Source organism: Poecilia mexicana, unplaced genomic scaffold (genome assembly GCF_051168715.1).
Source record: "Poecilia mexicana isolate PSO_F unplaced genomic scaffold, ASM5116871v1 scaffold_2, whole genome shotgun sequence".
Taxonomy (NCBI): domain Eukaryota; kingdom Metazoa; phylum Chordata; class Actinopteri; order Cyprinodontiformes; family Poeciliidae; genus Poecilia; species Poecilia mexicana.
Window position 1 is genome coordinate 51,803,171 of NW_028263371.1, and position 495,350 is coordinate 52,298,520.

Below are 495,350 nucleotides of genomic sequence, written 5' to 3' on the forward strand. Positions count from 1 at the left end.
GGACTGTCCAGACGTTCTGACAGTCCAGTCCAGAACACATCATCTGCAGAGATGATGTGTTCATCAGTATGTTAAAGATACCGATCACATTAATCTGATCGGATTAACGTTCCTCTTTCAGCCGGTGAAGCAAATAATGACGGACTAAATAAGCTTTACATTAAAAATCTTGTTGGAAACATTTATTGATTTGATTTTAATCAGTTTCCACTTTTTCTACTTTGGATCAGAACCATCAGCTGAAACGAGACACTGAAGTTTCATAAACATATTTCAGTCCAAACTGCCTGGATGGAGTCAGATCTGATCCTGATTCAGTCCTCAGTCAGTCTGTGGTTCCTCAGGTTTGGTGTGAACTGATCTCAGATCAGCTCTGTGTCTGTCTGTCCTCAGGCTGCTGAATCAATAAACTTCCAATGGGAAACAAAAAGACGAACCGAAGGAGAACACCAACAGTTTACACACAGACAGACGGAGAGATGAAATAATCCGACCTGCAGGATCGGATTAAATCCAGGAGATAAAATCAGGATTAAACCTTGGAATAATCCTGCTGTGTGCCGCTGCCGTGTTGTCGGAGTGTTGGAACGGTGAGCAGCTGCTGGAGGCGTGACGTCTGGATGCTGACGCTTCAGTCGGCTCCTGGAGTCAGATCGCAGCAGGTCTGATCAGCAGCATGCTGCAGGAGGAGGCCGATCACATCTGGAAACTCACAGTCACTTTAGAGAGGTCAAAGGTGATTCCTCAGGTTGATGCTCTCTCCTCAGCGATCAACCAGAAGTTCAGTTCATTGAGCTGAATGAACTGGTTCTCACATCCTTCTTCAAATTAAACTAAATTGGTGTCTAATATTTGTGCATCAAAAAGTTTTGTTTGTGCTAATATCATTTTAAATATATTAATAAATTATTCCAGAGGTCATCAAGGTCAACCAGCCAGTCTACATTTATAAAATCAAACATAACATGGTGTCAATCAAATCGAATGTGCTGCATGTTAGTTTGTGCTGCATCATTAATAAAATCACACAAACTTGATATAAATTAATTATTAGCTGTTTGTGCAGCTAAAATGTTTGCTGCACAGTTGATTGACACTTTTTTTATTTTGTAAATGTGGGGGGGGGGGACTGGTTGACCTTCGATGACCTCTGGAATCATTTATTATCATCTTGAAAATGGTAGCAGCTCACACAAAACTTTTTGATGCACAAACATTAGACACCAGTTTCGTTATATTTGAAGAAAGCAAGGGGGATCAGGTTTCTCTTAAGTCATCTTTGACATATAAATATAATTTTTATAACCTCTGAAGGTAACATAGTTACTGTGAAATGGGACTTTGTGCCTCGATAACACAACGTCCTCATTAATGTCAGCAAAGCTCTGACCGACTGGGTCGTTTCTGTCACTTTGCTTTCCTGAAGGATTCAGATTCTGTTTCCTCTCCAGGTGAGTCTGGAGCTCCAGCTTCTCTCTGTGGTCTCAGGTCGATGTGTGGCCCCTGAGGGCCCCGTCGTCTCCTCCAGGTAAACATTAGCTCAGTAATTACCCTCTGCTAACAGAACAAATTACCTTCCAGCTGTTGTTTCCTGAGCCGGCCCCGGCGGAGCAGCAGGTTCTGGATCAGAGCCAGAAACAGAGGAGCTCCGGTTGGTTCTGGTGGATCAGAGCCAGAGGTGAACTCTGTAATCCTGTTAGCACTCAGAGGCCCTTCAGCCCTCTGAGGGACCCACCGGCTCAGGCTGAAGTCACACCGGTGGAGCCCGATCGGTTCTCCTCTTCCTCTCCGTGTTGAAGAGTTTAATCATCAGAGCAGCTCCTGTTCAGCTGCAGGTTAGCAGAGGCGCCATCTTTACTGCAATAATGAAAATCTACAGACGACTCATGTGGGTCAGAACCGCCCGCAGCACTGCAGGTGATCACATCCACTTCATCTGATCACTTTAGATAATTAGGAAGTGGATAATTGGAGCGACCTGCTGCACATCAGGCATGAGGAGGAGGAGCAGCGCTCTTCCTCCTGAGGGAGGTCAATGGAGCTCCAATAAAACCTGCAGGATGATGAATCTCTCAGGTTCTCTGAGGTCTTTACTGACATTTTTCCAGTTTTTTTCAAACACTTTCATCGACTGTTTATCTGCTGAGCAGAGTTCCTCACATCTTCTGGCCTCCAGTTTCCTCATCGGAGAAAAACGACAGATTGTGATTCTGTATTCAGACTGGACAGTTGTTGTGTCATCTATTATTCATGTGGTCAGTCTCAGAGGGGGGGTCTGCTCTCTGGGTCTCTGTGGTCAGAACCTGTTGGACTCGATCTGAGATCCTCACGGCACCACAGATCAACTTTAAAACAGGAGAACTTGAACTAGACCTTTATTTCTCTTTTTCCATCTTATCCACATTTTATCTTGGATAAAATCTAGTTCAAGTAAAACTCCTAATTTTGCGAAGCTAACTTGAAATATAATTTTTCCACATCTCAAAAACCAAATTTCACAGAAATAGCTTATTTTGGTGATAATAGACGGACATACAGTAGATCCTGCAGCTCCCATACCTGGAGTTACCTGGTAAGGCAGGAGGGTGAGAGAACTGGAACATAAAAGCTATAAACACTCAGCCATTACTTCAATGGAAAAATCTGTGACAGATGGAAGAAATAATAAAATGGAAGAAATAAAAATTAACAGAGATCCTAATCATATTTTACAGCAGGTAAAACTCCTAGAGACTCTTCTGTCTCTAATTTACATCTAGTCGACCCTTCAGGATGAAAACATCCTGAAATATCTGTATGATGGAGAAGAGCCATGACAACGATATCCAGGAAACCAGTTTACCTTTTGATTCACACCTAAATCACATCATCATGAAGACATCACTTAAATCAGCTTCAATGTGCTGAGTGTAACTTAGGCAGAACAAGTGAGCAGATTTGAGCAACCTTTCTAAAAGTGGCCCAGGTTACCATGAAGATCAGCTGACTGGTTCATGTGATCAGGCAACATGATCACGAAAAGTGGAAAGTTGGTAAATCTCAGGTTTGATCCTTTAGATCAGGTGTCCCCAAACTACGGCCCGCGGCCATTTGGTCCGGCCCCCTGAACAATGCCGGATCCGGCCCCCCTCCTCATACCAGAGAGCATTCAGTGTTTTTTTTTCATATAATGTATTTTCTGGTTTATATGTGGATTTTTCTTCAACCACCAGGGGGCTTTTGAGCAAATGTAAAACTTACTTTCCCTCAATGGAATATGTACTCGTCAGTCCCAGTCACCGTTTCACTCACGGTTTTTTCCATTTGCATTCTGGGTAAAAATCTATCTAAAAGCGCGAATGTGTCGTCGTCGTCGTCCCCCCTCCCCCCCCCTGCTCGACAGTTTCAAATACAGAACAAACCCCCCCCCGTCGACAAGAATTTTCTAAGTTTTTCTTCTGCAAAAACTAAGACCGGCCCCCGACCACAGAAAGGAACAGCTATGTGGCCCTCGCAGGAAAAAGTTTGGGGACCCCTGCTTTAGATCTTTACCAGACTGTCTTTGTACGAGGTTTCCATCCTGGATTCAAACTTCACAGTGTTCCTTAGATCAGTGGTTTAGATCTGTTTAGATTCGAACCCTGAGGTGGAAACAGGAACATGTTAGCATCTGAGCTCAGTGTGAAGTTCTGGGTGAGTCAAAAGCTTCCTGTTCGACTCTTTGACGCTCCTCCGTCTCTGTTTGGGTTTCTGAGTTTCCATCGCCTCGACCATCAGCGACGGTGTCACTGTTTGTTTGTTTGTGTTTGTTGTGAACGCAGCTCGGTGTTCAGGGATTTCTAATGGCCTGTTGTCATCACAGAACATAAATCACCGCTGTCAGCAGCGACATGACTAATGTCTGCCGCTCCTCCGAGGACCCGACACGTTTCCTGAAACCGTCCCAAAGCTCGGCCGGTTTTAGGCCCTGATTGGTCCGTAATGATCCTGGTCTCACTCCAGGTTCACACCCGGGGGTTTTCACAGATTTACAGAAAGATGTTTTCCTCTGAGAGATGCTCACACCCTCATTAATCTCATTAATCTGCTGTAATTAAGCTGTCAACATGTGGACAAAGGTCTTCTGACTGTTCAGCTGAAACTTTCTGCTGATGGAGATCCAAAACCTCAACTGGATCCATAAACTTATCTTATAATTTTGCAAATCATAATGGATATTCCACCTCTGGTGTCCAAAAATGTGGCCTGGGAGCCATTTGTGGCCCTTGGTCATTTGGCTGTAGCAAATTTGTGTTGCACAAATTTACTACATCTCAGGTGGTTGACCCAGATGGAGACATTTTTATCAGGGTAAATTTGTTGCCAAAATAATTTTCTTTGAATGAAAAATGCTGAGTAAGCCACAAAGGATGCATCTTTTTTACAACACAGATTTCTATAAGTAGAAGCACATCTATGCAGAGACTTTAACTGAAAAGCTGATTCTGCTGCACCCAAATTAGCTCTTACTTAATGTGTTAAACTTTACTAATTCTAGCAAGTACTTTGAAAGAAAGTGGCCTAAATCATCTTCTATCAACTGAAAATAAATTTGTTTAATTGAGCTCAAAAGTATTGGAAACATATGTATTTCTTTTAATGAAGCAAATGTACAAAAATCCATTTAAAGCTTTGGGTCTTTGATGAATAACATCTGTTTAAAAAAAATACTATAGAAAACAAACTATTTGCTTGATTTTATTTTTATTTTTATTTTATTTTTTATTTTTATTTTTCTTAACCCACTTGATAAAAAGTTTGGACCCCCCTGCTCCATAATTTTAGTATGTTGTTCACAATAATCAGTGTATATTTTTGCAGAATAAAGTTTTGTCACAGAGGTTCCTCTGCAGATGGAGATAAAAATGTCCCACAGAAGCCGTTCTATAAACTGCTCCTGACAGAAAGTAGGAAGAGGAACTGTTTTCTGTTTCTGAAGCTGATAAAACTTAATAAAAGTTTCCTGCATTCTGAAAGCAGCTTGATTGACTCTTTCCCTGCAGAAGCATCACATTGTTTTCCAGGAGATGAACCATGAAGGTGATCCACTTCATCAAAAACTGAGACCCGGAGAATCTCCTGTGATGATTAAAAATGTCTTTGCATCTGAGCAGCGTTCTGCAGATCTCCATGTTGGATTTTTCTTTATCACATCTTGAACTCTGACCCATAAAAAATGTAGGAAATAAGTTTTACGATCAATGAGCACAAAATAATCAGTTCATGAAGTTGTCAGTTATGATTCATCAGGATGTGTTACTGCCCCCTGGTGTTGCTTTGCCTTTACTGCATCATGATATTAAGTTACCTATAATATCATCTCTTATCTACAATATTCTCCCTAAAATTACATTATTTTCAGCCACTTCCTTTTGGGTGAGGAAGGTGCTCTTCACTTCCTGCCTTCAGTTATTATGTCTGTTCTTACCAACCCTCACAGTGTCTGAATTTGTAATTGACTTCTGCACCAGTCTGGTATAACTGACGTGACAGTAAAATGTCTGACCTGCATGTTTTGTGTTAAAGATGCTCCTGACATGTTCCTGTTGTTTCTTTCAGTCTTTTCTACAGATCCTCTTGGTTCCTCTCACTCTGGACCCGACCTGGTTCTGTTCCATCCCTCCAGCAGAAGGTTCTGATCCACCAGGACAGGAACCCAACACAACCAGAACCGCTTCTTCCCCAAAGCAGTAAGTTGACTGAACAGTAGCCCTTCCCCATCATTTTTTTTATTTATTTCCTTTTGTACTTTTGAATACATTGTGAATCTGTTTTTTTAAGTAGCATAATATGACTTTGTTGAGCCTTTGTGTCGACTAACTTTTTTGTTGCTTTGTTTTCACCTGACATCACTACAACATTCCCAGGACTTTACTTTTTATAAATTACAATAAAGTTTTTGATTCTGAAAAAAATGTTTAATCAGGTTAGATTTCCCTTCTGCTTCTCTTATCTCTACAGTTTGCATATCATCTGTCATTCAACCCAAACACCAATACTTAAATAATTTATATTTGATCATTTCCACAGTAGAAGGCTGATTCAGCAGATCTCAGCTCTCCCTGAAACATTTCTGCCTGTTTTCTCTGAATAACAGAATCCTGACCATCTGTGTGCTGCTGGAGGGGTCAGAGCAGCTACAATATGTTCATCACCACCGGCTGAATGAATGAATGAATCATGTGGCAGATCACATGTTTCTCTGCAGAGATTTGGACAGGTCCAACATATGCAACTTCTGCCTGATAGAAAACATAACTGACTGAAAGAACTGCTGTCAGGAACATTTATCTGCTGTCAGGAACATTTATCTGCTGTCAGGAACATTTATCTGCTGTCAGGAACATTTATCTGCTGTCAGGAACATTTATCTGCTGTCAGGAACATTTATCTGCTGTCAAGAACATTTATCTGCTGTCAGGAACATTTATCTGGCACATTTAAAGTAGGAAAATCCTCCACTCACACCAGTCTATCATCATGTTGATCATGTTGTGTTCAGGATGTTTTATTTATTCAAACACTTTTCCTCCGACACGAGCAGATCATCGTGCACGGTGAGCTGCAGGCGTCACATGATCCAACCGACTGCCAAACGCCAGCAGGGAGCAGATGGAGCGTTGAGGAGGGCGGTGGGCCCCGACCCTCTGATACTGGAGGTAAGTCCCTGATGACCACTGGAGGCCTCATTAATAAACGCCCAGCTTCCTGTTGAGAGATTCACCCATATGGGGAAGGGTTTGTCTGTAACATCCAGTGAAATCATTTAAAGGTTCCTATTAAACTGGAATCAGAGTAAGGAAAGTTAAATAAAACTCCTCTGTGAGATGAAGAGAAATGTTGAATAAAGCTGAGCGCTGTTGGTGACGTAAAGGAGGAAGAGTCAGAATAACCTGAGATGGAACCAAGACTTCCTGTGAAAACATAAAAGTTCATAAAACAAGAAGTAAAACCTGCTGAAACTGGACATTTCTGTTCACGCTGACTGGAAATAAACTTTAAATAAGATTTAAAAAATAAACTGATGAGCAGGAGAGTTATTAAAAAACCTCAGTCATTACTTAAAGGCATTTATTTAAAGACTGCAAAATAACCCAACATTGAAACTGATCTCTGATAAATTGATCTCCAGCCAGTGATAGAAACTGTTTTATTGTTTTATTGACCAGCCCTCTGATCAGGAGGTGTAATTCTCCCAGCAGAACCACTAGGAGGAGGTAGAGAGCTTAAAATATTTCACAGATTATTTGTCTCATACTGTCAGGACATGGTGACAGTTTTAACAAATATGTAAAAAAAAAAAAAAAAAACATTTTTTTATAAAAGTGACATACTGCAGCTTTAATGTCCTGAAACTTTCTCACCTTGAACTTGTTTTAACTGCTCAGTTTCCTGCATGTGAAGCCATTTAATGCAAAGCAATGATGAGTCTACATGTTGATTAGGATGTAACCATTGCTAACACAAAACACATTATTTCCCATCACAGACATCTTTTTTTCTTTGTAATCAATGTGCTCTTAAGATTAAATAAATGATTTCAGTTGAACTCGTTTACTGCCTCACCTGAGCTGATATGAACAATGAAATGAACTCAGTTTGTAAAAAACATATGTAAGGTTATGAATCAATAGATGTGATATAGATTTGATAATAAATGGTGAAACTGGTTTTCTGTGAAATTTAATCAAAACCTTCAATGTGTTGCATCTTAAATCTGTTTCATCAGGAAACAGATTGAAAGAATCAGAATCAACAGGTTCATCTCGGGGTCAGAGGTCACATGACCGGCCTGTCGAACACTCGGGTCCTGAGCAGCTGTGGTTTACACACAGCAACATCTGTTCTCAGATTAAAGGACACTTAGTGGGAAATTTGTCCGTCTGAATTAAAAGTGGACTTCAGAAGGATTAGAGCTGAGCTGCAGGTTGATTATCCTGATGTCCAGGAAATAAAACCTTCATCACAGGCTGGAAGCAGCTTCTGCTGCTGCTGCTTGGAGTCAGACTGAGAGAAAACACAGAGGTCAGAACATGTGAAAATATGTTAGATATAAAAAATAAAAACAAAACTGAAGATGATCTTTAAGATCTTTTGGTGCCATCATGTTGGTGACTGAGCTTAATGGAGCAGAGCTGATGGATGGATGACAGAAGGATGGAGGGACTGATCAGGTCTCTGAGGATGAGGGGTTATCCCAATGTCCTGCTATCCCACCCTGGACAGCAGAGTGGACCGGTTGTGGTGCTGAGGTCACTTCCTGTGGGAGCTGCAGACTGCTGATCTGAGGACAGCTGATCAATCTGCAGGACAGCTGACAGCAGGCCTGACTCAGAGATTAGAGCCCTCCATGGGAGGCTGAGATGTTTTCCATAGGAAAAATAAAACTGGGAAAAATCTGGATTCAGCAGGATGGGAAGAGGGAAGGATGAAGAGGAGACATCTGAACACCAGGAGAGTTAGTTTGGTAACACTTTATTTGAAGGAGGGGTGACTGTCATGACACTGTCATAAACATGACATACCACCTGACATGAACATGAATAAGCCTTCATGAATATTTATGACTGTTGTCATAAAGCATCATTCGGTTAATTATGACACATTTAATACAAAGTTGACATTATTCAAATTATTGAATAATGTCTTTATTATGACAACTTGACATTAACCAAGAAATCATTACTGATTAAACTTTAGCTTTAATAACATAAAGTTACCTAATTTTTAAGGTGCAATCAGTAATACTTTTATAACAAATTTATATCAGTAATTCATTCATTGTTCCTGTTTTCCTCTAAACCAGATAACTCGACAGTTTACAATAGAAGGACAAATTCCTTTGACCATCTCCCTGCAGTGGGAGTGCAGAGTTGGATGCTGAGAATCAGGGAGCTTTCATTAAGTTCTCCCTTCATCAGAAACCATGAAGGCTAATTTCAGATATCAATACCCCTCCTCCTTATTCTTCCTTCTATCCTTCATCTCCTTCCTCCATAAGCAATAACACATCAGCCTGCCTTTAAAACCACTACCAGAATGATTTTCTAACTGAACAAAGGCCCCATCAACAAGCTGTATTCAAATTGTCCTCAATCAAAATAGTGTATTAGGATATATGAAAGAATAGGTCATATGAGGTAAAAGCAGCACATATATACTGTAGTCCAGTGTTTCTCAACCCTGGTCCTCACGCCCCCCTCCTCTGCATGTTTTAGATGTGCCTCTATTCCAGAACAGCTGATTCAAATGATTGCATGACCGTCAAGTACTGCAGAAGCCTGTTCATCACCCAGAGATACAATTCAGGTGTGTGGCAGAAGGGAAACACCTAAAACATGCAGGTCAGGGAGGAGGTGAGGACCAGGGTTGAGAAACACTGCTGTAGTATAAAGTTTTTACAGAGACCAATGACTTTCGGTTCCAGATTATTTTTAGGATTTATTAGAAAGGAACTAATTGTTTATGTATGCAGATGTTTTAAAGCAAATAAAAAATGTAGGTGTATTCATAAAAAAAACATATCTCAGTTTCACTAATATATGCAGCTCTAAAGTATTCAAGAGTAGACCTGGAATCTGAAAATCTGGTCTTTATGCTTTTCACAGAAATTAGACATTTGTACTACTGATGGTTTTAAATTTAAATCCACTCAATTTTAATCCACATATCAGTCTGTGTAACTCAAGCTTTACTCTGTGAAATTATGTTATGTTGTAGGAACTGTATGATTTGGTGGTAATGTCATCAGTGGCATGTTTGATAAATGCATGCCATTTTAGATTTTTATTGAAAAAAAACATATCTTTCATGTAAAACCTCAGTAAGAGACAATGACGTTTGATGTGTCAGAATCTAAGAGAGTTACAAAAAACTTTTGAAAGATCCATTAGCTTAAAGCACAAAAACAACCAGTTTATTATAGAAATAATAAACTGATTATTTCTATAATAATTTTAAAGGAATTGCTTCAGCTGTGAATTAAAAGTCTGACTGACAACTGATTGATTAACCCACTCATTAACTCTTCTGTATAGTCTGTCTTCTCACAGTGCTGCTCTGCTCTCTGCTGGACAATAACATACATTACAACACAGAAATAAATTTGTTGAGTGATTTTCAAACAGAACTCAGTTCTTGGTGCTTCAGCATATAAAGATATGTTTCCACTTCAGGAATCTGTTCCAGTAACAGATTCCTGGGGCCACTGTTATGGTCCCTGTTTCTGTGTATTTATTTTATTTTTAGGGTTTTCTGTGTTCAGTTTCCTTCCGTCAGTCTCTGTTTCTGTGTCTTCCCCGTTGATTGTTTCCCAGGTGTGTCTCATTCCTTGATTATCCTCCCTGTGTATTTAAGTCCACCTGTTGTCTTTGTCTCTTGTCGGATCTCCAGTTGAACTGAGAAGTCCTGGTCTGCTTAGCTCTCATTTTCAGTATATCAGTTGCTACCAGTACTAGCTGTGTGCTATACAGTGGTGGAGAAAGTACTCAAAAAATGTACTTAAGTAAAAGTACAAATACACAGACAAAATGTACTCAAGTAAAAATACCACATTAACATTTGTACTTAAGTAAAAGTAAAAAAGTACTGGCTTTTAAAAATACTTAAGTATTAAAAGTAAAAGTACTTGCTGAATGCATTACCTAATCACTAATATCATTAAGTGAACAGATCGTATTTAATTTGAATACATCAGAAATGTGCCATTTTAATGAACAATACCACAGATAAAGCATGTTTTTATTTTTACTCTCTGTAACATAGTTTAGACTTAGAAATGTGATTCTATGCATCATAATTTCAGGGATGGAAACATCTTGTCTCCTGTCCTAACATAGCATGGACTTCACTTTTTTATTGCCACTAGTGGCATTTATTTTTAAAGAAATCCAACAGAAAGGGGATGGAAAGAAGGTGGGTGAGGGAGGACATGGAACCAAGGAGCCAGTAGCAGAGTTGTAGTCTAGACCACCGAACCCGAGACCAAGTCAAGACCAGCACCCCGTGCTACATGACACAAAAACATTAAGTTTTACCTTCAAAATTGCTTCTCAAATTGATCTGAAAAATCCACATTCCCATAAAACACCTAGTTATTAAATACTTCGAGCTGAAATAAATTTAATCAGTAAAGATCCGTCCAGAAGAATCGGATCGTTCATGAATGTCATATCAATGCAGACTTTGGTCACAGTGTTGTCCCATATCTGCGACACCTCAGTCAACACCTCCACACAATAATTCAGCGCATGAGTGACAACTGTTTTTCATCGCAGAAGCAACATATGTCTCAGTACAGCTAGCTTTGCTAACATCACGTCCACGGATCTTACCTTTCTTTAAGCTTTCCTTCGAAGTGACGCTAAAAGTTGGACGAAGTCCCCACCGTCTGTGAAAGCGAAGCGCTGCTGGTTTTACATGTCGCCATATCTATGATTTATGCAGCTATTATATTACTGACGATCAGACAGACATCTTCTCCCGCTCAGAGGAAACCACTGCGCATGTCTGGAGCTCCGCGTGCGAGTAAAGGTGGAGACATAGGTGACAACAGACACTAAGTCACGTTATTGCTTGGATTTTACGGCGCCACCTTAAATCCCTGAACTTCACATTTTAACGGAAAAAAAGCGCAACGCGACTTGGATGTAACAAGTAACGCGGCAGTTTGGTAGAAATGTAGTGAAGTAGAAAGTACAGATACTTACTGTAAAATGTAGTTGAGTAAAAGTAGAAAAAAGTAAAGTCTTTGCATGGGCTACATGCAAAGATTGTGGGAAGAATGGTTAGTTCGACATCCCCAGTCTACAATGACTTCTAAACAACTAGCAGTGTTCCAACATCCGCAAACGGCAACTGCTGCCACAACTTGAGATTGACGAGGTACAACACAAATGCTACGGCAAGGGATGTGAATTGACAACAATCCCTACCAACACTTGGCTACTTGGCTATAAGAACAACAATAAGATCCAATACCCACCATGGAAAAGATGGTTAGAGGCAAAAATCAAGGTGACAAGGAGGGAAGTGAGCCAACTGTCAGAGCAATGAAAAGACCAGTACCCAAGAAGTACAGCCGGAGATTTTATATATATATATATATATATATATATATATATATATATATATATATATGCCCATACCTGAAGCACTCGAAACTGCCAAACAAAGGCTCCAAGCCTTGGCCAGCCGCCTAAAGAGATACACAAGAGAGAATGAAGCCAGGAGGATTAACCGGCTCTTCTCCACCCAACCAGCTAAAGTGTACTCTCAATGGCAGGGTAATAACAGCAGAGCAGACCCACCAAGGCTGGAGACTGAACAATACTGGAAAGGCATATGGGAAAGGGAGGCGTCCCACAACAGCAATGCACAGTGGCTAACCTCTCTGCGAGAGGACCACAGCAACCTCCCTGAACAAGCCCCGGTAACCATCACTGTGGCAGATGTCCAAGAAAGAGTCTCGGGTATGAAAAGCTGGACAGCACCAGGGCCTGACATGATCCATGCCTACTGGCTAAAGAAACTCACTGCCCTCCATGAGCGACTGGCAGCTCAACTGAACCAGCTGCTACAGAATGGGACTCACCCTGAATGGTTAACTGAAGGGCGCACAATCCTGATACAGAAGGATCCCTCAAAGGGTTCAGTCCCATCCAACTATCGGCCGATAACCTGTCTCTCTACAACATGGAAGCTCATGTCAGGCATCATAGCGGCTAAGATAAGCGGGCACATGGATAAATACATGAGCACGGCACAAAAGGGCATCGGCATAAATAGCAGAGGAGCCAAACACCAACTCCTTGTAGACCACACAGTCGCCCGAGACTGCAAAACCCGACACACCAACCTGTGCACCGCTTGGATTGATTACAAGAAAGCCTATGACTCAATGCCACACACCTGGATCATTGAATTCTTAGAGATGTACAACATCAATAGGACTGTAAGAGCCTTCATTGCAAACTCGATGGGGCTGTGGAAAAACACCCTTGAAGCCAACTGCAAACCACTTGCACAAGTGTCCATCAAATGTGGCATATACCAAGAAGATGCTCTGTCCCCACTGCTGTTCTGCATAGGCCTGAACCCCCTTAGCCAAATCATCAACAAGACTGGCTACGGATACCGACTCAAGAATGGGGCCACAATCAGTCACCTCCTCTACATGGATGACATCAAGCTGTACGCCAAGAGCGAGCGAGACATCGACTCACTAATCCACACCACCAGGATCTACAGCACTGACATTGGGATGTCATTCGGACTAGAGAAGTGTGGCCGGATGGTTACAAAGAGAGGGAAGGTCGTCCGCACAGAAGGGGTCTCACTCCCAGAAGGAACAATAGCAGACATAGAGCACAGTTACAAGTACCTGGGAATACCACAAGCAAATGGCAACCTCGATGAGGTCACAAGGAAAGGAGCCACAGCCAAATACCTCCAACGAATAAGGCAAGTCCTGAGAAGCCAGCTCAATGGCAAGAACAAGATCCGTGCAATAAACAGCTATGCCTTACCAGTAATCAGATACCGTGCCAGAATAATTAGCTGGCCAATGGAAGAGATAAAGGCCACGGATGTTAAGACTCGGAAGCTACTAACCATGCATGGAGGGTTCCACCCCAAATCCAGCACCCTGAGACTGTACACAAGCCGTAAGGAAGGAGGCAGAGGACTAGTGAGTGTGAGAGCCACTATCCAGGATGAAACATCCAAGATCCATAAATACATCAAGGACAAAGCCTCAACGGACGATGTGCTCAGCGAATGTCTCAGGCAATGGGGAACAGAGGACGAGGTGCTGGAGGAACCATCATGGGAAGACAAGCCCCTACATGGGATGTACCACCGACAAATAACTGAAGTGGCTGATATCAGGAAATCCTACCAATGGCTGGAGAAAGCTGGACTCAAGGACAGCACAGAGGCCCTCATCCTGGCCGCCCAGGAACAGGCCCTAAACACCAGAGCAATAGAGGCTCAGATCTACCACACCAGACAAGACCCAAGGTGTAGGTTGTGCAAGGAGGCCTCTGAGACAGTCCAGCACATAACAGCAGGGTGCAAGATGCTGGCAGGGAAAGCGTACATGGAACGACATAACCAAGTGGTGGGCATAGTGTACAGGAACATCTGTGCCGAATATGGACTGGAAGCCCCAAGGTCAAAATGGGGGACACCCCCAAAGGTGGTGGAGAATGACTGAGCTAAGATCCTGTGAGACTTCCAGATCCAGACAGACAAGATGGTAATGGCGAACCAACCGGACATTGTGGTGGTAGATAAAGAACAGAGGAAAGCCGTTGTGGTGGATGTAGCAATACCAAGTGACCACAACATCAGGAAAAAGGAGCATGAGAAACTGGAGAAATACCAGGGCCTCAGAGAGGAACTGGAGAAGGCCTGGAAGGTGAAGACCACAGTGGTGCCTGTGGTCATCGGGACCCTCGGGGCAGTCACCCCCAAACTGGAGCAGTGGCTCAAACAGATCCCAGGAACAACATCAGACATCTCAGTCCAGAAATGTGCAGTTCTAGGCACAGCCAAGATACTGCGCAGAACCCTCAAGCTCCCAGGCCTCTGGTAGAGGACCCGAGCTCAGAGGATGAAAGAGACCACCCACGGAGGGTGAGAGGGGAATTATTTTTATTTTTTTAAATCCTGGGGGGTGGATTTTCTTATTATGAACCCAAATATTTAATATAAAATGTTACAATGACCAACAACGCCACCTGGAATAACTCCAGGAAAATGTAATGCAATAAGGACACAGGCAAGTTCTGCTGGAAATGAGGAGACGAGATTCAGAAGGTTCTACAAAAATTGATTAAACTTCAATATGTTGTTTAAATTTCTAATAATCTGAAATTGAATGGTTAAAACAGTGAATGCATTTGACAACATAATAAAATGTTTAAATTTTAAAGGAATCTGAGACCGATGGGGGAAGTAGTGAGGGAAGGGGCAACATCCAGTGCAGAAAAAGGGGACCACCCTGGACACTACAAAAACACAGCAAACAAAGAAAGGAAAAGGTGCTCCAACAAAACACACAAGACAAGACACCGCCACCAAGGGTCACCACCACCACCACAGAAGCCTCAGTCCCTAAAAGACAAAAAAAAAAAAAAATGAAACAATACAAGTAAAACAGTGATACAATAGCCTTACAATGTTGCACTTTATCCCCAGGGAAAGTGCAGATTAGCATTTTAAAACAATTTATAAGTAGGCAAAACAGCAGCGAGTGTCACTCCAGGTGCAATGCTGATGAGTCAGAAGGCTAAAAAGAATAGAGCAAATTATTAATACAACTGCTAACAAAAACATAACTTGCAGCAGCTGCTTACCTGTGACCTGATAAATGACTGCACTGCCAAATAATCAGATCCCCAAATCCACCTAGATGCAGTGCAACTGTAAGAAAACGCTATGTGAAGGTTTTGTTTACATGGGGTAGATGTTACCTAGCCACGCTAAGCCCTTACCTTCCTGTCAGCAAATGAATGAACGGACAGATCGGTCCAGATATTGGAGGTGCAGCAAAGGAGGCTAAGCAGATAAACCAATTAGTATTAATAGCCATTATTAAAGCCGACAAACGATAAAACAGCCACGCTTACCCAGAACAGTGCAAACAAAGGAAGCAGATTCGGTTGACGTCACGACACAAGCAGCCTCATGACAGGTGAAGGCTTGCTTATGTGCAGCAGCTGAAATTGGCCTTAAAGTGGCAGCGCACTATTTATGCTGCTACCTATATATATATATATATATATATATATATATATATATATATATATATATATATATATATATATATTGAACAATAAATATAAATCAGGAAGCCAGAGCTCATCACACCAAATTTAAAGTCCCTACACTGGCTCCCTGTAGCTCAGAGAATAGACTTTAAAATACAGTACTTAGATTATAAATCACTGAACAGCTTAGCACCATGATACATTAAAAATTTACCATTGTTATATCAACATTCCAGACCTCTCAGGTCTGTTGGTTCTGGTTCTGTGGATGCAGAGCAGAACCAGAACCAAACAACGAGAAGCAGCATTCAGTTTGTATGCACTACAATCTGGAACAAACTTCCAGAAAACTGCAAAACTGCCAAAACACTGAGTTCCTTTAAATCTAGACTAAAAAGCCAACTGTTTAGAGTTGCTTTTGAAGCCTAATCAATAATCTTATGTGTAACAATGGCACTTGACAAACTGTAATGTTTCAAACATTGATTGGGTGTTCTATGACTTTATATTTTTATGATGTAAAGCACTTTGAACTGTCTTGTTGCTGAAAGGTGAAATGGACTGAAATTATAGAGTGCTTCTTCCAGTCATTTTGACCACTCTAGAGTCACATTCACCCATTTGCCCTCACAAATGCTCACACATTTATACACTGATATGCAATTTGGGGTTGGGTGCCCTGCCCAAGGGCACATTGACATGTGGTAGGAGGAAGCTGGAATTGACCCTACAACCTTCTGATTGCAACGTGACTACTCTACACACAGAGCCACAGTCGCCCCGAAGGTGCTGTACAAATAAAATTTGTATAGCTTCTGTCATAATTTTCTGTTTTCTTGATTAAAACCACTCCATAGGAAGATTTGTTATTTTTTGGCTCTAATGGCCTTTGTTTTACAATAGATTCATCGGACTGAGGTCCTTGCACAAGGGTTGAGTGCAAGGACCTCAGTCTACCCTCTGTGTCCTCCTTTTTTATTGACTTCTAAGGAAATGAAGTTGGAAAGACTAGTAGATAGGTTTATCTGAATAAAATGAGGATTTTATTATAAAGAAAGCTCACAGTGCATACTGATGCACACTATCTGAGGGAAATCAAAGACAATACAGAGTTTTACAAGAAGTATAGAGACTGTGTCTCTATATAGATTATAGACCACACACAAACAGCTTCCTATATGTGGCATGGTTATGTTTAACCATCTCTTGTAGACTTTGAATCTTCAAGCAGCAGATCAGCTATGAACACAATCTGCAGTTATAAAGGCTCTTAACTATGTTACTGAGACACAGATATAATGAGTTTTCAGGCACCATAAAAGAAAAGAAAAAGAACATATTAACCACATAATGGCCCATGGCCACTACTAATGGCTTGGCTACAATACCTTGATCCCTAATCACAGACAAGCTGACTGTGGCTTGTTGGATTATAAAACTCTTTGAACACTTTAGATATTTTATAAATATCAAAAACAATCTGTAAACAATAAGATTATGTTTAAAACAACATGTAGGTAACATTAAAAATGTTTCCAAAAGAGATGAGATTCATTAGGTTAATCTTTATGGTCTGACTGTGAAGGGAATGTCAGGTGTTTTAACATGCTTACTGAAACAATGTATAATTTTTTCAACCTACTTCCAGTTGGCAAGAATGTCTTGAAAGGTAACACTTACACTTTGTTCATATTTATATTCAAGGCAAAATGTCAGTTGTAAAATGACGTCTCTTATCACATGTCTGTCTAAGTATTTTGCTGTTACCTGAAAAAAAACAAGTCAATTTCATTGCAGGTATGTGACATTTTAATGACACAACAACCTTCAGAGAGGCTGTAATGTGTTGCATCATAAACATTCTGCTCTTAAAGTACTTACAGTAAAACAGATGAGGTCTGCTGGGAACCTGTGAATTATTGAACAGAATAAAAAGTACCACCAAGTTATTAGTAAAGTTCACATCAGACATGTAACGGCCAAAAGGTTAGTTTGTGTATTATCCCCAATATCAGACATTTTACCAATTTTTCTTCACAGTAGATTATTTAATTCTCACAAATAGGAGCAGAACTCAAGAAAATATAATATATATTGTCAACTTAAAAATCTAGAAACGCTTCATTCAAAGAATATTAGCTTGGTAATTGGGTGACTTCAAGTCAAACCCACATGTGACTTCTGTCCACTTCAATGAAAAGTTACCTCTTAAAAAAAAGAAATCCCTCTACTTTATGAAAGATTCAAACTCGTAGAGTATTGAACCAGAAAGTCTGATACAGCTCTCCAGTAATAAGTATATTTAATTTAGGTGTGGCGAGCCACAGACTGATTCCCCAGGTCCTGAAGCAAGTATCCAAAGACCCAAGACTAAAGAAAAATATAAACTTGTGCTGAATTTAGTTGAAGTATTTTAATTAATGTCAGTAAACTACCAAAATCTCTTAATAGAGAGTAAGTTAAGAGAGTTTGATAGGTCTTGTGAGCTCAAGACCTTTAGCTTGGAAACTTTACTATCATCCGCTTATCGTACTGAGTTAAAAACCACCAGTCCATGCTACTTGAACACTAAGTGCTGAAATCACAGCTTGATGTATTAAAGCAACCCCTTTTTAAGAGAAAATGCTATTTCAAAGTTAATGTACAAAATTATTCTTACCAGTTATGTTTAATTTTTTTTCTGATTTCTGTTTAGGACAGATTGTTGCAAAGTTGGTGATTGATGCAGTCAGTTTAGATTCCTTATATTGTCCTGTTTGAGTCTATGTTTTTTATTATTAAAACTAAACTTGACTATGTAACAGGAGCAAATTATAATAATCTAAAAACTAAACATTGAACTGATGTGGATTCTATTTAATGTTACAAGAGCTGGACCTGTTCATCTTGAACGCATCATTATTTCGATCCATGTGGGTACACTTTGTATTTTATCTCATGTTGATATAAAACAAAGTAAAAATCTCAAATGAAAAGATGCTTTCATAAACAGGGTCAGTACAGTATGAATTCACAGAAACAGGCACCCACAATGCATGAAATACATAAATACATAAAACTACACATTTAACAATCTTCAACTGATCTTTGCTTTAGATTTTATAACATTCATTTTAATTTATCAAGCTTCATGCACATAATATTGTTTTACATAAAATATATTTAGAATATAGTTGTGCCAAGTTCTTAAATGTGATGATGGCCAACAATTTCAGAGCAAAAATAGGTATAAAATAAAAGGTCAACATAATACAAATACATGTAAAGTACATAAAACACAGTGATCTTCTTCACTCAATGAATACTTTGTATCTTGGTGATTTTATTTCCTCATAAAATCGAGTTTGATTGATGATTTTAAGTTAGAATCTACATCAATGCCTTCTGCAGTCATTTCTGTGAAGCCAAACTTAATATTCAGTTTGAGTTCACGATTCAGACCCTGCTTAGTGTTTGGAGAGCACAGACAGAAGTAGCCAATTTTCTCCACTCCCTCTTCATTCACATACTTTGGATTTCTGTTTTTTGTGCAGTAGAAGTTGTAGTTCATCATCTTTGAATCTGCTTGAGTAGGATATAAGCTGAAGGATCTGGTTTCATCCCAACCCACATCCTCACCAGCTTCCACCAGTTTCATGAAATGATCCCTGCACCACTCACCATCTTTATTGGTGATTTTTTTTTCTGCATGGTGCTTCAAGTTGTCAAACCTTCGAGATACTCTGATTCCATATGTGAAGGCACTTTTTCGAGATGCCACCAAGTGAGGATTTCTTCCAAATTCTACAGCTCCTCTGAGGATTGCTTCTTGTGGCCTAATTGGACACAGAACTTTACATTTATTGCCAAAACTATCAATAACATGTTTTTGCAGGATCTTGCTGTCAGCATAGCCCCCAACTAGTAAAATATATTCAATCTTTAACCCTTTTGTAAAAATTTCTTTGAGACTCTGAGTGATGCCTTGCAGACTTTCTACAAAGAAAGAGTTCAGTTTCTGTTTAGTGATGACGATGGATCCTTCGTCCCAAAATGCTCCTTTCACTCCTTCAAAAAATATCTCCATTTCTTTTTTTTTCTGAGCAATATGTCCGAGGTTAAAAGGACAATCGATCTCTGCATCATCATCTTGTTTTTTGAAAACTGTGAAATCATACATCATTTTCTTAACATCATTGGGATGTTTTTCTTCAAATTCATCCCAGATGCCATCAGAGAATATTTCTCTTAGGAACTCTTTACATTTTCTATCCACAGTTTCTCCTCCCAGATTGTTCCCAGAGGCCTTGTGCAATTCCTTTAAGGCTCCTCTTTCCAGGACTTCATGAACAGTGATGTCAATGGTTCCTCCTAGAACACACACACACACACACACACACACACACACACACACACACACACACACACACACACACACACACACACACACACACAAACACAGCCAAAAGTTACTAAGGAGGATGGATCAACAGTGCCAAAAAAAGAAAAACATTGTTATGGGTAGATGTAACTGGTGACTTCAGCCCTTCTATCCTCAGGTATTTTTCAAAGTATTTAAAAATACCAATAACTTAAGATTGAATTTAAATTTTATCTTTTTATACATCTGATCACTTTTAGTCATTTTGTGACTGAAACCTAATTCTTTTCATTTTACACAACTGAAAGTAATTGTTTAAGCTAATAATTTACTAAGTCTATTTACCTAAAATATGAAGTCAAAACTGTAGGTGTAAGCAAAAACATATTTTGAAGTTTTGTGCAATACAACAGTAAATAAATAAAAATTAATATTTCTAAAGTCATTGAGTACCTCCACAGTCAACAACAACATATTGTGTTCCTGGAGAATGGTCTAGTGTTTCTTTTCCTTGGTGTTCTGCTATGAAACCATTGGCTGGCAACTTCTTACACCAAACAGATGCTGCTTCTGGTTCCAGTGCAATGACAAGATTTTCTTGATTTATTTCTGTTACAATATCTGCCTGGGATATAAATAAATATAGTATTAGAAAATATGTTTCCCAATTAAACTTAAAAGCTGCAGTATGTAGCTTTTATAAAAAAAAAGTTACATATTTGTTGAAACTGTCATCATGTCATAACATTATGGATTCAGACACATAAACTGTGAAAAATTTAGCTCCTCTGCCTTCTCCCCATGCTCCCAGTCCTAACTGGAAACAACCAATCAAAGCCAGAAGGTGGGTCTTAGTGCTGTCAGACACAATCTTGTGTGGTGCTGCTCATCCTCCCTCCTCCTACTCATTTGCTCTATGCTATGCTGTAACTAGCATACCCAGTTGTGAATGCTCAGGCTACTTAGCATGACCACTAATGATACCAGATAAATTGCTTTCCTGTAATGATAAGTTGTTTCTCCGGCATTAGCATTTTTAGCAGTAGGCAAATGATTTTAACTGGCAATTCTAAAACCCTCCTCCTGGCTCTGATTGGTTGTTTTGGCCAGGTGTGGTGTATTTCTTTAGACTGCAATAGCAGAACAAGGAGGAGATCAATTCTTTCAGACATTATCTGTATCATACTGTCACGATATGGTGACAGTTTTAACAAATATGTAAAACACATATTCTTTATAGAAGTTACATGCAGTAGCTTTAATAAGTTTTTAAATAAAGTACCTGCATTGCAGCTTTTCTCATGAACTGCTTAGCTGAATGATCCCAGATGGCAGGAACCGTCAGTAACCAGGTGAAGTCACAAGCTGTGAACTTTTTACCAGCTGCACTTTTATTGATGGTTTCCAGTGCATCATCTTTCAAGAATCTGAGAGCTTCTGTAAAAACCTTTAGGGCTGTTAATTCCTTCCCATTGGCTGCTTTGATTTTCAGATCCCTGTTGCAGTTCTGGGCATTAAAAGATACATTTGGAGCTGAATCTTTGAGCTTACAACATGCAAAGCAAAACAGAATAGCAACTGCATCCAGCAATAATAACAAAATATTGGATATATTGTTTATATCCTGATTCATTATTGCATCATCATAAACAGCTATATCAGAAGACATAAAATATGTTTTACTTACTTTACCGTAGAGAGACATCTTAAAGGTGTCAAAAAAGAAACAATCTTTGGCGTGTTTTGCCTTCATTCTAAAATATTCCATTTGAGCTTTATAACCAAAGCTGAGAAATTCTTCCTTCTCACTAAGGAGGATGCATGTAGGAGTCTTTGGAGTCTGTTGACAAACATCTTCACCCCACAATTTTATCTGGATATTACTCTCAGCCTCTCTGGTAGTCAAGCTGAAGGCATGTCCACTGTATGCAGTTCCAAAATCTATAGCTATGATAAAAGAGTCCCCCATTTCAGAACGATTCAAGGTACTCGGTGAAGTGGCTACGAACTGCAGAAGTCACAACACCTTTATTAACTCTAAAAGAGGTGGAGTCAACAAGACCTCCAACTAAACGTCGATACCTAATCTGACATAAACAAGGTGTGCCACTCAGCACACTCAGTGAGGACCAGGCTGCAAGAGAGGAAACATGATTCTTCACTGAGACAATTAAAAGGTAAAAAATAAAAAACACAAAACTTTCCATTAAGCAGAGATTAGTCAAAAATGATTTAATAATCCATTGTTATCATTTCGATTACTGATTACACTCAATAGCAACTAAGCTTTACTTCATAAGTAGTTTATTTGTTAAATGTAAAACATCGTTGTCAGGTAGACCTTATCTTTGTTACAGGCAAATTTCTCAGTGAACCACATATGGAACTTTGGTTAGATTTTAACCTTAAAGTATTCTGTTGAAGGATTTACTCGCCTAGCTGTGTCTGCTTTTACAGTGACAACTGTACGTTTATATGCAGAAGTCCAATAAACAGGCGTTTCCTCTTAGCTTCTTGTGAATTGTTTGTAAGTGATTTCTCCTTCATGACAGCTAATTCTGTAATATCATTAAAGTTTAATTAGTGCAAATTCTAAATGATCATTAATTTTTATTAACTAATAAATATAGGTTTTAGAAATTATTTTATGTCTTTATTATTCACTAACACACTCTACTATATCTTATCATATGTTTGCAGGACTTTTCCTCAGCAGTCATTACACAAGCTTAGGAATGAGCAAACCAGACCAAACACAGAAAAACTCCGGTGACAGAGACATGGGTTCATGCATTTCCAAAACATATTTGGATAACATTAGGTAAGCAAAACAAAACCCAATATCCAAACTCTATCAAACCCTATAATGTTATGTTTATCTGTTTATCATGTTAGTGCCAGGCTTTAAATGCCAGCCACATTGACAAACTAGAAAAAAGACGCTGAAACTAGGTCACTGACTCTCATCTCATCAGCATCGTTATTTCTGGCTCAGTCTCTAGTGTCATGGTGCTCATTGTCATCAACAGTATCACTGGAAACATAAATATGTCACTTGTTTCTATTTTATTGACTAGACTCAAGTTTTCCTCTATAGCAATGAACACTTCTTATTTGTAAAGTTACAAAGAAATTCTTGAATATTTCAGAAGTAGCGCTCATTCTTGTTGGCACTAAAAACATGCTTTTTCAATCCGATGGTTTTCTCCTCCCATTTAACATTTCCATGTTTTATACTACTCAGATTAAGAGTCTGGGTGTGATCCTCACATTCACACACTTACCTTCCAGTCCTATCAGTAATCACGGTCAATCTGCCTTGTGTAATATAAATTGTCTCCATCCCTCTTTTATCTTATTGCCACCCTAGTTCACAGAGTTGTGATTGTCTCTCCACTCGCCCTGATTTATGAAACATCACCTCTCTCTTCCTGTTTAAATCTGGTCTGAAAACATCTTCTTAGATTAGCCTGTTCTTTTTAGATTATGATTATGATAATGTAAAGAATTAACTCTGGTTAACCACATTTTTTGGACAACTAAAGTGACAACATAAAAAGATATTTCTTTTTTATTTAATTAAGTTACCTTTGTTTGATGTTCTGTAGTATTGAAAGTGTGACGAACACGAAATAAGTTTTTTACATTACACTTTAATCAGAATAAAAAATTATCCATACTTTTAAGTAGAGATGTGCTGATCAGGTTTTTTCCTCCCGATACCGATCACCCATGAGGGCCGATTTTTTTTTTTTTATCATAAACACTACTGGTTACATTATGTGGAAAAAGGAACCATGAATTCACCTTAATTTAGACAAAAACTTGTTTTTAATAACTTTTTTCAAGAAGAAAACTAAACAAAACAGGCATTGTGCAAATTGTACTGCTATTGGTAATACTATCTTTAACAGACTGAAAACATATGACAGCTCTGAAGAGGCTAAATAATGCAAAGAGCCAAAATAAAACCTCTCAACATTGCCAAAAAAATTCAGGCATAAAACTTAACATTCAAAGGCAAAAACAGGTTCCATTACAATAAACAATCCAGAGTTACTGAATGAAAACTTCCTGTTAGCGGCTAGCTGATTACTGCTAGCTCTGATTGGCTGTTTCTGACCGAGCGGAGTAATTATGCAGATCAGGGAGGAGATCGATTATTTTTTTAGAGATTATCTGTCTCATGTTAGGACAGCGAAAGTTTTAATACCTATGTAAAATTTATTTTTTTTAGGTTAGATGCTGCAGCTTTAAGCAGAGATTCGGTGTGAGCCTGTAGCGTAGCAGCGGTTCAACATCGAGAGCAGAACCAGCGTCTTACATCGCAGCTCGAAGACTTAACTAATTTTGCGGGTTATTTGTTTAGCTTTCTGACCGTCATGCTAATCCGGGTGAGTGTTTGTAGCTGTGCGCTGCTTTACCTGCTATCTGATCCTCCGTATGTCTTTTTTACTGCAGTGAGCCTCGATGTAGCCAAACTCCGTCAAGTATGGCATTGTTTTTATGTCGTATTAGCTTCGTTGTGTTGATGCATTTTGACCTGCTTCAATTTTCCGCCGCAACACGCAAACTTCCCCATTCATTCAGTGCGTTATAGTTCCACATCGCTTAGGATTTGTTGCTGCGCGTTTGCGCAGTGTGAAGGAAAGAGGAGACCAGCTGCACAGGCAGGCTGGAAATGAGATGATCGGTATCGGCAACAGGAGCCAATGATCGCCGACCACCGATCGTGCACTTTTTCACGAAAATCGGCCCGATTATGATCGGTGACCGATCGATCGGCACACCTCTACTTTTAAGTATTTTTGTTCTACTGTATTTTGATTAAAACTGAACTTCATTTATTCCCAAGAATTACTTGTTCCATTCTACAGATCCCATGGACAACATAAATCTTTAGAATGTGGTAATGAAAGGAATGACTCATACAGGACAAGAGAAGAACCTCATAGCCAGTAAGTATTACTATTATAACTATTCAAGTTCAGTTTTTTAAACATATTTTGATGGGGTTTTATTTAGATGAATGCACTGGCAAAAGTTAAAGATTTTTTCTCAAATAGATTGACTTAAATGCTTCAATAGAAGGTAACTGTCTTCTACTGTTCAATTCCAGTGTCTGAAGTCTTGTTGCCATATTTTTAAACCCTTTTGACTGTTATGTCATGTTTGTGATTTTTTTTAGGATCTACATTGACTATGATATAACTGCTTGTTGGTTAAATTTAATATTATATATCCATTCATCCATCCATATTTTTTTGCTTATCTGAAATCGGGTCCAGGGGGTGGTAGACGCCTAGGAAGGGAGGTTCACACTTCCTTCTCCCCAATCACTTGGGTCATTTCCTCCTGGGAAATCCCAAGGTACTAACAGGCCCGCTGAGAAACATAGTCCCTCCAGGGTGTCCTGGTGTCCCTAGGCTTCCTTCTGCAGGGAAGCGTGCAGCAGGCATCCTAACCAGACGCCTGCCTGAGCCACCTCAACTGGCTCCTCTTGACCTGAAAGAGCAGCAGCTTTACCCATAGGCATAAATCCCGGGGGGTCAAGGGGGGTCAGACATCAGTTTTGACTATGGACCAATAACACATAACGATCTAACTCAGTGAGTCACAAGTGTCCAATCAATGATACGATACGGTTCACTTTCGCTACGCAGCCAATCATCGTATGCTATTGTGTCTATGTGCCTTGGTCATATGCGCTGTGGCACCGTGCAGATTTGCTAGGTAGGAACAGTGCGGCAGAGTTAAGAGACGCGAAAGCTAACACCCTATCATGGCTAAGTGAACGGCCAGTGGGACATCCACTCATCAACCAAAGTAAAAAAGAAATGTGCTTCTTTTAAGATGGAATGGCTATCGGAGGAGAAATACTGGTGAGATTACTCTTTTTATTAGTAAGCTCAGTGGTCACATGGATGCTCGTTTTCCAGATGATGAATTAAAGGAGTGGTCAGCATTTGACATTGAAGCACTGAGCTCAGACATCAGTTTTGACTATGCATCAGCAAACATTTCTACACTGAACAAAGTATACAACCATTGGAGAAGTGAGAAAGACAGATGTGAAAAAACTGTGTAATTAAATATTTTACAGAAAATAATTTATACAGTATCACAAGCTAGACACACAGTTCATTGTGCAGAATGTGAATGTTTTAATGTGAACAAAAAGTTATGTCTGAAAGGTGTTTCTCACCATGGCTAAAGCAGGACTCTTACATATAACATACTATGCATCTCATGAACGGCAATGTTTTTGTTTTTTCATTTTAAGTGGGGCAAATCACTTATATTAAAAGCAAACTAATGGAAGTTACTGCTGTAATCTGATTCTTTTAATAATCCATGTAACTTGCTATGATCCCAGATTTATAACAGGTGTAATACTGGCGTGTGGCCATAGTGCGCACACCTGACGTTGCTCACCGTGGTCCTCAGTATACTCAGGGGGCTTGCGTGTATGCCCAGACACATGAAGAATTAGGCCCTGTTTACACGACAACAATTTCGGGGGAAAACTGAAGAGTTTTGTTGCGTTTGTAGTGTATATTTACACAAAACCACCGAATGTTTTCTCTGACAACGGCACAGATTGAAAACGGCTTAGAGGGAACATTGGGGGTGACCCTCCCTAAAGTCTAGAATCCCCCCCCCTCAAAAACAATCATTGAAGAAATGTTTACATTTAAATAATATCAATATGAAAAGGCAAAAGAAACAAAACAAAAAACGAACTAAATCTGCCACTTATCTCAGAAAAAAAGAAGACTAAATTTTTAGATCCCTCCTACCATTATTAGAACAATGGATAAGTCCAATTTGAAGGAAGCACAACAACAGCCCTGAACAGCACAGGCTCGTCAGAGCCACTGAAGTGAGGAGCTAGTTGTTAGCTGTAGCTCTGCAGCTCAAACATAAAACCCTCCAGTAAGTAAATACTTAAAAGTCATGTAACACCTTTAATTTACTTTCACTGCTCAATAAGAAGAAACATTAAAAATAAAAATCAGACTGCAGTTTATTTCATTACTTTGGCTGAATTGTGATGAGCTGCCTCATTAGCTAAACTGATACACTGCTTTCACAGACTTAAGCTTTTTTTTTTTTCAAAGGTAGCAAACATCTCATTCATATTTAACTCTTTAACTTTTAGTTAATTAGAAGAGTTTGACAGGGGAGGGAGGGGCTGAGCAAGTGGACCAGCTCTGTGTGGGAGCCGAGAATAGATAGAAAAAACAGAAAGCTATGCCTTTATTTCTCTTCAACGTAGAGCATTTAAAACCACAAAATATAATCTGAATATTTTTTTATATAAACCCTGGTGCTTTAAATGTTACAATTAAGGTATAATACCCCCCAGATATTCAGTGAGATATATCATAGTGAGAAGTTGCGCCCATCCCAGGTGAGGCTCAGCTTGCTGTTTGAGCCACTGCTCCAGTTTGGGGGTGACTGCCCCGAGGGCCCCGATGACCACAGGCACCACTGTGGTCTTCACCTTCCAGGCCTTCTCCAGTTCCTCTCTGAGGCCCTGGTATTTCTCCAGTTTCTCATGCTCCTTTTTCCTGATGTTGTGGTCACTTGGTATTGCTACATCCACCACAACGGCTTTCCTCTGTTCTAGGGCTGAAACGATTCCTCGAATGATTCGAGTACCTCGATTACTAAAATTCCTCGAGGAAAATGTACCTGCCTCGAAGCTTCGTTAATTTATGTTTTATTAGTTAGCGCACCGTGTTCCGGCCGGGACTTCATTTGCGTTGCGCGGAGCTCTCACTTCCGCCTCTGAGTTGTTGACAAAAGCTAAGTCTCAGCGGCATAAAGTCCAATCTTCAAGATTGGCCCGTGGGGATTTTATTGATTGATGATAATGCCCGACTTTTTATCGTTTTTGGGGAACCAATAAGCATCCTTAAAATGACTGGGGGAATGCCTGGAGTACGGCAGCATTTCTCCTCCGGGGCTGCTGGTTGAAAGCGAACGGCGGGAAGAGCTCTGAGGTGAGCGGATAGCCTGAACAGGGCGGGCGGCTGAGTAGCTGATGCTTACCGTGTAAATGTAGCTTTACCGACGAACCGCACAATAAATTTCATATCCCGGTCTGAAGAAACGGGTGGCGGAGCGCATCGTACATGGCTGGTAGATGAGTTTCTGAGTGTGACCAGTGAAGGTGTCGTAAATATCCCGTATTGCTTCCCCCCGTGTTCGTCCCCCGGTCTAACGGTTCGTCAGTCCGCTGGTCTATTTCCTCCCCTCCACCCCATGTTCGTTCATTCGCCCTCTCCTCCCACTCCAGGCGGCATTTCCCGTATTTTCAAACCCAAAGCGTGACAGGTTAGGTGGCAAGGTGAGTTTAATTAATCTATTAAACTCACTGAAGATGAATACATAAACTAAAAGCTGGATTGTAGACATTTTTTATAAGCATATTTATGAGCCTGCCTCTTTGTTATTAAATTCAATATAATTTCAGATTTTTCTATAACTTTTCTTCTGGTTAACTTAGAAAGTGAGCTATTATTGTTACAGGTTAGTTTTCTAAACTACAAAAAAGCAACTGTTAGGGATGCTCAAATATGAAAAATTGGACTGACATTGATATCTGATAGTTACACCGGTATTATGCCAGATTTACCAATATTTCATTTTATAATTTTTTTATCCGATTACTCGATTAATCGTAAGAATAATCGATAGATTACTCGATTACTAAAATATTCGTTTACAACAGCCCTACTCTGTTCTTTATCCACCACCGCAATGTCCGGTTGGTTCGCCATTACCATCTTGTCTGTCTGGATCTGGAAGTCCCACAGGATCTTAGCTCGGTCATTCTCCACCACCTTTGGGGGTGTTCCCCATTTTGACCTCGGGGCTTCCAGTCCATATTCTGCACAGATGTTCCTGTACACTATGCCCGCCACTTGGTTATGTCGTTCCATGTACGCTTTCCCTGCCAGCATCTTGCACCCTGCTGTTATGTGCTGGACTGTCTCAGAGGCCTCCTTGCACAACCTACACCTTGGGTCTTGTCTGGTGTGGTAGATCTGAGCCTCTATTGCTCTGGTGTTTAGGCCCTGTTCCTGGGCGGCCAGGATGAGGGCCTCTGTGCTGTCCTTGAGTCCAGCTTTTTCCAACCATTGGTAGGATTTCCTGATATCAGCCACTTCAGTTATTTGTCGGTGGTACATCCCATGTAGGGGCTTGTCCTCCCATGATGGTTCCTCCAGCACCTTGTCCTCTGTTCCCCATTGCCTGAGACATTCGTTGAGCACCTCGTCCGTTGAGGCTTTGTCCTTGATGTATTTATGGATCTTGGATGTTTCGTCCAGGACACTGTGTGTGACTATGTGTGTGTATATATATATATATATATATATATATATATATATATATATATATATATATATATATATATATACATATTTTATTTATTTATTTATTTATTTTAATTAATTTATTTATTTATTTTTGACCTGTTTTTTTATTTTACACAGGAATGCTTTCAAGAAGCCTTCTGATACAAAGTAAGCATTTGTTTCTACTCAAAGAAAAAACAAACAAATGAACTCTAAAAATCAATCATAACAAATTGATTAATTAATTTGTGGACATAATAACGGTTAGTTCATCTGTATTTAATCATATCATAACATAATAATGTTTGCGGGCCTTTAACAGGCCTAATATGTTTTTTTTACTGACTATAAATATATAGTCAGTATATATATATATATATATATATATATATATAGAGAGAGAGAGAGAGAGACCACCCACGGAGGGTGAGAGGGGAATTTTTTATATATATATATTGTGTCTTTTTTTACAGACACAAAATTAATTGCACAATGTTCTAATTCGGTGAACAAAGATGGTGTGGTGGCAGTCTAAGTATTGCAACAACGCTGGAAGCCTGAATGATTTTCTTGTTTTTTTAACATGGTATTATTTTTTATGGAAAAGAATACATTTGGTTTCATCTGTCTTAAGGACATTGTTCCATGTGTCCGAAGCAAACATCCTACCATAGCCACTTTTATGAAAGTTATTCAGTTAGTGAATACATTGGGCTGTGATTATCCTTCTTAAAATGTATTGAATAACAAGAAAATACTTTTGGCTTCTGGCTTCATCACTGCCAATAAATGATGGCAAAGTGGAAAATGCAAAAATTATTTTAGAAGCAGACCAGAACAGCTGTTGTATTTGCTTACAAGTTAAACTCGTAATTTAGAAAAGGTAGGGTTTTGTTTCTATGGTTCAGCTTAGATTGGCATTTACTGGTGTGCATGCTAAAAGTTGAAAAATAACAACCTGATCAACATATAATAATTAACATATAATGTGTTTAAAATCTTACCACAGACGGGACGGAGAAATTGCTTCTCTAAAAAATGAGAACAAACATTTGAGGTAAGTATTTTCCTAGATTTTCAGTATTTCTGTCCCCATTTTCTCCATGATTAACTTATTATAATCTATCTCCATTTGTATTATTTTAAAAATCAAAGAATACTTTTGGTTTCTTTCTAAGCTTTGTACTTTTTGTGAGCTGTAAAAGAAGCATTGGATCAAACTAGTCAGACATCAAGTTTTCTTTAGCACTGAATTTAGAACATTTTGATGATCTCTACACATGAAAATACGGATACACTGATGTTTCAGCTGAAACAAGTCAGATCAGTTTATTTATTGGAGTATTATTAATGTGATAATACTCCAATAACCGGTTGCTTTTGTTGTGACAAAAGCAACCGGTTATTGGAGTATTAAAGCAACACAAACAGGTCGAATCTGTATTCATTCCTTTAGGAGTTAGTCACAGTTGTTTCTTGTTCTCTTGATTACCTCTTGTACATGTATATATGCCACTTACACATCACATAGTTTTTGCATCTAGTTTTAGTTTTTTTCTTGTGTTCTTGTGTTGTCCCTCCATCAACTCCTGTGCTTCAGTTTCCTATATTCTCATTCGTGCAAGAGGAGAGTTTCTAAAAGCAACTTTTTAAGTTTTACATAATATTGCTCTTTTGTTCTTGTTATTGACTTGGATTCAATTACTGTCAATCAATGTGTGATTAATTTTATTAACATACATCTTATTTTAATCCACAGGAAAATAATAGAGAAGCAAGAAAAGGATTTGGAATCCTTAAAAGACAAGTATTGACATTTCTAAGAATTAAGCAAGAATAATGAAATATAGAAGTGTTTGCTTACCTAAATGTTTAATAATTTGTCTTTGTTTGTACAGAGTAGCAAATGAGGTTGCTCTTTCAATAAAGACAGGAAAAACTGAGAGTCTGAACAATCCAGTTTCTCAAACCAGACTCAAAGAGTTGTATGATGATCTGAGGTGCCGTTGGCCTAAAATTAAAAGGCTGCTGAAGTCGAACAAAAAAACATCAGAGGTTGTCAAAGAAAGCATAAAGGTACAGTATTGAATGGTTGATTGTGAACAATAAAAACATGCTAATTCAAAGTCCTGGTGATGATTTGTAGCAGACATATGTGTACAGATTGAATGAATACATAATACGTAAATAAAACATTTGTTATAGGGTAAGCTAAATTAAATTGTAAAAACATTTTATTTATGTGGCCATTTTTACAGACAAAAATAACGGAAAATGCTTCAAACTAGTTTAAGTACATAAAATATATATAAAAATGATAGTAATAAATTCAGAAAATAAAACTGAATCAGGGAAATATCAAGTTGTGGGGGTAAAAATAGAACAAGAAAATCAGGACAAGTATTCCAAAGCAACTAAATTAATGCTCTGGACACAAATACCAGTTTAAAAAAATGGTTTGGAGCTGCTTTGTGAAAGCGATAAATAAGCCCACAGTTTTTAGGCTTGAGGGAGAGAGATCCAGTGTCTGGGAACAAATTATCTGTCTCCTTTTATTTGTAGACTGTAAGCGGCATAACCTAGGCTGAGGCTGAAGACGGGAAGGTCATTGTTAATATAGCGCCCTAAAGCCCAAAACCAGAGTTTCAAAGTGAACTTTGGAATAATTGTGCAGCCAGTGAAGCTGGAAAATTAGCAGGGTGACGCGGTATATTAGGAAGACCTTAGAGCAAAAATTTTGAACCACCTGTAACCGATGCAAGGAAGTTTTGTTAATTTTTTATCAAAAACACTGTGAATAAAATATGATCCACAGCAAGCATCCTTTGAAATCACCTATTTTTAAAAATACTTTTGCACAACTGATCCCTAACAGGGTTCAGTTTTTCCCTGCTGCACCTCAAATCTACACTGACAAAGTTGTGGTCACAATTTAAAACCTGTTAGGGAAAATTAAATACTTATTTGCAAAATATGATAAATGACAAATGAGTTGATAAAGCTTTGCCAGATTTTATGTTTCTTTAAATTTGCCTTTGACAGTTGGATGTCTTGATGTTAACAAAAAACAATTTGATAACTGCTAACCTCTGAATATTTTAGAGCTTTATTATTTCAACTACTTAAATTCTGTTGCAGGGGGCTTTTACAAAGGCACATAAAGAAGTGACAACACTGAGTGACCAGATTGATTCTTTTATTGGTCTAGGACAATGCAGCAATGAAGATCCTCAAAAGGTAAAATGCGTGAAAACTGTTGGGTTATAAAAGTTTCCGCTGTAAAAGCATTTCTTATTTCAGGTGAGACAGCACAAGCAGTCTGCCATTCAGGATCTCCAGCAAGCTCTCTACTACAGTAGAATAGAGGGTCATGTTTCAAAGGTTTGTTAAGAAATATTATTAAATGTTATAATTGCAGCAATTATACTATTTAATGTTAAATTATACTAGATTTCCAAACTTTGTATTTTTCTGTTGGAAAGCATTTACTGATGATCTATTTTTGCTCAACTTAAACACAAAGGTAAATGTTTTCTCATTCATAGATTTCTGACCAGACATACAAAGATGTAAAACCTGAAGACTTGATGGAAGATTTACTATCTGAATGCAACTGGTTGGGTCAGTTGATGGCATTAAATAATCCTCCTCTTCAACCGGACTGGAAACATCACATGCCTGGAATGGATGCTTGGCACATACTCCCAAGAAACTTCAGATATATTAAAAAAAATAAGCCTAACCAAACTTCAAAACCTGAGTGATCCACTTCCATTACAGAGCGTGCCCATAATATTTGTACTATTTTATGAACTTACGTTAAGATTGAAGAAATGCATCTCATTTGAATACTATTTCTGGGTTTCTGCAAAGCCAAATATTCTTTTGAAAACAGCTTGTATTTTTACAAGGACCTTAAGATGTGTTTGGGTGTGGATCGAAATTAGGCCAACATTTTTAGCTGTTAAATCCATTTAGTGCTCAATAATTCTAATAGCGTATAAAAATATATCAGTATCAATAGGAATTTTGTAAGTTTGCTCCTGCTTCCTCACATTATTTATGTTTGCATGTAAATAATAAGTGGAGGCAAATAATCTACTTGCATACCTGTATAACCTGGTGAAATAATGGTTACCTTATTCTCTATCTACAGACGAGGCACATATTGTAAACTGCAAATATCTATAAAGTGCATTTGCTAATCTAGTAATGTTTTAGCACTTCAATGTTTGCAAGAATTCCTGAGAGCTAAACATGTTCCCTTGTATTCTAATAGATAATAAAGTCTCATCTATTTCTGTATTTGTTGACTTTCTGAATATAAATCTGTAATGTTGGTAATCCCACATTATTAAATGCCGTTGCCTTCTAGGTTCCAAAACAAAACATTTCCAATTTCCAACAAAGGTCGTGGGTGGTAACAGATGGTTTGATTCTGGCATGTACTTATGACTTGATAAAGCAAGTCATAAGTCATATATATGTCCTGCTGCAACCCTTACCCTAACCGTTGCTCCTTCCCTGATGTGATGTCACAAATATGTTACAATTGTGGGAGGAACTGTCTGATGTTGATTTCTAAATCAAAACCAGACTGAGTTACTGTTGCTGTTCATTTAGAAATAAACACTGGACTGGATTGCTTTTTGTTTAACTCTTCGGAACTCTTTAGTGAGTGTCAGGGAAACTAACACTCACGTTGTTGAATTAACACTGTATTTTTAACAGACAACACTTAAACTGGAAATCTAGCACTTTTGAATTTGCTGTGTGATGTCTTGTAGTTTGCCTTGTCACATCACAAAATTACACCCGACACACAAGTCCTCTGGTCATACAAGACTAAAAAAGACCAAATAGGCATAGTCTGTTCCCCCATGGCGTTTCATGTGTCTGTATTCATGTGAAATGTTATGAATAAAGATGTTTTTAAGGTGCATTTAAATTAGAATTGGGGCGGGCACGACCTTTCTGCTTGCTGACAGCAGAATTTTCCCTCTTCTAAGCTTCATTTAGCTCACTTAGTCGAGAGATATATCCCACAAGTATATCTATTGTGCCTTTGATAAAGCAGCCAATCATAATTACTCAAAGTCTGACCATTTTGCAACAGAAATTCTTCCATTCATATGTTAAAGTTGCACCAAATTAAATATTGCCCTTGAAACTAAAAACTTTTCCTTGTAGTTCCAACAACACTAAATTCAGATGGTGATGTTCACAGGACATAAATATTGATTTTGTTTGATTCTTAACTTATTCAAATTATATCCATCCATCCATCCATCCATCCATCCATCCATTTTCTTACACCCTTGTCCCTCAGTGGGGTCAGGAGGTGCTGGTGCCTCTCCAGCTAACATTCCGGGCGAGAGGCGGGGTCACCCTGGACAGGTCGCTAGTCTGTTGCAGTTCAAATTATATGTCATTTTATTTGTAACCCTGGAAACTGATTAAATCAACTGGTTAATGATGTAACTTCATTAATTAAGAATAAAAAATAATAAACATTAAACAAAAAAACATAAGTTCTACTTTTTCCTTTCAAACTTTATAGTAACCATTTAATTGAAGCTAATAGAATTGAACTCAAACAACAGGAGCTAATTTTGTTTGATTTAAATGACACACATCTAAGTAAACATCTACATCACTTTGTAGAAAATGTACATTATCTAAATTATATTCTTTACACTCTGAGGAGACTTTGTTCACTTTTATCTTCAGGGAAGAATATATTTTTGGGAAATCCTTATTCTTGTCACAAGACTTCTGTTTTAGTCTTTTACTGCTACCTATATAAAAATTTTGATTGCACTTACTTAGCATCTTGATGACGCACTAACCAATGCAATGTTCTATATAAAATTATATTATCCATTTTAGTAACTCATATTCTAACAGATTAGGTAACACATGATACAAGATAAGGTTTGAAAGTAACTGAGTAATAAGAATTTAAATCACTTTCTGAAGGACCAGTGCTGATGGCATCTGTCATGTTGTATGTGTCAAACATGCTGTGTCCAGAAATTGAGTTGCATGCAAATGTTTTACCTTCAGCCATGAAGAACTGAATTACAGGATCAAATATACTTGCATAAGAACTACTAATTCCACAATGCATTGCATTATCCACTTTCAGTTGTTCTCTTTATCATCCCCTGTGTATGAAGATATCTTCAGGGAGACAGCATGAGACCACTCCTCTTATTTTACCGTCAGTGCATGACTGACAGTATGCAAGAAGAGTTTACTACAGTTCTTCCTTTTTTTTCTTTGTGCTGAACTACATAAAATAGTCTTAAACATGCTAAATGTCTGTTTTTTTTAAATTGGTATTGAGGCTAAAGGTAGCCAATGCTCATCTATTCCAAGAAATAGCTTCCCTCTATTCATGCTAGTAAAAAGTTGTGCAGCGCTCAGCAGTAGCAAATTGCTCATGTTCATAAAATGTCATGCTGTTAATGGTTTAAAGTAGATGGACTTAAAAGAGCGCATAAAACAGTAAAACATTACCTTCTACATATATTGATTAAGCTGCCATCTTGAAGGACAACACATTAAATTGTTTGTATTTTGTCTTCTACTTTGTTTAGTTGAGTGTTACTATCTTAGTTTGTTCTTTTCAGTATGTTAATTGCAGGGTTGAATTCTTTTTGTTAATAAGCTCTTGTATTTTGCAGAGAAAAGTTGTTAGCTTCTTGATATTCAAAAAACATCAGTGCTGAACTTATTCCTTCATCTATTGTTATTTTAATATTTAATAATTTAACCCTTATCAAGTAGATATATATGGACAATGACTGATGTTTAGGCTTTTTATTGTCAAGCTTTATAATCTGGACGTTTTTCAACAAACTGACTTTTCTAAAATGTTCTGATGCGAAAGAAATGTAAGGATTTAATATACAAAGAAATATCTCGCTGGTATAAAACAATTAGGAAAGGATCTTTGTCTACTTTTTTGACAAAAGAGGATTGCAGCCCTGTCAGTGTAGAGTGAATTTATTACTAGAGTCTTGTTAAGCAAATCATTTAAAATTGGATTGCTGTAGTAAGGTACGGTACTTGTCAGATCTTACTGTAAATGTGATCACATCTGGGGACTTGCCAGTTAGATTTTGCAGACAGCAGTCGGTAACATCTCTTTTGAGCCAGTTTAGGGTTTTGATTCAGGTTAAAGATAAAGTTCAGACTTTGTTCGCGTTTATGTAAGGGGGACATGTTTTTCGGGAAATTATCATTCTTATAATTCTTGGCAGGTGATATAGACATGTTTGGATGCTACTACCCAACTGACAAGATAACATTCGGAGAAAATCTTTTCTGTTAATCATTAAATAGGATTAAAAGAGTCATCAGTTTCTTTAAGAAAATGTTTTATAAGCCTTGGTAGGTCATGGTGCATATCAGACATGAACTAGAATAGATGGCATTAAAATGCATGATCCTGATTTTATTTACACAGAATACCACAAATAATGGTGGAAGGCTGAAGTTACAATAATAATAATGATGTGAAATTACATGAGCAGAAAGCATAAGGAAATGTATATTTTCTGATAATAATTCAGTGTGAATGACATGGTACGGGTTTATAGCTCAGACAACATGCAACAGTGGAGAATTATAGCAATAAAAATAAACATATTAAAATGATTTTATCCCACAGATAGTTTTATTTTGCTTAAAATGACCGAATTACTGAAAAAGGTCATCATCTAAAAAAGAACAATTAAGTAATTGTTTTAAGCACAGTCTTTCACTTGAAATAAAGACTGTTTGTGTATCTTTTACTGGACAATTTTCCAAAAGAAAAAATAAATAAATATCTTTTAATGAATAATACATGCTAACAGTATGAGAAAAGGAAACAAAACTGGGTTTGGGTGGTTGTGAGAAAAAACAGGCATTACATGAATGTTTTGGAAAACCTTAACGAATTGAAGATGATGCAAGAAAGGTTTGGATCCTGTTTGTTATGTGCATCATAACTGTCATCAGTAGTCAAAGGTTTATGAAGTCTCTGAAATAATTACTATTGTTTTAGTATCCATTTAAATGAAAAGAGCCAGTCACATGAGATTATTTCCAGACTTAATGAAAACAGTCATGTTGGACCTTAAGTCACAACATGACTGTTTCCACTCAAAATTCAAATACTGAGTTTTTAATAAAAAAGTACTATTAGAAATGTATAACATCACTAAAAGCCCACAAGATTTATCAGTTTTTTAATAACCTACAGCAAAATGAACAAATAATCACTGTGTAATATTATTTTGTTTGTTTGCTGAACATAGAGAAAATGTCTACAAAGAATGTGCATTATTTTGTCATGAAGTTTAACTTGACTGCTTTTGTTGAGCCTGTCTCCTTGTCAGTAGCTCTTGCTGTCATTTCTGTGAAGCCAAACTTTATTTTCAGTTCGATCTGACGCTTCGTTCCAAGTGTCGTGTCAGGAGACTCAACCTGAAATGAACCAATTTCTTCCACTCCTTCCTCATCCACATATGTCACATGTGTTTTCTCTGTGTGATAAAAGGTAAAGCTTACCACTTTTTGATCCGGTTCTATTGGATAAAGAGTCTCTGTTCTAACTTCATCCCAACCAACATCCTCATCAGCTATTACCAGTGTCATGAAGACATCTTCACACCAAACGCCTTCGTCATTTGTAAATTTCTTTTCTTCCTTGTGCTTTAATATATCAAATTTCTCCATAATCGCAACTCCATATGTAAAAGCACTTTTTCTAGATGCCACAACTGAAGGATTTCTACCAAACTGTACAGCTCCTTTCATAATTACTTCTTGTGGCCTAAATGGACACAGAACCTGACAATCATCTATGAATTCATCCTTTATATGTCTCTGCAGAATCTGGCTTTCGGCATAGCCCCCCACTAACAGAATATAGTCAATTTTTAGACCTTTAGTCAAGATTTCTTTGAGATTCTGAGTGATGCCCTGTAGACTCTCAGTGAAAAACTCTCTCAGCTTCTGTTTAGATATGACTATAGATCCGTCATCCCAGGAGGCTCCCTGAACTCCTTTAAAGAAGTCCTCCATTGGTTTCTTTTTCTGAGCAATTGTTCCGAGGTTAAAAGGACAATCAATATCTGCATCATCATCTTGTTTCTTGAAAAGTGTGAAATCATACATCATTTTCTGAACCTCACTGGGATAATTTCTTTCATATTCATCCCAGACTCCATCAGTGAATATTTCTCTGAGAAACTCTTTGAATTTTCTGTCCACAGTTTGTCCTCCCAAATCATTTCCAGAGGCCTTGTTTAGCTCCTTTACTGCTCCTCCTACCAGGATTTCATGAACAGTGATGTCAATGGTTCCTCCTGAAACACACATAGAGGAAGTCTTCAGACAAAGACTAAAAGGCAATAGGCTAAAAATATAAAATTTTCTAAACTTAGATTAATATAATTCCATTAACTGGCTATATGACTAACTATTTCTATGTCTAATATATTTTTAATTCACTACAGCAGGGGTCACCAACTCCAGTCCTCAAGGGCTACCATCCTGCAACTTTTGGATTCACCTCTGCTCCAAAATGTCTGAATTCCCTCACCAGCATTCATTCCTCTCTGCAATAGGCTGGAAACGAGCAGTTTATTTGATCCAGGTGTGTTTGAGCAGAGACGCATCTAAAAGTTACAGGATGGTAGCCCTGGAGGACTGGAGTTGGTGACCCCTGCTCTACAGCATGAGTGATTTGGGGAACCACAGATATTAATTCACAAATCATAAGCTTTAATTAAAATATAAATTTTTCATTGTGAGAAATATCAATTACTTTTTGAATGTAAGAGTGGACCATGTAAACAACTGTCATTCTTTTTTTTTCAGTTGTGCATCTTATATACTTTAAGTTAAGCTCAAAATTATTCTTACCCCAGGGAAAGATAAAAAATTTTATTTCACCAAAAAGATTGTTTCTTAGAAAAAATTGTAAATTAGTGATATGTTCATAGAAAATATAATACCATGGAAATACAGCATTGTTTTTAAATTTCATAAACAAATCATTTAATATGATTTATACAATTTATTTAATCAGTGGAAAAAATCTTTATTCTTAATAATAATAATAAATATTTATTAATCAACCCCTTTAACGATTGTCTAAATTCAAAGTTTATTTGTAACCAAAATATGAAAGGTGTATGAATAATTTTGCCCTTCATTGTATTTTGGGTTTTAGATTATATATGGAGTTTTTTTGTTTTGTTTTATCAAACTTTATCATGACTGCTCTGCTCTCCTATTATCTGATTTACATCCATCCTTCCATGGATGAAAGTAGTAATTGTTGCACACCATCATAATGCATAGCATCTATCTACTGGACAGACTGAAACAGATATAAATAAAAGCTTACATTTTAGTAAATGATTTCGTACCTCCACAGTCAACAACAATGTACTGAGTTCCAGGAGATTCAGCTATTTTGTTTTCTTTCTGGTGTTCTGCAATGAATCCATCAGTTGGAAGCTTCTTACACCAGATCGAAGCAGCTTCTGGTTCCAGTGCAATGACCAGTTTATCTTCAGTACCTTCAGTTATGATACCGGCCTGAAACCAATTTAAAAAATAAAAATAAGACATTTTTTTGCTGATACACAAAACTTGTTTGGTGATGCCGCCATATACCGTATTTTCCGCACTATAAGGCGCACCGGATTATAAGGCGCACCTTCAATGAATGGCCTATTTTAGGACTTTTTTCATACATTAGGCGCACCGCATTATAAGGCGCATAGAATAGACGCTTCATACTCTATTATTACACATCCACATTAATAAAGAAATGGTCCCCGAGTACTTTATATAGTAGGCTGGCCCAGTCGTTGTTTCACTCACGGTGTTGGTGTTGCGATATTATGCCCAACTGCTTTCTGGGTAACACAGACCAACCGACACGCTGCCGCTGCAGTCTCTGTCTCTCTTCCCCTGCCCCTCCCCCCCTTTAAATGTATTATCAAACTTTATTAACAAACCAGTGTTCTGACAACTATCCCAGCATGCACCGCGCACTACTTCTTCTACGGGGAAAAAGAAGTTGGCGGCTGCTTACCGTAGTGGACCAACTACGTAAGCAGCCTACTGCATGTCTGTGTAAACATGACGTCTTTCATTTCGATCTGAGTTAATTAGCGTAGCATTTCTGCCGGATTTTCACAACATATCAGCCACGACAATGGACAGGGGAACCAACAAGTTCATGTCATCTTTTTTGGACGACATCAAGGTGTTTGAGCCACTGGATGCCTCCAACATTGTGCGCGTCACAGCTAAAAGCTACCGATAGATGAGGAAAACAGCAGATCCTCACACCCTCAGCATAAATATAGCTGTGGACAAGATCACTGATGCCTATTGTTCTTGCAAGGCTGGGTAAGTCGGCATTCATGGTTTTGATGGTCCACAATGTACATTAGCATGTGTTTACTACTGTAGCTTGTGTTTGTGAGACGGTCACGCACGTGGTAGCTGCACTGTGACCTAAAATGGGCATTAGCCAATGAAACGCGGCCCCTGTGGTAAGGTCCGTTGCTGGACCTGTTGTGGCTCAATATTGGTCCATATATAAGGCGCACCGGATTATAAGGCGCACTGTCGGCTTTTGAGGAAATTGAAGGTTTTTAGGTGCGTCTTATAGTGCGGAAAATACGGTACTATGAGTTACCTGCATTGCAGCTTCTCTCATGAACTGTTTAGCTGAATGATCCCAGATGGCAGGAACCGTCAGCACCCAGGTGAATTCAGAAACAGTAAACTTTTTTCCTGTAATGTCACTGATGGTTTTCAGAGCATCATCCTTCAGGAATCTCAGAGCTTCTGTAAAAACCTTTAGTGCCTTCATTGACTTTCCATTTGCTGCGCTAATCTGCAGATCTCTGTTAAATTTCTGGAGATTGACAGATTGACACATTAGGAAAACAAAACAATCCCTTAGAAAATTATGTCTTGTTGGAAGATTGCTTTAGATTTAATTTATTGTCAATGTGTAGATATTAAAGCTTATCAGAAACCATCAAAATTAAACCTCTGTTGTCCAACAGCTTGTAACAATGTTATAAGGGTTACTCACTTTGCCGTAGAGCGACATCTTGAAGCAATCAAAAAAGAACATCTCTTTGGCTTTTTCACTCTTCTTTGAAATATAAGATTCTTTAGCTTTGTAACCAAAGCTGATAAATTGTTCTTGTCCATCAAACAGGATGCAGGTAGGAGCCTTTGGGGTCTCCAACCCAACTTCAACACCCCAGTACTTCAATCTTGGTTCAATTTCTTCTTCTCTTTTTTTTATATTGAAGGCATATCCACTGTATGTTGTGCCAAAGTCTATGGCTATGATAAAGGAATCACCCATTGTGGAAGGAGATCCTTCTAGACAAGACAAAGACAAAAATGAATTGCTAAGGTGCAGGCTTCACATATTTACTGTCTGAAAGTGGGCAGAACTGACTTACTGTCCAAAGTTCATCTAAACAAGTGAAGGTTATTTAACAAGTATTGCTCTAGCTTAACAGCCACGGTTCTCCTGTGGACAAGAAGGGAAAGAGTAACAGGGAAGAAACATGCTGAAAACGGCACTTCAGAATAAGATGTGAGAAAACCACAAGTCATGATTACAGCTAAGTTACAAATAATCATGTAAGATAAAACAACATAATTGTATAAACAATATCACAAGGTGGAATGTGAATAATGAATTAACTAAATTGTGTTGAAGAATTAAAGATGTAGATTTAAAATATTTTTCACCTTGTTAAAATACAAAAAATAGAGATTGCTTGCCTTTCATGGCCTTCATAATTATAAAAGGAAATATGTTGTTTTTGTTTACATGAAAGATTTAATTTTGATGTGATCAAATGTTTTTTCTTAGCCTGGTCATTGCCTTCCTATGGAATCTGCCACTCTGTTAAAACAATTAAATAAATTATCTCATTATAATGTCATAGTATCTCAGAATAATGCAATACTGTTGCAATGTAATGAGATACTATCTCATTATTTTCGAGATACTCAAAATAATGAAATGTGTTCTTTTGCATATCTCAGAATAGCATATCTAATGCCATTCAATATAGTGCTGAATGGCATTATGAATCACTATCTCAGAATAGTAGGACAGTCAACATAAAGTCAGGACTTTTGGAGAGTGTGGAGCTTGAACTCCCGTTTTGAATTGGTTCAGTCCACCTGTACCGGTTTGACATAGCTGTTTACAATGGTTAGAAATGTGGTTTTGTTAATTTAACCCTCCTGTTGTCCTTATTTTCTGTATACACCTTTTGTCCTCCGGGTCAAAATGACCCGTCTCCACTAAACCCCCAATATAAGCAGCTTAATTGAATTTTAAACACCAAATTTCATCTTGCATATTGTCATTCACCACAAAATGTGTGAATACTTGAGTTTTCCCTCTCCACTTGAATTTCTATAGCTTAAGAAAAGACAAAATGTGCAAAAAGGAGTTTTGAATTCATTTATTTTTATTCATCCCAATGATTCAGTTTCTTTTACTTTTCTCCCGTGAACAATTTAAGAGAATGTACAATACAAAAATATGAAAAATGACATAACCCATTAAACTAATTAGCACATTTAGGGCAGTATCAAGTGCACAGCCTTTGCAGATATATTTCTTACACCTGCAGGACACAGTATGTGTTTTACAGTCCTTTTGAGGGCAGAACTGGCATTTCTTCCTCTTACTTGCCCCAGCTGGGGAAGTGGCTGTGGTAGATGGATCCTCAGGTTGATCAGGAGCTGCTGGACTCTGAATAGCTTTCACAACTGCTGCTGAGGCTTCTGTGCAGGGGACATGCTTCCTTCTTTCAATGAGTGGAGTTACAAGTGCCTTTCCTAGCTGCTCCAGGAACACCCTCCTCTTGTTGTGCTTATGAGACATCCAGGACGGGTTGATCTCTCTCCAAATGGCAAAGGCATTGTAGGAGGACACATCAGTGATGTTGTGGAAGGTGACCAGGGGCCAGTGGGCAGTCATTCTTCTGCAGCTATATGTTCCAATCACCTTATCTAGGTTGTCCAGACCTCCTTTGTTGTGGTTGTATTCCAGGATGATGATTGGCTTCCTGTTGTCCTGTCGCCGTCTTTGTGCAATGTGCTCAGAAGAACTACATACTTGTTTTTCTTTGGGAGGTAGGAAACTAGAGTGGTGGTGGGTGTGAAGGCAAACTTTGAGGAGAAGACCTCTCTCTCCTTTGACCCAAGCAGTGCAGGTGGGAGCTCAGACTTGTTCTTTCGAACTGTACCAACCATGGTGATCTTCCTCTTCAGAAGCTGCTGTCCGAGTTCATAAGAAGTGAAGAAAATTGTCACATATCACATTGTGACCCCTCAGTCCCTCTGTCACAGCTAGCTGCAGCCTCACCTCAGGACCTGTATACACCTGCTTAGGTTAGCAGCCCTAAGCAGGCCTGCAGGTCAATCTCATCCATCTTTTTCCAGCTGTCTCCACATTTGTGAAAACCCTCCATATTTGTCATCTCCAGAATTATTTTTTCTATTGCTGGTGTGATAAACAGGTAGAATGTAGAAACAATATCATGGGCATGAGAAACGGCATACCTTGTGGGTCCTGGGGTCATCTTTACAATGTTTTGTTCTGCATGCCTGCCGTGTTGTCATATGCCGCTGAGGACCATGTTATTTTGCCATTTTTTGAAAGGAAAGTCTCACTTTCAGCTTCAGGATTTTCTTCTTCTGAAGATGATTCATCATGCTTTGGGTTGTATTCCTCTCCATCTTCTTCTTTGGATACATCCTCCACTTCCTCTTCTGAATCAGAGTTGTCTTGCTGGACATTTGACAAAATCACCTCTAAAGCCTCTTCACTGTTATAACGCACACTCATGGCTTCAGCACAGACACAATTTGGGGTCCTGTTGTGCAGCACCTTTATGACCTCAGGAAATAACAGGTGGTCTTCTGAAGTCTGCAAGAACACCACCTGATTCGCCTTGTTCACTTCTGCTACTGATTGATCTGAGACACAACTAAAACTTTGCAACATTCTGTGGTTTGTAAATAACTCTGTGACCTTGATTTCAACTATATTTGCCTCACGGGTCATTTTGACCTGAAGACCATCTTTGTACCTTTTTTTGTACAGCTTACATGGAAATGTGAATAAAAGCAACATTTAACTTTTTCTATTGTTTGGGCCAATCTAGGAAAAGTCTTAAAATGTCAAGTTAAAAAATAACATTTAGTGGATTTTTGGGGGGTTTTAACACAGTGGCGGGTCATTTTGACCCGAGGACAACAGGAGGGTTAAGCTAAGTCTGTAATATGAGCTAGCATAGTATAAAGTAATCAATTTGGCATACTGATGACAGTAGCTAATCTTGAAGATAGCTTAAGAAGATGTATTAAGAGAGGAGAAATTCTTGAACTTTAAAAACCTTTTGACTCGTTAAATCCTCTCTATGCCCGGGTTCAGAAAAATGCTGTGCGCAAAGACTGAGATCACGCAGAGATAACAGCGTCACAATAATCAGTATTTATGCAAGACAGATGCATAGTATGACCAGACAAACATCACAAAACATCAGAAACCTCAGAGCACAAACAACACATGAATTTACCTGAGAGAGAAAAAGACAAAAGATGGAAACGACAAAAAGCAAAGACGTCTTTGGAGAAGTTGCAAGAGCAAAATCTAATTTGTTACTTCTGTGTAGAAAGTGAAGGCGTATTCTTATCTTTAATTTATTCAAATAAGGCGTATATTTGCTCATCCAACCAGGAGCTATCTCTGACCCTCTATCTGAAGCCAGGAACCCCTGTTGTATTTACAGCTTTTCATAGATGAGTATGAAAAGCTACAACTTCTCCTGTATTGTTTTCCCACACAGACAAAAGGCAGTTCAAACGATCCTAGGAAACCACCTGCTGTAACTACAGGTAACATAAAGGTCAAAAAGCCAGAATACATTACTGATTGTAAAACCACAATTAGGGTATTTGAATCAAGACTTGTTAAGTTTTAAAACTAGCTTATTTTAAATTTATTTTCTCAACAGATGCATTCATATCTTTGAAGACAATGTTTTATGTTTCTTTACTTTGTCAGTCCACAACTGACTTTCCGGTAACTTTAGTTAATATCTGAGGATTACGTGGTACTTTTATTTGCTTTAATGACACATGTTCAGTTTACCACAAAGTCGTGGTGTAATAACTGGTGAGTAGTTAGTAGATGCTGCATCTTGCTCCCAAACCACTGCAACAAGAAACGACACTTCAAAGCCTATGTATTTTTTTTTTTTTAAAGTTAAACTAAAATATGTCATGGCATTTTGTGTCACATACTGTCTCTCTCTGTTTTATTATTAAATTTTTAAAAAGTAACTGTAACCCAAGCAAAGAAATATAAAAAGAACAACTTTATTTTGTCTGTCTGCAAATCTATTTTATTGATTTAATCAGTAAGTTCAAGTATCAACCAATCCAATATTTGCTTGCTTTTGTACAGTGTGTGTTGTTTCAGAAAGACAGAAGACTGGATGGTGTGGAGCAGCTGCATTGTCATTAGCCTTTTCAGATAACACAAAAGGTATGCTACAGTATATCTCTGCTATATTGTGTTTCTCCATTTTTCTATTGAAAGACCTCTATTCTCCACAGATGGCTTGATTTTCAGTGTATTTCCTTTTGTACTGACAAAGACAGTGTCAGTATGGAACAGTACAGTTCTTTGTTATTACCAATAAATATTTTCTTATCATTTTTGTGAAATTAAAGAAGTTTCTCAAGATGTGTCCATTTTAAAAGTAAAACCACTGTATATGCATATATTTGTGTAGTTACACAAATTAAATAACTGGTAATAGTTATTAGAAAACAAAAGTAAAACAAATACTAAATATTTTTGTGAAAGAATGTATTTGTAACATTAAAATTGTTCAAGTTTAGCCTTAGTAAAATCATTTGACAAAAAACAGTGCTGAAAGGCACTATGGATGACCATATCATGATTAGTTTTTCAGGTACAATTATTATAATGCCACCGCCTTCACTCATGTCTTTGTTTTGCCCTTTGTTTTGTCTGAATGTTACCATGTGACCTAATGTATCCTTTCCTCTTTTTTATTTTATTTAGTTAGAAACTGTGGAGTACTCACTTTTAACCCTGGAAAGAAATTAGAACAAACTTGGAATCCAGAGACTCTAGTTTATTAATCGCTCTTTGGCTTATTTTTTAGAAACTGTAGCGTACTCATTATTTAGACCAATATTAGATACATTTTTGAATTATTATGCAGAGAGACTCCTATTATTGCAACCCAAAAACGGAATTAGAACGAACTTAGAATCCAGAAAAAAAATTCTTCCAGAACAATAACATTTAATTTTTATTATTATTACTTAGAAACTGTGGAGTAATCATTACTTTTATAGATTTAGTTTACACTACTTACCAGAATACTTACTTACTCTTATTTAGCAACACAGAACAGGGTTTAAAACTTAGAACTTCGAAAAACTACATTAGCAACTACTTTTTAGACTCCTAATTTTCCAAACCAGATAAAGAATTTGGCCAGAGGATTTTTACTTTAACTTATCTACCATCCCTGAATAGGAGCACCTAACTTATATACTTTGGATCAACATTATTAGCTTTTTCTTGTTTTGCTCTTTCCTTTGGTTTGTTATTGTGTTTCTATACTGTTGCTGAAAATGTGCTATATAAATTAAATTACCTTTACCTTCCCTTCAAGTGTATGATCACAGAATGGATGACCTGAGTGATTTCCCGAGACAAAGGAATATTCCTGTGGAAACTATCAAGACCATGCTCAGAGAAAAGATACTAGCTGAAAAAAATAGTATTTCAAAAACTATAGTTTTTTTAAAGCATGTGTCAATGTTATCTAATTTAATTCAAATAATTTGCATGTAATTCTAATTCCATTTTTATGAAATGATATGTTATTGTCCTTGTTTAGATTGATAACACCGCCCACAAGCTCGTGACAGATGAAGACTTATTTGCCATCGTATGGAGACCACATAGCCCTATTAGGATACTGTAGAAAGAAAATGTCCCCCCAAACAGTCGCAAATCAAAGCTGTTTGAGGGCCTGAAATCAAAGCTGGGTGAAAGAAGAACTGCTCATGAAGATGGTTCCGTTATGATAAAAGAAGAGCAATCTGAAACAACTGTAAAGAAGAATGTTCTGAAGTCAAAGAGAAAAATAGAAATATGCTGGTTTGTGCAGCACAGCTGTGGGTTTGTTTAAAGGTAGGTCATGAAAACTCAACAAAGCTTCTTAACACTACTCTCCTAAAACATATATACTATCAATGATTTGGAATCTGTAGTGATTTCTGCTGCAAAAATCTGCTTTGTTAATACTTACCGTTAATATCAAGTATGAAATGTTTGTACTTAATGCAAACGTTCTGAATTAAGTGTTGTATTAAGTATTTGTTGTAATTTATGAATGACATTTGGACTTTTACATATTCAAAGTTAAAGATGGATAAGTCTTAGAGCACAAACTGTTCAAACTATTTTTATGTGATTTGCCAAGGAGTCCTTTGAATACCTACCTGTAATCTTTTATACATGAAGCATCTTTTAAAGTTATCATTTGTAATTGTCATGTTGAGGTCTAACTTCCTAACCCACATGCAGAACAACACCAGAGGCCGAGAATGATTTAAGAGATTTATTACAACAAAGGGGAAAAACAGGTAAACAATCCGGGAGCGTTTGGGACTGGATCTCAGGTCAGCTCCGATCGGGAGGAGAAAGGACTCGGGGGTAAAACCTGGGAAATCCGCAGTCTGTTTGAGGCGCGGAGGACTGCGGGCTGCGGTGGCGTTGGAGGACGGACAGGTAAGTCTGGAAGCCTGAACTGTTCTGCCAGAAGCAAGGCTGCCGATTTGTAGGTCCGGAAGGGTCCTGGGCAGGATCTGTTTTCAGCACGTCACAGGACAATCCGCATAACTGGCTAACAATCTGGCAGGGAAGTGTCAGCAGCCTCCTCCAGTTATACAGCTCCTGATGGCAGAACGGTTTCAGGTGCGTAGGTCAGGAGACGCCCTCAGATGGAACAAAGCCTCCAGCGCCCTCTGGTGGATGAACAGCTCCAGATCCCAACAGTAATGTAATCAGCATAGAATTGACATTGTCCACATTACCTCAAACAGAGGAAAATAAATATGGATACTTGACATTTTATTTTGCTCTTTCCCTGGTCATTTTTTGGTTATAAAATATGCAGCATTTAATGTGAATTACTTTATTATTGTTGCCAAAGAAACATTTTATTGTGAGGAGTAGAGATATTCTACCAGACATGCACAAGTTCTGCATTTTCAGATCTGTTAACTTTCAGGACAGCAGTCAAAAATTCTATCTGGAAAGCCATGATGCCAGACAATAAAATGTAGTTGACTTTTGTTATGCCATAATTAAAATCTTAATTGCAAGCAGACACAATAAATAAGAGGTAAAGTGAAAATGATGTAGGAAATGTTTAGAAGTTCACATCCAGAACAAACAAAAATAGGAACTGTTGTTGTCTTTTTTATTAGACACAACTGTGTTGACAATTGTACTTGTTACATTGCATTCATATTCATAATAAAATCATTTTCTGATCTTTTTTACTACAGTATTTGCACATTGGATTTCTTTTGTGGAAGGTTATAAAAAGAGTCTTTTTTGTTTTACTGGGCACAAGTTGGTATACTCCTTTATCTTAAGCTTATCAAATGAGAGCACTGTACAACAAGGAAGGTTTTTTAAGCACTTGTGATTTATTTTTTGGGAATGTCAAAATAATGGATTGTTCTTTGTTGGCAGAATACAAAATAAACAGATTCTGAATAAAGTGGAGTCTGTTTATGATTTGCTGTTGAACTGTACATAAACTGATTGGCAAAACTAGTGAAAAACACTGAAATATATATGTCAAGAGTAATGACAACATTTGTACTCTTATCAAATCAATAACAACTGCAAACAATAGTTTATTGGTAGGAAAACTGACACAAATGGTCATCTGTTAGCAATAACCTGATTAAAACGTTGCTTCTACCTGTAACACTTATGTTGGATCTGCACCCCCTAACTATCAGATTATGGGCAAGAATATTTTTTTCCAACATACACTTGTGCATAAAAACGTAGGTCTCTGATGCCGAAGTTAAAAAAAAAACTATTACTATTTCTTTTTCGTAATTGTGGTTTAAAAAAATTTTAAACCACATTTAAGCTGCAGGACCAAAAATAACCAGTAATGCACATCAAGCATGTTTTTCTCGTCCAGATTCACTATTTGGTGAATTAAGAAATAAACAACCTATTTGTTCTACTCCCTCCTCAGTCACATACTTTGGAATTTTCTTTTGTGTGCAATGAAAATAGAAGTTCATCATGGTCTGATCTGCTTCTATTGGATAAAAGATTAACTCCATGGTTTCATTCAGAACAACATGTTCACCATTACCACTAGTTTCTGAAAACTAGTGGGAGTAATGGTGAATGGTGAATGCTCCACACCATTCACCATCTTTGTTGGTGAATTTCCTTTCTTTGAATGTGTTGATAAATCACATTCACATATGGAATTGTTTGGAGACACCAATTCCAAATCTATAAATGATGGCAATTTTCCAAAATTGTAACCCTGATTTCCTATTGTTGCAGATACCCTTCGGTAATGTGTCTCCAAGCGTAAATGGACACAGAACTTTACAATAATCTATAATAATGTGTTTCTCGGGAAAACACACTAAGTGATTTCCCCACTAACAAAATGCACCCAATGTTGAAATCTTTGTTGAAGATTTCCCTGAGATTATGAGTGATTCCCTGCAGGCTTTGAGCAAAAAGGACTTCAGTTTATATTTCAATATTTTGATTGATCCTTCATCCCAGGATAATCCCTTGTACTCCTTTAAAGAACTTTTCAATGTTTTTTGTTTCTGAGCCAGCCTGCCCAGATGAAATGGAAAGCTAATATCCATATCATCATAATTTCTTTTGAAAAGTGTTAAAATATAAAATAAATAAATAGGAAAGATATTTTCATCTTTCCTATTTATTTACAGGGGGGTCACACTCTTAAGCCTCCCTGGTAAGGTCTATTCAGGGGTCCTGGAGAGGAGGGTCCGTCGGATAGTCGAACCTCGGATTCAGGAAGAGCAGTGTGGTTTTCGTGCTGGTCGTGGAACACTGGACCAGCTCTACACCCTCAGCAGGGTCCTGGAGGGTGCATGGGAGTTCGCCCAACCGGTCTACATGGGTTTTGTGGACTTGGAGAAGGCGTTCGACCGTGTCCCCAGGGGGGCCTTGTGGGGGGTTCTCCGGGAGTATGGGGTACCGGGCCCTTTGATACGGGCTGTCAGGTCCCTGTACGACCGGTGTCAGAGTCTGGTCCGCATTGCCGGCAGTAAGTCGGGCTCGTTTCCGGTGAGAGTTGGACTCCGCCAAGGCTGCCCTTTGTCACCGATTCTGTTCATTACCTTCATGGACAGAATTTCTAGGCGCAGCCGAGGTGTTGAGGGGATCCGTTTTGGTGGCCTTAGGATCGCATCTCTGCTTTTTGCGGATGATGTGGTCCTTTTGGCTTCATCGGAACGTGATCTGCGGCTCTCACTGGAGCGGTTCGCGGCCGAGTGTGAAGCGGCTGGGATGAGACTCAGTGCCTCCAAATCCGAGGCCATGGTCTTGAGCCGGAAAAGGGTAGAGTGCCTTCTCCGGGTCAGGGGGGTCGTCCTGCCTCAAGTGGAGGAGTTTAAGTATCTGGGGATCTTGTTCACGAATGAGGGAAGAAGGGAGCGGGAGATCGACAGGCGGATTGGGGCAGCGTCTGCTGTGAAGCGGGCGCTGTACCGGTCCGTCATGGTGAAGAGAGAGCTGAGTCAAACAGCGAAACTCTCGATTTACCGGTCGATCTACGTTCCCACCCTCATCTATGGTCATGAGCTTTGGGTCATGACCGAAAGAACGAGGTCCCGGATACAAGCGGCCGAAATGGGTTTCCTCCACAGGGTGGCTGGGCTTTCCCTTAGAGATAGGGTGAGAAGCTCGGTCATCCGGGAGGGACTCAGAGTAGAGCCACTGCTCCTCCACGTCGAGAGGAGCCAGTTGAGGTGGCTCGGGCATCTGGTCAGGATGCCTCCTGGACGCCTCCCTGGTGAGGTGTTCCGGGCACGTCCCACCGGGAGGAGGCCCCAAGGAAGACCCAGGACACGCTGGAGGGACTATGTCTCTCGGCTGGCCTGGGAACGCCTTGGGGTTCCCCCGGAGGAGCTGGAAGAAGTGGCTGGGGAGAGGGAAGGCTGGGCCTCCCTTCTGAAGCTGCTGCCCCCGCGACCCGATCCTGGATAAGCGGAAGAAGATGGATGGATGGATGGATATTTTCATCCATATTTATCCCAGTTTTTTAGTGAACATTTTCCCGAGAAATTCTTTAAATTTTCCGTCCACAGTTTTTCCTCCCAGATCATTCATAGAGGATCTATGCAGCTCCTTCAGTCCTCCTCCTTCCAGGACTTCATAAACAGAGAAGCCAATGTTTTCCTTTGTAACAAACAGAGAAACTGATCAACACAAGATAACTGCCCTCCCATTTCACACAGAAAATACATAATTACAGGTGAAACAGGAAGAAGCTCAATGAGCCACTGTTTATGTGAAGAGAAGGGAAACTGTGAGCTGTTCATCTGTGCTCCAGTCTTTAATCTGTCACCTACTGTCCTTAATATTTTGTCCTTATTATTAAGGACAAAATTAAGTGAAAGCCTCCATCTCTGGAGTTTTTGTTTAGCAATTGAATTAATACATTTGAAACCAAAATCTTTTATGTGTAAAATAAAGGAACATTTCTTTTAAGTAAGTATGTATTTATTCTTTGTCACTTCAGCTTGTTGACATATTATCTGACTGGCAGCCTCTCTCGCATAATGGTTTTAGTTGAAGGATCCCACGTGAAGTCAGAGTCTGTGAATTTCCTTCCTTCAGTGTTTTGTTCAATGGTTTTCAGAGGGTCATCCTTCAGGGATCTGAGAGCTTCTGTTAAAACCTTTAGGAGCCTCATTTTCTTTCCGTTGACTGCTTTAACCTGCAGATTCTCCTTATTTGGAAGTAGCATCTCCTCATTTATGAGAACCTTTAAAAAAGAGTAATTAATCTCTCAACTGAAAGAAATAAAAGCATGAAAAAAATCATGATTCTGTGTGTCAATCTTTTCTGTAAAATCAGATCTTTTTGATATTTTTAGCTAATCTAAAATATAAAAGTACAAACAAAAGCTCCATGTGAAATGTAATTTCTTGTGTTGTAAGGTATCCAAATAGCTACGGCCCTAGCTAACAATAAGAAACCTAAACTTCATTGCACAAAGAAAAAAAATGGAAGAATGAAATAAAAATTAAATACAATGACATGGCAAGACCTGAGAAAAAAAACCTGGATCTATCTTTCACCGGAGGACAAGAAATGCTAAGAAGCAAATTATATAGAACCACTGTAAAGAGCTGCACTGGAGTGGGGAAACGTAAAATGTTAGATATTTTATTCTTTCTAACTTTTCACCTTATTGATTGCAGAAGAATGAATGAGTTACTTTGTTTCACTGCTGCTGCAGCACTGCTCTGCTCTCTGGTGGACAATCATACACATAACAGCACAGAAAGAAATAAGAGTCTGACATTAAACTACAGGAGTTAGCTATAAACAAATATTCAAACACCACTCCAGGTAGTTCTAAAAAGGAGAATGAAGTACTTCATTCACATACTCATAAGAATATGGCCAGATCATGACATCATAATAGTGCAAAATTTACATGTAAGAACAAATGAATAGAACTGACTTATTGGTGATTTTTTTAATGTTTCCTCACCAGGAATCTTTTCCAGGAAATCCAATAGGCTTTCAGAAAGAATTTTCAAAACTCTGTAATTTAACTAAATCGAATTGGATAAAACAGAAAATGTTATTACCTTATAATGTACTTAGATTCACGTCAATCAACCTGTAATTCGATTTAGTCCTCTTCATAATGCAGTACAATCAAAGTCAGTTAATCGTATATTGCCAGCAGGTGCCACAAGTAATCTTGGGCCCCCTGACAAAAAAAAATGATTGGGTCCCCCCTGTGCAGTGCACTTACACCTTTTTATACAATTTTATAAATTAAAAGATACAAATAAACTGATAATTAAATCGCTTATTAGAATATATTTCCAAAGTTTTTTCCAACTTAAATGCAAAATATATACATTTTTTAAACTTTATAACTTACAAGTGAAATAAGTTGGAGGAGAAACAATGGTTCCTATTGCAGCTCAGTGTTAATCTGTTTAATCAGAGATGAGCTCCAGTCTGACACTGCAGAGAGGATTAAAACCAGCCAGACAAGGTGAGGGGCAGAGGAGAGGTCATCATCAGGAAGTTTGAACCATTTTAATCAGTTTGCAGATTAAAATTGTGTTTTTTCCTGACTGGGTTGAATCAGGTGGGGCCCACTTTGATGCTGTGGCAGGTCATATTGATGTTTCTTTGCACCTAAAAATAGGTTTACTTTTTGTTACCACATGTAAATTAAAATCTTTTTACTGCAATATTTAAATTTGAACATGAAAAGAACAATGAGCAGCCAATGAACCAAATGCAGAAGAAAAATGTTTTATTGCTCTAAAACACTTGAAGAAAAACTGCAGCAAATACACAAGATCTAATATTCAAATCTGACATATTCAGAAAAATAGGAGCCGACAGAAATAAAAAATGTTCAGTGACTGAGAAAAACTGATCAACATTTCAATGAAATTTGACTATGAATGAAAAGGAAAAAAATGAGAGAAACAGCATCTTGAGCTTTAGTGTGAAGATTTGACTGGAAAACAGAAAAACATGTAATCCTAAAATAATCCCAGCTTCCATCTTTAAAGGACTGGGAGAAAAAAAAAGTTTCCAAGGACTCAATCAGAATTGATTCACCAAGAAATAGATTGTAGAGATGAACTATCTGTTCAACAGTGAGAGAGTTTCTCTGACAGGAGGAAAATCTTTAGACTCTTTAGATACAACTCAGCACAGAAACACTGAAGAACCATAAGTCCAGAACCAGAATCCAGGAAGCAGAGGTTCAGTGAATGTGGTGTTGAAGGTGTGGAGGTGGATCAGTGAGTCAGAGGAGACTCTGTAGAAGGACAGAATGCCAGCAGGACAGTCCACATACACTGATACTCTGTTAGAGACGGAGGAGGAGGAGAGAGGAGTTTTTATGTTATTGTGCCTGACAGAGTAACCTTCATCAGAGCAGATCAGACTCCAGGAATGATCATTTCCTCCAAACCTACAGTCTTCACTGTATCCTTTCCTCCTGATTCTTCTGTAACTCACTGATATATAAACATATCCTCTCCACTCGACCTCCCAGTAACAGCGACCAGTCAGACCAGTTCTACACAGCAACTCAGGCCAATTATCAAATCTGTCTGGATGATCAGGATATGACTGAAGCTCCTCATATGTCACCTTCCTGTTGTCTTCAGACAGTTTGAGGTTTCTGTTGACTGTGTTTGTGTCGATGGTGAGTTGACAGGAATCTGATGGAGAGAACAAACACAATCCAGCTGCAGTTATTGATAATTTATTGATCTTTGATGATGATCCTGAATGAGTGATGTGACAGTTTGAAGATGGTTGAATGTGAGCTGCTTTGTTGTCATGAATCAGATGAAAAACACACTTACATCTCCATGGACCTGGTGTCAAGAATCGGCGTCCAGCAGGCTCCACCCTGAAAGGAGGAGGGGGGTCAGACCATCAGTCTCTTTCAGCAGCAAACATGGACATTACATGTCTCTCAGACACACATTGTCCTTCACTGAGACAGGAACAGTCCAACATCTGGATTGCAAACTGCAGTGGATGTAGGAAGGACAGTTGGTGCTGCTGCAGCACAACTCATTTCTCCAAACACAGGAAAAGCTCCAACAAAGAGGAGAAAGGAAATCCCTCAGTAACAACGTGAAGAAACTCACTTTAGTGAGCTTCCTGACGCCTAACAGGACATCAGGAAACTAAGGAAACATTTCTGGAAGCTCAACCTGATTTAAAGGGAACCACGATTAGTTATAAAAATAGACCTCATTTGGGAAATATTTATTTTAGATGTAAAAACAATACTGTAATAATACCATAGGTTATAGAAGTCTATAAAGGTATCAGCAGAAGCACACCGCTGATACTTTTATAGTTGGGCAGGCCACTCCAACGTGTGCATCTTTGTTTCTCCCGCTAAACATCAACTGCCTGAGTGGCTTGTATTCTTGATCTTCTCTTCTGAGATCAAAGGTGCCATTTTTACAATCTGTGGTTGGGATTGTGGTTGGTTTTGGGTGCTACACCTGTCGTGTATTTCTGCAGCGTTGCTCTGCTGGCGTTACTGGCTGCAGCTGGAGGTTGTTGTGGTGTGCGACTTCCATCTATTCCTCACCTGCTGATCCGCTCCCTCCCTGAGTGGGCTGTGTTCAGCTCCTGGGTAAGCTACCTGCTATTTAGATTTTAATTTATTTTACCTGAATCCACAGTTAATGAGTTTTCTGTTTCAGGCACATGATTGCATTGTTTTGGAGCTGCAGGGCTGTGGACGCTCTGCTGTCTTGTCTTGCCAGTGTTTGTTTGGGCCACTCTAGACTAAACCTGTTGCTGCTTGGCCAGGTTAGTAGACAGGGCATGACTCCTCTGACCCCTATGAAGAGAATTTGAAGCGTGACGACAATTTGTTCCATTGGTTGAAGAGTTTTTACTTTACAGTTTGTATTTGTTGTGCATTATTGAAATTACTAACGTGTCAGCTTTCTTTTGGTTTGATTTAATAAGTTGCTGTCTTTTGAAAGTTGAAATTGTCCTCACATGTTCCCTTTTCTTTTCTGGGACCGAGTAATAGACATGAAGGCATGTTTTTACATAGAAAAATGTTTTAAGAAAATTGTTAATAAAATATTGTGTATTATTCTGTTTGTGTTCCGGTGCATCTTGTACATAACTTTTTAAAAGAAAATAGCGCTACAGACACTTTCTCCCAGTGTCTGTAGCGCTGTGTCAGGTTCAGCAACATCTGTGTGGTTTAGAGATCAGTATGGTGGCAACAGTGACACCGGACCTCCATGGATCAGGTTGGATTGGTGTTGTCAGTACCTGTGACACTATAGCTCCTGTTAGCATAGCATCTAGCTCTGCCTGTCTCAGCGGCAGCACGGCATTTATTTTTAGCTTGTTGGGGTAATGATCACCTGTTAGAGCCTTCATTTGTTCTGATGGAATAAATGGCTCAAATTTTTGTGGAGAAATGTCCGGAGCACAGATTAGGTCCTTTAGAAGTCGTGTTCCACTCCGGCTCCACTGCGCTCTCCTCTTCCATTTTTTAATTTTTTAATTAGATTCAATAGTGACAGTGTGGCATTATCTAAAATTACAACTGTCAAACTTACTACTCCGGTAAAATTAGCCTTCTCTGGCAAGCACTTTTAACATACATTCGATTTTACCGCCCTTACATTCCAGGTATCTCAAATTGTTTTGTGACTAGACGTTTTAGCGATTTAAGATATCTCGATTTACATTCTGACTCATCAAAATGACGTCATATTTACCATTGACTTGTATGGAGACTTCAATTAAAAATATCTACAAAGAATTACTGACTATCTGAAATCCACATTTCAGACATGACATCAGACATGAATTACTGATTATCCACATTTCAGACATCTTCATTTAAATTATGACTAGTCATAAAGTAAATTCAAGATATCTCTATTGTAGTTTTGACTCGTCACTATTCTAATTAAAGTTATTTTTAATGACTCCATAATTTAATTTATCTTAAATTTATTTTTGGATAAGAGATATGTAGTTTTGACTAGTGAAAATTACAGATATTATAGATATCTTAACAGGAAATAATGACGAGTCAAAATTCCTTTTTAAGATATCTCTAAACAAATTAGAGATCTCTTGAATTACTCAGCTTTTCTATTTAAGATATCTTAAATTGACATTCTGACTTGTAAGAATGACATTACCAATATCTTAAATGTGTATTCAGTATAGTCTAAACGTCCCTGACTTGCATAGCAATTAAAAAATTTAATAAAACAATGAAAAATAGAAAAATATGAAAAACGATTGAAAATGCTTTGACAATAGCAATTTAGCTTTTCAAAGCTGTTTTTAATTGCATGTTGCATCAATGTTCTCAATCCTGGTGAAACCAGATTTCTGTCCAAGTTACAAAGACAAAATTACCAGAAATAATTTGACTTATTGAAATTGTCATGAAGACAAAAGGGGTTCAAAATATTATCCATTAATTTATAAATGCCATGATTGTAAACTAAATATTTAATTATCAAATACTAAGCCTCAAACTAAATGTTTTCCAGCAGACGTTTCTCCTCTTCCTCCTCTATCAGACCTTCTCTGCTCCTGCAGCAGGTTCCTTCATACCTAAGAGTTTCCAGTCTCCAGTCTGGATCCTTCAGTCCAGCCAACAGCAGCTTCACTCCTGAGTCTCCTGGATGATTGTAGCTCAGGTCCAACTCTTTCAGATGGGAGGGGTTAAAGGTCAGAGCTGAGGCCAGAGAAGCACAGCCTTCCTCTAAGACCAAACAGCCTGATAAGCTGCAGACACACAATTCATCACATGATGAGAAGAGGAGAACATTGAGGTAGAGAACAAGGTCTGAACTGCTCATTTATGGGAAAGGAAAAAAGTTAATAAATTGTGTTTAACCTATTAATAAGATGAATTAGTAATAGCACCCTAATTGTTTTTCTTTGAGTAATAATGATAAAAGAAAAAAACAGCATTTGTCACATGTAGAACAGATCATCTGAATAGAAACATCCTTCATTGATCCACAGCAGGGAGTTGAGGTTTACCAGCAGCAAGTTTAAGGTAAGTGGAAGAATCAGATAGTCAAGAAAAGGTAAAAAATAATAATAATAATAATTGAAGACTGTAGCATAAGAACATATTTAAAACAGAGGTATGCTGTACATTTAATAAAAACAGCGTCATCAGTTTGAAAGAAATGTGAAGCTGAGTAAGGCAATTTATAATCATGTATAAATGTGTATATTTGCATGCTGAAGCAGCAATAGACAAAAAGACTGCATGTAGCAGCCATGATGTATATAATTATTGAGTATGTTGGGAGCAGTTCTGGTTAGAAAGTCTAACAACTTCTGAGAGGAAGGATCTGCAATCTATCAAGTGTCCAGAGTTACAATATTAATGGAAGCCTGACCACTGCCCTTCTAAATACCTCTCTTCTTGGTTCTTTCAGCCTGAAGTAAATGAAAACCAGCAACATTACTGAGAACAACACATTCTTACACAAATGTTTGTAAAAAGAGTTTGCATTCTAGATGCTTACTTTCATACACATGTGGCCATGGAAGTTATTGGAACACCTGATTCCAATTGTGGATGAGTTCAAGTGCTTTTGGCAGTATAGTGTATCCCTGTTAGCTAGAGGACAGAAATCTGTTTTCGCCAGAATTGAGGATATTGTACCTGAGAGTTTCCAGGTTGCAGTTTGGACTCTTCAGTCCAGCAGAGAGAAGCTTCACTCCTGAATCCTGCAGGTTGTTGTTACTCAGGTCCAGTTCTCTGAGACTGGAGGACTGGGAGCTGAGAACTGAGGACAGAGCTTCACAGCTTCTCTCTGAGAGGTTACAGCCACTCAGTCTGAGGAGGCAGTGAGAAAACTCTGCTGGTAAGCAATTCATAAAAAACATTTTACTTTCCAGTCAGTCATCAATGTTCTTGAAAATGCTGAAAGAACCATCTTAATTTGCACATTTTTATGTTGCCTTTTGTTGTGAACTGGTTAATTCTGTAGTTAGGCCTCCAGCTTTGACGGACTAATCTAAAAACAACAAAGAGGCTGGCAACAAAACTATTGAATTCCACAATAACCTAAATTTATACAATTCCAGTTTTAGCAAAATGAGGATCTTTGCTTCTTTAATATGTAACAAATTAAAGGAACAAAATGAAGATGATGTTGTTATGGCAATGCTGTTACATATTAATAGGTGTCCTCGGTGATGTCTCCCAGTAGGCACCATTGAGGAGACAATGCATCAATAAATAAACTAAAACATGAATCAATATTTAACACATCATTAGGATGTTTCACTTGATCACAAATACCTGCAGTAACAATGTGTGTCCTTACAGAGCTTTGTTGGAGGCTTTAACCACTGGCAGCAGCCTCAGAAGAGCCTCCTCTGAAGCAGAGTATTTCTTCAGGTCAAACACATCCAGATCTTTTCCTGATGACACTAAGATGAAGACCAGAGCTGACCACTGAGCAGGAGACAGTTTATCTGTGGAGAGACTTCCTGAACTCAGAGACTTTTGGATGTCCTTCACTAGAGAACGATCATTCAGTTCATTCAGACAGTGGAACAGATTGATGCTTTTCTCTGCAGACACATTCTCACTTATCTTCTCCTTGATGTACTGAACTGTTTTCTGATTGGTTTGTGAGCTACTTTCTGTCTGTGTCAGCAGACCTTGTAGGAGTCTCTGATTGGTCTGCAGTGAAAGTCCCAGGAGGAAACGGAGAAACAAGTCCAGGTGTCCATTTGGACTCTGTAAGGCCTGGTCAACAGCTCTCTGATGGAGAGACTCTAGTTTAGGTTTATTAAATAATGAAGTTTTCTTAGATGTTTGTTTTTCTCCCAACAGGTTGATGCCAGAGTTAATGAAAACCCGATGAACATGAAGAGCAGCCAGAAACTCCTGAACACTCAGATGGATGAAGCAGAACACCTTGTCCTGGTACAGCCCTCTCTCCTCTCTAAAGATCTGTGTGAACACTCCTGAGTACACTGAGGCTGCTCTGATATTGATGCCACACTCTGTTAGGTCTGATTCATAGAAGATCAGGTTTCCTTTCTGCAGCTGATTAAAAGCCAGTTTCCCCAGAGACTCAATCATCTTCCTACTCTCTGGACTCCAGTGTGAGTCTGTTTCAGCTCCTCCATCATACTTGACCTTCTTCACTTTGTTCTGAACCACCAGGAAGTGGATGTACATCTCAGTCAGGGTTCTGGGCAGCTCTCCTCCCTCTCTGGTCTCCAACACATCCTCCAGAACTGTAGCAGTGATCCAGCAGAAGACTGGGATGTGGCACATGATGTGGAGGGTTCGTGACGTCTTCATGTGGAAGATGATCTTGCTGGCCTGCTGCTCATCTCTGAATCTCTTCCTGAAGTACTCCTCCTTCTGGGGGTCATTGAACCCTCTGACCTCTGTCACCATGCCAACACACTGAGGAGGGATCTGATTGGCTGCTGCAGGTCGTGTGGTTATCCAGAGGAGAGCAGAGGGAAGCAGTTTCCCCCTGATGAGGTTTCTCAGCAGAACATCCACTGAGCTGGACTCTGTAGCATCAGTCACGATCTCCTTGTTGTGGAAGTCCAGAGGAAGTCGACTCTCATCCAAGCCATCAAAGATGAACAGAACCTGGAAGTGTTCAAAGCTGCTGATTTCTTTGGTTTCAGTAAAGAAGTGATGAACAAGTTCCACCAAGCTGAACTTTTTCTCTCTCAGCACATTCAGCTCTCTGAAGGTGAATGGAAATATGAAGTGGATGTTCTGGTGGGCTTTGTCTTCAGCCCAGTCCAGAGTGAACTTCTGTGTTAAGACTGTTTTCCCAATGCCAGCCACTCCCTTTGTCATCACTGTTCTGATTGGTTGATCTCTTCCAGGTGGGACTTTAAAGATGTCTTCTTGTCTGATTGTTGTTTCTGGTCTGTGTGGTTTCCTGGATGCTGCTTCAATCTGTCTGACCTCATGTTCATCATTGACCTCTCCAGTCCCTCCCTCTGTGATGTAGAGCTCTGTGTAGATCTGGTTCAGAAGGGTTGGACTTCCTGCTTTAGCAATCCCCTCAAACACAGACTGGAACTTCTTCTTCAAACCAGATTTAAGTTGATGTTGAAAAACTGCAGCAAAATGTTCTAAAATAACACAAAACTTAAAATCAAGAACTAAATAAAATCATATTCTGAAGATGATTTGGATAAATGATTACATCTCTTCAAACTTCAATAAATGTTCTTCATCCATCAATTAGAATATTTTTAGAAATCATCTTACTGCTTTGCAGACAGTCAGCCAGCTCTTCCTGGTTCATCCTCCTCAGGAAATTCAGTGTGATCTTCATCACTGCCTCTCTGCTGCTCCTCTGTTCTTCATCCTCACCATCCAACACCTCATCATCCTCTCTCTGACTCTCTGAGCATTTTGGGTCAACTGGATTCAGAATCTTCTGGATCTTCTTCAGCTCGTTCTTCAAAAAAGTGACAATGTTTTCCTCCAGCAGCTGGAACAGAATAATAGATGAAGGAAACATCAGACTGAAATCATGGAGCCAAACACCAGATGGATGTTGGACAGACTGACAGTCCTCTGGTCTACAAAGTGCAGCATGGAGACGACTGTGAACAGAACCCTTGGAAAAGTTGTTGTTCATGTACAGACCATAAATATGGAGTCCAGCGGTGTTTGATGCTGCTGGGCAGACGGACCACTAGGAACCTCTGAGCTCTCCTGGTCCACTCTGTGGAGGAACCAGAACAATTAGGAAGTCAGGAAATATTCATCCAGCAGTATTCACAGATGAAATCACCAGGAGTTTCACACTAAAAGTTATTTAAGCATAAAACAGAGCATACATGAATGCAATACAAAGAGGGAATTTTAAAATGGATCCTGTAGATCCTGAAAGCCAGTGAGCTCATATTATATTTGTCCACACAGAAACAATCATAAAATAAAGGTCCATGAAGTAGTATCTGGATGTGAGCAGTGAACCAGATGATCCAAGTAGTTGTAAAGATTTAATGTTCCTGCTGATCCATTAAAAACCAACAGAACTTCTGATGGTCCACATCAGCTCAGTTTGGTTGAGTTCAAGTAGATCTCACCAACCACATCATGAAGCTTTCCTTCCCTGCTGAACTGATCTCACAATGCACACAGGAACCATGTCCTGATGGACCACACTGGCTTTACCAGGTATTTCCCAGTGGGTTGTTAGTCTGACATGGAGCCAGGAAGCAGAAGAACATCTACACATACCATACTGTGTGTAATACACAAGTTTGACTTTTTGAATGAAATTACTGACAAATCAACATTTTCCAGCACCTGTAAACCTGGAAATGCAATTCACTACTATCTTTGTGTTTGTGTGTTATTATTATTGGGTTAAAAAGTGAATTTGTTTGGAAAAATTAAGTTGATACAAAACAGAATAAAACACATTTAGATGTTTGTGGTTCAAAGGTCATGTCAACATAATAATTGATGTGCCCCGATTGAAAAATGAGTTCATTCTGGTTAAGTTTTTTCCTGTTATTCATCAACAGTAATGGTTTACATATGGTGTCAATAACTGGCCATGAGGGGGAAAAATCACTCCATGAATGATGGATCTCAGAGAAACATCAGATCAAATATTGAGATTACTATAAACTAGATCAGTGGTTCTTAACCTGGGTTCGATCGAACCCCAGGGGTTCGGTTAGTCGGTCTCAGGGGTTCGGCGGAGGTAAAGACACACTTCTGTAAAGTGATGACGCCCCGTTTTGCCATCACTTGCTGCAGAGGATCACGTTACATTGCTTAGCCAATCAGAGCTGGGGAGGGGCACTGATTGAAGGAGCTCCACTCTCAGCATGGAATTGAACTTGTGTCTTTAATGGACCTTACCAAGCTCCGCCCAGAAATGCCCCTCGACAGTACCACGTTACTGCATGTCTCACAAACAAAGCCTCGCGGAGCTTAGTTTCTATGTGTAAACATGGCGTCTTTCGTTTCAACTGACTCTCTACAAAGTATTTCTGAGTCGATTTCTGCCGGATTTTCAAAAAATATCAGCGACGACAATGGACAGGGGAACCAACAAGTTCATATCATTTATGAACGACATCAAGGTGTTTGAGCCACGCGATGCCTCCAACATTGTGCGCGTCGCAGCTAAATGCTACCGGTCGATGAGGAAAACAGCAGATCCTCACACCCTCACCATAAATATAGCTGTGGACAAGATTACTGATGCCTATTGTTCTTGTAAGGCTGGGTAAGTCGGGCATTCATGGTTTTGAGAGTTAATTTTGGAATCAGTGATTTCTGTTGTTGGCAAATGTTTGAGTGTGCCTAAGCCTGACACACTGTACTCGGTGCTAGCATGGCTAACATGATTACAGTTTCGTAAAAAGCCTTTTCAGGTAAAATAAAATCTTTAATGTATGTCATATATGGTACACATTGCATACTGATCTGTTCAGCTAACGTAAGACCAGTGTTGTGGTACTCGAAGTTGGTCTTGGTCTCGAGACCGGTCTTAAGACCATTTTTTGATGGTCTTGGTCTCGTCTCGGACTCAACCGCATTTGGTCTCGGTCTTGTCTCGGTCTCGGGCTCTGAGGACTCGCCATTTTATTTCAAGACCAGTCGAGACCGCAACTGTGAAAATATCACTAAACGTACAGCATACTGTCCAGTTTATTTATTAACATCTTTGTTTTCAGTGGATGCAAAATGCACCGATTAAAATCCAAGCAACTACTTGTTTCTGTTACTCCCCCCTTCCCCTCCCCTCCTCTCCCCTTCCCTTCCCACCTTTCACTCGCGCGCGGCGCTCCAGGACATGCGCAGTGGTTTTCTTTCAGCGGCAGAAAATGTTTGTCTAATCGTCAGTAATATAATAGCGCTGCAAAAATAGTAAGAAATCCGATGGCCACAGTTAACTCAACATCGCTTCGCTTTCACAGACGGTGGGAACAACGTCTAACTTTTTTCGTCACTTAGAAAAGTAGCTCAAAGAAGGTAAGCTCCGTTAACGTGATGTTAGCAAAGCTAGCTGTACAGAGACACATAAGAATTTGTGATGAAAAAAAGTCACTCACTGCCTGAATTATTGTGCGGAGGTGTTGACTGACTTGTCGCATATATGGGACAACGCTATGTCCAAAAGTCTGCAATATAGTGATGTGGCATTCAGAAACAGTCGATTCTTCTCCACGGCTCTTTACTTATTAGATAGAACTGGAGTGTCACTCACTGAGAGCCGTTGTTCTATCTGATAGCCATACGCTGTCAGGATAGCATACATGCAGTGAGTACCATGCCTGCGCATGCGCATTAAGAAGTCCGACCGTCAGAGGAGTTGTCAGTTCACCATACGCAGCAAGTTATGACGAAAATAAGTCATTAAATTGTTTTCAATGATAACTATATAGATATACATGTGTTGTCATGGTTTCAAAGTGTATTTAAAGCAGGGTCTGGCTGCAGCTGGAGTCAGCTACAACACACGCCCGTGTAAAACTCACTTAACTGCTAAGTCAGGATGCCATACAACTGTTAATAACAAAGTGTATGACGATCTACGTCATGATTCTATGTTGCTAGCATACATGCAGTGAGTACCATGCCAGTGCATGCGCCTTAAGAAGTCCGACCGTCAGTGGAGTTGTCAGTTCAGCATACGCAACAAGTTATGATGAAAATAAGTCATTAAATTGTTTATAATATGACATAATATGATAACTAGATAGATATACATGCATTGTCGTGGTTTCAAAGTGTATTTAAATGAGGTCTGGCTGCAGCTGGATGCCATACAACTGTTAATAACCAAGTGTATGAATATCTACGTCATGATTCTATGTTGCTGATTAAATAAAATCATATGGTAATGACAGCGTATGCATGTCTAAGCTAAGCATACGACTATCTGACAACGTATGCTGATCTGACAGAACACCGTGATCTGACCTGACAGAACACCCGTTCTTTGTTCTTGTAATCCTCTGTGTACACTGCATCATTATTTTATTTAATTATGTATGTTGATATTTAAATTAACAAATAACTAAAACACAAGAACGAAAGAGCACGCAGAGCATGCACATTGCTCTTTGATTGTTTTTGTTCAAAGTGGCAGATGTAATGTCTGCCATGGTGTCAGACTACCTGGCTTCATGTGCTGGGATAGAGAGTGAAAACAGTCACGATGAGCGCCTTCTGTTTGGTTACTTCTTGCTTGTTGCTCCTTGGTCAGTGTTCATAGTTGAGCATTATTTACCATCAGGGCATTGCCTCAATTGCTATGTTTAATGGTGCAGACAGTGGCGGTTTGTTACATGAGCAATATGGGCAAATGCCCAGGGTGTTATGTTTTTAGGGATGGCACGAGACCATCACACATTGTAGCACAGAAATGGAATATTTAATATTGGTAAAATGTATTAAGTATTTAATATCTAGGTGTTTTTATGGGAATATGGATCTTTCAGATTATTTTGAAAAGCAATTTTGATCATATTTTACATTTTATTGTGTCATGTAGCTGTAGCTGGTCTTGGTCTTTACTTGGTCTCGACTTCCCTCGATCTTGGTCTTGACTTGGTATCGGACCCTAAAAGTCTTGGTCTTGTCTCGCTCTCGATACACTCTGGTCTTGGTCTTGTCTTGGTCTCGGGTTAGGTGGTCTTGAAAACAACACTGCGTAAGACTGAAATAGACAGGCTTCAAGGTGTAGAAGTCGGTACTGCCATTATGCTGTACTTAGCTAAAAGGTTTTCATAATGAATGTGTTTATTATTGACTTTTTTTCAGACTTGGGGGTCATTGTTCACACATTATAGGCCTCCTTAAGACCTTACAATATTTCAAGCTTCAAAATTCAAAAGGGATCGGGAGGTGCTGGTGCCTATCTCTAGCTAACATTCCGGGCGAGAGGCGGGGTCACCTTGGACAGGTCGCCAGTCTGTCGCAGGGCCACTCAAAATATCCCCATTCACTAAACACAAAGAAAACAAAGTAATAATACTTACACCAACACACACTCCTTTGTTTTTATTGATCTTACGACGGTTGAGCTGCAAATGTGGTCGTGCACAAGCTTTGATCCAAGCTAAGCATTCCGTATCAAATTTGGGAAATCTGTGAATTTTATTTCCACAAATACAATCAGGATACCTGACATCGCCTGTACAGATACCCCACTGACAGTGGAGAAACATTTCGGTGTACTTCTAAATCTGCTCCTTAGTTGTGTTGTACTGGTACTGCCTGTAGTGGCGTGGGGGTGGTAACACAACTAATATAATTACATTACTAGATCAGAATACTGCAGTCTTTATTATTTATTATTAATTTTTCATTTTCTTAAGAATGTAGAGCTAATTAAATGATCGAAACAAGACCTTAAAGTGGTTCCAGTTTCTCTCGATGGCCAACCTGTTGAAACTGTGGCAAATTTTAAATACCTTGGGTCGTTCCTGGACAGTCAGCTCAACTTTGCTGAAAACACTGACAATATTTTGAAGAACAGTGATTCTTGAGAATAGGGACAAAATGGGTTTTAATTTTCCCATAATTTTTGTTTTGTTATTTCTCAACCTTATGTTTGCAAATATCACAAATAATGTTTAGGAAATGTAAAGATGCTAAGGTACAGGCTCCCAGTTGCAACATTTTTTTTTTAAATTACATTTTTAATTGACCTGACCTAGAACGTTGTCATCACAATCTGACAAAAATAAAATGAAAAAAAAAATTAATGACCCTATTAATGATATTTTTACTCATTTTACAGACAACGCTTCTCAAGAAATAAAAGAAATATTATTTTAAACCAAAAACAACAAAAAGGCCATCTGACAGAGTTGACAGTGCATGATGGAGTTGACACAGAACTGAAGGTGGTGACAAACTAGTGAATAAAATGAAAAACTTGATACATGTGAAGTAATGCAATTTACGTAAAATACATTAAAATGAATTAATTGCACATTTAAGTGAGATTTGACAACAATTTCACTGAAAGAGTCACAAAAACTCTGACGGAGTTGAAAAAAAGCCAAAACTACCTCAACTTATATGATGTTATTCTGAAGGTGGTTTACCAAAATTAAGCTTTTATTTCACAAAATTTCATCAAAGTTTTGTAAATTATCAGTTATGGAGTTGACACATCATGGTTGTGACGAGCAACTTAGGAATAAAACAGAAGAAAAAACTAAAGAATAACTTAAGCTAACCGGAGCTAACTAGCCCCCCTAGCAAAGGAAGAGAAAAGACAACGTCATGGGGTCCTCAGAAGTTCTGGTGCCCCCCAATAATGACTGATTATTATTTACATTCTTTTCATTTCTGACGGTGTTGACAAAAACTAGGGACACATTTCAGTGGAATTGGAAAATATCTAAAAATGATTTTTAATTCAATTTATTGATACCTCTATAATTATTTATATGACTACTTATACTTAATTCTCACAATATATAATTTTAGCATTATAATGTATTGAGTTCTGCTCCTGGACAAGGGATTTTACAGGCATCATCCACCAACTACAATGTTTAAAATAAAAAAAAATATTCAGCAAATACCTGGAAAACATACATTGTTGTGCTCACATGACCCACGTTAGTTGAGTCAGATATTTGAAAAAAATATATTTTGTGTATATTTTATTCAAATTTTGTGCTTTATCCATAGGACCTGTTTTGTCCCTATTCTCAAGAATCACTGAGAACTGTTCTCAGAGACTCTACCTTTTAAGAAGACTTAGTGATCATGGGGTAACCCAACTAGAATCTAGTTGGGTCTTGAAATTGGGGGGGAATCATATTTTATTTATCACTACAGAAGGGTTCAGTGAATGCGCATATGAAACTGGTGAGTTCAGTACCTCAAAAAAGATTAAGAACCACTGAACTAGATGGATGTATTGAAACTCTGGTTAGAGACTGTGAATCTAAATGGACCTGATTAATACTCAGAAGTTCTGTCATTCATTTTTGTAGTACCAACAATCCATTCAGGCTTAACTGTCTCCATGATATCATGATACCTTGGGGACATTCATGTTTTTGATGTAATGCATATGAAAGGAAAATAACCTGAAATTCAGTCTAATATTTCCATGACAACAGAACTCAACAGAACTTGATATCGTCACATGAACAGAGAAATAAATACAACAGTTACAGCAGTTAGAAACAGCTCACCTCTCTGATGGTGGAGCTCCAGAAGATTTAAAGTTAATGATCTCATCCTTTGATCTGTCACTCTTAAAGGACACACAACTGGGTTCTGGTTCTGGTTCGAGTCTCTGATGGATCCTGACAGAAACATGATAAATGAATCGGTAACACTTTATTTGAAGGGGGTTGAATAAGACTGTCATGACACTGTCATAAACATGACATAACACCTGTCATGAACATGAATAAGCCTTCATGAATATTCATGACTGTTGTCATAAAGCGTCATTCGGTAAATTATGACACTTTTAATACAAAGTTGACATTATTCAAAATGTCTTTGTTATGACAACTTGACATTAACCAAGAAATCATTACTGTTTAAACTTTACCTTTAATAACATAAAGTTATCTAATTTTTAAAGTGCAATCAGTAATACTTTTATAACAAATTTATATCAGTAATGATTTCTTGGTTAATGTCAAGTTGTCATAACAAAGACATTTTGAATAATGTCAACTTTGTATTAAAAGTGTCATAATTTACTGAATGAGGCTTTATGACAACAGTCAGAAATATTCATGAAGACTTATTGATGTGCATGACAGGTGTTATGTCATGTTTATGAAAGGGTCATGTCAGTCTTATTCAACCCCCTTCAAATAAAGTGTTACCAATTAATCTTAATCTGTTCAGTCTGGATGAAGCACCAAAGAGGAGCAGCAGCAGCTTCATAACCATGCCTGTTTTGGCCTGATATAGAGAAAGCTGTGTGAAAAGGGCTGTGGACAGTTAGAGATGCTGGACTCACCTCTGACCTTTGCTCTGGCTCTCATCTTCCCCACACAAAGTGGTTTTAGAGGGAGGGTCTTCCTCCTTTCTATCCTCACACTGATCCATACTGTTACATCACTTTCTACCTTCACCTGCAGATGAAACGCACATCATTCAACTGCACATCAACTTTGATCATCCTTTACATTATTCTTCTCTGCTTTATATAAATGTCAGGTGAATGTAGTCAGACACTGGCAGCATGGGTGGGCAATGGGGGGCATTGTCTGCACACAGTTACCCATGCCCCCTGGAATGGAAGCTATTTCTATCATTTTTACCTCAGAGTGGCCAGCTTTCTATTATTCCTATCTCGATTTGATACAGTAAGGGCTCCTGCACTTCCAGTATCAGTCTCCTCTGTCTCCTGTACTGTTTTCAGCAGTTTCAACTTCTTAAGACATGTTGCAACATGTCTTCCTGAGCCACCTTAAAATGCAAAATGAGTGCCAAGATGCTCACGCTGGTATTTTACCTGTGCAGCAACAACGTAGACCTGCTGCACAGAGCAGCACACTGGTATGTGTTGGAATCATGGCAGCAAACCAGCAAAAGACAAAAACCTTTGCATATATTCCCTACCCCCAAACTAATCAATGAGTGGAGTAATGTTTAGATCCTGGTATTAATGTTAGCTAAATGATGACTAGCTAATGACAATAAATCACAGTAAGCTTGTTAACAAGAATAGGCTACTCATATTGTTATCTATGTTCAAAAGTGGGTTGTGCTGGTTATATGTATTTACTTGAGTAACTTTTTGGGAGGGGGAAGATGCTCATAAGAGTTGTTTTACTGTACGGTACTTTTTTTTTACTTGAGTAAATTGATTTTACATTCACAGAAATAGACTTAAATTGTAAACCTTGTATCTCTGTAGCATGAGCTGTTCATGCAAATTTGAGCATAATCATTCAACATTAAACATGTCATTGTTTATATCCTTATTTTTGTGTTAATAAACATGTTTATTTTATTTGAAATGTTACATAAGACTTTTATCATGTTTTTATATTAAAGTAAAAGCTTGTTTAGTCTTCTCCCCATGCCAAACCTTTGTTCATTGTGTTTTTCTTTCACTTTATCAATAATTTAATAATCCTTTAGATTAGCTTTCAAACATCAGAGAAATAAAACTTTGAGCTAAATTTAGATGTGAACATTTTCTTTAAACAGAGAACAGAAACAAGTAGGTAAGCTCCTATAGACAAACTTCAAGTTGAAAACAAAGTAAACTTACAGTTTGTTCAAATGATCCAAAGAGCTGAAGAACATATGAACAACAGATTGAAACCCAACAGAACCGTAGAACCAGACTTGTGCCACACCTGTGCAGCCAGAGACACAACAGAACTGGGCTTTTACTTTACTTTAAAAACTCAGAGTTCAAAGTTAAGGTGTGATAAATGTTACTTAACTTAAAAAAGCCCATATTACAGACTGGTGCACATGATCTGGGGGAAATCAAAAGCAATAGAGTGTTTTATAGTCACCGTGTCTCTTTATGGGTTCCAGAACACACACAAACAGCTTCCTGTATCGGGAATCTTTATATTTGATTATTCCTGGAATACTTTTAATCTTCAAGCAGCAGAATGGTTATGAGCACATTCTGCAGTGATACCTTTTATTCAGGATCACTTCAGGCATAAAGGCTCTTAGCTATGATATACAACACCGATGTAATGTCTTTTTTGAAACCATTAAAGAAAAAGAACACGAACATATTAACCACATAATGGTCCATAGCCAATATCATAATGGCCAGCTATTTCAATAAGCAACATGTAAATAACATTAAAAATGTTTCCAAAAGAGTGAATATCATTTAGGATAGCCTTAATAGTTTGGCAAGGGAATGTCAGGAGTTTTAGCATGTGTAATTGTGACTTCCAGTTGTCAAACGAGTCTGGAGAGATAACACCTACACTTTGTTCACTTTTATATTCAAGGCAAAACGTGTTAGAAAATGATGTCTTTTACCACATATGTTTTAGTATTTTATTGTTTCATGAAACAAGCCAGTTTTATTGCAGGTATGTGATATTTTAGTAACACAACAACCTTCAGAGAGGCTGTAATGTGTTTGCATCATAAACATTTATCTGATGTTAAGTTGTTTACAGTAAAATAGATGAGGTCTGCTGGTAACCTGTAAATAATTGAACAGAATAAAAACTGTTATACAGTTATACACCAAGTTATACAGTTCCCATCAGATATGGACTGGTCAAAAGGTCAGTTTGTGTATTCTCCCCAATGGTTGTCAGTGCAAATGTAAAAGTTAAACAAAATATGATATGACATATGAAAATACCCCTGGATCTATTTTTAAAAATGCTTTGTGGTTCAGAATGTGAGATATAGGATCTCATATTACAACTAATTTGGCCAACCTTGTAGAAGAATATCATTTTGTTAATAGTTAATAATTATGTTGTTTGGCTGGTTTGCACTAAGGTATGTTTTTATCAAAAAGAAATGTATTTGTCAAATGGAATGCAGCAGTGCCCAGGACCCTCCAACATTGGCCCAAATAAAGCAGACATAAACAGAGTCTGGTGCAATGATTTGTTTTATTAATAGCAACCTTTAATTCTCCATTAACCTTTGACTACAGTGTGAAACTAGTGATTTTCTGGCTTTGACAGGCAGCCTGTTAATTAGTTTGAACACCTCTGCGACCTAGTGACCAGAGGCTTGTTTATCAGTTAAGCATGAATAAAGACAATTACAAAGTCTTGCTTCTCCCCTGATACTTCACCAAGGCCCCCTAGAGGGGGCACGCCCCACTGTTTGAGAAGTACTGAACTCGTCTAAGTCTTCTTTTTATTCTTCATATCTTGCTCCTATAGAGGAGGACCCAAATGGAAGAAAAAGGAAAGCACAATATTTTTCTAGTAAAAATATATTCAAGAAAAGTGGATATGTAAGCAGCAAGAGCCATAACATTATAATATGAACCAACAATCAGAACCAACTGGCATGATGGCAAAAGGATCTAACAAGGAACAAGAAGGTGAGAATTATTGGACAAGCTGGAGAGCTTACAGAAAATGACTCAGCCAGAGATCACTACAATAAACAAGAGGAAATAACCCAATGGAGCAGGACTAAAAATGAAGAATGAAACCAAAAAACATTGCAACAAATCTCCAACTCCATAGGATTGTGACACCTAAATATCATAATGTGGTTTTCATAAACCCATTTATACTTATTTAGGCTTTCATTTTTACTTGATAAAAAAATGGATCAAAACATTGTGAGATTTTTGAAATACAGAAGTCTTGTCAGTCTTGTTTGCGTGTGTGTGTCTATATACATATAGATGTATTCATTCAAAGACTCTTAAACAGTGATAAAGTGTCAAAAAAAATTTATGGTTTCTGAATATTTTGCATGCCATAAAATTGATTATGACATTATTCCATGGATACTGGCCTTTTATTCTTCACATTAGTCTGTATTTTGCATCGTTTTGCTTTAATTCAAGAAAATGACACTCAACAATGCTCATTTATAAAGCAGAACAAATTCAAGAAGTACTACTTCTCTGAATGATGCTAAAACCTTGTTCACATTTTATTGTATTGCTTTTACATTCTGACAAGACAGAAGTGGCCATCTTTGAACCAATGAAGAACAAACTAAGTAATTTATTGTTTGTCACATTATTTTCCCTCCACACCAAATTTAAAATGAACTGTACTCATTTAATTTCTATATTAAAGAGGTTTCTTGAGTGTACTTCATTTATTTGGGAAATAGGAGCAAAGTTAAACTAAAACAGAAAAACTAGGTCAATGAGTTATTTCAAAGCTCAACAGTTTTTTTTTCTATAAGCATAATTAATATGTCATGAAGTTTAAGTTGACTGTACATTTTAAGCCTGACTCTCTGTCAGTGCCTGTTGCTGTCATTTCTGTGAAGCCAAATTTTATTTCTAGGTCAAGCAAACGGTCCATTCCAAGTGTAGTATCAGGTGACTCAACAACAAATGAGCCAAGTTTTTCCACTTTTGGCTCATCCACATACATGGGATTTGTTTTCTTTGTCCGATAAAATGCAAGAATTACTTGTGTTTCATCTCTTTCTAAAGGATATACAACCTTTCTGACTTCATTCCAACCAATATCCTCATCAATTTCAATCAGTTTGCCAAAAAGATCACCACACAAGATGACACCATCTTTATTTGTGTATTTCTTGTCTGCCCTGTGTACTGATGCATTAAACCTCTCAGCTACTCTAAGTCCATAAGTGAAGGAACTTTTTCTGAATGCTACAACTGCTGGGTTTCTCCCAAACATCACAGCTCCTTTCAGGATGGCTTCCTGTGGCCTAAATGGACACAGAACGTTGCATTCACCAATGTACTCCTCAGTAATGTGCCTCTGTAGAATATCTGGCTGTCAGCGTACCCCCCGACTAACAGAATGTACCCAATTCTGTAACCTCTTCTTAAAATACTGTCTAGACTCTTTACGATCCCCTGCAGACTCTCGACAAAGAAGGATCTCAGTTTCTGTTTGGAGATTCTGATCGATCCTTCATCCCAGGAAGCTCCTTGAACTCCTTCAAGGAACTTTTCAATATCCTTTTTAGTCTGAGCCAGTCTTCCCAGGTTAAGTGAGCAGGTGATTTCTATATCTTTATCCCCCTTTTTGAAAAGTGTGAAGTCATACATTATATTTTGAACTTCACCAGGGTACTTTTGTTCATATTCATCCCAGACTCCATCACAGAATATTTCTCTGAGGAACTGTTTAAATTTTCTGTCTACATTTTGTCCTCCCAGGTCATTTCCAGAGGCCTTGTGCAACTCCTTTAAGGTTCCTCCTTCTAGGACTTCATGAACGGTGATGTCAATGGTTCCACCTGCCTCAAAACACAGGGACATTTTACAATTTTAATGTAAATTCTCTATTTAAATGAACGTCCAGTCATAAGAACAGAGGTAAGAGCCGAACCTCCACAATCGACGACGATGTACTGAGTTCCTGGGGATTGGTCCAGGGTGTCTCTGCTGATGTTCTGGGTGATGAAACCCTCAGCTGGAAGCTTCTTACACCAGACTGAAGCAGCTTCTGGTTCCAGTGCGATCACCAGTTTATCTTCATTTCCCTCTGACACAATGCCTGCCTGCAATCAATAACATGACCGTCTCTTTTAGAATAAGCAAAGTCAAAATATTCAAATGAACATAATCTAATTTTTATTCTGTGTTGAGTGAAATACTTTAGTCTTACCTGGATTGCAGCTTCTCTCATGAACTGTTTGGCTGAAGGATCCCAGATGGCAGGAACCGTCAGGACCCAGGTGAAGTCAGAGGGAATAAACTTTCTCCCTGTTGCGCTGGAGTTGATGGTTTCCAAAGCATCATCCTTCAGAAATCTCAGAGCTTCTGTAAAAACCTTCAGCGCCTTCATCGACTTCCCGTTGGCTGCTTTGATCATCAGATCTCTGTTGATTGTCTGAATAATGGTGATCATAATGTTAGTGTTTGTGTTTTAAACTCAACACCTCTAGCCCTATAAAACCTGACCCACCAAAAATAGTCAGAAAATTAAAATTTTTTAGAACTAGGACCTTCATGATGCCCTGAAGCAAAATAAAAAAAAAATGTTTTGCCATGTCATGTATTTTATGATATATTTTTTGTAGCATATATGATACAGCAGGCTTTTCTTAGAACTTTTGGCTCACAACAATGTGAGTTTTAGATGCAAAACAAATGTTGCCTACAATATTCAGAAAGTATGGAACACTTTAGCAATTTTTTCTCTTAATTTCTTTTCCACCAACATCTTTTAAAGCCATTTATTTCACATCTTTGTAGGCACCAAAAATGTTTCTGTCCTTGTTCAGGCAAAGATGTACGTTAAACTTTTTACATTAGATGTGTGAAAAGTGATTTCCAGAGAAGTGTTTGCATCTTTGTTGGGCTTCCCATGTTGGAAAATGATCTATGCCATTCTTTCTCACATCAAGAGGCACACTGCAACTTGGTCTTCTACAGGGTGCCATCGAAGTCACTTCAGGAGAGGAGAGTGGTCCTCCATACTTGATTTGCCCTACAAGGTGCTCTTGTAGGAGAAGTACCAACTAAAGCATTTTAGGTTGTAGCTTCAGCTAATCTCCTCTGTAGAGGTTTCAGCATTGATGATGGTTACTGTAACAGTGAGCCACTAAATGTACATGCATTTGAAGTTCGGGATCTAAAGCCAAACTTCAAAAATGCTGATAATATATGAAGAAGAGCAAAACCTCCCATGAACTCATGTGCTTCAACAATGGCTGGCTTGTGAACCATCATATGAGTTTTGGAGTGGATGGAAGACTGCTTCATGAGAAATGGAAATGAACTGAAGAGTGGAAGATGGTGAATGGGCTTCAGAGTGAACCAGGACAACAACCTAATCAGCAACCTAATTATGATCTAGTATGACAGGTAGTGAACCTATTTCTTCGTTTGTTCCAATTGAACCAGTGGAAAATGTTCTCTGCAATGCCCTGGATCATTTAATCAGTGACAAAGTGCTTAAATATATGTATGGAGTCATGTAACACCTGGTTTTTGAGCCTTCCTCAACCGCGGCAGTGACATCAACATATGGAACTTGACAGTATTTTTCTCCATTTGTATTATTTGCTTTTCATATTGGTCTTAACTGATTCATTTCTGACTGTGTCCAGAGTAGTTGTTTGGATCTGGACCTGTTTATACACTATGATCATCATAGTCTTCATCAGAGTTGGTATCTGAGGATCCTTCATCATGCATCGCCGGGGAAGTCCAGTCCTCATCATAATCCTCATCATTTTCTCCTTACTGCTCCACGTAGTTTGAATTGCCATAAATTATCATCTTGATGTCTATTCAAAGTATTTTCTTTCTCTCTCTTCTTTCTTTACTCTTTTTAAATCTAAAATATACATAACTAGTTGATGCACTATAAATATTATGGTTTTAGAATAGCTACTTTTGTGAATAAAACCCAAAATTTATTTTGAAATGACATTTATTGATAATTATTGAGGAAACAAAAGTGTGTGGCTGAATTGTGGCTGGTATGACATTGATTACTTTATAAAAATATTACATAACTGTTCAGTGATAAAGCACCTTAAATAACTACATTATCAAATATGATACATTTTAACATGATTTAAATGTAATATAACAAAAACATTTCTAAGTAATTGTGCATTATTTCAAAACATAAAACATTACTTTAAAAGAGTGAATAGCAATGTATGTATTATTTTTTAATGTAAGTTTTCTAAAATTGGCAAAGACTTTCCTGAAAAATGCGTCTGACCAATGTCATGCGAGACGACATTTTGAAAAGAGAAAAAATAACGTTGTTTCTCTGCCTGCAGTGCAATGATAATCCAGTAGATGGCAGGATACAAGTCTCAAATTGTATACAGTAGGTTGTTTGAGTAAGTATTGATCATGGTGTAAAAATAGAGACCACAGAATCTTATGTATTATATATGATACAAATGGCGAGATAGCACTAGAGGTTATGGACATGAAATGACATCAAACCTATAAAGTAGTTTATTAGAAGATTCAAATAAGCTTTACATGAACTCAGACATTTCCATTCACTCACACATTCACACCATGGTGATGGTACACTACTGGACTATCACCACAAATGCCCCAGGGCAGTCTGACAGGAGCCTTTAAATAAATTGTAAATGAAACTACAAATTCTGGCTTATGACCATAGTCAGTGATGTTTAGGCCTAAGGAAAGAAAATTATAATTGAAGAATTCTATTTTATCCCATTCACCTCCAAGGATTAGTTACATTTTACTCACATTGTCATAGAGCGCCATCTTGAAGCAGTCAAAGAAGAACATGTCTCTCGCTTCTTGGCCTTTTTTTGAAAGGTAATCTTTCTTGGCAACATAACCAAAGCTCACAAACTCTTCTTGTTTATCAAAAAGGATGCAGCTAGGAGTCTTCGAGGTTTCCAAACCAACTTCTTCACCCCAGACCTTCAAATGAGGATCAATTTCATCTTCTCTGGACGTTATACTGAAGGCATAGCTGCTGTATGCAGTCCCAAAGTCTATAGCTATGATGTAAGAGCTTTCCATTGTAGGAACAGCTCCAACTGGTTGTGTTGAGAATCTTACTAAAATACTGAGGCAGATCCAGGGGCCTCTGGCTTTATATCCATACCTGACAAATACTTGATGTTCATCAAACAGGATGCAGGTGGGAGTCTTTAGGGTTTCTAGTCCAATTTCTTCACCTCAAAACTTCACATGGGGGTCTACTTCTTCTTCTCTGGATGTCAAACTGAAGGCATATCCACTGTATGTTGTTCCAAAGTCTATTCTTATGATGAGAAATTCCCCCATTACTAGAACATGTCCTGCAGGTTGTGTTGAGGAAAAGAATCAGGAACTGAGAGGCAGGTGTTTCAGGTAGATATTTATGGACTCTTACTGGGCAGGACTGACTGGAAGTCCAGCCCTTTCATGAAGCGACATTTTGATTATTATGAATGCCATCTGGCTGACACATTCAGTTTGAAGAAAACAAGTAAGAAAAAAGGAAAGTAACAAATGCATAATTTTATATGTTAGAATGTTTCCATAAACTAAGTTTACAATTTGTTAAAAATATATTCATCTTTAGAAAAAAAACCCAAAAGAAACTTTTTACTTATCAACCAAATAAATAATTCAAATAAGAAAAAATCTTAAAGTGTTCAGAGTTCTGCACAAGGCATAACAGGAGCGCCCAAGCCTTCATGGGGCCCTAAGCAAAATTTGGTTTTGGGGCCCTCTAGTTTTGCTAATATTGTAGACTGGCTGCAATCAACAGTCAGATTGTTAGATCTTTCAAAAACCTGCTAAACTTTTTGCATCTCTGACAGTGATGTTTACATTATATCCAATATGCACATATAATATAGGATACATGTGTTGGCCCATATATCAGTGCCGATTTCCTTAACTTTGGGGGATGGTTGATCGGCCAATGCTTACATGTGAAGTTGATCTTATCCACCTCAGCAAAGGTTGATAAATCATCCTCTGTCCTCATCTGCTCTACAGTGAGAACAGAGACTGTTTGACTAACAGACCAACCAACCAGGACAGGTCTGAACATTTCCAGTTAACAATATTCACCCCACTGTTGTCAACTCAGTGATTTTCTTGCTACATTTAGCAACATTTCAGAGAAAAACAACTGGTATCCAGAAATATCAAAATTGACAGGCAAAGCTTTTTAAAGATTGGTAATCCACGATCGGCCAGAAAACTGAAATTGGTGCAGCCCTACACACACAGTCATGACATTCTATGAATAAATAAATTTCTGTTAGGTGTAATTACAAGAATTTATACCAGCATAGTCTTAATCATTTGAGAATGTGGACCGGTACTGAGCTAATTCTGAGCCTTCAAACAATTTTAATGGGAGAAGTTTCACATAACTTATAAATTGATGTAAAAAAAAAATACGGTTTGTTTTAGACATAAATTATCATGCTCAGCAGCAAACTAATATATATTGCCAACTACAGTTTAGAGTAGCTCATTGATATATTAATGTAGCCATGTAGCCTGATGTAGACAATGTCAAACATTGAGAAGTTTTAATTGTCAAACGTTATCAAACACTCCATTTTGAAGCCAAAAAACCCTTAGAAATATACAGAGCCTGTCATGTTGCGATTAATTTGTCAAACCCACATGCGCAGAACACACACTGGAGACAGGTAAAGGTGAAGGTGATTTATTAAATACAGTGCAAACAGAATTACATACAAGATGATCCGGAACTGGTGCTCACATTGGTGGTTCTGGATCTCTGGGTGGAAATGAGACAGGTTAGGGGCGTTCAGAGGTCGTGGGAAACAGTCCTGCTAGAGACCTACTTGCTGACGAGTTCGTCTGAGCACGGGGAAGGTGAACCGTAAGGATCCGGAGCTGCAGGCTGGAACGAGGGCGTGAGCTTCTCTAGAGGGCGGGCAGGTGAGTGGAGGGTTATCTCAATGAGGAGCTGGGAGGGAACCGCTGACCGAGGCCCTCCAGAAGGTCCCAGGATGCCCCCTGGTGGAGAAACTAGAGACGCCCCAGCCAGCCTTCCCCAAATCCTAACAGAGCCAACCACAACAATCAACTCTTAAAATGAGTGAAATAAAATTAATCAGGACACAATATTGGTTTCTGCAGCTACAAATCTATGAAAATCTTTAGTGTGACAGCTTTAACAGATCCTAAAGCTGTACCTTTTAACTTAGTTGAAAATAGATGTTTGTGATTATTGTTGTTAAAAGCTCAATAAAAACCTAATCTCTTTTTGTTCTCAAAAAGAGATTTTACACTTCTCTCTGAGAAAGAGTGTTACTGTCATGAAGTGCGGTTGGATGAAGTGAGGCAGATGCAGCGGACCCAGGTTGTAGGGAATAAATGGTGATTTATTGGTGAAAATACAAATCTGAAGTCCAAATTCCAGGCAGCACAGAATGAGCAGAAGGCTAAGAGTCACAACTGGTAAACAATAGACATCTGGACAAACAAGACAGATTAGACAAGGACCTGACAAGGAACACAGGTGGGATTAAATACACAGAGGGCAATCAGGGAACGAGACACAGCTGGGATCAATCAAAGGGAAGCCAGGACAACACGGAGACTCAACAGACACAAAAACCTAAAAGAAACGTAAAGAAAACTCAAATCCTCAGTTACATGTGACATTTCAGTTTGAGATCTGTGAATGTTCCACTGTTTAAAAGCAAATGCAGCAAAAAAACAGCAAAGAAACCCAAGATAACAAGCTCTACTGTCTTGTACACTAAAAAAACAAGTTGTTTTTATTAATGTTACCTAAACAATTAATGTCTTTAAAATTGTATGGTCACTCTTGACAAAGAATTTTAAAACAAGACTTTTGAAGAGCTTGCAATTTTTCCATCCTTCCTGTTTTCTTGAAATATTGTGTGATCTTATTGAACACATTCTGATGAACATGTCCACTGCTTTTACAGAGTTCATGACATGGAAGCACAACTTCAAAAATCAAGGTAACAAAGCACAATGGAGTTGTCACATGTCAGGTGGTTGATTAAGTGGCCTACCTTTAAAACTAATCAATGACCACTAGATAAACACAATCAAATCAATCATAATCAGGGCATCTGAGTTACTTGTTGTTTCAACACAGTTTAGAAAGCTGGACACCCCTGAAGAGTTCAGACGTCTAATAACAGCCCAGTACTTAAAAAAAAACACCTGGACATCTTGTCTTGTTTTCACTTCTTATCTAATTAACATCTACAGTTATAAACATTTATATATATATATATATATATATATATATATATATATATATATATATATATATATATATATTTCTGTCAGAAAGTTTCTATGTATTTGGTTTGACTTTTGAAACAATAAATTAAAGACTTGGAATGTTTTACAAGTGGCTTATTTTATTGCACAGATCTGCTCTACGAGAAAAAGATGGGCAGTTGAAATCTTTCAAAGACAGGTACTGTGTGGGTTTTCTTTTCCATTTTTCGCTGTTGGGTTGTGAATTATTCTCACTACTTCTGCAAAGAATTAAATGTAGAAATAATATAGTTTTCTGTAAATGAACATGTGTGTTTTTTACAGAGTGGCAGGAGAAGTTGCTTTGTCAATCAAAACAGGAAACACAATGAGCCTCAACAACCCTGTAAGTAAGAACAGACTAAAGGAAATGTATGAAGACCTGAGGATTGACTGGCCAAAAATAATATAAAAAAAAACTTAAAGAACTGTCAAAGATTCTGTCAAAGAACTGATTCTGGTACAGTTATGTTCATATAAAATTCAACTGTGGAATTCCTTCCTGCACATGTGAAGCAAACTAATTTTACTGTTTCTCCCCTCACTGTTCCTACTCGTCTCAATTATTTTCCATAATGACAGAAACAGTTTGAGGAGGCAAAAACTGAAATAAGAAACAAAAGAACGATGATAAAGTGTTTGAAAAGGTGAAGAATGCTGGAAGAACACCACAAAAGGTAATGAAATGTACTTTTAAGTCATCTTCTGTGATTCCAGTTGTGTCTGAACTGAGGTTTGTTCTTCCAGGTTGATCAGTACCGACAGCTAACAGTTCAGAACCTGCAGATGACTCTCTACAGCGAGAGACAAGATGTAGGTTTAAAGGTGAGTTTGACTTATTCAAAATACTTATCATTCATAAAATTAAAAAAGAAAACTAGCACTTTTATTTATTTATTTATTTATTTATTTATTTATTTATTTATTTATGTATTGTCAACAGAAACCCTTTCTTGGAAATGAAGCAGTAAATCCTCAGGATGTGTTGGAGTATTTGGGCTCTGAATGTTTCTGGCTCGGTTGCCTGATGGCGTTGAACAACCCGCCTCTTCAGCCTGACTGGGAGAATCATCCTCCATCGATGGATAGATGGGACTTTTTCCCCCGAAATATCAGAACTGTTTCTGAAAATGAGTGAAATGAAATTAATCAAGAAACAACATCACTTTCTACATCTTTAAATCTGTGGAAAAACTTAAGTGTAACAGCTTTAACGGATATTAAAGCTGCACCTTTTTAATTCAGTTGAAAATAGATGTTTGTGATAATTGTTTTTAAAAGCTTAATTAAACCTAATAAGTTTGCTTCATTGTATTTTTTTATGTTCTTACCTTTTTTAAACATCGTAAATTTAAAACTATTTGACTTTGTATTTATTTTGTGTATTCATCTGAGTTTCCTGTGAACCTGAACATGTTTTTCTCTGCTTCTCTTCGTTTGCCTCTACTGTGCAGCATGTTATCCTGAAGTTTGACTTAGAAAATATTTTATTTTAATTGAAGGGCTGTTTTATATGCTTCTCTGCTACTGCTCATTTACCAACAGACCATTAGTTAGCAGGTTGATTTTTAAGGGTATTGCAAAAACATATGATTAATCTAAAAAAAAATCTGGTTTATTTTCAATTTAACAGTGTAAATTCTAGAAATTAAACGTGATTAGATACTTTCTATGTGTTTGCAAAATGTTGAATTCTGAAAAACAAAGGCAGAATAAAAAAGTTAGTATGGACTTTTGATGAAAATAAAAACTAATTTCAGTGGATTTTAATGTTGCTTTTTATTGTGTCAACATACAGAGTTCACCAGTTATCTATCTATCTATCTATCTATCTATCTATCTATCTATCTATCTATCTATCTCATTATAACCAGCAGTAACTAGATTTCAAATAGTTAAAGAGCAAATAATTTCAAGAAAATGTATTGCAGGGTTATCACATGTTTCTGTGAATATTTAATATGATTATATTGAGTTATATTCTCTCAAAATGGTTGATCCAAATATAATATCTAAACACAAAGACATTGAGGTTTAGATGTACAGACATGATTAGTTTATTGAAAGACTTAAGACATACATTGATCAAAAGTCAATATCACAGATGAGATTAGATTTGTTTTAAGATTATAAATGTTACAATTTGCTGTTTCTGTATTAAACTGTTTCACAGTTTGTTCCCTGTTTGAACAGAAAGTGTCAATGACCATGAAAGCCACCAGATGTTCTCGTGACTTTAGGAGACAGTGACTGTCTGAAACATTTCACCTCCTCATAAAGTCGAGCTTGATGGATTTCGTTGACCCTGAATCGATGTCGGTTGCTGTTGCTTTCATTTCTGTGAAGCCAAAGTTGATATTCAGTTTGGCTTCACGATCCAGGCCACATTCTGTGTTTGGTGAGTCAAGCAAAAAACCACCAATTTTCTCTACTCCCTCCTCATCCACATACTTTGGACTTTTATGTTGTGTGCGATAAAAATAATGGCTCCTGGTTGTTTGTATGGAGCTTGTTGGAAACAAACTTAAGCTTTTGATTTGGTTCCAGCCAACATCCTCATTAATTTCTACCAGTTTCATGAAAACATCGTCACACCACTCACCGTCTTGGTTTGTGTATTTCTTGTCTGCCCTGTGTTCTGACGCATTAAACCTCTCAGCTATAGCAAGTCCATAAGTGAAGGCACTTTTTCTGGATGCTACAACTGCTGGGTTTCTCCCAAACATCACAGCTCCTTTCAGGATGGCTTCCTGTGGCCTAAATGGACACAGAACGTTGCATTCACCGATGTACTCCTCAGTAATGTGCCTCTGTAGAATCTGGCTGTCAGCGTACCCCCCGACTAACAGAATGTACCCAATTCTGTAACCTCTTCTTAAAATACTGTCTAGACTCTTTACGATCCCCTGCAGACTCTCGACAAAGAAGGATCTCAGTTTCTGTTTGGAGATTCTGATCGATCCTTCATCCCAGGAAGCTCCTTGAACTCCTTCAAGGAACTTTTCAATATCCTTTTTAGTCTGAGCCAGTCTTCCCAGGTTAAGTGAGCAGGTGATTTCTATATCTTTATCCCCCTTTTTGAAAAGTGTGAAGTCATACATTATTTTCTGAACTTCACCAGGGTAGTTTTGCTCATATTCATCCCAGACTCCATCGCAGAATATTTCTCTGAGGAACTGTTTAAATTTTCTGTCTACATTTTGTCCTCCCAGGTCATTTCCAGAGGCCTTGTGCAACTCCTTTAAGGTTCCTCCTTCTAGGACTTCATGAACGGTGATGTCAATGGTTCCACCTGCAACAACACAGGGACATTTTACAATTTAATGTAAATTCTCTATTTAAATGAACGTCCAGTCATAAGAACAGAGGTAAGAGCCGAACCTCCACAATCGACGACGATGTACTGAGTTCCTGGGGATTGGTCCAGGGTGTCTCTGCTGATGTTCTGGGTGATGAAACCCTCAGCTGGAAGCTTCTTACACCAGACTGAAGCAGCTTCTGGTTCCAGTGCGATCACCAGTTTATCTTCATTTCCCTCTGACACAATGCCTGCCTGCAATCAATAACATGACCGTCTCTTTTAGAATAAGCAAAGTCAAAATATTCAAATGAACATAATCTAATTTTTATTCTGTGTTGAGTGAAATACTTTAGTCTTACCTGGATTGCAGCTTCTCTCATGAACTGTTTGGCTGAAGGATCCCAGATGGCAGGAACCGTCAGGACCCAGGTGAAGTCAGAGGGGATGAACTTTCTCCCTTTTGCGTTGGAGTTGATGGTTTCCAAAGCATCATCCTTCAGAAATCTCAGAGCTTCTGTAAAAACCTTCAGCGCCTTCATCGACTTCCCGTTGGCTGCTTTGATCATCAGATCTCCGTTGATTTCCTAAAACATTATTGTTATTAATTCTTCAAGTACTTCAATGACTCATGTCTATGCTTTTATTTTGAAGTGGTTCCCTTTACTGGAAGAAGGTTTGTTCCGTTTATTTCTTCTTCTTGACGTTCAGTTGATCTGTTTGTTGTTTACTGTTGAGACTGGTGCCGCAGTCATTGACGATGTAAGTTGTGGTGTTAGTCATGTGTCATGAATAGGTGGATGTTGGTTGTCACTTCTGACAGCACTTATTTAGTTACAAGTGTGTTCTATAGTTTATGAATGTTTGTTTTGCTCTTAATGGTTGGAATTTAGTGTTGAAACTATCTTTGTATTTGGCTGTTGGTCTTGAGATTTGGGCAGTTGGAAATAGACTGATTCCAGGTGTTGTTCTGCATCATTCAAATTTAAACAGTGCTTTAGAAAGGAATTAATGCTGATATTTAAAGTTTGTTTGCTCACTGATGTTAATTTTTAAATGGTAATTTGAATCTGTATTATTATTGTATTTCAGAAACTGCTTCAATTTATTTGCACCGTCCTGTCAGTAATTCTTCAGTAAACCATTTAAACACCCTGATGACCAGCCTGCTTTCTGACCGAAGCCCTATCGTGATCAGTTAAGAAAATCCAGCAACAGAGGTCAAATCCTCAAGAAATGGTCCTTCGAGCCGGATAATTGACTGCGATAGAATGTCATCAGAGGAAAACACAACAACCCACCCTCATACTGATGTACGAGAGTTACATACAAGGCAGCACCATACACCCAAGCATCTAGAGGAGTACATCCTTGCCGACAACCCTCCTAGGCCTGCTCTGTCCTCCCACCTCGACCACAAAGAGCACAAGGAGCAGATGAGAGCAGCGGCCACAGCAGGCAGTGGACAAGCGGATGGAACCTTTCATCTTGGACCAAGCAGAGCCTCACGTAGCTCTACCCCTGGCGACCTACTGAGCACCACGTCACTCAGACAACTCGTTGAATCCATTTCCAGGACTGAGGAGGAAGAAAAGGTGGAAATGGCTGAAATCACTCAAAACTATGTCAGTATGAACATCGACAACGTCGTCGCCAAGATCTACTGGAACACATCACATCATTCCTACAGGAGGAAGAAGAGAATGAGGAGACTCACAAAACTGAAGGTGCCACACCCACTCAAGTACGAGCACAATCCTCACTCAACACCCTCACCTGTGTCCACTCTCCATGGCCCTCAACTCCGGCAGAAAGGCAGGTTCACCACATGGAGGCATACACTGAAAGAGACATAACTACAAATATGAACTTCACACCAGAAGGAAAAGCTGAGCTGAGAAATTACAATCCTGGAGTCGTAAGAGAGGGAGCAAACTCTGCATTCATCCCAATACGTTCAACCTCTCCAAAGCACACAAGCTCCTCTCATCCCAGCATCTCAACTGGTCAATTGATGCCAATCTCAAATTTACAACAGCCCATAAGGCCAACTCCCCTTCAAACCCATGTAACAAGGCTATATTGTAGCAAAGATGAAACCAGCTCCAGACACCAAGAGCAGCTGTTAACAACCACAGCCCTTCATTACCTGCCAACAGCCTCATATCCCAGGCCACAAGCAATGATGAACTATCCTCCACCTCAGTCTCCTGCAATTCATGGACAACCCCAATATACACCCATGCCATCATCTGCAATGCCACCACAGGTATTGCCCTTTGCCCCGATGTTGACTGAAATTTCCCCAACCTTTCAGGCACAGTTCCCAGCAAATCAGAGCACAGCTCCGCACAACTTTAGTCTGCAACCACGCCCTATATATGGCGTACCCACACCCAAAATCCCTGATTTCATAACTGATAATGAAAGGGAGTTTGCTAACTTAAAACTAGCATTGGATAACCTGCTGGAACCCTATCCAGATTTGAGCGAAAAATATAAATACCATGTGCTACTCGAACACCTCAAACTCCCAGAGGCTCAAATGATCGGCCAGTCATGCAGACATGATCCATTCCCATATTCAGCAACCATGCATGCACTACAGCTTCAGTATGGTCAGCCCCACCAGTTAGCGCAAGCCGAAATAGCAGCTATTGTAACTGCACCTGCTGTGAAGTCAGGAGATGCACAAGCATTTCAGAGCTTTGCTCTCAGAGTTCATCTCCTTGTCAGTATGCTGCTCTCCCTAGAGGGACCTCAGGGGATGGAACTCAACTGTTGCTCCCATGTTGATCACTTACTCAGTAAACTACCCAGATATTATAGAGATGGGTTCATTGAATATCTCCAGCTGCATGGAAAGCTCAACACCAAGAGTCTTAACCCCTATAACCTACAAGACCTAAATGGTTGGCTCCAAGGTAAAGCGCAGCAGCAGCGTCTGTCAAACAGACTAGTACAACGCTATCAACTGGAGAAACCTGCTAACAATGGCAAAGAAAAAATCCCTTATAAGGGCAAAGGACAAAGTGTAGCTGTGTATCATGGAGCGGATCCCATTCAGCCAAACAGCTGTAACAAACCCGCATCATCTAGTGTTAAGAAACCCTATAAAGTACACTGCCTCTTCTGTGACAGCACAGAACATTACATCAGTCGCTGTCCCACCATTAAAGTGCAATCAACAGCAGAGTTGGACAACTGGATAACAGAAGGCAAACGCTGCTGGAAATGTGCACGTGCTCACACACCTGAGTCTTGCAACCTCAAGAAACCTTGCAGCGACTGTGGTGACATCCATCTCCAAGTGCTCCATGGCATCGCTCAGCATAGCTCCTCTCATCGACAACCTAAACCCTCAGAGAGCCGAGTTTATTTGACACCCAGCACAAACTCTAGCAAAGTGCTCCTGAAAGTGGTTCCAGTTCTGCTGCATAACAAATCTAATTCAGTAGAAACCTTTGCTGTATTAGATGATGGAGCACAACGGACTATGATCTTACCAACAGCTGTCCAGCAGCTCAGGCTAAATGGTGCATTGGAAACCCTCGCCCTACGCACAGTGCGGACAGATGTCACACACCTCCAAGGGTCAAAGGTTAGCTTTGAGATCTCCTCCAAAGACAACCCACAGAAGCGGTTTAAAGTACAGGGAGCCTTTACAGCAGCGGGTCTGGACCTGGTGGAACAAACCTACCCCATACAGACACTTCAAAAACGATATTCCCACCTGCGGGGAATACCCCTGAAGTCATTCAACAACGTACAGCCATTAGTGTTACTTGGCTCAGATCATGTGCACCTCATTACTCCTATAGAACCAATCCGCAAAGGATCTAAAGGAGGTCCCATAGCCATTCACACTACCCTTGGATGGGCCCTGCAAGGAGCAGAAAAGGGTGTGTCAGACCAAGCATTAGTGCAACAATGCTTGTTCACCTCATTCGTCAGCCCAGAAGACCTTCTATATCGAAACGTCGAAAGGTTATGGCAACTTGATGTCCTACCTTTCCGAAATGAAAAAATAGTCGTCCGCTCACGAGAGGACCAAGAGGCCATGAATCTTCTGGAAACAAAAACACAGAGACTCAAAATTGAAGGAATATGCCGTTATGCAACACCCCTCCTGAGGAAACCTGGTGCACCTACACTCAGCAGTTCTATACACTCAGTGATTGCTCATCTGAGAGCCACAGAGAAGCGACTGAAGAAAGAACCAGAGAGAGCAACAATCTACTTAACAGAGATAAACAAGCTCATAAATGCAGGGTATGTCAAAAGACTTCAACCGATGGAGGTGGAACAGTCTGCAGAAGCTTGGTACCTCCCCCATCATCTGGTGCTCCACAACAATAAACCACGCCTAGTCTTCAACTGTTCATTTCGCCACCAAAATATCTCTCTAAATGACCAGCTCTTACCTGGGCCGAAACTGGGTCCATCATTAGTGGGAGTCCTTATCCGATTCAGGCAGCATCAGATTGCAGTGAGCGGTGACATTTGTGCAATGTTTCATCAAATCCATCTCCTGCCAGAGGACAGATCACTCCTTCGGTTCATCTGGAGAGATCTGCACTGCGAAGATCCACCAGAAGTGTACGAATGGCAAGTACTACCATTTGGCACAACAAGTAGCCCATGTTGTGCCATCTTCGCCCTACAACAACATGCTCGTAATCACCAAGATAACCAACCGGAAGTACTGCAGTCGGTGCAGCAGAGCTTCTATGTTGATAACTGCCTTGAGAGTTTTCCCACCATCTCTACAGCTAGAGAAAGAGTTGATCAATTGCGCACTGTATTAGCAGAAGGGGGATTCGACCTCAGACAGTGGGCCAGCAATCAACCAGCAGTAGTAGCCCATCTACCTGCTGACGCCAGATCTTCAGCTACAGAACAGTGGTTAAGCCAGAACCGTACAGACCCACTTGAACCCACCTTAGGTCTGAGATGGAACTGTGCTGCTGACACCCTTGGCTATCAATATCGAATCATTGAACATTCTACACTGACAATGAGGAAAGCCTACCAAGTGTTAGCCAGTCAATATGATCCTCTGGGGTTTATGGTGCCTTTCACAACCCGCGCCAAAGTGATAATCCAGCAACTCTGGTCCAAGCAAAGGGGTTGGGATGACCCCGACCTACCTCCTACCCTCCGAGAAGAATGGGAAACCTGGGAGAGCGAGCTAAAACATCTCAACAGTGTATCCATCCCTCGCTGTTATTTACCACTCTCTGATAAAGGTACAGATGCAAAGTGTGACCTTCACATATTTTGTGATGCCTCAGAGCGAGCATATGGAGCAGTAGCTTACCTGACATTTGATGCAGGAGACACCATCCACACCTCCTTTGTGATGGCCAGGTCCAGGGTTTCTCCGAAACGGCAACAGTCCATACCCCGCCTAGAACTCTGCGCAGCACTAGCTGGAGCGCAATTGTCCAAACTCTTACAAACTGAGATGACGCTCCCCATCCGACAAACAGTTCTTTGGTCTGACTCCACCACAGTATTGGAGTGGATTCAGTCAGAGTCCTGCCGTTATAAGGTGTTTGTCGGAACACGTGTGTCAGAAATACAAGAACTAACTGAGCGTCAAGCTTGGCGGTACGTTGACAGCCCAAACAATCCTGCAGATGATATAACAAGGGGTAAACCACTACTTGAACTAGCAGAAACTGATCGCTGGAGCAAAGGACCTTCATTTCTTAGACAAAGTGCTGAAAATTGGCCAAAGAAACCAGAGCAAACAGGAATAGTGGGCTCATCTGAATTGAAGAGTATCACGTTCTGCTGTTTCACAGCCGTAGAGCCCAACAACATCATCCCTGATGCTACCCAATACAACTCATGGAAAGAACTAGTGGGAGCCATACAACAAGATCATGGGGCGGCAACAGAACCAGTCGATAAACACATTATTAGCCCCCGAGATGCAGAAGTCTTATTGCTGAGAGGATGCCAAGCACATAGCTTCCCAAGAGAAGTAACTGCTCTTAAAGCACAGAAACCTTTACCAAGTAACAGTAATCTGCTCAGCCTTGCTCCAGAGTGGGATGCAGCAATAGGTCTCATCCGTGTGGGCGGAAGGCTACGCAGATTGGAGAACCCAAACATTATAGAGATCCACCCAATTGTGCTCGACCCAAGGCACCCAGCAGTAAAACTTCTCATTAAAGACATGGATGAACACTTAAAACATCCAGGCACGGAACGAGTCTATGCTGAATTAAGGAGACATTACTGGATCTTGCGGGGACGACAGGCAATCCGACACCACCAACTCAACTGCCCCACCTGTCAACGCTGGAGAGCTCAACCAAAGGTGCCGCAGATGGCAGATCTGCCTCCACAACGTCTCAGGCTTCTCTGTCCACCCTTCTATTCGAGGACTGCTTTGGACCTTTCCTGGTGAAGATAGGTAGACGGACAGAGAAGCGCTGGGGTGTTATTTTCAAATGTCTCACAACCCGAGCGGTGCACTTAGAGCTATTGAACTCTATGAATGTGGATGCATTCCTTCTTGCTCTTCGTCGATTTGTTTCCAGATGAGGTCGACCAAAAGAGGTGTTATCAGACTGTGGCACTAACTTCCGAGGTGCCGAAAGAGAACTGAGGGAGACATTTGCAGCCATGGAACCACAACTGAAAGATCAACTGACAGAATACCAGATTGGCTTTAAATTCAACCCACCGAGTTCTCCCCACTTCGGTGGAGCATGGGAACGGGAAATACGCTCGATTAAATCTGATTGCAACTTGATTGCCAAGTTGCAATTGGCAATCAATCAGTTTCAGAAGATGTTCTCTACACGATTCTGGTGGAAGTAGAGGGAATCTTAAATTCAAAGCCACTAGGTTATGTGTCAGCTGATATAGTCGATTTAGACCCCATCACTCCAAACATCCTCCTTATGGGGCGGCATGATGCCGCTCTGCCTCAAGTGACCTATGCTCCAGCAAGTATAGGGCGACGTAGATGGCGACAGTGTCAGGCACTAGTTGATCAGTTTTGGCTCCAATTCACAAAGAACTACTTGCCGAACCTCCAGACCCGTCAGAAGTGGCAAACATCATCAAAGAACATCACTGTGGGCTCTGTTGTGCTAATCATTGATCCCTCACTCCCAAGAGCTCAATGGCCCATCGGAAGAATTGTTAAGACTGTTACTAGTCCAGATGGATGCGTCAGAACAGTAGAAGTCAAAGTCAAAGACAAAGTCTACATGAGACCAGTTGCTCGACTCATCGAGCTTCCTGTACTTAAAGATGACATGAAAGAGACTTGAAGAATCTCTAGGTTGACACATTTACAAGTAAATGTGGGGGCGGCTGTTATTAATTCTTCAAGTACTTCAATGACTCATGTCTATGCTTTTATTTTGAAGTGGTTCCCTTTATTGGAAGGAGGTTTGTTCCGTTTATTTCTTCTTCTTGACGTTCAGTTGATCTGTTTGTTGTTTACTGTTGAGACTGGTGCCGCAGTCATTGACGATGTAAGTTGTGGTGTTAGTCATGTGTCATGAATAGGTGGATGTTGGTTGTCACTTCTGACAGCACTTATTTAGTTACAAGTGTGTTCTATAGTTTATGAATGTTTGTTTTGCTCTTAATGGTTGGAATTTAGTGTTGAAACTATCTTTGTATTTGGCTGTTGGTCTTGAGATTTGGGCAGTTGGAAATAGACTGATTCCAGGTGTTGTTCTGCATCATTCAAATTTAAACAGTGCTTTAGAAAGGAATTAATGCTGATATTTAAAGTTTGTTTGCTCACTGATGTTAATTTTTAAATGGTAATTTGAATCTGTATTATTATTGTATTTCAGAAACTGCTTCAATTTATTTGCACCGTCCTGTCAGTAATTCTTCAGTAAACCATTTAAACACCCTGATGACCAGCCTGCTTTCTGACCGAAGCCCTATCGTGATCAGTTAAGAAAATCCAGCAACAGAGGTCAAATCCTCAACAATTATGATTATAATAAGTGTTTGTGTTTTAATCTCAACACTTGTCAAGAATATGAAAAAAAAAAACGTAAATCAACCACAAATTCTGCCTATAGTCATATATTCAGAGAACATATCTGCCTCTCAGATATATTGACTTCAATTCAAATTATTCAGGATAATTTTATTTGAATAATTTTATTTGAACTCATTTACCTCTAAGGATTAATTGAATTTTACTCACGTTGTCATAGAGCGCCATCTTGAAGCAGTCAAAGAAGAACATGTCTCTCGCTTCTTGGCTCTTTTTTGAAAGGTAATCTTCCTTGGCTACATAACCAAAGCTCACAAACTCTTCTTGTTTATCAAAAAGGATGCAGCTGGGAGTTTTTGGGGTTTCCAGCCCAACTTCTTCACCCCAGACCTTCAAATAAGGATCAATTTCATCTTCTCTGGAGGTTATACTGAAGGCATAGCCGCTGTATGCAGTCCCAAAGTCTATAGCGATGATGAAAGAGTCTCCCATCGTAGGAAAAGCTTCAGTTGGTTGTGTTGAGGGTCCAACTAAAACACTGAGACAGATCCAGGGTACAGTATGATAATCTAAGTGCAAAGAGCTGAAGATAGAAACTCCGCCCAGCCTCAACCCCCCAGCAGTGAGACAACATTTATTTTAAGACGAATGTGACTCCTGAATAACACATTCACTTTGAGAAAAACATGGCAGTGAGAAGACTGAAAGGCAACAACAGGTAAAGCAATTAATGAACAATCTGATCTAAAGACTTAGATTTTGAAGCTGCAGTGGAAAGCGATATTATTTTACTAAGCTTTAATCTTCCTATAGAGTGAATATGTACTGAATTCAGCATACTGAAAAAAAGACAGGATTGGAAATGGATTTGAATTATTTTTGTCAGTTTGAGTTGTTGTATTCATCTTAGTTTTAATGAAAAGGGTTAAGAGGAAAACAAACTTTTATGAATTGTTAGAGAACTTGGTAACACTTTATTTGAAGGAGGTGAATAAGACTGTCATGACACCATCATAAACATGACATAACACCTGTCATGAACATGAATAAGCCCTCATGAATATTTATGACTGTTGTCATAAAGCGTCATTCGGTAAATTATGACACTTTTAATACAAAGTTGACATTATTCAAAATGTTTTTGTTATGACAACTTGACATTAACCAGGAAATCATTACTGATATAAATTTGTTATAAAAGAATTATTGATTGCACTTTAAAAATTAGGTAACTTTATGTTATTAAAGGTAAAGTTTAAACAGTAATGATTTCCTGGTTAATGTCAAGTTGTCATAACAAAGACATTTTGAATAATGTCAACTTTGTATTGAAAGTGTCATAATTTACCAAATGACACTTTATGACAACAGTCATAAATATTCATGAAGGCTTATTCATGTTCATGACATGTGTTATGTCATGTTTATGACAGTGTCATGTCAGTCTTATTCACCCCCCTTCAAATAAAGTGTTACCGAGAACTTTTTATGCTGAGTAAACCATAGTTGATAATTGAATAATTAGGTGTCATCAGAATGTTTTGCTTAAACCTGAATTAGGGACTGAATGTGATTTATTGATTTTTATAATGTTTTCAGAAGAACTTAAAAATGTCAGACTTTTCTAAACAGCAAAATCAAAGTAAATACGTATTTGCTCTGCCTGTGTAAAGTGTGAGCTCTGTTTCACGCTCCATGTTTCTGCTCATAGATCTGGTCATGGCTGAGCAAAACAATGAACTCCTTCAGAGGTTTTTCACTCACAAAATCTATTTATTTCATTATACATACCATTTTGGATATCAGTTTATTTAAAAAAAAAATCCATTTTGCAATAATGAATTTAATGAAATTATGTTATCTTAGACCAACATTTCTGTTTGTTTTGAAGAATTGGGGCTCTTGAAGACATTGAACAAAATGAATATGACTCTATCAGGTAAACTGAAACTAACAATGCCCATCATGTCAGCATTTTTGAAAATGTATCAAGGTCATTCTCACTTCCCGAGTTATTTTCATTGACTTGGTTTTTCCACAGAGCTGCTTTCAAAAATGTGCAAGAAAACTTTAAATCTCTTGACTCAAGGTAATGTACATAAATTAAGTTTTTATGCAAAAACACTTGGCATTTATTTTTTATAAATGTTATCAGTTTTCTGTCACTCTTCAAATGTTATCTTCCATTAATTCTGCTGCTTTTGCATCGTCTTTAACTAAAAACAGATACGGATCCTGTGTTACTTGTCTGTATCTGGAAGTCAAGTAAAAAGACAGTTGAAGAGACTGAGTGACTTGTTCTAAAACTAAAAAAAACTCACAGTTTTTAAGAATTACAGATCATTTTTCCTGATATTCCATATGAAACCAGTGATTTATGAAGTTGAAAAGGTTGATAAAGAAAACCGAAGTCTGAATATGATTGTGGACAGAAAGATGTTTCATTAATTGAACATTATAATGGATAACCTTGAGGGTCCCCTTCACAAGAGAGCAGTTAAACAACAGAGGCTTCTTCAAATCTGCAGCTACACAGACTGCTACAGGAGAACTTGCCTACCTGCAGCCATCACCACCTACAATAAACCTGGATAATCAGAGCTCCTCCAGCATCTAATTTTCTAATTTACTCCATAAAATAAACAAATAAGTAATAATGATAATAATACTGTATTTAAACTTTTTTTAAATTGAAACTCAAGTTGCAGTTTTGTCTCAACATTTGTGCTATTATAAGCCTGTCACCTCAAACACATCTTACATTTAATGAGTGGATAGCATTACAGTATTAGTAATAGTTTTGTTTTTGCTTTTCTTAGCATTAATCAGGTGAAAGATGTTCAACACCGTCACCAGCTTGGGATGAGGTAAATAAAGATCTGTTTTAATTTTAAAAAACATCCAACATGCTTATCCCTTGTGGGATCGCAAGGGGAGCTGGTGTCTATCTCCAGTGGTCAGTGGGTGAGAGGATGGGTACAGCCTGGACAGGTCGCCATGGCAACACAGAGACAGATAGCACAACCTGAGGAGTTTTTGGACTGTGATAGGAAGCAGGAGTACCTGGAGAGAACCCATGCATGCACAGGGAGAACATGCAAACTGCATTTTGATAAAGAATTTGTTTAAAGCCGTTCCACTTACACATCCAGAATGCTGTAACTGATTTTTTTTAATTGCTCCCCTTTCAGATTTGTTTATTATGTTAAACATACGGAATATATCACATTAAAGATGATAAACTGCTATTTTTTCTCATTATGAACTACGTTTTCAATGAGAGGAGTGTGTGCAATACTGACATTTACTGTATTTCTGCATCGTGTTTATGTTGAACAGACGGGTTCAGATTGAGTTTAAATGGATTTACTCCTCGGGAACCATTGAATCTTCTGAGCCCAGTTTTTCTTCAGTCAGCAATTCAGTGTTCCTTTTGCATGTTTCTTTTCCACAGCCCTGATCTGGGACAGGCAGAAGAAATGTTGACATCAATACGGCAAAGGTACAACATACATCTTTATGTTTCTTTTTCTGTAGCCATTTATATTTAGGTTGTAAGTGAACATGGCAGCTGGTCTTTGATCTATGAGAAAAAAATCATTTATGAAAAAATAATACATGAGGAAAATAGGTAAACAAACCAAGTATGTAAAAGAACACTTAATTTGTTTCCTTAAAGAATTACATAAAAATCTATTTTATATAAAAACAAAAACATTCTCTGTGTCTGTCATGCCTACATGTTGTAACAGTATCAATGCTTCAAAGAAACAAAATGTTTGCCAGCAGATCTAAACCTTTAATGACCTGAGATAATTAATTAAAGCTCAAACCTAAATTCAACCACTCTGAGTCCTAATGTTTACTTCACCAGTAATGTGGTCCTAATAACTGATGTTTGATCTGATTTGTCAATATTAACATTAATTTGTTAAATTAGGTTCCAAGAGCTGATTGGTTTTCATCAAAGTGAACATATGGAGACATGGTAAGAATTCATCTATTTCCAGTTCTGAGATCACATTGACCAGATACTTTATTAGTTATAACCTGCTAGTTCTGGTTTAGAGCCCATATTGCCTTTGAGCTGCACTAACCAATTCAGTGAAGGTGCTGGTGTCAAAAAAAAAAAACATTCAGAGGCTTGATAGCGTCTCACAGTTGCTGTAAATTTGTTGGTTGTCCAACATGATGAACCTCCTATTCCACCACATCCTTGAGCTGCTGTATTTACTTGCTGTAGCTCTTCTGCGTTAAGGTTTTATATGTTGCGTTAGAATGATATTCTGCATTTCTTCTTTGTAACAAGTGGTGATCTGAATGACTATCTATACATCATCTTCAAGAAGTCACCCAGTCTTCCTGTGAAAGGATCAAAGCATTTTACATAAAAGTAAAACGTTTCCAAACATTATGCCTCAACAGAAGGTTTGAAGGTTTATTTAACTGTTTCAAGTGTTTACTAAGGTTGGTTCAATTCAGTAACGGTTATCTTTATGTATTTTACTTTACAGTTCTGCTCTCCAGCAAGCGAGGGAAACCGTGAAATCTCCTGGGGAAAGGTACTTTGCATGTAATATTATTATATATGTAAATAATAGTAGTACACTGAGGAGACTTTGAAGTTTGTGCAACAGGAAAACTTTCAAAACTTCTAATATAAGCAGTTTAAGCAATGTGGAAAATATTTAGGCAACATGTAGATAATGAAATCTACTGAAGAATCTTCAACTTAAACAGCCACATTTCTCTGATTATCATTGTTTGTTTAATGCATGTCTTTATTTGAATTTTAATTATTCAGAAGTTTAAACAAAAAATATTAGACTCTTTAAATATCCATCCATCCTTTAACACCCTTGTCCCTCAGTGGGGTCAGGAGGTGCTGGTGCCTCTCCAGCTAACGGTCCGGGTGAGACGGGGTCGCCCTGGACGGGTCGCCAGTCTGTCGCAGGGCAACACAGAGACAGACAGGACAAACAGCCATGCACACACACACACACACACACACACACACACACACACACACACACACACACACACACACACACACACACACACACACACACACACACACACAAACAAACGCACACACGCACGCATGCACGCACGCACGCACGCACGCACACCTCTAGGGTGAATTTGGAGACCAATTAACCTGAGAGTCATGTTTTGCTCTCTTTAAATGTAATTTAAATATTTATTGTCTAGTCCAGCCCATTCAGTGCATTCCAGTTTAAACCAACAAATATCAAATCAGTTTCATTGTAACCTCATTAAGAAATATTTATCTTGCAATGTAAATTTATAAATTATTGCCAAGCCGCAGAAGCCTTCACATCAAACCTTCATTTTCAATCAGTTCATCCTTCCAGAATACGGTCGAGGCCACAGGGGAAAGAAACAATTCACAATCAACAGGAAGAAACCAGCAGCCGAACCAGAACCAGTCGAAGACATTGTCTTCATTCATCCCTTGCTTTGGTCGACACAAAGGAGGCACAAACACTCAAACACAGGAACAGAGGTAATTTCTTTAAAAGTGAAATGAAGACATGGACTGTTGGTCTTTGATTTACAGATTAACATTTGTAGGATTTGTTTGTTGTTGTTTTTTTTGACAATTTTTCAGTAACAGATTATTCCCCCAACAGATATAATCTGAAAATGGAAGAGGAGAAACATTTATGTCAAAGGTACAATCCATTCATGATGCTGGGGCCTGACATTAGTTTCTTTTAATCTAAAGAAGTTAACAGCCAGTGAGAAAGTGAAACAATCTGAGCATCGTCTGAATATTTACTGCAACCTTTGAATTCTTGAATTTAAGTAAAAACTTCACTAACTAAGAAAGGATTTATCTGACCTGGATTGTCTTGACTAAAATTTGTGTTCTGAACAGAATTGATATGATAGAAAAAAATCAACAAGAGCAACATAAAAAAATAAGGTATGTTTTATTCAAGAACATTCAAGCTCTAATTCCCCTTCATGTTCATGATTTATCCTCTATTTGATCTGAATAGGAATCTGGATGTTGATGTCTTAGATTCGGGGCCATTTTTCATGTTATAATTTAATCCACAGAGATGATTTAAATCAAGTTGAAAAGGAAATGACAGAAGTCCGACACAGGTACTGTACACCGTTCTTTAACACTCAGGCTCATAAAGAAGGGACTGATTACATATGCTGAATTATGGACACAAAGCAGAAATAAAAATTTATTTTTGAGCCTGAGTTAATGAGAATCAGATAAATAAATAAATAAAACCAATTCAAAGTTTTGACCCTTAAAAAGATTGACCGTAAAATATGTTATATTTTTCAGAATTCATCACATTGAAACAACTCAACAACAGGCACTTTTTGAAATAAGGTAAATTGATTTGAAATTGTTCAAAGTATCAATTATATCTATTTATTGCAAATTTGGTCATCGCATCCCATTAAAAAAGGTGGAGGGAATGCCAAAATCTTAGTTTTTCTGAATTGCCATTTTTATTGCTAATCAGTGACTTGATGTGATTTGACCTGATCTATTTTGTTTTTAAACAGACTAAGAGAGAAGGATGAAGAACTTGAAGCCACCAGGTAAACATTCATCATTTAAGGAGAAGATGACTAAAAAATTCTAATTATTTATACCTCAGATACCAAAAAGGAAGCTCCAACAGTTTCCTATAAGCCCTCTGTATCTTTTTCAAATAAAATCAAATACAGTTCCAGAATAAATTAACCACTAAGCATATGTGTCTGATAACAAGGAAGTGTTTTTAGTTTTTCAAGAGTTTTTTTTTTTTTTTCATTTTCAGGTCTGCTCTTAAAGAAAAAGAAGAAGAACTGAAATTTTTAAAAGACAGGTATAGTGAACACAATTCAAAGCAACAGGCTGCAGATGCAGTCTGAATTGTTTTTATGAGTAATCAGTTACTTGATGTTATTTGACCTGATTTATTTTGCCTTTCATCAGACTAAGTGAGATGGCTGTAGAACTTCAAACCACCAGGTAAAAAATTATTAATCCATTCATTTTACGAAGCGATAATTCAAGAAATTAAATTTATTTATAACTCAGCTCCTAGAGTATCCTCATAACTTCTATGCATCTTATTTAAAAAAATCAAATGTAGTTCCAGATTGAATGTATTTAATAAACCACTAAACATATAACAAGTGTTTTTATTTTTAGGTCTGTTCTAAATAAAAAAGAGGAAGAACTGAAATCTTTCAAAGACAGGTATCGTACTTACATTTCAAAACTACGAAAAAAATTTCCTTAAACAACTACCCAACTTTGGTCATGGGTATTAATTGATAGAAATGTTAAGACAAGCTGGGTTTTACTAATAAAGGTGTAGATTATGAAGGTTTTAGGTGACTAATCATCATGTTTTTCTCTTACAGAGTGGCACTGGAAGTCGCTCCCTCAATAAAAACAGGAAACACGATGAGCCTCAACAGCCCAGTCAGTAAAAACAGAATAAGAGAAATGTATGAAACTCTGAGATGTGACTGGCCAAAAATCAAAGAAGATTTGAAGTTAGCTGGGGAAAAATCTGATTCTGTTAAAAAACTGATTCAGGTAAAATGTGGTTTGATGATCCAAGACATGCATTTCATACTTTGGCTGCCATTGAAATGACTAAATAGTTTTTCTCCTCATCGTATCGCCTGCTAACAGAAACAGTTTAGCTCAGCAAGAACAGACATGGAAGAAAAGAATGTGATGATATCAGATTTTTTTGAATTGGATAAGTTCAAACATGGAACAGAATCACCAGAGGTAACGAAACGCAAAGACCAGATTATTTATTGTTTTACTGCAGATCTGAATATAAAACTCTGTTTCAGGTTAAAGAAAACAAGCTGTTAGCAATTCAGAATCTGCAGCTAGCGATCTACGATCAGAAATATGACAACGGTTCACAGGTTTGTCTGATATTAGAGGAATGATAAAGACACAATATGAAGTTTTTTAAATGCATTTATGGAAGAAAATTATTCAGATTCCATTAATTTAATTATTTCTTCTCTATAGAAACCCTTATCTGCACACGAAGTCACAAACCATGAAGACATGATGGAGTATTTGAGCTCTGAATGCTACTGGCTTGGATGTCTGATGGCTCTGAATAATCCTCCCATTAAACCGGACTGGGAGAATCACGCTGCGTCAATGGACAAGTGGGACATTCTACCCCGAAATATTACAGCAGCTTCTGTAAAGAAGTGAGGAAAAAAATCATCTTCTGTCAGCATCTTTTTGATTTTCTCATGAACCGTATAATTCTTTGTAACTGAAACCTGTAAAATTGTATGAGATTTACATGCTTTTCTTTTTTATGAGGAATATTTAATTAGGTAGTAAAAAAACGTAAATGTGACTCTCTGAAATTGAAATGAAGAAAATCGACTTTCAGTTGGTAATCTGTGAAGTCAATTGTTATTTTTTGGTTAATTAAGGACCATTTACAGTTGCAGTATAGAGTACCACTAGTTTTATCTGTCAGAGTTTACTATAAACTTTGGTAAAGTTTGAAAATGTTTAAATTTATTTCAATATTTCATGCATTTAAAATGTCCTAAATTGGACCAGGTTCAAAGAAGGATACCATTTCACAACTTCATTAAAGAATGTCAAGGTTTTTAAAACATGTGATGTAACATTGTTTATTCTAGATCTTATGTACTTGTAATAAAAGTTGGTCAGAAATATGACATTTTATTCAAACAAAGCTTTTAATGACTAAAAACATGCACTGTATAATCAGAATTGTATTTACCAAAGGATACGTTTAATATTGCCTGTTTTACTTTTAGTATCTGATTTCTTCATTGGATCCACGTGAACAAATGTATTATCTATAAAAATCAAAACATGAACCAATTGTTTAAGTTTTAAAGGTAATCATTTTAACAGCCTGTTGCAGTTTCAGGTTGTATCAAAGCTTACCTGCAGAGGGCGCTGTTGACCTGAGGTTTTCTCCTGCCAGCAGACGGAGGACTCAGACCAGATTTAGTTAACTGCAGCTGTTCACTGTCGACATCTGAGCCACCGGCTGGAGCTGCTGCAAAACCCCCGAAACACCGAATCGAATCACCCAGCAGTAACTGAAGCCACCCGCTCACACTCACTGATCCATGTTCAGAGGGTTTATCTGGTAGTTACTGTGTTTGGGTTCTAGATAAATTGCTAAATGTGTTGCATGTTGCAGTTTTTCTATGGCAAGACTTAATAAAAAGCTTGTAATTCCCCTCATCTTTGGTTATTGCTTGTTTTTCCTCCCAGAAATATAAACCACTTAGCTCTGTCATCATCCACCCCTTCTGCTCCATCCCACAGCAACGCCCTCCCCAGCCTAAACTTCACACCTATTAGATCTGAGCCGCCCCCATCCTCTCTGCTTCAGTGTACTTCATCCCACCGCCTCCCTCTGGTGCTGCTCAGATCATTGGGTTTATGTTCAACCTGGGCCTGAAGCTCAGGAAGGTACCATAAGACTTACTTCCTGTTTCATACCAGCATCGAAGACGCCCTGATCTAACATCTGGTTTATAAAATGTGTCATGGTTTTGCTCCATTACTATTCCAAAAGTTTATTTAAAAGAGCACCATTGAGCCAACAGGAGTGACTGTTCAGTCACGATAGTTTTTCCCATTGTGCTTCTCACACTTGGAAAACAATTAAGATGAAAAATTGACCTTTCACTCATCTGATTTAAAAAACATCTTAAAATCTGACTCTTGGAAAGCAAAATATATCAACACTGAGTAAATGATAAGTATGTAGAGATTTTAAGTTTTTTTTTCTGCAGTTTTATTTTGTGTTTTTATTATTCCTGCATTTGTTATTGGAATTTAGCATCAACCTGTCAATAAGGACTACAGAGTGAACTTAGCCACCTGGCTATAATCTCATGTATAAAACCAAGAACCTGGTGGTGGATTTCCACCCAACTGACACCAGTGAACATAACGGGAACAAACATTGAGATAAGTACCTCTGTGTTCACCTGAACAATAAACTGGACTGGCCTCACAACACTGATGGTCATACAGAAACGCTCAGGGCAAACGCTACCTGCTGAGGAGGATGAGGACTTTTGAAGTGCAGAGGAAACTCCTGAATATCTTCTTTAGCTTAGACAACATAAGTTTTTCCTGTAGGAAGAGTCTTTTAAGAGAAGACTGAGCATTTCTGCAGGAGAGAAATGCAAAGAACGAGAGAAATGGGCACATTTAGAAAATCCTGCTAGCTTTGAGCGTTGAGATTCAAGAAGAAGAAAGTTTCTTCAACTGCAGCTTAAAAACAACATAAATCTGTCAGACTGTAAAAGGAGCGTGCATTTAGTTTCTGACTGGGTGATGAGTTATTGTAAGTCAAAGGGGCTGTTGCAACAAATGTTGATCTAATCTTTATGATATTAGTTTAGTTAGAATTTTTTCTCTAGAAAGTACCGTAATACTTTGACTCTTGACTCCTAAACATAAACAGAGTGTTCCATATTCCTCAGGTTTGGTATTTCAAAAATAACCCTCCGCAGTGCTTATTTTAAGAAACCCTTTTGTCTTTTTGTTTCCTAGTTGTCGTTGTTGTATTTGTTAAATTAGCTAATATTTTGACTAATCACTGGATGTAAACAGAACCATGAAGAATTCAAAAGGTAAATTTTCTCACATTAATGAAAAGAAACAAATCAGAGGCTTCTGTTGTAGATTCTTAGGTTCCGGTTGGGTGACAGATGGATAGAAGAATAATAGATGAGTTACCAAACGGTGTTACCAAACCCTGATGGTGGGACAGAACAGATACTGGATCAGATCTGAGCTACCGGATCAGATCTGAGCTACCGGATCAGTTCTGAGCTACTGGCTGAGATCTGAGCTGAAGCTTTCCATTTGCAGAGCCTTTAAATCTTGGTCTGAAGCTGCATCAGTCAGACTGAGGATGAAGACAAACAGTTTGTTGGTGTGTTGTAACAACCAGCCGGTGGTGCTGCTGGATGGAGGCGGGGGGAGTTTGACTGACAGGGACAGCCTCACCCTCAGCTTCCTTTTTTTGTCAGCACTTATTTTATGACTGATGTTTGCAGAGATGTTTGCACAGTTTAACTCTTCAGGGTTTTATTTCAGGTCTCATGTAATGCTTGACGTTCTGCAGTCAGGCGACTCCAGATCGATGGGAATCGTAGCTCGATCAACGGCTTCATGATGACTGGCAGACTGGAGGAGAGGAGGTTTCATAAATGGCTGCCATCTCCCATCATGCCCCCCTGGGTGTCCCAGCAGCCAATGGGGAGGCTCTGTGAGGTGGTGATGCAGGTTGCCCCCTTCGTATAAAACCCTAAAGCACCGTCTGGGCCCTCCTGAGCAGTTGGAGCATTCCCAGCCTCGCCTCGGGTGGAGGGATTGCGGGGAGGGAAAGCAAAACTACACGGCTTCTATCTGTGTAGTTTTGTTTTTGTCAGGGAATATTTCGAGGCTCGACCGTTCTCACCTTGGATTTTTCCGCACAAACCTTTCTGGATAAGGGGGCTGCTGCCCGTTAGTCAGTCGGGCTCCGTCCCATCACTTTCAGGCACTCTTGTGGAAACAAGTGAGTAGTTCCAGCTCGTGTCCCAGTGCTCCTTAACTGATATGCTTTTACCCGGACATGGACTCTGGTTTTTGGTGAAGCTGGGATCAGATCTGGGGTCAGGAATTCAGCTTTTGGAGACGTTTGCTGAGGTGTTGATGTATTTTTGGCTGCAGAAGGAGGCCTCATGCAGCAGAGTGTGCAGTGATCTGTGGAGGGCCAAGAATAGCTGCTGAGAGCATCCGAGAGGCCTGTCAGCTGGGCCCATGGCTTTTTAAGGGAATCGGCAGCAGAGCTATCAGTTGCACCTCCAGCTATGCGCCACATGGTGGCTGTCAATCAAACTGTGCAGGGTCAGGGTGGGGGTGTCGAGGTATTTTTGGTTACTGCCATATCTGTCTCTCGGATGTTGATCTGTAAATACCAGCAGGGCTGGTCCGGTTTGGTCCTAGATGATCGGTCTGATGTTAAGCTGTGTATTGATTATGGATTGCGCATGTTGAGATGATGTTGTGATGAGTGGAAGTGAGAATGTAAACAATGTGAGCTGAGATCAGCTGACAGCAGTGAAATGAAGCAGCAGGTGTCTTGGTGAGGTGTTCAGTGTCTCATTGAAAGTGCAGGAAATCCTCATTTAACCCAGAATCTGATGCTAAAATCATCTGGACGTGTTTGAAAATGACTCAGGCAGAAATCCTCTCATCACTGGAGGGTTCTTCTGATGCCAGCAGGAAGTCTGTCAACAAACTTGAACTTGGTGTTTCTGGAGCTGTCAGTGATAAAATATTTGATGAGTTTTTGGTTTTCTGCCTTGGACCTGATTAAATACAGAATCATATATTTGTGAGACTTAAAGAAGAATGTTCTGTAATTTGGGTCAAGCATAGTCAAAGTAAAGATGCGTCTCCCACAAATGATTAAGAGTCAGATCTATTTTAACATGAAGCTATTTTAGGTAAACATGATTTTAGTCCTGGTGCTGTTCCAGCTTTAATCAAATGATGCACTTTTTGGCTGAATATAACATTATACAAAGCTGTGTTAAAAACAATGTGAACAATGAGAACTATTGCTTCAATATAAACACATTTTTATGTAATTTTATGTTATCTGGCTGACGTTCCATGTAACTGTGATGAGTTTCAGTTCAGTTTTGTTTCCACAACATGAACAATTTCAAAACTGATCTTTAGGTTTTTTATTTACAAACACAGAAAGTCATAATAAGTCATGATACGCATATTAAAATGACTTCTGATTTTATTTACAATATTTCCAGAACTGCAGTTAATTATTGCTGTTTTCTTTCTGTTTTCTCTTTAAGCTAAATTAGGATGATGATTGTTTTGCACTCTATGAATTAGATTGCATTTTGTTTTCCATTTCCTGCATTTCTCCAACATTATTAGAATAATTAAGATCATTTTTTCCACAGTAAAAGTAATGGTTTTAAGAAACATTTTCCTTAGAGCGACACTTCTGACCTGTGGATCTATAAAGTGTTGGAAAGAGTAATTGTAGTACTGAGGCAGTAACTGTAGTACTGCGGTACGCGAAGCAGCACCTGCTGCTGTCAGATTATCAGAAACAGCTGCAGCTTCACAGAATCTGTCTGAAGTTTTATAAAAACAAAATATATACAATAATCTAAAGGTAGAAAAATAATAACACCATTGTAGCTTTATTGTCTGGTTGTCTAACAATAGATAATAAATTGAATAAAAATTGACTCTTTATTGATCCTGAATCTGAATAACACTGGATTTGAACGAGGCATGTTGTTTTAATATGAAGTATCTTGTTGCAACATTTTGTGATTTAGTACTATACAAATAATTTAAATTGAATCAGATTTAACTGTTGAAGATAAAACAGATAAATGGACTTTAAATAATTAGAAAGAAATCTCTATCCATTGACTCTCCTGCAGGGCACAAGCTCTCATCACAGTTTCTGTGAAATATGAATATTTCAGAAAAATCTTCACACCTCTAGCAAATTTAGGTAATCTTTTAATTTGACCAACTTGTTTCTTTTGACTGGAAGTAATACTGATGTTTTGGATTGCTCCAGGAAAAGTCCTAACAAGAATCTGATTCAGAATCTGTGTAGGGAGCTAAAGATTAGGGTGATGGCAAGGAGGCCTTCCAGCCTCAGAGAAATGAATGTTTAATGTAAAAGATTACAACCGAAAAAGCAAGTGGAAACAGGAAAAATCCTGATCAGCAGTTATAACAAGGGTTTGGTTGTTGTAATTCCAATAAATATGTTTCCATAAATTATTTCTTACATGTCAATTATCATCAAAATGCAGATGAAACTAATTTTTCTCCAAAAAAGATACTTATTTTACATTTATTATGGTGGGACTGCAGGTGTGAGTTAGTTTATGCTATAATCTGGTAGTGTGCATCAAACAGTTTCAATTAAGTTTGAGCTGTACATTATTTCTTTCTAAATAAAATTCATTATTGTTTTTGAAAGTTGCTTCTCTCATTTCTTGTGAAAAAACAAATATTTTGTTGCAATTTATTTAAATTGCAACAAAATTTATTTATAATAAACGTTTGCCTGAGAAATACATCTACAACTTTTGAAGAATCGATTAAATCTTAACAAATGTCAAAAGCAAACAAACAAAAAATTAATGTTGAATTTCAAAGAATAAAAATTACAAAAATTGTAGAGATAAAAAGAAAAGTTGAATATCAGCTAATAAGGTCTCGGTCTGGTGGAAGCTCCTTAAAACAACCCTGAGAAAACACAAATGTGGCAAGCAGAACTGAACTGGTGTCTGGTTTTACTGTGAAGATCTGTGGTTAGATCATATATGCTGGATATTTCATGCATTTGGAAAATGCTTGTAAAGTTAACCATCAAGTGTATTTTGTGGAAAAAGCAGTGAGTGAAAATGTGAAACTTTGTGCTTATTTTTGCTGTGCAAACACTGCAGCATGTAGCTAAATAGTCAGCATGAGTTAACTGAGTGGATGACAAAAGAAATATGTAGACGCTAATGGAGGCCAGGAGACACGTTCTGCAGGACTCCAACGAAAGAAAATTAAACAAAACCCAAACTGTGGAAAAAAAATTGTGCAGAAGACATTTTAAAGCAGTCTGAAGAGTCTGTATCAACTAGCTCTTTGTGAACCTTGAGTGTTTAAAAAAATAATCATAAATATTTGACTGTTTTTGACATTTTGTGGATTTATTTGGGGAAAAAAAGCTTCTTAGTATTTTCTTTCCAAAGTTTTAATGGAGATCTGGCGCCACCTGCTGGTGGTAAGATAACTTGATGTGTCTAAAGTGGCAGCATTTCCTGTTTTCCTGTGGATGGTTTGCACCAGATGAAACCCGCCTCATGCAGATGCTTCAGGGGCGAAATGTGTCTGTCTGCTGCTGAAATCTAAGGTTTAATCACCTGGTCTGTATTTCAGGGTGCCGACCACCATGTCAACACAAGCGCCGACGTTTACACAGCCGCTACAGAACGTCGTGGCACTGGAGGGTAGTGCCGCTTCGTTCGAGGCTCAAATCAGTGGTAAGAAAACATCTGATGGCAGCATCTCGGTTTGGCTCTCAGGCAGGAGACAATTCTGCAAAATCCGAGCATCACAAGCGAAGTTCGCAGGATAATAAACGTTTGCAGAGTGATAAACTCAATAAATGAAAATATGAAACTTTTCCACATTTTATTTTCTCTACATAGACACTCCAGCATGCAGCTACTTAAGCAAAGTTTGTAGGATAATAAAAGTTTACAGTCATAACAAAATATGACTGTTTCACGTCAATTAAAAAAGATTTGAGGATTGTAGACTTTTCACTTTTGAAACTTGAAATTTCAAAGAAATCAAAGTTTAGCTTCTGATTAATAGAAAAAAAGACTATACTCGTCTTTATTTCCATTTTGTTTTGAATACTGTTTTAACTGTACAAAAGATAAAACAGTTACTGTTTTAGTATGATTTATTAAAACATTAATAAACCATATTATAATGGTTTTTAAACCATGGCTGGTTCATAAATCAAACCATGTCAAAGTGTTAAATTATAAAAGCTTTACTGTTATTCAAAAACAACATTGATGGATATATGTACAGTGAAGTTCCTGTGTGTTTTGTTGCCGAGGTTCTGCAGCATGTCGTTCCTGCCTCCCTGACCTCTGACCTCTGACCTTCTCCTCTGCAGGTTTTCCAGTTCCTGAGGTGAGCTGGTTCCGTGATGGCCAGGTTCTTTCCGCCGCAGCTCTGCCCGGCGTCCAGATCTCGTTCAGCGAAGGCCGCGCTGTTCTGAGGATCCCTGCTGTGACCGCCGCACACAGCGGACGCTTTTCTGTCAGAGCCACCAACGGCGCTGGACAAGCCACGAGCACCGCTGAGCTCCTGGTTACAGGTGAGACGCCATCAGTGGGAGGCAAACCAACCTGGATGGGTTTGGCTGCTCTTCTTTAAATCTCTCTGGCTGTACTGAGCTCATAGTTACTTTCTTTGGAGTGGGGTTATGGAAAGTACTTGTTAGTTAGCAAGTTTTGTTACATTTAGTAAAAATAATTGAGGGATACCTTGATGTGGGTGAGCTAAAATACCTTTGATTGACAATACAAGTTAAATCTTGGAGATTAAATCTAAAAGCCACTGTCAGGTGTCGGAGTTTATTGGTTTACACCTGTTTTTTTTTTTTGCTGCAGCGGAGACGGCGCCTCCCACCTTCCTTCAGAGGCTGCAGACCTCCACAGTGAGGCAGGGCAGCCAGGTGAGGCTGAACGTCAGAATCACAGGCATCCCCACACCTGTAGTCAAGTTCTACAGGGAGGGAGCCGAGATCCAGAGCTCTGCCGACTTCCGGATTCTGCAAGACGGAGACCTGTACAGTCTGCTGATTGCAGAGGCCTTCCCAGAGGATTCTGGGACGTATTCTGCAACAGCCACCAACAGCAGTGGACGGGCCACGTCTACCTGCGAGCTGCTGGTTCAAGGTGAGCTCTGTCAGCTTCTGTGGGTTATAACTGCTGAGTGGACATTATCTGAACCTGAACTTTGTGCTCAGGAGAAGAACCAGTTCCAGCAAAGAAAACCAAGACGGTGATTTCAACTGCTCAGATTTCACAGACCAGAGTCACAAGAGTGGAAAAGGTACAAATCATGTCTGATGTGATCAGAACTCCTGTTAGGGTTCTAGCTTCATCTCACTTTTTCTACTCATTGGGAAAAAAAGATCTTATTCTTATTAGATTCTCGTTTTTTGTGCCTTAATTTGATCTCATTGTATCTTTCCTCAGAAGATGGAGTTCGAACTGACTCAGACACTTGGTCACAAGACTCCACCCAGAGTTCCACCCAAACCTTCGTCAAAGTCTCCCACCCAGCCCTCGCTGGTCCCCAAGGTGACCGCAGGGCGCCAGCAGTCACCGTCACCTGTCAGACACGTGAAGGCTCCCACGCCCACAACTGTCAGGTGGGAGCATCACGTCATTTATGCTGACTTAAAGTAGCTACGTTACCTACAAGCAGAAAGAGTGAACCTGGTCACTGTTCCCCACCAGGCCGGTAAAGTCTCCCGTCACCACGAGGAAGCAGCCTGCCCCCGCCGCTGAAGTCCCTCCACCATGGAAGAGAGGAGATGATGGCATGAAACCAGTTCATCAACCAGTCATAGACTCCAAAGAGGTGGGGATTGTGTGTTTGGAGGAGGGTTTTATCTACCCTCTGACTGCTTTAGAGACATAAGAAAGGAGGATAATGTCAGCTCATGCTAACACCAGATGCTAAGAATCTGAAATCTTTGTTACCAGAATTCCCCTCCTGCTGTTTGGAGTTGGTCATATCCGAGCGTAGTGATGGAGCATGTACTGTCCAGTTCTGTTTGTGCCTCCATGATGGAGGTTGTTTGGTTTGTATGTTTGTCTTTCTGTGTGTCTGCTAACAACATTTCATTCCCCTGGAAACTTTCTTAGACTTGGATGATGGTCAAAGCTGTGGTTTCAATCCAGATAAAATCCTAACCAGGAATGTCTCAGATCTCAGTTTGAAGTTTGCACTTATATTTACAAAAACCTCTGTACCTTTTGTTTTTTGTAGTACATGTCTAAATCAAACTTATCAAAGACTAGGGCATTTTATGTTCTTCCAACCAGCTTCTCCTGTCTTATTTTTAAATCCAATGGATAAATATTTTTAGGATTATTGCGAGAAGAGACTTCCTGCAGAAGAACCAACATTCAACAATGTTTTCCACAGATTTCACTCCTGTCATTTCTTTTTGTGTGCTTTGGGTCCTTCTGATTTGTAAAACTTGGATTATGCTGATTTGTGACACATTTTCTTCAGCCTGTTCATGTGGACATCTATCCCATCACTGGAGATCAGCAGAGTTACTAGAATCATCCTGTTAGGGCTGGAATATGAGAACCAAATTCTGGAGTCAAAAATAGCCTGAAACTCGTTTTTTATGTTTTTAATTTTTATTGTCTAAATCAAAAACCTGGCTCAGTACTGAGCTACCCACCGTATTCAAGGCCGTGCTGCTGGAGGATTGATTATGCTAACAAATTTTGCTGATAACAGCAACTGAAACAAAGCAGTTTGTTTTGGCATGTAGTGAGGTTTTTATTTTGGGTAACTGGTGAGGAATTTAACTAAATGAAGTTTTTTTGGTGTGTTACTTTAGTTACCTCTGGTCCTTTCAGAACGTTGAAGTATCCAGATGTTCCCAGGAGTTGTGTTGCTTGCGGCTTCTCTTTCAATCAGACAAAGCTTAATCTGTGGTTTAATCTTAATCTGGTACATGTGAAAGATGGATTATTCCTGCAATCTGTACTTTATTTTCCATCATTTACCAACTGTGGGTCTTTTTCCGGTCATTTTTGCCAACCTTTATAAGGTGAAGAAGCCTTATAGACAATATTATCCCTTTTAAGAAGTTAATGTTTATATTCCTACACATTTTAATAAAATTATATGAAATGCATCATGTGATCTTGGAATAACGTGGTTAGTAAAATTGCTAGCTCTATTCTACTTCAGCTGGTTCACTTGACTAACACTAAAATGCAGTAACATCTTGTTTTACTTGATGCTATGCAGAAAGTCTGAATAAAATTCAGACTTGCTATTTTATTTTTCATCAGACCTCCTTTCTGTGTGTTGTTGTCTTGTTCTGAGTTCTTTGTGCTGCTGGTTCTATCTCCAGGCTGAGGGAGGGACAAAAGCTGGGGCGGTGGCCAAAGTGGTGGCCGCCGTTGACCTGGCTCGTATTCGCCAACCCGTGCATGTCGAAGGCGGTCGAGCTGAAGAGGTGGAGGCTGTAGAGGCAGAAATGAGGCAGCAGACAGTTGCTATGTCTGCCGATCAACAGTATCAGATTGGCTGGACGTCAACGAGAATGCAGGCTGGTCAAATGCTCACTGCTGCTCAGGAGTTCACATCTGACCTGCAGGCTCAGGTTAGAAGCTCAACATGTGAAGAAAAGAACAAGACCCTGATCTGACAATAATAAATTATTTTACTTTGTCAGTGGGGTTAAATTTACACTGGCAAAACCTTTTTTTAATCCAAACAATTTTATACATTTTTGTGCTTAAAACTAAATATAGTTTAAATTTAAATTTTAAACAGTGTTCTGAAGAGTGATTATTATTAAATTACTTTGAATTTGCCATTTTCCCCCCTACTATTTTACTGAGCAGCTCTGAGCGTCTACTTGACATGCTAACGCTTCTGTGTTGATCACCGCAGATTCAGAGAGGGACAGAAATCTCCTCCAGAGTGGAAACTGGTCTCACTCCGTCTCCAGTTCCACAGTTCATGGTTTCTAAAGTTTCTGTCCCCAAACCAGAGTCTGTTGGGGAGGTAAGAGAGGCAGAACCAGGCAAGCAGTAGGACATAGCCAGAGTAAAAATGAGAAACTTAAGTGAGATAACGACCAATGTTTTGGTGTGAGCTACAACTGATAGGTAGTTGACTCTCTAAGTTCAGGTTTCTGTTGTTCTGCAGCTTTATGGCCAAATGTTTGCAGCAAGCTGTGCAGCATCTGCCAGCCTCTAAATTGATTCTTTCAAAAACAAAGTCAACAATCACACATGTTTCATGAACAGGTGGATCACAGATGGCTAAAGATGCCACCTGGTGTCTCATGTTTAGATTTTCCACATTGATCAGAAATTTCTGCCTCTGAGTTCCCTGGTGTCTGAGTTAAATACATGTATATATAAATATCTGTATTTTACTACTTTGCATCAGCTTAGACCCATTAGTTAAGTTTTACTCTGACATCCAAACTCTTATTTGTTTGACACCATTGATGGTAAATGTAAAATATTTCTCAAATGGTCTAAAATAAACCAAACACTCTGCAGTGTTTGTATTGTGTTAGTCTGTTAGTTTGGTTATTACTGCTTGCCTGAGATGCAAACCGATTCCAGAGGTGTTTGAACATCTTTAACAAATGAAGCCCTCTTTAACCTTCCCCTTCTTTTTTACGCTCCTGACTTAATTTATTAATCAGAAAAAAAATTCCTTTTCTACCCATAATTAATTCTGCTTCATCTAAAATTCCCCTCATTTGATCCTGTTATAGTTCTAATAAAACTAACGGCCCATAGACCCTCTGTGTGCTGTGTGCACCTTAGATATAAATCCAGCACATTTCATTCATTCATTTCATTCATTGCCATGGAACTTCACTCTTTTTTGCACTTTATAGTGTAAAATGTGAATGACAATAAAGTCTAGTCCAGTCTTTGGCTGTTCTGATGACGGTGTGGCGTTTCCTCCTCTCTGGATTGGTCAGGTGTCCATCGCCGGCTCAGCTATCGCCACTCTGCAGAAAGAGTTATCCTCATCTCCTTCTAGAAAGATCATCAAACCGGTCAAGTCTCCCAGTCCGTCTCTTAAAGTTGTTAGGACCAGTGAGATGCTGGAGTCCATCCCACCGCCTTTCAAAGAATCCATTGAGTCGTATCGCTCTGGCACCCAGGTTCAGACGGGGGTCGCCTACATGGTGGGGATGGACAGAGTTTATGAGGACTGGAGAGCCAAGGTTTGTCTGTAGCTTCATGAGATGGATCTGAGCAGAACAAGAAAACCTGATGTGTAGCAAGAAACAGATGGTTCTGAAACCTGCAGTTTGAAAACTCACACCAGCTTTAAAGGAAGGAAAGAAAACTTTGGTTAACTCCAATCTTTCACCTCTCATGAGACAAAGACCTGAAAGCTTTGGGTTTTGTTTTCATCTTATCTTTAGGGATTGTCCTGTTAGGTAGAGGTCTGGTTTTCTTGATTTCTGTGAAAAATCCAACAATAAATGTTCTTCTAATAAAAACTTTAACAAGCTTCCTTCTCTGCACTATTGATAACCTCATCCTCACCTCTTGAGCCCATCCAGCACCGTCTTCATTTTTCTGTGTTGTCGCCTCTTCTTCATCACCTCTCGGGCGTGAACATCACATTTTATGTCTTCTGTGTTGCATTGTTGTTTTAGAAATGGATTTAAATGTCAGATTAATCTAATAGATTTGTTTCTGTGACAGGTGCCAGAGGCAGCAGCTGTACCGTCTGCAGGTGGCGCTGTTGTCCCACCCACTTTGGTCTCTGTAAGTGGCCCAGTTGAGATTGTTGACCACATCATCAGCTTTGCAGTAAAATGGGTGTTTTCTAAACATATTATGTCGATGCAGGGCTTGAAAAACACAAACGTGACAGAGGGCGAGTCGGTGACCTTGGAGTGTCAGATCAGCGGTCAGCCCGCCCCCGTCATCATGTGGTTCAGGGAGGACTACAAGATCGAGAGCTCCATTGATTTCCAGATCAGCTACGTGAGCGGATCTGCTCGGCTGGTGATACGTGAGGCTTTCGCTGAAGACAGCGGACGCTTCACTTGCACAGCCACCAACGAGGCCGGAACCATCAGCACCTCCTGCTACCTGCTCGTCCAGGGTCAGTGCAAACTACGAAACTACTGGTCTCACTGCTAGCAATACTAACGTTAGGAGAGACCCAGTCTGACCCAACTGGAGTCTGATTGATTGAGAATGTGTGTGGGCAGCTAAAGATTGGGGTGAAGTAAAGAAGGCCCTCCAACCTTGTCAGAATACCAGCAGAAACCTGTAAGAAGCTGAACGGTTTGAGTGCTTTAGTGACATATTGATTATTGATTATTGAGAAGGCTCAATAATCATTTAAGCTTACCAATTCTTAAAATAAAATGTAAATAAGAACAGAAAGTTATTTTCTAAATTAAGCTGTTTGAAAGACGCTTGTCTCATTTCCTATCAGAAACTAATTTCTTTTTTTTCCCACAGTGTCTGAGGACATCGAGGGCAAGCAGGAGGTCGTTTCCACTGAAGTTACTCAGTAAGTCAAGAATATTTTGTAAAGTTTGAAAAACAAACCAGTATTTCTTTTCTTACTAAAGTTGTTTCTTGTTTTAAACCACAGAGTTACAGTAGAAGCTAAAGAAGAGACCGAAGTGAGTGTGGTGGAGCCGGATTCCCCTGCTGCTGCTCCCGTCTTCATTAAGACACCCGTCGTTCAGAAGCTGGTGGAAGGAGGAAGCGTTGTGTTTCAGTGTCAGGTGGGCGGAAACCCCAAGCCTCACGTTGTCTGGAAGAAGAGTGGCGTGGTGCTCACCACCGGATACAGGTACTGAAACCTCAGGGAGGGAATCCTTTCTCTTCTTAAGCAGCTGTTATGTGTCTGACTTGCTTAAATCCAGTTGATTTCCTAAAACCACCAAACTGCATCTAATCACCCACAGTATACTTTGGATTTTAAAATTAAATTATACCTTCACAGTAACACTGTACAATCAAATACTAAAAGCGTCGTATGAACATATATATATATATCTGCTGCTGCTGCTGCTTCTGTCCTGCATCAAACTTAAACTCCTATTAGCTAAAACATCCTTTCAGTTCATGGAAAAGAAACAACCGAGGACATAATCTAATACGTCAGTTTATATAAAAGGAAAAGGTAGCAGCTGATATTGTTTTGACTTTAAAATATGTAATTCATCCACTGCCATGTCTTTTAAGTTATTAATCAACCTGAAACCAAAGATACATTTTGCCATAAAAGACCTGGCCCAGCTTTCTCAAACATTGGAAAACAGTAATAACTCTTAAAAAACACCAAATTACAGTAATGTTTTGAAGTCTTTAATTGCAGCTTTAATTTTTGAATTTATAACTATTGCAGTTCCTCACTTTCAAAATACACTAAAACATAAAATAAAGTGACAAAATGTTGTATGTTCTGTTGTAGCCACTGAAATTTTATTCTCATTTATAAAGTTAAATATGAGTTAGAACCTCAAATCTAAAATAAAAACAGTTAAACACATTCTCTCTCTCTCTCTGATACTGTGCCCCACTGAGAAGGAGCCATGGAAAATATAGTGATTAAGAAAAGGTCCTTTCATCAGCCGATGAATCAATTATCATCATATCAATCTGGACAATTTTCCATTATTTTAGTAACTCAGTTATTATTATTTAGTTTCATTTTATATTTGCATTCTCATGGCTTCTAATAGCCTTCAAATAACTCAAATACTAAAATAATCAGCGTTAGTTTGGGGAATTTTATATAGCTCACTGTCTGTGTTCATCAGGTATAAAGTTGCCTACAAGAAAGAGACCGGAGAGTGCAGATTGGAGATCTCGATGACCTTTGCAGACGATGCAGGAGAATATTCTGTCTTTGCCAAGAATCAGCTTGGAGAAGTCTCAGCCTCCGTCAGTCTTCTGGAGGAAGGTATGTCCATAAACAGTGTCTAAACAGGAAGAACAAGAGACAAATTAAAGGGAAACAGGGTTTAAATATGAATTGTGTTTCACACTGGCTACATCAGAGACAGAACAAATGTTTTGTTTACAGAGGAATATGAAGCGTACATGAAGAAACAGGAAGTGACAGCTCCAGTGCAGGAGCCCAAACCTGGAGACATTCCCCCTATCACAGTGGATACAATGACCACTGTTATCTCCGGACAGGTACAAGAAACATTCAGCAGAGGAGCTTTTAGCAGTTTGGCAATTCATCTTTGTTAGAATCTTTACATGCATTATAAGGTTCTTTCTCTAATACAGTAGAAATCTGTGTGTTTAAGCAACAGTAATATACTCTCTATGCATTTATCAAAGCAGAAAAATTAAGCCACTGATCAATTTTTTTCACTCAACTTATAAAGATCAAATATTTTTCATGAAACCTGCAGGAATTCCATTTGTCTGCCATGGAGCTGAGAATCATTCAGGAGATCGAGCTCACCATCATGAAGATCACCTACAGAGAGATTGTAACCGAGGATGGAGAGTTGATGGTGACCGCCACTGCCACTGAGGCGGTGCAGCCAGCCTTCGACACTCCGGTCAAAAACTACAGGATCATGGAGGGAATGAGCGTCACCTTCCACTGCAAGATGTCTGGAACGCCGCTCCCCAAGGTGAGAAATCTTTAAATAAAAGGTTCTTCTTTGGTTACTTCTATTAAACAAATCACCTGGAACAGACATGACAGAGACAGTCAAACAGGATTCACTGATGCTTTAACTTTGTGGCAGATTGCTTGGTTCAAAAATGGCCAGCGCATCAGGCCCGGTGACCACTACCAGATGGAGGTCCTCCAGGATGGACGAGCCAGCCTCCGCCTGTCTATGGTGCGACCAGAAGATGAAGGCGTGTACACTGCCTTCGCCACCAACATGAAAGGAAATGCTGTCTGCTCAGGGAAGCTCTATGTGGAGTCATCTGCAGCCGCTCCTCAGAGATACACACCACAGCCTGCAGTGCAGAGGATCAGGTAAAATATGAGTCAAAGCAAACTCCTCAAAGTGTATGATTTAAATGCTCATTACATTTTGAACGTTTCTCAGATCCACATCACCTCGTTCTCTAAGCCGCTCTCCTGGCCGATCACCCAGCCGTTCACCCGGACGATCTCCCGCTCGTCGGCTTGATGAGACTGACGAACAACAGCTGGAAAGACTTTACAAACCCGTATTTGTCATGAAACCTACTGCATGTAAATGCTCTGAGGGACAAACTGCCAGATTTGACCTGAAGGTTGTTGGCCGACCAATGCCTGACACTTATTGGTTCCACAATGGTGAGACACACATAAGAGGAATCTTCATTAAAGGTGTTGGTAAATGTAGAATACTTGTTACTCAATCCATCTTCAATTATGTGGCCTTTTCAGGGCAACAGATTGTTAGTGACCACACCCATAAGATTGTGGTTAAAGAGGATGGGACTCAGTCCCTGATCATTGTCCCAGCCATGCCCCATGACTCTGGAGAATGGACAGTGGTGGCTCAGAACAGAGCCGGGCGCTCATCCATCTCCGTCACTCTCACAGTTGATGGTAAGACTTCATTGTACAGTTTCCATGACCTCTGCTTAAGGTTTTTTGCAAGACAATGCTTTGGGACATATGTTGACATAATGTTTCTATCTTTTTTTAGCTAAGGAAACCTTGGTCCGACCCCAGTTTACTGAGAAACTGAGGAACATCAGTGTGAAGGAGGGCACTCTGGTTGAGCTGGCTGTTAAAGCCATTGGAAACCCACTGCCTGACATCGTCTGGCTGAAAAACAGCGACATCATCACCCCACACAAGCACCCACACATTAAGTATGTCTCATATAAAAAATAAATTCTAATATCTGCTCTGAGTTTCCAGGAAGTTCACAGTAGCATTAGAATCTTCTTGTATTTAGAACATGTTTTGTACTGCATTGTGTAAAAATAAGCCAATCTTATTTAAGAGAGCTGTTTTATCTGCTTATAATGCAGGATGTCTCCTCCTCAAGGAGGAGAAATCTTAGGAGTTGTAGTTGTTAATATCCAAAGTGTCTGAAGTTGTTAATATGAAACTTTTCTGTTTTAGGATTGAAGGAACCAAAGGAGAGGCCAAATTCCAAATCCCCTCAGCAGGTGGACCAGACAGCGCCTGGTACACCGCCACAGCCATCAACAAGGCTGGCAGAGACACCACCCGCTGCAGAGTCAATGTGGAGGTTGAATATGTTGAGCCTGAACCAGAGAGGAAGCTCATTATTCCCAAAGGAACCTACAAGGCCAAAGAGATCAGCCCTCCAGAGCTGGAGCCTCTTCACCTCCGTTATGGCCAAGAGCAGTGGGAGGAAGGCGACCTTTATGACAAGGAGAAGCAGCAGAAACCATTGTTTAAGAAGAAGCTCACATCTGTCCGAATGAAGCGCTTTGGTCCGGCCCACTTTGAGTGCAGGCTGACTCCGATTGGAGACCCCACCATGGTGGTGGAGTGGCTGCATGACGGCAAGCCTCTGGCTGCTGCCAACAGGCTGCGTATGGTCAATGAGTTTGGCTACTGCAGCCTGGACTATGAGGTTGCTTATGCAAGAGACAGTGGTGTGATCACCTGCAGAGCAACCAACAAGTTTGGAGTCGACCAGACCTCAGCTACCCTGATCGTCAAGGACGAGAAGGGCCTTGTTGAGGAATCTCAGCTTCCTGAAGGCAGGAAGGGAGTTCAACGAATTGATGAAATGGAACGGCAGGCTCATGAAGGTGGACCTTATGGAGTAACTGCTGAAGAAGAAACAGAGAAAATGAAACCTGAGATTGTCCTTCTCCCTGAGCCTGTCAGGGTTATGGAAGGTGACACAGCCAGGTTCCGCTGCAGAGTGACCGGCTACCCGGCTCCAAAGGTTAACTGGTACCTTAACGGACAACTCATCCGCAAAAGCAAGAGATACAGACTTCGTTACGATGGTATTTACTACCTGGAGATTACAGATATCAAATCCTATGATTCAGGAGAGGTAAAGGTTATAGCTGATAACATCCTGGGTTCAGCTGAATATGTTGTGAAGTTGGAGATTCAGCAGAAGGAAGACTTCAGAACTCATCTGCGCCGTGCTGCTGAGGGTAAAGCAAGCGAAGCTCCTGCTGAGTCAGGAAGAGTACCATTTGAGGTGGTGAAGGCTGAGCAGCCCACAGAAGACACTCAGCTGAAGGAGGTGGTCAAGCTTAAGAAAGCCCAGAGAATTGTCCACGAAAAAGCCGTAGAAGAGTCTGAGGAACTGAGGAGCAAATTTAAGCGCAGGACAGAGGAAGGCTATTATGAGTCCATCACTGCTGTTGAGCTCAAGTCACGTAGGAGAGACGATTCTTATGAAGATCTGCTACGGAAGACAAAAGAGGAGCTTCTTCATCATGCAAAGGAAAAGGAGGAAGCTGAGAAGAAGAAGGAGGAAGAGCGCCTCAAACTAACTGCGAAACCTCTGAAACCAGAAAGGATCAAGCTTTCACCCAGCATGGAAGCTCCTAAGATCCTGGAGCGCATCACCAGCCAGACAGTTGCACTGGGAGATGAAGTCAAATTCAGAGTCAGAGTTGTTGGTAGACCAGATCCTGAGTGCCAATGGTTCAAGAATGGTGTTCAGCTGGAAAAATCAGACCGCGTTTACTGGTTCTGGCCTGAAGACCATGTGTGTGAACTTGTGATCAGAAACGTGTCAGTCGAGGATTCAGCTAGCATCATGGTTAAGGCAACCAACAAGGCTGGAGAGACATCCAGCCACGCTTTCCTGCTGGTGCAAGGTACGGCAACAGTGAATTCTTCAAACTACAACTTGTTCCCTTTTGAATAACGTGTTTTCTAATAAAACATGATGTGATGTTTTTGCAGCAAAACAAGTCATCACTTTTACACAGAAGCTTGAGGAGCTCAACGCCAAAGAGAAGGACACCATGGCTACATTTGAGTGTGAAACTAATGAGCCTTTTGTTAAGGTTAAATGGCTCAAGAACAACATGGAGATCTTCTCAGGAGATAAATACAGGATGCACTCTGACAGAAAGGTCCACTTCCTCTCTGTGCTGATTATTGACATGAGGGATGATGCAGAATATTCATGCGCAGTTGTAGATGATGAGAGCATCAGAACCAGCGCCAAGCTCAACGTTGAAGGTTTGTTGATGATGATGAAATGTTCAAAGTTTAAAAAACTTTAATGATAATAAATAGGATTTGGTCAACAAAGCATTAGTTTCTTAAGAGCTTTATTTATTTCCTGTCAACAGGAGCTCCTCTGGAGATGGTGAAGCAGCTGGAGAACACTGAGGTGCCTGAGACGTACTCTGGAGAATTTGAATGTGTTGTAACTCGTGAAGATGCTGAAGGCACCTGGTACTTTGAGGACAAGCTGCTCTCTCCCAGTGGTAAATACGTCATGACCTCCCGCCGTGGAAGACACAGTCTGTCTGTGAAAGATGTCAAGAAGGAAGACCAGGGCAAATATACCTTCAAAGTGGGTGAATTCACAACAACTGCCTCACTAAAGATGAAATGTAAGTCATTAATCACATTGCAAATTAGAGACGTGTATTTTGATCACTTTGTTATACTTAGTTGGTCTTCAACTTTATTTTGTGTTTTGGAGTTTTTTTATTTTTGGTTTCCATTTCTGAATGCTTTTGTCTTCATGTCTTAGTGCGACCCGTCACCCTGGTTCAGCCTTTGACGGACCTGACCGTTTGCGAGGGTGATATTGCCCAGCTTGAGGTCAAGTTCTCACAGGAAAATGTTGAAGGCAGCTGGAAGAAGAACGGACAACCAATTACAGCTTCTGATCGTGTTCACATTGTTATTGATAAACAAGTCCACAAACTCCTGATTGAAGATGCTATCAAGGATGACTTTGGATCATATTCATTTGTGGCTCCAGACCATGATATCACAACCACTGCAAAGCTGTTGATACAGAGTAGGTCTCTCAAACTCATACTTAAATGAAACAACATTCTGCCTCAAAATAAAGATTTTTGAAATGGAATTCCTCTTTGTTGCAGGTATTGGCATCCTGGTTCCATTAAAGGATGCATCTACCATTGAAGGCACCAAGGCTGTCCTGGAGGCCAAGATCTCTGCTCAGGATGTTAGCTCTGTCAAGTGGTACCACAATGACAATTTGTTGGTGCCCAGTGACCGGGTCTGCATGGTGGCAAAGGGAACCAAGCAGCGTTTGGTTTTCAGCAGGACCTACGCTTCTGATGAGGGTCACTACAGACTGGCTGTTGGCCGAGTGGACACCAGCTGCAAACTCTCTGTGGAGCGTAAGTTACCCACAGTGACTTTCCACCATGTGCTTATTAATAAATAATGGCAAAATGTCCTACTGCTCAAAACCTTACTTTTTTCATAACTTTAACAAAAGGAACATAGTTTGTATCGCGTTCAGAAAGTCTGCTTGCTACCAGGTCAAGATAGGTGGTAAACAATGCACAAGGATCTCTTTATCATTTCATCAAAATCAATTTTTGTTTTATTCTAAATGTTTAAAATGCTGTTGTTTTTTAATCTTAAGCTTACACACCTTTATTTTCCAGTAAAGGTGTGCAATGTTCCCAGGATCTTATAGCACAGACAAGTGGCATTACATTCTTCACTGAGTCTAAATAAAGTTGTTAGGATCAGAAGAAACATCTCCACAGTGTTGATTTGATCTGAACATCAGAGGGTTAGAGCCCCAGTTAAACAACATTTAACTGAAGTCCTAAAAGGGGTGCGGGTTTTAATGTTTTTATCTTTTTTAATCTTTTTCAAAATGGCTTTCTCTTTCTCACTGTTCATTCAATGTCACATGCTGTTTTTATTTTAATTATGTAAAGCACTTTGAAATGCCTTGCTGCTGAAATGTGCTATACAAATAAAATTTGATTGATTGATCAAGTTAAGTGAAATTCAGTAATGAGTAATCATACCTGTCATTGCTCCATCTACAGGATACTTTGAGAATTGCATATCTTGTGCTTTACTTGAACAGCTGTGCAGATCCTGAAGCCCATGAAGGACATGGAGTGCTCCGAATCTGAGAACGTCTCCTTCGAAGTTGAGGTTTCCCACCCAGGTATCGACCCCTACTGGACTTTCAAGGACCAGCCACTCAAAGCCAGCGGCAGCCACAAGATGGAAACCAAGAATAAGCACCACACCCTGACAGTCATCAACGCGATGAAGGATGAGGAGGGCGAGTACATGTTCGCTGCTGGTGAAAAGACATGCAGGGCTTCACTTACTGTGACAGGTAAGCAGGATACGACTTAAACAAGCTGAATGCCCTCTGTGACCGTCTCCTTAATGATGATGTAACCATCCTGCGTCACCAGGTGGTGCCATCAAGAAGCCTTTGCGAGATCTGGTTGTGGCTGACTCCCAGACTGCTGTGCTGGAGTGTCAAGTCGCAAACCCATCTGCTGAAGGAAAGTGGCTGAAGGACGGACAGCCTGTCGATTTCAGTGAGAATGTCCTGAGTGAGGTGGACGGTGCCATGAGACGTCTTGTTATAATTATCACAAAAGCCACGGATATCGGAGAGTACACCTACCAAGTGGCCACGTCCAAGACCACCGCCAGTCTGAAAGTTGAAGGTAGGACTGGTTTTTATAAAATGTACTCTGAAAATTAGCTGTAATATGAATTTAAATGTTAAAAAGTCATTTACAGAAAGTGTCTGCTCAGAAACAAAAACCAGTTGAAAGTTATTTTCCAGTTCATTACAAACTGAGCTGAAAAATAAAATAAATTCTGTATATTGGTTAACTGATTAATAGAAACATATACTTACTGCTGATTGATCCATGCAGAATATCTCCTAAAATAATGAACTATAACTTTAGAACGAGACACTTCTGAATCTCTTTAACATCATGATTCGATGCTGTTAAACTGATAATTGCATTTTCCTGCGCAGCTGTAAAAATCAAGAAGACCCTGAAGAACTTGAATGTGGTCGAGACTCAGGAGGGCGTGTTCAGTCTGGAGCTGACCCATGAGAACGTCAGGGGAGCACAGTGGATCAAGAATGGTGTTGAGATCCAGCCCAGTGAGAAGTTTGAGATCAGCATGGAGGGCACAGTTCACACACTGAAGATCAACAACTGCTCCACACAAGACGAGTCAGTTTACTCCTTCAAACTGGGAAAGCTGTCTGCAAACGCCAGACTTAATGTTGAAAGTAAGTATAGCACTCAGTTGGGATTCAAAAAGAGATTTTTTAAAGCGTTTTTATGAATGTGAACTCTCTCCCAGCCCTTAAGATCCTGAAGAAGCCAAAGGATGTGACATCACTGCTGGGTGCAACAGCTATGTTTGAAGTGGGCATCTCTGAAGACAACATCCCAGTTAAATGGATGTTCAAGAACACTGAGCTGAAGCCAAACGAGCACTACACCATGCTGTCTGAGAAAAGGACGCACAAATTACTTATCCAGGACGTGGACAGCAGCAAAGAGGGAGAATACACTGTGGTGATTGGTCACCTGCACTGCAGTGCTCACCTCACTGTTGAGTGTAAGTCTTAAAAAAATAATTATTTTCTAGCATTAATGGATTACAGGAAGCAAACCATTTGAGCCTGTGTTGTTTCTGCAGCTCTGCGGGTGACCAAACCCCTTAAGAACGTGGAGGTCCCTGAAACCCAGGTGGCCACCTTCGAGTGTGAAGTTTCTCACTTCAACGTGCCGTCCACCTGGCTAAAGAACGGCGTCGAGATTGAGATGAGTGAGAAGTTCAGGATCGTGGTTCAGGGGAAACTCCACCAGCTGAAGATCATGAACACCAGCAGGGACGACTCTGCAGAGTACACCTTCGTCTGTGGGAACGACAAAGTGTCAGCAACGCTCACTGTCAACCGTAAGATCCAGAGAAACAATTTTGTAAAATAGTTCTTCTTAAAAACTGTTGCCTCTGTCCCTATAAGCATCCTCATCTAAATGATTGGAGTGTAAAATCTTCTAAGGGTGAAGGAATTCCTGAACGTAACCCCAGGACTCTTTCTTTCCAGCTATTCTGATCACAACAATGCTGGAGGACCTGAATGCTCAGGAGAAGGACACCATCACATTTGAGGTGAACGTCAACTACGAGGGAATCACTTACAAATGGCTCAAGAACGGCGTGGAGATCAAATCCACAGACAGATGCCAGGCTCGCTGCAAACAGTTCAATCACACTCTGAGCCTCAGGAACGTCCACTTTGGAGACAGCGCCGAGTACACCTTCACGGCCGGGTCCGCAGCTACTACAGCTAAACTCTATGTGGAGGGTAAGATGAGGAAATGTCTGCAACTGTGGTTATCGAATACTTCTTAACTGTCCAACTCTCAGAAACACCAAAAAACAACAGAAAAACCCTAACAACTTGGTAACAGTGTGATATTAATATCCTGCAGCTCGTGTGATTGAATTCACTAAACACCTGAAGGACCTGAAGATCACAGAGAAGAAGAGGGCGACCTTTGAGTGTGAAGTTTCTGAGCCGAACGTCCAGGTGATGTGGATGAAAGACGGCCAGGAGCTGGAGATGTCTGACAGGTAAATAAAAGTTCTCATTTAAATTAAAGAACCTTTTAGATATTTTTCCAACATTATCAACAACTTCTGGCTTTTCTTTATTTATTTTCCTGCAGGTACAAAATGACCTCAGACAAGTTTGCGCATCGTCTGGTTCTGCCGTCTGTCCGCATGTCTGACGCCGGCGAGTACACGGCTGTAGCCGGGTCGAGCATGTCTGTTGGACAACTGGGAGTCGAGGGACGAGATGTTAAAATCTCTGAACCTGAAAGCAGAGACATTACAGTGAGTTCCTGATATGTGGAGCTTCAACCCCATCTGAGTTTTGATTCTGCTCCTTGAACAGTTTCTTAGTATCATGTATGAGGCTGAGGAGATCATCTGTTTTTGCAGGTGGTGGAGAAACAAAGAGCAACGTTTGAGTTTGAGGTAAACGAGGATGAAGTGGAGGGTCACTGGCTGAGGAATGGAGCAGAGATCCACTTCACAGAGGAAGAGAGGTTCAACTACGCCACCATTAGGAAACTGCATCGCCTCACTATCTCTGAGACGTTCAGGAGCGATGCTGGAGAGTACACCTTCATCGCTGGCAAAAACCGCAGCACCATGAACCTTCATGTGAGATGTAAGAGATGCTTCAGTCAGCAGTTTGACACATTTTTCCAGAACAAATGTATTCCTTATTTACTGCAAAAACATTTAAGAACTATTTACCATCTGGGCTAGAGAGAATGTTGCTCATCAGTAGTTTATTGTTGAGTGATGCTCAAAGGAAAAATATTATTTTTATTGAATGTAAAAGGTATTTGCACAAATCCAGCTCTGCTTTTGTAACTGAATGTTTGGTTTTTTATGTCCAGTGCCAGAGCCGCCTCAGATCGTACGCCACATGCAGGCCCAAACGGTGATGTCGGGTCGGTCTGTGCGCTTCTCGGCGCAGGTCAGCGGCCTTCCTCAGCCTCAGGTGACCTGGTACAAAGACTCCCAACTTCTCTCCACAAGCTACAAATGCAAGTTCCTCCACGACGGAGACGAGCACACACTACTGCTGCTGGAGGTCTTCCCCGAGGACGCAGCCGTCTACAGCTGCGAGGCCAAGAACGACTACGGAGAGGCAACAAGCTCCGCCCCTCTCACTGTGGAAGGTCAGACGTAGCTTATGGTGAAGCATCAAAGTGTTCATATTTTTAGCTTTTTATTTTTATTCCTCTTATAAAAGGAAAAGAAAAATATTCTAGGCAAAATAATTGCTTAGAATAATTGTCTTATTATTCGAGATAATTATTTTAATTAATTCAGGGATTTAATTAATTAAGTGAACATTTATTTAACTAAAAGAAAATAGCAGCATTAAATTCTTCATAAATTAGAAGAAAGGATCATGTTTCTTTAAGGTTTTATTACCTTGTTTTAAACTTCATAGTTAGTGCAATGAAGTTTATTTGATAGAATATTACACCATCTTGAGAGATTTTTTCCCCCTAGGCATGTTAATTAAAAAAATTCAATTAAATTATTCAGTTCATAGAAAACATTGAGATAATCACAGTGGATGAGCAGAAACAAGTCATCTTTAGCTTGTCAGTAAACTGAACACGTTATCTTTCAGTTCCTGAGGTGATTGAAACGGTTCGGATTTCTCCTCCGGTCCTGATCACTCCCATGAAGGACGTTCTGGTCTCAGAGGGACAACCTGCCCAGCTGAAGTGCACTGTCTCTGGGGAAGGTATTCACCTCTCATCAGCTGCCCCTGGTTGATAAATCAAACTAGTGTTGGATCTGCTAACCTCTGGGATTATCAGGGCTGATTCTAAACACGTCAGGTGATGCTGACTTTCTTGAACACTGTGTCCCCAGATCTGCAGATTTCTTGGTTCTGTAAGGACAAAGAGATCCGTCAGTCTGACATCTTCAGGATGTCTCATTTGGATGAAATCTGCCTGCTGGAGATTTCCAGAGTCCTCCCTTCACATGAGGGAGAGTATTCCTGCATTGCCACAAACATAGCAGGAATGGTCACTTGTTCTGCCACTTTGAACCTTGATGGTGAGTTTGAAATAATATCAACTGGCATGCAGTGTTTTTCAAATAAAACAGCATGAGTGAAGGCACCACTTACTGCATGGTCTTCAGATGCTAATCTAAGGAAGCATGACATCCACCTGCCAGGTCCTCACAGAGCTGCTCTCATTTTTAGCTTCAATAGCCAATAAAATGATCATCTTCTTGGATATTGTATCTTCCAGAACCTGTATTTAGACATAGTTTTAGTGGTATCTTGATGACATTAGGGAGGAAATGCCTTATTCTCTGTGCATGTAGAGAACTCAGTAGCTTTGGTTTGACCTATTTCTTGCTATAAGCCTTATCCTCCAGGATTTTCTGCTGTGCCGCATGATGATGTCTCTTCCTACTTCTGCAGCTCCTAACAGTGTTTGTTGAGACACAAATCTTTGTTTCAGAGTAAATCAGCATGGTCGAAACAGCTGGACTGTGGAAGTTCAGCTTTTCGGATTCCTTACACTCACGGACATAATCCACATCTGTTTCATAAATTTTGGCTCCTGTCAAGTTTGCATGATTGACTGTGGAAAACAGCCACTGTCCAGTCTTCACTGAGCCTGACTGATCCTCAACACTCCAACCCAACTGCACTTTGGCAAACAAATAACCAGGAAAAATCACCGGAATTGTGCTGTGTTGACCTAATTCTTCTATTCTTTCTTACTGCCCAGATGAAAAAGCCTTAGATAGTGTGTCGAGTTCTGAGACTAAAATAACTCAGACACTGGAGGCTCAGACAGAGAGTTTCAGCTCTCTGTCAATGGGTCAAACAACCCACAGTTTTGAGTTTTCCGAGGTTGTCTCTGAAGCTTCCTCCATGTCTTTGAGGACGTTTGAGATTCAGATGGAGAGTGTAACCTCAGTGGAGACGAGCTCTCACAGCCGCTTTGATTTGAAACTATCAGCCAGCCCCCAGCTGCTGATGGAAATGAGCGACATCAGAGTGAAAAGTGGTGAGATGGCTGAGTTCAGCTGCTCGTTCGATGGGCAGCCCTTCACTGGAGTGGTATGGGATCATAACGGTCAGAACTTGGTGGACACGGACCGGGTAAGGAGCTCTCAGAGCGGGGGCCTGTTGTCTCTGGTCATCCACAGTGTCGACATGGCCGATCAGGGAATGTACTGCTGCACAGCCACCAACCAACACGGTCAAAACAGTTCTTCTGCCAGGCTCACAGTTGAAGGTGGTTAATCTTTCTTTATTGTGATTTCCAACTGGTCCATTTCACTTCTCCATCTGCTCTCCCTGCTTCGGACCCCCTTTTCATAACGTAATATTGCCTCCTAGTTTATAATCTGTTAGAATAATGTAATAACAACCTCTGTAGTGTAGTTTTGCTCCCTCCCACCATATCGGCTTCACCTCACTAATCTCATTCTCCATCCTACTAACCTTTTATTGATTATAGCCATAGCCTTTTACTCTCTGACCCCTAATTACTCTCCCTAACTTTATTCTCACTCAGCTAAAGAAGCAAACCTCAAAGCAGAGACCCCCATCCCCACCGATTCTGTTCGTAAAGTGTCTCAACCAGAAAGAGAAAACTCTAGAGATCTTTCTGAGCAAGAGAAGCAGGAGTCCAAGACGAAGCTCCAATCTTTGCCCAAATCCTCCCAGAGACCGTACCACCTCATCAGCCAGTTGTATTTCCCAGATGTCATGCCTCAAGATGAGCGGAGTCATCGCCTCTCCAACAACCCAGAGTTTCTGATCAAACTCCCCCCTGAGTTGCTGATCCAAAACAAAGACAGTAACTCCCTGTACTGCATTATGAAGGGCCTTCCCACTTCATTTGTCATTTGGCTTTACAACCGTCTGAATGTCAAGGATTCTGTTTGGTACTCTCTGAAACAAGACAGCTCTTTTTGCTGTGTAAATGCTAATAATGTGGGAGCCAGACCAGGGGGCTCTCACTATTTCAAAAATCTAACCTCAGCTGGGGATGCTGAGTGCAGCACAGTGATGAAAGGTTGGCATTTGCATGCTTTTGGTCCTTCTGCTCACTCTGACTTTCTGTGGCCCGCACCCATGCACATGGTTTTCCACCCGCACAGCCATCATGAACACACTTCTTCACAGGGCAATTCGTCTTCTACGTCTTTAACAATGTTTAGGCAAGGTCTCTGACTCTGTGTCTTGCATTTTGACTAAAACATTAGTAGAGATATGAAGAGGGACAATCACAAAAGCACAAAACTTTACCAAGAAGACAGATGTGCCACCCACTAAAAAGAACAAATGGAGGCATGAAAGAACAGGTCAAAGAAACAAACCAAATGGATCATATGGCTGCACGACTCTTCACAGTTTCTAACCTCCTTGTGCTTTGATTTCAGCTATAAAAATGTCTTTAACTGTAAACAATCTGTGTCTTCACAGTAACCGAAGTGGAGAAGGAACCAGTGGTAAAGGAGGAAGTTAAAGGTAAATACTGCTTCAAACTTCTATATATTTATGCATAGTAGTGTTGAATTATCTTTATTATATCTTAACTATTGTATATTTCACTGTGTTGTCTATGCTAGAAATTACTCTGTTTAGATATGGTAGTTTTGCTGTTTTTTAATTTAAATTTAATGCAAATTGTATCCATCAATGTGAATTTATTTTTAAAATCTTGTGATTTCTTTGACAGAACACACAATGTTTTTTTTTATGATTTTACTGGACAGCATTTTTTGAACAAAGATAGTGTTTAGTGTTGGCTTGTTTAAATGTTACATTTGTAGTACATTAGCATCTCATCCTGAAGTCAAATACAACTCGTATGTAAATGGAAAAAAACAAAAACACTGCGATTTCACTTGAGCTGATTGATGCTGGGATGTGTGATTTACCTTCAACTGTCATTACTCCACTCAGCCTTTTCCAGCTCAACGATCACAGTGGAAGAGGAAACCCAGGAGTCATACTACACTGGCTTAAAATTACCCGACAAAACCAGAACACTTGAACTCAAACCAGAAACTAAGCGCTTCTCCAGCTCTTTGGAGAGGAAAAAAGAAAAACCTGTTTTCCTTACAAAACTTTCTCCAGCTGCTGCAGTTGTTGGAGAAACTTTTGCCTTTACTGTCAAAGTGTCCGGATTCCCAAAGCCCACTGTTCAATGGTTCCACAATGGGCAGACAATAACCAGTTCATCAGTTTATACATTTATTCATGAACAAGATGAGTACAGTTTAGTTATTAACAAAGTTCAACGAGAATTTGAGGGAGAGTACTCCTGCACAGTCAGCAACAGATTTGGCCAGTCGACTTGCTCTTCTTATCTTCATGTTCAGTTAAAGGAACCAGAAGGGGAGAAAAGGGTTGATGACAAAGCACCTGCAGCAACTGGTCAACCTCCAAAGTTCATGCAAGCTATAGAGTCAGTTCAGTTATCAGAGGGTGGGCAGTGTTTTTTCAGGTATGTGTTGACTGGAGAGCCTCTCCCTGATGTTCAGTGGTTCAAAGGAAGCATCCATATTGAGCCTGCTGGCTTTAACATGATGGTGAACAACCCAGATGGATCAGGCTTTTTCAGTATCATGAGTGTTAAACAAGAACATAGTGGTATCTACACATGTAAGGCATTCAACCCATATGGGGAAGATTCTTGTAGTGCTGAGCTGCTGGTACTCAATGAAAAATCTCAAGAAGAGCACCAGTTCATTCAAAAAACTAAAGGCTTGAAGATATCACTAACCGAGCAAAGCACAGAGTCTCGGGTGTACCATGAAAGAAGTCGGTCTGATCAGATGATTTATACCATTAGCACTGAAGACCGGCAGATTATTCCTAGTGAGGAGGTGGAAACCCTCCAAGAGCTGAATATCTCTGCTGCTACGCTTCAAAAAGAGCAACTGACCCACCAAGCTGCCCTTCTGCACTCTCATGAAATTCATGAGAGTGTTTCCTTGACTCCAGCCCATCCCCCAGAGGTCTTGGCTGTTCCTACAAAGCAACTTCCCAAGGCCTCATTCTTATCTTCAGTCCAGGAGAGACAGAAGATAACAGAGCAGCACTCAGAGAGAATCCTGAGTCCTGAGGTAGTTGAACTGCAGTTTTCAAAAGAGAAACAATCTAAAATCATGTCAGCTACATCTGAGGAGGTCCTTTCCCTGACCACTGTGAGAGCTGAGCCTTTGACAGACCGGACTCCAGAGCACATGCAGACCACAACTGAGCCCAAGCAGCTTGTCGGCAGCTACCAAGTGGAATCTGCTTTACCCATTCTTGCTGATGTGTCAGATGCTGTGGAGCGACCAGAGGAGGAGAGAAGTTTTAGAGTCCAAGAGGGGGTTAAGATTTTATACTCTGCTCAATCTGCTGAGCAGTTGTTGCTTACAGAAACACACTCTGAGGCTCTGTTAGCTTTAGAGCCTGCCGTTAAACCACAAATTGAAAAAGAACAATCTAAACCAGTACTAGCAGCAGTGAGTGAAACCAGGGTGGCTCTATCTAAAGAGCAGAGATATGAAACTCAGATACCGGAGCAAGAAAGCATCCAGCCAAGTAAAGATAAGATATGTAAATCTGCCATAGTAACTGAGGAGAAATATCAGGTTCAGGGTGAACAGACAGTACAGGTGGCACCTCTACAGACTCCGACATGTCTGCAGACTAGTTGTGAGGATAAACAAGTTTTAAATTTGCAAGTTATCACTGATCAGGGTGTTTTAGAGTCTGAGGGAAGACTCGGCAGTGAAAAGCCCCCAATGGAGCTGGCAGACATCTCTAAGAATCCAACTTTGCTGTATTCAGTGACTCAAGAAGAACAGAGGACTGTGGTATGTGAGGCAAGTTCAGAGTTCACAACAGAACCCGACTATGCATCTGTTCAGCCAAAGAAAGAGCAACCACAGCCAAGATACCTCCAGTCGAGCCATTCTGTATCAGTTTTACCAAAGGAAGGCATCATTGCCTTTGCTGAAACTGATCAGCAGGTGGCATTACCAAAACAGGAGCGGGCTCGAAGCCATGCTGCATCCTCGGAGACACACAGAGAGATCATAGCAGAGTATCATAAAGACCTCAATGTATCTGTGGGTGGGATTAAGGCACAGTATAAGACCGAATCTATACCTCCAAACATTCTTGGTGTGTCCTCCCAGCCCCTGCACCTTCCAAAGGAGACCCCTTTCACTGAAAGCTTCAGACAGCAGCGAGCATTAGTTCAGAGAGAGGATCAGTGGAATATTATGCAGTCCTTGAGCGTCACAGACACTCAGGTTTTAGAGGAGGGTCACACTGCCAGTCTTCACACTGATGAGAAATTCAAGCCTGAATCAAAAGTTGAACCAAAGATCCCAAAGAGACCTGTCTTCATAGAAGAAAAGGCAGTTGCAACTGAAAGGTGCGCCATCTTAGAGGCTGCTGAGCAGGATTTTGCGATGCAGATCCAGGAGGGACAATCAGTCCGGCAGTCTGTGCTGTTAGAGGAAAAGCGGGTCCTTCTGGTAGAACAATCAAGTGAGATACATAAACCAGAAGCTTCCACTGTCAGTGTTATGACACAACCTAAAGGTGTTGTTTTTATTCATGAGTCTCATGGCGCTCATGCTCTACCGAAAGAACTCAACTTTGTTCTTAATATCCCAAAACCATCAAGTATGACTATTCGGCGTCAGCTGAGAGAAGCTCTTCAGTCTGCTGTGGCCAGTGACCAACCAGTCTTACTAGCAGAAGTGGTGGGGAAGTTAGAAACAGTGGAGATACAGGAGGTCAAAGTTCAACGAGAGCCCAGACGGACCACATTCACATATCTGATCACGTCGCCTGGTGTCCCACTGGAGATCACACTGTCCTTCCAAGGAGAATATCCTCAGAAAGCTGATCTTAAGTCTGAGCTGCAGGTAGCTCTACAAGCTATGGTTTTCCAGGAGCAGCAAAGTCTTTCATCAGAACAGCAAGGCATCTTGCCAATTGACAGACCTCAGAAGGCTCAGGTCAGCTCAGTACCCTCTAAAGAGATGTTGTCAACCATGATGGACTCAGTGGTGGTGGCAGAGAGTGTTGTTGGGTTTCCTCCAGAAGCATCTCATTCTGCGGAAGTCAGAACTGAATTGATGGGTTCTTTCCAAAGTGCAACAATTGAGAGCCACACTGAGACCCATGAATCCAGGAAAGTGAGTCGGACAGAGTTTACATCAGAAAGGGACGTTACTGAAGTAACCACCTTGTCCGCTGTAGAGCATGTGGACACTTTTGTTCACAGAGAAACCAGAGAGGAGTATCTTTCAGAGGCCATTCTAATCAGTGAGTCCTCTGACAGCCATATTGATCATCCTGTTGTTATTGAGTCTCTGGAGGATGTTTGTGCTGAAATAAATGATAAAGCTGTTTTTACCACTACTATCAAGTACGCCACCAAGGTTAACTGGTTTTTCAATGGCCAGCTAGTGAAATCTGGTACAGAGTTCAAGTGTTCTGAAGACCATGACACATACACACTAATTGTCAACAAAGTTGTCAAGGAGAGGCATCAAGGAGAATATGTCTGTGAGGCTGAGAATGAAGTCGGCAGGACTACAACATCTTCAAGGCTCACTGTGGTCTCAAAAGGTTTGATGATGGACAGTTCTTTGTTATCATCATCAACTAACTTCACACATTAGCTTATATCGCGTTCTGCTGTCTCTAGACCTCCAAAATATATATATATATATAAAAATCATTTAAATTTGGAAGTTTGAGGTTTTAATCAGAGACCAGAACCATCCTCACATTTCCTGTCTCCCATCTGCACTTCTCCATAAACATTCCATCCTCACATCCATCCCTCTTTCCTTCTAGGAATTACCTTCCATGTTGTTCAGCACCTGCCATTCCTCATCCTTGGTCCATTCCTTGCATGCATACCTTTTTTTCCCTCAACCTAACCCTGAGACAACTTTCCTCCTCCACAGTCATCACTGGATTCATTTCTTTGAGTCACTCTTCATTCCAGGGCTACTACAGCTCAGCTGTTCAGAAAAATAGTCAGCTTTGTTTCCATTCAGACTGCTTTACTCACTTTGTCATTTCTTTTTCATTTCTCTCCCCAAAACACAGTGAAACCTGTGTTCAAACACAGAATTGTTCCTCTGGAGATCAACGTCGGCAACTCTGCCAGATTTGAATGTAACACAGAGGATGCTCCAAATGTGAACTTCAAGTGGTTCAAAGATGGCCACCCCATCAAAGAGGGTGATAAATACAGGATTATCAGTCGCTTCACTGCTTCCTCCCTGGAAATTCTGAGCCCATCGAAGGATGACAGCGGGGAGTATACCTGCAAGGCATCCAATCAACATGGCAGTGATGAATGCTCTGCTTCTCTCGGTGTGACGGGTAAGAACAATGCATGTTTCCTCCTTTTTCGGTTTTTGACTTTGGGCTTTCCAGGAGTTTGCCCATATTTTGAGCTAAACAGATTTGTTTTTGTACTTTTATACGTTTCCCCCCCTCTTGGTTTTCATGGTTCTACTACACAGTATGACATTTTACCACTAACATCTTTTCATTCTTAATCTTTGTAGAGAAACTTCCTCCAGTTTTTCAAACTAAACCTGACAACCAGACTCTGTATGTTGGAAAGAGGGCACTCATACAGTGTGTAGTAGGAGGATCTGCTCCTCTAAATGTTGTGTGGCTAAAAGACCGCCAGGTTCTGCCCTCTGTGTCAGAACACTACCAAACCATTTGTGAAAAGAATAAGCACACTCTTGAGATCAAAACGCTTGAGGCAGCGGACCGTGGGCTATATGTGTGCAGGGCATCTAATAACGTTGGGATGGCTGAGTGCAGCATGGAGCTGCGTGTTGTTGATAAGCCCAACTTCGTAAAGCCCCTGGGTTCGGTTGCTGCCGTGGTGGGAGCTCCTCTTCACCTGGAATGTCAGGTGGATGAGGACACAGGAGTCACCGTTACCTGGACCAGAGATGGTAGGAAAGTCCACCAATCTCCAGACTGTAAACTGTCTTTTGAGAATAAGACAGTAAATCTTGATATACTAAAAACCACACTGAAAGATTGTGGGAATTATGTGTGTATGGTGGCAAATGATGCTGGAAGTGCTTCTTGTTCCACTTCTGTCAAAGTACAAGGTAAGTTATTTATATTCCAGTTTTTTAGTGCTTGAAACCTTCAGAAAACCAACAAGAAAAACTTAGTTTTTTATGCTCTTGGTGTCTCATGTGAACTAGATTGTTCTTCTCATCTTAATTAGCTTTGTTTTCAATGATGGTTTCTTGTTTTTAAACTACATCTTCAACTCCATATAACGGTTCTGACTAACCATACCCCTGCAGAGCCACCAGTCTTTGTAAAGAGACTGGAGGGTACAACAGTTTGGAAGCGAGGTAGCACAGCTCGGCTGCAGTGCACCGTCAAAGGATCCCCTGAGCTTCACACCACCTGGTTCTTCAATAACAGTGAGCTGTCCAGTGGTGGCAGATACGCTGCCAGCTTTAAGGACGGTGTCGCCACTCTTGAGATAAACAATGTCACGTTGAGTGACGGTGGGAGCTACAGCTGTGAGGTTCTGAACGAGTCAGGTTGTGAGAGCTGCAGCACCAAAGTGACAGTTAAAGGTGTGCAGCATTTGAAATTATTTTTTATTTAAAATACACTATGGTATATACATTTGTCTTTACCAAACTGTTCGTTCCCCATTAGAACCTCCATCGTTCATTAAAGATGCACCCTCCATAGAAGCAGTGAGAGGATCAGTAGCTGTGTTGGATTGCGAGATTGCAGGTTCTGCACCATTTGAAGTAACTTGGAAAAAGAACAAGAAACGCTTGTCCTCAGATAAAAAGTACAGAGTAGTGTCACAAGGATCACTGACCTCTCTGGAGATCCACACATTTGAGAGCGCTGATGCCGGTGAATATGAATGTGTTGTTTCAAATGAGGTCGGCTCAGTGACCTCTAACTCGGTGGTTAAACAGAAAGGTTAGTTTAAAAAAAAACATCAGCATGATTTTGACTCTAGGTTCCTCAGTAGCTATTAAAGTTTATTATAATTGATGCCATTTCAGAGCCACCTATCTTCTCAAAGAGGATTGAGAGTTCTACAGTGTTGTTGGGAAATACGGTGAAACTACAAGGAGTAGTGAAAGGCTCAGCTCCAATTTCTATAAAATGGCTGAAAGACTCTAAGCTGCTAATAGATGATGACTCCAGTGTCACAACAACATTTGAGAACAACATTCCTTGCATTTCCTTCACCTCTGTTGGGATAAAACATGGTGGCAAGTATACTTGCATTGCTGAAAATGAGGCAGGGCAGCAGAAATGCGAGGCTGTTCTCACCATTCAAGGTTAGAACTCACTTGTATTTACTAGCTATTCTCCCAGTTAATCTGTGTTAGTTTATAAAGCCTAAAGCTTGTGTTGTGTTTTAGAACCGGCTAAGATCGTAGAGAAAGCAGCGTCCATCAGTGTTACAGTTGGTGAACCGGCTACGCTTGAGTGCAGCATCTCTGGGAGCCCTGAGCTCAAAGTCAGATGGTTCAAAGATGGCAAAGAGATGATTAGCGGTCGTAAATATAAGATGACTCTGAAGGAGAACACCGCTGTTCTGAAGATACTTTCAGCAGATAGAGGAGACACGTCAGAGTACAAGATGGAGGTGTCCAATAAAGTCGGAAAAGACGAGTGCACATGCTCAGTCACAGTTATAGGTTAGTTTCAGTCAGAAATACATAATTATTTCAATTCAAAAACAGACCTTTTGTCACAGTTCTGTGTTTGGCTTGTCCTTCCACACAGATCGTGCGGTTCCTCCATCCTTCACTAAAACTCTAAAAAAGATTGATGGAAGTATTGGTAGTAATGCTACCTTGGAGTGCAGAGTTGCTGGATCACAGCCAATGGTTGTTTCTTGGTTCAAAGACGACAAAGAAATTCACAGTGATGATAAATACAAGCTTGATTTCAGTGAAAGTGCAGCCTCTGTGACAATTACACATCTTGATCAAAGCGATGGAGGAGTTTATACGTGCCGGGCTTCAAACAAGGCCGGAGAAAATGAGACCAGTGGAACACTGACAGTCAAAGGTTAGAGAAGTTTCAATGTTTTAGGTCTACTAGGAAATTAACAACAGATACAACTGAGCAAAGGTTATTGATAGGCTTAAAACATGAATGTTGTTTTACAGAACCTCCAGCTTTCACAGTAAAACCCGAGTCGCAGGATGTTGCACCAGGAACGAACGTTGTGATAAAAGCAGCCTTCACTGGGTCTGCTCCACTGGTGGTTAAATGGTTCAGAGAGGAGAAAGAGATTTTCTCTGCAGGAAAGTGTATCATAAAAAAGGACGTCTCCTCAAGCTCTTTAGAGCTTTATTCTGTAAAACCCAGTGAATCTGCTAAATATACCTGCCAAGTTTCAAATGATGCCGGGAAAGTGGATTGCACCGCCATCCTCTTCGTGAAAGGTTCTGCTTCCATCTTTCATCTGCCAACTTGTTTCCTTCCTACCACTAACCATTTTTCAAAGTTTACTGTAACTGCTCTTGTGTAATTTACAGAAGCTCCCACGTTCACAATGAAGCTTGAGCCTTCACGGCTCCTAAAAGCTGGACAGCCTCTGAAACTGTCCTGCAAAGTACAGGGAACTCCTGTAATTTCCGTCACATGGATGAAAAATGGCTCTGAAATCATTTCTGACCACAAACACTTGATGTCCTTTGAGAGCTCAGTAGCCTCTCTGGAGGTGGAGAACTGCTGTATAGAAGACAGTGGGGAGTATGTGTGTTTGGCTTCTAGTGAGGCCGGGAGAGATCAATGCAGCTGCTCAGTAACCGTCAAAGGTTAGTGCTGTCCTAAGAAGCTGTCCTCTACAAACTGATCCTGCTGTCTGGTCCACATTGTTCCATCTTTCAATCCTTAGTTTTCTTTTGTTGGATGAATGCATTAACTCCAGTGTGAATGTTAATATACGTAACAACCTATGAGTAGAACTGCCAGTGTAGACATGAAAACATGACAACAAATGGTTCTGTAGAGTTAATAGCAAGCTGAAAGCCAAAGTAAAGTATAAAATAAAGGAAGGTAAGTTTTCTGAATGGTGCTGGAAGATGTTTTTAGCAAAAAGTACCTTGATGGATTCTGTGGACCAGATTTGCCTCTTCGGATGAAGCTTTCCTTTCAGACATTATTGTTGAATGTTACTTTTATTATCTTTCTCATAGAGCCTCCAGTGTTTATAAAGCCTTTTGAATCAGCTGAGTTTGTGAAGGGATCTGACATTGTCCTGACAGGAACCGTTTCAGGTTCCCCGCCATTTGAAATAAGTTGCTTCCTCAATGATAAGCTGATCAGAAGCAACAAAAAACATCAGATCCGTGTTCAAAAAGACACAGTCACTCTTCAGATATCTGACTGTGACAGCAGGGATGATGGGACGTACCGCTGCACGGTTGCAAATGATGCTGGGGAGACTACTTGTTCTTGCCAGGTTTCTTTAAAAGGTTAGTCAAACGAATGTCTTGTGCTGTTACCCTGAGTTGTCTGCTGCATGTTTCTCAGTTTCATGGAAAGCTTTGTGTATGATGAAATGTCAGGTGATTTATTTGCTTATTTTCCAGGTTTCCAGAAAACTGTTTTCTTTATGCGTTGTTTAGATCAGAGAATTAACAAGGTTTAGCTTCAGCCTAGATTCTTCAGTCTCATTTGTGGTCTTCTTTCACTAGAACCACCATCATTTATTGAAAGACCACAGGACATGTCCTACATGGTGGGCTCTGAAATCTCTTTGAAATGCATGTGTTCTGGAGCACTTCCCATGACCTTCCGATGGAACAAGGATGGTCACGAGCTCACTGAAGATGAGCACGTTAAGATGTCCTCTGAAACCAACAGTGCTGAGTTGAATTTGAAAAATGCCCAGTTATCTCACAGTGGGAAATATGTGTGTGAGGCTGAGAACAAAGTTGGGACTCAGAGATGTACCGCCATGGTCACGGTGACAGGTTTGTCACATTTGTTTGAAAATCTCATCTTAACTCTTTGCTTAAATGTTCAGCTTTAAGCTTCATTAACACAGTGGCTTCAGCTGTGTCCTGTGTTGGTGTCGTAGAGCTAAAGTCTGTGCGTGTAAGTGTTGGTTACCCAGTGAGGCTTGGATGAACATCTATGAGGCTTTTTGGGAATAGTATTTAGTTTGGTATCAGATCAGAAATTCAGGAATTAAATCTGCTTTGAATCTATTGCATATAGACCAGTTAAGGATGGACTTGTTTTGTACTTTTGGATTAAGATTTTGTTTTTCAATTGCAATGTTTTGTTTTGTTTGGTTTTAACAGAATTTATCAACAATGACTGTTTTATGCTGTGATTTCATGTACGCCACCACTGATCACCCAGTGGATTACAGCATAAAATGTTCTATGATTCTGAATGTTATTTATTTAAATGCAACACCTTGAATTTAGAAGCAAAAGAGAATTATCTCATTTTTCCACTGGGTTTTTTCTTTATGCTCTGGTGATTATCCTGCTTTTATTTCTTCTGTTCTCAAGTCCTATGATTTTTATTTAAACTAAAGACTCAGTTTTTGTTGAACTCATAGTAACAAAGGTTTCTGGTTATGCAGAAGTATACATGGTTACTCTTTTAGCTGAAGCTCAAGTTTGCATGTCAAATACTATATGTTGTTTTGCTGGTATGTTATCCCACAAAATAGTTCAGTTAGTGCATCTGATAGTGGCTGAAGTTACGGTTGAAGGGTTTGATCTAATCTTGTAAGCTAGTGTTGTAGATAATTCCTACTTTTTGTGTGTGGAAGCTGTTTTGGTTCAGTAGCATAAGTATGTTCAGGTTATTTTTGACAGTAGAAATACTGCATCATGGGTCATTTTACATTACAAATATAATTTCTCTCTCTTTTTGGTCCCTGCTTTGGGAGAACCTCCTATCTTGGTTTTCTGTGGAGGAATCTCTTTTAGTTCCTTTGTTGGATATTCATTTGCTCGCAAAAGGAATTTCAAGACTAAGTATGTCAGTGAGAAGAAGCTCTTAAAGTTTTTTGCTGCTGTTTTGACTTGTGAAGTGAAATATGTCATTGTGTAAATAAGGCCAAGTAGAATAAATGCTGTCCCACTAACTATGCTAATTATGCACAAGGTTTTTCTGCTTAAGCTTCAACCTACACTCATCTCACTGCTCCTGGGTTATAAATCCACTGTAAGGACATATAGAAGCAGAGGTACCAAAGACAGCTTAAGGGGTTAATATTAAATCCAGTCTCCTTGAGCTTCACAGGTAAGTGTCAAATTGCTCAAAGATGGTAGAAATCTTCAGTCAGAAATCATCTGGTTGTCTATGAGAACTACCTCAGTCCATGTAAAATTCAGTCCTTTCAGCTGGAAGAGAGCCATGTGGGTCTTCTAAGTTAATTTAATGCTGCAAAGTTGACAGTGGTCTTGGGTAAATCTTCATAGATACACAACTAATTATAGACCAAATTTATTTGAAACAGATGCTGTGACTCCTCCCACATTTGTTAAGAAATTATCAAACATCCAAGCAGTGATGGGTTCGGTGGTCACGATGGAGTGCAAACTGTCAGGCTCTCTTCCATTTGTTGTCGAGTGGCACAAAGGAAAACAAAGGATCACCAAGAGTTCTAAGTACAAACTTGTGCACATTGGAAGCACAGTTTCCCTGGAGCTAAAACTGACTGAAGGTCGCGACACAGGAGAGTATTCCTGTAAAGTCGCAAATGAAGCTGGCAGCTGTGTATGCAGTGGCATTCTTACAGCTAAAGGTTAGCTTTCAGATTTAATATTATTCTTTAAAAAGTAGTCTTCGTTATAGGTGTCATAATAACTTCTCTGTATGGGTTTTAGTGCCACCGAGATTTCTGGTGGACATCAAGCCTCAAACGGTTATTCCACAGTCAACGGTGACCTTCAGAGGAGTCTTTGAAGGGACTCCCCCATTTACAGTGGAATGGTTTAAGGATGGCATCAAACTCGTTGCTGGATCCTCGTGTACAATCAGTTTAGAGAAATACTCTTCTTCATTGGAGCTCAACTCAGTCGAGGCCATGCAAAGTGGAGTTTATTCTTGCCAAGTTAGCAATGAAGCTGGCACAGTGACAAACGCAGCAGAGTTGTTGGTTAAAGGTTGGACTATTCTTTTTTTGTCCAGCAACATCTTTCATGTAACCCATCTTTTTTCATCATTTTTACCGCTCCTCTGTCTTCATTCTTAGCCATTTATCGTCTCCCAGCGATATTTGTGTTGTCTTTGAGATCGCCTTCCTCCCATCGCAGCATTCAGTCACATGCCTGCATCCAGCATCCATCCCAAAGGTCCTCGAGTGTTGCTTTATGTTGGCAAAAGTAACCAAATCTTTTTTTGACTTCACAGAGCCTCCTCGGTTTATCGTGAAACTGCCTCCCACAACCTTTGTGAAGCAGTGTGAGGGACTCCGTTTAGAATGCAAGACCAACAGCGCACGCTCCTTGAAAATGTGCTGGTACAAAAATGACCAAAAGATAAGTGACGGAGGCAATTATGAAGCCATGTTCGTTGATTCGACTGCATACCTCCAGCTACACTCTGCAAGGCTCGAGGATAATGGAGTCTACACATGTGAGGTTCATAATGATGCTGGCAGCGCAAGCTGCAGCACCACTCTCACAGTTCAAGGTCAGCTATCGAACGGATTTCTTGGTGATATGTTACACTGTGGATTTGTCCCCTCTGAAGTTCAGAAGCATGAAAGAGAAGGAATGAATGTCATGTGATGCAAATTTTGTTTGAGTGTATCATGAATGTCTTTAGAACCAAGTATGAAAATGCCAGCATGGAAACCGTCAAACCTTCCATGTGTCATATAGCATGAGTCTGAGAGATCTCCATGGTCACTGACATGCTTTTTCTCAGTTTTGGTGAAATGATCTTGGGTACATCCCTTTTTAATTACATTAAATTCTCTTTTTTGTCTAAAGGGGAAGCTACGGTGAGATCATACAGTAGCATGAACATTATTTAAGTGTTGCCTTACCATAAAGGATTGTTTTTGTAAAGACCAGGAAGGATCCCTCAAGCATGGACTGAACTTTCCCATAAGCCTGATCATGAAATTGAACCCAGTGCTTGGATAAACTGCTTGTCATAATGGTTTGCCTGTTCATGAAGATAAATTCTCTTAACGTATCAAAACATATTTTCCAGAGTCTCCATCCTTTACTAAAACTCCCAACCCAGTGGAGGGAATTCAAGGGAAAGATGCCAGTCTTTACTGTGAGATGTATGGCACTCCACCTTTCCAGGTTAACTGGTACAAAGACAAAAGGCCCATAAAAGAGAGTTGGAAACATAAGATTGTTAGTGTGGGCAACTCTGCTACTCTTCATGTCATGAAACTTGAGCAGAATGATGTTGGCCTGTATGAGTGCAAGGTGTCAAACAATGTAGGAAGTGAGTTCTGTCACACTACTATCAATCTAAAAGGTTTGTACCAAATCAGTGGACAATTTCTCAAACTCAATTTACAGAGGATCATTTCTCTTCACCTGTGATCTTTTTTTAATGTTCAGAACGACCAGCGTTTGTCACAAAACTCATCGATCAGTCCGTAAGAATCGGCCAGCAACTGACACTGACAGCCACAGTGAAAGGCTCTGAGCCTTTGACTGTGTCCTGGGTCCAGGACAAGGACCATGTCCTTAGAGACAGTGATAACAGGAAGATAACCTTTGAGAACAACGTAGCCACTCTTGTAGTTCCAGAAGCTGACTCAGCAACAGCTGGTAGATACACCTGCCAGCTGAGTAACGACTCAGGACTGGTGGAGTCAGTCTCCCAAGTTACTGTTTTAGGTTTGTAGAACTTTACAAACAATTTTACTACAATGACATTATACCATTAGCTCTAAAGTTTTCTTTCCACAACTTTAGAACCTGCTGCCATTGTGGATAGTCCAGAATCCATGAGTATCACATCAGGAGAAAATGCTTCTATTGAAGTAACAGTGTCTGGTTCACCAGAACTAAAAACAAAATGGTTCAAGGACAACAAAGCCCTCAGTTCTGGTGCCAAATATCAGACATCTTTCACAAAGAAAATTGCTGTTCTGAAGATCCGTTCTGCTGACAAAGCGGATGCCGGAGAATATAAACTAGAGGTTGCAAATCACATTGGTACAGCTTCTTGTAAAATCAAGCTCTCAGTCTCAGGTTGGTGAACTTTATGGAGATGCTCTCTTTATCCTATGAGAAAATGTATCCAACAGGTAGTTCAAAAAAGTGGCTCATGACATGTTCTTTGACTACAGATAAGTTGATTCCTCCAAGTTTCATAAAGAAGCTGAATGATACCCACTTTGTTGTGGGAAGGACTGGTGAGATGGAGTGCAAAGCTTCTGGATCTTCTCCTTTAACAATTTCCTGGTTCCATAATGGCAGGGAGATCAAGAGTAGTCCCTCCTATGACATCAGCTCCACAGATAATTACTACAGACTGCGAATTTCAACTGTCAGCATGTCTGATTCTGGCAAATACACCTGTAAAGCAGTGAATGCTGCAGGAGCCAGTGAGACCAGTGCCTCATTTAATGTGACAGGTTAGTACAGACCAGCAGCCTTTAAGGATGGAATCAGATTGTTATGGAAACCTATTACCTATCCCACAACCAATCTTTTTTTTATCTTAAACCAGAACCTCCTTCATTTTTGGAAACTCCTGAACCCAAAGAAATCTTGCCTGGCAAAAATGTAACTTTCTTAGCTAAAGTAAAAGGCAGTGCCCCGCTGCAAGTCAAGTGGTTCAGGGGAGCCAAAGAAATGCAACATGGAAGAGGCTGTGAGATCTCATTTAAGGCTGATGTGGCCACATTGGTGCTTCATAGAGTTGATAGATCCCATGCAGGAGAGTACACATGCCAGGTCATAAACAACGCAGGAAAGGAAAGCTGCCCTCTCCATCTTTTTGTGAAAGGTTTGTCAGCATGAAACTCTTCTAAGCATCTGCATTTGAAGGTGACTTTGGTGTAACTGATTCTTGGAATTACCTCCCTTAGAGCCAGTCCACTTTGTGAAGAAGCTGAGAGATATTTCTTCTGAGAAGGGTAAGCCTCTGAGGCTTGAGGTCACTTTCTCAGGAACACCCAGGGTAAATGTGACCTGGAAGAAGGATGGGAAACTCATCTGGGCCTCAAATGAGTACACGGTGATCACCACAGACACCTCCTGCATCCTAGAGATTCTTAACTCTGACAGAATGGAGGCAGCTGGCACATACTCTTGTGAAGTAGACAACGGAGTAGGAACTGACAAATGTGAAGCACACATTTCAATTCTAGGTAAAAAACCAAGGAACTCTTGCATGTCATGAGTTTAGTTCTTTAGCTTCCACTTTCATACCTATTCTCTATCAATCTCTAATTATCTAATTCTTTAAGATATTAATTTGCACCTCAACATTTGTACTAAAACCATCATCCTCATCTTTCATTTAGAGCGGCCATACTTTGTCGATCAGATGGAGCCAGTGGAGGTAACAATGGGTAATGCAGTTACCCTGAAATGTCGTATTGCAGGAAGTCCTGATATCTCAGTAGCTTGGTTTAAGGCTGGTGGAAAGCTGAGGAAATCCCCCATTTGCTCCATGGATTTCTCAAATGGTATTGCCTCTTTGAATCTGGTCAAGACAGCTAAGTCTGATGATGGTGAATACACCTGCAAGGCTGAGAACCGGGTCGGTTCAGCCTCTGCCACTTGCAGAGTGACAGTGAAAGGTGATGCTCGCATTTTATGCTCCATTTTCCAGATTATAATAGTTTTGCATTAAAAAAAATATTTCTAATGCTCAATGTGAATGTAGTAAAGGTGACTTAAAAGAAAAACACCTTTCTTGGGATAAATACTCTGAGAAAGAGACAAAATATGTGGTATTTTGAACAAATTTCTTAAATCATCATTGCCTTTCTTAGAGCCCGTGTGCTTTGTCAAGAAGTTGGAAGACACAACTTTTGTGGTTGGGCAGCCGCTGAAGCTAGTCTGCACATACACTGGGAGCCCGAGGGTGTATGTGTCGTGGAAAAAGGACAACAAGCTGATCTGGGCCTCTTATCAGTACAACGTTAAAACCACCGACTCTACCTGCATTCTGGAGGTTCTGAACAGTGACAGGCCTGAAGCAGCAGGAACATACACTTGTGAGATTTCTAATGGAGCTGGAAGTGATGTTTGCCACGCTCATGTCAGCCTAGGTAAAGTCAAAAACTGTTAACACTTCTGGTTTCACTTAATTTAACTAACTCCTCCAGGGTTTCTGTGCTCTTCAAAGAGTAATGGAATAATCTTAACTGATTCAAACTACTTCTTTCATCCTGTCTGCTTGCATACTCCACACAACTAACCCAAACATTACCCCTCTCAGAACCCCCTCGCTTTGTGAACAAGCTGGAAGACACGTATTTCAGACTCCGGGAGCCTTTGACCTTGAAGTGCACATACACTGGGAGTCAGAGAATACATGTGACCTGGAAAAAAGATGACAAATTAATCTGGGCCTCATACAAGTACAACGTCAAGACTTCTTATGATACATGCATCTTGGAAGTCCTCAACAGTGACCGAGTAGAAGCTGTGGGAAGATACACATGTGAAATTTCTAATGCAGGAGGAAGCGATGTCTGCCATGCTAATGTGAAATTAGGTAAACTCTTAATTCACTCACATGCATATTTCTTTGCAGGAATAACAAATCCATTTGTGTCTTCTTCGTAGTCTGTCATGTAACCAGCTTGCTTCAAAGACTAATTATCATCGTCATCTAACACTTCCATCGTTTACTGATTTCTTAGAACCTGTTCAGTTTGTGAAAAAGCTGAGAAACACCTTCTATAGAATTGGCCACTCTTTGACGCTGGAGTGCACATTCACGGGCAGTCAGAGGAATAATGTCAGCTGGATGAAGGACGGCAAACCTATCTGGGCTTCATATAAATACAACATTAAAACGACCAACTTCTCCAGCTAGAAGCTAGAAGACACTTCATACAGTCTGGGAGATAGGCTGACTCTGACGTGCACATACACTGGGAGTCAGTGGGTCCACGTGAGCTGGACGAAGGATGGCATGCAAATCTGGGCCTCATACAAATACAGTGTCAAAACCACAGATTCATCTTGCGTTCTGGAAGTCCTCAACAGTGACAGAGAAGAGGCAGCTGGACTCTACATTTGTCAAGTTTCTAATGCTGAGAGCTGTGCTGTCTGTGATGCTCATATCATTTGTAAAACATGTAAAAAAGGTATAACTTAATCTCATCTAATCCAAAACACTAACTAGAAACACCTTTGGCCATTGACATAAATGGAACACTGGAATGCAAAGACTTTTAGGCGTGAAAAAATACTTTTGGCAACATTGTGTCAAATGTCAAGTTAAAATTACAATAATAATTTAACTCATTTGTAAAGTATTTTTTAGCTCACATTCTGGCTTTTGTGCACAGACCTTAAATAACCCTTTCTTTGATAATAGTGGTTAGATTTGTCATTTAGTTTGGTAAAGCTACCAGTTTGCATGCTGAATGTAATAAATCTAATGTCTTTTGCAGCAGTAGGTTGCACAACAGAAACTGGTAGAGCAGAAGCTGGTCTTGGGTGGTGGTTTGCCTTTACTTAGTCCTTCATTTAATTCAAGTTTGAATTAATTTCATTACTTAATTTTAATTTATGCATTTTAATTAATGCTTGAATTGTAATTCTAACTTTGGCTTGGTCCCCCATCATCTTTCCTTCTAACGCTCATCGCTGCCTCTCATAGAAGACACCACATTCAGAGTGGGTCAACCGATGGGACTTAGAGTTGCCTTTGTTAGTAGTCCGAGGTAACGAATAACCTGGAGGAAAGATGGGCGACTGATCTGGGCTTCTTATCAGTACAATGTCAACACCACAGACTGCAGCTGTGTGCTGGAAGTTCTCAACAGTGACAGAGAAGACGCTCGTGGGAGATGCACGGGCGAAATTTCCAACAGTGAAGGCTCAGATATCTGCCATGCTATTGTCAAACTAGGTAACAATAACCAGCAATACATCACTCACATTTCACATTATTAATTCTATGCATGAACTAAATAGCTCCTCTTGTTAACCACTAATAATACTCTAAAAATCAAGAAGTCCAAGCTTAAGGGCTCGACACCCAGGGAGCGACATCACTCCGTCGCCATTTATTTCCTATGGAACTTTGCCTCCGCCAGGCAGGCAACCGGCAAACTTTGTGCATATCAGTGATTCTTGAGAATAGGGACAAAATGGGTTTTAATTTTCCCATATATATATTTTTTATAATTTATTATTTCTCACCTTATGTATGCAAATATGACAAATAATGTTCAGGAAATGTAAAGACGCTAAGATGCAGGCTCCCAGTTGCAACATTTTTTAAAAAATTAAATTTTTAATTGACCTGACCCAGAACTTTGTCATCACCATCTGACAAAAATAAATATGAAATGATTTTTAAAATACCTTATTAGTGATATTTTTACTCATTTTACAGACAAATGCTTCTCAAGAAACAAAAGAAATATTATTTAAAACAAAAACAACAAAAAGTTCATCTGACCGAGTTGACACAGAACTGAAGTTGGTGACAAACTAGTGAGTACAATGAAAAACTTGACACATGTGAAGTAATGCAATTTATGTAAAATACATTAAAATGAATTAATTGCACATTTAAGTGAGATTTGATAACAATTTTACTGAAAGAGTCATAAAAACTCTGATGGAGTTGACAAAAAGCCAAACTACCTCAATTTATATGATGTTATTCTGAAGGAGGTCATAATGTAGCTCATCAGGTTCATGAAATCTTTACAGTTTACCAAAATTAAGCTTTTATTTTACAAAATTTCATCAAAGTTTTGAAAATAGTCAGTTATGGAGTTGACACATCATGGTTGTGACAAGCAACTTAGGAATAAAACAGAAGAAAAAACTAAAGAATAACATAAGCTAACCAGAGCTAACTAGCCCACTTAGCAAAGGAAGAGAAAAGACAACGTCATGGGGTCCTCAGAAGTTCTGGTGCCCCCCAATAATGCCTGATTTTTTTTTACATTCTTTTCACGTCTGACGGTGTTGACAAAAACTAGGGACAAATTTCAACGGAGTTGGAAAATATCTAAAAATTATTTTTAATTCAATTTATCGATACTTTTATAATTATTTATATGACTACTTATACTTAATTGTTATAATATATAATTTTAGTATTTCTTTAATTGTTTTAAACTATTATAGTGTATTGAGTTCTGCTCCTGGACAAGGGATTTTACAGGCATCATCCACCGACTACAATGTTTAAAATAAAAAAAAATATTCAGCAAACACAAGAAAAATATACACTGTTGTCCTCACATGACCCAGGTTAGTTTAGTCAGGTATTTGAAAAAATTATATTTTGTGTATATTTTATTCAAATTTGGTACTTTATCCATAGGACATGTTTTGTCCCTATTCTCAAGAATCACTGATATGAAAATTCAAGTTTGTACACATAGTTGTGCATACGCGGAAAAGCAATGCGACACAAGAAAATAGAAGAATGTTCAACTTTTGTCGTTACCATTGCTATTGCTTCCCATTTCTATCATGTTTCTTTGCTATTACATCCTGTTTTTGGATTCCGTTGTTATCGCGTCCCTTTGCTATCGCGTCCCATTGCTATTACGTTCCTTTGCTATCGCGTCCCTTTGCTATTACGTCCTGTTGTTATCGCGTCCCTTTGCTATCGCGTCCCATGTGTTGTTGGATTTATCCCCAATGGCCAAAAACTAATTTGTCGCTCCCCGTGCGTCGACCCCATTAGCCAAACTTCCTCAAACATGTCAACAGTTTTCACAAATCCAAAGATCCACGGATGTGCACAGGCACATACTATAGTCTTTGAGGAGTCTAAGATTGATTGCAACATTGCTTCTCTCAGAACCTGTACGGTTTACAAAGAAACTGGAGGATGTCACTCATCAGTTGGACAACCCCTTGAGACTAGATTGCACCAAAGGGTTCATGTCACATGGAAGAAGGATAACAAGCTCATCTGGGCCTTTTACCTATACAGCTTGAAAACTACAGACTCGTTCTTCACTCTGGAAGTGCTCAACAATGACAGAATCGCTGCTGCAGGGAAATACACTTGTGAAATTTCCAATGCAGAAAGAACGGACACATGTCATGCTCATGTTAAAATAGGGAACCCACTAACCAACACATTCCATCCCATCTCTTTGTTTGCTGTAACTGCTACTAACATGCAGTCCAGTTGATCCCTGTGGATTTATGGGTAACACTCCATGAATGTTGTCATCGTCGGATTTTGGGATGGTTGGTTCTCTGTAAGGCAGGCTTGAAATCAGACATGGTGTTACAGAGTCACTATCAGAAACATATCTACTTTTGTGGATAAGTCATGGTTAGTTGGACTGTTTGCTCATATTTATTGATGATATTGTTCGTTTCTGTTGCATTTGCGTCACAATTTGTGCTCCTGTTGTCTTGTCATCTATGGTGGATTTTATTTCCCGGTGCTGTGGTAAAGGCCCAGTGGCCTGAAGAAGAATACATGTTAAATGACTTGCTTACTCTCCCAACATGACCTGATTTTCTGAAATGTATCCCCCACAGAACGTAAAGTACCTCCAAACTTCACTAAGAGGCCGTCTGAGTCCATCGTGGATTCAGCTGGTAAGGTAATAAAGATGGAGGCTCGGGTGTCCGGCTCCCAGCCACTGACCATCACCTGGTACAAGGACAACCAAGAGATCCAGGCCTCTGGAAAATATGACATCAGCTTCAAGAACAACATGGCTGTGCTGTGTATCAAAGACTCTGCGGTTTCTGACAGCACTGTCTACACCTGTGAGGCTTCCAACGAAGCAGGGAAAGTGTCATGTCAGGTGTCCCTCACAGTTTCAGGTAGGGAGTCCAACCCTAACATAACCTATACCAGATTGGCTGAATGTTGTGCAGAGTTTTCTTTGTGAACTGACGATTAACTATTGTTTGGTTTAGATAAATACGCTAGTCTAGCAAATCTAAATTGTTCTGTATGAAATTTCCTTTGTCTCCTAAAGTCTAGAGGTTAGTCTTCCGGAACATAACTTATCATACAGATTTATCTTAATAAGAGTGTCCTCATGAAGTTTTTTTTTTTTCAACTCAAATGGGCAAGCTCACTTATTTTAAGTGTTTATTTCTGTATGTGTGGGTGGTTATGACTTGCAGGTAATAAAAACATGATCAGTTTCTCAGAAAATGAAAAAAAAAATGTTTTTATTCATTCTCTCCACAAAGAGGTAAGTCACAAAAGGTAATTCCTGAAGACATTGTCTATTCAAAGAGGGCTGTATCCAAGCATATAAATGGAAAGTTTAGTGGAAGGAAAAAAATGATAGAAAACAGGTACACAAAATACATAAACATCTGCAGCCTGTACAGGATTGTGATGGACAGTCCATTCAAGAGTTTGAGGGTTATTCACAAGGTGTGACCTGAAGCTGGAGTAAGACCTCAAAGAGTCAGCCCAAACAGAAATACCAAGGACATGAGCTACTAATGTGCTGCTTAGATAGATTCTCTATGGACTATTGTCAAGGGATAGATGAGAGTCTCTTTTTATTTTAACAAATACTGTAAAAAGTATTCTCTTATGTTATTATGTTAAAGGCAAGTATCTTCATTTATTCAGCCTCTTTCTCACCTTCAGAAACTGGTCAGCCTCCTAAATTTGACGTCCCTCTGGAGCCGGTCACAGTGAACGAGGGGGAGAAGCTGAGCCTCAAATGCCATGTTAAAGGCTCCTCTCCTCTGACCATCCAGTGGATGAAGGACAGGAGGGAGCTGAAGTCCAGTGACAAAACCAAAATCACATTTGTTGGTGGGACGGCCTCCCTTGACGTCAGCTCTGCATCAAAGGAAGATGCAGGGGATTATCTGTGCAAGGCCAGCAATGCAGTTGGTAGTGACTTCTGCAAGGCCAAGGTCACTGTGAAGGGTAAGCAGTTGAACTTCCTGTAAAGTGTAAACAAGTCCAAGGTTTGATGAAAATATAACCACCAAATTTTAATCTTTAAGTGTTTCCTATAAATGGTGTATTTTGAAAGGCTGTCAGAAAGACATCCAACCTCATAAAAACCAGACTCAAATTGTTAAAGTAACTCTTCACTCACCGTCTCAGTTTGGTTTCTATGTATCTTCAGACAAAGGAGCCAAGCCTTCACCCACCGAGGCACCGACCCCCGCTGCAGCTGCCCCAGTCAAAAGACTCGACAACCTTTTCTTCATTGAAGAACCCAAAAACATTTCAGTCACAGAGAGTAAGGACAACATTCCTCTCCTTCCTCAAAACATTCCCATTTGAAGGTAAGACTTTGCTCATTTCTATACATCTGCTTCTCTTCAGAGGGCACTGCAACCTTCATCGCCAAGATTGGAGGTGATCCAATCCCCAGCGTGAAGTGGATGAAGGGCAAATGGAGGCAGATCACCCCTGGTGGTCGTATCTCCATCGAGCACAAGGGCCAGGATGCCAAACTGGAGATCAGAGAGGTGACCAAGTCCGACTCTGGCCTCTACAGGTGTGTCGCCACCAACAAACATGGAGAGATCGAGTCCGGCGCTGAGATGGAAGTCACCAAAAAGGAAGAAGGGGAAGGCATTGGAGATATCAGAACAAAACTCAAGAAGTAATACAAGTTCATTTCTATATTCCACCACTGACTTTGAATTGTGTTAATGGAACAAATGTCTCTATCTGCTCAATGACTTCATGCATGATATTTTCAGAACTCCCTCCAAGCAAAAGAGCCCAAAGAAACTTGAAAACATCAGTATTGTTGACTTGCTCAGAGGTCATGACCCCAAAGACTATGAGAGGATCCTCCGGGAACATGGGATCCATGACTACAGGGCCATCCTGCAGGCAGTGGAGTTCCTGAAGAGAGAGAAGGAGATGGAAACTGGCAAAGCGGTACTGGGGAAAACTGATTGTAATAGTGAAGCTGAATTGGTTTGTAATAGCACAGATTTGAAGGATGAATCTGCTCTGTATTCTATTTGTATTATCAGTTTTCCATGATTGGAAAACAACCTTTCAACAACAATTCTAAAAGATATCTATTATATCTTAAGGTTTAGCTTAGAAAACTAAAAGGATTTTGCACCTTTCAGGTAAAATATTATGACAATGTAATATAATTGATTATGTGTTTCATGTATTACCAGTCAGGAGGTATCTGAAGTATCTGTACCATTCAGGGTCACTACATCTCACAATAGTGTCTTTCTGAAGTGGTTTCAGCTGATGAAACTGTTGTTGCTGTTGTGGGAAACAATTTTTGTTGCAACAAGATAAATTGGGATGTTGCATATCTTTGATATTGACTATTGAAAGATTGTGAAGGTGTTGCATTAATAGCCTTATACCCTGTGGCAGGAGGTGGAACATGGTGGTCGGGTTGAAGAGGAGGACATGGCCAGACTGATCCAGCAGCTGGAGGGACGTGTCGACACAGAGGTAAACGCCAAAACTTATTTGAGAGCAAATGGCTCTTTGTAGTAACACAGCTGATTCACTCCACTACATGACCAAGGTTCCATGTAGATGAAAACCAATAATAAATAAAAATGATCATAATTGATGTTTTTGTCCTTAGCCTGTGTCTGTGATGGAAGACATCTCTGACCAGACAACCACAGAGAACCAAACGGCAACGTTTGAGTGCGAGATCCAGATCAACTACCCAGAGATCTCTCTGACCTGGTACAAGGGAACGCAGAAACTGGAGAACAGTGATAAATACGAGATCAGCAGTGTGGGCAACCGCCACTACCTGAAGATTAAGAACTGCCAGGTCAAAGATGAGGGCAACTTCCGTGTGGTGTGTGGTCCTCACATCTCCAACGCCAAACTCACCGTAACAGGTAAGAGCGTTTTCCATGTCCTCTCCTTGCTGGAGCCCATTCTATGTGTTTGTAGTGTATCCTCATGCGCCGATACTTTATTTCCACATCAGGAGGTGATTACAAACCAGGTGAGTCAAGTACAACTAGACTAACCTCTTTAAATCTGCTGGATGTCCTGCAGTTTTTCTTTCTGTGTTGTCTTGTTCGTAGTATATTTTCCTTCAGAGAAGAAAAGATCAAATGTGACACTTTGATAACTTCAGACAAAACACAACTCTTTAAAATTAAATGTCATCTTTAATTGTCTGATTTTAGCCGACCAAATTCAGTTTACTAAACGCATCCGAAACATCGAAGTCAGCGAACGTCACTCCGCCACCTTCGAGTGTGAGTTGTCCTTTGACAACGCAACCGTTTCGTGGTACAAAGACTCGTGGGAGCTCAAAGAAAGCCCCAAATATAACTTCAGGACAGAAGGCCGACGGCACTTTATGACGATCCGCAACGTGACAGCAGAGGATGAAGGTTTGTCAAAAAGATTTACCTTCTTTTTCCTCTGGAGGGACGTTTCTGACAAACAGAAATACAGAAGTTTCTTCTGTTCGTACCTACTCAATCAGAGCCAAGAGTTCTTATTAAACCATGTTACAAAACACTGTAGAAAGTACGCAATCTCTATGCAGCATTAAACCAAAATTGTTTGAAACAGTTGTTGAGCCTTAAATAAAATAGAACAATAATGTCTCCACCCGCCAGGCGTTTACTCCGTGATCGCTCGCCTGGAGCCAATGGGAGAAGCTCGAAGCACCGCCGAGCTTTACCTCTCAGGCAAAGGTCTGTTTTAGCCGACAGCAGCTGTCAGAGACGTTTACACCCATTCACAGATCTAATTACATCCGTCTACCTGTTTTTTCACAGACGTTGGTTTAGGAAAGGTTCCTCAGGGTGAGTAGTTTCAAAATAAACTCAGGTTTATTTTCACATCTTATATCTTGGAAAGCTAATAATGCACAACCACACCATTCTGGTTATATAGTGGTATGAAAAAATGCGTTCTCCCACATTAAAAAAATAAAATCTAAGTTAACTTTAAATTTAATCACACTTTCATTAATGCACCTTCAGACATCCCAGATTCGTCAGTTCAGCTCCCAGACATGGGTTCCATGATCATTTCCCAAGGTGAGTCTGGGACAAATAGGAACATTTTTCACTTAGCGTCTGTTTCGCCTCCTTCATTCACCCTTTTTTTTCTCTGTCAAAAGAATCCTCTGAATTTTATCACCACGAGGAACGATCTGAAGTCAAAGGTACAACAATAATGGAGCTTTAAATGAGCGCTACTGTTGTTTGAATCTATGAACCTTCATCAGTTCCATCAAAACATTTCATCGTTACATTTAACCATCAATATCATTGTCATCTCCATCATCTCCTTCATCTCCAACCTTTAACTTTCCTCCCAAATAACAGTGTGATCCTGATAAACTCCCAGATTATTAACTATTTCACTTCATCCTCATGTCTGAAGTGCCGTGGAATAAATTTAACTCGCAAATAAATAAATAAATAAATAAATACATCTCGAATTCAACTGAGAACGATCTGTTGTGCAGAGGAGGATCATGGCTGAGTTAAAAAATCTGCAGATTAACCTCGATATTTGCAACACAAATGATTTCAGTTCAATTCGGTATCATTAATACAAAGCCCAGTCAGTAAAAAGATAATGAAGTACAAATCGGTAAAAAGAAATTATCAAGTATTAACTGTTGTCAGATAAATTTGGATTCATAAACGTAGTAATTTGAGGTTAAACATTAAAAATAAATTTGGTTGTGATTTTTTATACAATTATAGGGATTATTCAAAACTATTCAAAACTAAAATTTGAATCATAAAACCCAGAAATGCAAAAAAAAAAAAAAAAAAAAATTAAATTAAATTAGTACAGAAAATTTTTGCCATGGTCCTCATCTGCACAGAAACGTCTCAGTGAACAAACCTGTGATCTGTAACAGCTGATTATCATTTAATGGTTTCCTGTAGAGTTTAAGAGTCTGACGGTTGAAGAAGAAACGGTTTCGGTTCTGTACTCCTCCGTCTCAGGTATCAGCGTTGTTCACTCCTTCATTTATACATCAGCTGTCTTTTGACTGTTTGTCTGTTTTCAACTGGTTTTGGCCTTCATGTGTCGTGCCATTCTGTTACTCTGTTGATTTCTTGATCATTAATGCCACCTTGTTATTAAAGCAGTGCTATAGTCAGGTCTTGTTTTCTGCCTAAGTTCCCTTTTCTCCTCTGCCAGAAGAGAAAAAAGCTGTGGAAGAGTATATTGGCCGGACTGAAGTCAGAGAGGAAATCACTTCAGGTATATCAGCTTTAAAGCTATTCTGCAATGAGCTCTGGCTGAACCAAAAAAACAAATCAAAAGCCGCTAACCCCAATGTTCACCTTATTAAACCCAGCTGCTGCTTGCAGAGGCTTTCCTTCTCCTGTAGATCTTAACTGTAGTTTTAACATGTGGTCTGTGGTGTTTGTGGTAGATCTTCAGTCTGTTTTTGTCTCCTCTTATCAATGTTTTGTTCTTCTTGACACGCTTCTCCTCTTATGCTCTTATTAACACAGACTGAAGCTTTCTGCTCTGTAGACAGCAGAAAGCAGACTGCACAGCCTAACTGTCTGGCTTTTAATCCAAACTTTCTTGATCTTTTAAAGTTCATGAGGTTTACAGGAAGCCAGAAGAGAAACCCTCTGAGCGCGAAGCTCCACACCCACCTGCCGTCACAGGTATCTGTAAATACCAAACTCTTTATTCATCATTGTTGTATCTCATTTCTGTTCTGTGTTCTCATGTTGGTTTATCAGACTTCTTTAGTTGTTTGTGTGTACATGAAAAGATCTTCCTGTTGGTGTTTGTTGTGGTCAGAAAACTGAACTTCATAATAATGTTTTAAAGAACCTGAGGTAAAGAAGCCATGGCCTGATACTTTCACAACTCCTCAGCGAGAAGAACCGACAGTTCCACAAGGTAATGTTTATGACTGTGTTTTCTTATAAAGCTTCTTGTATCATGTCTGGGTGAGTCTTTATTGGCTCTAATTCTTCATTGTTAGGATAAAAATGGCTCAGAATACTCTTTAATTCTACAAACCTACCAGAAACACACCACATTTTAAACACAATAATTATAGACAAGATGATTAAACATAGGGAATTTCTTAAGTAAATGACTTCCAGCACTTTTGGAATTACTGATATATTTAATTTATTTAATTAAACGAGCCATACTTTTAGATGTTTTTCTTCTTGGCTCCTTGAATACATTTATTCATTGTTCTTCCGGTGCTTGAAGAGCATTGTGTTCTTGATATTGTCCATCAGTCAACTGTTTGTTTATCTGTATTTCATGTGCTTGATGAATTGTCTTTTACTTCCTTCACTCTTTAAATTCTTGAATTAAGGGTATTTTTCGTGATTTAAGTGTTTCTTTGTTAAATCTGAAGTATTCACCGAACCAAAGCCTGAACCCAAGCCAAAAGAACCAGAAAAGGTTCTTCCAGAACCAAAACGACAGCTTCAGAAGCCAGAGGTACCTGAACCTAAAGTGACCGAAGCACCAGAAGTAAAACCTGCCAAGAAAACTCCTGCAGTTCCTGAACCGAGAGGTAAAGGAGTGAATGTTCAAGCAGAAAAACCATGTAACCCATGTCTTGTTTTATTTTCATATTGCTCTTAACATGATTTTGTGTTGGATATTATTTGCTGCTAACCTCTTGATTAGATCTTTAACATCTTCTCTAGTGTTGTCCTCACACGGGTTTTCAGATTTCAACAAAACAAAACTTCTTCCTCTCTTTGAGATACTCTCTTCTTGGTTTAAACAAAACTTTTATAATTAACTCTGTGTAAAGATGGGAATATTTTTAATGTTCTCTAAAGTCCCAGCTGTAACCAAACCAGCAGAGGCCAAAGTCCATCCGGTCACTGAGAGGATTGCTCCTCCAAAGACTGAGGAGATCTTGCCAAGAGGTACTGGAACCACAATGTTTTGTCCAGTTTGAATTTCTTATAAATGTGTTGAGATGGGAATCTTGTTTTGTGAAACTGGCTGTCCTGTTGGTGTCTCTGCTTAATGCACTCAGCAGAGTGTACTACAGTCTTTAAAGCTGTTTTTTAAATGTTCTTTAAAGCACCAGTGCTACCAAAGGCAGAAGAACCTTTAGTCCAGCCATCAGCAGCTGTGGTTACACCATCAGCACCAGAACGCCGACCAGCTGAAGGTATTCATCTCCGACCTTTTCTTCTGCTGTTATCTCCTCTTGTGTTTAGGTCTTTGAATTCACTCGCTTAGAGTGTAATCTTTGACAGCCTTGATTGTTACGTTTGTACTAACCAAGAGAAATGTTCTTTAAGTAAAAGATGTAACCAGACCAGAGAAGGCAGTCGTCCAAACACCTGAATCTAAAATCCTTCCAGTCTGGACTGAAGCTGCTCCAGTTAAAGGTACTGCAGAGGTCATATAACAAACTGCTAGTTAAATGATCTGCTGGTTTTCTCTTTTACTCTCTTTTATGGTAGTTTCTCTGGAACACATAATCTTTCAAAATGCTTAGCACTCGTAAGAGTGTGACTTAAACTCTTTAAAACATTTCTCTTGTAATTACTGTTCTTCTAAGTTGCCTCAGAAAGGAAGGAGCTTGAAGTTACTGGAAAACCAGCCCCATTGGTTTCCAAGAGTGAGCCAGAGGTACTCGAGTTTACCCCTCAAACACAAGAAGAAGCAAAGTTTGGAGAAAAAGCTAAGAAGGCTTTTGAAGAAGTGGAGAAGGTCATTAAGTTTCCTAAAACGGTTGATGAAGCCAAAATGCCAAGAGAAATTGAGAGGTTCCCTGATGCAACAAAATTGGTTCCAGAAACACAGAAAAAGATTCCAGAAAAAACAAAGATGATTACTGAATCACCAAAGGTGGTTTCTGAAGCTCCATCCAAGGTTCCAGAAAAGTCAAAAGGGGAAATAAAGAGGGGTCAAGAGGTTCCCAAAAAGGTTCCAGAAACACAGACTAAAATTCCAGAAACAACAAAGATGATTACTGAATCACCAAAGGTGGTTTCTGAAGCACCATCCAAGGTTCCAGAAAAGTCAAAAGGGGAAATAAAGAGGGGTCAAGAGGTTCCCAAAAAGGTTCCAGAAACGCAGACTAAGATTCCAGAAAAAACAAAGATGATTACTGAATCACCAAAGGTGGTTTCTGAAGCACCATCCAAGGTTCCAGAAAAGTCAAAAGGGGAAATAAAGATGGGTCAGGAAGTTCCCAAAAAGGTTCCAGAAAAAACAACGATGATTACTGAATCGCCAAAGGTGGTTTCTGAAGCACCATCCACTGTCCCAGAAAAGTCAGAAGAAGAGATAAGATGGGGTCAAGAGCTTCCCAAAAGGGTTCCAGAAACACAAAACATGGTTCCAGAAAAACCAAAAGAAAAGAAAGTTTTACAGGAACCAGAGAAGATTTTGACGGTTCCCAAAAAGGTTCCTGAAACACCAAAGAAAGTAATAGAGGAAATGAAGGTTAAGGAGCCACCAGCAGACCTAAGGAGTAAAACAGAAGCTCCACAGGTTGAAATAGTGAAGACCCCTCCAGGTTACAGAGCCCCACAGCAACAAGAGAAGGTTGAAAAACCTCAGCAACAAGGTAGATATGTCTACTTGAAGGTTTCAAAGATCTTATCAACTAATCTTTGCACATCTTGATCTTCTAATGTGTTATATCTTAAGGTTTCTTGTCAGAGGTTTGTTAAATTTGTGCTGCATCTTTTAGCTGTTATGTCTGTAAAGCTCATGGAAGTTATCAAAAACTAACCACACCCAGGCATAAGGTGTGAACAGTAACCAAAGACGTTGACCAAAAATGTTACCTGTTAGACTTAAGTGTAAATGGATAATAAGACATTAATATACTAATATCTATGTGTTTCTGTCCTGATCTTTTTTTATATGTTTGGTTCTTCTTGGCCACCGCTTCATGGTGCACTTCTTCAATCTTGGGTGACGTCTCCAAAAATATCAGTTCGTCTGGAGAATGACCTAAAACAACAAACTGTTGTGGTTGAAGACATTAAGAGGTTTGTTCCTGTAGAAAGTTTCACTCCAATAACTGTTGAACTCAAGCAAGAAGTTCAAAGATCTGAAAGAAGATTCAAACACGAGGAGTCAGTTGTAAGAGATGACAGAACTTTATATGGGAGGGAAGAACAAATGGAGGAAACAGAAGTTCCTACAACATCCAGAGAAGATCATGAAGTGACAAAGTCTAAATATTTGAGGTACACTGAAGAATATGAATATGAAAAACTGGAAGATGTTAAAGTTTCAAGGGAAATGAAAATTGAATCTGTGATCTCAGTTTCTCCACCTCTAACTGAAACTGAGCTTTCATCAAAAGAGCCCAGAACCCAACCTGCAGTTACTCCAACAGACATAGACGTTTCTCTAGCTAAAGATGACGTTTCATTTATGAAAGACTCTTTCAAGAAAACTCAAGACAAAAAAGAACAGAAGCCTAGCTTTTATTCAGCTACAGAGAATAGAAAAGACACTTTTATTTTAGCAAAGCATCTAGAAACCAAAGAAGAAATTACAAAGAAGTATGATGAATCTCTTTCTGAAATTGAGAAAGTACCTACAGAGAAAGTACCAACAGAAACTGTGATCCAACCTGAGAAATCTCAAGCTAGACCGGTGAAGACATTTCAAGTCCCTGAGCATCAAAGTCTGTCATCTACAAAGCCATCACATCCAAAATCAAAAGAAATCTTTTTTGAGACTGATTATTCAGAAGAAGCTACAACCACTGAAAGAAAAACTCAAAGAAGAGAAGGTATGAAAGAGGAAAACCTTACACTGAAGACTCTGCAACCTCTTGAGAAAGGTATTCTTGTAAATTTGATCGCTTAAGATCAAACTCTTGAAATATATTTGTTATATTTAGCCTAGTCCAGGATAATGTTGGGACAGGGAACCTGTTACACTAATCTAACCTTGAAAAGATTAGATTAGTTTGTGTGTCCTGTTTTTTGTGTGTCCTGTTTTTGTATTGTTGAGAATGTATGTCTTGGGAAAAACTCTTTTTTGTTTAAATCTTTAGTTTTTCTTTTTTATTTTACACATTCTTGCTGGTGCAGATTGGACTTTCTAATATCTGCACCAGCTCCTTGTCTTAGTCCTTTGTGAACATAATGATGCCTTAGTTGTGATCTTGGTATCTTTTATTTCAAAGTGTCTCCTCCTGAAGTGAAGAAACCTTCTGCACCAGCACCAAAACCTTCATATCCTCCAAAGGTTACACCTCCTGCAGGTAGTTCAATTGGTTATTGCTGGCATTTATGAGTCAGCCATGTTTGTCTTGTATGTGCTTGTATAAGCTTAATGTTTTCTTGATCATGACTTGGGCATATTCCCAAATTATCTCCTTCAGAGGAGAAGAAACCTTCTGAGCCAGAACCAAAGTCGACACATCCTCCTCCTCCCCCTAAAGTTACTGCTCCTGCAGGTAGTGCTTCATTTATGTTTTTCTTGATGGCATCCATGAGTCAGCCATGTTTGTCTGTATGTCCAATTGTGTTGATGCCATCACTTAACCTGTTTGATGATGGCCAAGCTTAATGTTTTCTTGATCGTGGTGATCATGACATTCCCAAATTATCTCCTTCAGAGGAGAGGAAACCTTCTGCACCAGAACCAAAGCCTTCACCTCCTCCTCCTCCTAAAGTTACTCCTCCCATAGGTTGGTTGGTTCACGTGTTTCTTGCTGGCATTCATGAGTCAGCCATGTTTGTTTTCATGTCCCTGCCGTCTCTTAATTAATGTCCATGGATTATCATGTTTTAAGTTGTGCCAGTACATGATGTCCAAGATTAGTGTTTTCTAGATCATAATGGGTTGGTTTATTCCCAAATTATTTCCTCCAGAGGAGAAGAAACCTTCTGCACCAGAACCAAAGCCCTCACCTCCTCCTCCTTCTCCTCCTTCTCCTCCTAAAGTTACTCCTTCTACAGGTAGTCTAATTTCTTCATGTGTTCATTTTTCTTGCTGGCATTCATGAGTCAGCCATGTTTGTCTTCATGTCAATTTATGTTGATACCAGATACCGTCTCCTAACACGTGCTCTAATTGTCGAGTTTAAGTTGTGCCAGTTTGTGCTTTCCAAACGTTTTCTTAATGATGACTCGGGTGTATCCCCAAACTATCTCCTTCAGAGGAGAAGAAACCTTCTGCACCAGAACCAAAGCCCTCACCTCTTCCTCCTCCTAAAGTTACTCTTCCTCCAGGTAGTTCTTGGTCCATGTGTTTATTTTTCTTGCTGGCATTCATGAGTCAGCCATGTTTGTTTTCGTGACCATTTATGTTGAAACCATGTCTTAATATCCTCATGGATTATCATGTTTTGAGTTGTGCAGGAACGTGCTTTACAAGCTTAGTGTTTGCTTGATCATAATGGGTGTTTTCCCAAATTATCTACTCCAGAGGAGAAGAAACCAGAAGCAAAGCCTTCACTTCCTCCACCTCAGAAAGTTACTCCTACAGGTAGTCTAATTTCTTCTTGTGCTCATTTTCTTGCTGGCATTCATGAGTCAGCCATGTTTGTCTTTATGTCCATTTATGTTGATATCATCTCATATTATGTGCTCTAATTGTCGAGTTTAAGTTGTGCCAGTTTGTGCTTTCCAAAAGTTTTCTTAATGATGACTCGGGTGTATCCCCAAACTATCTCCTTCAGAGGAGAAGAAACCTTCTGCACCAGAACCAAAGCCCTCACCTCCTCCTCCTCCTAAAGTTACTCCTCCTGCAGGTAGTCTGATTTGTTGGTGTCTTTCTTCTTGTTGACATCATGAGTCAGCCATGTTTGTCTTTATATCCATTTATGTTGATACCATCTCTTAACATGTCTTTGGATTGTTAAGTTGTGCCAGTACAGGCTTTCCAGGCTTAATGTTTTCTTGATCATAATGGGTCTACTCCCAAATTATCTCCTTCAGTGGAGAAGAAACCTTCTGCACCAGAACCAAAGCCCTCACCTCCTGCTCCACCTAAAGTTACTCCTTCTCCAGGTAGTTTAATTTGTTCATGTGTTTCTTCTTGCTGACATCACGAGTCAGCCATGTTTGTCTTTATGTCCATTTATGTTGATATCATTTCTTAACATGTCTGCAGGTTGTCTTTTAAGTTGTGCCACTATGTGCTTTTCAAGCTTAGTTTGTTCTTGACCATGACTTGGGTGTTCCCAAATTATCTCCTTCAGAGAAGAAAGCAGCACCAGAACCAAAGCCTTCACCACCTGCTCCTCCTCCTCCTCAGAAGGTTACTCCTGCAGGTAGTCTGATTGGTTTATGTGTTCATCTTCTTTGCTGACCTTAAAGGTCATCCATGTTTGTCTTTATATAAGTTGGTGTTGACAGTGGCTCTTAACTTGTCGAGTATTTTTTCATGTTTTTGGTGGTTCCAGTATTTTCTTTACAATCTTAATGGTATTTTTATTATGATCTGGATGTAATCCCAAATTATCTCCCCCCAGAGGGGAAGAAACCATCACCAGAGCCAAAGCCCTCTGTTCCTCCTCAAAAAGTTTCTCCTCCTGCAGGTACTTTTTTTCTCTCTTAACATTTTATGTTGTCTGCTTTTTTCTGTGTCTGGTTCGTTTCTTGGTTGGAGGATAAACAAGACTCCTGTTTTTCTTTGTTTTCGTTGTATTTGTTGTCTTATCTTATGCAACTTTTCACTGCTTTTGCCAGTGTCCTTGTGGCCTTGCTATTGTCCTGGTCGTGATCTTGCATCTTATTTATTATTTCCTCCAGAGGAGAAGAAACCATCTGTATCTGAACCAGCAGCTCCGTCACCCAAAGTTGCTCCTCCTGCAGGTAGTTTATTCAGTCTTGGGTCTCTGAACTGTTTTCTTAACTCTTGATATGTCAGTTTTTGTAATGTGTTGTCACCTTTACATCTATTGTTATGTTGGTCTTTACGTTTTTTTGTGGTATCTTGTGCTCTCAAGTGTCTCCTCCAGAAGAAAAGAAACTGTCTCCAGTATCAAGAGAACAACCAGCAGAAAAAGTAGTTTCTCCAGAAGGTAGTTTCTTCTGTTTGTCATTCTTATCTCTGTTTCTCTTCATCCTAAGTCAAATCTGTTGGTCATAGCAGCAGTGACATCTTTAAGATTGTCTGTTTTATTCAGTTATTGTTTATTGAGTGGATCATTGTCAGTGATTTAATTGAGTTGGCGTTCTTGTAGCTCCAGTTGCACCAGTGGAGAAGAAACCTTCTGAGCCCGGAGTAAAGGCTGAACCTACCACCGTTTCTGAAAGAATTTCTCCTCCTGAAGGTAAAATTTCTTTTCTTCATCTTCCTTTATCTGTGTTTGACTTTTTCCTCCTTTGATTCTGAAAATGTCAATGTTTGATTTGTTTACCTTAATGTCTTTACTGTTTGATGTTGTCTGCACAACTTTTTTAGTCTTTCACATCTTAAATATCTGTTTTATGAGACCAATTTATGTAATAAGCAGTGCATTTATATTACAGCAAAAAAGGATGTTCAATGGACCAAATCTGAGATTGTTTTTGTCTTCCTCTGTCTTTGGCTTTAAATGTGGCTTTTGTTTGTACAGTGTTTGCTTATAATTGGTCTTGTTTAAATTTTTGCAGACAAGGAACCAGTTTCAGCTCCTGGACCAACTAAAGGTATAAAAAAGTGGATTTATCTTAACAGTAAAACCACTTAACTTGTTATTTTAAAGGTTTTACTCATAAACCTTTAAAAATAATCTTTTCAGTGTTGTTGTGATGTGTGATGTTTGTGTTGTAAAAATCAAATGTTTCATCCAAAGGATGTTTCTATGTGTTTAAATGTGAGTGTCATAAAAGATGTTTTTACTCCCTCAACCACAGTGCCAACTCTTAAGCAAAAGGGTAAAATTCCCATTGAGGAGGAGAAAACTACCGAGGTTCCTAAACTAAAGAGTAAAATGACCATAAAACCCAAAGAGAAAGAGCCAGAAATGGAGACCATTCAGTTGAAGAAGGTTCCGGTAAAATCTCCAGAGCCCGAGAAACGGGTTATAACTCATAAAGCAGAAATGATAAGACACCATGATCCAGAACTATCAGTGCGAGGACTTCATGATAGAGAAGAGCGGGAGATCATAACCCTTGGAAGAACTGAACGAGTCTTTATAGCAGAACAGGAAACAATTCAACTGAGTCAAATTGAGGAGACTGAAACAATTAAAATTGTCCAAACAACAGAGAAAGAAGGTTGGACAAGAACCACAAAACCCAAGAAAGAAGAGGAACCCGAGGTTCCCAGTGTAGATAAGAAGAAAATAAAGAAACTACCGAAGACAGAGGAGCAACAAGAATCTGTGAAACTAAAACCATTTGAAAAGCCTGGAAAGTTAGAACAAGAGCAAGAGCAGATCAAACTGAAACAGGTTCCAAGTAAGCCTAAAGAACTTGAAAAGGAAATTTCAAAGGATAAAACTGAAACGACAAAACAACGTGACACAGAACCGAGAGTCCAGAAACCTCAAGAGAGAGAAGATCGAGAGATAATCCCACATGGAAGACCTGAAAGAGTCTCCGTTCCTGCCGAGAAGCCATCTAAAGCTGGTCAAACAGAAAAACCTGAACAGCCAGAGGAAGACGAGAAATCTAAGTGGACCAGATCCACGAAGGCACCAAAGGAAGGAGACATGGAGCCAGATGTATCGAAGAAGAAAATCAAGAAATTACCAAAGAAAGATGAAGAACCGGAAGTTGTGACATTGAAACCTTTTGAAAAACCCACAAAACAAGAAGCATCGGAACAAGCAAAGACTAGAGATGAAGGTCGGGCAAAGACAGATACTGAGCGCTCTCCTTTTAAATTGGGTGAGATGTTGCTCAAAGATCAACCTACATCAGCTCTCAAAGACAAAGAAGACAAAGATGTTTCTTTGACAAGTTCTGACACAAGTCTAGATATTATCAAATCCCAACCAGAACCACCACAAAAGAAAAAGGTTGATCAAGTACCTAAGGATGAAGAAACTACAGCAGCAGATAAACCTAAAGTTAAACCTAAAGTGATTCCCAAACCAGAGGAAAAGGAAGAGCAGGTTGTGTTGAAGCCTTTCACCAAAGTCACTAAGCCAGAAAAAGTCCCTGATGAAGAGATAAAGAAGCCTGTAGACACAAAGGTTCCAGACAAGACAACCAAAGACATGAAAGATACAGAGAAACAGAAACCTGTGAAGAAGGAGGAACCGTCTGTTCCAGCCAAGAAACCAAGTCCTACAGGTCTTAAAGAGAAGATCTCACCTACTGAAGCAGAGAAGGTCCCAGCAAAACCATCCGATGTGTTAAAGAAAGATGTTGAACTCAAAAAGACTCCTTCTCCCACGGTCAGTACAGAGAAAGCAGAAGACAAAAAGCCCACAAAGCCTGTTGAGGAGCCGAAGAAGGCTGAGCTAAAAAAGACTCCACCGTCTAAAGTGGAGAAGCAGAAAGACGTGGAGAAAGTTCCAGCTGAGAGAAAGCCAAGTTCTGAAAAAGTCAAAGAGATCCCTAAAGCTGTTTCCCCCAAAGACTCAGTTGAAGCCATAACACTCAAAAAAGTTCCCAAGAAGCCATCAGAAGACAAGGTCTCAGAATCAGAAAAGCCTGATAAAGGTCGGATCCCCCTTTCAAAGGAGATTTCTCCTGGAGCTGTGCAAATGAAGAGGGTGACAACTCAGCCTGAGGAGGAGGTCTTTGAAAATGAGCCTGACGAAGGCGAGGTTGAGGAGGAATCCTGGGGCTGGGATCTTGTTCCCTCAGAGGACTGGCAAGGTGAAGAGGTGGATGGGGCCGTTGAGACTCCGGGTATGCCTGGTGCCAGACGAGGTGAGACGAGCGAACTCTTCCAGCTGATTCTGGAGCCCCTTCATCCCATCCCAGATCTCTCATCTAATCCTCATCACATCTTCTTTGATCACTTTATCCATTTTCTTCATCTCATGCTGATGAATTCATCTGTGTGTATGTCAGTTGTGTTGATCCATCATCCCATCTGCTGTATTGTTTCCATCTTTTCATTCATCATATCCAGTCTTCCCAATTGCAGAACAGATATTTGTCTGTTTGTCTTCGCTGCTGTGGATTTCACTTGTCTTTGTTGTCTAAGCAAATGTCCTTTCAATCATCTCATCATCTCATTATGTTTCCATTTCATCTTCCAGGTCTTTCAAGTGTCTGTTCATATGTGACGTCTCATATTCCCATGTTTGCTCTTGGAAATGTTTTCATGTTTTTTCCTTGGCGTCTGCTGGAACTGTACTCTCCAATAGGAGATCTAAGAGATGGTCTTAAAACTTGTCTTATTGTTTCTTGTTCAGATGGGAAACCAAGTGACGAGCCTCCGAAAGGCAGAGGCAGAGGATTTGGGGGTGAGGATTTTACTGATAAAAACCCCATTGGTGCAAAAAACAGCATGAGCTGATGTCTGGAGCAAATTGTCTTTGTTCCCTCTGCTATTGTTAACCAGTTTGGTGTTTTGTCTCAGTCATCGTGTCTAATCATTATCGCTTTCTGATGATAAGAAAAATGGCTGGAAATTAAACTTGCTTTTCTTCATATGCAAATCAGTCAGACAGGGAAAGATCTGCAGCACATACTTGTTAGGGTATTGACAGATGATGATTGATGATGAGCGACTGCTGGTGTTGACAGGTAAAATAATTTAAAATGAAAAAACTGCAATGAATCCAAAGTACTCTGTAGCTAAAGGTAAGTAAATGAGTGCATATTCAGGTGGACATTTTAAGATTTCCTTCATCTAGTGGCTTCACCTTTCATTTAAGGAAGACAATGCATGGAAATCAGCTGTTAGGTGAACTTCCTTTAATATTTTTTGCTATCTTTGTGCTTTGGTTGACCTGGTTCTGTCATTCTGTGTTTGGACTCTTCTCTAAATTCTGGTTGTCATAACTGATCCTGCTTCATCTTAAGTCTTAACAAGAACTTTTCTGTGTTCTTCTAACAGTAGGACTTTAAACCTACAACTTATTTTATGTCTGAAAAATGACTTTGTGTCAAATGTTTTGTCTTATTCTCTTTCGTATACCTGAAACTAATTAATTCTGCTTCATCGTAAGTCTTAACAAAACTTTTTGTGCTCTTCTAACAGCAGAACTTAAAACCTACAACACATTTTATGTCTGAAACATGACTTTGTGTGAAATGTTTTGCTTCGTTCTTCATCCACTCCAACACCTGAAACTAACTGATTAAGTTTTATTTCTGATTCTGCAGCAAGACAAACTCCCTCTCCTGGTGATGGTGGAAGGGGTCGGGGCATGAAACCCGGTGGAAAAGGTCCATCACCACCAGAGGAACCGTTTGCAGGCTTCAAGCTCAAACCTGTGGCTTTGAAGTTTGTGAAGAAGATTCAAGATATTGTGCTGCAGGAGGCTGAGTCCATCGGCTCCTCGGCCGTGTTTGAGTGTGAGGTCACACCCTCTACGGCCGTCACCTCCTGGATGAAGGATGACAGTAACCTGCGTGAGAGTCCCAAGCATAAGTTCACCTCTGATGGCAAAGATCGGAAGCTGCACATCATTGATGTCCAGCTGTCCGACACTGGAGAATACACCTGTGTGGCCAAGAATGCTGGAAAGGAGATTACCTGCACTGCTAAGCTCATAGTTGAAGGTAAGCTAAAACCTGTTCAGACTCGGGTAGCTTGAAGAACTTGCCCTCATTGCATTGGAAACACTTTCCTCTCTCCACAGAGCTCCCTGTAAAATGGCTGAAGGAATTGGAACCTGAGACCTCATGCATGAAAGGTCAACCAATGTACCTGATCTGTGAACTGAACAAAGAAAGAGACGTGGTGTGGAAGCGGAATGGAGAGCTTCTGAAGAAAAAGGCTGGAAAAGTGGCCATTAATGTGATCGGTATGCAGCACGCTGTGACCATCCAGAACGTCACTGATGAGGATGCAGGCCTCTACACCTGTGAAGTAGATGGTCAGGCAGATGTCAAAACCTCAACCACCGTCAAAGTGATTGGTGAGCAATCAGCAGCATGAAGGAATCTTCAGACACGAACACATCAACTGCAGACAATGTTGTTACCGAACTAATCAGACGATTTGTGTTTGCAGGTAATCTTCCATACACTAACATGACAGTTGTTGGAGAAATATATCATTTACTGTAGAAGGCTGGTGGTTAAAGTATTGGACAAAAAAAAAAACCTACATACAAACCAGCATGCAAAATCCAAGAGATTTCTGTCTTTATAATAAGATTGTAAAGAGACTGAAACCAGAAAAAGTAAAAAAATCTAATCAACCAATCACAAACCTCCAGTTCTTGGTACTCAAAGTTTTACTAGAAAGGTTGCTGCATACATTACCAGATCGTTGTTTCTCTCCATACAAATTGAATGTAGGTGAAATGTAAGAACCGTTTGGTATCCAAAGGAAGGAAAAGCAGCTTGTCTGCAAATGAAAGATAAATCTTGATCTAAACTAATCCCAGAAGCACTAAAATATAAAACATTGTATTTAACCATTCTTTGTAGTTTTAGAGACAAACATTTCCTCTGTGTTTCCTGAATTCAGTATTTGAAATTACAGGTCAAACAGGTTGCTAAACTTTCCAAGCAGAACTTTAATTTCTGTGAATAATTAGTGTTTTTTCAGGTTTTACACAACCAACCTGGACGTCGTCAGCATACCAAGGAATGGCAGTAATTATTCCAGATGATTTTAAAAACTGGACATACAAGACAAAAACAACTTATCCAACATGGTTATCTGAAACCCAATATGTTCAAGTCTCTGTAGTACATGTTTAAAATGTCTTTTTAAATGTGGGCGTTTTTAGGTATGACCTATCTTCCTATAAGGTGACCCTTCCCTTTGCAGAAATCATCAAAGACTGGCTGGTGAAGCCTCTGAGGGACCAGCATGTGAAACCAAAGTCCAAGGCCACATTCAAATGCGAGCTGTTCAAAGACACTCCCAACTGGAAATGGTACAAAGGCGAGAACGAACTCGCTCCTTCTGACAAAGTTGAGATCGACAAAGATGGAAAGGACATGAAGCTCACCATCAACAACTGCCAACCTGACGACGTGTCAGATTACACCATCGAGGTTGAAAATCGAAGATACACAGCCAAACTCACACTGGGAGGTTTGTTCATGGAATCAACATTCGAACAGTTTAAAAGTTGTGAATGAACGGTTTTGTTGAACATTTAAAAACTTCTACATCTTCAGAGCGTGAAGCTGAGGTCCTGAAGCCTCTTGCCAGTGTTGAGGTGGTTGAGAAGGAGGAAGCTCACTTCGATACTGAAATATCTGAGCATGATGTTCCTGGTGAATGGAAACTCAGAGGCCAGGTGTTGACCAGGTCTCCGGTACGTTATTTGAAAAAGGTTATGTTGTTGCTTTCAATAAAAAGCTCTCCAGGATTTTTGATGTACCTACTTTATTTTCTCAGACATGTGACATTAAAGCAGAGGCCGGAAAGCGCTTCCTTACGCTGAAGAACGTGCAGCTGGATCAGGCTGGAGAAGTGTCGTACCAGGCTCTGAACGCTGTCACCAGTGCCATGCTCACCGTTAAAGGTACAAACCCGTCTCAGACACACTGACTCGGTTTGTCTATGTTTGTTTCAAGTCCCTGCATCTATTTGTCTTGTGGAATGGAGGCACTGCTGGAAAACCGTCTGTGTTTTGCTTTTGTCAATAATGGCTAAATTATTCGCATCTCCCAGAGATCGAAATGGGCTTTGTTGAAACGCTGAAGGATGTGTCTGTGCCCGAAAAGAAACAGGCTAAGTTTGAATGCACCATCACTAAGGATATACCAAAGGTCATGTGGTTTAAGGGGGTGGAAATCATCACCCCTAGCCCCAAATATGAAATAATTGATGATGGGAAGAAACACATGCTGATTGTAAACAGCTGTGAGTTTGATGATGAGTCTCAGTATTCGATAGAGGTATTGGACAAAAGGTCAACGGCTCAGCTGACGGTGGAAGGTAAGAACGGCCATGCTTCGTGTCTCCTCTGTGTGCTCATTCCATGTTTGTGGCTTCAAAGTGTTGGATGGCATCAAACGCTCCTGTCTGTGTGCACTGACCTGCTGTATTCCAGGCATGAGGCTCAAATTTGTGCAGCAACTTAAGGACCAAACGATCAAAGAAGGTAACTCGGTGCGCTTTGATATCGAGTTGACTCACGAGAACGTGCCGGTGGTTTGGTACCGAAACGAAGTCAAACTCCACGTGAGTCGAACGGTGCTCATGCACGTGGAAGGAAGGAGACACACTCTAGAAATGAGGAGTTTGAGTCTAGATGATACCTGCCAGATAAAGGCAGAAGCCAAGGGAATTTACTCCTCAGCCAAACTGACAGTCATAGGTAACAGCATGCTCTCCTTTACCGGGTTTTCTCTCACTGCCTTTTATGTTACTGTTTATCAGATATGAGATACACAAGTCTGTTTTGAGTGATTGATGTGTAAATATGAAATTTTCTCGCAGGAAACAAAATTTATAATAATGACAAAATCCAAAATCTTTAAAATATTATCAAATAAGTGTTCCGTTAACTAACACGATAAAAAGGTGTTAACAAACTGTTCAATATGCTCGTCAGAGGGAGACGCCATCTTCCTGGTGAAGCTGCGGGATTACACCGCCACCGAGAAAGACGAGGTGTCGCTGGACTGCGAGCTCAGCAAAGACGTTCCTGTGGTCTGGTATCACAATGAGAAGGAAGTCGTTAACTCCAAGCTGGTGGTCATGAAGTCAGAAGGCACCCGCAGGTCTCTGGTCCTGAAGAAAGTGGCGCAAAACGATCAAGGAAAATACGTATGTGACTGTGGAACAGACAAAACATCAGCCAACATAATGATTGAAGGTAAAGGAGGAGCTGCTTTCTGCTCTGATTCATTAAAGAGAAAGAGCATGATCTGATATTTCAATAAGAATATCTTTACAAACCATTATAGTTAATATTTTCTGTTGTATTTTAGACACATGATCTAAAATCTGTGAAAACACAGCAAAAAATAATTGGAAATGATTCATATTAATATGTTTAACCCTAAGTACCTGTATCCAGGAAAAACAATAACAAATAATTCTAATTATAGAGAAAATGATAAAATATATCTAATTTCAGGATAAGTATTTTTATTTTTACAGTTTTCTTCTGTTTGCATCAATATTTCTAGTTCTTGTTTAGTTTATAGCAAAGTTTTTGCTGTGTTGTCACTCACTACTTTTTATACTCCTTTTTTACTGTCGCTGGTTTTTGGCTCATCCAGATGTTTTGCAATACTAGCTGGTAATTACACAGGTGTTGCATTTGTAAATGCGTAATATAAGGTAATTGTAAGTTAAATTTCTTATAGCTACTTTTATTTTTACAAACCATTAATAAATATGCTATGAAAAGACTGACTTCTAAATTAAAGATGCAACAAGCACATCACTATAAAAAAATAAAAATTTAGAAAAAACTGAACAAACTAAATTAGCAACCTCTCCTTCCTGTTTTATTTAGTTTTCTCTGTAACTTTCCTCCCTATCAGCACGTGACGTTAAGGTTGTGCGGCCGATCTACGGCGTGGAGCTGTTTGATGGCGAGACGGCTCGTTTCGAGGTTGAGATCTCTGAGGACGACGTCCACGGCCAGTGGAAGCTGAACGGAGAAGCTCTCAATCCTTCCTCTGTGAGCATCACTGCCGTTTCATCGCCTCGGATGTTTTAAAATCTCCCAGATCCCGTCTTGACCTCAGTTAAACCCTTTTCATTTGACAGGATGTGGACATCATTGAGGAAGGAGGCAAACACACCCTGATCCTGTACAACTGTAAGGTGTCCATGACCGGAGAGGTGTCTTACTCTGCTGCCAATGCCAAATGCTCCGCCAACTTGAAGGTCAAAGGTAAAATAAACTCACATGTTTTTCTGATCCACCTTATCTGTTCCATTTTCCATGACCTAAAAACAAAACCTTTACTCAAACATTGACTCATTGACTCTCTGCGTGTTCCCGCAGAACTTCCTCTGAACTTCCTGACCCCCCTGAGCGACGTTCAGGTGTATGAGAAGGATGAGGCCCGGTTCGAGTTGGAGGTGTCGAGACCTCCAAAGAGCTTCCGCTGGCTCAAAGGCTCCCAGGAGCTGACAGGCGACGACAAGTACGAGATGATTCAGGAGGGCAATATGTACGTTCTGGTGATCCGATCGGCGGCGTTTGACGATGAGGCCAAGTACATGTTTGAGGCAGAGGACAAGAGGACCGCCGGCAAACTCGTTATTCAGGGTAATCGTGACATGTTGGACCATTTAACTAATTTTTGGGGAATAGATTGTGTGGTTTTGACTACATATCACTGAAGTCAAAGTGACACAAACACAAATATTATTTTTAAGATAAAAATCATGACCCGCTAAATAAATCTATTTAGTGTTCAACTTTTGGCTTTTTTAGAAATAAAATTATGAACATCCCACTAATAAACAGTTGCTATTTTCTTTTCAGGTATTCGCCTGGAGTTTGTCAAGCCCATTAAGGACGTAACAGTGAAAGAGAGAGAAACTGCAGAGTTCAGCGTTGAATTGTCTCATGAAAACATCTCGGTGGTTTGGTACAAAAACGACGTCCGGCTGCTTCCCAGTAAGGTGGTCCATATGTCGGATCACGGGAAAGTCCACACTCTGGCCTTCAAGGAGGTGACGATCGACGACACCTCTATGATCAAGGTGGAGGGCATGGACAAGAGCATGACAGCCATGCTCACTGTCGTCGGTCAGTGTCACAAAAATACATTTTCCCATCTTTGATTCAATGGAAATGACTAATTTAAATGCGTTTCACTTTTTGTGTGTGTGCAGAGGGTGACTTGTACTTCACCACCAAGCTGCAGAACTACACTGCTGTGGAGAAGGACGAGGTGAAGCTGGTCTGTGAACTTAGCAAGGCTGTTGCTGATGTGAAATGGTTTAAGGACGGGAAGGAGATCACTCCGTCCAAGAACATCGCCATCACCACGGACGGAAAGAAGAGAATCCTGATGGTCCGGAAGGCAGAGAAGGCCAACATCGGAGAGTATACCTGCGACTGTGGCTCAGACAAAACCACAGCAACCCTCAACATTGAAGGTAGCACTCAAAGTCTATAAATTATCAACTTTAAATGAATTTCTAATAAAAGTGTGTCTGAAAACTAGATATTTTGCTAAGAAAAATACAAATGGAGTAAGTGTAGGCTTATTGATAATATTTCAAAAAATCCCTGCATCTTTCAAAGATGATCCTAAATGTTTAATCAGTCATTTTTAGGTTGCCACCTCATAGTAGTTGAGTTAAATTAGCCTATTGGAGAACTTTCTGCTTAAGTTGCTGAAAGGAGAAAATGTCCTTACTGTGATTCTAAGAGACAGCAATGGTTTAACGAGAGTCTCTCCATGGGTGCAGCTCTTTGGGATGTTCACATCTGCAGGGGTCAGCAAAACTAGTTTTATTTTTTAAAACCAGGGGTCTTAAAAAATAAAACAGAAGAAGCATTGAAAGTCAAGTAGAAGCCAGGTGTTTGAGTAAAAAAACTTGAGAGGTAAAGACTTCTGGGATTTGATCTTAGTTATAAATACAACACATTAAAAAAAAACCTTGGGACAAAATTACAGAGGTATATAGATTTTAAAACCTATAAAAACTGTTTACTGTGTAACAGTTTCAAAATATGCTATTGCCTTCTCTATAACGGTTTGCTGCTCTCTCTACAGAGCGCGATATCAAGGTTGTCCGTCCCCTGTACAGCGTGGAGGTCACTGAGACAGAGACAGCCAGGTTTGAGACTGAGATTTCCGAGGAGGACGTCCACGGAAACTGGAAACTGAAGGGAGAAGCTCTGCACCAGTCTGCGGTAAGACTTCCAGGAACTGAGCGGCCTTCCCTGGGTTTTTGCAGATAAAGTCTCTGAATCTGTTTGTTCTTTTCCTTCAGGACGTGGAGATTAAAGAGGAAGGAACCAAACACATGCTGATCCTCTATAATGTTCATATGGACATGGCCGGAGCTGTTGACTTCTCTGCAGCCAACGCCAAATCCAATGCTCAGCTCAGAGTCAAAGGTCAGACATTGTTTTTCCATGTTTTACAGCTGCTTGATAACAGCAGCTCCTTCATTAATTTTAGTGATCAAGATCCTTTACCGTTATTCACTTCCTGCAAGTTTAAATAAAATATATGAGGTGATTCATGTCGTCTGTGACATGCCTCATGGTTTCAGTCCTCAGCCAATCAGAGCTTGGGGTTATTTTCAGCCTCAGAGTTTATCTCTCTGAAACTAACTGTCCTGCTCTCTGACTGGCTTTTGCTTTGTCCTGTTGTCCTGCTTCTCTCCTCTTCAGCTCGCTCCATCACGCTGATGCGTCCACTGAAGGATGTGACAGTGACAGCTGGAGAGACGGCTACCTTCGAGTGTGAGCTCTCATATGAAGGCATCGAAGTGGAGTGGTTCGTTGGAGGACAGAAGATGGAAGCCAGCGACCGGGTCAGTTATAGCCTCTTATTACTCATTATGGACAGAACTAGAGTAAACTAGAGTAGTTTATTTCATTCATTTTATTTCATACAGTTCAAAATAAATATGTCACATGTTGACATGAGCAAAAGTATTAAATTAAAAGGAGTAAAAGGAGGAAAAACATCTACCCCTTCTCTCAAAACATCCGTTTATTAAAACAATTTACTGAAACATATGTTCCAGAGATTAGACCAACATTTCTACACAAAGAACTAGAAGGTTAAAAACTCAGCTAAGTGTTACAAGAACATTAGAAAAGATTTTTACAATGTTTAGTTTTTAATTTTACAAAACAAAAGTGAAAAGTTTCTAAAGTTTTTTAAAATTAGCATGGCTTCAGTGTATCATCTTATTTAGTTTACTGTAAGATTTTCACAGAATATTTTAGTATCATCTTTTTTTCCTTTTTTCTGAAGAAAAGTACATTTTAAAATGAAAAATATAAGAAACAATAATAACAGAATCATAGCCATACATACTTTATTTTAAAAATTACCAATTTTGTTTGAGGACTATGGCAAGTAGCTTTCAAAAAGTACAATTTATTGTCTTATAAAAGTTGTTTTTTGTTGATTATAATAAGAAAAATAACTTATTTTATTTGTCTAGCCAGTTTAAGCTACATATTCCCTTCAGCTGTATTTAGTTAAATGTCCCACAAAGTTGACCTTTTACAGCTGAGTTAAAAATAAAATAAGATAACAGAGCAGCTACTCTTATCTTCAGCCCTCCAACGGTCCCAACAGCTTTATCTGCACAGGGACTCAGTTTAATCACAGCACACAGACGACATCACTGGAGGAATTCATTAGGTACCTAAAACCAAATCGTTTCCTTTATCCAGAGTACAAACAGCAACTGGAAACAAAAACATAAAATAATATATATATTAAATTAAGAAATGTGAAAGTATATGATGCCTTTTTGTCAGAAGTTCTAAAGTAATGTTGAATATGACAAAAAATATATTTTAAGTGTTTACTAAAGAAATGTAATAAATGAAAGAAATCTTGGTATTGCTTAGCACGTATTGGAAACATTAAGTTCTTTTAACCTCCTTCATTTATTGCTGTGGGATTGAGCTGCATTCATTTTAAATCTGTAAAGGAAGCATAGTCAATCAGATGAAAATTGAAGGAAAATGAATTACAGTGTTCATGTTGAACCTGCATCTTTTATTTACTAAGCACCAAACAGGACTGTGAACTCTACTGATCCTGTGAGCTGCAACAAGGTGAGCTATCAATAAATCAGAGTTTTCTGGGTCTGCAGGTAAAACCTCGGGTGGCAGGTAGAGTTCACACTCTGACTGTCCGAGATGTGAAGCTGTCAGAGGCCGGGGAGGTCAAAGTGACTGCCAAGGACTTCCTGACTCAAGCTCAGCTCTTTGTTGGAGGTAAAACACTCAAACATACAGGAGACAGTGAACACACTAAACATGTTCAGACATCACCTGATCAAATGGTTTGGGTTTAGAGCCACCAGTAGAGTTCACAAAGCCTCTGGAAGACCAGACGGTGGAGGAAGAGGCCACCGCCACCCTGGAGTGTGAAGTCTCAAGAGAGAACGCCGAGGTGCGCTGGTTCAGGGAGGGTCAGGAGATCAGAAAGACCAAGAAGTATGACACCATCGCTGACGGTCGCAAGAGAGCACTTATCATCCATGACTGCTCTCCAGATGATGCCAAAATGTACACATGTGATGCTAAAGAGTTCAAAACTTCCTGCTTCCTGGAGGTTACACGTAAGGAGGAGCTTTAATTTCAATCTTTTCAGTCACAAATTGTTCTTGGCTTCAGAATAAGGAATAAAGATGGTTGGATGAGATTTGTTAGCAAAAGAAGAAGTAAAATGTTGGAATAAATGAAAGTTTGTCTTTGTATCCACAGCTCCTTATGTGGAGTTTACAAAACCACTACAGGATGTGGAAGTCAGAGAGAAAGAATCAGCCAGGTTTGAATGTGAAGTGTCCCGCGAGTCTGCCAAGGTAAGATGCTCAATCTATTCAAGTCCTGTTAAAAAGAGTTTATTCTTTAAAAAAATGCATTTTGGTCAAATTTGAAGTGATGTTCACATCCTTGTTTTGGTTTAAGGTTCGCTGGTTTAAGGACGGCAGCGAGATCAGGAAGGGAAAGAAGTATGAAATCATTGCTAAAGGAGTGCAGAGGATCCTCATCATCCACAAGTCAGTGTTTGACGATGAGGCAGAGTACGAATGTGATGCCAGAACCTTCAAGACGTCTGGCATGCTCACTGTCATCGGTAAGGACCACTGGGGCATTTAAAACTGGTCTGGCTTCATATTATGTAAACCTTGTTGTCTTAATTTGACATAAACTGAAAGCTCCAAATTCATTAGTTTACTCTGTGTGTTAAAACAGAGCCAGAGTGGCAAAGTAAAAACATGAATTCATAACTCTGTTGCTCTGTGTTTGCTCAGAGGAAGCAGCCACATTCACCAAGAACCTGTCCAATGTGGAGGGAACGGAGACAGACAGCGTTAAGATGATCTGTGAAGTTTCCAAGGCCAATGCTGAGGTTACCTGGTTCAGAGGAGATGAAGAACTGCCAGAAGGCGGACGCTACGATCAGATCATGGACGGTCGCAGGAGGATCTTGATCATCCAGGACCTGAGGATGGAAGATGCTGGAGAGTACAACTGCAGACTGAGCCCGACTGTCAGAACATCTGCCACCCTGAAACTCAATGGTAAAAAAGGAGATGAGATCATTTAACATTTAGTGGCCTTAAGCTCTTTACCCTTATCCTGTCCTTTCTGTCTTCATTTCTTCTTCTGCTCTGAAGAACTGGCAGCGGAGTTCATCTCTCGCCCTCAGAACCAGGACGTGGTAGAGGGTGAGCAGGCTGAGTTCTCCTGCACCGTGTCCAAAGAGACCTATGAGGTGAAGTGGTTCAGAGGTGAACAAGAGATCCAAGCTGGAGACAAATACACAATCATCAGTGAAGGAAAGAGAAGGGCTCTGATTGTGAAAAAATGTGACCTGAAGGATGAGGGTGGCTATGTTGCTCACATCGGCAGCGTCAAAGCTTCTGCTGATCTCTGTGTCATAGGTAAGATTTTCATTGTCTTCTTAGCATCTGGTTTTCATGACCTTCTAGTTGGTATTAACTGGTTCCTGTCCTACTGCAGAAAAACTGAGGATCGTTACACCAATTAAAGACACAGAGGTGAAGGAGGGAAGCGAGATTGTGTTTAACTGTGAGACCAATACTGAGGGAGGCAAGGCCAAGTGGCTGAAGAATGAGGAGACCATTTTTGAAAGCAGCAAGTACATGATGGTTCAGAGAGACAACGTCTTCTCTCTGAGGATCAAAGATGCCCAGAAGGCCGATGAGGCCACCTACACTATCTCTCTGACTAACAACAGGGGAGAACAAGCCAAGTGCTCTGCCAGCGCTAAAGTTGCAGGTAAAAACATTTTTAATTGTGTCATCTCTGTTGGTCTTCTTCATGAAAAGTTGATTCTGTAATCATCCATTAACGTTCACAGAGGAAAAACTCAAATTCCTGGAGCCCATTGAAGACATTGAGACTCAGGAGAAAAAGACCATCAGCTTTGTTTGCAAAGTGAACCGGTCTGAGGTGACCGTAAGATGGATGAAGGCCGGCCAGGAGGTGACCCTCAGCAAACGCATCGTCTACAGAGCCGATGGACTCAAACACACCCTGACTATCAAAGACTGCGCCATGGAAGATGAGGGCGAGTACACTGCCATGGTTGGAGATGACAAGTGTGCTGCTGAGCTGATCATCAGCGAGGCGCCAACTGACTTCACAGGACAGCTCAGAGATCAGACTATTACTGAGTTTGAGGATGCAGAGTTCACTTGCAAGCTGAGCAAGGAGAAGGCTGCTGTCAAGTGGTACAAGAATGGACGAGAGATCCGAGAAGGACCGAGGTATCTTTCCTACTTTGCAAGCCATGATATGTAAACAGAGCAGCAGTCAAACTCAGCAGATCCTAAGCTCTGCCTGAGCTGCAACAGTACAAGCCAGGTTTTTAATTATTTTTATGCAAACCTTTCCATGTTATTTTTGCAGATATCATATGGAAAAAGAAGGCAAAACATGCAGATTGATCATCAAGGTGTGCAGACCAGATGATGAGTGTGAATATGCCTGTGGTGTGGATGAGAGAAGGACCAGAGCCAGGCTCTTTGTAGAAGGTCAGCTTCCTGATTCTGTATCTAGTCACAGAAACTCAGAGAAACTGTCTAATACTCACTATGGATCTGCCTTTATTTCCTGAAGAGACCCCAGTGGAGATCATCAGACCACCACAGGACATGTTTGAACCTCCAGGCTCAGATGTTGTATTCGAGGTGGAGCTCAACAAGGACAGAGTGGAGGTTAAGTGGATGAGAAACAACATGATCATCGTGCAGGGTGACAAGTACCAGATGATCAGTGAGGGGAAGATCCACAGGTTACAAGTCTGTGAGATCAGACCCAGAGACCAAGGAGAGTACCGCATTGTGGCCAAAGACAAGGATGCCCGGGCCAAACTGGAGCTGGCAGGTAAGTCCAGCCTGACAAAACCTTAAGACATTTCTGGAAAAACATGGCATTAATCCATTTTAAATTATATCAACGTAAAACAATGTATTCTTTAAGACAGAGGTATTAATATCACTTCCCAAATGTCTTACATGTTTGGATTTTTTTCTGGTTCAACGTTCCTGAATCCAACAACTTCAAAATATTTTAATCTGGAATTACTCAAAGCTTTGCACTCCTCAAAAGTGAGTTGAAAGATAAAATGGAAAATAAAATATGTTCTAACTATTTTATTACCTCTGCAGCTGTTCCAAAGATCAAGACCACTGACCAGAATCTGGTGACGGACGCTGGAAAACCCTTCGTCATGACGGTTCCTTATGATGCCTACCCTCGTGCTGATGCAGAGTGGTTCTTTGATGGCAAAAGCTTACCTGTTCAAAACATTGATACGTCGCTTGACAAAACCGAGTACCGTCTTAAGAGCCCTACCAAGGAGGACCAGGGTCGGTACAGAGTGGTAATCAAAAACAAACATGGTGAGGGTGAAGCTTTCATCAACCTGGATGTGGTTGGTAAGTCTGCGGAGAGGAGGCAAGATAATCTGCAGACTGGGGCTATAGGATTTCTAAGTGTTTTTTTGTGATTTTCAGATGTCCCTGGACCTATTAAGAACCTAAGAGTGGTCGACACTGCTGATGGTGAGGTCAGCTTAGCCTGGGAGGAGCCCGAGAGTGATGGTGGCAGCAAGATTATTGCTTATGTGGTAGAACGACGCGATGTAAAGCGAAAGACCTGGACTCTTGCTACAGACCGGGCTGATACTCCAGAGTACTGTGTCAGTGGTCTCCAGAAGGACTCCCTGTACCTGTTCAGAGTCTGTGCTCGTAACAGAGTTGGCCCCGGTCCCATTGTTGCAACTGACGATGCAGTTCAGGCCAAGAACAAGTTTGGTAAGCAAACACTAACAGTTCCTCAACTGCTTTTACAATCTCCACAGTTTATAAGAAACTTTTTCTTCTATTTGTTGCCAATCTCCAGATGTTCCAGATGCTCCAGAAAATGTTGGCATTGGTGTGGTGAACAAGTTTGGAGCCACTGTCAACTGGGAGCCTCCTAAGTTTGATGGGGGCTCAGAGATCACTGCATACGTGATTGAGCTCCGTGACAGAACCTCTGTGAAATGGGAGGCGGCCCTGGTGTGTGGAGCCAGTGATCGATCGGCTACTCTGAATGACGTAGTGGAGCACAAGGAGTACATCTTCAGAGTCCGAGCTGAAAACAAGGCCGGAATTGGACGGCCTAGTGCTGCAACCAACCCAGTCAAGATCATGGATCCCATTGGTGGGTGGAAGTCAGCTGCTCAAATGTTTGGTTCATTTCTGTTCTGTCATGTATGGGAATGAAAAAAATTATTTTTGTCATAACAAAGTTTGGTACAAACAAAATCATTCAACACATTGCCTGAAAATACGATGTTAGCTTAAGAAAATCAATGAACTGCATTATTTTCTTCAAATAAGACATCAGTTGTGAAGAATTTAGCATCCTGTCAGGGTAGGGTTAGGGTTATACTAAGAAATATTCTATGTCCTGCAGAGAGGCCAAGTCCACCTCTGAACCTGAACTACAGTGACCAAATCAACACCGCTGTCACTCTGACCTGGGAAACCCCGTTAAGCAACGGTGGCAGCATGATCACCGGGTACATTATCGAGAAATGTGATGAGGGCTCAGACAAGTGGTTACGCTGCAACGCCAGACTGTGTCCTGACCTCTCCTACCGGGTACAGAGCTTCCCAAAAACTCACTCAAGCTTTACCAAATAATCCTGTTTATCTCCCCAGTGATCTCATATTTAGCTGTGAAAATTCATAGACTCTGTGTGGTTTAACACAGGTTTCTGGACTGAAGCCTGGTCAGAAGTACCTGTACAGAGTGTGTGCTGAGAATGCTGCTGGTGTCTCAGATCCAACAGAGCAGCTGGGACCACTGCTTGCCGACGACCCACATGGTGAGACTCAGTTGGCTAGTTTTTCTCTAAAATTGTAAATGTCAAATTCTCCACTGAACCACAAACTGCTATAGTAATTATTGCTATTGATATTTTGAGTCAAACTCTTCCAAGTGTCAATGAAGAAAACATTTTTCCTTCCACAGTTGGTCCAACCTTTGATCTAAGCGGCTTTAGGAATGGCCTGGAAGTTATTGCCCCTCAGCCTCTCACCATCAGGGTCCCCATTACCGGATACCCCACTCCCACAGCAAAGTGGAACTTTGGAGAAAAGGAGCTGACCACAGCAGAGGAGCGTGTCTCCATGGTAACAAAGCCAACGTTTACAGAGCTGACAATCTCTCCAAGTGTCCGTCCTGATAAAGGCACATACACCCTGCACCTGGAGAATGATGTCACATCCGTCTCTGGAGAGATTGAGGTCAATGTCATCGGTAAGTTCAGCCCTTATGTGTTCATATACTGTGTTTTTGAAGGAGTACTGAAATGTTTTTCTCAAACCCTGTTTCTTTTTACTTTCCCAGCATGTCCAAGTGCACCCAAAGACTTTAAGGTAGCTGAAGTAACTCGGCACCATGTCCACCTGATGTGGGAGCCACCAGAACACGATGGAGGAAGTCCAGTTACCCACTATCAGATAGAAAAGAGAGAGGTTTCCCGCAAGACCTGGGCCAAGGTACATCTGAGAAGAGTATCTGATATTATTATGAGAGTTAAAATCGATGGATTAATTGATGGATTAATGCACAATATAACATTTTCTCCAGGTTGCTACTGGTGTCATGGATCTGGAGCACACAGTAACAGATGTGATTGAGGGAAAAGAATATCTGTTTAGCGTTATTGCCTGCAACAAGTGTGGACCTGGAGAACCAGCCTACATAGATGAGCCCGTAAACGTCTCCTCACCTGCTAGTAAGTATGATCTCTGCGCAAAGGAAAAACTTTCAACATTAGGTCTAATTCTTTAGGTCTAATTCTTGCAAATGCATGTCACTCACACATTCTTACATTTGATCAAAATCTGTTTTTCTTCTAGCTATTCCTGATCCTCCTGAGAACCTTAAATGGCGTGACAAGAGTGGCAAGAGCATCTTCCTTTCCTGGGAACCTCCAAAATATGACGGTGGTGCTCCGGTTAAAGGTTACGTGGTTGATAAGTGTCAACGTGGGACAGACAAGTGGGAACCCTGTGGTGACCCCATTCCTGAACTCAAGTAAAATTAAACTTCTTAATTGCAAGTGTCATCAATCTGATCTGGGTAACAGGGTATAATTTAAGATGTTTTTGTGACCACAGGTTCCAGGTGACAGGGCTGATCGAGGGCCAGTGGTACGCCTACAGAATCAGAGCAGTGAACAAGTTGGGAGCCAGCAGACCCTGCAGGGCCACCGATGAGATTCAGGCTGTAGATGCTCGAGGTGCGGCGGTTTGTTCATCATGCTGATTCTGCTAAATGGGATTATTAAACACAAACAGGAGACAGAAAATCATCCCACAGTTTTAAACATTTTTATAATTTTTCAAAGCACAGATTATATTATAAAAAAAAAAACAACTGACTTGACTATATTCTTTAAAAAACTTATACAGAACCTCCAGAGATCCAGCTGGATGTGAAGCTGCTGGCAGGCCTGACTGCCAGAGCAGGCACCAAGATTGAGCTTCCTGCAGACGTCAAAGGACAGCCTGATCCTCGTGTAAAATGGACCAAGGCTGACTTGGTCCTACGGGCTGATGACCGTATAACCATTGAGACCCAGCCGGGACACTCCAAAGTTTCCATAGGCAACACCACCAGAGAAGACACGGCCACTTACATCATAGAGGCGGTCAACATCTGTGGACGCGCCACTGCCACCATTGATGTCAACATCCTAGGTACAATCTTCAAAACTTAACCAACTGAGTTATTTCTGTGAGGGTTACTCCTCTAAGGAAAAACTGAGAAATGGTTTCTCATTTCTGGTCAAATAGTTAATGACAGCCTTTCCTCTAGGCATCTGTTGCTACAATCCATTAGCATGCCACCACTCATTGGGGTCAATGACTGAATGTAGTCCGAATCTCTTTGGGGTCTTCTGGGCTTGATAAGCGTTATTACATGCCATTTACCATTTGTTTTTCAACTCAGATAAACCAGGCCCTCCAGCTGCCTTTGATATCTCAGAGATCACCAACGAGTCCTGCGTTTTAGCCTGGAACCCTCCCAGAGACGATGGTGGCTCACCCATCGCCAACTACATTGTTGAAGCTCGTCAGACAGACAAAGAGGAGTGGGTCAAATTGTCAGCCACTGTGAAGGACACCACCTTCAAGGCCTGCAAGCTTATTGCTATGAAGGAGTACATCTTCAGGGTCAGTGCAGAGAATCAGTATGGCATTGGGATTCCTACAGAGCACACACCAATCATTGCTAAGTACTCTTTTGGTAAGTTGTCTCATAGCTCAACCCATCACTCAACAAACTGAAGATGTGACTCCTGAATTTTTGTATAAATCATTTTTCTATCCAACTATTTCAGATCCACCTGGTCCTCCAACCAGAGTCACTCCTTCTGACATTGCCAAGGATGCAGTGACACTGACCTGGTTTGAGCCAGATGAGGACGGTGGCAGCCCCATCACAGGATACTGGATCGAGAAGTTTGATCAAGAGAGCGACAAGTGGATACGATGCAACAAACTGCCCATAAAGGACACAACTTTCAGGTATTTAGCTCAGTGATGAGATTTCCAAAGTACTGAGAAGTATTAATCAGAAGAATTTTTTTAATACTACTAATCTCTTTGGTTCCAGGGTAAAAGGACTTCCCACCAAGAAGAAGTACAGCTTCCGTGTTTTGGCAGAGAATCTGGCTGGACCTGGAAAACCAAGTGCAGAGACAGATCCTGTGCTTATTAAAGATCCCATTGGTATGTCACAAGTCTATCAACATCATTAATCTGTTACTTTTGAGGGTTTAAATTGTATTACGGTTCATTATCTTTGCATTTGTAAAATGGATTTTCTAAGATTCATAATAAATACAAGAAAACCTTCCAAAGTCAGGGTTGGGGTTCAGTTGCTACTAACAGTCAGCAATATAACAGTTAGCAAATGATGCTTGTTAAAGGACTTCCAACTAGAGGTGCTCAGATAACGTAGTAATTCATAACCAATTCATTTCCAATTTCCAGACAAATTGAATTCACCTTAAATAAACAAAGTAATGTGAAAATCATAAAACACTGAACTCTTTGTTAGATCCTCCATGGGCACCCGGAAAACCTGTTGTCAGGGAAGTTGGCAAGACCACTGCCTTGTTAGCGTGGACACGACCGGAGCACGACGGCGGGGCAAAGATTGAAGGTTACATCATCGAGTTCCAGAAGACTGGAAGCGAGGAATGGATCCGTATTGCAGAGGACGTTCCTCAGACAGAGCACCAGCTGCAGGGTCTGATGGAGAAGCAGGAGTACTCATTCAGAGTTAAAGCTGTCAATAAGGCGGGCGAGAGTGAACCCAGTGAACCCAGTGACCCCGTGGTCTGCAAGGAGAGACTCTGTAAGTTCTGCTCAGACACTGGCAGCAGGGGATTCTCTATGGAAAGGAATTACATCCTGGACTAACATTCTGTGTTTTCCATTTGCAGACCCTCCATCTGCTCCTCAGTGGCTGGAAGTCGCCAACATCACCAAGATCAGCGCTGATCTGAAATGGCAGGCTCCAAGCAGTGATGGAGGTTCACCCATCACAAACTATGTGGTGGAAAAGAGGGATGTGAGGCGGAAGGCCTGGCAGACTGTTGACACCACCATCAAGGAGCTCAAATACTCAGTGACTCCTCTGAATGAAGGATCCCTCTACGTGTTCAGAGTTGCTGCTGAAAATGCCGTTGGAATGGGAGAGTTCTGCGAGCTGGAGGATGCAGTTCTCGCCAAGGACACATTCAGTAAGATTCATGAATATTAATTACCCTCAGTTACCTGTTCTTCACTTTTTTCCTAATATAACTCATTATGTGTTTTTTATTTGCAAAATATCACACTAATATACTGATGTTCCTTAGAAAATATTAAAACAAAGCCAGTTCAGGAAAAACTTTTTTTTCAACAATTTAAAACTCCATTGCCTTTTTACAGCAACTCCTGGACCTCCATACGCCCTAACAGTGATGGAAGTCACTAAGAGACATGTGGAGCTCAAGTGGGAACCTCCAAAGAGCAATGGTGGAAGACCCATAACCAAGTAAAATGACTCTCAAATATAGCACTTAGTTAAACGACTTAAGGATAACATTCTATTTAAATAAGGACTGACAAGTGTATTACTTGAGGCTAAGCAGGATTTTTTGTTTTCTTCACAGGTATGTGATTGAAAAGAAAGAAAAGGTTGGAACTCGATGGCTGAAGTGCTGCAAGACTCCAGATAAACAGACACAGTTCAAGGTGACAGATGTTGATGAAGGATCAGAGGTGCAGTTCCAGGTCAGAGCTGAGAATGAGGCCGGAGTGGGAGACCCGAGTGAGCCCACTGTCATCCTCACCATCGAGGATCCAACAAGTAAGAAACCTTCAGGTTCTAATTACAACAAACCATACAGTCAAGCCCACTATTATGACTGAATCATTTTCAGAATATTGTTTTTTTCTAAAACTTAAAAATGATAAAGGATTTGTTCAGGGAACAGGGGAGAGAGATGTCCTTCATGGAATATTTTCAATTTAACACTCAATTAAATTTCCTCCAACTAATTATCTTTGAACCGAAAGGAACACATTTAAATTCTGTTTTAAACATTGCATAATTTCTGCCCAGGTCCTCCATCTCCTCCTCTGGAAGTGGCCATTGTTGATGCCAGCAGGGAACACATCAATGTCACCTGGAAACCACCAGCCAAAGATGGCGGCTGCCCAATAACTGGATACCATGTTGAGGTGGCAGAGGCTCGTCCAGAACTCAAGTGGCTGAGGGTCAATGCCCGGCCCATTAAAGAGCTGAAGTTTAGGATTGATGATGGAATCAAACCAGAGAAAAAGTATGTGATTAGAGTTCGTGCCATCAACTCTATTGGTGTAAGCGATCCCTCTGAAATCTCCGACAAAGTTGCCACCAAAGATCCTGACTGTAAGTATTGACAAACTTTTCATTTTAAAGCGTTACAGAAGACAGAATGAATCCTCAATAATTAACATGTCTTCTGGCCTGCAGGTGCTCCAACCTTGGATCTGGATGGACAGGATGTGATTGTGGTTGAAGGTGAGAAGCTGCACCTGAACATCCCCTACAAAGCTATCCCAACTCCCAAGATGGTTTGGCAGAAAGACACAGTAGAGTGTAAAGCAGACGACCGGCTCTCCATGACCGTTGAGATGAACAGCGCTCACCTGGAGATGCTGAAGTGCCAGCGTGCCGACGCTGGTGCCTACACCATCACTCTGGAGAACAGTCTGGGCACTGCTACTGGCACCATCAATGTCAAAGTTATCGGTATGATACCCCACCTCACAGCATACACCAGTCCAATCATTATCAACATGTCTTCTGTGATTTCATATTAGCAAAACAATTATTTTTATTGAAACAAACTTCCAAGCTTTAAATACATTTAGAAAGCCAGTCAGGTCCATTGTCTCAGTCATTTTTTCTGGCCTCCTGAACCTCGCAGGGCTCCCTGGTCAGTGTAAAGACATCACCTCCAGTGACGTCACTAAGAATTCCTGCAAGATCAGCTGGGAAGCTCCAGAAGACGATGGAGGCACACCCATAGTCAGCTACACTCTGGAGCGCCGAGAAGCATCCAAGAAAACCTACATGCCCATCATGTCAGGGGAAAATGTCCTCACCTACAACACGAAAGACCTTTATATCAACTGTGAGTACTACTTCAGAGTGAAGGCTGTCAACAAGGTCGGAGCAGGAGAATATTTGGAGCTACGCAACCCGGTTCTCACCGAGGAAATCAAACGTAAGTTCTGGTTTTTAATAAATGTCAACAGATTTTTAAAAATTTGGATGACAGTTTGGGATTTTATATTTATACCTGTGTTTATGGTGACCTATTAATAAACTGTGTTCAACTAAGCCTGGTGGAAATAGATCAGATACAAGATCAGCAATTTGCTTCTCCGGTTTACACATCATGGTCCCTATGTCTGACAGTCATCAACCATTGTAAACATATGTCATTTAACACAGAGAAACCAGACCCTCCCATCCAGGTTGAGGGTCACGACCCCACATCCAAGTCCATCACAGTCACCTGGAAGGCTCCAGACTACGATGGCGGCTGCCCAATACAGGGTTACATAGTGGAGAAGATAGAGAAAGATGGGGACCGCTACGAGAAGGTCACCCCAAATCTGGTTCCCGGGTTCTCCTACGTGGTGACTGGCCTGAAAGAAGACATGGAGTACCAGTTCAGAGTCCGAGCAGAAAATGCCGCTGGGCTCAGTGAGCCTTCCCGCAGCACGCCGCTTATAAAGGCTGCAGACCCTGTTGGTACGTAAAGCTGTCTGGGTCTGTTTTCACTGAATTAAAAGTTTTTCTGTTAGGTACTACATCCCTTTATTTTTACTTTCAGATAAACCAACAGTCACACTGCACGCACGTGTGCAGTCCGGCCTCTGCATTAAGAAGGGCGAGGAAATCCGCATCGATGCTTACATCTCTGGCTCTCCGTATCCCAAGGTCACCTGGCTGAGAAATGAGGAGGATGTGACCAAGGAACCTGCCAAAAAGATTGTTCCTGTGTTAAAAAAGAAGAAGACCAAAGCCAATGTTTGTTTCCTTTAAAAAAAAAAAAAAAAGCTTCAATGATTTTCTTCTATATTTGAAATTGTTTATTTACTCTTCACTTTACTTTCTGCAGGTTCCAGAACCAGAGGAGGAGTTTGTGACTCCTCTGCGTGAACGTCTTGGTCTGGATAAAACCACCAAAGGCCAGTCTGCTCTGATGATCCGTGACTCTGTCAGGGTTGACCACGGCAACTACACGATCAGGGTGGAAAACACGCATGGTGCTGCTTCTGCCACCTGCTTCGTCAATGTCCTGGGTAAGGAGATCTCCATAGATGTTTAGCCTGATCCTCCTTGTTTCTGGTTTCCTCAGCAGAAACTTACAGCTGTTTCTGCTTTGCTCTTGAACTTGAAGACTAATTTCACTTACTTATTCAACAGATAAGCCTGGCCCTCCAATAAACTTCACCTTTGATGAGATCAGGAACACCTCTGTCATCTGTAACTGGGAGCCTCCGGCGGATGATGGAGGCAGCGAGATTCTGAACTACATCCTTGAGAAGAAGGACAACAAGAATGATGAGATTGGCTGGATCACTATCACCTCCACTCTGAAAGGCACCAGTTTCCCCGTCACCAAACTCATTGAAGGGAAGGAATACATCTTCAGAGTAACAGCTGAGAACAAATATGGCTGCGGTTTGCCATGCATCTCTGATCCACTTGTCGCCAAGAACCAATTCAGTGAGTAAAGGCACAAAAATATATCTGTCTGATGCACAAATTAGACAGTAATATTTCAGTGACATCTATTGTATTACTAAACTCATCCTTCCCAATCAGATCCTCCTGATGCTCCCAACACTCCCAGAGTGCATGAGGTGACAGCAAACTCCGCTCACATCTCCTGGCATGAGCCAAAGGACAATGGCAGCCCGATCCTGGGCTACTGGATTGAGAGGAAGGAGGTGAACAGCAAACACTGGACCAGAGTCAACCGGGCCCTCCTCAATTCTCTAGATGTGAAGGTCACCGGACTGATGGAGGGACTCACCTATATCTTCAGAGTATGCGCAGAAAACCTGGCTGGCCCTGGGCCCTTCAGCGAACCCACTGAGCGCATTGTGGCCATGGACGCCATTCGTAAGTTCCTGTCAAAACAATCAAGTGAAAATGTGGGAAAAGGATTTGGTTTGTTAGACTTTTTTCAGCTTGAGATATTGACTTTAGCAGATGTCAGACTGCTAATTTTTATATCATGTTTTTTGTTAAACAAGAATCTTGTCTGTGTTACCACAGTTCCTCCTGGGCCCCCCACTCCACGGGTTGTGGACACTGGCAATGATTCTGTCATCTTGGCCTGGAAGCCACCATTGTACAACGGTGGAGGCGAGATCCTGGGATACCACATTGAGAAGGTCCTGAACAAAACCTGACTTTCTACATTTGCAGCCTTTAATGCAATGCTAAGGTCTTAAATGCTGAACTCTGGTCATACAGGTTTTGGTCGGAGAGAAAGAATGGAGTCGCTGCACAGAGTTCAGGTGTAAAGAATTAACATTCACAGTGACAGGCCTCACTGAAGGAGCAGACTATTACTTCCGGGTCCTTGCTATTAATGATGCTGGCCAGGGAGCTCCTGGTCTCACTGAACCTGTAACCGTCAAAGAGCCACAAGGTATGATTTGTTCTCATATCACCACTGTAAATTAATGGCTGGAAACAGAATTTTATGTGGGTGTGTCATGAAGAACATTAACTATTTCAACTTTCTTGAAATTATTTCAATTCAAAGAGTTTTACAGTTGAGGCAAAATGTCGGAGCCTTTATAAACATTGCTGTCATTTCTTCTTTACTGAACGTGTCCTACAGAAACTCCTGTCGTGGAATTTGATGACTCTGTGAAGAACGGCGTCATGATCAAGGCTGGTGACTCCCTGAGGCTTCCTGCAGTGGTGACGGGCCGACCTCAGCCAGAGGTCAAATGGGCCAAAGACGAGGCAGAAATTGACAAGGAGAGAATGATTGTGGAGACGGAGGGCAAGAAGAGCACTCTGTTCATCAAGAAGGCTGTGAGGGCAGATCATGGAAAATACCAGATCACCGGCACCAACAGCAGTGGCACCAAGACCGCAGAGACCAGAGTGGACGTTATGGGTCAGTAATTCAAAAGTATTTTATGCAACATGTTAATACTATTGCCATACTGGGAGGACAGTTAGAGCTGAAACGTATGTCCTCCTTTGTTTCTGAAGATGTCCCTGGACCAGTGGTTGACTTGAAGACTGTCCTGGTGACGAAGAAGAACATTGTTCTCACCTGGTCAGACCCTCTGGACAATGGAGGCAGTGACATCATTGGCTATGAAGTGCTGAGGAAAGACACCAAGATGAAGCTGTTCCGTCAGCCCATTGAGGTCGCGTCCTGTAAGTGTGATGTTCAGGGCCTGCTGGGTGGTGAAGAGTACGACTTCAGAGTCATCGCCAGAAACAAGTACGGTGACGGCACACCAGCAGATCTGGGACCCATCCTGGCTGAGGATCCTAAAGGTGAGATATTAATGCATGGCACCAATCCTAATTGAAACTCAAAGAGTTACATGATAACACTCCATAAAATCTTCCAGGGACTCCATCTGCTCCTGAGAAACTGCACTACACTGACCGGAGCAAGTCAACTATTACTCTGGCTTGGCTGCCCCCTCGCACTGATGGCGGCAGCCCCATCAGAGGGTACTACGTTGAGAAGATGCGATCAGATAGCACAGAGTACGAGGTGGCCAATCGTAAGATGTTTACAGAGTGCTGTGGAACTATTGAAAACCTCTCTGAGAACCAGGAGTACCAGTTCCGTGTTAAAGCTGTAAATGAAGTTGGAGAAGGCGATCCTTCCAAACCAATAACTGCCAAGATCCAGGACGATGAAGGTATGTACAAGAGCTACGGAAGGTTGACTAAAAACTTTGAGACCAGCTTTGCTGATTTTTTGTTTGTTTTTGGCCACAGTTGCTCCAGTTATTTCAATTCTGAAGTTTTTCAAGAGCAATGCCATCAATGTGAGGAAAGGAGCAGCCATAGACATCCCGGCAGAGGTGATTGGACTGCCTTTGCCAACATTCCAGTGGATGAAGGATGATGTGGTGATTGAGAATCCTGATGAGGAGAAGATGACCATGGAGTCAGAGGAGGTGAGAAGCAACTTGTGAAGTGGGGTTTTGATTAGGTGATCTGTAACCAATAAGTGATAAATTCAAGTTTGGATTCATGACAAATTTAACTGAAGGTTTGAGAAAAAAACGCAAAAATATATCTTTGCAGTACTTTGCCCATGTCTTCACCATCATAGATCAATAGTAAATCTGAAATTTTAGGAAACACAGAGAATCTGGCTTATATCTTGTGGTTTACCTCATTGATCTGTACTTGGACCTTTTCTGTTAACTAGTTACCTCCTCCCTCGTGGCAATATTTGTGTAAATAGGGCACTGATTGAAATTGTTAAGCAGTTGATACATAACTCATAGGTTAGTGGGAGAAACCCACTTACTTTTTCCCACTAACCTCTCTCTTTGATTGACTCCAAAAATTCAAATTTTAGTTCTCACACAGCATTCTTAAGCTTAAAAGTAATAAAATGGAAGTTTTTCTTGTTGGTATCTAATCCACCCTGGAATAAACGACTTTTCTATTATATTTATAACTTCTCGGTTTTACCTTCACCCAACATTTTGAAAGCACAAAGGAAAATACTCAAGATAAATTTAGATATCTAAGTTTATCTTGAGCAATTGCAGGTTTCAGTAAAGAGTGATGCATCAAGATGAATCTAAAGAAGCATTCAGTTGTGAGATGATGAGGTCACCCACATGATCTCTAATCTCAGACTGTTGGTTCTTTTTTTCCAGGTGAACAGAACAACAATAAAGACAAAGATAGCTATCCCAGTGACCGTCCGACAGGACAAAGGAAACTACAAGCTGGTCGCTGAAAACTGTCATGGCACAGCTCAGCATGTGATCAGAGTTGAAATCCTCGGTGAGAACCACAACAGCTTTTCTTTAATCTGTTTCACAATTTCAAGTTTGATGAAACCTCCATTTTGTTTTCCACACTAAGTAATCCAACCGTACATTTTCAGACCGCCCCCTTCCACCAAGGAATGTTGTTGTGTCGGACATCAAAGCAGACTCTTGCTACCTGACGTGGGACGCTCCAGAGGACAACGGAGGCAGTGAGATAACCAACTACATCGTGGAGCGCAGAGACGCCAGCAAGAAGAAATCAGACTTTGATGTTCTGACCATCAATCTGATCGACAGAAGATATGGGGTTTGTTGATGCTGCTAACTTTTAAAGTTCATTATGTAGGAACATAAAGACTAAAACATGTTGTTGGAATTACAATCTCCTGAAATTGAGACTGTAAATTAGAGATTGTATTGGTCTTAATATAAATATTCAGAAAATAGCCTTAAATTCAACTTTACTTCATTTTCCATAATATGCTAGTTGTGTAATAATATAATGAAGCCACATTGGTCAGGCAGTAGAGAATCCCCACTGTTAACACATAATCAAACAAGTGTTTAACTTTTTATCGTGTTTTAATCCTTCAGGTCTACAAATTGGACTTGAATGGAGTCTACCAATTCAGGATCAAAGCTGAAAACAAGTATGGTGTCAGTGATGGCTGTGATTCAGAAAAAGTCCAGCTTAGGGATCCGTTTGGCCTCCCTGGACCTCCACGTAACCCTAAAATCATAGCTGCAACAGCAACCACTATGACGGTCACCTGGGATCCCCCTCTGGACAATGGCGGCTCCACCATCCAGGGCTATTGGCTGGAGAAGAGGGAGCGCGGTGCCGTTTACTGGGGTCGTGTTAACCGAGCTCCAGTCACCAAACCAGCGGTTAAGGGGCTGGAATACACAGTGTTGAGGCTCATAGAAGGAACAGAGTACCAGTTCAGGATTGCGGCCTGCAACGCAGCAGGAGTCGGACCACACAGTGAACCCACTGAGTGCCGCTTCGCCACCGATCCATGCAGTGAGTGATTCTGTCATCCAGAATGGTTCTTTACTGTTTTATGAACTTGTTTAGGCATCAACACTCAGGAGATGCTAGCTTGATTCTTTAATTTTTAAGTAAACTGAGTAACCTCGAGACAGAATTGCAAACAGAATACTATTAGCCTTCTGTAAAGCAGAAAGACATTTAGCCCTTCTTTCTCCTGTTCCTTAGATCCTCCAAGCCCACCTGGCAGCCCAGAGGTTAAAGATAAGACCAAGAGCAGCATCACACTCACCTGGACTCCTCCAGAAAGAGATGGTGGAAGCCCAATCAAGGGTTACATTGTTGAGGTTCATGAGGAGGGCTCTCCAGATTGGAGAAGGGTCAACCCAGCCGACAAGCTCCACCCATCCACTGAAATTACCGTCCCTGACCTGAAAGAGGGCAAGAAGTGCAAGTTCAGGATTTATGCAGTGAACGCCGCAGGGAACTCAGAGCCCGCTAGGACGGGCGATATCCTGGTTCAGGACATCCTGAGTAAGAACAGATCACATTAGTCAGACTTCAAACTGCACATGATTTAATGTATGCAGTGAATATAACTACCTGCAGTTATTTTTATCATTCCTTCTCTGAACTATTGCAGCTAGAAAGAACATTTTAATGTAACATGATACCAAAGCTGAACTTCCTCCATTCCACTGAACATATTGAATGTCATGTTCTGCAGTCGAACCCACAGTGACTCTGGATGTGAGTGCTCACGACCTGCTGAACTGCAGAGCAGGAACCACCGTCAGAATTCCTGCCACCATAAAAGGACGACCCATTCCCAAAGTCACCTGGACCTTCGTTGATGGAACTGCCGAGACTGAAAAGAAGAACGACCTTCACACGCTGCCCATTGACTCAGAGGTCATATTTCAGAAATATCAGCAGACTAGCATTTATTGCACAGCTGACTTAATGTTTGTAAATGAAAACTTGTTCTCAAAAATTTTACCACGTAACACAAATAAAAAAAAAAAACGTATGAATTGTTAATAGTGATTCTGACACAACTATTTTGGGATAAATTTAAGATGTGAAATATGCCTTTCATGAGTCAGTCAGTTATATTTTTCTCCATATTGCTGTTTTATTTTAGATCCATTCTACTGACACAACTTCATTGGTGGTGATCCCAGAAAGCAAGCTGAGCCACACCGGTCGATTCATCCTCAACGCAGAGAGTCCAGCTGGACACAAAGTACTCAAAGTCAGAGTCAATGTGCTCGGTATGTAGAGGCCTGGTGTTATTTTACAAGATTGCTAAAGGAATGTTAATTAAAAATAAAATAAAACCCACATATATATAACAGTGACATGTTAAGGTGGATAATATATTGTTCCCAACCCTTTTGTTGATCTGCAGACCTTCCTGGACCTGTTAGAAATCTGAAGGTGAGTGATGTGACCAGAGGAACCTGCAGACTCACCTGGAAGCCTCCAGAAAGTGATGGAGGAGAGAGAGTGAAGAGCTACTTCATTGAGAAGAAGACTGTGGAAGGCAAAGCCTGGACCAAGGTAAAAACTTTGGCCTTCAACTCACTCATCACAAACAACTTGGGCAAAATTTCACCCTGACTTTGTTCTTTTAGGTAAACCCAACCTGTGCTACTCAGTCTCTGGTGGTTCCAGACCTCATTAATGGTGAGGAGTATCTTTTCCGTGTCAAAGCTGAAAACCGCTTTGGCTTTGGCCCATTTGTTGAGACTCCTGAAGGAACCAAAGCTAAAGATCCCATCCGTACGTCTAAATTTTCTTCATTTATTTAGCCTTTTAAACTTTTCAGTGAGATTCCAGGCAAACACTCTTACTCTGAGCTCATTTTAAAATCATCTGTATATGCAGATCCTCCGGATCCTCCAACAAGGCTCAAGATCCACAACATAAGAAAGGGCACTCTCACTTTGACCTGGAAGGCTCCTAAGAACGACGGAGGTTCGCCAGTCACGCACTACAGCGTCGATCTTCTCTGCTGGGATTCCAGCGGTGCCCAAAAGGAGTCTTGGAGGAGGTAAAGCTTTACTTTTCTGTTTATGCAGACTAACCATATGAATCAAATCCTGTTGGATTCAAATTCTAACCTTACTATTGTGGATCACATCAAACATTTGACTTTTGAGGCTTTCAGTTGCTTTGATGCTTTGATGAAGAACTAAAATGCTAAAATTTCAGGACAACGGCCTTTAAAAAATCACTGAACTTTAATTGAGCTAGATAACTTCTGTATATTGTAGTTTTTTTGTTTGTTTGAATTTGTTTGGTGACTTGTTGTCGGCTACTGTTAAGCGTTCAGTGTTGTATCTCTTAGATGCAACAGGAGAGATGTCGACACCACAAACTTTAAGGTGGAGGACCTGACAGAGGGAGATGAGTATGAGTTCAGAGTGATAGCTTACAATGAGGCCGGACCCAGCCGACCATCAACCACTGCTGGACCCGTCATCATCCAGGACCAGACCTGTAAGCCCAACACTTTGACTAGTTCAGTTAAAGAAATGTGGGATCTAGGTTCTAAAATTATATTTTGCTCTATGTAGATAAATCGTAGATACACAATGTCATGGTTAAATACACTTTTTATTTTTATTTTCAGGGTCTGTATCGACACAGAACCTTAAGAGTAAAACCAAGCAAACTTCTTCAAGAATAAGTCACAAACATTTTTTTTTCAGGTGCTCCATCCATTGAGCTGGAGGAGTTCATGGAGGTGGAGCAGGGCTCTGACATCAGCATTGTGGCCAAGCTTCGTGGCTGTCCCTTCCCAACACTCACCTGGTTCAAGGCGCCTCCCCACAAGCCTGACGACAAAGTCGAGGTCCAGTACGACGAGCACATCAACAAGATTGTGTCAGATGACAGCTGCACGCTGCTCATCCAGCAGGGCAAACGCCACGACACTGGCCTCTACACTCTGGTGGCCTCCAACAGTCTTGGCAAAGCATCCAAGGAAATGAGGCTCAACGTTCTCGGTAAGGACACAACTAACTAACAAACAGAACTGCAGAAGTAATTGGGATTTAATAAACCGAATGTTGTACTCACCATAAAAGTATCTTTTATTTATTTATTTTCATTTGTCTTCATGATTAAGTTTTATGCTTCATTCAGATCCTTCTTAAAATCCCTCGGAGTTTTTTCTTATTTATATATCCATTCTTTCATTTGTCCCTTTGAAGCACTTCTAACTAATACATGATATCAAAATATTTAGCAGACTATCAGTGTTGTGCACCAATAAGTTAGTTTTAGGCAAGGCCAACAACAACAAAGACTAAAAAAATGAATTGCAGTTGGAACCTTTCAGACATTTCTATAAGTAAAAACAGGTTCAAATTCCAAGTGTTACCGTTGCAACAGGAGTAATATTCCTGAACAATTTCCAAATTGTTATAAAATTAATATACAAAATAAAATACAATGGTATTCTTATAAAAAGCTAAATTATTTCAAAGATAAAGTATCATATATATGCAAAAACATATATATGTAAACACAAAATGTTAATCTATTTTATGAAGAAATGTAATATTTACACAAACCAAGAATACTAAGACAGTGCAGTCAAATTTTATAATTACTGACAAATTATCAGCAAACATGGCAGAAAGCTTTATGCATGACAAAGACATAAACCAGTCATTAATGGTTTGATTGTGAATAGTCAATAGTACATCAATGCCTGATTGAATACACCCAAATAGTCTTTACTTCCACCTGGAAAACTGCACCAGACAGCTCTAGAGCTTTCTTTTCCCTCTCTTTGTCAACTAAGTTCAGTAAAATAAACCTAAAGGAAATTAATGTTGATGTGATAGCTATGCCTAAGGGAGTTTCTTCACACAGATAGCTCTTAAATTTTGAGACATATATGTTTAACAATTACGTTGAGGACATATTTTCTTCATTGGAAAACCTCTGGATGACAGATGATGTGTAAATAGGGGCAAATAAGTAGAGATTCTGGGCTTTTAGATGGTCCAGAACCAGCCCTTTCACTGATTTAATATTGTGGAGGTTTGACTGAAAATGTCAATAAATGACAATATTAATGCACACACATATTTAGCCATCCTAAAATTTGTTCTGGGGTTTTTTTGTGCTTGCAGGTCGTCCTGGTCCTCCCTCAGCTCCTATTAAGTTTGAAGAAATTGGCGCAGAGAAGATTACGCTCTCCTGGCTACCACCAAAGGATGATGGTGGCTCTAAAATCACAAACTATGTCATCTGGAGGCGTGTGGCTAATAGGAAGACCTGGGTACCTGTGACAAACGAGCCCAAGGAACGAATCTGGACAGTGGAGAACCTCATGGAGGGCCACGAATATGTGTTCCGCATCATGGCACAGAATAAGTATGGAGTTGGCGAGCCGCTGGACAGTGACCCTGAGGTTGCCCGAAACCGTTGCAGTAAGTTTCAATTTCTGGTAATGATTTAGTCAAATAATTTATTACAACTCCAGCTTCAGAATATAGATAGAAGCTGATATATCTACATTAACCGCCTCATTCATGTTCTGAATTGTGGTTAAAATACTGTGACATAAACTGTAAGCTAGTTCTACAAAAGATTTTTTTCAACAATTCTTATTTCTGGAGTGAGTTAGACCAATAATGATGTTTTGCTTTAGGTCTAAATCTTAATATTTCTGTTCATGTTCAGCTGTTCCTGGTCAGTGTGAGAAGCCAACAGTAACCAACATCACCATGGATTCAATGACCGTCAACTGGGAGGAGCCTGAGGATGACGGTGGCACCCAGATCACTGGCTACTGGCTGGAGCGCAAAGAGACCACAGGCAAACGTTGGGCTCGTGTTTCCAGGGACCCTCTCCGTCCAATGGGCCTTGGCGAGTCCTTCATAGTGAGTGGACTTGTTGAGGGGTCTCAGTATTTATTCAGAGTTTCTGCCATCAACGCTGTGGGTCCAGGACTTGCTAGTCCTCCTACAGACCCTGTCTTTGCCAGAGACCCTATCTGTGAGTATCATGCATGTTTATGAAACATTAAAAGCACACAGACCAGGTTAGTAACCAGCTACCTGTTGCCCTGTGAAGCTCCCCCGTCTCCTCCGACCCCGAAGGTTTCTGATTGGACGAAATCCACAGTAGATCTTGAGTGGATTCCACCCTTAAAAGATGGAGGATCCAAGATAATCGGCTACTGGGTGGAGTACAAGGAGGAGGGCACTGAGGCTTGGGTTAAGGTGAGAGAAAAATGGTTACTTAGTCTAAACATGATGATTATGATTATAGCGTAATTTATATGAATTTGCATGAATTTGCATATTGCTTTCCAGGCTAAGGAAACTGAAATCCGAGGGACACGTTTTGTGATCAGTGGTCTAAAGACAGGCGGTCAGTACAGGTTCAGAGTGATTGCCTTCAATGCTGCTGGTAACGGTGAGCCAGGTGAAGTCCCAGAGGTGATTGAGGTCAACGACAGAGCCAGTAAGTTAAACATTAATCATAAATGGGCACCAAAAAGACTGAAACTGGGTGTAGCAGACAGACAGTAATGAGATCCTTCTTCCTTCCAGTTGCTCCTGAGGTGGATCTGGATGCCTCAATTAAGGAGAGGATGGTGGTCCATGCGGGTGGTGTGATCCGTCTGATTGCCTATGTGTCAGGGCAGCCGACACCTGAGGTCACCTGGACCAGAGATGGTGCTGGACTGCCACCAGAAGCTAAAGTGGAGACCACCGCCATCAGTTCTTCACTGGTCATCAAGCCCTGTACAAGGAAACACCTTGGTGTTTATACCCTGACCGCCAAGAATGCCAGTGGGGAGAAAACAAAGAATGTCACGGTCGAAGTCCTAGGTGAGTGATAGTTTCATGTTAAATGATAAATATTTCTATATATAAAACACCTGTTAGGCATGTTTGATTTATTTTTTATTTTTTTCACAAATTCTGTTTTAACTTAGATGTTCCCGGACCTGTTGGCATCCCATTCCTGGCTGAAAACCTGAGCATCGACTCCTGCAAGCTCAGCTGGTTCTTCCCTGACAATGATGGCGGTTCACCCATCAGCAACTACATCATTGAGAAACGTGAAGCTGAGCGTAAAGCCTGGACATCACTGTCCTATAGTGCCAGCAGGCAGAATGCCATTGCTCGCGATCTCACCCTTGGAAAGGCCTTCTTTTTCAGAGTGGCCGCCGAGAACGCTATTGGCATTGGACCTTTTGTTGAGACAGCAGCTGAGATTGTTATCAAGGAGCCAATGAGTGAGTAAAAAAAAACTTTTATGTTCACTTTAAATAAAGGGGTTTGGTAGATGACAGTAAATGTAGTAATGTGACTCATTACTGTAAAGCCCTACTTTCCATGTTAAGACATGCCATCATCTTTTTTTAAGGTGTACCGGACCGTCCCGAAGAACTGGAAGTCACCAAGGTTACCAAAAATTTGATCAGCGTCACTTGGAAAGCGCCCAAATATGACGGTGGCTCTGAGATTACCATGTACATTATTGAAGCACGTATGATTGGCAAAGACAAGTTCACCAGACTTACCAAAGAGAAGTTGATGGACAGGAAGTTCACATATGATGGTCTCAGAGAGGGAGATACCTATGAGTTCAGGGTGATTGCTGTAAATGAAGTTGGACAGAGTAAACCATCATTCTGCACTAAACCAATCACTTGCAAGGATGCACTCGGTGAGTTATTTTCCAAACTTTAATTTAGCTGTTAATCAATATCAAAGGAAATCAGAGTAGCTTCACATTTAAAGTTTAACATTTGAGGGTCCGAATTTAACCATTTTAAATTGCAAAACACACAGGAAATTATTATTTTTTGTATTTGCAGAGCCACCAACCATTGAGTTGGACTTCCGTGATAAGATCATTATACGTGTGGGAGAGAGCTGCCTACTTCAGGGACGCTACACAGGCAAACCAGCTCCATCCATTGTTTGGTACAGAGACGACGAGGAGCTGAAGGCTGACAAACACGTAATATTCAAGAACACTCCAACCATGCTGTCGCTTGGCCTGGTGAAGGCAGAGCGACAGCACAGTGGCAGATATGTGGTGGTTGTGGAAAACAGCACCGGATCCAGGAAGGGCGTCTGCAACATCACGGTCGTAGGTATGTAGAAAGCTGAAAAAACTTGTGCCAAGACAAGCAGAAACAATCATGAGTACTAAATATTTTGCTGTTTCTTTATCCGGTCAGATCGTCCAACACCTCCTGTTGGCCCTGTGGTGTTTGAGGAGGTGCACAGGGAATATATGGTTATCTCCTGGAAGCCTCCTCTGGACAATGGAGGTGTTGAGGTGTCAAATTACATAATTGAGAAGAGAGATGTCAACAGAGAGATCTGGACCACAGTAACATCTGCCTCAACCAAGACCACATGCAAGGTAGTTTTGGTTCACTTATTCATGTTGTCTCAGGATCTTCAGAACTCCACTGGATGGAGATTGGCAAAGTTTACCAATGATTTAAATATGATTTATGTTCTCAGATTCCAAAACTAACTGAAGGCAGGGAGTACATCATGAGAATATCTGCAGAGAATATGTACGGTATCAGCGATGCTCTGGAGTCTGAGGAGATGAAAGCTAAAGATCTGTTCAGTACGTTTTCCCTATAATGTTAAAGGTCCAATAACTGATATGTCCAAGTAACTGTATAAATGTCATGATATTTCCAATAAAAGGAGTTCCAGAAGCCCCTGAGATGCCAACAGTCAGAGAGGTATATGCTACCAATGCTTTGGTTCTGTGGAACCGACCGCGTGATGGAGGTAAACCCATCACCAACTACATCCTGGAAAAGAAGGAGCCTGGAGCCAAGAGGTGGTCAAGAGTCACCAGAGACCCACTGTACCCAGCCACTCAGTACCGTGTCCAGGACTTGGTTGAGGGCTGCGAGTATGAATTCAGGGTGATGGCAGAGAATGAGTTGGGAACTGGAGATCCTAGTCCCCCATCCAAACCAATCCTTGCCAAGGATCCCATTGGTCAGTGTAATGCTTCTTAACTTTTTTTTTCCTGCATCAAATTTTAATTTCAGGATGTTGTGTTGTGTTTTTGTATTTTAGAAAAAAGTCAAAATTATTCAAATGTTTATATGTGTTATGTTTCTAGGTAACATTTTAATGATTTTCAGTGTTATGGTTGCTTCCTCTAATCTGAGCATTATCCCCTCACAGTGCGTCCAAGTCCTCCAGTTACCCCTGAAGCTTATGACAAGACCAAAGACTCAGTCAGTCTGAAGTGGCAGATGCCACGCCACGATGGAAAAGGGCGAATCTTTGGCTACCTTGTGGAGTATCAGAGTCCTGGTGCCGTAGAGTGGATTCAGGCCAACACGACTCCAGAGCAGTGTCCTGACCTCCATTATGTGGTGACAGGTCTGACTGATGGACAGGAGTATTCCTTCAGGATCTTTACAGTAAATGCAGCAGGCAAATCCGACCCTGCCTTTGTCAAACAGCCCATCAAAGTCCATGACAGGCTAGGTAAGGAGATAATTTAAGAACAAAAAGTTTATTGTATGTATTGTATCAATAATGCATAGCATTCATTACACAAAATAGTTCATTTCTTTTTTTGCCTCATATTGAACAACTTGACATTTTTCTGTTATTGGCTTTTTTGTTCTAAGAATCATAACAACCAGTTTGCTTTTCCATTTATGTTTCCACAGAGGAGCCAGAGTTACTCTTGGATGCCAACATGGCTCGTGATCACTTAGCCATGCTGGGCACTGATATCACACTTAGTGCCACAATTAAGGGTGTGCCGACACCAACAGTCTCCTGGAAGAAGAATGATGGAGATGTTCCTTCTCACATCACTGTTGCAGTTACGGCCACTGGTAGCAAAGTCTTCATTCCCAAGTGTGTCCGTGCAGATTCTGGCAACTACACTATTACAGTTGAGAATGCTGGTGGAAAGAAATCTGCAACCGTTGCCGTGCTTGTGCTGAGTAAGTGAAATGTAAAATAAAGCAAATTAGCTTAACTTCTGAAATTTGAATTATGTGAATGATTAACACATTGTTTCCATCAGATAAGCCTTCTCCTCCAAGAGATCTTGCGGTGTCTGAGGTGACCAGTGAGTCTGCTTATCTGACATGGAAGGCTCCAGAGGACAATGGCGGTGCAGTCATCTCCCATTATGTCGTGCAAAAGAAGGATGTGGCTGCAGATCAATGGGTACCAGTTGCTCCAGCCAATAAGAAGCTTAGTCTTATGGCGATGTACCTGATGGAGGGAATCCAGTACTTATTTAGGGTGGCTGCTGAAAACCAGTTTGGCAGGAGTGACTTTGTCGTGACCAAGACACCTATCAAGGCTGTTGATCCTCTCTGTGAGTAAAGGCTTGGTAACATTATTACTGTCTAATTATATATTCAGTAAGATATAAATCATTATTATAACATGGTATTTCCAGAAAATGGTTGGCTATTTAAACATTTGCTATGATTTTTAAAAATACATACATGATCAGAAATTCATTTTACTTTTATGACCATCTTTAAGATCCACCTGGCCCACCCAAAAACCTCCACCACACTGATGCAGACAAGACAGAGGTGTGGTTGGCCTGGGAATGGCCCGATCGTACTGGTGGAAGTGAAATTACTGGGTTCATTGTAGAACACCAAGAAGAGGGCCAAACTGACTGGGTTACCTTCAAAACTGTGAGCAACAACCACAGCCATGTAACAGGTCTGGTTGAAGGCAAGACTTACCGCTTCAGGGTCAAAGCTCAGAATGCTATTGGTGTTAGCCGCCCTGACACCAGTATCCCTATTACTTGTCAGGAGAAGACATGTAAGACACATTGAGTATTTCTCAAAACAATCTCTTTCATGTGCTTAGTTAGATCTTAAAACCTAATGCATTGTTTGTGTTTTCTTCCCTTTTAGTACCACCTACTATTGAAGTTGATGTGAAGCTTATTGAGGGTCTCATAGTCAAAGCTGGCAGTACTATTACTCTACCAGCTAAGATGACAGGAATCCCTCTTCCTACTGCCAAATGGATCAGCGATGGCAAGGAGATCACTCCCGAGGGCCGACTTAAAATTGAGTCTGCTGGTCCTTCAACCACCCTAAGTATTACAGAGTGCCAGAGAGGAGATACTGGAGAGTACATAGTCACTGTGTCAAATCCTGCAGGTAGTAAGACCGCTGCCCTACATGTCACTGTATTGGATCTACCAGGACCACCAATCGGGCCCATCAATATCTTGGAGGTCACCCCAGATCACATGATGATACAGTGGAGGGCACCTAAAGATGATGGTGGCACACCTATCACTAACTATGTGGTAGAAAAGAAGGATGTCAAGAAGCCATGGGAGCCCTGGTCAGTGGTTAGCTCTAGCGGCACCAGTACAAAGGCCAAGGTGACAAGGTTGGAGAAAGGTCGTGAGTACATTGTCAGGGTTCGAGCAGAGAACAAGATTGGGATCGGTGCTAGTCTTGAAAATCCTCCTACTATTGCCAAGCATATGTTTAATCCCCCTGGACCTCCAGGCTTTCCTGAGTGTTCTGATATCACAGAAAACGCTGTAACAGTGGAATGGGCCCTACCTGACCATGATGGAGGCAGCCCCATTAGTGGCTATATTGTTGAACGCAGAGAGATGACAGGAAAGTGGATTTGTGTCAATAAAACGCCTGTGCTAGACCTAAGATACAGAGTCTCTGGTCTGTTTGAAGGCAATAGCTATGAATTCCGAGTGTTTGCTGAGAATATTGCTGGCATCAGTGAGCCTTCACTCACATCTGACCCAATCAAAGCCACCCGTGCCATCACAAAACCTGGACCTCCTGGTAACCCCAAGCTTAAGGATTGGAGTAAATCTTATGCAGACATCTGCTGGACCAAACCCACAAGAGATGGAGGGAGTCCAATTCTGGGCTATGTCATTGAGATTCAGAAGTCAGGATCTGCCCAGTGGGACAGAATCAACAAGGATCTAATCAAGATCTGTGCTTATAGAGTGCCTGGGCTGATTGAAGGAATGGAGTACAGAATACGTATCAGAGCTACAAACAAGGTTGGAGACAGTGAACCCCGGGAGGTACCCGAGACCATTTTGGCAAAAGACATCCTGGTGCCTCCTGAAGTTGTGGTTGATGTATCCTGTCGTGACTCTGTGACAGTCAGAGCAGGACAGATAATAAGTTTGATTACTAGAGTAAAAGGCAGACCAGATCCAGAGATCACATGGACCAAGGATGCCAGAGCCTTGTCTCAAGAAAAGCACCTTGAAATGAATAACAACTACCCTGTTTGTGAACTAATTATCAGTGATTCTGTCAGGTCAGATTATGGAAAATATGGTATTGTTGCAAAGAACAGCAGTGGACAGGCTCAGGCCACTATTTTGGTCAATGTCTTGGACACACCAGGACCTTGTCAAAATTTGAAAGTGGCTTATGTGACAAAGAAATCTTGCATGGTCTCCTGGGAAAACCCTGCAGACAATGGAGGAACGGAGATTATTCAGTATACAATTGAATGCCGTCAGCCAAGTCAAAGAGGGTGGACAGTGGTCTCCAATGACTGGACCAAGCGCTTGATAAAGGCTCCTCTTACTGAGGGCTGTGAATACTTCTTCCGTGTGAGTGCTGAAAATAAGATAGGAGTTGGTCCATCCACAGAGACAAAGTCACCTGTCTTGGCAGTTGATCCTATTGAAAAACCTGGGGAACCCATAGATTTCCACATATCCGAGATCGGAAAGACCTTCTGCTTCTTGAAGTGGAAGAAACCTGATTACGATGGTGGTAGTAGAAACATAGCTTATCATATTGAAAAGAAACCAAAAGAAGCTGAAGAGTGGGAGAGGCTTCACAAGGGTGCTATCAAGGAGACCTACTTCATGGCAGACAGGTGTATTGAAAATCAAATCTATCAGTTCAGAGTTCAGACTAAAAATGAGGGAGGCGAAAGTAATTGGGTGACAACAGGAGAAGTACTAGTTAAGGAACAACTGGTAGTGCCTGAGGTTAAGATTAAACTGGATGGAACTCTTGTTGTTAGAGCAGGAGATTCTTTTGCAGTAGAAGCAATAGTCAAGGGCAAACCTCAGCCGGATGTCAAATGGACAAAGGATGAGACCACAGAGGAGATTAAGAAAGGCCCCAGACTGCAACTTGAAACTGGTGCAGACTTTTCCAAACTGTTGATTACTGGTGCTAGACGCACAGACAGTGGCAAATATGTTGTCACAGCCTCCAACAGTGCAGGAACCAGCTCAGCTAAATGCACAATTAATGTATTAGACAGACCTGGTCCAATCAGGGACCTGAAGGTGTCTGATATCACCACTGACAGGTGCAACCTGGCCTGGGAAGTTCCTGAAGATGATGGTGGCTGTGATATTTACAATTACATCATCGAGAAATGTGAGACAAAGAGAGGGGTTTGGTCTGTACATTCTAATGCTGTCATCACCAATAAAGCTAAAGTAACACGACTTATTGAGGGTAATGAGTACATATTCAGGGTTCGAGCTGAGAATAAAATGGGCCCTGGACCTGCAGTTCAGAGTGAGGCTATTGTTGCTGGCACACAGTTCAGTGTACCTGATGCCCCTGAAGCACCAGAGGTCACCAAGATCGGAAAAGAGGAGATGACTGTGCAATGGTCAGAGCCTGACAGAGATGGAGGAAAACCAATCATAGGCTATCTTTTGGAGAAGAGAGAGGAGCATGCAGTCAGGTGGTCCCCTGTCAACAAGGATCCAGTCCCTGGAACTCGTTTCACTGTCACTGGACTATTGCCTCTCCATGATTATCAGTATAGAGTTAAAGCTGTCAATGAAATTGGTGTTGGTGCTCCAAGTAAGGCTTCTCGTGCCATCACTGCAAAGGATGCAGTTGGTAAGTGCCTCAAAATAATGTGTTGTATATGTCATGTTTTTTTTTTCCATAACCAAGTCCACTGCCTCATACTTCATTATATGCACTTACAGAGCCTCCTGCACCACCTACCAACTTAAAGGTTGTGGACAGCACAAAATCCACAATTACCCTGGGCTGGACAAAGCCTGTGTCTGATGGGGGAGCCCCTCTCATTGGCTATGTTGTGGAAATGAGGGCACAGGGGAGTGCAAAGAAAGGAGATGATGGCTGGAAGAGATGCAATGTGGCAGCACAACTTATTGTGTGCGAGTTTACAGTCACAAGTCTAGATGAGAAGCTAGTTTATGAATTCAGGGTGTCTGCTCAAAACCAAGTGGGCATGAGCCTGCCCTGTAACCTGGAGGGTGCTGTGATTCCAAGGGAAATTTTAGGTAATGAACACTGTATAGAGTTTGTGACAAGGTTTACACAAAAAACCAAAGCTGGATTTCAGGTTCAAATTTAACAAAAATAACTGTTTGTCCAACAGAGGCACCAGAGATTGACTTGGATGCCAACCTGAAGGAGGGCCTCACAGTTCGTGCTGGTTGTCCTATTAGACTTTGCGCCACCATCAGAGGGCGACCACATCCAACAGTCACTTGGAGAAGAATGGGTATTGACAACGTTATTAGGAAGGGCAAAGTCGACCTCATCGACACAATGACCTTCCTGGTCATTCCTGACAGCACACGTGATGACTCTGGGAAATATTGCCTGACTCTACAGAGCCCTGCAGGAGAAAAAGCTGTGTTTGTCAATGTTAAAGTTCTTGGTAGGTCAATGATTTTTTTTAGTAGTAGTTTTTGCTACCTGAAAACTATAAATATGTTTTTCCAAGCAACCAGAAAAGACAAAGATTCAACTGAAGGTTAACAAAACTAATAATAAACTGCACTGTCATTTTTCCATATAGATACTCCTGGACCAGTACTAAATCTTGAAGGTACGGACATTAAGCAGACCTCACTCACGTTGTCTTGGAATCCTCCAGAGATCACTGGTGGCAGTGAGGTGACACACTACATAGTTGAAAAGCGAGAGATTGACCGCAAGACATGGGCAACTGTCAAGACTGAAGTTCAGCTTGATAAGATTCCTCTCAAAGTCAGTGGTCTGATACCTGGCACTGAATACTACTTTAGAGTCATAGCTGTCAACGAGTATGGTGCTGGAGTTCCCAAAGTGACACCTACTTCCTACCTGGCTTCCGATCCTGTCAGTAAGTATCATTCAATAATCAGAATGTCACAAGAGAAATTACATTTCATTTAGGATCAAAGATTAGCTCTATCTTTAGATACATTTTCATTAGAATTAAGAACATATTCACACATTGAACTCCTTTTTTTTAAGGCAAACCAGACCCTTGCCAGAAGATTGAAATTCTGGAGATAACCAAGAACAGTGCAATAATTGGCTGGGTGAAACCTGAAAGAGATGGTGGTGCCAAAATTGATGGCTATGTGATTGAATACATTGAAGTCAAACCTCCACCAGAGCCACCAGCCCCTGTTGAGGTTTGTAACCAAACTGTTATTTTGCTAGTGTAATTGTTGAAATATAAGTTTCAACAATTACACTGGATATATCCAATCATACTGGTATCTTTACAGATATATGATTTTGGAATTCAGACTATATGTACATATTGAGAGATTTACAAATTAATATGTGCTTATTGTTCTTTCTGTACTACTCAACTACAGGTGGTTGAAGGAGAGGGAGTTCCTCCACCACCTCCACCTCCACCAGTAGTAGAGGAGGAAGAAGAAGCTGAACCAGAAAAAGAAGTGTGGAATGCCTACACAACAGTTAAAGGTTTATCAGTCAGTGTCAGTGGCCTGAAGGAGGGGAAAAGGTACAAGTTCAGAGTGGCTGCCAAGAACATCATGGGGATGAGTTCTTTCACTGAGACTAGAGAGCCGACCGAGATCAAGGAACAGATGAGTATGTTTAGATGCATGGCGATTGTTTTTAGGATTATCTTTCTACAGCTTATACTTTTAATAACACCATGTATTTCACAGCCATATTATTTTAAAATTGACTGTCATCAAAACAGCAAAGGAACTCAGTTCAGAGATTCAACATGACCACAGTTTGATATTTAGAAATGTCTGTGTCTAAATGTTCTATTTTTCAAAGTAATAATCAGCCAGTTTTGTTCTTTGAACCACAGTTGAGCCAAATATTGTTATGGCAGAGACTGCAAGTGCTAGAGCTGGAGCCAAGCTTAGAGTGGAGGCACTGGTTTCAGGAAAACCTGTTCCAACATGCAAGTGGATACGTGGTGAGAAAGCAGTGGTCCCATCCAGTCGCTTGGCTGTGCATCAGTCGGGCAACTTGTGTGTCCTGATCATCAAAGATGTGACAAGGAGTGACAGTGGAGATTATAGTCTTGTTGCTGAGAACAGCACTGGACAAATTTCCCAGGCAATAAAGATCATTATTAGAGGTGTGTAATAATATGTTTTAATTTCTGAAGAAAAATTATGTTACACATCTTTCATCTGACCAACAGCAAAATGACGTGGTAAACATCTGTATATTTCAGACATCCCTGGTCCCCCTGAAGGCCCTGGGGAGATCAGTGACATTGATTCTGATGCTTGCTCCCTGTCTTGGAACAAACCTCTGGAGGATGGCGGCAGCAATATCACAAACTATGTTATTGAAAAATGTGATGTGGCCAGAGGCGATTGGGTGACTGCCCTTTCCTCCTGCGCAAAAACCAGTTGTAGATTGGGAAAACTTATTCCTGGAAAAGAATATGCATTCCGCATCCGCGCTGAAAACCGTTATGGTGTGTCAGACTCCCTTCAATCAGACAGAATGGTTGCAAAGTTCCCTTTTGGTAAGTGTGGGTAAAATATGTCCAAGACTGAAGCCTGGTTGGCCTTGGATGCTAGTTAATAGAAATTCATTAGCAAAGAGAGTGTATTTATTTCAGATTATGAAAAATGTTTTTGTTTTTTTTCCACTAGATGTTCCAAGTGAGCCCCTAAATTGTCATGTCAACAAGACCAACAAGGATTGTATGTTCATTAGCTGGGATAAACCGGAGAGTGATGGCGGTAGTCCCATCACAGGGTATTACATTGAACGCAAGGAGAGGAACAGTCTTCTGTGGGTGAAAGCCAATGACACTGTGGTCCGCACAACTGAATACCCCTGCGCCGGCCTTATTGAAGGCTTGGAGTATACTTTCAGAGTATCAGCCATTAACCGTGCTGGTCAGGGCAAACCAAGCAAGAAAACCGACTTTGTAACAGCAAGAACACCTGTTGGTAAGTTGAAAGCCAATGCCTATATACAAAAGGTTTTTTTTTTCCCAGCAAGATTTCTGCTATCACCCACTTCTATTCTTGTCTTATAGACACTCCTGGTAAACCTGAAGTTTTGGATGTAACCAAAAACTCTGTCTCTTTGGTTTGGGCCCGTCCTAAAAATGATGGAGGAAGCAAGATCATAGGTTATTATGTTGAGGCTACGCGGGTTCCAGGAGACACTTGGATACGTTGCAACACCAGCAGTCAGAATGTTCCCAGGGAGGAGTATACGGTGACAGGACTTGAAAGAGACCTTCAGTACCAGTTCAGAGTTATTGCTAAAACTGCAGTGAACATGAGCAAGCCTTCAGAACCAACAGATCCAATCCTGGTCTGTGCTGAGAATGGTAAGACATAATTCTTCAACACAATCATGAAGACGTTAAAAAATAGTAGGAAAAAAAAATTATACTTGATGTTTACTGAAAGTCTTTGGCCAGTTAAAATGTTTAATTATTGATGTTTTATTCAATACACACAGTTCCTCCAAGGATTGAACTTAATGCCAAGATGCAAAAAGCTTTAACAGTTAAGGCTGGAGTCACAATCTTGCTGGAAGCAGATGTGTTTGGTAAGCCTATGCCCAGAGTCACTTGGAAGAGAGGTGATGATACTCTGAAGTCAGGTGAAGGCCAGGTCATTACACAGCAAAGACAACATTTCCAATTAGAGATACCAGCTGTCACCAAAGAACACACAGGAACCTACACTGTGTTGGCTGAGAATGCAAGTGGCTCAAAGACTGCAGAAATACAGGTCAATGTACTGGGTAAGGGTTTACATTGTTAAATGTACGAATTGAAACTCACCCAAAGCTGAATTCACATTTATTCTACATACTCCTTTTCTGTATTTCATCAGATGTGCCTGGGCCCCCTGCAAGTGCCACATATACAGAAGTGTTAGCCTCCAGTATCAAGTTGACATGGCAGCCTCCTTTGAAAGATGGTGGTGCCCCTGTCAGCAACTACATTGTGGACAAGCGTGAAACCAGCAGAACTAACTGGGCACAGGTGTCAACAAAGATAAAGGGTGACATATTAGAATTTAATGTGGAAAAACTAATCGAAGGTCGTGAATACCAGTTCCGAATTCGTGCTGAAAATACATGGGGAGTTGGAGACCCACTTATCACAAACCCAGTCATCGCTAAGAACCCTTTCAGTAAGTCATCACATCCTTTTGTTCAAATTCATACTTTAAATTTGTCATTAGTGCTGCTGTTTAAATCCAACATGCAACTGTGTGTTATGTGTTACAAGCTGAGTTCAGATTTAGCAACAATTTAAAAAAAATTAAGGCATGATTGTAGTTTCTAATGCAAGATGTTGACTTGCGCACTTCTTTTAGCTGTCCCCGGTCCTTGTGAAGCCCCTGTAATCACCAACGTGACCAAAGACAAAATGACTGTGAGCTGGAAGGAGCCTGTTGATGATGGAAAGTCTACCATTCTGGGCTACGTGGTGGAAAAGAAAGAGACCAAGGAGATGAAGTGGACCAAGATTAATAAAAAACCCTTAACAGAAAGGTCTCTTGAAGTAACAGGTCTAACAGAGGGAATTGAGTATGAGTTCCGAGTCATTGCTGTCAACATAGCTGGGCTGGGAAAACCCAGTGAACCCTCTGAAGGCACCACTGCACAGGATCCTATTAGTAAGTTTCAAACACCAATACATATAATAAAACTGACTATTTTTTTGGTTAGCCCAAAAATCAATCTTCTGCATGCTGTCTGAAGTTGATCATTGTGGTTATCTCCAGCTCCTCCTGGACCTGTTATAAACCCGACCGTGACAGATACCACCAACAGCACAATCAGTCTCACTTGGACTGTACCAGCTAACAACGGTGGAAGCCCCATTATCGGTTACTTAGTGGAATGCAAGAGAGCCAACACAACAGACTGGATCCGCTGCAATGTCCCCAGGAACCTACAGGACACCAACTATGTCATCCAGAACTTAATTGACAAATCAGAGTACCAGTGTCGCATCACTGCTGTCAATAAAGTAGGCTTCGGTGAGCCAGCTGAAGTCCCAGGCAAACATGTCGCCAAGGATATCATAGGTATGCTTTGCATTATTTTTCTGTACAAAAATTACACATCCATTCAATAAATTAGGATACTACTGAAAAGCCCAATCATTTCAGGAACTTTATCATTAAGTAACATACATTATTAAACACAGATTGTTGTTTCTGTTAATTATGATGATTTTCCATGTACAAGAAATGAAAACATGACATTTAGAATTAGAATATCACACGTACATTAGTCCAGGCATGAAGTAATTTGTATACCAATTCACCAAGTCCTTGTAAATATCTATCATATTAAGCTAATAGAATTTTAATCAAACCAGATAGAAACTAGTAAGCAAATAAACTATTATGTTTTGACTTGAAAATAAAATAAAATAAAATGTTGAAATTTGATTTCCAACACTGTCAATGACAAATACACCTTTTGTATTTTTATTCAGTTGCTCCTGAGGCAGAGCTAAGTGCTGAACTGAAAGAGCTTCTTGAACTTACTGCTGGCAGCAATATGAAGTTGTATGCAACCATCAAGGGTCGTCCGACTCCCAAGGTCACATGGGCAAAGATGAACACCAACATTAAGGACCGTCAGGGCATTGTCATCAAATCTAGCAACATTGACACCATGGTCATGGTGGAGAAAGTCAACAGATATGATGCTGGCAAATACATTCTGTCTCTAGACAGCTTGGCTGGCATGAAGATGTATACCATTGTTGTCAAAGTTCTTGGTTAGTACAGAAATTACTGCCATACTGAACATTCATCCATTTATTTGTCAATCTGCTTACATCCACACACCAATCAATCCATCCAGTCACCCACCCATCAATCCATACATGCATATATCCATATATATACTCTATAAACACCATAAATATAATGTGCTTGATCATTTCAAATTTAAGGTCTTATTTAAAAAGTATTGTTCACCTTCCAGATACACCTGGTCCACCAGTAAACCTGATGGTGAAAGAGACATCCAAAGACAGTGCAGACATCCTCTGGGATGCTCCTCTGATTGATGGGGGTTTTGAAGTCACCCACTACATAGTAGAGAAACGTGACACTGAAAGAAAGGCCTGGTCTATTGTCTCAAACAACTGCACCAAGACTTCTTTTAAGGTTCCAGACCTAGATGCTGGGCGGTCCTACTGCTTTAGAGTGTCAGCAGTCAACAAGCTTGGTACTGGAGAATCTTGTGAAACAGCTGATTCTGTCAGGGCAACAGGTGGGTTAAACATTAATTAATGTATTTTTTTAGTTTTATTGAAAGAAAATGTTCACTGTTTCATTTATTCACTTTCAGAGGAGCCTGGGCCTGTCATGGACTTCAAAACCTTGCTGGTGACCAAAGACTCATGCACTCTAAGCTGGAAGAAACCTCTCACTGACGGAGGCAGTCGCATTATCTGCTATGTGCTAGAGGTTCTCAATGGTGAAGACAAATATAAAGAACTTATGAGGTCCAAGAACATGCAGTACAGTGCCAAGGACCTTGTGGAGGGTAGAGAGTACAAGTATCGGGTCAAAGCTGTAAATGATTCAGGAGAAAGCTCTGCTAAAGAGCTGACTGTGATTGCTAAGGACCAAATTAGTGAGTGCACACATTTATAAAACTTTCCTGTAAAGGAATTTTGGAATTTGAGTGTTCAAAAAGAGATTTTAAAATTCTTGTTTTTTTCTCTGAAGTTCTTCCAAGCTGTGACCTAAGAGAGTTGCCCAACATGTGCTACATTGCCAAAGAGGGCAGCACCGTTCGTTTAAAGATTCCAATTGTTGGGAAACCTACACCCAAGGTCACCTGGAAAAAGGGAGATGATGAAGATTTGACAGATACTGGCAGGGTTTGTGCCGAGTCATCTGCAGTCAACACCACCCTCCTAATCAGGGACTGCCAGAGAACTGATGCTTCCAAGTACACCATCACCTTAAGAAACAGTGCTGGCACCAAAGAATCCACCATCTTCATCAGGTAAGTCACAACATGATTTAGAGATTTAAGTACTAATAAATCATTGGCAATACATAAATAAAGATTAAAATGTTTTGTCTTTGCTGTTTTAGGGTGGTAGGAAAACCCGGTATCCCTGTTGGACCAATAAAATTCAAGGATGTTACTGCTGATGGTGCTACATTAAAGTGGGGTGTTCCTAAGGATGATGGCGGCTCTGAAATCACAAACTACATCCTGGAAAAAAGGGACTCCATCACCAACATGTGGGTGAATGTTTCATCCACTGTGGAGACAAATACAATGAGGGTGACAGGTCTCCATGAGGGCACAGAATATATCTTCAGAGTCAGTGCAGAGAACAAATATGGTGTTGGGGAGGGACTGAAGTCTGACCCTGTTGTTGCAAAACATCCATTTAGTAAGTCATTTTTCTTTAGAAAAAAATAATTATTGAATCCAATATTTTACTTATGCTAACTGTATAACACTGCCCTGTACTGTTTTGTTTCACAGATGTACCTGATGCACCGCCTCCTCCTCAAATCATGAGTATGCGGCATGATTCTGCATATCTTGCCTGGTCTGACCCCAGAAAGACTGGAGGATCTCCTATTACAGGTGCAGTCTGCTTAAGATTTGATCAGCGCCATTTTTAACAGTTTAATTATTTTACCAACACGTTATCTGAAAATTAAGTGTTTTCATTAATGTAAGGTGATCTTACACTGAATTTTGTTCCCAAACTTTGATTGAATGTTCAGGATACCATGTTGAATTTAAGGAGAGGAACAGTATGTTGTGGAAAAGGGCCAGTCCATCTGCCTTAAAGATGAAGGAACACAAAGTCACTGGACTAACTGAAGGCTTGGAGTATGAGTTCAGAGTAATGGCCATTAACTTGGCTGGAATTGGCAGACCGAGTGCTCCAACTGACCCACAGGTAGCCCTAGATCCCATCGGTAAGTTTACAAGAGGTGAAGTAGCACCAACATTGAAAACCCTGAGCATATTTATACCCAATCATGGATTGTTGCTTTGCCCCATGTCAACAGATGCACCTGGTAAACCAGAAGTAATCAGCATTACTAGAAGCACTGTGACCCTCCAGTGGACTGAACCTCAATTTGACGGCGGCCACAGGTTGACAGGATACATTGTAGAGAAGCGTGATTTGCCTTCCAAGATCTGGGTGAAAGCCAACAATGTGAATGTTGTGGACCCTGCATTTACTGTTGCTGATCTACAAGAGGGCTGCAAATATGAGTTCAGGATCAGGGCAAAGAATGCTGCCGGTGCCCTCAGCCCACCCTCTGAGCAGACAGATACCATTATGTGCACAGATGAATATGGTGAGACAAAAATTAATAACTACTCTGAGCACTTTTTCAAGTCAACATGACAAAAGTGCTCATGTTAATGTTTCTAATTTTTTCCCAACAGCTGCACCAACCATTATCATTGATGCTCAAGTAAAGGAAGGTCTGACTGTCAGGGCAGGTGATACGATTGTTGTGACTGCAACAAGCATTTTAGGAAAACCTGCACCAACCTCATGCTGGTCAAAGAGAGGAAAATACTTCAAACCCTCTGACTTAGTTCAAATTGAAACCACTCCAACATCATCCACTTTATCTGTAAAATATGCTAGCAGAAAGGACTCTGGAGAATATATCATCACAGCCACCAATCCCTTTGGTGTAAAGGAGGAAACGGTCAAGGTCAAAGTTTTGGATGTTCCTGGTTCTCCTGGACCCATTGAATGCAGTGGTGTATCCTCTGAAAAGGTGACTCTTACTTGGACAGCCCCTACAGAGGATGGAGGCTCTCCTATCAAATATTACACCCTGGAAAAGAGGGAAACTACCCGTCTGCTCTGGACAGTCCTGGAAGAGAACGTCATTGATTGTCACTATGTGGCCAACAAACTCATTCAGGGCAATGAATATTTCTTCAGAGTGTCTGCTGTGAACCAGTATGGTGCTAGTGAGCCATCTCATTCTGAAGCTGTCAAGATGGTTGACAGATTTGGTACGTACAATTAGTTTATTTATTCAGGCTGTAATCTATCATCAGCTGTTCATCTATATGCATAACTATGTATATTCTTGCATTTCAAATTAAATAACATTCCATTATTCCTTTGTTTTTTTTTACTCTCTTCTTTTTAGGTCCCCCTGGTCCGCCATCTAAACCTGAAGTTGAAAAAGTAGATGGACATTCAGTAACTTTGACTTGGAGAAGACCTGCTGAAGATGGAGGAAGTGACATTATTGGCTATAGTATTGAGAAAAAGGAAAAGAAAGCGATGCGCTGGGTTAGGGCATCCAAGAAAACCATTGCTGAGCTCAGTTTTGAAGTCACTGGACTCACTGAGGATGTTGAATATGAGTTCCGTGTTCTTGCTGAGAACAAAGCTGGTTTTGGAGAGCCAAGTGAGCCATCTATGCCTGTCAAAACAATAGTTGCTGCCTGTAAGTAAAACCAACTAGACTAGAAAAAAATGTTTATATATATTTGTAGTTCTTGCTGATTTTTTTGTTAACAAATTGTAACCTTTGTCTTTCTGCCAGATGTTCCAGGACCTCCTGTCAATCCAAGAGTAACAGACACAACCAAAACTACTGCTACTCTTAACTGGGGGAAACCTCTGGATAATGGTGGGCTTGAAGTCACTGGATATATAATTGAGCACCAAAAAGAGGGAACAGAAGAATGGATTAAGGATACCCCTTCATCACCACTCAGAATCACAGAGTTTGTTGTCCCTGGCTTGGAAACCGGTGCCAAGTACCATTTCAGGATTAGTGCTGTAAATGCCAAAGGAGCTGGTGAACCTGGTGAAACCCAGGAATTGGTTCAGATTGTAGAACATGCTGCTGAGCCTGATTTAGAGTTGGATATTGAGCTGAGGAGAACCCTTGTTGTTAGAGCTGGTTGTTCTATCCGTCTCTTTGTGCCAATCAAAGGTCGTCCTGCTCCCAAAGTCACTTGGAGTAAAGACGGTGGCCCTGTTCCACGTGCAGTCATTGATAGCACTGAATCTTTCACAATGCTACTTATTCCTGAAAGTTCAAGGATTGATGCTGGTAAATATGAGATTACACTTGAAAACTCTGCTGGAAAGAAAAGTGCTGACATTCATGTGAGAGTTTTGGATTCACCTGGACCTCCTCTTAACCTCAAGCCGGTAAAGATAGACAAAGAAAGTATTACACTTCAGTGGGATAGTCCTTTAATTGATGGAGGAGCCAAAATTACAAATTACATAATTGAGAAAAGAGAATCAACACGCAAGGCTTTTGCTACTGCAATTACAAAGTGTCCCACAACATCAGTCAGAATTGGTGACTTGGGTGAAGGCTGTGAGTACTACTTCAGAGTGTCTGCTGAGAATGAGTTTGGCATTGGAGAGGCAGTTGAAACTACTGATCCAATTCGTGCATCTCAAGCACCTACGCCTCCAGAAAGCATTATTCCCACTGACATCACAAAGAACTCTGTGAGCCTGGCATGGACCAAACCCAAACATGATGGTGGAAGCAGAATTTCAGGATACGTCCTAGAAGCCAAGAAGAAGGGAACAGACCAGTGGGCACATGTTACAACAGTGAAGACCTTAGACTTCACAGTGAAGAACCTTAATGAGAATGAGGAATATATTTTCCATGTCATGGCTGTCAATCAATCTGGCAGAAGTGCTCCACGTGAGAGCAAGCCCATTATTGTCAAAGATTCTACATCACTTCCAGAGTTTGACTTGCGTGGTGTATGTCAGAAGACTGTTATAGCCAAAGCAGGGGATGACATTAAGGTTGAAATTCCAGTTATGGGGCGTCCCAGACCAACAATTTCTTGGCAGAAGGATGGAGCAGCCCTAAAACTCACACAAAGAGTCAATGTAGAAACTACTGGAGCTACTGTTATTATCAGCATCAGTGAATGCACTAGAGCTGACAGTGGTGTTTACACCATGACCGCCAAGAACATTGTTGGATCTGTGACAGAGAACATAATTATCAAAGTGCATGATATACCTGGGCCACCAAAAGGACCAGTGAAGATTGTGGAAATATCACGCACCTATTGTATCTTTTCTTGGGATGCTCCTGAGAATGATGGAGGTATTCCAATTAATAACTATGTGGTTGAAATCAGAGACACCACTTCCCAAACATGGACTGAACTCTCATGCACTGTTATTCGCACAGTATTTAAAGCTATTCGACTAACCACTGGATCAGAGTACCAGTTTAGAATAAAAGCTAAGAATAGATATGGTGTTGGACCTCCCATCACCTCAGAGTCAGTGGTTGCTGCCTATCCATTCAAAGTACCTGGGCCACCAGGAACTCCCAGTGTAGTTGCATTCACCAAAGACTCAATAACAATTGGCTGGAATGAACCTGTCTCTGATGGTGGAAATGAAGTTATTGGTTATCATGTTGAGAGGAAGGAAAGAAGTGGCATTATATGGCATAGGATCAGCAATAGTCTTGTGAAAGGCAATGTTTTTAAGTCAACAGGACTTGAAGACGGAGTTGCCTATGAATTCCGTGTCTTGGCTGAAAACATGGCTGGAATTGGTAAACCCAGTAAAGCTTCAGAGCCAATACTAGCTTTGGACCCTGTGGATCCACCAGGTCAGCCTGTGCCAATTTTTGTTAACAAGAACGCCATCACAGTTCAGTGGACAAAGCCTGCCTATGATGGTGGCTTTAAGATCACTGGTTACACAGTAGAAAAAAGAGAATTGCCTGCTGGTCGTTGGATCAGAGCTAACTTTACCAATATTATTGAAACGGCATTCACTGTCAGTGGACTCACTCAGGACATCTCATATGAGTTCCGTGTCATAGCCAGAAACTCAGCAGGAGCTGTGAGCATACCATCTGAACCATCTGACCCAATTACATGTAAAGATAACATAATTGAGCCACGTATTATGGTCGATGCCATCTTTAAGGACACGGTTCTTTTGAAAGCAGGAGAGTCTTTTAAGCTTGAAGCTGATATTGCTGGTCAGCCAATCCCATCTATGGCTTGGACAAAGGATGGAAAGGAGGTTGAGAACACAATGAAACTGGAGGTTAGGTTTACCGAACTGACAACTATTCTGACTAACAAAGACTCTGTTAGATCAGATGGAGGTGAATTTGTTTTGACTGCTACAAACGTTGGTGGATTTGCGAAACATGTCTTTAACGTAAAAGTGCTTGACAGACCTGGACCACCAATTGGCCCTCTGAAAGTGTCTGATGTAACTGCTGACAACTGTGTACTTACGTGGGCTCCACCAGCGGATGATGGTGGTGCCAAAATCGAAGGATATGTAGTTGAGAAACGCGAATCAAGTCGACTGGTTTGGACCAATGTAATTTCAGATTTGCAAGTTACACAGCACAAAGTGACTAAGTTACTCAAAGGAAATGAATATATATTCAGAGTAATGGCTGTGAACAAATATGGTCTTGGAGAATCTCTTGAATCAGAACCCACTATTGCAGACAACCCGTATGTGAAACCTGACCCCCCAGAAAACCCCGAGGTGACAGCTATTACTAAAGATTCGATGGTTGTCATGTGGCAAGCACCTAAGAGTGATGGTGGAACTCCCATCACCAACTACAGTATTGAAAGGAAAGACAGAGCTGGCCTTCGATGGGTTAAATGCAATATAAGAAAAGTTAAGGACCTACAGTTCAAAGCAACAGGGCTTACCACAGGACATGAATATGAATTTAGAATATTTGCTGAGAATGCTGCTGGAGTGAGTGTACCAAGTGTACCCAGTCTATTTTATAGAGCCACTGATGGGCTGTACAAGCCAGGAGCTCCATGTAACCCCAGAATCCTGGACACGACCAAATCCTCAATTACTGTTGCATGGAACAAACCTGTATATAGTGGTGGCTCTGAAATCACTGGTTATATTGTTGAGACATGCATCCCATGTGAAAAAGAAGAAGAGGAGGAATGGACCATTGTTACTCCTAAGGAAGGTCTTCTTGCAACTTCATTTACCCTCACTAATCTTAAAGAAAACCAGGAGTATAAGATTAGTATTTCTGCCATGAATAGCGAAGGCGTTGGAGAAGCAGCATTTATTCCTGGAAATCCAAAAGCTGAGGACAGACTCCTTCCTCCTGAGATGGACGTGGATGCTGAGCTCCGCAAAGTGGTCAGTCTAAGAGCTTGCTGCACACTTAGACTGTTTGTTCCAATAAGAGGCAGACCAGCTCCTCAGGCTAAGTGGTCTAAAGGTGACGGTGAGCCTATAGAGAGAGCAACCATTGACAGCACATCATCATACACATCACTTGTAATTGAAAATGTAAACAGATTTGACAGTGGAAAATATAACCTCACCATTGAAAACAGCTCTGGTTCCAAAACTGTGACAGTTCAGGTAAGGGTCCTTGATACACCAAGTGCGCCACAAAATCTAAAAATTACCTCTGTCACAAACGAAGCTGTCACATTAACATGGGATCCACCAATGAACGATGGAGGAGTCAAAATTAAGAATTATATAGTTGAAAAGCGTGAGTCAACACGGAAAGCATATGCCACAGTTAAAGCCAATTGCCATAATACTTCCTTTACAGTTGACCAACTTCTGGAAGGCTGCAATTATTATTTTAGAGTTTTAGCTGAAAATGAATATGGCATTGGCTTGCCCATCGAAACACCTGAATCAGTTAAAGTGTCTGAGAAGCCACAGCCACCTGGCAAAATCACTCTTAAAGATGTCACCAAAAACAGTGTAACTCTATCATGGGAAAAACCAGAACATGATGGTGGCAGCAGAGTAGGATGTTATGTTGTTGAGATTCAGCCTAAGGGTGTGGATAAGTGGACCCAAGCTACAATTGTGAAAGACACAGAAGCTACTATAAGTGGACTAAATGCAGGGGAGGAGTATATGTTCCGTGTAGCAGCAAAGAATGAGAAAGGAACTAGTGATCCTCGTCAAATTGGCGTCCCTGTGATAGTCAAAGATCTCATCATTGCTCCAGTTGCTAAAATGTTGTTCAATACATTTAGTGTGTTGGCAGGAGAAGACTTGACAGTGGAAGTTCCATATGTGGCACGTCCCAAAGCAGCTGTTACCTGGGTCAAAGATGGTCAGCCTCTGAAAAGAACTACCAGGGTCAACTTTGGTGCATCAGACACAGTGCTGGACCTCAACATTAAAGAGGCAGCTAAAGATGATGTTGGCCAATACACTATTACTCTTGGCAATACAGCTGGAGAGACAACAGTAAATATTGGCATTGTTGTTCTAGACAAACCTGGCCAGCCCAGAGGGCCAGTTAAGGTAGAGGAGGTTACTTCTGATAGCATAACAATCTCCTGGAATCCACCTGAATATGATGGTGGATGCACCATTAAAAACTATGTCGTGGAGAAAAGGGACACATCCACAACGAACTGGATGGTTGTAACTCACAATCTAGCAAGAACAAAAATTAAGGCAGGCAGACTGAAGACTGGCTCTGAATATCAGTTTAGGATTGTGGCTGAAAACAGATATGGAAAAGGCCCAGCTCTTTCCTCAGAATGTATTGTTGCTCAGTACCCATACAAGCTTCCAGGACCACCAGGAACACCAAACATTGCAGCCTGTTCTATGGACAGCATGGTTGTAGCCTGGAATGAGCCTGTGAATGATGGTGGAAGTACTATCTTAGGCTATCATCTTGAACGTAAAGAGAGAAATAGCATCTTATGGGTCAAACTAAACAAGTCTCTCATTACTGACCAAACATTTAAAACGACAGGTCTAGAACCAGGAATGGAGTATGAATACAGAGTTTATGCAGAAAACATTGTAGGAATAGGCAAAGCAAGCAAAGTGTCTGAAGGGCATATTGCAAGAGATCCTTGTGATCCTCCTGGCACTCCAGAAGCAACAAAAATCACAAAAGACTCCATAACGATTGTTTGGACCAAGCCTGAATATGATGGTGGTGCAAAGGTAACTGGTTACGTTGTTGAAAAGAAGGAACTTCCTGAGGGTCGTTGGTTGAAGGCCAATTTCACAAATGTGATTGAGACAGAATATGTTGCAACTGGACTTGTGCAAGATAACCAATATGAGTTTCGGGTTATTGCCAGAAATGCTGCTGGTGTTTTCAGTTTACCCTCATACAGCACTGGCCCTATAACTGCCAGGGATGAGATTGAACCACCACGCATCAGCATTGACCCTGAATATACACAGACTCTTGTGGTTAATGCTGGAGACAACTTCAAAATTGATGCTGATGTTCATGGCAAACCACTGCCCTCCATTCACTGGCTGAAGGGAGAACAGGAGCTTGGCAATACAATTCACAGAGAAATTAAGAACACACCCACTAAAGCTTACATATCTATAAAGGAATCTAAACTTTCAGACGGAGGACAATACACACTGTTGCTGAAAAATCCTGGAGGAGAAAAGGCTACACAAATCAACGTTGTTGTCCTTGATAAACCTGGGGAACCACAAGGACCTCTTGTTGTTACAGGCATTGCCAAAGATCATTGCTCTCTTGCATGGAAACCACCACTTCAGGATGGTGGCAGCAAAATATCTCACTATATTGTTGAGAGAAGAGAGACAAGTCGTCTTGTCTGGACTGTTGTTGATCCAAAAGTAAAGAATATTTGTCTCAAAGTAAATAAACTTCTTGAAGGAGATGAATATATCTTCAGAGTTCATGCAGTCAACCAGTTTGGAGTGGGTCCACCACTGGAGTCTGCTCCTGTTCTAATTAAAGATCCATATGTCCTACCTGGATCACCAAAGAATGTAGAAGTTTCCAATGTTAAAAAGGATTCGATGGTGCTCAGCTGGGAGGCTCCTTCTGAAGATGGGGGTAGTCCCATTACTGGATACATAATTGAGAAACATGACAAAGAAGGAGTGAGATGGACAAGATGCAATAGACAAACAGTTACAGATCTGACCTTTAAAGTAACTGGATTACTGGAAAGCCATATTTATGAATTCAGAGTTGCTGCTGAAAATGCTGTGGGTGTTGGGGAGCCAAGCACCTCAACCGTTTTCTACAAAGCTCTTGATCCCATCTTCCGACCTGGTCCACCACAAAATCCTAAGGTCACTGACACAACAAAATCATCAGTATTTTTGTCATGGGGGAAGCCTGTATGTGATGGAGGCTGTGAGATTCAGGCGTATATCGTTGAGTGTTGCATTGCCACAGAACCAGTGGTGCAACCTGAAGCACCAGATGCATCAGCCTCTGCCACAGATGCACCTGCTGAGAATTGGATCATATGCACACCCCCAACAGGTGTGAAGACAACTAAATTTGAAGTTGGAAATCTGAAGGAAAACCAAACGTACAAGTTTAGAGTGTGTGCTATCAACAAGGTAGGAGTTGGAGAGCATGCTGATCTCTCTGGAGCTGTGGTTGTGCAGGACAGAACAGAGGAGCCAGACCTTGACATTGACCCAGAACTTAGAAAGATTGTGTCTATCAAAGCTGGTGCTTCCCTTAGATTGTTTATCCCCATTAAAGGAAGACCCAGTCCTACCATTAAGTGGGACAAAGATGAAGAGACTCTCAAAGAGACTGCTCAAGTTGAAATAACCAGCAGTTATACATCCCTTGTAATTGATAAAATGAGCAGAAATGACAGTGGAAAATATACAGTTACTGCACAGAACTCCAGTGGTACCAAGTCTGCATTTGTTGTTGTCCGTGTTCTAGATACACCCAGCGCCCCGGTTGCTCTTAAAGTGAAAGAAATTACAAATCAGTCAGTGACACTGGCGTGGGAACCACCTCTTTTAGATGGTGGATCCAAGATTAAGAACTACATTATTGAAAAGAGAGAAAGCACACGTAAAACCTATGCTGCTGTTGTGACAAACTGTCATGCTCTTTCATGTAAGATTGAACCCCTTCAAGAAGGCTGTAGTTACTATTTCAGAGTCCTAGCTGAAAATACTTTTGGCGTTGGCTTGCCTGCATCAACAGTAGACCCTCTTAAGGTTTCAGAAGTGCCTCAGTCTCCAAAAACTTTGATTGTTACAGATCAGACAAAAACGAGCATCTCTCTGGCATGGGAGAGACCAGAGTATGATGGTGGAAGCAGAGTTCAACAATATCTGCTTGAGGTACAGTTGAAGGGCCAGGACAAATGGTCTGGTGTAAATACATTTAAGACTATGGAGACTACAGTGTCCAATCTGAATCCAGGACAGGAATATCTGTTTAGAGTTACTGCAATCAATGACAAAGGAAAGAGTGACCCAAAAGCCCTTGCTGGTCCAGTGATGACCAAGGATCTGGTCTTTGAGCCAGATATCCGGCCTGCATTCAGCAGCTACAGTGTTCATGTTGGCAAAGACATGAATGTTGATATTCCCATCTTTGGTCGTCCAAAGCCAACTATTGCATGGGCAAAGGATGGAGCCCCATTGAAGTTTACCACCAGAGTAAATATTCACAATACAACTACGCATACAACTCTAAGCATTAAGGAGGCAGCAAGTGACGATATTGGTATGTATACTATAACTGCCACTAACTCAGCAGGAAAGAAGGAAAGTGCAATCGAAATAATTGTTCTGGACAAACCTGGACCTCCATCTGGTCCAGTGAGGTTTGATGAAATCACAACACAGAGTGTCACAATTTCATGGAACCCACCCAAACATATTGGTGGGTGTCAAATCTCAAACTACATTGTACAAAAAAGAGATACTACCACAACAACATGGGAGAATGTGACTACCAACTGTGCTAGAACAACCATCAAAGTCACTAGACTAAAGACGGGAGCTGAGTACCAGTTTAGGATCATTGCCCAGAATCGCTATGGAAAAAGTCAAGGTTTAGATTCATCAGCTGTAGTGGCTCAATATCCTTACAGAGAGCCAGGCCCACCAGGCACTCCCTTTATTACTTCTCTCTCCAGAGACCACCAAATTGTTGAGTGGCATGAACCTATAATAGATGGAGGAAGTCCTGTTCTTGGATACCATCTTGAAAGAAAGGAGAGGAATAGTATTCTCTGGGTCAAGATAAATAAGACACTTATTCATGGGACTAGTTTCAAGAGTCATCCATTGGAGGAGGGCATAGAATATGAATACAGGGTCTATGCTGAAAATATTGTTGGCATTGGAAGAAGCAGTAAGATTTCAGAGGGTTGTGTTGCCCGTGACCCATGTGATCCCCCTGGTACACCAGAAGCTGTCCATGTGACCAAGGATACAATTGTCATTCAGTGGACTAAACCAGAATATGATGGAGGCAGTAATATTACTGGCTACATTATAGAAAAACGTGATCTGCCAGAAGGCAGGTGGGTAAGGGCAAACTTCACGAATGTGATTGAGACTCAGTTTACTGTTTCTGGTCTCACAGAAAATGCACAGTATGACTTTAGAGTCATTGCGAAAAATTCAGTTGGGACAGTCAGCAAGCCGTCATACAACAGTGGACCTATAACAGCAAGTGACAAGGTCGAGTCTCCTAAATACTCAATTGACCCTGCTTTTACCAAGACTGTCATCATAAATGCTGGAGAGACATTCCGGTTGGATGCAGATGTCCATGGCAAGCCACTGCCTTCAGTCCAGTGGTTCAAAGATGAAAAGCCAGTTGAGAATACAATCAGACTAGAGATCAAAAACACAGAAAATCATGCAATAATCATTGTTAAGGACTGTGTTAGAGTTGATGGTGGAATTTACACACTTCTGCTGACAAATGAGGCTGGCAGCGAAACTGTTCCATTTAAGGTTTTGGTAATGGATAGACCTAGTCCATGTGAAGGGCCTCTCCATGTCACTGGAGTAGCTGAGGATAGATGCACACTGGCATGGCGGGCCCCACTACATGATGGAGGTAGTCCTATTACACATTACATCATTGAGAGGAGAGAGACAAGTCGCCTAGCTTGGACTGTTGTTTCTAGTACCTGTAACACCACATGTTACAAAGTTACTAAATTACTGGAGGGCAATGAGTATATGTTCCGTGTAATGGCAGTTAACAGCCATGGAGTCAGTGAGGCACTGGAGTCTGCTGCAGTTACTATGAAGAATCCTTTTGTACCACCTGGTTCACCTCACATTGAAGACATATTCAACATTACCCATGAAGGTATGACAATAACTTGGTCTGCCCCTGAGACTGATGGTGGTACGGAGATTATCAGTTATATAGTTGAAAAGAAGGACAGGGCTGGAATCAAGTGGACCAGATGTAACAGACAAAAAATAACTGATTTATCATATAGAGTTACAGGCCTAACCACAGGTCATGAGTATGAGTTCAGAGTATCTGCTGAGAACATTGTTGGTCCAGGAGAACCAAGCCTTCCTAGTTCATACTACAAGGCATCTGACCCCAAGTACAAACCTGGTGCCCCAGCATATGTCAATGTGATTGACTCTACAAAATCCTCCATCACAGTTTCTTGGGGAAAGCCTCTGTCTGATGGTGGTAGTACCATCCAAGGATACATTGTTGAAGTATGCAAGGCTGAAGAGGAAGAATGGAAGATGGTTACACCCCCTACTGGTCTGCGTGTCAACAAATATGAAATTCCTAAACTTACTGAGGGCCAGGAATACAAAATTCAAGTGTGTGCTTTGAACAAAATGGGAGTTGGTGAACCAGTTGTTCTTTCTGGAACGGCGAAGCCAGAGGAAAGGATGGATCCACCACAAATTCATCTTGACTCCGAGCTGAGAAAAGGCATCACTGTAAAAGCTGGTGGATCTGTTAGAATCTATATTCCTTTCAAGGGAAGGCCAACACCTGAGATTAAATGGACAAAGGATGATGGAGACCTTTCTGAAAAAGCTGTGGTTGAGAAAGCTGTGAACTTCACACAGCTCTCTATTGACAGTTCTGACAGACATGACTCAGGAAAATACACTCTAACCTTGACAAACAGCAGTGGCTCAGTCTCTGAGTTTGTTTCAGTAAAAGTCCTGGACACACCTGGGGCTCCACAGAACCTTGTGGTTAAAGATATCAAAAAGGATTCTGTTACACTTGTATGGGATGCACCAGCAATTGATGGAGGTTCAAAAATCAAGAACTATGTCATTGATAAGCGTGAATCAACAAGGAAGGCATACGCAAATGTGTCCACAAAATGCACCAAGACCACATTTAAAGTTGACAATTTAATTGAAGGAGCTATGTACTACTTCAGAGTCATGGCTGAGAATGATTATGGAATTGGTCTGTGTGTAGAGACAAAAACTGCTTCAAAAGCCTCTGAAGTGCCACTGCCTGTTGGAAAAGTGTTTCTTACAGATGTCACAAAAACAAGTGCCACACTGGCCTGGGAGAAACCTGAGCATGACGGTGGCAGTAGGATTGGTGGTTACCTGATTGAGATGCAACCTAAGGGCACAGATAAGTGGGGAGTTGCAGGAAACCCAAAGACTTGTGAAGGAACTGTTACAGGCCTGACAGCAGGCACAGAATACTTATTCAGGATCATTGCTTACAATGAGAAAGGAAAGAGTGAGCCAAAGGCACTTGCTGCACCAGTGATTGCAAATGACATGACCATAGAACCAAGCATCAAGATGCAATTTAATACTTACAATGTGTTAGCTGGAAAAGATCTTAAACTGGAATTCCCTGTACTTGGAAGGCCCAAACCTAAAATCAGCTGGGCAAAGGATGGTCAGGCTTTAAAGGTGACCTCTAGAGTTAATGTTTTTAACACTCCATTAACAACTGGAATTCAGATTACTGAGGCATGTAAGGAAGACTTTGGCAAATATTCTATTACTGCAGCAAGCACTGTCAGCACCATCACAGAAGATGTGACTATTATTATCCTCGACAAGCCTGGCCCACCGAAAGGTCCAGTTAAAGTGGTGGAAGTAAGCAACACTTTTGTCCATCTATCTTGGGAGCCCCCAGCGTACACTGGTGGTTGTCAAGTTAAGAACTACATAGTAGAAAAGAGAGATACCACGACCACAACATGGCAGCCAGTTGTTACACAGCTGGCTAGAACAGCTTTTAAGGTGACAAAACTGAAAACTGGAGCAGAATATCAGTTTAGAATTATAGCAGAAAACAGATATGGAAAAAGTGCACCTCTGGACTCCAAGACCATTGTAGTGCAGTATCCTTACAAACCACCTGGGCCTCCTGGTACACCATATGTTAAATATGCAACTAAGGACATGATGATCATTGAATGGAATGAGCCAGTTAGTGACGGTGGGAGTGCAGTTATTGGTTACCACCTTGAAAGTAAAGAGAGAAGCAGTATCCTCTGGAACAAACTAAACAAAACTCGAATTACAGATACTCAATTCAAGATCTGCAATCTTGAGGAAGGCATTGGTTATGAATTCAGAGTTTATGCTGAAAATATTGTTGGCGTTGGCCGATGCAGTAAAGTATCTGAGTCCTTTGTTGCTCGCGACCCATGTGATCCTCCTGGTGCTCCAGAAGCTGTATATATTACTAAAAATCTAATTAAAATTCAGTGGACCAAACCTCAGTATGATGGTGGTAGTAAAATAAATGGATACATTGTAGAAAGAAAAGACATCTCCTCACCTGATGGTCGCTGGGTAAGATCCAACTTTACTAACATAATTGAGACGGAGTACACAGTGACTGGTCTGACAGAGAGTGAGCAGTATGAATTTAGAGTTATTGCAAGAAATGCTGCTGGAGTCTTCAGTGGGCCATCAGACAGCTCTGGACCCATCACTGCTGCAGATGACATTGAAGCACCAAGGGCCTCAATGGACCCCAAATACAAGGATATAATTGTTGTTTATGCGGGGGAGAGTTTGCTTTTCGATGCAGACATTTATGGAACTCCACAACCTGAGGTTGTGTGGCTTAAAGAGGGGAAAGAAATGGAGAAAGCCTTGCGCATTGAAGTTAAAACTACACACAAATGTGCAGCTATGACCATAAAGGATGTTACCAAACTAGATAGTGGCCATTATGACCTTGTTCTCAAAAATATTGGTGGTACAAAAACCTTCCCCATCACTGTTAAAGTCCTTGACAAACCAGGTCCACCAATTGGTCCCATTAAAGTGTCTGAAATCATGGCTGACAGGTGCATCCTTGCCTGGTCTGAACCAGCTCTGGATGGTGGAGCTAGCATCAGTCACTATGTTTTAGAGAAGAGAGAGACCAGCAGGTTGTCTTGGACTGTAGTTGCACCAGAAGTAAAAAGCCTGTACCATAAAGTAAAAAATTTGCTTCCAGGAAATGAGTACATTTTCAGAGTCAGGGCAGTGAACAAATATGGGGCTGGTGATTGCCTTCAGAGTGAACCTATTATTGCACGCAATCCTTACAAGCCACCAAGTGCTCCTGGAACTCCTGAAGCAAGTCAGATCACAAGGGACTCCATGGTTCTGTCTTGGACAGCTCCAGAAAACACAGGTGGAGTTGACATTCAAGCTTACCATCTTGAAAAACGTGACAAAGATAGTGTGAGGTGGACAAAATGCAACAGGCAAAAGTTGACAGAAACAAACTTCAAGGTCACAGGTCTTATGCCAGACCACTTTTATGAGTTCCGTGTTGCTGCTGAAAATGAGACTGGAATAGGAGACCTCAGTGAATTATCCCTTTTCTATAGAGCATGTGACGCTACAACACCACCTGGACCTCCACGCCACCCTAAGGTGACAGACTACACAAAGTCTTCTGTGTCCCTCTCGTGGGGTAAACCTGACTTTGATGGTGGAGCCTACATCAAGGGATACATTGTTGAAATGAGGGAGTATACACCACAACCTGAATTAACTGAGGAAGCAGAAGTAGCGCCAGCAGTACAAGCACCAGTTGAAAAAGAATGGAGCATGTGTACTCCACCAACAGGTATTCAGGTCACTAAACTCACTATCACAGACCTGAAGGATGGTGGAGAGTATCAGTTCCGTGTCTGTGCCATTAACTCAGAAGGAGTTGGGGAAGCAGCTAATTTCCATGGCACAGTAATAACTTCCGACAGAGCAGATCCACCAGAGATGGAGTTGGATGCAGACCTCAGAAAGGTGGTGTCTGTTCGGGCTGGTGGAACTCTGCGCTTGTTTGTCCCTATTAGAGGCAGACCTGAACCTTCTGTGAAATGGGAGAAACTTGAGAGCACTTTAACAGACCATGCTGCAATTGACACTACTTCTTCATACACCATGCTTGTCATTGACAATGTTAACCGCTTTGACAGTGGGAAATATTCTTTAACACTGGAGAACAGCAGTGGTACAAAATCTGCAGTTATTTCAGTAAGAATTTTGGACACACCAAGTGCACCACAAAACTTCACTGTTAAGGAGCTCAAGAAAGATTCAGTAACTCTTGCCTGGGACACACCACTCAATGATGGTGGTGCAAAAATTACAAACTACATTGTAGAGAAAAGGGAATCTGTGAGAAAGGCCTATACTACTATCACAAGCAATTGTACTGCCAACTCATTCAAAATTGAAGACCTCCCTGAAGGTGGAATATTCTATTTCAGAGTGTGTGCTGTCAATGCATATGGTCAGGGACAGGCAGTTGAAACTAAAGAAACCAAAGTGTCTGAGGTGCCTCAACCACCAAACAAGGTAACTCTTGTGGATGTAACAAAAACCAGCGCATCACTGGCCTGGGAGAAGCCTACTCATGATGGTGGCAGCAAAGTAATGTGCTACAATGTAGAATTCAAACCTAAGAGTGGTGACAAGTGGGGGACAGCATGTACAGTCAAAGTACCAGAAGCAACAGTTCCTAATCTGAATCCCAATGAAGCATATCTCTTCAGAGTTCTTGCAATAAATGAGAAGGGAAAGAGTGAGCCAAAAGATCTTGGATTGCCAGTGGTGGCAAAAGATGTTGCAATAGAACCATCCATAAATCTACTGTTTACAACATATAGCGTCAAGGTTGGGGATGATCTCACTCTTGAAGTGCCTGTGAGAGGCAGACCAAAACCTGTTGTATCATGGAAGAAGGATAGCCTTCCGTTGAAACAAACATCATCATTAACAATCATAAATACAGCAACATCATCTAAAATTGTTATTAAAGGAGCTAGCAGAGAACATGTTGGCAAATATGAGATTACCTTGGCTAACACTGCTGGAACAGTAACAGCTAGTATTGGAGTTGTTGTCCTGGACAAACCCGGTCCACCTAAAGGAATTAAGGTGGATGCTGTGACTTCAGACAGCATTACACTGTCTTGGTCCCCACCAGAATATGACGGTGGCTGCTCCATCAGCAACTATATTGTGGAGAAGAGAGATACAAACACACAGGAGTGGCAAATAGTGGCAAGTAATGTTGCCAGAACATCTTTCAAAGCTGGCCGCCTTACACATGGAGCAGAGTACCAATTCCGCATATATGCAGTTAACCGTTACGGAAAGAGTAGTTTCCTTGATTCCCCAGGAATTACTGCTCAATATAATTTCAAACAACCTGGACCTCCATCAACACCTATTGTCAAACTGGCTACTAAGTCATACATGTTGGTGACTTGGAATGAGCCAGTCAGTGATGGTGGTAGTCCTGTTTTGGGCTATCATTTAGAAAGGAAGGAGCGTTCTAGCATTCTTTGGACAAAGATGAACAGAGGAATGATCAAAGACACAGAATACAAAGTCACTGGTATTGAAGAGGGAATGCTCTATGAATACCGTGCCTATGCAGAAAATATTGCTGGCATTGGTAAATGCAGCAAGGCCTGTGAACCTGTTGCAGCGAGAGATCCATGTGATCCTCCAGGCACACCTGTGGTTACTGCTATTACAAGAACATCTGTCTCATTATCTTGGGATAAACCAGAGTATGATGGTGGATCCAAGGTTTCTGGCTACGTCATTGAGCGGAGAGACCTTCCTGAGGGTAGATGGACCAGGTGCAACTTTACCAATGTGCCGGAGACTTATTATGATGCTACAGGCCTTACAGAGAACAGCCAGTATGATTTCCGTGTCATTGCAAAGAATGCTGCTGGACAGTTCAGTATCCCATCATTCAATACAGGCCCAATTACTGTCAAGGATGATGTAGATCCACCACGCATCATGATGGATGTCAAGTTTAGAGAGACTGTGTTTGTGAAAGCAGGAGAAACGCTGAAGATTAATGCTGACTTTGCTGGACGTCCTGCCCCTGTCATCTGCTGGACAAAGGATGGCAAAGAGATTGAGCTGAGAGCCAGAATTCAGATTATTTCAACAGACGCAAGCACTTGTGTTGTTGTAAAGGACTGTGTCAAAAGAGATTCTGGACAGTATGTGCTAACTCTCCAGAATATTGGGGGAACAGTCACTATGCCAATTAATTGTGTGATAATCGATAAACCAGGGCCCCCCGCAGGCCCTCTCCAGATCACTGGTCTTACAGCTGAGGACTGCACTCTGTCATGGGGTCCTTCTCAGGAAACTGGTGGTGCTAAAATCACACATTATGTTGTTGAGAAGCGTGAGACCAGTCGTTTGGCATGGACATTGGTAAAGGGCGATGTCACAAAGACCTACTTTAAAGTGACAGGTCTGCTTAAGGGTAATGAATATCTCTTTAGAGTTCTAGCTGTTAACAAGCATGGTGTTGGGGAGGCTCTAGAGAGTGAAGTTATAAAAATTACAGATCCATATACAATTCCAACTGCTCCTGCAGGTGTTGATGTCACTGATATAACTGGAGATTCTATGACCCTTACCTGGTGTAAGCCAGCCAATGATGGAGGTAGTCCCATTGCTGGATATGTAATTGAACGTCGTGAGAAGACAGGCATGCGCTGGATTCGGGTGAACAGAGATCTAGTTAAAGATGTTACCATGGTGGTGAGAAAACTTCGCAAGGGTTGTGAGTATGACTTCAGAGTCTATGCTGAAAATGCAGCTGGCCTGAGTCCTCCCAGTGAACCATCTGCAACATTCAGAGCACTAGATCCCCTGATTGTTCCTTGTCGTCCAACCAAGCCAAAAATTATAAATTCCACTAAAGACACTGTGTCTATCCTCTGGAGGCCACCAGCAAAAGATGGTGGTGCGCCCATCTTAGGATATAGTGTAGAATACAGAGAATTTATTCGCAAACCAGAGCCAGACATTGAGGATGAAGAGGAATATGAGGAGGAAGAAGTACCTGAGTCACCTGAAGAACTAGCCAGATGGGTTGAGGCAATACCTCTTACCAAAAGCTTGGAGTTTACAGTCACTGGATTAAAGACAGATGTAGAGTATGAATTCTGTGTAAAGGCAATAAATAAAGTGGGCAGCAGTGTGCGTAGCCCATACTCAGATCCAGGTGCAGCAGCAGACAGAACAGCAGAGCCATCATTTGATGCTGATATTGAGTTGCGCAAGGTTCTCATTGTAAAACATGGTACGTCATTCACTCTTAGTGCACCATTCAAGGGAAAACCAGCACCAACAGTTCAATGGAGCAAAGAAGGTGTTGATCTAACAGTAAGAGGAACCATTGAAGCAACAGAATCCAGCACATCTCTGACTATTGAGAAGTCAACCAGGAATGACTCTGGAGAGTACTGTGTCACAATTGAATCACCATTGGGTAAAGCAACTTTGCCCATGGTAGTGAAAGTGCTTGACTGTCCTGGACCTCCAATCAATGTCAAAGTTTCATCTGTGACTAGGGATTCTGCAACACTGATGTGGGAAGCTCCAGAAAATGATGGTGGAGATGCAGTAAAAGCCTACCATGTTGAGAAACGTGAGGCAAGTAAGAAGGCCTGGGTGTCTGTGACAAGCAATTGTCACGCTTTGACCTATAAGGTGGAAGACTTGCAGGAGGGTGCTGTCTATTACTTCAGAGTTATAGCGGAAAATGAGAATGGAGTGGGTGTACCTCAAGAAGCGAAGGGAGGAACAAAGATTACAGGTATACTAGGACTGAATAATCAATGATAGTTGTACAATTTTTTGATATAGATCCTAATATAAACACAAATGTCTTGTTTTTTGCAGAAGTACCAAGTCCACCACTGAAACTTGGAGTTGCAAATGTCACTAAAGACAGTGTTACACTTGCCTGGACAAGACCAGAATATGACGGTGGAAGCAGGGTCACTGGTTACCTCATTGATGCTGTGGAGAAGGGTCAGACCAAGTGGGTGAAATGTGCAACTGTGAGGACCTTGACTCATACCATCAAGAGCCTGAGAGAAGGGGCTGAGTACTTCTTCAGAGTTCGTGCTGAAAACCATGCTGGACTCAGTGAACCTAAGGAAATGATTGTTCCAGTTATTGTCAAGGAGATACAGGGTAAATTTTCTTTATTTACTTTAAAATTTCCAAAAAACATAATTTGTTTTTGTTTTAGTATATTTCACTATTTTAGACATGTTAAAAGTTTGGTGTTTAATCAGTTAAGTGTGTGTTAATTTTGAGGTATATTTTATCATTCTTCATAGTCTTGTACTGTTCTTTTTCTAACAGAGGCTCCAGAGTTTGACTTAAAGAACTACCCCAAGAATACAGTATATGTAAAAGCAGGATCTGACCTGACATTTGAGATTCCTCTTACTGGCAAACCCATGCCAAAGGTGACAATATCCAAAAACAATGTTGTCATCAAAGGGTCCAAGAGACTTCTGACAGAAGTGACTCCTGATAGCCTACTTATAACTTTAAATGAAAGCATTTCAAGTGATGCTGGAAAATATGAAGTCACTGCCTCAAATGCAGGGGGAACAACCAAGATTTCTCTTATTTTCATTGTGCTGGATAAACCTGGACCTCCAGTTGGTCCAGTTCAGATTGGAGAGGTTGGAGAGACCACAGTATGTCTAAAGTGGGATCCTCCAGAATATGATGGTGGAAGTCCTGTTACCAACTATGTTGTTATGAAACGTGAAACAAGTACTCCTGCTTGGGTAGAGGTGTCAACTAACATCGCCAGGAGTGCTATCAAGGTGACTAAGCTAACCAAGGGGGAGGAGTATCAGTTCAGAATCAAGGCTGAGAATCGCTATGGTCTAAGCAGCCACATTGACAGTAAACCAATCATGATCCAACTACCTTACAGTAAGTCATTGAGTCAGTTTGATAAAGATTTTTTATCTGGTTTTATGACTCATTATTTTTCTTAACTGCTTTAACAAAATGTTGGTGTCTTTCAGTAATCCCGGGTCCTCCGTCCACCCCATGGGTTAGCTTTGTTTCCAGAGAGAGTTTGACAGTGTGCTGGAATGAGCCAGTCAGTGATGGCGGAAGCCCTGTAGTTGGGTATCACCTTCAAATGAAAGAGAGAAGCAGCATCATCTGGCAGAAGGTTAATAAAACAGCAATACCAGGAAACCAGTGGCGAGTTACAAATATCTGTCCAGGCCTCATCTATGAATTCAAGGTAGCAGCTGAAAATGCTGCTGGTATCGGAAAGATGAGCAAGACATCTGAAGAGGTGCTTGCGATTGATGCCTGTGGTAAGTCTTTAATTTCATAGTTCAATTTTACCCTTATTAGACATGTTCAATGTATGCATAATTTTATATGTAATGTTGGTAGATTTCTAATAAACATAGTATTCAAAGCTACTTTTAATGTATCCCTTTTTTCATTTGACTTGGATGTTTTCCACATTGATGTTGTAGATCCCCCAGCAAATGTTCGTGTCACAGAAGTCACAAAGAACTCTGTCAGCCTGACTTGGCAGAAACCAGCATTTGATGGAGGCAGCAAGATAACTGGCTACAGTGTGGAGAGAAGGGAAGCTCCTAATGGCAGATGGGTGAAGGCCAACTTTACAAACATCATTGAATTGGGCTTCACTGCATATGGACTCACTCAAGATGAATCTTATGAGTTCAGAGTTTATGCTAAGAATGCTGTTGGATCTGTCAGCAACCCTTCTCTTATTGCTGGCCCCGTCACCTGTGTTGATGCATGTGGTAGGCTATGGATTCATTTTTGCATATTTATGTTTTGTTGATAACTGTGGTTGATATTTACAATTATTTTTTTCTTACAGGTGCCCCAGCTATTGATCTTCCTCCTGAGTATCTGGATGTGGTCCAGTATAAAGCTGGGGCTTCAGTAAAACTTAGAGTAGGAATTATTGCCAAGCCTCTGCCAACTATTGTGTGGCTCAAGGATGGAAAGGAGCTGGTATCCTCTTCTACAGTGTCTGTTGAAAGCACAACAGACTCTTCCGCTGTTCTGATTAAGGATGCAACTCGCTTTCACACAGGCTCATATGAGATTAAGATAAAAAATGTTTTGGGATCAGCTTCTGCTACAATCAGGATTGAAATCCTTGGTATGTTGAGCACTTAAATTTCTGCTGAGATCTCCTTATTTTATGAATCATCCAGTTTGTCAGAGGTTGATACAGGGATATACAGTTGATGATCATGTGTCTTTTGACTCTGTTTTTAGACAAACCTGGACCCCCCCCTGGCCTTATCAATTTCAACTCCATAACAGCAGACCGGATAATCTTCAGCTGGGAACCAGTTCCAGAATCTGACCAGGGAGGTTCCAAAGTTACCCACTATATTGTTGAGAAGCGTGAAACCAGCAGAGTGGTCTGGTCAACTGTTTCAGATAGACATGAGAATACACACATCACAGTCGGAAAGTTGGTGCGTGGAAATGAGTATGTTTTCAGAGTGATGGGAGTTAACAAATTTGGAGTTGGAGAGCCTCTTGAGTCTGAACCGGTCATTGCTAAGAATGCCTTTGGTAAGTTTTTTTGTTCAATTACAATAAAGTTAATCCTTTCCTCATCAGTCATTACTAAATATCCTATTTTTTCATCTGTTTATTCTCACATTTATTTCATTATTGGCTGTCATTTTCATTTCATTTGCCTTAATATTTAATTTTGTCTTTTTCTATAGTAACTCCTGGCCAACCTCATACTCCGGAAGTAAACACAACCACCAAGACCACGATGCTAGTAGAATGGGACAAACCTGGAGTGGATGGTGGTAGCCCTGTGACTGGCTACTATCTAGAGAGACGGGATAAGAAGAGCTTGCGCTGGATCAGAGTGTATAAAGATCCGATCACTGACATCAAACAGATGGTGTACCACCTGACAGAAGGAAATGAGTATCAGTATCGTGTCTGTGCCATTAACAAAGCTGGGGAGGGACCATTCTCTGATGTATCAGACTATTATAAGGCTGCTGACCCAGTTGGTATGTGAAAAATAACTTTAAAAACAAATCATCACACTTAAGCTACTCCCCCAACTAATGATTTTAATTTCACAGATCCACCAGATGAGCCTTGCAAGCTAAAGGTTGTGGACTCAACAAAGACATCCATCACCCTGGGTTGGTCTAAGCCTGAATGGGATGGAGGTAGCGAGGTTACTAGTTATATGGTGGAGAAGCTTGTTGAAGGAGATAAAGACTGGGCCATGGTTACTTCTAAGGGTGAGGTTAAGACTACAGAGTACACAGTTCACGATCTAAAACCAGATACAAACTACTTCTTCAGAGTCTCTGCTGTGAACTGTGCTGGCCGCGGAGAACCTTTAGAGATGACTGAGCCTGTGCAGGCCAAAGATATCCTGGGTAATGTAAAAAGATTATTTAAAATTGCTTATATGCTTTGTTTGTTTTTTGTCAATCTGTGTAACACTGTAAATTTGTATGCCCTTCACAGAGGAAGCACAGATTGACTCAGATGTTGCCATGAGAACTCACTATATTGTCAAGGCTGGTAAAGATGTGGAGTTGTCTGTTCCATTGAAGGGCAGACCTGCTCCCACTGCTTCCTGGAGCAAAGGAGAAGAATGCATAGATCGCAATCCCAAATATGAGTTCCATCACTCAGACACAACAACTGTGCTCATTATGCGTGAAGTGACCAGACTTGACACTGGAAAATACACAGTCAAGATAGAGAATGGCGTCGGACAACCAAAAACACTATCTCTGTCTGTGAAGGTACAGGATACCCCAGCTCAGTGCAGAAACTTGGTTATGAAGGATGTTACCCGTGGAAAAGTCACCCTCTGCTGGGACCCTCCACTCCTTGATGGTGGTGCTGAGATCACAAACTACATTGTTGAGAAGAGGGACTCCTCTAAGAGATCATACTCTGCAGTGACAAACAAATGCACAAATACTACATACACTATTGAAGATCTCTCAGAAAAGACAACTTTCTTCTTCCGTGTCTTAGCAGAAAATGAGAATGGTATTGGTGATCCATGTGAAACACAGGAGCCTGTCAAAGCTACAGAAACTCCAGGACCAGTCAAAGAAATTTCTATGAAAGATTCATCTAAGACCTCTGTGACACTACAGTGGCTAAAGCCTGATTACGATGGAGGCAGCATCATCTCTGACTATGTCATTGAGAAAAAGCTTAAGGATGATGAGTGGTCAATGGGAGGAGTCAGCAGACAATGTGAATTTGAGGTCAAGAACCTCAAGGAGCACTCTGAGGTGTTCTTCAGAGTTGCAGCCAGAAATGAGAAGGGACAGGGTGATTTTGTTGAGCATGGCCCTATTAAGGTCATTGACTACATCATCACTCCTGAGGCAGACCTCAGAGAATACCCAGGTGGTAGCCTCAGTGTGCGTTTGGGTCATAATGTTCATATTGAGTTGCCATACAGAGGCAAGCCCAGACCTGCTGTGCAGTGGTTAAAGGACAGCCTGCCTCTGAAGGAAAGTGACCAAGTTCGATTTAAGACAACTGAAAATAAAGCCACTCTAATGATTAAGAATGTAAAGAAGGAGAATGAAGGTAAATACACCCTGAGTCTTGACAACAAGATCAACAGGAAATCCTTCCACATCTTTGTCATTACTCTTGGTCCACCATCAAAGCCAGTTGGTCCCATTCGCCTGGATGAAGTCAGAGCTGACAATATCATGATCTCCTGGGATGAGCCTAATGATAATGGTGGTGGAGACATTACTTGTTACATAGTGGAGAAACGTGACACCTCACAGTCTAACTGGAAGATGGCTTCCTCCCATGTTGAGGGTACTCAGTTTAGAGTCCCCAATTTGATCAAGGGTGTCCAATACCAGTTCAGAGTGTGTGCTGAAAACCGATATGGTGTGAGTGAGCCTCTAATCTCACAAATGGTTATTGCCAAGCACCAATTCAGACCTCCAGGACCGCCAGGAAAACCAGTTGTTTACAATGTTACTAATGATGGCATGACAATCCAGTGGGAAAAACCAATCTATGATGGTGGAACCCCCATCCAGGGATACCATGTGGAGAAAAAAGAAAAGAATAGCATCATGTGGCAAAAAGTGAACACTGTCCTTATAAAAGAAATGGATTACAGGATTTTGGAACTCATAGAAGGTCTTGAGTACTCTTTTAGAGTCTATGCTCAAAATGATGCTGGCTTTAGCCGAATGAGTGATGAAAGCAAGCCAACAATGGCTGTGAGTCCTGTTGGTAAGTCTTTGTGAAGATAATTCAAAATTATTTTGTTGGAATTATGTGTTTAGCATGATAGCTTATTAAATCTAATATAAATGCAATGTCTTTTAGACCCACCTGGCCAACCTGATTACATCGATGTAACCAGTGACTCAGTAACACTAAAATGGGATGCCCCTAAACGTGATGGCGGTAGCAAGATAACAAGCTACAGCATTGAGAAACGTCAAGGACATGGTCGCTGGTTCAAGGCCAATCTGACTGAAGTACATGACTGTCAGTACACTGTCACCGGGTTAACAACAAATGAGCGCTACGAGTTCAGAGTCATTGCTAGAAATGCAATAGGCATTGTCAGTCCCCCATCCAACTCTTCTGGTTTTATTGCTGTACGAAGTGAAAATGGTGAGTTGCAAAAATTGTAAATATATTACACTAAAACTAATAGGTATAATGTATGCACACCAGTTTTTAGATTAATGTAATATTCAAAAAACAACTTACTATTTTTTACTGCTGCACATTAAAAACTAACATAAATTTTCTTCAATCAGCTCCTCCAAATATTGAGTTTGGCCCCGAGTACTTTGAGGGTTTGACAGTAAAGGCAGGAGATAACATCAGGGTGAAAGTGACCGTCACTGGACGCCCAGTTCCGAAAGTTGTCTGGTTCAAAGATGATGTGGAGATTACCAAAAAGATGATGGACATTATTACTGTTCCTGGATCCAGCACTCTGTTTGTCCGAGATGCTGACCGCACACACCGTGGCCTATACACTGTAGAAGCTACCAATGGATCTGGAACCAAAAAGGAGACTATTCTAATTCAAGTACAAGGTAATACCTATATTAATTAGTCTGGTAATTAAATGCTTTTTGCCAGTGTGCTTTTTATTTATCCTTCTAGTCTGTTTTATTTTAATTATCTCAATGTGACTCTGTTATATAGACACTCCAGGGGAACCAGTAGGACCAATCACCTTCACAAATATCTCAGAGGGCAAGTGCACTCTGTCTTGGAATCCACCAGAAAATGATGGCTGCTCTGAGATTACACATTACATCATTGAAAAACGGGAAACTGCCAAAATTTCCTGGGCCTTAGTGTCTGATGAATGTAAGGAGTGTGCTTTTAATGCCACCAAGCTCATCAAGTCCAATGAGTACCAGTTCAGGGTGTCTGCAGTTAACAAGTTTGGTGTTGGTAGGCCCCTGGAATCCAGTCCTGTCATTGCACAATTGCAATACAGTAAGTGGAAAATTCCTAAAGCCTTGAAAATATACAAAATATTTTCTACATTTTATAGATTCTACTTAAATTGTTCATGTTTATTTGATTATTGATCTCCAAAATATTTTCTCCCAGCAACTCCTGATGCCCCAGGAACTCCTGATGCCACTGAGGTGACAGGAGAGAGCATAACACTGTCCTGGACTTCTCCAACATCTGATGGAGGCAACCCTATTCAGCACTATATTCTAGAGAAAAGAGAAAAGAAAACCGTTCGGTTCTACAAGGTGATCACCAAAAAACCTATCATTGAATGTGCTCACAAGGTGCTTAACCTATCAGAAGATATGGAATACGAGTTCCGAGTCATGGCTGTCAACGACGCTGGTGTTGGACCTCCTAGCAACATCTCTTTGCCAATCAAGGCTGCTGAACCTAAAGACATTCCATGTGCTCCATCTGTGGTTTGTGTGTCAGACTCCACAAACACTTCCATTAGTTTGGAATGGACCAAACCAGTTGATGATGGAGGCATGGAGATCATTGGCTACATCATTGAAATGGTGAAGGGAGAGGGCACTGAATGGAAGAGAGTAAATGAGGAACTTGTGTCAGAAACTAATTATGTGGTGAAAGGTCTACAGACAGGAGCTGAGTACAAATTCCGTGTTGCAGCAGTTAATCATATAGGCAGAGGTGAAGACAAGGAGATTCCAGAACCTGCTCAGGCTGTTGATAGGTTAACACCACCACAGGTGGACATTGATGCCACATTTAAGCAGACACACATAGTCAAGGCTGGAAGTTCTATATGTTTGGGCATTCACTTCCGAGGAAAGCCCATTCCTTCTGCTACATGGGTGAAGGAGGAAGGAGAGCTAAGTGGAATGTCAGAGATCACAACTATTGATGGTTACAGCTCTTTAAGCATCGAAAACTGCTCTAGATATGACACAGGCAAATACACAGTTAACCTGGAGAATTCCAGTGGTAGTAAGGCTGTTACCTTTGTGGTAAAAGTAATGGATACACCTGGACCGCCAGAGGCCGTAGCTTTCAAGGAAGTCTCCAGAGGATCAGTCACACTTGTCTGGAAGCCACCTGTCAATGACGGTGGAGCTCGTATTCATCACTATATTGTTGAGAGGCGTGAGGCTAGTCGACGGACATGGCAGGAATCTGGTGGCAAATGCACACAGGGTATTCTCAAGATCCAGGATCTGCTGGAGGGAGTTCCTTATTTCTTCAGAGTCTCAGCTGAAAACCACCATGGTGTGGGTGAGGCCTTTGAGCTAACTGAACCAGTCATTGCCACAGCAGAGCCATCACCTCCAAAGAGACTGGATATCATCGATACCACAGATAATTCTGTGTTACTAGGCTGGTTGAAGCCAGAACATGATGGTGGCAGCCGCATTCAGGGTTATCTTATTGAGGCTAGACCAAAGGGTGGAGACAAATGGGTAGTGGTTGGAAACACCAAGAATCTTACCTTTGCTGTTGAAAAGCTCAATAAGGGTGATGAGTATGACTTCCGTGTGAAGGCTAAAAATGAAGCTGGTTATAGTTTACCAAAGAAAACTCTGGCGCCTGTGCTGGTAAAGGAGCCTCATATTGAGCCTGCTGCTGACCTTAGTGAGATACCCAACCAGCTTATCACATGCAGGTCTGGCAGCACATTCACCATTGATGTTCCTATCAGTGGTAGGCCTGCTCCTAAGGTCTCATGGAAGTTGGAAGAAATGAGACTAAAGAACTCAGACAGAGTCACCATCAAAGTAACTAAAGACAGAGCTAGTATCTCAGTCAAAGAAGCCATGAGAGGAGACGGAGGAAAATACTATCTTACGCTGGAAAATGTAACAGGAACCAAGACATTTACGGTTGAAGTTAACGTTACAGGCAGACCAAGCCCTCCATCTGGACCAATTGAAATTTCCTCCATCTCCTCTGAGTCCTGCATTGTTAATTGGCAACCGCCTGAGGATGATGGTGGCACTGACATCACCAACTACATTGTGGAGAAGCGTGAATCTGGCTCCACGGCTTGGCAGTTGATCAACTCCAGTGTAAAACGCACATCTCTTCATGTTGGTCATCTGACCAAATATATGCAATACACATTCAGAGTCTCAGCTGAGAACCGATTTGGGGTCAGCAAGCCCACCGAGTCCGAGACGATCGTTGCAGAACATCCCTTCTGTAAGTGTTACCCTCAAGTTTTTTCTTTCTTTGAAATTATGTGGTTTTATACTACATGAATACATATCTCAAATCTTACAATCATTACTACACTGTAATAACCAAACTCTTTGTTTAAATACAGCACCTCCAGGACCCCCAACAAAACCTTCAGTCTTTAATGTCACAGCAAACACAATGACTCTAAGATGGGAGGAACCCTACCATGATGGTGGAAGCAAGGTGACAGGCTACTGGATTGAAAAGAAGGAGAGGAACAATATATTGTGGGTTAGGGAAAATAAGATCCCATGCTTTGAATGCTACTACAAGGTGGAAGGCCTAGTTGAAGGCCTGGAATACCAGTTCAGGGTTTATGCCATGAACAGTGCAGGACTCAGCAAAGCCAGTGAGGCCTCTAAGGGAGCAGTTGCTCAAAATCCAGTTGGTACGTTTTGTCAGAAGTATAATGTTACATATAGTATGATGTTTTTCTGCTAAGAAATGTGTTGTTCTATCCTATCTGACAACAATCTTTTGACTGGCATTTAGATCCACCAAGTAAACCTGAAGTTACCAAGGTTACAAGAACCACTGTCTCCTTGAAATGGTCAGCTCCATTGAATGATGGCGGTAGTCCAATTGTTGGCTACATCATCGAACGAAAGCCCTACACTTTGACAGGCGAGGGCCGCTGGCTCAAGTGTAACTACACCAATGTAACAGATCATTTCTTCACTGTTACTGCCCTGGGAGAGGGAGAGGCCTATGAATTTAGGGTGATCGCAAAGAATGCCAACCAAGTCTTCAGCACACCATCTGAATCCACAGGGTCTGTGCAGTGCAAGACTGATTTTGGTAAGAGTTTATTCCATGGAAATCTCCAATACTCTATTAAGCACAACTTCAGACATGATAGTTAGATACAACTACATTGATTTTATTTTGTGCGATGTCTGTTTGAACATACTAACAGCCAGACCATGACCAAGATACATCTGAATATGAGAACAGTAAAACTGAAGTGACGGTTGATAATTGTCAAATTTATGTCCACTTAACAGAACCACCAAAGGCCAATTTGGACAGCAAACTTCTCTCTGAAACTGTAATGGTTAGAGCTGGTTCAGACCTGGTTCTGGATGCTGCAGTGGGAGGTAGACCTGATCCAAAGGCTTTCTGGTCCAAGGGCAACAGGGAACTGGAGATGTGTGAAAAATATCACCTGCAGTACAGCCCTACCAGAGCTATGGCCATTATTAAATTTTGTGACAGAGATGATACTGGAAAATACATCCTAACAGCCAGAAACGTGAGTGGAACCAAGACTGCAGAGGTCAATGTCAAAGTGCTTGGTAAGTATTTTGTTTATTTGTTTACCATCTGAATTATTTGTAATTTGATAACTCTTGGCACATTTTTGCAAAGTGACTTACTCTAAATATGTCTGTTTTTGGCTAGACACACCTGGAGTGTGTGAAGGCAACATTGAAATCAGCAAGATAACAGAAGAGTCATGCACTCTAAGCTGGAAGCCTCCTCTTGAGGATGGCGGAGATGACATTACACACTACATTGTAGAGAGGCGTGATACCAACAGACTGAACTGGGTGATTATGAATGCTGAGTGCAAGGAGCTGACATGCAACATCACTGGTTTGTTCAAGAACACAGAGTACTTGTTCAGAGTTCGTGGAGTCAACAAGTATGGTTCTGGCGTTTATCTCCAGTCACAGCCGATGGTGGCCAAAAACACATTCAGTAAGTACAAGTGAAACTATTGAAAACAAATCCCTAAACGTGTGGATTAAAAATATCAAAATACCAGTTTAATTTACCCAGGATTTTGTTGTCTATTCTATTGTCTCAAGGTATTTAAACTACAATCAAAAAGACTAATCTTACCAAAGAGAAAGGCATGAAACAAATCACCTCACTACCACTAAAGTCTCTTTTTGTTATCTGTTCCTTAGCTGTGCCCACTCCTCCTGGAGCCCCAGAGATCCTAGTTTCAGGAAAGGATTTTGCCACTATAGAGTGGCTAAAGCCAGAAAATGATGGTGGTAGCCCAATAACTCATTACCTGGTTGAAAGACATGAGAGAAAGAGTGCCCGCTGGGTAAAGGTGAACAAGGATGGTGCTCACCTGGATACCACTCTAAAGGTGGCCGGTTTGACTGAAGGCAACATCTATCAGTTCAGAGTAACAGCCATAAACAAGGCCGGCGAGAGTGAACCCAGTGAGGTTTCTCTGTATGTCGTCTGCAGAGTGCCAACGAGTAAGTTTCATCATTGCCTTGAATAACATGTTACTTAAGATGTCAGAATTTACCTTCATATTAACTTTAATCTGTAACTTTAATCTGTAAGTGTCATGATATTTTTTAAGACAGTAGTAAAGAGTAAAACCATGTTATTAGTAAATAATTTAGAAGAGCTCATATAAACTTACCTACCTTTTCGTAGGCACTCCCGCACCTCCTTCTATTCCTCGAATCATCGACACCCATGCTGACAGCATTAGCCTTGCTTGGTCTCGACCTGTGGAAGATGGAGGTGCTGATGTCATTGGCTACATTCTGGAGATGCAGGAAGCTGGAGCAGAGGAATGGAAGAAGGCCCATGAGAAGACCCTGCGTGCTGCAGAGTATGTGGTGACTGGACTTTCTGCAGGCAAGAAGTATTGTTTCAGAGTGGCTGGTATCAATGTCAATGGAACAGGAGACTTTAGTGAACCATGTGCTGAGACTGAGCCAGTGGAAAGAATTGGTAAGTGTTTGAACAGGCCTCAGAAAATAAGTCTAAATATCAGCTGATGTCATTGATTTGTTTGCATTTGTCCCACAACAGAAAATTTTGTGTACACTAAAAAAGTTCCTTAGACCTGAATTTTGCAACACGTCATCTATCTCTTACAGAACCTCCTGATTTTGAACTCCACGATGACCTCAAAAAGACAATCTGCTTGCGTGCTGGTGGCTCCCTCCGCCTATTTGTCAGTGTCACAGGTCGTCCTGCCCCTACCATAACATGGAGCAAACCTGGTGTTGACCTCCATAATAGAGGCTTCATTGAGGTCACAAACAAATCCACCACTCTCATAATTGACAAGGTTCATCGCTATGATGCTGGCAAGTACACGCTATTGGCTGAGAACACTGCTGGGAAGCAGGAAGTCAGTATTCTTGTCAAGGTTTACGGTATGTTAATATTACTATCTATAAATAATATTATTTAATTCTTTGATTTCCATTATATATTTGATATTGTTTTTATGAAGTTAACCCGATTTTTGAAAGTTTGTATTTTGACTAGAGACACTTTATATTCTTAGACACACCTGGACCAACTGGGCCAATCAAGATGAAAGAGCTCACTAAGGACTCTGCCACCATTTCCTGGGAAGCCCCAGCTGTGGATGGTGGTGCTCCTGTCAATAACTACATAATTGAAAGACGAGAGGCCTCAATGAGAGCCTACAAGACAGTAACTTCCAAGTGCAATAAAACTTCCTATAAGATTGATAATCTGATGGAGGGAATGCTATATTACTTCCGTGTCCTCCCTGAAAACATTTATGGAATTGGAGAGCCCTGCGAGACTCCAGACGTCATCCTGGTTTGTGAAGTTCCTCTTCCACCACATAAGTTTGAGGTGTCAGATGTCACTAAGAGCACAGTCACTCTGTCTTGGGAAAAGCCAGAGCATGATGGTGGCAGTAGGTTGACAGGTTACGTCATTGAAGCTTGCAAGTTTGGTACTGACAAGTGGATGAAGGTGGCAACACTGAAGCTCACAGACTTTGAGCACACCATAGAGAAACTGAATGAGAAAGAACAATATTTGTTCAGAATTAAAGCTGTCAACAGCAGAGGAGCCAGTGAGCCAAAAGAACTTGTTGCTGCTGTCACTGTCCAGGAACAGAGAGGTAACAAAAGAACAAAGCTCTACTGCCCTTATTTTCATTTAAATCATTGCATAATTAAGATTCAGTGCAACATCCTGGCTGTTAATACTTCCCACTGAGGCAAACAATTTGTTTGTTTTTTTTTCTTTTAGTGATGCCTGCAGTAGACTTGTCCAGCATTCCCCAGAAGGTTGTTAATGTTTTGGCTGGTAAGACATTGGAGCTGGACCTCCCAATCATTGGCAGACCTCCTCCTGTTTCATCCTGGTATTTTGCGGACAACAAGATAAAGATAACAGATCGGGTGAAGGTCAAGAGCACTGGCAAGTTCTCCAAGTTAACTGTGTCTGACACAACCATTAATGACAGCGGTGACTACACACTTGAAGTCAAGAATGCTGTTGGAGTCATCACTGAGGTCATCAAGGTCATCATTCTCTGTAAGACATTTTTCCAACTATCATTTATTTATTTATTTATTCATTACTGTATTAATAGCCAAGTCAACACCAAACACATAACTGACATTTACTATTTAGTTAACGATCGTAGTCCACTTGAACTTTGTGTGTCATGAAAATATCATAACCTACAGGACATGTGTAAACTGACCATCATTTCTCTTTCTTCACTTTTTCAGCTAAACCAGATGAACCTCAAGGGCCTATACGATTTGATGAGATTGATGCCACTACTGTCACCTGCAGCTGGGATCCCCCAGTCAGAGATGGTGGAGCTCCCATTAGTGGTTATTTAGTAGAACAGCGTGATGCTCACAGGCCTGGCTGGGTGACTGTTTCTGACTCTGTGAGCAGACCGTTGTTCAGGTTTGAGAACCTCATTGAGGGAGATGAATATGTCTTCCGTGCAGCTGCTGTGAATCGCTATGGCACCGGAGAGTTCCTCCAGTCTGAGATTGTCACTTGTAGGAGCTTGAAAAGTAAGACTCTTAACATTAGCTATACATTATACGCTTGCTGTAAAATGCAGACCAGTATTATATGACAGCAGCAAAATGGTAACACAAGCTTCCTCCACAGATGTGCCTGGACCTCCTGGTCGTCCAATTACCTTTGATGTGTCTCGTGATGGAATGACTGTTGCTTGGGAGCCACCAGATGAAGACGGAGGTCTTGAGGTTTCTGGATACATCATTGAGCGCAAAGAAGTAAGGGCTGACCGATGGGTGCGTGCAAACAAGAATCCTGTCACTATGACCAGGTACAGGTCAACTGGGTTGATTGAAGGCCTGGAATATGAACATAGAATTACAGCCATTAACGCAAGAGGCCTCAGCAAACCAAGTTTGCCATCCAAGCCAGCAGTAGCAACAGATCCCATTGGTAAGCAAAAACTAACAAGACTTAAATATATAATTGGTTAAAATAAATATTAAAAAATCCCATCATTTAAAGTGTTGCCAAAACGAGAAGTAATGTTAAGCACAACTTAATAGTCACAACATCTTGCATATGTTTTTTTTCCTGTGCAGATCCACCCGGCTGTCCTCAAAACCCAAGAATCACAGATACTACGAAGTCATCTGTGTCACTTGCTTGGAGTCCACCTGATGATGAGGGAGATGCTAGAGTAGATGGTTATTTGATTGAGATGCAGAAGGTGGGCTCTGTGGCCTGGATCAAGTGCAACACCACTCCTTCTCTCATATGCGAGTACACGCTGACCAACATGCCACAAGGAGAGGAGTTCAAATTCCGTGTAATGGCTTGTAATGCTGGTGGTTCTGGAGAACCTGCAGAAGTACCAGGAACGGTCAAAGTAACAGAAATGCTTGGTAGGAAACCACATCTACAACTGTGCAATCAGGTTTATGACATAAAACGAGTGCTCAGATCAAAACTAAGTTTTCAAAAATTATTGTTTTTCAGAATCTCCTGATTATGAACTGGAGTTGAAATACAAAGATGTGTACGTTGTCCGTCATGGAGGAGTGGTTAGACTCTCTGTACCCATTAAAGGCAAACCCCTTCCAACTTGTAAATGGTCAAAGGATACTGGAGCTATCGCTGCGAAGGCTATGATTGCCTCCACCGAGGACTCCAGTGAATTAGTGATAAAGGGAGCAGAAAGGAGTGACTCTGGTCTGTATGAGCTCCTGCTGGAAAATAAGGTTGGAAAGAAGAAAGCCCAGATTAAGGTCAGAGTCATCGGGCGCCCAAGTGCTCCAGAGGGACCGATGGTCTTTGAGGAAATCCAAGCCAACTCTGTAAAGGTCTCCTGGAAGCCACCCAAGGATGATGGCGGCTCAGAGATTCTTGGCTACATTGTAGAAAGGCGTGAAGCAGCCAGAAATGCCTGGTACACCGTGGACTCTAGAGTAACTGAGACCCAGCTTGTTGTTAAGGGCTTAAAAGAAGGAACAGAATACCACTTCAAAGTTACTGCTGAAAACTCATTTGGCATCAGTGCATCTCTAAAATCTGAACAGCCGCTGGTACCAAAGACTCCTCTCTGTAAGTTTTGTTTTCTGCAAACCAACTGTCTTTGAAAAGCTTTAAATTATGTATTTTATTTACAAAACCTTATCTGCTTTTAAAATTAGGTCCTCCTGAGCCTTCAACTGCACCACCTGAGATAATGGATGTTACCAAAAGCTCAGTGGCACTTGCCTGGTCCAGACCAAAGGATGATGGAGGATCTGCCATCAACGGTTATTTTGTTGAGTACAAGGAGGTTTCCACTGAGACATGGATCCGCCACGAGACCAAGATCATCTCTACTATGTTCACTATACATGGACTTACCCCTGATACAGACTACCAATTCCGCATTATTGCTGTTAACAACATAGGTGAAAGTGAGGCTGGTCCAGCATCTGATCCTGTCACATGCAAAGATCCATTTGGTGAGTATTGTGTGCTGATAAAGTTCCACTCAGGATTTATGTAGTCATTACCATTTAGCAATTACAATAATAAAAAAGAGATCAATTAATTACTTAATTAATCCCTAATGCCTAGTGTTAAGTCTAAATAATGTTTAGAACTAATAATGTTTTAAACAATGTTTTTATTTTATCTTATTTTATAGATATAATAATTAGTACTGGTAGACATTAGCATAGTTTCTCCTTTAGTTTTCCTGTTTGAGAATTCAAAAGAATATAGATAAAATAAAGAACAAATTTGACTTAATGTTTTTTCACAGACAAGCCCAGCCAACCAGGAGAGATTGACACAGTGAATGTGAGTAACAACTTCATTACTATTTCCTGGCAACCTCCTGAGTGTGATGGTGGAAAGGAAGTCCTGGGCTACTGGGTTGAGTACAGAAAGTCTGTGGAGAGCACCTGGAAGAAGAGCAATAAACAGAGGGTTAAGGAAAAGGAATTCACCATGGTGGGCTTGGCTGAGGCCACCGAATATGAGTTCAGAGTCTTTGCTGAGAATGAAACAGGAATGAGTAGACCCCGTAGGACTGCCACATGCATCAAGACGAAACTAATAGGTGAGTGCAACTAAAAACAGTTTATAACATTATTAAACACAATATGTTTCATTGTTTCATTAAGTTGTTTTTACCAACAGCTGAAAGTAAACCAAGCCTTAGGAAAGAAATGGATGAAACCACCGCCAAGCTTGGCCAGCCTGCCGTCATGAAATGCCAGATTGTTGGCCGACCTGTTCCAGAAATTAAGTGGTATCACGCTGGCAAGGAAATTGTTGAGTCCCGCAAGTATGAGATGAGCTCTGATGGCCGCAACCACTCCCTGTCTATCATGACAGACCAGCAGGAAGATGAAGGAGAATATACCTGCAAGGCAGTGAATGAAGCAGGAGAAGTTGAGACCACTGGCATTCTAGTGTTGGAGGCTGCTCCATCCTTCCACCCCGATTACCCTCTTAAGGAAACATATTATGCTGGACTGGGAACAACTCTACGCATCCATGCCGTTTATATTGGTCGTCCTCAGCCAAAGATCATGTGGCTGCATGGAGCTAAGACACTGGAAAACACAGAGGATATTAGCATTGAGACCACTGAGCACTACACACACCTAATAGTAAAGAATGCTCAGCGCAGAGTGAATGGAGGAAAATATAGGATCAGACTGCATAACCACTTTGGCAGGGCTGACACTGCATTCAATGTTGAAATTTATGGTATGTGAATTAAATTGTTTTTAGTACTGTACAAACACCTTTAGTGATAATAAGAATACTATTAGATTTCTGTACAATAACATCCTGTACCTTTGTCCACAGACAAACCTGATATACCTCAGGGACCCATTGTCCTGGATGCCCTCCTTAAGAACTCTGTCATTATCAGCTGGAAACCTCCCAAGGATGATGGAGGCTGTATGATCACCAACTATATTGTAGAAAAAAGAGAAGACAAAGAGGGCACGGAGTGGGAACTTGTGTCTTCCTCCATTAACAGCACATCTTGCCGTGTGCCCAACCTCATTGACAGTGCTGGATACTTTTTCCGTGTTTATGCCCAGAATAGATATGGCAACAGTGAGCCACTGGAGCTCATCTCCCCCATCCTGATCAAGAGCCAACTGGGTAAGACAGTGTCACATTTTTTTATTTTACAAGGAACAAAGAAATTGTTTTACAACCTAAACTTTATTGCAAAAGAGTTGACAAGTGTTTCCTTAATATATGTCCACAGAGAGACCATCACCACCTTTGTCACCAGTTGTTTCTGGTATCACTAAGGATTCCTGTGTGGTTTCCTGGAAACCCCCACTAAGTGATGGGGGATCTAAGATCAAGAGCTATTGCCTTGAAAAGAAACATAAAAAAGATAAGAAGGAATGGACCGAATGGACTCCAGTTACCACAGATGAGATCAAGCAAACTGTGTTCTCCGTCAAACGCCTGACTGAGGGCATTGAATACATCTTCCGTGTCAAGTGTGAAAACCTTGGAGGAGAAAGTGATTACAGTGAGGAGACCCCTGCCATCATACCTGCAACTGCCATAGACGTCCGCGCTCCTGCCTTCAAGGAGGAGCTGAGGAACATGAGTGTCAAATACAAGAGCAATGCTACCCTTGTGTGCAAGATTACAGGGCAGCCTAAGCCTGTGATTAAATGGTTTAGACGAGGAAAGGAGATCCACTCAGATGGAAAGAAGATCAAGATCCAGGAGTTTAAAGGAGGATACCACCAGTTGGTCATCACTGAGGCTGATGAGGAAGACTCCACTGTTTATCAGATCAGAGCCACCAACCAAGGGGGCTCAATATGTGCTACAGTCTCTCTAGATGTTGAAAGTAAGCTTAAAACACTTAATTTCATCATTAAAGTCAATTACATATTTAATGTTAAAGTGCTGTTAATATATCTAACTCACTATAAAATGTAATTATTTTTCTTCTTTTTAGTCCCTGCCAAGATCCATTTGCCAAAGAACCTGAAAGACAAGGAAGCCATCCCAGCTTTACGTGGGGAGGTGGTCAATATCAAGATTCCCTTCAGTGGTAAACCAGATCCTGTTATTACATGGCAGAAGGGACAAGATCTTATTGACAGTAATGGTCACTACCAGGTGATCGTCACCAGATCGTTCACTTCCCTGGTTTTTGCCAATGGAGTGGAAAAGAAGGATGCAGGTTTCTACATTGTCTGTGCCAAGAACAGATTTGGTATTGATCAACAAACCGTTGAATTGGATGTTGCTGATGTGCCTGATCCACCTCGTGGCATCAAAGCCAGTGATGTATCCAGAGACTCAGTCACACTGAACTGGGTGGCTCCAGCCAATGATGGTGGCAGCAAGGTTGTAAGCTACATCATTGAAAAATGTCCGACCACTGCTGAGAGGTGGGAACGTGTTGCACAGTCCCGTGACACCCACTACACTGTAATTAATTTGTTTGGAGGTACAAGCTATCAGTTCAGAGTTATTGCTGAAAACAAATTTGGACAGAGTGCTCCATCTGAAAGCAGTGGACCTGTCATGACTAAAGAAGACAAATCCAGAGTTTTGCTTTATGACAGGGAGGTTGGTGATACTGAACGAGTCCCCAAGGGCAAAGCTCAACACTCCGACACCAAGAATCTGCACAACAAATATTCCATTGCAGAAGAACTGGGCAGAGGCCAATTTGGCATTGTTCACCGCTGTGTTGATATTAGCTCTGAGCAGACCTACATGGCCAAATTTGTCAAAGTGAGAGGTGCTGATCAGGCAATAATTAAAAAGGAAATTGCAACACTCAATTTGGCCAAACACGCTAACTTCCTGCTTCTTCATGAGTCCTTTGAAAGCCCAGAGGAATTGGTCCTGATCTATGACTTTATTTCTGGCCATGACATCTTTGAGCGCCTTAATACAGCAGAGTTTGAGCTCAATGAACGGGAGATTGTTAACTATATCAGGCAGATTTGTTCAGCCCTGGAATATCTGCATTCTCAGAGATATGGGCACTTTGATATCAGACCTGAAAACATTGTATACACAACTAGAAGCAGCTCAACTGTGAAGATTATTGAGCTGGGGCAATCCAGACACCTGACACCTGGAGAACAAATCAAGATTCAGTACACTACTGCAGAGTATGCTGCCCCTGAGATCCACCAGTGTGACATGGTTAGTACAGTTACTGACATGTGGTCTGTGGGTGTCCTTACCTACGTGCTTCTCAGTGGTCTTAATCCATTCACAGCCGAAACCAACCAACAAATGATTGATAACATTTCAAATGCAGCCTATGGCTATGATGATGAGTCATTTAAGCAAGTCAGTGTAGAAGCCTTAGACTTTACAGATCGTTTAATGACAAAAGAACGCAAGCACCGCATGACTGCAGCTGAGGCTCTGCTGCATCCATGGCTAACAAAACCTGCAGAAGAGATAAGTGCCAGGGCAATCCCAGTAGGTAGACACAAGAGATACTATCAGGCAATGGTCAAGAAAGAATGGAGCACTGTAGTTTCTGCTGCCCGGGTGGCCAGCGGTGGTTCAATCAGGTCCCAGCGTGGTGTCTTTGTCTCTAAAGTAAAGATTGCTCCATTTGAACATGGTCCTCTTGCAGGCCAAGTTAGCCATGCAGTGGTCAATGAAGGAGACAATGTGAAGTTCATCTGCAACATTGAAAATTATGACAGCACCACTGAAGTTACATGGTACTGTGGTGTCAGGCAACTTGAAGCTGGAGACAAGTATGAAATTGAATATGAAGATGGTCTGGCTGTCATTAACATCAACAAGATCACTAGAGCAGATGATGGCACGTACAGATGCAAGGTTGTGAATGAGTATGGTGAAGATAGTGCTTATGCAGAGCTTTTTGTCAGTGGGGTTAGATCCTACCGTGACTTCTTCACTACTCGTGTGGTTAGAAGAACAAAGCGAAGAGTTGACACTGCTAGAATGCTGCAGAAGCCACCAGAATTTACTCTTCCTCTGGTCAACCGCACAGCCTATCTTGGTGAGGATGTGCGCTTTGGAGTAACCATCACTGTTCATCCTGAGCCTCGTGTTATCTGGCATAAATCTGGACAAAAGCTTATCCCTGGACATGATGACAGGAAATACACCTTCACTACTGACAAAGGCTTGTACCAGCTTATAATCCACAATTTGGAAAAGGAGGATGATGCTGAGTACAGTGTTGTAGCCCGTAACAGGTATGGAGACGACAGCTGCAAGGCCCGCCTCACTGTTGTTCCTCGTCCTAAACCAGCAGACCTCACTTTGAGGCCCATGTTCAAACGGCTGCTTGCAAACATTGAGTGCAGGGAGGGTCAGAATGTTCGTTTTGAGATTAGAGTTTCTGGCCACCCAACACTGAAGTGGGAGAAAGATGGCACACCTTTAGCCTTTGGACCATCCATAGAAGTTGTTCATGAAGGCTTGGACTACTACATCCTTCATGTAAGAGACACTCTCCCTGAGGACTCTGGTGTATACAGGGTTACAGCAACCAACTCTGCTGGATCTGCCAGTTGCCAAGCAACTCTTAAAGTGGAGAGAGTAACTCATGTGAAAAAGGAGTATGAGCCCAGTGAAAAGGAGAAGCAAAAGATAGCTGGACAAGAGGAATTGGACAAAAAGGTTAGACTGGCTCAGATTTTGTCAGGCACTGTTGTTACACCTCTCCCACCCGCAGCAGTAGAAGCTGTCAGAGAGGCAGCCACTATGTTTAAACCTGCTGTCACAACTAAGAAAGGTGAGAAAACTGAGGCTGAGATCAAGAAAGAACAAGAGGAGAGAAAGAAGAGAGCAGATGAGAAAAGGCTTCGTATGCCATATGTTGTTCCTGCACCTCGTGTCATTAATCCAGCTGTTCTCGAGGAAGATGTAGAAATTAAACACTTCCAGCCACTGTCTGACATGAAATGGTACAAAAAGCTGCGGGATCAATATGAATTCCCTGAGCCAATGGAAAAAATCAGGCAAAAGAGAATGAAACGTATCCGTCTGTCACGGTGGGAACAGTTTTATGAGGTGCCCATCAGGATCAAGGAACAGTATAAGCCTAAGTGGCGCATCTCTTCAATGACTCAGGACGACTTGGAGACTGTGAGACCCGCAAGGTATCGCACTCCTTCTCCTGAAATGGAGGCCTACCGCAGGCTCAGGAGACGTTCTCTGGGAGACCTCTCAGATGAGGAGCTGCTGCTCCCTGTAGGTGAATATCTCTCTATGAAGAGAACAGAAGAAGAAAGACTCCGTCTGGAGGAAGAGTTGGAGCTTGGTTACTCTGCTTCTCCACCTAGTCTAAGTCCAGTTCGCTTTGAGCTGTCTGCTTTGCGCCCAACATCTCCACGGAGAGTCTACAGTGATGAGGAAGAAGGAGAAGAGATTAAAAGATATGATTCATACAGAATTCCTTCTAAATACGAGGCTGGCCCAAGTTTTGTGGATCTCCGCCAACGTCATGACAAGACAACATACAAGCCTCCAAGACAGAAACAACGGGTGTATGAAGAAAGAGAAGATTTGGAGCTGCTACGTCCACATGCAACCACTCAGAGAATCTCTTCTTACAAGAGTCAACTCAAGCACATGGAATTTGAGGAGAAGACACGTACCTCTAAAAAGGAAGCCGTTACAGTTTCAACCTACTCTGAGAGCACTGAATCTGAGCATCTAACAACTTTTGCAACAGAATATATTCCTAAGCCTATAAAAAAGATTCCATTACCTGAACCACAGGTAGAAAAATCATATGAAGCAGAAAAGGCTCTAAAGACAGATGTCACACTTCCAAAAGTGGACTTTTTGTCCAGGTATGAGGAGAGAAAAGAGGCACTCAGATCAGAGAGAAGATCTGTAGAGAAGAAAGTTGAGGTTGTAACACAGGCTCCCTTCAGCCTGGACCACGCCCCACGTATTACCATCAGGATGCGATCTCATCGTGTACCCTACGGTTCCAACACAAAATTTACCCTGAATATCCAAGCCAAACCTGAACCTGAGATCAAATGGTTCCACAATGGCAAGGAGATTCATCAGAGCAGCAAATACTACATGACCAACATCAGTGGAGTTTTAACTCTCCAGATCAACAACTGTGTGACAGAAGATTCAGGTACATACCGTGTAGTCTGCAAGAATGCTAAAGGAGAAACTTCTGATTATGCTACATTAGATGTAGCAGGGGAAGAGTATGCTGCTTTTTCATCACTCCGCAAAGATGAGGAACCACCATCAGCTCATCTGCCAGAGATGACGCGAACAGAGGTGTATCATGTTTCTTCATCCAAAACAACTGTAGAGGAAACGGTCACTGAAATTGTAAAAGAGACAACTACTGTTGTTGAGGAGCCAAGGGAGAAACCAGGAGTCCCTGCCACAATCCTGACTAAACCACAGTCCTTAACTGTGGAGGAAGGAGACAATGCCCGATTTGAGTGTGATGTGGCTGGTGAACCAGCACCTTCTATGTCCTGGCTTCGTGAAGGAACCATCGTTGCTCCTTCTGCCCGTCACCACATTGTATCCACTCAGTACAATTCTACCTTTGAGATTTCTGCAGTTGAGGTGTCGGATGAAGGGAGTTACACCTTGCTAGTAGAAAATGCTAGTGGAAAGCAGGAAGCCCATTTCACTTTAAAAATAAAAAAGTCTGAGTCAAAGGAGAAAGTAGTTGCTACTCCCAGAATTACTTCTCCCGAGGCTAAATCACCATTACCCAAGTCCCCTGAACCAGTCAAATCCCCTCAGAGAGTCAAGTCACCTGAGCCAGTCAAATCTCCCCAAAGAGTAAAATCTCCAGTTTCCCCAAAGTCCCCAACACCAAAGTCTCCAACACCAAAGTCCCCAACACCAAAGTCCCCAACACCAAAGTCTCCTACTCCGAAGTCCCCAACTCCATCTGAAAGGGAGCAAGTGATCCCACCAATGAAGTCACCCAAGAGGGTGATGTCACCAACTATTGCAAAGAAGCCCTTTTTTTCAGCAGGACTCAATGATGTCACTGCATCCTGTGACTCTATTGTCAAACTGTCTGTGAAGGTGACAGGAGAGCCCAAACCTACTGTGTCTTGGTCAAAGGATGGAAAGGTAAAACATATAAATCCTCAAACTATTCAAAACATTTCATAGGATTTGACAACCTTAAATATTTTGTCTTATTGGTTTTCAGGCACTGTCTCAAGGTGGAAAGTATGAATTATTTGAGGACCAATGTTCAGCTCATCTAGAGATCTATGAATCAGAGGTATCCGATAGTGGTGTCTACAAGTGCACAGCCATAAACTCCTCTGGAGCAGTATCAACAACCTGCACAGTCACAGTGAAAGGTAAGAAAAGACACTGTGGTGAAAGGAATTATAGTTACAAATGTTCAAATGTTATAAATAAACTCCTGAATGTTTTTCATTTCAGAATTAAAGAGCCCTGTTCCAATCTCTGAGGAAATCCTAAGAAAGAAAATGGTGGATGAGGAAATATTGTCTTGCATGAAGGATGTGAAGTCCTCTGAAATCCAGAAATCCATCAAAGAAGGTCAGTCTGTGACTCTCAGGGCCAACATTCATGGGGCTTCTGACATCAGATGGATTCTGAACGGGCAGGAGCTGGACAACTCAGAGCAGTACAAATATGGAGTATCTGGAAATGACCAGACTCTGACCATCAAGTGTGTCAGTCAGCGAGAGCAAGGGATTATCACCTGTCAAGCTCAAACAGAGCAAGGCCTGATTCGGTGTCAGTTCAACATCGATGTCACACTCAAGAGCTCCGATGCTCCCTACTTCCTGGTGCAACCAAGGTCTCAAAACGTGAACGAGGGACAAAATGTTATGTTTACATGTGAAATTGGTGGAGACCTTTCCCCTGAAGTGGAGTGGTTGAAAGACAACACTGTTGTGAGTAGTTTTTGGTTTACATAAATGTTTTTTTTTTCTTTTTGCCTTGACAATTTGTGATAAGAAGTTGTCAGTCAGTATTCCAATAAAAGGAAACGTGTTTTTCCAGATTTGTGTCACTCCAAACATCAAACTGAGCCGTTCGAAGAACTTATACACACTGGAGATTTGTGAAGCCACAATTGCAGATAGTGGGAAATATACAATAAAAGCCAGGAATAAGTTTGGACAGTGCTCTGCAACATCATCGCTCAACGTAATTAGTAAGTTACATCTGTATTTCAGCTTAATTGACTGCACCTTTGTCAAAGGACTTTAAATGGCTTGCATGTAAAACTTTATAATAATTTAGTCCTGGAATGCTTAAAAATGCTTTAATGTTAAAGTTTGCATTAGATATTTTCCCTTCTGTATGCATTTATTGATGAAGCTGTTACAATTGTATCATTTCTTTAAGATATTAGTTGATGTATTCTTTATCAATTAGTTTTTCAGTTTTTTTTATTATGTTGGCAACTCTGTGCTTTAATTTCAATGGAAAAAGTTAAATAAATTTAAATCAATTGAATTGGTACTCAGAAATACAAGGCATGACAGGAACTTCGGCTTACATTCAGTCTCTGCACTCAACATCTCGTTGTGATCTTAGCCATCTGCTTGTCATTTGCATTTTCACAGCTCTTGTTGAGGAACCAATACAAATGGCTATTGTGGAGCAAAGAGCTTCTACTGAGGCTGCTATGAGCATGCAGAAAAGTTTCTTAGCCTCATCAGTTCATGTGGAAGCTTCCTCAATGCAGGCCAGCAGTTACAGCAGCAGTTCCCACTCTGCTGTTGGCCAATATTCGTTTGACAGCATGTCTGCAACAAGCATGTCTGCCATGATGGCTGAGTCAGTGGTTTCCATGAGCTCCAGCAGCAAAACAACTGGAATGTCTGCCTGTTCGCATGTAAAGGCGTTTTCTACCGGGGCTAAAACAGGTGAGACTTTACTTGCACATCTTTCTGGTAAATCCAGGATGTGAATTCTAACACCTAACTTGTTTTTTCTCTGTCTTTGCAATCTAAAAATAACAGTTAAGATGTTTGGTGTGATGTGATGTTCTTTCTCTGTTTATTTGATGTGGTGTATTGTCTAAGAATCAGCTAACAGAGAAATTCCTGGTCATGTTTTTCTGTGTGGCATGAACACTAAAACAGTGAAAAGAGATTAATTTTTTTTTCATTTTCAAACTAAGCACTAAATTGTAAGTTGCACATAGAGTATGTTAATTTCAACAGTTGTTACCACAGCAATAAAATCTAAAACAGTTTTTAAATTCAGATTTTATGGGCCAGAAATCTAAAATATGGAAGCTCTAAGACATGGTCACTGACTTCCTCTCTCCGTCCACAGGCACTCCACCAAAGATTGAAGCTCTTCCACAGGATGTTAGTGCAGAGCCGGGGAAGTTTCTGACAGTGGCAGGCCTGTTCTCTGGAGATCCTGCCCCCTCAGTTCAGTGGGTCCGCTCAGGTCGGACCCTTCCCAATGGAGATGAGCGGTTCCACGTGGATAACACAGCAGATCTCTCCACCCTAATGATCTCTGGGGTGAAGGAGGATGACGCCGGAGCATACACACTCCGACTGTCCAACGACCTTGGCTCTGACTCTGCAACTGTCAACGTGCACATCCGGTCCATGTAAAAAATGAGAAAAAAAATCATATCCCCTATTCCCTTAGTCCTCAACTTTTTATTTACAATAATCTTACTTGATAAAGATCTGGAATATTCTTGTAAATAGGAACTATTTTTGTACCAAACTTGACGTTAATTTATGCCAAACTAGACTAAAGTCTAAAGTTGTAAAATGTGCCATATTGGATAACTATGACTCAATTTTTCTGTGACATGTACATAATGTATATAGCCGAGTTTACCGGTTATGGGAAATGTATGCATTGTTATTTATGACAATAATATTAACTGAAACTAAAAGAAAGTAAAAGTAGCTAACAGGAGAAAGTTTCCGCTGGAACGAATACCCTGTTAAACTAAGAAACTAAACTCTGTGCCTCAACGATAAGTTGAAGTCTCAAGATTGCCTCAACAGGTAGAGAGGCTCCCTGTTGATGTTACAAAGCAGAAACAAAAAGACAAAGCTCTTGTTTGGACACGCATCTGTGCGTGTGATATTACAGTTTAATATGAGTTGTACCATGAGCATAAGACCCTGAGTGCTGTTTGCATCACCCTCATGTAAGCAGCATGAACCGGCCTTGTGCTCAGACTGACTGTGTCATACCACCACGATTTGATGACCAGCAAAGAGGGCGAGCGGCCTGCTCTCTTTGGGTTTAGATTAATTTTGATGAAGAGCGCTGTTTCTGGCACAGGATGGCTGGATTGGCTTCACTAAAGCAACATCTCCTGGCCATAAGAAAACATGGAGTCAGAACCAGTCCTGCTGTGCAGAAGCAGCGCCGTCTCTTGGAGGATTGTAGCTGATTTGTTGTTGTTTTTGAGTGTGAGTGTCTGTAGTTTGTAGATGTTTCACCTTGTCAGTAGTCAGGGTTTTTTTTTTTCTTTATTCACATCACTGAGCCCATCTGTGGTGAGAAGAGAAGCAGTTATGGTTTTACCCTGCACTTTGACTCTATTGATCTGCTGATGTAGAACTTATATATCATCCTCCTTGAGTTTTACTGATTTAATAAAGCATGATTTCAGCACTACTAAAGCTCTGTGATTCTGACTCTTCTGTATCTTTGGTTGGTTTTCCTGTCATCAGATTGACAACAGAGGCATCACTGAAGTTTTGAGGTTTTACATATCAAGATACATGATATTGTCTTTGTTGGATTGTACAACTACTTCAGTCTAGCCATGGGTGTGTTAAACCCAAATGAAATGTAACCACAGTCATGTTTGTCAGAATGAGTAAAATACCTGCTGAAGGTTTCTGTTTCCTCCAGGAACTTCCAAATGAACAAGGCAGAATTATCTAATTAAAAAAACGTCCTGACATTGCTGATTTTTAATACAAAGATTTAAAGTGTTTGTTTCATTTGATCATCTATCTCAGTCCATCACGTCCTTACAAACTGTAATTTTAAACATGGAATCGTAAGCTGGAAGCAACCAGGTTTAAACACCGGATGGTTGTTGGGATTTTAAATCCCACATTTATTTGTGTTGCCTTAAATTGTTAACAGCAGGAGGCACTGCTGAGCATTCAAACACTCCAGAAGTTATCCATTTATTCTTCCGCTGAAGTGAAACTTAGCAGCACTTGCTGTTTCTTTGTATAGTTTGGGAACGTCATTGGCTTCATCAGCCTCCACCCAACAAAAAGTTATAAGGTTTATATCAGATATAGAGCTTTTCAGAGTGGGGTTTGCATGTTACCTGTGCATGTGCAGGTTCTCTCTGGGTACTCTCGTAGGTTAAGCAGCCACCATAATTGCAGATAAAATAAAGTTTAACAACCAGTCATCTAAAAGCGTCTCATGTTAGTGTCTTATTCGACTCTTGCAGGTCAGCTGAATGAGTCTTTGGTCCAGCTTCTGGATTACAGGTTACAAATCACGTACTAACTTCAACCAAAGCCTCTTGCTAACGTTATTAAGCTACACTGTATCCCAAGGAGAATGGTATAAATGGTATAAATTCAGCAATTTGTACTTACTCTGGGTTAGCATCCTGCAACAGCGCATCGGTGAAATTCATTTTACGGTACATGATTGACAACAATGGGAAGCTACAGAAACTGCAGGTTCAGAGATGATGGTCACTTCAGGGTGTCTGACATTTAATAAAATATTCCTTCAAATTTATCTTAACAATCCAAAAGTAAATGTTAATAAATAGTCATGTACCATGGAATAAATAAATGTTTTGACTCCACAAACTGGCCGATGGAAATGGACCCCCGACGCTTTTCACTACAGTTTGCTAAATCGGAATCTTTGTCAGCTGCAGTGTATATATTTCACCACACGATGGCAGTATTGCTCTTGGAACAGAACTGTCACTCGGACCAGTTTATGATTTCCCAACTAATTGATATTTAAAACATAAACATCATGCAGGACTTGCCCTTTGCTTAATTTGAGCTCTTTTATCATTTTCCCCTGATTTACTAATTTCCCAGGTATACAATAAAAACAGAAAAAAGGAAACTAAAATTTAAAAAGATGTGTTAAAGTCAACAAAAGATATTTCCCTCTAAAACAAGGGAAATATCAACAAATCTACAAAGGAGTTTACAACAGTTGCTCCCAAAGTTGGGGAAGCAAACATGCAAGTGTATTATCTTGAGATCCTCTTGGAAAAAAATATCCTTGATAGCAAAAATAGCAGAGAAAGCATGTGCATTTTATCAATGCTTTAAAGATAAAAACAGAACTTGAATAGATAAAAGCAGCATATTAGTGATAGTGAATACATTTACATTTGCTGTTGACTGTTTTGCCCTTGTATCACATTTTAACTGACTCAGTAAAAATTATTGGATGCTAAACCAAAGAGTCACAGGACTCTTAAATTTTTATTTTGTGGATCAAAAGATGTGAAGTTATGGAATCATTGGATAATATCTTGTTGGATACTCTCAAATACTCTGAACTTCTGCCAAATAGCTAAATTCCTCATCTTTTCCCCACATGATGGAAAAACAACCTGACATAAAGAAACACTCTGAAACCTTTTGTTTTAATTTCAAGATGAACTCAAAGCTCCAATATTTTTATTTCAGTCTCTACATGAAGATATGAGATGCTGGGATGAACCTTGGTAAAGAATGAAGTGCAGGACTGGGCAGCATGCAGTGAAGGAGATGCAACATGTTCTAACTGTGAGCAGCTCAGAATACAACACTAACCGTATACAACTGTGCTACTTGGTCTCCTATGGAAGCTTACAGTGAGTATTTACACTGAAGGAAACATGTTGGACAGAAAAACACACAAGTTCAACAACAGCTCAAACATCCCTGAACCATCAGAGGACACACAGTCGGTACATATTAGATTATATCTACATCATCAGTCATACAGCAAGCAGGACATGATCACAGGCAGGCTTAACGGGCCGCTTCTGTTCGGTTTTTACCTAACTGACCAATCAGATGGCAGCAAGTGTCAAGAAAAGGGCTATTTAAAGATGGTGGAACTGAAAGGGTTTGTTTTGATGAAGATGGAAAGTCCAGGAGCAGAACTGAACCAGAACCAGCCCCTGTAAACCCGCTGCGTTTACAACAGAAAACATTTTACTGAGCTGATGCGTCATGCACGAGGCTACATTGGTGAATATATTAACTCTGAATGTATTTCTACAGATGCAGATAAGGATTATTAAATACAAATATGAGAGCTACAGTAAAGACTTTAAAGGGAAATTCAGCAGCAACCTGTGATTTCAGTTCAGTTGATAACAGCTAATAAACTTCTGGAAAATGTCATTTTTACATTTTTTTTTTTACATTTTGTAATAATAAAACTTAATGCACACACTGATTGGCTGCCATCTATTTAAAATGTTTTTTTTTCTCTAACATACAGAATTAATTAGCAGCACAGTGTGACAGTTCCAGTCACATCTCAATATTGTAGAATATCATGGAAAAGTTACTTGATTTCACAAATTTAAAAAAGTGAGACGATACTTTCATCTATACACATACGGATATATTTCAAGCATTTATTTTTGTTCACTTTGAACACTATGACTATCATTACAGCTAATGAAAACCTCAAAATTAGTGTATCAGAAAAGTATATGTACATTATTCTATCAGAACTGACCAGCAGACAGTCAATGCACAGGAAGAGTAAACTAAAAAGCACAACTGATTAAGAAGCAGTTCAGAGCGCTGTATCCAGGAACGGTAATGTAAAGAGTAGTGGAAGAAAGAAATCTACTAAAAGGTGGAAAAACAACAAAGATAACCAGAGCATTGAGAGGATATAAAACGAAGCTCATTAAAGACATAAGACATAATTTTCATGGTCCTGACATACAGATGTATTCAAGACATGAATGGAAACTTTGTGTTAAACCAACGTCAGGAGAAAAGGATTGAACTTTGGCTCAGTCCTCTTTTCAGATGAAGGAAAAGTTTACATTGAATTTGGAAATCAAGTTTTCGGAGGAAGAGAAGAGACAGAACGAAGAATACAGATGAGCTGATGGCCTCGTTTGAGACGCACTGACCCCTCAGCAGAACCACAGGCTGCTTGTCTGCATGCCACACCCCACTGAGGCAGAACTTAATGCAAAAGGAGCCCAGACCAAGAATTAGAGTCATTTACTGTATCTCAAATAGACGATGGTTTCCAGTAAGCCAGTATTACTGTGTATAGAAATTATTTGTTATTTTTAGACCAGCAGAATTTTGTTGTTTCATTAGCTGTAAGTCATAAACCTCAAAATAAACAGAAGCAAACACTTTATACACACATAACTGTGTATGAAATAAATATATGGGTTTCACTTTTTATAGAAATAAGCAAACTTCCCAGTGAGATTCTAGTTTACTGTGATGAAGATGGAACTTAACTTTCTTTCCAAGATCCAGCAAATAAAAGATCAGTTTATAATGTGCAGTCATCCGTCAGCAGGAAGAGCTGCACAGAGAGAGGTTACAAAATTAGCTTCAGAGTCTTTTAGTGGGAGGGAGATGATGACTGACAGCTGCAGCAGCTGGACTGGTGGACACATCCTGGACCAGTAAAACCAGTAAAACCAGTAAAACCAGAGCTCCTTCACCATCGCTCCCATAAAACGTCTTCCTTCATGAAGTCCTGTTCCTCCTGGGTGAAAGAGCAGCTTCAGTTCTCCATGAACCAATCTGGCCCTGAAGTTCAGCTCAGTCTTCTAGCAGACCCACCGATGCATGTATAATGAAACAGGAACAGTTTCTCAGAATACACACACATTCACACACACCAGGATCTAAAAACAGTACAAAGAGTATAAAATACAAAAATAACCAAACACAACTAAGAAGGCATCTTCAGATCTTAAATAACAGTTTGACACCATTATTAAAAGCTAAATGCTGCTAATGTACTGCAAGTGCACATTTAAACAAGTTGATATAGATGAAATGTGAATAAATGTAACATGTCGCTGCAGGCATTTCTATAAAAAACAGCCGCAGTTTGCAGAAAAAGTCTCCTGCATCTGCAGAGCTTCTGTTATAAAAAGCTCAAAGAAAACATGAAACTGGACTGAAATCTGTTTCATGTTCTGCTGTTTTTTATATATTTTAAAAAAAGATCCAACTCCTGTTTTAGAAAAATGGACATTAAAAACTTCCTGTTGGAACCCAGTTTGTTTTTTAACACGATAGAAAATGAGATCTGCTAGAATCTGAAGGATTCAAGATTTTAACCTTATAGACTAAAACTATTTCAAATCACATCAGGTCTGAACTCTAAAGGTCTTTAATGGATCATCAAGGAGAAGACGATGTTGATGGGGCAAGATAGCAGCTGTTTAAAGGTACTGTTCATCAAAAAGATTGCATTTATTCTTCTTTCTTCCGACAACTCTGATGTTTTAATTTTCATTCAGTCCTGCTGTGATCTGAGCCGTAACCTGAACCTGCCTGTCGTTTTTTTCCTCCGTCTTCAGACTTCAGTCCTGCTTCTCTGTGGTTCTTTATGGCCAGTTTTTAAAAGTGAAAATAAAATAGATTCTCCAACAGAAGACTTGTCTGTTGACCATCTGATCCAGACAGGTTAAGAAAGCAGCTGCAGATCAGCATTTGCTGTTTCAGTGAGAATTTCTTAAATTAGTTGCTCTTTGTGCTAAAACTGAACCACATACACAATATATTACTCTAACTCTGTGCTTAAAGTGCTTAAAGAAATAAAACATGATTGGATGAAAGCCTCTCTGTTCCCACTAACTGAATCAACAGAGAAGTTTACAGCCTTTGAGTGAAATTATCATTTATATAATAATTTTATGGGTTTTTACATGTCTGTTGGTTAATTTGTTTAATTCTGATCCAGTTTTATGTCTGAAAATCTGTGCAGTGTGTCTTTGTGCTCCTTTTGGTGCCATATCACAAATTATTTTATGTTGATATTCCGTTTGTTAGTCTGAATACCAAAAGGATGCAGGGAGATAACCTGGTGACCAAAGATCTGATTTACATCAAAAGTTAAAATTTGGATCAGGAAATGACATCACACCCAAATTAACCAGTTCCTCCTCTTTCCATACAGAAATCTTGAGGGATTTGTTATTGTGCTTATTGATTTGGGCCTGAAGATGAGGAAAATGTGCAAATTAAACTTATCAAAGTGGCAGCCAAACAGTTAAAGTGTGAATGTGACTAATATTTCTTACGCTGCTGTTGGACATCAGAGAAAGTGAATCTCAGTGCCATCCAACTGTTTAAATCATCTTTATGAGCACTATTCAGTCCATAATGGTGGAGATAATGAAATATGTCTGACCGGCTGTGTGTCCGGTGTGTTGCCATGGTGACAGACATAAGAAGGAAAATGCAGGCAGGTTATAACCAACCAGCTGAAAGGCTAATCTAAAAAGGGCTCTTCCATTTTGTCTCATATCAGCACCAAGGGTTTAGGATTAGATGTTTTTCCTATAAAGTAACCTTTCAAAAGGATCCTAAAATGCTCTCAGATGCTATTTTTGTTAAATATGATATCCAGGGAAACATCTGAAGAACTTGTTTCTGCTTCCAGAGAATAAAAATGCCTAAAAATTACAGAAGAAAATCCTGTAGATTTCTCTTTATGCATCTTTCTGCATCTGGTTGTCTTTTTTCCTATTCTTTAGGATGTAGTGCACAGCGCCCCCTGCTGAGCACACAGAGTAGATTATTCTAGTTCCTGTTTTCTATCTGAAGAGTTTCACAAATAATGCCCTCTAAATGTACAGCATCAGTTCCATCAGGTTTGTTCCACCTCAGATGGTTTGTTTGTATTCAGAATAGTTAACTGCTAAGAACCAAAGTTAAATTATTTAAAAAAAAAGGAAACATCTCCACTGGCTGCAGCAGGCTTCTCAGAACTGGGTCATCCCATCCGGCTCGGAGGTCGTGGTCGCCGTGGTTCCTCCTCCGACCAGAAACACGGCCATGCTGGACTTGGACTGGTTGATTCTGGGCACAGCTGCTCCTCCTGCTCTGAGTGGACCAGACGACACCTGGACCTGACCGCTGCTGAACTCAAACTCCAGGTCCAGATCCCTGTCTGAGGAGACCACCCAGGATGCTGGACGCCACTTCTTCAGGGTGTATGGAGTCTTCACGCGGCGCTTGATTTTCTCACCCGTGGCGCTCAGACTGCCGTGATCCATCACAGAAACATCATCTGAGAAGAAGAGAGCAGGGAATAAGGAAGCAGGAGGAGAAACTGCTCATAATAAGTGAAGATATTATCTTTGGGCCAAAAGAGGAACGATCTACAGTCAGCATACAGTTTCAGTTACTGCAGCTAGAAACCAATGAAATCTGGACTGGACCTGAACCTTCAGAGCCACATAAAGACTTTTCCAAAGTCGGCCTCCAAAGTCCAAAAGTCTTCCAGAAAACTGCAAAACAGCTGAAACACTGAGTTCCTTTAAATAGAGGCTAAAAACTGCTTTTGACTCATAATAACTGAAACATGAATATATTTGATGTGTATTTGCTTGATGATTTTGATGATGGATAAAAATAATGTATTGCTTGTTTTATAATGAGTTACTGTATAATGTTTTTCTAGTGTAAAGCACTTTGAACTACCTTCCTACTGAAATGTGCTGTACAAATTAACTTGACTTGTTCCTGCAGATCTGAACCACAAACTCTGAGAAGTGGGTGAGTTGGATATTTTCAGGGTTTTATCTCAGAATGTTCTGAACAGGAAGCATGCTGACCCACCTGATGAGATGCAGGAGGAGGACAGGTCCAGGGAACATGGACGCTCCGGCCTCCTGGTTTTAGTCGGCCTGAGCAACAGACCGGCTGTTTGAGCTTCTGAATGTTGATTCTGCAGCTCTACAGGTTCTGATGCCAGACTTTCTGCAGGAGCAGGATCCAAATCTTTAGTTTCCAGGTTGGAGATGTCCAGAGGTGGAGCTCCTGTAGCTGTAATCTCTACTAGCGACGGGTTCAGAGGAGCTATTGATGCTTCTGAAGCTGAGTTCTGTTCCTGTTGGCCTCCTTCTGTTGGAGTTTTAATTTCTTTCTGACACGTTTCAGTATCTGCGGCTTCACTTCTGTCCTCAGGATGAACCGACACCATTTCTAATCCAGAAAGAATAACTGAGCCTGCAGGAGGAGGTTCACTGTTCCTTGTTTCTGGTTTAGGAACACTGACCTCTGCAGGAACATGGAACTCTGAGCCCAGCGGGAGGCGATTGTTGTTGTTGTTGGAGTTGGATCCTCGTCCTCCTGCTCTACTCGATGGACCATGATGATGATGATGATGAGGAGGGTCGCTCTCAGCAGGAAGCTGCTCTCTCTTCAGCAGAGGTTCATGTTCATCAGGACTGAAGTTCAGATTCAGGTTCAGTCGGCTGTCCCCGTCTCCTCCTCCTCCTCTTCGTCCTTCATCCCCCTCATCCTCCTGCGGCCCTGCAGGGTTGGTTCTCCCTCCTCCTCTCGTCTTATTGGTCACCAGGACGGGAACGCCGGAGCTGTGGCTGCTGGAGGCACAGAGGACCTCAGTCCCGTTCGCGGCGCTGCCCCTCATGTTGGTAACCGTGGTAACCAGGTGTGCCTCCACAGATGGGATAACTTGGTTCATCTTAGCCACACCTGTCTCCACCTGGAACAAAGGAGATCCAGGCTTACTGGAGGAGAACGAATCACACAAACCTGGACAGGAGGTTCACCTGATGTAGAGCTGCAACTAACAATTATTTGAAATATTTGGATATATTTATTTTGCAGATCAGCATCTTACTGATTTATGGTGTTAATCATCAGATTTGCAAATTTGATGAGGTTCTCATCAGGATTCCTGCAGAGATTCAGCCCCATCATCTCTCTCTGCTCTCTGGATACAGATGAACCTGATTGGTCCAATCGATTCTCTCTGACCAATGAGATCACAGGATGTCATACCTGTCGGTGGGTGGACCTGAGCCTTCCCAGCTTCAGCCGGGACTCGCTGGGTTTGGGGAGCAGATGGAGGCTGGTGGGCCTCTGGGGGACGTTCTGCTGCTTGGGGAGGGGCTGGACGGAGCAGGAGGGTCCTGCTGCTTCCTGATTGGTCGCCTGCAGGACAAACAGGAACAGGTGTTACACAGTTCAGTGTCAATTCCTCAGGTACTGAGAGAAACTGAGAAGTTTTACCTCCACACTGTGATGCAGGTTGGAGGTTTGTGGTGCTGATCCAAACTGCTTCTGAGAATGCTCCATCAGGTTTTCCTGAGAAGTTTCTCTCAGGTTTTTCTGGACCTGCAAACACAGATGTTTACAGATGCTGGCCTTGTGAGGAGGAAGAAGAGAAGATGAAGACTAAATAAACATAAAACCTGTTTAGGGTCCAGTTTGGAGGCCTCCAGGTCTTCCTCTGTGAGCTGCAGACAGACAGGAATACTGGGTGCAGCGCCCCCTGCAGGACAGGAGTTCTAGTAAAGATTTATCAGGATTAAAGTTTTCTAATTTGAGCTTCAGAGTTCAGTGAGTTACCGTTTAGCTGAGAGACGCTGCAAAGGACAGAGTCCCTCCTCAGGCTGCTGGAGGTCGACATGCTGCAGTCTGAGGAGGCCGAACGAGCTTGAATCTGTAAGAGGAGAAAGAGAGAGAGAGAGAGAGAGAGAGTCAGAACTTCTTTCTATATCGGTTCATATTTAATGTGTCGTCTGTTGAGCTTCTACCTGTTGCCACTGCTGGTTGATGCAGTTCCTGTTCTTCTCTCCGACTTCTGCTGCACTCATGGCCATCCTGACAACCGACGCTGAGTGTCCGTCTCCCTGGAGATTTTTAACCACGCCCACTTGGAGATCCTCGATGTAGCAGGAGGCGGAGCCAACCTGAGGCGTCCAGCGGCTGTGAGTCAGATTCCTGAGGAATAGAAAGCAGAAACTCAAGATTGTTTCACGAGTTTATTGCTGTGTTGGGATTGGAGCTATAAATCTGTTTGTTAGAGAAGAAAAAATTTGATGTGACATGAATATGAACAAAAACTAGCTACTGTTGTGTATATCATGTTAAGAGAAAGGTTCGACTTTTGTTTCAGAATGTGAAAGGAATATGTGGGTATAAATCAGTACACAAAGGCTTCCTGAACCCCATCCTGAAAAGCTTCCATGATACAACTTTTCAATGCCTCCCTGGTCCAACACACCTGAATCAAATGAATGGATCATCACCAGCAGTGGGAACAAGAAACCAGGGGAAGACAAGTTTTTCAACTGGAGAGCACAATTTGCAGAGCCAAGTATTGTGATGTTAATAGCAGGGACAAATCCATGTTAGCAAGGTTAATATGTTGATATTCTGACTTCTGTCAGAGTATAGAAACTATGAACCACGTTATCTTGAACTGTTGTAAATACTCAGATGGAAGAAAACATCTGCTGGTTCAAATAGCAACTCCAGTACCAAGCATTGTCTGTTTGAAGAGCTTATTGGATTGGAGATCCAGTTAATGGAGATGCAAAAACTTGATGTCCTTCCTGTTGGTAATGGAAGATTCAGAAACTCATAGGATCTCATACCTATAGGTGTTGGTGATACACCTTTCCACAGAAGAAGAATGACTTAATAGTGATTTCTAGGGAGAGCTAAATATCTTCCTGTTCCTGTATCTCCTCTGTTCCAGGTGTGACCTCGGTCTCTACCTGTGGTTGTGCAGCGCCGTATGGGGGCTCAGGAGGATGAGGTCAGCCAGGCGTTCCTCAGCACACTGAGCCGTGAGTCGAGCCTCGGCGTCCTGGTCCCAGCAGTCCTCCATGGTCTCCTTCAGAGCCCGCAGAGCCTGCAAACACATAAAACTGAGTCGGTGACAAACAGCAGCTGCAGGCCCTAAACAACCAGACAGTTCTAAAACTCTATCAGGTTTCTGATCTGTTTTAGTAATTTTAAATCAGATGTGATGATGGGCCTTTCGATCCTGAATCCATTCTGTAAGGCAGTGATTTTAATTTATTTAACTGATTTTAATTTTGGGCCACGTCAATATCTTGAATGTCCTCAAAGGGCAGGTAACGGCAAAATGTACGGATAAAACGACATGTTAAGTTATTAAAGTATTATAGCTTCCTCTGTATTTGATGAGTACTTCATAAAATTTAATATTTAATATCTTTTCACATTGCAGTTAGATAATATGCAAAAAAATGATTTGATTTAAGTGATTAAACAATATCTACATATTGTTTATTTTGAACTAATATTTTTGTGGCCCTTTGGAATCTTGAGGGCCACAAGGCTCCAGAGGGCCGCATGTCATTGGCTGGATTTTGGCCTACAGGCCTTCAGTTTGATGAATAAACTGTAAGAGAATGGAAAGAAAGACAGAGTTTGGGATACTGACCAGGCTGTTCTCCTTCCAGGCTTCTGGGAATCTGGGTCTGTGTTTCTCTCGGACCACCAGGATCTGCATGTCCTCGAAGCTCGGATGATTCCCGACTTCCACCTGGAACGCCAGCTGGTACTCTGGAACGGCTTCCCCTGAACACACACCGACCCGTCAGTGAGGCGGTCTGAGCGCCTGGTGGTCAGACAGAGCAGGTGGGGTCAGGATTTACCTGGGAACAGGTCGCAGCACCTCCTGAAGCTCTCCCAGTACAGCAGACCCAGGGCGTACACGTCCACCTGCTTCAGAGCCGACTCACAGTCTCTGAGGTTCAGCGCTCCTCCCAGAACCTCCGGGGACATGTACCGGACCGTCCCCACCTGCAAACGCAGCCCATTAGCTCCGCCCACTCATCTGATGACAGCTTAATCACCTGTCAGGAAAAACCATCGGTCCAGACCTCAGATATGGCCATGGTTTCATCTTCTCCGGGCCGACAGGTTCTGGTTCCAGTCAGCTTCATTGACAAGCCAAAGTCGGCGAGGACACAGGACAGATCGGATCGGACCAGAACGTTCCTGCTGGTCAGGTCTCTGTGGGCCACGGGGGGCTTGTACTGGTCTGAGTGGGAGCAGACACAACAGGTGAGTTCAGGTCCGAGGATAAAATTTTTTATTTTCTAGTGCAAAACTTTTCTAATAAAACCCCCATGACAGATGAGAAAATGATTTAATCTTTAATTTAGCAAAAAATATACAAAATATTCTGTTAGTTTTAGAGAATCTCGTTTCATACAGCAAGTTGAAAAGAACCTTCTGCAAGTTAAGGGCTATCCTTTCTTATCCTGACCTAAAAGCAGTTTTTGCTTTTATAGACAACCAGATAAAAACTGATATGATGTGAAAAGCTGGACTCAAAAGGCATGTCTGCATCTGCATGAGCTTAGTGCAATCTGCTTTGTGAATCTAGAGTAGAAATACACCAAACAGAGAGCAAAGCAGATGGAGGAGATGGTGCTACTCTGTGAAATCTCCCTCCTGCATGCTGTGTGTGAGAATGAATCTTTTTGACGCTGAGCGCCGTTTCATCCAAACCGTCAGAAACATTCTCACACTGACTGATGTCTGTCTTCATCACTATGAAAACACAGATTGTTTTTCTTATGACTCCCACACAAACCATCCTGCTATCCCTGATGCTCCTCACAGAGATGCATCCGCCAGAGAAAATAGTTCCCAAACCGTCTGCCAGCTCAGTGGAGGCTTTACAGTGAATCACTGACGCGTTCCTCTATGACTGCCTGTGATAACAGCTTCTTACCTCCTCTGTAGAGCTCAGTGTGCAGGAAGGCGAGTCCTCTGGTGACGCCGTGGGCCATCCTGCAGCAGGTCAGCCAGTCCACCGTGTGCACAGACAGGTACTGAGACAGACAGCCCTGAAACGGATCCAAACGTTACAGGAGACCTTCATTTAGTTTGAGCCTGAAATTCAGTTAAAACAGTTTATCTGCAGCTTCCAGGTCTTCAAACTGACTAAAACAGACTGAATAGTCTCTTTCCAACAATTTTTCTAATTATAAAAATTATTCTCTTTCAGTCTCGTATTTTAAAATAACATGTTTCTTTTGGGTCAGTTCTATGTCAATAAGTCAGGATTTCTCAGGTTGTTTCCAAACAAAAACCTTGTGCCAAACATATTAACTTAAAGATTGAAGCAAAATGTCTCATTAGGAAACAGATTTAATGTCAAATATTGGAGGCAAACAGTCATGTAACTTATGGACTGTTATGGACTGGCTTTTTAAGGCATCAAAGAAAAGTTTTAAAATCTGAAGTCTAGAGTTGTCCAGGATTTATAAGAACCTGATCACTGGTTAACTTTCTACCAGCAGAACTCCAGTATTACTGGGCAGATTGGATCAATGTGAGGAAAGGAAAAACTGCCAACTGTCTCTGAACTGAGGCAAAGATTTTTTTTTTTTTTACTGGATTTGTTCCCAGAAAACAGTTTTCTTTTCTCCCTACATGAAAGACCTGTATATTTTTACCAATTACAGTGTCTTTTTTATTATTTTAGTGTTATTTTTAGAGAAATAAATGTCAGAACATAGCTGGCTCTTGCTGTGCTGTTCAGTACTATTTAAGAACAGTTTAAGGCGTTCGGTATCCATTTGTGAAAACTACATTTGTTTTTAGTTCAGCTTTAAGCAGTGAGATGAATAACAGATAAACCATAATGAACATTTCTTTAGTTGAAAGAAAAATCAGGTGCAGGAACCAGTTTGGGATTTGTGTAAGACCAAAAATGAATCAGTAGCTGCTGCTACATTTGTAGGAAGAGAAGAAGGTTAAAGCTGTTTATTAAGGGCTAAATATTTGTATTACTCCAGGAGGATGTAGACTGATCCCCTCTGTTTTAAGTGTTTATGGTTTAATTTCCAGCAGAATTTTTTCCTTTTTTCTAGATTTCAACAGAGCGTTTGTGTTATGAGCTCATATATTAAAAAAAAAAACATGTAAGTGTTCCTGTGTTTGTTTTTTACAGTCTGGGTTACAGTCTGTGAGCAGAGTTGTTAATGAATGCCTGCCAGCTGTAGAGGAATGCAGAAAAACACCACAGACACGTCACACCGCCTCACAAAGAGCTGCCATCCTGTTTATTTCCACTCTCCATGTTCTGTTAGTGTTTATGAACAAACATGCTGATAACAGTCTGAGACGGATTTAATCATGTTGTGGGGCTCAGCCCTCCTAAAGTTACAAACCATAAGGAAAGATTTGCAAATATGGGTTAAAAAAATAACATAGTTCAGCCTCTGTAAAGTAATAAAGACACCTGCTTCTGTTTTTAAGTGATTAACATGAATAAAGTTTATTCATGTTAATCTGTATTCATGTTACAGTTAAGTAGGTTCAGTTTGATGATTTAAACTATTTTTTTAAAGTTTGTTTTTATTCACCCTCACATAACACGTTATGTGATTTGTGATATTCCCGGTGAAACTGGTTTTTATATAGATTTGTTTTTAAAACTGTTTCCAAGCTGGTTTAGGTCAGGTTTTTGCTTCTAGTCCTGGAAATATGACTTTTAATCAACTGCCCTTACAATCACATAAAAACAAGTATGTGTGTGAGTGTGTGTGGCTGGCGGCTCCAGGCAGGAAACAGACAGGACGGCACCATTTCCCTGCACAAAGACTGGAGGAATGGTGGACCACAGACATATTTCCATGGGTGGGAATAGAATGTCCGAACCACAGCACCCCTACAGGCTGCAGTGGTTATTGCATGTCAATAGGATTGATTTATTTATTGATTTATTTAAGATTTATGGGATACAAAGCGTAAAAGATATAAGATCAGAGCAGTAATGGTTAACACCAAACCTTCCACTATTTTCAAACAGGAAATTATGCCAGCAGGACACAGGAATTTCTCTGGTTCCAATCTATAGAGTCAATTTAAAAACTCCAAAAATGACCAGGATTTTGTTAGAAGTTTATCCGTTTTTAATTATAAATTTTTATGCATTTTAGGATGAAAATCTCCCATTTCATCAATAAAATCTGGTTGAATTCTGTGGAGATTGAACATATTTTATTGATGTAAATATGAGAATTTCATTTAAATCTAAAGTTCATACTTTCTGCTATAACTCTTTTTAATAATCCCCCATATTATGTTTGCTCTTTCAGATTTTCCTGATATTTGTTTAGTTTTTTCCACTTGTTTGTAACTTACATGTGGGTAGTACTCCATGAGGATCAGGAACTCTGGTCGCCCGTCGCCTGTCGTCTTCTCGTCGGCGGCCAGGTAGCGGGCGATGTTGTCGTGCTGCTGCAGCAGAGGCAGGCGGTAGATGGAGCGCTCGTTGGAGAAGTTTGGGCGGTTAGCAGAGCTGAAAACTTTAACAGCAACGCATCGCTCATTCAGAGAGCCACGATACACCGCTCCATAACGGCCTCGACCAATCAGCTGCCAGAGAGGAAGAGGATCATTTAAAATATATATATTTTCTCCAATGCTGATGAGTTAATCTTTGATCACTATCTGCACATAACATAATATTTTCTACATGGAAAACATATTGTGTTCTTAAAAAAAACTATTTAGCTCACAATAACTGAAAATAAAAATACCTCCAGCAGTTTCAAGTTGTCCAGGTCCACAGCTGAGTCAGCGTTTGCTGCTTCCATTGCATTCACAGCAGACAGATCGTGTTTATGCTTCCCTGGGTCCACACAACAGAAGAAGATCAATTATCTATTATTCATCATATGTATCTTCTAAATGTGTCTCTGTATATGCTAACATTTTCAAGACCTATTTGGGGATTTATTTTAGGAATGACCTAAAGACACATTCTAGAACTTGATATTATGAACCCTGAAATATTTTTTCTTCCCTGTTTAGATTCTTGATATGTTTTTTTAAGTAGTAATACACGGGATATTTTTTCCTCCTTGGTGCTTCTTCTTAATAAGCTTTGCTTTTTATAACAAAATCATTTTTTTAATCAAACAGCAACATCTGTAATCTGTGATCTCTACACATTGTTTTCTTTTTCCTGTTTATTATAAAGATGTTTCAATGTGTTTACTTTTCATCATCCGGTATCCCAGGAACAGCGCCATGATGAGGAGGGCTGCTATAGCCACAGTTGCCAGGGCAACGAGAGTCGTCTCCTTCGCTGTCATCTGACGATCTGTGGAAAGGTGTTCATGTAAGTTCATATAAGACATGTTTGTCTGGCATCTGTCACTTCCTGTGAAGTTTAGAAGATCCCGAATAAACCAGTGGTCAGAAAACATAAATATGAACAACAGTCTGTGTTTTCAGAGCTGGAGGTAAAATCCATCCAGGATGAGCAGAGGTTAGAAAAATATATTTTTTTTAATTTAGGGGTTTAAAACTTCATTTTCAAAGGTTCAAATGTGACTCAAACACAGACGAGGTCAAAGATTTGAACAGCTAATAAGCAAACCCTTTTCAATAATTTGTTTCCAACTTACAAAAAAAATTAAAATAAAAATTTGGCTCTTTGTGTTTGCAACTGTGAAACTAAGTCACTCCAATATTTGACAGCTAAAGCACAAAGAGCCCTCTAATTTTCTAGGATTTCTTACTTCAACTGAAAGTGTTATCTTAAACTTGATAAATTCACTGTTTTTCATGCTTCAACAAATAAACAGCCTCTTTCTACCCACAAGAATTTAAAGAGCAAATTTGTCACTGATATATTAAAGTAGACGCCTTTTAGAACCGGATCAGAAAAGGATTTTTACAGAAGAACATTCCACCAGACATTTATTCAAACAAATGCAGTAAAATGTTTCTTTTTAGATCTGAACCTGTTTCAGTCAGTAGTGATGAACACTTGTCTGGTCGGATCTCACCTGTGGGACTGAGGTTCAGGTCGTCCCTCCTCATCGACCTCAGGCTGGGCGTGTCGGCAGTGGGCGGAGCTTCGGTATAATTACTGTTGCAGAGGTCGTGGCTGCAGCAGCAGAAATGGTAGCTGGCTTTCTGCATCTGAGATGGAGCCATAGTCACCAGGACGCAGCGGTCACCATAACACTCCTGGTGGTGGCCCACATACATCCAACAACCTGGAGGGAAACAGTTTATTCAGCTGGACTGTTAAAAATGGCTGACCTGTTCTCTTTCTATCAATGTTGAGAGTTTCAGTGGTTGCAGAGTCTCAGTTTTACTGGAAGCTGTGAGCAGATCTGTTGCTGAGTAAAGGTTAAACAAATGCAGAGTAACAAAACAATTCCAAAAAAGATAAACTCTGACATTAAAGTTTCATGTTTTATACCAGATAAAGTCCAGTAGGAGAATTGGGTCTTTAATAAAACAGTTCTGACAACAGGAGCTGGTAAATGATGGATTACCTCTGCACTACTGTTCAGATCCTGAAACAGCTGCAACAGCATCTACGGTGCTATGCAAAGCTTTTTAACTACAGTTTATGAAACCGTGATAATAAGCTTAAGTGATATAAATGTTATGTGAGGTCAACACAAAGATCTGAAGAATTGTGAAATGAAACATCATTGATGCATAGCTTAAAATATTTATGTTTGGAAATAATAGGATAAGAAGTGATATGCGTATTTCTGTTCATACTCCTTAATCTTAGATGAAACTAAGTGCAACAAACTGTCTTCACAGATCACCATGGCAACAGACATCCACAGGCAAGACCACTGTTTGTTGGTGGGACAGATATTAGTCATGCACATAGCAAATCTGGCCTTTATCAAAGATGAAAGGCAATACTGAAAGAAAATTATGAGAAGCTCAGTTTGTGAATTGGCAAGCCATTAGGAGAAACACCAAATATGTGGAAGAATATCTTCCGGTCAGATGGGACGACTGTTTTACTTTTTGTTTGACAGGCAAAATGCCACATTTCCCTAAACCCATCGCCTCTGTCCTGTATTTAGAAAGAGGCTGAATGGAGGCTGTAAAAGAGACGGGGTGGAGGATTATTTCTAGCAGGACAACCCAACAGATGCTCCACCCAGTCTGACTGAGCTTGATTTGCTAAATTAAATTAATAAATGTCTGTTTCTAGATGTGCCAATCTGGTTGGGATCGACCTCAAAAGGATTATAGCAATAATTTCAGTGAAACTGTCTTGGTATACTTTTTTCAGAATTTAATTGAGACCCATATGTTCCTTTCTCTTCAGTGTAATTCAATTATTTATGGAACTCAAGTAAAATTTTAAATCAAGTTAATATCAGGGTCTTTAATTAATTATATTTTAATCAAAAACTACTAGCAACATTTTCTATTCAAAAAACATTTTTGCTGCTAAAGTGTTCAATAAGAAGACAAGTCAGCTCAGCAATAAAGATATTTATTATTTTTAATCGGGTGTTAAGAATATTCACTCATCAGAGTGGTGCTATTATACCCATACTCAATAGAAGCAGCTTTGTTGCTCATCATTGTTGTTTTCGGATGTTGTTTGCGTGTCAGAATGGAACAAATACAAAGGTTCTGGCTGCCAACGATGTATGTTAAAATAAATGCAATTAACTTCATTAAAAATGTTTATGCATTAAAATCTATATAACTAATTAATTGAAATGAATGTGTTAAACTCCTGGGATTTATTTGTTTCGGTCATGCACAATCCAAATAAAATACTTTTGATGTTTGTGGTTGTAACAAAGCAAAAGGTTTCAGGGATATGAATATGTTTGCTGTACAACTCAACCAAAACTGAGTGAATTGACCTGGAAGTTCCTAAACGCCAGCAGAGATTTCAAGCTGAAATGAAAGCAGCTACAGTCGTTCTCTCATTATCTCCTTTGTTTCCTCCACAGGAACACTGGAGCTTCCTGAATGAGAGGAAATCAGATTACTCCATCCCATAATTCCTTTTAATGTGAGTAAACCTGAGGTCAAGACTCTGAGCAGCAGCTAGAAAGACCGTTGAGGTTTGATAGCTTTTTCTTTACTGTCCAGTTAATTTCCACCACTTCTAATAAAGTTATATTGTACATGATATTTATTTTTGTGATAATAATAACAAACTCTACTCCTGATATGAATAGAGGAGTTTAATCACATTAGGATCATACAGTAGTTGGATCGTCTGTTGCTTCAGAGCAGCTACAGTCGCTCTGAAGCTACAGACGACTGAGACTTAGGGGCTTTTTCTCCTGATAAAATTCACCCCTAACTTTTTTAAACTCTGAAAACAAGGAGATGTGTGTATGTATATATAAATATGCCTTAACTGTCAGATTAAAATCAGTTTAGGCAAGAAAATAATTTTCTTCCTCTTCTTTTCACTTTGTGGCTTTAAAGGTTTGGATTTTATAAACTGCTTCCGTCGACGACACACAGATGCATCAGAAAACACTAAACAAGATGCTTCAAAACATAAAAACTCAGAGGAACAACTGACTGTCAGATAATCTAATATTCAGAGGAAATGGGAGTTACATAAATTGTTTGTTTGTTTCCCAAACTCTATTTTGTCTGAAAGACAACAACCTTCTGGACCAACCAGAACACAGTTTGGGCCAGACCTTCTGGTTCAAACTCTGAATGGAAAAGCATTCCTGAACGTTCCTGACCTTGGTTCAGCAGCTGCATCTCTCCGTCTGCGCGTCTTTCCCACAATCCATAGCAGCGGGAGCCGCGACTGCAGCGTATTGTGCCGTTCTCCTGAACCTCTCCTCGTAGCTCATTGGTGGAAACAGACTCCGCCCCCTTCAGGCTGCTGGCAAAAGCGCAGATTCTCTCCTCTTGGTCCTCCGACTGCAAACCTGCAAACAGAGGATGATGCCAGTCAGCCATAACATTATAACCGTTAAAAACAGCTAAGGCTAGCTGTTGCTGGACTTTAGGCTGATCCATGGTTTCCAGACAAAGAAGATAATGCTAGTTGTCATACAAAGGTGTTAGAGAACACAGTGCATCGTAGATGGTTGCATATGGTTCTTAAAACCAGTCACAGTACCCATTCTCACCACTGTTCCCAACTTAACACACTAACAATGGAAGAATTAACACTGGTGTGCCAAATCACTTAACTTGGAAGCAATGAGTTATACCAATTTATGCAGATGTGGCTTTAAGAAGCACCACATACTTAACACATGTGCTCTCTCATAAAAAATGTAAAACTTTCTGATGGCAGTGTGCTCTTTCATCAGGATTATCCATCCTACTTACCACAACATAAATTAGAAGCACAAGAACAAATTTGAGATGTTTGACCTTCATATTCTACCAACTTCAAACCAATCAAGAAGAACCTGCAGCTAACTTAATTACAGATATAACAACACATCTCCAGGATGCTAGTGAGTCATAAGTTGAGGGGTGATAGTCTAACAAACTATTAGTCCATAATGTTATGATCAATATCTATTGAAAGTTATATTTAAGAATCAATAAGGAAGCCTCCAGGTTAACTGTTTTCATTCTGAAGTTGCTATTGTAAGATGATGCAATTATGCAATTAAGTTTATTAATGTGGTTACATACAGGGTCAGTTATTTACTGATGTTGATTTATGGTTAAGAAATCGTGCTGTGCCTCTAAGAGGAGTTGTTTTGTTTCTTCTTCTGTGGTTTTTGTCAGGGCTGAAAACTGTTGTAGTTCTATTGGATGAAGGTTATATAAAAAGTCTGGAGAGCCATGCTCTTGTTTTTTGTTGTGCTGCTCTTTCTTCACTCACAATCTCCTACTTTGTGGCAACACATGTATTTACCCCACATAGCAGTGTTACAATTATTAAGGACCAACAGGAACTTTGACGAACGCCAAACACTCTGAGGTCTCAGCGACTATAAACACTGACAGCATCGGAGTTTGAAGAGCGAGCAGGAACATCGGAGGCCTGAGGCTGCTATGGTTACGTTACATCAACATTGTTAATCTGATGATCCAACATCACGTCTCACTGGACACTTTATACGGCGCAACAATTTATATGGAGCAACAATTCCTACAGAGAACCACTTTAACAGAAACTGTCTACTTCACAACCTACTTCTTTGTTCCTGAAGTTGTTCCATCAACAAAACCGTGATAAAGTTTTACAACTGTCAGCAAAGTAAACTTACAGGAGCAGCAGAATGAGAAGGCTGGGAGAGCAGTGCAGATTTGCAAAGAAATCTTGTTACTAGATGAGTTTATTACATCAAAATTATATAACTGAATGTTAGAAGTACCTTAGAGAACAATGTGTTGTGTTTTACTGCCATCCTGTGGCTAAAACTACAAACTACAACAAACTAAGTCAGGTTCTGTTGAGGTTCCTGGAGGAACATAATCAGGTGTGTGTGCCTCAGCTCTTAGCAATTCATCAGAGCGAGCAGAGTCTCAGTGTTTAGTCTGCTGGCAGTCACAATGAGCCGAGGGTGGAGGGATCTTATCAGCACCATCTGCTCAACAACAGTACCGGCCCAGACCGCCCGACGTCTCTCTGAACGTCAGGAATCAGGAACAGACAGGAAGTGAGGCGAAGCATGTTCATCAGGAGCTGCAGGAACTGAACAAACACTTCAGGAATGTGAAGGAAAAAACGCTCCTGCAGCTTCAGTTCCAAACATCAGGGTCTGTTACAGAGACTGATGTTGAAGTTTGTTACAAAATCAACGTGTCAGTGAAGAAAAACAGCAAAAATGTCACAGGGTCACAACAAGTCAGGGCCTGATAGAAACTCATCATCTGATCTGTTTTTACAGGTTTTTATCCAGCAAGAATCAACAAAATCAGTTTAAAGAGAAGAACTGCAGATATTATTATCTAAACAGAGATATTAGAACAGAGAATTAGGGTCAGAAGAAAAAAAAAAACTTTTTTAAGAATAAAGTCATAATATTGTGACTGAAAAAAGACAATGAAGTGGTAATTTTGTGAGAACTTCCACACAAAAATTTAAAAATTAAATGAGAAATGTTGATCATCTTGTGATGTTTGGTATCAGTTTTACAAAGAAGGAAATACTTCAACTGTTAACACATCTGCGTCAAATTATCAGTACCAAGACTTTGAAATGGTTGTGTAAACAACTGTCTATTTAAAAACAGAACAAATTTGTCAGATCCTAATTACTTTATCAAAACTTTTTTTCCTCATTAAAACCATCATGAAATTTTACCACTTTGATTCTGGTTATATGGCGCCTTTATTCTGACAATGTTATGACTTTATTCTCGTCATTTTAAAAATATAGATCTTAGTCTGGATGTGGGGTTAATAGAGCTGTTAGCAGCTGATACAGACTAAACAGTCATGTCAGATCTATAAATGCAGCATGCAGTGACTTCAGCTCCCTGTTCTGTCTGCTGATGATGAGGAAGATGATGATGTTGTGCTTCATACTGACCTCTGATCTCAGCCAGCAGCAGAATAAACACACACACTGTCAGCGCAGAGGCAGCCATGTTGGATCGCTGCAGAAACTGAGCCCACATCACTGATCCTGGATCAGTTTAATCAAGAGGAACCAACAGGATGTTCTCATCTCTGCTGACTCTGAAAAACAAGCATTTACTTTATGTACAGACAGAAACACACTGACAGAACATCATTTCATTATTTCTACCTTTAAATTTCTTCTCTTCACATCATGTTGAACAGAAAAAAGATTTAAATTCTTTGTATTTAGATTTAAATGGAAAGTAGCCGTCCAAGAAATTACTCATGTAGGAGTCATACTTCATAACATTACTCAAAGTAAAATGTACAAAATAGTAAAAACAATTCTAAAACTACATTTTTCCAAAAAGTTAATCAAGTAAATGTTATAATTCAAGTTACTAAAGGTCTGGTTTTAAAAGACAACTGAACACATTTATTCAAAATCCTTTACATGTATTTTTCTTTAAATATATTTCTATTTTTACTCATTTAGTTTCATACACTTCCTTAATCCTTGATTTTAAGATCTACCTTTGTTTTCACTTAATATTTCTTTTTAACCAAACAGATTGTAATGTGACCCATAAATAAAAAAGAAATATGAAAAATATACAAACAGAAATATAATCTTCTGTTTATCCACAATATTATCGCTGATTGTTCTTGAAAGTGGCTCTTGTGCTGTATTAAATCACAACAAATGCATACCATGTTTATTGAAAATACAGTTTTTTCTCTCTATTTGGCTCTTTAGGCCCCAGGTCACCACATGACTCTGATTATTGATCATCATTCATTCAGGCTTTGATTTACAGCTGATTTGCACGGATCTCACTTAAAACCCACCAGATTTTTCCAATATACACACACATACATTTACACACACATATGACCTCACCCCGTGTGTTTAGGACACACGTGTGTTTCCGGTCAGATGAAGGATGCTCTGATCACCTGACCAGTGCGTCTGCAGGTAGAGCAGATGAAAGGGAGTGGCCCGCACGCGCACACAGACACACAGACACGCGTAGATGGGTCAGACCACCAGAATCGGTTCGTACCGGTGAGGAAGACTCCGCTCAGTCTGCAGGAGGAGATGAAGCCGCCTGTCTGTCTCTGTCTTTATTCTGGCCTGGCTCAGCTCGGCTCAGTCCGGATTAGCTTGGTGGAGTTCGGTTCGGCCTGGTCCGGTATCTCCTTTGCGGCGTTGAACCGGGTCCAGCAGCTGGTTTCTGGGGCAGGACCAGAAACTGCGCAGGGATGAAGCTGCGCTCCGTTTCTCTGCGGCTGAATCACTCCGTCAAGCTGAAGAAATCACTTCCGGAAGACTATATCAAAATAAAAGCATCATAGTTACCCCAAAGACACGTCTTTTAAGATAGTATTTTATTATATGATCATTATTTTTTGACATAAACACATCAATATTTTTTCAGAATTTTATTCTACTATAAAACTAGAAGAACAAAATACCGAAGGTGTTGAAGCACAGTAATTTTCTTAGTGTAAAGCGACAACAAAAACTTGGAAATCTTGGAAGAAACTTTCACTGAAAGCTATTAAATATTATTGAAAATAGTTACAATCTTTTTCTTAATTAGTAATCATTTTAAGTATAATCATCCCACTGCACAACATCAGGGTGTTGCTTTATTATTTAGTGATGAAAAAAATAAAATTTTCTGTTTTGAAACCACACAAAAAACAAAACAAAAAATCCCATCTTAAATAGCACTAGCTGTTTTAGATCACTGTTACTATACTTATAACTTGAATAAAACATGCTTAAAACAACAACAAAAAAAATGCTTCCTTGTGTTGGGATCCTGGGATGTTTTGATGTTTATGCTTGTTAGTCTCTTTCTGTCATCAGCCTTGTTTCTGTTTTATTTTATCTTATTCTAATTATGTTTATTCTTTGTCTCTAATTATCCCTTGTTATTCTATTTTATATTTTGTGGATCTAGTTATTCATTAGTTCATTCATTTCCAAGTCCCTCACGTTCTCTCTCTCTCTCTCTCTCTCTCTCTCTCTCTCTCTCTCTCTCTCTCCTCAGTTTGCCTCCTGTTCTCTCCTCTCACACCTGCAACTCATTAGCAATCAGCCCACGTCTTTTGTTCCAGCGGTCATCCTCGCAGTATTTAAACCCTTCTGCTCACACTCCTTGCTGATTCCTCCTGTTGCCTACTCCCTGTTGTTGTTTTGGTTCTGGCTCCATCAGTTTCTTGTGATTTTGTAAGTTTTTGTTCTTACCCCCCCCCCCACCCCCATTAAATCTACAAGATCAACTTTATGGCTCAACCTGCTGCATTTGGGTCCACCAACAAACACACATTGTGACATGTTATAACAGGTCTCGGGTTACTTTAAATTTTAACCTTGACATAAAAATAATGCAGTAACAGCATCTCAGGTTTTAGACCAAATGAAAGAGAAGGATATTAAAATGACTCCCAGTATACAATAAACATTTAAATAAAGTAAAATAAAGTTAAAAACTGAAACTTGAACAATCATCCATTCTGCTACCAACTATTTCAGTTTTTAATAAGACAGAGCTTTGTGTTATCAAGTTACAATTATTTTCTACATGTCTTGTTTTTCATGTATTTTATTGTGGCATTTTTAACATTTTTATATTTACAAGTAGCTAAAGCTAAATTAATTATCCTACTTGGACAAGTTGGACCAACTAGTTGGATATCAAAAAGTAAGGTAAAGAATGAAATTTGGTAATGAGCTTTATTGTGAAAGGATTAAGAATTTCCTTCCTATGATGTGATGACCATGTCAGCAGCAGAAACACGTCTCCTAATATTACAGCCTGTTAATCAGACTCCTGCAGCTCAGACGTTGAAGCAGGTCGCTGGTCGATCGTTACACAGACATGAGGAAGTAGAAACTTCATGGCTGTCTGAATCTCGTTGATATAGTTTGTGGAACATTTTATGTAAATGAAAGCAAAAAGCTGTGCAATGCCATCTGCTCCAAGGGTTTCAGGTCTGGTTGTGCGACTATTTTCTGCTGTGGTAACATAACGTCTTCTATTCACCTTCCATGATTAGGTAGTAAATCAATGAATGAAATACTAAAAACACATAAGTGGTCACTTTATTGGGTACACCTGGACAATATTGGGCTATGTGTGTTTCTGACGCCGGAACTTAATAAATCTTTCATGATGTTCTCAGATTCTGGTCCAGAAGATGTTTTGGGTCATTGCTGTAAAATTTTCACCAGATCAGAATTTAAAAAGATGAGATCTGGAGACCATTGGAGAGCTTTAAAATCCTTGTTGGGTTCAAGAACCAGTTTGAGATTATTTGAGCTTTGTGACATGCATCATTCTGCTGAAACAAAAGATGATTATGAATGGCCTTAGCTTTCAATATGGACAAGAATTAGGAGCTTTTAGGCTGTAAAATTTTAACAGGTTGAGTTAAATGAACAAAGTTGCATTTCGTTTCTTGGATTTAGATGCTTTTCCCTTGAACTGAGACACCAGCCATCATGCACCATGTGCAGAGAGATGCAATCAAGAAAAGGTTATGATATAAATCTAGGAATTCAACAACTCGGTGCACACAACAACCAGCTGTTAGAACATCCTGAAGCATATGATATGTGCATTTGAAAATCCAAAAGTTAATGAGCAAATATCAATGTGACACTGCATGCATGTTGATGTGTAGACCAAAACAGCCCATCAAGAACTTTTTCACTTCATATATATTTTTCACTTCATATATATATTCGCATAACAGCGAAATGTGAATCAGATGCTGTGAATTCGCATCTTGAATGAGACTTTCTGATGGTACTTCACTCAGCCGTCGGGGTTGCCTGGTGTCTGGTCAGTTGCTGTCTCGCTTTGATAGTTCGTTCATTACTGGGGCTGCATACCCAGTCTCGGGGTGGGGAGTTGTAGTTAACTCCCCCCTGACCTTACATCCGGGCTCCTCCCTCTTGCCGTAGCATTTGTGTTGTACCTCGTCAATCTCAAGTTGTGATAGCAGTTGCCGTTTGCGGATGTTGGAACACTGAGCTACTAGTTGTTTGGCAGTCATTGTAGACTGTGGGTGCCCCTCTGACTAGGGTTACTTGAGTAGTAGCATTCCAACAGATCCATGTTTTCGTCTCTCGCCCATTTCCGTCTTGTTCCAGTAGCCCATTTTTCATCAAGGTGCTCTGGTTCCCCAGCACCTGACGCAGACCTTGTTTGGCCGGGCGACGTCTGAGCTGGCATGTCGTGCTTATCAATGTCTCTCATGGTATGAGGTAGGCTATATAGCTCCAAGGGTCTTGCCTAAGGACCCACACTGCATAGCTCAATTGCACTGTTGTAACTTGCCCCAGCCCGGATTCGAACCCCGGTCTCCCGGGTATATATATATATATATATATATATATATATATATATATATATATATATATATATATACACCCCAGACCCCTTCTGTGCGGACGACCTTCCCTCTCTTTGTAACCATGCTGAGTTGTATATCAGTTCATTGGTTTCAGTTATGGTGTTGGTAGGAATCGTTCTGAGTGCTGCATTCACATCTTCAATGAGACTTTCTGATGGTACTTCACTCAGCCGTTGTAATTGGCATCGGGGTTGTCTGGTGTTCATTCAGGCCATGATTCTTTCTCTCAGGTTAGTTGCTGTCTCGTTCAGCTCAGATGGTACGTTCATTACTGGGGCTACATGCCCAGTCTCTGGGCGGGTAGTTGTTAACTCCCTTCTGACCTGGTGTCCTGGCTCCTCCCCTTTGTGTTGTACCTCGTCAATCTCAAGTTGTGATAGCAGTTGCCGTTTGCGGATGTTGGAACACTGAGCTACTAGTTGTTTGGCAGTCATTGTAGACTGTGGGTGTCGAAGTAACCATTCCTCCCACAGTCTTTGCATGTAGCCCCTCTGGCTAGGGTTACTTGAGTAGTAGCATTCCAACAGATCCATGTTTTCGTCTCTCGCCCATTTCCGTCTTGTTCCAGTAGCCCATTTTTCATCAAGGTGGTCTGGTTCCCCAGCACCTGACGCAGACCTTGTTTGGCCGGGCGACGTCTGAGCCGGCATGTTGTGCTTATCAATGTCTCTCATGGTATGAGGTAGGCTATATAGCTCTAAGGGTCTTGCCTAAGGACCCACACTGCATAGCTCAATTTCACTGTTGTAACCGTTTGCCCCAGCCTGGATTCAAACCTGGGTCTCCCGGGTGGAAGACTGGTGACATATATATATATATATATATATATATATATATATATATATATATATATATATATAGAGAGAGAGAGAGAGAGAGAGAGAGAGAGAGAGAGAGAGAGAGAGAGAGAGAGAGAAAGAATGTGTCAAAAAAAACCCAACACCTTTTAAAAATTGAGAAACAGGAATTAAGGTAAAAACTTCCGTTGTGATGTCACTGAATTGTTCAATAAATCTGTTAGGCAGAGACCTAATGACAAAATTAGGGATAACAGTAGTCCCTGTAAACGGCGCCATGAGAGATGTCAGACTAAAACACTCCAATCTGTAAATAGTTCAGAAGGACATGCACCTGACGGTGTAAAAAGATAGCCGGTATGTTTTCTCTACGTTGTTCTATTTCGCCAAACAATGGGAGCGTAGAGGAATGAAAACATTTACTGGGAAACCAGTAACTCATGCATCTTTGCTTAAAAATCTTTTGCAAGCAATACAACTCCCAGCTAAACTAGCTGTATCTAAATGTGCAGCTCACACCACAGGGCAAGGTGAAGTTTCAAATGGGAACAGACTAGCTGATAAAATAGCTAAAGACGCTGCAGCTGAGAAGCATGAGAAAGATTACTTCTTAGCACAGACATGCAGAAAAACGAATGCGGATAACAAAAGGTGCAAAAATGAATGATGAGAAAATTTTTCAGGTCAATGACAAACCAGTCCTCCCAAAGTCTTTATTTAAAGAAACAGCTATTGTGACACATGGACGATGCCATGGGAAAAGGGAAAATGGTGAGGTGATAACAATAATATAACCACAAAATTCTTACTTAAATTTTTTTTTGTTATGAACTTTTGAGTTCGTTAATGTTGTTTATGGACTTTGTTGAACTCACATAAAGTGGACCATACAAATATTGTTTGGTAATGATTGATGCTTTTGCTAAATGAGTTGAAAAGTTCCAGCAAAGCCTGCAGATGCTTTGACCGTAGCGGTAACACTTTATTTGAAGGGGGGTGAATAAGACTGTCATGACACTTTCATAAACATGACATAATACCTGTCATGAACATGAATAAGCCTTGTTGAGAAAATACATTTAAAATAAGCTAGTTTTAAAACTTAACATGCCTTGATTCAAGTGGCCTAATTGTGGTTTTGAAATTAGTAATATATTCTGGCTCTTTGACCTTTATGTTACCTGTAGTTACAGCAGATGGTTTGCTAGGATCGTTTAAACTGCCTTTTGTCTGTGTGGGAAAACAATACAGTAGAAGTTCCAGCTTTTCACACTCATCTGTGAAAAGCCGTAAACTCTGCAGGGGTTTTAGGCTTCAGATAGAGGGTCAGAGATAGCTCCTGGTTGGATGAGCAAAGATACGCCTTATTTGAATAAATTAAAGATAGGAATACGCCTTTTACTATAAAACTTTCTACACAGAAGTAACAAATCAGATTTTGCTCTAGAAACTTCTCCAAAGACATCTTTGCTTTTTGTTTGTCGTTTCCATCTTTTGTCTTTTTCTCTCTCAGGTAAATTCATTTGTGCTCTGAGGTTTCTGATGTTTTGTGATGTTTGTCTGGTCATAGTATGCATCTGTCTTGAATAAATGCTGATTATTGTGACGCTGTTATCTCTGTGTGATCTCAGTCTTTGCACACAGCATTTTTCTGAACCCGGGCATAAGAAAGGATTTAACGAGTCAAAAGGTTTTTAAAGTTCAAGAATTTTTCCTCTCTTAACAGCCTTCATGAATATTTATGACTGTTGTCATAAAGCGTCATTCGGTAAATTATGACACTTTTAATACAAAGTTGACATTATTCATTCAAATTTTATAACAAATTTATATCAATTTATGGTTAATGTCAAGTTGTCATAAAGACATTGTGAATAATGTCAACTTTGTATTAAAAGTGTCATAATTTACAGAATGACACTTTATGACAACAGTCATAAATATTCATGAAGGCTTATTCATGTTCATGACAGGTGTTATGTCAGTCTTATTCAACCCCCTTCAAATAAAGTGTTACCACAGTGGCTAAGGCCATATGCAAAATACGGCCACTCACTTGGGAATGACATTGAAAAACCACTGTGCTTATCATCCTTAGAATGCAGGGCTGGTGGAAAGAACAAATGGTACTGTGAAAAGCAAATTAAGAAAATGCATGGAAGAAACTGGCCGACTTTGGCCAGAATGTTTAGATTTGGTGAAGCTCTATATGAGAATCACCCCAACAGCTGATGGTCTAACACCCTTTGAAATAATCATGGGAGAGCTTACAGATTGCCTCTGTTCGCTCCTGACTTACAGAAAGCTGATGAAGAACAAATATTAGCAGATTATATGATCAGGACTCTTAAACTGAAGGAAGTGTCCAGTGCAAATTTACTGCCTTCTGATTCTCTTCCTTTGCAGGAAGCCGCTCCCATTGAGCCAGGAGACTGGGTCTACATAAAGGTCATCAAACGAAAGAACTGGGCAAGTCCACGGTGGGAAGGACCGTTCCAGGTGCTGATGACCACACCAACAGCTGTAAAGATTGCTGAACGACCCAGCTGGATACATCTCAGTCACTGCAAGCTGCAGAGAGTGTTGGACCTCTAAACCGGAGTGGCGGGGAAGTTCTGGCTACACAGGGGTTCCATTTTTTAGGGTGGTTCGTCTCAACGCCAGTGAAGAAACTCGACGCATACTCACTCTTTAGTTTGGGGGTTCTGACATCTCTGTGCGCCGAGCAGCAATGGAGACTCCATATGCCAGATGGATCTTCTACTGCACTGTGACTGCAGCATGTCTGATGTTTGGAGGAGGAAGTGACCTCACTTTCCACCCACATGACTACAGCACCAACCTGTGGTGGCAACTGATGAACTGAACTGCTTATGAAGGGAGCGCTGTGAACTGCTATGTGTGTGCACCGCTGCCCATCACCACACACAACTCAGGTTTTCGACCAGGGAGCATCACTGATGACAAACAGATGTGTCTCTATGGCCTGAGCACACAACCACAGCTCAGCGTGCCCATGCCAAAGGGATGCAAATGGTTAAAAAGGACTATTCTGTTCTACTTCGGACAGGAGATGCCGCGAAAGGACTTTTTGGATCTATGAACTGTTCACCTACTGCTGACGTACTTCCGTTTCCACAAGCCGCATGGAAAATACCAGAGATCATTTCTTTAGCAGGAGCTAAACCCGGGTCTCTGAGGAGCTGTGTTTACAACAACAGATACATATCTCTTGGAACATGTGTAACAAAGTTTACACCTACTGCGAAACGACACCGGATTTCATCAACTGCATCGCCTGCAGGGGTCAGAGGGCGACCTCATGCTGCAGAGTCTGGAAGGACAACCCAGACTGTGACAACTTGCTTCAAGAGAGGAAATTCAACATTCAACGTGATTTTCTTGTTTGCGTTAAGACTTTTTGACTTTTGAAACTGATTGTTCTCACTTTTGTTTTCCCAAATAAAAGGCCTGCTCTAGCAGAGGGGGGCAGAACGCTTTGTGAACAGCTTGGAAGAGCACTTTGCTGAGTCTTCTCCTTTTGCAAAAGTTTCAGCCATGAAATTAATATACGTTGTCTGTGGTTCTTTTATGTAGGTTTGGAGAGTACCTATCAAAATCCTTCAAAACACAGATTTTGTTGTAAAATGACTGAATATCTGACATAGTTTTTATGTCCACATGACCAGCAATATGTTACGACATTAAATAATGAACATTTCCGTTTTTTAAAGTAGGTTTTTAGATTATGTGAACAATACTTTGGCTGATATACAGTGTGTTTCGATTTGTTGTATAGTACTGCTAGAGAAAGAAAAAAAAAACATAATTTCAGAAAAACATTGAAAGCTTTAAGTTTAAAATTTGAAAAATGTCTATCAATTCCAAGCAACAATGTATTGATTGCAATCAGCAACAACAGATCCAGTGAATCACTGACCTTGCATAATGGAGTCTTGGTTGTATGTGAACAATACTGTTGATTAACTGATTTCCATTCTTGTTCTTGTTGTTTTAGAATATTTCTACAGAAAGAAAAACAGCATAATTTAAGCCCAACAGTGAAAGCTTCAAAATGAAAGTCTCAAATTTAAATAATGTTCATCAATTGCAGTAAAAACCACAAAACAAGCAGTGTTTTTTAAATTTTCTGACATTGTGACATCCCCGTCCACTTTACATGGAGGGATCTGTCATTTACTAATTGCTTTTTGTCCCAAACAGCACTGGAAAGGGCAAGACCATGATCTGATAGGGCCCAACGTATCTTGGCTATATAAGCAGCCTGCTCCAGTGCGTCAAGAGAGGGAAAGGAGAGAGAAGGAACTGGGTGAGTGGAGCTGTAGCTGGCTTGGAGCTGAGTTGTCTTCTCCACCTAGCTCTGCTCTCCAGACTGGCTCTTCTCCGACTTGCCTGCCCAACCCTGACTTTGTTTTTGTTTTGGTTTGCTTGACTTTTCTTTTGAAGGACTCCACTGCTTATACCACCAGGTTCTGGCGATGCCACAGGGGCCACCTGCTTATTTGAAGCCGTTTTTGGGTTTTAGATTTGCTGCTCAGTAAAGAGCTTATTTATTGCTTATGTCCGTGACTCCCTGGTTTTTGTTACTGCTCAACGAGCTGGGTCATAACAGACATCATCAGCAAACTATTACACATCTTGAAGACTAAACTTTAATGTGGCCCATCAGCTTGTTGTGGGTGAACAGTACCGTCCTCTAACTGATTTCAGTTCTTTATCTTTCTCTTCCAGAGCAATCCTGAAGAAAAACATAAAATGTTTTGCAGCAAAGCTTGGAGCATCATATTTAGACAGTTTATATTTATTCTAATGTAATCTTTCATCTTTACAATTAACTCATGATAGACTGATTCTGTGATCAGTTTATACAAAGTGTGATTGACAATTAAAGAAACTGACTCAGTGAATCACTGACCTCGCCTTACGGAGTTCATCCTGGGTTTCAAACAGGCTGTTCAGAAACAAAACACATTAAAACCCTTCAAAACACAGATTTTGTTGTAAAATGACGGAATATCTGACAGTTTTTATGTCCACATGACCAGCAATACGTTTTATAAAATGAACATTATAGTTTTTAAATTAGATTTTTAGCTTGTATGTGATCAATACTGTTGACTGATTTCCATTCTCGTTCTTGTTTTAGAATATTTCTACAGAAAGAAAAAAAACATAATTTAAGCCAAACAGTGAAAGCTACAAAATGAAAGTCTCAAATGTAAAGAATGTTTATCAATTGCAGTAAAAACCACAAATCTGGTGTCGCACCCTTAAAAAGAACTTAAAAATGCATAGCTTTTGTTCAACTTTATTAAACAAAATCCACGGTTTGAGCATACAGCGTGTGTCGTTTTCTCTGTTTGTAACAAAATCGCAGGTCATGAATGTTCAACTCCCATCAATCAATCAATCAAATTTTATTTGTATAGCACATTTCAACAGCAAGGCATTTCAAAGTGCTTTACATAATTAAAATGAAAACAACATGTGACATTGAATAAACAGTGAGAAAGAGGAAGAGATTTTGAGAAAGATAAAAACATTAACCATCATGCATTGTGGCATTCTTAAAGGGATATTATCATGACAGAAATCTATGAAATAAAAAAATAAAGTAATTTGAGCACATATTTAGCCATGAACCAACTGAATTTTTCTAACTACATACTAAATCAAATAAATGCTTGCCCAATGTAATCAATGTACCTATTAATTAAACATCACATTCTAAACACATTTTCATGGCTGTACACCAGAATTGTGTTTTTATTATTGTCTGACATCAGCAAACTTTTACACATCTTGAAGTCTAAACTTTAATGTGGCCCATCAGCTTGTGTGTGTGAACAGTAACTCTCTCTGGGTTCAGTTCTTCATTTTTCCTATTCCTCAGCAATTCTAGAGAAGAAAAACATAAAAAAATGTTTTCCAGCAAAGCTTGGAGCATCAAATTTAGACAAAACACAGATTTTGTTGTAAAATGACTGAATATCTGACATAGTTTTTATGTCCACATGACCAGCAATATGATTTATGATGTCAAAAAAATTAACAAGTAGATTTTTAGCTTGTATGTGAACAATACTGTTGATTAACTGATTTCCATTCTCGTTCTTGTTTTAGAATATTTCTACAGAAAGAAAAAAAACATAATTTAAGCCAAACAGTGAAAGCTACAAATGAAAGTCTCAAATTTAAAGAATGTTTATCAATTGCAGTAAAAAAGTTTGTTTTTTTAATTTTCTGACATCATCAGCAAACTGTTACACAACTTGAAGACTAAACTTTAATGTGGCCCATCAGCTTGTTGTGTGTGAACAGTACCTTCCTGATTTCTGTTCTTTAATGCTCTCGAACTTAGCCATGCTGGAGAAGAAAAACATAAACATTTTAGTATTTCAGTATTTATTTAGTATTTAGTTTAAAACTAAACTTTACTGTGGCCCATCAGCTTGTTGTGTGTGAACAGTACCTTCCTCTAACTGAGTTCAGTTCCTCTATCTCTTCTTCAGCAAATCTGGAGAACAAAAAAAAAAAAAAAAATGCGTCAACACTTCATTTGAAGGGGAGTGCATAAGACTGACATGACATTGTCATAAACATGACATAACACCTGTCATGAACATAAAGAAGTCTTTATGAATGTTTATGACAGTTGTCATGAATAGTCATTTGGTAAATAATGACACTTTTAATGCAAAGTTGCTCTAAAAGCTGCATTAAAAGTCCATTAAAATGCCAACTTTGCATTAAATTATCATAATTTAAAAAATCATGCAAAGTTAAAGAATGTTTTTTACAATTAACTCATGATAGACTGATTCTGTGATCAGTTTATACAAAGTGTGATTGACAATTAAAGAAACTGACTCAGTGAATCACTGACCTCGCCTTAAAGAATTCATCCTGGGTTTCAACCAGGCTGTTGAAAAATAAAACAGATTAAAACTCTACAAAACACAGATTTTGTTGTAAAATGACTGAATATCTGACAGTTTTTATGTCCACATGACCAGCAATACGTTTTATGATGTCAAAAAATGAACATTATAGTTTTTAAAGTAGTTTTTTAGCTTGTATGTGAACAATACTGTTGACTAACTGATTTCCATTCTCGTTCTTGTTTTAGAATATTTTGTACAGAAAGAAAAAAAAACATAATTTAAGACAAACAGTTAAAGCTACAAAATGAAAGTCTCAAATTTAAAGAATGTTTATCAATTGCAGTAAAAAAGTTTGTTTTTTTAATTTTCTGACATCATCAGCAAACTGTTACACATCTTGAAGACTAAACTTTAATGTGGCCCATCAGCTTGTTGTGTGTGAACAGTACCTTCCTGATTTCTGTTCTTTAATGCTCTCGGACTTAGCCATGCTGGAGAAGAAAACCAGAAAAAAATGTTTTGATGCAAAGCTTGGAGCATCACATTTAGACAGTTTATATTTATTCTAATGTAATGTTTCATCTTTACAATTAACTCATGATAGACTGATTCTGTGATCAGTTTATACAAAGTGTGATTGACAATTAAAGAAACTGACTCAGTGATTCACTGACCTCGCCTTAAGGAACTCATCCTGGGATTCAAACAGGCTGTTCAGAAACAAAACACATTAAAACTCTACAAAACACAGATTTTGTTGTAAAATGACTGAATATCTGACAGTTTTTATGTCCACATGACCAGCAATACGTTTTATGATGTCAAAAAATGAACATTATAGTTTTTAAAGTAGTTTTTTAGCTTGTATGTGAGCAATACTGTTGACTGATTTCCATTCTCGTTCTTGTTTTAGAATATTTCTACAGAATGAGAAAAAAAACATAATTTAAGCCAAACAGTGAAAGCTACAAATGAAAGTCTCAAATTTAAAGAATGTTTATCAATTGCAGTAAAAACCACAAATCTGGCTGTATGTTTTTTAATTTTCTGACATCATCAGCAAACTGTTACACAACTTGAAGACTAAACTTTAATGTGGCCCATCAGCTTGTTGTGTGTGAACAGTACCTTTCTGATTTCTGTACTTTAATGTTCTCAGACTTAGCCATGCTGGAGAAGAAAAACAAAAAAAATGTTTTGCAGCATCACATTTAGACAGTTTATATTTATTCTAATGTAATGTTTCATCTTTACAATTAACTCATGATAGACTGATTCTGTGATCCACATGACCAGCAATACGCTTTATGTCAAAAAAATTAAGTAGTTTTTTAGCTTGTATGTGAACAATACTCTTAAGTAATTGATTTCCATTCCCCTTCTTGTTTTAGAATATTTCTACAGAAAGAAAAAAAAACATAATTTAAGCCAAACAGTGAAAACTACAAATGAAAGTCTCAAATTTAAAGAATGTTTATTATCAATTGCAGTAAAAACCACAAATCTGGCAGTATGTTTTTTTAATTTTCTGACATCATCAGCAAACTGTTACACATCTTGAAGACTAAACTTTAATGTGGCCCATCAGCTTGTGTGTGAACAGTACCTTTCTGATTTCTGTTCTTTAATGCTCTCGGACTTAGCCATGCTGGAGAAGAAAAACAAAAAAAATGTTTTGCAGCATCACATTTAGACAGTTTATATTTATTCTAATGTAATGTTTCATCTTTACAATTAACTCATGATAGACTGATTCTGTGATCAGTTTATACAAAGTGTGATTGACAATTAAAGAAACTGACTCAGTGAATCACTGACCTCGCCTTAAGGAATTCATCATGGGATTCAACCAGGCTGTTGAAAAATAAAACACATTAAAAATCTACAAAACACAGATTTTGTTGTAAAGTGACTGAATATCTGACAGTTTTTATGTCCACATGACCAGCAATACATTTTATGATGTCAAAAAAATTAACATTATAGTTTTTAAAGTAGTTTTTTAGCTTGTATGTGAACAATACTGTTGATTAACTGATTTCCATTCTCGTTCTTGTTTCAGAATATTTCTACAGAAAGAAAAAAACATTAATTTAAACCCAACAGTGAAAGCTACAAAATGAAAGTCTCAAATTTAAAGAATGTTTATCAATTGCAGTAAAAAAGTTTGTTTTTTTAATTTTCTGACATCAGCAAACTGTTACACAGCTTGAAGACTAAACTTTAATGTGGCCCATCAGCTTGTTGTGTGTGAACAGTACCTTCCTGATTTCTGTTCTTTAATGCTCTCGGACTTAGCCATGCTGGAGAAGAAAAACATAAACATTTTAGTATTTCAGTATTTATTTAGTATTTAGTTTAAAACTAAACTTTAATGTGGCCCATCAGCTTGTTGTGTGTGAACAGTACCTTTCTGATTTCTGTTCTTTATTGCTCTCGGACTTAGCCATGCTGGAGAAGAAAAACATAAAAAAATGTTTTGCAGAAAGCTTGGAGCATCACATTTAGACAGTTTATATTTATTCTAATGTAATCTTTCGTCTTTACAATTAACTCATGATAGACTGATTCTGTGATCCGTTTATACAAAGTGTGATTGACAATTAAAGAAACTGACTCAGTGATTCACTGACCTCGCCTTAAGGAATTCATCATGGGATTCAACCAGGCTGTTCAGAAACAAAACACATTAAAACCCTTCAAAACACAGATTTTGTTGTAAAATGACTGAATATCTGACAGTTTTTATGTCCACATGACCAGCAATACGTTTTATGATGTAAAAGAAATTAAGTAGTTTTTTAGCTTGTATGTGAACAATACTGTTGATTAACTGATTTCCATTCTCGTTCTTGTTTTAGAATATTTCTACAGAAAGAAAAAAAAAACATAATTTAAGCCAAACAGTGAAAGCTTCAAATGAAAGTCTCAAATTTAAAGAATGTTTATCAATTGCAGTAAAAACCACAAATCTGGCAGTATGTTTTTTTTAATTTTCTGACATCATCAGCAAACTGTTACACAGCTTGAAGACTAAACTTTAATGTGGCCCATCAGCTTGTTGTGTGTGAACAGTACCTTTCTGATTTCTGTTCTTTAATGCTCTCGGACTTAGCCATGCTGGAGAAGAAAAACATAAAAAAATATTTTGCTGCAAAGCTTGAGCATCACATTTAGACAGTTTATATTTATTCTAATGTAATCTTTCATCTTTACAATTAACTCATGATAGACTGATTCTGTGATCAGTTTATACAAAGTGTGATTGACAATTAAAGAAACTGACTCAGTGAATCACTGACCTCGCCTTAAGGAATTCATCCTGGGCTTCAAACAGGCTGTTCAGAAACAAAACAGATTAAAACTTTACAAAACACAGATTTTGTTGCAAAATGACTGAATATCTGACAGTTTTTATGTCCACATGACCAGCAATATGTTTTATGATGTCAAAAAATGAACATTATAGTTTTTAAAGTAGTTTTTTAGCTTGTATGTGAACAATACTGTTGATTAACTGATTTCCATTCTCGTTCTTGTTTTAGAATATTTTGTACAGAAAGAAAAAAAAACATAATTTAAGACAAACAGTGAAAGCTACAAAATGAAAGTCTCAAATTTAAAGAATGTTTATCAATTGCAGTAAAAACCACAAATCTGGCTGTATGTTTTTTAAATTTTCTGACATCAGCAAACTGTTACACAGCTTGAAGACTAAACTTTAATGTGGCCCATCAGCTTGTTGTGTGTGAACAGTACCTTTCTGATTTCTGTTCTTTAATGCTCTCGGACTTAGCCATGCTGGAGAAGAAAAACATAAAAAAATATTTTGCTGCAAAGCTTGGAGCATCACATTTAGACAGTTTATATTTATTCTAATGTAATCTTTTGTCTTTACGATTTAGTCATGAGAGACTGGTTCTGTGATCAGTTTATACAAAGTGTGATTGACAATTAAAGAAACTGACTCAGTGATTCACTGACCTCGCCTTAAGGAATTCATCATGGGCTTCAAACAGGCTGTTGAAAAATAAAACACATTAAAACCCTTCAAAACACAGATTTTGTTGTAAAATGACTGAATATCTGACAGTTTTTATGTCCACATGACCAGCAATACATTTTATGATGTCAAAAAAATTAACATTATAGTTTTTAAAGTAGTTTTTTAGCTTGTATGTGAACAATACTGTTGATTAACTGATTTCCATTCTCGTTCTTGTTTCAGAATATTTTGTACAGAAAGAAAAAAAAACATAATTTAAGACAAACAGTGAAAGCTACAAAATGAAAGTCTCAAATTTAAAGAATGTTTATCAATTGCAGTAAAAACCACAAATCTGGCAGTATGTTTTTTAAATTTTCTGACATCAGCAAACTGTTACACATCTTGAAGACTAAACTTTAATGTGGCCCATCAGCTTGTTGTGTGTGAACAGTACCTTTCTGATTTCTGTTCTTTAATGCTCTCGGACTTAGCCATGCTGGAGAAGAAAAACATAAAAAAATATTTTGCTGCAAAGCTTGGAGCATCACATTTAGACAGTTTATATTTATTCTAATGTAATCTTTTGTCTTTACGATTTAGTCATGAGAGACTGGTTCTGTGATCAGTTTATACAAAGTGTGATTGACAATTAAAGAAACTGACTCAGTGATTCACTGACCTCGCCTTAAGGAATTCATCATGGGCTTCAAACAGGCTGTTGAAAAATAAAACACATTAAAACCCTTCAAAACACAGATTTTGTTGTAAAATGACTGAATATCTGACAGTTTTTATGTCCACATGACCAGCAATACGTTTTATGATGTAAAAGAAATTAAGTAGTTTTTTAGCTTGTATGTGAACAATACTGTTGATTAACTGATTTCCATTCTCGTTCTTGTTTTAGAATATTTCTACAGAAAGAAAAAAAAAACATAATTTAAGCCAAACAGTGAAAGCTTCAAATGAAAGTCTCAAATTTAAAGAATGTTTATCAATTGCAGTAAAAACCACAAATCTGGCAGTATGTTTTTTTTAATTTTCTGACATCATCAGCAAACTGTTACACAGCTTGAAGACTAAACTTTAATGTGGCCCATCAGCTTGTTGTGTGTGAACAGTACCTTTCTGATTTCTGTTCTTTAATGCTCTCGGACTTAGCCATGCTGGAGAAGAAAAACATAAAAAAATATTTTGCTGCAAAGCTTGAGCATCACATTTAGACAGTTTATATTTATTCTAATGTAATCTTTCATCTTTACAATTAACTCATGATAGACTGATTCTGTGATCAGTTTATACAAAGTGTGATTGACAATTAAAGAAACTGACTCAGTGAATCACTGACCTCGCCTTAAGGAATTCATCCTGGGCTTCAAACAGGCTGTTCAGAAACAAAACAGATTAAAACTTTACAAAACACAGATTTTGTTGCAAAATGACTGAATATCTGACAGTTTTTATGTCCACATGACCAGCAATATGTTTTATGATGTCAAAAAATGAACATTATAGTTTTTAAAGTAGTTTTTTAGCTTGTATGTGAACAATACTGTTGATTAACTGATTTCCATTCTCGTTCTTGTTTTAGAATATTTTGTACAGAAAGAAAAAAAAACATAATTTAAGACAAACAGTGAAAGCTACAAAATGAAAGTCTCAAATTTAAAGAATGTTTATCAATTGCAGTAAAAACCACAAATCTGGCTGTATGTTTTTTAAATTTTCTGACATCAGCAAACTGTTACACAGCTTGAAGACTAAACTTTAATGTGGCCCATCAGCTTGTTGTGTGTGAACAGTACCTTTCTGATTTCTGTTCTTTAATGCTCTCGGACTTAGCCATGCTGGAGAAGAAAAACATAAAAAAATATTTTGCAGCAAAGCTTGGAGCATCACATTTAGACAGTTTATATTTATTCTATTGTAATCTTTCATCTTTACAATTAACTCATGATAGACTGATTCTGTGATCAGTTTATACAAAGTGTGATTGACAATTAAAGAAACTGACTCAGTGATTCACTTACCTTGCCTTAAGGAACTCATCATGGGATTCAACCAGGCTGTTGAAAAATAAAACACATTAAAAATCTACAAAACACAGATTTTGTTGTAAAGTGACTGAATATCTGACAGTTTTTATGTCCACATGACCAGCAATACATTTTATGATGTCAAAAAAATTAACATTATAGTTTTTAAAGTAGTTTTTTAGCTTGTATGTGAACAATACTGTTGATTAACTGATTTCCATTCTCGTTCTTGTTTCAGAATATTTTGTACAGAAAGAAAAAAAAACATAATTTAAGACAAACAGTGAAAGCTACAAAATGAAAGTCTCAAATTTAAAGAATGTTTATCAATTGCAGTAAAAACCACAAATCTGGCAGTATGTTTTTTAAATTTTCTGACATCAGCAAACTGTTACACATCTTGAAGACTAAACTTTAATGTGGCCCATCAGCTTGTTGTGTGTGAACAGTACCTTTCTGATTTCTGTTCTTTAATGCTCTCGGACTTAGCCATGCTGGAGAAGAAAAACATAAAAAAATATTTTGCTGCAAAGCTTGGAGCATCACATTTAGACAGTTTATATTTATTCTAATGTAATCTTTTGTCTTTACGATTTAGTCATGAGAGACTGGTTCTGTGATCAGTTTATACAAAGTGTGATTGACAATTAAAGAAACTGACTCAGTGATTCACTGACCTCGCCTTAAGGAATTCATCATGGGCTTCAAACAGGCTGTTGAAAAATAAAACACATTAAAACCCTTCAAAACACAGATTTTGTTGTAAAATGACTGAATATCTGACAGTTTTTATGTCCACATGACCAGCAATACGTTTTATGTCAAAAAAATTAAGTAGTTTTTTAGCTTGTATGTGAACAATACTGTTGATTAACTGATTTCCATTCTCGTTCTTTTAGAATATTTCTACAGAAAGAAAAAAAACACATAATTTAAGCCAAACAGTTAAAGCTACAAATGAAAGTCTCAAATTTAAAGAATGTTTATTATCAATTGCAGTAAAAAAGTTTGTTTTTTTAATTTTCTGACATCATCAGCAAACTGTTACACATCTTGAAGACTAAACTTTAATGTGGCCCATCAGCTTGTTGTGTGTGAACAGTACCTTTCTGATTTCTGTTCTTTATTGCTCTCGGACTTAGCCATGCTGGAGAAGAAAACCAGAAAAAAATGTTTTGATGCAAAGCTTGGAGCATCACATTTAGACAGTTTATATTTATTCTAATGTAATCTTTCATCTTTACAATTAACTCATGATAGACTGATTCTGTGATCAGTTTATACAAAGTGTGATTGACAATTAAAGAAACTGACTCAGTGAATCACTGACCTCGCCTTAAAGAATTCATCCTGGGCTTCAAACAGGCTGTTCAGAAACAAAACAGATTAAAACTTTACAAAACACAGATTTTGTTGTAAAATGACTGAATATCTGACACTTTTTATGTCCACATGACCAGCAATACGTTTTATGATGTCAAAAAATGAACATTATAGTTTTTAAAGTAGTTTTTTAGCTTGTATGTGAACAATACTGTTGATTATGTTAGGATGGGTGGTGGTAAGGTGAGGAGAAGACGCTGGGACCCAGGATGTAGATGAAGTAATGGTTTTAATAAAGATAACTCGACAGTCCAGAACAGGCAGCATGGCAGAGTAAGCAACAGCTAATACCGGTAGCAACAGATAAACGGACTAATACGCGAGCTAACACAACCCAGGACTAATGCAGTTCAACTGGAGAGTGTGGCAGGACAAACTTAGACGTTTGACAAGGACCCAACAGAGAACACAGACAACAGGCGAGACTAAATACACACAAGGGAATGAGACACACCTGGGAGACAATCAACAGGGAGGACAGGACAGAGACTCACATGGAAACAGAATCACAGAAAAACTCAAAACTAAAGGCGGATCATGACAGATTAACTGATTTCCATTCTCGTTCTTGTTTTAGAATATTTCTACAGAAAGAAAAAAAACATAATTTAAGCCAAACAGTGAAAGCTACAAATGAAAGTCTCAAATTTAAAGAATGTTTATCAATTGCAGTAAAAAAGTTTGTTTTTTAAATTTTCTGACATCATCAGCAAACTGTTACACAACTTGAAGACTAAACTTTAATGTGGCCCATCAGCTTGTTGTGTGTGAACAGTACCTTCCTGATTTCTGTTCTTTAATGCTCTCGAACTTAGCCATGCTGGAGAAGAAAAACATAAACATTTTAGTATTTCAGTATTAATTTATTATTTAGTTTAAAACTAAACTTTACTGTGGCCCATCAGCTTGTTGTGTGTGAACAGTACCTTCCTCTAACTGAGTTCAGTTCCTCTATCTCTTCTTCAGCAAATCTGGAGAACAAAAAAAAAAAAAAAATGCGTCAACACTTCATTTGAAGGGGAGTGCATAAGACTGACATGACATTGTCATAAACATGACATAACACCTGTCATGAACATAAAGAAGTCTTTATGAATGTTTATGACAGTTGTCATGAATAGTCATTTGGTAAATAATGACACTTTTAATGCAAAGTTGCTCTAAAAGCTGCATTAAAAGTCCATTAAAAATTCCAACTTTGCATTAAATTATCATAATTTAAAAAATCATGCAAAGTTAAAGAATGTTTTTTACAATTAACTCATGATAGACTGATTCTGTGATCAGTTTATACAAAGTGTGATTGACAATTAAAGAAACTGACTCAGTGAATCACTGACCTCGCCTTAAAGAATTCATCCTGGGTTTCAACCAGGCTGTTGAAAAATAAAACACATTAAAACTCTACAAAACACAGATTTTGTTGTAAAATGACTGAATATCTGACAGTTTTTATGTCCACATGACCAGCAATACGTTTTATGATGTCAAAAAATGAACATTATAGTTTTTAAAGTAGTTTTTTAGCTTGTATGTGAACAATACTGTTGACTAACTGATTTCCATTCTCGTTGTTTTAGAATATTTTGTACAGAAAGAAAAAAAAACATTAATTTAAACCCAACAGTGAAAGCTACAAATGAAAGTCTCAAATTTAAAGAATGTTTATCAATTGCAGTAAAAAAGTTTGTTTTTTAAATTTTCTGACATCATCAGCAAACTGTTACACAACTTGAAGACTAAACTTTAATGTGGCCCATCAGCTTGTTGTGTGTGAACAGTACCTTCCTGATTTCTGTTCTTTAATGCTCTCGGACTTAGCCATGCTGGAGAAGAAAAACATAAACATTTTAGTATTTCAGTATTTATTTAGTATTTAGTTTAAAACTAAACTTTAATGTGGCCCATCAGCTTGTTGTGTGTGAACAGTACCTTTCTGATTTCTGTTCTTTAATGCTCTCGGACTTAGAACATTCTCGTTCTTCTTCTTTTAAAATATTTCTACAGAAAGAAACAAACAAAATTAAAGCCCAACGGTGAAAGCAAATTTAAAGAATGTTTTTTTTTTCAATTTACTCATTACAGACTGATTCTGTGATCAGTTTATACAATGTATGATTGACAATTAAAGAAACTGACTCAGTGAATCAGTGATCTCACCTTAAGGAATTCATCCTGGGTTTCAAACAGTCAAGCAAATCAGATTAGCAGCAATTCACAGCACACATTATATTGTAAGATCTCCAAATGTTTTTCATATTCTCAAAGTCAATATGATTGCATTTCATTATACGACAGCTAAGCTTTTATGTGAGCAATACCTTTGATTCTCCAACGTCAGTTCTTTCTTTTTGTTTTAAAGTATATCTAGAGAAAGAAAAAAAAACAGCAGAATTTCAGCAAAATTTTGAAAGCTTCAAGTCTCAAGTTTAAAAATTGCTAACAACATTGTTTTGATTGCAATCAGCAACGACAGATCCAGTGAATCACTGACCTCGCCCGATGGAGTTCACTCTGGTCTGGGTTTTAAACAGGCTGCTTAAAAACAGAACAAATTAAAACCCTCCAAAACAGATTTTGTTGTAAAATGACAGTTTCTATGTTCACATGACGAGCAATACATTTTATGACATCAAAAAATTAACATTAGTTTTTTAAAGTATTTTTTTTAGCTTGTACAACAATACTTTTACTTTTGTAAAACAATACTTTTGACTGAGTTCAGTTCTATGTCTTTTGCTTTAGAGTATTCCTACAGAAAGAAAAGAAGCATAATTTCAGTCCAATATTGAAAGCTTCAAAATGAACGTCTCAAATCTAATAAATGACATTAAATCACTTCCAATCAAAGCTGTCGTAATTGCAATCAGCAGAAACGGATCCCACCTGAAGGAACTCATCCAGTAAAATACTGACCTCGCCTGTTGAAGTAGATTCTGAGATTCTCTCTGGCTGTTATAAAAAGGCAACAGATTAAAATCCTTCTAAACACTGAGTCTACAGTAAAATCATCAAAATGATTTTGAGTTTTGTGTGCGTGTGTGTTTTATTTTTTACCATATACAAACTATCATAGATAGATAGTTTGTATTCTATTTATGAAACGGTTTGTCAAGATAACCTGATTCTGTGATCAGTTAATACAAAGTGTGATGGACATTTGTAGAAACTTATTCAGCTGAATAACACAATCACATCGCTGTGTCTGGGTTATGCTCTCTCCGTCCCTATTCTCAGCATCTCACTCCAGGATACATTCTCACAGGCTATTTTGGATAGCAAGCCCTGCCACATCACACATACATCACAGGTCTCTCAGGCATTGACAGGGGAACGGCGGGGCAAGATGTGAGGGTTGTGAGTGGATTACTTTCTGACATAAGACCAGGTTGGAATGAATAGCTTTTTCCCTTAATAACACATTTATTGACATTTGAATTAAAAAAAATATTCAAAAAATAACATTAATTTGAGGATGTAAATATTTGTGTTAAAAAAGAAAAAAATGTAAATGTCTAAGTGGGCAAATACTTTCTCAGAGCATTTTATATGATCTAATTGTCAAAAGTTTCTTTACATAACACAAACAGTTAAAGTTACCATGCACTAACTGGAGAGTTCATCTTACCTTGTCTCCTCTTTCTCACAAATTGAACACCTTTACTCAGAAGATTTCTTAGAAATGTTTGTATTTATTTTCTGTTGATTTTCAACCCCTTTGTGACAGGATTTGGATTAGGTTTTGCTTTCATTAAAATTCAGTCTGTCCAGAGTGCAACGTGACACAGGGACAGTGTTTCAACCTTTCTTCCAGTCTCAACTATCTTTGTCCGTAAGTGTGTGTTATTGTACTTGAATATTGTTTAATGTATTGTAAAGTAATTAAATTTGTCTATTTGTTATGTTAGCTTTAACCGTGTTAAATGTGTTCAAAAAGCCTTCATAGCACCACTTGTGAAATTTGTAATAGTCTTCCATGTGTCAGTGTATGTACGAAAATGGTTTAAATCTGCAACATGTTTATTCTACAAGCTTCACACCTTTTCCTTTTTGTTTTATGTTTATTTTAGGACCAAATATGTACTTGAGATGTGCAAAAAGTTACTCTAAAAAGAAAATAGTTGAACCAACTTAATTGAATTGCTTCTGTAGGTAACAAGCAATTCATTTAAGTTTATCCAACTGAATTTATTAAATTTATCCAACTTAATTTAAGTTTAACCAATTCAATATATTATAATCATCCAACTCAATTTGTTAATTTATTTTTAACAAATTTGTGTATTTAAGATAACAGATGTAAGTCAGTCTTACTCAAATCATTTAGTTTACTTCAAAAATGGTAAATAAACTTACATAGCGCTTTTCGAATCATTTTGACCACTGAAAGTGCTTTACACTAGAGTCACATTCACACATTTATTTAATGCGCAGATTGGTAGGCAACTTGGGGTTAAGTACCCATGGACCTTACCATAGGGTCCGCGTTTCATTGGCTAATGCCCATTTGACGTCACTGCGCAGCTACCATGTGCTCGACCGTCTCACAAACAAAAGCTAAAGTAGTATACACATGCTAATGTACATTGTGGACTAGCAGACCACAATCTACACAAAGTTTTTGCGACAGAACTCAAATAAAAATGGTCCTCCACTGTCAGTGGGGAATCTGTACAGGCGATGTCAGGCATCCTGATTGTATTTGTGGAAATAAAATTCACAGATTTCCCAACTCTGATACGGAATGCCTAGCTTGGATTAAAGCTTGTGCACGACCGCATTTGCAGCTCAACTGTCGTAGGATCAATAAAAAGAAAGGAGTGTGTGCTGGTCTAAGTATTATTACTTTGCTTTCTTTGTGTTTAGTGAATGGGGATATTTTGAGTGGCCCTTCCAGACTGGCGACCTGTCCAGGGTGACCCCGCCTCTCGCCCGGAATGTTAGCTAGAGATAGGCACCAGCACCTCCCGATCCCTTTTGAATTTTGAAGCTTGAAATATTGTAAAGTCTTAAGGAGGCCTATAATGTGTGAACAATGACCCCCAAGTCTGAAAAAAGTCAATAATAAACATATTCATTATGAAAACCTTTTAGCTAAGTACAGCATAATGGCAGTACCGATACAACTTCTACACCTTGAAGCCTGTCTGTTACACAGTCTTACGTTAGCTGAACAGATCAATATGCAATGTGTATCGTATCTGACATGGATTAAAGATTTTATTTGACCTGAAAAGGCTTTTTACTAAACTGTAATCGTGTTAGCCACGCTAGCACCGAGTACCGAGTAACAGGCCTAGGCACACTCAAACATTTGCCAACAACAGAAATCACTGATTTCAAAAGTAATCCTCAAAACCATGAATGCCCGACTTACCCAGCCTTGCAAGAACAATAGGCATCAGTGATCTTGTCCACAGCTATATTTATGCTGAGGGTGTGAGGATCTGCTGTTTTCCTCATCGACCGGTAGCTTTTAGCTGCGACGTGCACAATGTTGGAGGCATCGCGTGGCTCAAACACCTTGATGTCGTCCATAAATGATATGAACTTGTTGGTTCCCCTGTCCATTGTTGTGGCTGATATTTTTGTGAAAATCCGGCAGAAAGGCTACACTAATCGACTCAGAAATACTTTGTAGAGAGTTAGTTGAAACGAAAGACGCCATGTTTACACATAGAAACTAAGCCCCGCGAGGCTTTGTTTGTGAGACATGCAGCCACATGGGACTGTCGAGGGGCGTTTCTGGGCGGGGCTTGGTAAGGTCCATTGACATGTGGCAGCAGGAACCTGGAATTGAACCGTCAACTTTCTGAACACAAGATGACTACTCTACCCACAGAGCCACGATCGCTTACCAGGGAGTCTGTCCCTGGTAAGCTTGAGTCATGGTGTCAGATAAGGGATACAAATATGGTATCGAACTTAATTATTTCAAGTAAAGTCAAAGTAAAAAGGTAATTTAAGGAAAAGATTTGTGTATTTAGAGGACACTGTAAAAAGAGTATTAAAATTAGTTTGGAACTACTTAAAAGTTTGAGTTGACTTTCTGTAGACTTAAGTCAAAGAGATTTTAAATGTTTATTAGAAGAAAATGAATGATTTGAGTAAGAGTGACTTAAATTTATCATGTTAAACCCCCTTATGAAGTAAGTTATAAAAACTTAGCAAATTGAGTTGGAAGGACTTAGTGAATTGAGTTGGATGATCATAATAAATTGAGTTGGTCAGACATAGTAAATCATTGGAGGAATCGGTTACACAAGCAGCAAAATGAGTAAGAAACAGATCAGATGTCTTTGTAAAACTTTGGAAAGTTTCTTTGCAAAGGGGAAAAGGCCCAGAGAAGAGACAGGAGAATGGATTTATCCCAGACCGGTAGTTGAGTCCCACATTACAAGCCGCCCTGTGTAACATGCGGCGACCGGCTGCTAATGAGGCAATGAAGCTTCAAACTGCTTTGCCACATCTAGAGACCAAGCAGGCAGTGCTCAAGCAACACTGCGGGTGTTATTGTCTCTCATCACTCCCTGATGTCTCGTTTTAGAGAAACAAGCTCAGGGCTCCCGTTAGTCGCTTCTGTTATTTTGTTATCCTGTTATAAACGTTACCATAGCGACCAGAGTCGGAGCGTTTGGGCAGTGGTCGAGAGGAGATGAGTAGAGCTTGTGAGTCTTAAGTCTGGTTTAGACGGCAAGATTTAAGAATGTCGGCCTATTCTCCAAACCTTTGTGACCACAGAGCTGATAAAAGTTCGATTGGTTCGTGTCTCCAAGGCAGGAGCAACACACCACATGAACCGATTCCAGTCACAAACATCCCGATTCCAGAGGATAATCCAGTAAAAAAACCCAACATAGCGGGAATTTAGAATAACCAAACACGGATGACGATGTAGGGGCAATATCAGGATGCGGAGTCATTTTAAGAGATAAAAGACGTAACAAAAAGAAAAGTTGGTGGATAAAAGACAGCCGCTCTATTTGCTGCACTATGATTTGGAGGTGAATATGTTTTTCATAGTTAACATTTTTAACTGAATAAACATAATAATGACCTTTATATATAATAATAAACATTTCCACATATCATCTCCGATATCCACTGGACTTAGTTGCGCGATATGTCAGCTGTTGGGGATTCCCCTCTGTTCTTACGTCACCGCGCTTTCTGATTGGCTACGTGTCACATTCAACAGGTTGTATTCTCGTTCCCAGACAGGGAAAACCCCACAGGCTGTTGACCTTTGTTTTGCCTGTGGCTGCAGCGGATGGTTTGCTAGGATCGTTTGAACTGCCTTTTGTCGGTGTGGGAAAACAATACAGGAGAAGTTCCAGCTTTTCACACTCATCTGTGAAAGGCCGTAAACACGGCAGGGGTTTCTGGCTTGAGAGAGGGTCAGAGATAGCTCCTGGTTGGATGAGCAAAGATACGCCTTATTTGAATAAATTAAAGAAAAGAAGATAAAACTTTCTACACAGAAGTAACAAATCAGATTTTGCGCTTGCAACTTCTCCAAAGACGTCTTTGCTTTTTGTTTGTCGTTTCCATCTTTTGTCTTTTTCTCTCAGGTAAATTCATGTGTTGTTTGTGCTCTGAGGTTTCTGATGTTATGTGATGTGTTTGTCTGGTGATAGTAGATAGTATGCATCTGTCTTGAATAAATGCAGATTTATTGTGACGCTGTTATCTCTGCGTGATCTCAGTCTTTGCGCACAGCATTTTTTCTGAACCCGGGCATAAGAGAGGATTTAACGAGTCAAAAGGTTTTTAAAGTTCAAGAATTTTTCCTCTCTTAACATGGTTTATATGTGTATGTTTACTGGTTTAAAAACAAACAAACAAACAAAAAACTTTGGGGTTGTCGTTTATAGGCCAGTGCGGCTCATAGTTCGGAAAATACGGACTATAATCCTTACTGGATTTTTTCTGTGAAGAACCCAGAGAATGTTATTTAATTGTACTTTCTGGAAAACAATATATTTTTACATTTAGGCACTCCTGCAAACGTCACACTTTTTCCGTTACAAACTGACTCCGGCCCCCCACCAGAGAAAGGAAAAGTCATGTGGCCCTCACAGGAAAAAGTTTGGGGACCCCTGATCTACAGGTTTAGTTCCAAGTATATCTATGTTCATGGATGGAAAAATGGAGTGAGAAATCGACAGGTGGATTGGTGCAGCGTCCACAGTGAAGCATATACTGCTTTCCATTGTAAGCAGTAATGGCTTTCCATTATGGTTGAGCAATATGCAACATTTTCTCAGTTGTACCGGTCTGCCCTGGTGAAGAGAGAGCTGAGTCAAGAGACAAAGCTCTCAATTTACTGGCCAATCTACAACCCTTCCCTCATTTATGGTCATGAGATCTGGGTTGTCACTGACAGAACAAGATCACAGATACAAGAGGCTAAAATGTTTTTTTTCTCTGGGCTCTCCCTTAGAGATAGGGTGAGAAGCTCGGTCATCCGGGAGCGACTCAGAATAGAGCCGCTGCTCCTCCACATCGAGAGGAGCCAGTTGAGGCTCGGGCATCTGGTTAGGATGCCCGAGCCACCTAAATAAATAAATCACCCTTAGATAAAAAATAAATAAATAAATCAACCAACCAGTGAAGGACATAACCTATTGTCTAAGGCTGTGTAATAATATTGATTTTGCAATATCAATATTTTTTTCTAGAAAAAAATCGATATAGTGACACAAGCATTGTAACATCCAACTGTCACCTTGCTCACTCACTGCTTGCTTCACCAGGAGAGTGATTAGGTCATCAGGCTTAGTGATTTCTTCAGATATTAAGTGTCAAGGTTGAAAAGGTATCAAACTATTCAGAGCAGGGTACTTGGTGCAGGGTACTTTACAAATGTATGTAAGCTACAGTTTGTACTGTTTCAATTAAAAGAAACATGTTTTCTCACCACTTCTTTGATTAATTTTGTCCAGCTGTTGACTTTAAGTCTGTGTCCATGTCCAGCCAGAACCAGGTATTGTGTAGTTGGTACTTTTAATCATTTTTCAGTTAAATTAATTCAATCCAACTCTATAATAGTCACAAAATGTCACCAAAATCACTCTCACTCTAAAATCTTTCAGAAAATTGCAAAAATGTATTGAATTGTATCGTTTGCTGATTAACACTATATATCATATTGTGAGCAGAATATCGTGTATCGTATCGTGAGATTATTGTATCACTGCAGCCCTACTATTGTCGAGGATTGATAAATCCGTCCAATTGCCCAACCTTACATTCCAAGCAATAAGCAGAGATGAAAAAAAGTCAGTTGTGGGTTTGTTTCCATGGCTCAATGTTGGTCAAATAATTTGCAGATGTATGTTTTGTTAGGGTTAAGGATTACATGCCATTTTATTATTTATGTGTAGTTAAATGTTAGTGTAGTTATAAAGTGTTCATTACCGAAACATTTTTATTCATTACCGACATACGTTTTTTCATTACCGCTATGCTCATTTTATGATAATTTATTTAGATTAAATAAAATAATTACATGAACTTTTTAATTCCTCAATGAAATGGTCAGACTCTTTATATTATGGTTGTGTTGTTTTTTTCAATGTAATGATTTAACACAAAATTAGAACCAAAATTGATTTTAAAAATTGTATTCATGTTACGGTACTGAAATAATTGTTTACATTAAAATAATACATTTTGTTATTAATGACTATTCTTTGTTGGTACCTTCTCCTTTGTGGACTCTGAAGTCCATGGTCTCCAAAAAAAGTGGAAAAATGTTTTTGTGTTTTCATATTTCTTCATCAAAATTCTGTTACAGTAATGAATTTATTTCCTCAAAGTCAGACTAAAATGTCTAAAAATACCTTAAAAATATGCATAGAGGTTATAATTTTACATTGAACAATAAAATTATATTCTATTTTATAAAGAAGGTGTGTTTTTGTGTGTATACAATGCTTTTTTATTTTTGCTATAAGTTGTGCCATGTCCATGAGAATCACCCATTAGTTTTTAAAGTCACTATTTTTAATTGATAATCATAATGTCACAAAAATCTTATTGTAAAATTATAAGCATTTAAAAAACAGCTGGTGAAAGATCTTACCAGTCCTCGAATTATGACCGCTCTCTTCTAAACTGTCTGGCTACATCAGTCTGTCGATGGAGTTGAGAAGTAGAAAACAGCAGCACACTCTGATGAAGTTTTACTATCTCTTACTTTTTATTAACACCAGGACTTACGTGACTTGTTTCAGGAATGTGTGACTCATTAATCACAGTGGCAGGCTTTGGCACCGCACCAAGAAGATGTACTTACTGTTTCATACAAAACAATGCAACAGATCTGGTTTTAAAGTGGTGGAAAGAAATATCTTCCTAATTTTGTTATATAGAAGAAATTATCCATTTTGGAAATGATTCAGTAAACCAAACAGCAGAATAAAACATTTATTCTACAATGAAACATATGATGAATCTCTTTGTTAATGCAGTATATGTTTAGCTTTTATCTGAAAAGATGAAAAGAAAGTGTGTGCACTCATCAATTCTCATTTTTCAAAAGACCACAAGATGTCACTCTCTTCATTTTAAAGAGCTAAAATGTCAGCCTGCTCTTTTCTGGAAAATCACTAGCCAAAACACTTGGAGCAGTTTGTATTTAATGAGAAACACAAAAAAAATATTGCTTTCTTAAATCTACCCCTCTATTTTTTTAGACAAACTGAATATTTTCAGGGTTGCAGATAACCATCTTTGGTGATCAGTGAGATAGGTAGACAGATCCACAGTCTATCACATGAGAACCCAGAGACAAACAGAACAAATAACCATGTAGACACACACTCACTCACTAATGCTAATTTATGCACGTTTTTTGACTGGAAGAAGGCAGAGTACCCAGAAGGAACCCTTGCTTTCACACTGAGAATATGCAGTCTCAGGACAGTAATGTCCTTGCCAGGATTTGTAACTAGGACCTTTTTACTGCAGTACTAAGAGTTATTCCCCTCTGTAGGCCACTTGTTGAAATTTACAGTGGAACCAAGAAGAATTCAACAAAGAGAGCAGTTTGCACAATGAAGACGATCGGTTCAGCATGAGGCATTCTGATTGTGTCTTAATGTGACCTTTAGTATTTTTGCGTCAGGACTCGAAAAGAATGTTTCTCCACTGTCAGTGGGGTATCTGTACAGGCGATGTCAGGTATCCTGATCGTATTTCTGGAACTAAAATTCACAGATTTCCAAAATCTGAAACGGGATGCCTTACTTGGATCAAAGCTTGTGCATTTGCAGCTCAACCGAGCTGCAAATCAATAAGAACAAAGGAGTGTGTGCTGGTGTAAATATTATTGCTTTGCTTTCTTTATATTTAGTGAATGGAAAAAAAAGAAAGTCAATAATAAACACATCCATTATAAAAACCTTTTAGCCAAGTACAGCATAATGGCAGTACTGATACAACTTCTACACCTTGAAGTCTGTCTGTTAGCTGAACAGATCAATATGCAGTGTGTACCGTATCTGACACGCTAGCACCGAGTACAGTGTGTCAGGCCTAGGCACACTCAAACATTTGCCAACAACAGAAATCACTGATTCCAATAGTAACCCTCAAAACCATGAATGCCGACATACCCAGCCTTGCAAGAACAATAGGCATCAGTGATCTTGTCCACAGCCATATTTATGCTGAGGGTGTGAGGATCTACTGTTTTCCTCATCGACCGGTAGCATTTAGTTGCGACGTGCACAATGTTGGAGGCATCGCGTGGCTCAAACACCTTGATGTCGTTCAAAAAAGATATGAACTTGTTGGTTCCCCTGTCCATTGTCGTGGCTGATTTTTTGAAAATCAGGCAGAAATGTTAAACTAATCGACTCAGAAATACTAGCGGTAAAGCTAGCAGGCTCTGCGTCCAGTCGGCCAAGCACACGATATACAAGTGCGCGGTAGCTCAAAACATTATGGTACACCCATTTACGTGCTGCTTTCATAATAAAAGCGCATATCGCACAGCGGCTGGAAACCTATTTTGAGCTACTCAAAATAGGTTTCCAGCCGCTGCATTTGCAAACAGAAAGTAATATATGCTGAGAAACTAATACAAAATAAAAATCTCTCTCTCTCTCTCTCTTTATATATATAAATTAAATATAAATTCCCCTCTCACCCTCCGTGGGTGGTCTCTTTCATCCTCTGAGCTCGGGTCCTCTACCAGAGGCCTGGGAGCTTGAGGGTTCTGCGCAGTATCTTGGCTGTGCCTAGAACTGCACATTTCTGGACTGAGATGTCTGATGTTGTTCCTGGGATCTGTTTGAGCCACTGCTCCAGTTTGGGGGTGACTGCCCCGAGGGCCCCGATGACCACAGGCACCACTGTGGTCTTCACCTTCCAGGCCTTCTCCAGTTCCTCTCTTAGGCCCTGGTATTTCTCCAGTTTCTCATGCTCCTTTTTCCTGATGTTGTGGTCACTTGGTATTGCTACATCCACCACAACGGCTTTCCTCTGTTCTTTATCCACCACCACAATGTCCGGTTGGTTCGCCATTACCATCTTGTCTGTCTGGATCTGGAAGTCCCACAGGATCTTAGCTCGGTCATTCTCCACCACCATTCTCAGAGGCCTCCTTGCACAACCTACACCTTGGGTCTTGTCTGGTGTGGTAGATCTGAGCCTCTATTGCTCTGGTGTTTAGGGCCTGTTCCTGGGCGGCCAGGATGAGGGCCTCCATGCTGTCCTTGAGTCCAGCTTTCTCCAGCCATTGGTAGGATTTCCTGATATCAGCCACTTCAGTTATTTGTCGGTGGTACATCCCATGTAGGGGCTTGTCCTCCCATGATGGTTCCTCCAGCACCTTGTCCTCTGTTCCCCATTGCCTGAGACATTCGTTGAGCACATCGTCCGTTGAGGCTTTGTCCTTGATGTATTTATGGATCTTGGATGTTTCATCCTGGACAGTGGCTCTCACACTCACTAGTCCTCTGCCTCCTTCCTTACGGCTCGTGTACAGTCTCAGGGCTCGTGTACAGTCTCAGGGCTCGTGTACAGTCTCAGGGTGCTGGATTTGGGGTGGAACCCTCCATGCATGGTTCCGAGTCTCTTCCATTGGCCAGCTAATTATTCCGGCAGGGTATCTGATTACTGGTAAGGCATAGCTGTTTATTGCACGGATCTTGTTCTTGCCATTGAGCTGGCTTCTCAGGACTTGCCTTATTCGTTGGAGGTATTTGGCTGTGGCTCCTGTCCTTGTGATCTCATCGAGGTTGCCATTTGCTTGCTGTATTCCCAGGTACTTGTAGCTGTGCTCTATGTCTGCTATTGTTCCTTCTGGGAGTGATACCCCTTCTGTGTGGATGACCTTCCCCCTCTTTGTAACCATCCGGCCACATTTCTCTAGATCCTGGTGGTGTGGATCAGTCGATGTCTCGCTCGCTCTTGGCGTACAGCTTGATGTCATCCATGTAGAGGAGGTGACTGATTGTGGCCGTAGCCAGTCTTGTTGATGATTTGGCTGAACAGCATGTGAGCAGCAGCATGCAGAACAGCAGTGGGGACAGAGCATCTCCTTGGTATATGCCACATTTGATGGACACTTGTGCAAGCGGTTTGCAGTTGGCTTCAAGGGTGGTTTTCCACAGCCCCATCGAGTTTGCAATGAAGGCTCTTAGAGTCCTATTGATGTCTCTAAGCATTCAATGATCCAGGTGTGTGGCATTGAGTCATAGGCTTTCTTGTAATCAATCCAAGCGGTGCACAGGTTGGTGTTATGGTGTTGGTAGGGATTGTTCTCAATGCTGCATTCACATCTTGAATGAGACTTTCTGATGGTACTTCACTCAGCCGTTGTAATTGGCATCGGGTTTGCCTGGTGTTCATTCGGGCCACGATTCTCTCTCTCAGGTCAGTTGCTGTCTCGTTCAGCTTTGATAGTTCGTTCATTACTGGGGCTGCATACCCAGTCTCGGGGTGGGGAGTTGTAGTTAACTCCCCCCTGACCTTACCTTTGGGCTCCTCCCTTTTGCCGTAGCATTTGTGTTGTACCTCGTCAATCTCAAGTTGTGATAGCAGTTGCCGTTTGCGGATGTTGGAGCACTGAGCTACTAGTTGTTTGGCAGTCATTGTAGACTGTGGGTGTCGAAGTAACCATTCCACCCTCAGTCTTTGCATGTAGCCCCTCTGACTAGGGTTACTTGAGTAGTAGCATTCCAACAGATCCATGTTTTCGTCTCTCGCCCATTTCCGTCTTGTTCCAGTAGCCCATTTTTCATCAAGGTGCTCTGGTTCCCCAGCACCTGACGCAGACCTTGTTTGGCCGGGCGATGTCTGAGCTGGCATGTCGTGCTTATCAATGTCTCTCATGGTCTGACATGATCCATGCCTACTGGCTCAACTCACTGCCCTCCATGAGCGACTGGCAGCTCAACTGAACCAGCTGCTACATGCCCTGCTACATGAGCACGGCACAGAAGGGCATCGGCATAATCATTGAGTGCTTACATCAATAGGACTCGATGGGGCTGTGAAAAAAATAAAAGCCAACTGCAAACCATCAAATGTGGCATATACCAAGGAGATGCTCTGTCCCCACTGCTGTTCTGCATAGGCCTGAACCCCCTCAGCCAAATCATCAACAAGACTGGCTACGGATACTGACTCAAGAATGGGGCCACAATCAGTCACCTCCTCTACATGGATGACATCAAGCTGTACGCCAAGAGCGAGCGAGACATCGACTCACTGATCCACACCACCAGGATCTACAGCACTGACATTGGGATGGCACAGAAATGTGCAGTTCTAGGCACAGTCAAGATACTGTGCAGAACCCTCAAGCTCCCAGGCCTCTGGTAGAGGACCCGAGCTCAGAGGATGAAAGAGACCACCCACGGAGGGTGAGAAGGGAATTTATATATATATATATATATATATATATATATATATATATATATATATATATATATATATATATATATATATATATATATATATATATATATATATATATATATGTGTGTGTGTGTGTCTGTGTATATACACACATATACATATATATAAAAGCCGGACCCAACCAGCTAAAGTGTACTCTCAATGGCAGGGTAATATTAACAGAGCAGACCCACCAAGGCTGGAGACTGAACAATACTGGAAAGGCATATGGGAAAGGGAGGCGTCCCACAACAGCAATGCACAGTGGCTAACCTCTCTACGAGAGGACCACAGCAACCCCCTGAACATGCCCCGGTAACCATCACTGTGGCAGATGTATGAAAAGGTATGAAAAACTGGACAGCACCAGGACCTGACATGATCTGGGTAAAAAAACTCACTGCCATCCATGAGTGACTGGCAGCTCGACTGAACCAGCTGCTACAAAATGGGACTCACCCTGAATGGTTAACTGAAGGGCGCACAATCCTGATACAGAAGGATCCCTCAAAGGGTTCAGTCTCATCCAACTATCGGCCAATAACCTGTCTCTCTACAACATGGAAGCTCATGTCAGGCATCATAGCGTCTAAGATAAGCGGGCACATGGATAAATACATGAGCACAGCACAGAAGGGCATCGGCATAAATAGCAGAGGAGCCAAACACCAACTCCTTGTAGACCACACAGTCACCCAAGACTGCAAAACCCGACACACCAACCTGTGCACCGCTTGGATTCATTACAAGAAAGCCTATGACTCACACAGGATGAAAAATTGGATTTTCGGCAGCTATTGACACCTTGTTCTGCCGTGCGCATGGAGATTGAGGGCTTTTGGCAAGAGGTTTCTGTCAGAGTTGAGCACTGCCAAAAATGGTCAGAAATGCTGTGTGTCCGCGTTCCCTTATCACCCCCCTCCCCTTGTGCCTAGCAGAGGTTTTCGTATTTAAATTAAGTTTCTGAGTGCCATGCAAATGCAAATCAACTGTTGAGCACAGCCTTTTGACTCTTATTTATTTTGTATTTTACCCTTTTTACCTTCTGTTCACCATAAAGAAGTATGTTTGGAGAAAGAATATTAAAACAATCTATCTTATCCATTAAAATATACATTACATGTGTGTTAGGAGCACTGAAAAATTTAGTTTTGGTTGAATTGATGATATAAAAGAAGAAAATGCATGATTACATACAATAGACTTTTGTGAAACATGATCTTACTTTGGCATTCCTCCTATCTGAAGATTTATCTTGTGATGGGAGGAATTGCACAACTTAGTCTAAAATAATAATAAAAATCATGTTCCAGAGTGGTTCATTGTACATAAAGTATTTTTGTGAATAATATTCAAACTAATCTTAATGTTCACTGATTGCTTTAAAGACCCAGAGTCATGCTATATTGGACCCAGAGTCATGCTTTATTGGAGTGGTAGTGACACCGTTCCACATCACAATACAGGACTTAAGAAACTACAGATGATTTATCAGTATTCAGTTGCTTAACTCTCGAGTTTAAATTGAAGAACAAAATGGTTGAAAGTATGTGATACCTTCTAATAGGGTATTAACATTTGTATTCTTTTTTTTTTAAGTTTTGTTAGTTAAGCACTAAATATAACTCATGGATGATGAATCATATTCTGTATAAACTAAAAAGGAGACAGCTCAAAGTAGAATTGAGTAAATAAACATTTGTACATTTAAAAACATTTTAGCAATTAATTATAATAAAAATAAAATATAATGTCACGTAACTTTTGAAAAAATAACTTTTAGAATGTATTTTTTTCTGTCAACTTTCATTTAACACTCCAGTCCAGTTGGTGGCAGTAATGCGCTTTCATAGTCGGTCAAGCAGCCGCCATTAAACTCCAGAGGAAGATTAGCACCCACGCTAACGGGTGCTACTGCGAAACCCAACATGAACGAAAATGCCCGTGCGTTGTGTGAAACGGTGGAAAAAGTCATATTTCACGGAGTTGCCTTTTCAGTATCGTTTTGATATCAAGCAATGTTCCGGCGGAAAACAACAGATGAACCGCGGCGGTCCAACAAGGCCGAACTCACGGTAAGAAAGCTTTAATGAATAGCGAGCACGGTCAGCGAGGTGAGTTGCTTTGTTTGTTTTTTACAGAAAGCGGACTGTCGTTTTTATATGCCGAAACAAGTGTAGGGAGAGATTTTGTATTGTATTTTTTTATTACATGTGATGTTCTGAACTCTTAAAAATACTTGCATCTTTTATTTTTTCAGACCAGAAAAATGGCCAAGCCTTAACAGCCAGGCCTCAGACCACGGTGCCGAGGCGCTCTGACGGAGTCCACCAGGATGAAGAGAAATTCAGTAAGTTATGATTTCACGTTTAGTCAATAGTGAACACTCGCATATTTGTAAGGAAACCTGATCTTCCCGTTATTTTATGTTGTTATAACGCAGTACAACAAGTACTCAAAAAATTTACTTAAGTAAAAGTACACAGTCAAAAATGTACTCAAGTAAAAGTCAAAGTACCACAGTAACATTTTACTTAAGTAAAAGTAAAAAAGTACTGGCTGAATACATAACCTAATCACTAATATCATTAAGTGAACCGATAGTATTTAATTTGAATACATCATAAATGTGCCATTTTAATGAACAACGCCACAGATTAATCATGTTCTTATTGTGTTTATTCTCTGTAACAGTTTATACTTAGATTTGTGATTCTATGAATCATAATTTCAGGGATGGAAACATCTTGTCTCCTGTCCTAACATAGCATGAACTTCATTAGAGACATTTATTTAGAAAGAAATCCAACAGAAAGGGGATGGAAAGAAGGTGGGTGAGGGAGAACATGCAACCAAGGAGCCACATAGCAGAGTTGTAGTCAAGACCACCGAACCTGAGACCAAGACCAGCGCCCTGCTCTACATGACACAAAAAATTAAGTTTACCTATCAAAATCGGTTCTCAGATTGATCTGAAAGATCCACATTCCCATAAAAACACCTAAATATTAAATACTTAGAGCTGAAATATATTTAACCAGTATCAATTAAAACTCATTTCATTCTGTTTTGCTTTCATCGCTGTGCTACAATCCGCAGAGGTCTCCTGCCATCCCTATAAAAATAACGCCCTGGGCGGTTGCCCATATTGCCCATGTCAGAAACCACAACTGAAACATCGCAATTAACGGTAAATAACGTTCAACTATGAAGACTGTCCAACGGCGCATCAAGAAACCAAGCAGAAGGAGCACCATGACTGTTCTCACCCTCCCTCCCACTGCGATGTTTGCCACCATGACAGGAGACGAAATCAATCAATGAGCATGCTCTGTGTTCATACGTTCAACTTTTACTTATTCGGCGATTAAATAAACGTGTGTATGTGTTAGCTACTGCAGAGTACACAGAACAAAGAACGGCTCCCAGTGAGGCTTCAGTCCTTAGGACTTAGTAAAGATCCGTCCAGAAGAATCGGATCGTTCCTGAATGTCATATCACTATATTGCACTTTGGTCACAGCGTTGTCCCATATGTGCGACATCTCAGTCAACACACAATGGCACGAGTGACAACTTTTTTTCATCGCAGATGCAGCATGTGTCTCAGTACAGCTAGCTTCACCAGCATCACGTCCACAGATCTTACCTTTCTTTAAGCTTTCCTTCCACGTGACGCTAAAAGTTGGACGAAGTCCCCACCGTCTGTGAAAGCGAAGCGCTGCTGATTTTACATGTCGCCATATCTATGATTTATGCAACGCTATTATATTACTGACGATTAGACGGATATCTCCTCCCGCTCAGAGGAAGCCACTGGGCATGTCTGGAGCTCCGCGTGCAAGTAAAGGTGGAGGCGATGGGTGACAACAGACAGTAAGTCATGTTATTTCTTAGATTTTACGGCGCCACCTTAAAACCCTGAACTTCACATTTTAATAGAAAAAAAAAGCGCAATGCAACTTGGATGTAACGAGCAACGCGACAGTTTTGTAGAAATGTAGTGAAGTAGAAAGTACAGATACTTACTGTAAAATGTAGTGGAGTAAAAGTAGAAAGTATCCATTATTAAATCTACTTAAGTAAAGTACAGATACACGAAAATTGTACTTAAGTACAGTAACTTCCCACCACTGCATTTATGTCAATCAGACTCTTCAGGAACGTCCTGATGTCCGTGATGAGGACAGAGATGCAACTATGTGTGAGTATCTACTATTTTAGAATGTTGATGATATTTTATGCTTCAATATTGTTTATGTGCATAATGTAATTATGCTATGTATTGACAATGCACAAAAATGTTTTCCAGCTGCATCGAGGACCGACTGCCAGTCATCTGGATGTAGCTAAAGAAAGAAGCAGGTAAGATTTATTACTAATATAGAGATGTCACAATTCCTTGAATGATTAAAGCACTGTGATTTATTAAAATCCATCAAAGCAAATTATCTCCCTCAGTTTGTTGAGCTATGTTTTACTATTTATTGCCAACTGCTTTTAATTAGTTTTTCTTCCAATTGTTTCCAAGTGTTTCTCTTTTTCATTAAAGTTTTTATTTTTTGTAAGAATGTATTAATGTGTTTTTTGTTTGTTTGTTTTAATGTCTCATGTGCGCATAGTAAGCTGGAAGTTGCCAAACAATTTCACTGTAGTTTCATAATGACTAAAAGATGCCTGTAGCTCATAATGATTGTTCTGTATTAACAGCTGATGGAGGAAGACAGAGAGTACTGGGAGAAGAGGAGGTGGCATTCTGGGAGGATGGCAGCTATGAGGGGGTGTCAGGATGGACCCCAAGTTCCTCCATCCAGGAGCTCAGTGACATCAGGACTACATTACAGGAAGAGACGTCAGGCCTACAAGACAGGAAGAGACGTCAGGTCTATGCTACAGGAGAGATGTTGGGCCTGTCCTGAACGCAGCATAATGTTTGATCATGTTTGGACAAAAGACATTGCCAGATGGTCCAGAAATGGACAAGCATTTATATCTTATTTTGTGTGCAAACAGTAAAAAATGAAGTAAAAATGAAATAAATAAATAAAAAAACTTCTTTGTCTCTTATGTTCCTCATATATGAACATGTTGCATATAAGCAATATCAAATGAATATATTTTAATACAGCATTTATTTTTATATAGATTTTTTAAAATACATTGTTAAAAATATTGATGATTGGGGCGGGGTTTATTTATAAGTTTCCCTTTTTTTAGTTCACAGTGTCAGCATTAGGGAAAGATAGGCTAGATTATTGATTTTACTTATTTGATTATTTCTGCTACTGATTTAAGCTGTACTGACCCTTGCAAAATTGCCTTACTAATAAAATAATTAGCATTAAGAAAATCTAAAAAATGTTGTGGACATTCAGTTAATGAGTCACCTTAAAGTTCTTTGATGGTTGTAAAATAGCTATGAAGTTTGATTCTGGGAGCAAAAAGTGGAAAATGTTTTATTGGTTGCTTTTAGCCAAAACTAAAACACCCTTGGGACTCGCCCGAGTCACTAAAACCAACCTGGTTCAGTAACAAGTGCAAGTTGTAATAAAGAGAAAGAGCGACCAGTAACAGGTGTGCTCTGTGGAACAAGCTGATTGCAGGCTGCTCAATCTGGCTAATTCACAGGGTGAAAAAGGGTGGGACATCTGGATGGAGGTCGTTAGAAACCAGGCTAGTCTTTCTCGCGCCCAGCTTAAACAGAATGTCCTCTGTAGGAGCTATTTTCCCATTTTTTTGGTTAAATTTTAGAATTTAAATTGTTTAGTTTATTCTTATTTGTTTTTCTAGTTGATTTATCATTAGAATTTTTGCTTGATTTGTTGTTTATAATTTTTTTGATTAGGAATTCACATAATTAGTTAATTAATTTCAGGTTGGGATGTGGGTATTTCACGGTATAAATAGGTGGGTCTTAGGTAGCTTATTATGCATGTGGGTGGTCACAAGGTTTTTTACCAGCCTATCAATCAGTCACATCAGTATCCAGTCGTCAGTCAGAGAAAAGGTATAGGAATAGGAGCAGAAGCAGAAGCCTGTAACCCTTTTGCCTGAACTGCAAAATAAAACCAAACTACTGCATTTTGACCTTTTGATCCTTTGTGCTGCGTAAACCGGAATCCACGGTGCATCAAGTGACTATTGAGTTGGATTCACCCTTTTGTTTTGATCACTTTCGAGTTTTGAGTTTTTTGATTTTTGAAATTAAGTTTTGGGACAAATAGTCACTACATCCTCTATATTCTCATCTGTAGTAATACTCAGGAGTTAGAGGCTTCTCGGACCCGTTAGACGGAGAGCTGGAAGCAACATCTCCCTCCTCTCAGAAGGGGAAGTAGAGAGAGAGAGACGAGGGGATGGGGATGTTGCGCAACAAGACATAAGTGCTGTCCAATGGGCACACATCGACCAACCAATCACATGTCAATGATGAACTGTGATGTCATTGTTTTTCATCCAATGACTGAGAATCCACGTGGGGTCTGCTGAAGCACCTTTGCATATGCTAGGCTATTCGTATGCTAAGTAGAGTCGTTAACACCATAGACATAATATAAGAGTAGACCCCGCATTGGCCGCTCCAGCGCAGGAAATACGGCGGCCATCTTGGAGCGGTATACCCTCCTACTTTGCTCAATCAAAACAGCAGAAGATGCCTCAGCACTGAGGGATATTGTTGTTCTGGTCGATGGATTATTGATGCGAGGGCTCCACAGACAACATTTCACAAGTAAGATGGACATATTATTGTGTATATATTGTGATTAGAATATTACTTTACTGTATTTATGTCCACCGGCGAGATACCAGCTAATATTAGCTACAAGTGCTTGGTGTAATACGGGTTCAGCCCCGCTATGAAGGCTAACTGAGATTCTGTAAATATAAAAAAATTAATTATTCTCTAACATTGACTTAGATTATCTGACACAAGGGCCTATATTAGAAATGAAACAATATAACACATATTATAAAACTTATATTATGTGTTATAACATTCACCGGTAAAGTTTACACAGGTGGTAAAGACTATTATTTATATTCTCTGTCAAAAGTAAGATACATCCTAAATCTTCTGTTTTTCTTTTGAAAGTTTCCTAAAGACACGATGTGAGGAAGAAGAGGGAGAAATCTATAAAGAGAGACGGATTCACTGCAGCACGGATGAATCTCACATCGGATTTTGGACTCGTCGGCTGAAAAACAAACATATATACACTATTAATCATTATTTATTTGTGCCATTATTAATCTTTATTTATTAGTGTTTGTATAGTTATATAAATATATATTGATATTACTAAATAATTTATTTAATACATTATGAACGGCTGTGTGCTTTGTAATATGCTCTTCATACATCGATATCAGAATATTCCATTCCTATTCTATTGTTATAGCCACTAAGCATATTTAAATATGATGAACTATGTATTAAAAACATACTTAAAAATACAATTGTTTATAAATGTTGCTTTGATAGATGTTTGAATATGGTTTCCAGTAACAAAAAAGTGTCTTATGATCGATTAAATGCGCTGATACGTCATTGTGCCTGCTAAACACATAAGGCTGAGTGGAGTGGTGTACCGCTCCAAGATGGCCGCCCTAAATCTTGTCAGCGACAATAGGCGAGAGCGGTCCATGAGGCGTCTATCCTTATATTATGTCTGTGGTTAACACCTCCCACCCGCCCACCCGCACCGCCACTTCCCCCCTCCAAGGATTCAGAATTCGACTCCCGTGAGTGAAAACGTAGACTGTCGATTGCTGTCAAAATCTGTCGTTGATGAGCTGAGTTTGCGTCAGAATACAGGGTCAAAAATCCCACTTTTCGTCCAGTGTTAGTAAATATTCTTCATATAATTGTGATATTCTAGGATCTTAATGAGAACCTTAAGATTAAAGCGAAAATGATAAGAAAATGACGGCTCTGAAGGTTTTCTCTGAATCCCTGAGATTCCTGAAGGATGACGCACTGAAAACAATCAATGCCAACAAAGCAGGTTCACCGTTCACAGCCTCTGACTTCACCTGGGTCCTGACGGTTCCTGCCATCTGGGATGAATCAGCAAAACAGTTCATGAAAGAAGCTGCAATTCAGGTAATATCAGGTTTTACAGAGACCAATGAAGTTCTGAAATGTTCAGCTTTGATTTTATTATATTCATTTTCTAGGCAGGAATTATAACAGAAGGAGATGATAAAAAACTGGTGATTACAACTGGAACCAGAAGCTGCTTCAGTCTGGTGTAAGAAGCTTCCAGCTGATGGATTCATCACACAGAACCACATCGCAAAGTCACTGGATCAGACTCCAGGAACTCAGTATGTTATTGCTGATTGTGGAGGTAACTGTCTGTAAAGCTGATGCTGCAGTAAAACATTTACCTTCACAATAATCCAGGGTTGACAGGATTGTTGTAGAAGACTAATATTGATCTACAATAAATCGAAAACTTTATCTCATTTTGTGGGTTTCAGGAGGAACCATTGACATCACTGTTCATAAAGTCCTGAAAGGAGGAGCCTTAAAGGAGCTGCACAAGGCATCTGGAAATGACCTGAGAGGACGAACTGTGGACAGAAAGTTCAAAAAGTTCCTCAGAGAAATATTCTTTCATGGAGTCTGGGATGAATATGAAGAAAAATATCCCAGTGAGGTTCAGAAGATGATGTATACTTTTACTAATCTCAAGCAGGTAGATGAGGATGTTGAGATCCAATGTCCAGATAGTCTGGGAGAACTGGCTGAGAAAAAGAAAGACATAGAAAAGTTCTTTGAGTCAATAGAAGGAGCTTCGTGGGATGAAGGATCTATCATAATCTCCAGAGAGAAACTGATAACTTTCTTTGATGAGATTCTTCAGGGCATCACTAAGAGTCTCAGAGAAATATTAAATAAAAATCTGAACATTGGCTTCATTCTCACAGTGGGGGGGTTAGCAGAAAGTCAAATAGTGCGGGAGCTCATTAATGAAGAGTTTAGTGAAGAATATAAAGTCCTGTGTCCTGCTAGACCTCAGGAAGCGATTCTTAGAGGAGCTGTGCTTTACCCATGTGGTGAACCTGTAGAAAGGTTTGATGAGTCTAAACATAAAAAGAGAAGTAAGACACATATGTTATGTGGGCTGGGATGAAACCAAAGGTATGTCCTTAATGTAGCCGATCTAAGTCATAAAATGATAACCATTAATTTCTTTAGGACTCAAAGCAAAGATCCAAAATATGTAGATGATTCGGGGAGTAGAAGAAGTAATTTTACTTAAAAGTTCTACTACACAAAAGAAATAAAGAACATAAAGTGGAACTGAAAGTAAAGTTTGGCTCCACAGAGATGACAGCTACAATGACTGACCACAGAACTGTAAAGAAAAGCACAAGTTCTATTTCACGAACTTATAAAAACTGCTTATTATATTTGACACTGCAACTCTTTACAGTTAAAAAACAAACAAACAGAAGAAATGTTTGGCAACTGTTTTCATATTATAGACTTCATTGCATAAATCAGACCTGTAACATCAAACAGTTTTGTGTTCAGGCACAAAATTATGCTTTTTACTTTTATAAAAAAGAAAGGACTTTTATTGAAGCATATTAATACCACAAATTTGTTTTCTATATTTATAAGAATAACCTTGTTTTTTTGTTTGCCAACGTTTATGAATAAATCATCAGACAAAACTTCACATTTTCTTTCTCCATCTATATTGTAGGCTATCCATGATGCAATTGAGCCTCCTTTTTTCCCTTGAATGTTTTATTTTGACAGACTAGTGAATCTCTAGTTTAATTAAACTGCATCTCGTCAATTGTTGGACATTCATATCTCCAGGGGTTCATTTCTGCTAAGCTCTGCATAAATCAGGGTTAAACTTTAATTACATCCAAATCAATTAAGATGATGATTGAAATTCTCTTCTTGTTAACTTTCTACTATGAATCCCTAAAAATCAATAAAGTGTTGTTGGAATAATAGTATGTTTGTTTTCATTTCCTTGTTTTCTCTATAGGATGATGCAGAAGTTGGTGTGTAGATATTAGTTTGGGTAAAAGGATATTTCTGCTTTCAGAAAATCTGATTTACCTCTCAAAGTACAAAAAATCCTCCTAGTTGCCAAAATTGTTTTGGAACTTTCTAAACTAAAGGCAAAATACAAAACAGTGTATGATTCGCAAACCTTTTATTATATTTGTAAAAACAAAAAACTTTTAAAGGCAAAAGAAAATTAAATTTACATATACTACAAAGCTTTGACAGAAGCTGTGTTGTCATTTAATTTCTGAAAACTAATTCTGTCTTTTTTGCACCTGTTTAGATATAGGTTAGTCATAAATGTGGTAAAGTAGTCCCTTTAAATCAGTGGTTTGGATGAATAAGCAAATACTCTGTTTTAAGGATTTACTCTTCTCTTGAAAAGTAGAATTATCTTGCTTTGACAGAGACGGTAGATAAGAAGCAGTGTCGCAAAAACCTCTGTCCATCCATCCATTTTCTTTACACCCTTGTCCCTTATTTGGGTCGGGAGGGCTGCTGGTTCCTATCTCCAGCTAACGTTCTGGGTGAGAGACGGGGTCACCCTGGACAGGTCGCCAGTCTGTCGCAGGGCAACACAGAGACAGATTACCATGCACACACACACTCACACCTAGGGACAATTCGGAGAGGCCAATTAACCTGACAATCATGTTTTTGTGGGAGGAAACCGGAGTACCCAGAGAAAACCCACGTATGCACAGGGAGAACATGCAAACTCCATGCAGAAAGACCGGGGCATGGAATCAAACCCAGAACCTTCTTACTGCAAGAAAATCCTTGGCTGGCAAGGCAACAGTGCTGCCTACGGCACGGGCCAAAAATTCTGAAATCCCCAAAATTAAAATGCAAGGAATAACTTGACAAAACATCTGAGTTCTTTCTTTGAGGTCAGTTTGTCTTTTGCCCTGGAAACTCTTAGTGACCCTGTCTTGAAGAATCGTATTTGGAAAGTTCAATTGTTCATTTTAAATCCATCTTTTTAGATTTTATTTATTCAACATAATTGTTACTAAAAAATCTTACATATTTATATCATATTTCAGGTTCAAAAGGCTTATTGGCAAAGTTTCATTTAAAATTTTTATGGTTTCAGTTTATGAAAGGATGTTTGGTTGGACTCCGTTTTGCAAAATGTAGCTTTAATTCCAACCCATCTTGGATATTTTTTAATCTTGCAAAAAAAAAAAAAAAGAAAGTTTTTCAAAAAACATTTGCCTGTGGCATTTGTGCTTCAGCATACAAAAATATACTCAAATTATTTGGCTAAAATAAGACTGAAACTAGAATAACTACAAAATACAAGTTTGTAAATGCATTTCAGTAAAAAGACTAGACATAAAACAAAATTGAAGTGAGCTGTCTAACGATAGCAATGAGTTGTGAGTCTGAAGCAGAGAAGGTAATGAGGAACAGGTGAGCAGCGTTCCCTACAGGGTCCCTAAACCTCAGAAAACCTTGTTCTAATATTTGTGAACCCAAATACAACAAGCAGACAGTGAAGAGGACAGAAACTGAGATCAGTGTCCGCAAATTAACGTGCAATAATAAATCCTAATATGTAACCTAAATTCTTAATGAAGAGTTCATCCAGTTAATTTACATAATGGACTATTGTCTTTTAAATACTGTGTATTCAATCCATGAAATTTCCACATTTATAATTCAAGCTCCTTACAGAAACCTTTAAAAGTCTTTTGACCCTAAAAAGGAGCATACTAGTAGATAAAATGTCATATTTTCTTAATCAAAACATTCTTTATTTTCTTTTTAATACTCTTGTTTTCCTTTTCCAGGATTTGCTACTGACCTGTTATTCTGTAATTGCACATTGGAGCTGCCGACTCTTTTAGTAACAAACATGAGGCTCCAAATGTTTTAAAAGGAATTTATTCTCCATGTCCTCCATTCTGGGCTGAGTTCTGTGCGCCCTCTGCAGGTGTTTCTATGTACTTCAATTCGTAGATCATGGGATGTCGGTGCACTCTACATGAAAAATTAACTATTTCAGTTAAACTGATGCTGAATATGGTTTAATAACATTTTCAGGAGGTTTCCAGTTTTTGCTAGCCTGGTTAAAACTATCTTCTTGTTCTGGATCAGGGCCGTGTTCAGAGTTAAAAAGGGGGTTTTATACAGCAAGATATCTTACAAGGTAACACCGATATTAATCAAGAATCTCATGTAGAACCCGATCATACCATATTGTCATCATTTAAAGACAATGCAAAGCAAATGTAGCCTATGTTTTCCCTGATGTATTGCTGTTGATGGTTTGCTGCTGATGATACTGTTGAGACTGTAGTTGTTAAAAACAACAATTTATTAATCTGTTATTACTGATAATAACAGATTAATTAATCTTATTTATAATAATAATAATAATAATAATAATAATAATAATAATAATAGTTATTATTATTAATAATAAATAATAAATACTAATTATTAATCAATAATAATTATTAATAATCTTATTATTAATCTTATTAATCTGAATTTTTTAGAGCAAAATTATCTGTAAAAAAGCTTCTAACTGATTAACATTAATCACTTGAATGTAGTCTGTATTTTCTACAGCCATGCATCAATGTAACAAAAAGAGTTTTCTCATTTCCTTCAGTTGAAACAAATCTTGGCAAGCATCAGTGTGTGAGTGCTGAACCTGCTGATCCAGTTACTGGTGTTCTTTCCGTATTATTTTCATTTCCAAAGAACTCACTGAATAAAAACAGAAACTCACGTGATGGGAGGATGGTATTTTACTGGACATGGATGAAGTAGAGTCATCAAACTGATCTTTGTCTCCTAAAGGTTAACTGTGTCATCCTTCACCCAGTATATGGCACTAGGAAAAACCTTCAGTCCCAAAATTCTGTTCCAAAGCTCTGTTTCATATTTAGTGGATTTCAGTGCCCAATAATTATTCTGGCAGTTTTTCTGTTATGATCTGAGATCTGCTGGTGTTTTTTGCTTTTTCATTTGTTTTCATTCTGATAATTTATAGTTTGTTCATTAATGTTGTTGAGGTTTTACATATAGTTTAACTGAGTTGTGTCTTTTTTTATTTATTTCTTCTGTTCTCCCTGCTCCCAAACTGTTACTGTTATCATGGCCCCTTGCAACAGCAGAAAGCACATTCAGCAGCAAGTTTACAAGGTAGTTTGACAACACAAAGATCTCTTCCTGACTCTGTTTAGTTGTTTTGGCTGGTGTGGTGAATTTCTTCAGATGGCAGTAGAAATATATATTCCTATCTAATCGCATCTAATAATCTCGACTAAAGACTAGTTTCATTTGGAACCTGTAGAGTTGATCTCAGGTTAGTGTTTGGCAAAGATGAGAAGGAAACATTTGTGTGAAGGTGTGTTGGACCTGATGATCCAGTTTCTGACATTCCTGTTTTTATCATTCTTTGAGTTTCCAGAGAAGTCACTGTGAATCAAACCAGAAACTCTGTGGAGGGGAATTTGTCTTACAATACAGTAATAAAGAGTCATAAAAATAAGACTTTAAGAATAACTTCAAGGTAGTGTTGAGAATGAAAATCTCAATCGATGAATCATAATTTGTATTGACACACGGAGCATAAAATCAGCCAAGAAAAGCATTCAGACTTTACTTATTTTATTAACTTTCAGCGCTGAAAGGAGATGCTTTTCCGAGAAGAGTTTCTAAAAAAGTCTGTGCAGCGTCTGAGGAGAAGGAGGAGGGTAGCTGATTATATGGAATGAAGACACTCCCTGAAATCACACCATGTCTCTGTGGCCTGATAAGTTTTTTTTGATCCCAGGCTTAGTTTATGGACTGAACAGACAGAAACAGTTACCATTATACATTTTGAACTGTTGATTTTATTTTTGAACCATTTTTTTAAAAGTGTTGATTTAATTTTGAACCATTTTTTAATTGTAAAGTGTTGATTTTATTTTTGAAACCTTATTTTGAAGCGTTGATTTTATTATTGAATCCTTATTTATTTTTGAAGTGTTGATTTTATTTTTGAACCCTTATTTATTTTGAAGTGTTGATTGTCTGAAAGACCTTACACATGAATTGCCCCATGTGGGGTTTGAACCGATGACCTCAGGATTACCGGCACGATGCTCTAACCTGCTGAGCTAACTCACCTACCTTACAAACTGTTGAGATTCCATGGATTTAAGAAGAACTTACATGATCTTACCACAATGGAGATTTGATAAAAGTGCTTATATTCTAATGTTTTTCAAAACAACATACATAATATTTTATTTTCCAGAGATCTTGTATTTTGAAGTGTTGATATTATTTTTGAACCATTTTTAATTTTCAAGTGATTGTATTTCAGAGATATTTTTTTATTTAATGTCTTAATTTTATTTTTGAACCATCTTTTATTTGTAAGTATTGATTTTATTTTTTAGCCATTTAACCAAGTCTCTGTAGAACCATTTGTCTCTGCTAATGACATCTTCAATACATTTTTTGATCCCAGGCTTAGTTTATGGACTGTAATGTGAAATTGGGCACAATTATAAGTCTGACAGTTTGTTCACCAAGTTACTGTGCTCTCTGAGAGGATCTGTGGTATAAGTATTTGCCATTGTTCCATGACCATCATTGACATTAGTCTCTAACAAAATGTGGATCATCTACCAGGAACACTGCAAAGAGCATGAGTTTCTGTAGTGTAGTGGTTATCATGTTGGCTTTACACGCAAAAGGTCTCTGGTTCAAAACCAGACAGAAACAGATTTTTGCATGTTCTATTCATCACAGGTGTTTACTAAAGGTCAACAAGGGTTCTGTGGTGTCATGGTCTATACTCTGAATCCAGGCATCTGAGTGCAAACCTCAGTTGAAATTTTCATGCGTTGCATCTCACATCATCAACTTTGGAACCTCAAACTGAAACAGAGTAGAGAAGTTCAGTTCCTGTAGTTTAGTGGTTATCATGTTTGCTTTACACGCAAAAGGTCTCTGGTTCAAAACCAGACGGAAACAGTTTTTGTAGGTTATGCATCTCTTGGGGTGCAGTGAGACAACAAGAGCCTTCCTCTTTTGTGATGGTTCATTTGCCAATCGACTTCAATGTTGGCTTCTTTGAAATCAAATCTACTTTACTTCAGTTACCAATTGGCAGTTCTATGGCGTAATGCACATGTGTCAAACTCAAGGCCCGCGGGCCACATATGGCCCCCCCAGCAATTTATAGGCCAATGATTGACTTAAAATAGGTTTTGAGCACGAATTGACTACAAACTACATCTCAACCAAAGGTTTGTAATGCGCTTCCTAACCAGATGCTCCAAAGCGTCCGGTCCATAACTCTTCAACACGCCGTCAGCTCTCGGTCAGAAAGACGCATTTAGTTCAGAGCCCATCAGATGATATTCAGAAAGGATTTTCTAAATTAATAGATTTCAGTTGCCTCTGAGACTAAATCTTTGCGTAAAGTCTATAATGTCTGCCCATGTGACTTGTTTTTATTTGTTTGCTTACCTTTAAACACTGATTTAAATATTGTAATTTTTAAACTGATCAGTAATTTTACATCCATGGAAACTCAAATGTAATATTTAAAACTTCAATACATAAAATCAGTTATTTAACAATATGAGGTGGTGTTTAATTTATTTTTAACATTGTATTTTCATACATTTATGCTAATGGTGCCCAAGTCTAGTTTTCCAGAGCTACCATCTGCAGCTTTAGATGCGTTCCTTCTCTAACACACCTGGACCATTGACTCATTATAAGCCTCTACAGAACTGAATGAAGGAAGTCAATCTTTTGTCTGGGGTGTTTTAGCAGGGATGCACTCCTGATCTGTACCGTCAATGTGGCCCGTTAAGGGGGGCCAATATGCTGAAGTGGCCCTCGGTGAAATTGAGTTTGACACCCCTGCCTTATAGGGTTATGATCTATCCACTCCGCCAGGTGGCAGATTAAATATCAAGGTATTGGTAACCATAGCTACCTTGTCTTTCACAGCCGTCCGTCGCACGTCTCATCACCCTTATCACAAATAAAAACACCTCAGGGTCTATAGAAACTCAGCCACGCATTTATCTTCAACCGCATTGATAACTGCAGCAGCGTCGTAGTTAAATCCAGGGAGATGCAGCTTATCACTCCAGTTCCAAAGATTTCTCATTGGCTGTTTCAGCTCGGAGAACAGACCTTAAACACTGTTCGTCCAGAGACCTCGATCGGTCTAGCTCCTTAACCCATTAAAGATCTGATCCATCAACCTTCTGCTCCACCCTGGTCCTCCGGGTCTGACCTGCTCTGCCTCCCCAGAACGAAACAAGCAGCACTTAGCCTTGTGCACGTCAAACGAGGGAAAATTTCTGAAAATATAACAGCCAAATCAGACATATTTTAAATCTTGTTTAAATTCTACATATATAGCTGCTTTGTTGCATAATTTATGAATCTTTGACGAGTAATGTCAGCACTTGGAAAGGGTGTCTCCTTTCTGTGTGATTCGGGGTACTCCGGGCTAGCCTGCTGCAGAAAGGTTCTACAGGACACAAACTGAACTACAATTTCACCCCTACCTTTGACTAGTCCCAGGTCTTACATCTTTAAGGTGCCTTTCACCCCCACCCAAGCCTTCCTCCTTCTCGTCATTTAGCAGTCCCCATTACCTCTGCTATACTTGCAGGTCATTCCAACAACCATTCAACAGTATTTCTCAAGTCCTTCACCCAGCGGCGTAGGAAGCGGGGGGGACATGTCCCCCCCAATATTGAAGCCAGGTGGATATGTCCCCCCCAAAAAATTGTACCGCAAAATATTGGATTTTGACATTTTTTTAACTAGCGTGCTTTTATTTTGAAGGCGCAGCATCGCGTTACGTCACGGTACTCCCCCTCCCCTCTCTGAACTGCTGAGTGAGCACTCAGAAGGGAGGGGAAACAGCGACACAGAAGTCAGAAACTTGTGAATGAGGTAAAATGGTCTGTCGGGAATGCTGCTATGAACATCGCTTATTCATAACGTCTTGTTGTCAGTTCACTTTCATATATAGAAACTGAATCTTTTTGGTTTAGTCATCTTAGTCTTGGGATGATCACTCATCCAATATTTAACTGCTAACTTTCTCTAGACGTTTGCTACGCTAGCCAAAATGTCTTTTTTTTTATATCTCATTTCAGTACAATGCCACCACCAACTAAAAGGCTGAAACAGCAGCAGGACTTACTCAGCTTTTTTAAAAAGAGTAACGTCAGTGTGAGTAACAGTCACAACACAAGGGCAAGACCTGTGTTGCCCTTGTGTTGAAATTAGCCCGGTCTGGCCGTGCGTTTTACGAGGATTTTTTTATTTTTTGCGTGGTTTTGCTTCGCCGAAATGGACAGATATTATACCTGCCGCGCTCCTGATCGTTAGTTAAAACCACAGGGAGAGTTAATTTTAATTCTTAGCAGCGGCTAACCAACTAATTAACTTCTGCACTTTTATTTCCTCAAATAAACTGCTGGCTCCTCTTTTTAGACTATAAATAGATTAACACAACATTGACAACTCTGTAGTTTTCTCTGTTCTGTACTGCAAACTGGAATTAAAGGCGCCATTTCTACCAAAGGTCTGGACAGACTGGCGACCTGTCTAGGGTGTACCCCACACCAGCACCTCCCGACCCCACTAAGGGACAAGGGTGTACAGAAAATGGAAGGATAGATGGATTTCTACCAAAGGTTTAGAATGCGTTTTTGAACCAGATGCTTCAAAGCACCCTGTCCATAGTTCTTCAACACACTGTCAGCTCCCTGTCAGAAAGACTTTAGTTCAGAGTCCATGAGATAATACTCTGAAAGGATTTTAAAGAAGGTCGCTGGTTGATCTTTAGATGCTGTGAACTCACAGCATCTAAAGATCACTGACCTGAGAAGTGACTGAATCTTTGGTTTGACAGTGACCTCTGTTGGCAACAATCTGTGACTGCAGCTTCCTCAGAATTGCTTCCCTACTAAAGGAATTGAAAAGTGTGAAATAATATTAATGAAAGCTCATCGACATCTTTTGTTCATTCAGAATAAAGGACAATCTACATTTCAGTGTTGTAGTACTCGAGATTGGTCTTGGTCTTGAGACCATTGTTTGATGGTCTCGGACTCGACCGCATTTTGTCTCGGTCTCGGGCGCTGAGGACTCGGCATTTTAGTTCAAAACCAGTCGAGACCGCAACTGTGAAAATATCACTAAACCTACAGCATACTGTCCAGTTTATTTGTTAACATCTTTGTTTTCAGTGGATACAAAACGCACCAATTAAAATCCAACCAATAACGTGACCTGCCAATTACGTGTTTCTGTTTCTCCTCCCTCCCCCACCCCTCCCCACCTTTCACTTGCACGCGGCGCTCCAAGACATGCGCAGTGGTTTTCTATCAGCAGCAGAAGATGTCGGTCTAATAGACGGTAATAGAATACTGCTGCATTCTATTCCGATGGCGACAGCTTTCACAGACGGTGGGGACAACGTCTAACTTTTTTCGTCACTTAGAAAAGAAGCTCATAGAAAGGTAAGCTCCGTTGACATGATGTTAGCAAAGCTAGCTGTATAGGGACACATAAGCATTTGTGATGGGAAAAAAAAGTCACTCACTGCACTGAATTATTGTGCGGAGATGTTGACTGACTTGTCGCAAATATGAGACAACACTGTGTCCAAAAGTCTTAAATATATTGATGCGACATTCAGGAACAGTACGATTCATCTGCTCATCTCTTTACTTATTAGATAGGACTGGAGTGTCGCTGAGAGCCGTTGTTCTATCAGATTACCATAGCATACATGCTATTCTGACAGCCTGCGCATTAAGAAGTCTGACAGTCAGAGGAGTTGTCAGTTCATCATACGCAACAAGTTATGACTAAAATAAGTCATTAAATTGTTTTCCATGATAACTATGTAGATATACATGAATTGTCGTGGTTTCAAAGTGTATTTAAAGCAAGGTCTGGCTGCAGCTGCAGTCAACTACAACACACGCCCCTGTAAAACTCATTAACTTATTTAACTGCTAATTCAGGATGCTATACAACTGTTAATAAAGTGTATGATGATCTACATCATGATTCTATGTTACTAATTAAATAAAATTATATGGTAATGACGTGTCTGACAAATATAGCCGTGAGTTCGTGCTAAGCGTATGATGCTCTGACAGCATATGCTGACCTGACAGAACACTCTTCTTTGTTCTTGTAATCCTCTGCGTACACTGCAGTAGCTATCATTATTTTATTTAATTATGTACATTGATATTTTTTTAATTAACAAAATAAAACACAAGAATGAAAGAGCACGCAGAGCATGCACATTGCTCTTTGATTGTTTTTGTTCAAAGTGGCAGCTGTAATGTGTGCCATGGTGTCAGACTACCTGGCTTCATGTGGGAGAGAGGGTGAGAACAGTCACGGTGAGAGTCTTGTGATTGGTTACTTCTTGCTTGTTGCTCCTTGGTCAGTGTTCATAGTTGAGCGTTATTTACCATCAGGGCATTGCCTCAATTGCTTTGTTTAATGGTTTCTGACATGAGCAAACGCCCAGGGCGTTATCTTTTTAGGGATGGCACGAGACCGCCGCAGATTGTAGCACAGATAGAAGCAAAGCAGAACAGAGTTTATTCTGCTTTTAATATTGGTTAAATTTATAAAGTATTTAATATCTAGGTGTTTTTATGGGAATATGGATCTTTCAGATCAATTTGAGAAGCAGTTTTGATCATACTTCACATTTCATCGTATCATGTAGCATGGGGCGCTGGTCTTGGTCTTGACTCGGTCTCAACTTCCCTCGGTCTTGGTCTTGACTTGGTCTTGCACCCTAAAAGTCTTGGTCTTGTCTCGGTCTCGATACACTCTGGTCTTGGTCTTGTCTCGGTCTCGATACACTCTGGTCTTGGTCTTGTCTTGGTCTCGGGTTAGGTGGTCTTGACCACAACACTGCTACATTTTATAATGTTGTGCAATATGTAGGACCTAAACCTAAACTCCAAATCCAGATATTGATTCTTTTTTTTATTCATCAATAGCAATCATGTTTTTGGACCTAGACAAAACCCCAATAAGGAAAGGGATAACTTGTGATTTGAACCCAGGATCTTTTTTGTTTCCTCCAAAGCAGAAGTGGCAACCACTCCATCTCCATTCAGCTGTTTTTTATTAAAATGAAAATAAAATTGATAATGAACACATTTATGTAAGAGGTATTTGTTTGGAAAACTTGGATTAGATCTCTGAAGTCAACATCTACATACAATCTTAAAAATTATTGCTGTGACTGCAGGGATAATAACATCCAGAGGGATTTTTGTTTGCTGGTTTGTTGATTTCCATATCTCTGGTCATAGATTGGTACCTTGACTTGGACATAATTTAACTCAATTTCACAAACATTCCACACTACAAAACCAAACTCCCTGCAGAAAATGCATTTGAAGATTAATATCTATATTAACATGATGTGTGTTTTCTAAGAATCTTCATTAGGCTTTTGTCAGAGCGCAGCAGAAAAAAATAGAAATAACTCCAGGTATTAAAATACAACAGGTATTACACCTCTAAGAACTTCAGATTTAAAGTGAAAAGAATTCCCAATTTTTTTCTAGTTTCTTCATTCATCCTGTTATACAAAAGAAACCCCCCACAATACAATAATTAAGAAACGGGAAGTGATGTCAGAATCTGTTTTCTTCATTGCTGCATCTGCTTTCTCTACATGACAGACGGTTTGATTTCTCTAGGAAAAATATCCCAGGAGTCAAACCCAGGAACATGGTTCTTCCAGTCCGGCTGAAGAGGAGGATTGTTTAAAGCCATCAAGCAGCTCAGCCAGTAGCATTCAGAGGTCAGAGGTCTCAGATCCTCCTTCACTTCCTCTGGAAATTCATCTAAACATTCTGGAAAACCAGTCTGAGAAGGAAATGTTCAATGTTACACACTGATTGATATATTAGACCTATAAATGTCTCTGTGTTCTGTTTGGTTTCCAAACTGGATCATCTGTAAACTTACCTTCAGAAGTTCTTCTTTGTTGGTGTGGAACAGCGTCATCTGCAGGTTCTGAACTGTTAGCTGTCTGTACTCTTTAACCTGGAACACAGAAAGCTGCTTCTTACATACTTACTCTACTTACATACCTCATCATGCTGCTTTAGTGATTCTGTGCAGAAAGCTGTTCTACAGTCCAGTTACCTTCTGAGGAGTCGGTTCACTGCTGGACTCAGACTGTTGGAACATTTCTTCTATCTGCTGCCTCCTTCTCTTCATTTCATCTGATGCATTTCCAAATGTTTTCTACAAACATCAGTTCAACATCAAGTGAGACCCACAGTGACATTAAACCCAGCAGGTAAACCTCCTGAGATCAGATCTACCTCAATCAGATCTTTGGCCTCTTTTGGGTTCCTCTTCCTGAACTTCAGCTGATCTTTGACCTTTGGCCACTGCAGCAGTTTCAGCTTGTCGTACATCTCAGTCAGTCTGGTTTTACTGACCGGGTTGTTCATGCTCTCAGTGTCTCCTGTTTTCAGTGAAGCTGCTACCTGAGCTGCCAGCCTGTCAGACAGTTAGTTTGGTTATTTATGCAGCAGGTCAGTAAATATGATGTTTCATCTTTATGTACCTGTCTTTCACCAATTTCAGTTCTTCTTCTGTTTTGGCCGTTTCAGACCTGTGGAGGGAAAAATGAAGCTTTGAGGGACACATCATTTGAGTTCAGTTATAATTAAATATTGATCTAATATTAACAGTTGAATACAGACCTCCAGAGACAAACCATTAAGTTAAATATTAGCTAATAAGTGGCTACACAAAATAACAGAACATTTCTTACCGGGCCTCATTGAGCTTCTCTTTGTAAAACGTCTCCATCTGAGTCATTCTGTGTTAAAAGATTAAAATAATTAGTTCGCTGATCACTGGTTATTCATGGTATTTTATGGTTAATATAAAAAAGCAGAACTTTCTTTGTGTTCACATCCTCTTTAATGTTCTGATTCGCAAACAACTAATGTCTTAAGGTACGTCTTTGTGTCTTATTGCTTTGAAGATGAGTTTAGCCCAAATAATCAAAACTAATTCACAGCCTGCTGCAATGGATGGATAGATATAGATGGATATAAGACAGAAAAATTTGTATATAAATAAGAAGATTGAGGTAATGACGAGGGAGGCAGCTCTTCACTACATTTTCTACTTATTTTTTAATATAAAAGTAAAAATGTCTTCTTTTAAAAGGCTTTTATTTTGAAATTATATATCACATGTGTCTGATATTTTCTGGTTGTCTAATAGAGGTCTCCCTCTGTCATCCAGAAGTGAGAGAAGTCACTGGAAACAAAGTTTTTCAGTAATGAGCATGGTAAATTAGGGGGGAAAAAATGACTTTTTTGATAGACTTTTATTTTGAAATTACACATCAGATCATGTTGCCACTTTCTGGTTCTGTTCTAGAGGTGTCCCTCTGTCCCCCAGAAGTGGTAGCAATTATTGGATACAGAGAGTTTCTCAGCAACGGTCACGGCAACTTACAGGCAAAAGATTAAAAAGGACATTTTTGATAGGCTTTTATTTTGAAATTATATATTAGATCTTGTTGCCTCTTTCAGGTTCTGTTCTAGAGGTGTCCCTCTGTCACCCAGAAGTGGTTTCAGTCATTGGAAACAGAGAGTTTCTCAGCAATAAGCATGGCAACTTAGGGGGAAAAACATGTAAAGTACTTTTTTGAAAGTGTTTTATTTTGAAATTATACATCAGATATTGTTGCCTCTCTCAGGTTCTGTTCTAGAGGTGTCCCTCTGTCCCCCAGAAGTGGTAGCAATCATTGGAAAGAGAAAGTTTCTCAGCAACGGTCAAGGCAACTTGCGGGGAAAAGATCAAAAAGGACTTTTTGGAAAGGCTTTTATTTTGAAATTATACATCAGATATTGTTGCCTCTTTCAGGTTCTGTTCTGGAGGTGTCCCTCTGTCACCCACAGGTGGTTGCAGTCATTGGAAACAGAGAGTTTCTCAGCAATAAGCATGGCAACTTAGGGGGAAAAACATTTAAAGTACTTTTTTGAAAGTGTTTTATTTTGAAATTATACATCAGATCAAGTTGCCTCTCTCAGGTTCTGTTCTAGAGGTGTCCCTCTGTCCCCCAGAAGTGGTAACAATCATTGGAAAGAGAAAGTTTCTCAGCAACGGTCAAGGCAACTTGCGGGGAAAAGATCAAAAAGGACTTTTTTGAAAGGCTTTTATTTTGAAATTATACATCAGCTATTGTTGCCTCTTTCAGGTTCTGTTCTGGAGGTGTCCCTCTGTCACCCACAGGTGGTTGCAGTCATTGGAAACAGAGAGTTTCTTAGCAATAAGCATGGCAACTTAGGGGGAAAAGATACAAAGTACTATTTTAATGGTCTTTAATTAATTTTGAATTATATATCAGATCTAGTTGCAAATTTCTGATATATATATGTAGAGAGAGAGGAGAGAGTTTAGTATTTATTTTGTATTAGTTTTTCAGCAAATATTATTTTCTGTTTGCAAATGCAGCGGCTGGAAACCTATTTTGAGTAGCTCAAACATGGACCGGATGTGCACTTTTATTGTGAAAACAGCACGTAAATGGGTGTACCATAATGTCTTGAGCTACTGCGCACTTGTAAATTGTGTGCTGGGCCGGCTGGATGCAGAGCTGGCTAGCTTTACCGCGGTCTTCTTGGTGCATGTTACCCAGGAGAGCGGCGTTCTGGAGGAGCTGCAGACGTAACATCTGTCCGTTTCGGAGAAGCGAAACCAGGCAAAAATAAAAAATCCTGGTAAAAGCGCACACCGGGTAAACACTCACAGAGTTCAGTTGATCTGTTTGGATCAGACAGATCCAACTGACTGATGAATTAGCGCAGATTTTTCTGCAGATGGAGACCAGGAGGAAGTTGTTCAGACCCCAGAGGGTGAAGTGCTGGTAATGTAAGTGAAGTTGCATAATTTAATTTATTATAAGTTATTCGGCCCACAGTCAGTGGTTTTTGTCACTACGGAGAAAAATGTAGATGGGTGATTCTATAATTGCAGATACATTTGATGTCCAGAGTCATTATTTTTGGTCTGGTATATTAAAATATTTCAATTTTTAAATGTTTTCGTAATTTATTACTCATTTTAATGGATCATAATATTTAACAAGTAAAAACATTTAAGTAAATACATTTAAAATTGTTTTATATAGCTGAAAAACCAAGACTTGTCGTCCATCATTTTTTAACCTGAAAAATGATGCAAAAACCTATGTTTTATTATTTTTCTTTGGTGAATTTGTTTTTTCTATCTTTTTTTAAACTGCCTAAATGGTCAATTTAATAAAATCACATTAAATTAACTCAAAATACCCTTGTTTCTGAAAAAATATGTGTCCGAGAATTTTTTTAACTCTGTTACCATATGGTTTTGTCCCTGTAAATCTGGGAAATTGCCTTCTACGGCTATATAAACTGCATAAAATTAAGTCATTTACTTTTACTGATAAGACCTGAAACACACAGAGGTCTATGTGCCATTCTCTGGGAAATATTTTAGTTTGAAAATCACAATCACCAGGTGTTATCGTTTTCAACGTCAATCTTGTTACCAAAGAATCATGAGAAAAATACCACAGATTTTTGATCAGAGAACCATTATCTCAGTGGTGTCATGTTTTTTCACAATTTCTACTCACAAGTGGAGTTTTTAATAAAAATGTTTGAAACTGTCAATTCTGTTACTATCAACTCTGTTACCAAATAGGGTAACAGAGTTGACAGTAACAGAGTTTTCAGTTCTAAATTATTATGGTCCTGTCAATTCTGTTACCAACACCTACTCTGTTAGGTAACAGAGTTGACATGTTTATGACATACTTTCACAAAAAAAAGGAAAACTGTTGTCTAGAGCACCATATACATTGTTGGTTGACTTCTGCTGTGATTTAGTATTACTGACCAATTTATTTCTAAAAGAATGATGGTTTTCAATGAATTTTAATGAAAAACGTTTGACCCTATGCGAACAACTCTGAAAAGTTGAGTATCTTTTGATTTTTTAAAATGTATTTTTAAGTAAAACATCTCCATTTAAAGTATTTGGGTAGTAGGACACTTGGTGTAATGGAATAAAAATATTTTAGTCTGCTAGAATTTATTGTTTTTTTCATTCACTTTCTATATTGTCCGTAACAGAGATGACATAACATACCGCAAAATATACGATTTTTCTGAGAAAAAATAATAAAATATGTAGCTAATGTTTGGCAATTACAGATTTTTTTTAAAGTTTAATGCCTTTTCAATAGACTACCTAAGAAACTTTTTAAGAAATGAAAAGTTTTTTTTTTTGTCATTTCTTGAAGTGCCAAATGTATCTCCAATTATAGAATCTCCCTACATTTATCTGCTTAATTTGTGGTGGGATCTGGATTCACGGTGAATATTAACTAAACCGCATAAAATGCGGCTAAATTGCCGATGCCAATATGACTGTAATTTCACGGATAAAAATAGTACATGACCGATTTTTTTTTTTTATGTTGTCGGTCAAGATAACGGATAACAAAAAAAGTCTAGCGCCACCTGCCGCCCTGACACCAACTCACACATCTTCATTCACAGTGTTACTTGCAAATCGATGTTTCTTTTCTTGGACATTTTGATGTTAGCTTGTCGATGTCTCAGTTTTATTCACTGGTAAAATCAATAAACAGCTTGAGGTGACTCTGCTGCTCTCTAGCTGCGAGAAGCCGTAATGTTGGCTGGTAACAATCGGAATGCATTATGGGAGATGTAGTTTGTAGTCAATTTGTGCTGAAAATCTATTTTCAGCACGAAAATCTATTTTCGTGCACGCTCCGTGACATCACTGGTCTAGTCGGAGGGGTATCAGCGCCATCTTTGGTGTCCAGAAACATAACCGACAACAACAGTCTCACAGATTTTTTTAATCCAATTACTTAAAATAATTTAGCTATGGGACGAACTTGCTGCGTTATTGTCTGTAATATCCGATCACACTACTGAAACGGTAAAAAGATGGAAAACGGACTTTCGTTTCACTATTTTCCTGCTTGGAAACAACTCGAGGAGGCTAAGCTATCAGAGCTAACGAGAAGAAAACTAATGTCCTGGTATCAGCGGCGAGACGCTGATATTACATTCTCCAACATCCCCAGATACCTACAAGTTTGCTCCAGACATTTCCATTCTGGTGAGTGCCTAAATTTGCTTTGTTGGTTTTGTGTCATAATTTTTTGCTATTACTTTGTCTGAGTGTTCTCATGTTCAGTTTCTGTTCATTTAAGTGGGTCAACCTTGTTTAGCTCGGGCTAATATTGTTTATGTAGCGTAGTCGGGGTTTTGTCGGTGGACATCGAGGTTATTACATTATTGTGAAGTAAACTATTTTACTAGTGTTATCAAATTTACAGCTTTAATACTGATGTGTGTTCTGATATGTCCTCTTAAAGGCAAACCGACGTGTGAAATGGATGAGCTCAATCCAGACTGGGGTTCATCGCTGAATATGGGTCACTGCGAGGTAAACGACATGGGCGTCAATTAAAGAGGCGATACAGCAAAACCATCAACAAGTGGGGGAGAGAGTTACTGACACTGATTTCATTATTTACCCCAGAAGAGGTAAATAATGAAAACAGAGTAGCGGATGCAACAGAAGAGGAGCAAGTTGGAGAGGCTGAGGAGGAAACCCCAGGAGAGGAGCTCAGCAAGGCTGCAGACTCTGAAGAGAAACATGAACCATTTGTGTTGAAATACAGTTGGAAGTGGCTGTTTTCTCTCATTTAATAATTTAATGTATTAAACATTCATGAATCGTTTGATTCAAGCACTTCAAGTTGCATGTAAACAGGTGAAGAAATGAATCACATTTTAAGTAAAAATTTGATATTTAAATATTTCTGATAATAAACATGCATGTAATGAGAGATTATATTTTTAAATAAATATTTTTATGTGATTTTAGTAAACAATTATATAATCAGACATCTGTCAGGACACTGGGTTTTTGGGTTTGTTTTGCTTTTCATTTTATTTAGCTTCATGTTTTAATTTGCTTTAGTTTAGCCCTTCATGGTCCTTTTGATATTATTAGAGGTATTTAGTGTAATTAGAATTATATTATTGCTTTTCCTTGTTTGTCTGAGTCCATGTCAAGCTGTCTATAATGACTATCATTTAATTCTATTTTATCCCTCTAGTTATTTATTTCCCGTTTGTATTCCTAGCAGATCTTAATTTTCCCTGTGCCACCTTCTCCCCAGCCCTCAGCCAGCTCCTGTGCCAAATTACTCACACCTGCCATCACTCTTCTCATTTAGGCCATTGTCCCACTACTTAAGCTCCTCTTTTTTAGTCACAACTCGCCAGTCCAACTTGTTACCCTGCTCACCACGTTGCCAGTTGTTACCTTTTTGTGTTTAGGATTTCCTTGTTTTCCCTGGATTTTGGATTTAGTTTATTTTGTTCATTAAAATAACATCCAAATAAAGTAAGTCTACTGCCTGCTGCATTTGTGTCCACTGCCACATCATGACACAAACCAGATGAAAGAGCCTATCTTTAAACATTTAATGTGTAATTAAACAATAAAGGTGACAAGTAAATTTTATGAAACAGATCACACTTTAATATTTGTTGTATTTAACATATTTCAGGTAAGTGAACATGTAATGAAATAGATCCTGTCCTAGAATTTTATGCAATTGAACATTATAGGTAGCAAGTGATGACCATCTTAGGTAATACATTTTATGAATATGTTTTTAAAAATATTTTTTAAAATAAAATACAAAATTTTGACTTCAGAAATAGCTAAAAATATATATATATAAAGTGTTAAAATGTAATAAAGGTGAATGTGCCTCATCTATACAGTCTAGTAGAACAATTTCACACATATTGAGTTAATGGGACACGATTTGGAAGCTTGAAGACAACATTTAATATTTAAATTATTGAATATGACTTAAAATTTTAATAGAGGTTAGTGTGCCTCCTGTAATAGCATGAATGACCACTTTATTGTATCAGTTGGTGACAAGACAAAGCATTTATTTACAGGAGTGTTCGGAAATTGACAGTCCCCATGTGAAACTCCGAGCGCTTAAGGAGGGACCAGTAAAGAATACCTGGCCAAAATTAGCGTTCATAAATTGGATCAACCTTGAGCTGAACGTCCTTTACTCCGCGGAGCGCGAATATCCAGTATCCAACTTGAAAACAGCTTTACTGCGGTCGGTAACGCAATGAAAACACCGGTATTCTGAATAGTTTGTTTTGGTCTGTGGACACCAAAAATGGCGCCGAGCCACGTAAACGTCATATGCTGTGACGTCAGCTCCAAAGCTCTATAAAACGCTGGGGGGGAGCACATAAAATGACATGGCGGGCCATATGTGGCCCGCGGGCCTTGAATTTGACACGTGTTCCAGAGAATCAGATTTCATCCTCCACAGCTCTGCATTCTCCACAGCTCTGTGGAGAACATTTGCACGGCAACTTCCTTGTCATCTCCGTGCTCATTTATTTGGTTTTACCTGTGTGATGTTTCCACGTTCTCTATGACCCATTCTGTCCTCAGATTTCTGTCAGAATAATTATTTTTCTCACGTTTATTTACAAAGCATTTGAGAACAACATGGTTGTCCAAAGTGCTGTATAATAAGTTACCTGTTCTGTTCATCGTTACACTGTTACAGTTCGTAACGTTCATTGTTCCTGTTCACAGCAGCAGGTATGTTTATCTCAGCCTTTCTGACCAGATGTTATTCTCCTCTCTGGTCTTCTGCTGTATGGGAGGTCAGGAGTGCATAATTACGCAAAAAAAAAAAAAAAATTGAAGGTATGGTTTATAGTCTGGAAAATATGGTAATTGGTCTTAAAGATTTTTTTGAAAATGAATTAATTATCTGCAAATACTGCCATCTTTGAGTGTCTTTGCTCTAGTAGTGACTAGCGGCGTGATCATGTAATTTTATTATCACTGGATGGCAGTAGGTACAGAGCATTTTACATTAAAACAAGAGATTTAGTGATGCAGGAATGTAGTAACATTCCTGCATCACACACAACAGTGTTGTGGCCCTGTTCAGGTGTATTTTTGAAGTGGACATGTTAAGTGCAATTTGAAATAAGAAATGTAAAATATGATAAAAAATAATTTTTTGTGTTTATTTGATTCCTATTCGAGACACTATAAGAATGACTTAATATAGGCTGCTACAGAGTATCTTTGTTTGCATTTTTGGTTGGTGGTGTGGCTTGTGATTTTTTCAATTAAAACAATGTACCTTCGCTCAAAAAAGGTTGAAAAACACTGCAATACGTAACCAAAGTCTTCCACCTGGGTCTGAGCGCCAAAGAACTTTAATTCATTTATGCCAATAAAACCATTTAATCTCTGTTTTTTTCTCCATCTGAGTCTCTCCAGATTGAATTATAAATTCATGAAAAATATGTTGAAATTATGGCTTTGAGGGCTGCACAGTGGCGCAGTTGGTAGAACTGTTGCCTTGCAGCAAGAAGGTTCTGGATTCGATTCCCAGCCCTGATCTCTCTCCATGGAGTTTGCATGTTCTCCCTGTGCATGCGTGAGTTTTCTCCGGGTTCTCCGGTTTCCTCCCACAGTCCAAAAACATGACTGTCAGGTTAACTGGCCTCTCCAAATTGTCCCTAGGTGTGAGTGTGTGTGTGCATGGTTGTGTGTCTGTGTTGCCCTGCGACTGGCGACCTGTCCAGGGTGACCCCGCTTCTCACCCGGAACGTTAGCTGGAGAGAGGCACCAGCAACTCTCCCGACCCCACTGAGGGACAAGGGTGTAAGAAAATGGATGGATGGATTATGGCTTTGAAATTGAGTCAAAGCCATAATTGACTGCTCTGCCATTTTATAACAGAAATAAAGAGGGTGGCCTTTACATCTAACATGTTTATATTGCTTAGAATGCATTAGAGAAAAAAAATATATATATAAATATAAATACCTGTCTTTGATCGAGGCGAATTCTTGCTTTTTTCGTTTCAGAGCGGCTCTGTTAAAGCAAAATGCTTCAAGTTATTGTAACAAAATAAAAGTTTTGATGTTGGCACTGATGTTTAGGAAACTGAGACATTTTCAGGATATTGCATTACTCTCTTAAACAGATGTGTGTTTTACAGCTATTACAGTATTTTAAACTTGAAAAGGTGAATAGAATCTTACATACTTTGTCCATAGGAGGTTCTTCTCCATGTCTGAAAAACTGTTGAAACATAAACAGTAATTTAGATTTAATATGAAACAATCCCACTCAAATCATGGCACAATAGAGTCACAATTTAGATTTAAAAATTTTCCAATAAATTATAATTTATATTGGAAATTCAGTATTTTGACCATGGATGGTGTTCTGAGTGTCTGGTTGCTGACACTCAGAACACCGAAAGTGGCTTTTGACACTCGTACTGTGAAAATCGGGAGTTGTATGCCGTTCGGAAACAACAGTAACACCTTTTTGGGTTCTTTTTCTGTCATTTGGGGACAGGATTGGGAAGGGTGAATGCTGCTACTTGCAGATTCTGTATTTTATTTCTTTTTGTGTGTTGGGAGCCTAAATGTGTCTTTTCTCTTTTTTATACATACATGAATGTCTATGTGCAGACTAACCTATTCAAATATGTCACCCGGTGTTTAAGAGCTGTTTTCTGCCCTTAAGATTGTTACTTGGAACATACAGGGACTGGGTCACGTGATAAAGAGGAAGAAGGTTTTGACATACCTAAACAAAAAAACTTGATATAGCACTATCACAGGAAACTAGGGTATCTATTAAAAAACATATGAAACTTAAAAGGGGTAGTTGATGTATATATATTTTTTGTCCCATTCACAAAATAAAAAGGGTACAGCCATTCTTATACACAAGAATCTTCCTTTTATTCTGGAGCCTGAGGAGAAGGATCCAGAGGGGAGGTTTATTTGAATTAAGGGCTCAATCCACAGACAACATATAACTATTCTCAATGTATTTGCTCCTAATGATGACTATCCTCAATTTATGTCACAAATTATTTTATTGTTTAACCATCATTGTAAAGAAATCTTCTTTTTTTTTGGCTGGTGACTGTAATTGCGCAATGAACACATCTCTGGACAGGTCCTCCTCTGCAAAATTGCCGAACCCGAAAGCTTCATCTGTCCTAAAAATGTATGCACAGATAATGGTTTGATAGATATTTGGCGACATTTCAATCCTAAAGCAAGGAACTATACATGTTATTCACATCCCCATAATACTTATTCCAGATTGGATTATTTTTTTTTTATCCCCAAGTCACGTTTACATTCTGTTCGAAGCTGTGACCCCATATTTTTGTTGGACCATGCACCAGTATTTTTAGATGTTGATCCATTATTTCATATCCCTAGAAGTTTCACTTGGAAATTCAATACATCCTTTTTAGATCATAAATCTTTTTGCAACTTTGTCCAGAGTAATTTATTGCAGTTCTGGCTAGACAACAAAAACTCTCCTGCATCTTCTGCTATAATCTAGGATGCAGCAAAAGCCACTTTGTGTGGTCATCTTATATCTTACTGCCCTCACCAAAAAGCGGCTCTAGCAGAGAGGAGAAATATTCTCGAAAAAGAGATGATCTGACTGGAGCAAATACACAAACAATCACGAACATTGTCAAATTTAAAGACACTACTGGCTGTTAAGCCTGAGGTTAGTATAGACTACACCTGAAAAAAAGTACAGTCAGATGCTTTCCCATTTATTGAAAAACGAAGATAATAGTCGTTTAATCAATACGATAAGAATGCAGAACAAGGACGTCACAATGTCCTGGGCCTGATGGGTTCCCTTTGAAATTTTTTAAGTCATTTTGGCCAGAGAGTCAACCAATATTCATGCCTGCTGTTAATGACATTATGAGAAATGGCACCCCCCTCCCTCATGGAGACACTCCTCTGTCAGTCTGCTTTTAAAATAAGGTAAAAATCCCCTATATTGTTCCTCCTTTAGACCTATCAGTTTGCTTAATGTTGATTATAAAATAGTGCCAAAAGTACTAGCCCGGAGATTGGAAAACATCCTTCCTAAAATAATAAACCCAGATCAGGCGGGGTTTATAAAAATGAGATATGGCACAGGCAATATACGACGCGTTCTTAATGTTGTTCAGTACCTCACAAAGAGTAATTGTTTCCCTTGATGCTGAGAAGGCTTTTGACCAAGTTTAATGGCCGTTTCTTTTTCAGGTGTTACATAAATTCGGTCTGGGCCCAAATTTTATCAATCGGGTTGAAAACTTTTATTCAGACCCAAAAGCCTCAGTTAACACAAATGGCCTGATGTCTGAGCCCTAGGCAGGGGTACCCCCTTTCACCCTTATTGTTTACATTGTTTATTGAACCTCTGGCCGAGATTATGAGGACTAGTCCGGATGTATCTGGAACCATTTTAGAAGGTAGAAACCATGTGATTTCATTATTCGTAGATGATGTACTTTTGTATATGTGCAATCCTGAGAAATCAATTCCAGCTATCCTGGAGTCTATGGCTACATTCAGTGCTTTGTCAGGATACAAAACCAACTTAGGAAAGTCTGTTGCCACCCCTTTCAGCATCCTCCTAGAAAGGTTCATGCAATCTCCCTTTCAAATGCCTGAGAGGCTTCAAATATCTGGGTATTTTTGTTACACCTGATCTGAATAATCTCTTTGAAACTAATTACTCACCTTTAATAGAGAAGATAAAAAATGATTTAATAAAATAGGCTCCCCTCCCAAGCTCTTTCTTAGGGAGAATCAATATTGTAAAAATGAACATTCTTCCGCAACTGAACTATTTAGATCAAAATCTCCCCTACTACTTGTTTTCTGCACACTTCAAATAACTAAATTCTCATTTATCTCACTTTATCTGGAAGAGCAATCTGTCACGATCCGTGTTTCTGTGTGTTTATTTTTGAGTTTTCTGTGTAGTCCTGTGAGTCTGTCTCTGCATCTTCCCCGTTGATTGTTTCCCAGGTGTGTCTCATTCCCTTAATTACCCCGTGTGTATTTAAACCCACCTGTTGTCTGTGTTCCTGTCGGATCCTTGTCTAACTTTGTCTAATGCTTGTCTAAACTTTGTCTAACCGGCGTTTAGCTGCGTACTTGTTTTCTGCCGTGCTGCCTGTCCTGGACTGTCTGAGCATATTATTATTAAATTCTTCATTTTCACCATCTTACCTGGGTCTCAGCGTCATCTCCTCACCACCATCCACCACTCATCCTGACACAAACAGCCAAGAGTCATGTTTTCTATATTAATTAAACCAAAACATCTTGGAGGTTTGTCTTTACCATCCCTGCAGCTTTATTATTGGTCAGGACTACTTAAAATCATATCAAATTGGTTTAAGAATAGAAGGAACTACTAATAGAAGGATTCTACTTAATGCAGACACTAAACATTTGCTTGTAATCCTCTTATTTCTGGCCAAGAAATGTATACTGCTGAGATGGTCAGCATCACAGGCCCCTACAGTTGATAGGTGGATATCACAAATCTCTGCGATTGTCTGTTGAAAAACTGACTCATGATCTTCATTAACAGTCATACAAATTCTGGAGGATCTGGAAACCATTGCAATCTTTTTTTTTACAGAGACCGTGATCTCAACTGGAGATGAGGACTGTCCTCTCCACCCTTTTTTCTCTTTTTTCCACTTTTATGTATTTGTTTATTTTTTATATTCAAAGAATCACTCACTCGCCTGTCTGACAGTTTCAACTACTTTGAACCAGACCCAGGAATGTCTGCCTGTATTTTGTGTATGTGGCTGAATGTATGTTTTTATGTTGACACTGCAGTGCTCCTTGTTTATTTGGGGTGGGTTGTTTGTGTTTACTTTTGTTGATGTTTACATAAAGTTATGAAAAATCACTAAAAAAAAAACCTTCAGTATTATAAACCATTCATGTTCTTGTTATGAAAACTGGCATGTTATGGTTTGAGATTTTTCCAGTTTCATGCATAAAACAATGAAAACCTAAAAAGATATGTAATCTTGCATGTTTTGATTTGATGTTGGTTTAAAATTATATTTTTGATTAAATGACAAATTAAAAATGAATGTTTTACGAATTATGGTAGTTATAAAGCATTCAAAGAGACTGTAACTGAAGTGTGATTATAAAATGTATGAAATGTGTTGCTATGCAACTATAGTTGTAGGATGTCTTATCAATCAATCAATCAAATTTTATTTGACTAACACATTTCAGCAGCAAGGCATTTCAAGGTGCTTTACATAATAAAAGAAAAAATAAAAACAGCATGTGAAACGGTAAGAAAGAGAGATTAAAAAAAGAAAACGATTAAAAAAGATAAAAACATACTTTTGTTACGGAATTTAAGTGCCTGTTGTCGCCTATCGTCGCCGGACTCCACCGTCCGTTTAACACGGGTATTATCCAGGCCCCGTCGCCTAACAGGACGGAATTTAACCCTCTTACGACCAACCTGTCGGCGCCGACAGGATTCCGCATGTGTAATTCTCATTACCGTAATTTATGAACAGTTCAACATATCAAAAAAATTCCAAAAGTGCAGAAAAGCTGAGACATTGCGCTTTCAGGGCATATATGATATATTACGGTAGCCACCCGGGAAAGTTTGATATGAGCTTGACCAATCACAAGAAAGATTCTCCGTTGTGTCATATTTGTCACCCAACCTATTCTGTATCATAACTCCTGAACAGTTGATCGCATTCAAAAAATTCAAAAAGTATTAGAAAATGCATAAAATAAGCTTTCCAACGGTGTATCACATATGTTGCAGCAGATATTAGAGTAAATATTTTCGTTACGGAATTTCCCTGCGGAGCTCCGTGTTGTATCAACGGAGTAGCGGTGAGAGAGAGAGACAAAACGGCAGAGGACGAGTTGAAATCGCGCATAAAATTATGGAAATGTCTAAAAGAAAATCCACCAAACTGATAAAGGGTCCCAGAAGGCTGATGTCTGAAGGCAGTGAACATAAGAGACATATAACCAGCTTATGTAAAATATTTGTACAAGCTAACGTTAGTCATATGAATGCTGCACAGCTATTGGCTAACTGTTAGCGCCATCTTGATTCCTGCATAATTTGTGCAATAATTATTTATTATGCTGAAAATAAAATCGTGGTCTTCCAAAAATAATGTCCTAAGTAATATTTTTACCTAAAGTGATTTTGGCAAAAAGGAAAAAAATAAAAATCACCAACACTTTTTTTTCTGCCAAAAGATGAATTGTGAAAACAACAACAACAAATCAGCCAAGTGAGGGATTGGTGACCTGTCCAGTGTGTCCCCTGCCTCTTGTTCTTGACCACTGGAGAAGGGTACCAGGACCCTTTCAACCTGAAGTCTAATAGATAAAGTATGAATGGATCAAGAGTGAGATTCTGTCTGCAGCTGGAGAGGAACTGCTTTAGAGCCTACCACAAAAAATGAAAACGCCTGAAATAATTTAATAAAAAACAGGCATAAAAACTTGTAAATTGGAGGCCAGGCTTCACAGTTTTCTCTGCATTTATGTAATATAGTTGAAAGTTGAAATTGTTCATCTGAAATTGTTTGCCCCTGTAATCAGAAAGTTTTTGTTCAGTAATAAACCTGAAAATTTCAATTCCGATTTTTTTTTTGTCTTTAAACTGTTTATTCTCAATTTTTAATAGACAGAAATGTTAAATAACTATTGAATACTGAAAGCTGATGTTGTTCTGGAAAAAAGAGCAAAAATTCAGACTCATTGCACATTTTTTGAGAATTTTACAACCATAAAATCAGAAAAATACCAGGTGCCCCAGTTACAATTATGGTCTTAAGAGGGTTAAGTGCCTGTCGCTGCCGGACTCTGCCGTCCGTTTAACACGGGTATTATCCAGGCCCTGTCGCCTAACAGGACAAGGTCTCCAACCTTGCAGCACCAGGTTCCATAGAAAGAGAAATAAAAGAAATTAATAAATAGATAAAAAGTAAAGTTAAAACATTAAAAACATCGAAGACATCAAAACCCACACTCTAATCCTAATTTAGCCATAAGCAACTCTAAACAGGTGGGTTTTAAGTTGAGATTTAAAGGCATCCAGTGTTTCAGCTGTTTTACAGTTTTCTGGAAGTTTGTTCCAAATCTGTGGTGCGTAGAAGCTGAATGTTGCTTCTCCTCGTTTGGTTCTGGTTCTGTGGATGCAGAGCAGAACCAGAACCAGAAGATCTGAGGGGTCTAGACGGTTGGTACAGCAATGACAGATCTTTAAGGTATTGTGGTGCTAAACCGTTCAGTGATTTGTAAACTAACAACATTATTTTAAAGTCTATTCTCTGAGCTACAGGGAGCCAGTGTAGGGACTTTAATACTGGTGTTATGTGCTTTATGTTCCTGGCATTGAATCTAGTTCGCTCCTCTTTAGAGCAGCAGTGTTCTGGATCAGCTGGAGCTGTTTAATGGATTTGTTAGTCAGACCTGTGAAGACGCTGTTGCAGTAATCAATGCGGCTAAAGATAAACGCTTGGATGAGTTTCTCTAGATCGTGCTGAGACATCAGTCCTCTAATCCTGGAGATGTTCTTCAGGTGATAGAAGGCCGACTTTGTAACTGTCTTAATGTGGCTCTGAAGGTTCAGGTCAGAGTCCATCACTACTCCCAGGTTTTGGGCCTGACCACTGGTTTTTAGTTGTAATAACTGAAGCTGTGCATTGACTCTAGTTCGCTCCTCTTTAGGTCCAAAGATAATAACTTCAGTTTTGTTTCTGTTCAGCTGGAGAAAGTTTTGGCACATCCACACATTAATCTGTTCTAAGCATCTGTTCAGTGAATGGATGGGGTCAAAGGTCACCTGGTGACATTGTGATGTAGAGCTGTGTATCATCCGCATAATTGTGGTAGCTAATCTTATTTCCTGTTATAACCTGAGCCGTTGGGAGCATATAAATATTGAAAAGAAGGGGTCCTAGGATTGAGCCTTGGGGTACCCCACATGTGACCTTTGACCTCTCTGATGAGAAGTTTCCAATTGAAACAAAGAAATCCCTGTTCTTTATGTAAGATTCAAACCAGTGGAGCACTGGACCGGAGAGTCCGACCCAACTCTCCAGTCGATTCAGTAAAATGTTGTGGTCAACAGTGTTGAAAGCTGCACTGAGGTCCAACAGAACCAGCACTGTGGTTCTCCCACTGTCTGTATTTATATGGATGTCATTGAACACTTTTACGAGGGCCGCCTCCGTGCTGTGGTGAGACCGGAAACCAGACTGGAAGGAGTCAAAGCAATTAATTTTTGTTAGGAAGTTATTTAATTGTTTAAAAACTGCTTTTTCAATAATTTTGCTGATAAATGGGAGGTTGGAGATTCTGCAGCAGTGATTTGTTTAGATTGTTCTTTCTTTTTTTTCCCCCAAGCTTTGAAAACTGCTGTTTTCAAAGCTTGGGGGAAAACACCTGATGAGGTGTCCGTCTTCCTGAATGCCAGCCGGTGTTTACCTTCAGGATGTCCAGAGACCTTCACCTTTCTGGAGGAGGAATCACATGAGCCCAGTGTGCATTTCTACTTAAAAACAATGTGTCTGATGTTCTTACAGAGTTGAAGTGCGTTAACAATAGGTTGTTTTTAACTTCTCAATACGTTTAATTATGATTCATCTGATGTTCAAGTTATACTGAGATCAAATAAAGCCATATTCCTTCTAATCTGACTGGTACTAGTTTTAATCAAACCTTCCATGTTTTCACATTTTGATCACTAAGACTATCTGGGGCTTAAAAGTTTAAACTCAGTCTTGTTTGTCACTAATTAAGGTTACAGGGTTTGGACATCGGCATAAATAGCAGAGGAGCCAAACACCAACTCCTTGTACACCACACAGTCGCCCGAGACTCCAAAACCCGACACAACAACCTGTGTACCGTTTGGATTGATTACAAGAAAGCCTATGACTCAATGCCACACCCTTGGATCATTGAATGCCTAAAGATGTACAACATCAATAGGACTCTAAGAGCCTTCATTGCAAACTCGATGGGGCTGTGGAAAACCACCCTTGAAGCCAACTGCAAACCACTTGCACAAGTGTCCATCAAATGTGGCATATACCAAGGAGATGCTCTGTCCCCACTGCTGTTCTCCATAGGCCTGAACCCCCTCAGCCAAATCATCAACAAGACTGGCTACGGATACCGACTCAAGAATGGGGCCACAATCAGTCACCTCATCTACATGGATGACAACAAGCTGTACGCCAAGAGCGAGCGAGACATCGACTCACTGATCCACACCACCAGGATCTACAGCACTGACATTGGGATGTCATTTGGACTAGAGAAATGTGGGTCGGATGGTTACAAAGAGAGGGAAGGTCGTCCACACAGAAGGGGTCTCACTGCCAGAAGGAACAGTAGCAGACATAGAGCACAGCTACAAGTACCTGGGAATACCACAAGCAAATGGCAACCTCGATGAGGTCACAAGGAAAGGAGTCACAGCCAAATACCTCCAACGAATAAGGCAAGTCCTGAGAAGCCAGCTCAATGGTAAGAACAAGATCCGTGCAATAAACAGCTATGGCTTACCAGTAATCAGATACCCTGCTGGCCAATGGAAGAGATGAAGGCCACGGATGTTAAGACTCGGAAGCTACTAACCATGCATGGAGGGTTCCACCCCAAATCCAGCACCCTGAGACTGTACACGAGCCGTAAGGAAGGAGGCAGAGGACTAGTGAGTGTGAGAGCCACTGTCCAGGATAAAACATCCAAGATCCATAAATACATCAAGGACAAAGCCTCAACGGACGATGTGCTCAGCGAATGTCTCAGGCAATGGGGAACAGAAGACGAGGTGCTGGAGGTACCATCATAGGAGGACAAGCCCCTACATGGGATGTACCACCGACAAATAACTGAAATGGCTGATATCAGGAAATCCTACCAATGGCTGGAAAAAGCTGGACTCAAGGACAGCACGGAGGCCCTCATCCTGGCCACCCAGGAACAGGCCCTAAACACCAGAGCAATAGAAGCTCAGATCTACCACACCAGACAAGACCCAAGGTGTAGGTTGTGCAAGGAGGCCCCTGAGACAGTCCAGCACATAACAGCAGGATGCAAGATGCTGGCAGGGAAAGCGTGCATGAAACGGCATAACCAAGTGGCGAGCATAGTGTACAGAAACATCTGTGCAGAATATGGACTGGAAGCCCCGAGATCGAAGTGGGGAACACCCCCAAAAGTGGTGGAGAATGATCGAGCTAAGATCCTATGGGACTTCCAGATCCAGACAGACAAGATGGTAATGGCGAACCAACCGGACATTGTGGGGATGGATAAAGAACAGAGGAAAGCCGTTGTGGTGGAAGTAGCAATACCAAGTGACTATAACATCAGGAAAAAGGAGCATGAGAAACTGGAGAAATACCAGGGCCTCAGAGAGTAACTGGAAAAGACCTGGAAGGTGAAGACCACAGTGGTGCCTGTGGTCATCGGGGCCCTCGGGGCAGTCACCCCCCAAACTGGAGCAGTGACTCAAACAGATCCCAGGAACAACATCAGACATCTCAGTCCAGAAATGTGCAGTTCTAGGCACAGCCAAGATACTGCGAGAACCCTCAAACTCTCAGGCCTCTGGTAGAGGACCCGAGCTCAGAGGATGAAAGAGACCACCCATGGAGGGTGAGAAGGGAATTTATTTATTTTTTTTAATTCCTCCCACAGGAGGAATGGTTATATATTTATAACCATTCGGATCTGCGGCCGTATGTCTTGGACACTCGGCTGAAGAGAGGTGGGGAGCTGTCCACTGACCACTACCTGGTGGTGAGTTGGCTCCGGTGGTGGGGGAGGAACTGAGGTTCTGCTGGGAACTTCTGGCGGAGTCCCCTGTGAGACGGAGCTTCAACTCCCATCTCCGGCAGAACTTCGAACATGTTCCAGGGGAGGTGGGGGACATTGAGTCTGAATGGACCATGTTCCATGCCTCCATTGCTGAGGCGGCTTATCGGAGCTGCGGACACCTTCGGTGAGGGATGCTGTCAAGCTGAAGAAGGAGTCCTATTGGGCCTTTTTGGCCTGTGGGACTCCAGAAGCAGATGATGGGTACCGGCGGGCGAAGCGGCATGCGGCTCGGGTGGTCGCTGAGGCAAAAACCCTGGCGTGGGAGGAGTTTGGAGAGGCCATGGAGAAAGACTTCCGTACGGCTTCGAGGCGATTCTGGTCCACCATCCAGCATCTTAGGAGGGGGAAGCAGTGCAGCACCAACACTGTTTATAGTGGGGATGGTGCGCTGCTAACCTCAACTCGGGACGTTGTGGGCCGGTGGGCAGAATACTTCGAAGACCTCCTCAATCCCACCAACATGCCTTCTGTTGAGGAAGCTGAGCCTGTGGACTTTGGGTTGGGCTCTCTAATCTCTGGGTACGAGGTCGCCGAGGTGGTCAAAAAGCTCCTTGGTCGCAGGGCCCCAGGGGTGGATGAGATCCGCCCGGAGTTCCTTAAGGCTCTGGATGTTGTAGGGTTGTGTTGGCTGCCCCGACTCTGCAATATCGCATGGACATCGGGGGCAGTTCCCCTGGATTGGCAGACTGGGGTGGTGGTCCCCCTGTTTAAAAAGGGGGACTGGAGGGTGTGCTCCAATTACAGAAGGGTCACACTCTTAAGCCTCCCTGGTAAGGTCTATTCAGGGGTCCTGGAGAGGAGGGTCCGTCGGATAGTCGAACCTCGGATTCAGGAAGACCAGTGTGGTTTTCGTCCTGGTCGTGGAACACTGGACCAGCTTTACACCCTCAGCAGGGTCCTGGAGGGTGCATGGGAGTTCGCCCAACCAGTGTCGGAAAAGGGTAGAGTGCCTTCTCCGGGTCAGGGGGGTCATCCTGCCTCAAGTGGAGGAGTTTAAGTATCTGGGGATCTTGTTCAAGAATGAGGGAAGAAGGCGGATTGGGGCAGCGTCTGCTGTGAAGCAGGCGCTGTACCAGTCCGTCATGGTGAAGAGAGAGCTGAGTCTAAAAGCGAAGCTCTCGATTTACCGGTCGATCTATGTTCCTACCCTCATCTATAGTCATGAGCTTTGGGTCATGACCATAGACCCAAAGCTCTATGGTCTATGGTCATATCCGGCCGCTTGTATCTGGCCGAAATGGGTTTCCTCTGCAGGGTGGCCGGGCTCTCCCTTAGAGATAGGGTGAGAAGCTCAGCCATCCGGGAGGAACTCAGAGTAGAGCCGCTGCTCCTCCACGTCAAGAGGAGCCAGTTGAGGTGGCTCGGGCAGCTGGTCAGGATGCGTCCTGGACGCCTCCCTGGTGAGGCGTTCCGGGCACGTCCCACCGGGAGGAGGGCTAGAGGAAGACCCAGGACACGCTGGAGGGACTATGTCTCTCGGCTGGCCTGGGAACGCCTTGGGATTCCCCCGGAGGAGCTGGAAGAAGTGGCTGGGGAGAGGGAAGTCTGGGCCTCCCTTCTGAAGCTGCTGCCCCCGAGACCAGACCCCGGATGAAGCGGAAGAAAATGGATGGATGGATGGATGGATGGATATATATATATATATATATATATATATATATATATATATATAGAGCACAGCTACAAGTACCTGGGAATACAGCAAGCAAATGGCAACATCGATGAGGTCACAAGGAAAGGAGCCACAGCCAAATACCTCCAACGAATAAGGCAAGTCCTGAGAAGCCAGCTCAATGGCAAGAACAAGATCCGTGCAATAAACAGCTATGCCTTGCCAGTAATCAGATACCCTGCCGGAATAATTAGCTAGCCAATGGAAGAGATGAAGGCTACGGATGTTAAGACTCGGAAGCTACTAACCATGCATGGAGGGTTCCACCCCAAATCCAGCACCCTGAGACTGTACACGAGCCGTAAGGAAGGAGGCAGAGGACTAGTGAGTGTGAGAGCCACTGTCCAGGATAAAACATCCAAGATCCATAAATACATCAAGGACAAAGCCTCAACGGACGATGTGCTCAACGAATGTCTCAGGCAATGGGGAACAGAGGACAAGGTGCTGGAGGAACCATCATGGGAGGACAAGCCCCTACATGGGATGTACCACCGACAAATAACTGAAGTGGCTGATATCAGGAAATCCTACCAATGGCTGGAGAAAGCTGGACTCAAGGACAGCACGGAGGCCCTCATCCTGGCCGCCCAGGAACAGGCCCTAAACACCAGAGCAATAGAAGCTCAGATCTACCACACCAGACAAGACCCAAGGTGTAGGTTGTGCAAGGAGGCCTCTGAGACAGTCCAGCACATAACAGCAGGGTGCAAGATGCTGGCAGGGAAAGCGTACATGGAACGACATAACCAAGTGGCGGGCATAGTGTACAGGAACATCTGTGCAGAATATGGACTGGAAGCCCCGAGGTCAAAATGGGGGACACCCCCAAAGATGGTGGAGAATGACCGAGCTAAGATCCTGTGGGACTTCCAGATCCAGACAGACAAGATGGTAATGGCGAACCAACCGGACATTGTGGTGGTGGACAAAGAACAGAGGAAAGCCGTTGTGGTGGATGTAGCAATACCAAGTGACCACAACATCAGGAAGAAGGAGCATGAGAAACTGGAGAAATACCAGGGCCTCAGAGAGGAACTGGAAAAGGCCTGGAAGGTGAAGACCACAGTGGTGCCTGTGGTCATCGGGGCCCTCGGGGCAGTCACCCCCAAATTGGAGCAGTGGCTCAAACAGATCCCAGGAACAACATCAGACATCTCAGTCCAGAAATGTGCAGTTCTAGGCACAGCCAAGATACTGCGCAGAACCCTCAAGCTCCCAGGCCTCTGGTAGAGGACCCGAGCTCAGAGGATGAAAGAGACCACCCACGGAGGGTGAGAGGGGAATTATATATATATATATATATATATATATATATATATATATATATATAGTTATATATATATTTATATATATATATATATATATATATATATATATATATATATATATATATATATATATAAAGAAAATGTATGTCTGTGTCAAACAAGTTGCCCTTTATGTTCTTTCTGTATCCATGAAGTAGCTCCCAGTCTCAAAAAAATTGGTGACCCCTGATATACACTGTCAGTTTTTAATGTCATTTAGTATAGAGAAGGAAGCTCTTTGTGTCTAACAGATCAACAAAGTCCAATAAATTTGATTTAAAAGGCCACATTCAGCATTTGTTTTGTCGTGAAACCTGGGCTGGAGCTGGTTGAGATCTTTCCAGAACACATAGAAAACTGGTCACCAAAGCCTGGAGGTTAAAAGTAATCTTGTATTATGATTTAATGTTGATTAAAAATCATTTAATCTTTGATTGAAATTTATTAGAGTTTATTAGGTTTTGAGGAGGTTAGAATACATGTACTTCTTTGTTTAATTGCAATAAGTTTAACTGTTGTGAGTATTGTGATTCTGGTTGGAAAGTTATGTTTGGAAGGTGGAAATGGAAAAACCAAAAATAGATGAAAAGTAATGATTACACGTAAATGGAAATGTCTGATACTGTGTCACATATAGAGGCTGCTGAATTGACAGAACTGTCAGCACGGAGGATGCAGGATGTGGGATTGTGAAACGCACGAAGGACCAGGTGCTAAAAACAGATAGGAAACTTCAGCAATAAGTTTCAGAGAAAAAGGAAGTTCATGAGTTGAGTGGAAGGAAGGTTGAGGCTAACCAAAGGCACTTGACGTCAAGGAAAATTATGTAATGGAAATTATGTGGGCCGCTAACATGTATGCAACCAACATGCAGGAAATGAGAGAATTGTGTACGTGCCTCACCAAAACTGCAGAAGGTATTAAAATACATGAGAAAGGAGGAATGGGGTTCTTTGTTCCTCAGCGTTCGAGTCGAGACCACACAAAGATGCATTATTAAGACTAGGGCGATGTTACGGAACTACGGGGAGGTGAAGAATTTGCGCCGATCGAGAAAGGAACAAGATCCGTTTGCCCACAATCCGAGTTCTGATCCGACAACCGCCCTACACTCAACCCAAGACCATCTCAACGATGCTGCAGCAGACATGGGGGATAAACAAAGATCGCGTATGAATAAAGAACTGAGTTCATGGAGGATTCTCACCAGTTCAACTTTGGATTTATTCTAAATGGGACTCTGCCTTGTCAAGACGGGACCCTATCCATGGATGTTAAAGTTTTCTGCTGCCAAGTTCAACTACGCATCGGGGGTCAAGTGGAGCTGCATCCCAAAGCCTCTCACTTTAGTTCAGTGGCACAGTATAGGGACTGGTAGGGAGTGTGATTTCTAAAATTCTTACTTATATTAATCTTTAAATTTTTGATTGAAGAAGCTGTATGTCATTTTCCCTTGCTAAAGCTTTCTAATAAAATATTAAAGTCTAAATTGATGCTGTGGACAGTTAAATTAATTAAGTCACTCAGAAACCAGTTCTTATAAAATAAATGTTCATGATCCTAGTATATTAAGGGGGCTTCAGACGTTTCCTTGTGTTGAGAAAATAAATTTAAAATAAGCTAGTTTTAAAACTTAACATGTCTTGATTCAAATGGCCTAAATTGTGGTTTTAAATCAGTAACTTATTCTGGCCTATTGACCTTTATGTTATCTGTAGTTCCAGCAGATGGTTTGCTAGGATCGTTTGAACTGCCTTTTGTCTGTGTGGAAAACAATACAGGAGAAGTTCCAGCTTTTCACACTCATCTGTGAAAGGCCGTAAACACGGCAGGGGTTTAGGCTTCAGATAGAGGGTCAGAGATAGTTCCTGGTTGGATGAGCAAAGATACACCTTATTTGAATAAATTAAAGATAGGAATACGCCTTTTACTATAAAACTTTCTACACAGAAGTAACAAATCAGATTTGCTCTTGCAACTCTCCAAAGATGTCTTTGCACATCTTTGCTTTTCTTCTTCTTTTCATTTGTCAGGTAATGAATGTATGTCTCCGTTGTTCTGCAGTTTCTGTGTAAGTTTGTGCATTGTCTTATATTGGATTAAACTATGTAATTCTGTGACGTCAACACGCATTGTTGTTTTCCTTGTGGCTACACGTGGCCCGCCGAGAGGACCTGGGATCCAGAGGAAGAGAGAGCCAAACTTTTTTCCAAAGTTAACTTATTTATATTTCTTCCTTAACACTTGGTTATGATAAATAATGACCCTGGGACTCGTGCCGAGTCTCTAAAATTATCTAAGCTGTAAAAAGTGCACGTTATTCGAAGAGAAAGAGCTACCCTTAACAGATGTGGTTTAGAGAATTGGGCACCTGCGGGCTACTCCGATGTTTGATTCATGAACTATAGCGGGTCATAACGTCTGGATTGAAGGTAGTTAGAGCTTAGACGCATCTTTCTCGCGCCCAACTTAAACAAAATATCTTCTATATTTCAGCTATTGTAATACTCAGGAAATAGAGGCTTTTCGGACCCCTTAGATGGAGAGCTGGTTAGAAGTCAGTCAGCTGAAGTTTGAGAGGTGTTAGGGGCACGGCTGAATACTGTGTAATAACAGTTTCAATTAATGCTAAAAACGTAAACTGTAAAATATTACCAGAATATTTCTTTTACAGTAAGTACAATAAAATATTTTTTAAATATTCCATGTCACTCTAATTGATGCACCATGGAGTGAACTTGAAACTCAGAAATGCATTATATTGAATAATAATGACTTCTGTCAGCTCATGTGAATACTACCTTTCTCCAGCTGATTTCAGTTCTTTTTCTTTTAGTTCAAGGTCAGATCTGAAGGAATGAAGAAAAAAACAAGTGAATCTCTTATTATTTGGAAACAATTAGTATGAAGTTTAATCATAATGAGATTTAACAAGGTTGCATAGTGCTTTAGTTCACTACAGATTTACTGCAACTCAAGCTCAACTGAAACAATTCAGAGTACCATTATATTACCCTACAAAACAGACAAGAACGTCTTTCTGACAAATGTCCAACTGGAAGGTGGTTCTTGAGGCCAAAACTGAATATTTGAACCCCAGGATGATGCAGGAACTCCAACCGCTCCTCCATGTCTCCATATTTCATCATGTGATTTTGTCATATGAAAATCAACTCTGAACTTCCTTCATTTGATGGAGTTCATTTTCCAGTGATGTGTTTGTTTTAGTTTGTTTTATATGAGAAAGATATTTAACATTAATATGAGATCACAAAAGCTTTGATGTAGACATCGCTGATGATTCACAGTCGATCATTATATGCAGTCTAGTTACTTTCTCTTATAAAAACAAATGTACAAAATTACCTCATCTTCTGGATCTCATTTTCATAAGATGATTTTGTCTCAGTTAGTCTGTTTTAAGATATGGCAGAAAAACAACTCAGCTTAACACCAATGATGCAGGAACGTCACAGCATTGTTAAGTGTCTCATAGGTTTTAAGATCTCTTGCAAGGTTTTGACATGATTAAAATATTTTTACATTGTCATGTTTTCTTTCAGGTTATTAGCATTACCTCTCATTGGCTGTTATTGCTTCTTTTTCTTCTAAATCACAACTGTAGCAGAGAAAATGAAAAATGAAATCATGTTTTGAGAATAAATAGGACTAAATGTCACCTTAACTAATGTTCATGTGAATCTTGTGTGTCATGTGAAACATTAGGAACTGCAATCTATGTTTTAATTGGTATCTCCTTCAGATCAGAGTCTCATGTAAACACACCCAGAACAACACTGACCTGATCTTCTGGATCTCCTTTGCATGAGAAATCATTAGGTCAGTCAGTCTGAGTTAAAGATATAACAGATCATGTTCTTTATAACGCAGATTCAGCAGGAACATCAGAGAACTTACAACGCATTGGTGATCTAGAAACTGTTAGATGAACTTTTACATTCAGCATCATAATATCTGGAGGTGAAACATGTTCTGTGTTAACAATACCTTTTAATGTTTGATTTTAATTGTTCATTTTCTCTTAGAGCAGATCTGTAGATTGAGAAAGAAAGTGAAAAACAGTTTAAATATTTCAATAAATGTTCCATGACCTCATTAGACTTTCTTATGACATTTTACAAATAACAAATTGTGATCTACATGTCATAAGTAAACATTTTCTCTGAACATAATTTTAAGAGAAAGCTTATACAGGTCATTCTCAAAAATTAGCATATTGTGATAAAGTTCATTATTTTCCATAATGTAATGATAAAAATTAAACTGTCATATTTTAGATTCATTGCACACCAACTGAAATATTTCAGGTCTTTTATTGTTTTAATTTTGATGATTTTGGCAAACAGCTCATGAAAACCCAAAATCCCTGTCACAAAAAATTAGCATAACATGAAAAGGTTCTCTGAACGAGCAGTTAACCTCATCATCTGAATCAACAAAGTAACTCTAAAAACTCCCAGCCTGGTTCATTACTCAAAACTGCAATCATGGGTCAGATTGCTGACCTGACATCTGTCCAGAAGGCCATCATTGACGCCCTCAAGCAAGAGGGTAAGACACAGAAAGACATTTCTGAATGAATAGGCTGTTCGCAGATTGTTGTACCAAGGCACCTAAGTGGGAAGGAAAAAGTGTGGCAGAAAACGCTACACAACGAGAAGAGGTGACCGGACCCTGAGGAAGATTGTGGAGAAGGGCCGATTCCAGACCTTGGGGGAAGCAGTGGACTGAGTCTGGGGTAGAAACATCCAGAGCCACTGTGCACAGGCGTGTGCAGGAAATGGGCTACAGGTGCCGCATTCCCCAGGTCAAAGGTCAAGCCACTTTTGAACCAGAAACAGCGGCAGAACCGCCTGACCTGGGCTACAGAGAAGCAGCACTGGACTGTTGCTCAGTGGTCCAAAGTACTTTTTTCGGATGAAAGCAAATTTTGCATGTCATTCAGAAATCAAGGTGCCAGAGTCTGGAGGAAGACTGGGGAGAAGGAAATGCCAAAAGGCCAGAAGTCCAGTGTCAAGTACCCACAGTCAGTGATGGTCTGGGTGCCATGTCAGCTGCTGGTGTTGGTCCACTGTGTTTCATCAAGGGCAGGTCAATGCAGCAGCTATCAGGAGAGTTTGGAGCACTTCATGCTTCCATCTGCTGAAAAGTTTTATGGAGATGAAGATTTCATTTTTCAGTACAACCTGGCACCTGCTCACAGTGCCAAAACCACTTATATTACTGACCATGGTATTACTGTGCTCAATTGGCCTGCCAACTCTCCTGACCTGAACCCCATAGAGAAAATGTGGGATATTGTTAAGAGAAAGTTGAGAGACGCCAGAACCAAAACTCTGAATGAGCTTAAGGCCGCTATCGAAGCATCCTGGGCCTCCATAACACCTCAGCAGGGCCACAGGCTGATTGTCTCCATGCCGCATTGAAGGCTGCAAAAGGATTCCTGACCAAGTATTGAGTGTATAACTGAACATAATTATTTGAAGGTTGACTTTTTTGGTATTAAAACACAATTCTTTTATTGGTCGGATGAAATATGCTAATTCTTTGAGACAGGGATTTTGGGTTTTCATGAGCTGTATGCCAAATCATCAGTATTAAAACAATAAAAGACCTGAAATATTTCAGTTGGTGTGCAATGAATCTAAAAAATATGACAGTTTAATTTGTATCATTACATTATGGAAAATAATTAACTTTATCACAATATGCTATTTTTTTAGAAGGACCTGTAGAAGATACATTTGTTCTGATTTAAATAATTTTCATAAGTAGTCTCTGTTTCAATCAGGCTTTATCAAAAAGGAGTAGATATATTTTATTTGTTACAGATTCTGAGGAGAAATCAATGAAGATGCAGTTTGTTTAACTAAATGTAAAAAACTAAAAAGACAACTTTAAGGAAACTTGGACAAGCAGCCATAACAAATTTGTTAAATTCTAAAGGGCTTTTTACATTTTGTGTGGATAACATTTTGACAGATTAATATTTCTTTTTTATAACCAGCCTACAGATTAAAAATCAAAATTTCTGAAGAAATTCTATAATATTTTACAATTGAATATTTAGTACATACATATAAACTGTTTTTAAATTCATTTAGTATAGAGTAGGAAGCTCTTTGTATCTAACAAGTCAACAAAGTCCAATAAATTTGATTTAAAAGGACACATGCAGCATTTGTTTCAATTAATGCTAAAAACGTAAACTGTAAAATATTACCAGAATATTTCTTTTACAGTAAGTACAATAAAATATTTTTTAAATATTCCATGTCACTCTAATTGATGCACCATGGAGTGAACTTGAACCTCAGAAATGCATTATATTGAATAATAATGACTTCTGTCAGCTCATGTGAATACTACCTTTCTCCAGCTGATTTCAGTTCTTTTTCTTTTAGTTCAAGGTCAGATCTGAAGGAATGAAGAAAAAAACAAGTGAATCTGTTATTATTTGGAAACAATTAGTATGAAGTTTAATCATAATGAGATTTAACAAGGTTGCATAGTGCTTTAGTTCACTACAGATTTACTGCAACTCAAGCTCAACTGAAACAATTCAGAGTACCATTATATTACCCTACAAAACAGACAAGAACGTCTTTCTGACGAATGTCCAACTGGAAGGTGGTTCTTGAGGCCAAAACTGAATATTTGAACCCCAGGATGATGTAGGAACTCCAACCGCTCCTCCATGTCTCCATATTTCATCATGTGATTTTGTCATATGAAAATCAACTCTGAACTTACTTCATTTGACGGAGTTCATTTTCCAGTGATGTGTTTGTTTTAGTCAATCTGTGGTAAAAATTACCAAATAAAACTCGTAATTACACAAAGTTGGAATGAAATCCCAGAACTTAAAAGTGAACTGAGATTTTCAAATTACAATATTTCAACTGTAATGTGTTCTTTCACATTGTGTAATATGAATACCTTTGATTGTCTGACTTCAGTTCTTCTTCCTGTTTCCTGATTTCAAAGGAAATATGAGAAAGATATTTAAGATTAATATGAGATCACAAAAGCTTTGATGTAGACATCGCTGATGATTCACAGTCGATCATTATATGCAGTCTAGTTACTTTCTCTTATAAAAACAAATGTACAAAATTGCCTCATCTTCTGGATCTCATTTTCATAAGATGATTTTGTCTCAGTTAGTCTGTTTTAAGATATGGCAGAAAAACAACTCAGCTTAACACCAATGATGCAGGAACGTCACAGCATTGTTAAGTGTCTCATAGGTTTTAAGATCTCTTGCAAGGTTTTGACATGATTAAAATATTTTTACATTGTCATGTTTTCTTTCAGGTTATTAGCATTACCTCTCAATGGCTGTCTTTGCTTGTTTTTCTTCTAAATCACATCTGTAGCAGAGAAAATGAAATCATGTTTTGAGAATAAATAGGACTAAATGTCACCTCAACTAAAGTTCATGTGAATCTTGTGTGTCATGTGAAACATTAGGAACTGCAATCTATGTTTTAATTGGTATCTCCTTCAGATCAGGATCTAATGTAAACACACCCAGAGCAACACTGACCTGATCTTCTGGATCTCCTTTTCATGACAAATCTTTAGTTCAGTCAGTCTGAGTTAAAGATATAACAGATCATATTCTTTATAACGCAGATTCAGCAGGAACATCAGAGAACTTACAACGCATTGGTGATCTAGAAACTGTTAGATGAACTTTTACATTCAGCATCATAATATCTGGAGGTGAAACATGTTCTGTGTTAACAATACCTTTTAATGTCTGATTTTAATTGTTCATTTTCTCTTAGAGCAGATCTGTAGATTGAGAAAGAAAGTGAAAAACAGTTTAAATATTTCAATAAATGTTCCATGACCTCATTAGACTTTCTTATGACATTTTACAAATGACAAATTGTGATCTACATGTCATAAGTAAACATTTTCTCTGAACATAGTTTTAAGAGAAGACTTATAGAAAATAAACCTCATTTGTTGGAGCTCATTTTCACAAGTCGTCTGTGTTTCAGCCAGTCTGTGTTAAGATAAAATAGACATATTTTATTTGTTACAGATTCTGAGGAGAAATCAATGAAGATGCAGTTTGTTTAACTAAATGTAAAAAACTAAAAAGACAAGTTTAAGGAAACTTGGACAAGCAGCCATAACAAATTTGTTAAATTCTAAAGGGCTTTTTACATTTTGTGTGGATAACATTTTGACAGATTAATATTTCTTTTTTATAACCAGCCTACAGATTAAAAATCAAAATTTCTGAAGAAATTCTATAATATTTTACAATTGAATATTTAGTACATACATATAAACTGTTTTTAAATTCATTTAGTATAGAGTAGGAAGCTCTTTGTATCTAACAAGTCAACAAAGTCCAATAAATTTGATTTAAAATTTATTTTAAATCATGTTTAAAATAAACATGATTTATTTTAAACATGTTTAAATGCAGCATTTGTTTCAATTAATGCTAAAAACGTAAACTGTAAAATATTACCAGAATATTTCTTTTACAGTAAGTACAATAAAATATTTTTTAAATATTCCATGTCACTCTAATTGATGCACCATGGAGTGAACTTGAACCTCAGAAATGCATTATATTGAATAATAATGACTTCTGTCAGCTCATGTGAATACTACCTTTCTCCAGCTGATTTCAGTTCTTTTTCTTTTAGTTCAAGGTCAGATCTGAAGGAATGAAGAAAAAAACAAGTGAATCTGTTATTATTTGGAAACAATTAGTATGAAGTTTAATCATAATGAGATTTAACAAGGTTGCATAGTGCTTTAGTTCACTACAGATTTACTGCAACTCAAGCTCAACTGAAACAATTCAGAGTACCATTATATTACCCTACAAAACAGACAAGAACGTCTTTCTGACGAATGTCCAACTGGAAGGTGGTTCTTGAGGCCAAAACTGAATATTTGAACCCCAGGATGATGCAGGAACTCCAACCGCTCCTCCATGTCTCCATATTTCATCATGTGATTTTGTCATATGAAAATCAACTCTGAACTTACTTCATTTGACGGAGTTCATTTTCCAGTGATGTGTTTGTTTTAGTCAATCTGTGGTAAAAATTACCAAATAAAACTCGTAATTACACAAAGTTGGAATGAAATCCCAGAACTTAAAAGTGAACTGAGATTTTCAAATTACAATATTTCAACTGTAATGTGTTCTTTCACATTGTGTAATATGAATACCTTTGATTGTCTGACTTCAGTTCTTCTTCCTGTTTCCTGATTTCAAAGGAAATATGAGAAAGATATTTAAGATTAATATGAGATCACAAAAGCTTTGATGTAGACATCGCTGATGATTCACAGTCGATCATTATATGCAGTCTAGTTACTTTCTCTTATAAAAACAAATGTACAAAATTGCCTCATCTTCTGGATCTCATTTTCATAAGATGATTTTGTCTCAGTTAGTCTGTTTTAAGATATGGCAGAAAAACAACTCAGCTTAACACCAATGATGCAGGAACGTCACAGCATTGTTAAGTGTCTCATAGGTTTTAAGATCTCTTGCAAGGTTTTGACATGATTAAAATATTTTTACATTGTCATGTTTTCTTTCAGGTTATTATCATTACCTCTCAATGGCTGTCTTTGCTTGTTTTTCTTCTAAATCACATCTGTAGCAGAGAAAATGAAATCATGTTTTAAGAATAAATAGGACTAAATGTCACCTCAACTAAAGTTCATGTGAATCTTGTGTGTCATGTGAAACATTAGGAACTGCAATCTATGTTTTAATTGGTATCTCCTTCAGATCAGGATCTAATGTAAACACACCCAGAGCAACACTGACCTGATCTTCTGGATCTCCTTTTCATGACAAATCTTTAGTTCAGTCAGTCTGAGTTAAAGATATAACAGATCATATTCTTTATAACGCAGATTCAGCAGGAACATCAGAGAACTTACAACGCATTGGTGATCTAGAAACTGTTAGATGAACTTTTACATTCAGCATCATAATATCTGGAGGTGAAACATGTTCTGTGTTAACAATACCTTTTAATGTCTGATTTTAATTGTTCATTTTCTCTTAGAGCAGATCTGTAGATTGAGAAAGAAAGTGAAAAACAGTTTAAATATTTCAATAAATGTTCCATGACCTCATTAGACTTTCTTATGACATTTTACAAATGACAAATTGTGATCTACATGTCATAAGTAAACATTTTCTCTGAACATAGTTTTAAGAGAAGAATTATAGAAAATAAACCTCATCTGTTGGAGCTCATTTTCACAAGTCGTCTGTGTTTCAGCCAGTCTGTGTTAAGATAAAATAGACATATTTTATTTGTTACAGATTCTGAGGAGAAATCAATGAAGATGCAGTTTGTTTAATTAAATGTAAAAAACTAAAAAGACAACTTTAAGGAAACTTGGACAAGCAGCCATAACAAATTTGTTAAATTCTAAAGGGCTTTTTACATTTTGTGTGGATAACATTTTGACAGATTAATATTTCTTTTTTATAACCAGCCTATAGATTAAAAATCAAGTTTGTGAAGAAATTCTACAATATTTTGCATTTGAATATTTAGTACATCAGTGATTCTTGAGAATAGGGACAAAATGTTTTTTTTCCCATATATTTTTGTTTATTATTTCTCAACCTTATGTATGCAAATGTGACAAATAATTTTTAGGAAATGTAAAGATGCTAAGGTGCAGGCATTTTTTTTTTTTTTACAAAATTACATTTTTAATCCACCTGACCCAGAACTTTGTCATGATCATCTGACAAAAATAAATATAAAATGATTTTTAAAATACCCTATTAGTGATATTTTCACTCATTTTACAGACAAATGCTTTTCAAGAAACAAAATAAATATTATTTAAAACAAAAAACAACAAAAAGTCCATCTGATGGAGTTGACAGTGCATGACGGAGTTGACACAGAACTGAAGGTGGTGACAAACTAGTGAGTAAAATGAAGTACTAGATACATGTGAAGTAATGCAATTTATGTAAAATACATTAAGATGAATTAATTGCACATTTAAGTGAGATTTGACAACAATTTCACTGAAAGAGTCAGAAAATCTCTGATGGAGTTGACATCTGACGGAGGTGACAAAAAAAACAAACTACCTCAATTTATGTGATGTTACTCTGAAGGAGGTCATATTGTAGATCATCAGCTCCATTAAATCTTTACAATTTACCGAAATTATGCTTTTATTTCACAAAATTTCATCAAAGTTTTGTAAATTGTCAGTTATGGAGTTGACACATCATGGTTGTGACAAGCAACTTAAGAAGAAAAAACTAAAGAATAACTTAAGCTAACCAGAGCTAACTAGCCCTCCTAGCAAAGGAAGAGAAAAGACAACGTCATGGGGTCCTCAGAAGTTCTGGTGCCCCCCAATAATGCCTGATTTTTTTGTATTCTTTTCATGTCTGACAGTGTTGACAAAAACTAGGGACAAATTTCAACGGAGCTGGAAAGTATCTAAAAATTATTTTTAATTCAATTTATTGGTACTTTTATAATTATTCATATGAGTACTTATACTTAATTGTCCTAATATATAATTTTAGTATTTCTTTAAATGTTTTAAACTATCATAATGTATGGAGTTCTGCTCCTGGACAAGGGCTTTACAGGGATCATCCACCGACTACAATGTTTAAAATAAAAAAATATTCAGCAAACACATGAAAAATATACATTGTTGTACTCATATGACCCAGGTTAGTTTAGTCAGATATTTGAAAAAATTATATTTTATGTATATTTTATTCAAATTTTGTGCTTTATCCATGGGACCTGTTTTGTCCCTATTCTCAAGAATCACTGACATACGTATAAACTGTTTTTAAATTCATTTAGTATAGAGTAGGAAGCTCTTTGTATCTAACAAGTCAACAAAGTCCAATAAATTTGATTTAAAAGGACACATGCAGCATTTGTTTCAATTAATGCTAAAAACGTAAACTGTAAAATATTACCAGAATATTTCTTTTACAGTAAGTACAATAAAATATTTTTTAAATATTCCATGTCACTCTAATTGATGCACCATGGAGTGAACTTGAAACTCAGAAATGCATTATATTGAATAATAATGACTTCTGTCAGCTCATGTGAATACTACCTTTCTCCAGCTGATTTCAGTTCATTTTCTTTTAGTTCAAGGTCAGATCTGAAGGAATGAAGAAAAAAACAAGTGAATCTCTTATTATTTGGAAACAATTAGTATGAAGTTTAATCATAATGAGATTTAACAAGGTTGCATAGTGCTTTAGTTCACTACAGATTTACTGCAACTCAAGCTCAACTGAAACAATTCAGAGTACCATTATATTACCCTACAAAACAGACAAGAACGTCTTTCTGACGAATGTCCAACTGGAAGGTGGTTCTTGAGGCCAAAACTGAATATTTGAACCCCAGGATGATGTAGGAACTCCAACCGCTCCTCCATGTCTCCATATTTCATCATGTGATTTTGTCATATGAAAATCAACTCTGAACTTACTTCATTTGACGGAGTTCATTTTCCAGTGATGTGTTTGTTTTAGTCAATCTGTGGTAAAAATTACCAAATAAAACTCGTAATTACACAAAGTTGGAATGAAATCCCAGAACTTAAAAGTGAACTGAGATTTTCAAATTACAATATTTCAACTGTAATGTGTTCTTTCACATTGTGTAATATGAATACCTTTGATTGTCTGACTTCAGTTCTTCTTCCTGTTTCCTGATTTCAAAGGAAATATGAGAAAGATATTTAAGATTAATATGAGATCACAAAAGCTTTGATGTAGACATCGCTGATGATTCACAGTCGATCATTATATGCAGTCTAGTTACTTTCTCTTATAAAAACAAATGTACAAAATTGCCTCATCTTCTGGATCTCATTTTCATAAGATGATTTTGTCTCAGTTAGTCTGTTTTAAGATATGGCAGAAAAACAACTCAGCTTAACACCAATGATGCAGGAACGTCACAGCATTGTTAAGTGTCTCATAGGTTTTAAGATCTCTTGCAAGGTTTTGACATGATTAAAATATTTTTACATTGTCATGTTTTCTTTCAGGTTATTAGCATTACCTCTCAATGGCTGTCTTTGCTTGTTTTTCTTCTAAATCACATCTGTAGCAGAGAAAATGAAATCATGTTTTGAGAATAAATAGGACTAAATGTCACCTCAACTAAAGTTCATGTGAATCTTGTGTGTCATGTGAAACATTAGGAACTGCAATCTATGTTTTAATTGGTATCTCCTTCAGATCAGGATCTAATGTAAACACACCCAGAGCAACACTGACCTGATCTTCTGGATCTCCTTTTCATGACAAATCTTTAGTTCAGTCAGTCTGAGTTAAAGATATAACAGATCATATTCTTTATAACGCAGATTCAGCAGGAACATCAGAGAACTTACAACGCATTGGTGATCTAGAAACTGTTAGATGAACTTTTACATTCAGCATCATAATATCTGGAGGTGAAACATGTTCTGTGTTAACAATACCTTTTAATGTCTGATTTTAATTGTTCATTTTCTCTTAGAGCAGATCTGTAGATTGAGAAAGAAAGTGAAAAACAGTTTAAATATTTCAATAAATGTTCCATGACCTCATTAGACTTTCTTATGACATTTTACAAATGACAAATTGTGATCTACATGTCATAAGTAAACATTTTCTCTGAACATAGTTTTAAGAGAAGACTTATAGAAAATAAACCTCATTTGTTGGAGCTCATTTTCACAAGTCGTCTGTGTTTCAGCCAGTCTGTGTTAAGATAAAATAGACATATTTTATTTGTTACAGATTCTGAGGAGAAATCAATGAAGATGCAGTTTGTTTAACTAAATGTAAAAAACTAAAAAGACAAGTTTAAGGAAACTTGGACAAGCAGCCATAACAAATTTGTTAAATTCTAAAGGGCTTTTTACATTTTGTGTGGATAACATTTTGACAGATTAATATTTCTTTTTTATAACCAGCCTACAGATTAAAAATCAAAATTTCTGAAGAAATTCTATAATATTTTACAATTGAATATTTAGTACATACATATAAACTGTTTTTAAATTCATTTAGTATAGAGTAGGAAGCTCTTTGTATCTAACAAGTCAACAAAGTCCAATAAATTTGATTTAAAATTTATTTTAAATCATGTTTAAAATAAACATGATTTATTTTAAACATGTTTAAATGCAGCATTTGTTTCAATTAATGCTAAAAACGTAAACTGTAAAATATTACCAGAATATTTCTTTTACAGTAAGTACAATAAAATATTTTTTAAATATTCCATGTCACTCTAATTGATGCACCATGGAGTGAACTTGAACCTCAGAAATGCATTATATTGAATAATAATGACTTCTGTCAGCTCATGTGAATACTACCTTTCTCCAGCTGATTTCAGTTCTTTTTCTTTTAGTTCAAGGTCAGATCTGAAGGAATGAAGAAAAAAACAAGTGAATCTGTTATTATTTGGAAACAATTAGTATGAAGTTTAATCATAATGAGATTTAACAAGGTTGCATAGTGCTTTAGTTCACTACAGATTTACTGCAACTCAAGCTCAACTGAAACAATTCAGAGTACCATTATATTACCCTACAAAACAGACAAGAACGTCTTTCTGACGAATGTCCAACTGGAAGGTGGTTCTTGAGGCCAAAACTGAATATTTGAACCCCAGGATGATGCAGGAACTCCAACCGCTCCTCCATGTCTCCATATTTCATCATGTGATTTTGTCATATGAAAATCAACTCTGAACTTACTTCATTTGACGGAGTTCATTTTCCAGTGATGTGTTTGTTTTAGTCAATCTGTGGTAAAAATTACCAAATAAAACTCGTAATTACACAAAGTTGGAATGAAATCCCAGAACTTAAAAGTGAACTGAGATTTTCAAATTACAATATTTCAACTGTAATGTGTTCTTTCACATTGTGTAATATGAATACCTTTGATTGTCTGACTTCAGTTCTTCTTCCTGTTTCCTGATTTCAAAGGAAATATGAGAAAGATATTTAAGATTAATATGAGATCACAAAAGCTTTGATGTAGACATCGCTGATGATTCACAGTCGATCATTATATGCAGTCTAGTTACTTTCTCTTATAAAAACAAATGTACAAAATTGCCTCATCTTCTGGATCTCATTTTCATAAGATGATTTTGTCTCAGTTAGTCTGTTTTAAGATATGGCAGAAAAACAACTCAGCTTAACACCAATGATGCAGGAACGTCACAGCATTGTTAAGTGTCTCATAGGTTTTAAGATCTCTTGCAAGGTTTTGACATGATTAAAATATTTTTACATTGTCATGTTTTCTTTCAGGTTATTAGCATTACCTCTCAATGGCTGTCTTTGCTTGTTTTTCTTCTAAATCACATCTGTAGCAGAGAAAATGAAATCATGTTTTAAGAATAAATAGGACTAAATGTCACCTTAACTAATGTTCATGTGAATCTTGTGTGTCATGTGAAACATTAGGAACTGCAATCTATGTTTTAATTGGTATCTCCTTCAGATCAGGATCTCATGTAAACACACCCAGAGCAACACTGACCTGATCTTCTGGATCTCCTTTTCATGACAAATCTTTAGTTCAGTCAGTCTGAGTTAAAGATATAACAGATCATATTCTTTATAACGCAGATTCAGCAGGAACATCAGAGAACTTACAACGCATTGGTGATCTAGAAACTGTTAGATGAACTTTTACATTCAGCATCATAATATCTGGAGGTGAAACATGTTCTGTGTTAACAATACCTTTTAATGTCTGATTTTAATTGTTCATTTTCTCTTAGAGCAGATCTGTAGATTGAGAAAGAAAGTGAAAAACAGTTTAAATATTTCAATAAATGTTCCATGACCTCATTAGACTTTCTTATGACATTTTACAAATGACAAATTGTGATCTACATGTCATAAGTAAACATTTTCTCTGAACATAGTTTTAAGAGAAGACTTATAGAAAATAAACCTCATCTGTCGGAGCTCATTTTCACAAGTCGTCTGTGTTTCAGCCAGTCTGTGTTAAGATAAAATAGACATATTTTATTTGTTACAGATTCTGAGGAGAAATCAATGAAGATGCAGATTGTTTAACTAAATGTAAAAAACTAAAAAGACAACTTTAAGGAAACTTGGACAAGCAGCCATAACAAATTTGTTAAATTCTAAAGGGCTTTTTACATTTTGTGTGGATAACATTTTGACAGATTAATATTTCTTTTTTATAACCAGCCTATAGATTAAAAATCAAGTTTGTGAAGAAATTCTACAATATTTTGCATTTGAATATTTAGTACATCAGTGATTCTTGAGAATAGGGACAAAATGTTTTTTTTCCCATATATTTTTGTTTATTATTTCTCAACCTTATGTATGCAAATGTGACAAATAATTTTTAGGAAATGTAAAGATGCTAAGGTGCAGGCATTTTTTTTTTTTTACAAAATTACATTTTTAATCCACCTGACCCAGAACTTTGTCATGATCATCTGACAAAAATAAATATAAAATGATTTTTAAAATACCCTATTAGTGATATTTTCACTCATTTTACAGACAAATGCTTTTCAAGAAACAAAATAAATATTATTTAAAACAAAAAACAACAAAAAGTCCATCTGATGGAGTTGACAGTGCATGACGGAGTTGACACAGAACTGAAGATGGTGACAAACTAGTGAGTAAAATGAAGTACTAGATACATGTGAAGTAATGCAATTTATGTAAAATACATTAAGATGAATTAATTGCACATTTAAGTGAGATTTGACAACAATTTCACTGAAAGAGTCAGAAAATCTCTGATGGAGTTGACATCTGACGGAGGTGACAAAAAACCAAACTACCTCAATTTATGTGATGTTACTCTGAAGGAGGTCATATTGTAGATCATCAGCTCCATGAAATCTTTACAATTTACCGAAATTATGCTTTTATTTCACAAAATTTCATCAAAGTTTTGTAAATTGTCAGTTATGGAGTTGACACATCATGGTTGTGACAAGCAACTTAAGAAGAAAAAACTAAAGAATAACTTAAGCTAACCAGAGCTAACTAGCCCTCCTAGCAAAGGAAGAGAAAAGACAACGTCATGGGGTCCTCAGAAGTTCTGGTGCCCCCCAATAATGCCTGATTTTTTTGTATTCTTTTCATGTCTGACAGTGTTGACAAAAACTAGGGACAAATTTCAACGGAGCTGGAAAGTATCTAAAAATTATTTTTAATTCAATTTATTGGTACTTTTATAATTATTCATATGAGTACTTATACTTAATTGTCCTAATATATAATTTTAGTATTTCTTTAAATGTTTTAAACTATCATAATGTATGGAGTTCTGCTCCTGGACAAGGGCTTTACAGGGATCATCCACCGACTACAATGTTTAAAATAAAAAAATATTCAGCAAACACATGAAAAATATACATTGTTGTACTCATATGACCCAGGTTAGTTTAGTCAGATATTTGAAAAAATTATATTTTATGTATATTTTATTCAAATTTTGTGCTTTATCCATGGGACCTGTTTTGTCCCTATTCTCAAGAATCACTGACATACGTATAAACTGTTTTTAAATTCATTTAGTATAGAGTAGGAAGCTCTTTGTATCTAACAAGTCAACAAAGTCCAATAAATTTGATTTAAAAGGACACATGCAGCATTTGTTTCAATTAATGCTAAAAACGTAAACTGTAAAATATTACCAGAATATTTCTTTTACAGTAAGTACAATAAAATATTTTTTAAATATTCCATGTCACTCTAATTGATGCACCATGGAGTGAACTTGAAACTCAGAAATGCATTATATTGAATAATAATGACTTCTGTCAGCTCATGTGAATACTACCTTTCTCCAGCTGATTTCAGTTCATTTTCTTTTAGTTCAAGGTCAGATCTGAAGGAATGAAGAAAAAAACAAGTGAATCTCTTATTATTTGGAAACAATTAGTATGAAGTTTAATCATAATGAGATTTAACAAGGTTGCATAGTGCTTTAGTTCACTACAGATTTACTGCAACTCAAGCTCAACTGAAACAATTCAGAGTACCATTATATTACCCTACAAAACAGACAAGAACGTCTTTCTGACGAATGTCCAACTGGAAGGTGGTTCTTGAGGCCAAAACTGAATATTTGAACCCCAGGATGATGTAGGAACTCCAACCGCTCCTCCATGTCTCCATATTTCATCATGTGATTTTGTCATATGAAAATCAACTCTGAACTTACTTCATTTGACGGAGTTCATTTTCCAGTGATGTGTTTGTTTTAGTCAATCTGTGGTAAAAATTACCAAATAAAACTCGTAATTACACAAAGTTGGAATGACATCCCAGAACTTAAAAGTGAACTGAGATTTTCAAATTACAATATTTCAACTGTAATGTGTTCTTTCACATTGTGTAATATGAATACCTTTGATTGTCTGACTTCAGTTCTTCTTCCTGTTTCCTGATTTCAAAGGAAATATGAGAAAGATATTTAAGATTAATATGAGATCACAAAAGCTTTGATGTAGACATCGCTGATGATTCACAGTCGATCATTATATGCAGTCTAGTTACTTTCTCTTATAAAAACAAATGTACAAAATTGCCTCATCTTCTGGATCTCATTTTCATAAGATGATTTTGTCTCAGTTAGTCTGTTTTAAGATATGGCAGAAAAACAACTCAGCTTAACACCAATGATGCAGGAACGTCACAGCATTGTTAAGTGTCTCATAGGTTTTAAGATCTCTTGCAAGGTTTTGACATGATTAAAATATTTTTACATTGTCATGTTTTCTTTCAGGTTATTATCATTACCTCTCAATGGCTGTCTTTGCTTGTTTTTCTTCTAAATCACATCTGTAGCAGAGAAAATGAAATCATGTTTTAAGAATAAATAGGACTAAATGTCACCTCAACTAAAGTTCATGTGAATCTTGTGTGTCATGTGAAACATTAGGAACTGCAATCTATGTTTTAATTGGTATCTCCTTCAGATCAGAATCTAATGTAAACACACCCAGAGCAACACTGACCTGATCTTCTGGATCTCCTTTTCATGACAAATCTTTAGGTCAGTCAGTCTGAGTTAAAGATATAACAGATCATATTCTTTATAACGCAGATTCAGCAGGAACATCAGAGAACTTACAACGCATTGGTGATCTAGAAACTGTTAGATGAACTTTTACATTCAGCATCATAATATCTGGAGGTGAAACATGTTCTGTGTTAACAATACCTTTTAATGTCTGATTTTAATTGTTCATTTTCTCTTAGAGCAGATCTGTAGATTGAGAAAGAAAGTGAAAAACAGTTTAAATATTTCAATAAATGTTCCATGACCTCATTAGACTTTCTTATGACATTTTACAAATGACAAATTGTGATCTACATGTCATAAGTAAACATTTTCTCTGAACATAGTTTTAAGAGAAGACTTATAGAAAATAAACCTCATCTGTCGGAGCTCATTTTCACAAGTCGTCTGTGTTTCAGCCAGTCTGTGTTAAGATAAAATAGACATATTTTATTTGTTACAGATTCTGAGGAGAAATCAATGAAGATGCAGATTGTTTAACTAAATGTAAAAAACTAAAAAGACAACTTTAAGGAAACTTGGACAAGCAGCCATAACAAATTTGTTAAATTCTAAAGGGCTTTTTACATTTTGTGTGGATAACATTTTGACAGATTAATATTTCTTTTTTATAACCAGCCTATAGATTAAAAATCAAGTTTGTGAAGAAATTCTACAATATTTTGCATTTGAATATTTAGTACATCAGTGATTCTTGAGAATAGGGACAAAATGTTTTTTTTCCCATATATTTTTGTTTATTATTTCTCAACCTTATGTATGCAAATGTGACAAATAATTTTTAGGAAATGTAAAGATGCTAAGGTGCAGGCATTTTTTTTTTTTTACAAAATTACATTTTTAATCCACCTGACCCAGAACTTTGTCATGATCATCTGACAAAAATAAATATAAAATGATTTTTAAAATACCCTATTAGTGATATTTTCACTCATTTTACAGACAAATGCTTTTCAAGAAACAAAATAAATATTATTTAAAACAAAAAACAACAAAAAGTCCATCTGATGGAGTTGACAGTGCATGACGGAGTTGACACAGAACTGAAGATGGTGACAAACTAGTGAGTAAAATGAAGTACTAGATACATGTGAAGTAATGCAATTTATGTAAAATACATTAAGATGAATTAATTGCACATTTAAGTGAGATTTGACAACAATTTCACTGAAAGAGTCAGAAAATCTCTGATGGAGTTGACATCTGACGGAGGTGACAAAAAAACCAAACTACCTCAATTTATGTGATGTTACTCTGAAGGAGGTCATATTGTAGATCATCAGCTCCATGAAATCTTTACAATTTACCGAAATTATGCTTTTATTTCACAAAATTTCATCAAAGTTTTGTAAATTGTCAGTTATGGAGTTGACACATCATGGTTGTGACAAGCAACTTAAGAAGAAAAAAGAAGAAAAAACTAAAGAATAACTTAAGCTAACCGGAGCTAACTAGCCCTCCTAGCAAAGGAAGAGAAAAGACAACGTCATGGGGTCCTCAGAAGTTCTGGTGCCCCCCAATAATGCCTGATTTTTTTGTATTCTTTTCATGTCTGACAGTGTTGACAAAAACTAGGGACAAATTTCAACGGAGCTGGAAAGTATCTAAAAATTATTTTTAATTCAATTTATTGGTACTTTTATAATTATTCATATGAGTACTTATACTTAATTGTCCTAATATATAATTTTAGTATTTCTTTAAATGTTTTAAACTATCATAATGTATGGAGTTCTGCTCCTGGACAAGGGCTTTTACAGGGATCATCCACCGACTACAATGTTTAAAATAAAAAAATATTCAGCAAACACATGAAAAATATACATTGTTGTACTCATATGACCCAGGTTAGTTTAGTCAGATATTTGAAAAAATTATATTTTATGTATATTTTATTCAAATTTTGTGCTTTATCCATGGGGCCTGTTTTGTCCCTATTCTCAAGAATCACTGACATACGTATAAACTGTTTTTAAATTCATTTAGTATAGAGTAGGAAGCTCTTTGTATCTAACAAGTCAACAAAGTCCAATAAATTTGATTTAAAAGGACACATGCAGCATTTGTTTCAATTAATGCTAAAAACATAAACTGTAAAATATTACCAGAATATTTCTTTTACAGTAAGTACAATAAAATATTTTTTAAATATTCCATGTCACTCTAATTGATGCACCATGGAGTGAACTTGAAACTCAGAAATGCATTATATTGAATAATAATGACTTCTGTCAGCTCATGTGAATACTACCTTTCTCCAGCTGATTTCAGTTCTTTTTCTTTTAGTTCAAGGTCAGATCTGAAGGAACGAAGAAAAAAACAAGTGAATCTCTTATTATTTGGAAACAATTAGTATGAAGTTTAATCATAATGAGATTTAACAAGGTTGCATAGTGCTTTAGTTCACTACAGATTTACTGCAACTCAAGCTCAACTGAAACAATTCAGAGTACCATTATATTACCCTACAAAACAGACAAGAACGTCTTTCTGACGAATGTCCAACTGGAAGGTGGTTCTTGAGGCCAAAACTGAATATTTGAACCCCAGGATGATGCAGGAACTCCAACCGCTCCTCCATGTCTCCATATTTCATCATGTGATTTTGTCATATGAAAATCAACTCTGAACTTACTTCATTTGACGGAGTTCATTTTCCAGTGATGTGTTTGTTTTAGTCAATCTGTGGTAAAAATTACCAAATAAAACTCGTAATTACACAAAGTTGGAATGACATCCCAGAACTTAAAAGTGAACTGAGATTTTCAAATTACAATATTTCAACTGTAATGTGTTCTTTCACATTGTGTAATATGAATACCTTTGATTGTCTGACTTCAGTTCTTCTTCCTGTTTCCTGATTTCAAAGGAAATATGAGAAAGATATTTAAGATTAATATGAGATCACAAAAGCTTTGATGTAGACATCGCTGATGATTCACAGTCGATCATTATATGCAGTCTAGTTACTTTCTCTTATAAAAACAAATGTACAAAATCATCTCATAATCAATGAGATGATTATGAAAATCATCTCATTTTCATAAGATGATTTTGTCTCAGTTAGTCTGTTTTAAGATATGGCAGAAAAACAACTCAGCTTAACACCAATGATGCAGGAACGTCACAGCATTGTTAAGTGTCTCATAGGTTTTAAGATCTCTTGCAAGGTTTTGACATGATTAAAATATTTTTACATTGTCATGTTTTCTTTCAGGTTATTAGCATTACCTCTCAATGGCTGTCTTTGCTTGTTTTTCTTCTAAATCACATCTGTAGCAGAGAAAATGAAATCATGTTTTAAGAATAAATAGGACTAAATGTCACCTCAACTAAAGTTCATGTGAATCTTGTGTGTCATGTGAAACATTAGGAACTGCAATCTATGTTTTAATTGGTATCTCCTTCAGATCAGAATCTAATGTAAACACACCCAGAACAACACTGACCTGATCTTCTGGATCTCCTTTGCATGAGAAATCATTAGGTCAGTCAGTCTGAGTTAAAGATATAACAGATCATGTTCTTTATAACGCAGATTCAGCAGGAACATCAGAGAACTTACAACGCATTGGTGATCTAGAAACTGTTAGATGAACTTTTACATTCAGCATCATAATATCTGGAGGTGAAACATGTTCTGTGTTAACAATACATTTTAATGTCTGATTTTAATTGTTCATTTTCTCTTAGAGCAGATCTGTAGATTGAGAAAGAAAGTGAAAAACAGTTTAAATATTTCAATAAATGTTCCATGACCTCATTAGACTTTCTTATGACATTTTACAAATGACAAATTGTGATCTACATGTCATAAGTAAACATTTTCTCTGAACATAATTTTAAGAGAAGAATTATTGAAAATAAACCTCATTTGTTGGAGCTCATTTTCATAAGTCGTCTGTGTTTCAGCCAGTCTGTGTTAAGATAAAATAGACATATTTTATTTGTTACAGATTCTGAGGAGAAATCAATGAAGATGCAGTTTGTTTAACTAAATGTAAAAAACTAAAAAGACAACTTTAAGGAAACTTGGACAAGCAGCCATAACAAATTTGTTAAATTCTAAAGGGCTTTTTACATTTTGTGTGGATAACATTTTGACAGATTAATATTTCTTTTTTATAACCAGCCTACAGATTAAAAATCAAATTTTCTGAAGAAATTCTATAATATTTTACAATTGAATATTTAGTACATACGTATAAACTGTTTTTAAATTCATTTAGTATAGAGTAGGAAGCTCTTTGTATCTAACAAGTCAACAAAGTCCAATAAATTTGATTTAAAAGGACACATGCAGCATTTGTTTCAATTAATGCTAAAAACGTAAACTGTAAAATATTACCAGAATATTTCTTTTACAGTAAGTACAATAAAATATTTTTTAAATATTCCATGTCACTCTAATTGATGCACCATGGAGTGAACTTGAACCTCAGAAATGCATTATATTGAATAATAATGACTTCTGTCAGCTCATGTGAATACTACCTTTCTCCAGCTGATTTCAGTTCTTTTTCTTTTAGTTCAAGGTCAGATCTGAAGGAATGAAGAAAAAAACAAGTGAATCTGTTATTATTTGGAAACAATTAGTATGAAGTTTAATCATAATGAGATTTAACAAGGTTGCATAGTGCTTTAGTTCACTACAGATTTACTGCAACTCAAGCTCAACTGAAACAATTCAGAGTACCATTATATTACCCTACAAAACAGACAAGAACGTCTTTCTGACGAATGTCCAACTGGAAGGTGGTTCTTGAGGCCAAAACTGAATATTTGAACCCCAGGATGATGTAGGAACTCCAACCGCTCCTCCATGTCTCCATATTTCATCATGTGATTTTGTCATATGAAAATCAACTCTGAACTTACTTCATTTGACGGAGTTCATTTTCCAGTGATGTGTTTGTTTTAGTCAATCTGTGGTAAAAATTACCAAATAAAACTCGTAATTACACAAAGTTGGAATGACATCCCAGAACTTAAAAGTGAACTGAGATTTTCAAATTACAATATTTCAACTGTAATGTGTTCTTTCACATTGTGTAATATGAATACCTTTGATTGTCTGACTTCAGTTCTTCTTCCTGTTTCCTGATTTCAAAGGAAATATGAGAAAGATATTTAAGATTAATATGAGATCACAAAAGCTTTGATGTAGACATCGCTGATGATTCACAGTCGATCATTATATGCAGTCTAGTTACTTTCTCTTATAAAAACAATTGTACAAAATTACCTCATCTTCTGGATCTCATTTTCATAAGATGATTTTGTCTCAGTTAGTCTGTTTTAAGATATGGCAGAAAAACAACTCAGCTTAACACCAATGATGCAGGAACGTCACAGCATTGTTAAGTGTCTCATAGGTTTTAAGATCTCTTGCAAGGTTTTGACATGATTAAAATATTTTTACATTGTCATGTTTTCTTTCAGGTTATTAGCATTACCTCTCAATGGCTGTCTTTGCTTGTTTTTCTTCTAAATCATATCTGTAGCAGAGAAAATGAAAAATGAAATCATGTTTTGAGAATAAATAGGACTAAATGTCACCTCAACTAAAGTTCATGTGAATCTTGTGTGTCATGTGAAACATTAGGAACTGCAATCTATGTTTTAATTGGTATCTCCTTCAGATCAGAATCTAATGTAAACACACCCAGAGCAACACTGACCTGATCTTCTGGATCTCCTTTGCATGAGAAATCATTAGGTCAGTCAGTCTGAGTTAAAGATATAACAGATCATATTCTTTATAACGCAGATTCAGCAGGAACATCAGAGAACTTACAACGCATTGGTGACCTAGAAACTGTTAGATGAACTTTTACATTCAGCATCATAATATCTGGAGGTGAAACATGTTCTGTGTTAACAATACATTTTAATGTCTGATTTTAATTGTTCATTTTCTCTTAGAGCAGATCTGTAGATTGAGAAAGAAAGTGAAAAACAGTTTAAATATTTCAATAAATGTTCCATGACCTCATTAGACTTTCTTATGACATTTTACAAATGACAAATTGTGATCTACATGTCATAAGTAAACATTTTCTCTGAACATAATTTTAAGAGAAGAATTATTGAAAATAAACCTCATCTGTTGGAGCTCATTTTCGTAAGTCGTCTGTGTTTCAGCCAGTCTGTGTTAAGATAAAATAGACATATTTTATTTGTTACAGATTCTGAGGAGAAATCAATGAAGATGCAGTTTGTTTAACTAAATGTAAAAAACTAAAAAGACAACTTTAAGGAAACTTGGACAAGCAGCCATAACAAATTTGTTAAATTCTAAAGGGCTTCTTACATTTTGTGTGGATAACATTTTGACAGATTAATATTTATTTTTTATAACCAGCCCACAGATTAAAAATCAAATTTTCTGAAGAAATTCTATAATATTTTACAATTGAATATTTAGTACATACGTATAAACTGTTTTTAAATTCATTTAGTATAGAGTAGGAAGCTCTTTGTATCTAACAAGTCAACAAAGTCCAATAAATTTGATTTAAAATTTATTTTAAATCATGTTTAAAATAAACATGATTTATTTTAAACATGTTTAAATGCAGCATTTGTTTCAATTAATGCTAAAAACGTAAACTGTAAAATATTACCAGAATATTTCTTTTACAGTAAGTACAATAAAATATTTTTTAAATATTCCATGTCACTCTAATTGATGCACCATGGAGTGAACTTGAAACTCAGAAATGCATTATATTGAATAATAATGACTTCTGTCAGCTCATGTGAATACTACCTTTCTCCAGCTGATTTCAGTTCTTTTTCTTTTAGTTCAAGGTCAGATCTGAAGGAATGAAGAAAAAAACAAGTGAATCTCTTATTATTTGGAAACAATTAGTATTAAGTTTAATCATAATGAGATTTAACAAGGTTGCATAGTGCTTTAGTTCACTACAGATTTACTGCAACTCAAGCTCAACTGAAACAATTCAGAGTACCATTATATTACCCTACAAAACAGACAAGAACGTCTTTCTGACGAATGTCCAACTGGAAGGTGGTTCTTGAGGCCAAAACTGAATATTTGAACCCCAGGATGATGCAGGAACTCCAACCGCTCCTCCATGTCTCCATATTTCATCATGTGATTTTGTCATATGAAAATCAACTCTGAACTTACTTCATTTGACGGAGTTCATTTTCCAGTGATGTGTTTGTTTTAGTCAATCTGTGGTAAAAATTACCAAATAAAACTCGTAATTACACAAAGTTGGAATGACATCCCAGAACTTAAAAGTGAACTGAGATTTTCAAATTACAATATTTCAACTGTAATGTGTTCTTTCACATTGTGTAATATCAATACCTTTGATTGTCTGACTTCAGTTCTTCTTCCTGTTTCCTGATTTCAAAGGAAATATGAGAAAGATATTTAAGATTAATATGAGATCACAAAAGCTTTGATGTAGACATCGCTGATGATTCACAGTTGATCATTATATGCAGTCTAGTTACTTTCTCTTATAAAAACAATTGTACAAAATTACCTCATCTTCTGGATCTCATTTTCATAAGATGATTTTGTCTCAGTTAGTCTGTTTTAAGATATGGCAGAAAAACAACTCAGCTTAACACCAATGATGCAGGAACGTCACAGCATTGTTAAGTGTCTCATAGGTTTTAAGATCTCTTGCAAGGTTTTGACATGATTAAAATATTTTTACATTGTCATGTTTTCTTTCAGGTTATTAGCATTACCTCTCAATGGCTGTCTTTGCTTGTTTTTCTTCTAAATCACATCTGTAGCAGAGAAAATGAAATCATGTTTTAAGAATAAATAGGACTAAATGTCACCTTAACTAATGTTCATGTGAATCTTGTGTGTCATGTGAAACATTAGGAACTGCAATCTATGTTTTAATTGGTATCTCCTTCAGATCAGAATCTAATGTAAACACACCCAGAACAACACTGACCTGATCTTCTGGATCTCCTTTGCATGAGAAATCATTAGGTCAGTCAGTCTGAGTTAAAGATATAACAGATCATATTCTTTATAACGCAGATTCAGCAGGAACATCAGAGAACTTACAACGCATTGGTGACCTAGAAACTGTTAGATGAACTTTTACATTCAGCATCATAATATCTGGAGGTGAAACATGTTCTGTGTTAACAATACATTTTAATGTCTGATTTTAATTGTTCATTTTCTCTTAGAGCAGATCTGTAGATTGAGAAAGAAAGTGAAAAACAGTTTAAATATTTCAATAAATGTTCCATGACCTCATTAGACTTTCTTATGACATTTTACAAATGACAAATTGTGATCTACATGTCATAAGTAAACATTTTCTCTGAACATAATTTTAAAAGAAGAATTATAGAATATAAACCTCATTTGTTGGAGCTCATTTTCGTAAGTCGTCTGTGTTTCAGCCAGTCTGTGTTAAGATAAAATAGACATATTTTATTTGTTACAGATTCTGAGGAGAAATCAATGAAGATGCAGATTGTTTAACTAAATGTAAAAAACTAAAAAGACAACTTTAAGGAAACTTGGACAAGCAGCCATAACAAATTTGTTAAATTCTAAAGGGCTTTTTACATTTTGTGTGGATAACATTTTGACAGATTAATATTTCTTTTTTATAACCAGCCTACAGATTAAAAATCAAGTTTTCTGAAGAAATTCTATAATATTTTACAATTGAATATTTAGTACATACGTATAAACTGTTTTTAAATTCATTTAGTATAGAGTAGGAAGCTCTTTGTATCTAACAAGTCAACAAAGTCCAATAAATTTGATTTAAAAGGACACATGCAGCATTTGTTTCAATTAATGCTAAAAACGTAAACTGTAAAATATTACCAGAATATTTCTTTTACAGTAAGTACAATAAAATATTTTTTAAATATTCCATGTCACTCTAATTGATGCACCATGGAGTGAACTTGAACCTCAGAAATGCATTATATTGAATAATAATGACTTCTGTCAGCTCATGTGAATACTACCTTTCTCCAGCTGATTTCAGTTCTTTTTCTTTTAGTTCAAGGTCAGATCTGAAGGAATGAAGAAAAAAACAAGTGAATCTCTTATTATTTGGAAACAATTAGTATGAAGTTTAATCATAATGAGATTTAACAAGGTTGCATAGTGCTTTAGTTCACTACAGATTTACTGCAACTCAAGCTCAACTGAAACAATTCAGAGTACCATTATATTACCCTACAAAACAGACAAGAACGTCTTTCTGACGAATGTCCAACTGGAAGGTGGTTCTTGAGGCCAAAACTGAATATTTGAACCCCAGGATGATGTAGGAACTCCAACCGCTCCTCCATGTCTCCATATTTCATCATGTGATTTTGTCATATGAAAATCAACTCTGAACTTACTTCATTTGACGGAGTTCATTTTCCAGTGATGTGTTTGTTTTAGTCAATCTGTGGTAAAAATTACCAAATAAAACTCGTAATTACACAAAGTTGGAATGAAATCCCAGAACTTAAAAGTGAACTGAGATTTTCAAATTACAATATTTCAACTGTAATGTGTTCTTTCACATTGTGTAATATGAATACCTTTGATTGTCTGACTTCAGTTCTTCTTCCTGTTTCCTGATTTCAAAGGAAATATGAGAAAGATATTTAAGATTAATATGAGATCACAAAAGCTTTGATGTAGACATCGCTGATGATTCACAGTCGATCATTATATGCAGTCTAGTTACTTTCTCTTATAAAAACAAATGTACAAAATTGCCTCATTTTCTGGATCTCATTTTCATAAGATGATTTTGTCTCAGTTAGTCTGTTTTAAGATATGGCAGAAAAACAACTCAGCTTAACACCAATGATGCAGGAACGTCACAGCATTGTTAAGTGTCTCATAGGTTTTAAGATCTCTTGCAAGGTTTTGACATGATTAAAATATTTTTACATTGTCATGTTTTCTTTCAGGTTATTATCATTACCTCTCAATGGCTGTCTTTGCTTGTTTTTCTTCTAAATCACATCTGTAGCAGAGAAAATGAAATCATGTTTTAAGAATAAATAGGACTAAATGTCACCTTAACTAATGTTCATGTGAATCTTGTGTGTCATGTGAAACATTAGGAACTGCAATCTATGTTTTAATTGGTATCTCCTTCAGATCAGTGTCTCATGTAAACACACCCAGAGCAACACTGACCTGATCTTCTGGATCTCCTTTGCATGAGAAATCATTAGGTCAGTCAGTCTGAGTTAAAGATATAACAGATCATGTTCTTTATAACGCAGATTCAGCAGGAACATCAGAGAACTTACAACGCATTGGTGATCTAGAAACTGTTAGATGAACTTTTACATTCGGCATCATAATATCTGGAGGTGAAACATGTTCTGTGTTAACAATACCTTTTAATGTCTGATTTTAATTGTTCATTTTCTCTTAGAGCAGATCTGTAGATTGAGAAAGAAAGTGAAAAACAGTTTAAATATTTCAATAAATGTTCCATAATCTCATAAGTACGGTGGCAGACAGGTGCAAACGCGCAGCAACAGAGAAAAGATGCAAACAACAACAAAGAGATGCAAACAAAACAAGACTACAACCACAGATAAAATGCAGCAAACAAAAAGAGAGATGCAAATGTAACTGTCGAGAAAAGTCGAGCTCATCCCACTTCCCCATGCTGGAGATTTTAGTTGAATAATAACAATAAATAAAGTTATCTTTAAAACTAATTGCACAGGTGACATCAAGACCGAACAGTAGAGTCAGACTGTAATAAAATTAATCTGGTTGTGTGTGTTGTTATTGTGTTTTGCAAACTTTCTACTTTTTTCTATTTAATCATAAAAAATCATAGTCCGACAGAAAAAGAGTCATGGAACAGGAAGAGCAGGTTTCCTGTAGAAAGAGGAAGTTTCCAACCTGCAGTGAATAAAAATAGTTCAGATTGCTCATTTTCAGCATTAAAGGTTTAAAGAATAAAATCTAAACATTTTGAGTAATTGGATAAAACCCAGAGAGAAATACTTAAATTAATAATGATGACTTATGATTAAAACAATAATTTATATTGGTTAACCAGTGGTTGATGTTGGTTTGAATTTAAGAATATTTACACTTACTCTTAAACTTATGGAAGTACTTAAAGGTGAAAGAAGTAACTGTAACATGGTATCAAATAATTAGAATAATGGATTATTCTTGGTTTCTTTTCAGAGATGTCTGTAATAACACATTATGATTATAATGAGGGTAACTAATAAGTAATGGTTATAAAATTATAAATGAATGCTAAATCAGAGAAACTAAAAGGTTGTAAATGTGATTTTGACATTGAACTTGAAATGGTGTAAAATGTGTAACTGTAACTAAAGGTCACTGATGTTGTGTTGGAGGTAGATGGTAGGTGAAAAGTCAGGGAGAAAGGGGAACTGATGGGAGAGCAGAGGTAACCAAGGCCTTATTGTTGAACTTAAACCTTTCATAAGAACAGGTTAGACACAAGAGGACTGTTGAGCAACTCGGGGACATTAGAACAGACATCAGGTCATAATGTCTCCAAGACGGTGATGGATATGAGATCATCTGTCTAAGTTATCAGCCAATGAGACAGGCACAGCAACAAAGCTAGCCAATGCAAATGCACCAAAAGGGTGGATAAATCCTTTATAAGGTGGGTGCAACAGAGGAATCTTTGGTTGGATCCTTCAGGCAGCTCCGAGCCAAGATCGAGATGGACAAAGAACACTACAGCTGAAGAAGAGCCGGGGCCACAGAGTCGAAGACTGTTCTGCACATGGGGACCAACCCGTTAGCCCCACAACATGTGGCTTCAAATTGCACTTCTCTCACCAGCTGGGTTCAGACCCCAAAGACAAAGAAAAAGACCAAGGCAAAGATGAAGATAAAGATGCAACACTTCCTTCATCAGGCCAATTCTGGGGTTCAAGATGGCAAACTCCGTCCCTCTCTCTCAAAGTTTTTCTTTTTTAGTTCACAGTGTCAGCATTAGGGAAAAATAGATTAGATTATTGATTTTACTTATTTGATTATTTCTGCTACTGATTTAAGCTGTACTGACCCTTGCAAAATTGCCTTACTAATAAAATACTTAGCATTTAGAAAATCTAAAAGATGTTGTGGACATTCAGTTAATGAGTCACTTTAAAGTTCTTTGATAGTTGTAAACTAGCTATGAAGTTTGATTCTGGGAGGAGAAAGTGGAAAATGTTTTATAGGTTGCTTTTAGCCAAAACTAAAACAACATCCTTGGGACTCGCCCGAGTCACTAAAACCAACCTGGTTCAGTAACAAGTGCAAGTTGTAATAAGAGAAAGAGCGACCGGTAACAGGCGTGCTCTGTGAAACTAGCTGATTGCGGGCTGCTCGATCTGGCTAATTCACAGGGTGAAAAAGGGTGGGACATCTGGAGGCAGAGGTCGTTAGAAACCAGGCTAGTCTTTCTCGCGCCCAGCTTAAACAGAATGTTCTCTATATTCTCATCTGGAGTAAAACTCAGGTGTTAGAGGCTTCTCGGACCCATTAGACGGAGAGCTGGGAGCAACATCTCCCTCCTCTCAGAAAAGGAAGTAGAGAGAGAGAGAAAGGAAGGGGGTGGGGGTTGCGTAACAACAGTAACATAGTTAAAATGGTTCAGGTTAAATCCTGCTAAAATGCACCATCTGCTGGTAAAAAGTTGTATTGCCTTAACCTAGAAAGAGCGGGGTATTATGGATAATCCTCAGACCCATGAGGATCATCGATGAGGTCGATGAGGTAACGTGTCTCTGCCATGTGATAAAGAAAATTATTTATCCATTTTGTGAAATGTGTTTGTGGTTTTCGTTTTTACATAATTTTGAAATATGTTCGGTCTGAGTCACGCTAGTTCCATTATTATGTCGTTTTTGTCGTGTTTGAGAATGTTTAGTTCGTGGGAAAGTGCAGTGGGAATTTCCCACGCCGTAACATTATGGCTCCTCCTTGCAGGAGCTTGTTTTATGCCAGAGACTGACCTTACCTCCATGCTCGTTCTGTAAAATGCAGGTATGTTTTACCAAATCCCCTGTAGCAGATGGTTAGTGTGAGACTGAGTTTTATATTAACAGTTTTATATAACAATGTGGTTTATTTATGTTTCTGCATTGTTCTAAAATGCAAGGTTATATTAAACTAAAACATAAAAATGGCATTCAGAAAATAAAATATCAGCATTTTATTTTATTTTTCAGAACATTTTAATTAGTTACTTTCTTTTCTCTGAAAGACACTCACTGGTTGTTCTTTTATTGTAAAACAAAATCTACTATACGATCACTGTAATTTGTACTGATTTTATTTTGGTTACTTTATTATGGCTAATCCTCAGAGCCATGAGGATCACTGACGAGGAGCTTGTTTTATGCCAGAGTTTGACGGAAGAGCCGTTATGAGCCGGGACTTAGTTCTGAGTCTGTGTCAACATGCGCACACGGCCACACACAATCGCTAACTTACTTCTGTTACAGGTTAAACTGATGCGGTTCATCGTGGGTGCACATGCGGGGTTCCTGCTTCGGTTAGCGTATCCATTCTAATCTGTTTTCACTTCCAAACATTTTCCCGGTTTTGTTGTCAATAAGGGTTATTTCCGGATTGTGGCGCGCCGGGAGGGAGTCGTGATGACGTCATTGGAGTATACTCAGTGTTCTTTATTAAATTGATTATTGTATTTTTGATTACAAGTTTATTTATTTTTCTTATTATTATTATTATCATTATTGTTTTGTAACCTTTAAGAGTTCATTTGAGTTAGAAGTAATTGTTTAATTGTTTTTGTTTGCTCGGTTGGTCTCTCTGTGGGCAGAGCCTGTGGCTTTAAAAGCAGGGCTCTGCGCCACAGGGAGGCAGTCTGTGGCTAGACTCCTGCCAGATCACAGTGAAGGTGATGGACTCTTACCTTGAAGGTACTGTTGTTTTGTCTGTTTTTAACCTGCCTGGACGTCCCTGTATATATATTCTTCACCTGCCACCTTTTTGCTCACTTGAAGAACTGAATAAATTTCACTAAAGTGATCTCTGGCCTTGGGCAGTCATTTTTTTGTTTGTCCAAGCATAAGAGAACCCCGTCACACAGAGACTGACCTTACCTCCATGCTCGTCCTGTAAAATGCAGATGGAGAATTAAAGAAACAGCTGATGCCAACTTGAGCAGCTCCTTGTCCTTCATTGCTACACCAATAGAAGCCACCAGATCCACATAGGTCACACAAACAAAAAACGAGACGGAAACAAAAAGAGAGATGGAAACAAAAAAGACTACAGCCACAAATAAAATGCAGTAAACAAAAAGAGAGATGCAAACAAAAGGTGCTGAAACCGGAAGTGCTCCAGACCACTACGGGGAGTCTAACAAAAAACAGCTGTGTCCGAATTTAAGCTCTGCATCCTTTCAAGGGCCCTGAGAAACTGATCCTTCAAAGCATAGACATAATAAAAGAGTAGACCCCCCTGATTGGCTGCTCTTGGAGCGGTCGTCCCTTCTGCTTTGCTCGACCAAAACAGCAGAAGATGCCTTCAGCACTGTGGAATATTGTTGATCGGATCGACGGACTACTGACGTGAGGGCTCGACAGACTTTTCACAAGTAAGATGGACATATTACTGTGTATTTTTGTGATTAGAATATTACTATACTGTATTTATGTCCACTGGCGAAATATCTGCTAATGCTAGCTATAGTGCTTGGTGTTCAGCCCCCGCTCTGACAGCTAACCGAGATTCTGTAAATCTTAAAATGTTTCAGACATTCTCCAACATTTAGATTATCTGCTACTAGAGCCTACTATAGAAATGAAACAATATTATAAAATCATAATATAACATTCACCAGCAAAGTTTACACAAGTGGTAATGACTATTATTTAACTATTTAACTCTGTCAACGTAAGATAACTCGAAAATCTCCCGTTTTTGTTTTGAAGGTTTCCTACGACGTGAGGAAGAAGGAAGAAATGTCTTTAAGGAGAGACAGATTCACTGCACAGCACGGATGAATCTCGTATCGGATTTTGGACCCAATCTCAGCTGCTGAATCACTCTTAAGCCAGAAGTCGTAAGCTGGGAAACGTGTGTGTGTGGTGTGTGTGTGTGTGTGTGTGTACGCGTGTGTGTGTGTGTGTGTGCATAAACGTGTATAGCCTAATGTATATTATTCAGTATTAATCATTATTTATGTTTATATATATAAATATGTATTGATTAGACGAGAGCGGTCCATTAGGCGTCTGTCCTATTATTATGTTTGTGAGAAACGGCCCGATCTACAGGCGACGGGCCCGTAAAAGGCCACGAATATGGACGACCATATTCTAGCTGCCTTGCCTCCATTTTGGCGTTATGTTGGTTAGCAACCGGGACAACGTGAAACACAGAGCAGCGAAGGAAAAAAACGGACTCAAAGTTGTTTTTTTTACTCTTTATTTCTTTATTATTCTTCACCTTTTGTAATAAAGGTTGTTCCATAGTAAAAAAGAAATCTGTCTGATTCTAAAATGTTTAATGTATACAAGGGATATTATTCATTTTCAAATACTCTCCAGATCTCAGGTAGTAAGAATTACAATTAAATAAAACTATTACATTTGAAGGCTTAACTTTAATCAGTCAAACCCATTTGCTCAGGAATAAATTAAATACTTTAGTGAAACAAAAGATTTTACTACTACCTGACTTAATATCTGTGTTCCATCTCCTCTCATAGGGGAAAACTAGCGGGAGTTTTTATAACGATTTGCTGGAAGACAAGGGTTCTCTCTCGGTGTACCGAACATGGAGCGCCCGGCCAGCTGACAGCTTGCGAGTGAAGCTGGCTGTTAATGCAGCGGGAGAAGACATCTCCGAAAATGTCGGAGCAATATGGGAATCAGGTGATTTATTAATGAACCGAGCAGATATTTGAGATCTATACATCTACATTCTCGCCTAAAAACATCGTAAAAAATCATTTTGTGTAATTTCAAGTGTAATACAGCAAAAATTATTTTGTCGCCATTGCTGCTTTTCTGAACTAAAGGATGCAGAGCCTAAATTCGGACACAGCTGTTTTTTGTTAGACTCCCCCTAGTGGTCTGGAGCACTAATGTTTTCAGCACTTTTTGTTTGCTGCATTTCATTTGTGGCTGTCGTCTTTTTTGTTTGGTGCATTTGTTTTTTGTTTGCGTCTCTTTTTTTTGTTTGCATCTTTTCTCTGTTGCTGCGCATATGCACCTGTCGGCCACCGTACATAAGACTTTCTTATGACATTTTACAAATGACAAATTGTGATCTACATGTCATAAGTAAACATTTTCTCTGAACATAATTTTAAGAGAAGAATTATAGAAAATAAACCTCAATTGTTGGAGCTCATTTTCATAAGTCGTCTGTGTATCAGCCAGTCTGTGTTAAGATAAAATAGACATATTTTATTTTTTACAGAGGAGAAATCAATGAAGATGCAGTATGTTTAACTAAATGTAAAAAACTAAAAAGACAACTTTAAGGAAACTTGGACAAGCAGCCATAACAAATTTGTTAAATTCTAAAGGGCTTCTTACATTTTGTGTGGATAACATTTTGACAGATTAATATTTCTTTTACAGATTAAAAATCAAGTTTGTGAAGAAATTCTACAATATTTTGCATTTGAATATTTAGTACATACGTATAAACTGTTTTTAAATTCATTTAGTATAGAGTAGGAAGCTCTTTGTATCTAACAAGTCAACAAAGTCCAATAAATTTGATTTAAAAGGACACATGCAGCATTTGTTTCAATTAATGCTAAAAACGTAAACTGTAAAATATTACCAGAATATTTCTTTTACAGTAAGTACAATAAAATATTTTTTAAATATTCCATGTCACTCTAATTGATGCACCATGGAGTGAACTTGAAACTCAGAAATGCATTATATTGAATAATAATGACTTCTGTCAGCTCATGTGAATACTACCTTTCTCCAGCTGATTTCAGTTCTTTTTCTTTTAGTTCAAGGTCAGATCTGAAGGAACGAAGAAAAAAACAAGTGAATCTCTTATTATTTGGAAACAATTAGTATGAAGTTTAATCATAATGAGATTTAACAAGGTTGCATAGTGCTTTAGTTCACTACAGATTTACTGCAACTCAAGCTCAACTGAAACAATTCAGAGTACCATTATATTACCCTACAAAACAGACAAGAATGTCTTTCTGACGAATGTCCAACTGGAAGGTGGTTCTTGAGGCCAAAACTGAATATTTGAACCCCAGGATGATGTAGGAACTCCAACCGCTCCTCCATGTCTCCATATTCCATCATGTGATTTTGTCATATGAAAATCAACTCTGAACTTACTTCATTTGACGGAGTTCATTTTCCAGTGATGTGTTTGTTTTAGTCAATCTGTGGTAAAAATTACCAAATAAAACCGTAATTACACAAAGTTGGAATGAAATCCCAGAACTTAAAAGTGAACTGAGATTTTCAAATTACAATATTTCAACTGTAATGTGTTCTTTCACATTGTGTAATATGAATACCTTTGATTGTCTGACTTCAGTTCTTCTTCCTGTTTCCTGATTTCAAAGGAAATATGAGAAAGATATTTAAGATTAATATGAGATCACAAAAGCTTTGATGTAGACATCGCTGATGATTCACAGTCGATCATTATATGCAGTTAGAGTTGGCACCTTTCAGAAATCAAATTAAGGGACGCCCACCACAGCGTGTGTTGTCCTACTCTCATGGAGTGGGACGTCGGCTTCTGTGATGGACATTATTTTATGGCAGTTTTTTTGTCTTTCAAAAGTGATCCATAGAGAAATCATTCATGCATAGTTGGTTAGAGTACCCCAAAATTGTACTCCAATCAGAGTATTATACTTTAAATACTTTTAATTAAGCAAGTGTAAAATGTATTTGGTAAACTACTCAAGTACTGAGTAACTGATATTTTATAGAGTATTACTGAGATATTTATAGAAATAATGAGTTAGGTTTGTTGACTGGTTCTAGACCAAATTTACCACAGGAGCCAGGGTAGTCAGTGCATGGAAAAATGTTTTATCTTATCACAAATTTAATTTCCCAAATTTACTTTGTGTTTGTTTGTTGTCTTCCTGTTTTCACACTCTCGCCCTTCTCCTACCTTGAAAACATTTTGTTGTTCTTTCACCTCTCCTCCAGTACTTTTCGTGACAGCCAGTCACGTAAGTCAAGGCTTTATCTGGTTGATCAGGTCGTACAGAGACTGTTCCCCCTCAGGGTTAACTGAGATCCAGCATTCCTGTAAAACAGATTGTCTTTACTGTAAAGATAATCTGACTGAAACCATTCTGTAGAATTAAATCTGGAAAGGTAGCAGAATATTTTATTCTAACCACTCCATGGTTTCAGTCACAAAGGATGAACTAATTTTTTTGTCACTTAAAAAGGATTAGTTCATGTTTTGTGCTTATTTTTCTTATTAGACTCCATCTAATGTTGGGTTAAAGCCATCCAAATATAGGCTAGTTCACTAAATCAGTTCTGGGTTAAATATGATCTGATCCAGCTAAATGTGAAATCAGATTGGGTTACGGGTGTGACGCAGTTAAATGGGTCAGGTTTTCAACCTAAAAGATGAGTTAAAGTGACAAATGTCTAACTTTGAGACTAGCAAGTAGTTTCTGGAAAAGAATAACATATAACCAGGATTATCATACTATAAACATTTGGATTAAAATGTTTTTCTGTTTTTCATTACTGTTTTTTTTATTCTGTATTTACGATAAAATGGACAATAACAACAACAACCTTATGGTGTCTGTCTCAACACCAGCTCTAATACAGAAAACCCAATGTAGATTTAGAATGACTCAGTAAATTTATTGGTAAAGGTAAAGTGAACTTATTGCAGCACTGAGCTGCATGGTTGTCCAGTTAGCAATTTTTCCTTGCAGCAAAAAGCTCCTTGATTACAAGCTTAGCAGACAACCTTTCTGCACCAGGTCCCTCTGCATGGGTGAGTTTTCTCATTGCTTCTTCATCCTCCCAAAGTCCGGAAACATGCAGATTGACACTCCAAAGTTTCCTTTTATTTGAATGTGTGCACATATGGTTTTCTGACCTGGTTTGTCTCTATGTGATTGTTTGGTAACCTGTCCAGCATGTCCTCTGCCTCTTACCCAGCGACAATGAAGATCATCACTAACTCCTCTCACCCTGCATGGATAATGTAATTAGCTGAGACAGTTTTTTGAAAATGTTGCCACTACTAACAATAATAAATAAAATAAATATGAACTTAACCAAGAACAAGTAGTTAACATATACTATCATTACCATTACAAAAGTATTAGCTTTTTTTTTTACACATACAGTCACATTACAACTGGGATTTTGTTTAATAGAGTATCACAAGGTTGTAGATAATTATAAAGCGGAAGGAAAATTAAATATCTTTCAGATTTATACTAATAAAAATCTGAAAAGTTTTCTGTGGATTTGTTTTCAGTCACTCTGAGTCAATTAATTGTATGGCCCCATTTTGCTGTGAATGCAGTTGTCTTAATTTCAGATGCTATCCAGTGCTTAGAGCCATCTCAGGTTTTACACTGCAACATTTTGCATCCATCACTGATTTTCATTAGACAGTAATAGATAATGATCATGGTAATAATAATGTGAAAAAAGGGTAAAATTATCTTTTTTTTATTAAACTGTCAAAGGCTTTTCTCATCCCAGAGTAGCATACTTTAAATACATTTAATTAAGCAAGTGTAAAAAGTATTTGGTAAACTACAGAAGTACTGAGTAACGGATCATAACACCTGATTTGATATTCAAAATGTGTCCTCAGACAGCCAAAAGTATAAACGTTATGTGAACATTCTGGTATTTTATAGAGTATTACCAAAATACAGTACCTTCTCAAAAAATTAGCATATTGTGATAAAGGTAATAATTTTCCATAATGTAATGATAAAAATTAAACTGTCATATTTTAGATTCATTGCACACCAACTGAAATATTTCAGGTCTTTTATTGTTTTAATACTGATGATTTGGCATACAGCTCATGAAAACCCAAAATCCCTGTCTCAAAGAATTAGCATATTTCATCCAACCAATAAAAGAAATGTGTTTTAATACCAAAAAAGTCAACCTTCAAATAATTATGTTCAGTTATACACTCAATACTTGGTCAGGAATCCTTTTGCAACCTTCAGTGCGGCACGGAGACAATCAGCCTGTGGCCCTGCTGAGGTGTTATGGAGGCCCAGGATGCTCTGATAGCTGCTTTAAGCACATCCAGAGTTTTGGTTCTGGTGTCTCTCAACTTTCTCTTAACAATACCCCACAGATTCTCTCTGGAGTTCAGGTCAGGAGAGTTGGCAGGCCAGTTGAGCACAGTATTACCATGGTCAGTAATACCAGTGGTTTTGGCTCTGTGAGCAGGTGCCAGGTTGTGCTGAAAAATGAAATCTTCATCTCCATAAAACTTTTCAGCAGATGGAAGCATGAAGTGCTCCAAACTCTCCTGATAGCTGCTGCATTGACCTGCCCTTGATGAAACACAGTGGACCAACACCAGCAGCTGACATGGCTCCCCAGACCATCACTGACTGTGGGTACTTGACACTGGACTTCTGGCCTTTTGGCATTTCCTTCTCCCCAGTCTTCCTCCAGACTCTGGCACCTTGATTTCTGAATGACATGCAAAGTTTGCTTTCATCCGAAAAAAGTATTTTGGACCATTGAGCAACAGTCCAGTGCTGCTTCTCTGTAGCCCAGGTCAGGTGGTTCTGCCGGTTCCTACACACGCCTGTACACGGTGGCTCTGGTTTTTTTTACCCCAGACTCAGTCCACTGCTTCCCCCAAGGTCTGGAATCGGCCCTTCTCCACAATCTTCCTCAGGGTCCGGTCACCTCTTCTCGTTGTGCAGCGATTTCTGCCACACTTTTTCCTTCCTACTGACTTCCCACTGAGGTGCCTTGATATAACACTCTGCAAACAGCCGATTCGTTCAGAAATTTCTTTCCGTTTCTCACCCTCTTGCTTGAGGATGTCAGTGATGGCCTTCTGGACAGCAGTCAGGTCAGCAGTCTGACCCATGATTGCAGTTTTGAGTAACGAACCAGGCTGGGAGTTTTTAAAGGCCTCAGGAATCTTTTGCAGGTGTTTAGAGCACATTGCGCAAAACTCTGAAACAGGATAAGTCGGACATGAAACGGAGCGATGAACTAGATGTGAATTATGGCATAAAACAGAGAATCCGACGCTGAACAGTAAAAAATCAACATGATGTGTGTGAGCATCAATAAACGATAAAATAAATCTAGCAACAGGAAAGAAACAAGTGGACATAGCAATAAACTGAGAGGACAATAATAATCAAAGGAAACTAAATGGAAATGAATGAAGAACAAAATAATGCAAGAATAAACTAAGAAACTAAAGTAAATACAGAGGAATAAACTGGTATGGCAAGACCTTTTAAGCAATAATTAATACAGAGACTGTATGGCAAGAATAAACGGACACTATTTCCAGATTAAAGGTAAAATAATATTGTTGAAGTGCCATGGGTTTGTTGAGACCACATCTAGTACTGAGAATAAATATAACTTATAGACCATAACAGTTCATAACTTATCACTTATTTATGTTTTTAATTAGATTTGATATATATTTATTTCTTCAATATTATTTTTCATGTCAGTGTTAATGTCATGAGGCTGATGACTCCATGACACTTTCAATTTGACTCATTAGGACTTGATCAAGAACCAGATTTGTTCTTTGTAATTTCTGTCCAGTAAAACTATTAATCTATAAATCAATAGACAGGTCTATATAAAGTTATAATGCATGTTTCTGTCTCATATTTGTATGGCATTAAAAGGATCTGCAACTTTTGTTTTTCCACTGAAAGCTCTGGTTTGCATAATAAATGCCATGTGGGTGAAAATTTATGGATGATACTCTGATGTCCCATTCTCCTGAAGGCAGCACAGAGCTGCAGCACCAGAAACCGACAGAAACACTGAAAAGAAGAAGAGCTATGATTAATGTAGTTACATTTCTATCCATGTTTTAATGTTGCAGAGCTCAGTCGTTTTGCAAATAGATCACAGTTTATACTGGCATGTTGAACATCTTTTATCTGTTCATTTTGTGGAATATTTAACAACTAGAAATGTTCAATGGATGGACATTGAATGTCCATCCATTGAATGGATGGACATTCAATTTCACAGGTGTCTGTGAAATTATTTTCACAGACACCTGTGTCTTCCAAGCATTAAAAATTTAGGAAGACAGCACTCAACGGTACGCTATCCCCCCATCTCTCATTCGAGCCCCCACCTGCCATTCTCCCCCTCTGACATGTATGCGCCAAAGTACACGTGTGGTTTTCCATTGATAAAATAGTACAACCACTCTCACATGTTCTCTAAACTACAACACACAACACCTTATCACATTGAAAAAGTTACTTGGTGCTTAGTGTGAAATAAACCTAGAGATTCCTGACATCACAAGCGACTGACGATTTTCATCAGCATTCCTGCTTCATTTCCCCTTTTCCGTCATGTCCTCCACCTGAGAGCAGACCCAACAAATCCTCTTTTCTCAGCATTTCCTGTCCTTCTCCCCTCACAGGCGTGTGTAACAATGACAAACTTGCTTCAACTACATGTCTGTGGCTGACATTTTAAGGGTTAAAATATAACTTATCAGTATGGTGTTATAATCCAGTAATTCCTATACTCACACAGAGGCAGAGCTGATTAGCACTTTTCTAGTCTGATTATTCTAAAGTTTTAAAAATAATAATTAAAAAAAAATCAATTCAAAGATCTTACCAGCCCCCCATTATGACTTCTTTCTTCTAAATTGTCGGGCTACATCGGTCTGTCAGTAGAGTTGACAAGTAGAAAACAACAGCACAGTCTGCTGATCATTTACTATCTTTTACTTTTTACTTGCCACCAGGACTTACTTGACTTGTTTCAGGAATGTGTGACTCATTAATGATAGTGGCAGGCTTTGGCACCGTACAACAAAGATGTGCTTAGTGTTTCATTAAAAAAATGCAACAGGTCTGGTTTTAAAGTGGTGGAAAAAATAGCATCCTCATTTTATAAAACACAAGAAATTATCAGTATTGATGATAATTCAGTAAATCATATAGCAGAATAAAATCTTTTTCTACAATGAAAGCATATGTTGAATATTTTTGTTAAATGCAGTATCCGTTTAGCTTTTTTCTGAAAAAAGAGAAAGTGTGTACAGATTCACTAATTACTATTTTTTCAAACGACCACAAGATGTCCCTCTTTCTTCATTTTAAAGAGCTTAGGAAGCCTAAGGGTACAAACAGAACAAATAACAGTGTAGACACACACACACACACACACACACACACACACCTACATACATGTTTGTGTGGCTATCTTTGTCGGGAATTTCCATCAACTTCCATTCATTTCTGCAGCCTAAACCTTACCCTTATCCTAACCCTAACCCTATCCAAAACTCAATTCACACCTTAATCGTAAATCTATATACTACTTTTAGCTTATTATTGATTATTCAGGAATGACATTTGTCTCCTGATAGATATATAGAGAGACTAAACCTGTGAGGTAAACAACTTAAAACTGTTAATCTAAAGACGCCAATGGTGAAATGGATAGTTTCGTCATTCTTCTTCAACAAGACACCAGCATCACTATTGTCTTTAAATGCCTTTGTAGTCTTAATCATTTCTAAAGAAATGGGTGTGAAGAAGTGTGGAAACTTTTGAGGATCTGTTCTATGGAAGGCAGTTAGTAGACAAACCTGATTAGATGGTCATAAAGAAACCAATTAAATTCATGTCACACCTTCATATTTTTCTGACATGCCCTTTTGTTCTAGCAGCTAGCAACTGTGATCTTAAATGTTTCAGTCTGAAGTATTTTCCTTCAGACATGGAGCTACAATTTCAAGGCAGAAAACTGTTTACTACCAGAAAAAAATATTGTCCAACCATCAGTTTTTTAATTCCACAATCTTTGTAAGGTAATTAGAATACTGAAAACCTTCTTTTAAGTTTATTTTTTAAATACCATATATCCACTACAGTGGACATCGGAATGCCATACATTTGAAATTGAACCTTGATGGCAACCAGTTTGTCCCAAAGAAAATATCTGAACATCAACATAAGAATGAATTTCACATTGACAAAACTGAGCACTGTTGCCTAGCAAGAATATTCTGGGTTCGATTCCAGGCCCGGGGTTTTTCTGCATGGAGTTTGCATGTTCTCCCTTTGCATGGTGGGTTCTTTCCAGGTTCTCTGGCTTCCTCCCACAGACCAAAAACATGACTGTCAGGTTAATTGGTCTCTCTAAATTCTCCCTAGGTGTGAGTGTGTGTGTGCATGGTTGTTTGTCCTGTGTGTCTGCCCTGTGACAGACTGGCAACCTGTCCAGGTGACCCCGTCTCTCGCCCGGAATGTTCGCTGGTGATAGGGACCACCAATCCTACTGACCCCACTGAGGGACAAGGGTGTTAGAAAATGGATGGATGGGTGGGTGGATGGAAAATCTGGACAAATCACTACTGCAGAATTACAGGCTGATCTCCAACCTCCCATTCATCAGCAAAATTATTGATAAAGCAGTTTTTAAACGATTAAATAACTTCCTAACAATAATGAATCGCTTTGACTCCTTCCAGTCCTGGTTTTTATGCTCATCACAGCACGGAGATGGCCTAGTCAAAGTGTTCAATGACATCCATATAAATACAGACAGTGGGAGAACCACAGTGCTGGTTCTGTTGGACCTCAGTGCAGCTTTCAACACTGATGACCATGACATCTTACTGAATCAAATGAAGACTTGGGTCGGACTCTCCGGTCCAGTGCTCAGCTGGTTTAATCTTACATAAAGAACAGGGATTTCTTTGTTTCAATTGGAAACTTCTCATCAGAGAGGTCAAAGGTCACATGTGGGGTACCCCAAGGTTCAATCCTAGGACCCCTTCTTTTCAATATTTATATGCTCCCACTGGCTCAGGTTATAACAGGAAATAAGATCAGTTACCATAACTATGCAGATGATACACAGCTCTACATCACGATGTCAACAGGTGACCTTTGACCCCGTCCAATCACTGAATAGATGCTTAGAACAGATAAATGTGTGGATGTGCCAAAACTTTCTCCAGCTGAACAGAAAAAAACTGAAGTTATCATCTTTGGACCTAAAGAGGAGCGAACTAGAATCATTGCAAAGCTTCAGTTATTACAACTAAAAACCAGCGATCAGCCCGAAACCTGGGAGTAGTGATGGACTCTGACCTGAACCTTCAGAGCCACATTAAGACAGTCACAAAGTCGGCCTTCTATCACCTGAAGAACATCTCCAGGATTAGATGACTGATGTCTCAGCACGATCTAGAGAAACTCATCCAAGCGTTTATCTTTACCTGCATTCATTACTACAACAGCGTCTTCACAGGTCTGACTAATTGTCAAGAAAAGTCGAGATCATCCCACTTCCCCATGCTGGAGATTTTAGTTAAATAGTAACAATATATAAAGTTACCTTTAAAATTGATCACACAGATGACATCAGGACCCAACAGTAGAGTCAGATGGTAATAAAATTAATCTGGTTGTTATTATGTCCTATAATAAGAGTAACTAATAAGTTACGGTTATAATATTATAAATTAATGCTAAATCAGAGAAACTAAAAAGTTATAATGTGATTTTGACATTGAACTTGAGATGATGTAAAATGTGTATCTGTAATTAAAGATCACTAATGTTGTGTTGGAGGTAGATGGGAGGTGAAAGGTTACAGGAAAAGAGGAACTGATGGGAGACCAGAGCTGATCAAGGTCTTATTGTTGAACTTAAACTTTCCAAAGAAAAGGTTGGGCAGACAACAGACGTGGGAGGACTGTTGAGCAACTCGGGGTCATTAGAACAGACATCATGTCTTCAAGATGGTGATGGATATCAGATTATCGGTCCAAGCAGTCAGCCAATAAAACAGGCACAGCAACAAAGCTAGCCAATGCAAAAGCACCAAAAGGGTGGATCAATCCTTTATAAGGTGGGTGCAAAAGAGGAATCTTTGGTTGGATCCTTCAGGCAGCTTTGAGCCAAGATCGAGATGGACAAAGAACTCTGCAGCTGAAGAAGAGCCGGGGCCACAGAATCGAAGACTGTTCTGCACATGGGGACCAACCCGTTAGCCCCACAACATGTGGCTTCAAATTGCACTTCTCTCATCAGCTGGGTTCAGACTCCAAAGACCAAGGCAAAGATGAAGATAAAGACAAAGGCAAAGAACAAAGGCAAAGAGGAAGAACTGGTGCGTTCCTTCCATGACACCAGCTCATCTACATCTCAATGGACCAGAAAGATCGTTAGACAAGGTGAAGGGAGCTTCAGACTCACAGAGGTCCCTGGCTTCATCAATCAACCTCCTCCTCCTGCTGCAACACCTTCTTCATTATCAGGCCAGTTCTGGGGTTCAAGATGCCAAACTCTGTCCGTCTCTCTCAAAGGTTCCTTTTTTTACTTCTCAGAGTCAGCATTAGGGAAAGATAGGCTAGATTATTGATTTTACTTATTTGATTATTTCTGCTATTGAATTAAGCTGTACTGACCCTTGCAAAATTGCTTTACTAATAAAATACTTAATATTAAGAAAATCTAAAAGATGTTGTGGACATCCAATTAATGAGTCACCTTAAAGTTCTATGATGGTTGTAAAATAGCTATGAAGTTTAATTCTCGAGAGGAAAAAGTGGAAAATGTTTTATTGGTTGCTTTTAGCCAAAACTAAAACAACACCCTTGGGACTCGCCCGAGTCACTAAAACCAACCTGGTTCAGTAACAAATGGAAGTTATAATAAAGAGAAAGAGCGACCGTTAACAGGTGTGCTCTGTGAAACTAGTTGGTTGGAGGCTGCTCGATCTGACTAATACACAGGGTGAAAAAGGATGGGACATCTGGATGGAGGTCATCAGAAACCAGGGCAGTCTTTCTTGACGCCGGCTTAAACAGAGTTTACCTCAGTTCTGGACAGGTTAAATCCCAGCAGATTTAGGAAACTCAATCTGTCAGATGGAGAGCTGGTAGCACATCTCCCTCCTCTGAGAAGGGGAAGTAGAGAGAGAGAAAGGGGGTGGGGGTGTTGCGCAACAACACAATAAATCTCGTGCTCGTGGTTGGAAAAACCACAAGCACAGTGATGGTCAGGTGTGCCGTGGAATTTATCCAATTTGACCTACGGACTATAAGACTATTTTCCGGACTATAAGCCGCTACTTTTTTCCTGAGCTTTGAACCATGCGGCTTGCAGCCCGGTGCGGCTTTTCTGTGGATTTTTATTCAACCACCAGGGGGCTCTCTAGTAGGAAGTGAATCATTCGAAGTCAAAATTGTAAATCAAAGAAGAATGCGGTAATTTTCATTTAGAACAACCACATGCTAGCAGCAGGCACGACAGAGAAATGTTTTCAAACCCATATGATGCAGCTTGTGAGTTGAGGGCTGTCGATCTGGCACTACAGGAGGGAAATAGAGCCATTGCACGTAAACTCAACATGAACAAAACCATGGTTCGGCTTTGGAGATGGAGGACTGCATCCTTAATATATCCAGCAGATTTATTAGGACGCAGCTCTCTGCTGGGTCCTTATGGAAAACCAAGAGCAGCAGAGATACCAGCGGCTTATTGGTTCAGCTTATATATGTAATTTCCAGTTTTTATTTATTTACTTTTATTTATTTATTTATTTATTTTATTTGAAGGTACGGCTTATAGTATGGTGCGCTCTATAGTCCGGAAAATACGGTAATTGGTTTTAAAATATTTTTTGAAACTGAATTATTTACAAATAATGCCATCTTCGACTGTCTGTGCTGTAGTAGTGACTAGCGGCATAATCATGTAATTTTCTTACCACTAGATGGCAGTAGGTACAGGGCATTTTACATTAAAACAAGATAATTAGCAATGCATGAATGTTACAGGTAGCAGTGAGAGCATTGTATCTAGCAAGACTGTGACGACAGTGATGGAAAAGACAGTGAAGCTTAGTAGTAGTTGGAAAGAACATGGGTCCATTTCCCACAACATCTCTGTGTGAAGTGAGCCTCTCAAGCCTGGCTGCTATAAAAATTAAAACCAGAGAGACTGAGAGCTGTTGAGGAAGAGCTTTGTCTTTCTTCCATTTCTGCCAGGAAATCAGCTGTTTTCATCCAAACATGCACAGATTTCACACTAGATGGGTAAACTATACATGCACACTTCATATTGTAACAGTGAATATGAAGTAAAATCTTTCCCAAATACTATTGCTTCTTTCAGAATAAGAATTATTTTCTGTATTCCAGTTTAAAAAATGCTTGTGGATTAGTTTGTAAAACACTTTGAAGTTTTCTACAACTTCTTTAAATTTAAGATCACAGTGTTGTGGCACTGTTTACACAGCAAATTCGGAAGTCTCAGATTTCCAGTCCAAGTGTTGTATGTTAAAAATACAGTGTTAATTCAACAACATGAGTGTTATTGAATGAGTGTTGAATGAATAGTGAGTGTTAGTTTCCCTAACACTCACTAAAGAGTTCCAGAGTTAAACAAAAAGCAATCCAGTCCAGTGTTGATTTCTAAATTAACACCAACAGCCTAACTTAACACTCAGTCTGGTGTTGATTTAGAAATCAATGTGGCGGGACCAGAGAGGTAAAAAATGTGTAACTTAAATTTAAAAGCACTTTTAATAGAGATGAATTTGGTTGCAATGACTCCACTAAAAGTTACCTTTATGGCACACAGACCCACTACAGATGAGGCTTGAGACAATCTCACAATTCAAAAAGTTTATTTATTACACAATTGTTTTAGTTTAGTCAAAAATACTAATTTAAAACCACTCACTTTAAGAGACACAGTTCTAGCTAAACTCAGAGATGGGAGTGTAATTCAGGGTTGTGTCCTAAAAGAAACAGCAAACGAAACATCAAAACCAAAAGAAAATCGTGCACCAAACCAGAAGCAGTACCACCACCCAGAAAGTCCACCACCAACACCACCAGTTGGCCATTCCTGTTAAAATAGAAGAAACATTCAAATTACAAATACAATTATACAGTTCAGTCCATGACCAATCAAGCAGCAATAGCCCAAATTAAGAGTCCGTCCTGGAAGGAACCGATCCGCTGTAGCAGACGCCACTCAGAGTGGCACTAGAAGGATTAGTCCGAGCTGGTCACCAACCAGCCCAAATCAGCCACACTTGGCGAGTGAAAGGAGCCAGTTTTACGCCGACCAGGACGGCGAGCATGAAGCCAGCAAACAGGGGGACAGGTAGGCAGTCGACAGATTATCCAGATGACAGGCGGACCGGCAGTTGGGGACAACCAGGACAGCAGGCAAACAGCCGGCCAAGGACAAACAGCAGGGGCACTGAGCTCTTTATGTAGTGCCTCTGACAGGAAGGAGGAAACAGGGAGCTTGTACAGGCGGCCACAAGGGCGATGGATCGGCGATCAGAGAGTCATTAAGTGCGCATTAAATTGCAACTAGCGTGCAGCACCAACAAACGCCGAGGTCTGAACCGGAAGGAAAACATTATGTCAACCAGGTGAGGGAGGGCCCTTTATATACAGACAGCCAACCAATTAGATTCAGGTACTTGTGTGGTGCATTCAAAGGCTACAGAGCATACTGCCACATCAACATCAGATAGTTCCTCCCACAATTCTAACATATTTGTGACATCACATCAGGGAAGGAGCAACAGATAGGGTAGGGGTTGCACCAGGCCCCTGGCCTGGACATACAAGGGCCCACATGGGAGGCTGAACGTGCCTTCAGGGATCCAAATTTTTCTTTATAACATCTGATGAGAACTGTAAAGGTGAGCCCTCTTCTATTGATAACTGTACTCCAGTAGGTTATATAATATGGTGTCCCATTGTTGACTCATGGTTGTTAAAAACCTTACCAGACTGACTGTGAGTATAAAATATTGAATAAAATGCTGTGCCACATGACTGGCTTTATTTTCACTCTTATATTTAACTTTATGACACACAAAACTACAAATGACACACAAAACTACAAATTAATTGTCTTTATTGTCTCCAGGTGCATTCTGGGTAAAGCTTGTCACCAACATCGTCATCAGTCACTTGGCAACAAATGGCAAACTAGCTAGAGGATTTCTACGGATTACGTTAACATGTTTTGAATTTGTGTTGTTTCACCAGTAGCCTGATGTTTCTGTTCTTCTCTTGGTTTGTTGTACTTCGTGTCAGATGGATTCAAAATGACATAGTCGCTCTCTGTGGTGATGAAACTTGTTAGCTCCACTGTTGCGGGCATGTCCATGTTGTAAGGTTAAATTATCATTAGTCCCGCCCCCTGGCCGATGCCGTCTTGTTCCGCTACTGCGTCACATGTTTGCCTGAGGAGCAGAGGCAGCAATATGGCGTCTTGTCTGGAGCTTATTATAACAAGGTAAGTTCCATGTTAAAATGATCATGTTTTTGACTATTCTTTATGGAGGCATTATTTTTCCGTTTACGCAAGAGTATCGATGCATATATAGTTTGCTTTACATACTTTTATTTGTTTGGATATCACGGTATATACGACTGTTTATTATTTTAACCAAACATTAAAAATGTCAGGAAAATCTGGAGGCCATTTGAGTTAATATTATTTAGCTGCGGGGTCGTTTTCTTTAAGTTTTTGGCTGTAGACTGCAAAATGGGGGAGTGGCTGCGCTGGCTTGATTTGGCTTGATCAAATGGCAATTGAGCCATTTGACTCTGGTGTTTTGTACCTGTGGCACATCTAAAAACTGCCAAAATGTTTTTTCTTTGTTAGTGTGTCATGTTGGTGACTGAAGCCTGTTATGATGACTCCAACAGATTTCTTCAGACAGGTTGGCACAACTTTTAATGCTGTCTAAAACATTGTCTATAAGCTGACTAATTCTTTAGTAATTATTTCTGATTTTTTTATGCTTTATCTTGTAAACCAGGTGGGCAGAATAATTCGAATGAATATGATGGTGATGCACAGGTGAGTCTGATTAGTATTGTTCACACTTCCTTTTAAAATATTTATTTATTATCCTAATGTTTCTGCTATATTTCTTGTTTTTCCTTGTCTTCCTCATTCATGTTGGCGAAAACAAGAGCAGCACCAAAGACACTTCACCATCAGTGATCACAAGACCATCCATGGCCGCTTCCAATGAACTTTCAAAGCACACTTCACCTTCAGTGCAAAGTACCATGAATGAATGACCTTTGTTGTATATTGCTGTCAGTGCTGTTTGATGTTTTGAAATAAAAGTAGATTAAATACTGCAACTGGTGCTGGTGTTTTTATAGCATCTAATGTCTTTTAAAATGAATTTCGGGATTACTGATAGCCAATAGTTTCTAGGGGGGGAAAGGTTTTAATTGCTCTAGTGGCTTTTATTTGGTAGTAAATTGACAAAAAAAAGTGGGTAATGAGAGAAGGGAAAGACCGGGAAGAGAACCCAAGACAGCCACATTGAAAACTAGAGCCTTCATACGTGGGTTGTATTTAACCCCTGCACCACCACAGCACATCCTGCCAGTAGTATTTCAAAACTCAGATTTCTATGTTAATATACACTTTACACCTGTGTTACATTAACACGTTCATAGTGTTAACTTTTGACAATATACTCTAGTGTTGGGTAGATTAACACTGAAGTGTATTTGATTTCAACTACTGTGAGTGTTGATTCAACTCTATCACAAATAACACTTTCAAAAGTGTAACATCTACATCATCCAGAGTGGACCAATATAGACACTTTCAACGTGTTGAATTTAACTCTGTAGGAGTTGATGGAACACTTCCAAATTTGCTGTGCAGGTGTACTTTTGAAATGGACATGTTAATTGCAATTTGAAATAAGAAATGTAAAATATGATAAAAAATAATTTTTTATGTTTATTTGATTCCTATTCAAGGCACTTTGAGAAGAATGACTATATAGGCGGCTCCAGAGTATCTTTGTTTACATTTTTGGTTGGTGGTGTGCCTCGTGATTTTTTCCAATTAAAACAATGTACCTTTGCTCAAAAAAGGTGGAGAGAATGACCGAGCTAAGATCCTGTGGGACTTCCAGGTCCAGACAGACAAGATGGTAATGGCGAACCAACCGGACATTGTGGTGGTGGATAAAGAACAGAGTGACCATAGTCACTTATAGTAGTGACCATACCAAGTGACCACAACGTCAGGAAAAAGGAGCATGAGAAACTGGAGAAATACCAGGGCCTCAGAGAGGAACTGGAGAAGGCCTGGAAGGTGAAGACCACAGTGGTGCCTGTGGTCATCGGGGCCCTCGGGGCAGTCACCCCCAAACTGGAGCAGTGGCTCAAACAGATCCCAGGAACAACATCAGACATCTCATTCCAGAAATGTGCAGTTCTAGGCACAGCCAAGATACTGGAGGAACCCTCAAGCTCCCAGGCCTCTGGTAGAGGACCCGAGCTCAGAGGATGAAAGAGACCAACCGCAGAGGGTGAGAAGGGATTTTTTTTTTTATGTGTATGTCTCAGTCTCACTTTTAACTTACATAGGCCTAAAATTAGACTTAATTTACTTGTTGCAAAATATTGTTTTTAACTTGCATTGTTTCAAAATGAACTTCATGTAACACTGAGGCTTAAATATAATTTCTTATTATAGTATAGTTTATTTTTACATCTTTCATAAGTAAAAATAATTTTATGTAATATAGTAATACGTATCAATACAGTAATTGATATGTATTACTGTATTGGACAGCACCTATTAGTCGCTATGTGATGCTTTGAGTTATCTCCAGAAAACCATTTTATCCCAATGCAGGACAAGCAGAAATCTGTTACAAAAATATTAGTAGCGCCATCATTTGTTATCAGATATATCTATTAAATTTGATTTAAAATAAAGATGAGAAAACTGGTGTTTGCTAAATTCTCCATGATGCAAATCTTTAAACAGTTTGGTTTCTGTTAGTTCTGTCAAGATGCAAGAAGGGGCGAATTTCTCTTATATTGGTCAATCATTTATTTTAAATATACTGTAGGAGCTGTAGTTTGATGATTATTTCAGTTTTTGTCGCTTTTTTAACTTTTAGGAATTGCAGCGGCTGCAGTGCGCTGCAATAAAGGTGCAAAAAAGCTGATAAACAGGTGAAGAACTGTGCTGCCTTTTGTTTAGTTAAGCTGGACCAGCAAGGTTTTGAAAACCGCATTACAGCACCCCCTGGTGAATATTTTTGTTATGTTGCTTTTGTGACGCTAAAAGGAAAAAAATAGATTCAAGATGGTGGAACGGAACACCGAACAGCTCGTGGAGTAGCTCGTTATTGTCTTTATTTGTTGTGTTTCAGACAAGATTTGTTCGTAAGTATTTGTTAATTGTGAAAATAATAACTGTCTCTTTGTTTTATGTAACGTTGGTGTGAGTAATTTTTATGCTTTAGTCATTTAGGAAAATGTTTTATTTTAGCTCGCAGTAAGAATGGCTATTTTGCTATGTTAGCTAATATGAAGCCTTGTGTGTTGCAGTTTACCATGGCCAAAGTGATGGTAGTGGTCAGAGTCCACTCTTCAATAAACAACTAAAAAGAAAGAAAGAAGTTTGGTTATTGGAGCATTGTTGTCTGGCTGTCTAGCGGCTGAAAAGATCTAAAACTCAGGGCGAGGACAGCACAAGAACCAAACATCACTTCTATTCTGCCTTTTCCCGCTCTGTGTCGGCTTTTCCCTACATGCGGACCCATTGCCATGGCAACCGACAGACAACAGCTCAACGAGCAGATGGAGCAGAGATTACCTTTTAGGGGAATCAACACCAAAGAAAAAACATTTCCCAAACCAAAACAGAACATTCAGTATGATAACATAACGTTATGTTATCAGGCTTGATGTCTATATTGTGATTATTAAGTTTTCGCCTGAGCACAGCTGGTTGATTAGCTGATTTAAACAGCTGCTCTTACTGATGACTTGGTGGGCGGGTTGACCTGTTTTAGTGCTAACGGAACCAAAACACACCGAACTGCGCAGCACATACTAAGGTTATCAAAGTCAATAGCAGGCCAGCAACAGTTAGGCTAGTGTAAGTAACTCATTGCTCACTTTCTCAATATTTTCTCTAAATTAAAACTTTTTCCTCATCTGTTAAATGTGAAACCCATCAACCCTGTTATCTATGGCTGTCATAGGGTTAAATTAACTGCTAAACATTGCGTTGTGTTTTTTTTTTCAGATTCTTTGCGTAAGTGTGGTGTTTTCCTGACCACCGATATTCCTGACTCAATGGACAACAATGGCGCATGTGTGGCGCACGATAAGTCACATAATGTCCAGTCCAGTAATGTATATAACTCCATATCAATGCTGCTGCCTCGCGCTCTGTCCTTCCCGCTACTCAGCAGTAGGTGTCAGGTTACTTTGTGTTGCATTCAATGTTATCGGAAAGAAAGAGATTAAGGGTTAATGCGCTTAATGTCCAATTTGCCATAACTATTTATTGAATTCATTGTCCCCAGCTGGGGGGGCAACAGGGATGGGAAGGCTCTCATCCCATGCCACCCCAGTAGATCCGCCCCTGTAAATAGTGTTATTTCCTGGATTTTTTCTGTGAAGAACCCAGAGAGGGTTATTTGATTGTGCTTTCTGGAAAACAATACATTTTTACATTTAGGCACTCCTGCAATCGACACTCTTTTTCTGAAACTGGTGCCCCCCACCAGAGAAGGGAAACGTTATGTGGCCCTCACAGGAAAAGGTTTGGGGACCCCTGCTCTAAATGATATAAGAGACTGATATGTTAGAATGTTATATATGAGAACTACTAGTTTGGGAATCATGCCTTTTGTATTTGCATCAAAACATTAATAGATTAATGACCAAGTAACAAAGTAATGACTAAATTTTCCCCTGAATCCACACCACTACGTACCTAAGGGCTCGCTTACCTGGAAAAGTAGCTGAACGGAAACAAAACAGAAAGTTGCTAATAATCCTACCAGACCTGTTTTTTAAAGCCCTGTTCCTTTGCGGCACCTTTTAATTTTCAGTTTAAAACTTCCTTTCAATTATAAAACTCCAATTAATAGTAATGTAGATGTTCTGTGAACCTTTAGCAAGAAATATTCATGCAATATAAGTTCATTCTTAGTATAATGGGTGGTATCAATGAGTCTCCAGAAGTAATTCGACCAGGTTTCAATGAAATCTTTTATTCAGGGGAGAAGAGAAAAAACAATCAACCTCCTCTTCAACTCTCTCCCTGCACTCCAGCCCACAGCAGCCCAGAACAACGCTGTCTACTTCCCCCCCCCCTCAGGTTCAAAAGAAATCTCACAAAAATTATTAATTAAAAACAAGAGGAGAAAAACGCCACCTGGTGGCCACAGTAACACAATGCAGTGTGACAGAGTTAAATAAACAGAGATAAAAAGGATAACTTAAAATAAAAACACATACCTGGGGGAAAAGAGTAAAAAACAAATCAACCTCCTCTTCAACTGTAGAAGAATATAATTATACTAAAAGGCATGTTGTTGGTTGATTCACATTAAGATATGTTTTGACTGAAAAGAAATGTACTGTGTCAAATGTACTGGGTCGATCTGACCTAGAAGCCAGAAAGGAACTCAGAATGGAGAGATGTGGAATAAGCAATCACTAAAGAGGGAAAGGTTAAGATGTTGTGCAAGAAACTTCTGGCAAACGTTTTTCCTTGCTGCATGCGAAGAAGTCGGTCAGGACTGGGAAAGAATCTTTGTTTGGACAGATAAAGAACTAACAATTGACTAATAGCTCTTCTGATGGAGCAGATTTAACTTCCAGGTAGTCAACCCCTAATTCTCGGAACTTCCGACACACATCCAGTGTAAGACGGAGCCAGAAGTGCTACGGAAGCGAGGTTTGGTAATGCCATTGGTCAAAGATTCCTAATACACAACAGTAGAGCTGGAACTGTATAAAAACTTGATGTCAGAAGTAAGAGACAAGACATTTTGGATTCTGAGACTATGAAAATGAGATGATGAGAATGTAATGTGTGAATCCGCAGATGTGCATTAAATGTCTTCCTGGTTGTCTGTGAGCCTGAGAGAATGGAGTTTGTGTATCGCTTCTTTATTTATATATTTCATGAGTTTAGCAAATGAGGCAGAGTGCAGAAATGCAAAAAAACTGATTGAAAATCGATTTATTTACTGCATGTTTATGTCTGTTCAGGCTAAGATGGAACGGCACTGAAAGCAGCCCTTTAAACCATTCAGACACAACAGAGACACAATCAGATGACTGATTACCCCGCGATAATAACTCAATAGTCCATGGAAAAACCTTATAAGCTTGTATTAAAGCAGAAAGTGCGGCGGCCACTGTAAGAAAGGCTTATAGTATTCAATTATGCTGCATGAACTGATCAGTAGATTATTGCGAGCGAACGCAAAACCTTTTGCGAGGGAACGCAAAAGAAAAATAATTCCTCATGTCCCCTGGAGGGCTCCGTACCTTAAGCTCTCTGTAAATAAGAATGAACATTTTATCTTTAATTCAAGTCAAAAAATTTCAACATTATTCAGTTATTTCTTCAAATCAGAGATAATCGTCCTATTTAAGTTTGTCTTTTCAGTTCTGTTTATAGAGCGCTATATGTATGAATCCTTTTTTTTAGGTCAGCATTGAATCCATTAATGTAAAAAAATGGCATGTATGTCAATGTTTCCTTATAGTTCTAATTTTGAAATAACAAAAATAAACATCTCTGTTTAAAACAAATGTCAATGTAGAGTACAAGCAGGAGGTGTGGTTTAGAGAAAGAGAAATAAATGTTGCTTGACAGCTTGCATTTCTCCCTTACCTTGACTAGGAGTAGGAGCTTCTTCTGCAATGGGTGAAAAGTTTGTCATAGCGATAGATTTTGGCACTGCATATAGTGGATATGCCTTTAGTATTGCAAAAAGAGATGAAGAAAGTCAACCATATGTGCCAAGGTGGGGAAGAGAGTATGGATTTGACTCCCCAAAGACTCCAACCTGCATTTTGTTTAATGAATATGAAACATGTCTGAGTTTTGGCTATGAAGCCAAAATGGCCTACAAGGAAATGGGTGGAGAAGAAGCAAAGAAGTACTATTACTTTGAATACTTCAAGATGGTCCTCGATAGCAAAGTAAGTATGAACAAATTCTTCATAACTCTATAATGTAATGTTATAATGCCTGTTTTAAGTATAATATTTAAGTCTTGTAATCATTCCCCATGATGATCATTTCTATACTTTGGCTACAATTTCCTCAAATAGTTTTTAGTGAAGATGTGTCTCTTAATAATATTTACATATGTAAGTTGTATTAATTATAACTGCCTATTTTTTTTACTTGTACTTTTACATTTTCTATTTTGCTTTACTAATTATTATTGGGACCTGCCCATAGCAATGGATAGGGAGAGTCACTGCCTCCATGTCTCTATTTATTTATTTTTCTTACGTCACTGTTAATGAGGCTTATACCGCTGTGTGCACCCCCATAAAAGTGGTATCAAAACGTGTGTCTTGATGCCGAGAAGGGAGTTATTACTTTTAGTGGGATTCGGAGTTACCATGATGACATAAATCATGAAAAACGACACCCCGAAACCCCATTGAAGTCAGTGGAGCGAGGCAAACAAAAAATCCAGTGGAGTACAGATCTTTTGTGAAAGATGTACACGTCTTTCACAAAGTGAAAGTGAAGACAGTACGTCAATACGAATTACGGTTTGTCAACAACTTGTCTCTAAGTGCACCAAACCTTTCAATTTGTTTGTAAAATTAGAGTGCAACTGCCACTCCACTAGAGTGAAGAACTTAGTGCAGTTTTGACTCCAAAATATTTTTAACTCACCCTCATGGCCACAAATATAGCCCTATTAGTATCAAAGTCCGTCATAACATTGATACACATGCCTACTCCTGTAAAGTATTTTCAAAATTTCTCTAGGGCTTCCAGTTTTCTGTCAAAGTGCTTCAGAGTAAAGTTATGTGACAAGATAAGTTCACGCTCTCAGTCATATATTTCCATAGATTTCCAAAAAATTTCTGAGCTTAGCGCACACGATTTTTCTCTCATCGCTGTTATTACTGTGCGTGAGGTAGAGATATGAAATGCGAGAATATCGGAGACGACAAACAGCCCTCTCATTCACTTCAAACGGTTTTTCAATATGTATCACGGTTCCTGAACGGGAAGGAGTTGTTCGGATTGGTTTTATTAATGAAACTGATTTCTCTCCCCGTGTGTCACTCACAGCTGCACTTGGCAGGGGATTAATTACCAAAGTAACAGAACACATAAGGACAGGGTTGGTCCTTAGGACTACAAACATGCCATTTCTGTAGTTCCAACTATGGCTGAACACTCAGTTAATACAGAGGGCTGAGCTGCCATTTAGAACTACAATGATGTTGGATCTCTGACTTACTACAAGGCTGGAAATGCAAACATGGTGGAACACTATACAGGAGAACTTAGGGTGTATTCAGACCAACCCAGAATTAGAGTCCTGAATCGGACTCTAATCTGTTTGCCTAGGAATTCCAAGGTTTTGGGGAGGGCTGAATAGAAATTAAAATTCTAAAACGGACTTAAAAAAACGAACTCTGATCCGCCTGAAAACCTAGGTCTCAGAATGGTTGAAATGGACTCGTTACATACACATAAGCAATTGTTTAAAACAGACATATTTACTTTATATATACAAAAACACTTTTTTTCTTGCCATCCAGACATACAGAATTATAACTAACTGGAATAGTTGTGTAAATTAAAAACAAAATTTAATTACTTGTAAGTTTTAGACCTATGCAAACATACAGCCATGGATAAAATACCACTATTGTTTTCTTCAGGTTTATTGTTCATTCTACAATTAATAATTCATAACAATTTGATTAGAGAACTGATATCTAGCAATTTTTCTTCAGCGATATCCGATATTACTAGTCTACTTTCTAAAACTCTGCTTGTAAACAGTATAAATTGTTTGTAAGCTTCCCCTTTAGAAATCTGACTGTCCCTTTTGAAGGTAGATTAGAAAGGACTTAGACATATACCCACACCTTTTACAGTTTAGTAAGCCCTGGAAATTGACACATCACAAAACGGCTATTTACACTGCAGGGCCTGGCCCAGCCCCTTTCACCTATTGTACTTTGCCCCTCGTTGTTTTTACATTGAGCAGAGTGCAGCCTCAAAGTGTGCTGGGAATGTTACGTCCATCAACTTCTCATGGAAGCTCCTGAAGCTCTCTCTCCAGAACAGTGGAACACTTTTGTTCCTTGTTTTTCCATTCAACTCCTAAAGAACACAATTGTCCCTTATCTAAATCATAAAAAAAAAAAATCATCTCAGAGTCATCTCAGAGCTTAATTTGGTGCAGCAGAACTACTGCGGCAGCTTGCAGAAATTTCCCCACTGAAGTGGAGCAAGATCAGGAAATCCACTCGTTCAGAGAATCTTGCCAACTTCTGATCACTTCAATTGGAGAAAAGCTCTCCAGTGTTAAGAACTTTGGCTGAAGTGGAGTTTCCAGTGTAGTACAGATCCACAGATTCATTATCCGTATCAATATGAAAAATCTGAGCCATTTGAAAAGAATGAAAATAATTACTATCATTCCTAAACTCATGGGTAAGCATGGGTTATAATAGGAATTTCTTAACAATGTTAGTCAAAATGGCAGACACTGAGAAAGGCTAATGCTCATCTCTGTACCTGGCCACTGGGCCAGTGCACCAATCAACAACTGAACTCAAACCAGCCTCGTCTGGCCGGCCCGATTGGACCCATAGCTCTCTGGGTTCCAAGGAGTGAGATGGGACCAGACTGGAAGTGCTAATACCAAAATGCTGGACCCATGTTTGAAGCCAGATTGGGCAGAGCATGACTAATTAATGCTAAAAATAATTAAATTGTAATACATGTAATATGAACATCTCCAGAAACTCAACAGTGATCTGGAGATTAAAGCCGCCAATGGAAAGTCTATGAAAGCATTGAAGGTTTTCTCAGAGTCCCTGAGATTTCTTAAAGAAGATGCACTGAGAACAATCAGCCGAAACGCAGAAGGGAAAATCTTCTTGGCCTCTGACTTCACCTGGGTGCTGACTGTTCCTGCCATCTGGGATCATTCAGCTAAACAGTTCATGAGAGAAGCTGCAATGCAGGTAACATTGGGTTTTACAGAGATCAAAGGCAATTTCCCCTTATTGACCAATAAGATACATTCTATTCTAATGAAATTGTGAAATCTTCAGATAGATGAGAGTTTTTCTTTCCATAGGCAGGTATTGTAGCAAAAGGAGGTGAGGACAGACTGTTGATGGCACTGGAACCAGAAGCTGCTTCAATCTGGTGTAAGAAGCTTCCATCTGAGGGTTTCATCTCTGAGAAGCACAATGAAGAGTCACTGGATCAGTCTGCAGGGACTCAGTACATCGTTGTTGACTGTGGAGGTAATGAGTCTGTGATTCTGATTAAATGTGTTATTGATTCATTCAAAAAAGCATTTTTACATTTCTAGATCCAAGAACATTATAAGACAATGTTATGGGGAAGGGGATTGCAAGTTGTTGTGAACTAGAATCGCTCAAACTTCAATACTTTTTATTGAACTTATTATTATTATTATTATTATTATTATTATTATTATTATTATTATTAAGCCATCTCTATGATTATCTCTGTTTATTTAAGGAGGAATCATTGACATCACTGTTCATGAAGTCCTGGGTGGAGGAGCCCTGAAGGAGCGGCACAAAGCCTCTGGAAATAATCTGGGAGGACAAAGTGTGGACAGAAAATTTAAGCAGTTTCTCAGAGAGATATTCCCTGAAGGAGTCTGGGATGAATTTGAACAAAACTCTCCCAGTGCAGCTCAGAGAATGATGTATGAGTTTACTTATCTAAAACAGTCTGAAAAAGATGTTCAGATCAGCTGCTCATTCACACTGGAAAAGTTAGCTAAAGAAAAATCAGACACAGGAAACATTAAGTCAGAACTTGGTGCTTCCTGGGATGGTGAATTCATCAAAATCTCAAGAGACAAAATGAGATCTTTCTATAATAAAAGCCTGAAGGGCATCACCCAAAATCTCCAGGAAATCTTTACCAGTGGTCTCAACATCAAGTACATTCTGTTAGTGGGTGGGTACGCTCAGAGTAAAGTACTGCAGCAGCACATTACTGACCAGTTTGGACATCGGTGTAAAGTTCTGTGTCCTTTCAGAGCTCAGGAGGCGATTCTGAGAGGAGCTGTAGAGTTTGGTAGAAACCCAAACGTTGTGGCTTCTCGGAAAAGTTCCTATACTTATGGATTTGCTGTTTGTGAAAAGTTTGATGAGAACAAACATAAGAAAGAAAAGAAATTTACAGCCAAAGGTGTGGAATTGAGTCGACATATTTTCTGGAAACTGGTGGAAGAAGGTGAAGATCTTGGTTCAGAGGAGACGAGAAAGTTTCTTTGTTCTTCTGCAAGAGCTGATCAGAAACAGATGAAACTGAGATTCTACAGCACATTTAAAAAAAATCCTGTCTATATAGATGACGCTGACGTAGAAGAGGAAGGTTCATTCACTCTAGACATGACTGAAGGTAATAAAGTCAAACTGGAAATTAAGATTGGCTCCACAGAGATAGTGGCCACAGGGATCAACCTGACTACAGGGGAGAAAAAACAAGTCAAAATTTACTTAATGACTACAGACAGAGAATGTGTCATTGATGATGATTCAGAAGATGATGTAAGTGTTGGATCCAGTTTTCAGTCAGAAGAATATATTTTAGATGGTGCTGATTAAATTTACTACGGCTGAGGTTTATGTGTCAGAGTGAATTATCATTGAATCAACATAAACATTTTCCAATGAAAGTGGTTATATTCAAAAATACACTCCATGGTATTATTGATTATGTAACAGATGAATCCTCAGCATATGGTGGTGGAAAGTAATAGACATACTCTGATTAAATCAACATTTGCATGGAAGGGATTACTAAAAAGCAGAATAAATGTTCTTTTTTATCTTTTGTGCAGAAACAAATCTAGAAAAAATTGTATAATTTAATTTTTTTTTTACAAAAATAATGCTAAAGTTATATAAGATAAAAAAATACATAAGGTGGAATATTTGCTGTGGTGGGAACACTTCAAATTTCATCTAGATTATTATGGTGCAAACTTTGGTGTTTGTAATATCAGCCAAGTTTAAATACTCAGCATTATGATTTTTCAAAAATAATTAATAACTCTTGGTGGAATGTGGTACATATACTGGATCCTGATGGTGGATTTAACTGCTTCTGAGACACATGCATGACCACTTCTGGTTCAAAGATTGTTTTCTTTTTAATTGCTATTTGTTTTATGTATTGATGAATAATGACCAAATCATAATGAATCATTACTTTCTGTTCTGCATTTATCTCTCACAAGCTACATTCAACATAGTGTTGAAACCACAATTTATTTGGGTAGGTGGTTTGCTGGAATCAATAGTGTGTCGTGTATTTAAGTGGTATTTCAGATTAGGGGACAACTTCGCAGTGCTTACAAATATCTTCAGTTTGATCAACACTACAGTTTTTAAATTATCATGTCCATGTAAAAGCTTTGTATCAGTTCATATGAGTACTGCAGCAGTATTAAACCCACTACAAGTACTTTCTTTGGGTTAGACACATTATGATGCCCATTTTAAGCATAAATGGTAATTAAAATAAGCATAAATTACCCTAAACAAACCACCATTCTTCTGTTTACAATGGCAGTCTCCCATACAATAAACAATTCAGGTTTGTCATTCATACAGTCTAATTTTATCCAAATTAATTTAATGGTGCATCAAAAGATACTACTCTTCAATATTATCCTGTAGAATGACCTTTTGGATTTTTTTATACCTTTTCTTGAGGATGACATAGAATAGCTTTAGATATATATTTTACCCAAGTTTTTTGTTTTCTTAGTTTTGTTGTCAAGTTGTCATTGTTATTAGTCTTGTATTAGTCTTGTACTGCAAAGATGTGAGTATACATTTTGTTTACAAGGTTAGATAACTGTGGATCACCTCAGAGAAGATAAGCATGAACAAAAAAAAAACCTGTATTAAACCTGAGCTTGTTTGTGAGCTTAGCACTAGGCGGGTTTTGTTCACAGCTTATAGAGCTGCAGGCAACAAAAACCAAATAGAGAAGCTGATCCTGATAAAGTAGTGGCTAACTGCCACTTTCATGTGGCAACATTTTTTAGAGTAAAATTACTTTTTGAAAATTACCTTAATACTTTTTGTTGAGACAATTTTAGTTTTTAAAATTGTTTTAATGCTCTGATTTACTACTCTAATTTGAAATGTCATGTTTTTATTAACTGTAACAAAAATAAAATGTTTTAACAACCATCTGTGTCTAATTAATCTTCAACACTAAAATAACACATCCTAAATTTTAATTAATTATAATTAATTCACACTATCATAATACAACTTTATTAACACAGTGGAATTGATTGTGTTATTCTCAAACACTATCAATGTAAATCAAAAATTATTACATCGTGGAAATCTGGATTTGAATTCATACTCAAGTGGAAAATAACATGATTCATCGTCAGTGAATATTCCTCATGTCTAAATGAGGCTCAGTAGTGTGTGTGACCTCTACATGTCTATATAACCTTCAGATGACTTGAGATGCTCCTGGCGAGACGGCAGATGTTCTCCTCTAATCCATGTCTCTTCCCAGACCTGGACTAGAGCATCAGTTAGCTCCTGAGCAGTCCGTGGTGCAATGTGACTGACCGAAATATGATGTCCCAGATGTGTTCACTTGAATTCAGGTCTGGAAAACGGTCAAGCCAAAATCAATGCCCTCATCATGTAGGAACTGTTGACACATTTCAGCAATGAGGCCCAACTTTGTCATGCATAAGAAGGAACCCAGGGCCCACTGAAGAATGTTTTTTTGTTCAATTTAAATTGTCAACCCGCCAAGGTGGCAGGTGCGTTGCTCCAATTTACACGCCACATCATACTTTTATCTGCATTTGCCCAGTGGCAGGTGCTAATTTCCACCCCTGACCTTATGGCAGTTAGGACACCTTTGGCTAGCCCATGGAGGGCTGTGAGGTAGGGCTGGTCCATGTTATATAATTCACAATAACACCAGTAAAAAATTAAAAAAAAGCTTGCCCAGTAAAGTACACTTTATTGTGAAATGCTAATTTCATGGTGTAAATACCTTATCCCATCACTCATGCCGCAATATAAAATTTGGAAAGATGAAGGCAAACATGGCGGAACTGCCATACAAAGAATCAATCAATCAATCAAATTTTATTTGTATAGCACATTTCAGCAGCAAGGCATTTCAAAGTGCTTTACATAATTTTAAACAGTGAGAAAGAAAATTAAAAAGAAAGTAATAAAAAGATAGAATCATTCTGTTGGATTTCCTGTCCATTCAAGTTATATGATCTACTCAGATCTTCCATTTCTTAACACGGGTATTAGCCAGGCCCCGCAGCCTAACAGGACAAGGCCTCCAGCCTTGCAGCATCAGGCTCCGTCCACCTGTTTTGCGAAAATTTTGCGCTAGGACTTTCGCTGTCAGCTAGTCAGCTGGCTTACAGTCTGGACTGGACTAAATTTTACAGAATTAGCTGCTATCTGTGATAAGGCAAGATTCTGGCTGATGCAGCTCTTCTACCTCTTACCTGGTTAAATGGAGCTCAGCTTTGTATCACCTCGCCTCTCCTCTCAACATCAAAAGCATTAACCAATAAACCTTTTGAACTGAAACTTTCTGAAACCTCGACATCTTCCCAAAAAATAAATAATTAAAAGCTTAGCACAAGGTTCAGGGCCAATGAGATGTATGAAACAGGAGAAATATTTCCTGACCGTTTTGTCAGCACCTGGTTCATTCGATTTTGGCCTGGTGGGACTGGTTGTCCTGTTTTCGATCCTTTCTTTGAAGTAGGTTCTTTTTTTTGCTTAGTCCAGTATCAGCAGAGGCTTCGACGGCCCTGTATATGGTTGGCCCTCTGCTGTACCGTTTTGTTCTGTTTGACCGGCTCACCAGGTCCACCTTTCTGTTAATACTTTTGGGGGTTTTGTTATTTTGGGACACGGGATTTGAGGGCCTTTGACTCTGTTTTCTTCACAGAAAAGATCAGAAGAAGTGAAAGACCCAAGGTGAAGAAAGAGTCAAGAATAAAATCTTGTTGAACCCTCATCCTCTTTTGTTTCATGTCCTCAAGTATGTTGAGTCCTGTGCGGACGCAACACACGTATAGCCTGATACTACACCCCCCTTTCTGAATAGGATTTATGAGGGTCTATGTAAGCACATGTAGAAATGTAAACTTAAATCACACATCAGAAAGATACATTCTGTGGAATACTCAAATTAACTCACTATCGTACTAGTATTTTTTCACAGCAGAATGTGCTAGAACTCTAACTTATTATTACTATTTATTTATTCTACTCTAACAGTGCACAAACTTAAATCTCTTTCCAGTCACAGTTCAGCATTAGAACCCTGATGTATATAAATCTCAGAACAGTAATCTCTGTAACATTTAACTTTAGCTACTAAGAAGAAGGGGTGGACTACCCAAATCCTCTACCTGAGTGTGGGGATTATTCTGCCCCATGCAGGAAACTCGCTCAGTTCCTATGAACAAATACAATCGTCCAGATAGGCTGGAGGTCTCCTACTTCTCAGTGAAACTCGACTCTCAGGTGGTGGAGTCTGATGGCTAGTCTCCTGCTGGTCTTCATTTGGAGCAGGTGTGTGTGTGGAATTGTGAATATTTTCTTCAAGTAATGTCTCGTGTGGAACAGCAGTAGTTTCAGGTGGAACAACAAGATGTTTCAGTTGCTCTAGGAGTATGTGAAAGGTGGTAGCTATTCCTTCTCAGCATTCCTCTGGGTGTCTCGATGATGTAGGATCGAGGTGAACCTGCTCCAGACACTACTGTACCTCAGATCTGTCACCCACACCTTCTCACCTGGATGTAGGAGTGACATGTTGTGGGCTCGGTGTCTATGGTTGTAGTTTTGTCTTTGTTTCTGTCTATAGTTGTTCTCTGCAATCCTCAGCTTTTCCGTATCAATATTCTGTGGCATCAGCTGCGACTGAGTAACAGGAACAGTTCTCCTTATCCTTCTTCCCATGAGAAGCTCAGTCGGACTGAATCCATTTGCCAGTGGAGCGGAACGGTAGGCCATAAGAGCGAGATACGGATCCCCCGACTTCTTAAGGAGAGTCTTGATAGTTCTGGCAGCTCTCTCAGCCTTGCCGTTGCTCTGAGGAAAATTGTGGCTGGATGTTTCATGACTGAAACCCCATTCTTGTGAAAATCTTCAGAAGGAATCTGAAGCGAACTGTGGCCCATTATCAGAACGGAGACGCTCTGATATGTCATGGCGTGCAAAGATGGACTTAGTGTTCAATCACTCCCTCAGATGTTGTGGAGGTAAGCTCTGCAACTTAAAAAAAATCTGGAGAAATAATCCACAACAATCAAATATTGTTTGTCCTTAAACTGGAAAAGATCATCCCCCACCATGACCCATGGTCTTTGTGGAAATTCAGTGGGCAGCAGTGGCTCTTTGTGTTTAGTTCTCTCCCGACAACATGTGTCGCAGGTCTCCAACAGCTTAATCAGCTCACTATTGAGACCTGGCCATCACACTGAATGTTTGGCCCTTTCTCTACATTTAGTTATTCCCAAGTGACCCTCATGTAGTTTTGATAGAATGTCCTTTCTGAGAGAACCTGGAATCACTATTCTGTTACCATAAAGAAGCAGGCCATTTTGAACAGTAAGTTCACCTGAAAATGGCAGATAAGGCTGGAAACTTTTCTCAGTAGAATATTTATCTGGCCATCCTTCCACACAGAACTTTTTCAGCTGTTTGAGTATGCTGTCATCATCCTGATGTCTTGGGATTTCCCTCAGTCGTGGTTCCGTGGCAGTTAAGCATGCAACGACTGAGTCAACATACAAGTTGACCTCCTCTTCTTGAACTCCTGACTCGCTGAAGATTGGAGCTCTGGACAAAGCATCATCTGTAGTGATATTTTTGCCAGCCACATGGGAAATACTGTAGGAAAATCTCATCAGTCGCATTTGTAGTCGCTGTATGCGAAGAGGAAGCTCGTTTAGGCTCTTCGACCCCAGCAACGGGACTAATGGCTTATGATCGGTTTTGATGTGGAAACTCTTCCTGATCAGAAACTCTGCGAACCTCTTGCAGGCCCATGTTGAAGCGAGAGCCTCTTTCTCAATCTCATCATACCTCTGCTCCGTGCCGCTGAGAGACCGTGATGCATATGCCACTGGCTTCCACCCTGTATCAGTGTGTTTCTGGAGATCTGGACCGAGTCCATACAATGATGCATCCGCTGACACACGCGTCTCTGCATTCGGGTCAGACAATGCTAGTCCTGGTGGTGTTGTCAGATCTATTTTAATAGCGTTGAAAGCTTGTTGCTGTGGTGACCCCATGACCACATGTTTGACTTCTTCAGAAGATCTCTCAAAGGTCTGGTTTTCTCTGCCAAGTGCGGAAGGAACTTCCCAAGATGGTTCACCATACCCAGAAAGCGTCTCACCTCGCTTATATTTCTGGGCTCTTCCATGGTTCTTATAGCACTGAGTTTATCTGGGTCTGGACTGACCCCTGACGCATCAATGATTTGTCCCAAGAACTTTATTCTGCATTTAGAAAACCCACATTTGTCATTTAGTGTCGCATTCGCCTCCTGGAGTCAAGACAGTGTCTTCCTCAGTCTTTCATCGTGCTCCTGCTGTGTCGTCCCCAGATGAGGACGTCATCCATCTGACAAAGGATTCCATCAAGGCCTAGCATGTCCAAAGTCTGTCCTGGGGGCCAAATGCGGCCCGTGGTCAAATTTCATCCGGCCCGCAGCCTCTGTCATAAAATCTATAACGTCTGGCCCACGTTGGGTAGCAGTACTGTTACCTGCTTTAGGGCGGAGCTTACACACTGCGACTGCGGCAGTTGGACGTAATATTGCAACACCGTGAGTGAAACAATGACCGGGGCAGCCTACTATATAAAGTACTTGGGGACCACTTCTTTGTTAATTACACGTACATATTTGTAGAATACAGAACAAATCGCGTCCCATTTCGGTTCAATACGGGACGCTACATTTAACAGTCAACAGGAGGGTTCTGTATTTCATGGGACGGGTTGCAACCCTAGATGAGGTATTTGTGTGAAGAAATATGTTATTTAATTTCTTGGTTGTGAACATCTTGCGTATCAATACCGCTGCCTTTGAGCCAGACCTGGCCTATGTGCCGCAGTCCAGATCTCAGTATCACATTAATGCAGACAAGTCATTTGTCATTTACAATAAGTCTCTGAATAAATTTTGTTTTTTAAGATAAAATAAGTCATAAATTCAGAAAAGTTTTCAGTTTTCACTTCAGAATAATAAACCTTTAAAAATCTGATCAACATTTACTAATATGTAATCTTTAAAAATTAACCCTTGCACTTGTTGATATGACTATTACTTGCTCATTTTTTTGTTATTTAAAAATTCTGTAAATATTGTTAGAAAAAAGTTAGTGTTAAAAAAGTTAAGTGAATATTCAATCGCATATTACATGCATGTTTCAAATGAACCAAAAGACATGCTGAAGATCACTGAAATTAAAATTAAAAAAGCAAATGTAAAACACAGAATGGCTTGCTGAAATGCGTTTAAATATATTGCTGTTCTATGTAAAGAACGTCCGCCAAGGTTGGCCCCCGACATTTTTAACACACCAAATCTGGCCCGCTTTGCAAAAAGTTTGGACACCCCTGATCTAGGCCCTCCAGAATCTATGTCATGCGTTTCTGGAAGTGCATGACACACTGATGAAATCCCAAAGCAGAGCCGATTGTAGCAATAGAGCTCAAAGGGTGTAATGAAAGTGGTGAGCAGGGAAGACTTCCTCGACAGTGGAATCTGCCAGAATCCAGCATTGGCATCCAATGTGGAGAACACTTTTGCTCCTGCTAGGTGTCCGAGCGTGTACTCTACTGATGGGAGAGGATGTTTTTCTCTCATGACATATTTATTCAGTTCTGTGAGATCAATGCATATTCTCACCTTGCCCGAGCTCTTGGGGACAACCACCATAGGTGCACACCAGTCTGTTGGCTCCTCCACTTTGGTGATGATCCCTTCCCGCTGCATACGGTTGAGCTCCTCTTTAACCTTTGGCAGTAGGGGAAGGGATATCCGCCTCAGAGTTGAGAGGGAAAAAGGCTGCGCATCTGGTGACAGAGCAACATTATACTCGCCCTCCATCAGTCCTAGTCCTGTGAAAAATTTAGGAAACTCCTGCTTCACAGCATCAATTGAGACTAAACTTATTTGGTTTAATCTGGCAACCAATTTTAATGCCATGGCAGCACGTCCACTCAGTAGTGATGTACATAAATCCTTCACAATATAAATGCCCTCCTTAGTACAAACACTGTTGTTGCTGAGTGTTGCTGTAAACATGCCTTTCACCTTCAATCTGGTGCCTCCTGGTCCCTGTAGGATTTTCTTTGGTTTATCTAATTTGCCAAATTGGTAACGAGAATACAATGTTTCTGGGACAGCAGTGACATCAGCTCCTGTATCTATTTTAAATACAGTCTTATGTTTGTCCACCAGTATGTCCGTCATCCATGGATTGTCTTTAACTTCTGCAGAAAGAGATCCCAGGAAAGCAATATCAATGTCTGTATCTGTACTTTCTGTAGCAAATCCAGCATTCACTTCACATATTTTCTTATTACTACAGACCCTTGCAAAATGTCCCTTTTTCCCCACAATAATTGCAGGCTGATTCTCTAGCAGGGCATTGCTGCATACTGGGTCCTTTCGTGTCGCCACATCTTCTGCACTGTGCCTTTTTATCCTGTGTTGCTTTTGTGACGAGATGTTTGTGCGGCACTTTCGGTTGTCTGGAGCGTGCGCTCCCGCTGCGTGAACGCGGTCCAACTGCGCTCCAGCAATGTCTGACTGGAAGTTAGCATGAAGCATTTCCTGTTGCTTTTTTACTAGCTCGCTCTGAAGGGCTCCGTTTAACACCTTCTCTGGCGTAAGTTCAGCGTCCATTTGTAGCTGTTCTGATAGTCTTATCTCTCAGACCCACGACGAATCTGTCCCGCACCATCTCATCATGCAAAGTTCCGTATCCACAGTACTCAGCCAAACAGTGTAACGCGGTGTGAAAGCCGTCAATGGACTCGCCCGTCTCCTGTTGGCGCTGATTGAATTTCGCCCGCTCAAATATAACATTCCGGTGGGCTACGAAGTGAGCATCTAGCCGTCCTTTAACAGTCTCGTACTCACTCGCTTCTTGCGGAGTTAAATGCAGGGAAACCAGTATAACTTCTGCCTCGTCCACCATGGTGTAGATCAGCGTATTTACTTGGTTTTCGTCCGCTTGCGTCTCCAAACCAGACGCGATACGAAACGCGATACCACTTGTATGCTATGCCTTTTCTTTCCTCTCAGCATTCTCCTCCTCCTGTCCCTCAAGTCAACTCACAGGTTCAGAGTCCCACTATGGACTCTTTGCACCTCAGCTTCCGCGTTCCGGGTGGAGCGGCTCGATTGTTTCTGATCCATTACAATTATCATTTACACTAGGTGCTTGCAGTGCTTGGCCAAGGTTTGTACATCGATCCGAAGACCCAACAAGTCAGCTGGAGAGAGGTTTTAAGATGTACGCTTAGTTATACATTCACTGACACAAAGGTGAGTTTTACTTAAATTTTGTGGCTAACGTTAACCTTAGCTTATGCTAGTAGGCAGTATTCTCGGTCATTGTTCTTGTTAAAATGTGCTATTTAAGTATCTAAACATTCTAAGGGACAATGTATTCATCCAATTTCAAGTCGTTAGTGTCAGAGATTAACGGGGGAGGTTACGGTTCGGGCTTTAGCTTCCGAAGCCTGACGAAGCTCAACAAGCCTCCTAGCTTAACAGTAGCGCAGCTCTGGTGTCAGAGATCTGCTTCAGCTGACCGTTCAGGTTCAAAGTTGCTGCTTTTAGAGAAATATGACCGTGTTGCTTCATGTCTCTGTGTTATTTCGTTTTATTACCTTTGCATGTTTCTTGTGAAGAGCTCAGATAGGACGGTGTTTACAGCAGTATGTACAGGCGGACCAGTTGCCCTTTCCCTCCTCTCACCTTAGGGCCTCAGCCCCTTTTGGGGGGAAGAGCATCACTAATCAGAGTCGGGGGCGTTCACCCGAGATCACAGTTCAAATCTTCCGCCGGGGCTCGAGTGCCAAAGAACTGTCATTCATTTCCTAAGAACAGTTATTAATTTTGTCATTAAATCTTCAATCATTCATTTCTATGTCTGAGTTTTCGGCATGTCCCAGCATGGCCTGCCCCTATGGCTGGCCCATGCCCTAGCCTTCCTCTCATAGTTGGCCCATGTCTCAGTTGTTCTTCGCTCATATTTTCAGCAGGGCTCCCTTACAGCAGGCACTTATCCTCCAGCCTGTCTCCAGGCAATTGTGTCCCCCGAAACTGATCCCATCTCCTGCCTGGCTCCGCGCCATCGAGTTCACATCAAATCTCAGCTCAGATCAGCTGCCGGGGCCCGAGCGCCAAAGAACAGTTATTCATTGCTGTCATTAAATCTTTTAATTGTTCCTTTTTCTTCGTCTAAGTCTTTCCAGATTGAAATGAAGCTAATAGCAAAAATTCAACCTGGAAGACTCCATCCCCTCCGTTCGTCATGCTCATCTCCGACCTCAGCGCTGGACCTCACCTGGCGTGTCCAATCATCAATCAAGCTCAGCATAAAAGGATCCACACCTAAGTCGTCGGCCGCTTCCCAGCTGCGTTCAACCCACCACCTCCCCTTCTCCACCCTCATCCTTCGGCTCTCCAGGATGGCACCAGTGTCGGGCCGCGGGAGAGAGCATCCCTAATCGGTTATCGGGATGTTCATCAAGTTCACATCAAATCTCAGCTCAGCTCAGATCAGCCGCCGGGGCCCGAGCGCCAAAGAACTGTTATTCATTGCTGTCATTAAATCTTTTAATTGTTCCTTTTTCTTCGTCTGAGTCTTTCCAGGATGAAATATTTTCATTTAAAAATATTAAACAAGATTTTTAGTTTTGCTCAAAATGTTTGTGTTTCTAAAGACACATGACGTATTGTGTGATTTTGTATATATTTATATATTGATATGTTTTACTGTAGGGACTATATAAAAGAAAGTTTAAAAAGAAATCTCAGGAACCCCCTCAAAGAAAGGAAAAGCATAAAATGTGGAATATTATCTGTGATGTTGTTAGAGGTATTTAAAAAATATGCCGTGATATAAGTTTTGACAATATTGCCCACCTCTAACTGAATGGAAATAAAATGTAGGTCTCTGTCATGGTTTGTTTAAATCCAGACCCAAATGCAGCAAAAAACTTGTCACACAGGTTGTTAGAAGTTTCCAGTGGAATTCTTCTGGGAAGGGATTGTTTGGTTGTGTGTGGGTGTGTTGGACTTGTTTATCCTCTTTGTGGTATTTCAATTTCCAGAGAACAAGTCATAATTTTAAACAGAAACTTGGCATAAACAACAATGTGAACGTTCAACAAAGGTGAATTATCAACTTTCAGCACAACAACTTTCAGTTTGTTCAGGTATTTTGTTTCAACACTTTATTAAATATGTCCTCATAAGTAAACACTGCATGTCACTTAAGGATCATGCAAACCAAATCTTAATGCAATGTCATTTTAAATGCTTTTGTTGTACATTCATATGCCAATAAAAAATATGTAAAGAAAAAAAGCTAATTTATTAATTTTATTTATTATTCAGTATTTCTATCTTCATTAAAAATTAACTTTTAAAGGAGAATAGTTCTATATATTGCATACTTTTCCCTACCCAAGTTGTCATTGATGTATCATTTTCAGAATTGTAAAGCCAATGAAGAATAAGTCCAATGTTTTCAAACAATAGTACTGAGCAACATGAGACAGCAGAGACTGTTTTAATAGGAGAAAACATCCAGCAGAGTCTAAATTAAGGGCCTTTCAATGATATTAGTGGTGAATTGGAACTATACACTGTATGTAAAATAAATTGATATTGGAATGTTTTTACACTGCAACACATAAGTGTACAGTAATAAGTAATCAGCCTTTCAAACTCCTCATACTCCTCTGCCTGCTGAGTATCAGCCTGTTGAAGCTTTCAGAAGGCTGATGTTTGTGCGGCACCTTCGGTTGTCTGGAGCGTGCGCTCCCGCTGCGTGAACGCGGTCCAACTGCGCTCCAGCAATGTCTGACTGGAAGTTAGCATGAAGCATTTCCTGTTGCTTTTTTACTAGCTCGCTCTGAAGGGCTCCGTTTAACACCTTCTCTGGCGTAAGTTCAGCGTCCATTTGTAGCTGTTCTGATAGTCTTATCTCTCAGACCCACGACGAATCTGTCCCGCACCATCTCATCATGCAAAGTTCCGTATCCACAGTATTCAGCCAAACAGTGTAACGCGGTGTGAAAGCCGTCAATGGACTCGCCCGTCTCCTGTTGGCGCTGATTGAATTTCGCCCGCTCAAATATAACATTCCGGCGGGCTACGAAGTGAGCATCTAGCCGTCCTTTAACAGTCTCGTACTCACTCGCTTCGTGCGGCGTTAGATGCAGAGAAACCAGTATATCTTCTGCCTCGTCCACCATGGTGCACGCATGAGACAACTCCATCTTAGCAGGTACTCTTTTATTCTGGTCCGCCCCCCAAACACAATACAGCACAAAGGTTCCTATCCATGGACAGCCTGATACTACAGTGCTTATTGTTCGGCGTCCCAAATCAGTTATTCCTTTAGCAAACATACGAAACAAACTTCGCTCATTGTTGGTAAAGCGCAAAAAACAGGGCTGTGGGGTAAGCATCAAAATACTGACACCCCATATTTTGTTGTAGATGTCTGTGACGGATGAATGAAATGAAAATGAACAAAGTTCCAGATTATTAGGAAGTGTGCTCTAGCTTTTACTGTTAGCAGGGTTTTAATGTGACATGTATTTTGGTGTTGAGCTTTTTTAAAAAGGAATATTTTAATTTAAAAATATTAAACAAGATTTTTAGTTTTGCTCAAAATGTTTGTGTTTCTAAAGACACATGACGTATTGTGTGATTTTGTATATATTTATATATTGATATGTTTTAATGTAGGGACTATATAAAAGAAAGTTTAAAAAGAAATCCCAGGAACCGCCTCAAAGAAAGGAAAAGCATAAAATGTGGAATATTATCTGTGATGTTGTTAGAGGTATTTAAAAAATATGCCGTGATATAAGTTTTGACAATATTGCCCACCTCTAACTGAATGGAAATAAAATGTAGGTCTCTGTCATGGTTTGTTTAAATCCAGACCCAAATGCAGCAAAAAACTTGTCACACAGGTTGTTAGAAGTTTCCAGTGGAATTCTTCTGGGAAGGGATTGTTTGGTTGTGTGTGGGTGTGTTGGACTTGTTTATCCTCTTTGTGGTATTTCAATTTCCAGAGAACAAGTCATAATTTTAAACAGAAACTTGGCATAAACAACAATGTGAACGTTCAACAAAGGTGAATTATCAACTGTCAGCACAACAACAACTTTCAGTTTGTTCAGGTATTTTGTTTCAACACTTTATTAAATATGTCCTCATAAGTAAACACTGCATGTCACTTAAGGATCATGCAAACCAAATCTTAATGCAATGTCATTTTAAATGCTTTTGTTGTACATTCATATGCCAATAAAAAAATATGTAAAGAAAAAAAAGCTAATTTATTAATTTTATTTATTATTCAGGATTTTTATCTTCATTAAAATTTACTTTTAAAGGAGAATAGTTCTATATATTGCATACTTTTCCCTACCCAAGTTGTCATTGATGTATCATTTTCAGAATTGTAAAGCCAATGAAGAAATAAGTCCAATGTTTTCAAACAATAGTACTGAGCAACATGAGACAGCAGAGACTGTTTTAATAGGAGAAAACATCCAGCAGAGTCTAAATTAAGTGCCTTTCAATGATATTAGTGGTGAATTGGAACTATACACTGTATGTAAAATAAATTGTATTGAGCATGAAGGACAGAAATGGAATTTAAAAAGCATACCCGCACTGGGACACAAGGAGAGCCACAGTCACTGGACAGTAGTTTCTTTCAGTAAAGACTAAGTATATGATAAAAAAGGCTGATTACTTATTACTCTACACTTATGTGTTGCAGTGTAAAAACCTTATGAGGAGTTTGAAAGATTAAAACTCCTCATAAAGAGTTGAAGCCTTCAGCCTGTTGAAGGCTGAAGGCTTCAACAGGCTGAGGAGTATGAGGAGTTTGAAGCTTTCAAACTCCTCATAAGTCACTTTTTAAATGGATCTATTATCCATGTTCAAATCTAAAGAAAAATGTTTTGATATTAGTCTTAAGTATAAGTATAGTCTTAAGTATAAGTAAGTTAAGTATATGATAAAAAAGGCTGATTACTTATTACTGTGTTGCAGTGTAAAAACCTTCCAATATCAAAACATTTTTCTTTAGATTTGAACATGGATAATAGATCCATTTAAAAAGTGACTTATGAGGAGTTAGAAAGCTTCAAACTCCTCATACTCCTCAGCCTGTTGAAGCCTTCAGCCTTCAATAGGCTGAAAGCTTCAACAGGCTGATACTCAGCAGGCAGAGGAGTATGAGGAGTTTGAAGCTTTCAAACTCCTCATAAGGTTTTTACACTGCAACACATAAGTGTACAGTAATAAGTAATCAGCCTTTTTTTATCATATACATACAAAATTAGCTTTTTTTTCTTTACATATTTTTTATTGGCATATGAATGTACAACAAAAGCATTTAAAATGACATTGCATTAAGATTTGGTTTGCATGATCCTTAAGTGACATGCAGTGTTTACTTATGAGGACATATTTAATAAAGTGTTGAAACAAAATACCTGAACAAACTGAAAGTTGTTGTGCTGAAAGTTGATAATTCACCTTTGTTGAACGTTCACATTGTTGTTTATGCCAAGTTTCTGTTTAAAATTATGACTTGTTCTCTGGAAATTGAAATACCACAAAGAGGATAAACAAGTCCAACACACCCACACACAACCAAACAATCCCTTCCCAGAAGAATTCCACTGGAAACTTCTAACAACCTGTGTGACAAGTTTTTTGCTGCATTTGGGTCTGGATTTAAACAAACCATGACAGAGACCTACATTTTATTTCCATTCAGTTAGAGGTGGGCAATATTGTCAAAACTTATATCACGGCATATTTTTTAAATACCTCTAACAACATCACAGATAATATTCCACATTTTATGCTTTTCCTTTCTTTGAGGGGGTTCCTGGGATTTCTTTTTAAACTTTCTTTTATATAGTCCCTACATTAAAACATATCAATATATAAATATATACAAAATCACACAATACGTCATGTGTCTTTAGAAACACAAACATTTTGAGCAAAACTAAAAATCTTGTTTAATATTTTTAAATGAAAATATTTCTTTTTAAAAAGCTCAACACCAAAATACATGTCACATTAAAACCCTGCTAACAGTAAAAGCTAGAGCACACTTCCTAATAATCTGGAACTTTGTTCATTTTCATTTCATTCATCCGTCACAGACATCTACAACAAAATATGGGGTGTCAGTATTTTGATGCTTACCCCACAGCCCTGTTTTTTGCGCTTTACCAACAATGAGCGAAGTTTGTTTCGTATGTTTGCTAAAGGAATAACTGATTTGGGACGCCGAACAATAAGCACTGTAGTATCAGGCTGTCCATGGATAGGAACCTTTGTGCTGTATTGTGTTTGGGGGGCGGACCAGAATAAAAGAGTACCTGCTAAGATGGAGTTGTCTCATGCGTGCACCATGGTGGACGAGGCAGAAGATATACTGGTTTCTCTGCATCTAACGCCGCACGAAGCGAGTGAGTACGAGACTGTTAAAGGACGGCTAGATGCTCACTTCGTAGCCCGCCGGAATGTTATATTTGAGCGGGCGAAATTCAATCAGCGCCAACAGGAGACGGGCGAGTCCATTGACGGCTTTCACACCGCGTTACACTGTTTGGCTGAATACTGTGGATACGGAACTTTGCATGATGAGATGGTGCGGGACAGATTCGTCGTGGGTCTGAGAGATAAGACTATCAGAACAGCTACAAATGGACGCTGAACTTACGCCAGAGAAGGTGTTAAACGGAGCCCTTCAGAGCGAGCTAGTAAAAAAGCAACAGGAAATGCTTCATGCTAACTTCCAGTCAGACATTGCTGGAGCGCAGTTGGACCGCGTTCACGCAGCGGGAGCGCACGCTCCAGACAACCGAAGGCGCCGCACAAATATCTCGTCACAAAAGCAACACAGGATAAAAAGGCACAGTGCAGAAGATGTGGCGACACGAAAGGACCCAGTATGCAGCAATGCCCTGCTAGAGAATCAGCCTGCAATTATTGTGGGAAAAGGGACATTTTGCAAGGGTCTGTAGTAATAAGAAAATATGTGAAGTGAATGCCGGATTTGCTACAGAAAGTACAGATACAGACATTGATATTGCTTTCCTGGGATCTCTTTCTGCAGAAGTTAAAGACAATCCATGGATGACGGACATACTGGTGGACAAACATTAGACTGTATTTAAAATAGATACAGGAGCTGATGTCACTGCTGTCCCAGAAACATTGTATTCTCGTTACCAATTTGGCAAACTAGATAAACCAAAGAAAATCCTACAGGGACCGGGAGGCACCGGATTGAAGGTGAAAGGCATGTTTACAGCAACACTCAGCAACAACAGTGTTTGTACTAAGGAGGACATTTATATTGTGAAGGATTTATGTACATCACTACTGAGTGGACGTGCTGCCATGGCATTAAAATTGGTTGCCAGAGTAAACCAAATAAGTTTAGTCTCAATTGATGCTGTGAAGAAGGAGTTTCCTAAACTTTTCACAGGGTAGGCATACTCAGCTGAAAAAGTTCTGTGTGGAAGGATGGCCAGATAAATACTCTACTGAGAAAAGTTTCCAGCCTTATCTGCCATTTTCAGGTGAACTTACTGTTCAAAATGGCCTGCTTCTTTATGGTAACAGAATAGTGATTCCAGGTTCTCTCAGAAAGGACATTCTATCAAAACTACATGAGGGTCACTTGGGAATAACTAAATGTAGAGAAAGGGCCAAACATTCAGTGTGATGGCCAGGTCTCAATAGTGAGCTGATTAAACTGTTGGAGACCTGCGACACATGTTGTCGGGAGAGAACTAAACACAAAGAGCCACTGCTGCCCACTGAATTTCCACAAAGACCATGGGTCATGGTGGGGGATGATCTTTTCCAGTTTAAGGACAAACAATATTTGATTGTTGTGGATTATTTCTCCAGATTTTTTTTAAGTTGCAGAGCTTACCTCCACAACATCTGAGGGAGTGATTGAACACTAAGTCCATCTTTGCACGCCATGACATATCAGAGCGTCTCCGTTCTGATAATGGGCCACAGTTCGCTTCAGATTCCTTCAGAAGATTTGCACAAGAATGGGGTTTCAGTCATGAAACATCCAGCCAAAATTTTCCTCAGAGAAACGGCAAGGCTGAGAGAGCTGCCAGAACTATCAAGACTCTCCTTAAGAAGTCGGGGGATCCGTATCTCGCTCTCATGGCCTACCGTTCCGCTCCATTGGCAAATGCATTTAGTCCGACTGAGCTTCTCATGGGAAGGAGGATAAGGACAACTGTTCCTGTTACTCAGTCACAGCTGATGCCACAGAATATTGAAACGGAAAAGCTGAGGATTGCAGAGAACAATTACAGACAGAAACAAAGACAAAACTACAACCATAGACACCGGGCCCACAACATGTCACTCCTACATCCAGGTGAGAAGGTGTGGGTGACAGATCTGCAAACCAGAGGTACAGTAGTGTCTGGAGCAGGTTCACCTCGATCCTACATCATCGAGACACCCAGAGGAATGCTGAGAAGGAATAGCTACCACCTTTCACATACTCCTAGAGCAACTGAAACATCTTGTTGTTCCACCTGAAACTACTGCTGTTCCACACGAGACATTACTTGAAGAAAATATTCACAATTCCACACACACACCTGCTCCAAATGAAGACCAGCAGGAGACTAGCCATCAGACTCCACCACCTGAGAGTCGAGTTTCACTGAGAAGTAGGAGACCTCCAGCCTATCTGGACGATTGTATTTGTTCATAGGAACTGAGCGAGTTTCCTGCATGGGGCAGAATAATCCCCACACTCAGGTAGAGGATTTGGGTAGTCCACCCCTTCTTCTTAGTAGCTAAAGTTAAATGTTACAGAGATTACTGTTCTGAGATTTATATACATCAGGGTTCTAATGCTGAACTGTGACTGGAAAGAGATTTAAGTTTGTGCACTGTTAGAGTAGAATAAATAAATAGTTATAAAAAGTTAGAGTTCTAGCACATTCTGCTGTGAAAAAATACTAGTACGATAGTGAGTTAATTTGAGTATTCCACAGAATGTATCTTTCTGATGTGTGATTTAAGTTTACATTTCTACATGTGCTTACATAGACCCTCATAACAAATCCTATTCAGTAAGGGGGGTGTAGTATCAGGCTATACGTGTGTTGCGTCCGCACAGGACTCAACCTACTTGAGGACATGAGACAAAAGAGGATGAGGGTTCAACAAGATTTTATTCTTAACTCTTTCTTCACCTTGGGTCTTTCACTTCTTCTGATCTTTTCTGTGAAGAAAACAGAGTCAAAGGCCCTCAAATCCCATGTCCCAAAATAACAAAATCCCCAAAAGTATTAACAGAAAGGTGGACCTGGTGAGCCGGTCAAACAGAACAAAACGGTACAGCAGAGGGCCAACCATATACAGGGCCGTCGAAGCCTCTGCTGATACTGGACTAAGCAAAAAAAAGAACCTACTTCAAAGAAAGGATCGAAAACAGGACAACCGGTCCCACCAGGCCAAAATAGAAAAACAAACAAAAGTTAACAAAAATATCCCAGGGCAGGCTTGAAGCCTCAGCTGCGGGCCACAGCGGCTGGTCAGGCGTGCATGCCTCCGGTGGTCGAACCAAAGGAGCGAGAGGGAAGGCGGAGTCTCAGAAGGGCGGCGTCTCAGCAGGGCGGTCTCTCTATGTGGCGAAAGCCAGCCTCTTTATAAGGGGGACCGACAGCGCTACAAATTAATGTAATTAAATGACCAAAAAGAAATTATCCAAGCTCCAAAATATGTTAACAAAAGGTCATTCAACTAAAGTCTATAAGAAAACAAAGAAAAGAAATAAACAAAAAAATAATAATGTGCTCGAAGCACATAACACTGTGGATAGGAACATTTGTGCTGTATTGTGTTTGGGGGCGGACCAGAATAAAAGAGTACCTGCTAAGATGGAGTTGTCTCACGAGTGCTTCTGTGTAGCTTCCAGATATTGTTGAATATACATATCGGAGAACAGAACAAGCACCATAAACTTTCACTTCCACTGATTTATTTAACATGTTAAAATAACATTAGGACTAGCTGCAGCTAGATAGCTAACTAGCTTCTTCTCTATATTTCTGAATGAACCAGGTGCTGACAAAATGGTCAGAAAAAATTTCTCCTGTTTCATACATCTCATTGGCCCTGAACCTTGTGCTAAGCTTTTAATTATTTATTTTTTGGGAAGATGTCGAGGTTTCAGAAAGTTTCAGTTCAAAAGGTTTATTGGTTAATGCTTTTGATGTTGAGAGGAGAGACGAGGTGATACAAAGCTGAGCTCCATTTAACCAGGTAAGAGGTAGAAGAGCTGCATCAGCCAGAATCTTGCCTTATCACAGATAGCAGCTAATTCTGTGAAATTTAGTCCAGTCCAGACTGCAAGCCAGCTGACCAGCTTCTTCTTTGTATGGCAGTTCCGCCATGTTTGCCTTCATCTTTCCAAATTTTATATTGCGGCATGGGTGATGGGATAAGGTATTTACACCATGAAATTAGCATTTCACAATAAAGTGTACTTTACTGGGCAAGCTTTTTTTATTTTCTTACTGGTGTTATTGTGAATTATATAACATGGACCAGCCCTACCTCACAGCCCTCCATGGCCTAGCCAAAGGTGTCCTAACTGCCATAAGGTCAGGGGTGGAAATTAGCACCTGCCACTGGGCAAATGCGGATAAAAGTATGATGTGGCGTGTAAATTGGAGCAACGCACCTGCCACCTTGGCGGGTTGACAATTTAGACAGAAAAAAAAAACATTGTTCAGTTTGAACTCCTGTCCAAGGGAGAACTGACAGCCTGGAGTACAGACAGATGCACATACTATATTTGAGGCATAATTTAATTTAAAAAGTATAGTAAATATAACTTCTATCGATCCTCAGACCCATTGTGAGACCATATACTGGTGCAGTGGGCCCTGGGTTCCTTCTTATGCATGACAAAGTTGGGCCTCATTGCTGAAATGTGTCAACAGTTCATTTTGGGGCATTCATTTTGGCTTGACCGTTTTCCAGACCTGAATTCAAGTGAACACATCTGGGACATCATATTTCGGTCAGTCACATTGCACCACGGACTGCTCAGGAGCTAACTGATGCTCTAGTCCAGGTCTGGGAAGAGACATGGATTAGAGGAGAACATCTGCCGTCTCGCCAGGAGCATCTCAAGTCATCTGAAGGTTATATAGACATGTAGAGGTCACACACACTACTGAGCCTCATTTAGACATGAGGAATATTCACTGACGATGAATCATGTTATTTTCCACTTGAGTATGAATTCAAATCCAGATTTCCACGATGTAATAATTTTTGATTTACATTGATAGTGTTTGAGAATAACACAATCAATTCCACTGTGTTAATAAAGTTGTATTATGATAGTGTGAATTAATTATAATTAATTAAAATTTAGGATGTGTTATTTTAGTGTTGAAGATTAATTAGACACAGATGGTTGTTAAAACATTTTATTTTTGTTACAGTTAATAAAAACATGACATTTCAAATTAGAGTAGTAAATCAGAGCATTAAAACAATTTTAAAAACTAAAATTGTCTCAACAAAAAGTATTAAGGTAATTTTCAAAAAGTAATTTTACTCTAAAAAATGTTGCCACATGAAAGTGGCAGTTAGCCACTACTTTATCAGGATCAGCTTCTCTATTTGGTTTTTGTTGCCTGCAGCTCTATAAGCTGTGAACAAAACCCGCCTAGAGCTAAGCTCACAAACAAGCTCAGGTTTAATACCTGAGCTTGAAGAAGAAGAACACAGACATAAATACGTAGACACCTCATGCGGCGGGCCAGCCCGTTGCTGCGATACGTCACAGCATCCACCATATTGAATGTGGAATATGTGCCAGTAAGCTAATACAAGTAGATGGACCAAACTTCACAAAGTGTCGTTCTACAAAGTATTTTAAATTAAGTCCTGTCATTGACACATTTTCTCACACACATTAATATATTTGGCAATCAAAGAAATGACTAAATTCAGAGTTTTTAACTTTTGATGTGATTATTCAATTGTTTTGAAGCATTTTTGAATAAAGAACACAATGTTTTATTTGATAGAAATTATTCTGATCATTTTTATATTGACATTGATGAACAGAAACACTTTTACAGTGTTTTATTAAACATTTACATAATTCCATAAATTAATGTACATTTAATGTTTCAAGACAAAAAATTTCTTGTATTTTTAATGAAATGTCATTATCAAACATTAAACTACATATATTTCTTACTTTTTTCCAGAGAAAAATTATTTATTACATTATGTCAACTCTGCTATTGACAGCAAATAGTGAAAATAATTCTAACAGAGTAAATTATTCTTATTTCATTACAGCTGTATTAATACACTAAAACTTCAGATTGAGATATTTAAAAATACACAAAAAGTGAAAGAAAAAAACATTTATTTATTATACTGGGAACTCTGGTCACAGGCAGGGCTTCAGTCTGCTGGTCACACTGGGAGAACTCGATGACTTCTGAGACGTCCTGGTTCACAGGCTAAAGCCAAGGATAAAAGAGAAATTATCCAAAATGTAATGGAAAATGCACGTTTCCTTCACATTCATAAAAAGACATTTTCAGCATGTTGGGCTCTGACTCGTAGCATCTTTATAGCTAAATACCGACATGGTGAAGCTGAGCTGGGAAACAAACTGAAGAACAGCAGCTCCAGCTCTGATCCTGACTGACCTTTCCTCACAAAATCCTCTGGTTTTTAACTAACTTCTCCTCTAACAGCGGTTTTTCATCAGCTCTCTCATTAGAAAACAGTATGAAAACGTTAGCTGCTATGCTAACAATCACCGGTTATTTCAGGCAAATTTAGCTACATAGGAAATATTTTTTGGTTGTTTAGAAGCGAATTTCTCGCTGCAAAGTCAAGTAATTCTGATCTTTCATCCTTACCTGTGAAAGGTGATGCCAATGAATCCAGTTTGTTTCGTAAAATGGTTGAAATTAGTCCACATAGCACAGGACTTAAGGAGCTCTGATCGCTCTGCTGCCACATAGAAGATGGCGGACGCTTTTACGTATGACTCAGCGCTCCATGAGGCGTCTATGTATTGATGTCTATGAAGAAGAAGAACAACAACAACTGTTCAGAGCTGAACCTGGCCTGTTGGAGTAAAGATCCATCAAAAAGTTGCAGGACTCTCGAGGACTGGAAGTGAGCACTCTTGGTTTATTATTTTTGTTAGCAGCAAAAGCTAGCCAAGCAGGTGGTGTCGGGTGGTTAAACGAACATTAAAACTGTCAGAAAGGCCGTTTGAGTTAATATTATTTAGCTGCAGAGTCGTTTTCTTGAAGTTTTTGGCTATAGACAGCATAATGGGGAGAGTGGCTGTGCTGCACCGGTGGTTTGATCTATGCGATCAAAGCTAAGCCAAAATGTTTTTGTCAATATAAATAATAATGATAATAAATAATGACATATTGGTGTAAGAGCGGAAACACTATTTAAGGAGTTGTTTTTTGCGAAAGGTTTGGCGCCACATTAGGTCTACCTGACCTGACTCCTTTCCTTCCATTTGCGTGCAAAGCGCAAATGGAACCAAGAACTTACTGGAAAGGATGTCTGTTTGTGCAAGATAAGATCAACAATTTAGGATCAATTGTCCTATTCAGCAATTCTGAAATGGAGCAGATGTTGAGTAGTGAGGTTCAAAATATTTCAAAGGTTATCCAATACACACTCAGTGTATTTCAATGCCAAATCTCGGTGAAAAACAGTAGCATGCCATTGGTTGAAACTTCCCAACACACACCAATGAAGATGAGAAGGTATAAAAAAGGGTGATGTTAAGACTTCAAGGAGATTTTTTTGTGATGAGACTATGAAGATTTTTGAGTATTGAACTGAAGAAACTGTAATGTAATGAGGTATCTGTGGTAGTGTAATAAATCTCCGACTCATCTATGGCCTAGCAGCAAGAACTACATCTCTGTGTGTTATTTCTTGTACCTATATATTTTTCCCATCCAAGATGGCACCGGTGCAGCCGGCTGCTTGCAGACGCAGCTCTCGTCGTGTTTGTTAATTGTGTTATTTTATTGTTATCTTTTAACTCTTTACCTGTTGCAACTATACAACAATTTGTTACGCTTCCACGAAGGACTGGACGTGATTTTGTCGCTGTTCTCTGCGTTCTTTGTTACTTTTCTACCTTGTAACTGAGTGTGGCAGGAAGAGGTATAGGCTGCACCTGCTGGCGGGGTGATTGCAAGTGGGCCAATAGCGCCAGAGGGCGCTCAGTATAAAAGCAGAGGTGAGCTCCAGTCTGAGACTCGTTGTTTGCTGTGGACACGTCGCGCACCGCGCTTCCGTGTTGAGCCGTCTGTGCGCAGAGTACAGGTGAGGTTGGCTGGCTGCGTATTTATAACTGCTTGTACATTGTAGTCATAGAGCCTTTTATCAGCAGAAACGTACGGGCGTATTTACCTCCACGTTTGATCGTGGGTGAGGTGGTTCCTACAATAAGAGCCGACATTTGAGCGTTCCCATTTGGGTACAAGTGAGGAGAGCTTGGCCTGATTGGTAGGTGGACTCGGTGACAAATCTTGTGATTTATTCCTTTGTTTTAAACTATTATTGTTGTTTAGGAATCTCCACGGATCATCACACTTAATGCTGCTGCTTTGTTTGGACTGAATTACCGCTTATTTAGCGGTCAAGATCGGCGTGTGGGACACGCCCCCCACCCCTCTTCCGAAATCAGGACAAGGAGAGGCTGATCGCACTGATTTCGGATTGAATTGGACCAGATTGCTCATTTTGTTGTGCTTGTCAAGCACAAGGACTTTTTATGGTTTTATCTACATATTTTTATCTTTTATTGCCTGTATTTTAATGATTGATTTTTTCCTTTTTATTTTCTTTAGACCGCCGGTGGTGCGCTCGGGTCTGGATGCGGCGTCCCTTTTTGGTGTGACTGAAGTGATTAGCATCAATAGGTGGAGGGAATAACAGAGAGTGAGTGACTTCACGGGTGTTTGCTTTGATTTCTTTGTTTTGGAGCCTACCATCCAGGACCTGACCGTACCCACCGGTAAGCCTAGTTGGATTTATTTTGTGAATTTTCTTTTGTTCAGATACAGGTATTTTTATTCTTTGTAATAAATTATTATTGTCTTGAAACTTGTCTCTCGCTCATTGCAAAACCGGACCTGCGTCCCTTTATTAATTCCTGGGTGAAAACCCCAGGTGGCGTTGTTGGCAACACTCAAAATTGTATAGTCCAAACCCCTGAATGCCACATGAGGACATGGTTGGAAGGAGTAGCGGCATTGTTTACATGCGCGAACAACTGATTGCGCTGTGTGGACCTGTGCTGTTGCCTGGAGTCAGGCCTGTTGTCCCGGACAAGATACGGAGGAGAAGCTGTGGCTGCAGGTCTGGAGTCAAACGGAGGGAGTAGAGGAGACGGCACAAACCAGCATTCCCTGCTATTATAGTGGGAAACATGAGATCCTTGGCAAATAAGGCGAATGAACTGACGGCGCTAGTGAGGACCCAGGAGGACTACAGGGTGTGTAGCATTTTCTGTTTCACTGAAACATGGCTGCACGCGCTTGTTCCGGATAACAACGTGGGAATTCCTGGATATTCTCTGGTGCGGGAGGACAGAGACTTCTCCAAGAGTGGGAAGAAGAAGGGTGGCGGGATTGCTCTCTCTCTGAGTCAGAGGTGGTGCAATCCCGGCCATATTAACGTGAAGGAGAAGATCTGTACCCCGGACATTGAACTTCTGGCTGTGGGACTAAGTCCGTATTATCTGCCAAGGGAGTTTACGCCAGTCATAGTGGTCGTGGTTTACATTCCCCCATCAGGTGTTGCAGCGGCAGCTGGTGATGTCATCAACTCGACCGTGGCAAAACTTCAAACTCAACACCAGGACGCTTTTTTGGCCATCACTGGTGACTTTAACCATGCCCCACTGGACAAAACTTTTAATAACTTCCAGCAGTATGTGGACTGTCCCACCAGGAATAATAAAACACTGGATCTCCCATATACTAATGCTAAGGATGCATACAGCACCTCAGCCGTTCCCCCCCTTGGACGGTCAGACCACAACTTGGTCAGGAGGTGGTTGCCGGAAACTGCCGAGGCACTGCAGGATTGCTTTGGGTCAACGAACTGGGAGGTACTCTGTGAGCCTCATGGGGAGGACATTGATACCATGACCAACTGTATCACAGACTACATCAGGTTCTGTGAGGACACTGTCACGTGTACCCGGACCGTACGCTGCTTCCCTAACAACAAACCTTGGATTACAAGCGACCTGAAGGCACTTCTAAACAAAAAGAAGATGGCTTTCAGGGTTGGAGACAGAGAGGAGCAGAGGAGAGTGCAGTGTTACGGCCCAAGGCCTTTTCCTTTGGGTCTCTAACCTCCATGTTTTGGACTCCTTAATTGGTGCTGATTGGAAGTGGAGGCAGCTGGCCAGTGTCTCCAGATGACGTCAGATCCACCTTAAGATGCACCACTTTCTCTGACTAAGCACCTCATTTCTTTCTGTCTCCCTGCCACTCTCTCCCCTTCTCCCTTTCTCCCCCAACCAGTTATGATTTTTGTTAAATAAATTCCCTTTTAAGTTATCCCTGGCGTTGCTTCCCTTTCATTTGTTATGGTTTAAGAGCCGGACCATAACAGCAGCGTGAACTCAAAGTGACACTGAGAACATGCAGGGACAACTACAGGAGGAAGCTTGAGTCCAAACCCGAGCAGAACTGTGTGAAGGATGTGTGGACTGGTTTAAAAATCATCATTGGGTCGAAGGGGAAGGACACACTGACAGCAGGGAGTCTGGATAGGGCAAACCAGTTTAACCAGTTTTTCAAGAGGTTTAGCTCACCTCCGGCTACTCCCCTGTTGCCTCCATCTCCCCACACATCCACACCGTCTCAAGCTGCTTCACACACCTTTAAGCTTTCTCCTGCACGACTCCCCACCATCTGCCCGCCCCTTCCCTCCTCCTACTGTCTCACCTCCTCCCCTTCCACCTCTACAGACAATAACACCAATCCTCAGCTAACGGTGACTGAAGGCCAGGTTAAGAGGCAGCTTGAAAGACTTCACCTGGGGAAAGCGGCAGGCCCGGACACCATCACACCAAGGGTCTTGAGGACCTGCGCCAGTCAGCTGTCTCCTGTACTGGTACATCTGTACAACCTGAGCTTGAGACTGGAGAGAGTCCCGTTGCTGTGGAAGACGTCACACATAGTTCCTGTGCCCAAGAAGGCGAGACCATCAGACCCAGAGGACTACAGACCTGTCGCTCTCACATCTCATGTGATGAAGGTTATGGAGAGACTGATCCTTGCCCAGCTGAGGCCTCAGGTGATGTTTTTTGGACCCTCTACAATTTGCCTACCAGCCGCACTTAGGAGTTGATGATGCTGTCATCTTCCTGCTGCAACGAGCCCATATGCACCTGGATGGTGGAGGAGACACGGTGAGAATCACATTCTTTGATTTCTCGAGTGCCTTCAACACCATCCAGCCCCTGCTATTGGGTGAGAAGCTGCGGCGACTCTGAGATCTCCTGGGTTATTGACTACCTGACAGGCAGGCCACAGTTTGTCTGTTTGGGCAGTGTCTTGTCTGGTGGGGTGGTCAGTGATGTCGGAGCTCCGCAAGGAACTGTGTTCTCTCCTTTTCTCTTTACCCTGTACACCACTGATTTTCAGTACAATTCTGAGTCATGTCATCTACAGAAGTTTTCCGATGACTTGGCGATTGTTGGGTGTGTGAGAGGTGGAGAGGAGGGGGAGTACAGGACACTGGTGGATGGCTTTGTGGAGTGGTCTGAAAGGAATCACCTGATGCTTATCAGTAAGACCAGAGAGATGGTGATCGACTTCAGGAGGATGAAGACGCCTTCACAGCCATTGAGGATTAAGGGGGAGGTGGTGGAGGACTATAAATATTTGGGAGTGGTGAATAAATATTTGGGAGTGGTGATCGGCAACAGACTACACTGGACATCCAATACTGATGCTGTATACAAGAAGGGGATGAGCAGACTCTATTTCCTAAGGAAGCTGAGATCCTTTAATGTGTGCAGTAAGATGTTGGAGATGTTATACAACAGCATTGTTGCTGGTGCCATTTTCTTTGCTGTTGTGTGTTGGGGTAGCAGCATCAGAGCCAGCGACTCTAAAAGACTGAATGGGGTCATCAGGAAAGCTGGCTCTGTAATTGGTCTGAAATTGGAGACCCTGGAAAATGTGGTGGAGAGGAGAACGTTGAAGAAGCTGTTGTCTATTATGGACAACAAGCTGCACCCTCTCCACCACACAGTGGTCAGACAGTGGAGCACTTTCTCACACAGACTGCTTCAGCTCCGTTGTCGTAGGGACAGATACAGGAAATCTTTCCTGCCACAGGCTATCACTTTATATAACAAACGTTAAGTTACCATTGTACATATCTGCCCATAAATCGATATTGTACAGATTACTAATATTCACTGTTCATATTGTACAGAATCTTACATTCTACATTTTATGCATTTATTTTTATATTTTTATTTTGTAATTTGATCTGTGTGTATGTGTATGCTGCAACTGCACAGTAATTTCCCGGTTGGGATGAATAAAGTACTTCTATTCTATTCTATATTTAAGAGTATAGCCACCTTTCATTATCCAACATTGGCTGCCTCTTATTTTTCTTCATTAGTACTTCATGTTGGTGACTGAAGCCTGTTATGACTTCAACACATTTCTTCTGACAGGTTGGTAGAAGAAATCCTCTCCATAATGTTTCTATAAGCTGACTAATTTCTATAATGCCTAATGTCTGAGTTGTGTTCATGGTAATTATTTCTGACATTTTTATGCTTTATGTTGTAGGTGGCGCTGCCACCTGAACTTCAATCTAATGCCGCCTCCAAGTTTTCCAGTTTCTTTTCAGAGAAAATTCAAAAGATCAGAAGATTAATCTGGACATCCACTCCAAAGCCAGTACCAATGCTGTGCTCAAACAAAACAAATGCAGGAAAAATGACCTAATTTCAACTACTTAATTATAAAACCCTAGAAGAAATTATAAGTCAATTAAGCTCCAGTTCCTGCTGTCTGGATGTCCTACCCACACATTTCTTTAAGAAAGTCCTGCCTGATCCAAATAGTGAACTCATCGCTCTCTTCAGGTGTTTTCCCTCAGACTTTGAAAACAACAGTTATCAAACCACAGTGCTGGTTCTGTTGGACCTCAGTGCAGCTTTTGACACTGTTGACCACGACATTTTACTGAATCGACTGGAGAGTTGGGTCGGACTCTCCTTACATAAAGAACATGGATTTCTTTGTTTCAATTGGAAACTTCTCATCAGAGAGGTCAAAGGTCACAAAAAAACAAAAAAAAAAGATGGGGGTACACAACGCGAGGCTCAGGGTCTCTCCAGAACCTGCTATTTAGTGGTTTTCTATTTCTTACCGGACTTTTTTTTCCAGAACTGCACCACATTGCTGTGCTATAGCAGACATGAGCTTCTGGATCTGTGGAGCAACAATATTGACACTTTTATCGCCGATCTTCGACTCATTCCAGAGATCTCCAGAACACCGGAGGCTGTCCACTTCTCCCGCCCGAGCGGAAGAGCACGCAGACGGCGGAGACCGTAAACAAAGGCGGGGTAGGCGAGGAGGGGTACGAGCTAGGCTAAAGCTAACACCACACCGGCTCCCTTTATCCAGCATTTTCCTTTCCAATGTCCGTTCTCTGGCCAATAAAATGGACGAGTTACGACTTTTAATCACGAGTGACAGATGGATTATGGACTCAAATGTCATGTTTTTCACCAAAACATGGCTAAACAACTGTCCGGACAATGCTATCCAGCTAACTGGACGCCACACGCACCGAGCCGACAGGATTGCAGAAGACTCCGGCAAGACCAGAGGCGGAGGCTTGTGCATTTATATTAACAAAGCTTGGTGCACAGACTCTGGAACTACCGGAAGCCAGTGCTCACAGAATGCGGAGTTTTTAATGGTCAAATGCAGACCTTATTACCTCCCAAGGGAATTCACTTCAATCATCCTCCACTGAAAAAAATAACTCTTTGGATTAACATAAAAAAATAATGGAAAGATTTTCCACCTGATTACTTTGCTTTATTTCAGCACTATGTAATTTTGTTACTCCGATTTAAAGCAAATATGTTGGCTCAACTTAATTTATTAAGGTTATTCCAATTTAAAGCAAATGTGTTGGTTCAACTTAATCTATTCAGGTTATTCCAATTTAAAGGAAATGTGTTGGTTCAACTTAATTTTTGTGGTTGATTCAACTTATTTACTTTAGTTAGACCCAATGTAATTTAATAGAGCCAGCCTAACTTATTTAACAGTGATACCTTCACACTACTTAATTAAGTTGATCCAACTCATGAAAATTAAGTTAGCTGAACAAACATGCTTCATGCTGAAAGAAAGCTATATAATCGTGTGGAAAATCTTTCCATGATTGAATTATGTTAATTCAAAGACATTTTCTTAAGTGCTATTAAATTAAGTGTTTTAAGACCACACTGAAAGAAGAAAGAACACTCAACAATGAGAAAAAGTACAACATGAACTGTATTTTCAAAATTATCCATTTTCTTTTTACACATCACAAAAAACAGCTGAGTTGAAAGTTGAAATAAACAACAAAAGGTCAGTTTTGTTTTTCCAGAAAAAAACTGGGCTGTGTTTAGCATAGATCAAATTCTTAACAACATAAAAAGTGTCAGTAAATTCGCTCAACTTTGCGAACTGTAACAGTTAAAATTTAGTTTTCCATTGCGGTCTTTAGAAAAACATGTAAAGATAGATTGCTCAAGTTGTTCATCACTTCCACCCCGTCCAGGAGAATCCCAACATCCTCAATGGCATCGCCAGGCTCTGCACTCTCCGGTCGGATAACGAAGATTCCACAGACGGTCTCGGCCATTTGTGCACCTTGATGATGGGAACATGGGTGGGGTTTTGGGGGGGAGAGATTTCACATCTCATTAAATAAAAAAAATAACTTTACACTTGTTTGGCTGACTCACCAACAGCTAAGGTCCATCAAAGACCTGTCTGTGTTAATTGTGAGTCCAGTGGTAAGATTTCCCATTTAGAAAAGGTACCATATTTTCTACATTTTCACAAAAATCGTCTTATAATGCGGTGCACCTTGTGGTGCGGAAAATACGGTATATTGTCTCATATGGAAAAACATGAAGAGAAGGGATGAATCCCAAATAGGCCCCATATTCCATGGCCTGTTCTCCTCAATTGAAATGACAGTCTGAGGATCCACCACACAGACTGTCATTCCAAACCAGTCCTACTTATGTGCAAACAAAGCCCTGACTCTGTACACAAACCAAACATCTTATACATGAAGAACCTGTCTTATTTCCTGGATGGAGGAAATGTCATGACTATGTGTGGTAGTTATTTCCAAATAGATCAGTACTAACATCTTAGGTAAAGTTAGTTAATATTTTTGTCTGCATATGAAACAATGCTGTTAGAAAAAAAGGCTAAATAAAACAGGCCAAAGATCTTTTTGTGGAGTTTAACTCACCTAAAAATCCTCATTTTAAACCCACTTAACAATAACTGTAATTATATCAATCTTACTAATGATTATCCTTTTCTGTGGGAGAAATCTAAAAGCATCTCAAAAGTCAAATTAAAATTGAATGTACCCAAGTGAAAAAAAGAAGAGTTTTAATGATCTTCTCTTACTTTAAATTTATTGGTAATTCACAGGAAGTCCAATTAACTCCAACTATAATCACCTCTTTTGTGGACACAAAGATAAATTAACATACCATGTACTCTTTCTCCAGCTTCTCTGGATCTTCATTCAGGTATGCACACATCCTTTTAGGATCCACTCTCGTCTGACTTCAGCAGTGTTTTCCTAAATATGCAGATCAGAAAACAATGAGAACAACCGCAAAAATCCAGCAGTATACTATAGGGTCACATACTTGAAAACTTAGCTAAATTCAAAGGAAGTCACAACGAAAGTGATCAGTGGCTTGCAGCCTATTTGAAAGATCTTTAAAATTGTTATTCTCCTTTCATTATGCCATGACTAAAATTAAGTTTAACATTTTATTTAAATTTCTAACTGAAGCTGTCACCTAAGAAATATTTATGTCTGAAACAATGGTACAGTATAGGGGGATATACTGTGAAAAATCTATTTCCTCTGCCTTCTCCCAGTGCTAGAAACAACCAGTCAGTGGCAGGAGAGTTTTAGTGCTGTCAATCACAATCTCATGTTGCTGCTCATCCTTCTTCCCCCTTGCTCTGTACTATTCTGTAGCTAGCATAGGGCTGATAGCAGCTCATATCTACTAGACAGAGAGAGACAACACTTCTTACAGTTCCACATCCCCACGCAAATAAAGACAAATAAAACTGACTTGCCAAATACAAGTTCAGCTGAACCCTTATAATCGCTCTAACACTAGATTCAGTCATTTTAGATCTGGCAAAACTTACCATTAGCCACTGCAATCTAAAACTTGACGGCCGATGACCCCCTTCACCAGTGCTTATGTAGGTGGATAACAGACAGGTGATGTTCTGAAAGAGATCAGATTTTCAAACATTAAAATATGTAATTCACCGTGAGCAGAGTTGTATCTGAACATTCAAACTTTTAGTACAAGTCTCTTGAATGCATCATGAATCAATCAATCAAATTTTATTTGTACAGCACATTTCAGCAGAAAGGCATTTCAAAGTGCTTTACATAATTAAAAACAGAAACACAGAGTCATGCAACATTTAATAAACAGTGAAACAGATAAAAAGTAAAGCCAAAAACATTAAAAACATTGAAGATACTAAAACCGCACTAAGCCTAATTTAGCTATAAGCAACTCTAAACAGGTGGGTTTTAAGTTGAGATTTAAAGGCCCCCAGTGTTTCAGCTGTTCTAAAACTGAATATAACCACTGGGCACATGCAAGCATGTATGTGCAGAACAGTGGTGACTTGAACATGGTAGAAAGCAATAAAAATATAAAACATAAAAATCAAAACAAAAACCTCAACATTTCAAAATTAAACCGATAAACTTAAAAATTGTTTTTGAACTACAATTATTTATGGAAAAACAAGTACAATAACAAAATACATCTTTAGAGCAGAGGAATATATGTATTTAAAAAATAAGAAAGCTCAAGTCTGTTCATGGACTACCGTAATAGGAATAATGGACAATCCTCTGAGTGTTTCAGCCAGAAAAAAATACTAGAAATCCATAGTTAGAAGGTGGACATTTATGTGGACATTGCAAGCACATTTATAGCTCTAGTAACAGCAAAGGTTTCAGCAGGTTCCTCTGACTCAAATTTAATACTTTTTATTATTAATAAGTGAAGAATCTGTATTACGATAGAAAGCCACAAAAGTGTGTGTGCATCCAATGTCCACTCTGCATTTACCTACATAATAACAGTACTGAAATAAAATAATAATAATAAAAAAACATTTAAATAGGCTTATGTTTGGCCCCAGTGTTTAAAATCCACTAAACCTCAGACTTCAGAGTTTGTATAGCACCAGATGCTGAATTTACATCAGTCCAACTTTTTTCCAGGGAGTTTTAACAACCTGAGGAGGAGCAAAACTGTGACATTTATGGGGTCCGTTTTTTGTCTTGACAGCAGCTTTGTGACCCTTACACTGCTTCATATGATGTTAGCATGATTTGAGTACATCAATTACATAGAAACGTGACCGAACATAGAAAAAAATGTTTTTTTAAAAAGTCTGATGATTTTAATTTGCATCTTTTTATTTCGATTTTTATTTTGATTTAGACGGATGAAAATAGACTGAATCTTACCTTTTTCAAATTAAGCAGATCCAAATCAGGAATCTTCCCGCTTCTCTTGAAAGAACAGTTTGAAGTTTTCCCAGACACAAGATCTCGCGTGATCTTCCGTAATTTCGCTAGCATCTCGCGTGATCTTCCATAATTTCGCTAGCATCTCGCGTGATCTTCCATAATTTTGCTAGCATCTCGCGTGATCTTTCGTAATCTCGCCAGTGTCTCGCGTGATCTCCGGGTCTCGCTAGACCCTCTTCGGCGGGAGATTAGTCTGACTAAATTGAATCACGTTGTCTCAACTTGAATACATTTTATTAACGCTAGGTTGTTGAATTTTATGTTTATTTGACGTGATTTTGTCATATTTGCCTTTGAAACATAAAATAATTCTGTTAAACATGTTATTTTTTATAAATGCAATAACCACTTCAATTCAGTTGTGCTTTGACACAAGCATGGAGCAAGCAGGAAATGGTGCAAATGTTAGAAAAACGCTGATTAATTACTAGCTAACCATCACTTCATGTGATGTTAACACATGTTAGCTACTGACATGAGTACATCAATTACATAGTGTGAAGGTATCACTGTTAAATAAGTTGGTTTCAACTAAATTTGCATTCATCTTAATCAAGTAAAGTCAATTATTTGGTCCAAAACATTGCAAATTAGTTGGTCTGGTTCTATTAAATTACATTGGGTCCAACTAAAGTAAATAAGTTGAATCATCCACAAAAGTTAAGTTGAGCCAACACATTTGCTTTAAATTGGAGTAACAGAATTACATAGTGCTGAAATAAAGCAAAGTAATCAGGTGGAAAATCTTTCCATGATTTTTTTATGTTAATCCAAAGAGTTATTTCTTTCAGTGTACATAGCAACACTGATATGTGCACAATCCTGCCAGGAAAATTTAGTATTCTCTAAACTGCAGCTGGCGTTTTCCTGGCACAAAAAACAATCATCTCGCAGGGCATCGTGTGATTTCCCATGATCTCGCGGGATCTGCCGTGATCTCGCTCGTCGCCTCCAGCACAAGATCAGTCTGACTATAATGAATCGTGTTATCTCAACATGATTCAATTTCATAAACGTTAAGTTGATGAATTTCTTGTTTGTTCAACAGGATTTTATCATGTTTTTGTTTAAAACATGAAATTATTGTGTTAAAAGTACATGATATTCTTTTATTAATCTAATAACCCCCTAAGTTCATTTTTTTGAGTGTCACTGCTGTGTACACCCCCCCGGATGCTAATGCCAAGCTAGCCATGAAAGAACTCTATGTGGCCATTAGTAAACACCAAACCAAACACCCCGAGGCTGCTTTTACTGTTGCGGGTGACTTCAACCACTCCAATTTAAAGACAGTCACCAACATGTCTCCTGCCACACTAGAGGAGACAAGACCCTGGACCATGTCTACTCCAATCTCACTGGAGCTTACAAGGCCACACCCCTCCCCCACATCGGACAATCAGATCATCTCTCCCTGTTCCTCACTCCTCGGTACTCACCACTCATCCAACGTGTGAAACCCACTGTGAGTACAGTAAAGGTGTGGCCAGAGGGTTCAGATGCTGTGCTCCAGGATCGGTTCAGGAATACGGGATTGGAATACTTTCCACCACACAGACTTGGATCAGTACGCTTCATCTGTACTGGACCACATCTCCACTAACATAGTGTCGAGAAAAGTCGAGCTCATCCCACTTCCCCATGCTGGAGATTTTAGTTTAATAATAACAATAAATAAAGTTATCTTTAAAACTGATTACACAGATGACATCAAGACCCAACAGTAGAGTCAGATGGTAATAAAATTAATCTGGTTGTGTGTGTTATTGTGTCCTGCTTTAATTCTAATTTTTTCTATTTAATCATAAAAAATCATAGTCAGGCAGAAAGAGAGTCATGGAACAGGAAAAGCAGGTTTCCTGAAAAAAGAGGAAGTTTCCAGCCTGCAGTGAATAAAAATAGTTCAGACTGCTCATTTTGAGCACTAAAGGTTTAAAGAATAAAATCTAAACATTTTTGAGTAATTGGATAAAACCCAGAGTAAAATACTTACATTAATAATGATAACTTATGATTAAACCCATAATTAATATTGGTTTAACCAGTGGTTGATGTTGGTTTGATTATAAGAATATTTACACTTATACTTATGAAAGTACTTAAAGGTGGAAGAAGTAACTGTAACATGGTGTCAAATAATTAGAATAATGGATTATTCTTGGTTTCTTTTCAGAAATGTCTGTAATAACACATTATGATTATAAGAGTAACTAATAAGTAATGATTATTATAATATTATAAATGAATGCTAAATCAGAGAAACTAAAAGGTTATAAATGTGATTTTGACATTGAACTTGAAATGGTGTAAAATGTGTAACTGTAACTAAAGGTCACTGATGATGTGTTGAAGGTGGATGGCAGGTGAAAGGTCAGGTGGAAAGAGGAACTGATAGGAGGACCAAACCCTTATTGCTAAACTTAAAACTTACCTAAGAAAAGGTTAGACACAAGAGAGCTGTTGAGCAACTCGGGGACATTAGAACAGACATCATGTCTTCAAGATGGTGATGGATATGAGATTATCGGTCCAAGCAGTCAGCCAATGAAACAGGCACAGCAACAAAGCTAGCCAATGCAAGTGCACTAAAAGGGTGGATTAATCCTTTATAAGGTGAAGGCAAAAGAGGAGTCTTTGGTTGGATCCTTCAGGCAGCTTTGAGCCAAGATCGAGATGGACAAAGAACTCTGCAGCTGAAGAAGAGCCGGAGCCACAGAGCCGAAGACTGTTCTGCACATGGGGACCAACCCGTTAGCCCCGCAACATGTGGCTTCAAATTGCACTTCTCTCATCAGCTGGGTTCAAGACCCCAAAGACAAAGACCAAGGCAAAGATGAAGATAAAGAGAAAGGCAAAGAGGAAGAACTGGTGTGTTCCTTCCATGAGACCAGCTCTTCTACATCTCCATGGACCAGAAAGATCGTGAGCTACAGAGCTGCAAGACAAGAAGGAGAGGGCCGCTACGCACACGAGGAAGTCACCCTGAGGCCCGAGATCTGCCGCTCTGACTCAGTACTCTTCCTGTAGGGGAGCCTCCTGCTGCTGCAACACCTTCTTCATCATCAGGCCAGTTCTGGGGTTCAAGATGCCAAACTCCGTCCGTCTCTCTCAAAGTTTTCCTTTTTTAGTTCACAGTGTCAGCATTAGGGAAAGATAGATTAGATTATTGATTTTACTTATTTGATTATTTCTGTTACTGATTTAAGCTGTACTGACCCTTGCAAAATTGCCTAATAAAATAATTAGCATTAAGAAAATCTAAAAGATGTTGTGGACATTCAATTAATGAGTCACCTTAAAGTTTTTGATGGTTGCAAAATAGCTATGAAGTTTGATTCTGGGAGGAGAAAGTGGAAAATGTTTTATAGGTTGCTTTTAGCCAAAACTAAAACAACACCCTTGGGACTCGCCCGAGTCACTAAAACCAACCTGGTTCAGTAACAAGTGCAAGTTGTAATAAGAGAAAGAGTGACCGTTAACAGGTGTGCTCTGTGAAACTAGCTGATTGTGGGCTGCTCTATCTGGCTAGTTCACAGGGTGAGAAAGGGTGGGACATCTGGATGGAGGTCGTCAGAAACCAGGCTAGTCTTTCTCACGCCCAGCTTAAACAGTTTACTTCAGTTCTGGACAGGGTAAATCCCGGCAGATTTAGGAAACTCAATTCACCCGTTAGACGGAGAGCTGGTAGCACATCTCCCTCCTCTGACAAGGGGAAGTAGAGAGAGAGAAGGGGGGGTGGGGGGGGTTGCGCAACAACAATAGACTCCGTCACCACCCATAAATGCATCACCATGTACCCTAACCAGAAACCCTGGATGAACCGAGATGTTCGTCTCCTGCTGAAGGCCCGCAACATCGCCTTCAGGTCAGGAGATGCACAGACCTACAGTGCAGCCAGGGCTGAGCTGAAGAGGGGACATCAAGGGGACAGAGGTGGAGCGTGTGGACAGCTTTAAGTTCCTGGGGGTCCACCTCTCCGAGGATCTGACCTGGACAACCAGCTGCTCCAAACTCATCAAGAAGGCGCACCATCACCTCTTCTTCATGAGGACCCTGAGGAAGAACCACCTGTCCTCAGAGATCATCACAAACTTCTACCATTGCACCATTGAGAGCATCCTCACCAACTGCATTACAGTTTGGTATGGGAACTGCTCTGTCTCTGACCGGAAGGCGCTGCAGAGGGTGGTGAAAACTGCCCAACACATCGCTGGGGCACCGCTCCCTGCCTTCAAGGACATCTACAGGAAGAGGTGTCTGAAAAGGGCTGGGAAAATCACCAAGGACTTCACTCACCCCGCACATTCACTCTTCTCCCTCCTGCCCTCTGGGAGGCGTTACAGAAGCCTACGCACCAGAACCACCAGGCATCGGAACAGCTTCTTTCCCACAGCTGTTACGCTCCTGAACGCCTCCTGACACAACTATAAGGACTGTACCCCCCCATTCCCCATACAACAATAACATACGGACTGTGCTCACACTCATACATAATCTGTATATAATCTGGAAATCTTATTTGCCATTATCTATCTTGTATTGTAAATCTACTAATACACATACAATTCATTCCTAACATTTCTGTATATTATGTATAATCTGTTTAATCTGTATATGTGCACATAGCTCCCATATTTTTATTTATATTATTTTATTTTTATACTGAACATTTTATGTTATAACAACCTTTGTACATCTGTAAATACATATTTATACCCCGTATAGCACTTCTGAATAGATGCAAACTTCATTTCGTTGCTTGTACTTGTGACGGTGCAATGACAATAAAGTTGAATTCTATTCTATTCTATTCTTTGTGGTGTACCCCAAGATTCAATCCTAGGACCCCTTCTTTTCAATATTTATAAGCTCCCACTGGCTCAGTTTATAACAGGAAATAAGATCAGCTACCATAACTATGTGGATGGTACACAGCTCTACATTACGATGTCACCAGGTGACCTTTGACCCCATCCAATCACTGAATAAATGCTTAGAACAGATAAATGTGTGGATGTGCCAAAACTTTCTCCAGCTGAACAGAAACAAAACTGAAGTTATTATCTTTGGACCTAAAGAGGAGTGAACTAGAATCAATGCTCAGCTTCAGTTATTACAACTAAAAACCAGTGGTCAGGCCCAAAACCTGGGAGTAGTGATGGACTCTGACCTGAACCTTCAGAGCCACATAAAGACGGTCACAAAGTCGGACTTCTATCACCTGAAGAACATCTCCCTAATTTAGCCATAAGCAACTCTAAACAGGTGGGTTTTAATTTGAGATTTAAAGGCACCCAGTGTTTTAGCTGTTTTACAGTTTTCTGGAAGTTTGTTCCAAATTTGTGGTGTGTAGAAACTGAATGCTGCTTCTCCTCGTTTGGTTCTGGTTCTGGGGATGCAGAGCAAGCCAGAACCAGAAGATCTGAGGGGTCTAGACGTTTGGTACAGCAATAACAGATCTGTAAGGTATTGTGGTGCTAAACCGTTCAGTGATTTATAAACTAACAGTATTTTAAAGTCTATTCTTTGAGCTACAGGGAGCCAGTGTAGGGACTTTAAAACTGGTGTTATGTGCTCTATCTTTCTGGTTTTAGTGAGAACGCGAGCAGCAGCTTCTGGATCAGCTGCAGCTGTTTGATTGATTTATTAGTCAGACCTGTGAAGACGCTGTTGCAGTAATCAATGCGGCTAAAGATAAACGCATGGATGAGTTTCTCTAGGTCGCGCTGAGACATTAGTCCTCTAATCCTGGAGATGTTCTTCAGGTGATAGAAGGCCGACTTTGTGACTGTCTTAATGTGGCTCTGAAGGTTCAGGTCAGAGTCCGTCACTACTCCCAGGTTTCGGGCCTGATCGCTGTCCTGGAGCGCGCAGCTCCAGGACATGCGCAGTGGTTTTCTCTCAGCGGCAGAAAATGTTTGTCTAATGTCAGTAATATAATAGCGCTGCATAAATAGTAAGAAATCCGATGGCCACAGCTAACTCAACATCACTTCGCTTTCACAGACGGTGGGGACAACGTCTAACTTTTTTCGTCACTTAGAAAAGTAGCACAAAGAAGGTAAGCTCCATTAACGTGATGTTAGCAAAGCTAGCTGTACAGAGACACATGAGAATTTGTGATGAAAAAAAGTCACTCACTGCCTGAATTATTGTGCGGAGGTGTTGACTGACTTGTCGCATATATGGTACAACGCTATGTCCAAAAGTCTGCATTATAGTGAGGTGACATTCAGAAACAGTCGATTCTTTTCCACAGCTCTTTACTTATTAGATAGGACTGGAGTGTCACTCATTGAGAGCCGGTGTTCTATCAGATAGCCATACGCTGTCAGAATAGCAAACATGCAGTGAGTACCATGCCAGCGCATGTGCATTAAGAAGTCCGACCATCAGTGGAGTCGTCAGTTCAGCATACGCAACAAGTTATGACGAAAATAAGTCATTAAATTGTTTATAATATGACATAATATGATAACTAGATAGATATACATGCGTTGTTGTGGTTTCAAAGTGTATTTAAAGCAGATCTGGCGGCAGCTGGATGCCATACAACTGTTAATAATGATCTACGTCATGATTCTATATTGCTGATTAAATAAAATTATATGGTAATGACAGCGTATGCATGTCTGAGCTAAGCTTACGACAATCTGACAACGTATGCTGATCTGACAGAACACCGTGAGTTTGTGCTAAGCGTATGACGATCTGACCTGACAGAACACCCGTTCTTTGTTCTTGTAATGCTCTGTGTACACTGCATCATTATTTTATTTAATTATGTACGTTGATATTTAAATTAACAAATAACTAAAACACAAGAATGAAAGAGCACGCAGAGCATGCACATTGCTCTTTGATTGTTTTTGTTCAAAGTGGCAGCAGTAATGTCTGCCATGGTGTCAGACTACCTGGCTTCATGTCCTGGGATAGAGAGTGAAAACAGTCACGATGAGCGTCTTCTGTTTGGTTACTTCTTGCTTGTTGCTCCTTGGTCAGTGTTCATAGTTGAGCGTTATTTACCGTCAGGGCATTGCCTCAATTGCTATGTTTAATGGTGCAGACAGTGGTGGTTTCTTATATGAGCAATATGGGCAAATGCCCAGGGCGCTATGTTTTTAGGGGTGGCATGAGACCATCACACATTTTAGCACAGAAATGGAATATTTAATATTGGTAAAATGTATTAAGTATTTAATATCTAGGTGTTCTTATGGGAATATGGATCTTTCAGATTATTTTGAAAAGCAATTTTGATCATATTTTACATTTCATTGTGTCATTTAGTCCGGGCCGCTGGTCTTGGTCTTGACTCGGTCTCGGACCCTAAAAGTCTTGGTCTTGTCTCGGTCTCGATACACTCTGGTCTTGGTCTTGTCTTGGTCTCGGGTTAGGTGGTCTTGAACACAACACTGGTGATAGGCGTGACTATTGGACATTTATAGAAATACAGAACAAATCACATCCCGTATTGGTTAAATACGGGACACAACATTTAACAGCCAAATACGGGACAATTCCATATTTTAAGGCAGGGGTCCCCAAACTTTTTCCTGCGAGGGCCACATAACTGTTCCCTTTTCTGGTCGGGGGAAACCCCTACCCCTTTATGGTATTAAAGGTCGGGGGGCGGGGGGGGAGGGGGGGGGATTACGGCCGACGACATATTCTTTCTAGATAGATTTTTACCCAGAATGCAAATGGAAAAAACCGTGAGTGACACGGTGACTGGGACTGACTAGTATATATTCCATTGAGGGAAAAGTTTCACATCTGTTCAAGAGCCCCCTGGTGGTTGAAGAAAAATCCACATATAAACCAGAAAATACAATATATGAAAAAAAAATCTGAATGCTCTCTATTATTGTTCAGGGGGCCGGACCAAATGAGGAGGCGGCCCGCGGGTAGCTTGGGGACCCCTGGTTAAAGGAATGGGTGGCAACCCTATCGGGAGCTAGCATCCTAGCACTAGCCGCCCAGTTAGTCTTTGGGCTCAGTCAGTGTAAACTAAACTGATACAAGTATGTTTTATCACCACGATGAAGCATTTAAACTGAAATTACTTGAATTGTTAAACACTATCCATTGTATGTTGAAATGAATGTGTACTCGTATGAGTTTAATTACTATAATATAAATTCATTTCACTCCAGTGAGAAGAAAAACCGGTATGATTTCTGTGTGTAGACAGAAATCAGGGTTGATAATAAGGCCTGTTGTTTTACACGGGCCAGGTTTCTGTTCCAGATTCCATTTCCAGGTCCAGGACTCTGATTATCTGTTGCCAGACTGACAAGCTAAACCCATACAGCGCATCAAATGAAACATCACCTCCTATCAACTCCCTCACACCTGATAGGAGACATTCAGGCCACAGCCAAACCATCTTCACTCTGGACTGGACCACTCTGAACGGAACTGGATTATTATTATTTTTTGTTTTTCATCATTTCTCTCATCTCCATCAAAGAACTGGTTAAATTCCTTGGATAAAGAAAAAAACATATTGGATTTCATGAACTAATTTGTGTAACTTGTGTGTATATATTGTAAATATCAATACATTTTACTAGTTTTACACCATTTTGTTGTCAGATTGTTAATTGCCACTCCCTCCAGCAGTCAAACCTAAGAATTGTTCTGGTTTCATTAACTCATTAGTCATTTTAAAATTCATATAAATAATACATGTTATAATACACATGGATTAAATTAAAGCTGAAAAAATTGCTGATGTTTCTAAGTATTCTCCTTTGATATAAATCTATGAACAGTTTGGTGTCTATCAAGGTGCAAGAGAGGACTAAGCAAATTGCTCTTTTATATTAGTCAAAATGTAACAGATCATGACTCCTATACTTTATATATGAAATATGTCATCCTATTTGATGTTTAAATATTCAAACAACTGAGGCATTTAGGCCAGTTTGTGTCATTTATGGTATTAAAGGTTTAAAAATTACAGCTGCTGTGGAGCACCACAGCAATGGGGATTAAAGTTGATAAAAAGGTATAAAGCAACTTTAACCCATTTAAATTATGCTTTTCCTTGCTTTCTATGTCGGCATGCAGACCCGCCGCCATGACAAACAACATGTCTTTGTTAAGCCGTAGAGCAGAGAGTAATATATGATCAGAATATCCTGCACTGTTGTTCACTTCCCACTTTTGAAACAATGTCTAGTCAGGTTGCATTCAGACAGGTTTTCTACCATTTTAGAGTCCACCTCAACCGGACCGAGACCTAGGTTTTCAGGCGGATCAGAGTTCGGTTTTTAAGTCTGTTTTTGAATTCAAATTTCTATTCTGACCTCCCAAAAACCTTGGAATTCCTAGACAAACAGATTAGAGTTCGATTCAGGACTCTACTTCTGGGTTGGGCTGAATACACCATAAGTTGTCATCACTAAGCCAAATGAATTAAGTGAAATTATTGTAAATAAGTTCATTGAATGAACTACAGCCAACAACAATCAACCTGAATGGTCACAGTGAGTTTTTTTTCACTGTGGAACTTTAATGATGTTTGATCTCCAAACAAAAATCTCTCAATATCACCATTCATAAGTTGGTAGAAATGTCAGAAATTATTCTATTTTAAAAATTAGACTGCCGCTTTTGTATGTGAAACCAACCTTTCCAGTCCGAGCAGATAAACAGCTCCAGGGAGGAGGAGCTGACAGATTAAAAAAAAACAAGCTGTTAGTGCTCCCACTGGTATTCTGGTTTTCATCCCAACTTGCAGAACATGATTCTACAATGGGTGACTCTTATGTTATAGCCATAGACTTTGGTACTGCTTACAGTGGATATGCCTTCAATATCACAGCCAGAGAGGAAGAAAGTGATCCCATTTTAAAGAGATGGGGAAAAGAACAAGGACTGGACACCCCAAAGACTCCAACCTGCATCCTGTTTGATCAAGATGAAACATTTCTGAGCTTTGGTTATGAAGCCAAAGCAGCGTACATCAAAATGAGAGGAGAAGAAGCAAAGAGACATTATTTCCTTCAAGGATTCAAGATGGCCCTCCATGGCAAAGTAAGTAAAGATTTAAATATTTATTGATAATGTTTCTTTACTGCTGTTCAGGGTGACTGAGGAAGGGGAGAAGTCTATGCCAACAGATGTTGTGTAAGATGCTTGTGTAGGTTCTAAATGAAAAATTATGTTACGCAGACTATTTAGTACATTAAGTAAAGTCTAAACTCCTGACTGTTCCACACACTAAAACAGAAATTAATGGTGAGTTGAGTAAAATCACAAGAAACATAACGTATGGCATTTTCTTACTTGCTGTTAATTGTCAACAGACCAGATTAACTGAAAATATGGGCTGCTGAAAATTACAACTTAGATATTTTTTTGTATATTGTTGTCAGTGTAAAGCCAAAATTTGTTCATAGAAGTAATAAGAAAAAAAAATATGTGGAAAATCTGCATATTTCACAAACCAAGAAGTAAAAGCAGTGTGTTAGTGTTGGGTTATAGTTTGTTTACAGTCCAATAACATATGGAAAGTAACAAAGCTCTAAAATCTTTTAGGAAATTTACAACACCAAGAAAGTACATCAAAACACTCCACTGGATGATTTTTACACTGATTTTAATGAAGTTGAAAATAACTAAATTTTATGTTTAATAAATATTTTTCATATAATTGTGATATTCTAGGATCTTGAGGACCTTAAGATTAAAGCAGCAAACAAGAAGGAAATGGAGGCTCTGAAGGTTTTCTCTGAATCCCTGAAATTCCTGAAGGATGACGCACTGAAAACAATCAATGCCAACAACGCAGGTTCACCGTTCACAGCCTCTGACTTCACCTGGGTCCTGACGGTTCCTACCATCTGGGATTTTTCAGCTAAACAGTTCATGAGAGAAGCTGCAATGCAGGTAACAGCAGGTTTTACAGAGATCAATGAAGTTCTGAAATGTTCAGCATTGATTTTATTATATTCCTCATCCAGGCAGGAATTATAAAAAAAGGTGATGATAAAAAACTGGTGATCGCTCTGGAACCAGAAGCTGCTTCAATCTGGTGTAAGAAGCTTCCAGCTGATGGATTCATCTCACAGAACCACAACACAAAGTCACTGGATCAGACTCCAGGAACTCAGTATATTATTGTTGATTGTGGAGGTAACTGACTATAAATCTGATATGGTCTATAGTAAAACCTTTAATATTGACCATATTGTTATGGAAGACTAACAATGATCTACAATAAATCGAAAGCTTTAACTCATTTTGTGGGTTTCAGGAGGAACCATGGACATCACTGTTCATGAAATCGTAGAAGGAGGAGGCTTAAAGGAGCTGATCAAAACCTCTGGAAACAACATGGGAGGACAAAATGTGGACAGAAAACTCAAAAAGTTCCTCAAACAAATATTCTCTGATGAACTCTGGGATGAATATAAAAAAAATTATCCCAGTGAGGTTCAGAGGATGATGTTTGATTTTACTTATCTCAAGCAGGTAGATGAGGATGTTGAGATCCAATGTCCATATAATCTGGGGAAACTGGCCCGGAAAAAGAAAGACATAGAAAGGTTCTTTGAGTCGGTAGGAGGAGCTTCGTGGAATGAAGGGTCTATCATAATCACCAGAGAGAAACTGAAAACTTTCTTTGATGAGAGTCTGCAGGGCATCACTATGAGTCTCGAAGGAATATTAAAAAAAGATCTCCACATTGGCTTCATTCTCTTAGTGGGGGGGTTTGCAGAAAGTCAAATACTTCGTCAGCAAATTAACAAACAGTTTGGAAAAGAATATAAAATCCTGTGTCCTGTTAGACCTCAGGAAGCGATTCTTAGAGGAGCTGTAGAGTTTGGAAGAAACCCAAAGATAGTGGCCTTTCAGAGAAGTCGCTTTACTTATGGGATGGCCGTGTTAAGAGAGTTTGAGTCTGAACATAAACAAGAGAAGAAAATCACAGCTGATGGAAAAGAGTGGTGCAAGGACATTTTTAAAATACTACTGGAAGAAGGTGAAGGTGTGGGCTGGGATGAAACCAGAGATCATGTCCTTACTGCAGTAGATCCAAAACAGACACAGATGAGTGTTAGATTGTTTAGAAGTAAAATGAAAAATCCAAGCTATGTAGATGATTGGGGGGTGGAAGAAGTAGATTCATTTACAGTTAAACTCTGTGATCCTGAAAGAAACAAAGAACGTAAAGTGAAAGTGGAACTAAAGTTTGGCTCCACAGAGATAACAGCTACAGGGACTGACCTGAGTACTGGAGAGAAAAAGTCACTTACATTTGAGTTTAAGACCCTCTGAAACATTTATAATATCACACTAAAGGTGTTCACAGTTAAAAAGGAAGAAATGTTTGAAGGTAGATTTCATACTACAGGCCATAGTGCTTTTATCTTTTTTGTAATGACTATCAGCTTCTTTTGTGTTCAGGTTCACATTTTTACTTTTCACTTTTAGAAAACAAAGAATTGATTTGAGTATATTATATAGCACAAACCTGTTTTCTGTAACTTTGCTTTTATCTTTGTGTTTTGCTTGCTGCAATGTGTTAATAAAGCTTGTGCCACAAAGCTTGTGACGTGGTAGACACAAGTTGTAGTGGAAAATTATGGTTTTAATGAACAAAAAGTGAACAAAAATCCAGACACTGGTACCACTAGAAGACATGGCACAGGGACAAGAAAATGAGGACAATGACACAAGAAAACCATGACGTATGACAATACACGACAAGAATCCGACCGAGAAACAGACACAGGTGAGTATGAGGAGGAGATAATCAGGGGAACAAGACATAGGTGGAAACAATAACATGGGGTCTAAATTAACCAAAAGCACATACAGATATCCATATCCTTGCACCTTGTTCCAAACATATTTGGAAAACTTTTGCCCGCTTCTCTTTTGCCTCCATCCCAATTATGCCAATGGTGCATTGGTGACAAGTTGTTCCATTTAGAAGTTTGGTTTTGACAAAGTGATTATTCACTTCTTTGATTGTTAGCTACTATGTTTTACTAGTCATTGATTCACATCGGAGGGTACCTTGTAATGAGTGTGTATGTATTTGTGCGTTCAAAGTCTTGTATTTCTTTAGTGGTTCCCAAAGTGTGGGGCGCACCCCCTATGAGGCGTGCAGTGCCATTGCAGGGGGTGGGGTGCGTGGGAAGTGGTATGAATAACAGAAGAAAAAAAACAGTTACAGAAAAGTGTTTGACTGTAAAGATGGCTTGTAGAGTGTTTTGTTGCAACCGGGAATGTGAAATAAACTTGAGTGGAATTTGAAAACAAAATATGTGTATTGGTTTATGTCTGGTTGAACAATGTGTGTCCAGTTAATTTTTTTTTCTTTTTTGGGGGGGATTTTATTGTAATCCATAGACTTTTGGAGGGGTGGGGGCTCAAAGTTAAAAAGGGGCACATTCAACAAGATCTTAAATCACTGTACAACAACATAGCAACAACCCATATTAATCAAGAATCTAATACTAAATAAGATCATACTCATCATGTGGGGACAATGCAAAGCAAATATAGTCCGTTTGCCTGATACAGTATAATGTTGCTGTTCCTGCTGCTGACAATCCTGGAGGGCTGAATTGATCTGAGAAGGACAGAGGGCCTGGCGCTCTGTCCTTCTCTCGCACTTGCCGCGTAGGTGTCAGGTTACGTTGTGTTGCATTCAATGTTATCGGAAAAAAGAGATTCATGTGCTTAATGTCCGATTTGCCATAACTATTTATTGAATTCATAGTCGCCAGCTGGGGTGCCAAGAGGGGTGGCGAGGCTCTTAGTTGGGGAGGCAACTGCCACCCCAGTAGATCCACCCCTGCCATCTGTTGCACTGACTCTCTTCTGACCTTCAAAGCACAACTCAAAACTCATCTGTTAAAGTTAGCCTTCTCACTTTAATTGTGCAGACATTTTGTGGTTGTGTCTTGTAGCCATTTCTTTACTGTATAATTTCTGTTTTTTAATGTTGTAAAGTGTCCTTGGGTGTTTTGAAAGGTGCTGTGAAATAAAATGCATTATTAAAGAAATTAAAGCCAACTTTAAAAGGTGAACCTTAATGCCATTGGATATTTCTAGTTAAACTGATATTAAAATGAATGTTTCCCCATGATTATCATTTGTTTTTCAATCAATATGTATTTGTTAAGCAATTTAATAATTGAAGAATGAGGTCTTGGGTCATATGGAAAGGTTAAAAAACAGGCAAGATACAAAACATTGGAGCTGTCTAATTAAGGAAGAAATGCTACTGCCAGACCTGGACAAAGATAATAAAACAGCAAGATGATATGATATATTGGAGAGAAAAATAAATTATGTTCTGATTTAGCTGCCATGAAACGGGGCATGTTATTGCTAATTGCTTGGCACTGAAACATAAAACTGTTCTCCACCAAAAGATGCAGGACTTGAAGGTGAATTAAAATGCTAAACATGAGGTCAGGCTCTTCTTTTTAAAAAGTACTTTGTGTATTTTCAGCGTATTGATTAATTTATTGCACCATTTACATATTTTTGATTTTATTTTTACTTCTGTCTGGTTTCCTGAGTGTCATAATGTGGTGAATGAGAGGCGGTGAGGATGAACGCTGAGCTGAACATGCAAGCTAACTAGGACTTAAACAGTTTTACTGGAGACCCGACACACGCAGTAACAACTGACATTAGACAGGACCCGACAAGAGACAAAGGACACAGGTGGACTTAAATACACAGTGAGGGTAATTAGGGAATAAGACACACCTGGGAAGCAATCAAGGGGGAAGAAACAGGACACCACAGAGACTCAGGGAAACAAAGCCTAGAAAATAACACACACAAAAAACTCAAATCCTCACACTGAGGGGCTTACTAGGGAAACAATTATGGGTGTTACTTCCGGTGGCTAGCAGAAGTAACAGTATTTCATTGTAATTTGTAGGATATTTTGCTATTCTATATCGATGATAGAAGTCACATCTCTCTTTTTGGTTATAATACAATATTTAGTAAAACTTCTTTATGGACACGCCGTCTGCTTTCAGAGAGCTGCTCAGTACAGATGATTGTAATTGTGGGTTTAAACACGGAGAGCGACAGGAACTTGATTGTTAAGTTTTGCGACGGAATGACCGTGAATTAGCAGCGCTGCTAGCAGCTAGTTTCTCTGAAGAACTGACAGTAAAAAAGAGAAAAGCAGAGTAGATCTGAAATCTGTCATAGATCTGAGTTGTGCTGACAGTTCAATCTGGAGAGACTCAGTCAGAGAAAGAAAGAGATTAAAGAAAGTTTAATGACAAATAAACATTAAATTCCTGGAGCTTGAACAATGATTGGCTGAAGCGAGGCTTGATCCACTGCTGAGACATCCAGGGTGAATAGGAGTAGGCACTGATTGATGAGGCAGGTGAGGCTATAGAGTCTTCCAGATTGAACTTTTGCCAAGGCTTCATTACAAAACACCAGAACTACACAATATAAGCTTGGTGTGATGTGAATTTTATTTTTAGTTTGAATTTAAAAAATAATAAAGTTCATAATTTGAGTATTTATCATTATGATTGGGCCTGGAAATGTTATTTATTAAACAAAATAAAATATCTGGATTTATTTAATCCATCAGAACCAGAACTGTTGCTGCAAATCAGCAGAGAAATAACTGCAGCTGCTGCGCTCCAGGTCTTGCATAACACCTCCCCACTGGACTAGAACCAAACCACAGAAGCAGCGTTTCCTCAAAATTATGGGCAGCGGAAGTCGCGCCCATAATTCACGCGTAAGAATAAAGTGGATGGCATAAGTAAGAAAAAAATTAATATAGCTTACTGAATGTAAGCTCTGTCTTTTGAAAGACTGTTAGTTATTAACTTGACTTGTTGTTAGATATTTTTTGGTATTATCATTTTGTTATTACTTTAGTTCATATTCAGTCTAATGTTAAGATTTTTAGTCTAAAGTGTTCTCTTCCTTATGTGTGTATAAACTGACCTGGAGGTCGTAACTGTCTGTTTATCTTCATGTGAGACAGTTAACTCTGTGTTTCCCAGACCTTAAATTCTTCTTGTGTTAGTTTGACCTAGAGCTGAACTGGGCTCAGACCGTAGATCAGATATCACACCTGGCTGGTTTGTTTAGGTTAGAAGTTTTACGACCTTTGTTGTTCTTCCTGACTGCCCCTTTTGGCTGTTCTGCTTTGACAATAAAACAGGGGCTCACGCGGAAGCAGATCAGAATTCTCTGTGAACGGCTGATGAAGTTGTTGATGGAGATTTCTCCTTTTGCAAAAGTTCTTAAAATTCATATACGTTGTCTGTGGTTCATTTATTTAGGTTCGAGAAAAATACCCAACATTAATTGGTGCCGTGACCCGGATCTCTCCCCCCCGCTGTCAGGCAGAGGAAGACGCGCTGAATCCGTGCACGGCCAGAGTCAACTGGACCTGGAAAGAAAGACCCAGGAAGCAAAATTCTTCGCTGGGCCAGCGACACATGTCCGACTTTGTCTGCCAACGGCGGAGTGACGAGATCCGACTGGACAACCCGAAAACTACAGAAACGTAGGTGAATTTTTAAAATGGCTATTTTAGAGGTTGGAGAATCCTTGTTAAACAGCGTTTTGACTAAAACTCTGAGGTTTGAGTATCCTTGTATGATGTCGCTCTGCTAAAACTCTGAGGTTGGAGAATCCTTGTATGATGTCGCTCTGCTAAAACTCTGAGGTTTGAGTCCTTGTCAAATATCAGTTTGACTAAAGTCCAAGAGGTTAGAGTCCTTATCAAACGGCGTTTTGACTAAAGTCCAAGAGGTTAGAGTCCTTGTCAAATATCAGTTTGACTAAAGTCCAAGAGGTTAGAGTCCTTGTCAAACGGCGTTTTGACTAAAGTCCAAGAGGTTAGAGTCCTTGTCAAATATCAGTTTGACTAAAGTCCAAGAGGTTAGAGTCCTTGTCAAACGGCGTTTTGACTAAAGTCCAAGAGGTTAGAGTCCTTGTCAAATATCAGTTTGACTAAAGTCCAAGAGGTTAGAGTCCTTGTCAAACGGCGTTTTGACTAAAGTCCAAGAGGTTAGAGTCCTTGTCAAACGGCGTTTTGACTAAAGTCCAAGAGGTTAGAGTCCTTGTCAAACGGCGTTTTGACTAAAGTCCAAGAGGTTAGAGTCCTTGTCAAATATCAGTTTGACTAAAGTCCAAGAGGTTAGAGTCCTTGTCAAACGGCGTTTTGACTAAAGTCCAAAGGGTTGGGGTCCCAGTTGACAGAGTTTCAACTAAAGGCAAAAGGAAAGGCTCTTAGAGAGCCTCCTTACTTAGAGGACACCTCTTAAGGGTAAGTCCTCACGTAGATAGGTAACTAAATACTGCTCAGTATTTTACCTCATATAAAAACAGTGGGGTTAAACAGCAAACCTCTTGTGGATGCAAAGGCAAGATTCTCCCACTCGATAAGAGTTGAAGCGGAGAATACCACAACAAGGTATTTTTAATTGCTGGCCTACTGAAAAGATCTCCAGTTCATAGGACTCCCTAGGAGTCAATGAACCTGGACTAAATTTAAATAAATACTAAGGTGTGCTAAATTATGGTTAAAAGCAGCCATACCCTCATTAGGAAAAGATTGGGTAGAAGTAAGAGGAAATTATACAGGGAAAATAACTAATAATAATATTTTAGCTCCAATTCCATACCCTCCAGGAGCTAACCCTGCTGTCTCTGATGATTTTAAAACAATGGGATCCGTTGTGTGAGAGAGTTAGAACAAATTTCCGTAAAAAGGCAAATTATAGTCATCTGTTATAAATTAAACAAAAAGTTGGAGAGGACGTAGACGACTTTCGTCTATGATTTGAGAAGGAGTTCAAAGTTCACAGTGGGATCACTTATGATGAAGAACTAAAAAGCTATATCAACAACAACTAAAAAAAAAAACGCTTTAATGTCTAGTTTCCGCCCTGAAATTGAGGGCTGGATTAAAAAAACACCTGGTTGAATATGATGCTGCCTCAGTCCCACAGCTGATGACGTGGGCACGTCATGCAGAAAAAGTAGTCAAAAAACCAAAAAACAGGATCAGATGTTTTTCATCTGGAGGATTTTGGAGAAGTAGACACCTCTGTCTTTTTCCGCGGCTCCTCAACAGGCCAGGGGAGAAACAGAGGCAAAGGAGGTCACTTTAGGCAGCGACCCCTAAGTCATAAACCAAAGGACAACGATGTCTGTTGGACTTGTGGCAACACTGGCTACTGGTCAAGAAACTGCCCTTCAAAGAAAGCTGCACGGGGCAACAAGAGGAATGGTGGAGTGAGGGGACCACAAACAGGAGAAATACACAGCATGATCAGACTCTACCACACCCCAAAAAGACAAACCACCAGACTAAATTGATGAAATGGTGGACATAAGTTCAGCTTGTTAAAAATAAATAAATAAAAGAAATTGAATTTCGGTATGAAACCAGTGCATGCAAAATAATATTTAATGTTACTAAAAATTAGGTTTAAGCCTCACAAGTCAGAAATAATTACTTTTAGGAAACACTGGTGTTTGTTTGTTTGTTTGTTTGTTTGTTTGTTTTGTTGTTTTTTATCATTCCTACATTTTCAAAGAAAAACCAGTTGAGAGACGTCTCACTGAAATAAAAAACATGGGAACAACTTCCTTGTATGTTAAAAGTGGAATTATGACTTTCCTGAAGGAGGAGAAGCTGAAAAATAAAATTAAATAATAAAATTCTCCCTAGAGAACAATGTTTAATATATTGTGTCGCAATCAGATTATAACACCAACTTGGTGAAATGATCCTTTGGCTGTATAACTGGAGGGGTCAGAGGTCAGAGTAAGGTACCGACCTGGACATTATTCCAGCCTCTTGACTCTCTTAGGCCTTTTTGAGAGGAGGGCTGCCCGCTGACCTCACAGTCTGCAGCACTAAGATCGACAAATTTAGAGAAATCCATTGTTCTCTGGTGAAATGTGACACAGATGAAATTAACATAAACTTACATTCTACATTTTAAAGGTTAATATTGTACAGGATAAAAGAGACTACAGCTTTTAACATGTTTCATGTTTATATGTGTTTGAATAAGGAAAGGATTTATGAGTTCTTAAAAAATTGGGTAATAAGCGGCTAAACACTATACGATCACAAGACAAAAGTTATATGGAAAATGTTTGTAAAAAGAAAAAAGACACAGAAAGCCGAACAAACCCTAATGGACTCTTATTTGCTTCTTTCCTTTTCCTCTGTCTGAGCCTCGCTGCGGTGGGTCTGACCTCCGACCTCAACTCAAACCTGTCCTGCCAGATCAGATGACGTCCCTCCTTCATCACCAGCCAATGACAATTGATAAAGAAGCGAAAAAGGACACGATGATTTCTGCCACCTGAAGGCACTAAGATGTCCGCTGATCCTGATTCCTGGACATCTGGGAACTGCCATGCAGCAAACTACTGTATGGAGTCCTGCTGGACGTTTGGACTGGAACTAAATTCATTGGTGGACAACCTGGACATTCACTAAGGGACGGTCTGGACAACTTATCCAACACCAGAGCCAGTTGGACTGACAGGGAGCTGGAGGAGAGGCGGGGGGAGGACCAGCTGCAGCGACGCCAACAGCAGGAGGGGGAGGCGAGAAGTGAGACAGTGGAGAAATGCGAGATAAGTTATACACACACCACTGTGATAAAGAATGTGCTCATTAATCCTGTTTGCATATAGGAATAATCTACCCAGAAAAGAACATTTTAGAGGTTTTTAGGTACAATGTTAGATAAAATCGTTCATTTTGTACCCGTTAACTCAGTCCTTAACAGAAGGACCAGTGATCCTCTTAGGGCCCACGGGCCATAGGTTGGGAAACCATGAAGAAGAAATAATAATCAATAAACAGATGCATTCATTTGCTGAATGACTCCTACAACAAGTGGTTGTAGAGACCTGCATTTGATTTTTTGTTGTTTCTTTTATTTTTCATTTATTTCATTATATTACATTTATTCATTGTGTATTTTCTGTGTTTAGATTAGAAAAAAAAAACTTTTGCATTTATTGGTTCTTTTATTTTATTTTCTATGCTTGGCTTTTGCATAAAGTTTACACACATAGTAAAATGATAAAAAGGGGGGAATGTTAGATATTTTTTGGTATTATCATTTTGTTATTACTTTAGTTCATATTCAGTCTAATGTTAAGATTTTTAGTCTAAAGTGTTCTCTTCCTTATGTGTGTATAAACTGACCTGGAGGTTACGACTGTCTGTTTATCTTCATGTGAGACAGTTAACTCTGTGTTTCCCAGACCTTAAATTCTTCTTGTGTTAGTTTGACCTAGAGCTGAACTGGGCTCAGACCGTAGATCAGATATCACACCTGGCTGGTTTGTTTAGGTTAGAAGTTTTACGACCTTTGTTGTTCTTCCTGACTGCCCCTTTTGGCTGTTCTGCTTTGACAATAAAACAGGGGCTCACGCGGAAGCAGATCAGAATTCTCTGTGAACGGCTGATGAAGTTGTTGATGGAGATTTCTCCTTTTGCAAAAGTTCTTAAAATTCATATACGTTGTCTGTGGTTCATTTATTTAGGTTCGAGAAAAATACCCAACACTTGTTATAATCAGGACATGAAACGTGGCTGGCTGACTAAAGGTTGATAACGCCTGACATTTTATACCAAATGTTCATGAACAACATTCTACTTTTAAGAAAACAAATCGGCATCTCTACTCTTAAAATCCATAAGTCGTCTTGTGGATTTAGATCAAAATATCAGTGTTTCCATCTTCATTCTATTACAGTAAAAATATATAAAATGATTGTCGTATTTTGCAATAGTCTCTCAAATGTTTGCTCTGGAACAAAAAAAAAAAACTTTTTCCACACAGTGACACAGTGGTACAACAGTGAAAAAGAATTATAAATTTATGTCTCCATCTAATAAAATGCCGTTATTAAAAAAATCATATATTTTCTCCCACGACCACTAATGTTGCCTACAGAGTTTGGCATGAGAGAGGCATTAGAACAATGAGAGATCTCTTCAAAGATGGTCTATTTCTTAGTTTTTCAGAGTTGTCCTCAAAATTTAACCTATCTACTTCTCATCTGTTCATCTATTTCCAAATTAGACACTGTGTTTCTTCGCTGTTCCCAAATTTTCCAACCCTTCCTGCTGACCCACCATGGGTCGACCTTCTAGTTTTGAAACCCAATCTGAAATCACCCTTCTAATATATATGGAAAGCTTATGGCAATTGAGCCCGATTCATCGGGTAAAACCAGAATTGTTTGGGAACAAGAATTGGGTGTTGAACTGTCTGATTCATGGTGGGATAAAGTTATTTTTAGCATACGCCAAAGCACACCATGTACCAGGTTACAGCTTGAACAGTTTAAAGTGATAAACAGAGTCCACTTCTCAAAATCCCATATATCTAAAATGTTTCCTTCGATTTTGGACCAGTGTGACAGATGCCAGACCTCTCCCTGCAACTTAAGTCATATGGTTTTCTTTTGCCCGAGCTTACAAAACGTTTAGAACTATGTCTTTTCCATACTCTCAGGGGTTTTTGGAATCCAGATCCAAAGCGATCCACTAATTGCCATTTTTGGAGTTCCAGGGACCTCACTTAACCTGTCACTCCTACAGGGAGAGGTCTTGGCTTCCTGTTCTCTTCTTGCCAGGCGCTTTATTTTGCTCTGCATGCGAGTGAAAGGTGGGAGGGGAGAAACAGAAACACGTATTTGGCAAGTCACGTTATTGCTTGGATTTTATTGCTTGGAATTTAATCGGTGCGTTTTGCATCCACTGAAAACAAAGATGTTAACAAATAAACTAGATAGTATGCTGTATGTTTAGTGATATTTTAACAGTTGCGGTCTCGACTGGTCTTGAAATAAAATGCCAAGTCCTCAGCGTCCGAGATCGAGACAAGACCGAGACCAAATACGGTCGAGTCCGAGACGAGACCGATACCATCAAAAAATGGTCTTAAGTCCAGTATCGAGACCAAGACCGTTCTCGAGTACCACAACACTGGCGCTGGGCTTGGTCTCGGGTTTGGTGGTCTAGACTACAACTCTGCTACGTGGCTCCTTGGTTCCATGTCCTTCCCTGCCCACCTTTTCAGTTGGATTTCTTTCAAAATAAAAGCCACTAGTGGCAAAAAAAAAAAAAGTGACGTTCATGCTATGTTAGGACAAGAGACAAGATCTTTCCACCCTGAAATTATGATGCATAGAATCACATATCTAAGTCTAAACTATGTGTAACACGGGGGAAAGCACCCGGATTATGACTGAGGACGTGGCCCTAAAGCCAACTAGTAGACTACTGAAATATCAAGTGGTCTAGAGTTTCCCAATTAATGATACCCAGGTAGGTCTGGCTGAGAATGAGGAAACAGAAATAGTATACAAAATATGTTTTATTTATACATTCTTTTACAATATTAAAAATAGACTTTATTATTCTAATTTAAAACGCAATAGGCTCAAAAACCCAGGACAAGACTAGAAGCAATTGGAACCAAACGAATGCAAACCAGATTAGTAGAAATACAAAATAACACCAAATAATGTTAGGAAAAAAAAAAGAAAAACAAATCCCGCATTGCCCCAACCCCGTCCTAAGGCTGTGCCCAACACGCTAATAAAAATAAGGAGCTATGCTGTTCTGGTTCTGCACGGTTTGTGGTTCTGAATATTTTGTGGGAGCACAATAGGCAACAGCAGCAGTCTGCAATACCAAAAGAAAACAATGACACATCTGCTGACAATAATAGACAGGTAGAGTAATGACATGAAAAATCCATTTATCCTACCAGTATTAAGTGTCCACGATCCGAACACTCACAGCAACCCGATGAGCACGGCGCCAGCGCTCATCTGCCCTGAGAGCCAACTCGAACGACGAACCCAACAAACACACACAGATTGGCGTGCACACCCGGTGCCTATATATGCTTAATGAGCCCGACAAGGCTGTGAACGGAAGTGACGGTGGGGAACGGGGCCTAGATGTGTTCAAAGGCCCAAACCACGGCGGGAATTTACAACCACTAGATGTAAACTACATCTTCCAATAAAACCACCCGGTTACATCCTACCCCCCCTCTATGAATCGGTGACCCACCGATTAAGTAAAACTATGACCAAGGTCGAAAAATGGCTGTAGCCATGCTGCTAACACCTGGAACCAGAGAACCAGCAGCCCCTCTGTCTTCACTCATAGCTGATCTTGGGAGATGCTGAGGATTGGAGTGCTTGCCTGCAGTTTTACGGGTGGACTTTCTAGGGGCAGCCCTAGTGCTCTGAGGAGTTTGCGAAGCCGACGGCACCTGAACAGGTGTTCGAGCTGGAGGCCTCTCTGATGGTTCTGGGACCACAGGCCTGGGTGGATTACCAACAGCCTCTCGGCACACCAGCCAAGATCCCGACTCCACATCCTCCTCGTCACTGTTCTCCTCCGGTGCTCTCGGTGGCCAATCATCATAGCAGGTCTCTGAAGGTGACAGGGCAGGCTTTATGGAGGTACGGTGCACTTGTCTAACAAGGTGAGGCTTATCAACTGGAGCAACTGAATATACAACACCACCTGAACTTGGCGCCCTCACAACTTTGTACACTGTAGACCCCCAGGCATCCTGGATCTTTCTGCGCCCTGGGCCAACATCACGCAGATACACTCTTTGTCCAACTTGAAGTGGCTCACACCGGACTTTCTCATCATGCCTCACTTTTCTCCTGTGGGCTGCCAACTCCACTCTGCCTTTAACAACATCAATGGCCACATTTAGGCGCCTCCTGTGCTCTGCCACCCAATCACACACTTTAGCTTCTGTGGGCTCAGGAAGATGGCCAAGCAGAAAATCCACTGGCAAGTGGGGCTCTTGTCCAAACATGAGGAAGTGAGGAGATTCACCAGTCGACTGATGGGAAGTGGTGTTATAGTGGAAGACCAGCTGTGGGAGATGTTCTGGCCAATTTCGCTTTTCATCTGGAGCTAGGGAGCGAAGCAGATTGAACATAGTTCGATTAAAACGTTCACATTGTCCATTTCCCTGCGGGTGGTAGGGTGTGGTGCGACTTTTCTGAACTCCATACAACTCACATAACTGTTGTACTAGGACACCTTCAAAGTTCCTCCCCTGGTCAGAGTGGATACGGGCCGGCACTCCAAAACGGTAAAACCACTCACGAACCAGGACCTTTGCCACTGTCGTCGCTTTCTGATCACGAGTAGGGATGGCTTGGGTGAACTTCGAAAATACATCTGTCATCACCATCACAAGCTCCCTTCCATCACGGGCTGGTTCCAAAAGTGTAAAATCGATGGCCAGCAGCTGATTTGGTCTTGAAGCAAGCAGGTGACCCATAGGAGCTCGAACTCTTGGCTGGGTGTTCTTAGCAAGGGTACACCTCTCACACTGTTGGCACCAATCCTTTACATCTTTATCCACTCCTGGCCAGAAACACCTCTGCTTCACCACATCAGTCGTCCTCTCGACCCCCTGGTGGCCATGATGTTGATGAAGCTCCTGCAACACCTCTGGTTTTAGACTCTCTGGGAGAAGAAACTGAAGAACTTCTTCTCCACCATCTGGTCTCCAGGTGCGCCGATACAAAAGGCCTTCCTTCTGGACAATTCGGTCCCACTGTTTCAGAAGTCCACGGGCGCCCGGCCCTAGACACTCCTTCTCAGCCCGGCTCGGCACTCTTTGCTGCTGCCAAAACTCCAGGAAGGCTGAAATGGACGGATCAGCCCCTTGAAGTAGGCACAGATCGTCTCTGCTGCGGGATGGAAGGACAGTGATCGCCAACTGCACAGCATCCTCCTGCACCCCCCTCGACATCTCACAGATTTGTTCTGGGATGGCTGTCCCTGGGAGGTGGTGGTGTAGTTGTGTTCTGTCCCCACTTGTTGATTGCCTTGAGAGGGCGTCAGCATTCTTATTCACACGGCCTGGACGATATCTGACCGTATAGTCAAATGCAGAAAGTTCAGCAACCCATCGATGCTCCGTGGCACCCAATTTGGCAGTGTCCAAATGGCTCAGTGGGTTGTTGTCAGTCCAAACGACACATCGGTGGCCCCACAGGTACTCCTTGAACTTTTCAGCCATAGCCCACTTCATGGCCAACATCTCAAGTTTCATGGAGCTATAACTCTTCTCAGCAGCATGCAAACTGCGGCTGGCATATGCAATGGGTCGTACTCGGCCACCCTGTTCCTGAGACAACACAGCTCCTAGTCCATGGTGGCTGGCGTCGACCTCTAAAATAAAAGGCAGGGAAAAATCAGCAAAAGCAAGAGTGGGAGCACTTACAAGCTTGGCCTTGAGCTCCTGGAAGCTCCTTTCGCAGTCTTGTGACCATGCTCCTCCCAATAGTTTTCCTCGTCCTTGACTCGCCTTCGATCCAGCATGTTCTGAAACAAGACGATGGAGCGGGCCAGCCAGTTGAGAAAAACCTTCTACGAACCTTCGATAATAATTGGCAAATCCCAGGAATGACCGCAGCTCTGATACATTTGTAGGGTGAGGCCAGTTTGACACTGCTGCAATCTTGTCTGGGTCCGTGGCCACGCCGTCCTCAGAGATGAGATGTCCCAGGTACTGCACCTGCTTTTTAAAGAAGTCACATTTTTCCAACTTGACCTTCAATCCCTCTTGTTTCAGGCGACTTAACACCACCTCCAACCGTGCCAGGTGCTGGTCAACACTGGAAGAAAACACAATAATATCATCCAGATATAGCAAGAGTGACTGACCATGCTGAGCCCCGAACATCCTCTCCATTAAACGTTGGAAAGTTCCTGGTGCATTACACAACCCGAATGGCATGCGATTAAATTCAAACAGGCCAAAAGGCGTGCAAAAGGCCGTTTTTGGGCGATCATTCTCTGCAACTGGAACTTGGTTATAGCCACAAACAAGGTCCATGGTTGTGAACCAGCGGGCGCCTGATAGAGAGTCCAATGTTTCCTCTATTCGGGGCAGTGGAAAAGCGTCTTTTCTGGTCTTTTTATTAAGTTGTCTGTAGTCCACACATAGGCGAAGACTGCCGTCCTTCTTTCGGACCAGAACAATTGGTGATGCATAAGGGCTACTGCTCTCTCTGATAACCTGGGTTGCCAGCAGCTGGTTAATATGGGACTTAACTGCCTCATATTCAGATGGAGGGATACGCCGATACCTCTGCCGCACAGGAACATTGTCTAACAATGGAATGCTATGCTCAATTAAATTAGTAACACCAAGGTCGCCATCAAAAGCAGAGAACACAGACTCGTACTTTAGCAACAATGTTCTCACCTTATGCTGCTCTTCACTGTCCAGCATAGAGAGATTAAGTGATGTTATCTTCTCTCCAACCGAACCAGTCTTGGCAGTATGGGACCTGACTGCAACCACGACTTGCTCATGTGCACAAGGAACTTCCTGTAACTCTGACGGCAGGCTGACCACTTTTACAGGAGACAAAAGACCCAGAGCACAACGGGGTCTTAATGTGACTGTACACACCCCTACATTCACCACAGGAACATAAACAGTGCCCCGAAAAACCTGCAAAAGGGAAGGAGACACTAGCAAACCCTCAGGTAAGCTAAACTTTACATCCAACGGCTCAATTAATGCTGCCCCAGCCAGCGCTAACATGGCTGAACATGTGGCAGGTACAAACTTAATAGTGCCTGCAGGGACTTCAACAGGTCTTCTACCACGAAGTTTTGCAACACTGGTTTGAATATGGCCTTCTTGAACCTCAGTCTGCTGACATAACTGAAAGGCAGGAAGCCAGGAAGACTGTGCCCCCTGAACAGATTGAAGATTAAACAAATCAGGGCCATACTGGTCAAATAGCTGAAGATAGTAGGCCTTTATTACGTTCATCCCGATTATGCCTGGTATTTGAGGTGAACTGGCCTGACCTGGAGGGTCCCTAACAACAAGGATCCCTCTTCTGGGGATTACCATTCCACACACCTCAATATCAGGCTCGAGATAACCCAAGTAAGGAATATTCAAACCGTTTGCAGCTCTCAACTCTAACCAATGGCATACCTTTAACTTATTTGGAAAATGCTTTTTAAAGAAGCTTTCTGAAATGGTAGAAACCATAGAACCAGTGTCAAGAATACACTGGACTGGAACTCCAGATAGTTTTACAGTGACTTGAGGGCACGATGCAATTAAACACTCCTTCACCTCTTCAATTTGGGGACCCACCGAGCCTAAACCACCCCCTCCTAATGTCTGGCTCCTAACACTAGGGGGAGTTAGTTTTCCGACCGCTGATGGCTAGGGGTGGATTGGACCTGAGGGGCACCGCTTGTGCGTGTAGACTTAAAATGGCCACGAGCGGTACAATACCGGGCAATGTGGCCGGGTTGCTGACATTTGTGACAAATCACACTACTAGAACTGGGAGGCCTAGCCACAGGGGACTGCTGCATAGCTGCAAGAGATTGAGTAATCTGATCCAACTGTTCCTGCTGCTTTTGTACAATTACAGTCAGAGTAGCAAGTTGAGAGGCAACAGAACTAGCTGGAGAATCAATTTGGGGAGGGGACACACTGGCACTCTGTACAGCACAAAAAGAGGGGACAACACTACTTTTATTTTCCACCCCGCCCTCACGCTCCCACATAATTGCCTCAGCTCTAACCTCCAGTAATGTACACCTCGGATTATCACGAGCATAACGCTTTAGCTCTCTACGCAGGTCAGAATTACTAACATTTTGAATAAATTGATCACGAAGTAAAATGTCAGCATTTGCCATAGCATGAGGAGAATTAGATCTAACTTTGTCCATCAAGCAAAACAATGAATGAGAGAATTCCTGCAAAGATTCACCATCTAATTGTCTCCGTGAAAAGAAGTCCTCCTGTAATGAGACATATGACTGTTGGCAACCATACAGTTCTTTTAAAATGGTGAAAACAGTTTCTGGATTCTCACGTTCAGCTGAGGATCTATATTTAATCTCATCTCGAGCTTCACCTTCAAGATGGTCAAAAATGAAAGCAGCCTGATCTGTGGGTCCAACATGGCGGACTCGCATGCTGGTGCGAACCTCTTCTATCCACTCTTCCACCCCGACACCATGAGTTCCTCGAAAGATTGGACACTTTCGCTCCCTCGGCAGGTAGATTATGCGATCAGTTGTCCTAGTGTTCATCGGAGCTCCACTTGTACTCGGGCCAGCTTGTTCATCATCCTGTTGATTTGAATTTGCCCGTGCAGAATCCCTCTCCTGCTGCAGACGGCTCCTTTCGGCCTCCAACTGCTGGACTCGAGCCCGGAGTTCTTGAAGTTCCTCAGCCATCGCACCAGGAACGCTGATCCTCGTTCACAGGCGGAAATATCCAGCCAGGTCCCACGATGTGCCTACTGTTGTACTATTATGCTCCCACACTCTAAGCGCTCCAAACAATGAATAAATACAGCAATAATGCTCTCTACTAAAGCACCACTACCACAGAACCAACACTATCGGTATCAGAAATGAATGTAAAAATATGTATACTATCTGTTCCAACAGCCAGATCCTGCCGACAACGCCAGAAAATTGTAACACGGGGGAAAGCACCCGGATTATGACTGAGGACGTGGCCCTAAAGCCAACTAGTAGACTACTGAAATATCAAGTGGTCTAGAGTTTCCCAATTAATGATACCCAGGTAGGTCTGGCTGAGAATGAGGAAACAGAAATAGTATACAAAATATGTTTTATTTATACATTCTTTTACAATATTAAAAATAGACTTTATTATTCTAATTTAAAACGCAATAGGCTCAAAAACCCAGGACAAGACTAGAAGCAATTGGAACCAAACGAATGCAAACCAGATTAGTAGAAATACAAAATAACACCAAATAATGTTAGGAAAAAAAAAAGAAAAACAAATCCCGCATTGCCCCAACCCCGTCCTAAGGCTGTGCCCAACACGCTAATAAAAATAAGGAGCTATGCTGTTCTGGTTCTGCACGGTTTGTGGTTCTGAATATTTTGTGGGAGCACAATAGGCAACAGCAGCAGTCTGCAATACCAAAAGAAAACAATGACACATCTGCTGACAATAATAGACAGGTAGAGTAATGACATGAAAAATCCATTTATCCTACCAGTATTAAGTGTCCACGATCCGAACACTCACAGCAACCCGATGAGCACGGCGCCAGCGCTCATCTGCCCTGAGAGCCAACTCGAACGACGAACCCAACAAACACACACAGATTGGCGTGCACACCCGGTGCCTATATATGCTTAATGAGCCCGACAAGGCTGTGAACGGAAGTGACGGTGGGGAACGGGGCCTAGATGTGTTCAAAGGCCCAAACCACGGCGGGAATTTACAACCACTAGATGTAAACTACATCTTCCAATAAAACCACCCGGTTACATCCGTTACAGAGAGTAAACACAACATGCTTTATCTGTGGCATTGTTAATTAAAATGACACATTTCTGATGTATTAAAATTAAATACGATCGGTTCACTTAATATTAGCGATTAGGTAATGCATTCAGCAAGTACTTTTACTTTTAATACTTAAGTATTTTTAAAAGCCAGGACTTTTTTACTTTTACTTAAGTAAAATGTTAATGTGGTACTTTTACTTGAATACATTTTTGTCTGTATATTTGTACTTTTACTTAAGTACATTTTTTGAGTACTTTCTCCACCACTGGTTATAATTTACACCGTTGACTGGTGCACACGGGCAGACATCGCAGAGGCAACTAAAATCAATCAATAACAAAATCCGCCGCTGTGAAAACATTAAACTTAATTCACCCTGCAGTTTTAACAAACAGAGCTGGAAGACGTTACCCCCCCGCGGCCAGAAGGAGAGCGGCGTTCAGGAGAAGCGCGGCAGACATAACCTCTGTCCGTTTCAGGGGAAAAAAACAAAATCCTTGCACACAGTGTAAGAAACTCACAGAGTTCAATTGATCGGTTTGTTGGATCCGTCAGTTGTATCAGACATATCAACTGACCGATGAACTAGTGCAGATTTCTCTGCAGATACTGATCTTGAAGAATTTGTGAGTTGTTTGATTTAATTTATTATAAGTTATTGGGGCCACAATAACATAATAAGTTATTGTTTTTAACCATAAGTCAGTGTTTTTTGTCACGGAGAAAAAATTTAGATGCATTTATCTGCATTATATGTGATTTGATCTGGATTCATGGTGAATATTAACTAAACCGCTTAAAAATGTGGCTAAATTGCCTTTGTTAATATGATTATAATTTGACGGGTAAAAATAGAACATGACCGATTTTTTTTAAAATGTCGGTCAAAATGTTGAAAGGGTCTAAGGTGACATCATGCAGTGCTCTGCTGCATTAACTGATGTAAATCAATTTATTTGGTATTTTCATAAATACACACCTGGTCCTTGGTAAAAACATGTGTTATCATCAGCCACATTGACCTCAATCCTCCAGCTATTCTATAGTAGGTGCCATGAAATATCAGGAAACAGGCCGCTATCAAGACAGTTCACAACTGAATATGGTTTGAGGAGAAATAATTTGTAAAAATGCTTCTGATAAAAAAAATAATAATCAAAACTCGTTTGTGACATGTAGAGCCTGTATTTTTATAGTCATGTATGCGTGTTAAACATATTTCATTCTGTTATCAAAAAAAGTCTCTTTTTTATGGACTTATAGAAATCTTGTTCCAGAAATATGTTACCCTCTTTGATCACATGTAAAAAAATATTTTAGCTAAAGACTAGTTTCATGTAGAGCCTTTAGAGCTGATATCAGGGTTTGGGAAAGATGAGAAGGAAACAGCAGAGTGTGAGAAACCGGACCTGCTGATCCGGTTTCTGGCATTCTTTTCTTGTTGTTCTTTGCGTTTCCAGAGAACCCACTGTAATTCAAACCAGAAACTCACCTGAGGGTAAAATGTGTTTTACAGAACAATGGCAAACGAGAGTTATCAAACTGGTATTTGTTTTCTAAACTTTAACAGTTTTATCTGTAGACAAAATTCACCCTGTATGACTTTAGGAAACACATTCAGGTCCCAAATTCTGCAATCATTGTTTTTATCTTCATTGACTTTAGTGCATTTCAACATACTGTAATTATTCTGTGACAGTTTGTCTTTTGTGATCCAGTAGTGTTTTATTTCCATTTTTTCCATTTTGATCATTTTTAGGTTGCGCATTATTGTTGTCAAGGTCTTGCCACACAGGCTAATTTCTTTGTTTCAAGATTTTTGGTGTTGTTTTAAACATTTTTCTTGTGTTCTGTTCTCTGTTCGTTTTGGTTTATATTTTTATCTTTAGGTTTGTGGAGTCTTTATATTTTGTTTCGCTCTGTCCCTAATAAGCACTAATCTTTAGTATGTACTAGACCTTCATTCAGTTTTGTTGTTCTATGTTTCCGTTCTGCATCCCTTGATTAGACTCACCTGGTTTCCATGTCACTCTTTGTTCATTATTTACGTTCCTGGGTTTCTGTTGTTTAGTGCTGTTTTCTTCCATTGTGCCCATCTTACTTCCATGTCCAACTCTTTCTTATTATAAATTTTATTTGTTTTCATTATTACTCCCTATTATTAAATTTCTCTGTTTACGGTCCTCCTACAAACTTCCCTTAACACAGTGGTTCCCAAAGATTTTATTCTGAGCCCCCCTATGAATTGCAATAAGATTTCACCCAAAAAAGAAACAAAAATCAACTGGACACACACATCGTTCAACCACACATAAACCTATACACAGATTTTGTTTTCAAACTTCACTGAAGTTTATTTCACACTTCAAGTTGCAACAAATCACATTACAAATCATCTTTACAGTCAAACACGTTTGTGTAACTGTTTTCTTTTCCCTTCATTCATCCATACTCAGGGGTGAAAGTAGTTGTAAATTCTTGGGGGTACTATGACTATATATATATATATATATATATATATATATAAAAAAAAAAAAAAAAAATTCCCTTCTCACCCTCCGTGGGTGGTCTCTTTCATCCTCTGAGCTCGGGTCCTCTACCAGAGGCCTGGGAGCTTGAGGTTCTCCTCCAGTATCTTGGCTGTGCCTAGAACTGCACATTTCTGGACTGAGATGTCTGATGTTGTTCCTGGGATCTGTTTGAGCCACTGCTCCAGTTTGAGGGTGACTGCCCCGAGGGCCCCGATGACCACAGGCACCACTGTGGTCTTCACCTTCCAGGCCTTCTCCAGTTCCTCTCTGAGGCCCTGGTATTTCTCCAGTTTCTCATGCTCCTTTTTCCTGATGTTGTGGTCACTTGGTATTGCTACATCCACCACAACGGCTTTCCTCTGTTCTTTGTCCACCACCACAATGTCCGGTTGGTTCGCCATTACCATCTTGTCTGTCTGGATCTGGAAGTCCCACAGGATCTTAGCTCGGTCATTCTCCACCACCTTTGGGGGTGTCCCCCACTTTGACCTCGGGGCTTCCAGTCCATATTCTGCACAGATGTTCCTGTACACTATGCCCGCCACTTGGTTATGTCGTTCCATGTACGCTTTCCCTGCCAGCATCTTGCACCCTGCTGTTATGTGCTGGACTGTCTCAGAGGCCTCCTTGCACAACCTACACCTTGGGTCTTGTCTGGTGTGGTAGATCTGAGCCTCTATTGCTCTGGTGTTTAGGGCCTGTTCCTGGGCGGCCAAGATGAGGGCCTCCGTGCTGTCCTTGAGTCCAGCTTTCTCCAGCCATTGGTAGGATTTCCTGATATCAGCCACTTCAGTTTTTTGTCGGTGGTACATCCCATGTAGGGGCTTGTCCTCCCATGATGGTTCCTCCAGCACCTCGTCCTCTGTTCTCCATTGCCTGAGACATTCGTTGAGCACATCGTCCGTTGAGGCTTTGTCCTTGATGTATTTAGAGCCTCCAAATTAGACAATTAATTAAATTTCATATAATTTTCGCAGTAGAAGCCATTTGTTTGTTAAATACTTAATGAAACATATTTACCATGTTTGATGTTTGTTGTGATTGACATTTACTCACAAAGAACGAGGTAATTAGTCAAAGTTTGTCGTTTATTGAACGTTCAGAAACTACAGCGGCTGTAATGAGCCAAGACAAAGGTAAAACAACCGGAACAGATGATCAACTCTAAACCACTCGCACGTTTTTACTCTCCGTCTCCCTTTGTCGTTTAAGCACACCTGTTGCCGTGGCAACCGCTGAACACAGATTACATTTAAAACATTCAATCCATTACGATATCACGTTTTCAGGCTTGATATTTATTTTGCAATCATTAATAAGCCTCCCTGAACACAGTGGTGGTTGATTAGTTAATTTCAAACTCCTGCTCTGCTAGTTATTTTGGTAATGGAACTGAAACGCACAGAATTGCGCAACACCTTGTTGAAACAATTACTCAGATTATTATTGTTGTCGGGTCATTAGTTTGAGTATGTTTTGTTGATTTTTGTTGTTGTTGTTGTTCTTTAATCAATCAATCAATCAAATTTTATTTGTATAGCACATTTTAGCAGCAAGGCATTTCAAAGTGCTTTACATAATTAAAATAAAAACAGCATGTGACAGTGAATAAACAGAAAGACAAAGAGAACACTTTTTTAAAGAAAAAGAAAAAAAGGTTAAAAAAAAGATAAAAACATTAAAACCCGCATCCCTTGTAGGACTTCAATTAAACGTCTCACCTCAGAGTTTTAGTTAAAATGCCATTTTAACTAAATGCCATTTTAACAATATGGGTGTGAATGCCATTCACACCCTTATTTATAGATTCGTTTAACTGGGATGTTTTCCGGGGGGCTTTACATAGACGGTGTGAAAAAAACAAAAGAAGTTAATAACTAGATAAAAAGAAAAGATAAAAACATTAAAAACATCAAAGACATCAAAACCCACACTCTAATCTTAATTTAGCCATAAGCAACTCTAAACAGGTGGGTTTTAAGTTGAGATTTAAAGGCACCCATTGTTTCAGCTGTTTTACAGTTTTCTGGTAGTTTATTCCAAATCCGTGGTGTGTAGAAACTGAATGCTGCTTCTCCTCGCTTGGTTCTGGTTCTGGGGATGCAGAGCAGACCAGAACCAGAAGATCTGAAGGGTCTAGAAGGTTGGTACAGCAATAACAGATCTTTAATGTATTGTGGTGCTAAACCGTTCAGTGATTTATAAACTAACAACAGTATTTTAAAGTCTATTCTCTGAGCTACAGGGAGCCAGTGAAGGGACTTTAAAACTGGTGTTATGTGCTCTATCTTCCTGGTTTTAGTGAGAACGCGAGCAGCAGCGTTCTGGATCAGCTGCAGCTGTTTGATTGATTTATTAGTCAGACCTGTGAAGACGCTGTTGCAGTAATCAATGCGGCTGAAGATAAACGCATGTGTAACCGGATCCTTTTCTGCGTTGTGCTGGTTATTGAGTGAACAGGCCGTGACGCAGTTTATCTTTTAAAAGATGATTCTCGGTTTATTTCTGACGAGAATACAAACAAAACAATCGTGTTAAAGGCTGCCCACTCCAAGTCCTCTCCCGCAGGACAACATGACAAAAGGGGCGGGGAAACACCTCTCACAACTTACAAAAAAAACTAAATAAACATTTTTGTACAACATACCTGACGAGAATACAAACAAAACAATCGTGTTAAAGGCTGCCCGCTCCAAGTCCTACACAAAACAAAAGTATATAACAAAAATTAACTTAATAGATCTATAAATAAACTGAATGTATTTAGATGGAAAAATAAAACGCACACACCTCTCCCGCAGGACAACATGACAAAAGGGGAGGGGCTAAGGGGCACAAACAATTTAAAGACAATACCACAGAAGAAGAAATAAAAGGGAGGGGCTTCAATCTTAAAGTAACACGGTTAAAACAATGACAGAGGTGTTTCAGTAAGATAAGGAACAAGACAAATAGTAAAAAAATACATTTTGTGTAATTATAACAAAAGAGAATTACAACCAGGTTACACATGGATGAGTTTCTCTAGATCAGGGGTCCCCAAACTTTTTCCTGCGAGGGCCACATAGCTGTTCCTTTCTCTGGTCGGGGGCCGGTCTTAGTTTTTGGAGAAAGAAACCTTAGAAAATTCTTGTCGAGGGGGAGGAAGAAGGGCTGTTCTGTCTTTGAAACTGTCGAGCGGGGGGGTGGGCATTCGCGCTTTTAGATAGATTTTTACCCAGAATGCAAATGGAAAAAACCGTGAGTTAAACGGTGACTGGGACTGACTAGTATATGTTCCATTGAGGGAAAGTTAGTTTCACATCTGCTCAAGAGCCCTGGTGGTTGAAGAAAAATCCACATATAAACCGGAAAATACAATATATGAAAAAAAACACTGAATGCTCTCTGGTATGAGGAGGCGGGCTGGATCCGGCATTGTTCAGGGGGCCGGACCAAATGACGTGGTGGGCCGGATCCGGCCCGCGGGCCGTAGCTTGGGGACCCCTGCTCTAGATTGTGCTGAGACATTAGTCCTCTAATCCTGGAGATGTTCTTCAGGTGATAGAAGGCCGACTTTGTGACTGCCTTAATGTGGCTTTGAAGGTTCAGGTCAGAGTCCATCACTACTCCCAGGTTTCGGGCTGATCGCTGGTTTTCAGTTGTAATAACTGAAGCTGTGCATTGTCTCTAGATCGCTCCTCTTTAGGTCCAAAGATAATAACTTCAGTTTTATTTCTGTTCAGCTGGAAAGAGTTTTGGCACATCCACACATTAATCTGTTCTAAGCATCTGTTCAGTGATTGGATGGGTTCAGAGTCACCTGCTGACATCGTGATGTAGAGCTGTGTATCATCCGCATAGTTATGGTAGCTGATCTTATTTCCTGTTATAACCTGAGCCAGCGGGAGCATATAAATATTGAAAAGAAGGGGTCCTAGGATTGAGCCTTGGGGTACCCCACATGTGACCTTTGACCTCTCTGATGAGAAGTTTCCAATTGAAACAAAGAAATCCCTGTTCTTTATGTAAGATTCAAACCAGTGGAGCACTGGACCGGAGAGTCCGACCCAAGTCTTCATTTGATTCAGTAAAATGTCGTGGTCAACAGTGTCGAAGGCTGCACTGAGGTCCAACAGAACCAGCACTGTGGTTCTCCCACAGTCTGTATTTATATGAATGTCATTGAACACTTTGACTAGGCCGTCTCCGTGCTGTGGTGAGCACAAAAACCAGACTGGAAGGAGTCAAATCGATTCGTTATTAAGTAGTTGAAATTGGGTCATTTTTCCTGCCTTTGTTTTGTTTGGGCACAGCATTGGTACTGGCTTTGGAGTGGATGTGCAGATTAATCCTCTGATCTTTTGAATTTTCTCTGAAAAGAAACTGGAGAACTTGTTGCAGGCGGCATTAGATTGAAGTTCAGGTGGCAGCGCCACAGGAGGGTTTGTGAGCCTGTCAACAGTAGCAAATAAAGCTCGAGCATTGTTAATGTTTTTGTTTATGACATCTGCAAACAAAGCCTCTCTTGCATGTTTTAGTGTTGTGTGATAGTTACGTAGTCTTTCTTTGTAGATGTCACAATAAACGTGAAGTTGAGTTTTACACCATTTCCGTTCGGCCCTACAGCAGAGTTGTCTTGCAGCTTGAACAGTTTGTGAATTTCTTCATGGAGATTTCTTCCTACCAGACACAACTTTCACTTTAATGGGGGAAATGTAATCAATGATATCTGAAAGTTTGCATTGAAAATCATCTACCAACTTATCTACGTCATTATATGGTAAGAGCAAGGAAGAAGAGTAGATTTGATTAAATGTTTCTGCTGTGTTTTCTGTGAAAGTACGTTTTGTGATAGTAGCTTTTTGTCCGAGTGGGTTAACGGATAAAGAACATTTAAAGATAACAGCAAAGTGATCCGACAGGGCGACATCAGTTACAGAGACATTGGAAATATTCACACCCTTACTGATAACCAGGTCCAGTGTGTGTCCATGAGTGTGTGTTGCTTGTTTGACATGTTGTGTTAAACCAAAACTCTTTAATATATTAAACAACTTTTTTTTTGAAGTTATGAACGTTTTGATAAGGAGTCAGAGGAGGACGTGCTGGTCTCAGCCTCCTGGCTGCGTTCAGTTTGTCACCTAATGCCGAGATCGACTCAAAACCTTCCGCGATCTACATATTGCACCGCTGCTCTAGCAAAGCACGAATAAATTGGGGAGGTGGAGTGGGGGAATATTTATTAACTGATTAAGTCATGTTTTAGATTGTTTTTGAAAAACTAATCAGTCACGGTTGATTAGTGGGTGAACTCACGGCTGCACAGTGAACCCACTGATGTTTTACAGCAGACAGCTGCTCCTCTCTCTTGCAGGTACTGCGTACCCCCGCTAAATCTTTTAGGGTACGCAGTACCCGACCGTACCCCCTTACTTCACCCCTGTCCATCCTGCTTCCCACGCCGCCCCTGCAATGGCACTGCAGCCTCTATGGAGAACGCCCCAGACTTTGGGAAATACTGCCTTAACATATTCATCTGTTCTCCTAACCCTCTGAGGTTTGGGTTCTAAATGGCCGTTTTTGACTAATTTTGAATTAGCTCTTTTGTTTTCACCTTAAAATGTGGTTCTTTAATTCATCTCAGATTAATTAACCTGTAGGTGGCAGTTAGACTACTTGCAAAAAGTGCCAGATGTGTCATTATCAGTTAGTATAAATGTGATCAGCTTATTTGTAGTCTCTTCGCATATTTTTGCAGGGCTCCATGAAATTTCAATGTGGACTGCAAGACCAGTAAACCCCCTGCAAGTAGGCCACCAATTTTCTGAAAGGAAAAGGACGGCCTTTTCCTTTCAGAAAGGCCATCCTTTCACATGAAATCTTATATGAGGGATCCCACTTCGTGGATTTCCTAACTCTGGATATCAGGAGCTGAAAGCTTGATACACATGAAATATTCATTCACTTCCGTTCAATTCAAATCAGTGTATCTATAGAACCCCAACATCTGTGTTGTACTTACTACAGTAAAGTAATTACAAGGTACCCATGTGAAAAAAAATACATAAGTGTATTTCAAACACACACTGCTCAAAACAATAAAGGGAACACTTAAACAACACAATATAACTCCAAGTAAATCAAACTTCTGTGAAATCAAACTGTCCACTTAGGAAGCAACACATTGATGATTTTTGTGTGATTTTGTTATCAGCACATTCAACTTTGTACAGAACAAAGTATTCAATGAGAATATTTCATTCATTCAGATCTAGGATGTGTTATTTGAGTGTTCCCTTTATTTTTTTAAGCAGTATACTTAAATTTGCATAGCAATCATTCAGCTTCATGTTATAACCGCATAGAGGCTGTTTGTTGCGACTTATACTTTTATTCATAAACTTAACCTGGTTTTAATTAAGCTCCATAAGAGATAGAGATTTGATATTGTGAGGTTGTTGTTCTAACTTATTCATCAATGATTTTATCTTCAACATGTTTGCAGTCTAAGCAAATGAAGATGAAAGAGGAAGTCAGAGAATCCTCCACAGCAGTATACTTAAAGTATACAAAGTATAACTTTAGTTGTTCCAAAAAACAAGTGACAGTACAATTAGTGCACTTTAAATTGTGCTTTTCTACAACTGAATTATTATTAAAATACACTAAGTACAAAATTAATTGTTCCAAAATAACACACTTCAAGTATACTGACGATAAGGCTGGCTTCTATTGCTCAAGTAGGCTAAATTTGAATATGCTTAGTATATTTATTTTTCACCAGGGTTTATCAAAGATGAGAAGGAAACAACAGTGTGTGGGTGTGTTGGATCTGCTGATCCGGTTCTGGCATTCCTGTTTTTATTACTCTGCGTTTCCAGAGAAGTTACTGTGAATCAAACCAGACACTCCCTTGAGGGAAATTTGTTTGTTTACAGCACAGTAATAAAGAAGAGTCATAAAGATGATCTTTGTTTTGACAACATTCATCATGAAGGAATTCTGCAACCATCTTCTTTTATCTTCATGGGATTTAATTGCATTCAGTGTCCTTTGATTATTCTGTGACAATCTTTGTCACAATCTACTGGTGTTTGTTTTCAATTGGTTTCCATTCTGATCACTTCTGGGTTGTTCATAGCTTTTGTTATGGTCTTGCCGATTGTGCTATTCTTTTGTTTTTAAATTTATTTCTTGTGCTCTGGTTTCTGTTCATTAATGTAGCTTCCTGAAGATTGTGTTGAGTGGTGAGGGAACATGTGAGGCCTTCAGAGGCTAAGGATTAATCATTTTGTTGCTGTTATAGCTTTTTTTTCCCTTTTAAAATCAAGACTCTGGGAAAAAATATCCATTTAAAATTGATGAAAAAATAATCTGCCGCTCAGAATTGAAAGACACAGAGACACAGACACAAGATCACAGAGATATAAAAAACATAAAAAATGTGTTCAAAGAAAATTTGATTCAACTGTTGAACCAAGTGAAGGAATCCCTCACAAAATGGACACCCTTTTCCACGTCCCTTGTGGGACGTTTCAATTCAATTAAAATTAATATACTACCCAAATTTCTGTACCTCTTTCAGACATTACCTATCTTTATTCCTAATACTTTTTGTAATGAACTGGACTCGATTTTTTCCATCCTTCATTTGGCAGGGTAAACGCCCAGGGCTTAATAAATTACAACTCCAAAAACCTAAACGGGTTATTATTGGGCCGCCAACCTTAGATCCAATCCAATCCAACTTTAAAACAACCACAGCTGATACAAAGTGCTGTACATTAAAACACAACATAATAATAAAAATAAAAAAAATAAAAATAAAAAGTCTTGCAGTTTAAAAACAAAAACATACAATTTAAAACTAGATCTTGCTGGAGTTTAAAGCCAAGTAAAATAGATGGGTTTTAAGACGAGCTTCAAAAGTGGACAGTGAAGGGGCCTCTCTGACCTGCAAAGGCAAGTCGTTCCACAATTTAGGGCCCATGACAGAGAAAGCCCTGTCCCCTCTGAGCTTCCTTCTGGATCTTGGTACCTCCAAGAGCAGCTGGAGGGCATGTAGGGGTGAAGAAGCTCAGTGAGGTAAGCCGGGGCAAGATTATGTAGTGATTTAAAAACAAACATAAGAATTTTAAAATGAATCCTAAAATACACAGGCAGCCAGTGAAGTGAGGCCAGGACAGGGGTCACATGTTCCCTCTTTCAAGTTCCTGTCAAAAGTGGTGCAGCAGCATTCTGTACTAGCTGCAGACGTGAGAGCAGCGACTGACTGACTCCCAGACAAAGTGAGTTACAGTAATCCAATCGAGTTGAAATAAAAGCGTGGATCACTGTTTCAAAATGCTGCCTGGAAAGAAAAGATTTTCAAGAAAAGATTAGAGCTTTGGTTAAGATTTCACTTAACCAAAGCTCTAATTTGGCTGTCCAATTTAAAATCACTGTCCACCTTAAAACCAAGATCTGTAATAACAGGTTTAAAATATTCCTCCAACGGTCCCAGGTCAACAGAGGAGGGCTCACAGGAGCCACTGGGTCCAAACACCATCACCTCTGTTTTGTTTTCATTAAAATTGAAAAAGTTCAAGGCCAACCAAGCTTTAATGTCACCTACACATGCCAGGAAATGCTTAGTGTTCTGGTATTTTTACCATAGCCTGGTTGGCTGCCCTGACTGGGTGGCTATGGAGCTACGTAGTGGTAACAACATATCCATCCCGGCCGTGCTTTGCTCCCAACTCTCGCTCGCTTCAACTAAGCCTATTTTAAACCTTGTAGTGAAACACTCACTGAAAATATGGGGCCAATTTAGGAAATACTGTAAACTCCACGATTTTTCTCTCTTAAGTCCAACCACCTTTTTAAACCATCTGTTCAGGATGGGGTGTTCCTAGAGTGGCACTGCAGGGGGCTCACTCATTTTAAGGACCTTTTTATAGAGAAGAGTTTGGCAATGTTAGATATTTTTTGTTATTATCATTTTGTTATTACTTTAGTTTATATTCAGTCTAATGTTAATCAGTATTATTGTGATTTTTAGTTTTAAGTGTTCTCTTCCTTATGTGTGTATAAACTGACCTGGAGGTTACGACTGTCTGTTTCATCTCCATGTGAAACAGTTAACTCTGTGTTTCTCAGACCTTAACAACCAGAATACCTCCTAACTTAAGATGTTAATCTACTTTTTTATTGACAGTTTGACCTAGAGCTGAACTGGGCTCAGACCGTAGATCAGACATCACACCTGGCTGGTTTGTTTAGGTTAGAAGTTTTACGACCTTTGTTGTTCTTCCTGACTGCCCCTTTTGGCTGTTCTGCTTTGACAATAAAACAGGGGCTCACGCGGAAGCAGACCAGAATTCTCTGTGAACGGCTGATGAGCTGTTGATGGAGAGTTCTCCTTTTGCAAAAGCTTGGCCTTGAAATTCATATACGTTGTCTGTGGTTCATTTATTTAGGTTCGAGAAAAAATACCTATCAGCATCCTTTGAGGAACTTGGTAATAAATATGGTTTACCTAAATCCCATTTTTTTAGATATTTGTAAGCCAGAAACGTTCTTCATTCTCACCTTTCAGGCTCAGTATCTCTGGCAGAGTATACCCTATTAGAAACCATCCTATTATTGGACCCAACTCGCAAAGGGCTGGTTTCGTGGCTCTATAATAAAATGTTGACTACGAAAGAGACCTCCTCACCTAAACTTAAAACTTCATGGAAAGAAGACTTGAATATGGCTATACTGGATGAGACATGGGCCTCTATACTTAAACTGGTGAATACAACATCTCTGTGTGCACACCATTGTCTCATTCAGTTCAAAATAGTACATAGAGTCCATCTCTCCAAAAGCAAACTATCTTGTTTCTATCCAGAAATCACCCCATACTGCGACAAATGCAAAATTGCTGTGGCTACACTGGTTCATATGTACTGGTCCTGCCCCACTCTGGGTCAGTTCTGGACAGATGTTTTCCGTACGATGTCCAGGCTGGCCGGAGTGGCAGTAACACCTGGCCCTCTCTTGGCTCTTTTTGGTTTCAGTGGTGAGGGATTTCCTTTTCCAGCCTTTAAACGGCAGGCACTGGCATTTTGTTCACCGTTAGTGAGGCGTAAAGTTCTGACCAGGTGGAAAGGTGCTGCTCCTCTGACTCACAAGCAGTGGTTATATGACCTTATGTTGTGTTTGAAACTGGAAAGAATTAGATGCTCTCTTCAACACTCAACCAGTAAATTTGAAAAACAAAACATGGCGGCCTTTCTTGACTCATTTCAAAACATACAATAAGGCTCCAGATTAATTAAATTAAATAATTTTATTAAAATACATTGCACTTCTGTCAGAGATAGGAATGTAGTGCATGGATCTACAGGGTAATGACCTGGGTGGGCTAAATGGGATCACTTTGTAGGGATTAATTTTCTGTATATTATTTTGTATCTGTTGGATAAATACCTCTCTGTATTCAAAAACTGTATGCATAAAAGGAAAGAACTCAATAAAAAGACAGTGATTAAAATTGATGAAAAATTATCATCCATCCATCCATCTTCTTCTGTTGATGTAGAGTCGATTCGCAGGAGTAGCAGCCGATGAATCGAGGTCCAGACTTCCCTCTCCCTAGCCTCTTGTTCCAGTTCCTCCGGGGGAATCCCGAGTCTCAGGAACACTCACATCCAACTTGTGTCTCTGTCCCACAGTATGTCAGTCTGAGTGTTTGCTAGTTCAGCAAAGTCCGTCACAGATTTGTCAATAAGCAGGCAAGTGCAGAAGGGGGAGCTTGGGGGGCTTGAGCACCTGCCCCTTTTGCTCCTTGCCATCAAGTGCCCTTTTGATAATTCATTTTTTGTATTATTATTTCCTAAGCCCTCTTCTGACACATAATAACATGTACTAAAATTATTTGGGTTTTTTGGGGGGATTTTTTTGTACAACATAATAATCCCTCCGGTAACCTTGTTACCTTTGACCTTTTGCCCGTGACGCATGACGCATTTGCCTCTCGCGCAGTGACATAAGGCGGCTATAGCGAACGTTCCAGATTACAGATCAGTTTTTGGTGAATTATAAAAAAACTTTTTGGTGAATAAAGTGGAGTAGACTTGTTACTTGTCAGATGACGGAAAACATTGAAGTATCATTTCTGCTTCAGCGGTTTAAGCAGAGAGGTAATGAGATACAACAGACACTGACAGGCCTCTAGTCTGGCTTACTCTGAAGAACTACTGAGGGGAGGAGACAGCCAGGTGAGGAAAAACTGTTCTTATCTATCATTCAGTATTTTTATCATACAGGCATTAGGCTGTTGTTGTTGTGCTATTAGCTAGCTGCTAGCTAACGACTTTGCTAGCAAAGCTAGATGAATAAAAAGCTTCTTCCCTGAATCGTTAATATCAGTCATTCTTCAGTATCGCTTATGCAATAGGGGAACATCGCCCGTACAAAACCGATCATCTCCATAATGGATATTTGTCTAATTTCCTTGGCTGCATAATGTACATAGCATTTAAATAAAAGTCCAACAAGGATATTCATGCAGAATTAAAAATAACTCACCCTGAATTACCATGATAGATATAATGTATGTCATTAATGAAGGGGAAAAAACTCAACCCAGACTTTAAGTTTAGGGTCTGGTTCGCAGAGTATGAAGTAACATTTTTTTCCCCAATTCTTCAATGAAAAAAACAAAAAATACCCTTAGTTAAGTAAAATAAAATTGTAATCAAAACGTTTGGAATTGTAATGATTACTTTTTTAAAAAC

General features: G+C 39.7%; 15 protein-coding genes, 4 long non-coding RNA genes and 2 pseudogenes across 45 annotated transcripts; 8 read left to right on the forward strand and 13 right to left on the reverse strand.

Annotated features, from left to right (window-relative positions):
* Positions 1 to 15,193: 15,193 nt before the first annotated feature.
* On the reverse strand, positions 15,194 to 15,718 carry LOC148160915 (uncharacterized). 4 transcript variants are annotated; one of them, XR_015762406.1, is made up of 4 exons: positions 15,651 to 15,718; positions 15,516 to 15,579; positions 15,378 to 15,444; positions 15,194 to 15,310 (listed from the first exon to the last, which is right to left on the reverse strand). It is a non-coding gene; the product is annotated as an uncharacterized LOC148160915 (long non-coding RNA). The 4 variants fall into 4 exon arrangements; XR_015762405.1 differs by having other exon boundaries at positions 15,194 to 15,429; XR_015762404.1 differs by having other exon boundaries at positions 15,194 to 15,444.
* A 3,395-nt stretch (positions 15,719 to 19,113) lies between these two features.
* Positions 19,114 to 22,120, reverse strand: LOC148160916 (heat shock 70 kDa protein 12A-like). Its single transcript, XM_088003983.1, has 4 exons — positions 21,839 to 22,120; positions 21,434 to 21,658; positions 20,605 to 20,776; positions 19,114 to 20,141 (listed from the first exon to the last, which is right to left on the reverse strand). Exons 1-4 carry the CDS (start codon positions 22,118 to 22,120, stop codon positions 19,114 to 19,116), a joined length of 1,707 nt encoding a protein of 568 aa, XP_087860109.1.
* A 766-nt stretch (positions 22,121 to 22,886) lies between these two features.
* On the forward strand, positions 22,887 to 33,283 carry LOC148160917 (uncharacterized). The gene is made up of 5 exons (XM_088008408.1): positions 22,887 to 22,972; positions 31,279 to 31,326; positions 31,418 to 31,595; positions 32,820 to 32,900; positions 33,065 to 33,283. Exons 1-5 carry the CDS (start codon positions 22,887 to 22,889, stop codon positions 33,281 to 33,283), a joined length of 612 nt encoding a protein of 203 aa, XP_087864534.1.
* Positions 33,284 to 37,853: 4,570 nt separating this feature from the next.
* Positions 37,854 to 41,922, reverse strand: LOC106913702 (heat shock 70 kDa protein 12A-like). Its single transcript, XM_088002678.1, has 4 exons — positions 41,641 to 41,922; positions 41,236 to 41,457; positions 39,950 to 40,121; positions 37,854 to 38,881 (listed from the first exon to the last, which is right to left on the reverse strand). Exons 1-4 carry the CDS (start codon positions 41,920 to 41,922, stop codon positions 37,854 to 37,856), a joined length of 1,704 nt encoding a protein of 567 aa, XP_087858804.1.
* A 12,705-nt stretch (positions 41,923 to 54,627) lies between these two features.
* Positions 54,628 to 61,778, reverse strand: LOC148160918 (NLR family CARD domain-containing protein 3-like). Its single transcript, XM_088008417.1, has 6 exons — positions 61,742 to 61,778; positions 59,811 to 61,602; positions 59,144 to 59,317; positions 58,072 to 58,245; positions 55,311 to 55,357; positions 54,628 to 55,163 (listed from the first exon to the last, which is right to left on the reverse strand). Exons 1-6 carry the CDS (start codon positions 61,776 to 61,778, stop codon positions 54,643 to 54,645), a joined length of 2,745 nt encoding a protein of 914 aa, XP_087864543.1. The 3' UTR covers positions 54,628 to 54,642.
* An 11,945-nt stretch (positions 61,779 to 73,723) lies between these two features.
* Positions 73,724 to 77,865, reverse strand: LOC148160919 (heat shock 70 kDa protein 12B-like). The gene is made up of 4 exons (XM_088002771.1): positions 77,319 to 77,865; positions 74,734 to 74,958; positions 74,455 to 74,626; positions 73,724 to 74,362 (listed from the first exon to the last, which is right to left on the reverse strand). The coding sequence occupies exons 1-4, from the start codon at positions 77,598 to 77,600 to the stop codon at positions 73,806 to 73,808; spliced, it is 1,236 nt and encodes a 411-aa protein (XP_087858897.1). The 5' UTR covers positions 77,601 to 77,865; the 3' UTR covers positions 73,724 to 73,805.
* A 2,654-nt stretch (positions 77,866 to 80,519) lies between these two features.
* LOC106911656 (uncharacterized) lies at positions 80,520 to 82,622 on the forward strand (annotated as a pseudogene). Its single transcript, XR_015762012.1, has 6 exons — positions 80,520 to 80,548; positions 80,971 to 81,018; positions 81,144 to 81,318; positions 81,441 to 81,535; positions 81,606 to 81,683; positions 81,802 to 82,622. The product of XR_015762012.1 is annotated as an uncharacterized LOC106911656 (transcript).
* A 277-nt stretch (positions 82,623 to 82,899) lies between these two features.
* Positions 82,900 to 92,668, reverse strand: LOC106911653 (heat shock 70 kDa protein 12A-like). The gene is made up of 4 exons (XM_014978457.2): positions 92,354 to 92,668; positions 84,519 to 84,743; positions 84,240 to 84,411; positions 82,900 to 84,150 (listed from the first exon to the last, which is right to left on the reverse strand). The coding sequence occupies exons 1-4, from the start codon at positions 92,633 to 92,635 to the stop codon at positions 83,123 to 83,125; spliced, it is 1,707 nt and encodes a 568-aa protein (XP_014833943.2). The 5' UTR covers positions 92,636 to 92,668; the 3' UTR covers positions 82,900 to 83,122.
* Positions 92,669 to 92,806: 138 nt separating this feature from the next.
* On the forward strand, positions 92,807 to 101,405 carry LOC106911654 (uncharacterized). Its single transcript, XM_088002694.1, has 21 exons — positions 92,807 to 92,861; positions 93,855 to 93,894; positions 94,035 to 94,082; positions 94,185 to 94,232; positions 94,963 to 95,010; positions 95,598 to 95,645; positions 96,084 to 96,131; positions 96,658 to 96,705; positions 97,506 to 97,670; positions 97,798 to 97,839; positions 98,046 to 98,093; positions 98,231 to 98,278; positions 98,475 to 98,522; positions 98,702 to 98,737; positions 98,959 to 99,006; positions 99,117 to 99,152; positions 99,336 to 99,383; positions 99,551 to 99,728; positions 99,828 to 99,929; positions 99,998 to 100,075; positions 100,185 to 101,405. The coding sequence occupies exons 2-21, from the start codon at positions 93,863 to 93,865 to the stop codon at positions 100,377 to 100,379; spliced, it is 1,392 nt and encodes a 463-aa protein (XP_087858820.1). The 5' UTR covers positions 92,807 to 92,861; positions 93,855 to 93,862; the 3' UTR covers positions 100,380 to 101,405.
* A 2,107-nt stretch (positions 101,406 to 103,512) lies between these two features.
* On the forward strand, positions 103,513 to 258,872 carry LOC106928839 (titin-like). Its single transcript, XM_088002850.1, has 231 exons — positions 103,513 to 103,743; positions 107,160 to 107,263; positions 107,914 to 108,117; positions 108,413 to 108,700; positions 108,772 to 108,857; positions 109,004 to 109,179; positions 109,268 to 109,391; positions 110,914 to 111,165; positions 111,459 to 111,572; positions 112,513 to 112,761; positions 113,252 to 113,314; positions 113,399 to 113,657; positions 114,023 to 114,074; positions 114,159 to 114,362; positions 115,336 to 115,478; positions 115,602 to 115,717; positions 115,942 to 116,169; positions 116,287 to 116,525; positions 116,599 to 116,831; positions 116,925 to 117,089; positions 117,190 to 117,358; positions 117,615 to 119,311; positions 119,400 to 119,681; positions 119,795 to 120,061; positions 120,205 to 120,477; positions 120,563 to 120,826; positions 121,537 to 121,797; positions 121,880 to 122,140; positions 122,464 to 122,727; positions 122,802 to 123,062; positions 123,144 to 123,404; positions 123,556 to 123,816; positions 123,944 to 124,085; positions 124,181 to 124,349; positions 124,458 to 124,689; positions 124,925 to 125,209; positions 125,674 to 125,790; positions 125,922 to 126,110; positions 128,509 to 128,553; positions 133,162 to 133,440; positions 133,629 to 134,195; positions 134,400 to 134,681; positions 134,767 to 135,045; positions 135,132 to 135,413; positions 135,498 to 135,776; positions 135,865 to 136,152; positions 136,254 to 136,532; positions 136,626 to 136,907; positions 137,289 to 137,567; positions 137,790 to 138,068; positions 148,755 to 149,045; positions 149,836 to 150,123; positions 150,329 to 150,445; positions 150,532 to 150,814; positions 150,915 to 151,098; positions 151,564 to 151,644; positions 151,784 to 152,051; positions 152,349 to 152,558; positions 152,790 to 152,867; positions 152,952 to 152,978; positions 153,159 to 153,215; positions 153,299 to 153,343; positions 154,083 to 154,142; positions 154,342 to 154,404; positions 154,752 to 154,823; positions 154,993 to 155,064; positions 155,540 to 155,701; positions 155,976 to 156,065; positions 156,227 to 156,316; positions 156,450 to 156,539; positions 156,713 to 157,726; positions 159,311 to 159,388; positions 159,509 to 159,583; positions 159,746 to 159,817; positions 160,290 to 160,361; positions 160,811 to 160,882; positions 161,070 to 161,141; positions 161,333 to 161,404; positions 161,606 to 161,671; positions 161,886 to 161,948; positions 162,083 to 162,157; positions 162,320 to 162,409; positions 162,732 to 162,767; positions 162,975 to 164,948; positions 165,440 to 165,490; positions 166,356 to 166,754; positions 166,835 to 167,113; positions 167,977 to 168,246; positions 168,333 to 168,472; positions 168,556 to 168,682; positions 168,832 to 169,098; positions 169,214 to 169,480; positions 169,718 to 169,981; positions 170,658 to 170,797; positions 170,887 to 171,013; positions 171,128 to 171,394; positions 171,614 to 171,880; positions 171,967 to 172,233; positions 172,857 to 172,996; positions 173,077 to 173,203; positions 173,483 to 173,625; positions 174,931 to 175,054; positions 175,135 to 175,401; positions 175,547 to 175,644; positions 175,751 to 175,919; positions 176,098 to 176,367; positions 176,464 to 176,730; positions 176,810 to 177,088; positions 177,171 to 177,579; positions 177,722 to 177,846; positions 177,932 to 178,198; positions 178,483 to 178,752; positions 178,831 to 179,130; positions 179,219 to 179,521; positions 179,777 to 179,964; positions 180,077 to 180,191; positions 180,338 to 180,625; positions 180,716 to 180,867; positions 180,959 to 181,106; positions 181,231 to 181,408; positions 181,492 to 181,613; positions 181,786 to 182,073; positions 182,327 to 182,623; positions 182,718 to 182,904; positions 182,993 to 183,108; positions 183,440 to 183,739; positions 183,828 to 184,127; positions 184,318 to 184,423; positions 184,542 to 184,738; positions 184,994 to 185,302; positions 185,387 to 185,665; positions 185,844 to 186,143; positions 186,374 to 186,676; positions 186,759 to 186,955; positions 187,047 to 187,230; positions 187,355 to 187,657; positions 187,757 to 188,056; positions 188,213 to 188,331; positions 188,414 to 188,591; positions 188,787 to 189,071; positions 189,170 to 189,463; positions 189,541 to 189,840; positions 189,920 to 190,101; positions 190,819 to 190,948; positions 191,052 to 191,242; positions 191,530 to 191,959; positions 192,155 to 192,460; positions 192,654 to 192,838; positions 193,071 to 193,200; positions 193,338 to 193,489; positions 193,564 to 193,711; positions 193,817 to 193,982; positions 194,280 to 194,431; positions 194,644 to 194,940; positions 196,078 to 196,377; positions 196,631 to 196,945; positions 197,024 to 197,172; positions 197,266 to 197,416; positions 197,506 to 197,787; positions 197,895 to 198,197; positions 198,329 to 198,631; positions 198,783 to 199,064; positions 199,152 to 199,339; positions 199,444 to 199,555; positions 199,639 to 199,941; positions 200,134 to 200,442; positions 200,631 to 200,912; positions 200,996 to 201,295; positions 201,469 to 201,762; positions 201,858 to 204,827; positions 204,920 to 205,240; positions 205,339 to 205,623; positions 205,765 to 206,070; positions 206,205 to 206,368; positions 206,558 to 206,798; positions 207,031 to 207,306; positions 207,406 to 207,705; positions 207,836 to 208,138; positions 208,228 to 208,527; positions 208,662 to 208,949; positions 209,042 to 209,344; positions 209,531 to 209,833; positions 209,942 to 210,247; positions 210,664 to 210,951; positions 211,161 to 211,451; positions 211,530 to 211,817; positions 211,913 to 212,195; positions 212,288 to 212,595; positions 212,691 to 212,795; positions 212,939 to 213,136; positions 213,230 to 213,526; positions 213,618 to 214,205; positions 214,346 to 214,648; positions 214,748 to 232,051; positions 232,138 to 232,434; positions 232,609 to 233,196; positions 233,292 to 233,594; positions 233,763 to 234,059; positions 234,140 to 234,427; positions 234,547 to 234,852; positions 235,011 to 235,313; positions 235,389 to 235,694; positions 235,786 to 237,549; positions 237,646 to 237,939; positions 238,089 to 238,373; positions 238,486 to 238,785; positions 238,903 to 240,969; positions 241,094 to 241,396; positions 241,501 to 241,806; positions 242,013 to 242,303; positions 242,410 to 242,709; positions 242,922 to 243,227; positions 243,415 to 243,717; positions 243,867 to 244,148; positions 244,283 to 244,876; positions 245,008 to 245,295; positions 245,496 to 245,795; positions 245,896 to 246,198; positions 246,348 to 246,650; positions 246,745 to 247,329; positions 247,419 to 247,721; positions 248,024 to 248,323; positions 248,404 to 248,979; positions 249,082 to 249,387; positions 249,497 to 250,102; positions 250,214 to 255,342; positions 255,425 to 255,581; positions 255,667 to 256,148; positions 256,258 to 256,411; positions 256,827 to 257,129; positions 257,545 to 258,872. The coding sequence occupies exons 2-231, from the start codon at positions 107,173 to 107,175 to the stop codon at positions 257,835 to 257,837; spliced, it is 85,575 nt and encodes a 28,524-aa protein (XP_087858976.1). The 5' UTR covers positions 103,513 to 103,743; positions 107,160 to 107,172; the 3' UTR covers positions 257,838 to 258,872.
* A 1,966-nt stretch (positions 258,873 to 260,838) lies between these two features.
* Positions 260,839 to 281,823, reverse strand: LOC106928845 (bone morphogenetic protein receptor type-2-like). Its single transcript, XM_015005381.2, has 19 exons — positions 281,585 to 281,823; positions 280,489 to 280,637; positions 277,724 to 277,915; positions 275,021 to 275,233; positions 274,225 to 274,329; positions 273,764 to 273,855; positions 273,366 to 273,599; positions 270,946 to 271,060; positions 270,086 to 270,246; positions 269,858 to 270,005; positions 269,644 to 269,780; positions 268,949 to 269,085; positions 267,983 to 268,169; positions 267,795 to 267,888; positions 267,638 to 267,717; positions 267,456 to 267,560; positions 267,225 to 267,377; positions 266,037 to 266,925; positions 260,839 to 265,485 (listed from the first exon to the last, which is right to left on the reverse strand). The coding sequence occupies exons 2-19, from the start codon at positions 280,574 to 280,576 to the stop codon at positions 265,178 to 265,180; spliced, it is 3,438 nt and encodes a 1,145-aa protein (XP_014860867.2). The 5' UTR covers positions 280,577 to 280,637; positions 281,585 to 281,823; the 3' UTR covers positions 260,839 to 265,177.
* A 9,238-nt stretch (positions 281,824 to 291,061) lies between these two features.
* On the reverse strand, positions 291,062 to 310,285 carry LOC106906576 (uncharacterized). 22 transcript variants are annotated; one of them, XM_088002702.1, is made up of 36 exons: positions 310,148 to 310,284; positions 302,977 to 303,012; positions 302,555 to 302,595; positions 302,382 to 302,427; positions 302,221 to 302,235; positions 301,993 to 302,061; positions 301,845 to 301,886; positions 301,401 to 301,436; positions 300,987 to 301,031; positions 300,839 to 300,880; positions 300,008 to 300,043; positions 299,783 to 299,824; positions 299,355 to 299,390; positions 299,130 to 299,171; positions 298,672 to 298,707; positions 298,447 to 298,488; positions 297,990 to 298,025; positions 297,766 to 297,807; positions 297,321 to 297,356; positions 297,096 to 297,137; positions 296,638 to 296,673; positions 296,413 to 296,454; positions 295,956 to 295,991; positions 295,732 to 295,773; positions 295,287 to 295,322; positions 295,063 to 295,104; positions 294,915 to 294,956; positions 294,472 to 294,507; positions 294,260 to 294,301; positions 293,782 to 293,823; positions 293,328 to 293,363; positions 293,103 to 293,144; positions 292,656 to 292,691; positions 292,242 to 292,286; positions 292,094 to 292,135; positions 291,062 to 291,667 (listed from the first exon to the last, which is right to left on the reverse strand). In XM_088002702.1, the coding sequence occupies exons 5-36, from the start codon at positions 302,232 to 302,234 to the stop codon at positions 291,652 to 291,654; spliced, it is 1,251 nt and encodes a 416-aa protein (XP_087858828.1). In that variant the 5' UTR covers position 302,235; positions 302,382 to 302,427; positions 302,555 to 302,595; positions 302,977 to 303,012; positions 310,148 to 310,284; the 3' UTR covers positions 291,062 to 291,651. The 22 variants fall into 22 exon arrangements, with proteins under 22 accessions (XP_087858828.1, XP_087858834.1, XP_087858839.1 ...); XM_088002708.1 differs by having other exon boundaries at positions 302,555 to 302,598; XM_088002713.1 differs by lacking the exon at positions 299,355 to 299,390 and having other exon boundaries at positions 310,148 to 310,285.
* A 12,603-nt stretch (positions 310,286 to 322,888) lies between these two features.
* LOC106913639 (heat shock 70 kDa protein 12A-like) lies at positions 322,889 to 324,953 on the forward strand (annotated as a pseudogene). The gene is made up of 3 exons (XR_015762006.1): positions 322,889 to 323,076; positions 323,151 to 323,323; positions 323,457 to 324,953. The product of XR_015762006.1 is annotated as a heat shock 70 kDa protein 12A-like (transcript).
* A 10,200-nt stretch (positions 324,954 to 335,153) lies between these two features.
* Positions 335,154 to 368,018, reverse strand: LOC106923415 (uncharacterized). Its single transcript, XM_088002610.1, has 26 exons — positions 367,974 to 368,018; positions 367,768 to 367,815; positions 367,550 to 367,591; positions 367,158 to 367,193; positions 366,972 to 367,019; positions 366,588 to 366,635; positions 365,917 to 365,964; positions 365,703 to 365,747; positions 365,497 to 365,544; positions 365,279 to 365,320; positions 364,887 to 364,922; positions 364,701 to 364,748; positions 364,317 to 364,364; positions 361,935 to 361,979; positions 361,729 to 361,776; positions 361,504 to 361,545; positions 361,293 to 361,340; positions 360,728 to 360,775; positions 345,241 to 345,276; positions 345,019 to 345,066; positions 336,845 to 336,892; positions 336,635 to 336,682; positions 336,387 to 336,567; positions 336,205 to 336,306; positions 336,025 to 336,102; positions 335,154 to 335,922 (listed from the first exon to the last, which is right to left on the reverse strand). Exons 5-26 carry the CDS (start codon positions 366,974 to 366,976, stop codon positions 335,725 to 335,727), a joined length of 1,338 nt encoding a protein of 445 aa, XP_087858736.1. The 5' UTR covers positions 366,977 to 367,019; positions 367,158 to 367,193; positions 367,550 to 367,591; positions 367,768 to 367,815; positions 367,974 to 368,018; the 3' UTR covers positions 335,154 to 335,724.
* A 12,576-nt stretch (positions 368,019 to 380,594) lies between these two features.
* Positions 380,595 to 387,497, reverse strand: LOC148160920 (uncharacterized). Its single transcript, XM_088002821.1, has 22 exons — positions 387,457 to 387,497; positions 387,251 to 387,298; positions 387,033 to 387,074; positions 386,641 to 386,676; positions 386,455 to 386,502; positions 386,071 to 386,118; positions 385,446 to 385,493; positions 385,026 to 385,073; positions 384,808 to 384,849; positions 384,597 to 384,644; positions 384,416 to 384,451; positions 384,230 to 384,277; positions 383,846 to 383,893; positions 383,175 to 383,222; positions 382,755 to 382,802; positions 382,530 to 382,571; positions 382,319 to 382,366; positions 382,138 to 382,173; positions 381,952 to 381,999; positions 381,568 to 381,615; positions 380,943 to 380,990; positions 380,595 to 380,773 (listed from the first exon to the last, which is right to left on the reverse strand). Exons 2-22 carry the CDS (start codon positions 387,283 to 387,285, stop codon positions 380,719 to 380,721), a joined length of 948 nt encoding a protein of 315 aa, XP_087858947.1. The 5' UTR covers positions 387,286 to 387,298; positions 387,457 to 387,497; the 3' UTR covers positions 380,595 to 380,718.
* A 5,921-nt stretch (positions 387,498 to 393,418) lies between these two features.
* LOC106911850 (uncharacterized) lies at positions 393,419 to 400,033 on the reverse strand. Its single transcript, XR_015762022.1, has 6 exons — positions 399,913 to 400,033; positions 395,210 to 395,347; positions 394,599 to 394,634; positions 394,414 to 394,461; positions 394,030 to 394,077; positions 393,419 to 393,472 (listed from the first exon to the last, which is right to left on the reverse strand). It is a non-coding gene; the product is annotated as an uncharacterized LOC106911850 (long non-coding RNA).
* Positions 400,034 to 414,013: 13,980 nt separating this feature from the next.
* Positions 414,014 to 420,571, forward strand: LOC106913593 (heat shock 70 kDa protein 12A-like). The gene is made up of 4 exons (XM_088002660.1): positions 414,014 to 414,304; positions 417,116 to 417,340; positions 417,457 to 417,628; positions 417,870 to 420,571. Exons 1-4 carry the CDS (start codon positions 414,023 to 414,025, stop codon positions 418,970 to 418,972), a joined length of 1,782 nt encoding a protein of 593 aa, XP_087858786.1. The 5' UTR covers positions 414,014 to 414,022; the 3' UTR covers positions 418,973 to 420,571.
* A 21,355-nt stretch (positions 420,572 to 441,926) lies between these two features.
* On the forward strand, positions 441,927 to 442,886 carry LOC148160921 (uncharacterized). Its single transcript, XR_015762027.1, has 2 exons — positions 441,927 to 442,103; positions 442,171 to 442,886. It is a non-coding gene; the product is annotated as an uncharacterized LOC148160921 (long non-coding RNA).
* Positions 442,887 to 448,324: 5,438 nt separating this feature from the next.
* On the reverse strand, positions 448,325 to 449,916 carry LOC148160922 (uncharacterized). Its single transcript, XR_015762028.1, has 2 exons — positions 449,572 to 449,916; positions 448,325 to 448,705 (listed from the first exon to the last, which is right to left on the reverse strand). It is a non-coding gene; the product is annotated as an uncharacterized LOC148160922 (long non-coding RNA).
* An 11,485-nt stretch (positions 449,917 to 461,401) lies between these two features.
* LOC106911692 (heat shock 70 kDa protein 12A-like) lies at positions 461,402 to 464,953 on the forward strand. The gene is made up of 4 exons (XM_014978516.2): positions 461,402 to 461,714; positions 462,348 to 462,569; positions 462,644 to 462,815; positions 462,937 to 464,953. The coding sequence occupies exons 1-4, from the start codon at positions 461,433 to 461,435 to the stop codon at positions 463,959 to 463,961; spliced, it is 1,701 nt and encodes a 566-aa protein (XP_014834002.2). The 5' UTR covers positions 461,402 to 461,432; the 3' UTR covers positions 463,962 to 464,953.
* A 9,097-nt stretch (positions 464,954 to 474,050) lies between these two features.
* On the reverse strand, positions 474,051 to 481,027 carry LOC148160923 (uncharacterized). Its single transcript, XM_088002837.1, has 3 exons — positions 479,607 to 481,027; positions 479,506 to 479,532; positions 474,051 to 475,131 (listed from the first exon to the last, which is right to left on the reverse strand). The coding sequence occupies exons 1-3, from the start codon at positions 479,971 to 479,973 to the stop codon at positions 474,788 to 474,790; spliced, it is 738 nt and encodes a 245-aa protein (XP_087858963.1). The 5' UTR covers positions 479,974 to 481,027; the 3' UTR covers positions 474,051 to 474,787.
* Positions 481,028 to 495,350: the final 14,323 nt, after the last annotated feature.

Excerpts from the sequence above, each read along its gene's own strand:
- LOC148160916 (XM_088003983.1), bottom strand. The coding sequence starts at position 22,120 with ATGGGGGACTCTTTTATCATAGCTATAGATTTTGGAACTGCATACAGT. Across the intron at positions 21,659-21,838 it reads AGATGTCTCTCTACGGTAAA|AACTGCAACAGGGATCTGAA; the intron begins GTAAGTAAAACA and ends TTTAATGCCCAG. Across the intron at positions 20,142-20,604 it reads TGTTGTTGTTGACTGTGGAG|GAGGAACCATTGACATCACT; the intron begins GTACTCAATGAC and ends TGTGTGTTCTAG.
- LOC148160917 (XM_088008408.1), top strand. The coding sequence starts at position 22,887 with ATGAGCAAACCAGACCAAACACAGAAAAACTCCGGTGACAGAGACATG. Across the intron at positions 31,327-31,417 it reads TTGGAATCCTTAAAAGACAA|AGTAGCAAATGAGGTTGCTC; the intron begins GTATTGACATTT and ends TTGTTTGTACAG. Across the intron at positions 31,596-32,819 it reads TTGTCAAAGAAAGCATAAAG|GTGAGACAGCACAAGCAGTC; the intron begins GTACAGTATTGA and ends TTCTTATTTCAG.
- LOC106913702 (XM_088002678.1), bottom strand. The coding sequence starts at position 41,922 with ATGGGTGATTCCTTTATCATAGCCATAGACTTTGGCACAACATACAGT. Across the intron at positions 40,122-41,235 it reads TGAGAGAAGCTGCAATGCAG|GCCGGTATCATAACTGAAGG; the intron begins GTAACTCATAGT and ends AATTGGTTTCAG. Across the intron at positions 38,882-39,949 it reads CATTGTTGTTGACTGTGGAG|GAGGAACCATTGACATCACT; the intron begins GTACGAAATCAT and ends TGTGTGTTTCAG.
- LOC148160918 (XM_088008417.1), bottom strand. The coding sequence starts at position 61,778 with ATGAACCAGGAAGAGCTGGCTGACTGTCTGCAAAGCA. Across the intron at positions 59,318-59,810 it reads AAAGCCTCCAACAAAGCTCT|ACTGAGTGGCTGTAACCTCT; the intron begins GTAAGGACACAC and ends CTGCCTCCTCAG. Across the intron at positions 55,164-55,310 it reads GACACCAGGTCCATGGAGAT|ATTCCTGTCAACTCACCATC; the intron begins GTAAGTGTGTTT and ends TCTCTCCATCAG.
- LOC148160919 (XM_088002771.1), bottom strand. The coding sequence starts at position 77,600 with ATGGAAAGCTCTTACATCATAGCTATAGACTTTGGGACTGCATACAGC. Across the intron at positions 74,627-74,733 it reads TGAGAGAAGCTGCAATCCAG|GCAGGCATTGTGTCAGAGGG; the intron begins GTAAGACTAAAG and ends TATTGATTGCAG. Across the intron at positions 74,363-74,454 it reads CATCGTCGTCGATTGTGGAG|GTGGAACCATTGACATCACC; the intron begins GTTCGGCTCTTA and ends GTTTTGAGGCAG.
- LOC106911653 (XM_014978457.2), bottom strand. The coding sequence starts at position 92,635 with ATGGGAGACTCTTTCATCATCGCTATAGACTTTGGGACTGCATACAGC. Across the intron at positions 84,412-84,518 it reads TGAGAGAAGCTGCAATCCAG|GCAGGCATTGTGTCAGAGGG; the intron begins GTAAGACTAAAG and ends TATTGATTGCAG. Across the intron at positions 84,151-84,239 it reads CATCGTCGTCGATTGTGGAG|GTGGAACCATTGACATCACC; the intron begins GTTCGGCTCTTA and ends GTGTTGTTGCAG.
- LOC106911654 (XM_088002694.1), top strand. The coding sequence starts at position 93,863 with ATGGCTGAGCAAAACAATGAACTCCTTCAGAG. Across the intron at positions 95,011-95,597 it reads CGTCACCAGCTTGGGATGAG|CCCTGATCTGGGACAGGCAG; the intron begins GTAAATAAAGAT and ends TCTTTTCCACAG. Across the intron at positions 97,840-98,045 it reads GAGAAACATTTATGTCAAAG|AATTGATATGATAGAAAAAA; the intron begins GTACAATCCATT and ends TGTTCTGAACAG.
- LOC106928839 (XM_088002850.1), top strand. The coding sequence starts at position 107,173 with ATGTCAACACAAGCGCCGACGTTTACACAGCCGCTACAGAACGTCGTG. Across the intron at positions 168,247-168,332 it reads AGCCAAACTCACACTGGGAG|AGCGTGAAGCTGAGGTCCTG; the intron begins GTTTGTTCATGG and ends CTACATCTTCAG. Across the intron at positions 171,014-171,127 it reads CGCCAACTTGAAGGTCAAAG|AACTTCCTCTGAACTTCCTG; the intron begins GTAAAATAAACT and ends GTGTTCCCGCAG.
- LOC106928845 (XM_015005381.2), bottom strand. The coding sequence starts at position 280,576 with ATGTGGGCTCAGTTTCTGCAGCGATCCAACATGGCTGCCTCTGCGCTG. Across the intron at positions 268,170-268,948 it reads ACGGCGCTGCACAACCACAG|GAATCTGACTCACAGCCGCT; the intron begins GTAGAGACCGAG and ends TCTATTCCTCAG. Across the intron at positions 267,718-267,794 it reads CAGCGTCTCTCAGCTAAACG|GGGGCGCTGCACCCAGTATT; the intron begins GTAACTCACTGA and ends CCTGTCCTGCAG.
- LOC106906576 (XM_088002702.1), bottom strand. Across the intron at positions 298,489-298,671 it reads GATGAGTTCCTTAAGGCAAG|CATGGCTAAGTCCGAGAGCA; the intron begins GTAAGTGAATCA and ends TTTCTTCTCCAG. Across the intron at positions 292,287-292,655 it reads GATGAATTCTTTAAGGCGAG|ATTTGCTGAAGAAGAGATAG; the intron begins GTCAGTGATTCA and ends TTTGTTCTCCAG.
- LOC106923415 (XM_088002610.1), bottom strand. Across the intron at positions 364,923-365,278 it reads GCAAAGACAGCCATTGAGAG|GAAACAGGAAGAAGAACTGA; the intron begins GTAATGCTAATA and ends CTTTGAAATCAG. Across the intron at positions 336,568-336,634 it reads CTGAAATTGGTGAAAGACAG|GCTGGCAGCTCAGGTAGCAG; the intron begins GTACATAAAGAT and ends ACTGTCTGACAG.
- LOC148160920 (XM_088002821.1), bottom strand. The coding sequence starts at position 387,285 with ATGATTTCTCATGCAAAGGAGATCCAGAAGATCAG. Across the intron at positions 384,850-385,025 it reads AAGGAGATCCAGAAGATCAG|ATGTGATTTAGAAGAAAAAC; the intron begins GTCAGTGTTGTT and ends TCTCTGCTACAG. Across the intron at positions 383,894-384,229 it reads AATGAACTCCGTCAAATGAA|ATCTGACCTTGAACTAAAAG; the intron begins GTAAGTTCAGAG and ends TCATTCCTTCAG.
- LOC106913593 (XM_088002660.1), top strand. The coding sequence starts at position 414,023 with ATGGGTGAAAAGTTTGTCATAGCGATAGATTTTGGCACTGCATATAGT. Across the intron at positions 417,341-417,456 it reads TGAGAGAAGCTGCAATGCAG|GCAGGTATTGTAGCAAAAGG; the intron begins GTAACATTGGGT and ends TTCTTTCCATAG. Across the intron at positions 417,629-417,869 it reads CATCGTTGTTGACTGTGGAG|GAGGAATCATTGACATCACT; the intron begins GTAATGAGTCTG and ends TGTTTATTTAAG.
- LOC106911692 (XM_014978516.2), top strand. The coding sequence starts at position 461,433 with ATGGGTGACTCTTATGTTATAGCCATAGACTTTGGTACTGCTTACAGT. Across the intron at positions 461,715-462,347 it reads AGATGGCCCTCCATGGCAAA|GATCTTGAGGACCTTAAGAT; the intron begins GTAAGTAAAGAT and ends GTGATATTCTAG. Across the intron at positions 462,816-462,936 it reads TATTATTGTTGATTGTGGAG|GAGGAACCATGGACATCACT; the intron begins GTAACTGACTAT and ends TGTGGGTTTCAG.
- LOC148160923 (XM_088002837.1), bottom strand. The coding sequence starts at position 479,973 with ATGGCTGAGGAACTTCAAGAACTCCGGGCTCGAGTCCAGCAGTTGGAG. Across the intron at positions 479,533-479,606 it reads ATATAGATCCTCAGCTGAAC|GAGGACTTCTTTTCACGGAG; the intron begins GTGAGAATCCAG and ends GTCTCATTACAG. Across the intron at positions 475,132-479,505 it reads TCTTTTCACGGAGACAATTA|ATGATTGGCCACCGAGAGCA; the intron begins GATGGTGAATCT and ends AGACCTGCTATG.